We start from the raw sequence: 576716 nt of genomic DNA, 5'->3' as shown, positions 1-576716 counted from the left end.
TAATTTTTGTAAGAAAAGAGGACATTTACAAAAAGTTTGTTTGAAAACTAAAAACATAAATGCTATTGAGGAAATTTTAAATGTACATTCAACTAATTTAAAAGATAAATTTATTATTAGTTTGAAAGTAAATAATAAACCGTTACAGTTTGAAATTGATTCAGATGCTGTAGTCAGTATTATTAACAAAAATGTATTTAATTAGAATTGTACTGAATTACAATTACAAAATACTAATATAAAGTTAGCTACTTACTGTAAAAATGAATTACATGTTTTAGGTATGGCTTTGGTGACAGTTGAGCATCAGAATAAAACTAAATTCTTGAAATTATATATACTTGATGGTGAAGGTCCTTCATTGGTTGGGAGAGAGAGTGGATCCATTCATTAGATATAAATTTACACAATGTGAACACTGTCTCAAATGCAGAAAAGGAGTTACAACAATTGTTTACAAAATATAAAGATTTATTTAACAAATCTATTGGACAATTTTCGATTTCTGATACCAAAGTTATACCTACCTTAAGTAGATCTCCAAGAATATGTAAACCTATTGTAAAAATGAATTTGTAAAAAAATTCATTGTCAAGGAAGAAAATGTTATATTTGATGCATATATTTAAGTTTGTATTACAGATGGTAACAGAAAAGAAAAGAAGGAGAGAACCGGATGGCAGAAGGTTAAGGTTAAGATTCATAGTTTTTAGTATTGTACTTACATATTATAATAAAGTAGTTTTCAAGTAATATATATTTCATTCTACACTATATACACAGTACACAACAAAAAACAATCAGTATTGAGCGATTATTTGGTATAAAAATACCAAAAATTCAAAAAAAAATAGGTTGAAGAAAGTTTAACTTCAAAGTTCAAAATCGGTATACATAAAAAAATGCATTTTCTCAGCTTCCAATCGAGCAATTTTCTTCATTTTTTTTTTAATCCGAAGTAACTCGAGTAGAGCTAGCTAAATAGCGCATTATCAAATTCCAAATATGTTTTAATTTTATTATAATAAATAAATAAATTTTTTTCTAACACACATCTACCTTACTAACGCACTTCTAAATGCCAAAAAGGCTTTAGTTTTGTTGTAATAAATTAATTTATTTATAACAAAATAAAACCACATAGGTATTTCTTCCTACGTTGTGGAATTTTTTTTACAAAAACTTACCACACATATACCTTTTAACGTTATAAATAGAAATATTCTCATTTGAATAGTCTATAATTATTTAAACAATCTTTGTTTAAACAAATTAAATTTTTTTGTTAATTTTTTTTTACCTGGCGGGGTACTTATCAGTTTCAGCGGTTCTGATTTCGCCCCAGAAGAATATGTCATCTGTGTTTATATTTCCTTGATCAAATAAAGACTTTTTAATTAAACAAAGATTGTTTAACTAATTATACAGCTTTCAAATGAGACAATTTGCATTTAGAGCGTTAAAAGGTCTACAACATAGGAAAAAAGAAGTAGTTATATTTTGTTAATTTATTTTTAACAAACATTAAAGCATCTTTTGGATTAATGGTATTGCTATTTTGCAGCAAGGGAAATAAATTAAGACAGTTTTAACCTCTATTCGTATAACAGGAAATTTAATCATTACCTTTATTTTATTTTTGTACGGCTTTGCTCCAAAATGAATAGTTTTAAAGTTATAAGCAAAGAAAATAGAAAAAAATCTATATTTTCAGTAATTTTTAAAGCTCTTTATCTTCTAATCGATTCCCTAATTCAGACATAATATATTTTTTGGGTTGCACGTTTTATTTATTATTGTGGCTAACCTATATTTACTTACTTAAAATTGATTTGCTTCAAGAATTTATATAATAATGAACGACACATATTTGGAAGATCTGGGCGGTTGTTTACTTCACTTAAAATTTTATTTAATGTAGGCATTTCATTCTTGAAAAAGAAGCTGTGTACTATCTGGCGTATAGATGTTTTAACTTTTTCATCATATGTTGCAAGAATAGAAGGTCGACCGCCAATATTTTTAGGACATCTTACTGTTCCAGTTTGCTTATATTCTTTAATTGTTCGGTAAATAGTTGAATTCGCAACACCTAAAATTAGCACATTACTTTAGTAAGTCTTGATTTTAACTATAACTATTCTGCAAAACTAACCTGTTGCCTGTTTTATTTTTGCTACCGTGGCTGTTATTTTCATTCCAGAATTATCACTTTTGATTTGTTTATACATGTTTAAAATGCATTGTTTCTCATTTGTAGATAAATGACCCAAATGTACTCGGCGTTTTTTTGGTGGAGAAAAATTAATTGAATCCATATCGTTATCTTAATAACACTAATCACTAATATGTCGCTAAATAGTTCTGAAAAGAACTGTTTTTATATAAATACAAACAAAAAATCTAAAAAATGTAAGGAATGCCACAGAAAATACAAAAAATTGTCGATATAAATTTTGAATTTTAAAATTTCACAAATGTCATTAGTGTCAAAATGTCATAATTTAGTGGAGTAAACTTGCCTGCGATTGGACCAATTAGAAACAAGAATTACGGCGCGGAAAATTTGAATTACTCCTCCTGGTTAAAAAACAGAGTATAGTTTCAAGGTAACCATTAAATTTGAGTCAGTATTCGATGTTGAATAAGACACTGTTCTGTGCCGCTAGTTTGCAACCGAAATTTTGTTATTTACCTATAGAAACTTGTGTTGGTCGGTAAGTACTATATACTGCAATTTACTTTCTACTTTATATTTTATGTTTTTGTGAGAATATAGTGTATGTCCTGTTCCAAACTGCATAACGAATATAACGTTATTTATACAAATAACGTAAATTTTAAGGTGGCCAACTACTAATGCATGAAATTATCAATGTATCAGTTATTGGCCTAGATGGCCAATAACTGAAACATTAGATTTTGTAAGAATCTAGTGATTGACATATGTTAATAACTAGTGTTTTATATGTGGCCAATAACTAATTATTATAAATTGTTTTAGAAAATATGCCAAAACGATCTAAAACTGAAAACAATTATAAAAAAAGTATTCCGAAGACGATGTTATAAAAAAGCGTTAGAGTTAATTAAAAATGGTATGAGTGAGCGAGAAGCCTCAAGAATTTTTAATATTCCCAAAGCCACTATAAGTTACCGGAAAAGTGAAAAATTTCATTACAAGATAACTCATGGACCAGATACATTTCTTTCGAAGGATGAAGAGGAACAACTGAAACTCTGGATTTTTCATTGTCAAAATAGAGGATTTCCAGTTCGTGTTGACGACATTAAGGACTCCGTTAAATCATTTTTAGAGAGTAACCCTAGAGTTAATCCATTTGTTGAAAATAGACCAGGTAGAACATGGCTATCAGCATTTCTAAAGCGCAATCCCAACATTTTGCTAAGGACTTCAGAGGGAGTGACATCAGCAAGTTCAAACATTAACCAAAGGGATATTACCAAATGGTTTGACAACATAAAACTTATCTAAATAAAAAAGGACTTTCAGACGTTCTTCAAGACCTAACAAGAATCTTCAATGGTGACGAGACATGTTTTTATCTATGTCCCAAAAATAAAAAGGTTTTGGCTATGAAGGGTTCCAGAAACGTCTATGAAATTGAACATAACCCAAAGGTTAACTTAACAGTAATGTTCAGACTTTCTGCAATAGGCAATATTTTACCTCCTATGATAATTTATCCCCATAAAATATTGCCAAATGATATATTAAGTGCTGTGCCGAATTCGTGGGGTATTGGTTTAACTGAAAATGGTTGGATGGACAACAAAAACTTTTATGAATATATTGGAAATATACTTAACCCTTATTTAGATCGAAATAATATTACACGCCCGGTGATAGTTTTTGTTGATGGGCATAAAAGCCACTTAACTGTACAGACAAGTCAACTTTGTACAGATTTAAAAATTATTTTAGTAGTTTCATATCCTAATGCCACGAGATTATTGCAACCAGCGGATGTGGCTACATTTAAGCCTCTAAAAACTTTTTTGAACAAAGCTGTGCTTCAGTTTAGGAGAGACAACCCCCAAAAAGTGTTAACGAAAGTACAGTTTGCCCCTGTTTTAAAATCTGCTATAGGTAGGTTAAAACCAGATGTTATCAGAAGTGGGTTTAGGGCATGCGGTATATTTCCTTGGAATTCTTCTGCTCTTGACTATTCAAAATGTCTTTGAAAAGAATTTGAAACTGAAGATAATCTGGATGAGCACAATGATTTACCAACACTTATTGATCCAAATACAACAATTTCTTTGTGAAATATTGCGAAATTTTGTGAAATAGTTAGAAATAGAAAGAAAAGAAAAACAGAGTATTAAGGAAAATCAAAAGAAAATAAAAAGCTCGAATAATAAAAATTCCAAAAAATTAGCTAAAACTTTTAAGTCTGAAGAGAAAAGTAGACAACCCATAGAAATGACCTCAACAAAATTAAAAAAATGTGTAAAAGTTCACATTCCTATTGAAAAATATCAAAAAAAGATAAAAAAAAGGATTCAAAGTGTTTTCTCCTCTAAACCAGGAAAATAGAAGTAACAATATTGAGGTTTTTGAGCCACCACTACCTGAATTTGTCAAAATTCCTATACAAGAATCTCATTTTCACACAAAATCATTAACCTCTGCAAATAACCAAGATAATATTGACATTTTCAAGCATTCACCTACACCAGAAGAGAATTTGAGATTATCTCCGCAAATATTTCTCGCCCACACTAAATCTCCAAGCCCTGAGAAAAAAATTGTATCCAAACGGAAATTATTTGATGATAATACAGATCAGTCCTCAACAAAAACTACAATTCTATTTGATAATTCATTATCAAATATTCCTTCACACTTTGAAAATCGAAACTTGGTATCAAACGTTCTTCCGCGTTTTAAAAATAAAAACTTTCCATCACATTTTAAAAACCAAAAAGTTACTAAAGGTGCGTGTTATCTATGTGTACTAAATATTACAGAGTGTAAAGAAGGCATTAGATGCCAAATGTGTCTTAGAACATATCATGTAACTTGCATAACAAGAGTCTATGGCGACACAGATCAAGTATATGTTTGCGAATCTTGCCAAAATAAAAAATAAAAGTTTACTTTGACATGTGTTTTTTTTGTGTCCACACTCATCACAAAATCCTTGCTTACCCAAACACCTACCTATCTATCTATTTTAACTTACGAATTATTTGGTAAAATATCTCTTTAAAAAATGATGGCCAATCACTAACACATATGGTGTCAATAACTGGAACAGGGTGGCCAATAACTGGTTCATTTGCACGTTTACAAAAGAACACATATAAAATATTTTCACACATGAAATATTAACGTAATAAAATTTTGCAATATGTAGAAATAATAATAAAATCCCATGGTGTTAAAAATAGTTACAATAGGCCACAGTGACAAAACATTTCATAGATATATCGACGTGCTCTCCTTAAGAGGCCAATAACTGGTGCTGTTACCCTACTCTGAATTCTGAATAATGTTTTAGTAAACTAAATAACATTTATTGTTTGGTAATATTAAATATATTACAAAATTCTAATGTAATATTTAATAAAAATGATTGTCTTTCATGCTTCCTAGTAAATAAAATTCCTGTAGTTGGCTGAACACCATAAATCACAAAAGTTATATATAAAAATCCTTTATAAAAGTTATATAATTAAAAAGACCCTTTTGGGCTACATCACAATAGGACATTTTCGGACTAACAAGTCCATCATCAGTCCCTTTACCTGGAATAAGTGTTGCCACTTTAGTGAATACGAACGTAAAGAATTTTGAGCAAGGTTAAAAAAGCAATGTGGTTTTCCCACTTGTTATTTTGATGACTATTAACCGTCTACCAACCATTAAATATCTCTGTTAACTCAACTGGTTTTCTGGTTTTCGAACTCTTCGTTTAATAAGCTATCAAAATATTTCATTCTGCTCCTTTTTCTTTCCCTAACTTTTACTTTATTTTTGCAGCAGCAAATTTCGTGTCCCTTTTGGCAGTCTTGCAGCATTATCGATCGAAGTATCGATTTTATTATGCTTAGCTTAGAAAAATTTCTCTTACAATTACAACTTGTTCAGCTTCAAGTAGGTATTCAGCTTTTAATTCTGAAGAATTCAAATCAAAATGTTCTGAGGTGTATTTTAAATCTTCATTTTCTAGCTCATCTATATTTAACGATATGATTTTGCCTACTTAATAAATAATTTTTTATTCTTGGTCAAATTAATTGTTTAATGATTGAATCATTCGGTCATAAAAGAGTTTCACTAAAAAAATGCCAAGAGTTTCACTTAATTTTTTTTTTTTTTTTTTCATTGACTGTAAACGCATTTCCAGTATTATTATCTTATCTAGTAGAAACTTTATGTTTTCTCGGAGTAAGAATGTCAATTTGAAGCTTATCACAAGTGCCTTTTACTTTGAAATAAATATTATCATTCTTTATTCTTCCAAAGCTAGCGCTAAGTCTGAAACTTCTTATATAGCTTAATAAATATCTATGTCTGGCGATTTACGTAATTTCCTAACTTTTACCACCAGCAAATATAATTAACAGCATTATTTCCAGACACAAACAAAGGAGACAAAATCAAAGAATTTTATTTGATGTAGTATTCCTTTGCCGTTAGCTCTAGCTTTTGCATCAGTTGCATCGTCAACTGTCTCTTCAATGGCTTCTACAATTATTGCTTCAAGCTGATCTTTGACCTCAGCTGCCTCAGTACGACAAACCCATCGTGTTTCATGTAAAGATTTCAAATTTTTTAACTTATTTATGATCTGCACAATCTCTTCAAAAACGTTCATTCAATGTCAACGAATCAACTGTACGATCGCTAAAAAAATCCGAAAATAAAATAAAGGTCGTCTGTATCTTCAACTTCATTGAAAGCGAAAATTGTTCGTGATCTATCAATATAAAAACTGAAAGTGGCCTTGTTATTACAAAACGAAGACTGCGACCAAAAAAAGAGTGCCTCTGAGTGGTCATATGGTCCGGAAGAAGACAAAACATCTTTACGCACATTGTGAGATGATCCCATTTGGGATCATAGCAATGTTTTCTGCTTTAGCGGCAAAGGAAACTACTCATATGTCGATTTGGCGAACGGTATTGCGTTGCCTCACCTTCCTACTAGATGACGCTGCATTAATTTATTTGACAATTCTATCAGTAATCGTTAGTCAAATTACAATGTAAAACTTAGCAGTGAAACTGAAACAACGATCATCAATTCACTGTAAATTTTAAATCATTCTAACGTGAGTAATTGAACCAGTAATTGCACGAAAAATTTTATTTTGCTTCTTACATTGTTTTTATTTGATAATTTGCATTATAGTTTGCTCATATTTACAAGATTGTTTATGTGAACATTATAAATATTAATGAATCCAAATGGAATCATTGGGCCATTGTGGAGGTCTCCAAATGGCATCATTGGGAAGTCGTGTGAATTTTGTTTTTGTCAATAAAATACAAAAGTTCAATACTTTTTTATTTCAGATGGATCGTGTGTTCAAAACTACCAAAACCAAACTTTTTTTCGGGAATTGCAAAATCTGTCCCAGGAAGAGGTAGTTGGTCTTCTTGACGACTCTGATATCGAATTTGATGTTGATAATGAGAAAGAGTCTTTGGAAGAAGAAATGATTGAAGAAACTCAAATAGAAGAATTATTGGAAAATATTGTTGAAGATAGCTTGAACACCCAAGTTCCAGAGAATATGGAAGAAAAAACTGTTGAAGAAATTACAGAAGAGCCACAGACAAGTCATGCCAAGAAAAAAAAGCATAGAAAACCAACTTGGATAGACAACAATTTAATTGATGTAAACAGCGAATACAGTGGTGATTTTTAGGTTGATTAAAATATTTATACGCCTTTCCAATATTTTAAAATGTTTTGTGACAATGATATTATACAAAATTTTGCTGAGCAGACAAACTTGTATTCTGTGCAAAAAGACAGTAAAAATATTGATACAAATGCAGCAGAGATAGAGCAGTTCTTAGGCATATATGTATTGAGTGGAATTGTTCGTGTTCCTTCGTATAGAATGTATTGGGCAGAAGAAACGCGATAAAATACGATAGCTGATATCATGTCACGTAATCTTTTTGATAAACTGCGAGCATATTTTCACGTCAACGATAATTTGAAAGTCTTGCCTAGCGACAATGACAAATTATATAAAATAAAACCTTTCAATGAAAAAGTTCAGAAAAATATGAATAAGATAGAACCTGAGGAATTCAACAGCATCGAGTTTATTATACCATTCAAAGGACATAGTCATCTAAAGCAATATATAAAAAATAAACCTGATAAATGGGGCATAAAAGTTTTTGCAAGAGCAGGACGCAGCGGCATACTATACGATTTTGAGATATATGTGGGAAAAGGAACAGTCCAAGATGAATCAGGTCTTGGAATTAGTGGGGAAATAGTACCGAAGTTGGTCAAAAATCTGCCAAACCACATGAATTTCAAGATTTTCACGGATAATTGGCTCACATCTTATAATCTACTTATTGGTCTGAAAGAACGGGGCTTCCTTACTGCAGGGACTGTAAAAAGTGGGCAGTTGGCAGGTTGTCTTTTTTCGGAAGAAAAAGTTCTACAGGCAAAAGGTCGTGGATTCTCTGATGTAAAAATAGACAGCAAAAAAAATATTACTGTTCTCAAATGGTATAACAATAAGTCCGTCATATTAACATCGAACAATATAGGAAAATATCCTCTTGATAAAGTGAAGAGATGGTGCAACAAGAGCAAAACCTATGTAGAAATCGAACGGCCAGCAATTGTCAAAGAATATAATATTTCGATGGGGTGTGTGGATTTGCATGACATGGTTGGGGCACTATACAGAATCAAAATCAAACCAAAAAGAGTCTATTTGAGAATAATATTTAATCTTATTGATACATTTATTGTCAACTCCCGGTTGCTGTACCGAAGACACTGCAAACAAAAACAAGTGAAACACATCACCCTTCTCCAATTCAAATCTCAAATTGGAGATGCGTTACTGAAAGCTGGAAAGTCCGACACAAGAAAACGAAGACGTCCTTCTCAAGAGAATACACCAAATAAGAGACAAGTAATGCATCCTGCACCAGTGCAAGATGTTCGATTTGATGGCGTAGGACACTGGCCACTACATGATCAAAATCACACAAGGTGCAAATTATGTATAAAGTCGGTAAGATAGTTTCGAAAACTTTGAACATGAAATCAAATCTTTTCTGTCTTTTTCATTTTATGTATAAAGTCTTACTCTAGAATAAAATGTACTAAGTGCAATATTTTTTTGTTTAAACAATAATAAAAATTGTTTTTATAGTTTCCATGTACCAAATTAAATTGTTAATAGTATAAGTACAATAAAAAACGTATTTCCTTTTGTAGTCAATTTTTTGACCACTATATCAAGCGTTATAAATGGGATAATTCAGGTACCACCAAAGCCAGATAATTCCAAATGGGATCAATTTTTTAGAGTTTGAAGACTGTAGGATGCAAAATTTTTACAAAAGTTATCAACAATTATTTTTTCTTGTTTCCTATAAAATACATTTTTTCAACAAAATTTATTAAAAAAACTAATTTGGGCTGGAAAGGGTTAAAGAACCTGGAGATGGAGGATTTTAAGTATCGGAAGGTTGGTTCAATAAATTTAAGGTACGACAATCATTGCTTAGCATCAAAATCATTGGATAAGCTTCATCTTCTCTGCTAAAAAATTCATTTCTAAAAGCGAAAAGTCTGCCCCTGGATTTAAGGCAGCAAAGGATAGAGTTACGCTGCTGCTTTGTTCTAATGCATCTGGAGATGATTGTGCTATTAAACCATTAATGCTTTATAGATCTTGAAATCCTCGTGCGTCAAAAAATCAAAACAAGGACGAACTGCCAGTGGATTGAGGTGCTAATAAGAAAGCGTTGGTTAGAAGCGGTATTTTTTTGTGGCTGTTTCCGGAATTGTTTTGTTTTTGAAATTAAAACTTATTTGAAATCAAAGAATTTAGACTTTAAAGCAGTTCTAGTTTTGGACAATACACCAGCGAACTTAAAACTATGCATCCAAATATAAAAGTGACATTTTTACCTACCAATACGACAGCTTTGCTTCAACCTATGGACCAAGGAATAATCCATCCCTTGAAGCTCTATTACATTCGACAAACCTTCAAAATGATACTAAATAGTACAGATTGTGATCCTGATATGAATTGTATGGAATGCTGGACGAAATTTGGCATAACAAAATGCATTCTAAACATAAAAGAATCATTGCAAGAACTGAAGCCATACACATTGAAGTCATGTTGGAAAAAACTGTGGCCTGTTCTGACTGCGGGAAATGAGGAAGAATTTGACAAGTTCAAAATATAACTACAAACACTGTCGAAATTGTGCCAACTATGCCATGCCGAAATTGTGTCCTATTCCACTGCGTGGAATAGGACAAGATGGGTTCGAACAGAGAGAATCAAGTGACGTTCAGGAGATGCTTGAATCGCAAAATGAAGATTTGACTGAAACCGACTTGGAAGAAATGTTAAATTCACAACCCATTGAAGAAGAAAGATCCGAGAGAAAACCACCGAAAGATTCGAGAAGCCACTGGTCAATACAAGAGGAGAAACACACACCTCATAAATAAAGACGGGAACCTGGCGACGACAGTTAAAGAGAAGTTGGTGACCTGGAAAATGTACATCGAAGAACTTTTCTGTACCGAGGCACAAAATAAATAACAGAATGCCCACTCTTAGATGCCGCCTTTGAAGTTTGTCAGCACGCGATCGCCATATTTTAAACGGAAACATAGACTCGAATTGAGAAATTTGTGACAAGCTACGACAGAACTGTAATTTAAATTTTTAGAGATTAATAATTTAGTACATTTGAAATAATTTAATCTATTCTTCAACTAAAAGTACGAATAAAATAGTTCATATTATGTCTATAGTTGCCGTAAATAAATTACACCGGGTTAATTTTTCTATGCATACCACATAAAATGTCACTGAACAGCACTGGTTCCGTTTGAAACATGGCTGATTCCGTCTGCGCGTACTTATTTTTTCAAGCAGAGGGCATTCTGATTGTTTATTATTCTGTGACCGAGGTAACCTTCCAGAAATAAATATAAATATATAAATAAAGATTGGCGGCCATGACAGCGCCGTCAATACTAGAAAGCGAGGTGAAAGCAGCTTTAAAACAGTTTTTAAGAATGGTAAAGCCACAGGTCCGGACGAAAGACCCGTTGAACTTATTAAGCTGATGAGTGAAGTGAGCACAAAGGAGTTAACTGAACTGTTTAACGCCATATACGATTCAGGTAATATCCCAGAGGAATGACTATTGTCAAAATTTGTAACACTACCAAAAAAAAAAAAGATCTGCGAAAACGTGCGAAGATTTCCGAACTATCAGCCTTATGAGTCATGAACTTAGGATTTTTCTTAAAATCATACATGCCAGAATTTACAAGAAATGCGAAGAAAATGTAGGTGAAATGCAATTTGGATTCCGCAATTCCATGGGTACACGTGAAGCACTTTTCACCTTACAAGTCCTACTTCAGAGATGCGGCGATGTCAGTTGTGATGTCTATATTTGTTTTATTGACTACGCCAAGGCATTTTACCGTTGTCAGCACCAGAAGATGTTCGCCACCTTACAAAGAGAAGGACATTCGGATCATCATGAATTTATACTGGAACCAGCGTGCTCAAGTAAAGGTCGAAGACCAGCTGACCGACCAATTGAAGATTATGCGAGGAGTAAGACAAGGCTGTGTGCTCTCGCCGACTCTTTTCAATATATACTCTGAGGAAATTTTTACTAAAGCCCTCACAAACCTATTTTTTTTTAATATTATGCCTATGTCTGAGATTAGGGTAATAGGCCTATAATTTTGGCCAGACTTGAATAGCAATTTAATAGTTCCAGTATTAATATATCTGGAAAATGCTTAAATTAAGACATGTATTTATTATGTACTGTATGTCCAGGGTTTTGAAATCTGTTTTGTTATTTTTTTAAAGTTTCAGATCTAATATTCTTATGTCCTGGTGAATTTTTATTTTTTAAAGATTTTATTGTTTCTTCAACCTCATTTTCATTCCAATATTATTCATTTCCAATATATTTTCTCGAAATTCAGTTGATTCAGGAATCATATATATATATATATATATATATATATATATATATATATATATATATATATATATATATATATATATATATATATAATCATTCAGCCTTCATCATTTATCACGTCCAGTGCTGGACATAAACCTCCTCTCCTGGGAGGAGAGGATGGAATATATATATATATATATATATATATATATATATATATATATATATATATATATATATATATATATATCGCACACCTAGTTCAATAGTGCCACAAGTGCAAAATACAATAATTTCGAGAAATGAGAAAAACGTTCTGTAGCAAACGAGTTATGCCTTGTAAATAATTTATTTTTAGAATGACTGGCTTCAAAATTACAATTTAGTTAGCAAATTATAAAGTTAATCGCTGGATCTTATTAGAATTTATTAAAAATAAAACGTTAATTGTATTTTGATAGTTAAGGCGATATTGCATTGTGAAGAAAGTCATGAATAAAGCGATACCTAGGAGATACGGCGGCAACATAATAAAAAAATCAACTAGTTCTTACAAAAAATATTTTTATTATTATTATTATAAGTGTGGACAAACATTTTTTTAATTACTATTAACCAAGTCCTCATAAAAATTGTGATGAGCAGGTATTATTAAGTTTTTATTGCATAGTTCCAAAAGGCGTTGCTTGGTTTTTGCGGATATCGATGGTGGCTTTATGTACGCCTTTTTTAAATCGATTACTGCTTCCACAGTTGCTGAGCGCCCCCTTGTCGATTCTTTAAAATAGACCTCTTCGAACTCATCGGCATTATAATCTATTTTATAGAAGAAAGATCCAGAATTGCTTTTAACAACTTTAATAACTTGGATATCATTCCAGACTACCTTTTCATCTTTTTTATTCTTTGTAAAATTTCCTCCAAGTTTTGAATTGAGATCTTTAAAGTCATAAAAGTCTTCTGTTGACATTTCCTGTACATTGTAAGGATTTCCCTCTTTTTTGCAGATCTTATGATGACAGGCCATGGTGCAGGAACATAAATAGGACCTGTTTTAAGTACATATTTTCTTCTTTAGCCTCTCAATAATTGCGTGCATGGCGTCCCCTTCATTTTGGGTATGTCTCACTGTTAACAATTTATGTGTGACTGATTTAATATTAATTTTTGCAATTGCATAGAGATACATGGTAACTATAAATTTATTTTTATTTTACTTAACACAATTGTCGCTATAAAATATAACGTCTTTATCATTACAATGAGTTAAAAGATAATCAAACAGACACGTAGCTATTCCGTTTGAGCCGCGGTTAACGATAGCCTCGTGCCCCCAAAACAGTAACCACTGTTTTGTACCATCTGAAAAATTGTAAAGTTGAAGTAGTTCAGGCTGCATTTATAGTAGAAGCTTGAAACATCTCCACAAGGTGTAGGAAGGATCGCCTGCAAATCAAAACAAGCTACCAATACTTGAGAATCATCTTTTGCTCTTGCTACATCTTGTGCTTTTTCTTCTCTGCTTCTAATTTTATTATGAATATGTTTATTATAAGTTTGATCAAGAGTAGCTTGCTGTTCAGCATAAGAATTTTTATATGATTCACAAACCCCGCACTGATCTTTTTTTGCTGAAAGAATGTTATGTTAAACTCAGTTTTGAAAATATGCTCGTAAGTGCATTTTTTAGCCACAGGCCTTCCTTCAGTCTCTTCCTGTAGTTTGTAGTAGCGAGTTTGTGCTCTAAGATAATGTGATTCTACCCTTTGGAAAGAATTTATGTGCTCTCTTATTTTATTTTTCACCGGCCCAGTAACCGTTTCTCGTTTCAAAAAATTTCCTCTCTTATCCTTTTCCACAAATCCTTTATCATCTGATTCTCTCCAAGTTGTTCTAATAAATTTGTCACCAATATCCAAGGTATTCATGAAAAACTTTTTGTAGACTAACTTTTACACCGTGTATTGTGAAAAAATAAGGTAAATTCATACCGCGGTTACTGCCTTCAACCGTTCTTCTGTATTTAGTAACCAACTTTTCTAAATGGGGAGCAACAAATTGTCTTTGAAAAGCGTTGTCTTTCAAATTCCAGAAACGTGAATGTATATCAAATCTATCAGCATTGCTGAATTTTTGGCTGCATTTTGTACGACATTTTTGTCCACATGCAGGTTGTAAAGTCTTCCCACGTTTTTCTTTGTTGCCCACGTACATTAATATTTAACACAGTTCTGTAATTATATTTTAAGCAATGTTAAAAACTGTACTGTTTTGATATTAGTTCACAAACTTCAACAAAAACTAAAATTTTAAAAAGTGTATTATTAGAAAATATAGCAGCTCTATGTAATCATCTTGGCAAGGGGCTGTATGTAGCTTTTCTTGATGTTCAAATGTATTTGCCGTATGATTTGATTGTACGGGTAACGCAACGGGAGTAAGCTAAAAAATTGCATACATTAAGTAAAACCTCACTGTGATTTTTGTTGAAATACAAACCCAAAGGGTATGTCATTCATAACCTTCAAAACCTCTGAATTTTCTCTCAGATTCTCATCATCTTTAATTTGCAAAGCTAGTCCAAGCATTTTTCTTGCCCTTGACATCGTGTTTTATAATAAAGTTAATAATAATACACTGTTTTCAGACTTTAAATCAAATAGTTTTACACTAAAAACGTGGATACCTCGTGCATACATAATTGAGAACTGATAAAATCGTACCACTAACTTAACAATGTTTGCAGTTGTGGCTGTATTGAATTACATCGGTTGTATTGTGGCGGAGTGTATTATCGCCACATCTCCTAGTTATGGCCATATTGCATTTCAAAACCCTACAGTGTAATACCGAAGTATCTTACTTTATACTTATCCAAGACAATATTTCAGTTAAGGCTGTATTGCATTAGATGGGGTATTATATAGGCAACCTTTTTAAAGCCTTAACTCAAAATTAGAATTTTTTGCAGTTGTGGCACTATTGAACTAGATGTACGATATATATATATATATAAGAGTGTGTCATATCAGATATAAGTTGGCACCAGATGGGAAACTATGAATAAAAGTTTTGCATATTCTAAAACCATAAATAACCATAAACCAAACATCAAATGTTAAATGTATTTAGTCATATACGCGGTTTATCGAAAAATATGAACTGTGGATATTGTTAACTCTTACACAAAATTCAACTTTGACAAACCGAGTATATGACTAAAAAAATTAATATCTGATGAATGTATGCTAGGTTTTAGATCATTCAGAACTTTTTTTAAACAAAAAATAACTTTTTTTCATAAAATTAAAAGTTTCCCATATGTTCCAGTTAAGTCTGCACCAGATGGAAAACATTTTTTTTTCCTCCTCCAAACTATGCCTCCAACCTTCCCGGTCCCGCGCCGATTTTCTCCTTTTTTTATTTTTACTTTTATGAAAAAAGTTATTTTTTATATAAAGTTCTGAGTGATATAAATCCTAGAATACAGTCATCAGATATTCATTTTTTTCAGTTATATACGCGGTTTGTAAAAAAATATGAATTGTGAATATTGTTAACTTTTACATAAGATTAATATTTTTTGACAAACCGCGTACGAAAAAATTTAATATCTGATGAATGCATTCTAGGTTTTAGATTATGCAGAATTTTTTATAAAGAATAACTTTAACATAAAACTAAAAATAAAAAAGTTGTCTGTTTGGTGCATACTTAATTGGACCATATGGGAAACTCTTTAATTTTTAATTTCATGAAAAAAATTCTGAAATTTATAAAGAGTTCTGAAGGATCTAAAACCTGGAATACAATCATCAGATATTATTATTTTTTAGTCATATACGCGGTTTGTCAAAAAAATATGAATTTTATTTAATAGTTAACCATTTTATATAGAATAACTTATTCATAAACTTTTTATAAGAAATAACTTTTTTTTCATAAAACTAAAAATAAAAAAAGTTTTCCATATATATCCATAAGATCGTGTACCTACGAGGAACAATGCTTTTTAGTCGATCTGTGGATAGTTGTACTAGTTAGGTAATGGATTAGTTAATAAAACACCATTTAACTGCCTATTTGTGTATAAGTAAATATCTAAGAATAAATTTAGCATACATAGATTTTAAATTTGACATTACAAAGCGGCTACATTTGCAATAAAATAATAAGTAATTTGCTACCAACTAAATTTGTACCAACAAATATGTTACAATGCTAAGGTAACATGTATCACTACATAATTCACAGTATAAAAAATAAAAGTATCACAATTACAAGAATTACAACCAATATTATTATAACGGTCCATTGCCTTCCATCTATAAAAGAAAAAGAAAAGATTAGATTTTATAAATAAATTAAATAAAACTATAAAATAATTAAACCGATACAATGGAATAGCGAAGAAAAACCTGTAAGTTTTATGACATGAAACGTCAACTAGAAGCAAGCAAGCAAGCACATTCGCTTATCTTTTTGAAGTGCCCTCTCCGAGGCGGAGGTTGGATATCATCATCACTATCTTTACTCTATATACCGCTGATCTGAAGAGTTCTGTTGAACTGCATCCAAACCAGTCTCTTAAAATGTTCAACCATGACACTCTCCTTTTTTCTATACTCGTTCCTCCCCTTATCTTTCCCTGTCCCCGATATTGTAACTTTCTTATTTTTATTGTATTTATTATTTCGTATTATTTGCCCATTTCTCGCAATACTCGTACTACCGTGTTTGTTTTCTTCTGTGTCCATGCTATTCTTTCTGTAACACAACATTTCAAATGACTGTAGCTTATTTATGTGTTCTTGCTTCAGTGTTCAGCTTTCAAGTCTCATCTTAGAACTCTTACTCTCAGTTCTAATGGGTTTTAAGGGTAATATAGGTTTTTGTTGCAGAGAATTGTTTTAATTTTTACAAACGCATTTATTGCCTATTCTGGCCCTTTATTTCTGAAATCCAGTTTCCCAGGTATTTGTATTTTTCAACCCTCTATATCGGTACATGTTCCAAATATTTATATTTTTTTGTATATTTGTTTCCTTGGTTATTCATATCAAGTATTTAGTCTTTTTTATATTCATTTTTAGTTGCTATTTTTCACAGTAAGTAGTATGTTTGTCTTGTTTAGTAGTAGATTGAGTTGTTTAGCAGAGCTTGTAATAATCACGGTGTCATCTGCATATCTTATGTTGTTAATAGTTCTTCCGTTAATTATTATTCCTTCACATTCAGATAGTAATGCTTCTTCAAAAATGGTAATGATTCACTATATACAATCATTAGTAATCTAGACATAATAGATATCTGCCTAATTCCTCTGATTTCAATTTCTGAACTGGGTTCGTTATCTATTACAATTTGTGCTATTTGATTCCAGTAAAGGTTTGTTATTATTCTAGTTCCTTTGGTTTATATTTTTTGTCTGTAGAATTTGGATTAATTTTCATGTCTTACTTTGTCAAAAGCTTTTTCAAAATCAACGTAACAAATATGCACATCCACATTTATATCCATGCATCTTTGAGCTATCACATTAAAAGCAAATAACGCCTCTCTGGTTGCTAGTCCGTTTCTGAATCCAAACTGACTAACATCTACTCCTTGTTCTAGTTTTTTATTTATACGACCATGTATTATCTGCAAGAATATTTTGAGAATATGACTTATTATTAATGATATTGTTCTATGTTCACTGTAATCTTTAGCGTTTGTATTTTTAGGTATAGCGCAAAAGGTGGAGAGTAACCATTGTTTCGGTATATGCCCTGTTTTGTATATTGTGTTAAACAAGTCTACTATAATGTCTAAGAGTGCGTCAAGGGTGAATTTTATCCCCCTATTATTTAATGTATACGCCGAACATATAATTAGAGCTTCTCTTGAAGATCGCCCTGAAGGTGCCAAAGCCAATGGAATCATCATTAACAATATAAGATATGCCGATGACACCGTAGTATTAGCAGAAACAGAAGACCAACTAAAAATATTGATGAACATATTATCAGAAGAAAGTCACATGCTGAACTTGGACATTTACTTTTCCAAAACCAAAATTCTGGTATTCCACAAAAACCCTCATGAATAAGTTACACCTAACATACAAATAAATGGTATCACCCTTCAGAGTTCCCAAAGCTTCATATACCTGGGAAGAGAACTAAATAGTCAACTAGACCACTCAAAAGAAATTAGAAGACGCATTGAAATAGCAAGATCTGGTTTCATGAATATGCGTAAAATGCTCTGTAACCCCAAGCTATCAGTCTCAATAAGATTGAGAACAGTAAAGTGTTATGTGTGGTCTCTATTACTATATGGCTGTGAGACCTGGACATTAAAACAGTATGACGTCAACAAATTAAATTCATTTGAAATGTGGATGTACCACCGAATGCTAAGAATAAGCTGGACCAGCAGAACTACGAATAAAGAAGTACTGAGAGCAATGAACCTACGCCCTCATCTAGTCAATACTATCAAAATTAGAAAGACGTCATATCTAGAACACATAATGCGCCATAGGGAATTTGAGCAGCTCGAGGTAATATTAGAAGGCAAGATTGAAGGTAAAAGGGACATAGGACGAAAGAATGAATTAATTCCTCAAGCCCAGAACAGAGAGAAATTTGCCATATTGATCGCCAACCTCAACAGAGAAGGCATTTAGGAGGAGGATAATGTCTAAGGTTTCACCATTTATGTATTTTAAGCTTTCTACTGGGATTTGGTCTGGACGTACTGCTTTGCTATTTTTTCATCGCAATCTTGGTGCTACAGTCCTTAGATGGCCTCAACCTTCTCAAGCTTTCTACGCCATTCTGTTCTGTCCCTTGCTTGCATTTTCCAGTTGCCGACTCCGATCTTCTCGGCATCTTGTGTTACCCCGTCCATCCACCTCAGCTTTTGTCTATCCCGTCTTCTCATTCCCACGGGTTGCGCTGTTAGCATCTTTTTTATCATGTTCGATTCAGGGGCCCAAAGTTATATCTACGCCTCCATATTCCGTTCTCACAGACTGCTCCGAATATCTTTCTTTCAAAAATCGATAGAGCGGATTCATCTGTTTTAGTTAGCGTCCATGCCTCTGATCCATATGTGAGAACGGGGACTATCAGTGTTCTATACAGCCTTATATGAGTTTTTTGAGACAGACGTTTGTTAGCTAAGTACTTTGATAGACCATGATAATACCTGTTTTCAATTATTATTCGCCTTTTTATTTCCTCAGATGTGTTATTATTGGGGTTAACCGATGTCCCTAGATATATGAACTCTTTGACTGCTTCGAAGTTTTGGTCATTGATGATTAAATCTGCGTCAACATTTCCAGCTCTTGTGTTTGTGTTAGTCGCCATGAATTTGGTTTTATTTTGATTTATATGTAACCCCATTCGTTCTGCTGCTGCTACTAGCTCGGTTAGGATTTCCGTAGTTCTCGCCCTGGTTCTTGTTATAATGTCCACGTCGTCTGCATATGCTAGAATTTGGACTGATATTAAATATTATTGTTCCCCTGCTATCTAAATTAGCGTCTCGTACAATTTTTTCTAAGGCGACATTAAAAAGCTGACATGCCAGCGTATCTCCCTGCCTTAACCCCCTATGTATTTTAAATGGGGTTGACGAGTCGTTTTGAATTTTTACTGCTGATAGCATCTTCGCCATTGTCACTTTTATCAAACATATGAGTTTTTTTGGAATTCCTAACTCATTCATAGCGTTGCAAAGGCTTGGTCTTAAGACATTGTCATATGCCACTTTAATGCTATTTTTTAATGTCATTATAATGTCCTCTTTTAATATCTTTAAAATGGCACTATCTTCTACTTCCATGTGTTCTGTTGTATACCAGGTTTTCTTTTTCTATTGTTGTGCGTCAATTCTTTCATTTTTTGTGTGTGTTAAAACTGTGATGTATTTTCTGATATTCTTCTATTTCTGCGCATTGTTCTTTTAACCATTGTTCTTATGCTTCCTTAATTTTGTATTTTATTTGTTTACCCACTTTTTTGTACATGTGATGATCTTTGTTTTTATGTTTTCGTCTTTCTTCCATTAAATCTAAATTTCTTTTTGACTTTTTATCTATTTCTGTCTTTATTAATAACCATTTTGTATCTGTTTCGCTATTTTGCAGAATTTGTTCTTTAACATTCATTAATCGATTATTGATTTCATCTGTCAGGCGTTGTATTATGAGTGGGTTCCGTAATTTACTTATATCGTTGTGTGCATCTGTTGTTCTTCGTTTTATTATTGTCATTTTGAGCCTAATTTTGGTGACTACTGGGTTCTGATGTGATATAATTGCGTTCCTGTCCTATCTTTGTCTAACTAACACAAAGTCTATTTGGTTTCTTATAATTCTCTCTTCTTGCTCTGTTGGTCACTTCCACGTATATAGTCTTCTCTTTGACAGTTTAAACAATGTATTCGCTAGAACAAAATTATTGTTTTGGCAAAATTCGATAAACCTTTCGTTTCTGTTTCCCAGGCCTTCTACTTTTCCTTCATCAACATTTGCGTTAAAATCTCCCATTATAACTGTAACGTTTTAATGGATTTTAAAATATTGTCTATGTCTTCGTAGAAAGTTTCAATATCGTTCTCTGGTTTGTCCGCAGTTGGAGCATAAACTTGTTTATTTTGGGCTTGTTGTGGTTTAACTGTATGAGTATAACTCGGAAGTATGGAGTGAAATTTGCTTCATCAATTTTTTTGTTAATTTTCATTTTCCTTGAATCGGGCCATTGGACGTCGTTGATTCCTAATATATCTATAATCAGTCTTTCCGTTTTTTTAACTGCATTATGCACTTTTCCAGCTTGATGTATACTTCTAACATTCCAAGTCGCACTTGCTTAGCATAAAAGTCTAATTGAGGACTGCACTATTTTTAAATAGGAAATCTAGATATTCAACAGCACAATTTAGAAGAATGGATAGACACTTGCTACCGATATATCATTAATTCAGTTCAGATGAGGATGTAAATCATCATTATTCTGGCTTTACAACCCCGCGTGGGTCCTAGCCTCCTCAAGAATTTCTCTCTAGTCGTCCCTATCCATCGCCTTTCCCCGCCAGGCCCATATTTCTCATGTCTTCATCGATGTTATCAAGGAACCTTGTTCTGGGTTTTTCTCTTCTTCTCTGGCCAATGGGTCTATCCAGGAGCGTTTTCCTATCTAGGTCATTTTGTTCCATTCGCATTACATACCCTATTAACCTCAGACGTTCTATCTTAATATATTTTACGATATCTGGTTCCTGGTATATTCAAAAGTTTGTTGTATCGTCTTCTCCACACTCCATTGTCATTCACCGCTCCATAGATTCGCCTTAGTACTTTTCTTTCGAAAAATCCTAACATGTTTTCATTACATTTTGTTAGAGTCCAGGTCTCTAAACCATATGTTAGGACTGGACGTATTATTGTTTTGTAGAATTTTACTTTTGTATTTCTCGATATAGTTGAGGATTTAAGAATGAGATTGAGACTATCTCTGCGGTAGTATTATTTTCTCCCTGGTGCAGCCCGTTATTTGTTTTAAAATGTTCAGATAGTTCCCACTCTACACTCAACATTTTCAAGAGTTAGTTTTGTTAAATTTATCAACTGATTTGGTATTCCTAGTTCTTTTATTGATTTGAACATTTCTCTTCTATTTACAGAGTCGTAGGCTACTTTGTAGTCTATAAATATGTGATAAGTATCTATGCCATATTCCAGTGTTTTTTCTAAAATTTGTCTCAGGGTTGCAATCTGATGAATTGTCGATTTACCACCTCTGAAACCAGCTTAGTATTTTCCTACTATTCGCTCTGCATATAGTGCCATACGGTGGCATAGTTCTGTGGAAAATATTTTATACCCTGCCTTTAGAAGCGTAAATTCCTCTGTGGTTGGAGCATTTAAAGATATCTCCTTTTTGTGAATGGTGCACAGTATTCCAATATTTCAATCACTGGGAAGGGATTTCTGTGTCCATATTTCTTTGGTATTGATAATCTGGGAGATTATCTATTCCGGGTGATTTGTTTCTGGCTAGTTTTTGTTTGGATAGAGGAAGTAAATCTTTTTCTATAAAAAATCGCGGATAATGAGGACTTTCAAATTAATCTCGCAATTGTATCCAATTAAGGGAAGAAATAGCAGAAATTTGTCTTTATACCGCACACGCCTAAGCTCTGTCTAGTAGTAAACCGATTTCTCCATTCGGTTCTATTCTTTGCCAGTATCTTGGTGCGAGTTTGCCAGACCGATTTTCCTGGTATCGTTATTAACAGCATCCTAAGCAAGCTAGGTCTACCTCGTCGTCTTATTCTCCTGGTTTCGCCAATAGAGTATTAAGGTTCTGTATACCATTATCTTTGATTTTCTTCTTAGACAATGGCTTCTAAGGTGTCCAAATAACTTCTGTTTGCAAGCGTTATTTTTCGGTTTATCTCTTCCGATATTATGATCCTGCTGTTTACTGCATGTTCTGCATTTGAGAGTCCAGCGAATATCTCCTTGAAATTACGGGTCGTGCGTATGACAATGTCCAAGTAATCTGCATAGGCCAATATCTGGGAAGATTTATTAAATATTGTACCCGGATTGTTCAGTTCTGCATCTCTTATAAATTTCTTTAGCGCAATATTAAAAAAGGAGACACGCAATCGCATTTCCCTCGAACAGTCCTCTGTTGGCGTTAAAATCTTCAGCATTTTGGATTTTTACTTTACATAGAATTTTGACGTTCTCATCTTTTCCAACGTTCTCAGTTTAACAGAAAGTCTTGCACACAATGTAACTTGTTTCGTAATACGATACCATATACTACAAATCTACGAACAGGTAGATGGTTTTTTCAAGCATAGATTGACCAGGTCTGAATCCAATTTGCTATTCACTCAGAATTTCTTCGGAGTATACGCGCAGGCATGTGTAAATTATTTTAGAGAGTACTTTATATATTGTATTCAATAGGGTTAACACCCTGTATTTTATCATTCAAGCTAATCGCCATTTTTTGTGTAATGGGCACAGTGAATCGAGATTCCATTCTTCGGGCATTATCTCTTCTTCTCATACTCTTGGCATCATTTTGTGTACTTAGTTAAGTGTTCTCCATATTTTAAGCTTTTTACGTAAATTTCATAATTTTGTAGTACTTTGTTGTTCGTTACTTTCTGGATTGGCTGGTTAGTTGCCTGTAAGGTCGGTGGATCGACTTCATTCTCATGTAAGTCAAGGTGTAATTGCATACCTAGAGCAATATCATCAGTGCATAGCAAAAGCTTGAAATGTCCCATCAACCTCTTAAGGATTTCTCCTTATTAGCTATTATATTTCCTGCCTTTGCACAGATTTATTCTCGGTTTAAATTCTCTTCTTATACTATTGATCTTTCTATCGAGGTTTCTTGTTTCGTTCTGATTTCTTAAGACTTCCAGTTCTTTCAGCATTTTAGTGTCAAGTTTCCTTTTATTTTTCTTGTGAACATATTTCTCATCTCTTCTAATCACAGTATATTTAACAGTTGCTCCTATTTTCCTTTTGTTGTACATGCCTATATCCATGGTTCTTCTTTCTTGTGGCGTTCTCACATTCAACGTTAAACCAATACTTCAGTACTTTTAGGCAACTCTTTCCTTCCTAGGATCTGATTTTCAGAATGTTTTACGATTTATTGACATGCATTCTAGTTCCAGTTTAGTGTGGGCTCGCGCTACATCCATGGTAGTTATGAGATCATTTATCTGTTGGTGAAATCTTTCCGTCGTTTGTTCGTCTTTTATCTCTTCGCTCTTACACCTTTCGTATTCATTACACATATTATTTCTTCAGCCCCTATTATTTCAGATATATGATATATTGATTAAATAATGAAGTTATTTATATTAATATAGTGAATTTTCTTACCATTTGAAAGACGTAGTACTTTGGCAACCTTTTGTATCGTAGAATCTAATTTAGAATCAGTATTTTCTAAGTCCGTTCCTAGCTCGTCCAACATTCTAAAAAATTTAAAAAAATAAATCTTGTGATTGAAATAACGTAAGAAAAATTAATTGCACCTTTATATAAATATATTTTAATTAACAAAAAAATTACTATGAAGTAAAAACTTCTTGTGCAAAATGGTATAAATTTATTAAAATTTTTTAAAAATATCTAAAATGGATTTATAAAGTTTCTGAACGTTTTCAGTCCTATCGGACCATCATCAGTGATAAACGTCTATATAGTAGGTAAAACTAGCCACATAACGAGGTCAGATGACCCCTAAATTACATAATTAAGTAATAAATTTTATAATTATTCTGACACTAGGTCGATATTAAAGGATTTAATTTTTAATGGAACATACAGATCCCCGCTCGAAAAAATGGACGTAGTCCAACGAGTGGTAACAACCAACTGATTTGGAATTTGAAAGAGTTGGTTGATACCAGGGTTGGACTACGTCCATTTTTTCGAGCGGGGATCTGTATGTTCCATTAAAAATTAAATCCTTTAATATCGACCTATTGCCAGAAAAAACATAAAATTGATTACTTTAATTATGTAATTTAAGGGTCACCTGACGTTTCAACTACTATATGGACGATTTTCATTGATGATTCCCTTTTAAATTCTGTTTAAAGTATTTACAAACAACATTTAAAAAATAAAACGAGTAAATAATTTCTTGAGATTATGGAAAATGTTGTTTACTCTTTTTTTCTTTGTTTAAAACTGTGGAATAAAATAATATACACATATAATATACACGCTATAAGTCCGATAATTAAGAACAAACTAAATCAATAAACTTTTTAAGCTACCTGTTTTATAAATATATTTGCGTAACGATATTATATTATGGATACAATTTATGAAATTTTTAGTACCTAAATTACTTACCCCGCCTGCTCATCCAACTCGATTCCAATATGCCTAGAAACGGTTTTTAAAGATCCTAAAGAATCACTAATAGCTTCCAAATGTTCATCTTGTTGTCTAGTTAAATATTGTTGTTGGCTAAGTGTATCATTTAGAAATTGTCTTTGGGGGCTATCAAAATCATTTTCAAGTTTAGAGTATTTAGTTGTAACGCGAGCACTGGCAATCCTTACAGGACTACTCTCCAAGAGTGGCTAAAAATAAAATTATACCAATTAAAACCGTTTTTTACATCTTAACTCCAATGTAGCATGTCAAGTTGTCAAAGTAAATAAAGTTTAATACGTCTTAACTCTTTCAGACTTCTTGTCCATTGGAATGGACATAAACTTATGCACCTCTTATTTCTCTGTTAAGTAATGGTGGTTGCCTAGAGATTATGTTTGTATATTGGTTGATCTTCACGCAATGATTTACTATTATAGTCACTTGCTAAAACTTTTATAGGTTAGTATTGTTGTTTGAAATGTTGTTCTTGTTGTTTCAATCATGGCGGAAGCAATACGCGCTAAACGAGGTAGGTATAATTGATTGTTTTAGAGATATATAACAAAAAATTTGTTTACCAATCATTATATGTAATATAAATAAAAATGTAACGGACCGTCCATTGTAATGATGCAAAATTGGAAAAATATTATGATAGGCATAGATTCTGTAAATTCAATTTACATGTCTACTGAAGTGGACAATTGGCCCAGAATTATAAAATTTTATCAGGTTATTACTATAAAACGAACAAGGGCAGAGGAGCGAGCTCCTATTATGTCCAAAAACAAAGAAAAGTATCATTATAAAACTAAAACCGCGGTCCTAAAATATCGTAGTCCTATAAATGAAATAAAGAACTATTAAGTCTATTTTTAAACATGTTAACACTAGTTGCCGATATGGTGTCTTCATCCAAATTGTTCCAAATATTAAATATTCTGTTTGACAAGAAGTTCACCCTGGACCTTGCAGTAATCTGTTACCTCTTTAATTTGTAACGATGGCCTCTTAGTCTTTCGTCTTAGGTTCCCCCAATTATATTTTAAAATACGGAAGGGCATAATTAGGTTAGCTCGAAGAAGTCGCTGCTCGAATGTCTTAAGATGAGCCATGGATAGTCTATCTTCATAATTAGGTCTTACACGTAAAGAAACAAACAAAACTGGTAACTGGAGTACCGCAGGGATCTGCTTTAGGTGCAACGTTGCGGAACGTCTTTAATCAAACAGAGATAATTATATTAAAAGCACCGAGAGCTGACTTCAATTTGCAAGTACTACGATAGTACCAACCAATTACGCTCAATATCTAGGCATACACCTTGATGTAGGTCTACGATTTACCAAACACCTGATAAATGTAGTCCAGACAGCAGAATTCAGAATAGAGGCCATTATGAAAATTATGTTTAATATAGGTGGGGTCCAGTAATAATAAAAGAATGTACCTGCAAATAGTACATTCGGCTATAATGTAAAGGTGTACATTGCCAATCATCTCTTGGAAATCAAAGGGCTGGTACAAGATGTCGATACCTAATATAACATTGAGTATTTGAAAAAATATTTGACCTCCAGTTCACAAATTATTGATATTAAAAGAATGCACAGGAAAATAGAAAAGGATGGAAATACAAAATATGTTCCTAGACGTAATGTTATAAATACATTTGAAGGCAATTGTTTGCCAAATTATGTTGCGATTAATTATGTATATTTTCAAGTTGAAAAATTGTTAGGTAAAGTTACACAATGTTATAAATGCCTCAAATTTGGACACATTTCTAAACAATGTAAAGGTACACAGTAATGTGTATACACAGAACTGCATAAGATGTGGAGAAATTAAAACTGATACACATACATGTGTTAAAAAAATGTGCTGCATACACTGTAAGAGATAAAGATATATCGATCCCTAAAAGCTGTCCTTTTTCAGAAACATCAAAAAAATGTTGCAAAGAATTGCTTACTTGTGGTATTAAAATCAACTATAACAAAAGTCATTTAAGTTTACTCTCTGTATATAGATCTCCGAAAGCTAAAACTAAAACTGAAGATTGGGATAAGTTATTTTCTCAACTAAAACACCCTTGTATCATTGGAGCAGATATGAACGCACATAATTCTCTGTAGGGCATCTAAAAAGATTATGTGGTAATGAATAATGGACAACCAACTTCCATCGAGACCAGGGAACACAGATTCCATGATTAATGTCACATTTTGTTCACCTTCTCTTTTTGATAAAACTTCGTGGTCTGTAGATCGTGATACTTTACTTGATACTAATTAATGCTAATATCATTTATCATAGTAAGCGGAACATTAAAAAAGCCAATTGGTCATTATACTCTGTTAGTTGATACCTTATTAACTGACAACCCTCACACGTCCTTAAATACTCAAGAAAAATATAATTTTCTTATTGACTGTCTGACTGAATAACACTGCCTGGGGTGAATGAGGGGTGGATTGAGTAGCTCTACGGTTACCACAGCCGGTCCCAAGTCCGGATAAAGTATGGAGGGTGATTGACAAGGTTAGCAATCTACCAATCGTAAAAACAAATACTGCTCAAAGAAACAATGTACAACCTCGGAATCGGATTGATACCATGAAGACGACTACGGCAAGAAATAAGGACAAGCGAGAAACGTCCAAAACCCAGATGAGAATTACTACTTGGAATATCAGATCGCTCAACTCAAGGGACCAAGAAATAACATAAGTGCTGAAAGAGAAAGAAATAGACATTTATGTTCTACAGGAAACAAAAAAGAAAGGAAAAGGACAATAAAAATTAGGTGAATACATACTAATCTACAGTGGAGTAGCAAAAGAAAACAGGGCCAAAGAAGATGTAACCTTACTAATACACCAAAGGTACCAAAATCACATCAAAGAGTGTCAATATATATCAGAAAGAATAGTAACAGCAAAGATAACAATGGAGAAGGAAGACCTGAACATCATCGGAGTATACGGCCCAGAAAATAACAAGCCTTAAACAACAAGGGAAGCGTTTTATGATCAATTACAAGTAGTCGATCAACTCAGAGGGAAGATGATAATATTGGGGGATTTTAACGCTCGAATAGGCAATCAGGTAATACCCGGAATTAAGGAAAAACATAACGAGGATGTCAAAAACGAAAATGAAGACTGATGATAAACTTCTGCACGAATAACGAACTAAGAATAAACAACACATTTTTTTACCGAAAAAACCAACACAAATATACATTTAATAACACCCGTGGACAAAGATCTATGATAGATTATGTTATAACCAACATAGATATACATCCGTCGAAACTAATCGAGTAAGATGTCTCAACTCAGCAGATGTAGGTAGCGACCAAGCGACCATAAACTAGTATTATGTAAAATAAGAATCATCCTGAAATACTTCCCACCCAAGAGAGCGGCACCAACACAAACAAAAATCAAAGTCGAAGGACTAAATACGGAATCTATGGAATACTTATACAGGAAAAGAATATCAGAGAAGATCGCTGGGAATGAAATAGAAAACGATATCATCGAGAAAAGCTGGGAAAAACTCAAAAATAACATAATTAACGCAGCAACAGAATCACTTGGAGAGAGGAAAGTAACGAACACTAACATATCAAAAAAGAAAACTCCATGGTTTAGAGAAGAAGTGAAGATAAAATGTGTAGAAAAGAAGAAAGCCTTTTTACAAAACAGAACATAACAAACACAACAGACATACAACCACTATAAACTAATCAGAAATGAAACGAATACTTTAGTTAGACAAATAAAAAGGGAACACTGGCACAACTTCTTAAAACAGATGGAACACGCTTCTACGGAACACAAAACGAACTAATAAAAACGAAACACATTCAGAAGGAAACATGAGTAGACTACTTTCGATCCCTATTTGCTAAAGGCGACGATAATGAACCACCAACATCAGAGGTGGCGACAAACGAAGAAATAAATATTGAGGAGGAAGAGGTGAAGGAAGCATTAAGGAACTCCTAAAGTACGGAAGATCAAATCTGACCCAACAATTATTAAAACTAATCCAAAAAATAATAGAACAACACAGAATTCCTCAAGAATGGAGGTTAAGCATCCTAATACCTCCCTTCAAAAAGGGGAACAAATCAGATCCGGAAAATTCCAGAGGAATTAATTTATTAAATACAACACTAAAACTAACAAATAAACTGAATGAAATTATAACACTAGCAGAAGAACAACAAGGTTTTAGGTTGGGAAGATCATGCACCGACGCTATATTTATAATGAGGCAAGTGTGCAAGAGAAATCATTAGAATACAACAAACCGGCATATCCATGTTTCTTGGACCTTAAGAAGGCATTTTACCAGGTTAAATTAAAAGACGTTATCCACTTACTGTACGCAAGAGAGATATCTGTAGGAATAATTAAAACGATCGAAAATATCTACCAAAACAATACAATAAAAGTAAATGTAGAAGAAGAACTAACCGACCCTATTGAAGCTGGCAATGGGATAAGACAGGGAGATTCCCTGAGTCCTCTATTGTTCAACCTGATTATGGATGAAATAATAAAAAAGTAAGAACTAAAAAAAGGATACCAAATCGGAGAAAAACAACTTAAAATAATCTGCTATGCAGACGACGCAATACTACTCTCTCAAAGTGAAGATATGATTTACAACGTAAATGCTGCACCAATTTAATATAACCGCTAGAAAATTTAACATGTTAATTTCCCCTTCCTTCAAAAAACACAAAATGCATGGTTACAACAGCAAATTTACTAAGATGTAAATTGGAGCTGGAAGGTCAGATAATATAACAAGTGATGAAGTTTAAATATCTAAGCATCACACTATCTAGCTACGAAAAGCTCAAAACTGAAGTGGAAGATCAAGTGAATAGAGCAAACAGGCCTGCATGCTGCCTGAATGTAACAATATGGAGAAATAGAAATATCGGGAAAGAAATGAAAGGCACAATTTACAAAACAGAGAGGACAAAAAGGATGTTAGAAACAGCAGAGATGAAAACACAAAAATTTATAGTAAGACACTATGGGACAGAGCTAGAAGTACAGATATACGACGTAGACGCAAGGTGGAGAACATCAAGAACTGGGTAAGAAATAGAAGAGTAGAATGGAACGATCATATAATCCGAATGACAACAAATAGAGCAGTAAAGAGGGCAAGAGACGGCTCCCCAATAGGAAGCCGATCAGTAGGAAGACCACGAAAACGATGGAACCACAACTTACTGGAGGCACATTGAAAAACAGACAGAGTCATGTTTATATAAAAAGAAGAAGAAGACCTTTGTTTTAAACTATTTGTAAAGCTTCCTCCTCTCCGCGACCTAGTGTTGTTATGTCTAAAATAAATCAATGTCTTGATAGGTCCCTAGACGAGTGTGCCTTTTATAACACTGCCATTATTACCTAACACCAAGATAGTGCATCGAAGATTTCTTTCAACTTAGTTTAAAGACGTCTTTAGCGTTTGATCGAATAACTTTTCAATTGTATATGAAATTAACAGTAAGTATAACACATTAGGTGTTCTGAACCTACCTGACGTGCAGAACGATCTTTACTACGACTCCTGTTCATGTTAATGCTTTCTTTCATGTACTGAAACAAAAATAAATTATTTACTTTGTTAAATTATTCGGCATTTTTATTTTACCTTAACTTCGTTTTTAGTCGAATCAATAAAATGTTTCCTGGTGGTTAATTCTTTATTGTCTATTTTAAATTTGGATGGATTTTTTTCGACTATATGTATGTATTATTAAGGAAAGTAAGTAAAAAATAATATTAACTATCAGATTAATTTAAGAAGGAAATAGATGCGATAAGAGTATGTCGCCCATTTATATTTTATTTATTTATAGAGTATTTTAGAATCAATTACTCTATAAATAATTACCGGAATAGTTTAAATTTAAAAGCTATTAATACATATCTGAAGGAACTTCTGACACTTATACCAGTTCTTCAAATAATTATTTCGATTAACCAGTATATGTCAAAATGTTAATAATAAATGTTAAATCAACTTATTAAATTTAAAATAGTAATGTACGAGATAAGGCTACAAAATAATGTAATTGATGCTTGTGTATATGAAGAACTATATACAACCTCGGTAATAATTTATCGTTAGTATGGACCTTACGTGAGATGGAGTGAGAAACACCTTTTAAACAGAGAGAGGTATATTAGGTCCGCCCTTTATATCGTCGAAAATGCATTAGTGGAAATAATAAATTCAACAGAAGAGGGGAAGGTCAACGTTGCCAAACTTATTGGTTTTATTTGACCTGTTGTCTTTTTAGCATTTGAACAATGTTCTAAGATAATCAAATTTGGACGAATTGATTAAAATGTCAGCTTACTGTTTTTTATTGGGAATATGCCACAATTTTACTTTACAATAAGTTTAATTTAACATTTTGATTTTCACTTCCGAAATCGTTTTATATACATAAAAGTTATTAATGTTTCGTATTTTTAGTACGATTTCTGAATCGGAAATCTAAACATCAAAATAAGCTTATTTTAAAATCACATTGTGCCTTATTCCCAATAAAAATAATAAACTGCATTATGACGCCACAATAAAAAGCTTCATACAACATTATTTGGCAACGTCGCGTCGTCAAAATAACGACACTTTGATTTTAATACTGTGGTAACGAGCAGAACAGAACTAGTTTGGTATGCCATGCGTATAGCATGGGTTCGTGGGTTGGTCTTTAATAAAGCATAATAAATAAATAGTATTAGTAATAAATAGTACTAGTAAAGCATTAGGAAGAAGTACGTGTATTATATTAAATTTAAACTGTCTTTTAATTAAAAATAAGATATTATTTGGTATTTTCCAAATAATATCTTTGAAACCATATTTTCGTTTAGATTTTTTGGAGGTAGTAGATGTGAAAATAAAAATTAGTTCTATAAAAATGAAACAAAAAAAGATAAAATTAGTATAAAAGTATAAAATTTTACATATTTAAAAAATGAAATCAAATAAAAAATAATTCCAACACTACTGTTTAAATTAAAAAAAATTCCAAACAATTCTAAAACAAATAAAATTCTTAGGTAATTAAATGTTCAAACAGACCACCAAATTGTAACGAACAGTAACCAAATCTATTATACAACGCATTTCTCATGGCGTTGAGTTCATCTGCCGATATGTTTTGGCTAAGTTGGATTATCTTTTAATTTAAAGTTCCTCCTAGTTGGTGGCTCGCTCAAACTCATGCCTGTAGAATTTCGTTTTTAGCATCCCCCAAAAATAAAAATCTAGAGGAGCTAAGTCGGGTGACCTATGGGGCCATTTCATTGTACCGTCTGTACTAATGACACGTTCAGCAAAAATTAACGCTAAATAGTCTCTAACGGCTTTTGCATTATGTGCAGGACAGCCGTCTTGCTGAAACCAAATTTCGTTGAAGTTAATTTGAAGACGTTGAAGTGTTGTCTGCACTTTATAACAATGGTAGTTGTTTCTTTTCAAAATATTCCTCACTGTTTTTGCATTAAAATCAACTTCATCGACAATTTGTTTACTTGAACATGGCGTCGCTTCAGCCAATGCACAAACTTGAATTTCTCTAATTTCTCGTTCTTGAGAAATTTTCTTTTCGCGAGGTTGATCTGATGGGCAGCATTTTTTACATCTGCCATTAGTACAACCAAACTTTTCAAATTGATGCATAATGGCCAATACAGTTTTTCTATAGGTATTGGCCTATTTTCAAAAGCCATAATAAATAAATTTATAGTGTCGTACTGAATTGCCCCCTAAGTACCCTTTTATTATTTATATTTGTAACCGTTCTTCTGTTGTATAAACAGTCGGCATATCAAATTTTAATATTCACACTTACGCGGTTACCTCCAAAAAGAAATACATAGCATATAGCGTTCGGCCTGTCTCGTATGCAGTTTACCATTGAAGATAACGGACGAATGGCGATGTTGCCAAAATTATCTTGTTTTATTTAAAATTAGGTTACAATTTCGTCAAATAAAAATGCGAATCTGTAAATTTCTCATAGATTTAAGAAATTTGTACCAGTATTTGTGTCAATTAGTGTTTCGTTTTTAATATCATCATCCAGTTTTGAATGGCAATATAACCGCGCCACTGATCGCCAATTTTTTGAATTAATTCAATGTTTTAATTCAAATATGTAATAAGGCAACCCTGCCGCTGTTTCTTACGTATAAGCTGGATCGGAAATAATCGTCTGCCTTTCACTAATGATCGTGTACTAGGAATGTGGAGGGAAGACCAAGGGGAAATATGATTGTTATCTTTGTCTATTTGCTGAAAATGTGATTTTATATCTGGGTTAGATATCCTGTTAAATTCTACTATACCGACCATAAACTTTTACCTACACCGTATATATTATGCATCTAAGTTATAAAATTAACAGTTACGCGAAATTTTTATTTCGATTATTGCGAATTTTCATATTAAATTACGGAAATCCGTTACTGATACCGGTTTCGTATTAAGATAAATAAACGGCAATTAACATTTTATCCCGTTTATAAGTTTCCAATATGGACGAGAAGGCGGTGAAGATTATGCTCACTAGTGTAGCCCTTCCACGATCAGGACCTAACTATTAATATTCATGTAACTGGGGTAAGCGAAGAATGTTAAAAGAATAATTTACGTTATAACTCTATCTAGTATCGTTATTATATAGCCACCTATAACTTAAAGTATTAACTAGTTGATAATTCAGATAATTTAATTCATTCATCAATTTAAAAATATCTTCAAAACTACCAAGAATGGATCATGGATCTTTTTATGATCCTATAACCAGTAGGAAAACATAGTCATAAAAACATTAAGTACTCATTCAATATAAGATTGAAATTAATCTAAAGAAAAACAAACACCAGTACAGTTGTAAGCAGAAAAAAAAAGGAAAAACCACACTGGTTTTTAATTTCATGACTTTTTGCTGTAACACAGCTTCTTAAGAAGAAAAATTTTACACTTTCCATCAAGTAAACTACCAATTTCATAAATAGTTTAAATCCAGTAATTTTAATAAAAAGGAGAACTATATTTCTCTTAATACACACTGACATTGTGAGTCTGCGCTGTGAGACTCCGCGCACAAAACAAAATACGTACGAAAACAAAAAGAGATGGCCCGAAAGAGGACTCTCGTCTTCTTCTTAGAGTGCCGTCTCTCTACGGAGGTTGGCAATCATATTGGCTATTTTTCTTTTTGAACTTGCTGCTCTAAACAAATCAATCGATCTGCATTGATACCAATCACGTACATTCTTCAACCATGAGCTCTGCCTTCGGCCAACAGATCTTGTTCCTTAAATCTTTCCCTGTATGATGAGTCTCAAAATTTCATATTTTGGTCCCCTCATCACGTGGCCTAGGTATTCCAGTTTTCTGATTTGTATAGTGGTGATTAGTTCTGTTTCTTTACCAATCCTCTCTAGTACTTCTTTATGTGTAATTCTATCAATCCATGATATTTTTAATACTCTGCGGTATAACCAGAGTTCGAAATATTCGTATAAATGCTGATCTGGCAATCTCTATTCGCCTGTTTATTTCTGCAGTATGATCATTGGTTTCATTGATCAAAGTTCCCAAGTACTGATATTTTTCTACTTGTTCGATCACGTTACCATTGATTGTCAATAGGTGATGTATATTTTGTGGTCTTTTTGTAATTAGCATGTACTTCGTTTTTTTAGCGTTTATAGTAATTCCCATCTCAGCACTATTCATACTTAAGCTTTCGATAAGATGTTGTAGATCTTCTATACTCGTTGCTATGATCACATTGTTGTCTGCATATCGTAAGTTGTTAATTTTCCGTTAACGGTAACTCCCGCTTTGATATTATTGATCGTGTTTTGGAAAATTTCTTCAGAATATAAGTTAAACAAAAGCGGCGATAAAACACATCCCTGTCTAACTCCTCTACAGATCTTCATTTCTTCTGTGTGTTGCCCATCAATTTGAACTATGACACTTTGGTTCCAATATAGGACTCTCAAAAGATCTTAATTTTCCAATCAGCTCCTACAGGCCAACCTTTAGCACAATAAGGTAAAATTTACAGTTGCTATTGGATAGTTCGATGGCGCCTTACAAGTGACCTGTGTATACCAGGGTGTTGGCGGGGAGCTTATACATAGTAAATCTGCTAAAGTCCCGAGTACTTATATATAATACAAAGATAAAAAGAATAGTTAAACAGTAAAATCAAAGATAAGCGTAAAGACAGGAAAATATTTTTAGATATGACTATAACAAAGTATTTTTATAGCAAGTTACATGTGATATACAAGACTAATATTCAGTAGGTTTGATTGTTGCTGAGTAAATCGGCTTTGTTATCCTTACAAAGAGTCCTGATTATATCCGAACGACTGCGGTATGCCGAGTGAGAACCGATTCGACAAATATGTCACAGATTAAAGTACCTAGAGTCAACAAAGAATATTAAAAAAGCATCAAAGATGATTGATTATTTATATTCGCGCAGGATACTCTGAAACCTACGTCGCAATTGAGAGAAACTCAAAAGAAACCAACCTTTCGTTGGGGAAAAAAATGTGAAGGGTTCTATGAAACTATTCTTTGCTGATGAACGAGCGCGCTGTCCTTAATATATCCTACTGCAGAATATTGCGCTCCTGTCTGGCTAAACAGTCATCACACAAACGTCATGGATACCCACTTAAACCAAACAATGAGGCACATAACGGGAACTATAAAGCCCACATCAACCCAATGGCTTCCAGTTTTAAGCAACATCGCTCCACCAGCAACAAGACGACTAGCCGCACTCAACACCCTAGTTCAAAAATGTCAACAAAACCCAGCACTATCGATAAATACAGACATCGCTGAGCTAGACCAAAGAGAGTTAAGACTGAATTCCAGACATCCACCTGCTAGAACTGCTACAAGATTGGTTGATTTCACTACTGAGGAGCACTGGATGGGCGAATGGAATCCAGATATCAGAAATACTAATCTCATAGAAAACCCTACAATTAAACCAGACGGCTTTTCTCTTCCTCGTCGTGAATGGTGAAACCTTAATAGAATACGAGTTGGTCATGGAGTTTGTAACAAGTCTCTGAACCAGTGGGGTATAAATGCCAGTCCGGGATGTGACATATGCAGCGCTGTTGAACAAACAATTTACCACATCGTCTTCGAGTGCCCAGCCACAAAGTTCGTTGGCAGTCTTCAAGAAATCCACCAACTCACTCCCAAAGCAAGAGATTGGCTTCGAGGCTGTAACCTTCGACTTAAAAACAAAAGGTTTTTAAAATTATATTAATTGCTTGAATGTTATTCATTTGATATATTATAGTATCTTGTTTATTCATAAATTTTAATTTAAAACTAGTTTATACTTATACGTCGTTTTGTTTTGTAATCTTATCGCATGTCAAGCAAAGTCTCATTTGTCTTTGTCAGTCTTAATTTTTGCTACATTTGACGACAACAGCGAGCTGAAACATATGATGTTGATAAGATAAAGATTTTATGTGTATTTAATTTCATATTCAGGAGATTAAAAATACTTATTTAACAAAATGTAAATAATTATTTTTTGATATCGGGTACAATAAATTAAGTACGTAACAACCAATGGAACAATAAATTATTTCTATGTAAATATCTTTCATATCCTGACCATTTCATAGTGTTGTGTGTTTGATAGTATCATAGAAATTGCATTTTTCTCCTCATAATTTTATAAATTTTTTATAAGCAATATCTACACACAACCAAAAACTTATATGGAATCGCCATGTATTTCAAACTAATATTTATTTGTTTTGAAAAAATTGTTGCGAAGAATAAAGGTTTTTATTGAAAATAAACAAACCAATAAAACAAGCAGATAACACTGCCCGGCACGATACAGATAATTTGTTTTAGCTGTAAATTGAAATAAATAATAATAAAATAAATAAACTAACTTTCGCTTTCAAAAAGGAAAATATTATGCTTTATGTGGGGTTAACGGATGTGCAAAGGAGAAAGATTATTGGTCTTGTGAAGCAATGAATGTCTCAGAGGGACATAGCTACAGTGGTAAGCGTAACACAGGGCGTTGTATCAAAAACCTATGATAGGTATCAGGAGTTAGGAACGCTTAAGAATAGACCAAGATAATGTTGCCAAAAAGTAACAACGTCTTGCCAGGATGGTTTTATTGTCCAAGTAGCTAAAAGAGACCCAGCAATTTCTCACCCGCAACTCCAGAAGCAGCCTTTGAATGGTACAGGTGTGTTTCAATTGAAACGATAAGAAGAAGACCTCGTGCCAAGGACTATACAGCATTAGACAGTTACGGATTCTCGAGTTAACCAGGCAGCACAAGATTGATCGCCTAAATTGGTGTCTTCAATACCAAAACTGGAACATTGGAAATTGACAAAATGTGCTATTTTCAGACGAAACCAGGATTTGTGTAAAATCATAATATGGCCGATGAATTCGTGTACTTAGAGAGCGAGAAAGAAAAATAAGAACGAAAACAGCCAGATCTGTTCACAGACCTAAAGAAGGAAGTGTTAGGGAAGTAATATGGTTGATGAAAAAACTCAACCAACTTTAATAGCTCGACGGTATGTTGATTTTGTTCTAGAACCTCTAATTAGACTCTGAAAAAGTGCAGTGGGAAAAAATTTAATTTGCATTCATAATAATGCACCTCCACATACCAGCAGAGTCACTACAAACTTCCTTGAAGCGGAAGATATCGCTATTCTGTAGTGACCTGACATTAAAAAAAGAATTAGACCTCGCTGGGATAATCCACAAAACACCGTACAGCTAGTACAAGTTGTTCTTGAAGAAAGGAAAAAACCTACCACAATAACATGTTTACAATTTGTTTAGGAGGATTCCCACGCGAATTGGAGCTTGCATAAGGCCTAGTGTTAGTATGACTGAACACTAAAAAAACATAAATAAATAAAAACAATTTAAACTTCATTCCTTGTAAGTACATTGAAATTTTGTATACTATCGACTTTAAAACAAATAATTTCAATTTTATTATTTAAGAATTTATTGAAAAAGAAGAACAAACAACTCCATATAGCAACATACAACATCCGCTCCATGGCAAGAGATGAAAAACTCTACGAACTAGAAGAAGAATTGGGGAACTTAAATTGCATGCATCGCGACATGGGACGCATTTAACGGAACTACCAAAAATGAAATAGACTATTTTCTCTCAAACAACAAAGGAATATTTGAAGACGTCACAACAATAAACAACGTAACAACGGGTAGTGACCAACGCATCGTACAGTTAGAGCAAAAATAAATATTAACATGAAAGAAGGGAGAAAAAGGATTTAAAAAAAAACAACGAGGATAGATGCCTTTAAACTAAGAACAAATGAAGAGCAATTCCGAGAGGTCTTAGCGGATAAGTACGAATCTGATCCTTCACATAATCAACATTAAATTGACGAGATTAATAAAATCATAAATAAAAACCTTCTCGCAGCAGGACTACAGGCCGCAAAGAAAACAAGGACTAAAGAAGACAAAATAAGCAATGAAACTAAACAGCTAATGACGGAAAGAAGACAACTACTAGCGCAAAACAATCGCTATACTCAAGAATACAGAGAACTTAATAAAACAATTAGAAAAGAACTAAAACGCGACATACAAAAATGGAACGAGAGCTTAATAGAGCGAGTCATTGAAAACAACAGAGGCTTAAAATGTCTAAGACCTGCACTGGGAGTTCAAAAAATCATCAAAATTAAAGACGCCAACAATAAGGAAGAGAAGGACAAATATAAAATAACAAATATTGTCGAAGACTTCTACACATCCTTGTACAGCTCGCAAGGCCAGTCTAATGAAACAACAAAGGAGAACGTCAAAAGAAAAGTAAAAAACGTGGGATTAGAAGTACTACCAAATATAAAGGATTCGAAATAGAAAAAGCTTTAAAAGAGCTAAAAAATAATAAAGCTCCTGGACACGACGGTATAATTGCCGAGCTCTTGAAAACAAGGAAGACATTAACAACCCCTGTACTAACAGAGCTATTTAATAGATGTCTCCATAATAGTAAGATCCCTAAAGACTGGAACGAGAATCTAGTAATACTCTCACACAAAAAAGGGGACAAATGTGATCTACAGAATTATAGACCTATATCGTTGCTCAGTCAAGTATACAAACTATTTATGAGAATTATTAACAACCGGTTAACCTACAAAATGGACAGAGAACACATGAGAACACATGAGAATTCACAATGAGAACATTGACAGAGAAGGCAAATGAATACCAATTAAGAGAGGAGTGAGACAAGGAGACGTAATATCGCCAAAGCTTTTCAACCTAGCCCTAGAAGACGTCTTCAAAACTACAAATTGGTCAACCTATGGCATTAACGTTAATGGCAACAAGTTAAACCACCTCAGATTCGCTGACGACATAGTGATTATAGCGAGCACATTCGAGGAACTGCAAATTATGATGGGGGAACTAGCAGCAAGCTCCCAATACGTCGGCCTAAAAATGAATATGAAAAAAACAAAAATAATGACAAACACAGATGACCCCAGACGTATAACTATAAATGGCAGTGAGATAGAACAAATCCAGGCCTAGAAATATATCTACCTAGGTCAAAACCTGAAACTTCACTAAAGAGACCCAAAGTGTGGAAATTACTAGAAGAGCAAGACTAGCATTGGCAGGATTTGGAAAACTTAGTTGGATACTTAAGAACCGCAAAATACCCCAATACTGGAGGAGCAAAGTGTTCAACCAATGCATCCTATCATGACATATGAATGTCAAACCTGGACCCTAACCAAGGCAAACATGAATAAACTAGCCACAACAGAAAGAACAATGTTAGGTATACGACTGTCAGATAAAAAGAGGAACGACTGGGTAAGATCCAAAACAAAAGTCGAGGACATAACAACAAAAATTGCCAAACTTAAATGGAGCTTCGCGGGCCACACTGCTAAACAAAAAGACCAATGTTGGAATACTACAATACAACATTGGAGACCTTACGAAAGTAAACGACCAAGAGGAAGACCACAGATGGGATGGGTTGATGACATTAAAATAATAGCCAGAACAAATTGGAAATATGGATAGAGACCGATGGAAGGAGTTGGGAGAGGCCTATGTCCAAACATGGACGACAGAAGGCTAAGAAGAAGAAGAATTTATGGGTTTCTTTAATTTTTATGTATTGGTGATTAAATTGCTTTAAAATAAATATTCTTTGACTTTGTAGGTTAGTTTTTTTAAATTCACTTAAAATAATGAGAAATATCAGATGATTCCATATAAGTTTGGTTGTGTGTATATTGTCCATATCTCTTCTATATTTATAAGAAGCATTTTTGAAAAAAATGCACCATTTATATATCTAGAAGTTCCCCTCTTTCTTTTTTCACTATAATCTTTACTGCTACTATATCATTAATGCTAAGGAAACAAATTGCTACCTAGTGCAATATGCAAATGATAACGCTATTCTGGTTCATGGTGCAACAGAAATATTGCAATCATTTTTTCTAAGCTCCATCACAAACAAATGTCAGCTCCTATTATTTAATCACAAAATAAAAGACACTTCACCTAATGTTACTATATCTAATATAATCATAAAACCAGAAAACTATATAAAATATTTCGGAATAATACAAATGATATTTAAAATTATACTAAACTATTAAACACAAAGTTATTAAACATGCTAGGCACTTAAGAGGGTTAACATACAAGAACCAATGCCTTTATATTAAAACGGCTGCAAACATACACATATATCTCCACACCAATATTGGACTATGGGAGTATCTTATTCAGTACATGCAGACAAACAACTCTATCCAGAGTTTTAACCTTGTCATTTACAATGCAAACATATGAAAAGGGATATAACCAGCGTTAACCATTGTAGAAACAATACAACATCATAGACAATAACATATGTATATTCTATCCATACATATAAGTATTCCATATATGTCTTCTAGTGACGGAATAGAGGTAAAAATATATTGCGGTGCAGTCCTTACAGTATAGATCCCCGCCTATACAGAAAAATGTAAGGGATGTGGGGTAATACTGCACTTTGATAGTACTGGAGGAATGTTGACTAAATCGTGAAGGACAAGATGCTAATAGAAAAAGTCTTCAGGCATCAAATGTCCGAAAATCTTTTCAGGCCTTAATATTGAAAAGACCTTCACCAAACCAACAAAAAATATACTGAAATGATGGCAATTCCACAGGTAAAATTTTTTGGAAGCAAACAGAGCTTCCAATGAAGACAAAACCAAGTTCAGGTTGGTTACTAAGGATCATATAGCAAATGAGGAACAGTAAACAGCGTTTGGAAGTCATATCTTTGAATGTGTTAACAGCTTCACATACCTTGGGTCGCTAGTGACTACCAACAAAACAAGCAAAGATATTAAAAGATGAATAAACCTTACAAATCGAAGCCACAAACGACCAATGCCAGTGGCCCAAAAGATATAATTTTGAATTATATCAACTCTTTAATGAACCAGATGTCATAACGTTCATTAAAACACAGTGACTTAGATGGGCTGGACACAATACAAATGCCAGACAATATAATTGCTCAGAAGCTAACAACATGAATACCTATAGGAAGAAGAATCAGAGGCAGACCGCAAATAAGGTGGTTAGATGGAGTTGAGACCGAATTAGGGATAATAAAATTCAGATGATGGCAACACGTCACCAGAAACTCAACAGAATGGCGACGCATTTTAGAGCAGGCTAGGATCCACAGAGGATTGTTGAACCAAAGATGATGATGAAACACCATTACAGGTTGAAAAATCAGGAGAAGGACTTAGAATGTTGAAAGTCTTACAGGTAAGAGTATAGAGTTGGTATATGTGCTTAAAAGAAGAAAAGTACATATTGCTTACATTTAACAGATGAGATGGAATGGACAAGGGGCAAAAGAACTAGGTGAAGGATATAAATTTGGTATATAGGGAAAATTAACATTAGGAATAGAGTTGCTACAATTGCTGATGGAGAAATGAAAGATAACACAGTAGAAGTTATAAGAACAAATGTTAGAATAATGATAGTGAATTTTGTACTTGATAAAGAAGTGTTGAATGTTGTGTGTGTGTATACTCCACAAATTGTCTGGATGAGAATGAAAGAAAACTTTATTATTTATAAAATCATTTAAGAGACAAAGTGAGTCATATTCCATCAGGTGAGAGAGGACATGAAGCAATCCATGAAAAACTACACTTTAGAACTAGAAATGAAGCTCAATATGATATGCTGGAATTAGTAACAGCATTAGATATGGTATTAGATTGCTATTACATTGCTAAGGATTGCAAGGTAATAAGACTGTGTGCCAACAACAAAGTTGCTTGTGTTGGATAAACAAGTAAAAAAGCAAAACTAAACCAAAATATAGGAGAGGACCACAAAAAAATCAAGTGGTGCATGTTAAAAGATGAGAACAAAGGTTTATTCGGGACAAAAAAAATAGAAAAAATGTATTGAAGTAGAACAAAAACAGATTATTTTAAATGTTCATTTAAAGATGGAGTTACACAGGCATCTAGGATCGGCATCACACAATAATGGGAAAATAGATGGATGTGCATGCAGTAGAATTAGGATTAAATGGATGAAGAGGAAGGAAGCGAGTGGTGTGTTGTGTGACAGAAAAATTCCTATTAGTACAAGATCCCACTACAGGATCACTACGTTCATAACATAGTTCATCAAATTCACATTTTTACATACATTTTAAATTAGAATACATTGATAATAGGTTGCCAGTAAAAAAGTGGCAGCAAATATTTTAAATTCAAATAATAGTAATTAGTTTTTGACAAATATTTTATTTTGTTCGTTTATTTTTTAAATAAAATATGCTGCACATGAAGTATATGCATTATATTAAAACTAATTTTTTTCTTAATATGATGATATAAAGTTGCCTAAGGACAAAAAGATAAAGTAAAATAGAGTAAGGGCGCAATGACACTGGTTTGACAAGCAATACTGTGTATATTATTATATATTTATCAATGCATGCTTTAAAAACTCAAACTTCAAACCAGTAGCGTTGCGCGCTTGCTGTCTTATTTTATCATACCTCGAGTGTTTAGCACATGAAGACCCCAATTTTCGACCATTTTTTCTCAGGAAAACATATCATCATATTAAGAAAAAAATTAGCTTTAATTTAATAAAAAAACATGCGTATACGTCATGAGCAGCATATTTTATTTAAAAAATAAATGAATGAAATAAAATTTTTGTCAAAAATGAATTACTATTAATAATTGAATTAAAAATATTTGCGGCAACTTTTTCACTGGCTACCTATTATCAATGTATTCTACTAATCTACAAATGTGAGTTTGATTAACTATGTTATGAACGTAGTGATCTTGCAGTGGGATCTAACGCACTATGAAATTGAAGAAAAAATTCTATAAAATGCCATAAGATCAGCTATGATGTATGGGAGTGAATGTGGGGCAGCTAAAGAAAGAGGAATAACGAATTTATGTAATGGAAATGAGAATTCTTTAATGTATGAGTGGAATGACAAAAAAAGGATAAAATTAAGAACACAAATATTAGGAGAAGTCTAGTAATGGCACTAATTGATGCCAAAATGGGAGAGTGTAGGTTAATAGGGATGTTCAACATAAAGACATTAATTACTCAATAGGAAGAATTGCTGATTTGCAAGATTCTGGGAGCAGCAGGAGAGGAAGACCAGGGGAGATTCTTAGGCTTAGCATTACATGTCAGAAATAGGGATTGATAACACATAGCAATAATGGGATAAATAAAAAGAATGATGATGATGATGACATTATAATATTATGTAAATTACATTTGTAATTATGGACCAAATGATTCTCTTTGATAGTCATTTAGGTTCATCAATTAAATATATTTTCTTTTAAAATTTTTAAGTTTCTTACAAAAAAGAAACTTAAGTGTACATTATTCCAAACGAGTATTGAAAACAAAAAAAATAATATCAAAACACAGGTAATAATGTAACCATACATCGTTTTCGGAATTTGTAGTAATGGTTTTTTTTATCTACACTCTGACTTTTTAAGCCTACCCACTCTTCTGGTAGCGATGAAATTGATAGCCATTATATGTTTCATATTTCACCATAGGCGATAGGCACAAACAGAAAGTAATAACAGAATATGCATAGAAGAAAAAGAGTTTTTAAACGATTTTTAAAAAGGATATCAATGGTGTCTTCCAAATCTTCTAAATCCCACTCTATGCTTCTCAAGGAGTTTTTTAATTCTGTGTTGGTCCATTCAACTTCATCCTTTGTACAACAGATACCATCTTCTTGTAGCTCACTCCATCGAAGAAACAAACCTCGTGTTTTGTTTAAGGCTTTAAAAACCTCGCTTTAAAATAAAAAGTAATTATTAGTAATTCACAATGTATTTACTGTGTATATTATGGAATAATAAACCAGGCTTAGGCCAAACAATGTGTTCCACAAGATTTAGTTAAAACTAATAAAAATTAGCACTATATTAGTCATCAGCACTTCTTATCTTATTATTCAATTAATAGTTTATCTTATTATTGACATTCCATGTTGATTCATAATAATTTTTTGCAATATTTATATTCAAAGTTTTGTACAGCAAGCTCACCATGCTTTTATATATGATTTTCTATGTTTTTTATTTATACAGTGAAGGAACAGCAGTTTTCATAAAGATTTTTGCTTAGTTCTGATGATTAGTATTTATAATTTGTAAATTAGAAGGTGAACTATATTCACATATATCAGTTTTATTGCATTTTCAATGCAATGTACCTAAACTGTAAGGCTGGTTTCAAAAACCTATTGCTTTTCAATTGTAACTTCATTCCTAGTATGGTATTCACCTGAGATTTTTATCGAACCTCCAATTACTTTCTATTCTAAGCTAACTAGGGTGTTATTTACTATCGTTAATGGGACTTAATATCAAAATTAAAGTTTAAAATATGTTTATTTGATGTTTCGATTTCCACTTCAGAAAATGTTCTTTTGAATTTGTATTTTGAGAAAGATTTCGGAAGTGGAACTGGAAAAATTTAATTAATAAATAAAATAGCTTCAGAACAATATTAAGTAGACTAAATTATTTAGATACAGTTCTGTTTCTGTTTGTTTGTTGTTGTTATTGTATATAATTATAAGGATTTGTGTGTTTTTTTTACTATTCATTACCCTATTATTGTATATCAAATCCTTCGATTTTTATCCATATTATGAGTTCTGAAAATGTACTTATCTTTTATTGATTATGGAGTAACATTTTTTATAAAATATTCTACTGCTATTATTAGCAGATTAAAACTTTCTTGACTGGTTCCTCCATCAAAACTAATATGAATTAAAATATGAACTTCTAAATTAGCCAGTATAGCTGGCCTTTGGCAGTGTATGTACAGAACGCTTGGCTGAAAACTATTTAAGACTGGGATGTAGTAGTTTGGCCTAAAATCTAGTTTGGTTTGGAACATCTACAAAGCAAATGTACAAAAATAAAAAATGAATCTTTACCTATACACTCCTCATGCATTAATTTGCTTTTGCAAAACAAATGTGGTTCAAACTTTATTTACAACTATAAAATGAGCATGCAGCGGTTCTTTTTGCTTACTCTTTAACGACAAAAAAAGGATCCTCTAACGTCATATCAAATTAATGAAGACAGCAAAAGCAAGTTTGCCACTTGCAACGAAATATGTAGGTACAAAACATGTGAGAAAATTAAGAAAAACACATTGGTTTGATCCTCAATTCATTTGCAGTAAACTTAAATATGTTAGCAATCAAATAAAACATTGTTCACAAATCAGATTGTTTTCGGAAATTTGACGTACTAATTGACTTATGACAAATGACAAACATAATATTTGATTAGTACTCTGAATACGTCAACAGGGTGCGTCTTTTGCTGTGACGTCACAATTTCATTGGAAAAGGGAATAGGAAACCCTGAACAGTGTAAGTCACTTATCCTCTTTTATATTCTCGGCCCTTACGGCCCGGGCATGAATCTATAATTTAGGTAACTACGCAGTTACAGTCTTTAGACCCTAATTTTTAAAGCATTTATACCCTTACCATGCGCAAGTGATGCAACATTTTAGCGGCTCTTTTTAAATTACCTATATAATCAGTGTTGATTAATGACTTATAACAGAGCAGATTACGATTTTCCTATCCTACAGGGTGAGTGATGAGGAACTGTACATCCTCCTACCTCGTATGGATCCCTTCTGGGGATTAACAAATGACCATTAAAAAGAGTTTGCTCCCATTTTTTTTAATAATATACGGGATGAGTTGAGAATTTCTATTCATCATAACTTTTGAACGGTAAGTTCGGTGTGTCTCATATTTTGATCAAAGTTTCACTACTACCACCTAATCAACTGATTTATTCAAACTGTAAAAAAATCAAATCCGGATATTTAACAAACAAACCGAATTTGATGTAGGGTGAAAAAAATCAAGTCCGATTTATGAGTCCCCAAGACTATCACATATATTGATTCGCTTCGGTTCGAAAGTCCTGATGATACAAAAAGAACATTAAGTGTTGGAATAAGATAAATGAAAGAATAATAACGTTAGAACTTGAGAAAAACGACAGAAAAGTTGTTATTGTTGAAAAATACGCACCAAACGATGACTCAGATGTAATAACGGAAGACGAATTTTATGAAAAACTGATACAAGTTCTACTAAACATAATTATCAGAAAATGAAAGCTAATTTTAGGAAATCTTAATGTACAGGAATGGGAAATGCCAACAACAGTGGAGTTATTGGAAAATATGGAGAAAATACTAAAAATGATACTGGTCAAATATAGATTTATGTGCAAGTCTTTCCTTAAAAATTATAAACGGTTTATTTCCCATGTTTCCCGGCCAATGAAAACTATGTGTTATTCATATTTCGACGAGCTACCACAGATTAAAAAAAAGAGGATTCTAGCGGCAATGGAAGCCGAGATAATGTAAATTTTTCCAACGTGTTTTAATTTAAAGTTCCGATCACGAAAAAAAAAACGGAGCTGAAACAGTTATCCCCTCCACTTTCCTATGTCGATCTTTCGAAAGTACCTTCGTTTCGAAGGGCTTTAAGTTTCGAAAAATTGGATAAATTTTATAGCTATAAGTTTCAATATAAAGTTTAGATTTTCATTTAAAATTTGTGCAAATTTTACTTCTAAATATTTATAAACAATGGAGATATGATTTTTTTAAAAATAGTCCCTAACTTCGTTCCTATTGGTCATAGAAGGTTTTTTTTTAATGTGAGTTTTTTTACCAGCTATCAAATGGTTGTACGTACAAGTCTGTAGCTTGAGAAATATAGAACTTATTACGATTGTTTATAAGTAAAAAACATAACCCTTTTTCAAACGTTTATTTTGTAAATAATTTCGATGAAAACGCAATATCCATTTAACTTCTGAGATAGTTAGTCTTAATGAAATTTGCTAAATGTGTCTAGCATCAATAATAGAGCAAGTTCAATAGTTTAAATATTTAGCCTCAGAGATAAATAAATTAAATAACTTTTAAACTATTTGACCGATCGGGGGAAAATTTCGCACAAACTTAAAAAACGGTAAAAGGGGTAATTTAATAAATTTGAAAGATGTTTAAATGTATTAATAACATTTCATTTTGTTAATGAAAAAATTAATAAAATTTATAAATTAGTGCAAAAAACTGCTTTTTTGCAAATATCTCTGTAAATTATTTATGAATTTTAATTTAAAAAACGGGAAAATAAAGATATTCTTGATATAAAAAAATAATATAAATATTTTTGATGTAAAATATAAGGGAACAAACTTATAGACAAAAAATCAAATTGTGACCATAAATTATTGTTTAAAAAAATGCAAGGTAAAAATACGAGTACTTTTTCATCTATTCGTCATCTAGTAAGCCCACGTATGTCTTAAAAGATTGAGATATCTGCGAACAATTTTTCGACCTTTTTTTAACCAGACTGAGCTAAATATCCTGGATATATTAGAGACATTACTAATGAGCAAATGTTGCGAAGAACCGACAAGCAACAAGCAGTAAAGTTTATATTGAAGAAGAAAAAGCTAGAATACCTTCGTCATCTGATGAGACATAACAAATATCGTTTCCACAAATTTGCAACCCTCTGAAAGTTTGTCTCTCGTCGCAATAAACCATCAATTCAAACTTAATGGAAGCAAGAATGGAAATCCCACCAATATATCCAGTAGCGGAAAAATTAATTGATTTATGTTGTAATTTACTAAATAAAATGATTATTTACAAGTCAAACATCATTAGAATTTTAATATCTTAATTATTGGTTTAGACAGAGAAGCGTCGGGTTTGAATTACTTATACAAGGTGTTTCTATACTCGACCGACAACAATTAAGTCAAGAGAACTTTTACTAATTGATGGTTTTTTATGTAGAAACATCAGCTCTTAAATAGTTTAGTTACACTAAACACCCCTACAGTAGGACACCGCACCTGTACAGACAGAGTGCCAAAAATATACAAAGAAAACGTACCCCTCAGAACAATTTGCAGCGACATGGGTTCTAGTGTGTAACAACACCATGATAAAAGATTCACAGCACTTTTGCAAAAACTAGCAGAAATAGATTCCAATCTTAACAATCAGCGGCGCCCCCAGGGTGGGGGAGGGGTTGGGGGTTAAAACCCTTTATTCCGTCACTGTTACTCACACATAAAATTTCGGTGCCCAACCAAAACCCCCCACCCCAGAGGCAAATTCTAGGTGCGCTACTGTTAACAATTGATATTACCAGCCTTTTCACAAACGCGCCTTTGAAAAAAACTTTAAAAGTAATAAAAACCAAACTAAAGAGGGATAATTCATTGACAACAAAAGCCAAACTAAATGTATGAGCTATAATGGAGCATGGAGCTATTAACACTACGCATAGACTACACATATTTTCAACTAGACAATGATTTTAATAAACATGATTTTAAATTCGCCATGGAACTTCATTATTTCCGTTATTAGTAGATATGTTCATAAAGGAATTCGAGCAAAACCTTGTGTAGAGACATGACCAAAAACTGACAGTATGGCGGAGATTATATAGATTATATGTTCTTCATTTGGCCTCATTGACCCGAAGAACTGAATAAATTTTTGATGGACATCAAGAGTAAAGAAGAATGAATCAAATTATACATAGATAGATAGTTTATTGGTAAGAATAATACAAAAGTACTTATAGCCCAGGGAAAAAAGCTTTTTTTCGTGACACTCGTTCGGTTAGGCAAACGACAGTTGTTTTGAGTAGTATAGACCTTAGTAACAAGAACCTTTATGTTTCCTGCAGTCGAATTTTTGGACTTAACCCATTAGCGCCTAGCGTGATCGTATGATAACACATAACAATACTCAAGATTTTATTTTTTTTGCCAACACTGTGATAATTTTAACCTCGGCTCAAAGCCAATGCGTTGCTTATGCTTAGCTTAAAATAATAAAGTGCGAGATGCATTGAATTGATTTCAGAAGTATTATTTGTAGTGGTGAATTTGCTGGTTAGCATTATGAAAAATGACAAATCCGTACATCCGATTTGTGTAAGTATTGGATCTATATAAAAAACTTTTTAAAAATTGGTTTGTGGTGTAATAGGTTATACAAATAAGTTAAACTTTATCTTAAAATAATTTACACTTCGAAATAGTACCTTAGTATATCATAATTACACATTTATTAGGGATGTGATCATATGAACACGCTAGGCATGAATGTGGGCAGTGGGTATTATTTTTTTTTTGTCTGGTAATCTTATAATATCAACCTATTTTTATTGTTTTAGTGGTACTACTTTGGAATAAGCGTTAGCTATGGTTGAAAACGACGATGATAAGATTTAAATGAAATATTTATAGAGCCTCCAGATCCAAATGTACTAACTGACGAGGACTCTGGTGATGAGGAAAGAGCACTAGTTGATAACCTAACCGGTAGACAATTACGTGCAGGTGCAGAGGTTGTGATGAATTTATATAATGAGACTCAGGATCAGTTAGAATATGAGGGTGATGAACAGCAAATAAATGACTCGGTTTATGAAGTAGTTGAACCCATAGAGAATTCTATCAAAAAATATCTGCCAAGAAAGCTTATCTAGAGACTGAATGGATAGCAAGTGATATAGTACCACCCTTGTTTGATTTTCCTTCTCCTTCTTATACAAAATACAAACATTTAAGTCCATATGATATATTTCGCTTGATTATAGATCACAACGTTTTGCGACTTTTTTGTGAAGAAAGTAATAAGTATGCTGCTTCAAAAAATTGTTCAGATTTCAACGTGATTCCTCAATAGATTCTCATTTTCTCAGCCATACTAATTTTGTCTGGTTACAATACAGTACCTTCAAAGAGGAACTATTGGGACTCATAAGGGGATCTGCGCAATGAATTTGTTTACAGTTCTATGAGAAGGGATCGTTTTATTGCAATTTCACGATATTTACACCTTGCAGATAATAATTGTCCGTCAACAGTGGATAAAAGGTGAAAACTAAAACCATTGGTAAATATATCACAAAATAAATTTGCAGAACTGTATGAGCCCGAACAACATATCAGTTTTGATAAGTCAATGATAGAATATTTTGGTAAGCATGGTTGCAAACAGTGAATTCGAAATAAACCTAGATTTGGGTATAAAGTATGGAGTCTAAATACTTCTGATGGCTATCTTATCAATTTTGATGTTTACCAAAGTAAAAACCCTCATAGCAATAATGACTATGAAAATAAATTTGGAAAGTGTGCTGCACCCTTGGTACAAATGCTTGACACTTTTCCAAATCAATTTAGAAGTTTACCTATGCATATTTATTTCGATAATTTATTTACTGGTATGGTGTTGTTAGAAGAACTTTAGGACAGAGGATACCACGCAACAGGAACTATCCGTGAAAATAGGATTCCAAAAACCTGTAACATAAAAAGCAATAAACTAATGAAAAAGTTGTGGCCGCTGCATCTACTGAGTATGGTGTTCAACCAATTACATATGTTCAGCGTTATTCTCGAGAACAGAAAAAAAATATCCAGTCATGCGTCCATCACTATTTACTTACTACAACAAGCATATGGGCGGTACAGATAAAATGGACTAAAATATTTCATGTTATCGAATATCTATTCGTGGTAAAAAGTGGTGGTGATCAATATTTATATGGTTTTTGGATGCATGCATTCATAACGCCTTGTTGTTAAAAAGAAAATCTGGTTGTGATATGCCTCAACTGGATTTTAGAAGAAACATCGTTCAGGTTATTTTTCAGAAATATGGTGTTGCTTCCAGAGGTGCTGGTCGTCCGCGTGGTTTCAAATCTGAACTAGATAGCAAAGTTTGCAGAGAGATAAGACTTAATGGAAGAAATCATTTGGTGGAGCTTTGTAACAGAAGACTGTGCTGTGGATTGGACTACAAAAAAAAAACTGCTCGAACACAATGTGGAAAGTGTAATGTCGGACTCTGTATCGATTCTTTCGAAACTTTTCATAAAATGTAATCAAAAATAAATTTTTATCAGAAAGAGTATTTTTGTACCTCATATACGCCTAGCGTGATCATTTGAATACGCCCCTTTCAAAAAATAAAGAAATTTATACAAAGTTTATATAAATATACATATAACTTTAAAATAAACGTGATTTTATACAAAATTTTAACAAAAAATAATTCATGCGCTAATGGAATAATTAGTTATTAATAAATTAAAGTCAAAAAACAATTCTATCAATTCTATCAGCAAAAAGTGAGGCATTTGAAACAAATTTGAGAGTAAAAAACTTATAAGTCCTATAAAAACCTTCAAAATGGCGTTTTTTAAATATTCTTATTCTTATGTTTTGCTTAGAAAGTTGCAAAATAAGTAAAAAATTTCGTTTTTTTATAAATGTTAATACCTTTTTTAAAATAAACTAACAATCGTCATATTACAAGAAATGTTGGTTCTTATAGTGTTTAAATTATGATAAAAATTTCAAAGCGATCGATCAAATTGGTTAAAAGTTATTTAATTTGTTTATCCCAAATTAAACTTTTTTAAAAGTCAAATAAAAGTCAGAAAATGATGAAGTTACAGTAATTCTAAATATAGTTTATGAACGAAGAAGACTTATTTTATCAACAATATTAAAAAAAATAAAGTAAAAGAATTTTAAATATTGAATTCAATATTTTAAATATTCAATTAGAATATCTTTTTAGCCATTGCCCGCAAGAAAATTATTTTTTCATATTTAGAAAGTCTGCCTTTTTTTACAGATTTTAAAGAAAAAAAGTTAACCTACAACAATTTGGGACGAAGTTAGTCCTTTTTTTTAAATTGATAGCAGCTTTGGTTATAACAACTAAGAGACCTTATTAGGGTCATCTAAAAGAACATGGTTTAAATTTTTAATGTGCAAAATTGGAAAAAGATTGCATTTTAATGGAATCGTTCACAAAGCTTCAAAAATGTGCTCCTCAAAATCAGCCGGCTTTGAAGATCTTGGGTACATTACGAATATGTATTATTTAAATAATTAAGTTGTTAATTTAATTTAATTAAATTTGAGGTAATTTTTATTATAAAACGTAAATATTTATGACTAATATATACTTCTTCAATAAACTTCGTAAATAATATATTAATAGACTTTATGAAAAAATCAAATTATTTTAGTCAAATATTTCTACACAGAGCTTTAAAAATAAAAATCTAAAATAAAAATTTGAGATTTTTAACCTTATTTATTAAATATTTATTTATATATCACCTATTATTAATTATTTATTAACACTTTTTAAACAAGTTATTAAAAATTGTTTTTTTGCTCCAAAATTAATATTTTTTAAATATTTTGAGTTTTTCGAAGACGAAAGATATTCTTGTGTATTTCATCGTAAAATACTTACTTTAAACGTAAAATACAAATAAGCAATTAAAAATGTCGAAAAAAGTCGATTTTAACGTTTTGAGGCCTTTTTTCCATAGGTTGGACATCGAATTTAAAAAACAAAAAATGAAGTGAAAGTTGATAAATTAGTTTCAAAAAGTCCATTTTGATTTTATATGGTATAAGTCAGTTTAAAATATCCATAAACAAATTGATATATCGTTGCGTTTCGGGATATATAAACTTGACAAATATCTAACAATTTTTCAACAAATAAAAAATTTCATTTGTATTTGAACAATTTATTATTTTGTTTATATTAAGCAGGTTCCCGTGGAAGAACTGAAAGAAATCAGGAATGAAAATAAGGAATATACAGAAGAGATGATAGCGCTGAAAAAAGAAAATATAAAGATAAATCAAGAATTGGAAGAAACAAAAAACAAATTAACCCAGGTTGAAAACAAAGTAGAAAGAATTGAAAAACAGATGAAAAGAAATAAAATAGTAATTACGGGTCTACCAATAAACGCAACAGATGAAACACTCTTAAAAAATAACGTAAAAGATTTTATACAAAAGCACCTAAAAGAGGATGTTGAAATAGAATCTGCAATGAAGTTAAAGAACAATATATGTCTGGTACAAATGAAGGATTATGGCGAAAAAATGTAATGAAAGAAAAAAGCAAACTCAGATTTCTTACTGGAGAAAAGATCTTCATCAACGATGACATGACCGAAAAAGAAAGACACATGAGGAAGGAAATCGTAAATAAAAGCAAGGAATTAAGAGCTGAAGGTAGAAATGTAAAGATAGGGTACAGAAAACTAACTGTGGATGGTATAAATTGGGTATGGGCCGGAAATGGTACTTTCAAACGAGAAAAATCTAGAAATATGGACCCAAAAAACGGCATATAGTAGTGGAAAAAGGAAAAGATGGCCCATTATGCCAACGGACCCTAGCGATGAACAGGAAAATGAGTTTGAACTAAAAAATAAGAATATGTACCTAAATATTGCGACATGGAATGTGGGAGGAGTATACGAGGAGGGAGCATTAATTAACCTAATAGAAGAACTAAAAAAATATAAAATACACATCTTAGCAATACAGGAAATACATTTAACTGGAAACAACGTCGAAAAGATTGGCCCATACACGTTTTATACAAGTGGAGGCAATAATAGGAATTTTGGAGTGGGTTTTCTGGTACATGAAGACGTGAAGCAGGTAAAACGATTCGTAGTAAAATCTGACAGAATGTGTGCAATTAGAATTAAAGGAAAACAGAACATGATATCGTTGATAAATATACATGCTCCAACAGAAGAAAAAGAAGTGAAAGATGAATTCTATGAAGAATTAGAGTCATTGTGTGAGGAAATGCCCAGACAAGACACTAAAATTATTATAGGCGACGCCAATGCAAAGGTCGGAAGAGAAGATATATATAAAAACATAACAGGGGGTGAAAGTAAACATTTGAATACAAATGATAATGGACAGAGATTAATCACATTCGCAATTGAAAACAGGATGAAGATAATGATTACCCATTTTAGGAGAAAAAATATATATAAAGGAACGTGGAAAATTCCTGGGTCAAATGGAACTAATCAAATAGACCACATCTTAATACAAGAGAAGTTTGCGAATTTAATAACAAATGTGAAAACGTGCAGAGGGGCTGACGTAGACTCAGATCATTTTTTGGTTAGAATTAATATGAGAGAAGCAATAATTAAAAAGCATAAACGGAAAAAGAAAGTGCAACGTAAATTTAACTTTGAAAAACTGCGAAAATTTGAGGTAAAGCAGGACTATCAAAAGGATAGTGGAGGCAATAATAGGAATTTTGGAGTGGGTTTTCTGGTACATGAAGACGTGAAGCAGGTAAAACGATTCGTAGTAAAATCTGACAGAATGTGTGCAATTAGAATTAAAGGAAAACAGAACATGATATCGTTGATAAATATACATGCTCCAACAGAAGAAAAAGAAGTGAAAGATGAATTTTATGAAGAATTAGAGTCATTGTGTGAGGAAATGCCCAGACAAGACACTAAAATTATTATAGGCGACGCCAATGCAAAGGTCGGAAGAGAAGATATATATAAAAACATAACAGGGGGTGAAAGTAAACATTTGAATACAAATGATAATGGACAGAGATTAATCACATTCGCAATTGAAAACAGGATGAAGATAATGATTACCCATTTTAGGAGAAAAAATATATATAAAGGAACGTGGAAAATTCCTGGGTCAAATGGAACTAATCAAATAGACCACATCTTAATACAAGAGAAGTTTGCGAATTTAATAACAAATGTGAAAACGTGCAGAGGGGCTGACGTAGACTCAGATCATTTTTTGGTTAGAATTAATATGAGAGAAGCAATAATTAAAAAGCATAAACGGAAAAAGAAAGTGCAACGTAAATTTAACTTTGAAAAACTGCGAAAATTTGAGGTAAAGCAGGACTATCAAAAGGATATACAAGAAACCTACGCCAAACAAGATAGTGTGAGTAACTGTGAGTAACATACAACAAAAGTTCTTGAAAATGACAAACACTATAAAGGAAGCTACTTCGAAGAACATACCAAGAGCAAAAAGATTTAGAAAAAACCACTGGTTCAATGACGAATGCAGAACAGAGTTAAAAAAAAGATCAGATTTGAGATTAAAAAGTTTACGTTCGCAAAAACAAGACGACCTAGAAAGGTATGCCGTACAACGAAAAAAAGTAAAGAGAATCCTAAGGGGGCGGAAACGAAAGTATATGGAGAATAAAATTAAGTGCATTGAAGAAAATTACAAGAAAAATGAAATAAAATATTTTTATAAAGAAGTAAAATACATTAAAACTGGGTACCAGGGAAGAACGATGAATGTAAAAGATAAGCAAGGAAACCTGATAGTGGATGAAGACCAAATATGTGAAAGGTGGAAAGAATATTTCGAAGAGATACTAAATGACGAAGTGACTACTGAAGAAAATTGTTATGTTCCTAGACCTCAAATAGTAATAGAAGAAATACCAAAGCCCACAAGAGAAGAAATTGAAGAAATAATAAAAGATATGAAAAACCAAAAAAGTCCCGGGGAGAGCGGCATTGTGACAGAGAACATAAAATATGGAGGAGAGGTCTTAATAAACAAACTTGGTGAGCTAATACTAGAAGTATGGGATGCCGAAGAAATGCCTCAAGAATGGAATAAGTCGATTATAATTCCTATACACAAAAAGGGAGATAGAACTGAATGCACAAACTATAGAGGAATATCCTTATTAGAAGTAATGTATAAAGTACTCGCCATACTAATTAAAAAACGATTAGAAATATATATAGAGAAGAATCTAGGAGAATACCAGGGAGGATTTCGGAAAGGAAGATCAACAACCGATCAACCTGATTAATTGCTATGAATACAACATTTCAGCACAAGTACTTTTCATTGATTACAAAGCTGCCTACGATACAATAAACAGAAACAAGTTAATAGAAACACTAAAAGAATTCCAGTGCAGAGCAATTCAAGTGCCAATAAAAATAATAAGATTGGTTAAAATGACAATTAGACAAACCATTTGTGCTTTGAGATGCAACGGTACAGTCTCAGAAGAATTTGAAGTGAAAAAAGGTGTTCGCCAAGGAGACCCGTTGTCTACATTGCTATTCAATATAGTTCTAGAAAAAATTGTAAGGATTAGTGGGATAAATAGGTCCGGTACTATTTTATACAAGGAGCACCAATGCTTAGCATACGCTGATGATGTGGTTCTCATTGCAAGAAATGGAAAAGAACTATCAAATATAACAAAAAGATTGATTTGGGAAAGCTCTAAAATGGGACTGAAAGTTAATATTAATAAATCGAAGTACATGGAGATCTCGAGCAAAAAAGGAATAAGCACTAGGGGATCCTTTAAATTGGAGGTGGAGAATGGATCAGTTGTAGAATTCGAGAAGGTGGATGAATATATGTACTTAGGTACTCTTATTGATCAGACATGTAAAGAAGAAACTGAAATCAACCTGAGACTGACCAAGAGCAACAGGTGTGCTGGAGCCATGAGCAAAATAATTAAGGCCAAAGATATATCTCGTAATACAAAAATAAGAGTATACAAAACTATAATTAGACCCACAATGCTATACGCTGCCGAGACATGGACTATGAACAAAACCGTACAGAACACATTGGAAGCATGGGAAAGAAAGATACTTCGCAGAATATTTGGTGGAAAAGTAGTAGAGGGAGAATGGAGAAGACGAACTAATGCAGAAGTGTATCAGTTGTATGCTAACCCTACAATAACAAATGTGGTAAATAAACGTAGACTAGAATGGCTCGGCCATATAGAAAGAATGCAAGGTAATAGACTAGTCAAGAATATTGCTTGGAGAGTACCCGAGGGCAAAAAAAAAGAGAGGAAGACCAAGAAAGAAATGGAGAGATGCAGTGATGGAAGATGTCAGAGAGATGGGAATCAGAGATTGGAAGCTGTTAGCTAAAAATAGAAAACGATGGAAATTATCCATCCAGCAATGGGCCTAAAAGGCCTGTTAACGCTGTACATACATAGGTTCCCGTGGTAAACTTTGGGTAAACTTTTTACTGTAATATTGACGCATTATATTCTTTCGATTAAAATAAGGCTAAAACTACTGTCACTTCTTCTTTTTTGTACGGTGGGTTGCAAAAATGTTAATCTTTGAAAAAACGCCGAAGTAGATTTCGATGTTGCTGCCGAACCAGATTTTAAAGTTTTAATTTTTTTCATATCTTTCACATATCTTTCACGTATCTTCCATTTCTTCTGCAGTGTTGATCCTGAAATAGAAATGATAATAATTGTTATTCTATTGCAGGCATCTGTCAAGTGGTTGTTCGTTAGCTTAATTGCAGTATGGTTATAAAATTGGAATGTCTACATTATCGGGTGCAATTCAAAAAGTGTGTAAGTGTGTTGTCATGAATGCACCGAGTAAAAAGAAATGGATACAAATAGCTGCAGAATTTGAGCAAAAAGCTTATTTTCCTAACTGCATCGGTGCATTGGGCGGAAAGCACATTCGATTAATTCAGCCTCCAAACTCCGGATCTATGTACTATAATTTTAAACTTTTTTTCATTGGTGCTAATGGCTTTATGTGACTCTAATTACTGCTTTATACGGGTCGAGGCTGGAGCGTATGGTAAAGATAGTGACTCAGGAATTTTCAAAGAAAAAAACTTATACTTACAAAAAACTCACTGAAAAGGCATTAAATATTCCTGAAGCCAAATCGATAACAAATAACTGCGCTAATAAGTTACCACATGTTATAGTGGCAGATGAAGCTTTTGCCATGATGGAAAATTTAATGAGGCTGTATGGTGGCAAAATTCTGTCGCACGCAAAAAAAAATATAATTACTGATTATCGTTAGCTCGAACATATGTTGAATGCACGTTTGGAATTATGTGCAATAAATGGCGAATTTTGCACCGACCCATAGACGTTAAACTTGACTTTGCTGAAAACATTGCACAACTTTGTCAGAATTAAAGATGGTATCACACGAGGATACAGTTCATGCCGCACCATTGTTAAATATTCATAGATTACACACAGGGCGCGCAATTCGAGATGCAGATAAAGTTCGAACTGCATTTACAGATTACTTTGTAAATGACGGAAGGTTAGACTGGTAGGATGGTATGGTCTAAACAATATTACTTTTATAATAATATTTAAAGTAAAAATAAATAAATGTTGTTCTTACCTAAATTTCTTTTTCTCTTCAGTGTCACCATCATTGCAAAATATGGCTGGTCTTTTTTCTACTTCATCGATAAACAAGTGGGTGTTAAAATCATCGTCCATCTTGACACACTTTGTAAGTCTAACCCACGGTTCGTCTAACCGGCTCTAATCGCGCTAATCAACTGAACACGTCTATGCCTGATTGTTGTACTTCAATACCCGCGACGTCGCGCAAATTACGCGCGAATCAAGATACTGGCAAAAAGCAAAGACAATCGTGCGCGATCGCAAATATTTGTATATGACTACTCTGCATCTATAGTCACGAGGTCTGTTGTACGCGCGTTCACGCTCGATCATCTGAACTTAGCTTAAGATTCAGATTGAGGGTAAGAAACAAACAATGTGATTGTTTACGTATATTTTAAACTAACTTTTGCAATACAAATCAAAATGAAATTGAGCTTTTTTAAACGACTTGACTTAAGCATTTATCTTGTATTTTTTGATTTTTTGTTTTTAATGTCCAGCCTATTAAAAAATGACCTCAAAAAACGCTATAATTGGTTTTTTTTGGGCCATTTTAGTTGTATATTTGCAATTTACGCTGAAAGTAAGCATTTTTCATATAGATCATAACAATAACTTTCGTCTTGAAATAACCCAATTCATTTAAGACAAGTGGTTTTAAAGTAAAAAAAGCAATTTTTTATAATTTGTTTAAAAATTGTTATACATACATATGTTGCTATGGAAAATTTTCGGTAAACTTTTCAGCATAACATATTGGCATTATAATTGTATTGATTAGGACAAGTTTCAGAATGTGGGTATGAAATCGACCTTTTTCGTCAAAAGCCACACGGCCAGCATGTGTAGCAAGAAATAAAACCAAGATATTTGGGATTATTTATTTCCAAAGCATTACCATTTCCAAAGTAGATGGTTTATTTAACGATTTAATTATTTAAATAATACATATTCGTAATGTACGCAAAAAGTACATACAAATTAAAAAAAGAAACGTCGAAATCCATAAATAACAACCAGAGATACAGTTATACAGTTAACAGCTCCTTCCCCCTCCACTGCTCCCGCTAGTTTCAAAGCTGGCCGATTTTGTGGACCACATTTTTTAAGCTTTGTGAACGAGTTAATTAAAATGAAATTTTTTTCAAATTTGCACACAAAAACTTTAAAGCATGTTCTTTCAGATGACCCTAATAAGATCTCTTAGTTGTTATAAACAAAGCTACTATCAACTTATAAAAAAAAACTAAATTGTTATAAGTCATCTTTTTTACTTTTAAATTTGTAAAAAAAATGCAAGCTTTATAAATATGAAAAAATAATTTTCTTGCAGGCAGTGGTTAAAAAGTTAAGTTATTCTAATTGTTTATATGCAAAAAATCAACATGTTGCAAAATTATTTTGCAATATTTAAATTTTTTTTCTTTATTTATTTTTTAATATTGTTGATAGAATAATTTTTCTTCTTTCATAAACTATCCCTAGAATTACTGTAACTTCATCTTTTCTGACTTATATTGTTGCAAAAAAATTGAATTTGGGATAAACAAATTAAATAACTCTTAAACAATTTGATCGGTCGCTTTAAAATTTTGGTCATATTTTAATCTCTACTAAATCCAACATTTCGTGTAATCTGACGACAGTGGTTTATTTTTTAAAAAAGTTATACATTTATAAAAAACCGAAATTTTTTACTTATTTTCAATTCCATATTTCACAAAAAAGTGAAAATTTACCGTTTTTTGAACTTAATTTGCTAATAATTCATTAAGTCCAAAAAATTGACTACAGGAAACATATAGGTTTTGTTACAGATGTCAATATTACTCAATACAACTGTCGTTTGCCTGGCCGGTTTAGTGTCACAAACAGGGTACTTTTTTGCTTATTTCCCTGGCCTATTAGTCAAAGTCAAATATAAACATGAATATAAATAAAGAAGGTAATAGTCAATATGCATCTTCTTCTCTTCAAGTCCCGTGTCCTTTAAGAAGGTTGGCTATCATTACGACTATATTTACCTTCATCTTCAGGATATACGTCGTCGGTCTATGCTTCTTCTGCCTTTACCTTTCCCAGTATCAAGAATATGTACCTTACAACTGTATGTTGTAATCAAGGAAACAGATATAAAAACGTTGCGCCCAGACATTAAGGGAAAACAAGGCCTCTCTTGTACCCATAGAGTTTCTTAAACCAAACTGAGTGTTACTAATATTTTGCTCCAGTTTTTTGAAAATTCTTTGATGTACAATTTTAAAGAATATCTTTAGAGTGTGGCTCATTAAGCTGATGGTTCGGTGGTCACAGCATTCTCTATCCATAGCTTTTTCCGGTAAAGCTACGAACGTCGACTTAAGGCATTCTTTTGGAATGACGCCTGTGTGTCAAAAATACCTGTAGTCTCACAATGCTGTTTAGAAGAGAGCCTTCAAGATTTAAAAGATTAAAACTTGTGCTATATCTAATATTTTTACCTACATCTCCATAAGACTTAATCGTTTTGCAAAATCCAGAAACCATATTATACTCTTTATTATAGACAGTATGTAGCTCATCAAGTAAAAGTCAGTACTCATTAAGACACAAACAATCAGCTGAATCATCATTAAGTAGTACTTCAAAATCAAGAAAAGAGTTACGCATTGATTGATCATTATAATAAATGCTCCTTAAATAATTTTTAACTTAAAGAACACTTTTACTTAAAATAAAAAATCGTCTTTTTTATTCACCATAAAAAAAGAAAGCAATAACTCACTAAGTTTTCTGGAGGTGTTAACCCATATCAACAGATATTTAAATTATCACTCAAACCACAACATAAATATCAAAAAGGGAATTATCAAATCATCATATGATAGAGCCCAAAACACCTGCTCCAACGAAAATGCATTTCAGGAAGAAAAAACCTGCTAACTAAAGTGTTAACAAAAAATGATTATTTATTGTCATTTGTAAACAAGGAATATCACAATATTAACGAAAGGAAACAACATAACACCAAAAGCAATTCAGAAATGCCCACAAAAAGGGATTTGAATATGACAATAAAAGAATATGTACAATAACATTCAAAACAAACAATATTCTAAGATTGCTTCCGTCTAAAACCAAACCAAATAACTCCATAATATGTCATAACACATGAGAGATCAAAGAACAGCATTTATAAAATAGTCTGTAAATGCAACAATTGTTATGTGGGAGAAACCTCAAGACCACTACCGGTTAGGGTAAACGAGCATGAATAATGAATAAATAAATGAATAATCGGAAACGGAGACTTTGACAATGAGCATAGAGTAAAGTAAAAATATGTAGCAAACCCATCAAGAGAATGTAGCAGACTCTGGTTGCCAATACTAAAAGAAGCAACAAGAATATACCAACATTAATGGATTAATAGAAGATCAAAAACATCCCATTTACAATTAACTACATAAACACACAAAAATCAGAATTTTATATTAATACGAGGGTACAACATCTTCCGAATTTCAACACAAAATGTCTACGTATTTGCCTACAAGATCGAGGACAAGAAAGTCACATGGCAAATTGGCTGAAATAAAGCGCCAATTAATATTAATAAATAACTACAGGTTGAACTAACTTTTTGTTTTTTAATATTCTTTTTTTGAAAACTATTTCCGGATTGTAGATCGAAACGTCAAAATAAATGTAAAATGTAATTTTGATTACAATCAAGTCTGACGAAAATCTTTCCCAAAATATGATTTTAAAATTGATTTCTGAAGTGGATTTCGAAACGTCATATAAACTTATTTTTAAGTAAAATTGTGGCTTATTTCCAACAAAAATAGTAAATCGCAAAAAACAGTTGGATATCTTTAAAAAAGAAGCTCTTTTAAAAACTAGCTTTTTAACAAAAGTCTGAAAGTAGTTTGGTAAGTTGCAACACTCCATGTTTCTAGATTTTAATGTAGTACGCATCTGTAAAATTTTTATTAGTTCGTATATTCGAGTGAGGCTTATTGGACGTATGAGACAGGGAGACTCATAAGTCCAATATTATTTAACCTCATATTGGATGAGGCGATAAAACAAGTAAAAGTGAAATTATATTATATCAAATTGGAAATAATGAAAAAATAATATATTATGCGGAGAAAGCAGTGCTGAGAGGAGAGAATGAAGACGATTTACAGAGAATGCTACATTTCAACATGAGGGCTAAGGAGTTCAATACAAAAATATCCGTGCAGAAAACAAAAAGGCTAGTAATATTAAAAACCAATAATGTGCAAACTAGAAATTGAAAACAAAATGTTAGAACAAATAATGAAATTTAAATACGTCGGAATCAATTTATTCACTGACAACAATTTCGAGGAAATAGTCAGTAAATAAGTGACAAGCGCTGTATATTCCAATCAAAATGGTTTTCTTCATCTAAAAGGCAAACTTATTAGCCATTTAAGTTAAAATTAAAACTATGAAACATGAAAACCTTTTGATAAAGTAAGGAATATTATTGAATGAACTAGTCATTAATTATCTAGCGATGGTATAATAATTATTATATAATCGGATTATTATATACAAACTTCGTCTCAATGACCGTGCAGTGAAGTATTTGTGACGGATTATGAAACAAGTGTCTTTGAATTCCGAAAACTAATAATTAAATTATCTAACTACAGTATCTACACACTAAGCTCAAAATGAAATTGGGTTTATAGCGTTATACCAGCTGAGCTGAGCCGACGAGGCTGAATTTAAAGAGGTTAAGATGAAAGATTTTTCCAAAATATGCTCCTTTTTTTTTAACAAGGAAAGAAAGTTAAAAATATTTATACATTTTGTTCGCTGTGTGATATTATTAATGAATTATTTTTATATTAAGTCTCTTTTCTACTTCTTCTTATTGCGCCGTCTCCTTTCGAAGTTTGGCGATCCAAGATCCAAATGGTAATTGTAGCTTTGGAAACTGCTGCACGAAAGATTTCTGCAGATGAACTCTTTCTGCGGTCAAACTATTTCATCAGGTCTTTTCGCCACGAGTTCTGGAGTCTTCCTACTGATCTCTTGCCATGACCTTTACTTTCGATAGGATTTGGAGGAATTCATATCTTTTTTAGTAATAGTATTTTTTTTAATGGATTCTAAAATGATGTCATTTTAGATGGCTGTCCCTATACAATAGAATATATAAAAAAAAGACAGCAATATGACGAAAAACGGTGAGTGATTCACAAACTAGTCACGGTGATTCTATAGGCTTTAAAACTGTTGTTACAGCGTGCTTGTTTATAACAAATTTTCATATTATTCACATTGGATCTAAATAATAATACGAATTAGTTATTTATGCACTAAGGGTGTTATTAAAATGCACCCGGAGAGCAACATAGTTCAGCCAGAGAGCCTTTTGTCGTGGGATGAATGTGGCTCGATGGGCGTAATCATCCGGTAACACCAGTGGTACATACAAGATTTTATTTTTCACTTCACAAAATATAAAGACTAAAATTGAGACGTTTTTACTTTTTATTTTATTGCACCTACAAAACATATATGCATATTTTTAGAAGTATATGGGCCGGTTGTTCGAACACTAATCAAAACTTGATTGTAATCAAATATTTAATTACAAGCAAATACGTTACAGCAGCTGTCAAAATTATTAAAAATTGCTTATTAATATTATTGATTTGTAAATAAAAACATGAAATTAATACCAGAAAAAGTTTAATTATGGTTTATTTTAAAATTAAAAGGCAAAATAATAAAATTGAATAAAATAAATCAGTCAACATAACCTCAAAATGTGACGTATTTGATTTTAATTAAATATTTTATCATATTTTATCATATGACAAATAAAGTGTGTGAATTAGTCTATGACAGTTGTTGATATTTTGACGTTTGTTAATTATATCATGTAGTTGTCAGTTGGATTTATATTCAGTTATAGATTTACCAGAAAATATTCGAGAAAGTGCAATAAAGGCAACAGAAAATTTATTTCCTCTTCATTCCGGGCCATTGTAGGACAAAGAGTACAAAATATTTATTCAATGAAAATTGAAAAATAAAATAGCTGATATAAATGAGAGCATAATCTTGGCTTACTTACAGGAATTGATATGTTAATGTGTGTTCTTTTTTATGTTTAGTTCACGTTTCTGATTGAATTATTTTAGTCCGAAAAGTATTCTCCAAATTCCTTGTGGACTAAATGTTCCATTTTGAAATTCACGTTAATTGTTAACGAAAATGCTGATATTTCCCATTTTGTCGTTTAATATCGTTAAAAATGAAATCTAAGGGATAAGTAGTTCTCGTGATGGGTGTTTTTGGAGGATTGAGAAGGGATGAGCTTGTGAAAATGACTACGGACGATATAGAAGATAAGGGCACCTGTTTACTCGTTAAAATACCAGTGACTACAACTTGCACGTCAAAAAGATATTGTGGAGGAAGAAAAATAGATGCCTTGAAACTGGTCAGGAACTATGTATCATCATAATGACCAAAAGGAATAAAGGAACGAAGATTTTTCCTTAGGTACTAGTCGTAGTAGTGGTCAAGTTTTTTCTTTAAAAATTTTAAAAATCTCGGAGAATTTCTGACCTTTTCAGGAAAGTTCGAAAATTGTACTTTCAATATTTATAAAGATTGTTAAGGTTAAAAAATGTTAGTTCTATAATATTTACTCATTTGAAAATTGTTAAAAAAAAACTTCACTCTATAACATTTTCTTTTTTTTGACGTGACAACGTCTTAAATTAGGTTGTGGCTCGGAGTCACTCATGAAAAAGTGTAACGCCCGCTCACGTCTGTTACGATGAGTCATCGTAACCCGTAGCAGAGAGGCCCGCCGGACCGGCGAATGCCTTGCGTCTCTCTCTCACTCAAACATGATCGGTCCGCTGCGCGCGCAGCACTAGAGAATTAGGCGCGTTGAATCGGTGCGTTCTTGTGTCTCTGTCTTTCTCGAGCGTTCTTGGCGTTGGAAAACCGAGAAAGCGTCATAATACAAGTTCACACGTGTGGTTAAAGTATCGTCAGCTGTGTCTGTAGTGAAAATGTGGAGTGCTTAGATTCGTCATTTACAACAACTACAACAATAAAGGTAAATAATTGTACACTAATATTTCATTATCGTAAACTATGATTGATTGATTAATTGTTAGATTGACACAAAAGTTGAGAAACTGAGTTTATAGGTTATGTCATGCTATTGACAAATGTTGATAGTGTTAAGTAAATTATTAGTTTAAATCACTCTGCAATCAATCGTAATTCAGTCGATTCAGTCATATCAATAAATATTCTACCGAGAAAAAGACGTTGTCACGTAAAATCTTCGCCCGTAAAACCGACTTTACAGGCAACCGATTTTTTTTCTTACACAACTGGTCATTATAGGCCATAACGACCGCTTATTATGCCCTAGGATATAACAAGTGTGTTTATGGTAACCGTATCCAAGCTAAAATACACAAAGAATATGCAAGCGAAAAATAATAGTTATTTATGCACCAAGACTGTTATTAAGATGATTACGCCCGGAGAGCAATATAATCCAGGAAGAGGGTCTCTGGTCGGAGGGATGGGCGTTGCTCGATGGGCGTCATTAATGGGAATCGTCCGGTAACTAGTGGTAGCGGTAAAAACTAAAATTGAGACGTTTTAATTGTTTGAAGTAGTCTATGACAATTGTTGATATTTTGACGTTTGTTGATTATGTTATGTAGTTGTCAGTTAGATTAATATTTAGTTATTATGTCATTTATTTATATTCAGTTATTAAAAAAATTGTACTTTCAATATTTATAAAGATTGTTTAAGTTAAAAAATATTAGTTCCACAATATTTACTTCTTTTAAAATTGTTTAAAATAAAAAAATTTCATTCTATAACATTTGCTTTTTTTTCTTATACAACAGAGCGTTATAGGCCATAACGACCGCTTATTATGTGCTAGGATATAAACAAGTTTGTTTATGGAAACCGTATCCAAGCTAAAATAAATAAATAATATGCAAGTGAAAAATAAATAAAATTTAGATTCTATAGATTTGTTTGTCTGTTCGTTCGTCTAGCTTTCCAGTCTTAGATTGAAAAAACTAATAGATAGAGAAAAAACTGACGAGAGATTACGACTCCTAACCTAAAGCTATTACGCAAAAATTGTCAAAACGGAAATACTTACCTCCAGGTTTTGAGAAAATTAATAAACGTATAACTTGCAAACGACGATGATAGAATACACTTATTTTGACAACGGATTCGTGTTTAAACATTATTTCTGATGTTTTTAGACGTAGATTTTTAGTCGCGAAATATGCAAAAGTTGATAAAAATTAGAAATTCTTATTATTTAAAAAAATTAAGGTGAAATCGTTATCTTGCAACAAACGATCGATTTAATTTTAGTCCACAACTTTGCTTACGAAATATAGATTCTCGCTTCTTCAATTTTTTGGACATTGAAGGTAAAACCTTTTTAAAAGGAGTTTTAATGACTACTATATATTATTTTACTCATAGGCTTACAGATCAACCAAAATAATGCAGTAAGTATAGAAATTAACATAGCACAGTAAAGTCACAAAAAGCCCATCTTCACTTACGCGTCAGAAACCTAGACGATTACAAAAAGCGATGAAGAACGTTTAGGCTGTTTTGAACGTAAGATCCTCAGACATATTTATAAAGGTGTGTATGAAAATTAATTATGGCGCAGGCGATATAATTTTGAACTTTACCGCTTTTATCTTTTTCTTCTTCTTCAAGTGCCTTCTCCGCGACGGAGGTCGGCAATTATCATAACTATTCGGAATTTAGAGACGGCTGCTCTGAAAAGTTCATTTGATCCGTACCATTCTCTCAAGCTGTGCGTCTCCCTATGTTTTTCTTTCCTTAGATTTTCCCTGGATCCGTTGGGGCAAGTTGTATTCTTCTCCACTTCAGTCTCAGAACCTCTTTGTTTAGGACGTGTTCTATCCACGATATTCATATTTCAGAATTCTTCACTACATCCTCGAATGATTCCAGTTTTTTCATTGATGTCACAATCAAGGTCCAAGCTTCCACTCCATTATTATTAGATTTATATATTGTTATGATTAATTTTATCAGCCAAAGATAAAATTAAAAATTACTAAATAGACCATTTAAATAAATTTTCAAGATATCCTGGGGAGTTAAGATATGTAAAATTTAAAATAATATTGGTTTGCTTTTAATATATTTCAAAGTACAAAATATAATAAGTCAAATAATTCAACTAATAAACTATAAAAGATATTTCAAAGAAATGAATGTCGATTATCCTGGATGACCTGTAGTAAACAAAATTTAAGATATGCATAAATTATTTTCTTTGTAAAATATATTCGAGTGACGTGAGTGAGCTTAAGTGAAGTCATAAACAATGCGAGCGAGTTTTCCAAATGGACTTGTACAGTGAATAAGACAATAGAATAGAATATTTAGAAATTATATTTCTCCGTTAGTTCTTAAGAATTTGTAGAAACCGATTAGCATGTTAATAGTTTTTAGGAAATTTATAATTGCAGGTAAAATTTTTGTTTGTTATCTAAATGGTAGATGGGGATAAGTGTGACGAACTCTGATTGGAGGAGATTGAAAAAAGTGGGATAGATATGTAGGAATGAGAGTTTAGCGAGATTTTGGAGGGAGAAAAGATAATCAGTTGTTTTCCAAGGGTGCAAGGCGAACAGTCGTTGTTCTCTGGTGGTTCCCAAGTGATAGTAAGCATTAGAAGTGAATGTTTGTGAGTTTTCTTGGAGTAAGTGTATCTGACGGAAGCTGACCCAGTAAAATATTGTAAGTTATACTTTTCTACTTTCTATATTCCAAGAGTCACTGTTCAGGCCGGAACGAGAGATTCAGTTTATCGAGAAGAGAAGAGGCTAGCATCTTTTGAACGATAAGTGCATTTGAAGGAGATCATTAAAGACGAGAGGCTCGCAATAATTTGTTGTAAGATTGCTGATTACCTAGGGCACTGCTAAGAATAGATAGTGTAGGCTACAAGGAACAAGGATTTGGACAACTCATCATCAGAGTGATAGTTTTTTTTTCATTCGTCAGTTTTTCTTTATTGACAAAGTTTTTTTTTAATTGCTTTAGAAAAGATAGAAATATTTTGATCAGGAGATTTAGAACAACAATTTTGATTTGAAATTTTAATTTATATTGTATATAACATTAATTTTTGAAGGTTCACATACGTAGAACAAAATTTTGATAATCATTATATGAGATATTTTTTGTCGAAGATATTTGAGTGTGAATTTTATTTCAATATATAATGTTGTATCATATATGTTTTTATTATTCCGGTATTCTTTTGGACCTTACCTATCATATGTAAAGCATAGATATTGAAGCACGAATATAACCCTGAGATAAGAGAATTAAATAGTGTGATAAAATCATAATTGCATCATTTAAATAAGTTTAATTAAATAATTAATTAGCTAAGTAATTGCTTGGCGCACCTCTGACTTAATATCACATTAATATATATATATATATATATATATATATATATATATATATATATATATATAGGTTTTATGTTTTCTAGAGGGTTTTTCGGAATAACACCAGTAGTAGATAAAACAATAGGTACTTCCATTCTTCATTTTCTCAATTTTAACCAAGAGTCTGCCAGAACTATAGAGGCACATTTCTATTATGTGTAGCAGCAAAATATACGAAATAAAGACAGAAAGAAAAATTAGAATATAAATAGAACATAAACTAGAGAAGTAGAAAGCAGATCGAGGTATTCGATTTTAGCTGTTTTTATTATGGTTAACAGCTCTTAATCTGTTTATATTCTTAATAAAACGTCCTGATTAGTAACGTGGTCGGAAGATATCTTCAGGATTCGACGATAAAGCCACATTTCGAAAGCCTTAATTTTCTTGCAGATAACGTTTGTGAGAGTCCTCGACTTCGTACATCAGTATAGGAAAGATTTAACATCGTAGTTATGGTTACGGGTAAATAATGGCTTAGCCATTTTTTGAAATGCAGATCTTGCTTTTTCTATCCTATATTTGATTTCTAGAGAATTATCCCAATTTTTATTGACGTTCGTACCAAGATATGTTTTTACCATTTCTATTGGTTGACCATCCACATTGATTATTCCAAACTTCTGTTCCTTCTTAGAGAGCATCATACATTTTGTTTTTTTAATGTTTAGTAAAAGTCCATATTTCTGACCTTCTTCTGAAATTATATGCATTAACTACTGGAGGGCTTCATAAGTGTCAGCGTATAACACCGTGTCGTCCGCGTATATACATTGCAGAGAATATATTGAACAGCAAAGGTCATAGTATACATCCCTGTCAAACCCCACGTTTGATTTTAATATCATCGGATTCTCCTGTCTCTGTACGGATAGACGATGTTTAATTCCAGTAAAGATTGCTAATAATTCTTAGATCACAGTATTTATAAATATCGCAATTCACGTCTCTACATCGTTGAAATAGCACTTGCATGCTAAAGAGAACCTCTCTCGTATCCACTGGATTCTGAAAAACAAACTGTGTACTGCTGATTTTTTCTTTGCATAACCTATATATCATTTGATGTATGATTTTTATAAATAGCTTTAAAATATGGCTCATTAAGCTAATGGTCCGGAAATCATTGCAATACGGATTTTGTTTTCTTTGGTAGAGCAATAAACGTTGGGTTCAGCCATAATCTTTGTATTACACCATTTAAATATAAATGTCAATAAATATTTAATAATAATAATAATAATAAATTGCCTTTATTTAGTCTGTAAAAATTTACAAACAAGAGATACATGAGGCGAAGTCTAGCTAGAGCTACTCCACTTAACCTCAAGTTTACAAAGTCAGTTTGAAATAAGTAGAACATGAAAAAAAAATGATTTATAAATTGACATAAATAATAATATAATATTGAAATGGTAGAAATAGTCATGTGGCTACTAGAAAAATAAGATAAAGAAAATAATTTGTGATGTTATGTGATAAATGATATTAATGATAATTAAAAACAAAAAAAAAATTCTAAAAATTCTAATGGTAACAATTACGATAACAATATACTATATAATAATAATAACGTTACTGCGACTGTAGTAAAAATTTCTTATAATGCCGCTTCATGAAATCAAGAGATTTACCTCTTAAATTTTTTGTTAAACTATTAAACACTAAAACAGCATTGTAAGTAAACGATCGCTGGAAAATAGCTAGTCTATATCTTGGCAGCATAAGACTATGGGGATATCTCAGATCCAGATTATGAGCGTCTCCACGAAATACTAATTTGTTCCTTAAATAAATAGGATTTGACGACGAAATAATTCGATATATCAATGAGACGAGGTGATATTTGTATAAATTATCTATTGTTAACCATTGAAGTTCTTTAATTTTGCATGATACACGATCATATTTTCTTATGCCAAAAACAAATCTGCAACAATTATTTTGAATTTTTTGCAACCTCAATTTCGTAACTTGATCTAAGCAAGGGTAAAATACCAAGAGTCCATAATTAAGAATTGACATAACCATAGTTTCACAAAGTAACTGACGCAATTTAAAGTTTAAAATGCCTTTACTTCTATACAGTTGACGCATAACTAAATAGCACTTTTTTACTAAAAGGGTGACATGCTCTTGAAAGCGTAGCGTACAGTCATATATGACTCCTAAGTTTCTGCAATGTATTAACATTTTTTAGAGGTTAATTTTTTATAATTAGTTTTAAGTTATCCTGAACAGTGGCTTTATAATTTTTTGAACAATATAACAAAGAATTACATTTTTTAGCATTAAGTTTAAGATTATGTCTAGTGGAATAAGTACAAATAGATTCCAAATCCTGATTTATTTTTTGTGACGCTTGATTTACAGAGTTAGGTTCAAAAGAGAAATACAGTTGTGTATCATCTGCAAAAGAGTGCAATTTCAGATTATTTAAAGATTTATACAGGTCGGAAATATATATTGAAAAAAAGGAGAGGACCAAGAACCGAACCTTGAGGCACCCCTGAACTGACAGATGTAAATTCTGATGAACTATTATCGATTATGATCTTTTGATAACGATTTACCAAATAAAATTTGAATAACTGTAAGGAGGTATCATCAAATCCAAAATATTTCAATTTAGCACACAGAAGAGCGTGATCAATAGTGTCGAAGGCTTTAGAAAAATCAAGCAAGATGACATGAGGTTGCTTTTCCTTAATCGTATATCTGTTTATAGATAACCTTTTCTAAAATTTTTGACAGTCCCGGTAGGATGCTTATTGGGCGAAGATCATTAAGTGATTCAGGTTTATTTGATTTGGGCAGTGCTTTTACCAAAGCGTATTTCCAAGTATCCGGAAAATAACCTACCTCCAAACAACAATTTATAATGTGCGTAATATAAGGAGCAGTAATAGAAAGGGAGAGTTGTAGCATCTTTGCAGAAATATTATCACATCCAACAGCTTCCAATTTTAACCCTAATATCTGTTAGGCGTTGGGAACCGTCGGTGTTAAATAGCTTTATGAGTTCAGCAGATGCTTTGTCAAGTTCAGGAGCTTTGCCACCTTTTAGTTGTGATATTGCTTTTTCCACTTAATCTGATATGATTGGTAAGGGGTCATTACATATATGTAGGATGGAGGTTGTTCGGAACTATTATCATCAAAAAGTTCTTGTATGTATTAAAGACCAGCTGCTTGTTTTATCTTTTTATGCATATCGTGTTTTTGTTCCAACAACTCTATCCCGTCAAACTGTGTTTTTAACCAATTTTCTTTGTCCTTTCGTACTTCGGTTCTTATTTGTCTCTGACTATTTTTGTACATTATTTTGTTATTCTTAGATTTTATTCTTTCTTCCATGAGTTGCAGTGTATTGTCATTCACCCAACTTTTCCTTTTCTCTGAATTTTCTATAAGATGTTCTTCTCTGATCTTATTAAAGGTTTCACATATATTCTGGAGCGATTCTTATGCATTATATGTTGGCTTCATGTTAATAAGCTTCTCTAAGAGAATCCATGCGACTGTCTCTTTTATTTCCTTATCTTTTAGTTTTCTCATATCACATTTTTTGTTGCTACTTTTTTCTGTAACCTTTTTAAATCTAAACCTAAACTTACCAACAACAGAAACATGATCTGATGATATGTCAGCACCTGGTTAAATTTTAACTGATATGCATCCATTACGATATTTCTTATTCACCATTATGTAATCAATTTGATTATATATTATGTCTTCTGGTTGATCATGCAAAGAGACCTAAGTATACAAGCGTCTTAATAGTAGTTTAAAGAATGTATTTAGTATTACAAATTCTTCTTTCTTCACAAAAAGTTTTATTCTTTCTTCCCTTTCATTTTTCTTTCCTAGACCAAAATCACCAACGAATTCACCGCTTTTCCCTTTAAACAATAAGAACATAAAATAAATACAGTAAGAACACAAAATATATAATTGCAACCATTTAAAAGAACGCAAAGAGTTATACAAGGAGGTAATTCAGTACTTTTTATAAATGTAATAGATCAGATAGCGAAATATTGTAAGAAAACATTTAAAAAATAGTGTAAAGGATGGAATAGAATGCAAATGATAAATGCAGAGATACAGAGATATCTGTAATTGCCGATGACATAGTACTATTCGCTAAAACAGCAAGCAAACTGAAGTAAAATCTAGAACAATGAAACTCAGAAGGAAAAAAAATACAACCTAAATGTAAATAAAGAGAAGACTCAGATAATGCAAATAACAAGAAAAAAAGGTACCGAAGACCGAATAGAAGTGGTGATAGGTCACCAAAAAATAAAGCAAACGAATTCAAAGCATCGAATATCTCAACAGTCTAGAGAGTACAGGAAAACTATTCCAGGCACTAAATAGTGGATTCCTCAACAATAAAGAAATATCAAGAAAAACGAAGATGAAATTATACGAAGCAATATATAGGCCAAAATTGACATACAGAGCAGAAAACTTGATTTTAAAAAGAAGGCACCAGAGAAGGATACAATCACCAGAGATGAAATATCTCAGAGGAATGATAGGGGTAGGAAGGACAGACAGACTCAGAAATAAAGAAATAAGAAACAGCCTTAAAATTAAACCACTGCTTTATCGGCGGATAGTTGAAAACTATTTTTCTTATGCAAAATTTTTTGCTTAACACGAATATGTAGGTACACTATCTCAAAAAGTGGTATCAATTTTTGTAAACAATTTTTTTATAAATAAATTTTCAAATTTTAATATTTTAATTTAAAACTAGTTCCATCGTAAAGTACGGTTAAAATACATTCAATTGCTATACATACAGTGAACGGCTAAATTATGGAATATTATCATTATTTCGAGAACCGTCGAGTTTTGAGGAAAATCCCGAAACAGGTCGATTTTTGTTATAAAATACCCATTTTATAACGTACATGTAGTAGGGATGATGTCATCGGTGTAGGTGTAGTGACGTAATCGTTATTTTTTTTAAATAGAAATCGGTATAATGCGACACCTTATTTAAACAAGAATTTAATTCTCTATTTAACGACATTACATTTTTAACTAAAATATTTTTTTAAGGGTACAAAAACAATTTTTTTTAATTTAAATTCAACTAAATTACAACTAATGATTTAATTCATAATGTACTTTAAAGTAACCACATTATGCATAATAATTATTTTAAATGTAATGTTCGAAATGCCATCCATCGGTTTCTTGACAATAGGCGAATCTACGGACACATTCATCAAGTACATTGCGGATGACTTCTGGAGTAATTAGACTCATTTCATGCCTAATTCTATCTTTCAAGTCCTGTAAGTTTTGGGGTCTATTGACATAAACTTTTGATTTTATGTAACCCCACAGGAAAAAGTCTAGAAGTGTTAGATCTGACGACCTTGCTGGCCACTCTATAAAACCTCGTCTTCCGTTCCACTTCCTGGGAAAGCAATGATTTAAAAATTGACGTACTTCACATGCGTAATACGAAGGAGCTCCATCTTGTTGAAACCAGATATTTTCACTAGGTAAATTTGGATTATTGGCATTTGGATACATGTTAGCAAGGACAGGTATAAGTATCTCAAAAAAGTTAAATAACGTTCTCCTGTTAGATTTTTTTCAAAGAAAAAAGGACCAATGATTGTGTCATTAATGATCCATGCCCATACATTTACTTTCTGAGGATATTGCGTGTGTGACTCAGTCATCCAATATGGGTTTTCTTGACTCCAATATCTGCAATTTTGACGATTCACGTACCATGTATAAAAAATGTGGCATCATCGGAAAAAAGGATTTGATTGATGAAATGTGGATTGCGGATACATAAATCCTGCATAATTTCAGAAAATTGAAGCAAGCGATCGGGATCGTCGTCGTTTAATTCGTGATGTAGTTAAATTTAGTAGGGATGGTATTTTTCTTTTTTTTTTTTTAATACGTAATACCGATCGTTGGGAAACTCCAGCATATTCACCCATTTGTGTTGAACTAGTGTGAGGATTGTCATGTACATTTAATAAAATATCAAGTTTCACATTCTCTTCAATTTTAGGACGCCCAGCGTTTGGAATATGTTTAACGTGGCCAGTTTCTCCAAATTTTCGGACTATATTACTTACTGTTGATTAGCTGATTTATTGACGTTTCAATTTCCACTTCGGAAATCGTTCTCAAAATACAAACATTAGTAAATTAAACAAATTTTGTTTTTGTTACTTAGTGAAAAATTCTTCTATTAATTTAATTTTATCTGACTCATCTATATTGACAATTCAGACATACATTATACATTTTAAAGTAGACGACTTTAAAATGATATTGCCAATATTGTTGAGTTGCGTTCCTGGGACGACTTTACTTATAAGATAGTTCATTCGATTACATGAAATCAACTTTAACTTGAGAATATCCGTCAGAAAAGATCATAACATGTAATTCGTCTTTAAAAAGACAAATACATGCCATGTAGACAGTAAAATTCTCCTGTTAGTGATTCCATAGTAAATTATGAAGGAAAAACCAGAAAAAAAAAAAAAAAAAAAGTGTTCTTTTTTATCTCCGCATCAGCTAAGAATTAATATTTCTGCGTTGTGTTTCATTTAGGTGAGCCATAATTTAGTATTCAAAAGTAAAAATTACAATTGACAACTGATGACAATTCACAAAATCAAAACATTTACGTCAATAAATATTACAGTAACTATGAAAAGTTTCAGTGTTTATGAGATAACTTTTTGTGTCCATTATTTATTTACTTATTTTTTTTTTAAGTATTTACTTCAGAAAGTCATGACAGGAACCGATGGATGGCATTTCGAACATTTAATTTAAAATAATTGTTATGCATAATTTGGTTACTTTAAAGTATATTATGAATTAAATCATTAGTTGTAATTTAGTAGAATTTAAATTAAAAAAAATGGTTTTGTACACTTAAATTATTTTAGTTAAAAATGTAATGTCGTTAAATAGAGAATTAAATTCTCCTTCAAATGAGGTGTCGCATTATACCAATTTCTATTTAAAAAAATTAACGGTTATGTCACTACATCCACACCGGTGACGTCATCCGTACTCCATGTACGTTATAAGATGGGTATTTTATTGACAAAAGTTTTTTTGTTGACAAAAAACAAAATTTGTTTAATTTACTAATTATTGTAATAATTGTATTTTGAGAACGATTTCCGAATTGGAAATTGAAACGTCAATGAACGTATTTTAACCTTTAATTGTTGCTTATTCCCATTTAAATAGTAATTAATTTAAAATGCCACAAGAAAATAGCTTCAGAACAATATTAAGAAACGGTTATGGGCCCAGCGTTATTCAAAATTTTCGAAGCATTTATAAAAATGAAAACAATGTTTGTCAATCGAGACCTTCCTCTGGATCTGAGGATAAGAGCCTTAAGATGCTACGTGTTCTCGACTTTGTTGTATGGAATGAAAAGCTGGACACTAAAAGTGGATAATATAAAGAAGTTGGAATCATTTGAGATGTGGTGCTATAAAAGGATTTTGAAAATACCATGGAACCAACGAGTTACAAACGCAGAAGTGTTAAGAAGGCTACAAAAGCATTGCGAGGTCATAAAGCACATCAAAACAAGAAAGCTGGAATATTTAGGCCGAAATATGCGATATTAAGGCTCATAATGCAAGGTAAAATCAAGGGTAAAAGATCCATAGGAAGACGAAGCATTTCCTGGCTGAGAAACCTAAGAGAGTGGTATAGTTGCAGCTCAGTAGATCTTTTTAACACATTAACATTCAGAAAAAAGGTAGTGAATAAGATTAGCGTGACTCAGAGGGCTTTGGAGCGCCAGATGTTATGCGTCTCTCTGCGAGACCGAATCCCAAACGAAGAAATACGTCGTGGAACAAAAACAACAGAAGCAATCGAAAAATTCGCGTCGCTAAAATGGAATTGGGCAAGACACGTCGTCAGATTATCAGACAACCGATGGACAAAACGTATTGTCGAGTGGAAACCAAGACATGCATCAATACGGAGCAGAGGACGCCCACCAACTAGATGGACTGACGACCTGAAGCGTGTTAGCAATAACTGGATGCAAGCCGCACAAGACAGAGACAAATGAAAAGAACTGTGGGAGACCTGTGTCTAGCAGTGGACCAACACAGGTTGATAATGATGATAATGATCGTGACATTACTTCTGTTGATGCCGAAAGAACATTTTCGATATTTAAAAATAATTTGAGCGACAGAAGACAAAATTTAACTGTTAAAAATCTAGAACAATATTTAATTATTGATGGTACAACACCAAATTAGGTAGATTTGATTGTGAGAGTTAATAATTATTTTATTATTAAGCGATAAAACTACGCTATCAAGCCATCAAGCACATATTATTACGAGTATTATTCTATTTGTTATAATATAGTATTATATGTAACAAAAATATTAATTAATTTTATGTACAAATATAATTATTTTTTATTTTTTTTTTGTGGCTTTAGCACTATTTAGCCAATTACATATTGAGATATAATAAAAGAAAAATTACTAATATCAATATTCTGATATAATTAATACTAAAGAAAAAAACAAATATAATTTTACTTCTCACTACTCTCATCTTTATTTTAGTGAGCAAAAATTCGTCAAAAATGAAGTGCATAAAAATAAATAAATGATAAAAACAATACATGTATTTGACATATTTAATTATTTAACATGTTTATGTGCATATTTAAAACATTTATTATGCATAAATATCCCAAATTTAATAAAGACATTTGTGCAAAGAACTAACGGACCGAGTATATAATTATTACCTTTTAGTCATACTAAATTTCTAATCGCAAATTAATATTGTTCCAATATTTATCAATTATCATAACCTTAACGCTTTCTGTCGAATAGTAATTAGTAATTTAATTACGTCACTTTCTGATTGGTGATATGAATTTCCTGCGATTTCTACGGTGGTTTGTCGAAGACTTTCGATCTAGGTGTTTCTGTGTATGACTACATAATGACAAAACAATTAGGCAACTACATCGACGAATTGTACTCAAAATGTTACATCTGATTAAGCAAGAGAACTGAGAGGTTTTTTTTTTATTTTGGTTTTTGGCATTGACTCAGTCAGTCACAATTCTATCATAGAATCAAATATCAATATTATATATATATATATATATATATATATATATATATATATATATATATATATATATATATATTACGGTCAATGTGATAAGTCCGGTCTGTATTAATAATAACCGGTCAATGTGATTAATAATCCCTTTATAATTAGATTCACCGGTTATTATTAATACTATCGTAACAACTCTGGTAAATGTAATAAAAACGCATTTTGGGCTTCGCTACATTTTATTTATGAAACTTGGTAATAACATTAAACACTTAAACAGAACTTATTAATCAAAAAACCTAACCAGACATGTAATAAGTAAAAACAGACTCGAATTTTGTAATAAAGTTAAACACCTAAACATAATTTATCAATCAAAAAAACCTAACTAGACTTGTATTTGGTTACAAACAAGCAAAAATAGACTTGTATTTGGTAACAAAGTTAAAACACTTAAACAACATTTATCAACCAAAAAAACCTATTTAACTAGACTTGTATTTGGTAACAAAATTAAAACACTTAAACAACATTTATCAATACAAAAAACCTACTAGACATGTAATAAGTAAAAACAGTTAAAACATTTAAGTGGAAAGGCGCAAAATATCTCCTGTCAAAATTTTCAATGTGTTTTAAATGTATTAATTTGTTTGGAATCCTGAGAAAACTAATATTTTTTAAAAATTTACCGAGGGCCTCAAGTTCATCCAAATAAATAAAAAGTTTCTTTTGAATGAAATATTTGCAATTAAAAATAACTGTAACTTATTAAAATAAACATTATAGAAGTTTTCAGGGACTTTCGGCCATCGGTAATCATTTAGTCTTTCATTTTGCCTTTCAATTTTTCAAAAATATTTATTAGTTTTCTTAGAATTCGAAAAAAATAAATACATTTAAAGCACATCGAATATTTTGTCAGGCGACATTTTGCGCCTATGCCCTTAAACAAAATTATCAATCAAAAATCCTAACTAGACATGTAATAAGTATTAACAAACTCGTATTTTAGCAATACATTTAGACAGTTAAACAGAACTTATCAATCAAAAAACCTAACTATACTAAATTTGCAATCAAGATGCAGTAGAAATTTACAATGTATAAACGTTGGAAATCATGATTTGGGATTTACAATGTATATGGGTATTATACATTGTAAATTATGATTCAGGAGTAATCCTAGTAGCATTTAACGTGTTTTGGTTTGTTTATTTCTACTGCATCTAGATTGTAAATTTAGTATAGCCATGTAATAAGTAAAAACAGATAATTATTTGGTAATAAAATTAAAACACTTAAAATTTATCAATCAAAAATCCTAACTAAGACATGTATTACGTAAAAACAGATCCGTATTTTGGTAATAAATTTAATCACTTAAACAAAACTTGTCAATCAAAAAACCTAACTGGACATGTTTTAAGTAGAAACAGTCTAGTATTTGGTAATAAAATTAAAACACTTAAACAGAACTTATCAAAACACCTAACTAGACATGTAATAAGTAAAAACAGACTCATATCAGGTATGTTAAATATTTAAACATAATTTTATCAATCAAAAATCCCAACTAGACATAAGTAAAAACAGACTCGTATTTTCGTAATAGATTTATGTTTGGTGCACCAACAAATCTTGAGCTCCAGCATAGCCCAGATCAGCTTATAGACAGATCCGTCTCACTTTGCACCATAATTTTTATCGATCCATTGCACGTAGCAATCCATTGTGACAAACTGAAAATTGATCTAAAACTTAATGGTGTAACGCGTATGTTTTGTAAGCCGAGCTCAAGGCACGTCTTAAGCTTAAGATCTGTTGGTGCAACCAAGCCTAAAACACTTATCAATCAAACAGAACTTATCAATCAAAAAACCTAACTAAATACGTAATAAGTAAAAACAGACTCGTATCAGGCAATAAAGTTAAACATTTAAACATTAATTTATCAATCAAAATCCCAACTAGACATGTAATAAGTAAAAAAACTCGTATTTGGTAATAAAGGTTAACACTTAAACAGAATTTATCAATTAAAAATCCCAACTAGACATGAGGAGCTTTTTTACAAAACTGCATAAATCCACTTTTCAAAAATTTTCAGGAGACGTAAAAACGTGCTGCAGCTGTTGTACTAAAATTTTCGAAATTTCAGAGAACATAATCAAATTGAGGTTAGACTTAGAGAAATAAAACGTTAATTAACATTATTTTTATTGATTTGCATTAACAAAATATAGCCATGTGTCTGTTGGAGATATAGCGTTTTGTAAAAAAAGATGGGAGATATTAACTTTTGTCAAATTAACAATATCTTAGAAATACAAAATATTAAACGGCACCCACTAAAACAAAAAAAAATGAGGAGTACAAACAATTTAGATGTGAACATTTTTTGGCTCATCTTCCAAGCAATCACACTCGCCATCATGGTAGTTGTGGGTTTCTGGATTTGGATCACTAGTAACTTTGTGTTGAAGAGCATTAATATACCAATGAAGATCAGGGATCTCTTTCCAATTTTGTCCAAAGTGGGTTTGCAATAAGTGAAGGACATCTTTTTTTTTCTCTTCAGTCACGGAATGAGATAGTGGGATTTGGGGAAGAGCCTGAAGAAAATCATTTTTATTTTTTTTTACAATGCTTCTAAAAGGTTCTGTTCCACTATCGAACCTATAGTTGGCGCAGCATTTTATTTTGGTTGAAGTATGCCGGTCCCTTGTTTTGATTTTCTTAATAATGAGGCGTTTGGTTTGGCTGATTCCTTTTATTTTTTGATAAATCATTTCAAGGCTTTTGATATCGTATATCACCCAGTCTTGTCCCAGTTTCTGTACAGAACCAAACTCCTCGTAAATAGAAGCATACTCTTCGCTCGAGATGATGGTATCAGTTTTTTTCAAGCGCTTCTCCATACGGCCAAAAGCTCGATCAGCTGGAAGAAAACTGTGGCCACGAGTCGGAAAGGTGACATGAATTTTCTGTACATTCTCTGGAGCCTCATTTTTAAGCCAATGGCACAAAAGATGAACAATATGCGCATTTTTATTTTGGCCAGCGCAACCATCACAAAACAACGATACTGCAGAAAAAGACGAAAGATCTTGCCTTCTTAAGTGATGGATGAGTGCAGATCCGATTTCATTTGCTCCTCTGCTTCCCTGCGTTTCATTCCACGTATAAAATGTTGGTGCCTTTGAGTCAACAGGCACACAGCAAAATGCATAGAATGCAATTTGTCGGCGATAAAAGGCATCGCCGATTGGAGTTTTAGGGAGTGGATGCACTTGTTGCAAATCAAAAACAAAACTATAAGTATCACTGGGAACTTCCTTCATTAGTTTGTAAAACGCATCCGCTCTCAGCTTGTGAATACGAAGTTCAGTCATTGGACTAATTCTTTCAACTGAACCGCGAGCGTTTTGTTGAATAAGAAATTTAAGACGAGTGCACGTAGCGCATGCGTCTGTAGCTGGAGAGGAAAATCCAATGTTAAAATCGGTTACAAAAATACGGTGAAAACATGAATAACTCACGTGAAAATCGGCAGTGTAAGCATCCTTAAACATTTTATATAACTTATTTACACTTAACTCTGCTGAAAGGTAAACTCTTTTACTTTTTCCTCTTCCATAATGAGATTCGACACAATTTAGTTTACCAAGAAATTGATGGACTGCTTCCTTTTTGGCTCTGAAAAAAGCTTCTCGTCGATAACCACCTCTATTTTCTTTGGGCAGCAGACCTTGATTGACGACCTTTCCAATCCGCAGTAGTCGAGAGGCAGGTACACTCATTGAAAAAGCAAAAAACTTTTTACACACAGGAATCATGCGTTTCTGTTTCTGACTATTGAGAAAAAATTTCACAGAAACCGTTCTTGTGTGAGTTGCAGAGACAGGCGTACCACTTCCCCTTCTTCTTTGGGGCTCGAAAGCAGAGATATATTTCATCAAAACAAGATCTTGTTTCTCTTTACCCTCTGCCATGTAGACTGCTTGTCGATTAAGTTTTATATCATCGTAGGATACCGTAGCACAACGAAGATTTTTCGAATTATGGGCACATGGTCTGGTCTTCTGTTTTAGAAACACTAAATGAGGATCACTATCGTTGTACTTCATAATTTTTGAACGCCCTCTCTCACTTGTTTTGATGGATCGTCTTTTTTTAGATCCCACCGATAAATTAGTAACAGTATCCATCTCAAAATAACACGCAAAACACAGAAAACAACGTTGACATACAACGAATTCACAACATCCCGTCTCATCGAACGGAAAAGTACTGATAATGATAATCTCATACAGCGTGGCCACGCGTGGCATGGCCTGGCTACGCTACACACTGTCAGTGCGACCCGTGGGTAGTTTTAGAACTAACGAATATTATATTTTGTTTCACGAATCAACATCTAATTCTAGAGGATGCTTTTAAATCCAAACAAAAATAGTAGAGGGATAGATCTGCAGGCCGGAGGATTTATGCAGTTTTGTAAAATAAAAATTAATTTTAATGGTTGGCTAAAGAAGGAGATGTTAAGTTTTGTATAAAAAAAGAGTGAACATGGGGTAAAGGTTTTTGAGTGGATTAATTAAGTTTTGTGGAAGAAACGTGATTTTGAGGCTCCTTTTAAATGGGAAATATTAACTTTTAACACATGAGACTTATACACAAGATCTAAGGCAGATCAAACTCTCGAAATTCAACAAAAAATGTATTTTAGCCGGAAATGGATTTATGCAGTTTTGTAAAAAAGCTCTTCACATGTATTAAATCAAAACAGACTCGTATTAGGTAATAAATTTAAACATTTAAACATAATTTATCAATCAAAAATCCCAACTAGACATGCAATAAGTAAAAACAAACTCGTGCATACGCATTAGCTATAAGTTACCAGACTATAATTACTTGTTTTTGCAGGACAAGTTCTTGTGGAACTTAGAATTACACAGAACACTTGCTTTTTTACATTTGCAGCAATTTGAGTTGCATTGGCCACTACAATTGCAGTGACGGAATCCTTGACCACCTAAATTCGAATCTTTACGGGAGCATTCCCTGAGACTTATTTCCGTAGTAGGCACATCATTGACTGAAATAAGTGTTTCCTTGTAGGTGGTAAATTCGTTTCTTGCGTAAAGTTGGTTTAAAATACCATGCTTGGTGCCTAGCTTATACAGCTCTTCATCTTTAACAGAAATAATAATGACAATAATATTTCGGCTATCGGCCTTAGTTCTATCAACTTCTGGAATTCGCACTCTTACACTTTCACCTACGTTTGCAACAGGGAATCTATCATTAGAATGTTTTAACATTCTGTCAGCTTGTTTTATAAGTGACTGTTTAGTAAGATCTCGAATCTCTTGAATTTTCTTTGAAGTTTTCCCAACTTCAGTGCCATCTTCTTCGTGTCCCTCATTTTCTTCAACTCCAATTGTCTTGTCTTCCCCATTGCCATTGTCTTCCCCATTGGCAGCAACTATTGCACATGCATTATATTCTATTGGTCTGTTAGTCCTCGGTTGTACTGTTAACATCCAAATTACCACGGTGCTTTGCTCCATCATCAGCATCATCGGACTCATCTGCTAATATTGCTTCTAAATCTTCTTCGCTTCTAATTTCAGTTAAAGTACCAGCAGGTAAGGATGTTTTTAATCCTACTTTAGCCTTACAACCGAATAGTGCTTCGTATGGACTACAGCTAATGCCGGAATGGTAAGCTCTGTTTTTCATAAATTGGATGAACTTTATGCCTTCCGACCACTGACTCGTTTTGTTTGTCTCCAGCCATGTGGCCAACATTCTTCGATATCTTGGTTCGCTCTCTCTAAAGAACCTTGCGACTGGCTGTGTCTGGGTTTTCCGTGGACAATTTTTAGTTCGGTCCACATACTGCAGACTTCTTCAATAATCTTATTTGCGAATTCTCACCATGATCACTGTGTAAAATGTGTGGAGCTCCAAATATGATAAACACTTCCAACAAATGGTACGCAACTTCTTCGGCACGCTTGGTTTTTAATGATCTGAGCTGGACAAATTTGGTAAGATGGTCTTGATAGACCATAATAAAGTTATAGTCACCATCCGCTTGTGACTGCGTGTCAATAAGATCGACTTGACATCTCGAATTAAATGCACTACTTAAAACTGGCTTCACAACGAGTCCTTTTTTTGGAATACTCATTTCCTTTTGACACGGTACACAAAGATTTAAGTAAACCTGGACAAACTCCACAGTGATGTTCTTATATTTCGTCTTAAGTTCTTTCATCATTCTGTTGCGGCCCCCATGTCCAGTTGAAATATGAGTCTCGTGAAATATGATCTGTCGTTTTTTACTGGCACAATGAGTTTCTCGACATTACCAATTTTTACAATATCATACTGTGATAACCGTTGATATTCTTCAGGTGTTTTGTGAGAAGTCTTGTCTTTGGTTGTTTTAACTTTCATTAAAAATGCATAATACTCATCTCTGGTGAATAACTGATGATTGTTTCCTTTTCCAGATTTAAGCTTATAAATTTGATCGCTAAATCGTTCTTTCATGGACTCGAAATCACTGATTGTAAAATAAGTGAGTATGTATGCACGGAACACTCGAAACTTTCACCGCTTGTTCAACTAAACAAAAATGTTTTACAACGATACAGAACTGCTTCCGACTACATAGTTACTATCACCGTGGTAATACGCGCACCTTATTTTATTTATAGTGGTTATATGCCTGTTCTATTTGTTGTGTTCTGTATTGTAAAAAGTCTTTCTTCTTTTCTTCACATTTTGTCTTCACTTCCTCTCTAAACCATGATGTTTTCTTTTTTGACATATTAGTGTTCGTTACTTTTCTCTCTCCAAGTGATTCTGTTGCTGCGTTAATTATGATACTTTTGAGTTTTTCCCAGCTTCCTTCGATGTTATCGTTTTTAAATATTTCATTCCCAGCAATCTTCTCTGATATTCTTTTTCTCTATAAGTATTCAGTGGATTCCGTATTTAGTCCTTCGACTTTGATTTTTGTTTGTGTTGGCGCCGCTCTCTTGGGTGTGAAGCATTTCAGGATGATTCTTATTTTACGTAATACTAGTCTAGGGTCACTACCTACATCTGATAAGTTAAGGCATCTTACATCGATTATTTCCTTGGATGTATATCTCTGTTGGTTATAACATAATCTAGCATAGATCTTTGTCCACGGGTGTTATTAAATGTACATTTGTGTTGGTCTTTTTGGTCAAAAAATGTGTTGTGTGTTTTAAGTTCGTTATTCGTGCAGAAGTTTATCATCAGTTCTCCATTTTCGTTCTTAACATCTTCGTTATGTTTTTGCTTAATTTCGGGTATTACGTGATTGCCTATTCGAGCGTTAAAATCCCCCAATATGACTTTATCTACTACTTGTTGTAGTTGGTCATAAAATGTTTCCTTTGTTGTTTGGGGCTTGTTATTTTCTGGGCCGTATAGGTACTCCAATGATATTTAGGTCTTCCTTCTCCATTCTTATCTTTGCTGTTACAATTCTTTCTGATATGTACTGACATTCTTTGATGTATTAATAAGGCTACACCTCCTTTGGTCCTATTTTCTTTTGCTACTCCACCGTAGCATGTTTTAACCTAATTTTGATTGTCCTTTTCCTTTCTTTTTTGTTTCCTGTAGAACACAAATGTCTATTTCTTTCTTTTTCAGCACTTATGTTATTTTTTGCTCCCTTAAGTTGAGCTATCGGATATTCCAAGTAGTAATTCTCATCTGGGTTTTAGATGTTTTTCGCTTGTTCTTATTTCTTACCGTAGTCGTCTTTATAGTATCAATCCGGTTTTGAGGCTGTACATTGTTTCTTTGAGCAGTATTTGTTTTTACGATTGGTACGTTTCTAACCTTGCCAATCACCCTCCACATTTTATCCGGGCTTGGGACCGGCTGTGGTAACCGCAGAGCTACTGAATCCACCCTGCAATCACCCCAGGCAGTGTTTACCACTCTTTAACAGACAAACTAACAACCAACAAACTTTAACACCTCTAGTATTATGTTATTTTTTTTATTAATTTATTTTGCTTCAACCACTTAGGGTTATTAGCATAAGAAAAATACAAAAGTGATAAAGACATAAATAGGCATATACAAAATATCAATTACATAATAATGTATACAATATATATTTTAATTATTAATGTATTGTATTAAATTTTATTGAAAAGGTTTATAGTTTTCAAGAATTCTATCAAGTCAGCTACGTATTTAGATTCTCCTAAAAGTTCTTTTAATGTTTTTGGAAAGTGATGATATAGTCTTTCCACTGAGTATATTGGACACTCAATCAAAATGTGCTTCACTGTCACTTTACATTCACAAACAAAACACACTGGTTCCTCTTCTTTCTTCAACAAGTATTCATGTGTTGTAGAAGTGTGTCCTAATCTAAGACGTGTTATTAGGACTTGATGTTGTCGCTTTGAAGGCCAGAAGTTCCATGGAAGGATGGAAGATTTTATTTCTATCAATTTAGTGGTGCTTCTATTCCATTGGTTTTGCCAAACATCGTGCAATTTTGATTTTAAGTAAGGTTTTAAATCCAAATGCACCGTTAGATTTTCCACTAATGCTGCTGTATTGATTACTGCGGACCTAGCTAGACTATCTGCCTTTTCGTTACCATCTATTCCAACGTGTGACGGTACCCAGAGGAACTCTACTGTCAAATTGTTTTGGTATATACGGTATAAAATTAACTTAATCTGCTGCAGTGTTGGATGAGAGGGATAGATCTGAGAAATTGATGTCAGACAACTAAGTGAATCAGATATTATAAGAGATTTGGGAAGTTTTTTTTCTAGAATATAGGTTAGGGCCTTATTGATGGCAAATAGTTCTGCTGTGAAAATACTTGTCTTAGGAGACAATTTATAGATGGAATGTTCATGGGATGTCACAAAGCATGCTCCTACTCCATTTATGGTCTTAGATGCGTCCGTGTATATAAAATGGAAATTTTTGTACTGTGTGAGAACATGGAGAAAGTGAGTTTTAAAAAAATTTGGTATCACGTTATTTTTGTTATATGCTGTGAGTTTAAGGTTACAAAGCGGAGAGGGAACAACCCAAGGAAAACATAAATTTATTTCACAGATAGGATAAATGGGTGGTGGTAGTTCAATATTAAAATCGAATAAGTATCTATTAGCTCGTTCATAGAAAGGTACAGGACCCCTATTTCTTTTTCGATAGACCTCCTGGAACCTGTTAGCAACAGCATGATGAAGAGCTGGATTTTTTGGGATAGATTTTATACTCGAGACATACGATAGAGTTAAGTATTTTCTTCTTAGGTTTAAGGGTGGCTCTCCAGCTTCACAGAGTAGACTGTCCACAGGACTGGTGCAATATGCTCCTAGAGCAAGTCTAACGGCTGAACTCTGAAGAGTATCCAAAGTTTTAAGCAATGCTTGGTTTGCGGTGTTATACACAACACATCCGTAGTCCAGTTTTGATCTAATTAAAGCTCTATATTGTTACGATAAAAATCCTGGCCTAAAAATAACTGTAAAATATATGATGACTAATATTCTGTTTTGTTGTAGAAATTTCGCCGGAGGTTCTAGATTCAAATTATGGTGAATTCTCCAACTAGATGCTTCTCGATTTTTCGATGCAAGACAATGCGATCTTTCGATGCTGTTCTAGTATATCAGGATTTCGTATATAAATACAACATTTTTATATGGAGGGCCAGTGAATTCTCAACACCCGCGCTCGCGAACTTGTTACGTACGGATATAATAAATTATTGTCAGATAAGTTAATATAAATAAAGAAATAAATTAAATCCGTAAGTGTTATAAATATTGAACCTTTTAATAAATTCACAACAAATGGTGTCAGAGTGAGATCGAACATAAATTAGACTTATAATAATAATACAAGTGAATATAAAATAAATTGTGAAAATGGCTACGATTTATGAGCTGACAGTGACTAATTTAAGAAGACATCTTGAAGAGAGAGAATTATCTTCCACCGGAAAAAAGGCTGAGTTAGTCCAACGACTAAAGAACGCTTTGCTAGAAGAAGGACTAGATCCAGAGACTTATATATTTGAAGACAAACATGATGCTGTCATCTCGTCGATTTCGAAATTGGAGAACAAAGTTTCTGACGATATTTCGAAAGTTTCTTCTGATGTAGCCAAAGTTTCCGGCGACATCGCTTCATTGGAGAACAAAGTATCCGGCGACATCGCTTCTTTAGAAAGCAAAGTTTCTAACGAGATTTCTTCTCTGGAAAGCAAAGTCTCTGCTAACATCTCTTCGGAAATCTCTAAAGTCACTTCTGAGATGTCTGCCCTGGACGATAGAATATCTTCGTTAAAAAACCAAGTTGCTGCCGATATGTTGGCCTTCGAAGAAAAGATATGGAAAGAGATGGAAAAGAAGATGGAGGAAACCGGGACAGCAGAGAGAGGAAACAATCCAATTACAGTGGAGATAAAAGAAGACGAGACGAAATGTAAGTTGGAGACACGGCCGAAATTTGAAGGAAGTGGAGGTTCTATTCATGTTAAAGTCCCAACTTTCGACGGAAAATCATCATGGAACAACTACATGAAACAGTTCGAATCAGCTGCAAGAGCAAATGGATGGTCTGAAAAAGAAAAGGCTGTAAACCTGACTATCGCCCTTCGAGGAGATGCCTTAGATGTGCTTCAGACCATAGCCGTAGAGGAGACCGATGATTTCGAACAACTGAAGAAGAGGTTAAATATGCGATATGGCCACGAACATTTGGAGCATGTATATCAGTCACAGCTTAAAAATCGTAGACAGAAGAAAGATGAGGCTCTTCAAGAATATGAGGTAGATATTGCCAGATTAGTACGATATGCTTATCCAACAGCTCCCGAAGACATGATGGAAAAATTGGCCGTTCAAACGTTTATTGATGGTCTTCGTGATCATGAAATGCAGAGAACACTGCGATTAGCTCGTCACAAGACGCTGGTTGATGTCCTATCCGCCGCCCTCGAATACGAGTCAGCTACGCAGGCCTCTGGCGGGTACAGTAAAGTTAGGACTGTAAAAGAGGAAGGAGATGAAGATAAACTTGACCAGCTCGTTAATATGATGAAAATTATTACATGCAAGAAAACGAAGACCATAAAATCAAGAAACTCACCATCAGGAAAACCAGAACGAGTCGGCTTTAGGGGAGCAGCTTCGACCCGGAACTTTTCCAAAGACCCTCTCATACTAATAGCTTCTTTGAAATGTCGTGAAGATAGTGTATATGTAGATGGAGAAATAAATGGTAAAAGACATACGTTGTTGGTGGATACCGGAGACCAGAACCATTATACGCCCGACAGTTATAAACAGCCGAAAGAAACTGTTACCAACGAGGTTACGACTTCGGACCGCTACAGGTGAAAATGCCAACATTCATGGAGAAATCCAGGTACAATTGGGAATTGGGGCAGAAAAGTTTGTCCATACTGTTATAGTTGCTGACATCGAAGAGGATGTTATATTAGGAATGGACGTAATGAATATGCATGGATTCCAATTGGATTTTAAGAATAAGGTAATCAAAGTTGGCAACGAGGAGGTATTTCTCCATCCACATAATGACAACACTGTGCAAGCAGCCATTACAGAAGATACAGTCGTGCCTGCGAGAAGCGAAACGATCATAGTAGCGCGACTACAGGGAATTGTAGACGAAGGGAGACCTGTTATGATGGAGCCTTGGAACCACGACGATGAGGTTGGCCGTGGAATCATAATTGGAAAGGAATTGGTGACTTCGGCTAAAGAAATTCCTGTGAGACTTATCAATGTCAACGACTACCCAGTGACCATAAAGAAAGAGACAAAAGTAGGAACTTGTGTACCTGTGACATCCATAATTCGTCAGGCGACAACATCTGATAATTCCAACGACAAATTCGACCAAATGGTTGCAGTTGCAGGACAGTCTCTAAATCAGATGGAGAAAAGGAAATTAAGGGAATTTCTTCGGCAGTATCGTGATATTTTCGTACCGAAAGGAGGAAAGACGGGAAGAACTACCGTTGTTAAGCATAAAATTGATACTGGTAATGCTAAGCCAATTCGTCAAACAGCTCGACGATTACCACAGGCGAAGAGAGAGGAAGCTGAAACGATTGTTCAGGAAATGAAGAAAGACGGGGTGATAGAACCTTCTACGAGCCCATGGGTCTCTCCGGTGGTCCTGGTTAAGAAGAAAGACGGAACGACGAGGTTCTGTGTGGATTACCGTTTGCTGAACAACGTTACCAAGAAAGATAGTTATCCTCTGCCTCGGATCGATGACACATTGGACACATTGGCTGGAAGTAAATTGTTTTCTACTTTGGATTTGAAGTCTGGATACTGGCAGGTAGAAATGGACCCAGTAGATAAAGAAAAGACAGCCTTTACCACAGGATCTGGATTGTGGCAATTCAACGTTATGCCATTTGGACTCTGTAATGCTCCTGCGACATTTGAGAGGCTTATGGAAAATGTGTTGAGAGGGTTATCTTGGAAAACATGCCTGGTTTATTTGGATGACATAATCGTCTTGGGGGAGACATTCGAAGAACATCTGAAGAATTTAGAAAACGTTTTTAATCGACTTAAAGCTGCCCAATTGATGTTAAACCCCAAGAAGTGCCAGCTATTTCAAGGTAAAGTCAATTATCTGGGTCATATAGTCAGTAAAGAAGGAGTGGCCGTGGATAAGGGAAAAATCGATTCCATTAAGGAATGGCCAAAACCAACTGACAAACATCAAGTGAGAAGTTTTCTTGGACTATGTACTTACTACCGGAGGTTTATTAAGAAGTTTGCAGATATCGCTAAGCCATTAACGCGACTTACGGAGGAAGCAAGAGATTACCGCTGGGATACAGACTGCCAAAATGCCTTTGAGACCTTGAAAAAGCATTTAATAACAGCACCAATTTTAGGGTATCCACTGCCAGAAGGAGAGTTCATCTTAGATACAGATGCAAGTAATGTGGGAATTGGAGGAGTGCTGTCTCAGATTCAAGGAGGACAGGAACGAGTCCTCGGATATTTTAGTAAAGTTCTTTCAAAACCTGAGCGGAATTATTGCGTCACGAGAAGAGAACTTCTGGCAGTAGTGAAATCAGTAGAGCACTTCTATCAATACCTCTATGGAAGAAAGTCTAATCCGAACCGACCATGCCGCCCTTAAGTGGTTGATGCAGTTTAAGAATCCAGAGGGTCAGATAGCCAGGTGGATCGAACGACTCCAAGAATACGATTTTAAGATTGAGCACCGGGCCGGAGTTAGCCACAGAAACGCTGATTCTCTTTCCAGAAGGCCATGCTCAGCAGAGTGTTCCCACTGCAACAAAACGGAATCCAAGGAAGCAGCAGTGCTAAGAACGACGATTGTCAACGACGACTGGACGCCTACTAAGATCAGGGAAGAACAAGAGAGAGATCCAGTTATACAGAAAATCCGAAAATGGAAAGAGGAAAACCGTCGACCACCTTGGCAGGAAATATCAAACCTATGCTCAGTAGTTAAGACGTATTGGGCCCAGTGGGACTCATTTATCATCGAAGATGGCTTGCTTAAACGAGTCCTGGAAAATGATGACGGTTCAGAGAAGAGAAGACAGTTGGTGATCCCAAAGAGCAGAATAGCCGAAGTACTTCGTCAGTTACACGACAGTCCATCGGGAGGGCATTTTGGTGTAAGGAAAACCCTTCAGCGAATTCGGGAACGGTTTTATTGGATGAACAGTTCCGACGATGTAAAAGACTGGTGTAAGAAATGTACTATTTGTGCCACGAGTAACGGGCCTTACCGAAAAAGGAGAGCTCCTATGAGACAATATAATGTTGGAAGCCCGTTTGAAAGAATAGCTTTGGACATCGCTGGGCCATTTCCAGAAAGTGAAAATGGAGGCAAGTACATGCTGGTAGTAATGGATTACTTCACTAAGTGGGTCGAGATTTACGCACTTCCAGACCAGAAGGCCGCCACCGTTGCAGATAAGTTGATCCAAGAATATATCAGCCGATTTGGAGTGCCTTTGGAGATCCATAGTGACCAAGGCAGGAACTTCGAAAGCGATCTATTTCAAGGAATATGTGATAGACTAGGCATGAAGAAAACAAGAACTACAGCATATCATCCGCAATCTGATGGTATGGTAGAACGGATGAATAGGACAGTTGGCAAATATTTGACAAAGATGGTGTCCGATCATCAGCGAGACTGGGACCAATACCTTCCGTTCTTCACAATGGCCTACAGATCTGCTGTTAACGAATCAACAGGCCAGACACCAGCGAAAGTCCTATTCGGACGCGAAATGCGACTACCTTGTGATCTAGAGTTTGGGTGTCGACCTGGAGAAGATGTAGCAGGTGAAGATTATGTGATCGAATTACGAAGAAGAATGGACGATGTACATGAGTTGGTCCGTTCCCACCTTCAGATCGCTAGCGACCGAATGAAGAAACGGTACGATACACAAGCCGAAAAGGGTTGCTTTAAGAAGAACGACAAAGTATGACTGTATAATCCCAAGAAGCGAAAAGGTTGTTCTCCCAAATTGCAGCAGTTTTGGGAAGGTCCATACCTCATTATGGAGAAGATCAACGATGTCATCTACCGAATAAGCAAGATTCCGAAGGGAAAGCCGATGATAGTACACCATAACCGGCTGGCGTCTTTCGAAGGTGACCACGACGTAGATGAAGAAGTGGAAGTAAACCAAGTCCACGATGTGTCTGACCTCACGTTTGAGGAATTCATGGGTGCCTATGGAGGTACCGGTAAAGCGAGACATGGTGTTACCACTGAAGAAAAGCAAGATCTACTAGGGCTCCCCGATGACTACTCGCTGGCCCTCACCATCCCGGCCAGTATCAAAGACGCACCAGGGTTGGCATCCGTCTTTCGAAAGAAGTTTGGTCGAGTTGCAGAACTTCAATGCCAGGTGCCAGCTCCCGGTAAAACCTTGAAACTCCAAGATGCATCACGTTACCTTTTCTACCTGGTAACAAAAGACACTGCCCGTGACCAACCTACCTACCGAGATGTATGGGAAGCCTTACTTCAATTGAGAGAGCACGTACTAGAGTCCGACGTGCAAAAGTTAGCCATGCCAAAGTTGGAGTGCCGCCAATTAGATTGGAGGGTTATCCGAAATATGGTGGAGGAGATCTTCAAAGACACCGAAGTCCAGGTGTTAGTCTGTTGCAATCCGCATAGTTACTGGTGCGGAGAGAAAACCGTCCCTTGTCATTTTTATACAACTGGAAGTTGTAAAAGAGGGTCCAGTTGCCGATACCAGCATACAGTTCCGGTTCCAGTCCCGACAAGGTTCCAGGAGGAACCATCTTTTAAGAGGGGGGCAATGTTACGATAAAAATCCTGGCCTAAAAATAACTGTAAAATATATGATGACTAATATTCTGTTTTGTTGTAGAAATTTCGCCGGAGGTTCTAGATTCAAATTATGGTGAATTCTCCAACTAGATGCTTCTCGATTTTTCGATGCAAGACAATGCGATCTTTCGATGCTGTTCTAGTATATCAGGATTTCGTATATAAATACAACATTTTTATATGGAGGGCCAGTGAATTCTCAACACCCGCGCTCGCGAACTTGTTACGTACGGATATAATAAATTATTGTCAGATAAGTTAATATAAATAAAGAAATAAATTAAATCCGTAAGTGTTATAAATATTGAACCTTTTAATAAATTCACAACAATATAAATTTATTAGAGTTGGAAAATCTGCTCCCCAATTTTTATGTGATTCAGATTTCATAATGTTTAGTCCAGCTTGGCACGATACTCTTAGCGAGTGTATATGACTTGTCCAACTTAATTTTGAGTCCAGTTGCATCCCTAGGAATTTAATTTCTTTTGTATATACTATAGGAGAATTGTTTAAAAATAGATTTGGGAGCTTTTGTGTATTTGATTTTCGTGAAAAATGTATAGCTTTTGTTTTAGTGTTGGAAAACTGGAGCCCAATATTGTTAGGCCACGATTCTATCGACTTAAGAGCTGCAGAAATACGATTATGAGCCGATAATATGTTTTTATTTCTTGCTAGAATTACCAGATCATCAGCATACAAAAAAGTTTTAATTGTGCGATTGCAGTCCGACACAACATTGTTAATAGCAATTAAAAATAGTGCTACGCTTAAATTCGAGCCCTGTGGAATTCCATTTTTCTGTAATTTAGATTCAGACAAATGGTTATTGATTCGAACTTGGAAATATCGTTGCCGTAGAAAGTTTGAAATAAAAGCAAACATGTTACCGTGAATCTTCCAATTGTGGAGTGTGGTTAAAATATCGTAGCGCCATACTGTATCAAAAGCCTTTTTTACATCAAAGAATATGGCTAAACATTCTTGATTACATATAAATGCTTCATGAATTTCTGATTCTAATGATATTAAGTTATCTAATGTTGATCTATTTTTCCTAAATCCACTTTGTTCAGGTATAATAAGATGTTTATGTTCAATATACCACATGAGTCGATTGGCAATGATCTTTTCTAGCAACTTACACATTGCATTCGTGAGAGAGATTGGTCTATAGGATTCTGCTTCAAATTTAGGTTTACCTGGTGTGTGTATTGGAATTATGATTGACGAGTGCCATATGTGTGGGAATACCTTATTCATCCATATCAAATTGAATAGTTGCAATAATAGTTCTTGGCCTACTAGTGGTAGGTTCTGTAGAAAAAGCACAGGTATATTATCTGGTCCTGGACTAGTATTTCTAACGGAGTTAAGAGTTTCAATAAGTTCAGTCAAGCTTATAGGATTGTTTATTGGTGAAGTGTCATTGATTATTGGTATTCCTTTATTTTCTTGAAATCGTTTCTTATTTAAGAATTCTACTGAATAGTTTTCATCACTAGAAGCGGTACAATATTGATTTGCCATTATTTCAGATATATTGCATTCGGACGTAAATGTCTGATTGTCTTTTATTAAGTACTTTATAGAGTGTTGTGAATTTTTTCCATATATACTTCTAATCATGTTCCAGATTTGACCAATTGGAGTAGATCTATTGATTTCTGAAACAAACTTTTGCCATGACTCTTGCTTGCTTTTTTTAATAATAAATCTACATTTAGCTCTTATTCTTTTAAATTCTAAATAATTTTCAGTAGTTTTATATCGTTTATATCTATTAAAAGCCGATTTAGATTCCCTTATTGCCTGTTTGCACGCATCGTTCCACCACGGTACAGGTGAATGTTTTGGATGAAAAGCTGTTTTTCCAATGGATTTATTCGCTGCATCAATGATGACTTTATTGAAAAATAATGTTTTCTCGTTAATATCTTGTTCTGAGTCTAACATTTCTCTAAGATTCATAGCTGATGAAGAAATCAATGTTGAGAACAGTGTCCAGTTGGCTTTATTTAAGGACCATTTGGTGATGTGTGTATTGTGCTTATGGTACAACAGATTGTTAACTAAGATGGGAAAGTGATCACTTCCATATAGATCAGGTAAAGTGTCCCATGATAAACTAGGTTGCAAGTTTGGTTCACAAATTGACAAATCAATTGCTGAAAACTCTCCTGTTGCAGCATTATATCGAGTATTCCTGCCGTCATTAAGTAGATTTAAATTGAGATTATTTAGGATATTTTCTATTTTTCTTCCCATTTTTGTCAATTTTTTTGAGCCCCATAATGAATTATGTGCATTAAAATCTCCCAGTATAATTCGAGGTGTAGGAATCTGACATAAAAGATTAGAAATATCTGCTATACTTGGATCAGAATTAGGTGCGATGTAAAGACTGCAGATGTTAACTTTTAGTGGACCTACTAAGCTTACCGCTACAGCCTCTAGATTTGTTATTAGAGGAATACTGCAATATTCATAGGAATTCTCGATAAAAATTGAAACTCCACCACTGGCATGTTCTTGATTTTGCCTAATTTTAGATACGCTTGTATAATTTCTCAAATTATGAATTTTGTTATTTTTAAAATGAGTTTCTTGTAGACAAATTATAGAAGGTGAATTTTGAGCAATTATTAATTGTAACATTTCTAAACGGGTATAATAACCGTTCAAATTCCACTGTAAAATAGACTTGAACGTGAGCTTATGTAGAAGGTTCTATGGAGGAGTCGCTATCGAGCTGAGGTTTTAGTTGTCGAGTAATTGAATTAATTATTTTAGTACATCGCGATTTCATTTTTTTTGATATAATGTGAGGATAGATCTCTTTTAACAGATTAAGTAAGCCTAATGTGTCTTCTGTATAAGTTTTAGATAGACTCAATTTATCTGGAGATCCTAAAGCATTTTCAAAAAAATCAGTTAGTTGTTCAAAATTTAATATCGGTGTTATAAGTTTATTAGTAATAAAATCTTTTACGGGTTCCATACTGTTAGCAATAGTCTCAGAATTATCAATAGTTTTGGATTTTTTAAGTTTTTGTATTGGTTTTGTGAAATTTTCTTTAGGTTCTTGTAAAGGTGGGGATAAAATTTCATTAAGGCTGCGCTTAGCTGTGTTTACTTCTTTACTAGGTGTATTAGTTATTTCAAGTGTATCAGTGGTATCTATTGATATGCTATTGATAGGGCATGCTAGTGTTGAGGAAGAGTTTGGGATTGATGTATGAGGTTGTGAAACATTAGGTGTTGTTGATAACTGGGTAGTTGTTATATTTGTATCTGTGCATGTAGTTTGAGAACTTGGGAATGATGTTGAGGGTGATATTTGGGATGCAGTTAATATTGGTGTAGTTAATGAAGAAGGTATAGTCGAGGATTGTAAGGAAAAGGAATTCGCTGAAGATGCTGATGTGGTCGGGACGTCATGTGGAAGAGTATTAACTACTGTATTTATAGTAGTAGTTGGCACTGTTGTTATTAAGTTTTGATTTGTACAGTATGGACAATTTGCAACAAAATGGTCAGATTGTTTACAATAGTAACACATCTGTTTTTCTAAAGATAAGAAAATACGATAAGATGTTTGTTCGTGGTTTATGACAATTCAGGGAGGAATTAATGTAGCTTCTAAAGGAGAGATAAATGTATGTCTTCGAAAGCTCAGTATATGTCTATATTCTGGGTTTGTTGTACCTATTCGTAAAAAATTAATTGGAGTTAATAAATTGAGGCCTAACTTTTTAAGTTCAGATTCTATGAAAGTGTAAGGAATACTAGGGCAAACATTAGAGATCAGTAATCTTTCATTTGGTGTAATTAAGCGTCGAGCATAAATTATTTGTTGATTGATGGTTATTCTTCCGTTGTCAGCATTCATGACAGCTTCTACTAATTCTTCACTAGCTAGGTAAATACAAATACGGTGATTTGAAATTCGTGATGAAAAAATAATATATCTTGGTTCTATAATTTTTCCCAGTGCAAGTAGATATTCCTCAAGTTTGGCGTTTTCCAGAGCATTATATAAAATAGCTTGTTTCTTGGATGGGAATTTTGGAGTTGAATTGATTAACGCTGCAGAATATGAAGAAGTTTTATGTGATGTCAATAACATTTGGGGCCTCGACGCCCCTGGACTATTAACATCATCCATTTTCGTTTTTTAATGACATCAGGTAATATAAACAATATGAACTTGTTGTGAAGTAAGTATCTAATTAGATTAAAATTACTTACAGATTTTCTCCAATAAGTTCACTAATTTTTATTTATAATAACACAACACTTTAATTATTAAGTGGATATAAATAAAAGCACAAAAACTAGGTGCGATTAGACTGGTAATTAAATACGTCCAACCTCGCCAAAGGTTCAAATCGTTCCCTAGTATTATGTTGATTTAGGCAATCGCAAAATCTTTTGGATTACTTATAAAATATGTACCTATTAGAAATCAATAGAAATAAAAATATCCCGTTTTACGGTACTTTCCAACCGTTATTTCTTTTATATTTGGTATGTGCGTATTTTCTTATTAATAATGCAAAATCAATAACGAAACAAATTATCCTTAAGTAAAGTCCTCCCAGGAAAGCAGTTCAAAAACATCAATATTACTATATTTTGAAGACAGATAAGTCCGATAAGATAAAATTATCAAAATAATTTGTTTTGTTTTCAAAGATAAAAAACAAGATAGTTTATTCATTTCAAAAAATGTATTTTCAAAACATCTTCTGATCTCTGTGTCGAACGTCAAATAAAATTTATTCTATAATTTTGGTTTATTCCTTTCAAAATATTTGATAAATTATATTTGTCCAGAGAACTAAGTAGTTAATTTTGAAATATAAACATTTATGTACGTTCTTTGAGAGAAAGTATATTATTTAAATAAGAATAAAAACATCAAAAGGTACAGTCTTTTTAAACCTTAGGGACTAAAAAGGTTTTTATTGAATTACTCACTGCCATTTTCACTTCTTTTATCAATATATCAATAACAAGAAAAGTAATGTTAAAATTTTTATAACGCTGTTTAAATAATATAAATTACTCCAATAAAATCATACTTATTTATATTAAAACTGAATATTCTCTGTGTAATTCCTAGCTAATATTTCTGTGCCGATTTAGCCAAATAAGGCCTACCCTACTTTCCGTAAGGTTTCTCAATGATTTCTTTGGATTTTGATTTAACAGGAACATCCAATGTAAAATCGTTGAACATCGTGTGTATTCGCATAGAGTGTGCGTTGTAGGTCTATTCGCGACAAGCATTTCCAGCAGGCCTAGAAGCCCGGGCTCGGTCGCAGCCCCTTTAGTTTTGCCGTTTAATTTGTATATGTATGTATGGCCAACTAAATTATCAGGCTAATACCAATTTCACCCGTCTTTAAAAGTCAACAAAAACGCGTAACTCGGTAAATAATCACGTTTAGAATATAAAATAGGATTCGTTAGACTTAATAAACTTCTGTTTTGTGACTGCTTTCCACAGTGTTGTGTGTTTGTCCTATTATTGAGGAATTCCTACATGGTTTCCATAATATAGGTTGGTCACCTGTTGTTTTACTATTAATATTAGTTAGCAGTTACTTCCCGATATGTCAGGTTGTGTACTATTTCATACATATACTGAGGAACCAGCGACGTCTTGGTAAACAATATGCATCTACCAAATCTTATAAAATAACATGCCCATAAACCACTACAATTTAGAAGAGTTCTAAATGAGTAATAAATAAATAAATAAAACATGAGTATAACTGGTTGCATTCACTATGTTATATGTACATAGAACAGGTTCAAAGTACTTTAAGTAATCAGTACTGATCAGCTGCTTAAAAATTCTGTAGGTACCTACTTAATTTAAATAATAACATTCTCCTCGCAAAATATCTATCAGCAAATATACAATCATGTGTATCTATATTTGTTTAACTTTACATTATCTTATTCTCAATGATAAATAAGAACAAATGACTGCCAAATTGATATCTTCCGGTAGCAAAATATTTACCATATTTCCAGTACATTTTAAAATCTTAGTGATATTGATTTTGGCGCTCATTTGGTCAACAATTAACTGACTTTGTGTACACTTGTAAAGTCGTGCAAATTGTATATCTGACATAAGAGAAATATTGACTTTATAATTATTATTCGTTACTTCTACCAAAATATTTTAATCATTTATTTGTTTTCAACACCATGTGAATTTCAGTAAATTATAATCGGAATTTGTGTTTAGAGTACATTATATATTTATAATTGTTTGTACAGGGCGTCCTAGTTTTATTATGATCATTTTAAATCAACTTCATATAAATTAAATTGTAAAAAACGCTTTGTACGTGAACTAAGGGCTCTTTAAAGATGGCAACCTAACGTCGAGTATATTAAAATATTTATGTTTTTTAAGTAACCACATTTTTTATGTTTATCCACCAGAAAGTGCCTACTTGTAAAACTTTAAATACTCGTATGTTTCTGAATTGGTAATACGCGGCTCGTTTGAGACGAACATTGGACATATTTATTCATAATTGTGTTTAAATTTCGCTACCTACATACCATTCAATTTAATAAATATTGATTTTTTTTTATACTAAACATGCTTCTGTCTAAAGTCGCTATGACGCACCGTTTTCGAAAAAAATCGATTCAAACTTTTCATGAAGAGAATATCTCCTACAAAGTTCATGCACGTACTTGATCAGCTGTTCAACTGCACGCTGTCACAACCGTACATCTTAGCCCAATTTTCCGAATAGGTATTAGAGGGCATAGAGCAATTTAAAAATTAAAATGAATCGGTATTTTATGTTTACAGGGAGGAAATGAATAGTAGTCGTTGACCAAGTAAATAATTTTGCCTATTTAAAAGTGTTAAGCTTAGGGCACCATTCTAATACACCGTTAAATACATTTTTTCATCTTTCCGGCAATAAATTTAATGCGACAATTTCGACGGATTATTGTAATTCTGACGGGAGTTGAAACACATCATACATCATTATTTTATGAATCGATTTTTTAATCTTTAGTAAAAAATTCATAATAGTTCCTTCGCACAGTTTGGGAGTATTTTGACAGATTTATTGTCGGATTGGCTATGGGCATATCTTCTATAATTACAAATTGAATGAGACTTCGTAAGATACAATCGGTCAATTCCTTTTCGAGATACGTTTAATATTGTTTATGAAAATTCGCAAATGTTTATAAATTTTGCAGGATCAGAACTTTTTTTTAAAAGATAGAGGTCTAGTTCTAAGCGAATTATCTTCTTGGTCGATTATATTTTTATGTATCCCTTACTTATTAATTTCTTTGAAATAGGGGCAACTTTTGCGTTATAAATTAATTAAAATACAGCGCTCCCTATACGTTACACACATTTTTACCTTATTGATTCTTATAGCTAAAATCAAGACAAAGATTAAAAAATAAGTTTTCTTCTACGACCAGTAGAAGTGGAGTTAGCTTAATTTGATTAAATTGTAGTAGAGGTTGGGGCGGTTGGGCTACTGCCCTTCATTTCCACTCTGACGTCGTTCAGCTTGAGAACGGCTGGTTGGACTGTAGCTCAAGAAGTAAATAATAAAGGGTTTAGGCAGAAGGTGAATTATTAAAAAGACCTTAAGCTTATAGTGTCTAAACGACTTCCAAAGGTCATCATTCCAAAAGGGCTTTAGTCACGTATCTCTGTTACTATCGGGCCAATCGTGACGTGCGGGGTATTATTATATTAAAACAAGATTTATCTAATATAACACAATGACAAATAAAAATCAAACATAGCTGCACGCCATAAAGACCTTAAGCATATTTTAATTTAAATTAGGCTAAATAATTTTTAAATACATAAGAACAAATTTAAGGATTAATTTGCAAACTTATTAAAATTAGAAGGTTTTTGTACTGTCAATATTACACCTAAAAATCAACTTTTGAACTCAAGAGGCAATGACACAAGTTTTATTACTCAATTGTTAAATTCAAATTTAATAAGAGAAAATGTATACTTAAGTAATTAGAGGATCAGAAGACGTTTGAAGGGGATATAAATTTTATATGTATACAGAAACAATGAGCAGAGAATTGATGTAAATAAATATAAAGTTGTTATTTATAAACAAAAAACGAATACTCAACTCATTGGAACAAGAGTCGTGTTTTAATTTTATATTTAATAAATTTCTCGAGCAATAAACTTCAAAATATTTTAAATTATTTTTTAACGGTTTGCAAAAGAATAAGAATATTGTATAATTTTACTTACATTTTGACCTTAATAGAACGATATATTGTTTATTTTAAACAATCTGTACACAGTTTTATTATAACTAACAACAATTAAATTAATAAAGTTTTGATTATAAAAAATAATGTAAGTAGTTCTCTACGTAGCTACACTACTAAACAAGCGTCTTTTTTAATCTTTAACTTATTTTTTTTTTCTCTTTCTAAGCTAATTCTTTTTTAATTATTAATTCCTAATACTAATATCCCTATAAACAGACAGAGAGCATGTTTTACCTGGTTGGGTCATTCTTGCAGCAATGAACTCCGCTTTTTTATAAATAATACTGTTGTTCTTCGGCAACCATCCGGCTAGACCCTGATCAGGTGGTCGATCAGTTTATGGGTTTGTCTGAACATCCTCTGGACCCTGTTTTTCTTGAGGATGTCCCTGGTCTTACGGAGTCTTCTTGTGGCCTGGTGAAAGAAGTACCTGGTCCTTTTCTCGGCCACCTCCCTCAGTGGTGTGTACTGGAGCCTTTCTTTGATGGTTGCATTGGTTATTCTTTCTTCCCATGTTGATCCGTCTCTGATCCTGTAGCATGATGTCTCTGTGGCTTCAAGTCTCCTCCAGTTTTTATCCGCTATTGAACTCCAAACTGGGACTGCATACCGATCTAACGTAGGCCTGGTACAACTGGATCTTCTTGGCCTTCGTTAGTGGACTGGTCCTGAAAATATAGGGGAGTATTAGTTTTTTTAGCAGCATTAGCTTTTACCTTGGTTTTTTGTGTATGCAACCGGAAGTTTAGTCTTCTGTCAAGGTGGACTCCTAGATATTTAACTGAATCTACTGCTTGGATCCTGTTTCCTCCTACTGTTATTTCATGCACTGGTGGGTTGTGTTCCTGTGTGAATATGATGAACTGCGTCTTCTCTGCATTGATTTTTATCTTCCGTTTGTCTGTGAACTCCGTGATTTTTCCAAGGTGATTTTCCATATTCCTGATGATTCTTCTGTCATCCTTTCCGGTTGCATACATTGCTGTATCATCCGCGTAGAGGGCTGTAGAAGTTTTTGGATCAGTTGGAGGATCTGAAACAAAAATATTGTATAAAATGGGCGAGAGAATACTGCCCTGTGGCATCCCTTTCCGGATTTTTTGGATCATCGACATCTTTTGGTCTGCTGAAACTTGAAAAGTTCTATTAGATAAATACATATCACAAATGTTAATTAAGTCGTGAGGAAGTTCAGCTTTGTGCATCTTGAAGGTTAGTGCTTTTTTCCAAACCGTGTCGTATGCTTTTTCTATGTCCATTATGGCCATTCCTGTCCTTTGTTTCCTGTTGAATCTTATCTTCGTATCGCTGATTATTCTGGCTATCTGAAGTTCGCAGTTTCTTCCTTTTCTGAATCTGAATTGTTCTGCTTGGATGATTCTTCTTCTTTCTGCGTGCTTCATCAGCCTTTTGTAAATGATTTTTTCCAGGATTTTTCCGATTGTTTCTAGGAGAGAGATTGGCCTGTAGCTTTCTGGTCTTCTACCATCCTTCCCAGGTTTTAGCAGGGGGATTATCTTGGCGTGTTTCCAGTTGTTTGGGAAGTGTCCATTTTCCATAGTACAGTTGTACTATGATCTTCTTTGGTAGCTCCTTGAGGGTGATGTTGTGTATTCCTTCTGGTCCTGGTGTTCTGCTTCCTTTTAGTTTCCTGATGATTTTGGCGACTTCATTTGGGCTGGTGTAGTCTTCTTGGTGGTGCTGGGAATAGAGGAAGGGTCATTTATATTATACCGTCGATGGTGACGTGGATTAGGTGAAGGTTGGCGTAGGGGTTAGCGTGGTGCGAACATTTCTGATAGTAGGATTGTGGTTGACGGGTGGAGCGGACGGTATATTTTTTCATGAGAGTTCTCCAAGTCGAAGGTCACCGTATGCCGTCATCTATTTTATTGAGACAATTTGATCATTTTTAAATTTCTATGGATTCTCGAATAATTCTTGGTTTATAGAAGCGGATGGGGGCTATGGTTCTGGAGTTTCCAAAATCCAAAATTTGTGATCTGTATGAAGATGGTGTTGACCTAGAGCTGAAATTGAGTCGGAATTGCGAACAGAAATGGAATGTTAATAAATCCGACTTTGGATTCTACGATTTGTTTGGCCTATATAGGATCGGGGGCAGTATGTTCAAGGAATTTCATAAACTCCATGTTATTCATTTGGAATGTTGTCTTTGATTGATCGGAGAAGAGATGAAAATTTTTGTTGGGTGGTAAATATTTTCTTTATTCCTCTTGATTTTAGCATTTTATCGATTTTGTCAGTGACACCGTTGATGTAAGAAAGAAAAGCTTTCGTATGATGAGGGTTTGAGTCTTTGGTTGAGATTGAGTGGAGATTTATGTCTGTGGATGCTCCTATTGATGTGATTTTCACGGTAACCGTTTTGGATGAGGGCTTGTTTTGAACTAGAGAGCTCAGTGGGACTACTTGCATCATCGCAAAGGCGTATTGATCTGGGGACAAGCGTATTAATGACTGTACTTAACGATTGGTATGGGTGGGTTTTCGATTAACAGAGTGATAAAAACCTTGATTGATTTTTCTTTATGGTAACGTCGAGAAACGGTAGGGACCATTCAGATGGGTTTGAAAAGACACCAAAGCATGTACCCATGATATGGATCAAATGACGAATGTATCGTCAACATATCGTAACCAACATGTGGGTTTGAGCATTGTTGTGGATAATGCTCGAGTCTCGAAGTCGTATAATTGATTTTGGAAGATGAAATAAGTGTTGGGCATACAATGTTTAATTAGAGATAAGTGGTTTTGCTGGATACTGTATTTAGCTTTCAGAATATTTAGAGTTTCGTTTATAGGAATGTTTGTAAAGAGGGTAACGATATCGAAACATACTAGAATGGCTCACGGTGAGATAGGGTATTGTTTAAGAAGTTCGATGAGATGAAAAGAATTTTTGACAAAGGATGTAGCTGTTTCAGCGAGAGGTTTTGGCCAATGGTTGTTTAGGGCAGTTGTATGAACAGACAATGGGACGGAGAGGAATATCGGGTTTGTGAAGAGTTCCCCACCACCGAGCCAATTCGGTTACCCGAAAAAACAGTCAACTTTACTTACGTCCTCATAAAATATAGGCCCTTAACTATTGAATGGCGCCAATTTTAATTCTTAATTCTTAATTGTTGTAAACAAACCAGCTGTGATTTTTTAAACAAATTAAGCTAATTTAACTTCTATTGGTCGTAGGAAACTTAAAAAAAATATTTTTGACAAAAGTTATCAATTCAAAATCTAATACTTAATGGGGAAAAATTAACATTTTTTGACCTTCAATCATTAATTCTGCATAAACTATTGGGTCAAATTTAATGTAGCATAGCTCAAATCAAAGCTTTTTAATGTACTTTTATAATATTGTACTCATTTTACCCTACAATGTTGATTTAAAACCATAAAAATAAAAATATTAAAAAAACACCGTTGTTTGCACCTTAAAAGTGCCATAAAAAATTATAACCTACAGTTTGGAGTTACAAATACTTGAAGGTCACTTCAGCATGATCTTCACAACGCCAGAGAACAACCGAATGTGTGTTCGATTATTCTATGATAACGCTGTGCTGGTTTTAAAAGTTCACGAATTAATACTCAAAATCATTAATTTTTGTCTCTACAGCTTGGACTAATACGCAGTTGGAACTGGGATCAGCGAACCGACTATACCATAAAATTTTTCGCTTCAATTTAAGTCATGAATTCGACTATTAGATGACAGCAACTGCCTACTAATAAAATGTAAATTAAAAATTGCAATTGTTACATCAACGTTTAACATTTTGGAAGAATACTTTGGCGCTACTTGATACCGAATTTGTTTCGGTGATTACATTTGCCATTCATGACATGACGTCTGTCAAAATTTTAAGTTTTAAAAACAATTAGTTTGGTTTTTACAGCCGTCAAAAGCAAGCAAATTTTGTGTTTTCGGAGAAATGGAAAAAGTCGAGTATCGTTCGGTGATTAAGTTCCTCCACAAAAAGGGTAAAACGAATGTGCAAAGCCGACCTGGACGAAGTTTATGGTGAGGTTGCACCTTCGTTAGCAACGGTAAAATTTTGAAAAGCTGAATTTGTTCGTGGTCGTACAAGTGTTTTTGATGATGAGCGTCCCGGGAGGCCAAATGAAGTCACCACGCCGGAAATGATCAACAAAGTCCATGACATGATTATGACAGATCGTCGAATTAAGGTCCGCGAGTTAATAGAGGTCCTAAACATTTCCTACGAATGCGTACACAACATCATTTACCATCATTTTGACATGAAAAAGTTATCCGTGCGATGGGTGCCGCGTTTGCTGACAATCGATCAAATGCAAAAACGTGTGACCACTTCGGAGATACGGCGCGATCCGAAGGATTTTTTTCGCCGATTTATCACCGTTGATGAAACCTGGGTGCATTATTACACACCGGAAACCAAAGAACAGCGAAGGGCCGCCGAAAAAGGCAAAGAGTAGAAATTCGGCCGGCAAAGTGATGGCGACTGTTTTCTGGGAAGCGAAAGGCATCGTCCACATCACATCAACTACTTGGAAAAAGGAAAAACAATCAATGGTGAGCAGCATTATTGGATCGATTCGATGCCGAATTGCGTCGAAAACGCCCCGGTTTGGAACGCAAAAAAGTACTCTTTCAGCAAGACAATGCACCGGCTCACCGATCGGCCGTCGCCATGGCAAAATTACACGAATTGGGCTATGAATTGGTTGAACACCCACCAGATCTTGCTGCCAGCGATTTTTTCCTGTTTCCAAACCTAAAAAAATGGCTCGGGGGACGCCGTTTCGCAACAAATGATGAAGTCGTCGCTGAAACCTCTGCCTATTTTGAAGAGCTCTAGCAAAAGTACTATTCGGATGGGATAAAAAAATTAGAACATCGTCTTACTAAGTGTATCGAGCTAAAAGGGGACTATGTTGAGAAATAAATCGTATTTAATTCCAAAAAACTTGTTTTTTCTATCAAAGGCTAGTTTTATATCAATCCACCCTCGTATTATTTATTTAACAGGAATAATTAACTACGGTCAATATTAAAACAATAAAAAAGTACATTGACGCAAGTAAACCAAATTATTAATTTTTTTGTGTGATCTCTGATCTTCATTTTACACGTTCGTATTAATTTTCTTGTTTTCTTGATATTTCATAAATGTTAATTGCAACAGATTATATATTAAAGACTTATTGCTACTCTTTTGGCTTTATGTCTTGAACAATTTCTGCATGTGTATCTTCATAGCTATGCATCAGCATGCATTCCTAAGTAGTTATATGATACCTTCTTGCTGAATTATTTTGCCACTCATTCTTAGTTTTCACCTTATTGGCTTTGGGAGATTTCCATACTTTTTGTTTTGTTTCTCAATATTATTATATTAAATGCAGTGGCGCACCCAGGGGGGGGGTTGGGGGTTAACCCCCCCCCCAAGACCCTATTCCGACACTGTTACTTACACATTTTAAGGACTCAAAATGGAGGTAACATCATAAAAAAAATTTTGGTGACCAACCAAAACCCCCCCAGAGGCAAATTCTAGGTGCGCTACTGATTAAATGTAAGTACTTGCTATTGACCTTGTTGATAATTTTGTCCACAATAGAAGAGGGTCGTATCTCGTGGTTGAAAAATCTCCGACAATGGTTTGGGATGACCTCAGCGGAGCTGTTTCGCAGAGCAGTCAACAAAACCATGATAGCCTTGATGATCGCCAATATCCGGACCGGATAAGGCACTGAAGAAGAGGGTCTAGGGATAAGTTTCCATGATGTATATCTCCCTCCAGCAGTATTGGCTCTGTTAGTTTGTTTTTAATTCTGGTGTGGATTTTTTATATGTTTTTAATTTAAGTACACTGTCAAATGTTTTTGGTAGATCTATAAGCCGGAAAGTTATATTCCATTGACTTTTACATGTCTAACAACAAAACTGCTTCAGTGCTGCATATTCTACATTTGAAACCTTGGTGTTTCTTCTTCTTGATGTGATTATCCGTTACGAATGTTGGCGATCATCATGGCAATCTTTATCTTGTCTGCAGCAGCGCGGAAAAGCTGCACATATGTTGTATTGAACCAGATTCTGAGGTTCTTTAACCAAGATGTTCTTCTTCTTCCTGGACCTCGTTTCCCAAATATTTTTCCTTGCAGGATGGCTTGAAGGAGAGCATATCTGGATTCATTTCGCATAATAAGTCCGAAGAACTGTAAATTTAGAGATTTGATTGGGGTCAGTACCTCTCATTTCTTATTCATTCTTCTGAGGACCTCCTCGTTTGTGACTCGGTCAGTCCACGGGATCTTAAGCATTCTCCGATATAGCCACATCTCAAATGCTTCCAATTTTCTGCACATATCTTCGTTCAAGGTCCACGATTCAACACCATAAAAAAGGACAGAGAAGACGTAGCATCGCAGCATTCTTCCTTTTGTATCAAGAGAGAGGTTGTGACTCTTGATAAAGGCCTCCATCCGATTGAAGGTGGATCTATTTTTTCCGATGCGTGCTCTAATCTCCTGGTTGTTGGTCCATTCTTCATTTATTATGGTGCCGAGGTAATTGTAGTGCGTCACTCTTTCTACAGGCGATTTGTTGACGTAGAATTGACCTTCTGTTATTCTTTTCTTGTTAAATTATCATAAGCTTTGTCTTCTTAACGTTTATATTGAGTCAATATTGTTGACTGTAATACGTGATTTTGTTCATAAGAACTTATAGGTCTTCTAAGTTGTCCGCAAATACTATGGTGTCATCTGCATATCTGATGTTGTTTAGCCGGTAACCATTTAGTAGAATACCTCTTTCAGTTTCGTGCAAAGCTTCGATAAATATTATTTCAGAGTACAGATTGAAGATTAGAGGAGACAAAATACAGCCTTGCCTCACTCAACGCATGATTTTCACATAGTCATTATGTTCACCTTCAACTCTGAGATTTGCTGTCTGATTCCAGTAGAGACTTCTAATTATTTTCAGATCTTGGTTGTTATGATCCTGTTTATTTTAGTATTTGCATCATCTTGGCGGGCTGTACTCGATCAAACGCTTTCACGTAATCAACCAGACATGCGTATACGTCGCAGTTGACGTCTCTGCATATCTGGAATAAGACTTGTACTGAGAACAAAGCCTCTGTAGTACCAACAGCATTTGTGAACCCGAACTGGTTGGGGGAAATTTGACTTTCACACAGCTTGTAGATTCTCTTATGATGAATTATCTTTAGGAATAATTTTAGGAAATGACTCATGAAACTTGGTGTTTACCCGCTAGTTAATTTGATGGTTATTTTGTTAATTATGATTTTGGTGGATGTTTCATAACAATATTATGCAGATTTATTCCTTTGTAAGTTTCAGGTATATTATTTTATCGCCCTTTTTAAACATTAGAATCATGGTACTTACTAGTTATGTTAGGTACTACATGGTACATAAGAATTGTTTGTATGCGTATTACTAGTTGTTCAGTGAGTATATTTCCACCATACACCATAAAGTTTGGTTTAGAATTTTGTCTGGACCTTCAGACTTTTGGTCTTTTAGTTTCTGTAATACTTCCTTAATCTTTTCTTTGGTGACGTTTAGACTTTTGATAATTATTTCTGTTTTTAATAGTTTTTAATAAGATTCGATCTTAGTTGACCCTAAACAATTCAGCGAGATAAGTAGTTTGATGCGGAGTTTATTGTGATTTGAGTTTACTGAAGAAGTAACGTTTGCTGGAACTATGGAAGTGTTGTTACATAGTATCAGTGAGCTGAAGTTGTCTATCAATTTTATATTCCTGAATCTGTGTTATGTCGACCTAGCGAATCTAACGCATTCATCTGCATACTTACTACAATAGTTGTCAATTTTTTACTTTTTGAATACGCTCACTCAAAAATAGTGAAAGAAAGATCTTTGGACTTTGAAAATTTAATAATACAGATTGGTAGAATCTTATTAATAATAGAATCTTAATATAATGGAATATTTAATAATGTTTTGTATTTTGATAGTAGTCCATGCGTGATCTGATAATGGAAATTTTCCATAGGAGTCTATTTTTTTTGCTTTAATCACTTCAAGATGTACCCTATATCAATAATCACGATATGCCCAGGCGCGAAACTTGTGCTTATTTTTTTTAACAAAATTTGAAAAAAAAAAAAATCGCGAGTTATAGCGATAAAATATTTTATATACTAACTCGGGAGATACAGCTCCTACAAAAAAGGTAAAAATTTCGCTTTTTAATTTTACAGAATATTTGACTAGCTAGAAATTGAAAATTTAATGTTTATTGTTTAAAAACTGCAATGATTGGGGTAAAAAATACAAAAATGGAGTTTCTCTTTTAAAATTTTTCGATCCCTTAAACATAACCTGCTGCCTTCTTATTTCGCCTAGAAAAACTATATAGTGCGTCTGGTTCGTGTGCTAAATTTAGTTAGGATCGGTTTAACAGTTTTTGCATAATATTTTTGCAGTCCATGGTACGCAAAAAATTGCAAATTTGCAAAAAATATGCTGGGCTTAAAATAAGCAATTTCAGTAGCCCAAAATAAAAAGAAATCTTTCAAACGCACTTTGAAATCGGTCAAAAATTGAAATCGGCCAACTAGGAGAGACTAGGGAATTTTTTAAAGTTATAAACAATTTTTTCAAATTCTAAGTCATTTTAAGTCAAATAAAAAACTACATTTTCAAATTTAATAAATTATTATTATTATTCAGATTTAGCCATTCCACGGCTCACACTTCCTCTAAGGCAAAAAATCACTCATCCCAGATACCGACGGTATCAAAAGGATTAAGCTCTGGTGGGACTCTTTCCGTATTATCGAGCCCTAGTTGACTTGGTATGCTGGAGTATCTCCCAAAAATTTTCGTATACATCTGTACGTCGCGAGGAGTACAGCTTTCTGCATAGTCTTATAGAGATGTTCATTTAGACCCAACTGTTTTATGTTCTCTAGGAGGTTTGTGGGAACACCAGTAATAGATAAAACAATAGGTACTGTCTGGGTACTTTCCGTTTTCCATTGTCTCCTGATTTGTATTTCTAGATCTCTATACTTGCCGATCTTTTCATTGTATTTAACACGCAAATGATTGGCCACATCAATAAGTGATGTTTGCTTAGAAGTTTATTAACTAGTATGAGATCCGGTCTATTATGTGCCACTGGTTGGTCTGTGAGCACAGTGCGGTCGCAGTATAGCTTCTAGTTGTCACTTTCAACCATTCTGTCCGGGACGTATTGATAATAAGGAAGATGGTCGGTTTGGAGAATCCCGGTTTGTCAGTTAGTTATTGGTGGATAATTTTTCCTACTGAGTCATGGCGTTCTTTAAAATCAGTACCGACAAAGGCCTGGCAGCACCCGGTAAGATGTTGGGTGGTTTCTTTGCAGAGGTTTACTCATCCAAGTGCGCATTTCTTCTTGCTTAGTCAGGTGGTTTATGCGCATTTTTTGTTGCCTCAGTTTAAGCGACGTTGTATCATCTACTGCGCAAATTGCTTGATGTAAAGTAGATATCTTAGCCTGCACCTGAAAATAAGCTCTTAAATTATGAACTTCTTTATCCAGTTGCTCACCTATGTCGATAAGTCCTCTTCCCCCTTGATATTGCGTAATGCTGTTCTCTCTAATGCACTGCGTGGATGGTGTTTTTGCGCCTTTGTTCTTACTTTCCACTAAATACTCTCTATATCCGTTTTTGACCATTTTATAATACCAAATGAGTAGCTAGGATGAGGCGTATGTATTTAATGCTCTAAACAAATTTTTACTATTAAGACATGACCGATTTAGTTGTCTTACTCTTCGCACGAACTCGTATTTTCCGCGCTGGTTTTACTCTGAGATATTTTTTGTACATATCATTTTCACCCATTGCCTCGATGTTTTGGCCATCTTGCATATCGAAACCTCCGGGCTGAACCTTTCCTTTGACTATATTTAGTATACGATACTTTTCTAGTCCAAAATGCATACTGATATTATTTGAGAAAGTTTCTACAGTTTTTAGCATCTGATCTAGGTGGTAACGAGTGGAATCCATTTTTCAAATCATCCATATATAACAGATGATTAAGCTTTGCCACAACAGTCTTGTTATTTTTGACGCTAAACCATGAGCCAGTGGAGTTCAGTAGCTGAGATAGTGGGTTCATAGATAAAAAGAACCAAAGTGGACTCAACGAGTCACCCTGGAAAAGTCCCTGGTTAATTGGGATATCTTCACTTTCAATGTTGTTTTCACCGGGTATTTCGTCATTCCGTCATTATATGCTTTAAAAAGGTCACTATACTATCATTGACTTTATATATTTTCAAATATCTATAAGCCATTCATGCGGTACTGAATCAAAGGCCTTCTTGTAGTCAATGAAGGCAGTAAAAAGGTTCCTTTTTTTGGTGTACTCCTAGTTAGAAATTACTGAGTCGATTATAAGTTGTTCTTTGCAGCCCATGGAACCCTTAGCGCATCCTTTCTGTTGAGGGTCTATGATATTGTTTAGAGAACATTGTTGGTAAATACGCTTTTTTTTTGTCTTTTTTATGCATGTTGGTGCGAGACGCATCACGCAAAATTTTTTATATAAAATGTACTTGACTAGAAAAGGTTATTTGCTTAAAAACGAGCCCTTTTTCACTTCGGTTTGGCGCCAAATGCATGCCAACTTTAAGCTTCGATATCTCGGCAACCCATACCTAAACCAAATGCATTGGTTTGTTTTGAGAAGCATCGGTCAAAGTTCTATAAGGGTACACATTTTGAAATTGATATGTTTAAAGCTGACATAGACATATACAAGGATTTCCACAGTTTTCACTGTATTCCTTCACTCAACCGTTTTCTCCAATTTTTCCTGTTTAGCCAGTCCCCTTCCTGTAGGTTTCTTCTACTCATTGCTTCGTCCACCTCATCTCTGAAAGATCTTCGGGGTCTGCCTCTCTTTCTTCTTCCTATCGGGCTCCACTCTGTTATTCTATTTATCCACCGATTTTGGTCTGCTCTTCTGACATGTCCGTACCATGTTAATCTCTTCTGTTCGATGTAGTCTATTATGTCGGAGTTCATTCCCATTCTCCTCTTAATCTCCATGTTATTTATTCAGTCTCTTCTTGTTACTCTGCAGCTTCTCCTTAGGAATTCCATCTCTGTTGCTCTTATTTTGTTTTTGGTTTTCTTATTTATTGTCCAATTTTCACACCCATAAGTGAGGATACTTCTTGTCATGGTATTATATATTTTTTTTTTGTTTTCATGTTGATGTTCTTATCCCATAGTACCGGGTTCAATTTTCGTATGCAGTCTCTTGTTTGTCCTAGTCTATTTTTTATCTCTTCCTCCGTTGTTCCTTTGTTTGATATTATGAAACCTAAATACTTATACTTGTCTGTTCCTTTGATTTGTTTACCTTCGTCTATTTCCAGCTGTTTTATTTCTGTATTCTCCGTTGTTAGGTATTCAGTTTTCTTTAGGTTTATTTCCATCCCATTCTTTGTATATTCCTGCTCCAGTTTTCTCATCATAAAACTGAGGTCATCCTCGTCTTGTGCGATCACTATTTGGTCGTCGGCAAAACTTAGCGTATATAGATATTCGTTCCTTACTGGTATACCCATTCCTTCGCACTTTTTTTTCCATGGTTTCAGGGTTTTTTCCAGGAATATTTTGAACAGGGTGGGGGATGTGGAGCAACCCTGTAGTATGTTTAAAGCTCTGAAGCTATTTTATTGTGGCATTTTAAATTAATTACTATTTAAATGGGAATAAGCCACAGGCTTATTCCCATTTAAATAGTAATTAATGTTTAAAGCTCTCTAACTAAAAACTGACAAAAAACTAAATGAGTTATTTTATTTTTATTTACTTGTAAGCCAAAAAATGGTTTGTAACTTTAACAAATTTCCTACGCTATCCTAGTGCGTTTGAAAGCTTGATGTTTTTTTATATGTAAAAAAATTTTAGACCACTTATTTTTTTGTAGAAGCAATATCTCTCAAGTTATAGGCGAAAATATGGGCGCAAGTTTTGCGACTGTCACATATCGTAATTATTGATATAACATACATTCTGAAGTGATTCTAGCAAAAAAATAGAATTCTACGGAAAATTTCAAATTCAAAACAGATCCCACCTGAACTATGACAACTCTTTTGAAGTGGAAATCGAAACGACAAATCAATTTATTTTAAAGTAAAATTGTGGCTTATTCCCAGTAAAAATATTAAATCTATGGTAGAGTATAGTTAATTTTTATTGCTTAAAACAATGCTGCTGATTAACGATTATCTCTCTACACTCACAAGTTCGATGAGATCTTGCCAATCTATGAAAAACTTAGCAATTGAAGATTCCTGATTAAGCATTAAATATTAACAAACTCCTGTGTAATTTTTTTTATAGAAATGAAAATGCTATATTTCAATTTTGGGGAAAATTGTATTTGATCACTAAAATCATGGCCAATTTAAAATTCAATTAAACTATATTCAGTACCTAAATTTTTCAAAAGCTTCTTCAAGTCTATTTCATTATTTTCTGTCTATAAATGCACCCTAGTAATCAGCTTATATTTGCACTAAATATGTTTTGAACACAAAGGTTTGAGATTTTATCAAAGGAAGCAAATCAAAAGACAATGCATTTATGTTTTCAATATTGTAATCAGAAATTTTAGTACCTTATAATAATACCTTAAACTCACTGTTTAATTATTACGATAGATATATTTTATTACTTAATTTGATTTATTACAATTTGTGACAAGCAAAATGGGTTAAACTTCTAATCTGTTTGTTAATACGAGGGTAGTTTGACATCTTTTTTTTTTTTTATTTATTTTTCAATATAGTGTCCTATGGGCTTAATATACTTGATAAGACTAGACTAATTATTAAGATAAGAAAATATAAATATAAGCATAACACGGGATACTGCGTTCGGTGTTCAGAAGTTTTTGTTCCTAAGAGTCTTTCAGGAGGCAATAGATGATCGATTTAGACTCTATATTGGGTCGAATGTAGGTTTTGTAAGTGCGGATGAGAGTTTTTACTTGTGCAATACACATTCTTCCTGCAACACTAGGAATCCTAAGATTTCCTACATGGCGAAACTATATTCAAATCTTTACCACTGTGCTTTCCAAAACTTGCAAAGCAGACAGATTAATGAATTAGTCGGCAAGAGGATCTATAATTTGCATTCCACATGCCGTCCATTACGGTAAACATTCTTAGTGAATTTAGTTTTTGGTACTTGAAACCGCGTAAAGAACTAAAACAAAAAGACGGTATTAGATTTAATTTCGATGCAGGGCATCTGCAAGCCGCTTATAGGTATTTCAACCTCTTTAGGTCTCATCAGAGCCCATTGTAATGTCTATAAATAATTATTTTTATAATTATTGTCCTCTGACGGGAAATATTTTGTTTCCATTTAGAGCAACTGCATATGTCGCTCTGATGAGACCTAAAGAGATTGAAATACGCATAAGTGGCTTGCAGATGCAATGTATCGAAGTTAAATCTAATACCGTCTTTCTATTCTTCCTGCAATTAAATTAAGGAGTCGTACTCTGTTTCTCACCCTACCTAAAGTTGTCTTTAGCGTCTCAGCTGAGAATACTGGCGAAGAAGTCTCCTAGATATGTCACTGTTATGCTGATAGAGAACCTTTCTTCGGTCATCAAACGGCATCGTTGAAGTTTTGGCGTTTATTTCTAAAGGTTTTTTCTACGTATTCTTTTAGGTGTCTATTTTCTCGTCTATATTTATTATTGACCTGTGATTGTATGTTAGGTGCCCAGCATTATTAGGTCTATAGAGACCTGCTACAGCTTTAACGTTTTTATGTGTATTAAATGTATCTTGTTTTTTCTCTAATATTTTTATATCTTCACAGTTTTTCTTAACCATTTTTCTTAGGCTACTTTGATGTATTTTTTTATTTGTTTATGGAGTTTATTGTAATTTTGAGCACCTTTCGCTTTGCGTCAATTTTCCATCATAACGAGAATTTCGTCTGTTATCTGTTCCTTGTTGTTTGTTCCTTTCGGTCTTATATATTGCCACAATCGGTAAGTTATATTTCACAAATTCATGATTTTCCAGTTTCAGTGCTAACAGACTCCTACTAGCGATATTTTATATTGTTGAAAGTGATACTTCTTTTATACAGTATTCAAACATATTGGATACATAAAAATTCTTAATGGTTGGATAAACACCCCGGAATTATATTCTCCAATAAAATCGAAGCTGACCAGAATGAACACAAAAAACATTCCCTGGAAACAGTCAATAAAAGAATAACAACTGGATTACTATCATATTTATACAAATAGATCAAAACATATTACTACAGAATATGACCCAACAACAAATAAAAAACGTTTAGAATTCAAATTACTCAATGAAACATCAATGTACACAACAAAACTTTTCGCATTTTGCGAAGCAATTCAATACGCCCATATATTTACTGATTACAGAAGTGCTATGCTAATACAAAAAAAAACTAGCAGTAGCAAAAAAAATAAAATGGAGAGAATAACACTGTCAAATATCAGTCAAATTTTGCCATCCATAAATTATAAACAAAAGTTATAGTAATCTGGATTAAAGGTCATTCTGTATATGTTGAACAATTTGTTAAAAGTAATAGCTTTAAGTATCTAGGGTCAATATTATAGAGTAATAGATGGAGATGCATGCAGTATAGTTATAGAACGGGAGACCAGCTGTAATGTACGACAGTGGAACATTGGCAGTTGAAAGTAAAGAAGAACAACGAATGCATGTGGCGGAAATGACAATGCTTAGATGGATGAGTGAAGTGACAATAAAGCATAATATACGAATGAATATATTAAGGGAAGTCTATAGATGGCAACAATTGGTACTGAAATGAGAAAGCCTAGTTTATAATGATAAGTGCTTACGTCGAAATGATAATCACGCAATACAAAGAATTGCTAAGCTGTAAGTTTCTCGAACTAGTAGGAGAGAAAGACGAAAGAAGACCTGATACGAGACGTTCTCTGAGAATGTGATAGATATTTTTATAACCCAAGTAGAAACTTATAGGGAAATGTAATAGAGAAACTGGCCCTTGATAGGGATAGGGATAAAGGCACTTTTTGATCTAAGAGTTTGCAACAATACTACAATTAGTACACAGAAATAAAGCAAGCAAGTTTTTCTAATTGGTTCCTACCTAATAGTTCCTTTACACATACATTCTTTCGCGGCAGTTTAAATACCCATTCCAATCGCGCGTAATTAACAGCGAAAGTGTTGCGCAGTCCAAGCGTGTGTTGCTAATAGCGAGGACGCTCCAGTCCCAGTGGTTTCCACGCCGTTTTTAACGCAAGGGATCAAAACACAAGTGGAAATGCAAAACGTGATCTTCATCCGATTCCATGTTACTGATACTTGTGTTGGTGTTTCATGGTCTTTTGTGAACAGTAATAATTCACAATACCAAATAGTTGGAGTGTGAACTTCCTCCTGATTTGCACCGAAATGATTTGTATATTTCCAAGAATTCACTTATGAAATCTTCGACCAGTACCGTAAATCATCCATGATTAGACCAAACGTTTAGAGTGGAAGTGTAAATTAACTGAAACTCTTGGATCACGTGCTTTCACTGCAAAAAGTGGCCCGCAAAAATGATCACATGACGAGAGCGTAGGTCGCAAGGGTATTTACACTAACAAGCTTTCTTGGGCGAATGGAATGTGTCGTTCAAATCGCTCGCGAAAGAATGTAAGTGTAAAGGTACCTAATGAGTATAGGTCGGCCCCTCACATAGGTACACCTGACAGGTACACCCAAACAGTGAAGGCTTTCAGGTGTACCTGATGTGTGTGTGGCGGGAATAACTAGCCTCTCAGACGCGCTGACACCTGATGAAATGATTCGATCAGTTTTACCTGACGGGCGAGTAGACTTGATGTGTGTGTGGCAGTCTCATCAGGTGTACCTGAACAGGCCTCAGTTTTTAACAATCATATGTGGTGGACAGTTTACATTTTCAGTTTAAAGCTTTGTAACTTTAATTTATTTTACTCTTGTGTTTCTTTAATTTTTTTTAAGCAAAGCTTCTATACTGGTGTATTACTTTTTCTCTATAGTAAAATTCTGAGGTATGCGTCACGAAATTAGCGTCACGGATAGAGTTAGGAAATAGCGGTTTTTCACATCAATTTAATACTCTCGATCAATTCGTTTCTAGTCATCACATATTTATTCAAAGCAGGTTTAAATAAAAACTGCATAAATAATAACTAACAAAATACAGACTAAATGAAAAGTAAAAAATTTACAGAATATATGTCAATAAAAGATGTAGTAAAACAAATACAAAAATAAAAGATCGATACTAGAATTTGATTCGTAACGATTGTTGAACGGTCAAAATTTTAAAGTCATAAATGTCATTAAATTAATAACAATATTGAATGATCTGTTGAAATATGACACCTCTCGTTTTAAAATAATTTCATATAATTACAATGTGGGATTTTTACAATTATCTGTTCGCTTAGTATATTAAAGTGCGACAAAAAGAGTTATTAGTAAAACATTTTAAGTTGAACTTTCATATTTATACAGTCACAGCAGACATTGGAAGAGTCCATTTATGTAACGACGTGAAGTCCGTTATAAAAAATGTCGAAATTGACCATAATTTGTTATTTTGATTTTTGAAATGTTTTATAATTTTTTACTTATATTTCTCTCTTGTCTCTATCACAATAGCGACAAGAGAGATGCTGTTTACAGAAAATTAGTGAATAAATTGAAGAAAATGGAGCCCTATGCAAATGAGACCTTGGTTAAAAACATCAACAGTTTGGGATCTAACGTTCGAAAGAAGCAAAAAAAAGGATGGTACAGTAGGCGGTACTGTAGACTAAAATATCTAAATACTAAATCTAATACTAAATAATATTTTTAAAACTGAATAAAGTAATTTTATTATTTATATTTTAAAGAAATTGTATTATATTAAAATAAATTATACAGTATTAACAAAGCCTACGCTGTTTACTTTTGACAGATCTGTCAAATTCAGAAGAAATATTCAAATAATAATAAAATATAAATAAATATCATTTGATAGTAAATTAAATTTAATTATTATGTAAACTAAATAATTTATTTAAAAATAATAATTGTATTTATACGAAATTATTTTAAAACCAGAAGTGTCATAAAAATTTAAACAGATGATTCTAATTGTAAAGTGTATTAATTGGATGACAATATGACTTTTAAATTTTGACAATTATAATTTAATTTTGACTGATATTCTTCTAATTTTTTACTTACCATTTAATGTACCTATTGTGTAAGTTATTTTGCATACAGTATTTAATTTAAACCTGCTTAGAATAAATATATGATGACTAGAAACGAATTGATCGAGAGTACTGAATTGATGTAAAGAACCTATTTCGTGACGGCTTCTCGTGGCACTAGTTCCGTGACGCTCGCCTCAGCATTTTCCTTAAGAGTAAAAGTAATATAACGCCAGTATAGATGCTTTGCTTCAAAATTGATTGCTTAATGAAATCTGGCGCCTCAACAGATAATGTATACAATTACAAACCTTACCTTTGGTACTTTGTACTTTTTGATTTCATAAAGGACGAAGATAATCCTAGATCATAGGTCTCAAATTTATATCCTGAAAATGACAATGATGAGGCAAGGAAAACATAAATATTCTTTTTGGCTCTCTCTTCAATGCTGACCTCATTGAGGGAGAGTATCATTTTTGAAAAGAAGATGAAATAAGTTTTTCTTTGACATGTCACTTACATGACACAACCTACTTTGCTATCTAAAAAAATTCAAGATGACTACGATACTGGAAACGTTAAAACCATTTAATATCCCAAAATTTCATAATTTTAAGTTTATTCCTTTTAAAGATAAAGCCTTGTTGCCAGACTTTTTCGCAACACTGTGTAGATAATTAATAGTAAACAATGACAGAAATGTAACAACTGAACAAAAAACAAAATGAAATTTATAACAGATAATAAACGTAACTAGTGTTCATGACATGACAAGCTGGTTTTCCATCTGATTTCTCTAATTTCTAATATAAATTCTTGGTATTACTTCTTTTACTATGTGTTTATGGGATATCCCAACTATTATAGTTGCCATTGTTGTGGCTTTTTTGTTTCGCTTTAACTCAAAGTTATAACTGGAGATTTTTATATTACAGTATACTATAATTCCCCTATTTGGAAGAGTGATTTCATTGTTTGAAGGCAGATAAGTGGGAAAAGACTTATGAAAATCCAGTGGCGTACACTCACTTTTATTTCAACATTAATTATATTATATTTTTTAAATATTATTTGTTCGAAATAGGCCACAATATAAATTTATTTACAGGTTTTTACTGACATTTCGATCTCTAAATCCAAAGACCGTTTTCAAAGATATACACGATAGTTACATTTATTTTATTTGTTTATTATTATATATTTATATAATATTATTTATGTAATCTTATAATATTTATTTCCTTTTTTTTCTAACTTAGATAGAGATAGAGATAGAGATAGAGATCGAAACGTCAGTAAATTAACCATGTAAATAGATATATTGTGGCTTATTTTCAAAATTCTCTCTAAAAATACAGAATTCCACAAACAAAAAGCTATAAAAAATAAATATATCTATCATTTATATATTTGAAAACGGTCTCTCTATAGACATCGAAACGTCAGTAAATTAAACATTGGAATATATTTTGTGGCTTATTCCCTACATTCTCCTATAAATACAGAATGCCATAAGCAAAAAGCTATAATTGATGGATTCGACCGTTACTTGATGGAAATTCATTTTATGTAACAATAAAACACTGAAAACTTTGTTTTCGAAACTTCCACAAAATTTATTATAAAATCTTATCACTGCAGCTGTTTCGGCAGAGTGCCTTTCTCAAGTGATATATTTTTTGGTATGCATTTACACTTTATAGTCTTTAACCAACTTGAGACAAACAGTTCTCCCCTTCTCAACCTATTTGGATAAAGACTATAATGTGTAAATGCATACCAAAAATAGATCACTTGAGAAAGGTACTCTGCCGAAACAGCTGTAGTGATAAGATTTTGTAATAAATTTTGTGGAAGTTTCGAAAACAAAGTTTTCATTGTTTTATTGTTACAAACAGCTATAAAAAACAAATAAATTTGCAGAAAACTTATTGATGCTACCCGGCTGTCGCGGAAGTTACGCTAAAACGGCTATTGACGTGACCTGACCAGGTTCTAATTTTGTCAAGATTCTCTTAAACCAGCGCTCAAATACTTCGGAAGTCATTTCTTCATGATAATCTTCTGTTTTTCTTGAATCATATTGAAGCAAACCATCATTAAGGAACCCTGTATCACTTCCTGTATGGATAATGATTTAACGTCGTGCCCTTTTCTGATGGAGCTTTTAATCCTGCAAAGCAGCCTTCTATAAATGCTTCGCGTTAACTTTGACATTTAAATCTTGCCAATCTTTTCCAACTGTATGAACTTCGTTAATCCAGGTTTCATCCAAATAATATGTTTTCCGTTCAATGCTGCGAAGTGTGCGTATTTCTTTAAAATATTTTCTTCTCCACACAATAATTTCTTTTTTTTTTTTCTAATAACACACTTTTTCTGTTTTTACATATCGAAAGTTCATTTCGTGCATTCATTTCTGATTAATACTCTACGGGATATCTTGGGTAAAAAGTAATTGTTTTCGAGCCCTTGAGAAATTTTTTCAGTGTGGGAATTTTACTCCGATAAAATGTCTTGTCTCGTCATCCAAAACAAGATTTTTTCTACCTCTAGTTTTACGTTTTACTTGCTTTTTATTTTCCGATGTACTTTTAGGCGCATAATAAATACAGCTAATGGATACTTTTGTTAAACTGCTACAAATATCGACCGCTTCGCTAATATTTGATGCCATTTTTCTGCATCATGCAATTCAATTCCTTCATCTCGTATCACTACCTTTCTTTTGACGTTAATATTTTGCTGTCTTTTCTTGGAACAACTTGGTTGTTCGTCCATTATATTTTAATAATCACAGAATATAATTAAAAATTTACTATAAAACGACAAACTCCAATAACACTAGGATTATCACCACAAACTTCAACCGCAAAAAATATAATCACAAAAGGCAACAGAAGCACTCCTGCCAGCACCGCCTATGTAAATGAACGTTTCTTGCTTCGGCAGGTGCGGTGGTATTACCGTTACGATGCTTTACAAATTCCCAAGTTGCCAAGTTTTTGAAACGGAATGGGAATGAAATGTAACATATCAATTTTTATTTTATAAACTTAAATATGTAACAAAACTGAACATGTAAATAAAATTTACTTCAATACAATTTTGTGCTCAATTTTTACTATTGAAAAAACTCATTTTTTTTGGAATTTTTATGTCGATAATAATCGCTACGTCGAAGAATTCAGGTTTGTATGACCATAACTGCTACTTGTGAACAAGAATCGGCTACACTGTATGGCATCTTGTGGTTACGTCTGCTATAGAGAAGCACAAATAAATGTACTAATTATACATTCTATGATTTCTGATAAGAAAAGGCAAATTAAACGGATAGTTTTCGGGGGCCGCTGAGTACATTTAAATTTAAGGACATTCGGCGTTTAAACGATGAAATCACTCTTCCAAATAGTGGAATTTTACTTTAGTGAACTTACTTTCTATTTGGTATTATTATTTATCTATAATTTATTTGTCTTAGATCAATATTTTTCATTGTCTTGCGTTTGTTTGGGCGTTTGCATAAACAATTGTTGTATTGACTTGTGTAGACCAATTCCTTTCTCAGTTAAAATGACTGTAACTGTGTTACATTACTATCGAACAATATACAGGCGTATCTGAGATTGCATATTATTTAATAATATTAAGTTGGACCCCCCATGTATAAGTAATTTATTAAGAATCTAGTCAGCTCGAAATTTTCTAAAAACCGTACAAAACATTCAACACAGTGATATTTTTTATCCGCATTATCATATGTTTTTTTAATTTTTTTTACTGCAGGGTTTCTTAGCAGTTTCGTCACGATCTGCAGTTTTTGGTTTTTTCTGTTATCTTTTGTTTTTTACTTTGATTATTTAAATCTGAACTCTTTTTGTTTTGCTTGTTTGCAGTAAACTTTTTGATCAATTTACTTACATTACTGTAAACCTTTTGACTTCTTCTTGTATTAACATATCTTAAGATCATTAATATTTCAAAATGTTTCAGACAAATGATTCATTTTCATATGTAAGAATCACCAGTAGTAACCAATTATGTGAAAAATCAAAATTAAACCAATTACTGCTGCAATCATAGACAAGTTTCAAGAGTTAGATTATAATATAGCTACCTCTGCTGACGATACTGTCGTGTTGGCCGTAGGCGAACAAAGTGAAGACGCAACAAGAAAACTACAAACCTCTGCTAAGAGACTTAACAAATGGCGAATTAAATTAAATAAAATGAAGTCAGTGCACATTAATTTTACAAACAAGAAAAAACAACACAGTCCTGTTAACGTAAATAATACTCAGATATCATATGCCCATACTGCAAAACATTTGGGCATTACATTAGATGCTAGGCTTCGCCGGAGGGCCCACGATAAAAAGGAAAGAGAACTCAACATCAAGTATAAAAAATGTATTGGCTATTGGGAAGACAATCAACCCTGTCCATTTAAAACAAAATACTTTTGTATAAACAGATTTCAAAACCTATATAGACATATAGCATCCAACTGTGAGACAGCATCCAGCGATTTCAAAACAAAGTACTAAGGAGCATTGTAAACGCTCCTTGATACTGTTACGATAAACATGACTCATGTTTGGCCTGTAAACATTTTGTTATCCTAACTTGTGTTTTCTGTGTATATATTTTCCGACCCGCTAGAAACCTGTCTGGCATTCCATTCTGTTCGAGAGGGGTCAGCAAAGGTCAACATCAGAATTCGAGGGGACTCCAGAATAATGGCTGTTTGGTATATATAGAGGATCTTTTTATTGAAAACAGTTAGTTGGAATAGTTGTATCGAGTTTGAATAATTGTAACGCGGAAATGTAGTATATAAATTAGAAATGTGTAAATAGTCTCAGTGTAAATAAATTATTGTAAGACTTTATATAAATTAAATAAAAACTTAAAAAAACAAGTGTTAGAACATTTTATAATAAATAAAGTTAATAAATTAGACTAATAAACTTGGTTCAGTACTATACGAACAATGACCTTCATAGCGACCTAGCAATGGATACTGTTAATAAGACCATTGAAAAATTTGCCAAGAGTCACGAACAACGACTTTAACACGTCCATGTTGAGGCCATCCAGCTCATTTACAACACAGTTCTGGATAGAAGACTCAAGAGGAAGAAGCCCTTCGAGTTAGTTAAGTGGAAAGTAAAGTACGCGCAAGTGATGCTACAGGTTAATATTTGTGCAATAAATAAACAGAACCTAAAGGATACTAGTGAATTTGCCTTTAGTCCCAAGTTTGTAGTAATAATAATTTAGGCTAGAAAAAGTTGCTTATTGATCATTAATGTTCTTAAACATATTATTGGTATGTACATTAAAAAAGAAATTCTAAACTCCATATTTTTTAAATGTCTGAACCGACATTAAAACATGAAACAAAAGTAAGAAATAAAAACCTTTTTCAAATAGATCTAACTCGATTAACTTCCCATTTTTGAAACATTTTAATTTCCATTCATATTTAAAAAAAAATTTGTCCTTCGTGACATCACTGCCTAGAAAGGTTAAACATGTTGCCCTGTACGATTTATTTGGATTTTTAAGGTATTCTAAAACGTTTTCGATTGACCATACTGTATACAAGTTGTAAGCTACTGAGAAAGCTGTAGATATGTGCACTTGAAAATCTATTTAGGCGGTGGTATCCAATAAACGCTGTACGCTGCATATAGCGTTACGCTACGCCATAGGTCGCGTCTGTAGGTATGACGTAACGCGTATAGCGTATAGCGTTAGAGTATGGAATTAAACATTCAAATTACAACTATTATTTTACATCGGATTATATCACAGTTGATTGTAATGAGAATTACATTTTACATGTGTTTCAAAGTTTCGATTTCCAATCCGAAAATTGTTTTCAAAAAATTCTGAACTAATTGTTATGAATCTATAATGTTTATAATTTTAAACAATTGCGTTAAAATTATTCATGATTTTTATTTCAGAATTTTTTTTATTCAAAACACATGTAAAATATATTTCTCATTATAATCAATTAATTGTGGTTTTAATCGCCTATAAAATAATATGAATTTAAATATGCCACAACAAAACAATTTTTTCGGAACCTTTTCATTCATATCACAGCATTAAAATAAAAAAATAAAAAATTTTTAATAATTAAACTTAAAAAATGTATAAATTAAAATTTAATGCAAGTTGTGCCATATATTGTACGTATCAGGTTTTAACCTAGTTCTCTGAGATAAGATAATGAACATCAATTTTGTTAGTTCACACAAGAGTATAGTTACTTAATTCTTGGAAAACATGTTGCTGATTATGTATTTGTAGAAGTAAAAAAATGAATTCTCTATGTAATAACTGGATTATAAAATCTGATATCTTTATTTTACAATGTTACGGCATAAATCATTAATAGAAGTCAAAAATTAGAAATAAAAGATTGTATTTTATTTTCTCTTCGACTACTCTTGATTTTTAGGAGGATCGCTGCCTTATTACCAACAAACTTTTCTCAGTATAAAATTAAATACAAAACGCCGGACGCTGACGGAATTAAGCAGTGATTTTGAAACTTTTGTATTGTATTTCCACTGCGCGTCTTTTGAAGTGGATATTTTAATTATACCTACAGATTTTGTTTCAAAATATTTAGTCAGTTTTTTTGTATAGTATTAGCAAATTAGAATCACTGCCTGGTATTTTGTTGTTGCAGCGATATAGTCCAGTCGTCAGATTTGACCCCTAAAATGCATACGAACAAGCTGAATTTTGCCGTGAATATAAATTTTAAAATCCCAAAAAAAGGTGCAAAAAAGTTTATCGCTGTTACCTCCGGGATTCATTCTAAAACCCCCCTTATAGGGGGGTAAAAACGCAAAAAAATCGACTTACCAAGAATCTGTACACCATAGAAAAAAAATGTTTCAAATAAAAAATGTAGCTGAGATAATTTTGAATAAAAATGTTTATTGGCACTTTTTGTGTAGAATGAAGCGTTCTCTCAGAAACAACGCTTGAAGCGACCCACGATTTTGAATGTAAACACGACGGTAAAAACTCTATATCTTTTGAGAGAGTATCCTATCACAAAAATCGAAATGCGTTTTAAAGGTAAAGAGTGTAGATTTCGTATGCAATTTTTGTATTTTGCCGCAAATAAAGTCAAATATCATTCTGTTTAATAAAACGTTGCGCGATTTTTGGGACTTTTACGATTCTCGTGAGATTAATAAAATTTATTACTTTCATTGACCTGTTGTAGTTAAATTTCCATTTTTAGAGATCAATCTTCAAAACCTAATACATAAAATTGCAAGTTTGACTTGTGGCAACAGATATGAGGCATTTGAATAATGAATTTTTCATTTATTTATTTATCGTATGACACTTGACACATTTACATTTAAATTTACATATTTTTTGTATAAAACATTACATATATGTTTACAAACGAACATCTAACTTATTTATATATTCTATCGACTCTAGAGTCTCCATTAGGAAATCCTCTGACCTGCCTTGATAGGATCTTGTGGGACACTGTTCTGTAATGTGACAGATGGTTTGGGGTTGTCCGCAGCCACAGTGTTTGGAAGGTCGTTTACCCCGTTTGTGCATCATGTAACCACATCTGCCGTGTTGGGTTCTGATTCGGTTCAGCATAGTCCATGTGTTGCGTGGTAAGTCAAAACCTGGTGGTTTTTGTGTGATGCAGGGTAAGCTGCTATTTTGTTGTTCCATCCATTCTCTAGTCCAAGTGGTCGTTAAGTTGAACTCATTTTCCACAGCAAGCTGTGCTGTTTTTATTGGCGGTCGTCTGGAGCGTAAACGGTTACTTGGCAGGATTTCGTTACTAAGTATCTTTTTGTACTCACTAGTGAGGTATGCGTCGTAGTTTGGGTGGTGGAATGTGGCTCAGTACTGGGAGCCATTGTGTAGGGGTGGATTCGATAACACCAGCAATCATTCTCATTGTAGTGTTCAATTGGGCATCTACTTTGTGTATATGTGGGCTGTTAAGCCAGGCTGAAGAGCAGTATTCCGCGGTTGAGAAAACAAGGCCCAGGGCAGATGATCGCAAGGTGGAAGCCGATGCTCCCCATGTTGCGCCGCATAGCTTCTGGCTGATGTTGTTTCTGGATTTCAGTTTTTCCGCTGTTTTTGACAGATGTTCCTTGAAAGATAGGGTTCTGTCAAGAGTCACCCCAAGGTACTTTGGTGTTTTATTGTAAGCGAGTGTGGTGTTTTCGAATTGGATGTTCAGTGTTCTTTCTGCAAGCTGGTTATTTAGATGAAAACTGGAAACCTCTGTTTTGGTAGCGTTTGGTTGGAGCCTCCATTTACGGAAATACTTTCCCACTGTGTGTAAGTCTGTCGTAAGGATTTCTTCTGTTTGTTCAAATGACTTACACCTTGTTGCAAGTACCCAGTCGTCGGCATAACCAAACTTCCTTGATCTGGTTTCTGGTATATCGGCGATATACAGGCTAAAGAGAAGAGGAGCTAGGACAGATCCCTGAGGCAGTCCATTCTTCAGTTTTCTTGGAGTGCTGATGTCGGTTCCCATGACTACTTGAATCGTTCAGTCGGCTAGCATGCTGTTGATTATTCGAGCTGTGGATTTACAGGAGATTGTATGGAGGAGCTTGTTTACCATGCCTTCTCTCCAGACTGTATCGTAGGCCGCTGTTAGATCTATGAATTCGGCAACAGTTTTAAGTTTTCTCTGGAACCCTTTCTTAATAAATGTGGTAAGTGAAAGAACCTGATCTGCGCAGCTTCTTTTCGGTCGGAAACCTGCCTGATCAACCGGTATTGATTCAAGTAGCTTTGGACTAATTCTGTTATAGATAAGTCGTTCTAGTAGCTTGAACGTTGCCGATAGTAGGGCTATTGGTCTGTAGTTCTTAGGGTTGTTATCATTTGGCTTCCCTGGTTTTAATATGGCAATAATCTTTGAGCGTTTGAGTTCCTGTGGTATGTTACCGGTCTTCATAATATCTGTGAAAAAATATCATCTGCCGCTGTTAATTAAGAATTCGGGATGAATATTGTCAAAACCTGGGGCTTTATCTGGCTTTACATCCTTGAGAGCTATAGTGACTTCTTTTTAAGTGAAAGGGCGAGAGTATTCGGTTTCTGCAGATTGGAATTTTAAAATTTTGAGCTCTCGTTTTACCTTGATTGTGTGTGGCTTGTCTTTCGGAGCCCCAGATGTCGATACCAGATGTGAGGCAATAGTGTTTGGATTAATTGTTGTTTTGTTCCTTGTTATGGGAGTTCCGCTTCCTAATTTTCTTAGTAGTGTCCATGCTTGCCTACTTGATGTTTGAAAATTAAGACTTTCTACAGTTTCCGTCCATTTTTGTCTCGCTGCATCTAGGCTATGGAGCAGTTCATCGGCTAATTCTTGATCGCCGCTCTTAAGGAAATATTGGTACAGTTCTTCGCTGTTATGGGACCAACCAGGAATGTATTCTTTTCGGTAGCCTCTTGGTACATGATTCCTGGCCGTGCTTATTACGGCTCCAACGAATCTTCTGTAATTTCTGATGGTAGGGGGTATCCAGCCTAGAGTCTTGTCCAGTTCTGCAGAAAAACTACCCCAAATGGCTTTCTTTAGATTTCAACGTGGGCGAGGGATTGATGTGATAATAGGAATCTGGGTTCCTGCCTCTAAGATCACTGGGCGGTGTTGGCTGTGTGGGAAGTCGTCCATTACTTTTCGAGAGACTGCTAGGGGTTGCCCGTTTTTATTAGTAGAGACAAAGCATAGATCAGGATTGTACTCCTTCTTCCATGCTGCTGACATGAATGTAGGTCGGTATTTAGCGTCAAACTTTAGTGATAGGTGTTCGTCCTCCGTCCATTTTACTAGTGCATTTCCATTGCTGTTTCATTGTTTATATTTCCACTGCTCATGGTGACTGTTGTAATCCCCCACGTATATTGACGGGTGCGGATGTGTGTCGATGACTTGAGCTGGCCAGGTTATAGCCGGTGGTTTGTAGGTGTTAGTAACGGTGATGCTTCCAATTTTTACAACATTGTGAATTTCATCATCAGTACACGTGGAAACAAGGACGGTGTTTTCTATGTTTTGTTTAATGTATGTTGCCGTGCCGTATGATCGATGGTACGTAGCACCCAGTAGTTCGAAGCCAGGTATCTTTCCCCTTTTTCGCAGTTGTTCTTCAGTTTCGCAGTGTGTTTCCTGTAGAGCAACCAGGTCGATGTCGTTATCTTTTAGAAATTTTGATAAGAACTGGCTCTTTGAATAGCATATGCTTTCTACATTTAAGTGACAAATTCGGATCATAGGTCCGAGTTGTCTAGTCATTAGGTCCTGAGAAGGGCCATTTATATTATTGTTAATTTTCCTTCTGATAACGTTTAATGGCATTGTTTGAAATGTGTCTCTGGTCAGGAGATCCTGAGATTATCTGACCGCCAGTATTTGCTAGTTCATTTAGCGTTACTCAGGGTGCACGTGTAGTATTCTACTACGGACGCGAACTAGCTCTACACCCCTGAATAATGAATAAAAAAGGCAGAATTAAAACTTTTACATTACAAACGATCGAACGTCAAGTGAAATGACTAAGGATATGGTAATTACTATTTAAAGGGGAATAATCCACAATTAAAGGTTAAAGTAAGTTTATTGACATTTCAATTTCCACTTTGTAAATCGTTCTCCATGAAAGAAGAAGCACTTGGCGCGTGAAAGAAGAAAAGAATTGACAACTTAATAATTTGTAAATTAATTTGGATTTAAAAATGGTAGATAATTAGTGACGACTAGGGTATAAAAGTTGAACTATGGCAATCGGTAAATGTAGATTTCTTCGACGCAAATTAATTAATTAATTTAAATTAAAAATGGCGAATTATGGCGCCATGTAGCGGATAATTGTGACGTCCACATCTATCTCACTCTTACACATATACGCATCCACCAAAAATGTACTTCTTTCTCTCTCTAACACACGCAAACCTACTCCCTACTTTCCGAAGTGGAAATTGAAACGTCGATAAACTTGCTTTAACCTTTAATTGAGGATTATTCCCATTTAAGTAGTAATTACTTTAAAATGCCACAAGAAAATAGCTTCAGAACAATATTAAGAATATTCTTTTGGGTTAATTTGTAGCAGAAGTTAAGTACTTTTGAAAACCTTATAGTATAATTGAAACAGAGCAGTTTTAAACGTTTTAGATAGTTTGTATGCAGTTCTTTTAATATCGTCGCACCAGCGCATTTGCGGTCTTCCTCGTGGTCTTTTGGCTTCATATAGCCGCTAATTCCCGATTTCTTTATTCTATTGGCCATCCTTAAGACGTTCGTTATGTCCACCCCATTTCCATTTTAGTTTAGCTGCCTTTTCGACAGCATCTTTTACTTTTGTTCTATTACGAATGTCTTCATTGATTTTATGGTCTTTGAGTTAGATACCCAGCATCTGTCGTTCCATAGCTCTCTGAGTTTTTCTGATCTTCTTCATGTTTATTTTAGTGAATGTCCACGTTTGAGCTCCATATGTAAGTACAGGTAGGATACAGGAATTAAACACGTTGGTTCGCAGTCTTTGAGGTATATTTTTATTTTTAAGTACGTATGAGAGTCTTTCGACTGCTGCCCATCCCATATTTACACGTCTGCTTACTTTGGTAGTCTAATTTTCTTTGCTTACCTTGACATTTTGACCCAGATATATATATATATATATATATATATATATATATATATATATATATTCATCTACATGTTCTATCTCTGTCCCTTGGATGTTTATCCTAAGGTTTGTTATCTTTGCTTGACTTAGTTTTGCTGAAATTCGTTTTGAGTCCTTTTTTAGGGATTCTGTATGTAGCTCCTCAATCATCATATTCAGTCCATTCCACGTGTCGGCTATTATTACTACATCATCTGCGTATCTAGGATAGTTCAAGTATCTTCCGTTAATAGGGATTCCCTTATTTTCTCAGTCTATTGACTTAAAGATATTTTCTAGGGCAGTTGTAAATAATTTTGGAGATATTGTGTCTCTTTGTCTTACAACTCGATTGATTTTTCCTGGTCTAGTTTCGATTCCATTACCCAACGTCACTATCATTTCAGCTTGTTCGTAAATATTATGTATTAATATTCTGTACCTGGAGTCGATCCGGTGGTTGACTAATGCTTTTTCTATTGCACACAGTTCTACGCTATCAACAGCTTTTTCATAATCTATAAAAGCCAGAAAATTTAACAACTCAAAATAATGTGGCCTAAATGTTTCTCAGAGTGAGATTAGTCGGGCTTGGAATTGTTTCCAAGAAAGTGATAGAGTTTATATACCGTAGGAAGGTGACCAAGAATGAGCTACGTCCGTAGGCTTTGGATATAACTTAGCATTCGCGTAATTTGGCTACCATTCGTAGTCGTAGAAAATTGTACGAAAGTGGATTTCAGGGGACCTGTTCTACATCCTCAGTTAACAAAGAGCAATCGTGTTAACCTAGATTTTGAGGAACTCAACATCAACACTGAACGGCAAGCAATGGCCGAACTATTTGTTCACGGATGAATCTTGATTTGCTTTCTATCATTTAGATGGGCGTATTTTGATTTAAAGTATGGCTACAAATGTTGCATTGGGATGAGGATCTGTGACTGTCTCAGGTGGAATATCTTGGGAATCGCCCACAAAACTATTTATTATTTTCAGGCAAACAATGAATAGACACAGATATACCACAATAGTCGTTTATCAAGTTGTTGGCCCATTTGCTCGACCGTTTGGCCCAAATTTTGTTTTTTTGCAGATAAATGCGTTCGAGATGAAATCCAGAAGATCTCAGCATTACTCGTATGGTGTGGCCTTCTTGTTCGACAGACTATAATCCGGTCAAACAGGTTTGGAATCATTTCCAAGAATATTTTAAATCTTGATTAATCCCAGTTTAATTTTCGCGATCTTCAGTTAGCGACACTTGAAGAGAAGAGTCAGACATCAACAGACAACGGTACATACGATCATTGATTCTGGGCATGCCTAGAAGAGTACAGGAAGTCTTGAGAATGGAAGGGGTCCTACACCATATTGAATGGAAGATTCACTAATGAAATTTGAGGGACTATTCATCTTTTATAAATTCAGTTTAAAGAACTTTGGTATGATAATTTTTGTTTCAATGTTTATTTGTATTATAAAATGTTGAATTTTATTTTTAAAATTTCGTAAGTCAGATATGTATGTATTCGATCGCTTAAAAATAATTTGTACTATTATGAGACAAAACGCTCTAATTGCAGCCCTGGCGTAATAGTAATTCTAGAAGAATCCGTACCTTCGCTGGATATTTTCTAGAACATTATGTTCGTGTATATAAACAGCTTCCCCATCCTTTGAATAGACAGTAGTTAGACAAGTGTTTTTGTAAGCAATACCCATATTATTGTAGTCGACAATTATTAATGTATTTACCGAAATAAAGTTAGGTAATCAACGTGTACTTCACTTAATCACCGAACCAAAGAAAAACGCAACAGTACATAGAAAATGAATATTTTACATCGACAGATGTAATTGGAGCATATTTCAGAGCGGATAATAAATCTGGCTCAATTTGTAATTCCTCAGACGTTGTCCCATTCAAAAGTTTAGCAACATTAGATACAAACAAGATACCTTCATTCTTCTCAGAAACAGTTTTATTTGTTTTTTAATTTATTAACCATTACTTTCAGGTGCCGATTTAATTTTTGACTTTAAATTATCTACTAATTTTACTAACTCTCATTTTACGTCTTGTTTTTCTAATAACGTAATTGTAGCAACTATTAATTTATAATTGTTATTGCTTTATGCGAGTTGCTTTTTCAGTTTCGAATTTTTTAATATTTTTGCTTCTCGAATGGCTTCGTAAATTTCATCATCAAATCTGACATAACTTATTTTATTTCATTACAATGTTCAAAGTAAAAAAGCTGCTTCTGTAATAATTAATGGTATAGGTGGCAATGAGATACCGGGAAGTTTTTTTTATATATCTGCACCCTCAACGGAGCCTTTACGAAAACTTTTTTCGTAAAATTTGTAAAATCATTCATCAACGGAAACAGATTTTTTATTTTTCTGCAATTCTATTTACTCCGTAGGTTACACAGTGCAATGATTTAAGGGTAAAAATCTTTAAATTAACAGCAGCTTTTAGCATCTATAAGCATTAAGCGTGTTTTTTACCAGCTTTTTATTGAGCCTACTTACAAGCGTGCATAAAAAATGTCAAAGTTATTATAATTTTTTATAATCTAAAAAGTCAGCCTTTTTTCAAACTGTTTTTTAATAACAGATTTAATAAAATGTTGAAAATGTTTTTTTAATATTCCTTAAAAATAAAGCCTCAAAGAATCAATTGCGATTCACAAAATACTTCTAAAGCAGGGGTTCCCAATTTTTTTTGGCCTCGGAACCCTAATTGACGATATTTTTTTTTGGCGGAACCCTATTTTGATAAATAAAGAAATTACCTTGTAGTTTAAATAATTTTTAAAATATTATTTAATATTAAATAAAGGGAGAAATTATGAATGAAAAATGATAATATATAAGGAATACAAAATATTTATTATACAAAGATAAATACAATTAAGTAAGGAATTATAACTATTTCAATGTGAAGAATGAAATTTTTTCACACTCTTCTTCTTCTTAGCCTTCTGCCGTCCATGTTTGGACATAGGCCTCTCCCAACTCCTTCCACCGATCTCTATCCTGAACAACATATTTCCAATTTGTTCCGGCTATTCTTTTAATGTCATCAACCCATCTCATCTATGGTCTTCCTCTTGGTCGTTTACTTTCGTAAGGTCTCCAATGTTGTATTGTAGTATTCTAACGTTGGTCTTTTTGTCTAGCAGTGTGGCCCGCGAAGCTCCATTTAAGTTTGGCAAGTTTTGTTGATATGTCCTCGACTTTTGTTTTGGATCTTACCCAGTCGTTTCTCTTTTTATCTGACAGTCGTATCCCTAACATTGCTCTTTCCATTGTTCTTTCGGTTGTGGCTTGTTTGTTCATGTTTGCCTTGGTTAGGGTCCAGGTTTGACATCCATATGTCATGATAGGAAGGATGCATTGGTTGAACACTTTGCTCCTAAAGTATTGGGGTATTTTGCGGTTCTTAAGTATCCAACTAAGTTTTCCAAATCCTGCCAATGCTAGTCTTGCTCTTCTAGTAATTTCCGCACTTTGGTTCTCTTTGTCAAGTTTCAGGATTTGGCCTAGGTAGATATATTCCTGGATTTATTCTATCTCACTGCCAATTATAGTTATACGTCTGGGGTCATCTGTGTTTGTCATTATTTTTGTTTTTTTCATATTCATTTTTAGGCCGATGTATTGGTAGCTGGCTGCTAGTTCCCCCATCATAATTTACAATTCCTCGAATGTGCTTGCTATCATCACTATGTTGTCAGCGAATCTGAGGTGGTTTAAGTTGTTGCCATTAATGTTAATGCCATAGGTTGACCAATTTGTAATTTTGAAGACGTCTTCTAGGGCTAGGTTGAAAAGCTTTGGCGATATTACGTCTCCTTGTCTTACTCCTCCCTTAAATTTTTCACACATTTTCTTTTAATAGTATTAAAATTAGGCTTAATATCTGACAATTGAATACGAAGATCCGGAGCTGCATCCAGCCCATTTCTAAACTTGTTTTTGGTATAAGCGTAAGCTGAAAAATCACTCTCGCATCGGTAAGTCATCACAAAAGGAAGTAGAACCATGATAGCTTTCTTAATTGATTGCGGGGTATTCATCTTTAAGTGCAATCCAAAAGTCATTCAGATTAGAATCTTCTGATTCGAATTTTTGTTTTAGAAGGGATGAACACTTAATGTCGATCAAATTCTCATACTGTGGCATAGTTAGCATCGATGGCTTGGTATGTTTTGTGAATGGATTCTGAACCCAGTCGATGTCCTGTAACTTCTCCGGGAAATAATTTTTCAAGCATTTTTCGAGGTTAATTAAATGTTCAATTATGTTTTTTTCCACATCTGTGGTTACTCCTAACTCTTTCTCTTCCAGGAAGTTATTTAATAGAGTAAAACATTGGTAGTTTTTTTGTTCCACACATTCTATCCAGAAGCAAATTTTGTTGTTAAGGGACGATATTTTGTCTTTTACTGTAAATGTGGTTACTGTTCTTTCTTGTAGGGACTGGCAGAATACGTTGAGTTTATCGAATATATCAACTAAGTAAACCAATATCATCAACCATTGCTCATCATGCTCATCATGCTAATTCACCAAGCGTACTAACAGATACAGAAATAGGTTGTTCAGCAAAGAATATCGTAAGCTCATTGCGCAATTCAAATAATCTTGATAAAACTTTTCCTTTTGAAAGTCATCTTACTTTTAAAGTATGTGGTGTTCGTGTGTATGAAGGTATAAAAAAATGCTTACCTTAAAACTTTTATTTTAAAGATCTTTTAGGAATTGAATCATTCTATCATCAGTTTAATAAAAAGTTGTTAAAAAACATTGTTTGGCCACAGAAAAACACTGGAAGGACATCAGTAAAAAAAACAATCCTCATGGAATTTACAAAGGTAAATGTAATAGGCCGTTAAGTTCGGTAATTAATAAAAAATAAAAATGGGGGCATCTAACATGACCCCCCGGAGCTGGTGAGATTTTGTCGACTTACATTACCTCTGATCTGTGCTGGAGTCTAGCTGGAGGTAATGTAAGTCGACAAAATCTCACCAGCAGAATATAAGATTGTATAAGACTTTTTCAGCTTTTTTTCTTAAGTGAGGTAGACCAGTCTAATAAAGACTGTAAAAAAATAATTTATTTCACGTAAAAATATTATAGGTACAGATATTTGAAGTTTCTAAATAGACAAGACGAAAAGCTTGGGTTCGTTCGGAAAAATATTCCCATCATATTTTTTTGCATATTCTCTTTCATAAGATACCCCAAAATAAGGTTCAAGAAGTCGTCCATGCGAAAATTTGTTCAAATTGTATTAAACAATTTTTTTTAAACAATTGTAACAATAAATCTTTAGACCCGCACAAATTTTTTTAGACTTTTTTGGACTATTCTGAACAAAATAAGTCTCTTTTGTAGTTCAAGAAGTCTTGAACTTGAATTTAGGCACTTGATGATTTTAAAAATATTATTTTTTTACTTGTGTTTTGAATGTTGAAAATCGACATTTTGCGTTTTTGCCATTAACAATTAAAAACAAATTTTTAAAATAAAATAAGTTCACAATTTTCATCGGTAACTAAAAGAAGAAGGTTTGAACTTGAATTTAGGCACTTGATGAATTTAAAATTCATATTTTTTACTTATGGTTTTGAGCCTTGAAAATCGAAATTTTTTCGTTTTCTTTTTTCAGTTTTAAAATATTTTTAACTCGAAAACGATCAGCTTTAGAGAAAACTTACAACAGATCCTTTTTGATCATAATGATCTAAAAACCTAAAAAAATGAACCTAATGAAGCGTGCATGGCAAGGCGGGGCCCTCAATTGTAGAATGAGGATTCAAACCAGTAAAAATGTTTGGGATAGATCTTGTTTCTCTCTATTATACACGCCGCAGCACGAGCGGCCTGTAAGTGAACCTCTCCTGTCGTAGTCGTTTCAATAACGATTAAAAAACAATGTTTTAAAATTGAACAAGCCCAAAATAATAGATAGGACGATCGGGAAATGAAATAACGACGTTTGAACTTGAATTTAGGTCCTTAGTGAATTCAAAAACAATATTTTTTAGTTGTGTTTTTGAGTCTTGAAAATCGTAATTTTTGCGTTTTTTTTTTAAATTTTAAAATGTCTATAACTTGAAAACGATCAAGTTTACAGAAAAATTACAGGAGACCTATTCTATTCAGCATAGTCTAAAACATTAAAAAAATGTCCTGACCAAAAAAAAAGATTGTTACAGTTTGAGTAAAAAAATTTGAACAACTTTTCACCTGGGCGACCTCTTGAACCTTATTTTGGGGTATATCATGACAGTGATTATGCAAAGAAATTTCATGGGAATATTTTTTCGAACGTACCCAAGCTTTTAGCCTTGTCTAAAAATGTAAATTGAAGGGTAGCTTATGAAATGTATGTATGTAAAACGTTTCTCATTTTCTCAGTTTCCCAAAGAGAGTTTAGTCCTCAGAGGACTAAACTCCCTTTCTAACAAGGTGCCATACGAAACCATTTGTTATTTAAAATTTTCGAGGGGCTGCTTATAATTCAAAGGGGGTGCTGGAGGGGTATAATATTTTCATACTGAAAATTTAAGAATAAAAATCAACCTGTTTCAGGTTTTTTTTTTAAATAGTACATAATAACGCTAAAAATGAATTTATTCCATACATATGGACCACATGGTATACAGAAATATAATATGTAGCTATACTAGTGGGATAATTTCAAAGAAAGAATAGGGCTTAGGAGATTATACAGCAGAAGGAAGAAGAAACTAAGTTTTCTATTTTGTAAATTCCCCATATAATCGATTTCTTTTTCGATTTATTTTAGTGCGTTTATTCCATTTTGGATAATTGGTTTTTCATTAGATTCTATTTTTGTCTTGACTTAGTAACTAATTAAAAATGTTCGTTATATTCATTTTTCTTTCTTAATTACTAATCCGAGTGTACCTACTGTAAAATAATTAAGTTCTAAAAATTATCCTCGTGTTTTTAGTTTACCAAGCACTTTACTGTTTCATATTACGGGATATTAAAACTCACAAAGCATATTTAACAGAACGGTTTGAGAATATTAATCAATTAAACTGTTAATTACTTTAATGTGGTATGATGTTAAAAGCCGTGATTCAATGTTCTCTTTGTTGTAATATTGTCTCGTAGAGCAACTGGGAAAATAATAAAAATAATGAAATGCTGTTTTCAAACAATGCTTTTTGACATTATTTTGACAATTATTTTATTCAAACTGCTTTAAAATAAATTAAATTTATGTATTTTAATTTCTTCTGTTGTACAGTTAATGCTTGTGCTTTTTTTACTTGCTACCTTGATATTGACATTGACATCATAGTCATTATAACAGAGCATAGAAGGTAACTTCTCTTAATATAACGTATACATCTTAAAGTTTTCTATCCACTGAGTTGTAGCATTTCTATTTCCCCTGGTATATGTTAAAACACCGAAAAATATTCTCAATATTTTTTGCGTCGCTGAGATTGATAATATAAATATTTTAGTCTATGTTTATATTAACCCAAATTGATTTCGTTTGATCGTGATGCCGCTTAAGGATATTTTGCGCGTCAAGTAAACAGGAATTTTTCCGTTTATGCTTTGTTTATACCAGGTTGGGTGAATTATGTCACTCTACAATGAATCAAAAACGTTTCGGTTTGTTTGCTTACCCTATCTTTAGCCCAGTAATTGCTCAGTCTCTACTTTTAACCTCATATAAGTGATACCCAATGTGGTACCCAAATTAAATCCTAATATAGTTATACTTGGTGGGAATGATACGAGGTCACATCTGCCTCCGCCCCCGTAATACTTTTGATAATATATATGTCAGTTGCATACGAAACACGGCCTATAAACTCCGATACATTCGGAAATTTTCTAAAAAATGTGTTGTTTACCGGAGCAGGCCACTTTCTGGCCAGGAATGAAGAGTAATGTAATCACAAAAATTATCGTCATTAGGCAGCGAATAATCCCGACTGGGAATAACCTCTACGAAGTATTCTAAAAAATTAACCTCTAGTGTGGGACACTGAACAGGCCCCCCTTCAGCATTCTTTAGTCTCCTCGCTTTAGAATTTTTATAGGATTTTTTAGTATTTTTAAATACCAATTGATTGGAGACCCTTCTAGAGCTCGCAATTAATGAACATTTCTTTTCCAAATCGATGGATAGATCCTAGCAGTATGTTGATAGATAAGCACTTAGATGTCAAGATCGCATAGTTTTATACTTGGGTATGAGAACAACTCTGTCTTTTGCCACTACCACTATTTTTAAATGTTTAAATAAAAAACAAAGAAAAAATGCAAATATGTACCATTAAAATAAAATATGATAAAATTCACTATATCAAAGTATATTCCAAATATCAAATGTCACAAAGTATTCAAATAAAATAATCAAATAGAGTACTTAAATATCATGTTAAATAATAATGAAGTTATATATCACAAACAACATGAGAACTGTCTTACTAACCTAAATCCTCTTTGCAATGGATTAACTGTATTGAAAATAAAACAAAATAAATTCTTTCAACGGATTATGCGGCTTGTTTAAATAGTTGCAAACAGTTACAAACAAAACTTAAAGGGACAGAATCGGTACAACCTTTTAAGGCATTTTAGCAAGTAGTTGGAAAAATAAAAATTTAACAAACATTTTTATTTAAAAAAATTCTTTTATAAAAGGTACCTATATTAATAAAAAACTCTATCTGGCTATATCACAGAACGTTTTCGAAAGAACTGTTCCATCATCAGTGCTATCTGGATGTACATGTTTAAAGCTACTAAATATGTGGATAAAAACCCTTTAAATGTAGTCTGAAAAACTTTGAATTACATCTTTGATATTTAAAAACTATGATGTTTAAGTTATAAAAGGAATTGATGACATGGCAACGTAGGACTCCACTGGGGTTACTAGTCCTTGGACGAAGTGTCTGTGAGGACTTGTTAACAGCAACTCATTCAAAAATTTAACGGTATTTTATAAAGAAAATTCGAAATACAGTCATAAACTATGGTACAATGAACACAAGGCATGATATTGCGCATGACATTTGACAGCTGAGCCAGGCGTGTGACGTAGCAAAGATCCCTCGGACCCATTATTTGTAATGATAGTTTAAAGACTTTTTTTTGACATTGTAGTAACTTACCGCGTTTTTCCTTCAGTTACAGCAATATAGTGTCTTGAAAAGTACCTGTGGTGTTTAGTTGCTGTTTAGTTTATTATATTGTGTAGTAGTTTTTTTGTAAAATTTATAGTTCACTTGTTTTTAGTGCTTTGATGTATGACATCAAATTATATGGATTTATACGTTTTTTCGTTGGTGTTTCCTCCACATAATTTCATATTTTTGCAACCGCTCAATAGATTGTTAAGAAGCAAAATTATATCTCGAAGGGCAAAAATAAGTACATACAAGACCGTAATAACGCCGATAGTGACGTATGCTTCTGAAACATGGGCCACAACAAAAAACACCAAAAGTTGTTATTAGTTTGGTGCGGAAAATACTGCGCAAAATCTTTTGTAAAAAAAACTTAAATGGGCAATGGATAAGAATAACAAATAACGAGCTAACAAAGCTCTATTAAGAATCCAACATATTAGCGGTAATTAATGCACAAAGATTTAGATGGTTTAGCCATGTGCAGATACTGATTCTATCTAAAAATTTCCAGAATGGTACTATTTAGTGCATTGTCAGGCAAAATGTGAAAGGAAAGACCGAGGTCAAAATATAGCAACGATATTAGACTGAGAAGACTTAACGTAATGACCTGGGAAATAAAAGCAACTGGTAAAAGGAAGTGGAAAAGAATAGTACATCAAGCCATGGGCCTACTAGGCTCGTAGTACTTACATATTACTATTATTATTATTAAACGCCAAAATAATTTTATTTGTGAAAATTATAAAAGATGGCATTTAAAACATTGTGTAATATTGTCTGATTTCGCTGCGTTCATATTTTTGTTTAGTTCATTATATACTTACAGATTTTGTATACCTAAATTACAAAGTGATCATTAACAAATTAAGAAGTGGGAATACCTTGTATATTTGAAAATAATTTTAAAAATTGTAGTCGTACTCCACCAATTTTAGATACCACTTTTTCTGTATATTTTTAAATAACTGAAATATCGAACTCTGGAGTAAAGTTGATCAACCTTTATGTGTAATAAAAATTAAATTAACTATAAAACATTTTTCATGATTAAATATCACAATAACACAACTTTATCATCTCTTTATAATTACTATAATTAAATTAGCCTAGGGTGCAAAAGAAGGGATCTTTACTACGTCATACGCGAAGCGAACCGATTTTGGAACATTCATCGTCATACCGATGAAGCACAAAATATTTAGGTAAGAATTACATTTAGTGGTAACAATATAAAGGGCTTTTTATTAGCACGGCCAAAAAAATGATTTCTTAAGAACTTTTTACAAAAATTAAAGTTATGTAATGAGTGTTTTTAAAAATTTAATAAAATAAACGAAAATCGGACAAGATATAACCTATCGGATTTTTGACACGTTACAACTGTTCCAATCGAGTCAAGCATAACCAATAAGCAACTTATATTTTTTAACTTATAATAATAAAGTTTACCAAAACTAAGAGCTTACTCTATGGCGCCCCTTATCTTACCTTATATATAATGCTCTCAAACTAACGTGCAACGCTATATAGCAATATACTTTATTTTTTACCACTATACACTTAAACTAGCTCAAAGGTCTTTTTTTTAGTCTCCCTATAGCCCCATTGTTATCTAGGAGCTGGATTACCTCGACATTCCATGGTTATGAAGTTTCTGCTCGTGGCTTGCTGCTATCTTCTTGATCACTATATCCACAGGTTTCATTCCCAGGTCTCGGTAAAGGTCTCGGTGAAGTATCAACGATATTCCATAGTGCTTTGTTCTGGAATCTGGACGATATTTATATTATTAACTTTTGTATATCCTCATAGTTGACAACCTTATACTCCTACTGGTCTTAGTATTTGCTTATAGATTAACAATTTGTTATAAATGGATAATGTAGAATTTCTCCCAATCATGCAATACATGTTCTTATATTCTATTTTCTTTTCGACGTGTACTTTCCAGCTCAGGATCGCGTCTAAGATATTTTGCTAACTTAAGGAACTTGGATATCACTTATTCTAACTGGTAAATTATGGATTCTTTTACTTGTAAAATTAATATGGTTTGATTTTGTTTCATTTGATTTGATTCGTCATTTTGTGGTCCATGAATGTATTTTATTAAGTAATATTTGCAGCTTGTCAGTCGCTTTCTCACTAGTGTCTCCTACTTGTAGACTTGCTGTGGCATCTGCGAAGGTGGCAGTAGTGTTTTGTTCTAATTCTGGAATGTCACATGTATATAGAAGATACAGGACCGGGCCTAATACGTAATATAATGACCGGGCTTGCTTGTGACACTAAAGCTTTAATCTTCCTTATATCGGTGTAAACTTCTTCTTGTGCTATTCTAAAGTATCTGTCCTAAATATTGACTTTAAGATTTTTGAATAATGTTTAGGAATTAGAGTTATTAATTTGTAGTTTAAACCCCCACGTCAAACTTTATCAAAAGCCTGAGTTACATTCAAGAAGACAGTAGAGCAGACTTTTTTCTTTCTAATGATTTTTCTATTTTATTTGTTATTTATGTAGTTGGAAAATTGTAGAGTTTTTACTTCTGAATCAGATTTTTCAGATTTGTCAGATTTTTTCGGTGTATTATTGAATTCAATCTTTTCAATAGAAGTTTTTCCAACAATTTTGATATCACCGGGAGTAGTAATATTGCTCTATAGGATGACATTTCATTAGGAGATTTACCTAATTTTGCGATGAAAATAAGTTCTGCCTCTTTCCAGAGCCTGGGGACATATCTTAGTATGAATGAAGCATATATTAAATTTGTCAGCTTGACTATTGCTTTCCGTGCTAATATTTTTTAATATTCATCCAATGATCAGATCATATCCTAGAACTATTTTGGAGTTTATATTTTATTATATCTCTGTTTTCTACTACCTCTCTAGGCGATTTTGGGGTTAGTTTTTCTTCTGTCTTGACCGGCTCCTCCCATTTCTGTTCTTCTCCTTGATTATCATTGGGTCTTCTTGTGTTTACCAAGTGGACGGAAAATCTCTCCGCATTCGGTTCACTATTTCTAGCCCAACTATCATTTTCCATCCTAATTGAAGGAACATGGATAATTGGTCTCTTCCACCTTTTTGTTGCCCTCCACAGTAAATAATCTGTCCTACTATCAGCTGTTTATTTAGGTAGATGTTGATATGTTCTTTAAAATTTGTATCTCTCTTTTTAATTGTTGTGTGGAATTATTTAAACGAGTTTTATCCTTCGTTATCTTTTTCTTAGTTTAGTTTTTTTTTTGTTATGAGAAAGGGGGTGTAAAGCTAGTTCGCATCCGTAGTAGAATACTACACGTGCACCCTGGGTAATGCTAAACGAACTTGTACAACAGTCAGCCAGACAATCTAGAATCTCTCTGGCAAGAACACATCACGAATATAAGATATGCCTCCAACCAACAATTTAAATGGACCTTCTCAGGACCAAGCGACAAAAGGACTCGGACCAAGCATCCGAATCTGCCATTTAAATATAGAAGGTATTAATAGAAGTAAATGTGAGTACCTTCAAAAGGTACTAATTGAAAATAATATCGACGTGGTCACAATTTAGGAAACCCATGTAGAAAACGAAGAACAAATTCTCGCTACAGGAAGAATTCATGACTATGATTTATTGGGTGCAACTTACCATCCAGCTTATGGAGTGGCAACCTATGTTCAAAACAAAATATAAAATGCACACATATGTTCTACATCAGACATAAATAACATTCATGTCGTTACTATACAAACTGGCGAAATTAATTCAGCAATAGTTATAAACTGAGCGAAGAGGCTGACACTTATTTAGTCTTTGACGCTAAAGATTGGGGAACTTTTCGATCTGCAGCCTGGAGGTGAGAATACAACCCAGAACTATGTTTTTTGTCTCCGCAAGTGAAAACAATCAACCACTGGCAGCTTCACGTACAGTACTCCCAGATTTTCCACATAGCCAACATAGACCAGTTGTAATAGAAGTTTCAAAATACCAATAATATCATTTTTTCCTGTGGAACTTTCAAAAAGCAGACTGAGCGACTTTTACTGAGATATTGGACAAATGTCTGGGATGGATAACACCAACACGTGCAAACTACATGAGATTTGTTGGCGCGGTTATCTCTACAGCGAAGAAAACTATACCCAGAGAATAGTAAAGTACTAAAGAGTATGTCTAAGAAGGAAATGAAAAATGTGAGAAATTGTATCATGAATACAAAGAAAACCAAGACCGAGAAATAGCGGATGAACTACTACATAGTTTGGAAACTGTGGAAAAATTAGACTTTAGTAAATCAAGCAGAAAAGCATGGTCTTTACTTACAAAACTTGGTGGTAGCAGACTCCTAACTAGAGACAATGTACCAATAGCTTCCAACAGAGTGGCCTCCCATATTGTAGCAACCTCAAGAGCACCTAGAGATTGTGACCACACCACCAAAGGCAAACAAGAACTAAAAATACCAAAGTCTGCATGCGCCTACATCTGAATACTCTGACAAGTTTACTCCAGAAGAAATTATTTCAGCAATATCAGAAATTAAGTCTGGAAAGGCATCCAGCTCCGATAAAATCCATCCAAAATTTTTACTCCACTGTGGCAAATATGCTAGAAAGTGGCTGGCTGATTGCTATACAGATACATATGTTAAAATCAGGAGAAATTCCCCATTCTTTAAAAAAGGGCTCCATTATAGCCATATTAAAACCAGAAAAGGCAAATAATCAGCCCCAAAACTACCGACCGATTGCATTGCTGTGCTGTGTCTATAAACTGTTGGAACGCTTTATCTACAACAGAATTAGTAGAAGTATATTTGAATTGATATCTATTTAGCAAACAGGGTTCAGACCTAACCGCAGCTGCACAGATCGGATTCTATTCCTAACAACATGTATTGAAGCAGGTTTTCAAAGAAAGCAAAAAAACATTCGTTGCTCTCATTGATCTACCAGCTGCATACGATACTGTCTGGAGACAAGGACTAATCTGCAAACTAATCCGTGCCCTCCTGTGTCAAAAATTAACTAAACTCATTGATAGCATGCTCATTGACGGACCTTTTTAAGTCACAGTAGGCATATTTAAAAGTGTCCAAATAAAGCTCAGCAATGGACCAATAGGCCACATGGATCTGTTTTGGCACCCTTACTGTTTAATTTATACATCGCGGACCTACCTACCTGCGGCAACCTCGCAGAAATTTGACAACGCTGTTAAACCAGACAATGCAAATGATCTCAGGTACAATTAGACCCACACCGAACTATTGGTTTCCCATTCTGAGTCACATTTCACCGCCGAAACTGCGAAGAAGTCATTCTTTTCTCAGAGAATATCGAAAAATCGAGGCTGACCATCAACTACCCATCCACAATGATAAGCTTGATATCGAAATTAATACACTGCGCTCCAGATCCCCTCCATTGTTAAGAACCAGCTCCTTACCTCAGGAACATTTCAACCTCACCAATGCTTGGAGAAGACAATGGGAGAGCGACTCACCACAGGAAGTACACCAAATAGCCTGTATCGATCAGAAACTACCAGGCTTTGAACTGACCCGCAATAAATAGACAACGCTAAACAGAATAAGAACAAGCAGCGGTAGACATGCTGACAGCTTAAATAGATGGGGAAAAGTACTTACTCCTGAGTATGACTGTGGTGCGTAACGACAGACCGTCCGTCACATTGCTTAAGAATGCCCCCAAAGGCGATTCCCTGGAGTTATCGATGAGTTCCTGAATGCAACCGAAAATGTTCTACATTATATTAATAATACATTAGATGTTCATTTGTAATACTCCATGTAACGTTTTATATTAATTTTTTATTGTGTGTTCATATTGTATGCTATACGATAAATAAAAATGTTATGAGATCTCTAATTTATTTTAAGTAATTATTCTCTTTTACTTGTGTGAGTTAACGTGACACTATTTTCCCATGCTGCTTTGCTGAATATTTCTTAAGAATAGTTATATTTCAACATACAGTTGTACCGAGTTTTGTAGTCGACTATCCAGAATAATTTTGTCTTGCAAGACTTAATTTGAAACTATCCCAATCTGTCTTTTTATTAGTTATTCCTTTTCTGTTGACTCGAAAACATGTGCAGAAATTATCCTTCCCTCTTAATAAGTAAGAAAGGTAACTGCCAATATTGTAAGCACACAGTCATAAACAAATGTATTCAACTAGAAAGTGGATTACTAAAGTCAACTAAGATTTAATTTAAAATAAAGCCTGACATTAATTAAAAAACTTATTATAATTACACGTTACAGTTTGTACAGTTTGTTTCATTAAATACACTGTTGGTTGTTTTGTGACTATTAACTTAGTGAGTTTCTGAGTATTAAGTTTTCGTAACTTCTTTGAATTACTGAACCTTGTCCTAATACTTTGAAACACAAAGGAGAGACTCAAAATCAGAGCGGCGTTAGCACTCCATCTTCCTACATTAGCTAATACTTCAAAGTAGAAACGTCGACTAACTAGAATATTATGTGACGTATATACAGTCTAAAGAACTGGAACTGACAAATATTTGGATTCGATTAATTTTTTTGAATAAGTTAAGTTAAAGTAATATAGAAATATACCGGATGCGCCATTTTTTTTCATAAGTTGCCTGTTATAAACCGGTCGTATTGCAGCCAATTTGTTTATTGTACATCTTCTATTGCTACAATTGCCATTTGGATTGCCAACCTTCAAAAGGAGTTGCTGCAATAAGAAGAAGACATCTTCTATTTACTGATGATAGTCATTCCAGAATTCTGGAACTCAATACATACCAACTTTCAGGTCTAGTAAATGGGTACCAAATATTATTGGAGTCACTTGGTAGTCTACACAAAATGTATTTGCCGCCTGCAATCTAGTGCCTTATAGTCATCCATAATATGGTTAATTATTGTGTTAGGTTCTCTGCTTCAGGATGCTTATCCTTATCTAACAAATTCGTTACCTCTTCCATTGCCATGTACCCCAATGACCTGACACCCATACCAGTATGACACTGTTATGGTCTGTCAGTCTATCGAGTTCCTTGTAATTCTCAAACTAGATTGTTAATATATCTGATATGATTATATATAATGATCCGCTTAAGGCGGGTACACATTTGCGAGCAGAACTGTTCGCGAACCGTTTGTGAACGCTATATTCGTTAATGTGTACGGCAGAAAAAACCGCTTGCGTACTGTTTCATCGTGACTCGTCGCGAACCAAATTGTTGCGGTTTATTTCACGACTTCAAAGGAAGCTCGGCTTTCAGTTTGGACGGCGCTTACTAGACGCAGCGAACATTTTTATTGTGTCATCAAATCGACATTGTGTGAATGACGTGTTCCTTCCTAGAGAGACGTGAGAAAACAGTAAACTGATTATTGTCATGGACGTATAAAGATAAAATCTTTATTTATACGTCGATGATTACTGTACATAATTTTATTTTTGTTAAACAAGCAAAAACAGGAACATAAATCAGTACCCAAATTATAAATAAAATGAATCATTTCGCACATGTGTGTTCGTTGTTGGTTTGTCGCTTTCCATGGATCGAGATAAGTATGCGATTAGTACGATGTAGAATATTTTTCAAGGATCTGTACGCGTACTGTACGTATACCGTTCGGCTCGCATATGTGTACCCACCTTTAAGTTCAAAAGCTCTTTTCCAATTTCTCTTGCTCATTGTCAGAATATACCGACCTCTGTTGAAAGTAGAGGTATAGATATTACTTTAGTGGAATATAAATGTTTACATTTCCACCACTACTGTAGATTTCTACACCCGTTCTTTCTGCAGTTTGAGACTCGTCTGTATACTGGGTGTAACTCTGGAACCTGGATTGTGTATTTCCTCTGCTTCATCCTCTCGTGGGCAGATGTCCACCGGGAAAGGTACTTTAGGCCGGTATTTGTGTACCATGTAGTCAGAAGTCATCATCCATAGAGTATTCTTAATTTCATGGATTCACCATTGCTCCAAAGTAACAAAGAATATGCGTAAGTTTAGTAGTTATTTGTAAAATACCCCTTTATTTACTAAACAGAACCAATAATGATTCTGATAATAAGAAGTTATGTTAATCGCGAAGGAATTATAGAAGTGTATCTAACTTATGAGTGAATTACCTAAACTGCTTTTGTAAAATATTTTAACGCAATAGGTTTATATTTACAATTGTACAATTTACAAAGTCCTCAACAATTTGGTGGGTAATTTCTAACGGATTCTTGCCCGAATACTTCACTATCAATTTCTGTAACAGAAATTTGGAATTATTTATATTATCAGATTATTATATTGTCAGATTTTCGGACCATTTTGGATTAATAAATATTCTATTTTTATATAATTAATCCACAACTAATTGTAAAGAAAATTACATTTCTAACTAACTAATGTGTGACGTTTCAATTTCCACTCTTATTTAAAAGAAAATATTTATTAGATTATTTTAAAAATTCCGCGAAAAAGTATAACCAACAAGTTTTTGTTTGTAGGTTGTGCTTTTCAAAATTGATGGTTGACTTACTTGGCTTTGAAAAAAAATTGGGGATGGTGTTTTTGCCCTCGAAATATCAAATGACTTTTTTGTGTGTTTTTTTGTATTCTACGTTTGTGTAAAGTGTATTAACTTAGATTATATGTTGTAACCATTATATGTTGAAACCCTTTCCTGGGGCAGATATTGGATCTGATCATCAACCACTTGTAGCAGATATTAAACTAAGGTTAAAACGAATTCAGCGACAAAAACCAAAAACCAATGTACTTAACTTTAAAACGATATAAACATAAAACATAACAATAAAAAAGAATTTAACAATAGAATAAAAAACATCGAAGAACAACTAGAAGATCTAGAAGAACTATGGAGTGAATTTAAAAACCAAGTCAATGAAATCCACATACAATGATTATAGAAAAAACTTAATCAAGAAAAATAAATGGATGACAGATGACATCTTGACATTAATGGGACAACGTCGACTGATAATCTAATGAAACAGAATATAGACACCTGCAGAAAAGAATAAAAAAGGAGATCAAATTAGCCAAAGAAAAATGGATGAGAGAAAGGTGCGACGAAATGGAGGATGTAATATCTAAACACGACTTATTTAATATGGATAAAAAACTAAAAGAAATGAGTAACATATTTAAAAAACGAGTTCCCTCTGTACTCGTTGACAATAATAACAAAATTATTGTAAATGAGCACGAAATAAGAAAATAATGGAAGCTGTATATATCAGAGTTGATTGAAGCTGACAGGAATAATATTGCCGAATTCTACCAAAACTGTACTGACGGTCCAGAAATTATGAAATGCGAGGTAGAACACACTATAAATAATACTAAAATTAGAAAAGCTTGTGGTCCAGATGATACACCAACTGAGTTCCTGAAACTAATAGAGGTTGATAACATAAAAGTAGTAGTAAGACTTTTTAATTCAATATATAACACCGGAGTGATTCCCACAGATTGGTTCAAATTCATCTTTGTCGCAATATATAAAAACACAATGCTAGAAAATGCTCAGAATATCGATTAATTAGCCTAATGAGCTACACTCTTAAAATTTTCCTAAGAATACTTCACAACAGAATTAGACGCAAATGCGAAGAAGATCTCGAAGATACCCAATTTGGTTTTAGAATTGCTATGGGAACCAGGGAAGCATTTTTTGCGCTTAACATCCTATTATAAAAATGCCGTAACCAAAGAAAAGATGTATTTGCATGTTTCGTGGACTTTCGGCTTTCGTTAAGACTTTCGATAAAGTACATCATGTAAAATTAATGCAAATACTGAAAAATATCGGAATAGATGATACGGATATTCGTGTCATTAAAAATTTGTACTGGAATCAAACTGCTATCGTAAAAATTGGAGATAACTACACCGATGAAATCTCCATACAATGAGGAGTCAGACAAGGTTGCATTTTGTCGCCAACATTGTTCAGTGTTTACTCGGACCAGTTATTTAAAAAGGCACTTGAGAGACAACCATATGGATATGGAATAAAAATCAACAGGGAACTACTTAATATGATTAGATATACAGACGAGACAGTAATTCGGTCAGATAATATTGAAGGTCTCCAAATTCTGCTTGATCGTATTCACGAGGTAGGAGAGGAAATGGGCATTAAAATAAACTCAAACAAAACCAAATTTTTAGTGTTTAGTTGTGACCCACATCCCGATGCAAAGCTTCAATTATACGGAGTCCAAGTTGAGAAAGTTCACAATATGACATATTTGGGAACTGTGATAACGGACCAACTAGATCCAGACATAGAAATAAAACGTAAAATAGTAAAGACTAAAATTACTTTTATGAAAATGAAGTCATTTCTTTGCAATAATCATCTCACTTTAGAACTAAGACAAAGAATGATTAAGTGCTATGTTTGGTCCGTACTTTTGTATAGTGCAGAAGTGTGGACGCTAAAAGTATCGATCATGAACAAAATTGAAGCATTGGAAATGTGGGTTCATAGACGAATGCTAAAGATGCCTTGGACAGCAAGGAAAACTAATGAAGAAGTACTAAGGAGCGTCAACAAAGATAGAGAACTACTAAAAACTGTTAAACATCGAAAAATGTCTTATCTGGGACATATAGTAAGGGGAAGTCGATCTAAAATATTACAACTAACCTTAAAGGCAAAATAGAGGGTAGTAGAGGTGTAGGAAGAAAACAAGTTATAGATACAATTATAGATACAAAGTTATAGAAACAAGATATCAAATGCAGGACAATTATTCCATATTGCAGAAGATCGAGAAGCCTTGGCAATGGTGATCGCCAACGTCGGATAATTCTGATATGATATGATAAAATTCACAACTTTCTTTGGGAGCCAATTGTTAGGCCCTGTTTAGCTCAGTCTCTCAGGTGGGAGAACGTCTTATCTTACAAGTAAATCTGAATAATGAGTTTGGCTGAGACAAATAAGCCAAGACATTATTATACATAAATAAATATAAAAATTAAAATTTCAATAAAATTAAACAAAACAAATCTTGCCTATAAGCTTTACTAATATAAAATATGATACTTATGGCATTACTGGATATGTTGGCTTCAAAAAATTGCAGAATGTAGTGGTTAGTTGCTGTTGATACTGTTGAATTTAGATACTCTCATCTTCGGGTGGCCATTGGATTCTACTTAATAGCTCCAGTTATTGAGTATATTTGCGGCATAATACAAAAACTGCATACGAAAGCTGCACTCTTTACCTTTAAAACGCATTTGATTTTTGTCTATAGGACACTCGGATCAAAAGATATTGAATTTTTACCGTCGAGCTAATACAAATTTTATTGAGCATTCATTGATTTCGCGCGCGTAACTGACATTCAAAGTCGCCGATCGCTTCAAGCGCTGTTTCTGAGAGAACGGTTTATTTTACACAAAAAATTCTTCAAACATTTTTTTAAACATTTTTGCATGTATTTTGTCGTCTAAAAATTGACATTCTCTGAAAAATTCAAGCTTGTTCGTATGATTTTTAGAGGTTCAGTGGCATTTTCGTCTCTGACGACTGGAGGATTTCCGATATATTTCTAAAAGGTTCAAAAGCTTTTCTACTATGATGTACAACAATGAAATATTGACCTTCACACGTATTTTAATTTTAATGTACCAAGTATATTTTTAGCATTGATGTTATTTCGTGGAGTATTTAAACAGTTTTTTTATCTTTACGATCAGGAAATAAAAAAAGAATTAAAAATATAATTTGATTAATATCCGCAATAGCTTTTAACGGTTTGATTGGCTATCGTAATGTGTGTTGTAAGTTTAATTATAGCTGCTATTTAAGAAGTCTAAGCACATATTACAATTGAATTTTAACATGCTTTGTATTCAGATGCTTACACCAATACGTATATTAACGCGCTGTTTATTGTAGACCATTTTAAAAAAACCATAAATGATCACAAAAGAAAAAAATTTATGAAACTAAAGTGGAAAACTAATTACACATAATAAAAATGTGAAATGCTCGACACCAAGCCTGGAACATTTTGAATTAACAATCAAATTTTAGAGGTAATACACCAATACTATATAAATTATATAAAACAAAAGAACTATCACTGCAAGAGTTGGAGAATGGCTATGATAAAATAACATGCATTCTGATATTTGAAAGAATAAAAATGAAATGCAGAGAGCATTGAAACACTTCATCTACGCATCCTCCAATTCCATACTTTTACCTTCAAGACCACCAAGATTCCAAGATCCTATCCAGATTTTTTAAACCTTTATTGATGTTTTTGCTGAAATAGTCCTAACGCGAAAACCCGAATGCAGGCTTTGTTTTCTCCTTGAACATTTTAACTCAGAAGATAGCATCATTTCAGAGTCACTTTTTGTTATGTTGGAGAAGGTCTTTTATTGTGCTATATTACGAGATTGTTACAAGATAACACTTTGAACGTCGATTGTTATAAGAAGTTACGGTTGCAAGAAAGAAGTAGATATAGAGGAAAATTAGTACCGCTGAACTAGAAAATAAACAGAACCTCTATGAAGTTTGCAAGAATACCGATGGAGAGACGACATACGAATAATAGAGCCTAACTGGATACAACTTGAGCAACATGGAATTTCCTGAATATGTAAGAAGTAGGCAGTAGTGCAGCAATGGACGCTAGAAGATTAATCATGATGATTCTTCTTATTTTAGTACCCTGTCAGATTATCGAACGTTGGCAATCATATTGGTCATAATAACTTTGTTTACAGCAACTCGAAACAGATTAGCGGATGTCTCTAGATACCACTTTCAGAGATTTCGGAGCTAGAATGTTCTTCTTGGGCCTGGGCCACTTTTTCCGGCGATCTTACCCTGTATTATGAGGTGTAGAAGGTTATACTCTCTGGATGTCTCATTACATGGCCGACATATCGTAACTTTCGAATTTTTATTGTTTTTGTTATTTTTGTGGTCCTTTTCGTTTTGTGTAAAACTATTTTATTTGTTATTTGATCAACCCAACTTATCCGCAATATTCGTCGGTAAATCCACATCTCAAAGGCTTCAAGTTTTTTTATTAGTGTTGCTGTAAGAGTATAGCTCTCCATACAGCAATGTAAAGAATATGTAGCAGCGTATTAATATGATTTTAATCATGGGAATATAGAAAAAGAATTGAGCAAGATTTATGAAAGACGAAAACAAAAGATTAAAAATACAAAAATTTACAAGCGTGGAGAGAAAAACTATATTCGAGGAGATACGATTGATCTTAGACCTTCTTCAACTAATGCTGGAAGGAAAACGCTGTACTGGCAGATAACAAATGACATATCTGCGTAACATCAAGGACTGGACAGGACTATATCTCCAAACCTTAGTAAGAAAAGCTCAAAATATAGATAAATTTGAAGAAGTCAAAGCCAACCTCAATTAGAGACAGCACCAAAAGACGATTACTTACTACAGCTTTTAAATCCTTAAAATTACATTTTATATGTTTTAAAAATGAAAACCACATAATGTTGAAGTTTAAGATTTAACCGAAAAGGAACATACCCCTTACTCTAAATAGCGACCACGTCTGGGCCTGACAAAAGTTATTAGCCAACTTAGTTAGAGGATCAGGAACTAAAATAAATTGACTCTAACAACCAAAGAAAAAGCCAAAACATGATTGATAGTTTGTTTTTAGACTTTAATAAAATATTAAACACCTATGAGCTATGGTTCATATCACATTAATGTATTTTTTTGTTTTCTTTTAAATTAAAATTAATAACGTGATATTTTCTTTACATTAAAATGCGAAATTGAAAAATTTGTGTGAAGATGAGTATTAAAAGGGGACAACCGATGACGTAGAATTTCAATCTTAGTGGCGATTTATTTCTCAACATAGTCGCCTTTTAGCTGGATACACTAAATCCAGCGATGCTCCTATTTCTTTAACTCGTCTGGAAAATACGTTTTCTCAAAGTTTGCAAAGTTGGCCCCCATGGCATCTTCATACGACCCACTTTTCTGATCTATGAGTGACTTTTTCAAGTTTGAAAACAAAAAGAAATCGCATGAGGCCAAATCTGGAGAATACGGTGGATATGGCAGCAATTCGTAGCATAATTTGACCGTGGCGACGGCGGTTTGAACCGGTGCGTTATCGTGGTTATCTAATGGTTAATTGTGGAGAGGAAGGACAGGATATGAAAATACAGAAATGCATAATAATTTTAACCAAAATTAAGAGAATAATTGTGGATGAATTGGAACAAACACGATTAAGAAGGCGTGATAATTAACACAATTGGGGCTACACTTAAATTAACATTAAATATATAATAATGAATAAAGAATTATGCACTATCATCATATGTAACAAAATCTGTTGCAAATCTGCAATCTGTTGCACTTTTATGTAAACTTTTTTAACGTCATCTTAGTCGGTTGAGAAAATAATGGAAAAGTACTCACAAAAAATTAGAGAGAGCTGTAAGACAGATCAACCGGATTGTGACCTTCGGTGCAGTGAAATCTTGTATACAAAGGGGCTACATACTTAGATGAGGGGAACTGTAATTGCCAATCAGGGCAAAACCTGGGATAAACTAGGACTTAAACTTGGATTCCCAGTGGAACAACATGAGATAAACTTAGGTATGAACTTAAACCCTTGGAATAAACTTGGACTAACTCGGCACTCCTAACGGAATCACCTAGATTCCCAACTTGAGACCCCTTTGACAAGGCTCGCTAAAACACACTTAAAAATGATATTACATTTTGTTGCATCGATTACGTCTGCACAGCGGGAAATAAAATAGAAATGAAAAGAATATATAAAATATTGCAAATATAGAATATTTGCAAAACAAAGCATGACGGACAGCAATCTACCCAACTAACGGCAAACGAAGTTAGTAAAAACATAACGCGAATTTATAAAGAAGATTCGCAATAATGTACCGGATTTCTGACACATTACAACCTTTATGGGAACCTGTATGGTTGGGAACCGACTGTATGTAACAATAGACTAATATTTAGTATGCAACGAGGTTAATTATATAATTACATCGATATGGCTTAGCTTATAGACACAAGATATCTGAAATTATTTATGTTTAAAATTATAAATGTTTAAAAAATTTAAAAGAAAGGAAAAACAACTTAATTAGCTCCGATTAATGATAAAAATTATTTAAATGCCGATATGAAATTCGTTACATTTTTCTTACATTTTTAAGATTTAAAAGAAAATAATGCAAAACTAACTAGTAGGAATCTGCATGGCTTGTCTTTCAATAAATAAATACAAGGTCGTTAAAATATTTTATATTTTAATGTTAAAAAAATCTAACAGATAAAAACATAAATCGAATTTCAGTGAAAACCTACGAAAAAATTAGATTATTTTCCTTAAAAGATTATTAGCTTAAAATACTACGATACATTGGAGCAACTAAAATAGATAAGCAATATTTTTAAGAAATTAAAATCAGACTAAATCATTTTAAAACTTATAGTTCAGGAAATGAAGCTCGAAAAAATTTGAGTTGAAACTCGATTGAGTTGAAATTTTTCCAGAAGGTAGGTGATAGTCCAAGGATCAAAATCTATATCGAACCGAAGTGCGCTGAAGGGTTTTAGGGGTGAAAACTACCCCTAATTGTCAAAAATTATAAAATAACATATTAAACCTGAATATGGGTAAGATTTGGTTTGAATTAGTTAAATAATGATTATTTTATACTTTTGAATAGAGTTCCATCATATTTCAACTCTTAAAAAGCAACCCTTGTTAGAGATTAATGTAAAAAAAATTACTAATTCTAAAAAAATGATTTCGCCTTGGATCGATTTGGATAAAGCTCAACTCACCCTCTGCTTATAGTTTATGTCATGCCGATAAACCCTAATTGTTCTTAGGGGTGAAAACTACCCCTAATTTTCAAAAATTGTAAAATAACATTACAAATCTCAAGATGAGCGTAATTTGGTTTGGATTAGTTAAATAGTGATTTTTTTATACTTTAAATTACAATTTCATAAATTTTCAACCCTTAAAAATTAATTGTTATGAGTGCTATAGGTGAAAAAAATTTTTTGCCAAAATTTTGCAACTTTTCAACTTTTGAAAATCACCCTTTACAACATTGCAGTTTTTATAAACTAATTTAATAGATATAAATTGAAAAAAGTAGAATTAAATACAAAAAAATTTATCAACATAAAAAGGCACCATATATTCTTATACATTTACATAAATAGTTAAAAATATTTACATTTATAGGTAAAACAATTATAATATTAATTTTATTCGTCATCAATTACATCTTCATCGTGATCTATGTCATCCTCATCTTCTTCAATTATTGGTAGACTATTATTGCACCCTTCACCTGAGCACCCAAAACAAGTAGAGTTACAGTAAAAACCAACTTTTCTGCACCCACATGAAACGCCGCATCCTTTTTTGCATTGGCAAAAAATAATTTTCAAAAGTTTATCGGGTGCAGGTTGTTTGTTCATGCGTACGGGTAATAACAAACCATCTTTGGAATACCATCCCCAATCTGTTGCTCTGATATTTTCATTGTCAGGCCACTGTTGAATTTGATAATAGCATCTTTTTGAATGCTCATCTAAAGCATCAACAGTGGGCAGAAGGTGTGATAGCTTAACCGCACAGTTTTTCGTTGTAGCTTTGATGAACTGTTCGTACCGCATCTGCTCGAGAAAAGCTTCCAAATCTTTTATTTTTTTTTTAACTTGGTAAGCTGCGTGTCTTTAACAGTTTCGTACAACATTATTGCACAGTATCTGCCAGCATCTAAAATATCTTCAAGCTTAGCAGTACTACTGTAAAAAATTTCGGCATGTTCCCTCATGTCCGGTCTTTTTTGAAGAATATCAAAAAATTTTTTTTTACCTATATTGTAAAAAGCAGATACAGTATCACAGCCAGTAAAAGCATGGGAAAAAGCTATTAATTTTGAACTATCTGGGTACCCTATTTCAAAACTTTTAGATGAATATAATGTAGAAGAAGAATTTTGTTTCCCAAGTTTGAGAAAATAAATATCTTTCTCTATTTTTTCTAAATTAGCTCTGGCTGTTAAGATAACAAGGATGTCGATATCTTCTGCTACAATGATTTTTTGTAAATCTGACCTATCCTGAATAGCCAATTCAACGACTAGCCCGTCAGCTTCACCTTCACTTTGATGGCATTGAATAGATTGATTCTTAAATTCCGCTATAAGTATGTAGTTGTAAAAAATTAATTGGTTTTTTTAACGTATTTCCTTCATTTTTCACTATAGAGTATTTCTTCAAAAACAGTTTTGTAGAGGTTTTTAAGAGCTACAAGGATCTGTGAATTAAATCTTTTTGGAACCCTTGGTTTTTAAATGGGGTGAGTTTAAAGGGCTCGAAAAAGATGGTGCTTGATCGTAAATCGATGCTTTAAACGGCTATATCTCGCCAAATATTCATTGTACAACAAATCTAAATAAAGTAAAATTTTAGTCATTAAAAAAGCTACAATTTAGTACATTTTTATTTTTTTCATATATTCAATATTTTCGGGGATATTTAAAAAAAGAAGGGTAAAAAATATGAAATTGTAAATCGTTTCGCGCTTTAAGCTGTACTTTTTCTAAAACTAAGCATTTTAAATGGGTCAAACTTCTTGGACGTATTAACAATACATGTACAAAGAGAATTGCAGATGGGTGAAGATAGATTTTAATTATTGGGGTAGTTAGGGGGTTGTTTTCATCGATTTTTTCGTAAAAAATGAGGTATTGACCTTATTTTCATCATAACTCACTCAATTTTTGAGCTAGAGTCTTTTTTTTATGATAGGTTTTTATGCTCTTTAAAAAGGTTCTATGAGTTTTCTTCCAAAAATGCATCATTTTCCCGATATTTGACTTTGAATCTTTCAAATTTGGCATTTGAAGAAAACCGCTTAACATTGATAGGCCGTATTTCGGTTCCTATTATATCGCAAAAACATTTTAAAAAATGAATTGTATTTGTCTTTTTAAAAGCTACAAATTTGTTCTCTACAATTTTTTTGATAAAATGCACCATTTTCGAGTTATTCGCGAAAAATCGATTAAAAACGTCGATTTTTTCGTCTAAAAGTTGTTACTTTCAATCGCGAATAACTTGAAAAATATTAGTTTTACAAAAAAAATGTATAGAACATTTTTTGTTTAGAATCACTTTTTTAATCGAAACCTGTGGTTAAAACGTAAAAAAAAATGTTTCACCCCCGAGATGGGGTGGCAACCACCCCCAAGGCTTTGGCGCACTTTGGTTCGATATAGATTTTGATCCTTAGGCTATTAACTACCTTCTGTTAAAATTTCAAGTCAATCCACGCAGGACGAAAAAATTGCGAGGTGAAATGCTTCATTTCCTGGACTATTAATTTTGGTTATTACGAATACTTCTAAAAGTTTCATTTGATTTGAACTCAAGCCACAAGCCCCGTATAGCTTATATACATAGTTTTATACGAAAAAAGACAGAAAGCGAACTTAACCTAGAGTTAAATATAAAGATAAGACACAAAAGAGTTATTAGGCCAAGTATTAAATTAAAATAATAGACTAGGAAGATATTTTATTATCTGTCACATTGTAACGGAATTCAGCTCAGGTAGTTAAAAAGAGAAGACCAGCTGGTAAAAATTCTTTGTAAAGTGGTTTACAAAGATTTTACGAAGGACAAAGGACTCGTTGCTCAATTCGTGAGCTCTATTGGGGATGAGTAAGGATATAATTGATAGAAAAGTAGCAGATAAATCTTAATTAGTAGATAACAAAAACTAAATTTATGGTAATCACGAAATCAAAGAACATCAGAGCCAATCTTGTAATAGACAATACAACGATTGCGCGTGTGTCCTGTTATAAATATCTAGGTGCTTGGATCACAGACGATACTGATCAAACAAAAGAGATTAGATGTAGAATAGAAATCGCTAGATTAGTCTTTAATAGAATGCGCAAACTCTTTTGCAATCGTGATATCAATATAAAGTTACGAATACGAATGCTGCGGTGTTATGTCTTTTCTACCCTGTTGTATGGAGTAGAGGCTTGGACACTAAAACAGTTGACCACAAAAAACATCGAAGCTTTCGAGATGTGGTGCTGTAGGCGCATTCTCAGAATATCATGGATGGACCGCGTCACTAACACGCAAGTACTCCAAACTTTAGACAAAAGATGCGAAATTCTAAATGAGATAATAACTAGAAAGATGGAATACTTGGGGCACATTGTGAGAGTTGAAAAGTACGAACTTTTAAGAAATATCATGCAGGGCAAAATTAAGGGCAAAAGAAGTGTGGGAAGAAGAAAAATATCGTGGCTTCGTAATCTACGTGAATGGTTCGGGTGTAGTTCGATTGAACTTTTTAGGCGCGCTGCTAACAAAGTCGCAGTGGCCATGATGATTTCCAATCTCCGCTAGGAGTGGCACGAGAAGAAGAAGAAGTAGATAACAGATGGATAAAAGGTAGATAACAATTAAATAACGAAACACAAGTTTGACAAAAAGAGACAAGAGATACAGAATTCTAGAAGCTACAAAAATTAAGGCGCCAATTAGTCTTAACCTGAGACTTATAAAGGACTATAATAAATTGATTAAACATTAGATCAACATTTTATTTAAAGACATCAAAAACACGCCATGAAACATATTAATGAATTATCAATGCAAAACTATTAAAACCGACGTATTTATCTATAAGCTGAAAAATATTATATCTTCAAAAGAATAACGCAAAAAAATTATATCGTCAATAAAATAATGCAAAATTACTTATATCTTCAATAAGATAAGATTATTTAAATAAAATAAAAAGTCTCCAAAAATGTGTTTAATAAATCTTCAAAAATAAGCAAACATGTATTTATTAAATACTCAAAAACAATTTATAAACCTATAAATAAAAAACAGGTTGCAGTTTTTAAATAAACTGAAATAAAACTTAAACGCAAATTAATTTAATTTATACTTGAACTTTTCCAATGCGATAAAAATGATAGATAAAAAAAATAAGACAGGCGTTAATTTCGTTATCTTAAAAATTAAGCTAAAAAATAGGAATATTAATAATTCCTTAATTCATAAAAAATTATATTATCTCAAAAACATTGCTTGTTGACAATAAAAATAAGCAGATTTAATAGTAAAATCTAATGTGTTTAATAAATCGCAAAAAAACAAATTATCAATATAATTTATGGCACTCACTTATCAGGTCAATGGCATAGAAAATAACATATGCCGAAGGAACAGGTATAATCTAGATGTAGACGATAAGGTACATTAGACGATAGGAATAAGACATCGGTCTTACTCATTTCGGCAAAGGGCAGAAACTGACATAAAAATGTGGGGCACCACTGGAAGTCTGAAGCCCCATTGAAAAAGGGAGCGCCAGGAAATCCGTAAAAAAAATGTCGGGTTTTATCACAACTTAACAACTGTGAGCTGACATCACTAGCCATTTCAGCAGATAATCCAAGAACTGAACTAAACGAAATAAGTTGTATTACATACCTGCTTTTATAACTTTTCAGTCTAATTAGGATTTTTGAGTGACGCTATAGACGTATTAGTTTTAGTTATTAGTTCTTGAGAGAAGGAGTAAACAGCTGTGTTCATAGTGGTAGTTTATTTCAGACTGACCAAAATTTTGAAATAACATTAAAGTACAGTTTCCTAAAATTTAATAACATTGTTGACCATAACACTCATTTCATTATTTTTACCTGAAAAGGTTTTTTGACATCTGCACTATCATATCAATGCAACCAAAGGTATTACTCCGCACCTGTTTACATTTTTTTATAAAAGGCCAGGATTCATACTGTTAAGACTGCCCTGTCCACCACTGTAAAGCTTTTATCAAAGGTATGTACTTTGGGATCATCATCCAGCTTCGAACGTTCATTGCCGAATATATGCCTACTTCCATTTTTTCTATCCCCATCTATCCCGCGCCGGTTTCATCCACTTTTTATTCATTTTCTTTATGTTGTCAGTCGATACTTCTTTTCTCCCCTTTTTAAAGTATTGTAAATTAGACAAACTTCGCATTGGTGCTTTTTGGGTTTATAGCATAATATAACTTTGGGCATATGCAATAATGACTCAGAATCCTTCAGAATTTTTTCTATGTGAACTTTTGCACTATTCACAAGTTCTTCATCCAACTTCCTTACACTTTCATTTTTACCTCTCATTTTTAATACTCAACACACCATTGTTTATGTCTGTTTTTTTCGAAAGTTGTAAGAATTGCTCTTTCGGAAAGATCAACGAAGTTTAAAAAAAAATTGCAGGCACGCATTTTTCCCCTTCTTCCGGGATTTTGTTGTTTACTGTTTACTCTACGTTAATACAGAGTGCTGTTGATTTTCAAATGTTCAATATTCGAATCGAAAAAATCTTTTTTTTTATTTAGTTTATTGTGTTTCAACTACAAGGTTATTGACACTGGGTCAATTTTGTTACTATACATTTTACATTATTTATGTATAATTTACAATAAAGAGAATATATGAAAGGGAAAGTAATAAAAAAGAATACACTAAATTTTGTAATACAAGTTCGTTTCTCGAAAGAAATCTAGTACATTCTGAACAAGTTCTAATTATGTGACGATAACATTTGTTAGACCTTGTATAGTGTATTTTTTTTTGTTCTTGCTCGTATTTGACACACTGTGTAAGAATATGTTACCGGTTAATAATTCACTACACTTTTCACAAATGGGTCACACTAACGGGTCTAATTTGTCTCTTCTACTTAAGTTAGGTAGGTAGCTGAAAGGTTTCGATGGTAGGTTGTATTTTGTGTAATTTCGAGGTTGAAAAGTGGTTTTAGATCTGATGTTAGTTGAACAGATTTTATGTCTGATTTTGTTGTAATTGCTTCTTTTGCAGCAGTATCAGTAGTCCCATTACCCAAATTGCCAAGTGTGAAGGAATCCAGATTAACGTTATGTTTGTTCCAGAAGAAGTGAGACAGTTTGTTGCTTCATGTATGGCATGAATTAATGGAATATATCTTTTTAATCGAGTCGATGGAGGACATCGAATCTGTACATATTGCAGTGTTCTTGGCTTTAGTTTGGTTACATAAGCCTTTTAATGCTTGTAGGATGACGTACAGCTCTCCTGTATGTGGAAGGAGAACTTCTGAACCATACTATTTGAAGACACCTGTCTCAGTTTTAGATGCATCTGTGTAGAGAATCTCGTATGAGTTTGGGTTGACCAGCTCTAAAAAAGATTGCCTCAGAAATTGGCTGTTGGTTTCATTTTTGTGGGGGGGAAGGGGGAAGTAAAATTTGAGGTAATGTCTGGTATTTATTGTTAGGTTAACAGTTATAGGATTTTTTTATTAGCTTAAATATAGGGTTGTTTTGATTCGAAGACACTCTTACAAAGTATGTCAGAAGAAGCTGTTGCCTGCGAAGCGAAAGGGCAAGTTCACCTGTTTCACAGCGAAGACTTTCGGCGGGACTGGATCTGAAAGCTTCGAGACATATTCATAATGCGGTATTCTGTTAAGAGTCCTTAAATAAGTCTTTGATGGTGACATGTATACAAAGCATCCACAATCAAGTCGAGAGCGAATGAGAGATCGGTATACCAGAATTAGGATATCTTCATCAGCTCCCCAATGATGGTTTGCTAGAGATTTCAATAGATTTAATCTAGTTAAGCAATAAGCTTTGAAGTTTGTAATCTGTGGTATCCATGTTAGTCGACTATCAAAAATTAAAGCTAGTATCTTGTGTTCATTAGCTACTATGAGCGGAGTACGACTTAATGTAATTTGAGGTAATAATATGCTACGAGTTCTTTGACTGAATTTGAGTATAATTAATGCCAAAGCTTATAGACCAAACATTTAGTTCATTTACTGCTTTTTGGATTCAATTTGTAGCTGTGAACGTATCTTTACCGCGGCAATATAAAATCAGGTCGTCAGCACATAAGTTGTACTTCACTAGGTTGTGAATATTCTTGCAAATATCATTATATTATAATAATTATATTATAAATAAAGTGGGACTTCCGACTGATCCTTGGGGTACATCATTTTCCTGAACGTAGGTTGATGAAGCTTTTCCGTTAACTAATACTTTTAAGCGGCGATTATAGAAAAACTGTTCAATAAAAGATAATGTATTTACCGTAATATTGTATTCTTTTAATTTGGGTAATATAGTATAATGCTAAGGAGTGTCGAAGGCGCTCTCGATGTCAAATGATGTTGCTATTAAATCTTGCTTATTTTGAAAGGCGGTTATGATCTCTATAGAAGGAATCTTGATTGAGCTGGAAGGAGTCTAAAATTTGAACAAAATCTTTGTTGCAGTAATAAAATCGATTTCAAAACTTTATCCTATGGAAAATAAACAATTTATCCCTAAAACCATATTGTTTAGGTATATCTATACTAAAAACATCAGAATGTGTTAGAATATCAATAAAATTAATCGGTGTATGTCCCAAAACGTATGTCTATGCGACTGGATTACTGTTGAATAAACGGGTATATGTTCTAAACCATCGACATTGATACCTGTAGGGATACCGTCTATTACAGGGATCCTCACTAGGATTTCTTTGAGAGCCTAATAGTTTGAATGAAATTTTCCTCAGGGCCGCAAGTACAAGTGGTGGTATGAAATAACTTTAAAACTATATGACTATAACATAAGTTTATTACAAGTTAACGTAAAAACAATATAATTATAAATTATATAGACTGTTTTGCATGTAAAAAGGAGGAAAATGTCTTATACTTGACTCCAGGAATCTCAAGTCCTGAATTTGTTAATTCTTTGAAGTCGACGAGTGAAATCTTTCACAGCTCTCTAGAATGGCATCTATGTTAGTAGGTTGGGAAGAAACTGAAATTCTCAAAATGTTTTCAACGTCCTCACTAGTTAGCCTAGATCTGCACCTGTTTTTTATGAATTTCAGCTTACTGAATCTAAATTCACAGACATAAGTAGATGCAAAAATACACAAAATTTTCTGCGCACAGTCAAGTAATTTAGGAAATTTGTCATTTTCAACTGCTTCCCAAAACTTATATTGAGCTTTTTCCTTCTTTTTTTCTTCAAAAATACTTTAGAACTCTGTATCATTCTGAAGATCAATTTACTCATTTTTCAAATCCCTGATTGAATTTCCTCGGGGGAATCCCTCATGGATTTTCCACCAAGCGAAATGGGTCTTGGAACTTCCTGATGTCACTAAACCTCACAAACATTTAATCCTTTAGGTCTTCTAACAGCTTCAGTAGGTCAGAAATCTCTTGACTTTGACAAATCTTCATTTGACAATTCTTCAATATACATATTCAGCTTCTGCTCCAGTGAAAACACAGTACTCATAATTTTCGTTACAATTTTATTGTAGTCTCCTTGCAATTTGGTCACATAATGCTCATTGTATCAGTGAGAAACGCTACTTTAAGCCACCAACTAAAATTATGAATATTAGGAAACTCTTTATCCGTTGTAGCCAAAAACAGAGTAATCTAGTGTCGAATGCTGGAGAAACGTTCCAAAACTTTACCCTTACTCAGCCATCTCACTTCTGTGTGATAAAGAATGTCCCCATATTGCGACATAAGTTCTTTCAAAAATTCTTGAAACTCTCTGTGGTTTAGTTCATTTGATTTTATGACATTCACAATATTTACAAGTGTTTTCATAACACAGCTGAAATTTTCACCAAATTTACCAAATGACTATTGTCATATATGTTTATTGGAAATACTCGACATCATTAGCACGTGCAAATCCTACCCTGTCGCCTAATTTCATATGAAATTAAAATGGTAAATGTTTTTAGGGTCCATTTATTTTTTCGGGCATGCGTATTTACGAGGTCCACAAGATTTTGAAACATCTTTACTGGCCGGCCAGTACCACTGTGGTGGGGGTAAAAATGACTAATGCGAAATGCGGTACAATACATGGCGCCGCTCTACACTACTGTAATCTAATTAAGTACATAAATAGAAACATATTATAACTCGCAAATTTTGTTTTACTGCCTAGCAGTCTGAGGGCCTCGAAAAATCGCTCCAAGGGCCGCATGCGGCCCATGGGCCGCGTAGCGAGTATGGCTGGTCTATTATGCCACATAACACATCTACCCATACACATAATTTATGTGTATGTGTGTATGGGTACAACAACAAAAGAGCTTAACAACCAAAAATATACTTCCACGTTTTATTTTAATGGACGTTGCTGATATACTGCTATTTCTATATATCAAAATATTCAATGATATGCTCTTAAATCTTCAAATATTGCAAGGCATATTGAAATATTTAATAAAAACATGAGAAATATGCAGCATGTATATGCATATGCATTTTGCATATAATCCAGTCTCTAATCATGAGTTTTTTCCTAGTTTTTTCTCGTGATTTACAATAGAATTACTAACAAAAGAATTTAGTTCATACTAACTAAAATATGTACAATATAAAATTGATATCTCACTATTTTTGGTGTTAGCTAATCTGAACTTTTATTTACTCCTACAAGTTATTTTTATGTTTTACACATTTTAATATCATTGATAATAATGCAATTGCATGGTTGTATATAGGTAACGATATCTTTGTTTTTATTGTTTTCGGAGAATCTTTTGATCGTTACAATAAATCGACTATACCTTGGACATGCCATTTACCTTATCTAATCTAAATTGTTGATATCTCCTTAACCAATTTATACATTATATGTTTTAACGATATTAGGCTTCGTAAACGCAAATTAATATATTATATCTCGCAAATTATGACAAATAACACATACTAAAATGATTATTTTAACTTGTTTTGATTGTATCTTTACTTGTTTAGGAATTTTTCGTTTTATATTATTGGTAATAATTAAACACTACATATCATTAGAAATTTCATTATAATTAATGGCCATTTATCAATTAAATTAACTATTTTCATTTTTTTAGACTGAGTAAGGAAATTGCGTGTATTAAAAAAAGTTTTATAAAACGTTTTTATATAATTATCCGATTATCCAAATTATATTATTTATCCGATACGCCATATTTTGACGTCATTGCTTTACTCATGGCGCCTTTCATCGCTTCAAAGTAGAACTACTAATGTCAACTTAATAATTAACGTCAAATAATATATATATATATATATATATATATATATATATATATATATATATATACACTTTATTTTCATAAACTAGTATTATAACTAAAAAAATTAACAATAAAACACTGAAAACTTTGTTTTCAAAACTTCCACAAAATTTATTTTAAATTCTTATCACTACAGCTGTTTTGGCTGATTGCCTTTCTCAAGTGATCTGTTTTTGGCATGGGTTTACACTTTATAGTCTCTAATGAAATATGGCCGCGAGGAGGGGAGAACTGTTTGTCTCAAGCTGGTCATTCAGAATTATATCTGTGTTTTTTAATTTGTTGATTTCCATAGATTCTAACAAAGATAGCTTAAGGCCTTTATTTTGAAGATGTAGCATTTTAAATTCGTCATTAAAAGAATGATTATGATCTAGAAGGTGAAGTTCGTATGTAGAATCTGTTTTTCTATTATTGAAAGCCCTTTTATGTTCTGCTATTCGTTTATTAAAATTTCTACCTGTTTGACCAATGTAAGTTTTTGGGCAGTCGCCACATTTAAGTTTGTACAAATGTCATGGCCTTATAGTTATCTAAAGAAAGATTCACTACCTTGATGGTATTTGGTTTATCGCCGAAAATACAGTTGACAAAGTTTGGGAATATAACAGTAACAAATCTTTGGCAAACCTTTGTTAAAGGTTTATTGAAAAAGTTGCAAGTACAGTCAGATAAGGGCCAGCGTCTAAGTGTCGCCCATATTGACAGCAATACTACGTTTCTGCAAAATGCGCCTTGTTTTTTTATCGAAGAAAAGAGAGGACTGTCATCGCTAGATAAGAGCCAGCGTCCAATTTCTACCCGTATTGATATCGATATTATTTTTCATGCAAAATGGCGCCTTATTTTTATATCGAAGAAAAAAGGGAACTGCCATGAAGACATGAACTCCACATGCTTTGAGAAGTGATTCGAGAACATTCTCTAGGGTGTTGAGAGAACTCTGTCATAATGTTTGATAATGCATCTTATCACACCCGCCAATATTGAACGCATTCTAACGATGACAGATCGAAAATACGTCATGCATGGTACAAAGCTCTTACGACCAAATGCCAGAGATTAAGGAGTCTCACCTGAATTAAGAAGAAGAAGAGATGACAAGCAGAGCTGGCTACGAGAAAAATGCATTTCATTTACAGAGGATATGACCAAAGCAGAACTAATGGCAATAATCAAAGAGCATAGTGGTGAATATCGTCAATATGCTGTTCATTTAATGGCAAAACATCATGGTATTGTTTTGAGACCATCCTACCATTTCCAGTTGAATCCAATTGAAGTAAATTGAGCTGAATTGGAGGGATATGTGGTTTGGAAGAATGTAAAAGTTATAAATAGCGATGTTAAGCGCCTATTACAAACCAGTATGGATCACATACATCCCAAAAATTGGGAGAACGCTGCGCTGTTGCCCATGTATTAAAAATAAAAGAGAATATGTGCTAGTGGAAAGGGAGATTGGAACATGTTATTGTACGTATAATAATATAGGTTGGTGCCAATGAGTCAGAAGCTTCGATGAATTCCTAGGGTTCAGATAATTAAGAAACTAAGCTATAAGTAAAACGTTTAATGTATTAAATAAAGATATATTTACCACTGAGTAGACATTTTTTATGCAAAATGATTAAGAATGAGTTGACTATATTTGTTGTAACTATGCTAGATACGATAACCATAATTTTAAATTACAAAGTAATTGTTATTTTTGGATAACTTATTCAACTATTTATTAAAATTTCAATACATAAGAGCCCTATTTATGTCTAAAATAAAAATTGTTTTTTCTAATAATCGGTATATTTGTTATTTGATAATTAATTATGATTATAAGATTGAGAATTGAGAATATATATAAAGATAACATAGCTATGGTAAGATTTAAAGGAAAACTATCGCAACCTATGACATATGAAACTGGCATTAGACAAGAAGATTCCTTGAGCCCATTAATATTTAATCTGATAATGGATGAAATCATAAAGAAAGTTAAAAAAAGAAGAGGATATAGAATGGGAGAAAAGGAAATAAGGATAATATGCTACGCCGACGACGCCATAATAACAGCCGAAAATGAAGATGACCTACAAAGATTAATTAAAGAATTCGAAGATACGGCGCTCATATACAACATGGAAATCTCAACAGAGAAAACTAAAGCGATAGTGATATCAGCGGAACCGAGAAGATATAAACTAGTTGTAAATAACAAAATAATAGAACAAGTGATGGAAACTGAATACTTGGGAATAAAACTGTCAAGCTACGGAAAAGTGGAAGAAGAAGTACAAAAACAAGTGAACATGGCAAACAGAGCAGCAGGATGTCTCAACAACACAATCTGGAGAAACAAATACCTCACAAAGGATATAAATCAACAATAAGACCGATAATGACGTACACAGCGGAAAGAAGAGCAAATACGGCGAAAACACAAAGACTACTGGAAACAACAGAAATGAAAGTCTTACGAAAAATAACAAACCAAACTCTAAGAGACAGAGTAAGAAGTGAGGAAATACGAGCGAGATGTGGTATAGAGGAAATAAACGCGTGGACCAAAAGAAGAAAAGTGGAATGGAATCAACACATCGAAAGAATGACAGAAAATATAATAGTACGAATAGCAAGAGACAAATCGCCAAATGGAAGAAGATGATTGGGACGACCGAGGAAAAGATGGTCAGACAACGTCAATTGAGGCTAAAAACCGAAGTAAAACAGACATTTTGCCTATTTATAAAGTAGGAAGAAGAAGAAGAAGATAATTAATTATCTAAACAAATTAAATTTTTGATGTGAACAATGCTTTTAAGATGCCTTCATTAAATACCAAGATAAAGAGTAAAGAATTAAGGATAATTTTGATGACTACATTTTAATTTGCTAAAACGCATAACGGTGTTACAGCTGGCCCTCTATACAGGACCGCATATTGCTTTGATTTTCTGATTAGTAAACGACGTTGATTTGCACCTCCTACAATCGGTAGAATCACTTATATGTATGCATCACCCTCCTTAATTTCTTGTTGTACTGCTGCTCAACATTACAATATTTTAAAGAGGAAACTATGAATTGGCGCAACATGGTAACAATGGAAAATATTCCATTTAAACTATCTGTTAATTTATCTGTCCAACAGGTTTAGAGTTACAATTAATTATTACAGCAACGCTATTTTTTATTTATAGTAGATAAATGTAAATATGATGAATCATTTAAAATTATTAATCGTCATAGATTACAATACATTTCTACGCCTATAAAAATTTTATGAGCTATTAATTCACTTATCTAAAAAGTATGTTGAAATTTCTCGCTACACCTTGAAGAAAAATTTTCGAGTCATAATGGATAAGCTTTCTTTAAAATGTAAGTCAGTGAGCGAGTAGAATGTGTGACCTATTATTATGTGAAATTTCTATTAAATATACTCATACATTGTAAACAAAAACTTTGCAAAAATAGAGAAAGAAGAAAATCAAAATGAAATTTTAATAGAACCAACCCTTTTGATTAGGGGAAAGAAATAATAGAGGAGAAATACTAGTAAATTATGCAAAAGAAAACAACCTATATATTATACCCAATACGTTCTTTAAAGAAAAGGAAAGAGAAGATGGACCTGGCAAAGCCCAAATGGGACAACAAAGAATGAAATAGACTATCTATTATACAACAACAGAAACGTAGTATTAGATACAGTAGTGTTAGACACGAGAAACACAGGTAGCGATCACAGAATGCTAAGAACACGAATAAGAATTAACACCAAGACAGAAAGAAGAAAACTTATAAACGCCAGGCAAAAAACAATAAATGTGAACGAACTAAAACAGAGAAAAATCGAATACGAACAAATACTGACAGAACATACTGCACTAATAAACAAAGATTCAACCCTTGAAAACCCAAATAAAAATTTAACAAATACTATAATATCGGTAGCAAAAGAATCGATCTGTAATAAAACAAATAAAGTTCAAAAACTTAACAAGAAATCACAAGATTTAAAAGAAACAACAATTTGTGCAAGATCAAACACTTAATAAAATAGAAATAACAGAAATAAACAAAATAATTAAGAAAAAGTCTAGGGAAGACGTAAGAAAGTACAAAATAACACAGTTAAATGAAATACTACAAGAAAGGAAAGACATACGAGACTGGAAGAAGAAAACAAGCTATTATAAGGTAGAAATCTAATTACAAAATTAATCAATAATGAAAACATGACAAATACACTGAGAAAAAAGAAAGATGCCCTTCTGAAAGACGCAAATGGAAAAATCATTATAGAAATTAAAGAGAGATTAAAAAAATGAAAGACATACATAACAGATCTGTTTGAGGATAATCGACAAGAACCGGAAGAAATCGACAGCGAAACGGGGCCAGAGATCATAATAGAGGAAATCGAACAAGCAATACGAAACGCAAAAAACGGAAAAACTTTAGGTCCAGACGAAATACCTGCGGAACTACTGAAATGTCTAGACGATGAAACTCTACCTGTACTTCTGGACCTATTTAATGAAGTATATAAAACTGGAAAAATCCCACAGGAATGGTTGGTGTCCACCTTTGTAGCAATACCAAAAACAGTATATGCCAAATATTGTTCAGACTATAGGACAATATCACTAATAAGCCATACCCTCAAAATATTTCTAAAGGTGATTCATAGAAGATTATATAGAAAACTAGAAGATGATATGGATGATACTCAGTTTGGGTTCCGCAAGGGACTGGGAACGAGAGAGGCATTGTTTGCTTTTAATGTCCTCACTCAAAGATGCTTAGATATGAACCTAGATATTTATTCCTGTTTCATCGACTTCGAGAAGGCATTCGACAGGGTCCGACATGAAAAACTAATAGAAGTACTGAGAAACAAAGATATAGACAGACGAGACTTACGAATCATTATCAATCTGTATTGGAATCAAAAGGCCAATATAAAGATAGAAGAACAAAAGTCCGAAAATATAGATATAAAGAGAGGAGTAAGACAGGGCTGTGTTCTGTCACCATTACTGTTTAACGTGTACAATGAAGCCATATTACAGGAAGCGATAGCGGATCTGGGTGATGGAATCTCTGTAAACGGAAGAATAGTAAATAACATAAGATTCGCTGATGACACCGTTATAATGGCAGACACCCTGGAATCGCTACAAGAATTGGTAAATAGAATTAACGATTATTGCATTAGATACGGACTAAAAATAAATAAGGGAAAAACTAAATTTATGATTGTCTCAAAAACGCAACATGGAAATGAAAGATTAATGATAGAGCAAACCCAAAAAGAAAAAGTAGAGACATACAAATATCTGGGAACCTGGATTGATGACAAAAATGACCAAAGCAGAGAAATCAAAGTCCGAATTGAAACTGCAAGGCAAGCATTTGTGAAAATGAAGACAATGCTTACCAACAGAGACCTTCAGTTGCATCTCAGATTGAGGGCTCTAAGATGTTACATATTTTCTATCTTACTATACGGAATGGAAGCTTGGACATTGAAGAAACAACACATAAGAAAAATAGAAGCGTTCGAAATGTGGTGTTACAGAAGAATATTAAAATTTCAGTGGGTTCAAAGGATTACCAATGCTGAGGTACTACGATGTCTAAATAAGGAGTTAGAAATTATGAACAGCATAAAAAGAAGAAAACTAGAGTATTTGGGTCACATAAACAGTGAAGAAAAATATGAGTTGCTGAGAATTATTATGCAAGGAAGGATCCACGGAAGAAGAAGCATAGGAAGAAGACGCATCTCCTGACTGAGGAACCTTAGAGAATGGTTTAACTGTAGTTCACTACAACTTTTCAGAGCAGCAGCCAACAAAGTGACCATAGCCGTTATGATATCCAACCTCCGATAGGAGATGGAACTTTAAGAAGAAGAATGAAAACAGGAAAATTACCGAAATTTAAAAAATATTCACCATGACAGAAACCTACTACCAAACATTATACGAGTCAAAAGCATCACCATAACCAGGTAAACACGAAAAACACACCGAAAAATAGTAAAAAAATTTGGATCTGAAGATGTACCAGATATAAGAAAGGACGAAATACGAATCGCAAAGAGCACTATGCGAAATAAAAAAGCTTCAGGTGAAGACAGAATAGTATTAGAAATGATAACACATCATAAAAATGCTAAAAATCATTTTCAATAAATATATAGAAATAAGTGAAGTACCCACAGCTTTGCTAAATGCTCTTTTAAAGCTGATATTTAAAAAGGGAAATAAATATAAATTAGAAAACCATAGACCCATTAGCCTGTTATCAGCCTTGTGTAAGCTGTTTATGGAGATAATTACATTGTGACTAACAAACAAACTGGATAGTTATCACTTATCAGCCTCGGGAACAGGCAGGATTTAGAAAAGGTTATAGCACCATAAGAAGAAGATAGCACCATAGATCAAATACAAGTAATAAGTACACTAATTGAAAAATCAAACGAATACAATATAACACTTTGGATATCTATGGTAGATTAAGAGAAGGCATTCGACTTTATAGGAATTTGGGCCATCCATAACACCTCAAGCAACAATAGAGTTGATGACCGATATCCAAAAATCATTAAGTTTGTATATGACAATGCAACATCGCAAGGAAAAAAAAGGAGAAAAAACAGAAAAAAACTACACGGAGGGGTTAGATAAGGAGATTCTATCTCATCCAAGCTATTTACTTTTAGCTCCAGAAGATATGTTATGAACTTAAGAAAGGGTAAATAAAGGAATGACGATAGATGGCGAAAACCTGAATTATCTGAGATTTGCCGATGATATTGCGTTAATAGCAAAAGATAGGGAAGAATTTATTGCGGGAAATGCTATTAGACCTAAATACAAAATCAAAAGAAATAGAACTAAAAATAAATCTAGCAATAACTAAATAACTAACTAACAAATCTCTAGATATAACGAAGGATATAACTCTGGATAATAATAATATAGAAAAGGTTAAGTCGTATATATACTTGGGACAAAATATCGAATAAACAAATCTTAGCCTAAAGGCTGATTTAGCATGGGCAGCATTCGGAATATTACAAACAGTATTTAAATTAAACTTACCAAATACTTTAAAGGCAAAAACTTTTGATCAGTACGTATTGCCGGTTCTGACATGTGGAACTGAAACATGGGCTTTTACAACAACATAGCCCACAAACTCTCAAGTGACTCAGAGAGCTATAAAACGAAGAAAGCTCACCATTAAGGTCAGCAATCGCAAGTTCATCAATCCAAAAGATTGCCATATTAAAATGGAACTGGGCAGGTAAATAATAAGAATAAATGACAACTATTGACGAAGCAGACCTCAAACCAGATGGACTGATCTGATGGACATCAAAAAACACCAACCAGAAATGAATGGACACACCTAAGGGAGGCTTATATCCGAGGATGGATGGAATAACTATTTATGATAATGATACATTGTATAAAATAGTATAATTTTGGTGCTGATTTTTGTATTTTTTAAATCTATTACCACTCTCATTTATTTAGACCCATTTCGCCCTATATTAATTTCTGTTTTCTTCAGTATTTATTTAGTTTTTGATGTTTTTGTTCGTGTTTATGTTGAGTATCTCATTATAAGATAAGCTGTTTTATAAATTCTGGCTTTGACTTCTGTTTTTATAATCTTATTTCATCATATTGTACTACTAGTTACGAGTATATCCAGCACCAGCTGTTGTTGTTGTCCTGGGGCGCCCTGAGTTTCCTTTTCGTTGGCACAATACATTACCCGTATTTCTAAACTTTTTAACAACCTTCAAAATTACAGCGTTACTTGAAGAACGTTTATTAAACCGTTGTGTAAATAATTGATCATACACGTATTGCAGACTTGCACTTATGAGCGAAAATAATGCTCCACAAGAAACACTTTCTCCTGTGTACTTAACACCATTTTTAACAATTAGGCCTTAATAATTAATTGTTTAAGGATTACTTGACAGGTCTATACTAGTTAATTTGAATATGACAGCCCGCACAAAGAGACATCTATGTTTTAGTTTCAGTACTGTTTATTTTGGACAATACTGTATTATGAGACCAGACACAGAAAATTTGTATAGGCTCATCATTCAAGGAAAAATTGAGGAAGATCTTTAACAAGACGGATGGACTAAATTACAGAAATCTGCAATAAACTAGATATCTATGAAGATGGATCATGCTCGACATTACGACGACCAATACACTTCCGGGGAATAAAGACTGAAGAGATAAAGTTTGAATAAAAATATAGAAAATAAAACTAAAATGGTTGAAAAATCAATTATTTAATAACAAATAATACTATTTTTATTAGCATGCTATTTGCTTTTTAGGAAGCGTAGAGGTTGTGTTCATCCCAGGTGCGTTGACATGGGTAGTGAATCACGAACGTGAGTCACGCGTTCGTGAGCCACGCTCCGTGTAAACAAGTAGATTCTTAAAATACGAAGATTAAATTCTCTTCACGACGAAATTATTACGATCGTGAACAGATCAAACTTGTTTGATGTTTGGTTCGTGTAGTCAGTCGTAAGCAGTGCAAGGTTAAGGTCAATATCCACTTCAAATTATGTTGTATGATGTGTGTTTATAATAAATAGTAAGTTTCCTTTCCTATCTTTATTTCTCCTATCTGGGCACAGAGTGAATATTATTTTGTAGTTAATAAAATTAAAAAGACAAATGGCACCACCCAAAAACAATGTTTGGTTGCATTTTCGTAAACTTAGTAAAGAGCAATATTGCTGCAATTTTTGCTCCAAAGTTTAAAATGACACCAGGAAATACCTCCAATTTGTACGTCCACTTACAACAAAAACATGGCGTAGCTTTTAATCAAGTAGTCAAAACGAAAGACAGAAGGAATAAAAACAAGAATGAAGGTCATACACGTACAAAAGCACTGCAGTGGCTGATAAAGATAAAACTGAGAATGTATGTAATACCGCAATACCACGTTTGAGTAAATAATGTTTTTACGTACCTGGATAAATCCTTTTAGAGCATCACAAACTGCATCCAAAACTTCTATAAATTTATAATGATGATTTGGGGCTCCAAAGAAATATTCTAAACTTTTAAAAGAGTCTCCAATAGTTACATAATGAAGTGTTATTTGCAATTTCAGTTTGGCCGATAGAGCTTCTCACATATAATAGATCTTTTTTTAATTTTGAGACTAACAAGTTAACTAATCGATATTGAAAATGGTATTCTAAGCAAATTTTTATAATCTTCAAGGTACTGGAAGATGTCTTTAATTAAATTAGTATGACTTCTTTGTTGAATCCACTTCCTTGTAAACCATTGTCTTTTCTTCATTTTTGTTGCAAATTTTATGAAATCCTGTTTGCTATAACTCCACACATAACTTGACATGCTTCTGCCACCAATCACTTCATATTCCCCACGAAGCAAATATTTGCTGTGTAAACTCTCTTCACGAATGAGGCATGGCCACGGTCGTGATGTTATTAAGATTTGTGTATCACGAATGTGGCTCTTGCTCGTAATTCACTACCCATGTCAACGCGGCTTAAGACTTAATCCACATCGTATTAAAACTGGACTTTCATCTTTTAGGTTTATGAATTCACTTCTATAAGTAATGTTCACTACAGTGATAAATATGGAACTAAACTCATAAACAGTTATTTGTGGAAGCAATTTATTTACACTATATAGATAGCAAATGCAAAATTTGAAGGCATATAATTCTGAGATTCAAGATTAAGGCAGCTGGGTGTATTTAGGAGATATCGATGATACGATGATACAGAGCAGAACGGGCCAATAATTTGTTTCCAAACCATTTAGGAGCCCAAGAGAGGGGGGGAGTTGAGTATGCACTTTTATGTCCGACGGTACCTTGACGTATTTTATGTTTTTTTGGTGCCTATATTCGATTTTTCGAGGGTACCAGATTGAAAACCCAAAAAATTTGTTATTAACAATGTAATTCTTTAAATGATTGTATTTCCTAAACTATTAGGGATATTTAATTTTACCAAAATGAAAATTGTTACTTTTGAAAAGATGAACAAAATGGCGTTTGGTAAAGTTGGATCCGATTGTTAGAGCCGGAGTTAAATTTCCTGGCATTGGATGGGGCATTTCTAAGTATAACTTAGCTTTCATATGTGCTATTAACTACCAAAACTTCCCCCTTATTTTAAAGGTAATTGTTTCAGCTTTAAAATAAACTTATTTTATCTTTATTAATAAAAAAGTTATAACTATTAAATCTTACAAATTTCACTAAAAAGTTCCGAATTAATTTATTTATAAGAGATTTAAACAAAATTAAGCTATAATCTATTATTAGCTGAAAATCTGGCTAATCGAAGTTATGGAAAAATTCAAAACGAATAGTTTAATATTTGGTAAATGTTTCAATGTTAATTTTTGACCAAGATATGGAACTTTTAATAACGCGCTCTGAGGCGCACGGTCAGCTCGCAGCAAATAAAAACCAATATATACGTAAAATCCATGTAGATTCAGAAATGTATATAATATTTTTTATTATAAATAAAAAAAGTTATAGCAGTTTGTAGTTAAAATTTTCGTTAAAAAGTGGTGAATTAATTTGTTTATAAGAGCCTTTAAACAAAATTGTGCCCTAAACGATGGCAGTTTGGTTAATAGAATTTATAGAACAATTAAAAACGAACATTTTAAGCTTTGGTAAATGTTTCTATGTTAATTTTTTGCCGAGATATTGAAAATTGATTTGCGCTCGACCGCATTCGCTGCAAGCTGACCGTCTGCGTCAGCAACATAGAAACATGTACCATATCTTAAACTATTCCTTTAGAGCAGAGTTTCCAAAACTTATCTAAACCGCGACCCCTTTTTGCTAAAAAATTTTTTCGCGACCCCCCAATTTCCCCCCACTCATTTATTCAATATTATTTGACAGAAATAACGTGCCTAATTTACAATTATCTGATGGTTTCTCAAATTTAATTTTACTTTACTGTTTAAGTTTAAATCAAAAACAATTATTTTATTTTAATACAATTATTTTAATGATTGCGATCTGTCCCACTAGTAATTAGTAGTAGGTACTTCTGCCAGAATAGCATTTAAAATAAAAATAAATAATAAGAAGTCGACTGCACATTGTACACCGCGACATATTAGCTTGTGTCTACATCGCAAAACTCTTCCATGATAATCGCGAAAGCGCTCGCTACTAGATGGCACTATGGAACGTTCTCGTAGCCTCGTTTTGGCTTTATGTAAGCGGCGATGCGCAACGAAACCTCAGTTCGAATCCAAATAGCCTATGCTGGCGAACGCGGTGTTGAGTAATGAGTAAATATTTTACGACTTACGTATTCCCGTTTACGTATTTACGTCTACGATAAATTATAAATAATTATGGATAAGTTTTTAAAAAGAAGTGCAGAACCATCTACGTCTGAAAGTGGCAGTAGCAGCAATAAAAAGAAAAACAGATTCTACATTGATGAATACCTTAAATATGGTTTTACCGTTATTTCCAATAAACCACAATGTGTTATTTGTGGACAAGTCTTGTCATAAGAAAGCATGAAGCCATCAAAGTTACTTCGACATTTAAATAGCAAACATCCAGATAAAAAAGACAAGCCCGTAGAATTATTTGAAAGAAAGCTGAACGTCCTTCACAAACAGCAAGACAGTTTTCCCTTGGCAACCACTACTAATGAAAAAGCATTATTAGCAAGTTATAAAGTTCCTTATCGTGTTGCCAAAACTAGTAATCCGCACACAATTGCTGAAAATCTGATTTTTCCAGCAGCTGTTGAAATGGTACATATAATGTGTAGGGAAAGAGAGGCTGCAAAATTAAATACAATACCTCTGTCAAATAATACTATCCAAAGAAGAATTAGTGATATGGCAGACGATATTCAAGCGCAAGTTGTGGAAAATCTTAATAAATACATGTACTTCTCTCTTCAAATGGACGAATCCACAGATATATCTAACTGTACCCAATTCATTACGTTTGTAAGATATGATAGAAATAATGGCATTCAAGAAGATATTTTATTTTGTTCCCCATTGGAGACCAATACCACTGGAAAATGTTTACTCGACACTTTTGTGAAACGTACAAGAAAATATGATATTGACTGGGGTAAATGTATTGCTATATGCACAGATGGCGCTAAAGCTATGGCAGGACATAAATCTGGTCTTGTCGTCAAATTACAAGAAATAATGCCTAATGCCAAATGGAGACATTGTTTTTTACATCGAGAAGCTCTTGCGTCCAAAGCTTTACCTCCTGAAATGGACTATGTTATGAAAACCATCATTAAAGTTGTAAATTCCATTAAAGGAAAAGCTTTGCAGACCCGTCTTTTTAGAAAAATTTGCGAAGACATGGGTACTTTATTTGAAAATCTTCTCTATCACACCGAAGTAAGGTGGCTTTCAAGGGGCCAACGTCTTAAAAAGAGTATTTCACTTAAGAGCAGAGCTTTTAATGTATTTGAAAGATGAGAAGTCCCCATATGAAAATCAATTTTCTGATTCTATTTGGCTTCTGAAACTAGCTTTTCTTGCTGATATTTTCGAGCAATTAAATATTTTGAACAGGAATTTACAAGGTCGCGACATTAATATAATTACAGCCACAGATAAAATTAAGGCGTTTCTAAGAAAAATCGATTTATGGTCGACCTCACTTGGCAAAAAATGTATCCAATTACAGTGCTACAAATTTTGAACAAGTTTTTGCTGACATGCATGTTACTTTGCTCAATTTAAAACAACAGCTCTGTGATTATTTCCCCGAAGAAATTCAAAACAGTTACGACAGTTGCAGATGGATATTAAATCCGTTTTTAGCCGATTCCTTTCAGCATGTTGAAATACCAATAAACATGAAAGAAAAATTTATTGAAATATCAAGTGATGGAATGTTGAAGCTCCAATTTTTTTCCCAGAACTCGGACCAATTTTGGACCGAAAAGATGCAGGAATACCACCAGTTGGCGAGTGAAGCTGTAAAATGTTTGATTCCATTTGTAACATCATATTTGTGTGAGTTAAGTTTCTCGCCTATGACTACCATTAAAACAAGAGTTAGAAATCATCTCTTACTTGAAAATGATATAATTGTGTGTGTCTCAAATACAGCCTAGATTTGAAAGATAAGTTTCACAGAAACAGGCGCATAGCTCTCATTAAGATTATAATATTTGACTTTGTTTTACTCTTTTATTTTTACGGACTTTAATTTTTAGTTTTATATTTCGTCTGATAATTAATTGTTAATTTATATTTACTGCGTTGTTAAAATAAAAATACATGATCTAACAAAGTGGTGCTTTTGTCTTATTTTGGAAATGTTCGGCGACCCCCCTAGTACCCCATGGCGACCCCCCTAGTACCTCATGGCGACCTCCCAGGGGGTCGCGACCCCCACTTTGGGAAACACTGCTTTAGAGTTTTTTTATAACTTCCACTAGTCAGGTTTTTAAAGTTTATACCTTAATTTTGTTTAAATCTCGTATAAACAAGTTAGTTCACAACTTTATAGTGACATTTTTAGGTGTTATAGTTATATCTTTTTTATTATTAAATTTAAAGTAATTTTAAGTTTAAGTTTAAGTTTCTTTTAAAGCTGAAACAATTATCTTTAAAATCAGAAGTTAATCACATATTTGAAAGCTATATTTGAAAGCAAGTTCTACTAGGAGAAGACCCATCGAATGTATATTTTTCAATTGTTTTACGAAATTTGTTATAACTCCGCTTCTAATAATCAAAGTTGGCCAAACGTCATTTTGTTCATTTTTTCAAATGGAACAATTTTAATTTTGGTAAAATTAAATATCTCTAATCATTTAGAAGATACAATAATTTAAACAAGTAAATTGTTAATAACAAATTATATTTATAACGGGTTTTAAATGCAAATAAAACATGCAACATTTTCTGAATTTGACCATAAAGTGGAGAAGTATTTGGCATTTTCTCCGTTCTTTCATAATCACAGAAATTAATGGCATTTTTAATAAAATGCATTTTCTAGTCATTCATAATCCAGCATTTCATAAACATGAATATGTGAAAATAATATAAAATGCGCTTTTTTTAACGTAATACACAATCAAAAAGATGATGGATTAAATATGGCGTCTGTTTAACGCTTATGTTTATCATGATGAGAAAACGTTTTAGTAGAATGATGACAGATGAGTACAATAAACATTTTATTGAACTAGAGCAATAAAGAACCAGTTTTTTACTAAATATAGTACAACAAATTTTTTTTGGCAGGAACGTACGAAAATTAAATTTTCTTATATTTATTTTTTTAATATTCATTTATACATATTTACAATATCATATCATAAATGCCACACCATTTGGTTAAAACTATAAATCGCCAATCACAGTTTTGATAAATTTGGTCATAACAAGATGTAATAAACCAAATATGCAAAAGATTAAACTTAAATTTGATTTTAAATACTAAAGATGAAGAACGGTAAATTATATAGAAAAGTGACACAGTTTTCCTGAAAAATCATAGAAAATTCTTTAAAATGGGATTTTGTAAAGTTATTTTTGTTAATTTGTTGCTTAATTATTGCAAAAATACCTTCAAAAGACGATTTTTGCAAAATGATCAATAACTTTTCTAAAAATGCACAAAAAGCTTTAATTTTGCGCGTGAATAAGGACAATATCACAAATATTCAGCTTTAAAAATTTCAAAAAGTTTCACTTAACAGTTATTGCAAAATTGAAATATTCCAGAAAGCTTTTTTCTACAAGGTTTATTATACGTAAACTATTAGGTCTACATGAATTGTGAAAGCAGCGAATTGAAGAGAAGGGCTTATTTGATCAAATTAAATCATTTAATGATTAAAAAACGGGTGTGGCAGCCCAGTGGGACTGCCGGTAGAAGTTACACTTCTATACACGCATTCGCCGTTACAAATTTATTTGGGAGTCAATCTGCACAATCATTACTTATGTAATGCTATAGGTAAGACATAGCAGAAAGAGAAACAGAATTAATAACAACTTAATAACAATTAATAAACAACATTTGACCTGTAATAGGAGTATAGTAAATGAAGGATTGAATCAATATTTTGATGAAAATGTATATTTTTATTTTCATATATGTATGAAAGGAGTTGAATGCAAAAATTTTTTTACACATACTCTGCAGTAAAATTCATTGTTTATTTTGTTATTAATATAAAAATACAATACAATACACTGCAACATAATTCAATATAATAATACAATACAAATTAAAATGCAATATTCATAAGTATTTAAAAATGACAATAATATACATAAAAAAAATACACTAGAATACAGTTCAACATAATTCAATATAATAATACAATACAAATTAAGATGCAATATTCATAAGTATTTAAAAATGACAATAATATACATAACTTTTCTACTTACGCATGTGTTTAATTTACTATGTAATAATATTAATAAAAAAGTTCTCCCCGACTGGGAATCGAACCCCGGTCTCCCGCGTGACAGGCTGGGATACTGACTACTATACTACAGACGACATGACACAAACTTATTTCAAAATTGACAGTTCTGGGTCATACAGTAATTTATTAAGATTATTATTTTGAAATACAAAAGACTAATATAATTATGAACATTTAATAAATAATACAAAACATATCACATAAATATTAATATTAATAAATACTTTATTATATATATAATATTATATGTATATATATAATATATATAATAATAAATATATATATATATATATATATATATATATATATACAAAAGGAACATTTTTATATTCGAGAGAGGAAGAGAGAGAAAATGTATCTTCTGTCTCTCTCTTACTCATTATCTTACATATGTAATGATTTCCCAGATTCACTCCCATACAAATTTCCAACGTGGAGCTCGCGTATAGAAGTATAACTTCAAAAAGTTTATTGTAAATATTGTAAAAATTTTACAAAAGTACTGTGATTTTAAACTTATAAACATTTATGTATAAAATGACCCATAATATCGCAGACCCATCAACATGTGGGAAGTTAATTTTTTTTATTCGTAATTACGAAGGATTTTTGCCGCCGAAGTTTGACTATAAACTATATTTGACTATATAATGTCATGTTGACGTGAAATTTCACGATTGATGATGTGGGGATCTTCAGTAGTAGCTATCAGTATATAATAATACTTTTCTTCACTTAGAACAGTTTTGGTTCTCATTTTTTTCATATACAACTGACCCAGTGGGAACAAAACGATCCAATAATTTTTCAAAAGCTCTTGCGTTTGGCTTCCTCCTTTAAGGCTATTCGCGATAGCCAATTCCGACAGGGGGTGCTCAAGATTTCAAAGATGGACGATAACTTCGGGAAAACAAATCATTTTGTCATTTGATCTCGAAGCTATAAAACGTTTAATATAAATCATTTACACGTGTGTTTTGCAAAAGTAAAAGTTGGCTTACGTTCTTCAAAGTTTATTTGTTTGTGATTCGAGTTTATACATGCGGTAATTGACTCCCAAACCTGAATAAAAATAAAATTAAATGTTTGTTTTTTTACAGTATGTCTGAAACACGGAAAGTAAAATTTACATTATCTCAATTATTTTTGTTGTTGCAAGGTCGGCAGAGATCTTTAATTGAGGGTGAGGCAGTTTTTGAAGCTGGCCACGTTATATTTTGTAAATTATGCCTTATGTTTTCTACTATTAACTTCATGAGACCTTTGGGGCAATTTAGCTGATGGAACAGCATTTTTCAGTCTTCTCAATTTAGTTTCAGGTGTTACTATAAAGTAAATTAGATATAAATAATATTTTAATCAACACTTATTTGGAAAGTAATCGTTCACATATGCGTCTATATTCTTTGGTTATAGGTCTGCCAATTCGCAAAATGCATTGTCAAATTTTTCTCATATTCTCGTCCAGCGGAAACTTATGTATGGAATTTTTTTTGTGAATTATAATAGGATGAACATTGAGGAACACTGCAATAGTTTTTTGAAGTCGAAGTCATTATTAATTACAATATAAACCGGTAGCTAATATCTATACAAATTAATGACAATTTCAAGGTTCTCCCTTTTGAAATCTACCACCAGGCGTCGCCCACTTTGCGGTTCCTCGCGAATCGCTCGTGATATATTCTGGATGCAAGTAAGCAATTTCTCGAACTTTCTCCTAATATCCAGATCATACCTGTTAAATCTTCTGCAGAAAAAAATCATTTTTAACAAAAGACACAGACCGATGAAAAAGGTCATTTGTTAGTCGTCAGTCATCATTGTCATTTTCAAAGACTACCGTTTACGATTTAATAATATGAAAACTGTCATTTTTTCAAAGCCTACTATATATTTTATTATTAATTCCTGACTACTGAATACTGTTGATATAACAATCTAAAAATTCTTACATCAATTGTATATTGTTTTACTTTCTGTTTTGTGTGAGTTATTTATTGAATAAAAATAATCTTGTTATATTATTATACAAAACATATTATCTTGTAGGAAATTTTGGGAATCTTGTATTTCATTAAGGAAATATGATATTTCCATAATATCACATTTATTGATACATTCATTGCATATTGTTATGGTTTATATTTTTTCTTATTGTATAAAAATAATTTTATTATATTATCACTCAATACTTATTTCTACTTGCACAAATTGAATGTAAATCCGAAATTTGAAGAAATCTAAAAATATCTCGGAAAGTAATGAGTTTATATGAGTTTATATGAGTTTATAATGTAATGTTGTTTTGTAGTTCACCCTGTATACAAATTTTTGTTAATGATTTTAATTAAACTTAATTTAAAAACTACAATAAATTGCTTACTTTATTATATAACATAAATAAATGTTTATGCATTACTTCTTTATATACATCGAAATAAAAATGTTCTTAACTTGTTAAATACTGTTTATAGTAATGCAAAACCCAATACTACAAGAACAAGAATTATGAGAAGAATACAAATTTGAAAAATATATAGGGTGTCCCATTTAAAAAATTGGAGTACATATAAAATTTGAGTTTACATAAGTATTGAGAATATCATTGCCTACGGTTTTATAAGTTTTTTTGGATATTCTATACCTACCATAATAATGGAATTATCGATCGATGCCGCACTAAAAACTCACCCTGTAAGTATATAAACGAAGTGCCAGTGAACTTTTGAAAAAAAAGGTCTAACTCGGATTTTAAGAATCGTAGGACGTTGTATTTTTTAAATTTGTGTCAAAATGTGTTAATTTAAATGTTTATAAGCCTAAAATCACAGTACTTTTGGAAACCTATTTTACAATATTTAATATAAACTTTTTAATCTATAAATAATTTAATTTGATAATATCAGCCTTTCTCTTCAATCTCTTCGATTTGGTGCTTTCAGAATTCATTTAGACCCAATAGTTTAGGCCAGCGCGGGTTTAACCAGGGGTCTTTTCGGGGCTGAGCACCGGGCGGTTGAAGATTCCCGGGCGATGCGCGCAAAGCGCGTGTTGTTCCCAAAATAATATGGTTATGATATTTGCTACTTTGCATATGGTTATGGTATTTGATATCCACATGATATAATAATAAATTTTTTTGTATTTGTATATGTTTTATGCCCAGTATTCAGTTTATGTTATCTAAATGGCAGATAACGTACAAACATGCCCAATGTGGAAAAGCGGAAACAACATGGATCTTTCTGGCGTAAAAGGAAACAAGAAAAGCAGGAAAGGCAAAATAAAATTTTTAAAGGTATACCCAAAAACAGCATTTTTTACAACGGATGGAAATCAAGCAGACAACACTACAAATATTTCCCAACCCGGTCCTAGTTCTAGTGCTACTAGTAATCAATATATTCATATTCGACCACATGAGCTATTTTGGAGACTTCAGAATCAGTGCCAGAGCACTTAGTACCTGTATCAAAATTATTAGAAGATGAAGAAGCAAACACCAGTTACTCGGGTAAGGCATATTTAAATTACGGAAAGATTACCAGTGCCTTTACAAATGGTAACTAAAACAGGACAATGACAAATAATTTTTTTTTATTTCTTTTCGGATCTAAAACAGGATTAACTTAATTTTAAAGATCCAACACTTTGGCAAAATTACCATAATGATGCAGAAATGATTCTAGAAAAATAGATCGAACAGAATCTTACAGATATGGACTTTTTAATGCCAAAAAGAAATTTCGGCGAACAGAACAGGTATGCCAGTCAGCAAATATTTTATAAAAAACTGCTAATGGAGAAGTGGTTTGCCGCGATTAAGTAATTTACTCCGAGAACACTGCCGATATATTTTGTCCTTATTGTGTCTTATTTGAAAAAAAAAAGAACTAATTTAAAACAGGATTTTCATTTTGGAATAAAAGTAAGGGCAAGATTTGACGAACATGAAATATCCAATGATCATATAGATAATCTGAAAATTTATACGACTCGCTTATTAAAGCAAAGAAGAGTTGATGTAGAACTCGGAAAGGAAATTAGCACTGCGAAAGAATATTGGGTTAAAGTACTAGATAGAATCATAAGTATAATAAAGTTTCTGGCTACCAGGGAATTGGCATTTAGAGGTACTTATGAAAGAATTGGCAAAAATCGGAATGGGAATGGAAACTACTTAGGTTTACTGGAACTATTGTCAGAATATGATCCATTTTTAAAAGATCATATTATTAAACGAGCAAATTTAGGTAAGGACAAAACTTCGTATCTATTAAATATAATATAATATGTAACAAATTACCAAATATTTTATCCAATCGAGTTATTGATGAAATTGTTAGGCAAATTAAGGCAAACAAATATTATTCTATAAGTGTAGATTCAACACCTGGAATATCACACCATGAGCAACTTACAGTCATGATATTGTAACAATAAAGGGAATCCCGTGGAAACATTCGTGGGATTTTGTAAAAACACTGAGCATAACTCACAAGAACTTGGGGAAACAGTTGTTGAGATTAGATATTAAAAACTGTAGAGGCCAGTCTTACGACAATGCCAGTAATATTATTAGCAAGTATTCTGGTTTGCAAGCACGTATTAAAGTTTACAATAATTTAGCTCCCTTTGTGCCGTGTGCTGCTCACGCTTTAAATTTGGTTGTCCAAAATGCAGTAGATTGTTGTTTGGAAGCAACATCTTTTTTATTTTGGTACTTGCTATCTACAATTTTTTCTCCGTGTCTACACACAGGTGGAAGTTATTGTTTTGTGCAATAAAGGATTCGCCTGAGTCGGGGCAGACACTGTTACTTAAAAGAGTAAATACAACCCGTTGGTTTTCTCATTTTGATGCCGTAAAAGCGTTAAAAAGCAATTACAGTTTGATTAAAACATGTTTGATTAAAATGTCAACGGATATAAATGAGAAAAATATAGTCAGAGTTAAAGCAGTTTCTTTATTGGAAAAGCTTGATTTGTTGGAAAACGGTATAATTTATTCAATCTGGCTTGACGTCTTACAAAAGGTTAATGAGATAAATAAAGCAGTACAAAAGGAAAATATGGATTTAAGCACAACAGCTCATCTATTATCATCTTTAGCAGATTCCTTTGATTTCTTAGGTGATTGTTTTGATCACTACGAGGCCTTAGGAATGTTGTTAACAGTGAACGAAAATTATGCAGAGAAGAGGATTACCAAAAAAAATTGTAATTAGGAGAAAAAATTTGGAGGCAAGTTTAAGCGAAAAAGAAAAAATGCAAACACAATGTTATGTTTTTATAATAGGCAATCTTAAGTCGGAGATTATTCGCCGATCTGATAGTTCTAAATCTTGTTCAAGAGCATTTGGATCTTTGTTTAAACTAAAAACTACGGAAGATGAAGATATTTTCAGATCGGCAACCGAATTACAACAAAAATGCAAGGAGGATTTGGACGAGTATTTTCCTCAAGAACGTGTTCATTTAAAGCATTTGTTAACGTCTCTTCTCCAATTAAAAATAGACACTCCTTTAGAATTGGTACAGGTTTTATATGAAAATGAATTAATATCTTCATTTCCAAACGTTAATATTTGCCTGCGCATTTTTTTCTCCATAATGGTCGCAAATGCAAGTGGCGAACGCTCTCTTTCGACACTATAAAAAGTCTACTTAAGAAATGCAATTTCCCAAGAAAATTTGAACCCCTTAGCAGTTATTATCCATTAACGAGGATCTGCTAAATGAATTGAATATAAGTGATATTATCGAACACTTCGCTTCAATAAAAGCAAGAAAACAAGCTTTTCAATAGTAAAGGTATTTGATTACCTACCTCATGTTTGAATGTTATTAGGTACATTTTTATTTTACTTTTTGAAGTTCGCCCTTAATTTTTTTCTTTCATTTTGTTAGTATTCATTTAAGCTTGAAACCAAAAAAAGTTGTAATTGTTTTCCTTATTTTAATAAACTTGTATTCAAAATATGTTTTGTTAAATCGAAATAAAGTTAAGAAAAAGAAGACATAAGAATCGAAGTGTAAACACGCTATAGCAATTAGTGATAATTGAATTTTTAATTTTACCAAGTTTAAAATAATTATTCATAATTTTTATCTACTTATAGTTAATTTTCCTAATCAAATAAGTATGTAGTGATAAGTAGTAGTGAGTGCAGTCTCTTTGCATCTTTAAAACTAAAGTAAGATGCACAATTATTATTTTATTTTGAAGTAAATAAACAATCTACTAAAGTAAGAAATAAAAACAAAGACAGGTTTCTTATTAATTAGTTTTCGTGCCTCTTATCAGTCTGATTTGCTTCAAGGCAGGTCCGGCCTGAGGGGGTACAAATAGTTATTTGGAAATAATGGAACTTCAAAATAATGCTGCAATTATTACTGTCAACAATACTAACAATCAACAAAAAAGTTACTCAAGAGCTCTTACCCAACCGAAATTCCCTTTAAAAAATCAAGCTATAATTTTCAACTCCCTTAATGGAATAAAACTAGAAGAATATCTTATATCCATCGGAACGAAAATTAGTCCGAAAAATATACTTTTCTCGTCTAGGATATCTAACAATAGAATATGTGTTTATCTATCCAGTGTGGCAAAGGTCGATGAATTCATGAACACTGACAATGGAATAATTACAGTAAATTCAGAACAAATTCAAACTCGCAGATTCATTACTCCAAGCCAACGCTTATTATTATCTAATGTGTGTCCATCTATCCCACATGATTGTATAGAACAAGAACTCCGAGAACAAGGCTATAACTTAGTATCTCCTTTAAATTTTCTCAGAATTGGGACAACCAACCCTGAGTATAAACACATTCTTAGTTTTCGTCGTTACATCTATATATCACCTCCCAACAATACGGTCCCAGACTCGATTTTATTATCTCATGATAACATATCATATCGTATTTTTTTGTCTCATGAAAGCCAGCTGTGTTCAAAGTGTAATCAAACAGGTCATTTCTCAAACAATTGCTTAACTGCAGTAAGTCAAGAGCCTACAAACAATACCAACATCCCTACCTCACCAAATGAAATCCCTATCATGACAACTGTACAAGTAAATGAAAAATCTTCACCTTCCCAACCTCTAACCCATAACATAGCACCAAATACACAAAATAATAATAACAATATAGATAAACAACCAACCACAGACATATCTACGCCTTCCCCAAAAATAAAGGAATCAGAAAATGTACAACAAACAGGTTCCAAACGCAGTATTACAGACGTAATAACACCTCCTCCATCCTCACAAGTTACATTTTTAGTACCAACTACACAGAGAAAGAAGAAATCCAAAACTGATACTGAAGAAGAATCATGCTTAACCAAAACACATGAACCAAAATCTAATGAAATACTGCCGTTACTGGAACCAACTAGGAAAATATTCGAAGAAGAATCGCTTAAACTCGGTTTTGATGAAATCGTCGATTTCTTTGTAAATGTTAAAGGAAACACAGATCCGTTAAGCTTAGTTAAAACATATACCGAGAATGTTCATGATTTTTTGAACCTATTAGCTAAAATTCATCCTTATTACAAAGACCGAAGTATGAAAAACAGAAGCACGAGAATAAGACGTAAGATTATGAAGCAACTAAAAATGGACCCGATAGCAATGAAGATATATCTAGAAGAAGAATCCGACACCTCTGTCGATTCAGCGTAAAGTACATAGTAAATAGAAGCAATGGCGTCCATAATACAATGGAACGTAAACGGTTTCTTCAGCCGTTACGAAATGCTAAAGCATATTATCTCTGAAATCAACCCAATGATACTTTGTTTACAAGAAACCAACTTTAAGGATTCTAGCCATGCATTCAAGTTTCAAAAATACTCAAACTTTTTCAAACACAGACAAAACGCTGATATAGCCAGTGGAGGGGTTGCTATTTACGTCGATAAACAATATGAAGCCCAGCAATTACAAATCAACACACATAGCTTTGAAGCAGTAGCGATTACAGTAAACATGGAACAAACAATCAATATTTGCAACATATATTTACCTCCTGATCAAATTATAGTCCAAGAAGATTTTGATAATCTACTGCAACAAATCCCCAGCCCCCGCATTATTTTAGGCGATTTTAATTCACACAATCCTATGTGGGGTTCAACAAAAACTAACGCTAGAGGCAAGATTGTGGAATTTTGTATGACCTTACAAAATCTTAATTTGTTAAACGATGGTAGACCCACCAGATTTAGCATTCAAACGGGTAGTCAGTCGGCCATCGACATATCTTTATGTGATCCAATGTTATCCCCAACACTAGAATGGGACGTTATCCCGTACCTATACGGAAGTGACCACTATCCCATTAAAATTACGTTTCCACAACAAAAAAATAACAATATTACCACAACCTCATCGAAATGGAATACAAAAAATGCAGACTGGGAGAACTTTACAAAATACATACAAAATGAAATAAACAACATAAAAGATATTACTCTTAATGACATAGATAAAGACCTAGATACCTTCATATCAATAATTAAAAAAGCAGCAGAAAATCATATTGGAAAAACAAAAACACTAAAATATCATAAACCTTTACCATGGTGAACCACAGAATGCAAAGAAGCCGTAAAAACGTATAAAAGAGCCTTCAATAGGTATAATCATCACAAAACTAGTGAAAATATGGTAGAATACAAAAAACGTCGAGCAGAAGCTAGATATATTCTCAAAAAATGCAGGAAAACATCATGGCAAAAATTCGTTGCAAGTATAAATAGTTCTACCCCAGCAAGTAAAGTGTGGCAAAATATAAGGAAAATATCTGGAAAAAAATGTTCAAATAAAATACCTTTCCTGGCAAAAGATAACAAAATTATAAGCGACCGAAAAGAAATTGCGGAGCTATTCGCCGGTGAATTTGAGTCAAATTCAAGTAACGATAACTATTCACCGGAATTTAAGCTCAAGAAACAAAGCATAGAAAAAACGAAGTTGGAATACTACTCTCAAGATGATAATATACTAAATGTGCCAATTACAATGCAAGAACTAAGGGATGCCCTAATGTCAACTAAAAACTCCGCTCCAGGTCCAGACGGCATACCATTAATTTTTTTGTTAAACCTACCAGAAAGTGGAATGTCTTGGCTGCTAAAATTATACAATTTTATATGGACAAATCAGGTCTCTCCATCTGTATGGTCGGACAGCATTATAATTCCTCTGCTCAAGCCCAACAAAGACAGAACAAAGGTAGACTCGTACCGTCCTATATCACTCTCTAATGTATCCTGCAAAGTTCTAGAAAAAATTATAAACAAAAGACTATTGTGGTACTTAGAACAAGAAAAACATTTAATTCCACAGCAAAGTGGCTTCCGTCAAAATAGATCATGCGTAGATAATCTATTAGATTTAGAATCAGAGATACACGAGGGTTTTGCAACTAATCAAGAAACCATCGCAGTGTTTTTCGATATTACCAAGGCGTACGATACAGTTTGGAGGTTTAACATTATATCAAAATTACACAAATGGGGAATCAGGGGTAATATGCTAAGATTCATAGAAAACTTTCTTCAGTCAAGAGCTTTCTCTGTGCGCGCCGATAATTCCACTTCAACAAAAAGAATTCAGGAAAACGGAACACCTCAGGGATCAGTTATGAGCCCAACTCTCTTTCTTGTCGCTATCAACGATATACTGGATCATTGCTCCCCGCTAGTCAAGGGAAGACTATATGCCGATGATCTGGTTCTATTTGCAAAGGGCAAGAATATAAAAATGTTTCAAAAACACTTACAAGAATCCATTTACAAACTAGAGATATGGTCTACATCAGTAGGTGTACAATTCTCCACACTAAAAACAAGATGCATGATTTTCTCAAGAAGGCACCGGATGCAAAGAACTACACTAAAGCTGTGTGGCAAGCCGCTGGCATTCTCAGACAAAATTAATTTTCTCGGAATGGTATTCGACCAAAAACTAACATGGAAACATCATATTTCAGAAATAAAAAAGTCTTGCCAAAGTGGATTAAACGTAATGAAAACATTATCAAATAAAAAATGGGGAACCGACGAAACCACATTATTAAATATTTATAAGTTACGTGTTAGATCAAAAATAGATTATGGGGCTATTGTATATGACTCGGCTAAAAAACACGTTACCAATCAACTTGAAATCATTCAAAACACAGCACTTCAGATCGCCACAGGTGCATTTAGAACCACACCCGTTAAGAATCTCCAATGTCTTACAGGAGAACCACCTCTTACCCTACGAAGGAAGTATCTAAGCCTTTCGTATGTATCTTCAGTTGCCAGTAACAAATTCCACCCAGTGTTTCGAAATACATTTACGGACCGGTATCTAGAAGCTTATAAAAAAAGTAAGTTCGATCCACCTTTCTATGAAAGAGTCCAAAGAAATTTAAAAGATCTGCAACTGCAAATTCCTGACCTCTATCCTTCAAATCTAAAAACTCCCCCTCCCTGGTTAATCATGATTCCCGAGATCAATACGACACTACTCCAATATCACAAATCAGAGACATCACCAAATGTAATCAGACAGTCATTTTTAAAAGAACTCGAGACTTGCGGGGAAAGTTTTTGCATTTATACAGATGCCTCCAAATCTGCAAACGACGTAGGAGCAGCATTTGTCACTCCACATGCATCCTTCCAATTTAAATTAAGGTCGGCCACCTCTATATACTCAGCAGAGTTATATGCAATATTACAAGCCCTCATTCATATTAAAACTACAAAACAGTCTTCCTCCGTCATTATCTCAGATTCTCTAACCTCGTTAACAACAATTGATCAACTATTCACTAAGAACCCTATAGCCTTACTTATCAAGAAAGAACTTGCAGCCTTACAAGAAACTGGTTCCGAAGTCAAATTTATATGGGTTCCATCTCACATGGGAATACAAGGTAATGAAAAAGCAGACCTCCAAGCAAGGGAAGCTTACAAAAACGATCATGCTACAATAGTGTCAAAGACTATTTCCAGTGATATAAAACATTTCGTCAAAGAAAAAGTGATCAGTGCGTGGCAAAATGAGTGGAATTTATCGGAATCTAAACTAAAAGAAATTAAATCGACAGTGAGTCCGTGGCGCCTAGTGAACTTAAAAAGAGCTGATCAAGTCAAAATCTCTCGACTTCGATTAGGTCATACCAACATTACACATAAGTACTTAATAAATAAGGAAGACATTCCAGTGTGTGAATACTGTCAAATCAACATTACTGTTAAACACCTCCTAACAGAATGTGGAAAATATACAGTCAACAGACAAAATAACAATATTTCCAACAATTTAAAAACAGTATTAGGTGAACATTTAAACATCAAAGACTTAATTAATTTTCTTAAAGATACATCTTTATATAATTTAATCTAATGTAAAAACTAATGTCGCTAATGACCCAAGTGGTTGAAGCGATTATTTTCTTTGTAAATAAAAAAATAAAAAAGAAATAAAGTTAAGAAATATTTTTGAGCCTGGGCACGGCATCCGTATCAGCACCGGGCGGCAGACTGTTAAACCGGCACTGGTTTAGGCATAATAAAGGTGTAGATAAAAGCTTTCTATAACAAACAATTTCAATTTTGGAATAATTATTAATAAATATTGAGTAAAATCTCTTGAAATTTTTATAGCTAAAAATTTGTGATATTGTCCCCATTCTCAGGCGAAATTAAAATTTTTTGTCTATTTTAGAAAAGTTATTAATAATTTTCAAAACATCGACTATTGAAGCTATTTTTGCAATAATTAAGCAACAAATTGACAAAAATAACTTTACACTTACTTACAATAAACTTAACTCTTATTTTAAAGGATTTTTTTCAATTTTTTTTTTTCAGTAAAATTGCGTTATTGTTTTTATATAATTTACTAATCTTACATAGTTTATTTAATTAGTAAATTTAATTAATAAATATAAATTTACTTAAGTAAAAAAATGACGTTTAATCTTTTGCATATTTTATATATATTTATCACCAAATTTATCAAAAGCAGTTGTTAGATACCTGTATCAAAGGGTGTCTTGAGAAAATGGTTATTTCGTTGGTCTATAAGTGTAACTTCCACATCTACTCAATTATTTATATGGCTTGGTACGTTTTTTATTCCTAGAGACACGATAATAATTACTGTACATTAATTTTCACTGCTTATAAAAAATAGATAAAATTTAATGAAAACATTCAATGCATATCTGTTATATAAAAAAACAATATGTGAAATGAAAAACACGACCAACAAGCAATTCATATATTTATGATTTAATAGTTTAGTTGCCTTTTTTATCGATTGTCGGAATGTTGTTACAGTGGTCTCAATTGTTACTGTTGCTATAATTGCTACTGTCAGTGCAAAGCGGTTTGCTGACCAAATAGACACATTAACGCAATAGGTAACTTCCGATTGATAATGATCATATGTTTTTATTAAACATAGGCGTCTATAAAGAAGGGAACAAAAATTGTTTTGGTGTTTTAGCACTTCATGTAAGTGCTGAACGTGGAATTTTTCCTGATTACATTTTATTATTCATCTTCAGCTGTTTATGCTATCCTGCTGGTTAGCCAGAAACGTCATTCTTTATATCCCCAGTCCCTTGTTTGTTTACACATGCGTCATCATTCAATTTATGCGAATTAAATCAAAACGTTTAATTGAAACGTATGTCGTGAGTAAGAATTAACAAATCGCAAATATTCTGTCATTTCTAAAAGTTTTTTTATTAAATAAAGCTTATTGTGTTGAGATTGTTATTCTTAAATTTTCAAAAAATAAAGGTTGTCTAAAAATGAGATATACAGGGGGCTTCATAACGAGCTTTCACTATCTATATATGAGAAACTACTTACACGATATTTATGAAAATTGGTTTGTATGGATTATAAGCTATGACGAAATTAGAAACAACAAGAAAATATTTTGGCGACATGCCACTTCCGGTTATACCGGAAATGAACAGCAACTTTGTTATTTTAAACGGAACAGCATTTTTAGATTCTGCGTAAGATTTGAGATCAAATTTGTATAAGGTACCGTAGGTCAAAACTTCATATTTTTTGAGGTATTTATCTTTTTTTTTGACAATTTTGACAGTTAGAGACAAACTTTTCAAAATTAATATCTCATCCAGTTACAATCATCATATATTGGCATTATCCCTTTTAACCTGCTTGACAAAAGGAACAGACACATTATAAATATATTCAACATACAGTATAAATCGTAAAACTCTGCTGACTAATAAAATGCAAAAAAAAATTAATTTTTATTTCTCAAATGCAATTATTTTTACTTAAAAATCTTCTTATATTTTTACACAAAATGCATTGATATAAAATATTGATCATAAGGTATTTATTCCTTTACCACAAAATTCACACTGAAAAAATCCATCCATCCACTGGCACTACAGCCCAAATCGGGCCTTGGCCTCCTTCAACAGGCTTCTCCAATCATCTCAATTTACCGCTGTTCTTTTCCATGAACGCGTTCCCAGGCAGTTCCTGGCATCCTCATCGACTTCGTCTTTCCATCTCTTTTTAGGTCTTATAACAGGTCTTTTTCCCTGCATTCTTGCATTTAATAATTTTCTGGGGATTCTATTCTCATGCATGCGGACCACGTGCCCTGCTCACCGTAATCTCTACAGTTTAGTGAGTTTAGTGTTTTTTACGGTAAACAGAAACTTTTTATTGAAAAAACAATTCGTGAAAAGGATTTTAACGGTCGAGGAAAAAGTGCAAATTGTTGTCTGGCATGTGAATGGATTATCAGACAACATGATTAGACAACAATTTGTAAATATGTTTCCAAATAGGCCGGCTCCAGCACGATCAACAATTCAGTCTATTATACGTAATTTTTTTACTTATGGATCCGTGTTCGATCCAAGAGGAGTTCGCAGACGAAGGGAGGTAAATCCAGATTTGGAACTAAGGGACACTTTGATTTGTGCAAGTATTGAGCAAAATCCTACCCAATCAACACCTCGTCTCGGAGAATAATGTGGAATTCCAAGATTTAGAGTAGGTGAAATTTTGTAAAGACATCGATACCGTCCCTATAAACTTCATAAATCCAACGAACAATTCCCTGGGGATCAATATAGACGTTTAGAATTTTGTCAAACTGCAATGGAAATGTCACATCAAGATGAACATTTTTTAGAGAACGTTTTGTTCACCGATGAATGTACGTTTTCATTGCATGGCCGTCACAATTCAATGAATGCTAGGTATTGATCTCGAGGAAATCCTCGTCAGATTTATGTCGCTCGTACCCAGCGTCTTCGAAAAGTAAATGTTTGGGGAGGCATAATAGGGAATCATGTCATTGGTCCATTTTTTATAGACGTTATGTTGACTGGGCTGAAATACTTGGAACTTCTGCAAAATGAAATTGTCCCAGCCCGTTGTAATTTACCAATACCTTTCGATTCCATATAAAAAAAAGACATGTGGGTTTTGAACTCTAATCGTCTGTGATGTCTGTATCGCAATGTCGAATTCTTACCACTAATCCACGAAGGATTTATAATTATTCCGTGACAAAAGTGTATGAAACTCTTCAAATCATAGTAGAAATTATTCTTGGTTAATAATTTAAAACTTTAGATTAAATAATCACTATTAATTAAATTATTTTATTCACATTTTTGCTTTATTGTGGTCAATCAGTTTTTACTTTATGCGAAATTAAAAAATGGAAATATGTCACACATTCGACGTTACTCATAATAATTATGACCGAGGTGATTTAGCTCGAATCTAACGTCTAAAGGTGTGAGACTATCGACAGTGGTAATGTAATGTAATATAAATTATAGGTTTTTCCGATTATTTCTCACCTCTACGAGTTTCATCTAGTTTTCAGATTTATAGTGTTAATATCACTTATAGATCAATTTACCATGTTCCTGATTCTTTCTCAATTCTCTACTATTAATTCCATCTTTCCACTTTATAATATGTATAATACTGTCATAATAATTGTTTATTTTACCTTATTCACTAAAAATGGGAATTCACTATATAAAATATTGCGGTTACCATAACTCCTCAATAAAAATCAAACTGAAATGTCATGTATTTAGATTTAGATATGTTAAAAAAAATTAAATTTTTAATCTTATAGTTGTAAGTATTGAAATATTCACTTTGATTATATATTATAATTAATTATTCTAATAAATTTACAGTTTTCTCCTGAAGAAGTCACAAAATCGTGACGAAATATTGAGACAGAACAAATAGAGTTTCATTTTCTACAGACCGATTGCTGATACTATAAATCAATATTTAAAACAGTACGGTCGAAAAAAAAAAACAAACATATATATATATATATATATATATATATATATATATATATATATATATATATATATAGATATAGGGGGTGAGGTAGAGGGGGGAGGGGGTTACTTTCAAAAATTTAATTTTATCGGGTCCTCTGATACTCTGTTGTATCGGTTTAACATAAAATTTAAATGATATTATTAATACTATAATAGAAATGGTTACTTTTACGTTTTATGTTTATTTTGAACATTGCAGCAAGTAAATAAAAAATGATATTTAACAAAAAATGAAAATAATAGATCACGCAATGAATGTATTTTGAGATTCGTTGAAATTAAATATTTTTCTTTCCCTAGTGGATTATTAAATTCTTTCAAATGTGAATTTCTGCATGTATTCATTAATTTTAAATTGTATGTGACATGTAAGAAAGAAACATTAGTTTCTTGTCTAAACAGTCCTAATGGATCTTCATGCAAACAATCTTTGGATATGTGTTGTTGTAATACTCACACATTTACTCAGGTACATTGTCGATTACAATTTCAAAGTGTAACTATAAATTCTTTGAATTTTTGTTCATGCTATTTGGGATCAGGTTGGCATACATTTTGTTTTCGTACTTGTAAATTGGCAGTTACATTTATTGTTTAAAATCAATTCAATATTTTGCTTTGCATTTTTACTGCAGATGAAATCTTAACCTTTGCCTTTTTATTAAACGGATTAGATTACGTGTAGGTAATGAATCAGAGAAGCAGTTTGTTAGTCTGTTGTAAGCCTTATGATTAACATAAGCTTTATGTAAGTAGGGGGGTTACATAATCCTGCTATTTTAAGTGTGTGTTCTTACCGTCGCTCTGCTTTTTATAAGCTTAATACAAAAAACTATTTTTACATGAGAAGCAAATAAATCAGTTTATTCACATTAATAACCTTCTCGCTATGGATATGCACATAAACATATCACACATAGTCCAGGGTGAATCTGTGAAAAACATCTACGTTTGAATGTGACAGGTGGCATTCTGATTTTTGCAGAAAAAGTTGAATGCTAACAGTAGTAATTACTTAGACTTATTCTCCCTCTCAAATAGGTTGCGAATATTAATAAAAAAAATTAAAATATTTATAAATTACTAAAAACATCGTTTTTTTTTTCTACTTCTCTTACTTATAACTTAACGATTCATTTTTGAGCAAAGTCGTACAAGAAAACAAAATAGAGATTTTTTTACATCCTTTATTTATTGTAATTTGTTTTTACAATAAAAACAATAATCAATAAGTTATTAAGTCACGTAATTAACACAGGGGAGATCCGTCCAGTGACAAAAATCCTTTAAGATAAATTTCTAATATATATAAATATTTGAAATGTAAATAACACTTTACAAAGTCATTTACTAACATATTAAAAAAATAGCAATAGTTAAAATTCACACAAAATTATAAGTTATAGGTATATACATATATGATTCAGTAGTCTATTTTTGTAAGTGCCACTGAGTGAGACAACGGTGTCTTTAATATTTTGGATCTGAAAGTCTCGATGTATAACATAATTGGGCATTGGTAATACGTCTCAAAACTTTAGATTGGAAACGCTGAAGTTTCAGTAAGTGAAAATTAGATACTGTACCCCATATCTGTATACCGTAGATCCAAACTGGCTTTAGAATCCATTTATACAGTAATAATTTATTATGTAGACTTAGTTTGAATTTTTGGTTCATGAACCAATACATTTTCCTGTATATTAATCCTAGTTGCAGTCGATTTGTCCAGATGTGCTTTCCCCAATTTAGTCGGCTGTCAAAATGTAGTCCCAAGTATTTAACATCACTTTTTTGGGTATTATGGTATTGTTTATGCGCACAGATGGTACACTCTATTTTCGTAAAGTAAATGTTATATGTGCTGATTTGCTGCTATTTACTTTAACTCGCCACAGTTTTAACCATTTGTCTAGTTCATTTAAATAAATTTGTATTTTTTGACAGGCTGTAACAGGAACCGAGATAGAAGCCATTATTACAGTATTCTCTGCATAGGTAGCAATTGTGCTGTTTACTCTTGTGGAAATATCTGCCGTATAGAGTAAGTATGAAGTTGGTTCCAATATACTCCCCTGAGGTACTCCCGATAGAATTGGAGATATGTTTGATACTGCTTGATTGTATCTGACCTGAAAATGTCGATTGGTAAGATATGATCTCAGAAGTGCATACAGAGAATGAGGAAAGTGAGTTTTTATTTTAGATAGCAGCCCCTCATGCCATACTTTATCAAATGCTTGTGAGACATCCAAAAAGGCTGCAGTGCAGTATTCTTTCTTTTCAATTGCATCTCTTGCTACTTTGGCAACTCTATGTACCTGCTCAATTGTTGTTCCATGTTATTATCTGAATCCAAACTGATAATCAGGTATTAACTTTTGTCTGTCGACTATAAAATTCATTCTTTGAAGGAGTATCCTCTCAAATATCTTAGAGATAATGGCAAGCAAACTGATTGGACGATAGGATGATCGTTCGTGTGGATCTTTATTTGGTTTCGGTATTAGAATAATTTGTGCCATTTTCCATTGAAACGAAAAATAGTCTAACTTTAGTATAGCGTTAAATATATACATAACCAGCCGAAATCCTTCTTCGGGTAAATTTTTGCAGATCTATCCCGATATTAAATCATACCCTGGAGCTTTTTTAGTATTGAGATGTTTAACTAACTCTTTAATTTCGTTAATTTTGATATTTTCTATAGAAGGTGACATCTGATAGGGTGCTTCTAAGTTCTTGTGAATGAATTCTTCTCTTCTTTGAGGATATAATGACAAAAGCAGAATTATTAGAGCTTGCTAAAATTAATAAAAAAAATTATAAAAAATATGTCATTGAGGACATAGCCAAAAAACGAGGAATTGAAATACTTCGCCTACCACCGTATCTTTACGAGCTAAATCCGATTGAATTAGTATGGGCCGAAGTTAAAGGTAACGTTACTCGAAATAATACAACTTTTAAATTGTCAGATGTTACTAATCTTGTTCATAAATCAATATCCGAAGTAACGACTTAACATTGGCAAAAATGTATTAATCACGTTATGGATATTGAGAAAAATATGTGGGAGCTTGATAATATAATAGATAGCAGTATAGAACCTATAATAATTTATCTCGGATCGGATAACACTTCGTCTGAAACAGAATATGAGGAAGCTTAACTTTTAACTGTAGCTCAGAAGTTTGTTTTACTAATTACCGTCAACTTCATTGTTTATTTTTTATTTGTTTATTTTTTTATTGCTAATATAATTTTCATTCTTATTTCCAATATCATTAGTATAAAGAATATTATTAATTATTAATAGGAATGTATAAAAACTTACAGTTTTTGTGTATGTATTTTACTTTTCAGTATAATTTATTGTATTTTATTATTTTATATTAACTGTATGTTTCACAATTAATAGAATATTTATTCTTTTTATGTGGATCTGTTTATTTTAAACCAGTATTGGATTGAATTAATTTCTTTGTTCTAAATATCCAAATAATTAACGCAAACTTTTCTTTGAAGATTACGTTTTAGTTAGAAGATGTGCAGGCCTATGTATTTCGAGGTTCGAAGATTAGTATTCTGAGAATTTACTCCAGCTTATTTTTCAAATATACTATAATCCTAGATTAAAAATTAAAATAAGATAATTGAAAAGAGTAAAACGTTGAATTTAATTAAATTGTTATTTAAAGAATACTGCAATCCATAATACCCATTTTACAATGTGGCAGAACCTTAGAGTAGGGAATTCTACTCGTCAAGAATTGACGAGTAGAATTCCCTACTCTAAGGGCAGAACCATTAGATATAGCTAGTTTAGCTGGCGATGAAGGAATATAGTTGTTAGAAACACTTAGAATATTAAAAATACCTGAAACAATAAGCATGAAAATATACTAATTGAGAATAATAATAAAACTAAAACCAATATTAATTAAATAAAACAAAACAAACAACAAATTTGATCAAATATCTACGAACCTATAAATATAAGTGAAGTTAGACGTCATTTTTCTTTCTACACGTAATTTGACAGGTTTTGACAGGATTTTTTGAAGACGCGGCTGGCTGGCTGGGTCGGTTACCCTCACTCTTTTTACTTTAGTCGGAACACAAATTACTCTTTGTTTACAACACTTCTGTTTAATCAATTATTAATAATTTTGTTTGCTAAAAGTTTTGTTAAAAACGACTTTTCTTATAAAACATTAATTAATTCAGATGTGGTTAATCAGCTCTTAGTGTTGTTAATTAATGTAACAGTGATTTTTTTGTTAAAAGGGGCTATCTTGGCACCTAACGGCCCTAGAAAATTTTTTGTTTTGGTTTTAACCATTAAGTTTTTTAACCATCTTTCCAAAGATTTTTTAGCCATTTAATTTGAACTAAAGTCTACGGAGTTATTAAAAATGTTTATAAGCTTAAAAAGTGCTATTTTTTATTAAATAATTTTGTGTACGTAAATGTAATTGTTTAAACTTTTTTTTCTATGTCATTAGTATACCTCTTAATGAAGAAAATAAGCTCCAGATTATTGCGATCCATTTAGTGAAATTATCTGGACCAGCCTTAGAAATCAGCTCATTTTTCAAAAAATCTTATTAAATTAAATTAACTAATTAAATTTAGCAAAAATTATTCAACCGATCTGGACCATCATTTGAATACAGTTCAATCACGATAATAAGACACTCAAGTTCAGGTACATTTAAAAACATTTTAACAAATAATAAAAAAATTATTAACAATATTCAAATTATTGTTCATTTTGCAATAACTCTTTTGTTTATTAACCGATATTAATTTATCATCTCATTGTATGTATTTTTTTTCTGAATAAGTTGTCTGTTGACGTCAAATCTCTAAATAGACAAGATATGAGCAAAATAATGAGTTTGGGGTTTTGATTGTTCATTTAAAAACAGTTCCAACAAAAAATGGATGAATCCCTAAATGAGAGTCTTTTTGTAATATCTCCTGCTACATATTTCAACTGTCAAACCCGTCTATACAGTTGGGTCGGGTAAAAACTAACTTAATTTGCCTATACCGTGAGTTCTCAATTTTAGGATATCGGCGGTAAACTAGGTTGGACATAAAACGCTTAGTGGTCAATAAACCAAATTTTAATAGTATCGTAATGACGTTTTCAGAAAAAAATCTAGATGATATTTACTTGTCGGTAAAAAAAATAAAATAATACGTATTATTTAAAACCTTTAAATATTCAGAAATCATAATGAATGCTCAAGGCAATACGAAGTTGAATATAAATAATCGTAATATAAATGTAAATAACCTACATTATGCATTGAATTCATATTTTTTTGCGAAAGAAGTAAATCGCTTTACAAATAAAACTTAATTTAATGCGTATAAATTTTTGTATAACGTAAAGATAGTCGGTATGTATGATAAATACAACAGTAGCTAAATATTTGAGGCAGACTTAATTTTTTACTTCCAAATAATATAAAAATCTTTATACCTTCATAGAGGGTGGCGAATCAAATATTAGGAAGCATAAAAGCCCCTTCCTTTCTATCTAAAAGTGTTAAGGTACTCGAGGCACACTGCAAGCCAACTGTCAACCCAATTCTCTCCACAAGCTGGAGTCCCCCAGGGCTAAATTCTCGCTACATGATTACACACCGTCTACTACAGTGACATACTTCACCCCATAAATAAATCAAAATCTATTTTATTATATGCTGACGATACTGCACTCCTCTTCACATTTACATTCCAAGGGACGCTTAGGCACGCGTCTGTATCCGAGAGAGCCCAAAATCAGAATTGTAAGATGGTGCAATAAATGGAGAGTTATACTCGACCCTTCCAAAACCCAAATAATTTTATTAAGATCTCCTCTTAGTCGTCGAGACATAAACGGGAAAAACTAGACAGTTCTCCTTGGAGAAAGGCTCGAATTCAGAACCTCGGTGTCCTATTTGGGAGTTTATTTTAGTAGGACTCTCAACTGGGAAATCGACATCAAAAACACCCCAGAGAAGGTAAGAAAAAAAGCTAATCTCTTAGGTGCACTCTGTCTACGTGCCACTGAATAAACGCCAAAGAACACCATTCTGGCAATAGAAAGAAAAATCCTGAGAAAGTACACGATAAAACGTGCAGATTTTCCCTCAGCACTAATCCCCACACTAGTGGACAGAGTTTGTTCCCTCAGCAAAAGATATGTCCTCCGCACAATTGATAGCGTCAAAAACAGAGACTCTAAGAACTCCTTGCTATCGCTAGGGTACATACTCACCAGGCTCCAAAAGAAAAAAGTTGCATTCTCACCAGCCAAGCTTCTACACTTTCTTGGTAACGAACTTCCTCCTGCATGCCAAAAACGCCGATTTAAGAGCCGTTCCTATTGTATAGCTGGTAATATCAAAGGTGCTTTTGGCTCATGGCTTGTGTTAACTACTCTATCCAATAAGATCCTTTCTACATTCCTACACACTCACCTATTTTCCCCGCTCCACTAGCAGTTTTTGCCACTACACAAATGCCCACTCGCAACTGACATTACTATGAAGTCACTATCTTTTAAGTTAATGTTTTCTATAAAACTAATTTATTAACTTAAGTTAGGTGCTCCTAGATATGAGTATTTCCCTATGAATAAAAGAAGATAGATTTTTTCTCACAAATTAAATGAGTTTAAAAATGATTTTTAACCATGAAATTTCTCAGTGGCGTACCTTTTTTTTTTTAAATAAGTTGAGATCATTACCCGTACACGCGCCAATGATGAATATAAAAATCATGAAGCGAGTCTTAAAACCCGCCAAATTTCATTTCCATAGCTCAACCAGTTTGAGGGCAATAAATATATCGTCAGTTTATCAGAAAAAATTCAACACCCTATATCTCGGAAAACGAAATATTTGCGGACATACGTTTGAATGAATCATTCCCTGAAGTTTGTTGTACTTATTTATTTACATCCTTTTTATCTTATACAGATATGTATTATTCGTCACTTTGGACCTCTGTAATTCAGAAACAATTGATTTCTGAGCCTTGGAACAATAAGAACTTTTGATCAGCGTGATCTACTTATCTGCAAAGTTTCAGCCAATTTAACTGAAACCACCTTTACTGAAGAAAAATCTTTTGAACAATTCTCCCCCACTAATATCGAGATCAAGAGCCAATTTCGCTTTCTTTTGGCAATCCTGTAATTTTGATGATCTGTGTCAAACCTTTCTTTTTATCTCGCTTTATAAAATTTCCTGTTTTTTTTTTTATTATTTTACTGAGACTACGTTTTGCTATCACCAGCTTCACTTATTCTGAAATCGCTTTCCTGAGATTTTTCCAGATTTAAGTGATTTAGTTATATTTATCCAAATTATTTTATCGCTCATGTTTCAACTCATTTTTTCTTCCTTTTTAACCCTTAACTGGGAAGGTGAGGTCATGTTGACCCAGGCAGATAAACAAGCTTGTGCTGACAGGTTATTTATTTATGCAGCTTTGCCTCCACCAGTACCTTCCTAACATTAGATGTAATACTTACTACTGCTCAGTTGCTTCTTGTGCCTTGTGTAGTCTTAGTGCCTTCACGTCAATTTATGGTAGTTGGGTTCATTGTAACCCCTGATCCCTGATAAAAGATATTTTTTACCAGACAGTGCATAACAATAATGGCTGGTTTTTGGCGTCCTGACCGTATTTTAAAACCGACGGATCCGGATTTTGAGGAGTTAAGTAAAGAACTGATGGACAGTGGTGCTGAGGATAAGATGAGGACTAGATTCTCAGCAATCATGAAAGTTACTCTGAGCACTCTGTTGATGAAAAAGGTGACCAAAGTTTATCTGTTCATTGAGCGAAGACGCAGCGAGTGATGTTAAATCAACTGAATATTTTTCAGATTCAGTTATTCAGTCAGGATATTTTCGTGGAAAAAATCGTTACAAATGGGCTAAAAAAGCTTAAGCTGCTGATGTTAAAACACGAGCTCATAATCTTGTTATGCATTTGCCGGGAGCATGTAATGAGGCGAGAACTCTAGTAGATTAAGACGGTCCCTTAGAGGTGTGGCGACTAATATTTTTAGACACACTTATTACAAAAATTATGACATATATACCATCCAACAGCTACATTTATTAGAATTCCGATCCAATCAGACCTGAATTAGCTGTCTATAAAATAGGATTTGAGGCATTCTTAGGTCTTTTACTTCTAAGTAGGATTAGCAAATCCGGCCACGAATTACTTTTGTCCCTCTTTTCCACAGACGGATAATTATGGTTTGAAAATAATGTGCCTTATTGACGGGCGAATCAACTATCTTTATAATGCTATCCGAATCTGACAAAAAATTTAGTGTACCTACACAGTCTGTGATACGCCTCTGCAGACCAATAAAACAAAGCGACATAAATGTTACCGCAGATAATTGGTTTTCCTCTATAGAGTTATGTACCGAATTAAAGAAAAGTGGTTTGATATTTGTAGAAACTTAAAAAAAATCAAAAAGGGAAATTCCTAACGAGTTCCTACCAAACCGAAAAAGGGGTGTTGAACCTTCTATCTTTGGATTCACCGAAAGATATTACAATGGTGTCTTATGTTCTTAAAAAAGGAAAAGCAGTTATTCTTGTATTTTCACAACTCCGATAACACTACAGGTAGACCAAATATTATACTGTTTTACAATTCTACCAAGAGTGGAGTGGATACATTGGACCAAAAGTGTTCCAACCATTTGTCACATAGAAGAACTCGTCGTTGGCCGATGGCCATTTTTATACACTAATGAAAATACCTGCATCAAATAGCTATATTATCTATAAATCTTGTAATCTATCAACTGAAATTTCCTGTTTTAATTTTATAAAAATGTTGGGGGACAAATTAGTAAAGCCCTATGTATTGCGGGAACTAAATAATCCAAGGATCAACCGTGAGGTACTTGGAACCACTAGAAGCATTTTAAGCGTTCAAGAACTACTCCAGCTTGATCAAATTGATAACATTCAAAATAAACGCAAAAGGTGCTATTTATGTCCTACAAGTAAAGACAAGAAGACATCCATTTGCTGCAGTTCATGTAAAAAGCCAGTTTGTGGTAAATGGAATGTGGTCACTAAATTTGCAATTTAGTGAAATTTTGCAATGGATTGTATATTTTATTATGTTTTATTGAGTGATGTTGACGATTTATGTAATTTTAGTAAATTTTAATTGTTATTGTTATTATTGAAGTTATACTTCTATACGCGCGCTCCACACTGGAAATTTGTACGGGAGTGAATCGGTGAAATCATTACATATGTAAGATAATGAGTAAGAGAGAGACAGAAGATATATTTTCTCTCTCTTCCTCTCTCGAGAATAAAAATGTTCCTTTTATATATTTAATATTATATATATATATATATATATATATATATATTATATATATATATATATATAATATTATATATATAATATAATATTTATTAATATTATTATTTATGTGATATGTTTTGTATTATTTATTAAATGTTCATAATTATTTTAGTCTTTTGTATTTCAAACTAATAATCTCAATAAATCACTGTATGACTGAGAACTGTCAATTTTGAAATCCGTTTGTGCCATGCCTAATTGGCAAATAGTTTACGTGATTGGTTCATACGCTGGTGTATGTGAGTTCGAATCCCAATATGAATTTCTTTTTTTATTTTTGAAATATTTAAAAACCCCACGTTAATTTTATTAAATATATGTAATATAAGCAAAAATGCTAAATTTTAAAATAAAATGAAAATTTACAACATAATCCGAGTTGTTGGTTTTTGAAGTTATACTTCTATACGCGCGTTTGCAATGTCAGATAAATTGAAGGTTGTATCACCAAACAATATTTTGAAGGTATACTTCTATACGCGCGGTCGACGTTGGAAATTTGCACGAGAGTGAATCGGTGAAATCATTACATATGTAAGATATGAGTAAGAGAGAGACAGAAGATATATTTTCTCTCTCTTTCTCTATCAGGAATAAAAATATTCCTTTTGTATATATATTTAATATTATATATATATATATATATATATATATATATATATATATATATATATAATATTATATATATAATATAATATATATTAATATTATTATTTATGTGATATGTTTTGTATTATTTATTAAATGTTCATAATTATTTTAGGCTTTTGTATTTCTAAATAATAATTACAATAAATCACTGTATGACCGAGAACTGTCAATTTTAAAATACGTTAGTGTCATGTCTAATTGGCAAATTTCTTACGTGTTTGATTTATACGCTGGTAGATATGAGTTCGAATTCCAATATGAATTTCCTTTTTTATTTTTGAAATATTTAAAAACCCCACGTTAGTCTTATTAAATATATGTAATATACGCAAAAATGCTAAATTTTAAAATAAATTGAAAATTTACAACATAATCCGAGTGGTTGGTTTTTTATTTTTATCTTCCATAAACATTTTTTGAAGTTATACTTCTATACGCGCGTTCGGCGTTGGAAATTTGTGTGTACCTATTCGTATTATTGAGTAAATCGGCAAAATCATTATATATGTAAGAGAGAGACCGAAGATATATTTTCTCCCTCTTTCTCTCTCTAGAATGAAAATGTTCCTTTTGTAAACATATTTAATATTTATTAATATTATTGTTTTTTTATTAATATTATTATCATGGTAAATTAAACATATTCGTAAGTAATGTATATTGTCATTTTTAAATGCTTATGAATATTGCATTTTAATTTGTAGTGTATTATAATATTGAATTATGTGGCAGTGTATTGTATTGTATTTTTATATTAATAACAAAATTAACAATGAATTTTACTGCAGAGTATGTGTAAAAAAATTTTTTTGCATTCAACTCCTTTTATACATATATGAAAAGAAAAATATATATTTTTATTAAAATATTGATTCAATCCTTCATTTACTTACTACACTCCTATTACAGGTCAAATGTTTATATACAGCAAACGATGCACCATATACCTGTATACCTAATTCTTTTTCTCTTTCTGTTCTCTCTTACCTATAGCATTACATATTTAATGATTGTGCAGATTGGCTCCCATATAAATTTGTAACGACGAACGCGTGTATAGAAATATAATTTCTAACGGCAGTCCCACTGGACTGCCACACACGTTTTTTATTTTTTTTTTTTACTTTTGTAAGATTGTCGATAAAATTGTACAATTTTCAGTGACAATAAAGCATATTTCTATTCTATTCTATAAATGTTCAAAAGATACATGTAACGAATTCGCCCGTGAATGACTTGCCATTTTTTAAATAACTTCATATTGCACTTTTTTATTTTAAAGTATATTGGTTGCAATATATTCTATTAATTGACGAGTTGTTTTTGATTTTTTTTTAAATATTTTCTTACTTTTCCAGTTATTTAAAGTATATGTGTTATTTTTTTCAGTTTGAAATAGTTTTTTACTTTTCTTTGTAAAATATAAACTATAACAAACTTACATTAACAGTAATATATTTATTATATCCTAGTATATGCACCTCAAAAATTGCATTTTTTTTTCTAAAAACATCTTTTTACAATTATGGTTTTTTCTTGGGGTCAAAGTGAGAAATATTTCAACTCTCCAGTTATGGGTTAACTGAGAATATTTTTTCCACATTTTTTTTATCTCTTTCAATTCCTTTATCATTTAAAACATAGCTTAAAGGTTTCACTTCAAATACATATATAAACAATAATGCTGTGCCTATGGTATTCATTAATGAATACAAATGTTCCGAGTACTAGATTCATGTAAGACATAATGTACATGCTCCAGTTAAGATACTAGTTATGGTCAACATCATCTAATTACAATTATAGCTTGTTCACTCGTTACAATATATAGCATTGTGGTGCATGGTACAGGTTTTTTAATTTTAAAATCAGAAACTTCGTTTCCGCTTAATTTAGGCGCTTTATTTTTAAATATATCTACATTTTTTCTTGTTTCTTCTCCCTTAATTTAATAAATTTTTAAGGCTTTTTTTCTTTTCCTTTTTTACCCATTTACTCTGTTTTTCCATTCTTTTAAATTTTCTGCAATCGTTTTCATTATTTCGAGTGTTGTTTGCTTATGTTTTTTTTCGCCTCTACGCCTATGGTCTTCCTTTTTTTTTGTAACATTCTTTATTTCGTGTTTTGTGTACTAAATTTAATTCTATTCAAGTGTTCGTACCAGTTCAATTGTCTCTTTTTTATTTTCTTTAGTAAACGTCCTGCTTGGTTATTTCCATATTTATTTCGGTAATAGTTTGTGTGTACTGTGTTTATCCTACTAGCATGTTTTTTAAGTGTGCAATTTGAACTCACCTGTAGGAAGGTATTAGTGATCTGTTTTCTAGAATTCAGATAGCACATTGTACAATTTGTTTGATTTTTTATATTTCTTTTGCCAGTTATTCATACGTTATAACTATTTTCAGTTCCTTGTTGCATTTACGTCGTTTACATTTATTTAGTTTATTTCTTTTGACATTTATCTTACATTTTTCCTCTTTACTTTACATTTTTAGTTCTTTTATTGTTCTACCCTACTATATATTCATCAGTTTCTGTATTTTGTATTTTAGTCCCTGAATTTACTATAAGTTCTCGGTCGTTCGCAGACGCAGAGAAGGTTTCTATCTTTACCGATTGTTCTTTTTGATAGCCTCTTATTGTCTGTAGTTGGTTGATTTCTGATCAGGAATTTCTTATCAATTCGACCATTACTGTTATAAATAGCAACGGGTTAAGACTGTTTACTTGTTAAATATCTCTTTCCCAAGTAAATGCGTTCGATCTCTCCTCGGCTATTTGTTCTCTTTCTTTTACTAACTTTTACACATTTCCTATTATTTTTATATTAATGTAATTCGTACTTTCATATTCCTATTCATAAGTTACAGCAAATACCTATTAATAAAGAAGTACGAGAAGGCTGTGTGTTGTCACCTATATTATTCAATTTGTACTCTCAAGCAATCTTGAGTAAAGCGAGTGAAAACATACAAAAATATATAAAAATTAACGGAATTTAAATACCTTCCTCTAAAGGTTTTTATATTCTAGTGACCACATTGACCCATGTTACTCTACTCACAGCAGTTCGAAATACATCAGTTGATGTTAGCCCAGTCCATTTCCTAAAATTGGCCAGCCAAGATATATATCTGCATTCAGGACCTCTCTTGTCTTAATCTTGCCTTGTAGATTCAACTGTAGAAGTCGGTATTTATTATTACTCATAATGTGGATAAAGAATTTCTTGTATTTTCTTAGTCTCTGGAGAATAATTATCTTAGTTGTGTGGTGTATATGTTACTGTAAAAACCCGAAATCCAGTGAATGTCGAGATATACCAATGAATGTCAACATTCACTAAGTCGCTTGGCGTATGTTCGAATTATTGGTCATCATATTTTCTAACATTCACCGGTAAATATCGTATATATTTTTTATCAAATAAAAATAAAACATTAGTTGGGTATGTTTTTTAATTGGTAAAATTGTTTTAATAAACATAAGAAGATTATTGTATTTAAAACAAACGGCGTAAATAGCGATTGGTAACTAAATTATTATCAACATAGAGAAACGTTTTTTTTTTAATTTTAATATATAATATGAAAAAAAAACAAATTAAACGTATTTCATATAATCTTATTTATTGCAATAACTTAAAAACTACCATGACACCTCGAATTGCACAAAAGCCCCTTGCCTTTACAACTACATTTAGCCGTGGGACACTTTTTTTGCAGTTACAACGTCTATACCCTTGTTCTCCACTTTTCGAATTAGTACAAGCTGCTTTCTTAGCGACATTTCATCAGTTTTAATCTCGTCCATGATAAAATAATATTTCTTCAGAAATTGCTAACTGATTGCGTTTGAAAAGCTGCTTTGAAGGTACCATTTTTGTTTGCTAATTTATAATACTCTGTTTCCTTTATTTCAACAATAACTGCTAACACATTTCGTCGGTCTGTGCGACCACGGTCAACTTTTTTTCTCACAGAAGAAATTTGCTCGTGCTGTTTAGTCAGTATTTGAGATGAATACGTGCTGGGCTGCGAATCAGTATGTGCTTGAGATATAGGCGTTCTAGTTTGCGGACCTGTTCCAATCGAATTTTCTTGAAAAGTATTCAAATAGGCCTCTAGCTCTTTCTCAGTTTTAATATTTACAATTTCACCGTAAAGGAGACATGACGTCGCTAGGCCCTTTTTTGGTTTAACCCTAAACATGGGTCCATAAGGTCTCTGGCGTATTCCCTCGTGATATGTTATGTTTTTGGCGAATTGAATAAACGGCAAACCTTCTGACAATTTATTTGAATCATTATCTTGCATCCACGGAGTTAACATATTTTGTATTTTGTGATTGTCTCTTTCTACCGATATTTGAGTTTGACTGTGACGAGGCTTTGCGTGCACTATTTACATCTTTCCACATGATGCATAGCTCAGATATAACTCAATTACTAAACTCTCTACCATTATCCAAATGTACTAAAGCAGGAGCACCAAATGTTCAACTACATTTGGTGCTCCAAAGAAGAGCTACTTCTTCCTCTTGGGTTTCAATGGTCGTAGCTGAACAAACTAGGTTAAATGGTGTTGGTATACCGTAATAAATTTGTAATTGCCGTCTCTATGTGATTGCAGGTCTATCAAGTAGACTTAAAATCTAGAGTTAAATTCGGAACTTATCATTGGTTTCATAACAATACCTTTTTTTGGAGCTCTATGTTTCATTTGACACTGTTTTCACAATTTTCAATATTAAAACATTACAACTTCATATGTTTGTATTTAACTTGTAATTCTTGAAGCATTCGTGTTCTTCCTCCGTAGCCTGTGCTTATGTGAGTTTTGAAAAGTATATCAAACAACTGTTCATTTGTAACATAATACTGGATATTGATTTCTTCTGGTTTTAATGAAACAATTAATTTGTCATCACCATTAACCTTTAAAATGTCAAAACTGTTTTAAACGTCTATAGTAAAGGTGTACTGCACTTATTTTTAGCAGAATTCACTTCCAACACCATATAACTTTTACCTGGACTTACCATATAACAAATACTCAGTGAACAATAAACAGATCGTTTAAGAAAAGAGAGAAAGTTATTCCACACCATTAAAGTCCGTAAAACATCATACCTTGGACATCTATTAAGGAATCAGAAATATTTCCTCCACCAACTTTTAATAACAGGTAAAATTTAAGGATTCAGGATCAAAGAATGGATTGGACTCTATTGGATTCGACGTATGCGGCACTGGACTCTGGATATATTGCTGTTATTTGTAGTTGACTACAAAAACTCTCTAAGGTGTTCATAATTTGATCTCGATTTTCAATGAATTGTCCTTGTTCATTTCTTAGTTGTGGAACTTTTGTTTTTTTTTTAGGTACCCCCTAGATATTTCCATCTTTTCATTGTATTGTACCTTCTTAGATCATAATATAGCATTCTAATCCTAATTCCTGTAGTACTTTTATTATAACTTTCCAATGTATTTGTATATTCTTCATTCCCTGTTCCTCATCTGGCCTCTGCTTCGGTTTTTTTCTGTACCTCTTTCAGCGAATTTTTCGTCTTTTGAGTTTTATTACGATTCCTTGAATTCTATTGTAATTTTGTTCTTCTTCTTAGCCTTTTCTCCTCCATTTTTGAACATGGGTCTCTCCTAACTCCTTCCATCGATCTCTGTCCTGAGCAACATACTTCCAATTGGTTCCGGCTATTCTTTTTATATCTACCCATCTCATTTGTGGTCTTCCTCTTGGTCGTCTACCTTTTTAAGGTCTCCAATGTTGTATTCTGGCGTTTCAATGGTCTTTTTGTGTAGCAGTGTAACCTGCGAAGCTCCATTGGAGTTTGATAATTTTTGCTGTGATATTTTCAATTTTTGTTTTTGGTCTTACCTAGTTGTTCCTCTTTTTATCTGACAGTCGTATACTTAACATTGCTCTTTCCATTGCTCTTTTCGTTGTGGCTAGTTTATTCATATTTGCCTTGGTTAGAGTCCAGGTTTAACATTCATATGTCATAATAGGATGCATTGGTTGAACACTTTGCTTCTCAAGTATTGAGGTATTTTGCGGTTCTTCAGTATCCAACTGAGTTTTTCAAATTCCGCCCATGCCAGTCTTGCTCTTCTAGTGATTTCCTCACTTTGGTTTTTTTGTCAAGTTTCAGAATTTGGCCTAGGTAGATATATTCCTTGGTAGACCTATTATATATTGTTCTATCTCACTGCTACTTATAATTATACATCCATAAGTCTGAGATCTATGTTGGTCATTGTTTTTGTTTTTGTCGTTATTCATTTAAAGGTCGACGTATTGAGATCTGTCTACGAGTACATTCATCATAATTTGTAATTCCTCGAAAATGCTCGCTATAATCACGATGTCTGAGCTATTTTTTGGTTTTTTGATTTTTTTGGATTTTGTATTTTTTTTGTGTTTTGGGCCAAAACTGTTAAGCTATCGAGGATTTCTATGCGAGTATCTTTTCTTTACGTTCAATCGGGGTTGCCCTCGTATCCTGCCAGCTGTTGTTTAGGCCGTCTATGTACCGTCCTTAGATTTGGATCGTAGTTAGTCAGCTCTCTTAGCAAACAGTTCGGATGGTTTCTGAGGTTTTCAAAGAGCTCATATGCATGTTCGTCCATTATGCTCAGGACTCTCTTTTGCTGCGAATCTCTATATACGTACCTTAAAGGTACGTACGTAGGGATTTTAAGAGCCTCCCTGATCATGAAGTTCTGTACAGTTTGAATTTTCTTCCTGTTTGTTTTACATGCATGTGCCCACGCTGCAGAGGCGTATGTGAGGGATGGCAGAATGATGGCGTTTCTTATTTTTGTTTTGAACCTCAGTTTACTTCTCCTCCCAATTAGCGAGGAGAGCTGATTTTTGAGGATCTTTGCCTTATGTACCGTTTGGTTTATGTGATCGGTAAAGGTGAGACGTCTATCTAATGTTACTCCGAGATATTTGGCGTTGTTTGTCCATTCCACCGGAGTATTTAAGATAGATAATTCCCTGTCTGGGATTCCTTGACGTCTTTTGTACATGACAGCCTGTGTTTTGTCCGGGTTAACGGCAATTTTCCACGTAACACACCAAGATTGCAGACGGTTTAGGGCCGTTTGTAAGTATCTGGTGGCCAAATCTGGATTGCTACTGCTAGCAGCTATAGCAGTGTCGTCAGCGTACAGACTGAGCATAGTTCGATGATCACTAGGGGTGTACATGGTGTACAGTGTATATGGTGTACAGATAAGGCGACAGCACAGCTCCCTGTGGCACCCCTGCCTCCATGGTTCCGACTTCGGATAGGGTGGACCCTATTCGAACCCTGAATCTTCTGTTGGCTAGGTGCGAGGAGAGAAGGCATGTCATCGCCTTACTGTACCCCAGTTCGTTCATTTTATACAGCAGACCGTCGTGCTACACTCTGTCGAAGGCTTTACTGACATCTAAGAAGGCTGCTGCTGTATATTTTCTTTCGTTAAACCCTTTTGTGATGAACTCTGTCCTAAATACGAACTGGGCCTCTGGAATTGTTCCTATTGTATCGGATTCTTCCTTTAATCTGGCCAAGATAACTCTTTCAGTAATTTTGCTTATTGATGGTAATAAGCTAATGGGTCGGTAGTTTTGTCATGATAACATGAGCCTCCTTCCATCTGTCCGGAAAGTGTCTTAATATTATGATGTGATTTATTAAGTTCGTTAGATGAACAATAGCTTTCCTAGGCAGATTTTTTAAGGCTCTATTTGTGATGTTGTCTGGGCCTGGAGCTTATTTAGCGACGGTCATTTTGATGAGCAGCTGGATTTCTTCAGGGGTGGTATGTTGAAGTGCTATGGTTCCTTTACTTCTTTTTAGGTGTCTGCTCCTTCTTTCCACTTCTTCTTCGAAGTCTGGATCTTCGTTTGGATGGTAGTTGTTCATGCATCCTCTTTCCAGTGTATCTTTCATGACCTCCGCTTTGTCTTGTTTGGAATAAACTAAACCGTTAGCCCCATGTAATGTGGGTATTGGCTTTTTATCCTTTCGCAAGACTTTAGAAAGCTTCCAGAAACCAGATTTATTTGGGTCTAGCTGTTGGATGAAGTCGTCCCAGCTGTTACTTCTGTATATTTCCAGCTGTTTTTTAACTTTCCTATCCAGTTCATTAGCAATTCTTTTATCTTCTACATTCCTTGTCCTGTTTGACCTTCTTCGTTGCCTGTTTTTCTCACGTATTAGAGTTTTCAGTGCATTGCTGATATCTCTGAACCTGCCTCGGATTGTTAGTGGGGTTTCTTCTTTTGTACTGGTTTCCAGTGCATTTTGTATGGTTTTTTCAAATTTTAACACATACTCTTCCAGTTCCCGTTTGTTGTTGATGTTAGGAGCTTCTCCTATAGTTTCGCTCATAATACGTTTGAAGTTGGGCCAGCTTGTTCTCTTTTTCTTGTATGGCTGCACGTGGTTTGTTTCCACGGCGCCTAGAGTTAGTACGATTAGGTTATGTGTGGAGTCTCCTTCATTGAGTGAAACTATGTCGTGTTGATGTCCCACGTTGTGAAGAATTGCTAAGTCTAAATAGGTAGGTAGTCTGTCTCCTCCATGGAAACAAGTGGGCTCCATAGGGCCCGTGACGACTGTGTTATTTTGATTTTTAAGATACTCGCATAGCAATATCCCGTTTCTATTGCTTACTCGATTGTCTCTTGCGGAGTACGCTGTTTTATACCGTTGTTTGTCTTTCGTCTCTTCCAGCGCGCATAGATGGAAGTGGAACTTAGCACTCTTACTTAGAAATGGGAGTGCTTGCGTGCGGAGCGTTGGCGGCACGGTGACAATATCTGATGCACAACGTTACATCCCATTATCTCTCACCTCTTTTGATTTATCTCTTAACCCTTTCATTTTCTTGTTTCCGTTTGTGTTTTTATACCAATTTGTTATGTTCTTTTAATAGGTATTAGTTTTAACTCTGTATTATATACTTGTCACTTTTGATATTCTTATTTTCTTTCTCCATTTTTATTTTTAATGATTATTTTGTTTGTTTGTTTTCTTTCATTTTTTTGTTTTTCTGGTTTTTATTTGGAATCCTTTGGAGCTGTTGTGTATATTTTTCTTAAGTGATTTTTCCTTCCTAAATGAATGTAACACCTAATATATATAGAAATATTATTACTTTCTTTATAGTTTCCTTATTGTACTTTTTTTAATTCATTATTCGAATCAGACAAATATTTAAATAATATAATGTATATATTTTTTATTTATTATTATTACTATTATGGCTTTGGTTGTTAGTGTGTATACCGCTCTCTATATTTGAAGTATCTTACCAATATCTGAACTGCGCGAAGGTCTCTACAAGCCTCGCCTACTACTAAATGCAGATACAAAAAGAAAAATGGCGACTTAAAATAACACTGACCTGTAATTTCCTAGCGTACTTCGTCTGTCAGTAATAATACCACAAATTTTGCTTAGGATTTTTAATTACTTGATTATTTTCAACTAATTATCAACACAAAAAACACACCTTATTAAGTAGTTCTATCTTGGGCGAAATACTTATTAATTATTGTGTTTAACATACTTAGGTAATATATTGTGGTTAATTATAATATTGTGCCATTTTGTTTTAATCAACTTTGTAACGTATAAAAGATGTTTCATTAAAGTTATAAATGGCATATATTTTGATTGTATTATATTAGTCCTTATTATTTGTTGTCTAAATTGATAATAGGCGTTTCTTCCTCCTTACAATTTAGTTTTCAGTATACAATTAATTTATTGTCATTATTTCTTATCCAATAATTTCTCAAGACTGTATAACGATTAAATATGATAATAAAACCGCCAACTAATAATTTATTTTTAAGTATAATTTAACAAAGTTTTCTACATACAATTTTAAAAAGGGTTAAATGACATATTATGATGAATGAAAAGAATCTATTTCTACGATATCTATGCATCACATTGTTATCTTTTACATACAAATTTATGTCATAAAATAAAATTCAATTTTAACGCACATTTTCCTTGTAATTGCTAAATTCCACTGAATCTGTGTCAATGACATGTTGATTAAGAGTCTGTCCAGATTTAGGTTTATTGGAGCATTACTTGAACTTTTATTAACTAAACAATTACATAAATTTGCCGATTAAACATTGTACTTGTATGTAAGTGATTGGCTAGGTTAATAGATTGGTGCGTAGCTATTAGTTGTAGATCAAATACATTTTTATTTATTTGAATTTATATTATAAAAATGTTTGTATGTACTTAGTTAGTTCTTTTTCTTCATTATTTTTAATAGGTAAAGTGCCTATTCGTTCTTCGGTATCTTCTAAACAATCACACCAACGATTTGTCTCGAGATATTCTTAGGATTCTATTTTGCGCCATCTCTGTTATTTCCATTACATATGAGTTTTGTTCTGCCTGTGTCAGGACTTATTTCTGCAGGTTACGTCATAATAGGATATACTCTTACCTGAGTATATATTTCTTACTCAACTACATCTTGACTAATTGGGAGAGGATTGGTAAATATATATTAAGTTGTGATATATCGAATTTATTCACTACTATTTACAACGAGATAGCTTATACTGGATGACATTACTTATTTAATTAATTACGTGTTTACACCTTAAATTACGAATACTGACTACGAATGAGTTCATCATTTAACCCGGATCTATCCACTGCTGGATATAGGTCTCCCTCAGTCTTTTCCATGTATTTCTGTTTTGTGCTGTTTGCATCCAATTTTTGTCGATCCGTTTTATGTCATCAGACCATCTTATTGGTGGACGACGTCTACTTCGATGTGCTTCTTGTCTCGGTCTCCACTGTATTATTCGCTGTGTCCATCTGTTATCCGACATTCTAGCTATGTGCCCCGCCCAGTTCCACTTAAGGGTCATAATTCTTTCTATGGCATCTGTCACTCCTGTTCTCCGTCTTATTTCCTTGTTCGTGATACGATCCCTACGAGAAATGCCTAACATCGATCGTTCCAGGGCTCTTTGGGTAACACAAATTTTATTTCTTACTTTCTTGGTTAGTGTTAATGTCTCTGCACCATGCACCACGAATGAGTTATAATATCTATAATTATTAAGTGACTTCGATTATGAATTATAATTATATTATCGGGATCCTACTAGAAATTGACTCACTACTAGGCCAAATACGTTTATATACAACTGCTGAATCTTCAAGGTTAAACTTGAAGTGTAGCAGCAAAAGTATTTTGAAATAAGACACGCATATTATACAATACGTGTGCCCTAGATTTCTGATCGAAAAAAAAAATATTTATTGCAATAGAATATTTTTGATACTTTTAATATTTTTGAATCACTGTATTATCTTTTTAAGATACGTCTTTTATACTACTTCCAAAGAATATAGACGCTTATAGCGTCTATATTCTTTGCTACTTCGTTTAGGCTGGCTACTTTTATTGGATTTTGTATCTTGGCATCACACTTCAATCTGCGTATATACGTATATATATATATATATATATATATATATATATATATATATATATATATTGTGATGATGTATTATTTGTGAATGATGTTTTAATGAGCAATGAGTGTTTTTTAATAATATATGTATATATATATATATATATATATATATATATATATATATATATATATATATATATATATAGGGTTTTTATCACGGTTCTCAAAGAAAATTAGTTTGTAAGAACTTTTGAAATTATCTTTATCTTTATTATATCTATTATGAAACACACATATATTTAACATAGCCAATGTAAATTTAAAATAAACTATCTTTAAATTGAAATTCTTATGAAACTAATTAAATTATATAGACAATGTAAATTTTAAACAAACTATCTTTAAAATTGAAATTGTTATGACACTAACTAAACTAAATTATATTAACAAAATTTTGTACCTTTCTGTCACTGAATGCCTAAATGAAACTGTTCTCCACTATATAGATTTTAATCACCACTCAATGTCTTCGTTCTCAGCTTCGGTTATCCTTGTTTTTGTGAAATTACTTTTTCTTCTTAATAACATTTATATTTATTCTTCTTTTTAATACATCAATATCCAATCACCATATTATAACTATTATAATTTGATTTCTACTAATCTTCAATCATAATATAATTTTTAATTTCTTCCAATCTCCTACCAATATTCTTCTAATATACCTTCCAATACTATCAAATTTTAATACTAAATCACTGATTATTGCATACTTTATACTTTCTTCCTAATTCTGACTGACTAATCTTGAACTTACTGAACAACTGACTTCACTAACTGTAACTAACTGTGTCTGTCTTCTTACTAACTAACTGTCTGACCATTTTGAATCCAAATCACCGAGTATTTATATCTTTTCAATGTTCCCGAACCATCTGGCAAGAAATCATATGCGAATTGTTCTATTTCCTACATATATGAATGTTCTCGAAAAAGTATATGTTCGATTAATATAGGTATAGTTTACAAATTAACAGAATTAGCACAGTAAAAGAACATGTGATAATCATACATGTATATAAAAAAAGTTATAAGAAATTAAGTAAAAAACATTAAGGTTTTTTTTGATGTGTAAAGAACTAGAAAGATCATGAGAATGCACTTTAGTTAGCCAGCCAACAGGTGAAGATTAATTCAACTTCCACAGTCCAAGGTTCATAGCATTTGGAACTGTGAATGAAAAAGATTCTATGAATCAATTATAATTTAAAATTTTACCAATTTTACTTTAAGTATGTAAAAGTGATATTGACCAAATAGTTAATAAAATGTAAGTTGATGAATCTAAGTTAATAAGGAAAGAATAATTTATTTTATTTTTATTTTTATTTGAATTAAATAGGATAAAACACCTTAAGGGACAATTTAAAGTAAACAACATATTAAGCCTAATTTTGCAAAATTAATGCATGATAAATTTGGCTCAAGTTACTAATGTCGGTTCTCTTATTAAGAGTATTTGGGTGTTTTAATATTAAACACATTTCTAAAAACTGTCTTTTAACGAGATTGCGTTCAGTGCCAAGAATTTTAACTTTATTAAAGTTGACTTCGTGCTTAGAGTTAATAGCATGCTGGGCAAGAGCACAAGTATGCTTAGATAAGTTAATATCACTGCGGTGTGTCGTAAGACGCCCTCTCAGTGATCTCCCTGTCTGACCGATGTAACATGAGTCACACTCAGCACAAGGTATATGATATATTACATTAACTTGTTCCAGAAGGGACAGAGGTGTTTTAGTTTTAGAATACAAATTCCTGACAGTCTTAGCATTCTTAATTGCAATTTTAACCGGTACGTTATTAATAACGTACCGGTTATTCATTATCATTTATTAACCTGAGGTGCAACACGAAACGATAGAAATGGTAGAAGAATTTTGCTACTTAGGATCACTGGTAGACTACAAAAATAACACATCCAACGAGATAAAAAAAAAATAATATGCGTGGCTAACCGCTGTTATTTTGGCCTGGGCCCTCAACTAAGAGCGAGAAGTATGTCAGTAACAACAAAGTGCAAACTTTATAAAACAATAATACGTCCAGTGCTCACATACGGATCGGAAACACGGGCAATGACGACCCGAGATGTAGAGTTACTGCGAGTCTTTGAAAGAAAAGTATTGAGGACCATATATGGCGGAGTAAACGAACAGGGTCTGTGGAGAAGGCGATATAACTTAGAACTCTATAGACTTTTTGGTGATGCAGATATTGTGAAGACCATCAAAATAAACCGCCTAAGGTGGGTGGGTCACGTTATGGTAAAAAGGTTATTTATTTATAGCCACGGCTGGGCCAAAAACGTAAAAAAACACGTTTTTCGATCTTAGTTTCTCTCGTTATAACCAAATTTGCCTCGCTATAGAGGGTTATAGTTCAATAGAAATTTCACGGGACATCTAATGTACCTCGTTAGAAGCGAAACCTCGTAATAACCGCGTTCGTTATAGAGGGAGTATACTGTATATATATATATATATATATATATATATATATATATATATATATATATATATATATATATATATTCGGAATATTTATGTGAAAAGTTTCAAGAAAATCCGTGATTACGTGCTAAACTGCCTTTCTTCCGTTTTCATAAGATATGATGGGGATAAGTCAAAATCGCTAAAAAAAATTTACCCTTCTTAAACCCTATTATTTTCTTTTATTTCCTATATCTACTGATGCTTTCGCAACTCTTAATTAATTTAATTTCTTTTGTGTGTATTAAAATTTATTTATTTATACTCATTTTTTGTATACTGGAATATGCTTACATAATTAGCATCTTCTGTTTTCTCTTTGCTTTGTCATACATATGTCCAAATTCACTGGTTATTATTCAAATTCCTAAAAAATTTTTATCTGGTTTATTAAAATATTTTTAAAATATAATAAAATTTTCAGGATCTTTGCTGACGTCTTGCTGACAACTGAAAACGCCACCACACATCTCCGGAGAGACCCTCTACCAAAAACGCCCTCTTGACCTACTACTTAAATACATAAGTAATTCGACTTCAAACAGGGCAAAAGATAGCGTCATTGTCATCGTGGTGCACAGTGGCGTGCTGCAGGGATGTGGAAAGAGATCAGCTTACTGAAGGGAAGTCGAAGGACAGCGGAAGACGACAGGGCGACCATTTGGACGGCAGGCGGCAATGCGGTCTGTGTTCATTGGTCGCCCGCGCCTTTCGCAGGGCTGTCTGTGGAGCAGTCAGTCGCAGAAGCAGTGACGACTCCTATCGCATACTAACAGGACAACCACAAGATGAGGAAAATGCTATATACGTAAGTTAAGAGACGTTAATTACTTTCTATTAGTTCATTTGTTTGGTTACTTATATCAGGTTATCAAAAGTCTTATCTACATACTTGATTATAAATTGTATCCTAATTTAACAACTGATTATAACCTGATTATAAACAACTAACTATAAATAACAATTTTTAATAGCTAATCTTTAGCATTTATATTTACACCAGAGAAATAAGCAAAATAGATCCTGTTCGGGACTGTATCAAATCCAGGTATCTGAATTTTTTTAGTTATTATAGGCCTTATAATATTTGAGGTAAAATTACAAAATTTCATTTAATAAAATTTACAAAACTGTAAAATTTATTTGTTGCTTCGAAATCTGCAAAAGAAGGCAAACTCGAATTGTTTATAACTATTGTAAAAATCAACCTAGATATTTGTTATTGCGCCTAAAGTTGAGTTTTGTCCAGTCCCATAGTAAAATACGGCTAAAAATACGATAGAAATGAATAGAAATATATATACATTGTAAGGTTTTTTAATAAAACGTATATATATATATATATATATATATATATATATATATATATATATACATAAATATTTATATATATATAATTATAATAATTTTTACCTTCTTTTATAAATTTCTACTACACACAAATAAGAATATCCCACTATGTCAGAATCATCAGAAAAGCTGATTGAATGAAATAAGTGTGAGATAAAAGTTGTGACTACAATAAAGTATAGCACAGATGCCATAGAACATACACTCGCGATCATAAAATTTGGGTCACCTTGAAAATCACCGATATTTCATTTTTAACGAGCTTTATCGTAAATAATAATAACACAAATACAAACTAATGCATGTTTCTGAGAATTGATGCGGTTTCCTTTGTAACAAAGAATTCCAATAGTGCCGATTTAGCGGTAAAGTGCACACTTCCCACAACGCTACCTGTAACTTCGCTTGTTTTAAATGTCTCGTTTGTACTTCGACTTTCTGTTCAAATGCAACGGACAAACGTTTATTATTGCCACCATTAGTGTTTATTAGTGCCATTATTAGTGTTTATTTTTTGTTGCACTTGTGGAAGACGGTCACACTCAACGGCAAGTCGCAAGAACTGTTAGCGTAAGCCTTTCTACGGTTCAACGAGTGCTTCAACGCTTGCAGGAGGCAAGTTTGCTAACCAGGCGACCTGGCTCTGGACGAAGAAGAACGACCAAGGCACTAGATGACCGTTTCCTTGTGTTTCAGGCTTAACGAAACCGGACCTCAACTGCGGTTATGCATCAAAATCGTCTAGAGGAAGTACGAAATCGCAATTTTAGTGTTGCAACAGTCAGAAGAAGACTTCGTTCTTCTTGACTATCTTCTCGGATAATGGCTAGAGGACCGCCACTTCGCCGTGTGCCTTGAGTTGCACGACTAGCTTTTGCTCGACAATACGCGCATTCGGGAATTAACGATTTTAGCAAAGTGTTATTCTCAGATGAATCCCGTTTCTGCCTAACTGGATCCGATGGACGTGTAAGAGTTTGGAGGAGAACCGGTGAACGATTTTCACAAGCTTGCATTGCTCCAAGAATGCCATTTGGTGGAGGCTCGGTCATGGCTTGTGGAGGTATATCTTCCGACTTCCACACAGAATTACCCTTCATCTAAAATGGATCCCTACCTGCACGAAGGTACATTACGGAGATTCCGGAAGAACATGTTATGCCCAACAAGCAAGCAAGCAAGCAATTTAATTGAACCCAGCCTATGAGAAATGTTCACCCAGGTAGTACGATCGGGTGTAACAATTCATTGGAGCAAGGTGTGTTAACTCGAGTAAAAACAGGAGTCATCCCACCGTGCTCCAATGCTCTAGACCTTCCCTTTCCCCCCTATAGCACTCTGATGCGCTATAGAGGCACAACAATCAGCCAAATGCTCTTCATGTGGAGGTCCTGGGTAATAGAACCCCAACATGGTTTCCTAACCGAATGCAAAAAACTCAGGACAGCGCATCTCCGCTATATTCCTGTTATCTTAATGTGGCTTATCCGCGAACTAAAATTGCTTACTTGGGCCTTAAGTCTCCGCTCTGAGTCCCGGCTCAGTTCGGCGACTTGGTGCTCAAGGGGTTGGGCCCTACGTGCCCGGGTTTTGGGGTTTTTGTTAATTTTTTTTGGTGGCCGAAGCCGGTTTTTGTTAGTATTTTTTGGTGGCCGAGGCCGGTTTTTTGTGTTTTTTGTGGTTTTTTTTGTAGGTGACCTGTGAACAAAAAATCATAATTAGTGTATAGTCTACATCATAATAAAGAAAATATATAAAATATTATACGATACCACAATATAGACTGTATCCTTGTGTGAGCAGCTGGGCCCACTGTGTACGAGGCGATATGCGATATTCTGGGTAATTTGAGCTACGAACTATCTTCCTTGTGCGAGTGTTTATGATTTTGGAGTTTCTTTTCACTCTGGGGTTTTGTATGGTTACGTTTCCCTCTGGGTTGGTTTTTTATTTCTCTCTTTGGTTTTCTTTTAGTCGACTATCTGTTGTTTAGGTCTTTTGTGCTTCCATCTGAGGAAAGCGTCATACCTCATTATCTCTCGTAGAATGTGACTGGGGTGGTTCTCTAATTCTGCGAACTTTATCCTGGCCTTTTCTTTCCATTGTGTCAGTCACTCTGATTTGCTGTAATTCTCTGAAAAGGAATCTTTCAGCTACGTATCTTGGTACGTTTACCGCTTCTCTTAGGCTTTTGTTGTGTTGTGCCTGTATTTTCTTTTTGGTCGTGTTGAATATATGTCCCCATGCAAGTGACGCGTAGGTCAGTATAGGAAGGACTATACTGTTTATTAATCTTATTTTGGTTTTGATGCGAAGTTTGCTTTTCTTTCCTGCTAGACCTCTTATTGCGGCTCTTGCCATATTTACTTTTTGTATTGTGGCTTCTACATGTTTGTTAAAAGTTAATCCTTTATCCATTATTACACCGAGGTATTTTGCTTCGCTTTTCCACTCGATGGGATTGTCTTGCACAGTTACCTGTTCTTCCGGTTGTTCTCGCCTTTTTTTAAAAAGTACGGCTTGCGTCTTGTCTGAGTTTATTGCAATTTTCCACTTTAGACTCCATTCTTCTATGTCGTCTAATGCTGTCTGTAGGTTGGTGACTGCTATGTCTACATTTCTGTGTTTGGCCGCTATCGCTGTGTCGTCGGCATAGAGACTTAATAGTGTACCTGGTGTTCTAGGTATGTTTGCTGTGTATATCGTGTACAGCAAAGGTGACAGTACCGCTCCCTGTGGCACTCCGGCCTCCGGGTTCCCGAGTTCGGACAGGACTTGTCCTATCCGGACTCTGAAACTGCGGTTGCCCAAGTACGAAGAGGTCAGTCTTGTCATTGCTCCGCTGTACCCGTATCCTCCCATTTGGTATAATAGTCCCTTATGCCAGACTCTGTCGAATGCTTTGCTTACATCCAGGAATGCAGCTCCTGTGTATTGTTTATCGTTGAATCCAGCTGCTATGTACTCTGTTAGTCTGAGTACTTGTAGCTCGCTGGAGTGTTCTGATCTGAAGCCGAATTGGGCTTCAGGTATGATGTTCAGTCTGTCTGTTTCAGCTTGGAGTCTGCTGAGTATCACTCTTTCCACTATTTTGCTGATTGCTGGTAGTAAGCTTATTGGCCTGTAGTTTTGTGGGAATGTGCTGTCTTTTCCGGGCTTTGGTAGCATTATGACATGGGCCTCTTTCCATCTATTTGGGAATTTTTTAAACCTTAGCATTGCGTTTATGATGTTTGTTAGGTATACGATGGCTTTCGCTGGTAAGTATTTTAGAGCTCTATTCGTGATCTGGTCTGGACCGAGAGCCTTTTTTGGCGAGCTGTTCTTGATTAGCTCGTTTATCTCCTCCGGTGATGTTGGAGGGATAATTTCGTTTGGGTTTTCCGGTCTTTCTCTTTGTCTTTCGACTTCTTCTATGAAGTCGATGTCTTCGTCTGGGTGGTAATTTAATGTACACTCTCTCTTGAGAGTACTCCTCATTACCTTTGCTTTTTCCTCTGTATTGTATACTATGCCATTTTCTCCGTGTAATGGGGGAATTGGTTTTCTGTCACTTCTTAGGATTTTTTGCAGTTTCCAAATATTTTGCATATTTGGCCCTTGTTCTTCCATGTCCCTTATATGGTTTTCCCAGTTTTCACTACGGTGTTGTCGTAGTGCTGTTTTGACCTCTCTATTTAGTCGATTTGCTCATAATAATCGTCGAAAAATAGTAAAAATGAAACTGAAGGTTAAGGAATTAATAAATTAAAATAAAATAATTATTTAAATGGAAATTAATAAAGATGTGACATTTATAACGTTACAATATTTAGCAGCGTATATTGCGGATTTAGTATAATATCAAACTACACTACTGTTAAATTTTACAGAAAAATTATCACCATACTTTTTAATAAACGTGAGTATATACTCGTTTAAATACCAATATATACAGAAATTCAATGATAGAAGTAAAGTTACGCAGAGAAACAAAAATACACAAATATTCCCAGGAGGACAATGTGTCAGTTAAAGTAACGCTTGTTTAAAGCGTATCTTAAAATCAATTTAAACCACTCGATTGGAAATACAAAATGACACGTATTGATGGTTTTTGCATTGATCAAAATTGGGTGTATAGTAGACAGTTTTATATTTGAGAGAATCATGCTGATATATTGTCAAGCAATGAAATTCTTCTAGAGTAAAATTTAAATTTATTATTTCAGAGGAGAATAATCCGACTTTATACGTATAGATATAATTTTGATACAAATACATAATAGCACCTAAAAATCAAATTTCGAGTCAACAAAAAAGTAGTAATTAAGCAGGTTGTAGATTTTACACGTAAATTAACAATTAGGCAATAAGTTAGGCTAGGTATATGTCATTCTGTGAAAGTGGCTGAAATCCCACTTCGCGTTATTTTTATTGCAAAGTAATTATTAGGTTCTGAAACTGTTTGCCTGTGGCATGTCAAGTTACATACAATGTTTATATGGGATTAAGCTACAATTGGTTGTGATGAAAATTACATTTTTAACTGCTCTTTTATGTTTGATTAGCATAACCATTGTTTTCTGTGGTAAAATGTCGTGAGTCTCTCTTTGAAGATCCTCTCGAATACTTTACCTATGACGTTTAAATAGGATAACATCCAGTGGTTTGCTCTTTTAGGGGGCATGATCTTATGGAAGCATTTCTTGGAGAGGCCTCTCAGTAGTTTCATGGAGACTTCTTTTCAAGGCGTGAGCCATCCATCAAACTCTTCTCACCAACAGATGAGAAGGGTTTGATGTTTTTGTTTTTTTTTCGTTAGGATTTTAAACTTTCTCCAGAATTCACCGCTGCCATTTTCTTAAGCAGTTACCTCCCGCCATTTGTTGACTTTGATGTTATTTATTTCCAGTTTGATCTGTGTTAATATGTGGTTGTATTCATCCTTGATGAAAGAATCGTCATATTTTTTTGAATTGACATATGCGTCTTCTTTTATGATAAATTTTGATTATCGTGTGATGTGGAAATAATGGCCTGAGATAATTTATTTCGATGTTGGGTACTGAGGCGTCCATGGCTTGATTTATCAATTCATGAAGGTCCGTGATACTTCTGCCGGTATCAATTTGGCTGTCAATGTTACATAACTGTGGAGAATTTAGTGTTAAAATGAGTTTGGAAAGGTGACAGTCTGCGTTTTTGTAATCTCTTATTACTTTAAAGAAAGGTGTTCTGTGGCATATGGTCTTGGATTAGTCTTGGGTTTCTTACACTAGGGTGGAAATAGATCTTTCTTCTTGTAGTGCCTATCCGTTTCGGATATTGGCGACTATCATGACAATCTGTATTTTGCAAATTGCGGCTCTGAGAAGATTTGTGGTTGTTGTGTTGAAGAATTAATTGCAGAAAACCATATATTTTGCTGTTCCTCATGATGTGACCGAGGTATTCAATTTTGGCTGCTTTTATTGTGGTTAACAACTTTTTTTCTTTTTGCATGCTTAATAAAACTTCCTGGTTAGTAACGTGGTCGGTATAGGATATCTTCGGGATTCTACGATAAAGCCACAATTCGAAAACCTGAATTTTTTTACAGGTAGCGTCTGTGAGAGTCCACGACTTAACTCCGTACAACAGTATAGGAAAGATTATAATATCGTAGTAACCTGATTTTTATGGATACTGATAAATCGTGTCATTTGAATAGCTTAAATATTTTTTGAAATACAGATCTTGCTTTCTCTATCCTAGATTTTATTTCTAAGGAATGTAATTTTCATTGACGTTCGTACCAAGGTAGGTGTATGTTTTTACTCTTTTTATTTGTTGACCATTCACACTGATTCTTTCAATTTGCTGTTCCTTCTTAGAGATCATCATACATGTTGTTTCCTTAATGTTCAGTGAAAGTCCATATCTCTGACTTACTTCTGTGATTCTATTCAATAACTCCTAGAGGGCTTCATGACTGTCAGCGAATACCACCGAGTCATCCGCGTATCTAATGTTATTGATACATTCTCCGTTAATTCGAATTCTGGCTTCAACATCTTCTACTGCTTTTTGAAAGATGTCCTCAAAGTATATGTGATAGTATACATCCTTGTCGAATCCCACGTTTGATTTTGATATCGTCAGATTCTCCTGCCTTTGTACGAATAGACGACGTTTGATTCCAGTAAAGATTGCTAATAATTCTTAGATCACAGGTTTTTATTCTAATATTTGTTAATATCTCCATCAGCTTGTCGTGTTTTACTGTATCAAATGCTTTATGATAATCAATGAAGCATGCATAAATATCGCAATTCACATCTCTACATCGTTGAAATAACACTTGTATACTAAAGAGAGCCTCTCTCGTACCTACTGCGTTCCGAAAACCAAACTATGTACGGCTACTGTGTGAAAAAAACTGTGTGAAATAGATCCGACGTAATTTAATTCTCAATGATAAATCCCCCATCGAATACATTCTACTTTACTCCGTGGCGTTACAACCCTTCGTGGGTTTTAGCCGACTCGACAACATGCCTCCACTGTTTTCTGTCTTGAGCAACCTCCATTCAATTCTCCACGCCCATAGTGCTTAGGTCTCCTGCTATATTATCTCGCCACCGGAGACGAGAGCGTCCGCGTGGTCTCCTTCCAGTTGGGACTTCCTCCCACACCAGTCTTACTATTCGTTCGTCAGAATGTCTTCTGAGGTGTCCTGCCCATTGGAGTCTTCTGGACTTTATTTATTTTATGATGTTGGCGTCTGGGTAAAGTTCTTTAAACTCTTTGTTAGTTCTTATCCTATATTGTGCTGATGCTTCATCCAGCACAGGGCCAAAGATCTTCCTTAGGATTTTTCTTTCCCAAACACATAGTCTCTCTTATTTTGCCTTTGTTATGGTCCACGTTTCGCTTCCATACATCACAACGGGTCGTATGATTGTTTTATAGACCTGTATCTTAGTACGTCTCGTTAGTTGTTTCAATTTTATAAGGTTTTGAAGGGCAAAAAGACATCTGTTGCCGCCTGGATCCTGTTGTTTATTTCCTGTGATCAGTTATTGTCTTCAGTTATTGTTGTTCCAAGATACGTGAATTCTCTAACTCGCTCAAATCAAAGTTAAAATCATCGATGGTGATGTTCTGATCGATTCTGTCTCTACTTTGGTTATTGCGGCTAATATACATATATTTCGTCTTGTTTTCGTTGATTTGGAGCCCCATCTTATCTGCTTCCTTCTCGAACCTCACGAAAGTCTCCTTCATCCTTAATCGTGTATTTCCTATTAGATCGATATCGTCTGCAAATTCCAGTAGTAAGTTTGGTCCTTCTCGATGAAATACTGTATTCGGTTTTTCGATTCAAATGTCTCCGAGTATTGTTGTCCAATCGAATACATCTATGCTGATTATGCATATGATGTGATCTTCCTTAAGTGACTACGCTATTTATAGCATTTATGCGCCCTTCGGGACCTGTCGGTTGCTCTGAATTGCCTTTAAAATTTTCAGTTTGCCTGGTCGAAATGTTTTTTTATTTTCTATAGTTAAGATTCTGTTAAATGTTTTTTTTTCATGTTAAATGTTTCATTTTTGTATCATTGGATATTTGCCTAATCTTAGACTTTCTTATGTTATTTTCATTAGTTTTAAGATCGACATGATTACATATTTCGGAAAATTTTTTGCCGAATCGATCTGTAATATTTTGTCTGTGCCTCGTGATGAGAACTTAACTGGCAATAGTGGCTTTTACATTATCGTAGTTAATATAAGCTATGGCATACTAGACAGAAACGACAGAAAGATTGTGATGAGAGGTTAGGTTAGGTTAAGTGATTAAGGTTTTTTTGAGATTGCTAAACAAACTGCTTGAACAATAGTCGTTTCCAACAATGTAGAAAGAAGCTAAGGTTGTCCTTATACCGAAAGGTAGAGGTGAAGAGGAAGAGGTACGATTTCGGCCAATTTGCCTTCTTAGTTCGATAGCTAAATTTTTCGAACAGCTTATAAAAGGCCGCCTTGAGCGAGAGCTAGAAGAAAAGCATGCGCTGAGCGACCGCCAATATGGTTTTAGGGCCAAAAGGTCCACCATAGATGCGGTCACAGAAGTAACCTCTTTAGTCACGCAGGATACAAAGAGATGGGTGGCTCTTATCCTGCTCGACGTCAAGAATGCCTTTAATACGGCATCATGGGAAAAATCATGTCCAGGCTGAGAGAATTGGGCGTTAGTGAGTACTTGGTCAACGTAATTGACAGATACTTTACTGACAGGTCAATAAGAGAAAAAGATACCATCATCAGTTTGTCGCAGGATGTTCCGCAGGGTTCAGTATTAGGTCCCATCCTGTGGAATGTCCTGTACGACGGGGTGTTCAGGCTACAGATGCCAAGGGATGCACTCTTGTAGCTTATGCTGATGATCTCGCACTGGTTGCGAAGGCGAGTCAGAAAACGGACATGGCTAATGCAGCTAACACAGCCCTGCGTCGCATTAGCAGGTGGATCAGAGAAAATGATCTACAGCTAGCGTCTCAGAAAACTGAGGTGTTAGTTCTCAAAGGGACCCGGGAAAAATCCCCTCTTTGCTTTATAGTGGAAGGTGTAGAGGTTGCACTGTGCAGGTTGTCTAAGGTTCGGAGTACACATCCAAAAGACAGTAGTGAAGGAGAACCGAAATCTGGAGGCGTTGATACGGCTGATGCCAAACATTGGAGGCCCAGGAAGCACCAAAATAAAGGTGCTAGATGGAGTTTTCCAGTCGGTGGTAACTTACGCTGCCCCTGTGTGGTGTAGTGTACTAAACACTACGAAATACGCTAAACTGATGGAGAGTTCGCAAAGGCGAATGCTCCTTAGGGTATCTAGCGTATATAGGACAGTTTCAAATGAGGCTCTATATGTCATTGGAGCGGGGATACCGATCGTTTTGTTGTGTAAAGAGAGAGCGATCGAAAACCATTCGAGAGGCGAATGGTTTTCGGGCTGGATGAAAGAAACATTGTAAACATAATGTTGAGAGGAGAGAAAGAATGGAGAGAAGTACACTGTCTGATTTCTGGGGTGATAAAGAAAAAGGAGCAGGAGGACAGAGGCGGAAATTGAGCCAGGGATCTGAAATTTATAGTTAATATTATTTATTAGTTTATGCCTTAACGTCTAACATTTTCTGATTTACGGTAATAGGTATGGTTATTTATAACCTTTTAGTTTTTTTATTATAGTTGTTTATTGAGTGGCAAGACCACCTCTCTGTAACGGTGGTTAAGGTTTTAGCCGGAACACGGTTAATCCGGCACTACCCTGGGACCTTCTGGCCTAGTATCCTACTCGGCTGAAAGATACCAGGGTGTCTTATTTCGTGACGTAGATGTCCATAAAGATTTCCCCCACTGTCAGTTTGTCTGTCAGAATTCAATGGATACCTTCTTAGGCTCTTACTGGAATCTGGCAATACGGCAAAAAAAAAGGTTAAGTGATTTGAAGTGAGGATGATTGTAACAGACGTTAAGAAAAGATAGTGTACAGTTTGGAAGATTATAAAACGTTTTGAAGAGGATTAACTAGATATCGAGGTTAGCATGTCATCTTTTCTTGGCCTTACTACACTTGTTCAATGGTTAATTCTACTTATGTGGCTGTACCACTTATTGTGTCTGTTGTCCATGTTTATTGCTCTAGATGGTCTATTAAAACATCTTGCTAATCCGTTTACTATACTTATCTGTTCTACCGTTCCTGCTTCTGGGTTTTCGTAGTTGTGTGTTAGTATTCCTAATCAATTAAAATTATCTTCTTGTTGAATTATTTTGCCACTTTTTTGCCATTTCCGGTCGATATGTTTACTTTAACAAGTAGGTTACTGACCTCATCTGATAAACTTACCACTTTATTCGGGCTTGGGACTCCCAACATTACCACCAAGTTAATCAATCCACTTAGTGTCTACGTAGGCGAACTTGGATATCTTGGATAAAGATATGGACTCTTAGTTGTAAAATAATATTTTTTTCGTTGAAGTTACGTTAATGTTAAACGATAATGTTAATTGCGACAGCTAAAACACATTGGAATCATGCTACTTCCTTATAAATGCGGAACAAAGAAATGGAAAAGCCTCTTACAAGTTCATAATTGAATAGATAATTATTATTGAGTCATAATCCCGTTTTTTATATTAAATAATAATATATTAAATAGTTACTGTAGTTACGAATACTGTTGTTAACAATCTGAAGAAAATTGGATTTCAGCAGAATGGTGCATCAGTTCCTTTATGGTTGATGGTCGAAATTATTTACCTAAAATTAACCAAAACAGTAAGAAGATGCGGTGCAATTTAAAGCCCGTTATAATCCAGATTTAGAAACTTTTGAACCATTTTTTGATTAGATATTTTAAAGGCATTATGTACAAAACAAATCTGATTGATTGGTGGATCACATAAACAGAAACTTGCAAAAAACGTATCAAATGATAAATTAACTACTGTGAAATGCCTTATAATCCATTTATAAGTGTTTAATACGACCATGCGAAAAAAAAAGACATTTTTAATTTCTAATTAAGTAAAATAATTAAATATTTTTTTAATTATTTATTTTGATATAGAGCAATATGAAAAAGCTCCTCATAAGCAGGGATTTGTCTCTTCCCCTAAAACTACGACTAGTTAAATGCTACATTTTTCCGATCTTACTGTATGGTGTGGAGGCCTGGACGCTGACGGAGACGCTCACGAGAAAACTAGAAGCATTCGAAATGTGGGTGTACCGACGCATTCTTCGTATATCCTGGACCGAACATGTCACCAACATAGAGGTAATCCAAAGAATCGGAAAGGAGAAAGAAATCGTGAATACAATTAAACAAAGAAAGCTTGAATATCTAGGCCACATATTGAGACACGATAAGTACCGTCTACTGCAATTGATTGTCCAGGGAAAAATAGACAGTAAGCGAGGGCCAGGCAGGAGAAGACACTCATGGCTCCAAAATCTGAGGAAATGGTTCGGGCTCACATCGGTCGAACTATTCAGAAGCGCCGTAAATAAGATCAGAATTGCCATGTTAATAGCCAACGTTCGCAACGGACAGGGCACTTGAAGAAGAAGAAGATAATAAAAACGTTTCTATTATAACTACCTATTTTTTTATTTTTAATGAATAAATTATTATGTAGGTAGGTGTACCTACCAATTGTATTTTTAATTTAATAGATCGATAGAAAATAGAAATAAGCGAAATATATTATGGAATTTAAAAAAAAATGTGTGATGTACCTTATTGCTATACTTCTAGGTTTACAAAGTTCTCTAACACCTTCCGATTTTCACTGCCCACCTCGATCGGTCATTTTATAAGTCCTTCAGATCATTATTCTCGACAGCTTTTAGGCGAGGAAACGAAGCACTAAACCTACTGATTTTCCGCAGCAAGATGAAACTAAGAAAATATCCTCGAGCTACCTGGTGCCCAGGGTGGACCATCCCTCCTGGTGTTTTAAGTTATTCTCATTCGAAATAAGTCGAAAGTCATTACTTGGTGGTTTCGAGGCACTGAACACGAATATTATGACGGCGATGATCCTCAAACAACCTGGTGCCTAGGTAAACCTCGTTTTGTGAAGTTTTATGATATTTTCATTCGAAATCAGTTTTTCGAGGCGATGAACACGAATATTATGACAGCGGTGATCATTGAGCTACCTGGAGCCGAGTGTGGACCTCGTCTCCTGGATTTTTATGTTATTTTTATTCTAAATCAGTCAAAAGTCACTACTTAGGGGTTTTTGGGGCTGCTGAACACAAATATTACGTCCGCGATGATTTACAATGTATCCGGCGCCCAGCGCGGACATCGTCCCCTGAAGTTTTTTTGGCTAAAACGATGTAACTTAATAGAGTATAGTGAGAATATATATAAGAGCACATGTGAAAGTAAAAGGCGGGAGAACTACAGGGGAGATTATATTATGTATCACCTAGCACTTTATTAGCGCTACCAACTGCTTAAAAGCGCCCAATTTAAAAAATAATATTTTGGATAATTTTTAAAGTTTTATATAAAGTTGCATGAGTTATTCTGAGGCCATTTATCGACGAAATGATCATGTTTATAGATCTGTAAAAGCCTTGAGTAATGACTGTCGACTGATTTAGAATAAAATTAATATGAAATTCTAGGGAAGGAGGTCCATCAGACACCTTGGAGACTATCGTCGTCGTAATATTCGTGTTCGAGAATCTTAAAAACCCCTAAGTAATGACTTTTGACTGATTTCAAATAAAAATAATATAAAACTCCAGGCCACGAGACTCGGCTCTATGTAGCTTGAAGATCATCGTCATTATTATGTTCGTGTTCACTGATCTCGAAACCCCCTGAAAAACGACTGTCAACTGATTTAGAATAAAATTAACATACTCCAGAAGACGAGGTCCATCCTGGGCTCCACTTAGCTCGAGGACCATCGTCGTTATCATATACGTATTCAGCGGCCTCAAAAACCCCCCGAGTAACCAAGTTGAACTCATTCCTGTCTATATTTTTTGATTTGAAAATTTTTCATTTTTTATGTTGTTTGCTAGTTTTCTATGCAATTTTCATTTTACCGCCATCAATTTTGTTCACAAACTTTCCTGACACCGCCCGCATCGAATACAAAAAGTTGCACAGCGATCCATCTGGCGGAAAATTCTTAGGCTTAGTGCTTTTTAGTGCTTCACTTCCACCCTTTTTTTTTTGTTTTTTTGGTCTTGTTTTTACTCCTGGTTTACATTTCACGGTTTATTTTGGGATTTTACTTCAATGCTTCCTGTTTGTTTTTGACGTCCCTTATAATTATTTCTTAAATTCCAATATTTCGTTATTTTTTTCTCCTAGATATCCAAGAATTCAATATATGTGGATTTGACTACTTTCTCAGTCTTTTAAGTGTTTAGTTTGTTTTTAAGTGTCTAATGTTTAAGTAGTCATAGCTCACTGCCGTATCCGGTGCCAATTTCTTTGTCTTCCGATACCTAGTCGTCATCTATCTCGACGCTTTTTGTAGCTACCACTCGAGAAGTGGGAAATAGCAGGGCAATTCACTGGCTTTTCGTGTAGGAGTTTGTATCTACCCGGCTGACTAAAGACGTAGGGAATACAGAAATAACGTTATAACAATCTACTGATAGCAATCTTCTTTTTCTCCTCTCTCCGCGGCGGAGGTCGGCAATCATCATAGCTATTCGTACTTTTGAGACGGCTACTTTGAAAAGTTCATTTGATGTACATCCGTACCACTCTCTCAGGTTGCGCAGCCATGACATTCTACGCCTCTCTATGCTTCTCTTTTCTTGGATCTTTCCCTGCATAATCAGGTGGAGCAAGGTGTATTTCTCTCCACGTGTAATATGTCCGAGATATTCCAATTTTCTTGTTTTAATTATATATATATATATATATATATATATATATATATATATATCTATATATATATATATATATATATATTATATATATATATATATATATATATATATATATATTATATATATATAATCATTCGCCTACACATATATCCGAGGTTTCACCTTCCGTCCTTCACCTTAGAGTGCAAAAGATTGTGTTTTGCAGAGGTAAACTGTAGATGTATTGTCGGAATATAAGGTTATTCCTAACATCGTTTAATAGCTTCCAGTAAGCTTGGATTCGCAGTTCACCTAATCTGCCATCGAAGAGGAGCCCCCTGACTTCATGTCAGCAATAATAATAATAATAATAATATAAGGTATTCAAATGGTATTAGTATGCATTTTGGACTAGACACGTGCCGTATACTAAATATAGTCAGAGGAAAGGTTCAGCCCGGAGGTTTAGATATGCAAGATGGCCAAAACATCGAGGCAATGGGTGAAAATGATATGTACAAATATCTCGGAGTACAGCAAGCGCGAAAAATTGACCATAAGCTAATGAAAACCGAACTAACTTCCGAGTTCGTACGAAGAGTAAGACAACTGAATCGGTCATATCTTAATAGTAAAAATTTGTTTAAGGCATTAAATACATACGCCTGTTCCGCGCTGAGCTACTCATTTGGTATTATAAAGTGATCAAAAACGGATATAGAGAGTCTTCAGCGGAAAGTAAGAACACTTCTCACAAAGGCGCAAAAACACCATCCACGCAGTGCAGTAGAAAGAACAACATTACCGTGATACCGATATCAAGGGGGAAGAGGACTTATGGACATAGGTGAGCAATTGGATAAACAGGTTGCTAATTGAAGAACTTATTTTCAGGTGCAGGCTGAGACATCTACCTTACATAGAGCAATTTGCGCAGTAAATGATACAATGCCGCTAAAACTGAGGGAATAAGAAATGCGCATAAACCATCTGACTAAGCAAGAAAAAATGCGCACCTGGATGAGTAAACCTCTGCATGGGCGACATCTCAATGAGATCAGCCAAGAATATGTCGACAATACAGCGTCGAACTATTGGTTGACATTAGGAAAGATGTTTTCCGAGACTGCGGGCTTTCTACTTGCCTTTCAGGATCAGGTTAGTCCAACTAAAAATTACCTGAAATATATTGTTAAAGATCTTCAAGTCCAAAATCACAAATGCCGATATGGATGCCAAGCCCAAGAAACCATCCAACCAGGCGTTCGTCGGAACTGATTATAAAGAACGCCATGACTCAGTAGAAAAGATTATCCACCAAGAACTAGCTGACAAACTGGGACTTCTCCAAACCGACGATCTTCCTTATTATCAATATGTCCCTGACAGAATGCTTGAAAATGACAACTACAAGCTATACTGTACACCAATAATTTGCGTGTTAAATATGTAATAAAAATGTAATAAAAAATGTATAAACACCAATAATTTGCGTGTTAAATACAACGAAAAGATCGCCAAGTATAGAGATCTAGAAATACAAATCAGGAGACAATGGAGAATGGAAAGTACCCAGACAGTACCTATTATTCTATCTACTACTGGTGTTATTCCCAAAAACCTCCTAGCGAACATCAAACAGCTGGGTCTAAATGAACATCTTAATCAGGCCATGCAGAAAGCTGTACTCCTCGCGACGTCCAGATATGTACAAAAATTTTTGGGAGATACTCCAGCAAATCAAGTAACCTAGGGCTCGATAACACGGAAGGAGTCCCACCAGAGCTCAATCCTTTTGATACCGTAGGTATCTGGGATGAGTGAATTTTTCCCTTAGAGGGAGTGTGAGCCGTATGGCTAAATCTGGATAATATAAGGTATAATTTTTAATATTTTTTTGAATATTTTCTGCGATAGAATTCATAGATTAGAATAAGTATAGATTTGGTACTAATAATAACTGCAACAGATCCATGTACATTGTATAAAATTACATCTGTTAAATATTATTGATTATTATTTGTTTTAATGATTTAAATTTTTTATAATTTACATGATAATATTTTATTTCAGAGAGAATCGCAAGTCACACTTGACGTCGTTGAAGGCAATGTTAAATATATGCGAGGTAAGTCAGTATTTATTTTAAACTCTGTTACATATTGCATTGGCATACGATTTTTATCTGTCGTATTAATAGGAAGATATGTATTTAAAAAAAAACATGTTTTTTAACAAGAAGGTAAAGTTTTTGTTACTTTTTGTTTATCTTACTGCAACTGTTCATTGCAACATTTTAGCAACAATGTATAGAATTGTTGTTTATTTAATATATGGTCGATCAACTTCATTTTTTATATACAAACGTTATCTTCTTCTATTCTGTACATCTTATCATATGTATTGTGATTATAGTGATTATAAATTCAGAGGTTTTTCCAAGGTTCGAATTCTTCGTTTGTCATAGGTTTTCCACTGTGTCAGTTCATACTATTGGTGATTGCCAACTACTTGTCTTTCCCTCCTACGGAGTATCCTTTTAAATTGTCATTTTGCCTTTCAAAAATATTCGAAACTTTCTTCTATAATACCGCGTCTCTAATTCGTCTGAGGTCCTTGTGGTCCAAGTTTCAGAAGTATTTTTCGCTATTCTAATGAGATTGTTCTTTCCATCTGGAAATGGCGTTCAATTTCTTATTCACAGTTCTCTTTAGTAATGCAAATAAAAAATATCGGTCACTTTATATTATCGGTCACTATTTTGAGTACTTTGGGTATTCATATTAAGATGACATTCTTAATCAATGTTTTTCACTGACTATTAAATGTATAAAGTATCAACGTATTCCCTTCTTCACTTTGGTCGACGAACACTGCATCGTAGGTTAGACACCAACACGTATAGTGTACGTTTTTTGATTTTACACCGTAAAACATAGATAGACGTTTTCTAATCTCATGATTGCTTCTTTGTGCTCATATATACTTTGAATCAATTTGATTAGATGCTTTGGAATTTCTTGTTAATCATAATTGGCCAGATCAGATTCTATTGATTGTTAGATATTATCGTTCTCTTACCTTTTCTATCAGCTGTCATAGATTTAGAATTTATTCTCGTGTTCTTCTTCCCTTTATAAATCTGTTTTGCCTGGAAGCAACAATTTGGGTGATAACTTTATGTATCATATCCTATATTATTTGGAAAAGGATCTTACTTGCATGAGTTATCAATGATATTATTCTCTACTTGTGTCATTTTATAATGTAACCTTTCTTGTGCAGCAAATCAGTCTCTTCCATACTTTTTAAACTTTGGATGAAATTATATCTACTGAGTTGAGATAACTTATGGAACCAAGTAAATATCTTTAAGGCGAAAAATACGATATTCATAAAACTTTGCATGCAAGTAGAATGACACATACACATCTGATGCCATATTTTTTATTACTACTTTACTTTTGGTTTCACCGGAAGTACCGGTGTATAAGTCAACTTATTTAATATAAATGGAAGACCCTGTTTATTTTTCTTCTTCTTGACTCCACTGTAGCTCTCCATCTTCTACGATCTTGCGCTTCCATTTCCCTTTGATGTACTCCAATCCTAGATAAATCGGCTTCAACATCATCCTTTCATCTTTTTCTGAGATAGCCTACTGATCTTCTACCGTCTGGTCTCTCAAAAAATACTGTCTTTAGCACTCTGTCTTCATCTAATCTTACCATATGACCTGCCCTTATCCGGTTAACTTTTATATGTCTGACGATGTTTTCAGTACCATACAGAGTCACCAATTTGGAATTGCGGTTTCTTCTCCACTCTCCTGTCAATTCATCTCTTTGAGGTCCAAATATTAGTCCGAGAACCTTCCTTTCTAATACCAACAGCTTATTAATTTTCCGCTGATGTAAAGTCCATATTTCACTCCATATGTAACAACTATGCAAATAATTTACTTGTACAGTTAGATTAACTTAGATTTTCTTTTTAGCAGTTTAGATCTTAATAATGATGATAGGGAGTATAATGTTCTATTCGCCGCAGATATCCTTGCTGAGACCTCTGTTTCTATGTGGTTGTCATCTGTGATTACCGTCCCCAGATATTTAAACTTTTTACTGCTTCGAAGTTGTGGTCATTAATAGTTATGTTCAGCCTAACTCCTGATCTTGGATTTTTGGTATCTAGCATGCATTTCGTTTTCTCTTCATTTATTCAAAGACCCAGACAAACTGTTTCCTCCTCGAGTTGTAAAAACACCTCTCTCACGTCTCTTGTAGAATAAGCGACTGCATCTAGATTATCAGCAAAGGTTAACAATAGTTTTGATCCTCGATTCGCAAATCAGAGTCAGCTCTGGCATTGATGTTCTGTTTCCTATCTTTACCTGTACATATGAGTCTGTCACGCACATTTGAGTTAGCCCCACTAATTTTCTTGGTATTCCCATTTGTAGCATTGCTAGCCATAGTCTGCTTCTTTTTATCGAATCATATGCTTGCTGTAAATCTACGAAAATTTGGTGTACATCTCGGTTGAATTCCCAGTTTTTTCTAGTATTTGTCGGATCGTAAATATTTGATCTACTGTTGACCTTCCAGCACGAAAGCCGCATTGGTAGTTACCTAGAATATCCTTTTGTATAAAGGGTGTTTTTTTAGAGGTATAGAACTTTAAAATGGACTCAAACAAAGATTATTCTTATAAATTGACATAAAATTGACTTTATTCGAAAGATAATGTTTTGGCATTATAATTTAAATATGATTTCTGCCATATAACCGTCATGGCTGGCTCTGACGTAGTCTAATCTAAGGGTAAAATTTTCGATCACTTTTTCCAATATTTATCGCCGTATATCGGCAATAATGCGTCGAATGTTGTCCTCCAAGTGATAAATCGTTTCATTCTTATCGGCGTAGACTGGAACCTTCACATATCCCTACATAAAATAGTGTAGCAGTGTTAAATCGTAGGCCAATTCACGGTCCGAAACGTGAAACTATGCGATTACCAAACGTTTCATTCAAAAAATCAATTGTGGCATGTTACGCCATTTTATTGAAACGACAGCTCCTGCACATCATGTTTTTTCAATTGGGAATGAAAAAGGTAGTAATCATGCCTCTATAGCAGTCACCATTGACTGTAACGTTCTAGCCAACATCGTTTTTGAAGAAGTACGGTCCAATGATTCCACCAGACCATAAAGCACACCAAATAGTCAGTTTTTCTGGATATAATGGGTTCTCAATATACATTTGAGGATTATCTTAACTCCAAATAGAGCAGTTTTGTTTATTGTAGCCATCCAACCAAAAGTGAACTTCATCGCTAAACAAAATTCGCTTATGAAAATCGGAATCAACGGCAACGCCTTGCTAGATGTACCTTAATTCTTGCATGTCCGTACTGTACGGCGTGTCTGTGGATGCACATTATCATTCATAGTAAACGTGGTGCAAAAACGTTCCATGTTTAATCGAATTACTTGCTCTAATGAACTATTATGTTGACCATAAAATGGACGTAGTGCGCGATACGTATTTCGAACAGAACCACAATTTTCAAAATAAACTTATACAGTCTATTCATGCTGAAATGAAAAATCAAACTTAACATAAATCACTTGTCAGCTGTCAAAACGGCCGACAGTTAAAAAGTGTTACCAACTTATATTTCTATACCTCAAAAAAATACCCTTTATATGGATATTATATCGCTTCCATTCCATTCCTTAGGCATTTTCTGGTGCTTCTAATATTCTTAGAATAATGTCATACAATTTTTGATGTAAAAAGTTTCTTCCTTTTTTTTTATTAATTCTCCATTTGTACCATCGTTTCCTGGCGCTTTATGATCGTTCAGAGATGCTATCGCATTCTTTACTTCCTGAAGTATTGGTGCTGGTATTTCCACATCTGCAGAATGGAGTGTAATATCTGTCTTTTTCATATATTTCAATATTTAATAAATTCACCTGCTTCATTTCTCATAGCTTGTGTTACCCCGACAGTGTTACCTTGTCTGACTGTCTTCACTTCCTCAAAGAATTTCCTTAGCTGATTCCTCTGGTCACTTATGACCATTTCTCGTATTTGCTGTTCTATATAGCTTCTCTTTTTAGTTTTCAGTAGTCGCCTTGTCTGTGTTCTTCTTCTGTAAAAATCTGCGTTGTTCTCATCTATAAGGTTTTGTAGCATATTCAATCTTTTGTGTTTTTATTTCCATCATTTCCTCGCATTGTTTGTCAAACCATTTCCGTTTTGGGCGAATCTTCTTTTTTCCAATAATTTTCTTCGTTGCTTGTTCTATAACTGATGCCATTCACTGCGATGCTTGTCTTTAAGTCTACATTATGCTCTTCCTCTCCCAGCAATTAGAAATTGTTGCCTACGGCTACTTGACAATATAGTTCTGTATTTGGTATTTGAAGAACTTCTATGTCAGATCTTTCTCTTTGTTCGTGTTGCTTCAACTTCTGTACTGATATTCATGTTCTCAACTTAGATTTTACCAAAAAGTGATTACTATCTTTGCCTGCTTCTCTTATACCTCGCGAATTAATAATGCTACTAGAGTGTCTTGCATCAATGAGGACATGATCTATTTGGTTACGTGTTCTTCCATCATTTGAAACCCATGTGGCGTTGTAAATGTCCTTTCTTTCAAATTGGGTGGATTTTAAAATCATGTTAGATAGTGCGAATTGGTATAGCCGGTCCATTATGATGTGTCATGTAGGCTATGTTTACCACTTACTTCTTTTAAATAGTCTTCCTTACCTAGTTTAGCAATACAATTCCCAATTACTATCTTGACGTCATGTTTTAGAGCCGCTTTATACTGTTGGTCTAATAATTCGTAAAATTCGTCCTTCCTATCTTTGGTATCTTCTGTTGGGGCATATATTGAGAATATAGTAGGATTCAACCTTTGTGTCTAATATAGAGGGTTCGTTCATTTATTGGCTTGAAATCTATCACTGCCGATTTTAATCTTTTTGAAAAGAAAAATCCACGTCTGTATTCATGTCTATTCTCACTACTCTACCAAAAGATTATAGCATCTATTCATGTTGTATTTTTGTATATGTCCAAGAACACTTGTCGCTATATCTTTATTCCGTTGCGTGTATCGTTTAAATTGAATCTCCGTCCTGTTCTTAGACAATAGTTTCTGTTTCGTGGCTCCAAATTTTTACATGTATGGAACGCCGGCCCATAGCACAACCACTTTTTTGGAGAAGCATTTCACCCGCTTTCGTCAGTTCCCGACCCAACTTTCCACCCGGGTTTGGATACCAGATCTCCAGATTGGTTTCTCGCACCAGCGTGAAGGTGAGAGTCGGATTTGAGTAGAAGAGGCTAAGTAGAGTAAACTGGAACCAACTCCATGTTTTCGCCTTCTACCCCTTTACCCCTGTATATTTATGCAGATTTTTAAAGAACTTGTTATTCTTTATTCATACATACTAAGTTTGGTAGAAGAAATTTGATAAAACAAGAAATAAATCACTATAATTAAAGAATAGGTAAATTTATTTACTAAGACCAATGAGAATAATAATTTAATAAATTACTTCAAATCTTCAAAATGCTCGCAGTTCACATCCTGATAATATGCGAGCCTATTAATTTATTTACTAGTCTATTGAGAATAAAAACCTAAGCTTGTGTAAATATGCTTTTTTGTATTAAAACAATGTAGTAAGAAATAAACGATAATAGTATGTAACTGTTGCCAAATCAATTAACAAAAAAAGTTGTTGGTTAAAAATGGTTCATTTAAGTGAAAAAGATCGTACTGAATTATTAATTATGATCGGTTATGGTGATGATGTTAAAACTCATGAAGAAGTGTGTAATATTTATAATGGTTTGGATGCTGAAAGAAATAATCATATCGCTTTTGAAGTTTTACTAAAACGTTGCAACGCTTTAATACAACTGGGTTAAAAATACGAATAGTTTCATTTCTAATGTGTTCGGGTATAGCTAAATAGAGTTGGTGATAGAATACAACCTTGCCAAACCCCTCTTTTTATGTCTATTTCATCTTTGACCTTCCTTCAATTTGTACTGTTAGTCCAGTTGTCAAAGATTGTCAATTTTGTTGTTGACTGTCAAAAAAGTTTGTCACGACTTACCAAGAATCTGTATGACGTAGAAAAAAACGTTTTTAACAAATTTTTTTAAAAAAGTAGCTCAGAGAATTTTGAACAGAAATATTTATTAGCTTTTTTTGTGTAGAATGAACAACGTTCTCTCAGAAAAAACGCTTGAAGTGACCAGTGATTTAAATACCTTTACTTTTAAAACGCATTATGATTTTGTTCGATAGGACACTCTGTTCAAAATGTATCGAATTTTTACCCTCGAGTTGATACAAATTCTATTTAAAAATTTTCGAGCGCCTAGTTGACATTTAAAATTGCCGGTCACTTCAAGGGTCGTTTCTGAGAGAACGAATCATTCTAAGGAAAAAGTGCTAATAAACTTTTTTGTTCAAAATGATCTCAGCTACATTTCTTTAAAATGTTATTTTCTGCGGCGTACAGAGATTTTTGGTAAATAGATGTTTTCGTCCCCCACACCTCTACTACAAAGGTGGGGTTTAGGGGGAAGCACGGGGGTAGAAGTTATTTTTTTTTTCATCTTTTTTGGGGTCCCAAAATTTATACGCTTAGATATTCAGCTTGTTCGTATGATTTTAAGAGGTTCAGTGGCATTTTCGTCTATGACGACTGGAGTACGTAGCTCTTTCGTTATAGTAAAAGTTGGTGGTTATTCATATGTCTTTGGAATCTATGTTTCTGTGTTTAAGAAGTAATTTATATCTCAATTTGTCGAGTGCTTAGTTGTAATCAATAAAATATACATAGGCAACTTAACATCTAGGCATAGTTATGTCAATATAGTGTATGCAAACAGTGATTCTCTTGTTCCCAGACCTTTTCTAAATCCAAATTGGGTATCTCCGATGACTTCGTTGAGTTTGGCATATAGTGGTGTATGATTTTCAGAAATAGTTTTAACATATATGGCTTATTAATCTTATCGTACGATATTCATTGCAGTGTTTGGTGTTTGGTTTCTTTGGGATGGTTAAAAATGTAGATGTGAGCCAGGCTTGCGGTATTATGCCAGTTCTATAAATGCTATTGAAAAAATCTTTTAATGTGTATATATTTCTCATCTACTTATTTAATATAATGTCTATTGGGAGGTTATTAGGTCCGGGTACTCTTCCGTTTTCAATATTTTTCAAAGCGTATTGAATTTCCGCTTTTTACATCTGGTACTTTTTCGTTTGCTTAGAGTATCGTATCGTTTTCTTCTCGGTTGTCTTCAAAAAATTTTTCAATATAGTTCTTTCCTAGTTTTATCTTTCGTTCGATGTCATTTTCGATTGAATTATTCTTGTCTAACAGATAAGGGGTGGTTTTTGTTTCTCTTGTTAGTTCTTTCACTCGCCTATATAAATTAAAAGTATCATATTTTTCTCGAATTTTGTGACTGTTTTATATTTCTTTGTCCTTTCAGTTTTTTTTCTTTTTATTTTTCAGTCCTTTTTTTCTTTCTTTCTTTCTTTCTTTAAGATGTTTCAATGATGGTGGTACTAAGGCTTCTTTGATAGATATCCACGTTCTATTTATATTTTCGACGTTATTTTCAGGTATATTCTCTATTTTTTTCTAGGAATTTTCATTTTTATTTTATGGCGTTGTTGTTTAAACTTCCTACATCTATTTTCTCGGAGCTGTGCTTCTTTTATACTACTACTACTAAGGATTTCCACAGTTTTCACTGTCTTCCTTCACTCAACCGTTTTCTCCAATTTTCCCTGTCATTCCAGTCTCCATCTCGCAGGGTTCTTTTCTCCATAGCCTCGTCGATTTCATCTCTGAATGACCTTCGGGGTCTTCTTCTCTTTCTTCTTCCAATCGGGCTCCATTCTGTGATTTTATTTATCCACCGTCCTCTGTCCGCTCTTCTGACGTGGCCGTATCAGGATAGTCTCTTCTCCTCTATATAGTCGATTATGTCTGATTGCACTCCCATTCTCCGCTTAATCTCTGCGTTTTCAATTCTGTCTCTTTTTGTAAGTCTACAGCTTCTCCTCAGGAACTCCATTTCTACTGCTCTTATTCTACCTCTATTTCTCTTGTTTATTGTCCAGTTTTCGGACCCATATGTCAGGATACTTCTTGTCAGGGTATTATATATTCTCTTTTTTGTCTTTATCGTAATGTTCTTATCCCACAACACTGAGTTTAGTTGTCTTATACAGTTTCTTGTTTGTCTCAGTCTGTTATTTATATCATCTTCTGTTGTTCCCTGGTTCGATATTATGGTTCCTAAATACTTGAATTTATCTGTTCCATTTATTTGTCTTCCCTCGTCTATCTCTAGGTTTCTCATATCCTTGTTTTCTGTTGTTAGGTATTCGGTTTTCTCTAAGTTTATTTCCATTCCGTTGCTTTCATATTCTTCTTCTAGTTTTCTGAGCATAAAGCTGAGATCTTCTTCATCTTGTGCGATGACTACTTGATCGTCGGCAAAACTTAAGGTGTATAGGTATTCGTCTCTTACTGGTATGCCCATTCCTTCGCACTTTCTCCTCCATGGTTTGAGTGTCTTTTCCAAGAATATTTTAAACAGAGTAGGGGACGTAGCACAGCCTTATAGAAGTCCTTTTGTCGTCTTAAATGGATTGTAGGCTTTATTTCCACATTTAATAGCTACTTTGTTTTCTTTGTATAGTGCTTTAACTGCTTTTATTAGTGTTTGTCGGATTCCGAGATCATTCATTGCTTCCCATAATTTGACTCTAGGTATTGAGTCATATGCTTTCTTTAGATCAACAAAGGTCAGATGGACCGGTCTACCTTTTGCCATTTTCTTCTCTATCAGTTGTTCTAATGTGTACGTATGATCTAGGCATGATTTTCCTACTGTGAACCCTGCTTGGTCTTCTCCAATTTTACCCTGCTTCTTTTATAATTTCTTTAATTTTATCTTTATTTTAGCAACAATGGAGTTGTGATTTGATGCTTCATCTGCTTCGTGGTATGCCTTTATCGATTTGATGTTTTTATATCTAGTGTTAATCATCAAATAATTTATTTGGTTCCAAACATTTGGAGATAAACACCAACAATTCAACTGGTCGTTTTTTTTTGAAAAATTTATAGTTGTATTTTTCTAGAATTTGAACTTTCATGCTTCTGTTTAAGGAAAATTTATACAGGATACACCATGCGTGGTGTGTTTTACCTTAAATTTTTAATTCTCTTCCAACAATGGTAATTAGGTTTATACAAGGGTCATTTTAGAATTAAATGTCTCTATTAGTATGGTTAATTTATCTAAATTAAACTACTATTAAACTCATATAATTTTCAATTTAAAATCAAACACATACAATATAACGTACATAACTAAAAGTGTAGCTGATTGACAGATCGTAAAATTGAATATTGTTTTAATTTCTGAGTCTTAGCTTAACTTTAAGTCCATTTTTAGATTTGAGAATTGAACTCAAGCCATGTTGAGGTATAAAGTTAGGATCTTGTATTAGTTCAAACTTTAACAGGAATTTTATTACGCTGAGTTTCACTTCATAAACTGCAAATCTTTGACCTAAAACAAAAATATAAGTTAGATTAGATTCGATCGAATTTCCAACTAATAACGGGTCTCGGTCATGTGTCAGTGGATCATAATACAGGTTCGAGATAAAAAATTTTATAACAAAAGCGGCGCCGGGAAAAACCTGAAAATTATTTAGAGTTGTAACGATTACAGGGTACAAAATGATTCAGTATTGCGCGTGAAAAATACCAAAAAAACTAGGTTGAAGAAAATTGAATTTTATAGTTCAAAATCGTTATACGTAAAAAATGTATTTTCTCAGCTTACAATGGAGCAATTTTCTTCTTTTTAATCCGATGTAATTTGAATAGAGATAGCTACATAACGTATTACCAAATCCCAAGGATTCTGTAGTTTTGTTATAAATAAATTTATTTATTTTTACTCTAGTCGTCAGAGACGAAAATTCCACTGAACCTTCAAAATTCATACGAACAAACTGAATTTTGCTAAGAACGTTAATTTTGGGACCCCCAAAAATACGCAAAAAAAGTTTACTGCTCCTATACCTTGTTTTCCCTCTAAACACCTCCTCATAGGGGGGAAATTTGGGATAAAAATGTTTATTAGCATTTTTTGTGTGAAATGAACCGTTTCCTCAGAGAAAACGCTTAAAACGACCGGTGATTTTGAATGTCAGCTACGCGCGCGAAATCAATTTTAAATAAAATTTGTATTATCTCGACGGTAAAGATTCGACATCTTTTGATCAGAGCGTGCTATCAACGTAAATCAAAAAGCGTTTTAAATGCGAAGAGTGCAGCTTTCTTATAAAATTTTTGCATTTTGCCGCAATTGAAGTCAATTTCTATAAAAGTGTAAAATAAATAAACGTTGCGCGATTTGGGCCATTTGTTACGATTCTCATGAGATCATTAAAATTTATGACTTCCATTAACTTTTCACTATGGAATTTCCATTGCTTAAGGCTAATCTTCTAAACCTATGGCACAAAATATCGGTTTCGATGTTTGGCAACAAATGTAAGACTTTTGAAATATGCGTACAGAACGCTGAATTTAAACTTTCACCTTACAAACGATCTAAAACTGCTTTTCGATTACTTTAGTACGTTTTTCTAAACTACACAATTTCAGCTACAAATTCTACCCAATTCCTTCATAGTGAAGTATTTACCCTGACGTGTAATCGTTTGTAATGTGAAAGTTTAAATCAGCATTTTTAAATACATAATTCAATGCATAATTTAAATCCCTCATATTTATTGCCAAAACTCAAAATCGAAATTTCATGTTAAAAATTTTGAAAACTAAACTCTAACAATGACAATTTCACAGCCATTGGTCAATTAAAGTAATACATTTTATTGATATTATGAGAATCGTAAACAATGGTAAAAATTGCGCAACGTTTATTTATTGAACATAGTTATAGAAAGTGATTTCATTTGCGACAAAATACAAAAATTGCATACGAAAGATGCACTTTTCACCTTTAAAACGCATTTTGTTTTGTCAATAGGACACTCTGATTACCAGATATCGAGTTTTTATCGTCGAGTTGATACAAATTTTATTTAAAATTGATTTCGCACGCGTAACGGACATTCTGCACAAAAAGTGCTCTTAATAAAATAAATACACCCGATTTGAATCCTAAAGATTATTTTTATTGGAGATACTTTGGAGAGAAAAGTAGACTTTATAAAACTAAAATAGCAAGTGTTGCAGAGCTAAGACAAATAATTATCGAATCTATATTAATTTCTAGAGAAACATGAAGAAATGTAATAGACGCATTTTACCTCATTTTGGATATTACCAAATTAACAACGGAGGATATTTTGAACGATTGTTTAGGTAGACATTAATTTAGCAGTATTGTAAACTTTTCATTATGTTCAGATTTAGTTGTATATAGTTTTAATCAAAAATTTTATTGAGATGGCTAGGTTTTTTTAAGGCGCGTCCTCAGTAACATAACATGTTATCAACAATGTTATTCAACATGTTACCAAAATTCTACTAACAATCAACATGTTGCGTGTTATTTCAACAAGTTATTTGTTACTCGTCGGTGAGCGGTAAAGATGAAAGGATGTTGACAACATGTTGGTGCCACATATTGGTACTGTGTCCTTACATTTTTAAATCTATTCTTCGGTTGCATTATAGGCCAAAAGTATGTGAATACGGGATCTATTTTTTGTAATTTGTTTTGATATTTTTTGAGTTTTGTGGAAAAAAATGGAGTTGTCAAAAGAAGGAATTATGCATTTAATTGATTTATTTAGAGACAATTGTGTGTTGTGGGATTGCCAAAGATTATACAAATCGACAAATTAAGAGCGACGCATTTACCCAGATAGCGACAACGATGAAAATACAAAAAGATGCAGCAAAAAAAAATTAAAAGATGACTGAAATGATGACTTTTACGTGAGCAAGTTGCATTTAATAATTTGATGTTTTTAAAAGATAAAAACAAGCCGCGTCCAACTCTTGAAGGTTCGAATTATGGTAAGAACTTACAAAATTTAATCCAATTATAAGTATGTGGTTGTTTTATTGCTTCTTTATTCAAAAACTTAAATAATTAAAAACTTCGCAAGCTAAAACTACACAAGCAGCATCCGCGAGAACTACATTATTTTTGTCGGACAGGTTGAAATAGAATGGACTATACTTATTGCTTGCAATCCCAATGAGGATGTTCAACGTGTAACACAAAAATTATCAACATGTTATTAGAAACATATTGCCAACAAGTTTTTTTAACATATTACTAAGTGAGGACGGGCCTTAAAACCCTTAACCCGAAACATAGTACTGTTATTGCTAATGAGAAACATATGGTCTATTGGACCAGTATAGGTAAAAATTGAAATAAATCAAAAACAAATGTAGCATTTGAAGAGAAAAGCAAAATATTAAAGGGATTATTGGTATAAACGAGCAAAAAAAACTTATTCATAATACTTACATAAAACAAAATGTGTAATATAGAAAACAACATTATTAGGCGTAATTAAGTAAACAAACATATATATATTTCTAGATAAAACAAAAAATATACTACAGCTACCTACTAATTTTGAAGACAGGTAACGCAAACCTTTTTACTACACTCCAAACAAATAGCATTTGAGCAACGCACACATTTAAATTTGTCTTCCTCATTTTTGATGATGGACAAATGCTACACAATTTTCTTTTGGGAAGCTTATCATCTGGAACATTGTCGCCGATATTCTCGACAGGCACTTCGGGATTTATTCCCAAAAAATCTGTATCTGCTTTCTAAGGTCTCGGGGAAGATTTGTTTCAAGTCTTTGCCTTAGATGAGGCTGAATTAGTTCAAAGGCCAAATCTTTTACAAATTTAAAACGTGGAAGTAATTTATTATCTTTGTAACAAAGATAAAGGATGTAACTGTTGACTGAACTTATATTTATAAGTGTATAAAATACGGCTAAGAGCTAACGCCTTGTCCGGCGGTTTGCACTATAATTGGCACAATTCATGTCTAAAACATTAACTCCCGATTTTGTACTGTTATCGTATCGAACTATTTTTGGTTTTCCTAATTCATTGTCTTTGCTGTGATGCATAGGGGATAATACAAGAACAGCTCTATTTTTTTCGGTACATATGATATCAAGGTTATGTCATTGGAGAAACCATAGAGTGTTGTACCAATTTCCCTACTTTTATTAGACTGGAATTCCAAAGAAACTTCTCGCTTATTTTTTTTTACTGTACCCAGATACGTGAGTTGGCGTTTTTGCAACTTTGTGACTAACTCTATTGAAGAAAAATAGTTGTCAGCAGTAATATTTCGGTTAGAGCCCTCTATTGGTTTGGATAGTCGAATGACACATTGAGCAGGCTTGGAAAGCTTCAGTTCTTCTTCTGAAAGTCCAACACCATCCGAATCTTTCCCTGAGTATATATATATATATATATATATATATATATATATATATATATATATATATATATATATATATGTTAGATCACTAATCACTTATTTGACTTTTTAAAAAAAGAACTTTATTTGTTACAAATTAAATATTAAATAATAGTACAAAATTAAATTAATTTAAAATGACTACAATAACTGGACTGGTCGAAGTTGCAGCTAAGAGTGGTTCCGGCATCTGAGAATGGTAATTTATATGTTTGGTATGAAGTGCTGAATTGCTGTTCCCATGAATATTGGCCAATGGTTCGTACAAAGTTCTAATGCGTGCTCAGCGGTTTCTATGGGAATGGGATGATGAAATCTGAAGTCGGCGAACTTAAGCTAGTTCAAGGTTAATATTTTCTCATATAACAGCTCCCCTTATTAGTGAAAAGTCAATGCCATTGCTTTGACTTTTACAGAGTAATTGGTGTTTCTGCTTCGCTTTCTTGTTGGACATTGGGTCTTCTTCTGAAGGAGGCTAAGCCCTGAAGTTTCTGTCTAATGGAATTTCTGCGTGGTAATGAAGTTGGACGCTGATCCTGGGACAAGGAGATTGCAATTTTTGGGAATATTTTGGTTCGGTATTTGCAGAAAAGGTATAAGATAACTAGGATAATAATCAGGGATAAGGTTGATATAGTGAATAAGGGTAGATGTTCCTCAATGAATGATTGGCTCATAATATGGTCCAGTTCTTCTGAATATTGGTCCAATTTGTGTTGTGCAATATTTAAGTCATCTACGTTGATCTTACTGAGTTTAAGTGGTTTCAATTTTGATAGGTGACTCTTTGTCTCAAAATGGTCACAGCATCTGTAGGGTACGTTAACTGGGTGACTTCTATACGTGATATTTGTATATTTCTCAATTTGGTCTCTAGCATGAATTCTGGTACTGCCGATGAATGCAATGCATTCGGGAATTATTCTTAAGATTGAATTTGTTTTTATTATTTGTGTAGTGACGTCTTTCCTTGCACATTTGATTGTTACTGGTAATGGATCGGAAATGGTTAGTAACCATAAATTTCGGTCAATTTCTTGTACATTGTAACCTTGTGCCAAGAGCATGGACATCTGGCAAGTTTTTGGTAAGTTGCTGAGAGGTTTCAAAAGCTGGGCTTCACATATAGCATCTGTGTCTATGGGATACGGAAGAATGTCTGTACACATTCTTTGGTTTTGACTGATTTGTTTGCATTTTTCGGTGTCCATGGGTAAAACATATGAAATTGAATCATCATCTCGCGCTATGTATTTATGAACAGTTGAAAGTAAATGATGAAAACCAGTTTGATTATCTAATATTGGTATTGAATATAATTGATACAAGGTGAATATTTCGGGATCAACTAACGGAATTTCGAGAACGAAAACAATTTTTGAATCAAGCTGATAAGCTTGCAGTTTTATTATGTCAATATACTGAGCTATATTTGACATATAAGTGGGTAGAGGCAATACGTTATTTTGTAATGACTGTGAGATTTCTTTTAATGCGTCCATTAAGTCTATGGGCGAAATAATAGAACTATGTAGAATTTGCAGGCGAGAGAATGTTATAGAATTTAGTATATCATTTAAATAATTTTCTAAAAATACGTAGCTTTCCATTAAGGACTCACATAAATCTAGTATTTGTAATTGTGCTTGGTAAAAGGATATGTCATTATTAATGTCCAGAAGTGTAGTCTCGATAGTTTTTAAGTCTTTGTTAAAAGTTTCTTCGTCTATTTGCAATTTTTGAATTGTAGTGTTGAAAGTTCTTATAACTGAAGTGGTAACAGATATTTGATTTTTAGGAGATTTTCAATTTGAGTTTCATCGGAATTTATCTTATTTATACATTTATTAAAGTATTCGCCATCAGAGGCGTCTAAATTTCCAGTAATAGATTTCCAGATTGTTCCAATACCATTTACTAAACCGCGTTTTAGGCGTTTATTATAAGGTACTGTGTCAGAGGTTATTTCTTTATATTTTAAATTAACGGAGTTTGAGATTTGTTTTAGCAGACTAACATGTGTCTGTACTTCGGCTTGAAAGGCAAGTTTTCTCGGTGTATCCACGTTAATAAATTTTTCTAACAGGTTTTCCAAAATTCTGTCATTATTGGATATTGTAGTTTTGATAGGTAATAATTCTTTGTAAACAAGTAAAGTCCATTTGTCATTAGATATTCGTATAGTTCCTTTTTCATGAAAAAATATTCCAATTGTGTTATTAATTGGAGTGAGGAGAATTTGGGATTGGACGATAGGAAGGAGTCCATAGAATCTGTAAAGGAAAATTATTCAAAATAAGGTTTGAGTCTGTCAAAATTTACTTTAGAGGTTTGGTTAGTTTTGGGGTTAAGGATAATTGCGGAATTTGTAAAAACTTCTTGAATTTCGAAAGGTCCATTAAAAAGATTATCCGATTTTGATTTAATTTGTGATTCTTTTACGTAAACTTTGTCACCAATTTTAAAATCAGGTCTTCGTTCTGAAATATTCTCGTCAAATCTTACTTTCGCCTTTTCTTTCTGTCTTTCTGTTTTTGCTCTGGCTACTTTGTAAAAATATTCCATGCGGTTATTCAGGTCTCGAATATATTTACTCATTAGTGTTTTTTGATTGTATAGAGTTTCTGGTGGTCGGCCTGCAGTGTGCCCAAATATAAGTTCATATGGTGTAAAACCGTGGGTCTTATTCTTTGTGTTGTTATAGCATATTATTGCATAAGGAAGTATAGTGAAGGGATGATCGTTTGGGTTCTCGGCTTGATTTGCTCTAATCATTTCTGAGAGTGTGGCATGAAACCTTTCTATAGATCCATTAGATTGTGGATGGTTAACGCTAGAAAATGTTAGTTTAATGTCGTATAATTCGCATAGATCTTTGATTATAGCATTCTCGAATTCTCGACCGCAGTCACAATGAATTCTTAGTGGTGTTCCATAGTGTTGAAAAAAGAGTAGGAGTGTCTTGACTACTGTTACTGCCTTTTTGTCTTCCAAAGGATAGGCTTGCGTGAATTTTGTCAATTCGTCACGAATAGTTAAAGCGTAGTTCCTAGTAGGGTATTCGAATATGTCCATATTTATTCTTTCGAATGGTGTTTTTGGAGTTTCTGTTATGACTAGTGGTCCACTTAAGTTTTTCCTGCAAATCTTAACTTTTTGGCAAATTTCACATGCTTTTACAAATTTCTCTACATCTTTTGTTAAATTCTTCCAATTGTATTTCTGCTTTATTCTTCTGACAGTTTCGTTTATTCCTCGATGTAAGTTGTTTTTACCGCAATGGTAATGATATAAAATAGTTCGAGATTATTTTCGACGCAATATATTTTTGATTCATCGAATTGATCTTTATTTGCAAAAAGTACAAGAAACAAGTGTGATATTACTCGTTCGGGATCAAACGGTAATGGTATAATAAAATATTTTCGATCTTTTACAGTTTTGCTGTGTACAATATTAATTCTTCGGTTACTATATTCCATGTTTTCTTCGAATATGTCATTCATTATGTTCTCGTGGAGTTCTTCAAGTTTATTTTGCCAAAAAAATGTAACAATATTTTTGTTGGATTTGTCTAATAAGTCCGTATTCGATGTTTCAATTTTAGAATAATCGATTATTGACTTTGTTCTATACAGTTCGATAAACTTGTCAAGTTCTTCGGACATTTTTTCTATATTTTCTTCATCGTCGTCTTCGTTTTCTTGAGTTTCCGTGTCGTCTTCATTCGATGCATGTAATGAGATTTTTGATTGAAAGTTTGCACAATCCTTGAAATGGTTAATCTTTATCCTTGAGAGGGCATCTGCATTTCTGTTTATTTTTCCTGCGCGATGTTCTATTTTATAATTGTATTCTTCGAGTTTTAGGCGCCAACGCGCTAATCGGCTTCCGGGATCTTTTATCGAGAAAAGCCATGTAAGGGGTCGATGATCGGTAATCAGGGTGAATTTTCGGCCAAAAAGATATGGTCTAAAATGTTTGACTGCCCATACGATAGCTAATAGTTCTCTCTCTATAGTCGAATATTTTGTTTCGGCACCGCATAATGTTCTGGAGGCATAAGCTATGGGTAAATCTTTTCCAATAGGGCCTTGCGATAGAACAGCTCCAATCGCGAATGCACTAGCGTCAGTTGTTAGTAAAAATGGTTCCTCAAAATTGGGATATATAAGTATTGGATCTGAAGTTAAAATATTTTTGAGTTCGTTAAAGGCTTCTTTGCAATCAGAATTAAAAATAAAAGGTACGTCTTTCTGAAGTAGTTTCGTAAGTGGTTTAGAAATTTTGGCAAAATTTGGAATAAATCTTCTATAGTAACCGGCTAAGCCTAAGAATGACTTTATTTCTTTGGTGTTCTTTGGTTCCGGGAAGTTTTTGATGCAAGATATTTTAGCTGGATTTGTTTTTACACCATTTTCTGTTACAAGGTGGCCCAAATATGCTACTTCTTTTCTTAAAAATTCGCACTTGTCTGGCTGTATTTTTAAATTTGCTTTTCGTAACCTTTTAAAAACTTCTGTTAGTCGTGACATGTGATCATGAATAGTGGGTGAGTAGATAATTATGTCATCCATATACACTAAGCATCTTTCGTTTTGTATTCCTAAGAGGATGTTGTCCATTACTCTCTGGAAAGTAGATGGAGCATTCATTAGTCCGAATGGCATGCGGACAAATTCGTAATGTCCATTTTCGACGGAAAAGGCCGTTTTCTGGATGTCTTGTGGCTCGATTTCAATCTGGTGAAATCCAGACGCTAAATCTAGTGTTGTGAAGTATTGGCATCTTCCTAGTTGGTCCAATAGTTCTGATATTTGTGGTAGAGGATAACGGTCTTGTACTGTGAGTTCGTTGAGTTTTCGATAATCAATAACAACTCGCCATTTTTGTTTTCCTGACGCATCTAATTTCTTCGGTACGACCCAGACTGGACTCGACCAGGGCGAGACACTTTTCTGGATTATTCCTTCTTCTAGCATTTTATTAATTTGCGTCTTTACCTCTTCCTTATGTATTTGAGGATATCTATAGGATTTAGTGAAGATAGGTTTAGCGTTGTTTGTTTCGATTTTGTGCTTGATTTCGTTTGTGAAGGTCAGTTTGTCGCCTTCGACATAAAATATATCTGCGTATTCAGTACATATATCTAGAATTAGTTCTTGTTCTTCGCAATTTAGATGATCAATTCTTAGTTGTTCTTTAATTATTCGTGTTCTATCTACTACGGGTTCTTCAAAATCATTTCCGTTGTAGGATAGGATTGTCTCCGAATTTTTGAAAGGTTCGATTGAAATGTCTGAAAATTCGATTGTCTTCGGCATAGCATTAGCATTTAGTACGGAAGTTAAGAATTCTCCATTTTCATCTACATGGACTAATGCATGAGGTAATCTAACTTTTTCTATTTCTTGAGCTGATAATATGGCATCTGTATTTGATAAGTTGCATTTTAGTCTGCATATTTGTTCGGTCCGGCTGTCAATGGTAATTCTGTTTTTTCCTTTTATTCGTTTTCTCTCTGGTCTTTCAAGATTTTTGTCTTGATCTCGATTGTTTACGATAGTATATTTTTCATTTATAGGGTTTTGATATTTTAAATTTGATTCCTGTTTAGAATCTGATTTAATTTTTATTTTAGGTTCGTTTTGTGTTGTTTCTGTAGGGTGTGTCGGTGTTTTGTCTTTAGGAGGTGTGTTTGTCTCGTGCCCTACTTTGTGAAGGGTGACAGTTTTAAAATTTGTATGCAACTGTCGGGATTTGAGATCTATTACGCATTCATAATGATCTAGAAAGTCTAGGCCTATTATGCCATCGAAATCAATGTCTAAATTGAAAATAAAGACTTTGTGAGGATTATTGTCAGTGAAGGGAATCAGGACAGATTCTGTTATTAACAATTTTTGATCGGTTATACCTTGAATAGTAACGTTTTCAGGAAATCTATTATGATAATTGCGTGCTGTGTTTTCTTTGAAAACAGTGATTCCAGCACCTGTGTCGATTAAAAGTTTAAAAGTGTTGGTAGCATCATTAATGTAATATAAATTTTTGGAACTCATTGTATGAAATGGGGTTACATGAATGTCTGTTCGGGAAAATTGAGATTCGGATGAAAGTTGTCCAAGTTGAGTGCTTGGATTTGTTCTTGGATATTCGTAATATCCGTTGAGGGGTTCGTATGATTGGGAGGATGATTTTGATTCTGAAGTGAAAGAAAATCCTGATAATTTTGTGTGTTATTGGTTTCGTAAAAGTTATCAGTTTGCGGATTATTTTCTGTATAATAATCCGTTTCATAGTTTTCATAGTTATCGGTATTATAATAATTATCTGTATAGTAATCGTCTGTATAAAAGTCAGTCGTCATTTCATCAGGGTATTCGTTTAAAACATGTGCTCTTTGGAAGTTTGGGTTTCTTTGAATAACAGATGGACGATTTTGATTTTGATTTTGAGATGAAAAGGAAGGTCTCTGTTGGTTGAAATTTGGATTGTTGGACGAATATTGATTCCTATTAGGGTTCTGATTGTTTTGATAGTTGTTAGGTCCATTAATATATTGGTTTTGGTAACCGTGTGGCCTAGAAAAAGTTTGGTTTGGCTGTACGAAACGTGAAGAGCGGCATTCACTATTTAGATGACCAATGCGGCCACAATTTGTACATTTTGTAAACTGAGATGAGGGTCTTCTCATTGGTTGAGAGGGCTTAGGAATAGTTGATCTAGAATTAGATTTTTGTTCTTCAAAATATGACAATTGAAGTTCGCGTCTAATACGATTGCTTGCTTCAATGAGATCTTTTGGATTACTAGCCCTAATAATTTGTCCTAGACGAGGTTCTAAACCGGTTAAAAGTGTGTTTAGGGCCATGGTATCGATTAAGTCACATTGGGCAGTTTTTTGATCTGGGGATAAATTTGCTACTTGGATCGAGGCGTGCATTTTTGCATTCAGAACTTGTAAACGGTTAAAGAAAGTTAGAGGAGATTCGTTAGATAGTTGTCTTAGTCTTTGTAAGTCTTGTATTAAGGAGGTCAGGTCTCTACTGTCTCCGAAATGTAGATTTAGTAATTGTTTTATTTCTGTATAAGAAATTGGTTTTCTAGAATTAATAAGCTGTGCAGCTTTACCTTTGAGTTTATTTTTTACGTGAATCGTTAATAGAACGCGCTAATCGCCTGTGGCCATTTTAAAAGCACAGTCGCACGCATCTAAAAATGTAGAAAGAGAAATCGGATCGCCTTCAAATTCTGGGATAATAGAAAATATTTCCGAAAGCTTGTATGGTTCGATTTCTTGATGAGTCTGGGAACGTGTCTCAGGCATTTTTCGAGATATTTTTAAACGAAAATGAAAAATAGAAGTATGGAGAAATATAAAATATATCAGTATATTAGGGAGAAAAAAAAATGTGGTGGTATATAAAGGGCAAAATGTATCAATATAAAAATATCAAATAATATATCAATAAAAATGTATCAAATATACCAAATAAAAATATTGCAAGAGAAAATATACCAAAAATATAGCAAGTAAAAAATATGTCAATAAAATATCAGTATAAAATAGTATGAATGAAATATGTCAATATCAATAATTTCAAATATTAGATAATCAACTTGTATTTTTTTATGTATCTTGATTAATTGACTTGCAGTATAGTCAATTTCGTAAATTATTATAACAAATTATTAACGAGATGATTCAAAATCCACTTACATAAAGAAGAACATCGGGACGCCTTGTTCTCTCTGCTCAGCTACCAGGGGCTTCACTAGGTGTTCCTTCCGTAGATCACAGGAGTGAGGTTGTTCGGAGATGCTTTCTTCTTTAAGGGTTGTCTTGTTCTCTCTGCTCGGCTACCAGGGGCTTCACTAGGTGTTCCTTCCGTAGGTCACAGGAGTGAGGACTTCCGTAGATTCTTTGTTCCGTTAAGGGATGAGAATCCGCCGCTGCCAGTGAGTATACACGTGTTCTAGCAACGTTAACCGGATCCTACTGACTTTGCGCCAATTGTTAGATCACTAATCACTTATTTGACTTTTTAAAAAAAGAACTTTATTTGTTACAAATTAAATATTAAATAATAGTACAAAATTAAATTAATTTAAAATGACTACAATAACTGGACTGGTCGAAGTTGCAGCTAAGAGTGGTTCCGGCATCTGAGAATGGTAATTTATATGTTTGGTATGAAGTGCTGAATTGCTGTTCCCATGAATATTGGCCAATGGTTCGTACAAAGTTCTAATGCGTGCTCAGCGGTTTCTATGGGAATGGGATGATGAAATCTGAAGTCGGCGAACTTAAGCTAGTTCAAGGTTAATATTTTCTCATATAACATATATATATATATATATATATATATATATATATATATATATATATATATATATATCCATTATATAAATACGAGCTCTTAGCATCTGTCATGCACATTACTTTTATGCCGTATTTCGCAGGTTTACTGGGCATGTAAATTCGAAAACCACAGTGTCCTCTAAATGGAACTAGCATCTCATCCATAGTTACACAATCTGACAACGTGTATAGCCTCTGGCAATTAGTCACAAAATTATTAAAAATATTTGAAATAGCCGCTGTTTTATCAGTTTTCTTCCGCTCTTCGCGATCCATGCTATTGTCAAATCTAAGACACAACAAAAGTATTTCAAATCTTTTCAAAGACATCGTCATTTTGAATATCGGTCGACCCAAAACATCTTTAGAAAACAGTTGAAGCATATCTTCATGAGAAGATTTTATAATTGAAGATAGCATAAAAAGCCCAAGCAAAGCCTTCAACTCAACTATATTTGTGCTTCTTTAGTATGATGTATTAGTCGAATCAGATAACTTTTCTCTCATTATAATAATTTTTTGGTTTGTCCATGTTACAATTTGTTCCAACATTTCATCAGTAATCAACAACTTCCAAATATCTGATTTAGAAGGGCTATTTCCCAGAGTCCTGCTTACCGCTGTTAGACCTCGTAATTCTCTGACAATGTTATGTGTTCTTGTCCTTGTATTTCTCGGAGGCTCCATTCCCTGCCACTGAAAACCATTTTTTCCTTTGAATATGTTCACATCCTCTTTTACTTGTAAAAAGTCGGTTCTGGATTGTAAATCATTCGACGGTTCATCTAATTCCAAAAGTTCGTGATCAGAATTCGATTCTTCGCTACTAGAGGGTTCACTTTGCCGAATTACATAGTCGGGATCTTCATCCGAATCATCTATAACATCTCTCATGTCCTCGTCACTCCCTGGCTCTGATAAATATAAATCTTGATCGTCGGCAAGTAGTAATCTTTGTATATTCTTTTCAAAATCTGGGTCAGCCAGATTTACTTTTTTATTACGGCCAGTTCCGCTAGGTCCTGCTCTATCCATTATTACTATAAAATTAAAAAATTTTAGAGTAATTATGTTTATTATACAAAAAATATGAAATACCTTATTGTTTTTCAGTACACAATCCGAAACAAGTGGCCTCCTAGACCTATCATAAAAACACTGCAATTCGAAACACCTGGCTTACTAGACCTACACGTTTTGAAAAGTACTGTTACTACGACGTAAACACTAAAGCGATCGCTACGATACTGCAGAACTAGCTTGTTCTACACTATTAAGAAGGTATTTAAAAGGACAGTGCATGCGGCCTACACTGTTGCCGCCATTAGTAGACTATCCTTTCGCTGTGGTCCGTTAGACCAATGTTTCGGGTTAAGGGTTAAGATGTTCCTGACTATATAAAATCAAAAGTATTGTATACGGTTAAACTGGCATTAAAGTGGAAATTTCAATCAAGGTACAATATATAGGGTGTTGTATTTAAAAAGCCAAAGTGACTAACCATATTAGAAAAGCGGTAAATCCGGCAACGTTGGAAACATCAAATTTTAAATCTTCATATTGCAAATTAGGTATAGGATCCCTATTTTTGTATAAATCGGATAATCCATTTAAGAGATAATTGTGCGTTTCCAGACTTTTGGTCCACTCTATATATATATATATATATATATATATATATATATATATATATATATATATATACAGATACCGCAATTTTTCAACTACCGTATGCGTTATTCAGTATGTGGAACAAAGATAACACTTAAATAACACTTAACTGTTTGAATAGAAGTGAGAGGTAGTCACCACGTCGAAGGAGTATATATGAATTTTAAACAGTGTTGCTATATTTCTATTATATCTTTCCTTCTAAAATTTTAGTCCGATACATGAGTATAAAATAATATTTAACTCCACTGCAATTCATTGTAGAATAATAATTAATATTGTCCCAAAAAAAATTAAATAAAGTAGCCATGTAATTGTTATTTTCTAATCAATTCTGTCAATTACTTAATTAGCTAACAAAGAACATTGATTTAAGGAATTGATGTGTAGCAACAACGCAAATTCCCCCAAGGCGTTGTAAAATTTTAAGCAACGCCTTACTTCACAGTGCAAGGCGTCAAGATACATCCGGCTATCCGGCATTCAGTAAAAATAGGACACAGTTTTAAATGCAATGCTTGTAGATTTTTAGCTATGGTAGCTTGTAAATAAAACAAGAATTAACTTAACATTAACGAAACATAAATATTATTTTTATAAGAAAGAAACCAACTAAAAAAATTATTCTAATAATTAAATTAAAATTAAAAGCATTTAAAAAAATCTCTAACCAATTAAATGTTCGAACAAACCACCATTTTGCGCTGAACAAATTTCGAATCTATCAACTAAAGCAGGCCTCATTGCAATCAGCTGATTTGGCTATACCCAACTACAGAGTTGAACAATTGTTTCTTGCAATTCTGCTAAATTGGTGGCTCGTTCGAATTTATGCCGATATAATTTTGATTAGCATTTCCCAGAAATAAAAATCCAAAAGTGCTAAATCTGGTGATATAGAAAGCCATTTTATTGTTCCTCGTATAAAAATTATTCGACCAGGGAATGTTTGTTCCAAATAATTTGTAACTGTATTTGCATTATGTGCTGGCCAACCATTCTGTTGAAACAAGACATCGTCGTAGTTGACCGCAAGGTTTCGAACTGCTGGAATAATCTGATTGGGCAATAAATCTAGATACTTACGTCAATTCAGATTTCGCGTGATAAAAAATGGACCAATTATATTATCGTTATAAAGTCCAGTCCACACATTTAATTTCTTTCGGTATTGTGGTTTTACAGCAATATTCAAATGTTTATTTTCCCTAGACCAATAGCAGACGTCAGATGGATTATGGAGTTTATGGATTGTGAATGAAGATTCATCGAAGTCATTTTTTTAAAAGTAATTGTTCTCATTCGATTTCTCCATCATAGTTTCACAAAATTCCATACGTTTAAAATTATCGTCTGGAAAAAGTTCTTGGGTGGTTTGCACTTTATAGCAATTATATCCATTTCATTTTAACATATTCCTTACAGTTCTCTCCTTTAGGTCAACTTCGTCCGCAATTTGTTTACTCGAACAAGGCGTTTCTTCAATAGTTAAACAAACTTGCATTTCGCGAGCTTCGCGTTTAACAGAGATTTGTTTCGATCGTGGTTGCTCAGTTGGACGACATTTCATTAAGGTATTTATGCAACCGAAATTTTTTAAGTTTTTAATAACTGATCGAACTGTTTCCTCCGTCGGAATTGGGCGATTTTCAAGAGCAGCAATAAATAACTGTATTATTTCTGCAATAGAATGGTTTCCATAATGCCATTTCACCATTTAAACCTTTTTTTCTCGAAAATATACATTTGGCATGTTAATTATTTGTTTTCAACCTTTTAACACCACAGCTAACAATCGGATAGATGGACCATAAACCTGCTGTACAGATAATCACCGCCTATTTTTTGAGGGAAAATCATGCACTCGTAGAGGAGGAACACCGTCTATACTATCTGTATGTCTATTGAAGTGCGTTATTTATTTAGCTCATGCTGTTTTCACATGTCAATTTCTCAATTCAGTGTTCTTTAGTGGATTCTAGTGGATTTAAATATTATTTTATGTCATACTAAAGTGTACTTTATGGCTCACACGGGCGTAAAGATACAAACAAAAATATAACTTATTAGAACCATCTTTCTTTAACAACATTTCAAAATATTATTTAGAATTCACATAAAACTGGCAATTCTGAAAAGATCCGGTGATATTTAGATTACATTAGGATCTCAAAAATATCTTTACTAGTAGACTATAGAACATCTACTAGTAAATATATTGTCAAAATGAAATCGAATTTTCGGATTTTTTAGAACATATGTATTTACTTGTAGATGGAATAACGAACTAGTATAACATAAAAGTTTATATGCACCGCGGGTATTAACCTCGAGCCCGAGGCTCTACGGTTTGTAACATTGTCGCCCTTTGAGCATAAACATCTATTTAATACCCTTGGTACATAAATAACTATTATACTTATGTATCCAACTAATATTTTAGAAGGAATGAAGTAACAGAAATTTTGCAACACTGTTTAAAAGTTAGACTCGCTACTCCAACATGCGTGGATTGTGTCTCACTCGTATTCAAACAATTAAGTGTTATCTTTGTTCCACATACTGAATAACATATACGGTAGTTGAAAAATTGCCATATCGGTATATATATTAAAAAAATATACTTTATCATTAGAATAACAGACTATATAATTTACGTAAAAAGTATTGAAAATTTCGAACATTACATTACAATGAAATATATCATCACGAACCATTATGCTCATTGACAAAAAGCTTTTCAACCAAAACCAAAAACTAATTCTCTTAACCTCTGCTACGTATAAAACTGGCATGCCTAATTAAATTTTACTTCAAGTTTCTTTTCACTTCAAAGCAGGTCATGTACTTATTAACAACAGTGTTCATGAAAGATGCTAATAACCATCCTGGGATTTTACTTTACAACTCATTCAAGAACAAAAGAATTTAAGTTACGTTTTGAATACGACACAACTGTTGCTAGTTTCATAGCTGTATAATCTTTTTTTACAATGGGGTTATTATGGTGAGAGTAACTATTGGGTCAGTATTAGTATAGACCGATTCAAATTGGCTTTAGTAATCAGCTGGAAATTCTTTTTCTAGGTAATAGAATAGAGTCGGTATATTAATTGTTTGTTTTTTTTTGTCAACTAAATTTTTATGACTACTAGGAATAAAACTACAAGTTAACTCCTAACAAAAAATGATCGGCCAAAGGGAGAGAATAAAAATAAATGGAGGAAAGTTCGAAAAAATGCTAAGACATATCGCGATGCCAGTACGGGCGATGTTTGTGCATTTGAGTCACCTTTAGCGATCAAGGGTATCTTTCGCAGTTTTTGTGACTTAATTTTAGGACATCTATTCTGGTTTCCTTATTGTGGTGCCCGCAGTTTCCATGGATTCCTATTTTGATCAAAAAACCAGTCTCACATGCAGTGGGATGCAGTCCACCCACCCATGTTGAAAGAAACCGCATAGATTGCAGTGGGTATAGCTAAACAAACTGACAATTCACTGTAAGTTATTATTTTTACTCCGATACTCATTTACCATTACTAGCTGCTCTTTGAATTTTACTTCAGGTGAATAATTTAAATAATTACATTCTCACAAAATCCGCATGAGTTGTCTGATGGATGGATTTAGTAGCTCATTGGATGACACTGCCGATTCCAAGCCCGGATAAAGGAAGAGGGTCCCTAAGGTGAGGTTAGCCACCTACCTGGGGTAAAGAATCCATACTGGCTCACAGAACTGAAGATACAGCCTCGGGTATTGGACGGAACTATCAGATGACGACACGCTCTATGACAACGGAAAAACGAATTGGTAAACGAAAACCTAAACACCCCATCACAAGAATCGCGTGCTGGAACATCACGTCGTGGACCGGAAATAGAAATGAAGAAACACAATATTGACATCTGCCCAATCTCCGAAACAAAGAAAAAAGGCCAAGGAACATCAAGATACGGAGAGTTTACACTCATATACAGCGGAAAAGCTAAACAAGAAAGAGCACATTCAGGAGTCGGAATTTTGCTGCACGATAAATACACGCAAAGCATCGAAGATATTAAATACATCAACGATAGGTTATTAAGAATCTCTTTAAAAATGCGTAGCATCACAACACACCTGATAAGCGCATATGCCCCAGACATATCTAAGCCCACAGCAGAAACTAAAAATTTCTATCAGCAACTACAAAACACCGTAGATAACATAAATGCTAAACACAAAATTATCGTATTCGGGGATCTTAATGCATGGATCGGAAACGATGTTATACCAGGTATAAAACAAAAGTACAACGAAGAAATAATTAATTAAAACGGCAAAGCATTAAGACTTTTGCGCTAGAAATGAAATGAGGATCAACAACACATACTTTCCTCATAAAGACCAACATAAATACACTTTTAACAATAATCGAGGCCAGCGATCCATGATAGATTTTATAATCACGAATCAAGTGATGACACCGTCACAAGTACTTGATGTCAGAGCCCTAACATCTGCTAACCTTGGGACCGATCACAACCTTGTTTTATGCAAGATGCTACTAGAACGTCCGCAACGAAACAGAAAACCCCCAATGCTCATTGAAAAACACAATATAGAGTCGCTAGCAACAGGGAGCACAAAACTCCTTTATGAGAACAGGGTTACCAGCAAACTAAACGAGATCGAGTTACAACCAGAATGGGGAGTAGAAGATACTTGACAAAAAATCAGTAAATGCATCAACCAAGCAGCAGAAGAAGCAATTGGAAAGCGAAAAATTAACACGAGGGCGATAAACCACACCAAACCGTGGTCTTGTTAAGAGGTAAAAGAACTCTCTAAATTAAAACGCAAATGCTATCTGAGATATAAAAGCACACAATCGGAAGAAGCTCTCGCAGAATATGTCCAAGTAAGAAGCGAAGTAAACGCAAGAATAAAATCAATCCAAAGAAAACATTGGACTAAATTCACCAGCGTCATGGACTACGACCTACATGGTACCCAAAAGAAAGTATGGAAAATGCTTTGGAACAGGAAAAAACAGTTAACGAGTTCGTGCAGACCAAGGGAGTACCTATAGAGATGACAACAGCATTTTAAGGAGCTATATGATGTTGAAGAAACGCTGAATATAAACGAATACGAAACAGATATAAGTGCTACAATCAATGTCGAAGAGGTAGAAGCAAAGATCAAAAAGCTAAAAACAGAAAATCACCTGGAACAGATGGTGTACCCAATGAACTCTTAAAATATGGAGGCCCTGAACTTGCAAGTAAACTGTCACAACTATTTAACAAAATATTAAACGACACAAAAACACCAGAGGAATGGCATAAGAGCATCAGAATCCCCATATTTAAAAAAGAACAAAAAACTTGCCCATAAAACTACAAAGGAATAATCCTCTTAAATACAACGATAAAGCTTTTCACGAGTATTCTTAAGGACAAATTGGAAAGGCAAATCACTAATGCTGAAGAACAACAAGGTTTTACAAGGGGGCGGTCTATAACAGATGCAATATTCATAATAAAACAAGTAAAAGAAAAAGCTATAGAGTTCGGCATGCCAGCGTATATTTGCTTCATTGATCTGACGAAGGCGTTTGACAGGGTTCGCCTGAGCGACATTCTAAATATATTAATAGAAAATAACATTATTATTATAACATATTAATTTAACACCGTTCAACATAACAAAGATAGTCCATAACCTAAATAACAATAATGTAACCACAGTTAGAGCAGGAGACCAATTCACTGAAAATATTCCAACACCAAGAGGAATTAGACAAGGCGACAGTTTAAGCCCCTTCTTGTTTAACTTACTCATGGGTAAAATTATAAACAAAGTAACATCTCTCAATCTTGGATACAGAATGGGCAACAAAAGAATTGGTATGGTGTGTTACGCAGATGATGCAGCAATTATTGCCAATTCGGAAGATGATCTTCAGAGACAACTCTTTCAGTTCTTTCAAATAAGCCGCCAACTAAACATGACCATTTCTACCAACAAAACTAAATGTATGACAATAGCAAAAGATCCGCTTAAAAGTTAGTGGTTGAGAACAACCCCATAGAATAGGTGATGTAATTCAGATATCTGGGCATAGATATATCAAGCACACACGACCCAGTAAACGACCTAAGGAGTCAGATCAACAAAGCATCCGCATTGTCGGGATGTCTGCGGGAGATAGTCTGGTCAAATCCGTATATGCGCACAGATAGTAAAATTAGAATCTACAAGACTTGCATACGACCGATCATGACATATGGCATAGAAGTGCGCGAAGATACCAACAAAACAAAACAGATGCTAAGGGTTGCCGAAATGAAAACCCTAAGAACAATAGTGGGCAAAACAAGAAGAGACAGGGTGAGAAATACAAACGTCAGAGAGCAGTGCAAAATTCAAGATATTGTAAGATGGGGAAGGCAGCGTAAGAGGATGTGGTAAAATCATGTAAGACGAATGGATGAGAACAGACTCCCAAAAATTGCCCTAGAAAACAACCCGCCAGGTTCAAGACCTCCCGGAAGACCACCTAAAAGATGGAGGGATAGTTGGCAATCTACCTCCCAGGAAATTAACCAGAGGCAGCTTCTGAATTAAACAGATCAAAAGATCTCCAAGAAGTAGAAAAAGACATTCTCACAATATTCATATACCTTTTCCTTTGGAACGAAACTCTCATGCTGTCAACAGTATATTCTCCAATTTTAACCTATTTCTATTAAAGTATTATAAAATCCTCATTTTAATAAGTCCGTTGATTGAATGACGTCATCAATTGAAGGAAAAATATTTATCTAACTTCTTATGTATTCATAATAATTCAGTAATTGAAATATTCTTTCATTGAAAATGACAGACTTTGGTACTGAAAGAAAGGGGAGAAATAAATGGCGCCACCTAGTCCTTTGTCAAGGGACGAGAAAAACTTGACACTTGACCTATGAGGAGCTTGATTTAAGAAACCAAGTTGGTCCGTTGTCATGGTGGAAGAGCACTTTCTTCTTCGCTAAATGGGGTCGCTTTTTCTGCAATTTGGTCGAATCCGTCCAATATTTCGAATTAGTAGAGCCCTGTGAGCGTTTTTTTCCCTTCTCCAGGTAGTCGACGTAGATCACCCCCTGTGAATTCCAGAAAATGGTGGCCATCACCTTTCCGGCCGGTACGATAGTCTTCACCTTCTTTGGAGCACGTTCGCTGAGTGTCGCTACTGTTTTGACTGTTTTTTGGTCCCTGGTGTGTACCAATGGATTCATGTTTTGTCATTGGTTGCGAAATGACGTAGAAACTCCTTCGGATTACGCGTAAATTACGTCAAATACTGCTGTGAAAAAATCTCACGGTTAAGCTTGTTGTCTGGAGTGAGCAAATACAGAAATCATCGCGCCGACAGCTTTGTCATGCCCAAAATTTCACGCAGGATATGACATATTTGGTCTTTTGAGATGTCTACTGTCTCAGCTATCTCACGTACCTTCAGTCGGCGGTCTGTCAATATGAGATCGTGGATTTTTGTCACGTTATCCTTCATGACTCCCACCAATTTCGGGACAACTAAACGTGGTTCATCAAAAACCGACGTGCGACCACGTTGAAACTCGTTAAACCAATTTTTGAGGGTTGACATCGAAGGAGAAGAGTTACCGTACACAGCACCCAAGCGCTCTTTGATTTCGCTGTGCGATTTCCTTTGCAAAAAAAATCGAATCACCGACCGATATTGCTCTTTTTCCATTTTTCTAAAATCCGCGGACACGCCCGCTTTCACAAGCGCTCGAAGCAAAACTACGAATCCGATTCGGCTGAAATTTTGACATTACCGGCTACAAGAATGTATTACATTATAGTAGATTTCTCTTAAGACAGTGGCGCCATCGGGCGGTGCAGCTAAGTACTTATCGGATTGCCTACGTACAGCAATAATGAGATACGAATATGAGATGCTAGGATCTTATTTGTTGTATTCAGCAATGTTATTCCTTTAAGTTTTTGCAGTTTATTGATTCTCCCTTCTTAATTGTTTGTAATATCCTACTCTTCTCAAAGTTTTTCTTTTGTTTCTCATATTCTGGACACCTATTGATTTGTAAATGTTCGTTGAGAATTTTGTATTTCCATTCTTAATTATTTCGTTAGCGACTTCTATTCAACCTGGTGCTTTTTTCTGAATATATATTTTTTATAAGTGTTACCTATTCGTTATATGTTGGAGCCTTTATCTTACTATCTTTATTGCCCTCTACCTCATATTCTTCTTTCGGATTTCTTACTAAATATACAAGATTACAGTTTTTTATCAAAAACAAGATTTCTACATTCTATATTCAACTTTCATAACAGAGTAATGTAGCCAAAACAGCTGACTTATGCCGATCGAAAATCGATTGAACTCAACGCATATGCGTGCGTAGGTTTTTAATTGCTTTAGAAAGATTGTCCGTTGGAAATTAAAATGTATGTACAGAGAAAATTGTCCCTGTAAAGGGACATACATACTATGAGGGTTCTTTTTTTGTTGTAAGTGGAACTAAAAAAGGATAGGTTAAAACTATCTTTCTTCGGAGGAAACTGACATTTCAAGGCAATAATTCAAGTTGACTATATTTTATGGAAATTAAAAACAATGATGAATATTTTTTGTGTTGTACTATTAAATGTGAATTTACATTAATTACTTAAAGTCATACAAGTGCACAGGCCTGTTTAATTATAATCTAAACAAATTGCAAAATTTTTATTTAAACAATCGCTTATAAAATGTATAATAATATAAAAGACCCCTTTCGGGCTACATCACAAAACATTTTCCTAATAACTGTTCCATCATCAGTGCTCTTACTAGGTATAAATGAGTGAAGCCGCTAAATATACGGGTAAAAACCCTTTAGATATAGTTAAATTAATTTGAATTTAAATTGTTGCTAATATTATGGGATATTTAAGTTTTAGGGGGAATTAACTTCATGGTAACGTAATACTCGTAAATTGGGGTGCTGGCTCTAGGTAGCTCCCTACACTTAGTAGTCTCTAGGGCACCAGTTTAAGAGTCTTAGGTTGCCATCAAGTAAATTCCGTCTAAAACTTCAACATTCTACAATATTAGCAGCAACAATGTCATTTCAAATTAATTTAACTATATTTATAGTGTTTTACCCGTATATTGAGGGGCTTTACTCATACATACCTAGTAAAACCACTGATCAGCACCGAAAACGTTCTGTGATGTAGCCGGAAAGGGTCTTTTTATATTATTATACCATTTATATTGGATTTTTTTAAATAAAAACTTTATATACAGTTGACTACAGGAAATTAATTTTCATCGTGGAAATTACAAAATATTAAACGAAAATTTCTGACCAAGGAAATGTCCATAAAACATGCATTAAAAATAATTCGCTTATTAATTTTCCATCGTCGTTTCCACAAACGATAGCCAATAGAGATATGAAATGCACCTATATGTCATTACTTTGAGCGTTCATTGATTGATATTGGACAAATTGCGTGGAGTACTAAAACTCTCTCATTTATCCTGAAGTTCGGTTTATTACAAAAAAAATTGGTATTGTTTGAAACAAAGCCGTCGAATGGAGCAAATAAAAATTTTAGTAAGAATAAAATTGACAAGCATAAAATAAAGAATAAAACTAAATATTGTGATAGATCTAAACATAAAACGAAAATAATGGTATTTTAGGGAAATCAAACCACTAGAAATAAGATATGCATTGATAATATCACTCTTGAAGAACTGTCGGATTTTAATTATTTGGGTTAAGATTAATTTTAGACTATGTCCAACATTTACAATAACTTTTCGAAGACTGTACGTAGATACTGCCTTTTCTTTTTTTCTAACCTTCCAGGGTATCAGATTTTTGTTGTGTTGGTGTCTTTTCTTTTTTTCATTATTTTTTATTTATCGAAATAATTTTCATTTATGTGTAGTTCAGTTGTTCTAAACCTTTTTGAGCCATGTACCACAAAATTCTTTTTATTATTTTTGGTACTACCTAACTGAAATACCTATGTAGCCAAGTAATCTAATTAACGATAATTTAAATGCTGGAATTTTAAGAAATTGATAAAATAAAATTCAACAAGAGTAAAATTTTTTTAGGTTATATTTTTAGATTTTATATATAGGTAGTTAGAATCACAAAGCAACAACAACTACCAAGAATGAGTGGATGACAGAAGAAATATTAGAGATTATGGAACAATGCAGACAGTGTAAGATTAAGCAGGACCATGTAGGGTACCAAAATATACACAGTCAAATTCGTAAAGAAATTATAGCGGCGAAGGAGATCTGGATGACTACACTTTGCACCGAGGCTGAAAACCTATATAAACTCGGCGACAGCTTCAATCTTCACAAGAAAATTAAGGAAATTGCTGGTGTCTTCAAGAAAAAACAAGGCACTGGTATACATAATGACCAAAATGAACTACTAACGGACCCTAGCGATATACTTAATACTTGGAAATTGTACACAGCCAATTTGTTCAATGATGACAGAACACAAAAACCACCACAACTGGGAGACCATTTGTATAGCCCAAGTATCTTGAAAGCTGAAATTGTACACGCTATCAAACTATTAAAAAGGTACCAAACATCAGGACCAGATAATGTACGCAGAAACAATCAAGTTACTTAATGAAGAAAACCTACACATTATTGTCAAGCTCTTTAACGACATTTACGATACGGGCCAGATTCCAAAAGATTGGCTTCGCTCCACATTTATCGCCCTACCAAAAACACCACGTGCGAACTTCTCCAAGGACCACCGACTAATAAGCCTAATGAGTCACTTTTTAAAACTTTTCCTGAGAATACTGCACACTAAAGATTGTTTAAGAAATGTGAAGAGGTCAGTGGATGGAGTCAGTTTGGTTTCAAAAATGAACTTAGCATGAGAGAAGCGATCTTTAGTATGCAAACATTAATACAGAATTATTCAGATCAAAGAAACGATATTTTTGTCTGTTTCATCAATTTTGAAAAAGCATTCGATAATGTAAAACACGAATTGATGATAAAATACCTACAAGAGTTGGAATTGGACGACAAGGATATAAGAATTATCGCCAATCTGTATTGGAACCAGACAGCAACAGTACGTCTTCAAAATTTCAACGAAACAGAAGATTCCTCATTTAAAAAAGGAGTAAGACAAGGTTGTATACTGTCTCCAATGCTGTTCAATTTATACGTAGAAAAAGCCTTCGCAGAAGCAGTGGCAGACTCTAATAAAGGTATTAAAGTTAACAGCATATTTATTAACAACATCAAGTATGCCGATAATACATCTATAGTGGCAGATAAAATCGAAGATCTTCAAGGCCTTTTAAATTATCTAACTCTTGCAAGTGAAGCTCGGGGTTTGAAAATAAATATCAAGAGGACAAAAATAATGATTATAAGTAGAAATGATTACCCCAACGCAAAGATATATGTCGCTGGAGAAGAAATCGAACAGGTCAGACAATTTAAATACTTGGGTTGTTTGCTGAACGAGGGTTGGAAACCCGAGAATAAAATAAAGAGCAGAGTTGAACAAGCCAGAAATGCTTTTTTGAGGCTTAGTAAGTTTCTGACTGATCGCAAATTGGACTTCAACCTCCGATACAAGATGCTTAAGTGTTACGTGTGGCCTGTTCTCTTGTACGGAATGGAAGCATGGACGTTAAAGGCCAGTTCCATTAACAAACTTAGAGTATCATGGACGGACAGGGTCAGAAATGAGGAAGTACTCAGAAGAGCGGGCTTACAGGATAGGGAACTTTTTAGTTATGTAAAAAGTAAGAAGACTGCATACTTGGGACACATATTACGAGGAGAAAGATATACTTTTCAGCAACTGATACTCGAAGGGAAGATAGAGGGTAGGAGAGGTCTGGGATGTAAAAAAATGTCATGGCTGCGCAATATTCGACAATGGACAGGAATCCACAGCTATGAAATGCTTCGCAATGCTGCTAAAAACAGAAATATTTAATCCTGACGATTTAACATCTCACCTGACAAGACGATGTACGGTGGACGCCTACGCAGAAATGCACGGCACCTTAAGAAGACGAAGAATCACAAACTTATTAGTGAAAAGGTTGTGCTTAAATATTTCCACATAACTTATTAATACCTGGTTCGGTGTTATTCAGATATAGTCGAAGATCAGGTTCTACATTAAGTTTGTTTATTTTAAGTTCAAACATTTAACATTGCGAAAAATCCATTCTCGCATAGGTATAATGTCGAAAAGAGTGTTAAGTATTTTAAAGCGCTTTTTGCAACAGAATGGAAATCAAAATTACCTCTTGCTCAAAATTTGCCATGGTCGCATTGTTTAAAGTCTAATTTTAGTTCACTATCAATCAAATCAATCTTTTTCTTGTTGCACTTAAATAGTGATGTCAATTGAGAAAAGCACTCCGCTGAAACAGCAGTATAGTATATTCGTTCCATGCTATCTCCTTAAGAGTATTGCCCGCTCTTGATCACAAATTATTGATTTGATATGTTTTTTGGTCTTAATATGTTTTTGGTTTTGCTTAAAATGCACATGGATGACAAATGATTGTCAACCAGTTTCTTGTACATAATGATTTTTGCAATGAATCTTGATCTCATTGTCATATACATTATAAATTAAAAAACACGTTAAAAAAATAAGAGTATTACCTATACAATTCCTTGGGCCAGCACTAAACGGAAGATATGCAAATGTATGACGTCTTGAAATATTTTCTGGAAGAAATCGTTCGGGTTCAAATTTTTCTGGGTTTGCGAAAACTTTTGGATCGTGATTCATTCCATATAAAAATATTGTCACATCAGTACCTTTGGGAACTGTAATTCCATCTAAAATATAATTTTTTTAATAAAACAATATTATGCTCATAAATTCAATATTTTAATAAATAAATGAATAAGCCTACCATGTATACAAATAGCTGAAATAGCAGAATTGTAAATCTTAATTAATAATTAAATACAAGGGCAAGAGGCTATAATGTCACAAATAAACATTCTACCACTGCATCACTGCGTCTCATTAGAGCATCAATGAATACGATCAATGAATAAGATCTGCTCACATAAACAGAAATCAAAAATTAAGCCGCAATACACTACATCAGATGAAAAAAGAAGAAAAAGGACAGACAAAATAGCAGACACTAAAGAACTAAACAGGGGAGCGGAGAAAGAGATGCAAAAACTCAAACTTAACTAAAATATAAAAATTACTCTCATACAGTTGTTTTTTACTGATCCACAACTAGTCCAGCCTTCCGAGAAGATTTGACGGTGGGTGGGGGGCTAAACGGAAAACATCGATTTAATATTTTAAACCAAATATGTAGCTAAGATATAATTTTTGAACAAAAATGTTAGCAGTTTTTGTGTAGAATGAATCGTTCTCTCAGAAATAACTCTTGTTTTTACCGGCGATTTTAAATGTCAGTTACGCGCTCCAAATCAATTTTTTAAGTAAAATTTGTATCGGCTCGACGGTAAAATTCGATATCTTTTAATTAAATTATCTTATCGACAAAAATTTAAACAGGTTTTAAAGATGAAGAGTGCAGCTTTCGAATGCAAATTTTGTATTCTGTCCTAAATGCAGTTAGTTTCTATAAAGCAAATAAATAAACGTTGCCATTTTTTACGATTCTTATGAGATCAATAAAATTTATCATTTTCATTGACCGCTCGCTATAGAATTTCTATTATTAGAGCCTAATCTTCAAAACCTAGGTATAATAAACCATGGAATTTCTTAAATATGCTTAATAAACGCTGATTTCAAACTTTCACATTACAAACGATGTCACGTCACGAGAAATGCTTCCACAAAGACGGCATTATAGGCTTTTAAGTGAGTTTTTTACTCGACACTGATAAGAGCAGCTGTAAAAGGAAAATAATAAATGTTCACGAGAAAATCAAATGATAATAAAAATGATAAAATATGAAGACACAACACTACAAAATATCATTAGGGTTGTTTTTAATAAATGTCTAGATAGAGAACAAGTTCCAGTAGAATGATACTCTGAAGACATAGTATTATTCAAAAAAAGCTACAATTACTAAATCACATCAAAACATCACTTTTATATATCACTTATACAAACTATTCAGCAAAATTGTATCAAATCTACTAATGCCTAATATGGATTTTTAACAACCGGTGGAACAAGCCGGATTCAAAAAACAATTCAGCACATTCGTTAATCTCTACACGATGCGAATTTTAATATCAAAATGAATTGAATATAAAATATTCTGTTTTACTTTACATTTGTTTACTTTTGATACCATAGTATTATCAAGAGCATTAAATCGATTAAAAAGGCAACAATTAATTTGAAATATATTCAAATTATTGAAAACATATAGTGTGGAAACCAGTTATGAAATAAAATTATTTGTGGCCTTATGTTAAATGTTAAAAAAATATAAAAAACGATGAGACATGTCAACTTTTAAATATAAATGGGCGCTTTTTAAACTTTTTAGTTTTAAAGAAATATATTTAAGAGATAAATTTAATTATTTTTGACGTGACAACGTCTTAAATTAGGTTGTGGCTCGGAGTCACTCATGAAAAAGTGTAACGCCCGTTCACGTCTGTTACGATGAGTCACCGAACGAGAGAGAGGCCCGCCGGACCGGCGAATGCCTTGCGTCTCTCTCCCACTCAAACATGATCGGTCCGCTGCGCGCGCAGCACTAGAGAATTAGGCGCGTTGAATCGGTGCGTGCTTGTGTCTCTGTCTTTCTCGAGCGTTCTTGGCGTTGGAAAACCGAGAAAGCGTCATAATACAAGTTCACACGTGTGGTTAAAGTATCGTCAGCTGTGTCTGTAGTGAAAATGTGGAATGCTTAGATTCGTCATTTACAACAACTACAACAATAAAGGTAAATAATTGTACACTAATATTTCATTATCGTAAACTGTGATTGATTGATTAATTGTTAGATTGACACAAAAGTTGAGAAACTGAGTTTATAGGTTATGTCATACTATTGACAAATGTTGATAGTGTTAAGTAAATTATTAGTTTAAATCACTCTGCAATCAATCGTAATTCAGTCGATTGAGAAGAAACAGCGCGTTTCAACTGCAAACAACTATTGTGCAATTTAATAATATTCATATCAATAAATATTCTACCGAGAAAAAGACGTTGTCACGTAAAATCTTCGCCCGTAAAACCGACTTTACAGGCAACCGATTTTTAATTTTGTGTAGGATGAACCAAAGTACGATTTGGTCTTGAACCTTGGACCTCCTAGTATTGTACCTTGGACCATCAATTTAGTTACCAAAATGATCTAAAAAAATAGTTATTTTACAACTTAAAACAAATAAAAATGAAAATGGTTATTATGGTTGAAGGTTACCAAAACTTTTTCGACAAGCATAAATAAACTGTTGCTTTGAGATCTATATTTTAATCAAACGAAACTCTTTTAATGATTTTCATGAATAAAAAAGTAAAATTAAACGTATTTGTGTTCATTACACGTCATATTGTCAAAAACTTATTCTGAATCTCAACATTTGAGCTTGACGAGCTCTTTTAACAACGTGAACTGGAAATGAGAATTTTGCAACTACAACTTCTTTGAAGAAATAAAAGCTTGTAGTTATATCATTGTAGAATTTATCGTCTTTATACCGACGTAAATATTTTAGTTCATTTTCGCCGTCACAACGTATTATTTCAGCTATACAGTGTGTAAAAGCCAAATGGAATAAATTCATTATCTAGGTTACTGTACATTTATAAAAAATCCCGAAACACGTCAAATTTAAATTATAACTTGACATTCTTTAACGTGAAAATGCCACCCCTACCTTCAACCCCCTTAGAATGACAGGTACAAAAATGTTATCGCTTTCAAGTTTATTAAGATTAATTAAGATAAAATAAATTAAAATCATGTGGTTACCGAAATTCGCTACAATATACTCAAAACTTATTTCCCGTTTAGGTCTTGATAATGAGAAAGTGAACAAAAACATAGCAATGTGGTTTTTAGATGGTAACCATTACAAAACTTTAAAAAATTTCCGTGGCAACGTTATTTTAACACGCATTAGTAAATTGTTTTAAGTTGTCAGTATTTTAATTTAAGTAAAAAGTTCGTTCAATTCAATTCTGAAAAATGGTTAAATTAACGGAAATGCATAAAATAACAGTTTTACAAATGATTGGTTACGGAGATAACAGCCGAACACAACAGGAAGTAACTCGCCTATTTCATGAGAAATTTCCTAATTTACCGCCTATATCTCAAGGAACAATAAGTAAAATAGAGAAGCAGTTTCGCGAGTTTAGTCATGTAAGGCAGATAAAAAAAGCAGCTGCCAATGCACTGAGTGATGAACTCAAATTAGATGTGTTGCTTGAGTTTCAGGAAAATCCACATACATCGAGTAGACAGGCATCCACTACATTCAATGCTAGCCATACATCGATAGTAAACATATTAAAAGAAAATAAATTGCATCCCTATAAGATGATACCTACTCAGGAGCTCATGGAAGACGATTTTGATAGGAGAACTTTTTTTGTGTGCAAATGATGGACATGGATAACAATATTATCCAATTAGAAGACGTTATGTTTTCTGATGAGTGTACTTTTTCACTTAACGGTCATGCTAATCGGCAAAATTGCCGCTACTGGGCCACGGAAAATCCTCACTGTATGAGAGAAGAACACACTCAATACCCTCAAAAGGTTAATGTTTGGGTAGGGATTGTAGGAAACAATATCATTGGTCCCTTTTTCATTGAGGGCAACTTGAATGGCAACAATTATTTGGCACTACTTCAAAATGATGTCATTCCAACATTGGCAAATTTATATCCTGATCCAGGAAACCCTCAAGTTCCAGCGAATACGATATGGTTTTAGCAGGATGGAGCACCACCACATTACCAACTTAATGTCCGGCAGTACCTCGATACAATATTTCCCAATCGGTGGATAGGGAGGCGAGGATCGATTGAATGGCCAGCGCGATCACCTGATCTTACATTATTAGATTTCTTTTTATGGGGATAGGTGACGAACCATGTGTACAAAACTAAACCTTCTGATTTAAATGACTTAAAAGAACGAATAACGCTTGCGATTAGGTCGATCACGCTTGTTATGTTAAATAATGTTAGAAGACAGTTTTATTTGAGATTAGTATGTTGCCAAGACGTTCGAGGTGAACATTTTGAATAGCTACTTCATTAACATTCATAATTCTTTTTCGTGTTCTGCATTTTATTACGTTTTGCATTACATTTTAGTTTTTGATTGTATTGTAGTGAATTTCGGTAACCACGTGATTTTAATTTATTTTATCTTAATTAATATTAATAAACTTGAAAGCGACAACATTTTTGAATGGAGAATGAAAAGACCTTTCAAACGATATATCACAAGCCTATACTTCCTATTTTAAAAATTGGGAGTTGTACCTGTCATTCTAAGGGCGTTGAAGTTAGGAGTTGCATTTTTATGTTAAAGAATGTCAAGTTATAATTTAAATTTGACGTGTTTCGGGATTTTTTATAAATATGTACACTAACCTAAATAATGAATTTATTCCATTTGGCTTTTACACACTGTATAACAATGGAATCTTTTTTCCCCTGAATTTTTACCGATACAAAGTCGCCAGTTTTTAAATCATTATTTTCAAACTTGTTCTCCAGCAGTGTTGCTTCTTCCTATCTTTGAATCTGCTTCTTCCAATTTTCTTTGTCACTGCTTTCACTGCTAAGGGACAAGTTGTCATTTTCGGATTCTGAACTTGATGATTATTCTTTCTTGGTTTCCTTCTGAGAAGTAAACGTATTTAATTTTTTTTTGATAGACTGTTTTGCGTGGAATCCACAAATACTTGCCTTTTAGTATTTTTAAGAGTAGTGATTTAAATTTTTTTAACTGTGATATTTCATATTTTTCGGGAATGTCTGTGAATATGCAAGATTTCCCTCGTGGTCTTTCTTCACTGACCATTTTGAAAGGAAGGTGCTTTAGGAAATTTAGCATTTCTGGAGTAACAAGAGCAGATGTTGAAGGAAATTAATTTGGTTTCTTTAGAATACTACAAGAGCTTTTGTTCTGATTAGCTAAAGCAACACTAGAAGAGCCTACAAGATCACATAAACCATTTGGAGTTTTACATTGAACATCCAAGTTCTCGGTACTTTCAGATTGAGCTTTAACACCTATGCTGTTATTTTCTAATGGACGATTCAAAACATAAGAGGTAAGAACTATGTGTTCTTGAAATATGTGTCCTTTAAGGGAATAAAGCCCCGATACGTTAAATCCTTTAAGAATATTAGATGGACAGAAAGCTTTTGGAAATGCTTTTCTTATTAACTCTGCAACGTCGCAAATACTTATAGGTTACCCTGGGTGCATAAGCATCCAATCACTATAAGCTGTATTGTAAGCTGTCTTTAATATACGTTTTTACATGAGATTTAAAATGCTCCAGTAACTGCAAAAAAAGTGACTCCTTAGACCAGAAAGATGAATTGGCACCTTCAACTGTGCCTACAGGAGCTTCTTTCAACATATGGCATTTAAAATTTACTTTAGTAAATACCATAATAGGCGGAATATGAGTACCAAAGCCATTATTTCCACAATTACAGTAATAGTTTATCCTCTTTCTCCACTTGTCGTCTGTCCAAGTTGTTTTATGCCTTTTGGGCCAATTATTTTAGAAGAGACATAGACAGTTGTCAAACGAGATTCACCACAGTCCAAATTTTGTCAGACGAAAATTCATATTGAGGTAGAGCTTTCTTGTAATTTTTAAAAAATGAGCTGATATTGGTTTCATTAAAAGAAGTGGATCTTACTAGGCTTTAAGGCTTCGGTTTTCGAAGTGATAATTCTGCTGTGTAACGCCTTGGGAAGTATCTTAATCATCAGTTACCAGTTTTATTATGTCTCTCCCATGATGATGGAAACTTTGAAAAAAACTGAAACGAGCACAAATTTTTGTCAAGCCATAGTGAAGGTGTGCGGCTGTTATTAAATAATATTTCAAACTGTTTTCCTCTTCAATCGAGAAAAATTGTTGAGTTTTATTGCTCGCTTCATAAAAAATTTCTGCCATGGCTTCTTAATTTTTAGGCTGAGTCATGTGCCTAATTAGTTGTTTTAGACACAATGTAACAGCGAGAAGCTTCCCGTATAGACAATTCACTATTTAGATCTTTTCTACTGCACACTTGATATTGCATTGGTTGTCTTTTATTTCCGCTTTTGCTGCAAGGCATGGCTATTTTTGGCATTGCGCATTTTTGGCATTTTGCATTTGGCAAAATTATGGCATTCTAACTCGGATCAGTCCAAGGTACAAGCCATAGACTAGAAGGGGACGACGTCATGATTTTTTATTAAATAAAACATGTAAAAAGTGGTTTATAACTCAAAGTTGTGGCGTAGGCGCTACAACTTTAAGTTATATAGAAGTTTTGGGGAACCTGACGTTGTAAAATGTATTAAATTAGCAGCCTAATTACATGTCCTATCCTTTGATGGATAGTACATGTAATTAGGCGAGATGAAGACGCAACGATCAGAAAAATTTTCGACCGAAGAGGACCAGTGGGAAGACGAGCCAGAGGAAGACCAAAACTTAGGTATCAAGATAACATAAAGGATGATCTAAAACCCATCGGAGTTAAAGCATGGAGAAGAGTTGCCAGAGACAGGGGCGAATGGAAGATTGTTCTGAAGAAGGCTTTGGCTCATTCTTCTTCTTCTTAAGGTGCCATGCATTTCTGCGTAGGCGTCCACCGTACATCGTCTTGTCAGGTGAGATGTTAAATAATTCTGTTTTTAGCAGCATTGCGAAGCATTTCATAGCTGTGGATTCCTGTCCATTGTCGAATATTGCGCAGCCATGACATTTTTTTACGTCCGAGACCTCTCCTACCCTCTATTTTCCCTTCGAGTATCAGTTGCTGAAAAGTGTATCGTTCTCCTCGTATATAACTCATAACGAGCTGTAATGCCACTGATGATGATGAAAACATGTAAAAAATATGCATACTGTTAAGAAAAACTATTCCTGGCAAATAAAAATATAAACTACAATTTGAAATTAGGCATAAAATTGAGTACAAATTACTTACCATCAGATAGGATGATTGCAGATTTATAATTAACTAAATTTTTATATATTTTTATATAAATTTATATAAATTTTATTCCTGGTGTGTTTTTCTATGAATTAAGGTAAAGTGTTGAGTTTGTTTGATTTTAATTTGCAAAAGGTTTTATATTTATACTGTTATTTGAACAAGTGATAAGTAAGTGATCCAACAGCATTGGATCTGCTAACGAAGAGAAGAAAATTTCTACAAACTAATAAACTAGTAGAAGCCATATAGTATAAGTAATATCAACATATTTCATTGCAGCTAAGGCTGTTAGCCACCACAAACGCAAATTGTTGTAAGGTCAAAAGTTGGGCGTCTTGTCAAAATGAAACTATTCACGAAAAATTAGCTTATTAGTAATAAAGGGTAAAAATGGGCCCGGGATCACGGACTATGTTTGGAATATTTGGGAGATTATTTGAAAAGTGTTTAGACGCCGAAGAAATTTCAGGAGAATAGAGAAAATCAATGGAATCTTCAGTATATAAAAATGAACAAAATGTCATATTGTCATTATTACCTAAATCCATATCCTCTACTATTTTTCTTTCTATCAATGGCACAGGTGAATATATTCTGAATGCTTCTTTTACCACAATATCTAAGTATTTTAAATCGTTAAGATTAGATATGGTCAAATCCATATTTTTGTCATTTCCTAATATATCAACAATTTCGTTATAAAGCTTCTTTTGAACTTCGGGATTTTCAGCCAGGGCGTATAAAGTGTAGGCAATTCCAGAAGTTGTTGTGTCATGACCCTGTAACGTTAAAGAATTGTAAGTATTATGTAAAATGGCATACGTTACAAATTTTTAAAAAGTTTATTGTAAATACACATTACAACATCATAGGCTATTGATTATGTTCAAAAGAATAAGATTAAAAGTGAAACTGGAACAAAACCATGAAGTGGAGATATCCAGGAGTGGCTAGTATACCTGTTGAATACAAAGCATGTGGTGTTCGTGTGTATCAAGGTATAAAAAAATGCTTATTAAAAGCTTAAAACTTTTATTTTAAAGAAGATCTTTTCGGAATTGAATCATTCCATCATCAGTTTACTAAAATAGAGAGTAAAAATACCAATATTAAAAACACGTAAGTTGAAATTTAAATGTATGAAAAGAACACGTTGGTTTTTTACTACTTACATAAAAAGTTGTTTGGCCACAAAAAAACACTGGAAGGACATCAGTAACAAAAACAATCCTCATGGAATTTACAAACATAAATGCAATGGACCGTTAACTTCGGTAATTAATAAAAACTAAAAATGGGGGCATCTAACATGACCCCCCGGAGCTGGTGAGATTTTGTCGACTTACATTACCTCTGATCTGTGCTGGAGTCTAGGGTTAACTGATAGAAAGATGTGTATGAAAAGTATGAAAAATCAGTCAGTACCCGTCAACGTCAAGTGGAATGATGCAGTAGGAGCAAATGTCATTGTGCTTCCGTTTATGAATAGGCTGTTTTTAGTGAAGAATTGTGTTTGTGTAGTGGGATTAATAGCATTTTTTGGTATGTTAAAAAGGGGGGAGAATGTCAAACAATGAGTGAGTGTGATGTAAATTAAATTTGGTGTACCAGGGTAAGACAAAATTTAAGTTAGGTAATTGAAAACTAAATCATTATCAAAAGTGAAAAAAGATGTTATTAGTATAAAGGATGAAGTGAGTATAAATACTCACTTTACATCTATCATTTCCTTATCACAGTCAATTTCAGTATCCCCAGCTTACATCTTCACGTTCATATCTTCTATTTCTTTTTCCTCGATTCATCTTCCATAATTTTTAAATCAACTTTTATCTCTACTTACTTCATACAATGAAATAATTAGGTAATAACATCCTTTTTCACTTTTGATAATGATTTAATTTTCAATTACCTAACTTAAATTTTGTCTTACCCTGGTACACCAAATTTAATTTACATGACAGTCACTCATTGTTTAACATTCTCCTTCCTTTTTAACATACCAAAAATTGCTATTGATCCTACTACATATTAAACACAATTCTTCACTAAAAACAGCCTATTCATAAACGGAAGCACAATGACTTTTGCTCCTACTACATCATTCCACTTGACGTTGACGGGTACTGACTGATTTTTCATACCATCTTTTTATCAGTTAACCCTAGACTCCAGCACAGATCAGAGGTAATGTAAGTCGACCAAATCTCACCAGCTCCGGGGGATCATGTTAGATGCCCCCATTTTTAGTTTTTATTAATTAGCGAAGTTAACGGTCTATGGCATTTACCTTTGTAAATTCCATGGGGATTGTTTTTGTTACTGATGTCCTTCCAGTGTTTTTCTGTGGCCAAACAATGTTTTTTAATAACTTTTTATGTAAGTAGTAAAAAACCAAAGTGTTCTTTCTATACATTTAAATTTCAACTTACATATTTTTAATATTGGTATTTTTACTCTCTCTTTTAGTAAACTGATGATGGAATGATTCAATTCCGAAAAGATCTTCTTTAAAATAAAAGTTTTAAGCTTTTAATAAGCATTTTTTATACCTTGATACACACGAACACCACATGCTTTGCAAAAGAATAAGGACAAAAAGGAACTACAACGTTAAAGGGGTTTTATTATTTCCAATGGTCAATGGATCCGTAAATATGAAAAAACCGCGGTGTTACCATTTAATGGGTTGCGTTTTTGAGAAAGGGGTGAATTAGTCGCTATGCAATTTGGATAAATTCTATGCAGTTTTTTTACTACCCAGAATATTTTACAATAGACTATTTTAAAATAAAAAAAATAAGCTTTCTTTTATTTGGTGATGCATATACGTAAGTTTACAAGAAAAAAAGTTATAATGAGAAATTAAAAGAATGAAATGAAAAAAAAAATAAAACTTCGTTAGAAGCTAAAAACTTTGAAGAACCGTATCTTGCTTAAAGTTAAAGCAAGACCTTCTACAGTAGAACCCTTTAAACGTAATTATTTTTTCGTTTTATTAAATTTTCCATTGACTGTCTAAAAAAAACTGCCTAAAACTGCGTAGAAAAAAGTTATAGAACAATGTTTGTGAAAAATAGGGAAAATGGCCTCAAAATGGTGTGAGTGGCGAAATTTGAAAAATCATATCTCGGATACTGTGAATCCTAAAGACTTCTACCAGACGCCATTTTAAAGAGAGAGGGTAGAAAATATTTTTGTAAAGCAAATCCTATACCCATACCTCTGTACAAAAATATGGGGCATAAAAGAGAAATCGCGTGTTTTCGTGTTTTTTTTTGCTTCGTTTTTTAAATATATTTTTGTCAAAAAAAATATTTTTGATAAGTGATGGATTTTAATGTTACTTGATGGAAATTCATTTTATATAACAATAAAACACTGAAAACTTTGTTTTCAAAACTTCCACGAAATTTATTATAAAATCTTATTACTACAGCTGTTTCGACAGAGTGCCTTTGTCAAGTGATCTATTTTTGGTATGGGTTTACACTTTATAGTCTTTAACGAAATAGGTTGGGGAGGGAGGGAGGAAAAATGTTTGACTTTAAAAGGTGACATTTTGATAGGAAATTTAATTTTATACAACTTATTTGTAGATGTATATGTACGAAAAGTGCATAGAATTCACCCAAATATACCCTATTGCATAGGGACTAATTCATCCCTTTCTCAAAACTCACCTCTTTTTCATATTTGGGGGTACATTGATCATATAAAACAATAAAACCCTCGCTCGAGTTGTTATAAACAGGTCCTCGAAGACACTTTGTCTCAGGACCAAGTAACCGATACATTGCCATGTTACCAATTCCAACGGTAACTTAAACATTCTAATTTTTAATATTATATAATATAACATATTTGTAAATTTATAACATTTAAAGGGTTTTCACCCATATATTTTAGTGGCTCATAGCATGTGCACTTTGTTACACTGATGATGGAATTTACATTCCGAAAACGTTTTGTATTTGTGATATAGCCCGTTTGGGTATTTTATTTATACTTTTTACTAAAAATTTTGAAATAAATTTTTTTTTAATAAAACCCCTTTGTTTGTTGTTTTTTAATAAAACGTAAATTTATTTTTAAAGTAGATAATCAATAACCTATCAGATACATATTGAAACTAGACATTGGTATACCTACAATAACAACGCTAATCGGGCTATTAGACCATCGGATTTTAGTAGAAGTTAAACCACGATTTTATTCTTTATGCCTTTCTGTGTATAAAAAAATTAAATCAAGTAGACTAAAATATGAGAAAACTGTAGGGTTTCCTAGCGAAATCTGCGTGAAAATTGAATTTTCTTGTATGCATGTAACCGTCTCCTGACAGTTTGACTGGAAATCGCTCGTCCAGTAGCATGCCTGAAGATACTGTTATTTCTGAAAGCCGTGAATGTTGGGTTTCTTCTTGCCGTCAGAACTACAAAACGGTCTTGCCGACGAGTTGTAGATCGTTCTTTTCCTCCTCCCTGCCTGTATGTTGCAGATCCAGTTGCTACATACCGATTCCATGCACGACTTATCACACTTTGCGACACATTTAGCCTCATACAACCTCTTGTTGAGTTATGCCTTGTTGGATCCAACGAACTAATTGCTCGAGCTGCACTAGTTCTAAACGTCTTTGCGGTATAATGTTTTTGTGATAAATAGATTTCTTGACTTATTGACAACTGGTAAAGCCAATACAAGCACTTTTATACGAATGATATATTCATGTTTGGAACAACATGTCTCTCTGTGTACGAGATAAGGGCCGATAAGAATAAGGAGAAAAAACCGCATGCAAAAAATATTGGCAATAAAGATAGGATATAGAGTATAGTACAGGCAATTATTTTAAAAATAGTTTTATATGTTAATTTTAGGAATTTTAAGATTATCCACTTCAGTTGTTGAGTAGTGTATATAAGAAATACAGGATAGTCGTGACTGTTGATATAAACAAAACCACCAGTTTATTAGGGGTGCAGTCAGAAGGTTGGTCGAGATATTAGAGAAATACTCTTTTGACTTTTTGTGAAGTTTTCGGAATTGTTTTATTCCTTTTTCAAGGCACTGTAATATAGATAAAAAAAAATGTGTAAATGTTTACAAAATATCACAATTTGTCAGTGAACAGAAAGAAAAAAAACGTGATTAAAATGTACTTAGCTGTTCTTAATATTGTATTTATTTTCAAAAAACGAGAGGCCCCTATTGGGTATTTTTTATTTTTAATTATTAAACCTGTCTTAATGGTATGCAACCAGCTATGCATACTAGAATATGTATAGGTAAAATATTTATTTTAATTTTGATGTTTTTCTAGTAGATAACAATAAATGTTGCTCAATTTATCTATGTCAGACTTTTTATTTATGCAAGATATACTAGATTTTATGTAACACATTTCCAAGAAAACACGTTTTGCATGGTTTTTTCTTTTGCCAAAATACAGGAATACAGTTATTGCATGTTCTGTGAGTGCACATGCATTTATTTTGTTGGTTTTTATGTCACTACGATGTGAGATCACCCTACTGTGGAAATTACGAGATGATTCTCCGATATATACGTTGTTGCAATTGGCGCATGGTATAGAATAAACAACATTCGATGACTCCTGTATTGTGAAAGGATCTTTTGTCTTTGTGTATAACTTCGATACCGATTTCACATTCTTAGTTGTAATTTTTAAGCCATTAACATTTTTGAAAATGTTCATTAGCTTAGGTGTCAGAACTGAAATGTAGGGTAAGGAACCATAAGTTATTTTAGATGGTATTACTGATGTGTTGTTTGTCATTGTCAATTGTCGGACCTCATTGTTATGAAAATTTTGGTTGTTAGAAAATTGCGAAGGAAAAGGAGAACCGAAAATGAGTTTATTTAAAAGCCCTATGGGGTAGGAGTTCTCTGGTAGTATAGATCTCAACTTTTTTAGTCCTTTGTCCCTGAAATCGATGTGTGACAGGTTAGTAACCCTAGTTTTTAAGGCCGCAACCAAATTTGTTTTCATCTTGGATGGATGTTGAGACTGAAAATTTATGAAACGGTTACTAAAACAAGGTTTACGATACCACTCCGTTTTTTTTAATGCCATCACTGCCACGATGGATAAGCATGTCTAAAAAAGGAATTATACCATCTGACTCCCTCTCAACCGTAAACTTTAGGTGTTCACATTGGGAGTTAAATGTGTTTAAAACATCAGTTACTTTGTTTTCAGGGACCGATAAAATCAAATCATCTACATATCGTTTAATAAAAGGTATGTGAAATGGTATATTTTCTTTAAATGTTCATCCAAAACAAAGTTACATAGTATTGGGGATTTTGCTGCCCATTGGAGTGCTTAATATATGTTTAAAAAAATTATCATTGAACAAAAAGTACAAAAAGATGAGTCAAATACAAATGTTAAAATTCTTATGAAATCGTCTAAACTGACCTTGGTAAGCGGAGAGATGCTGTTCCAGTTATTTTTGATGCTGTTCAGAATAGCATCTAGTGGTAAGTTTGTAAACAGTGACACAACATATAAACTAATTAATATATAATTATTCGGAACTTTAACATTGTTAATGAAGTTACTAAACGTGAAAGTATCTCTAATATAGGATTCATTGGAATCATTGTAGGAAATTGTGAGAATATCTGTAAAGTATTTAGCAAGTTTACTATTGGGAGCATCAATGGAAGAGACAATAGGCCTCATTGAACTAGTGGGTTTGTGAACTTTAGGAATGTATAAAACCTGGGTGCAACTGCATTGTAAATTTTCATGGATTTTGCAACCTCTGTTGTTATGGATTTGGAAGAAGCTAAATCCGAAACCAATTTGTTTGCCTTTTTTTGGAGGGTGCACACCGGACTGTTCTTAAGTTTGATGTAACTTTTTGTGTCATTCAGTAAACTATTACTTTTTTCAATGGATTCTAAAAATTTTAATCACATTGTTTTTTTTTTCTTTCTGTTCTCTATATGTCAGAGTTAAAACACACTATCAAAAGATGTCATGAAATAAACTAAGTTTTACTATTCTGACCAAAAAATTTTAGAAGAATGTATTGTCCATTATTATGTTGTGTTGTGTCTAACATCTCGGCCAACCTTCTGACTGCAGCCCTAATAAACTAGTAGTTTATTAGGGCTATTATATATATATATATATATATATATATATATATGTATATATATATATATATATATATATATATATATATATATATATATATATATATATAACTACTAGTTTATTATATATATATTATATATATATATATATATATATATATATATATATATATATTACAATTAAATAATATACCTAAACCTAATGTCAAATTTTAAGTAATTCTGATAATTTTTTAGTACAATCCTCACAAGGCTAAGCCTGTTAAAGATACAACAACTTCATTGTCTATGTAGTTTTGAGAAAGAGTTAAATAAACTCGAAAGCTTATCAAACCTTAAAGAGTTTTACTTAAAGGTCAGTATTTGACTACAAAACCAGCCCTTTCCAAGAATATATATATATATATATATATATATATATATATATATATATATATATATATATATATATATATATATATATATATATATGAATGTGAATATATATGTATATATATTCACCTCTATCGATCCAATCCTTTATTTTTGATAGCACTTATTTTCCTGTTTGAAATTTTGACGTCAAATCTTTTATTGAATATTTTTAAATATCTAACATCTCCTTTAACTAAAGGTGGCATATTGCCAAAATATCAAAATATTGTTTAGTATTTTTTAAAAAATCATGTGACCGATGTACCAAATATATTTAAAACAAGCAGTTAAAATATTGAGTCATCGAAAACAAGTAGTTATTTTGGGTTAGAATTCTTCCCACTTTCACAGAATGACATTTTAATAACAAACAAATATTTTGCGATTGGTATTTTAGTCTTGAAATTGAATCAATCATATTTATGTCATTTTTATTAAAGAAAATTTAATTAATATCACAGGTGTGTATGCAATACTGAGTAGCATTAATCAATTCCAGAATGCATAGCTGATTTTCCAAATGCATGGCTGAAGTGCCAAAAAAGAGTTGACACCAGATATTATAAAGCTCATAGAAGAAAAACTAAAATACAGAAATACAAATAAAAAAATAAAAAAGCAGGTTGTTTTCTCCTATTTTGTTTTTCTATCATCTGCCTAAGTTTTTGTTCCACTATCCTTGTGAAAACTTAAAATACAAAGCACGTGGTGTTCGTGTGTATTAAGGTATAAAAAAAGTTCTTATTACAAGCTTAAATTTTTATTTTAAGAAGATCTTTTCGGAATTAAATCATTCCATCATCAGTTAACTAAAAGAGAGAGTAAAAATACCAATATTAAAAAACACAAGTTAAAATTTAAATATATAGAAATAACACGTTGGTTTTTTACTACTTAGATAAAAAGTTGTTAAAAAACATTGTATGGCCACATAAAAAACTTTGGAAGGACATCCGTATTAAAATATAATCCTCATGGTATTTATCAAGGTAAATGCAATAGACTTAACTTATTGATTATTAAAAACTGAAAATGGGAGCATCTTACATGACCCCCTGTAGCTGGTGAGGTTTTTTCGACTTACATTACCTCTGATCTGTTCTGGAGTCTTGGGCTAACTGATATAAAGATGGTATGAAAAATCAGTTAGTACCCATCAATGTCAAGTGGAATGATGTAGTAGGAGCAAAAGTCAGTGTGCTTAAGTTTGTGAATAGGCAGTTTTTAGTGAAGAATTGTGTTTTGTGTGTAGTAAGATCAATAGCAATTTTTGGTATTTTAAAAAGGTGGTAGAATGTAAAACAATGAGTGACTGTGATGTAAAATAAATTTGGTATACCAGGGTAAGGCAAAATTTAAGTTAGGTAGTTGAAATTAATAAATCATTTTAAAGGCGGTAAAAAGAATGTTACTAGGGCCTGCGTAGAGCAAGCGGTAGGATACTTGCCTCGCAAGCCGGTGGTCCGGGGTTCGAATCCCACCGCCGGCAAGAACATCTAGACATTCTAAAAATGTCTATAGGCCCCAGGTCGACTCAGCCTGAATAAAAAATGAGTACCTTGGGTAAAACCAGGGGTAATAATAGACGGTTGAAGCGTAGCACTGGCCATGTTATCTTCCTTGTATACCGTAGGCCCTAGATATAGCAGACTACCCTGCTGTACTCCCAAAGCCGCGACAGCGGTATAAAACGGGAGACTATTATTATTAAAAAGAATGTTACTAACTAATTGTAATGGCGGTAAAACGAATAACGGTGTTTTTTAATATTGGTATTTTTACTCTCTCTTTTAGTTAACTGATAATGGAATGATTTAATTCCGAAAAGATCTTCTTAAAATAAAAATTTAAGCTTGTAATAAGCACTTTTTTTTATACCTTAATACACACGAACACCACGTGCTTTGTATTCAACAGGTATACTAGCCACTCCTGGATATCTCCACTTCATGGTTTGTTCTAGTTTCACTTTTAATTTTAAAACTTAAAATGTTACCGCAGCATATGGCTCTGTAATAATTTCATAACATTGTCTTCATCAGTTTCTTTTCCCATTTTACTGTAATCTGTCTAGTTTGGTACGCTTTACAGTATAATTCCACCAATCATTATTTTCCGTCATCCGCAGCCACTTTACCATTTCTGGTTTGATCCCATTTGCACCGCAGGCCTTTGCTGTTTTAATTATTTTTAACCCATCTTTTACTTTTTCCATATCTATCTCTTCAGATTCTTGGTCTTCTTTGTCTCTTATTTCTTCAGTTATTGTGATAATACACACACAAGATTTATATTGAGTTGTTTTTCTAATATTCCACGTAGCTAACTTCCAGATTCCTCATTTCTTTTTTTTTATTAGTTTTTGATATCCATTTATTAAGTATTTCTGTTACATTTTTCGTTATCTTAACGATTTTTAATGCTTTATCCATTTACTCCATTATTGGTTATATAGATTTTATTCCATCATTGATTATATTATGTAGGTATATGCTCTTTTGTAAATAAATATTTTGTCTCTGATCGATTTTGTAAAAATCGATCAGATAGAAAATCATCATACTAGACCAAAGGCGATTTCATCTGTGACTATCAAAAATGTTTCTAAAAGGCTGAATTTATGTAGTCAACTATCCTATCCCTTAAAAATGTGACAAGACGTGGAAAAAACTTACTGGATTTAAAAGTCTTCAAATATATTGTGTATCACACAACGCCCCCTATGACCGTTTAATTAAATCGTCTTAATGACAGGGGCCCCTGTTTCAGTTAGTGTCAGTAAGAAAGCCATGTCTACCAAGTATCAACAAGGAGATAAACCAACAAAAAGAAAAAATTTAATAAGTGACATACAGTCAAAAAAGATAATTGTAGCATTTTATTAAAATAATATTTTGCTTCTTACCTCAAACATGAACGTATCAACTTCTGCTCTGATGTCTTCGTCAGGTATATCTTCTCCATTTTCTTTCGCTTGTAATAACATATCTAGCAAAGCTACTCGTTTCTTGATACCATCATCTGAGTTGTGTTTTTTATCGAATTTCTGAGTTTTATATTCCTCTTTTCGTGCTTTAATTATGTTGTTCGTAAACGTATGAAGAATTTTTAAATTTTCGGTATGCTCTTTATAAAGTGACGTAAATCTGAATAATACCGGATTACGTAACCATGCGGAAAAAAACCTGAATACGAATATTTCTAAAAATCTTCCTAGAGCTTTTACGTATTCTCGGTTTCCGTTATGTTGAACATTTAGGCATGTACCAAAGGCCGTTTCTAAAATACAAAAGCTTAAATAAGAATTAGTAAAAAGGCAACTAATTTCACGTCGCGTGAAATACGCTTACTCTTTGCAATTGTTCCATTAATATTTAATACGAATTTTTAAGATTAAATTTAATATTAATTTTAATATGAATAAATAAATTAATTTTAATAAATTAATATTTAATATTAATTTTGATTGGATACTCCTAAATAATACTACTTATTTTATTTTTATTTCTTTTTTAATATAGTTACTCAACTCTATGCTCTTTTAGAAAATTTATGATCACTAATTGCTCAACGAAATTTAAATAATTAAATAATGTCCCATGTAGAAAAGCCAACGGTTTCATGTTTTTAGGCAATGTTTAAAATCGGTTAATTGTACAGAATGCTCAAAAATTTCATATGTACTCATTATTTATTTTCAGATACACTGTTTTAGTTCTCTCTATCGAACGAAGGTATAAACCGTATAAAATAAATGTTAATCTCTATTAACTTTTTCGAGTCCAGCTACATTAATATTAGGATCCTTTTCTATGACATACAAGTTTATTGCATGAATCCTGCCTGCCTTTCATCCCAACTACATAGTTAAATAACAATATGCTTTTGAAATACTGATCTCAAAAATGTATTTTGTATGTAGTAAGGCAAATATTAAATTTTAAATTGTTACAGCTAAAAATTTAAAGAGTAGCTAAATTAAAAACTAGATGAATTATCGGCCTACAATACTCATTTATATCTGAATTGCTTAGTTATTTCGTCAGTATCAAATTCAAAATGGATCTGTGGCTTTAAATTGGAATTCAATAACTTTATTTCTTAGTTCTCTTCTCATTCCGCATCAATACTACGGTAGTTATTCTGAGGTAACTTTTTGGCGTGCGTGGTTAACTTACCTGATTGAAATACACTTTGGATTGTATCCTATAAATCTAATAATAAATAAATCTAACGAAATCACTGATCCTAGTGGCCACTCTGATGTTGCCTAATCCATTTCGCCGGTCCTTAGATAAACTTGTAAATATACAGGTTGTAACAAAAAGGTAAGTCGTACATTAAATCGCGTATTCTGGGACCAAAAATATTTCGATTGAACCTAACCTACCTTAGTACAAATGTCGACATAAAAAGTTAAAGCCTTTTGAAGTTAGAAAATGAAAATCAATTTTTAGAGATAACAGATATATTTGTACACCCCATAAAAATTTTATTCCTTAAACCCCCCAAATTTTTCATTAAATTTTTATTGTCGTACCATTAGTTAAACATAATATTTTTAAAACTTTTTTGCCTCCTAGTACTTTTTCAATAAGCCAGTTTTTATCTAGATGCAGCTTCTTTTTTAATGGGTTTCAAAATTTCTGAGTACCTAACAAAATGTAAAATATAAATAAATTTTCATATTATTACCAGGCCTCTGTAATCTTACTTAACCATTTACAAATATGTGGTGGATTTTACAAATGTTCAAAATGACCTCCATTTTCTTGAATACACATTCGATGCCTTTTTAAAAAGGAAAATCGAATATTATGGAAAATCATGGGCATCCGACGAAATCGATTTTCAGCTTTCATGATTATATTCCTTAGTTATTGTTCGTTCATAATTGGTACGGAATATACGTACCCTTTCATAAAACCCCAGAAGCAAAAGTCAATTGGGTTAAGATCTGCACCTCTGGGCGGCCAAGAAATAGGCGCATCAGGGCCCCCTCCAATCCAACGTCCAGGATACTGATCGAAAAGATATTTTTTTATTTCATTATGATAATGCGCTGGAGCGCCATCCCGTAAAAACCACATATTTTTCCTGACTGCGAGATTATCTCGTCTAAGTACCCTGGTAACACGTTTTGTAGAAAGTGAAAATAATTTTCACCTTTTAAATTGTTTGAAAGAAATACTGGCCCTATTAGGTTATTATCCACAATTCCAGTGACTTTAAAATTTCTTTATTGATGTGAGACTTTTTTGGGGTTTCCTTCGGCCCAGATGTGCGTGTTATGATGGTTCGTAATGCCATTTCTGTTAAAGGTAGCTTCGTCGGTAAGCAAAACATGATTAATAAAATTGACATTTTTTGTGTTTTTCCGTTAAAAACCAATCACAAAACCCCATTCTTTTAGGATAATCATCCAGTAATGATTGAACGGCTGTTAAGCGGTAAGGATGAAACTGCTGTTCCTTTAATCTTCTTCAAATCATCATGTGAGAGACATCCAATTGAGCCGCTACTGCTCTTGTACTGCTTCCAGTCATTTCTTCAATTACTTCCAAAATCTCTTCATCGTTTGTATCTCCTTTTGGTCGACCATTATTACCAACAAGTTGCGGTCGCAATTTGCCTGTCTCTCGTAAATGACGATAATTGGAAAGAAATAATCGTCTGCCTGATGTATTTCGATTAAGATATTGTTCTGCATAGCGCCTATTCACTATTCCATTGACATTCACCTGTATTTACCAAATTAACAATAATTATCTAAAGCCCTAAATTAGCCTGCTCAAATTTATCCAGAATTAAATGCACATCTGCTATTTCTGAAAACGTGTACACCATTATAGTAGAAAATTTAGTTTTTTTAATAATCTTAATGCACAATAATTGGAATATTTTTATCACTGACAATGTATTGTTGATGCTACTATTTAATACATAGTAACCATAGCAACAAGTGTTATACAACCGACTAGATAATTTTTAAAACATAATAAAAAAGTAGCCCCATCTCAATAAAAACTGGCTTATCGAAAAAGTACTAAGAAGCAAAAAAGTTTTAAAAACATTGTGTTAAGCTAATGGTACCACAATATTAATTTATTTAAACGTATACAAATACTTGGGGAGTTTAAGAGAACAAAATCCCCATACAATTTTTAAGGGGTGTACAAATTTTACTGTTATTTTTTTAAAGATATTCTTGCAATAAGAAAGCCACATGTCCATTTTTAATATAAAATCTCTAACAGTTTTCGATATATTGGAAAAAATCGATTTTCATTTTGTAACTTCAAAGGGCTGCAACTTTTTTTATAAGCATTTGTACTAAGGTAAGTTAGGTTCAATCAAACTATTTTTGGACCCATAATACGTGATTTAATTTATGACCTACCTTTTTGTTACACCCTGTATATAAAATTCCTGAGAGCGATTTTCATCAGAACACTACGTAAAATTTTGCCCATGAACGTCACTATTAAAAAAATGTGAATTTTGTCACAAAAAACAACATGTTAAGACAACCAAGATTCTTTACAATATTATTAGTAATAGTTTCGCAAAATTTCATTCGTCTTTCTGGGTCATCGGCTGGTTGGAACCATTTTTATTTTGTTTTTTTTTTCTCCAATAGTTTTAAAAGTCTTTTCTGATCCACTTCAAAATCGTAAGCTGCATCTTAATGTTCTAAGATGGATTAACGACAACCTTTCTTAACAAAAATTTCTTTGTTTTCGAATAAAAGTATTCTAACTGCCCGCTGCTAATTAAAAAAACTGCCAGTTTCAAACATAGATCAATAAGAGATTTAAAGTAGTACGTGTCTATTGGCCAGTCAGCGTTCATTAAAAACCTTAATACTTAAGATAGTTTCGGCAAGCGTCACTTCCAATAATTACACTAATTTGGTAATGATCTAAATTACTGGGTTGTACCACTTTTAAAATTTACAGTTTTTAGTTTGTAACAAAATTGAAGTTATTACTGTTTATTTTTGATGTTTTTGACAAAATGGACAGGCTCTTAGGTATTAAAAGCCTTTCTCGCATAACTTGCGTACATTTTGACAACAAAGTTATATGTATTTTTGAGATCAATATTTAAAAAATTTTATCAGATGTCGGATGATGTATTTGTTATTGCAAAAATAGAAGTTATCTTGTCACACGAAGAAGAGGGGTCATGCAAGATTTGACACTTTTGTTTTATTATACTATAATTACTTAAAAAATTTACCTATGCTTATTGCCCATGTTCCAAAAATATAAAAGTTACCTAATGGTAGTACAGATTTCAATGCACCGTACAAATAATTAATTTGAATTAAATTAAAAAATGAATTAGATTCAATTTTTACGAATTTTTTATGTTATATATTGTCCTTTAACATTAAATACAAAAAAACACTTTTGTATACCAAAGTTCAACAAACGATCACCGAACCATTAAATTTCTTTTAAAATTAGCTTGGAACATACATTTAACACACTTATTTTAATTAAATTCCTGTTGCAAAAAATATAAGCTTCAAAATAATTTCTCTATTTTTCTTTTATCAATATATTTAATAAAAACTGAGTTTATACAAGAAAACGGTTAAAAAACATTTTTTTACGTTATGATCGTTATCCAGAAATAAATTCAACTTTTATGGAAGAGGTGATTGTTTCTTTTTATCATTGTCAAAAGTAAATTGAAAACCGTTGTTGATAGTGGGTTTCCTTGCCTTAAACCTCTTTTAAATTGGAATGTCTCTAATGTTAACTTATTCTACATAACTTCAGTTTTGGTTCTGCTTAAGGTTAGCTTTGTTCGCTTACTTGGGATATTCAGCTGGCTCATTGCTTAAAACAATTTTTTCCTATTAATTTTATCGTATGCCTGTTTGAAATCAATTAATATTGCATATAACTTTATTTTGTACTTATCTGCTTTTGGACTATAAAAAAGATATAGACTCGAGCTACGAATATTACGGACTGATTTATGAACAAAGTTGAATAGCTTAAAGATGTTAAAATGAAACATTCTTCTTCTTCTTCCTCTTTTTATGTAGAAATGACTCTGTCTGTTTTTCAATGTGCCTCCAGTAAGTTGTCAGACCCAATTCCCCGTGCCGCCCGAAGCACATCGGTCACATCATACACTGTACTTTTACAGTCGCAGAAACCATATTGTCTCGGAGACAGGCCTCAAGCTCAACCGCCACCATCTAGACCGGGAGCCCTAAGGGAACTCATCGTCAAAGCCAGTTTATCCAAAATAAAAGAAATCCCACGCTTAGCCTCGACGTCTCTCCGCACACGATGCCACCGTCCTTGTGAAAACAGGTCGGTGACTATTTCGGTGACAGTCCCAATTTTACTCATATGCATCGCGGCTTTCATAACCTGCTCGAGGCCTTGTCGAACCCCATATACCTCCCATCTAATACTCTCATCATATATACCCCAATCCGCAACACAACAGAACCCCAATTAAGGCAGCCTGCAACTCTGTTTGCTCTATTCATTTGATCTTCCACTTCTGTTTCGAGTTTTCCTTAGCTAGATAATGTGATGCCTAGATATTTAAACTCCCTCACTTGTTCTATTATCTGACCTATCAGCTTCAATTTACATCTTAGTAAATTTGTTGTTGTAGTAAATTTGTTGTTGTAAACATGCATGTCTTTTTTGGGGAAATTAACATGTTAAATTTTCTGGCGGTTATATTAAATTGGTGCAGCATACGTTGTAAATCATCTTCAGTTTGGGAGAGTAGTATTGCGTCGTCTGCATAGCAGATTATTTTAAGTTATTTTTCTTCCATTTGTTATTCTCGTTTAGTTCTTACTTATTTTTATTATTTCATCCATAATCAGATTGAAATATAGAGGACTCAGGTAATCTCCCTGCCTTATCCCATTGCCAGCTTCAATAGGGTCGGTTAGTTCTTCTACTTTTACTTTTATTGTGTTGTTTTGGTAGATATTTTCGATCATTTTTATTATTCCTAGAGGTATCTCTCTTGCGTAGAATAAGTGGATAACGTCCTTTAATTTGACCCGGTCAAATGCCTTCTTAAGATCCACGAGACATAGATATGCCGGTTTGTTGTATTCTAATAATTTCTCTTGCACTTGCCTCATTATAAATATAGCGTCGGTGCATGATATTCCCTACCTAAAACCTTGTTCTTCTGCTAGTGTTATAATTGCATTCAGTTTATTTTTCATTACTTTGGTTGTTAATTTTAATGTTGTGTTTAACTAATTAATTTTTCTGTAATTTTCCGGGACCGATTTGTCTCCCTTTTTGAAGATAGGTATTACGATGCTTGATCTCCATTCTTGAGGAATTCTGCTTTGTTCTATTATTTTTTGGATTAGTTTTAATAGTTTTTGATCAGATCTGGTCCTCCATACTTTAGAAATTCGTTCGGTATTCTATCTTCTCCTGGTGATTTTCTATTTTTAAATTTCCTTAATGCTTCCTTTAGCTCTTCCTCCTCAATATTTATTTCTTCGTTTCTCGTCACCTCTGGTGTTGGTGGTTCAATATCGTCACCTTTAGCAAATAGGAATCGAAAGTAGTACACCCATGTTTCCTTCTGAATGTGTTTCGTTTTTATTAGTTCGTTCATCTCTTTTCTTTGTCCTTTCTGATCAATCTCTATATTTCTTTTTGTGTTCCGTAGAAGTCGTGTTCCATCTGTTTTGAGAAGCTCTGCCAGTGTTCCCTCTTTATCTGTCCAACTAAAGTATTCGTTTCATTTCTGATTTGATTATAGTGGTTCCTGGTTATATGCCTGTTCTGTTTCTTCTGTTCTGATTTGAAAACGGCTTTCTTCTTTTCTTCACATTTTGTCTTCACTTCCTCTCTAAACCATGGTGTTTTCTTTTTTGATATGTTAGTGTTCGTTACTTGAGAGGAAACCTAAATGTGCTATTTAAATGGCTCTTCCGCAATATAATGGACTGGTATATGGAGCCATGAAGAAGAAGACGTAATTGGATGCAAAATTAAGAATAAAATATTTATCTTTACTTTGAATGAAAACACGGAACAATATTAGCAAACCTAGTTTAGAGGCTTCTCCATTTTTTGTATTTAATATTCAATATTTTTATTTCCTACCTATTGTTACCTTCTTAGGGCTCACTGCAGAATATTGATGATATATTTTCACTTCCACTATTCTAGAAGCTCTACAGTATTCGTCGAAAGTATCCTGTCAACAAAATTTTTAAAGCCATAAAGTTTTTTATATTTAAATATTTTTGGGTAACTCAACTAACAGACCCATTCATAATTTTTATGACATTTTTGTGACTTAATCATTATACTCGGTCCGCGAATCCTCAAAAAGTCCCTTAGTTTTCGATAAACGGATAACTCTTTGGCAACCGGGTAAATGTGTTAGCAAAATTTTCGTAATAAAAATCGGCACAACTTTTCTAAATAAATTTCCCCGGTTGCCAACGTGTTTATGGGTCATGTTAATCTTTTTGGGGGTTGACAAAAACAATATTAATAAATATTTAAAATAATTACCACAAATAGCATCCAGTGAGGCCAAATTAATATATTCAGTAATTTCCACGGATTCATTTAAATTTTGTTTAACTTTTTGTTCCATGATTTCTGTCATAATAGTAAACGATTTGTTAAAAACCTTAACAAATTCTTCGAGGATTTTGAAATGAAAAGTTGGAGTTATCATTTTCCTTCTTATCTTCCACTTTTGTCCTAGAAAGAAAAAAATATATTTATTATTACAAAATATAATATAATACAAAAATTGTTTAACAAATTGTTCTTATTAAGAACAAAGTTTTATTGTAGAGTACTGCCTTTCAAAATGCTTTTCGAAAAGGTGAATAAACTTTATCATATCTTTTAACCAATTTCGAAGTCCAGAATAGGCGTTAACAATGCATCAACTACTTCGTCAGGTGCTAAGAATCGTTTCCTAGTGGGATGATGCTACAAAAATCTGTTTTTTCTGTCATTATTCTTCTGATGCTCAACAATTTAATTTTTGTAACATCTCTTAACACCAATAAAAACGAACGAGTTTTAATTGTCAAATGATGCGATATTCAATGTGAACAAAACATATCTATTAATGTGAGATTAAGTGCATAAAATAATGTATAGAGATAAAAAAACATGGTGTCTTGATTTTGTATGCTATTCTGATGAAATATAAAAAATAATACAGTTGATGGATTCGACCGTTACTTGATGGAAATTCATTTTATGTAACAATAAAACACTGAAAACTTTGTTTTCAAAACTTCCACAACATTTATTATAAAACTACAGCCGTTTCGGCTTATTGCCTTTCTCAAGTGATCTATTTTTGGCATGCGTTTACATTTTATAGTCTTTAATGAAATAGACATCAAAGATGTCTATTTCACTCATAGACAAAGATTTCAAAACATCCCATATTCAAACAATTTTTATATTGGTGCAACTTAACTAACAGGCAACTCGACCAATTTTTATCGTATATTAATTTACTTCATAGTCATATTGAATTTACAATAGAAACAGAACAAAATCAATCCATAAATTTTTTAGATTTAAAAATTATCAGCCTTAAAAACAAACATGACTTCTCCATATTTCATAAACCTACCCATACTGACACGACAATACACAATTCATCATCCTATCCCACACAACATAAACTGGCAGCCTATCATAGTATGTTACATCTTCTTCTTCTCATTGCGCCGTCTCCTTTCGAAGGTTGGCGATCCAAATGGCAATTGTAGTTCTGGAAACTGCTGCGCGAAAGATCTCTGCGGATGAGCGGTCGAACCATCTCCTCAGGTCTTTCAGCCACGAGTTCTGGCGTCTTCCTACGGATCTTTTGCCCTGTACTTTTCCTTCCAGTATAACTTGAAGTATGTTACATAGATTAACAAAAATTCCGATATCAAAACACAACTTTGAGACAGAATTAAATATCATTAAGCAAATAGCAGTAAACAATGGATACAACGAACAAACAATTAATATAATTTTAAATTAACAACTACACAAGAAAGGCCTGAAATCAGTATTTCTATCACCAGAGAAAAAACCCAGTATATTCTGCTCGATTACATATACAGGCAAAATATCAACAAAATAGCCAATCACATAAAAAAGAAACGAATAACACCAGCTTTTAGAACAAATAACAACTTAGGCAAATATATTAAAAATAACAAGAGCCGAAATACAAAGCACTTGCATAGTGGTGTATACAAACTTAAATGTGGCGACTCCCCAAAAACTTACATCGGTCAAACTGGTAAAAATTTTAATAAACGAATAGCAGAACATAAAAGGGCTTTCAATAATAGAAAAAAGATTCAAGTTCTTCACATTTATCACAGATATAATTCTGAATGACCAACTTGAGACCAACAGTTCTCCCCTCCTCAGCCTATTTCATTAAAGACTATAAAGTATAAACGCATGCCAAAAATAGATCACATGAGAAAGGCAATCAGCCGAATCAGCTGTAGTGTTAATATTTCATAATAAATGTGGAAGTTTTGAAAACAAAGTTTTCATTGTGTTTTATTGTTAGAAATAATACAGTTCTCGAAAAAACTACAAATTCTTGAATAAATTAAGAACTCAAGTTAAAAATTTCTTGAAATGAAAACCTCAGATGACTGTGATTCTTTTTTTTTTTCTTACAGAAAATGAAACACTTCACTCGTATCTGTGCAGGTATCTCCTCATTTGCCTTCTGTTGGTCTTTTGTATTTTGTTAAAAAACATTTAATATCAGTTGGCAGTGACAGGTATGCTGGCGCGTTTAGAGAGGTATGGGTTTATTAGTCCTAAAAAAATGCTCTTCGGTGCTTGCAAGCTGCATCGACATGACTTATAGAGCAGTTATCCATTTATGCCCGCAATGTTCATGAATTACCAACGGCCATCTTCTTGCTCTTCTTAATACAGAGTACCTAGGCGCCCACATTTTGTCAACACTAGCAACGTAAACTTTGCTGAGGTTATATTTTAGGATGATATCAAGTTTACAGTTGAAATCACTACCACCGTTTTATTCATTTTCGGTGCATAGGAAACCGATCTTACATTTTTTTTTATCCAAACAACGAAAATTTCACAGGCCTTCTTTTCTGAGACAAAAAGTGCTGCTGTATTTCCTGTTTTTTTCATGGTTCCAATCATAGTAAAAAATCGCAGGATGTGTATTTGACATGCTAGCTTGCGGGTTGCTTACCTAATATACACCAATAATACATATACTGAAATAAATAAATAAACAATAATAAACCACCAACACAGAAATCATTTTTACAATATGTGTCAAGTGGGATATAAAAAAACTGTCTCTGATCTACACTAGTGCTTAAAATATTCCAAACTGAATCACTTTATATTATACACTCGCGATCATAAAATCCGGGTCACCTTGAAAATTTCAAGTTTCTGGAATATTTTTGCCTCTGGTGCAGTAATAACCTTTTTTTTAGGCTAACGTATTTTTTATTCGTCATTAATGTTTGTTTTGAAAGAAAAAAAGAACGGTTTTTTATTGATTTTATTGAAAAAGCAGAAAACTAACCAAATTGTTGATAAAACAGGCATACGAAAAAAATGGAAAATATAGAACGTGGTAAAATGTCAGTGAAATTTCAATGACTAATATCGTGTATTGTCTCCACTTGCTCTAATGACCTCTTGCAGACGACGGGGCATACTCTCAATTTTTCTCCGGATTACATGTTGCGGTATGTTATTCCACTCTCTCACTAACAGATCCTTACGCTCCTGTCCGTTGGTAGGAAGAGATGTTAGGGGTTGAATACGTTTTTTCAAATCGTCCCAGATATGTTCGATGGGATTCAGGTCCGGAGGCCTAGCGGGCCTGGGTAACCTCGTAATTCCAACGTCTTCCAAGTATTGCATACTGATTGTGGCAACGTGCGTTAGCGCGTTGTTCTGCATAAAAACGACGTTTTCTGCAAGCCTTGCCATGGTATGCATAACTTGTTCTTCCAGAATCTCCGTAATGTCCCTTCGTGCAGTTAAGGACCCATTTTCGATGAAGGGTAATTCTGTGCGGAAGTCGGAAGATACACCTCCCCAAGCCATCACCGAGCCTCCACCAAATGGCATTCTTGGAGCAATGCAAGCTTGTGAAAATCATTCACCGGTTCTCCTCCAAACTCTTACACGTCCACCGGATCCAGTTAGGCAGAAATGGGATTCATCTGAGAATAACTCTTTGCTCCAATTGTTAATTCCCAATGCGCGTATTGTCGAGCAAAAGCTAGTCGTGCAACTCGATGCGCCAGGCAAAGTGGCGGTCCTGTAGCTATTACCCGAGAAGATAGTTCAAAAGAACGAAATCTTTTCCTGACGGTTGCAACGCTAACATTGCGATTTCGTACTTCCTGTAGACGATTTCGATGCATAATCGCAGTTAAGGTCCGGTTTCATAAAGCCTGAAACACAAGAAAACGGTCATCTTGTACCGTGGTTATTCTTCTTCGTCCAGAGCCAGGTCGTCTGGACAGCAAATCCTTCTCCTGAAAGCGTTGAAACACTCGTTGAACCGTAGAAAGGCTTACGCCAACAGTTCTTGCGACTTGCCGTTGAGTGTTACCGTCTTTCACAAGTGCAACAATTTGTGATGTTTCATCAACAGTCAAGGGTATTTTTGGCAAAAAATAAACAATAATAAACACTAATAATGGCACTAATAAACACTAATGGTGGTAATAATAAACGTTTGTTCGTTGCGTTTGAACAGAAAGTCGAAGGACAAATGAGACCTTTAAAACAAGCGGCAGTTACAGGTACCGTTCATTTTGGGAAGTGTGCGCTTTGCCGCGAAATCGGCACTATTGAAATTCTTTGTTGCAAAGGAAACCGCTAAGCCGACAACAATTCCCAGAAACATGCATTAGTTTGTATTTGTGTTATTATTATTTACGATAAAGCTCGTTAAAAATGAAATATCGGTGATTTTCAAGGTGACCCGGATTTTATGATCGCGGGTGTATTTAGTAAATATTTGTACGAAATTAAGATCGAATTTTTTTCTAAATTATAGAACATCACTATTATTACACTTTTTTCAATAACCTAAACACTTTTTTAAAGTTATACTTCTATACGCGCGCTCCACGTTGGAAATTTGTAGGGGACTGAATCTGTGAAATCATTACATATGTAAGATAATGAGTAAGAGAGAGACAGAAGATATATTTTCTCTATCTTCCTCTCTCGAATATAAAAATGTTCCTTTTGTATTTAATATTATATATATATTATATATATATATATATATATATATATATATATATATATATATATGTAAAGTATGTAAAGTAGTTAGGTATTATTGACTGACACGTTATGTAAAATAAAGTTTTATTTTGAGGATGCAGTTATTAATAGGGCAAGAAAGTGAAACTCTTTGTTCTTTAATAATCAAGCTTTTGCAAAATTTATTTGCTTCTTCAGGATATGCTAAAATATGCTATCAGTAAATACAATGAAATTAGAATTAAATAACATTGTATAAAACTAGTATAAAAACTTACAACATGAGGTTAATCCATTAAATTTTTAAATTGACAAAACATTAAAACTTAACTTATTAAAATTATATAGTTATACAGTAAGTACAATATTTTAATTTTATTTAATTTTGTATAAATTTATTATGACATTTAAATTGATGTTTGATTTATGTCAGAAAGACACTCGTCTCTGTTTATTATATTTTTTATTGTTGATAACTAGCTCTTGATTGTTATTATGGTTACGTACAAAGTGGCGCCAAATATGAATATTTAAATTTTTTGAAATTATAGTATTTAAAGTCAGAAAATCTAATATTAGAAAATTATAGTATTAATTTTCGTAAGATAGAATGTAATTATAGATATTGCTTAGTTTATCAATATCAGTTTTTTTATTAACGCATTGCTATTTATTTATGCATACCATTTCTAAGAATTCTCTTTTATTTAATTGCATGATCTATTATTGAAAATCATTTATTTAATTTCAATGAAACTAATATATTAAGACGTGAAAACCAATTAAATAAAATAGAATTCTTAGAAATGGTATGCATAAATAAATATCAATGCGTTAATGAAAAAAATGATATTGATAAACTAAGCAATATCTATAATTACATTCTGTCTTACGAAAATTAATACTATAATTTTCTAATATTAGATTTTCAGACTTTAAATACTATAATTTCAAAAAATTTAAATATTTATATTTGGCGCCACTTTCTAACTTTCTACGTAACCGTAATAACAATCAAGAACTACTTATCAACAACAAAAAATATAATAAACAGAAACGAGTGTCTTTCTGACATAAATCAAACATCAATATAATAATCAATGTCATAATGAATTTATACAAAATTAAATAAAATTAAAATATTGTACTTACATAACTATATAATTTTAATAAGTTAAGTTTTAATGGTTTGTCAATTTAAAAATTTAATGGATTAACCTTATGTTGTAAGTTTTTATACTAGTTTTATACAATGTTATTTAATTCTAATTTCATTGTATTTACTGATACCATATTTTAGCATATCCTGAAGAAGCAAATAAATTTTGGATAGTCCAGTTCCCACTGGACTGCCACACCCGTTTTTTTAATAAACACCATTCGATTTAAAAACTTGTTTTGTACAGATGAAGATATGAAATGAAAATTAATATATCAATTGACTGTTTTATTCATTCAATTAATATATTGACAATTCATATTATTAATTGCTACAAATTGCAAACAAAATGTACTTCAAATTTTAAAGATGGTCTATTATTCCAGTCGTCAGAGACGAGATATTCTACCGAACCTCTAAAAATCATACAAATAAACAAAATTTTGCTGAGAATGGCAATTTTAGGATACCAAAAAGATCCAAAAAAGTTTACCACTTACCACTCTCGGGCTTTCTCCTAAAACCTCCTAGTAGAGGAGGGAAACGGAAAAAATCAAACCAAAAATCTATACGACATAGAAAAAAATATTTCAAATAAAAAATGTAGCTAAGATAATTTTGAACAAAAATATTTAATAGCACTTTTTGCGTAGAATGAACCGTTCTCTCAGAAACAACGCTTGAAGCGATCGTCAATTTTTAATGTCAGTTACGCACGCGAAATCAATGTTCAATAAAATTTGTATCAGCTCGACGGTAAAAATTCAATATCTTTTGATCCGAGTGTCCGATAGACAGTGCAGCTTTTGTACACAATTTTTATATTTTGACGCAAATAAACTAAGTTTTTATAAAGGCGTTAAATAAATACACGTGGCGAGATTTTTTTATGATTCTCATGAGATCAATACAATGTATCGCTTTTATTAATCGTCCAATGTGGAGTTTTGATAACTAGAGCCTAATCTTTAAAACTTATAACATGAAATTTTAGTTTTGAGTTTTGGCAGAAAATCTGGGGCATTTGAAATACGTGTAAAAAACGCTAAATTTAAACTTTTACTTTACAAACGATCTAAAACATTTAAAACTGATCTTTTTTTATTACCCTAATACGTTATTTAAAACTACTAATTTCTGCTACAAATTTTCACTTAAAACCATCCTTTTAGAGGTATTTCTCGTGACGTGCGATCGTTTGTAATGTAAAAGTTTAAATTTTGCTTTTTTTAGTGATATTATTTCAAATGTCCTATATTTGTTGCCATAACTCAAAATTCAAATTTCATGATATAGGTATTGAAGATTTGTCTTTAGTAATCGAAATTTCAGTATGACCGGTCATTAAAGTGATAAATTTTATTGATCTCACAAGAATTGTAAAAAATGACAAACATCGCGCAACGTTTATTTATTGAACAGTTTTATAAAAACTGACTTTATTTGCAACAAAATACAAAAATTGCACAAAAAACTGCACTCTTCGCTTTTAAAACGCATTTTGATTTTTGTCGATAGGACACTCATCAAAAGATATCGAATTTTCAACATCCACTTGATACACATTTTCGCCAGTCGCTTCAATCGTTGTTTTTGAGAGAACGGTTCATTCCACAGAGAAAGTGCTGGTTAACATTTTTGTTTAAAATCATCTCAGCTACATTTTTTATTTCAATATTTTTTTCTACGACGTACAGGTTCTTGGTAAATCGATTTTTTTAGTTTTCCCCCTCTACGAGGGGTGTTTTAGGGGGAAGCCTAGGGGTAAAAGTGGTAAACTTTTTGCATTTTTTTGTAGTTCCAACATTTATATTCTTGGCAAAATTCAGCTTATTCGTATGATTTTTAGGGGTCAAATCTCTGACGATTGAACTATCTATTTACTTTAAAATTTTTTACTAAAACAAGATTATTAAACGCAACGACAGACATGGACCGTCGGCATTTAACACATATAATATGATTGAGGCTGGTCTTCAAGTAGCTGATGTTGCACGGCATTTTGACTTAACTTGGGGCGTGTTTTCGCGATTATGGCGCCAGTATGAACAATTTGGTAATGCCGCTGAAAGACATGGAGGTCGTGCAACTACTCCTAGACAGGATCGGTAGGTAGGATTAATTCGTAATGTGCATATAACTGCACATGAACTCTGTGAGGCCCTACAAAATACCCACAAAATCACTTTATGGGACCAAACTTTTAGCATATAACTACACATGAACTCTGTGGGGCCTTACAAAATACCCACAACATCACTTTATGGGACCAAACTTTTGAGTATTATATTACATGAAGCTGACCTTGACGTCAGACATCCATTAAGGGTTCCCATATTACGTTATGGAAATCGTAGACTTAGATTAAGGTGGTAACAACAGCGTGTGCTTTAGTGCTTACTGGAATGGAGTTCTGTGTTATTCACAGATGAAACTAGGTTTTGCCCTGATTCAAGAAGAGTGAGCGTTTTAGAGGATCTAGTCGACAAAAGAGACTCAGAGTGCATGTATAGGGTGTTGGTTCGTATAGTGGTCTACAAGTTATGATGACGGCTGGAATAATTTTTCATCATAAAACTTCTCCGGATTTTGTGGAATACATTGTAAATCAATGTCAAGATATTGTTCATATCTTAGAACCTGTTTTTCTTCCATTTGTCACTGCTGCAGGTCCTGATTTGCGTTACATGCAGAGATAATGAAAGGCAATATCTTTTTTGATGTGTTTAGTTATAAGCTACAAAGATATCAAAATTGCTTGTGGATTGTAAATTAGATGTCAATGAAAAATATACTATGTGACTAAAATTAAAAACAAAACTTTTATTGGTAAACTAAATTAATAAAACCAGAAGAACGAATACTTACCAGTACTTGTTAATAATCCGTCCCCTAACCATGGTTTAAATAAATCATAACCGGTGGTTTTATCTAAATGAATATTTGAAGTCATGATTTTCTCTAAATATTCTGGCTTGTATATCACCAAGTGTAACCTGGGTCCCATCCATAATTTATAGAAATTTCCATATTTTTGCTGCAGGTCCATAAAGCTTTGTAACAAAGCTAAAAATGATTATACAAATTAACTTTTTTATTGGCAAATAAAAATCTTATAATAGGTTTGTTAAAATTAAATAGTTACTAGTTTAGTACAGCATTCTTATTATATTTTTTCATAATTTAGCTTTAAATAACGGTTACCAAAATTTTTTATATTGTTTTTAACTGGGAAATTCAAAACTATTTTTGAGTAACAAACTTTTTTTTTGTTTTCCACCATTCTTTTTAATTAGTGACCTTAATTTTTATATTTTTTTTCTTTTACGTCTTTCTGCTATGAATACCTACAAATACAATCATTTCATGATTGTAAAGAAAAAATAAATTAAAATGAGAATGAAGAAATACCTACCAAAAAAGAAGTTAAAGACAAAAATGAATTAAAAATTTAAAGGTGTGCCATCTCCAAACTAAGCAAGTTTTAAAGACTTGCTTGTCTTGGAATCACAGGGGTCCTAAAGGGTACACCAACAGCATCTATGGAGACAAAAGTTACAGAAAACAAAATCTATGTACACCTTAGGAAAATAACCAGATACTTAGACTAATAATTGGGGATATTGATTGGAAGGTATGACAACCTTCATATATCTAGGGTAATTGTTCTGGAAATGGATTTTTGGCGCAGATCAGTAGCTATATCTGGAATGATACACGTAACCAATGAAAGAATGAGACAAATCATGGAGATAACATCGAAAATCATATAGGTAATACACCAAAACTACCGTATTTGGTGCGGGTATGTACAGAGAATGACCGACTATCGCCTACCGAAGATAATATTGGAATGGCAGCCACCCGAGCGAAAAAAAAAATGAGGAAGGCCGAAAACAACATTGCTTGATGGAGTCCAAAAGGCAATGGCAAAGATAGATCTACGACTAGGAGACTGAGTCGATAGTATAAACCGGGCATTATATATAAAAAATATTTAAGGAATATCTAGAAGACCAATCATGTGGCAAATAATTAATGGGGAACTTATCCGTAATACCAGGTATGCAGATGAGATTGTAATTTTATGCGATAATTAAACTGGAAACTTACCCCTCTATGGACAACCAAATGAAAGACTAATTGCTTTTAAATATTTAGAAAGTTATATCACGGGGCAAATGAACCCCGATAATGAAATCAAAGTAAAACCAAGGCTTAGTCTAGGTAATCATTATACTATCTTCCAAGGGGAAATTTATGCTATACAGATATACTCGCTACCTGGACTGACTCTCAGAGACACGGTTAGAAACGAAGAAATAGGAAAAAGGACAAGCGTCACATATGTCATAGAGCGCATAGCATGGCTGAAGTGGAACTGGGTAGGCCATGTGGCCAGAATTAATGACAGGTGGTGTACCAAAAAAATTACAGTATGGAGACCACGAGCCGACAGAAGAAGCAGAGGTAGACCACCTACACATCAAAAGAATCACTAGGAATTGGCTGCAGGGAGCTCAAGACAAAACTGGAAGAAATTAATGATGATGATGATGTTGATAATAAGAGTTGTGCCTGCAGGAAGGAATAAAGAGGAACTGCAGGAATAGATCTATAAAAACTATATCTTATAGTCAAGAGGCATTAAAGGCAGTGGAATCGAAACATATTGAATCCAAGTTGGTTTTTAACTGTCTGCAAAATCTTATATCCGAATCAGAAAAAGTAGCAAAGTAAGTATACTCTGGGTGCCTGGACATACTGGTATTAAAGGAAACGAAAAAGCAGACCTGCTTGCAAAAGAAATATTCATAGATCTAGAATCTTTCATTGGCATAGCAGGCTTTTATATATGAACCTCCGAAGAAGAAAGTCAAAGATTTACATATATCATACTAGATATGAATAGGAATGACCTGCGAATTATCGTAGGTCTCCTGACAGGACACTGTCGCCTCAAGGGATACGTGAACAAAATTTGACTAACAGAAAGTGCGAAATGCAAATTGCAGGGTTAGGTAGGATAAGGCTCAATTAATTTAAGCATTATCCACTCGAGTCCTAAGACTTTGTAGAAAGGTCACCTAAGACCATAATAGACTCCATTAAAAAAGCTATGCTGAATGAACAACTTTAACCTACGGATGAGCCACAATACAGCTCTTAGGTCAAATGGAACGGTGGTAAGTGCCCACTCATGTTAAACCTAGTCTAACCTAACCTAAATGAATCAGTCATAGAATAAAATAAAATAAAATCAATCTGAAGCTACGACGGAGGATGGTAAATATTTCATATAGTCAGCACTTTTGTACGGCACTGAAATCTAGACTAGAAAAGTAGCTATATAACGTAGCTACGTAGAATAAGTCGGCTAACAGGTTTATTTAATAGAATTATGAAAGTAGGACAAATGCAAGATGAATGGAGAAGCAGTATATTAGTACATGTTGTCAAAAACAAAGGAGATTTATAAGAATGCGCAAACTACATAGCCATAAAACTACTTAGTCACATAATAAAAATATGAGAGACACTAAATTGATAGATGGATACGTTAAGAAAAAGAATTATCCAAAAATGAGTTTGGATCTATGCAAGGCAGATCAACAGTAGATGCAATTTTCATTATAAGACAGCTAATGGAAAAATACTGGAATAAAAAACAAACGTTCAAATGGTACTCATTGATTTCCAGAAAGCATATGATAAAGTTCTTTGAGAGGTTCTGTGGTGGGCTCTCAATAAGAAAGGAGTTCAATGTGAACATTGTGGGGAACATGAGGAAATAACAACTAGTATCGGGGCAGGTATGGAAGAAACTGATAATTAGCAGCAAATACTAAAAAAAGTGTAGAACATAAGCTGGAATAGAGAAGACAAGTCCTTGAGAAAAAAGGTTTAAAACTCGATAAGAAAAAAATCAGAGTATTTGGAATGCAGATTTGTAGGTGGAATGACTACATATAAAATGATACCTTTGGATGGTGAAATCATTGGGAAAAGTAATATTTTTAAGTGCCTAGGATCGATATTGCAGAGTAATGGGGAAATAGATGGAGATGCATGCAGTACAGTTAGGGCGTGAGATTGTGAGATAGGGAGTGGAAAGAAGCGTGTGGTGTGTTGTGTGACAGAATGATTCCAATGGAACTGAAAAGAACATTCTGTAAAACTACCGTAGATCAGCTATGATGAACGGAGGTGCATATTGAGCAGTTAAAAAAAAGAGGACCAACCAATGCATGTGCCAGAAATAAGATGTGTATTCACATAAAAAACTATTCGGAAACTTTCAACAAAACTAAAATGTCGAAAAATTTCCTATCTAGGTCACCTTCTTTGAGATAACCAGTATAGTATCTTACAACTAATATTAAAGACCAAGGTAGAAGACTGAAGAGAAGCTGGTAGAAAAGAAATTTTTAAGCTTAGGCAATAGCGAGAAATTTTCTGCAGAATAAGTACCAACGTCAAGTAAACGTAACAAGGCACATAAAGAAGGTATTGGTAGTGACAAAAAAAATATTAAGATATTAAAAGCTATCGATAACTACTGTTATTTCCACTTATTAACATTTTCAAATTCTATATGTTCAACGCATTAATTGTATAAGCCTGATGGAACGTGTTATAAATAAAACAAATACTATATTGAGTAATTGTATAAGCAACAAGTATATTAACTTCACATGCCAGTAACCTAACCTAACAACCTTGTCTAATCTTATAATCTGTCCCTGTCACCTCCTGTCATGCTATCTTGTTACCAACATGAATAATATGATTGTCATGTACGTAAGTATCACTTAACTGGGTATCATACATTAATTTCCTATAGAAAATATTGGCCATGAAATAATGTGCAAGGTTCTTTCAATCTTAGCAAACTTTCAAAAACTTTATACCCTCTTTAAGACAGGAATTTCCCTACGGTTACGATTGTAATTTGCTTATTGTAATTTGTCTTCTTATCACGCAGGACATTTTATATGAGATATTATTACTATTGTGGGTTTCTCATGATTCCGTTAATTACATATCCTAATATATGATTAATGGAATTGGTGGTTACTTGATGTAAATGCTTGTTTAATAATAATAATAACATAAAACATTGTTTTTAAACTTGGTATAGTCAATTCTACATGTTTCCTCAGAAGACTAAGAATTTTAAAAGATTTTTATGCTAACGGTACGTATATCTCTAGTAGTGTTTTTCGATTTACTTTCTATTTGGTAGATACAGTAAAGGTGTACTCTCAGTCGGTAGTTCTTTTTTAATTTTTTTTTTATTGTAAAATTTTACATAAACAGCAAGAACGTTAAAAGTTAGGGTAAAAATTAGTAGACCTTTTTGAAATTAACTTCCTTGAAGATGCTGATTTGATTCTTAATGACCAAACTTAATCGACAAAGGGATAGTCTATAAAAAATGAATAAGTCTTTTCTTTTAGAAAATGATTTTAACATAATATTTTAACGTATAAGGGGGAAATGTCAGTGGCTGGTTGTATACTATACCTTAAAAACACTTAAGAGAAGACTTCTGGTGTATAATGGTATATTCTATTAAAAATATATTTAAATATGTATCCAAAAGGATTATAATTCTTCAAAACGTTTTCTGTCCAGTCAAACCATTATCAGTGAAACCTGGAAGTGTATTTCCACTTTAACTGATACAAACATAGGTAAAATTTTAACTATTTACCAAAATATGGAAAATACTTACATTTTAAAAAGTAGTTGAAACTAGCTACGAAAACAGGTGTAAAAACCTTTTAATTACAAGACAACCCTGGTTAATTGTAACAATAATATGACATGAGGTCGATTTTACTATAAGCTTTCACATGAAGGGAACCTACATCTTCCCTGCTCGAAAGGCGGACGACTTTGTCCAACGGTTAATGCCAGCCAACTGACTAGGTCAGAGAGGAAGTAAAATTTATTAAAAATTGACAGTTCCTCAAGACAGTGAAAAGTGGATTTTTGGCGACCACTCAAATAATAGCCCAATATGGGTATAATGCATCGAGTTAGAATCTATGGAGAAGTTATGAGCATATTAACGTATGTACTAAAAACGGCGTAGGTAGGCGTGGCGAACTGTGATATCAATATGGCGTTGGGATCATGGCCGGACTCAATAATATTAAATCTACTATAAAAATATGACTAGTTATTCAGAATATTTAATTATAATCTAAAAAAGTGCAATACATTTTTAATAAACTATGATTTATTTATCCCGCGGTAAACACTCAAAACACGATATATTATACATAAAGATAAATTAATACAGTCAAATACTATTAATTTATTCTCTGAAGTACGGGCCATTACTTTGTTTACATATTTGTATACTAACCTGTAGAACGTTATTCCTGAAGATTTTTTATTAACATTGCTTCTGCCACTGCAACTACGTTGAGAACAAGAAATCATTATTATGCACTATCACAATATATTATTACAGTTTCCATAAAAGTATTGTAAAACTAAAAATATTCGAAAAACAAAAAACGTAAATAAACATATACGATCTGTCAAAAGTGGCAAAACAATATGGCCGAAGTGAGGTCGTTTTTAGTCACGTGATGCCTTCTCCATAGATTCTAACTCGATGGTATAATGCGTAATATTATTGTATTGATGAACTATTAAAATTAAAGTGAGTGAAAATTGAGTTAATAAGATAAATTAAATTAAATTTAATGGTGAAAACAAGTCAAAAAAGTCAAGCTACTTGCTTGAATGAAATTATTGCAGGATCTTGCTTTTGAGCACTGAAATTACTAGCTTAGTTGAAAATGTGGCGTGTGATAATATGATAATGAGATAAACCATTACATATAAATAATAATTAGGTTTGCATACCGATGATAGAAGGGAAAAAGGTGATTGAGTAAATGCAAAGTTCCGCTACATGATATTTTTTGTTATATTTGAAGTTGTTATTATTGAAAGTATTAGGTGATTTAAAAGGAGTGTAGTAAAGTATATTAAATTAAATACTTTTCTATATGAGAAAAGGAATATAAAAAGGAACGTTATGAAAAACATGAATGTCAATGTCAAATAAAAACAAATTAATTATGTATGAACCTGTATATCAGTGTATGACATATTGTTTCAACTATGTTGGTTGTAGATTGATACATTAATTTTAGTGAAAATGAAAATTAAGATATGGAAAATTATTAACTTTGATTAGCAGAACAATTAACATTAATAGGTTAAGGACACAATTAGATGTGATCGAGTAATGTGATAATAGAAACATGTGATCTTCCATACATCGGTAAGCTGTATGAAAGGATGCTGCGAGTACGCATAGACGACATGATTGAGAGGTCAGGTGGTTTATCTCGGAGGCAATTTGGTTTTTGTAAAGGGAAAAGCACGATTGACGCAATCATGAGTGTACTCGAAGCATTGCGCAACAGAGGGGATGAACATCGCTGGGCGGCCCTGCTGTTGTTTGATGTTAAGAATGCATTCAATACGCTGCAGTGGAACGAGGTAATATAGGCAATGGATGAGAGAAAATGTTCTGGTTACCTGATGTATGTGGTGGCGGAGTATCTATCCGAGAGAAGGATTATGGTGGAAAAGGGCACGATCGTGCATGTGACGGCCGGGGTAACAAGTAAAGTACCTAGGAGTGACATTGCATCAGAATGGGAAAAGGGAGTAGCACGTGCGAGAAGTGGTCCGGAAGACTGCGAATAGTGCGGCTGCGTTGGGGAGGGTGATGCCCAACATTGGGGGACCCAAATCCGAAAGGAGGAGGATCTTACACGGTGTTGTACAGTCGATCGTCCTCTACGCGGCACTAGTCTGGAGCGAGGCGGTGGAGATAACGGCCTATATGAAGCTCATGACACAAGTGGACAGAACAAGTCTGTTGCGAGTGGTGTGCGCTACATTACTGTGTCTGCGGCAGCCTTGTGGACCATCACTGGATGTGTTCCGTTGCATGTTTTGGCGGTGAAAAGAAAAGAGTTCTATGAGAGAAGTGGCCGAAACCTTACTGTGGCCGAGAGAAGACAGGAGAGGGAAAGATCAATTAAAAGATGGCAAGAAGAATGGAACAACACGGAGGATGTGGCACAGTGGACAAAAATGCTGATGCCGAACATAAGAGATTGGGTGGACTGTGGACACAGGCGACTGGATTATTTCCTGACGCAGGTGCTCACAGGACACAAGTGTTTAAGGGGCTACCTCTCTAGGTTCTGAAAGGCTGGCGCAGATGAATGCCTATACTGTGGATACTCGGACACTCTGACACATGCGATGTTAGACTGCAGCAGATGGATAGTGGAAAGAAACAGAATAAAGAGAGAGACAGGTGTGAAGAAATGATTAAGAGAATGATTAAAAATAAATCAGGTTGAACTAACATACACAGCTATATCCGTACAGTGCACTAAGGTCAGTCAGGCGGCATCCTGGACTGAGATGTCATTTTTTAATATTCCAGACCCCCCTCTATAAAGACGAAAAAAAAAAAGATGTGATCGGGAAACATCAGAAAGTCCAGCTAGTTGTGTGAGCCTAAATGTTTAGGTAAATTGCAGTGCCATGGAAGGTGATGTGTGATGTTTCAAGTATCAATATATGTGGCTAAAATGCATGTATGGAAAGAAAAAGTTTTCAGTGTCTGTATGGGTAGGTTTGGAAAAATAAGGGTTTCTGTTAGTGAAGTATGGAATAGCTGAATGGAGTTAATGTGTTCAAACACATATGAATGTACCAGTGGAGAATTATATTAAGAGTATTTGCAATTTATGCACAAATGCAAGAACATAAAACAAAATTAGGCCAAAATGTATTTTTTAAATTTCTATTTATTATCTTATGTGGACTAAGTAAAATAATTTCTGAATTGGGAATACAGAGATATAATTGTGAATTAATGATGAAATTGAATAATTGAGATATTGAATTATTGAAAAATCAGAACACTATGGATATGAAATGAAAAATGAAAGACTATTCAAGAATATCTTGAAAGATGTGGGAAAAGTGGAGGCTGAAAATGGAGTTACAAACGATAGAAATAAGATGAATTTGAAGTGATCATATAAATGAATGAATGAATGAATTGTGACAGAGTATACTGGTTTAAATTACTGGATGTGGAAAAAAGTTGAAGTGTATATGGAAAAATATGATAAAATGCAACGAGTTTTTAGGGAATGTTAATGGGTATTTAATTTGGAAAGTAGAAAATTAAATGCTAGTTATGAAAATGGGGACGACAAACTACTGGAGACCCATTGAAAAACAGATAGTCATGTTTACATAAAAAGAAGAAGAAGTTTCAGTGATGATGGTCCGAGTGGACCGAAAACGTTTTGAAGAATTGTAATCGTTTTGGATAAATTTTTAAATATATTTTTAATAAAATATACCATTATACACCAGAATTCTTTACATTGCACATACATTAAAAATGTTACAACGAGCAACGATGCCGTGAAACTAACATTGTACAGAGGAAGATATTAAGGCGGAGAAAGAATAACAAGACAGACTCGATTCAAGACAGTTTTGTAGCTTTTTTTGACTAGCCAAAACAGATATCTTGTTACTAACGAATTATTATTTGAATTTCAGTTAGCCCATAATATATTAAATCATGTTCGTGTTCGACTGTCACTTTTGTTGGAGGCCACAGATTCAAGAAGACTTGAAATTTGGCTAGAACTTGGACCAATTGCACGCCTTAAAGCAACTGATGAAATCCTTAATTATCTTATTGATACCACTATAATATGGTTTGATATTAGTGTTAGCGTGAAGCAGATTTTGTGCAAAGTTTCTTCTGGTGTATAATAACGCTTGTCTTTGTGTAGCTCAAACAATGAAAAATTCTTCTTCCTTGGCCAGCACAATCCACAGAGTTGAACTCAATTGAGCATGTATCGAATATGCTGCAGAGAAAATGCTTTTAACAACCAACATTTAATACGTGCTTTAAATTGTATCTTGGGACAAACTAAAATATATGCATATTTCAGATGGTTGGTAGTTTATTTTTTCTTATGATGCTTTTTAATGTAATACTGTGTAATTAGTTAATCACTAAATCTTTCTTTTGTTAGCAACTAAATATTGGGACATAAAACGAATATTTATTTTTTGTCACAAATCTGCTATATTTTGGCTTTAAGACTCAAGACTTTCTTGGGTTTCTTTCCTTCTGCCTATAAGAAACTATATTTTTTTTTAAATACGATTACACTTTTAAATAGTTACCTGTAATTCAACCTTGTAAAACTTGAATTCAGATTTAAGTATTTACTAGCGACAATATTCTCTTAACAAAATTTAAACCAGTTTCATAATTCTATTCAGTTGTGACTTGCCTTAAGGTCGCGGCATATTATCGTGCACGTATAGTTTCCGGCACGTAGCATTTCCACTTTAGCAATCGGACTGCGCATTCACATTTTCATACATAGAACGTTTCAGTTTGGTTCGGTGAAGATATGATCTCACTTTTCTCGACAAAAATTATGTGCAATTGCCCTTCTACTTAACGATGAAGAAAGAAAAACTGTAGTAAAAAGAAGGTTTGAAGTACATCCAATGCTAAAAAAAAGGAAGAAGGAAGGCGAATACTGGACTTTATACAAAGAATTAATTGATGACAATGAAAAATATTATGGATATTTTAGAATGAATAGGATTCAGTTTTATGTTTTAGTTCAGATATGTTTTAAATTTAATTACACCTTCAGTTAAAAAACAAAATACTACATTTAACGAAGCCGTACATATCAAACCAAAAAGTATTTTTAAAAAGAAGAGGTATCATTTCCGTACAAAAGTCCTAATTGTTTATCACTTCCGTGATTAATTGTCACAAAGCAATAAAAACACATGGATAAATGACAAAATAGCCTCGAAAATTATTTTTTTTTAATATCCAAATCAAACAAATACCTAAATAAACAACGAAGGGAAAACGATGGACATCTAATTCACATAGTTAAATAGTGTTTTCGAATATACTGAACGAAAACGTTAGGTGTCTGATACCATATGTTCCGGACAGTGTGAGTTGTTCATGTTTAAAACCATTTAAATTATATTTTTCGGAAACTAAACGCTATGTGCTGGAAACGCAACGTGCATGATATGCCACGACCTTTAGAGTATTTCTTCGACCTTTTTGCAAACTTTTACTAATATTCTCCTCTTCCTATCAGAAACTAGTTTTCGACGACCCGGGTTTTTTCCTATTTTACCTAAGATAATTTATATGTTTCCCTAATGCTTAATTATATTCCGCACTGTAAGTTTACGAATATTAAGTTTATCCTCCATTTCACACGGATTGTTTTATTACAGCAATAATTTTAATCACCAACTCGCGAATTTTTGAATTTATAAAAAAAAAACACACCATAGTATTGAATAATACAGCGATTCGTCCAATTTGACCAGAACTTAACTGTAGAATATAGTGAAGTTTGTTCGAGTGTCCGGCTACATTGTTTTCGCAGCTTACTTGTCTTATTTTGTTCGGTTTTTAGCAATTACTTCGTTACTATCTCAATATTTAGTTTGCAATAATTTTTACATATTTTAATGATTCTTAGGACATTAATAAGTTATATGGATTGTATTTAAATTATTAATTGCGTTTTGTTATGATTTATCACTTAAAATATTGCCTATTAGTATTATTATTATATATATTAAAAAAATAATAAATTAACAGTCAACCAACTGAATTTGTTATGTATTTTAGTTGTCCTAATATATAGTTGTTAGGGTACGTAATTAAGAACTCTTTTTTGTCTATAGGGGGAGTGAGCTGCAATTAGGCAAAGAGAAACGGATCACATAATTTTGAATAAGAGTAGATAAGTAAAAGCTGTAGAATTGTACTGAATAGTAGATAGATTATAACAGACACCCAATGCTTTTGTTACATTTTAGATAGTTTTACTGTAATTTGTGGAATTGTAGGAATGTTTTGTTTCTTGTTTTTTAGACTTTTATTTGAGTTCTTTTTACACATAAAGCACTAGCAAATATTAGAAAAAATAAAACTCAAACTTTATTTATTTATAAACTACTTTTTGTTACTTAGAATTTTTAAAGCATAATGAAAAAGAAGTGGTATATCGATAAAGGCTTTTCGAAATAGTACTAAGAGGCAAAACAAGTTTCGGAACACATTATGGTAACGAATGGTACCATATTAATAATTGAATCGTGACGTATCAAAAAATGTGTCCCATTTTGTAACTTTGAAGAACTTTAAATTTGTATGCGCGCATTTGTAGTATTCGATCGAGCTCTTTTGACTGTAGAATATGTGGATTATTAAGAACCACCTTTTTTTACGTTGTTTTTTACGCTAACATGATTCAATCACCCCATGCAAATAACGAGACAAACTATTAAATTGGTTTATAATATGCAACCATCGACCTAAAAACCAAATATTTGATCTCAATGTTCTTATATATATATATATATATATATATATATATATATATATATATATTTATATATTACTTTATGTACTTTATATTCTTGTAATTGTTAGTTAGCAATTTTGTCATTATCTATCTATCTACCCAAAACACTAAAATGGTAAAAATCTAAAATTGCATTGCGCTTGTACTTACTTACGGTTGTAGTTCCCATTAGAAGGGCATTTCCAATAATTGGAATTGGTGTTGGTCCTGGCACATTTTTTAAACTATCGTACTTTCTTAGAGCATGAAGCCAATTTAGCACAAGTGTTACTAGAATAACAAGCACAGCTACAATCACACCCAATATCAGCATCGTACTTCTGTGTCAGCACGTAAAACGCGATTCCGCCAAATATTGTTTTCGATTTAAACAGAAAGCGAAAGGTTCCAGCACCGATTAAACGTAGCATTGATTTATACGGAGGACAAACCTGACAGAGAGGATAAATTGTTCATAAACAACGTCCACTTAGAGGTGATTAGTTATTAAAATTTGGTTACTTTTATTATAAAAACAACAACAAAATTTTTGTATTGTATTATTTTCTTTTATTTTTTTTTATTTTTATAACATTTTAAATAAATAGTAATAAAAACAATGGGAAGTGACTACGACCTTATAATAATAATTTAAATAATGTGTATATTAATAGTTTAAATTATAACGTGCTCTATTTTTTTAAATTCATGCAAAAGCTATTAAAATTTATTAATTAAAAGCATTGGACACCTAAGTTTAATACTTTTAAAAGTATAGGTGAGTGATGATACGTGGGTCAGCATTATTTGTTATAGTTTTTTTTTTATAATTTATAGGTTTTTTTGTGTAATTCGCAAAAAATAAATTCGAAATCGTATAAATGAAATTTCTCAAAAGTTATTTTAGATATTTGCTTATCAATACTGTTTAAAATGTCTGAAAATTTTTAAATAATCTCAAAGCAATGACGTAAAGAAAAATGAAATATCGTTTCTTGTTTTCATATATTTCAATATAGCTTAAAATTCTTTGTTATATAAATGATTATTCTTTGATGATTTTCTTTCATGCATAGAAGAGAAACTGTATTTCATTCATTAAAAAAAACTTTTATATTATCTTTTTAATTTTGCAATAAATTGTATACTCCGACTGAAAAAATTCTAATTTTTTATATTTAGATAATATTTTTTTTTTTAATTTTTTGGCATCCTACAAAATATTTAAATTACGGATATTATTATGATAGTTCCGTAGGATTTATTCCATATCGAAAAAGTCCCTTGACGAAAAAGAAGAATTATTTATAATCTATAACTTTCGAGATGTCATCGAAATATCCCAAAATGTTTCGTAAAGGCGGGAATGTCAGAAGTTGACGGTTCAATTAGTAGTACAGTTCATCCCAAACCCTTCTTTCAGTCATAGTTGATCGAATTCTCTCTAACGCATTAAGCTAGAAGTGACAGAAAAAAACGTAAGTCTGTGATTATTATACATAGAACTTAGAAAATTATGTATCGTTCACGGGTATTTGCATATTAAAGCGAATTCTACTTACGAATATATAATTGGTTGGAGTTTAGAATGCGCTAAATAGATATCCAATCAATGATGCGCATAAATATAATTTGACGCAGATGGTCTCACTAGTGACAGTACTATGAGAATGTCAACTGATAAAATGATAATTGTCATTCTAGGTTAGTATTTTCAGACATTTTACAGTGAAAATTTAATTTTGTATTTATTGTCATAAAAATATTTTAAATATGCCCAGATATACCGAGAAAGAACAAAGCCTGATATTAAAATTATTAAATTATTTTCAATTAGAAGATATTCATATGTAATAAAACGGTTCTTTTTAGAACCACATTTTATTAAAATATAAGATATAATTGATGCCAGCCACATATCCCCTGTAATCATTGATTTTAATGAATTAGGTTCTGAATCGGATTGTGGATTGTTTATAATATTCATTTTTGTTATTCATAAAAAAAGAATCGGTATCTTGTTTTTTAACTAAACTCCATTAACACTATTTCATCTGCATACCGAAACTGGTAGATTAACTCAAAAATCAACTGCTTTACTATTTAAACTGTCCATTGTTTTTTTACCTAAACTTCATAACACTCTTTTATTTGCACACCCAATCTAGTAGAATAACTCACTATTTAAACTATTTTCACGATTTTATGATAAATCTTCACAAAATTAAACTAATGGCTGCCACAGAAACTTTCCGAAAATTACTTATCCGAATATGACTGATTTCAATCGATGCTATTTTATCACCGGAATGGTTGCTTTGATGCCTTGCAATTGCCAGTAAATTTTTTTATCTCGCAGTCAACTCTTAAAAGATTCTATAGGAGGAAGCATTATTTTAAATAAACAAACATTCCAATTTCATAGTGTTTATAATAAATAATAATAAATCCATAAATAAATCTTAGCTAATTAAGCACTTTCTTTGGAATGTATAGAATTGCAATTATGACAAAATGCCGTTCCAATATAATGCGCAATAAAAATTTTTATACAGGACGGGACCTCTAATATGTAGTAATAAGTAAAAAAAAATTTGAATTCTTAAAGTTTTTACTTCACATTTTAAAAAAATAATCTTTTCACATTTAGCCGATTACAATCCTGCAACTGTCAGATTTAACTAAAATGTCATGCAATAATTCTCGACATTCTTAAAATCCCATATGACGTCAAAATTAGTGACGCACTGAAAGAAGGGTTTGGGACAGACTGTAGTAACTGACTTCCTGAATAGTTCTGCCATTCAGTTAAAGTTGTTATCAAGTATTGTAATATCGTCGGTACAAAGCCAAAGTGGCGTATCTGCAAATTTGGCTAGTTTGGGGTTTTGTTGCATGTTTACATGAATTTACATTTTCTTCGTAATGCCAGAACGACGTAATTGAATTTAGTTACGAAAATGATTTTAAATTTCAATTCATTTACTCATTTGGCGTATAGCAAAACGAATGGTGATTTTCAAAACCAAAATGACACATATATATATATACGCAATTTGAGTCTAGTGATAACTCAAGGTTCCTTTCAAAACCAAAGTGGCGTATGTATCGATGCGTCATTGCGACTGCTACTTTGTAGACTTCCTTGGAAAATCTGGAATGTTCTACACACACAGTACGTTCCTTTGTTAGAGAGAGGAGAACATCACATTTCCTTAAAATCTGTCTTACAAGTCCAACTAAACGAAATGTAAAATGTAGCAGTTGACATTACACAACTAACAGTTCAAATCGAAGGAAAGGTAAGGTAATTTTACCACTACTTCTAAGTTATAACTCAAGGTGAAGTTGAAATCAATGTACCTATAGATACCTACTTTTTTAGGAGTCTGCAATAGGTAGTTTTACAGAGGAGGAACTTGGCCAGGAGGATTATCTAATTACAAATATTGAACCTGACGATATCGATACAAATATTGTACTCGATAATAAAGATGACGAGCATGCGGTAAATATATTTGTTACGCTTCATTCTGGTTTATTTTTGTTCTCTAATAATAATAGTATTGTTTGATACTCTAGTCCTCTAGAGTAAGAGAGGACTGAACGATGGAGAATGGAACAACAGAGAGAGATGGAAACGGTTGAGCGAGGGAAGGCAGTGAATACTGTAGAATCCCTAAATATATATATTGTTTGATTGTGATCTACTATCATTAAATCTAAATAATTTGCTTTTGTTTTAGATTTATGTAGTAGATGACATGACAGGGATTCTTAGTAGAGAAGAAAATAATAGCAATATAGATAATACTATTTTAATAATACTGGAATCTAAGAAATCTAATGCACAACTACCATGCGACAAACAAGATGAGATTAGTTTGGGTGATATTAATTTAAATGGTGCTAACACATTCCAACTAGAGAATAAAGAAAGACAAGAGGAAGAGAGGTACAGAACAACCCAATAGTACATGAATCCAAAGAATTATCAGGTATGGAAAGTTGATCAAATATGCGCAATTTTATTTCTTGTTGGTAAGGTTTATTTTAATTAAATATTGTCCTTTGTTTTTGGCAGGTAACGAATTTCCGTCAAAAAAGAAGTGTAATCCGGCGCTTTGGAAGAAAAATATTAGAAAATCCAGCCGTTTGAGGGGTGAGGAATACATAGGAAGCAAAGATTTATTAAAAAGTGCTCGACCCATACTACCTGCATGTTGTGCTTCAAAAAAGCACAACTGCTCTATTCTCGTTCCTAAAGAAGTCAGACAACAGATTTACAAGGAATATAGATCTCTCGAGAATATAGACAGTCAGAGGCAATTTTTAAGTAAACTGATTGAGCAGCAGCCAAAGAAAAGAACTCCTGTTATGAACTCTAAAAGGCAGTTCACAAACTTATATTACTTTTTGGTAGGTGGTGAAAAAAACTAGTCTGTAGAGACTTTTTTCTTAAAACATTAAACGCTACTGAGAGATCTGAGCATTAAAAAAGAGTCAGAATAATGTATTAGTAGAATCTGACAAAAGAGGCAAACATACTCCTAGTAATAAGCTTTCGTCAACGGAAAAAATGATCAGAATGCATATTAATTCATTTTCTGCCATGGAGTCACACTACTGTAGAAAAAGAAGCTCCAAAAAATATTTAGATTCATCCTTAAACATTTCTATAATGTACAGAATGTTTGTAGAAAAAAATCCAAATAATCCTGTCAGTTTGGAAAAATACAGACAGGTTTTTAATGATTATAATCTTGGATTTTTCGTTCCAAAAAAGGACCAGTGCAGGAAGTGCTTAAATTTTCATAGTGCGAGTGAAAGCACTGCAGAGATGCAGGAGGAATTCAGACTGCACCTCCAACAACGAGATGATGCTCGAGGTGAACGGGATAAGGATAAAAAAAGGGCTCAATCTGACGAAAGAACTCTCCCTTTTAATTTTGATCTACAGGCAGTACTGAATACGCCAAAAGGACCAGCAGGTCAGATTTTTTACCTTCGATAGTTTGCAGTTTACAATTTAACAGTTTATAATCTTGGTAACCAAGAAGTTATGTGTTTTTTTAACGTTGCTGCTAATGAGAGAGACTGTCTGCCAGAACCAGATGCCACTGGAGACACCGATCATGAAGATTAAATGCATATTTTATTTTACTTATTAATTTGTGAAAATATTATCCTAAATAACTCTCCTTTTTAAAATAAACTTATTTTTATAAAGTATTAATTGTTATTTTGATCCACTAAATACTTGACCTAAGTCCTTGGCAACAATTACATTACAAAGCCAAACTGACGTATCTACAACACAATGTCCAATTTTTTTTTTTAATTTCAAAATGTTTGTCTTTTTTGGTTAAATTTTTTATTTATAAAATTTAATAATAATATTAGTGCCAGTGTAATAGTGCCAAATTAATAGAATACGCCCAACTAAGATAAGAAAAAAGCAAGCTTAAAAGTTGCAACAAAATTCAAATCCAATTTTCTCAAAACGTCAAATTTTCAGATAGGCCACTTTGGCTGTGTACCGACGATATTATTTGCTGTTTTAATAAAAGTGGTTTGGTAACAGCTGTGTGATTGTATAACCATACTGCGTCACCTTAAGGTTTTCCAGGGAAGTCTGATCATTATCTGCTTCCTGTTTAACTTTGATGATCTGGAGACTTACTTCTTCGGTTACATTCTCTTTTTCTTCTTTTACTGGCATTATAGTTTCAAACAGAGTCGCTTAGAAAGAATATCCGTATTGTTATGAAGATGCCCCTTTCGATGTACTACAATGAAGTTATACTGTTGGAGTTTCTAGATTCACCGAGCAACTTGTCCATTCAGTTTTGTAAAATTTGTTCGCCACTGCTAAGCGCTATGGCTAGTTCTATATAAAATTTTTAATATAAAAGGAGAAGTATAAAAATGTTCTAATGCTTTTAAAATAGCTAGGAGCTAAAAGTTAAAAACTAATCATAATAACTGAAATGGATTTTTTTGCGTTTTTGGACAAAAGCTCATTTATATTCGTGTGGGTTTCGTTAAAAAGAACTTGAAACGAGGTTCTAAAAAAGATTACTTACCATAAGCTTTCGTTTAAAAATATATTCCGCAATTTTTATTTATTACGTTACTTAAACAGAATAAAAACTATGAACAGTTTCCTTAGTTTATTTACGCAGAAAATTAATAATTTAAATTTTATGAAATGTGTTTAGAAAATGTGTCGAAATGGGTGGAGACTTTGGACGCGTATAATGTATTTTTTATTGACAGACAATCCTTCGATTGTCTGGACCAAATATGAAACAAAGTCTAGAATAACCTTAGAGACGAAATAGTTATTTTGAACACTCAGCGCAGAGTATTTTATTATGTAGGGAATCATTTTGTGTAGGAGAATGACGGAAGATATCCGCTTACGCTCTATATTTTAGATGTACCTAAACGTTTCTCCTTAGGAAATCCCCCTACAGTGAAGCCTTTTGTGGGGTCGTATTTAACTTTTTCTCGAGTTACTACGTGGAATCGTAATTTAGCAGCTGCATGATATAGACTGGTTCGGTGTTGAGGAATTCAAGGCAAAAAATAAGATGAATATGATGTGTGATGTGGATTTTTTTCTTTAAGAAAAACAGAAATTAAATAATAATTATTTTGTTTAAGGAATAAAAAATACAGGCATAGATTTTAAAATGGAATTTTCGTTTTTTGAGTTCCATTGCTGTAAGGAATTTATTGAAAGATTGATATTATTTACATTTACATTTATTTATTTTATTTTGACGTTTTGATTTCCAAATCGGATATCGTTTTCAAAAAAATTCTGAAATATAATTCTGAAAGTGTCTTTAACCTATAAATCTTCTTCTTCTTCTTCTTTTTGGCTTTTATTCTTCTGAATAATCAGCCAGTACATTTGTTTTGTTAATTTTTGGGCCACTGTCGTGAGTCTGAGAATATATCTCATGCCCTATTATCAATTATCATTGACATATAGACATTTTTTCTACATATCTACATTTTATTTATGTTTTCTATTTTCTTTTAGTTGGTTTAAATGTTAATATCGGATAGGTTATTATTAAGGTTATAATTTGATATGGTTGATCTGTAGAAATCTGATAACAATTTTGATAATTTTAGGGTTAATCTCGCATAGAAGCATTGGTATGTTAATTGGGGTTTTAATATTAATTTTAATCAGCTCCTGATAGACATCATAATCTTTTATTTTGTTTATTGGGCATCCCCAAAATATGTGTTCTAGTGTATCCATTTGCCCACATTCACAGTATGGGTTATCGCGAATGTTGATTTTATATAAATGTACTCCTGTCAGGCAATGACCACTCCTCATTCTAATAATGGTAGTAATATGCCGCCTATCTATGTATGGGATTGTGTCAAACCATGGTTTATTAGGAAAAAAATTTTGTATGTTGTTATACCACTTGCCTTAATATTGAAAAGAATTTAACCAATTATTTTGATGCATAGAACATATTTTATTTTTTACTAATGGCATGATATCCAACTTACTTAATCGAATTTTAGCAGGAATATTTAATTCAGCCCCAATCTTTGCCAGTTTGTCAGCTATTTCATATCTTTCCCATATTTATTTAAATAGTATAGTTTCTTTTTAACTTGCAAGACTCTGTAATCTTTTATTGCAGTTATCATATTGTTATTAATGTTGTCTATAGCGCTCTTTGAGTCCGTAAATATTATAGCTTTATCAAAACTTTTTTCCTCACAAATCATTAGACCCTTTTGAATAGCTATTATTTCTGCTGTACAGATATTAATAAGTGAAGGAATTTTTTCAGAAAAGGAATAATTTATACTAGGTATGTGTATTCCTATGCCCGTTTTGGCTTCCTCAAGGTTTTGATTTTTTTGTTTTTTTGAAGCATCTGTAAATATTTGTATATAATTATAGTAATACGAATTTACAAAATTGTAATATTCCCAAAGGTTATGGGAACTATTTTTTTTAATAACCTATAAATGTTTCTTATAGGCTGTAGACAGAATACCACTGTCACAGTTGACTTATTTGGTCTCAGTCATACAGGCAGTAGCCACGTTTACATTTTTGGAGTTGGCAATTTTGAGAGATGCTTTTATACTAGACTACTAATAAAATATTGATTTTTCTTTACTTGTTATAGTTACTGTCTGATCTGCTGTTAACTAGTTAGTGTTGGTATATTCCTACATGTATATATATATATATATATATATATATATATATATATATATGTTCCAAAAGATTTCGGCGGTTAGTACAATTAAACCTTGAGCTAAGATTAATACTATTATAAAAATTAATATTCAACACACCAGTCTTCCGGGTTGAACCGCGTTGATATATATATTGTTATGATATGTAAAATCGAGAAAAATATTGGGTTGATTAAAATATTTCAAAGTTCAAAACCATTAAAATAATTCAGATAAGTAGGATAATAACCAACAAACATTTCGAAGAAGGAAAGTTATTAAATTCTTGGATTACCTGTACTAAACAAAATGTAAGCTATGCATAAATTATTTCTTTGTTATACTTGAGTGACCCGCATAAGTTTAAGTGAAATCCAAAGACAATTGAACCGGGTTTTCCAAATACATTAATGCAGTGATTAAAGACAATAGAAGAGATTTTAGAAAGAGGTTTTTGTTAGTTTTTAAGAATTATAGAAAAATATTATTTGTAAATAAGTTTTAGGAAATTTTATAATTATAGGTAAAAATTTGTTTGTTATCGAAATGAAAAAATGGGGGAATTGTGACGAGTTTTGATTGGCGGAGATTGAAAAAGGTGGGATAGGTATGTAGGAATGAAAGTTTAGCTAGATTTAGGAGAGAGAAAAGATAATCAGTTGGTTTTCCAAGTCTGTAAGACGAACAGTGATTGTTCTCTGGCGGTTCCCGAGAAGTAGCAAGCAGTAGTGTTGAATGTTAGTGAGTTTTTGTGGAGTTAGTGTATCTGACAGAAGCTGAAGCAGCAAAATATTGTAAGTCATATTTTTCTACTTATATTCCAAGAGTCACTGTTCAGGCCAACGAGAGATTCAGTTTATCGTAAAGAGAAGATATTCCAAGAGTCATTTTTCACTCGGGCCAACGAGAGATTCAGTTTATCGAGAGGAGAAAGGCTATCATAATTTGAATGATTTGTGCTTTTGAAGGAGATCATTAAGGACGATATACTTGCAACAATCTGTTGTAAGATTGCTGATTACATAGGGAGCGGTTAAGAGGAGATAATATAGTCTACAAGGAACAAGGATTTGGACCACTCATCATCAGAGAGAGATATTTTTGTTTTCTGAAGTTTTTTTCTTTTATTGATAACACAATTTTTACACTTAATTTAGAAAGGATATAAATATTTTGATTAGGAGAGTTAGAATAGTTTAGGATTTTGAGATTTCAATTAATATTGTTTGTACCATTAATTTTGATTGTTCACGTACGTAGAACAAAATTTTGAGAATCATTATACGAGATTTGTTTATTGAAAACTTTTGAGTGTGAATTATTTCATTATTTTTATTTCAATATATAGTGTTAGATCATATGTTTTTTTTTATTATTCCGGTATTCTTTGGACCTTACCTTTCACATGTAATAGCATAGATATTGAAGCACGAATTTAACCCTGAGATAAAAGAATTAAAAATTGTGATAGAGGCATAATCATATCATTTAAATAATTTTAATTAATAAAAAAATTAATTAGCTAATTATTGCTTGGCGCACCAAGACTTTAAATATCACAATAATATATATATATATATATATATATATATATATATATATATATATATATATATATATATATATATATATATATATACAAGTAAGACTATACCAACACTAAAGAGGGTTGGTATATTCTTACAGAACGAATAATAATTATTGCACTATTGGCATGAAATTTTCGCTGAACATCTTAAAACGGTTTTTTAGCCTTTTCTAGTAGATGAACGTATTAATATAGATAATGAAATCTAAACTTATCTAGAATCTCCGTATCAACTTGAAACTCCTCTAAAAAAATTTATATTCAACGAAATCAATAATATTATTCGCACTAAATGAAACCTCAAAAAGTCCCCAGGGTATGACCTAATTACCGTATGAATCTTAAAGGAATTACCAAGAAAAGCCCTATTTTACCTTACACAACTGTATAACGCGTTATTAAGAACATGCCATTTTCCTTTAGGTTAGAAATTAGCTTTAGTCCTACAGACCTATTAATTAGCCTGCTTTCTATTATGTCTAAAATATTGGAAACACTGCTGTTATCCAGAATAGAGCCAATTTTAATTGACAAACAATTAGTTCTTTATCACCAGTTTGACTTTAGGCCATAGGATGCTACCACTGAAACATTTCATCGGGTTTACAAGTACATACGACAAATAATGGAAAACAGAAAATATTGCTCCGGAATCTTCTTAGAGATCTCCCAGACATTTGACAAAGTTTGTCATAATGGACTTTTATACAAAATCAAAAAATCTCTTCCCCACAATTGCTTCCAAATCCTAAGGTGCTACCTGCAAGACCGTCATTACCTTGTAAAACATTACAATGAGTATACGAAACTTTACCGAATTATGACTAGACTCCCTCAAGGCAATATTCTCGTACCAGTGCTGTACCTGATATTCACTGCGGAATTACCTACATTACCTAATTCACAACAGGAACTTATGCGATGACACAGCAGTAAACTTGGCTAAAAATGTGGCGTCTACGAGCCAACGGGACAAAATCTGCGCTGGTAACATTTACAAACCACAAGGGAAACTTAACATCGAAAGACGACATAAAATACTTGAAAATGCATGGAGAAATGACATATTTACTAAGCGAAAACAAACAGCTGAGCCTTAAGCTTAGCAAACTACACACATCAAAAATATCTAAGGAACAGCATTATTATTCCACTTTGTTTTATAAAAACTTTTTTGTTAATACATATGATTCGATTTAAAAACTTGTTCGCTACAAACCCAGGCATACCATGTAAACTAATCCGTCAATTGCACTGTTTTATTAAGGCAAAAGTGACAGCGCCTCAAATTGCTTCAAATTGCAACGAAATAGTGCTTCAAATTTTTAAGATAGTCTCTAGATACTTCAAAACTTTACTAAAACAAGATTATTAAATGCAAAGATAGTCATGCAGCGTCGGCATTAACACATTAGGTTTTTGCGATATCTTTTTTTAAAAATAGTAATAATATTGCTCTTCTTCGTTCGTCTATTCTATTTTTTGTATTAATTCTTTGCACAAGTCCTGGTAATTGTGTAATATCATATGTTTCATCATATTTGATTAGGTCATTCATTTGTTTCAGTTGTTTACATAGCAACGTTTTAGTAATGCTGTGTAACCTCCTAAATTAATAATTAGTGTTGAACCAAACTTGTGCAATAAGGAAGATATTAATGTATATGTTGGATTAGCAACGATGGGCAGGGCACGTGGTCCGCATGCATGAGAATAGAATCCCCAGAAAATTATTAAATGCAAGAATGCAGGGAAAAAGACCTGTTGGAAGACCTAAAAAGAGATGGGAAGATGAAGTCGATGAGGATGCCAGGAACTGCCTGGGAACGCGTTCATGGAAAAGAACAGCGGTAAATAGAGATGGTTGGAGAAGCCTGTTGAAGGAGGCCAAGGCCCGATTTGGGCTGTAGCGCCATTGGATGGATGGATGGATTAGCAACATTAAAAAGAGACTAAATAATCAACAAAAATGGTCTTGAAAGTGGATGACCGTAATAATATATTTACGGTTAATACCGTCTAATGTAGGCTTTAAACAATTTTCTTTGAGAAGTTTAAATTTTTTCTTCTTCTTCTAGTGTATATCCGTTATTGATTGTTGGCAATCATTCTGACAATGATAATTTCGTTTTTTGTTGATCTAGTGGTGAATGTTGCCGGAACTTTTCCTTGGAGAATGTGTTTTAATAATTTTGATAGTTGATATTTTCTCCATATGACATTTTAAGAATTCTTAAGTCGTATATAAGTCCATATCTCAAATGTTTTCAGCCTTTTTATTGTTGTCTCCGTCAAGCTCCAAGACCTAACTCCGTAAAATATAAAATTTATTGCTTGTTCACTTGTTTAAAAGTACTCCTGCTTTCATGTATTCTAGGACTTCTTGAAAAATTGGCTCTAAGTACATGTTGAATATAAGTCGAGTACGATTATTGTTAATTTTAAGAGAACACTTGAACATTCTTATTGTCATTGCAATTAAATTGTCAAATGCCTTTTAGTAATCCATAAAGCAGGCATATACATTGTAGTTCATATCTATACATCTTTAGAATAGCTCTTGTAGGCTGAATAGGGCATCTTTTTTTCCCAGACCTTTCATAAAACCAAATTGTATTGGTAGAGAATTATTGTTCTGTAATCATTGCACTTTTCGGCCCCTTGGTTTTCTGGTAGTACTATAAATTCTAATCTCAACCATCCTCTGGTTATTTTTCCACTTTGATGATCTCTGATTGAACTTCATCTGGACCACAAGCTTTTTCATCATTTAAGCGATATTATTGCTGCGTTTAATTACTCTTAAAGGACGGCCGTGCCTGTTACGTTATGTTTATATATTTTTGTAAAGAACTTTAATGTGATAGTGAATCATTTTACAAATCACCAAATTCGTTGTGTAGGGGAAAGGATAAGGTAGCTGGTTCGATTATTTGAGGTAGCTGGTTCGAATATTTAAAAGCAAATATTTGAAAAACTATATTCTCACCTTCCTACATTTGGTAGATAAAAAATAGATACAACTCTCGAAGGACCAGCGATCAATAGGTCGCAAAATTGCGGATCATTAATAGTGTAGTAAATAGTCAAATAAATAAGATTTCGGGTAGAAATATTTTTCCTTTATTATTTACATAAATAAATGACAGTATCGGAATTGCCAACAAATCACCCTTTTGAATGTTAACAAAAAACATAAATACTCAAATAAAATGTTCTTAAAATACACAACTGTTCATATTAATTGTTCTTAAAACTAAATAAATGCGATTTATAGAGCAAAAAAGTTTAATTGTATATCCGGCAAACCTGTAATTTTTCGGACCGGCATTTACGAAATATTGACACAAAAATTATCGATTTCTTCTGTATGAATGTAATAGCAGGTACTCACATGTCTTATGCACTACCACTGAGGTTAACTGAGGTAACTATTTAATAAAAATAGAGTTCTCTTTTATAAAAATACAAATCTGCTTCTATTTGAGAAGCGTGAAAAGGATTTACTTGTTTCTAGTTGAGAAGCCAAGAGGAGTTTTTGACTAGCGTGCTTCTATTTGAGAAGACAAAAACGAAGTGTTTTAAGGGTAGTTTGGTTTTAATAGGAAAAACTGACAGGCGCAGGAGTTACGATACGACAGGAAGGAAGCAAGTCATGCTTTAATTTAGTGAGATGGGAAATTAAAATAATTTAATTATTATTGTTTATTTATTAAACTATTTTAGAAAAGATAATTAATTTTCTACACGTTGTATATTATGTTTGTTGTTCATAATAATTAAAAAAAATGTATAAAATACGAGTAATTAATAATAGCTATTATAATGATAGCAATTAAAAAAAAATTAAATCAGAATTTTTAAATTCTCCGAGTCATACATACCTCATTGATTTCTTCTATCGCATAATGGTTTTTTTTCTATACATATCTGCAATTTAATAACATCAATCATAATAATTGATATATCTATGCTTAACATATACTCCAGTAAATTACCGTTTTGGAGTGTAATTTTCCTTATCACGGCGGATTTGCTTGAAAATTTGGATTTAGGCACCTTTTATTCAGGGTTGCTTTTACTTGGGGGGGTGAAAGCTTCTCGGGGGTGAAAAAACCTAGTTTAAAATATGTCCGAAAATGGATAAATTGACTAATTCTAAGCAAGTTTTTTTTTATAGAGTTCATTTTTGAAAATAAAATCCACGTTTTCAGAATGTTTTTCATAAATAATTCAAAAAGTATATACCGAAAGAAATATTCTTAGCAAAAATGTAGCTCTTATAAGAACCAAAAAAAAAAAAATAGTGTACTTATGAAGTCTGTAGGCTCATGCAATACTGCAGAGTTGTAACTTATGAAAAGTAGATTCTTATTTGTTAAATTCTAAATCGAATATTTTAGCTTTTCGGGGAAAACTCATCAGAACTGTTTGAAAGTGTTTAAAAAAATCTTTTTTTTTTGTATTTCTATTTTTTACATCAAAATCCCCATATATATACATGTATATATATATATATATATATATATATATATATATATATATATATATATATATATATATATAAGGAAAAGAAGTCTTTGCTGACTACGTTAGCAAACGGAGCTTTGAGGGTTATTGGGATTTGCAGCGGTGAAATAAGTGTACTCTTTTAACTAAGTTTCAAGTTTTTTTCAAGTGGTTTCAAGTCGAAAATGTTTATTTTCATCATCAGGAAAAACTGAAGTGCTACTGTTAGTAAAGCATCCTCAAAATCTATTAAGAGTGTAAAGGTTGTAAAAAACTTACGTTATTGAGATTTGTCTTTCGTGGATGTTCTACTGCAAAATACTAAGGAAGATATTTGGACTAACCCAATGCAGCGATGGTTCGTGGAGAATTAACTAATGCAGAGCGCATATATTGTTAGATTTGTTAAGTCACCAAGACTAAACTGGCTTGGTCACCTAGAAAGAATGCCAGATAATCGAGCTGTAAAAGTAGTCCAGAGATGGAAGCCTCAAGGAAACAGAACAAGAGGAAGGCCCCGTAAAAGATGGATAGACGACGTAGAGAGGGATCTTAAAACCATGAACATCAGGCAGTGGCGAAAGAAAGTATCCGACAGGGCAGAATGGAAGAACATTGTTAAGCAGGCCAAGACTCACAAAGGGTTGTAGCGCTATTAGAAGAAGAAGAAGAAGAAGAAGGATGTTCTACTCACAGGTGACAAATTCACGCACCACTTATTGATTGAGTCAATTATTATTAAAAAATATAAAAATTGCATGGTGTAAAAGACCAAACTTGACAAATTATTTTACTTTAACACATAATAAAAAGACAATTACAACTATTTAAAAAGGCCACGTGTGCCGGCCAACTTTGGAGTGTTAGGTTAAGAGTAGCTGTCATTCCTGGACATGGCAAATGACAGTACTTCTTCTTATTTTCTTTGTCTTATGTAGTACTACTAATATTACACATCCAAATTTACCAAAGATTGTATTTAAGTTGAAAAACAAATTTGTATAATGAGAACTATAATAAATGATATATATATATATATATATATATATATATATATATATATATATATATATATATATATATATATATATATATACATATTCTTCCGAGGTCTGAATCTCTGGAGCCCCAGATACTACTACACTTATCATTAATACTACACTAATCAATGCACTAGTACTAGTAGTGGATTGATTATGAAGAAGACATCTGAGAGGATGTCGAAAGCTTGGCACAGTGATTATTGACGACGTTTAACTCGAAAGCCTGTCGAGTTTAATATTAATTCTTATAATAGTATTAATCTTAGATTTAGGTTTAATTGTACTATCCGCGGAAATCTTTAGGAACAATATATAGATATATGTATATTATATATATATATATATTTACTGCTCGCGTAGTATATTCTATTTATAATTTCCTATTAATATTATTATAGGTATTATTCTTACATAATAAAACATCAATCAAAGGAAACAAAAATAGGTATTTACTGCGTAACTACCTATCTAATGATTAATTAAAGTAATACTCGTTTATTCTTTTTAATAAGAAGATCTGATCAACCGTCGCGTCGTGAATTATTATTGAAAGGATCGATCGCTTTATATCTGATGGATTGATTATACTAATCGGTTGGATATTATACAAGCTAAATGTACCTATTTAGATTTTCCTATAAAGTGTGTGTTAAGTGAAAGTTCACGATTTTATCTTAGTGGTATATATACGGGTCATTCTACATTCTTTAATTTTGTTTGTTTCACAATAATGTCGAGGCTAGACACATAGTGGAGCGGAAAAACAAGTACACGATATACCGGCTGCGAATGCTTCTTTGAGTTTATGCTATTATATATATATATATATATATATATATATATATATATATATATATATATATATACCTATACATATATATATATATATATATATATATATATATATATATATATATATATATATATAGAGAGAGAGAGAGAGAGAGAGAGAGAGAGAGAGAGAGAGAGAGAGAGAGAAAAGGAGTACGACCGTTAATCCAATATAAATGAAGGATCACTCGGAGAGTGGTAGGTTTTCGGTCAAAAGGTGGAGAAAAAAGACAAAGAAGTTGGCTACTTCATCTATTTATTTGAAGACGTTTCGCTCTCTAATCAGAAAGCATCATCAGTTCATCTAAAAAGAACAATATGACAAACCAACATCCATAGAAAAGTCAATATTTAGTGTTACCTCAAAATGACATGTAGCAGTCAATGGTATAATATATGTAAAGAAGGTTAAGATATTGGACATTAAATGGTTAGGTTGTATAAACAATTAATTGAAACTAAATATAGTTTACAATTTGATACAAATATGGAACGGCAAAAGACCATGTGGTTATTGTACATGTAAGTTAAAAAAAGTATGTAAAAACTTATGTAAAAATAAGTATTTGCCGAGAACTAACAAGATCATAAGATCACACTTCCAACAGTATGATATTAATTTATTTTATTTTTACTTTAGGTAACATTATTGAAATGATTAATGAGTTAATAATTATAGTAATATTATAAAAGATGTAATGAAGTTACCACAAAAAGCTTCCAATACTTTCAGGAAGTACCTTGCAAATGGGAGCCCATTATAGATCCACTTAGCTATCACGTGAAAAGACAGTGTCCTTGATGTCAAAACATGACAAACAACAAGGCGATTTACCAACTGCTAATGTAGTAAAGCGGTAAGTTTAAAAAATATGAAAAAGTAGGCGAAAACCTTGTCAGTACGAACCATTTAATGAAAGAAAAAGATGCTTAAGAACACTTAAGAATGGCTTATATATAAGTGTCTAAGTTGTAGCTGGTTGGCCAGCCATATGGTGCAGATTTAATTCAACTTCCAACAGTCCAAGGTTCATAATAATTTGGAACTGAGAAATTAATAAGAATTCTATGAATCAAATTAATTTAAAAATTTTATTAAACTATTTAATCAAAAATTATTTTATATATACGAAAAACCGAAAAACCCACCACTCATCGAGTGATCCTTAATTTTTATATATATATATATATATATATAAAATATGTATATATGTATGTACATAGCTAAGATTAATACCACAATTAATATTAAACTCAACAGTCTTCCAGGTTGAACCGCGTCGATTATCATTGAGACGAGCTTTCGACATTCTCTTTGATGTCTTCTTCAGGGCTTCCGAGGTCTCAGTCTCCCGAGCCCTCAGACACTGCTACACCACTGATCCCTAACCAATGTATTACTTAGTGTGGTACTTAGGTTAATGATCAGTGTAGTAGTGTTTGGGGGCTCGGGAGACTTCTTTATAGATTTCTTTTCCTCTTGTGATTCCTTCCTATATCGGAGTTGGTTATCTTTTAGCTGCGTGTTCTTAAAAACAGGATTTTTATATGCAATGGAGAATAAAAATCGTGTATTATCGTTATATTTCTAATAAACCTTACCCTTAACATAGGTACATTGGTAAATAGAGGAAATTTTATTTAGTTTTAATACTGTTCTGAAGCTATTTTCTTGTGACATCTTAATGCAATTACTATTTTTGTTAGGAATTAGCCACAATATAATTCTAAAATATGGTTATTTTTGATGTTTCAATTTCCACTTTGGAAATCGTTCTCAAAATACAAACATTAATAAATTAAACATATTTTGTTTTTTACTTGGTGAAAAATTCTTCTAATCATTTAATTTTATTTGACTGATTTATATTGACAATTCAGACATATATTATATAAACGTTAGGTTCTTTAAATAATGTTTGGAAAATTTCAGTTCGACTCGAGCAGCCGAACAGTACGGACGTGAGAGAGAAGCGTGCTTAGGTGGGGGCGACTGACCTATTGTCAACGGAGCTTTTCAGCTCCCGGTGGGTAAGACACCGAGTGTGGCATAGGCACTTGTCCTACATATTAGCGAAAAGCGGATGCGAGGTTGTTACTAGTTAAACCGTCGAGGAGCTGTTTTTATAGGCTCCTCGCGGAGGCTATAATAGCTTCGCGTTTGCGAAGAATTCGGGATCACCTCAGTGTGTCGTCAGGGATGACACTGTAAGGCCTTGACATTTGACAAGGTCGGACAGAAACGGCCCCTGCTCCTGAGGTGTGAGAAACAGGAAGAGGGTCCCTCACTGTGAATACAGGGAGTGAACTACCGCGAGGTACCTGGGACGGCACCCAGTAAGCCGTACTGACAGCGGTCAGTCGGTGGAAAAAAAAACAGAGTCGTCTAAGTAGAATTTTCTTATATCTTATGAACTATTTGTTCACTGCCTTACGGCAATATGAGTGATATTCCCCCCCCAGAAAGTGTTGTCACGCAGGTGACAACACAAGAAGAAGAAGAGAATGATTTAGCCGAATCATCAAACCCCTCTGTTGACAGCTCGATCGAGCTATATAATAAATTTATTAAATCGACTAATCCCGCGATCGACGACATAGAAATCGTAATATCTGACGATGACTCCTATCTGCCCGAGTCGGAGGAAGAAAAAAGCGAAATCGACACCGATGACGATATCAATACGATGGACGCCATCGACGAAGAGCCGAGCCCAGCTGCAGAATCGCGCGAAGCCCCACCCCCAACTGTAGTAGAGACACAACCCGCCGTGGACAACGTCTCCAAAAATGAAGCCGAGCCCGAAATCGGCAAGAAAATGAAAAGGCTAAGGCCCAAAGAAGACTCTTCGGAAGACGAAGAAGTAAAGAAAAAGGCCAGAGAAATGGCGGAAAGGGAAAAAGCCAATGAGCTTTTAAGGTCGGTCAATGTACTGACGGAACAGATCAAATCCCTTAAAGAAGAAAGCCGTATCCGCGAGGAAAAGGCAAATAAACAAATCCAAGACCTTCTCGCTCAGATGACTGAGCTGAGAAACGAAAACAAAGAAAAGGACAAGGAGATACAAAAACTTGTACAACATATAATGGCATTAACAGCAGCCAAGGAGAAAGAAGAGTCAATAATGGAAATCGACCCGTGGAAAGCCTCCCTCGATAATGACGTTGTAAAGCTAGTGGAACTAGGAATCGGTTCACCTCCCCCCGTAAAGCCATCCGGTAGCAAAGGCAAGCCTAAAGAGCCGGAAAGAATCATAACAACCAAAGAACCTGCAGGTTGGACACAAGTCCAAAACAAAAAAGGAAAAAAGACAGGCACCACTACTGAGAAATCAGACAGTAGTGTGAAAACAAAAATAAGCGTCGCCGAAAAGCAGACGCAGATAATAAATCAGCGGAAAGAAATCGAATTTAACAAGGCTGCGAAAGAGGCTCATGAAAGAAGCCAGAAAAAGAAAACTGCCCAAAATAACTTGAGCAAAAATAGCCAAGTTGAAAAAGAAAACGACGTACCAAAAGACTCACCGCAAACAAGCGAGGAGCCTATAGTAAAAGAGCCGAAACCACCGGCGATAATCCTAAAAACTGTAGGAGAACACCAAAAAATCCTGCAGAGAGCAGCCAACCAAGGCATAATATCAGTCAATAAGTTTGCACGATCAGGCAGATCGATTGTTATTAACACAAAAACCAGAAAAGATTACCTAGGAATGGTACACATCCTAGAAGAACACAGTCCAAAAATAGAATTCATCGCATATCCCATAGATAGCGATAAACTAAAAAGAGTCATTATAAAAGGGCTATCTGCTACTACTAGCACAGTAGCAATTAAAGACGAACTATACAATAAAGGAATAGAAGCAACAAGGGTGATCAATATGATCTCCAAAAAAGCTGATAAAAAAGTACTGCCACATTTCATCGTCACCCTCAAAGAGGAAGACGTTGCAAAAATTAAAAAAATATCTGATATATGCTACATGCGAATCTATGTGGAGGATGAATTCAAAATCACAAAAGACACCCTACAGTGTTATAACTGTCAAGGGTTCTATCACAGCTCAAAGGCTTGCCATTGCGGATCCAGATGTGTAAAATGCGGAGAAAACCACATCAGTAACGACTGTGAGAAAAGCCGGGAAACCGACCCCAAATGTGCAAACTGTGGTGAAGCGCACACAGCAAATTATAGAGGATGCTCTAAGGCCCCCAAAAAGAAAACACCTGCCCCAACAAGACCGGTAGGAAGACCCATAAACAGCGCTCCAATCAACAAAGGAGTCAGCTACGCACAGGCAGCGAAAAAATCCGCTGAAACCACCTCAGAATCTCCAGCACAACCACAAGAAGTGTCGGTACAGGACGCAGCTACCCTCATCGCAAACTTCCATACAAAGTATAATAACAAAATGATGGAAATGATGTCCATGATGGACAAAGCAACAAAAATGATGACTGCATTTGGAGAAGCCGTCCGAAAATGTTAGCAAACCAAAACGAAGATCTACGCATTGGGTCATGGAATTCCGGCGGAATATTCAAAAAGATCAACCTTCTGGATGAAATATTAAACAGATTAGAGCTCGATATCGTAGCTCTTCAAGAAACCAAACTAGTGGAAAGGAAAAAAACAAAATTTCCAGGCTACGATATCTATAGAACGGATCATAGAGCATTATCAGGAGGAACAGCTATATTAGTCAAAAGGGGACTCGAACACGAGCACATCCCAACACCAGACGGACTGGTGACAATGGAAGCCACAATTATTCGACTTAAGGCCAACAACGAAACACTAAAAATAGTGTCAGCTTACGTTAGACCACATGATCCGATTTTCAACGAAGATTTGAGCCTAATACTGAACTCAGAAGAGCCAACTATAATTATTGGAGACCTAAATGCTAGATCTCCCAATTGGTTTGACAGGACGACCAACCGAAACGGAAGATATCTCTGCAACCATCTCGAGAACAGACCGAACACATATGTCATCGGACCAACAGAACCGACATGTTTCCACGGAGAACTCCCTACGTATCTCGACATTGCAATCCTACACAACGTGGGTCAACAATACGAGATACACTCTCTAAATGAAGGCGATTCGACACATAACCTAATCGTCCTGACCCTGGGCGCAACAGAATTGAACTATTTGCAGCCCCACAACAGAAAGAAAACAAGTTGGCCAAACTTTAGAAGAATTGTGAGCGAGAACATCGGTAACATCCCAACAATTAATAATATTACAGAACTAGAAGACAGTGTAATAAAACTAGAACAAGCAATAAACAATGCTATCGATGCCAGCTCCAAAACCGAAACAATCACAAGACAAAAAGGAAGATTCAGGGATATAAGTATAGAACTTCAAAACCTAATCAAAGAGAAAAACCGGAAAAGAAGAAGAGCCTACCGCACAAGAATGGTAGAAGACAAAAGGATTGCAAATGAGCTAGACAGGGAAGTGAAAAAACAACTTCAAAATCATAGAAATGAAAGCTGGGACTCCTATATCGATGAGCTAAATCCTAACAAATCCGCCTTCTGGAAGTTATCTAAAATCCTTCGAAAGGACAAGAAACCCATACCTCCCCTACACGGAGTAAACGGGATTGTCCATACGGAAATCGACAAAGCCGAAGTCATGAAGGACGAACTAGAAAGGGCGTGTAGAAACAACGAAGACCCCGACGATGACATAGACTTTGAAGAAGAGGTAGAAAGAACAGCGAGAAGACTTAGAAGGAAAAAGGGCAGAATAGGTATTACACATACATCTCCCGAAGAAATAAAGGAACTTATAAAAATGACAAATGCCAAAAAAGCCCCAGGACCCGACAACATCACAAATAGGGCGCTGAAAAATCTACCAACAAAAGCTATTGTTTATATCACTAACATAATAAACAACATGCTAAAACTACGATATTTCCCAGATAGGTGGAAAGAGGCACACGTAATAATGATTGCAAAACCTGGTAAAAACGGCACATTTCCGCAAAATTACAGACCTATCAGCTTATTATCATCTATAAGCAAGATAGCGGAAAGAGTTATACTAAAAAGACTCAATGAAGAATCACAAATGCTAGGAACCATACCAGAGGCTCAATTCGGGTTCAGAAGCGAACACTCCTGTGAATTACAGGTACTACGACTTACAGAATTCATCACCAAAGGATTTAATGAAAAAATGTACACAGCTACAGCTTTTCTGGACGTCAGCAAAGCCTTCGACAGAGTCTGGCACCATGGACTCATCTATAAAATGAATGAATTTGGTTACAGTGAGGCGATGACATGCCTCCTTGCGTCATATCTTGCCAACAGAAGGTTCAGAGTTCGAATAGGGGCAACCCTATCCGAAGTCGGGACCCTGGAGGCGGGTGTGCCTCAGGGAGCGGTGCTGTCGCCGTACCTGTACACCATCTTTACGGCCGACACGCCAAAAGAGCCAGGCTCTCTATTGAGTCTTTACGCTGACGACACAGCAATAGCTGTTAGCTGGAGAAACCCGGATCATGCAGCTAATCATCTGCAAAGAGCACTAAACAGATTCCAAAGATGGTGCATAAAATGGAAAATAGCCCTAAATCCAGATAAAACACAGGCTGTAATGTTTAGTCACAGAAGAAGTGTACCAAATCGCGAAATTACAATCGAAAACACCCCAGTAGACTGGACCAACCAGGCTAAATACCTAGGGGTACATCTAGATAAGAAGCTAACGTTCACTGAGCACATCAATCAGCAAATACGCAAAGCCAAAGCGTTGAAAAGTCAGCTCTCAACACTTATTGGAAGGAAAAGTAAACTACGATTTAAAACCAAAATCAGGGTTGCGAATAGTATTATCCTGCCAGTCCTAACATATGCATCCGCTGCGTGGGGACACACCTGTAAAACAAACAGGAAAAAGATACAGACTACTCAAAATCAAATAGTCAGAGATGCCCTTAAGATACCAAGGTACGTACCCTTGAGATATGTATATAGAGACTCAGGACAAACAAGAATCCTACGCACGCTAGACGAGAGAGCATATGAAATTTTTAACGGACTAAGAAACCACCCCAGCAGAATGTTAAGAGAGCTGACTAACTACAATGAAAACACAAGGACGGTACACAGAAGACCAAAACAACAGATAGCTCGATATAGGGAGAACCCGAACGAATAAATAAAGAATGAGATGGTTGCAAGAAGAACGAACAAAGAAATGCAGTCAATCAGAAAACACACCAAAAAAAAAACTCTGGCGAGAGGGTACGCTTTTCTTTTTTAGGTTCTTAGGTTTTTAGGTAATTATAAGTCCAATATACACCGGGGTGTGTGAGAGCATTATACACTTGGGAATGCACACCCCAATACACGCACACAAATAGGATTAAGGAAAAAGGAAAGAATTGTTGCCCAGGCATTTTATAGTCCCGACGCCACAAGGAAGTCCACAAAAAAAAAAAAAAAAAAAAAAAAAAAAAAAAAAAAAAAAAAAAAAAAAAAACAAAAACAAAAACAAAAAAAAAAAAGTGTTTTCTGATTAAATAACGTAAATTCATATTGATACATTCATACTTTTCATTAAACCGTTTAACGTAAATTTACCTTATATAGCAAATATAGAAGGGGCCCGCCAGGCCTTCTATATACCGCTCCGCGGACTAGGCCCTTAAGGCAGATCGAAATGAAAGATCTACTCGCGAAATCCGAGCACTGAGGTCATGTGCGGCATGCATGGGCTTGGTGGCCGGACCCCTCTCGGGTGCTCAGCCGGCGAGGAGAACAAAATTTATTTTGCCAAATCGGCGGCTGAGTGACCGAGCACACACTCTTTTCCGGACATAGAGTCATCAGCTCAGGCTGTTGGCTCTATGGTCGGAACACACGCTCCTTTTTCTTTTTTTAGGGACTCAAGTCCCGACGTAAAGCTAGAGTAAAATCAATTGAGTCAGTAAAGTAAATAGGGAGAAAAGCCTAGATGTGGCTACCCCTACAGTTAGGTGGCATAACCACATTCACTAAAAACCGAGGATGTCCTATTACCCAGGGCATCTTAAGTAAATTTCAGATCATAAGCCTCCTCACGTAAGTCACACGATGAGGAGGGGTGGTGGAAAAGCCTGGGGGTCAGATAGGTACCACTTCGACTAGCGGGGTGTGACCGGTTTGATCTTCGGACATGTGGATCCCATTCTTACATTGGTATACACATGTTCCTAGGGGCAGGGTTGATCACTGCGTGTGTGTGTAATGTTTGGAAAATGTGTTAAGAATTAATTTTATTTTATATTAGGCGTAATGTTACAGACATAAAAAGGCGCCATACCTTTTTATTACACTTGACTTATATATTATCCTATGACACATGACAGTTGTTACTGAAGACAGGAACTTGCTGTCATTGTTGCCAACACAACATTTTAAAGGTTTGCTCCCAAAATTGAGTGTACTCTAACAATAGACGACTTTAAAATGATATTGCCATAATCACGGACACGTAATTTTGGCTCTATCATATATCGTATTTAATTATTTTTAATATTTATGTTATTGTCTTTTTAAAGACAGATCACATGCTATGATTTTTTCTGACGGGTATTCTTAAGTGAAAGTTAATTTCATGTAATCAAATGAACTATCGTTCAATAAAGTCGTCCCAGGAACACCACTCAACAATATTGGCAATATCACGTCCATGGCAATATCACTTTAGGGTCTTCTATTTTAAAATGTATAATATATGTCTGGATTGTCAATCAGTGTCAAAGTCAGAGAAAATTAAATGAGTAGAATTTTTCACCAAGTAACAAAACACAAAATTTGTTTAATTTATTATTGTTTGTATTTTGAGAACTATTTCCAAAGTGGAATTCCAAAAACAAACTTATTTTAAACTTACATTGTGGCTTATTCCCAACGAAAATAGTAAATACATTATTTATTTTTAGGAAGCCTAGCAGATCTAATGTAGATAGCTGGGTACTGAGTTCAAAACCAGTCTAGAGAGTAGGTGTACTGTTATAAACTATAAAAAAATGTCACATTTAAAAAAATATGGCATTTATCAGGAGATGCAGTTCCCGCGTTTATACGAACAATTTTAAGAGTGGTGGATGAAATAAAATTAAGATTATTTAGAAGAAATGTTCACATTAAAAATATTTTTATATTCATAAAGAAAATAACTGTGCAAAATTCACATACATACTTGTAATAGAGACAGTTACTTTTATTTAGAGTAGAATGGCGCATCAACCATATGCCGTACAACCATTACCGACTACATAAGATATGTGGTGTATATGTATAGATTTAAGATAGTCCTTCAGATTTTCTATCGGACACATATCACCCAGCATCTCGGATAAATTGTTGGTTAGGCAATAATGAGACCATTGTTGTTCATACTGTTGGCAGTCTATTAATACTGAAAGATGTGTTAAACAGTTCGCACCGGCTAGGGTCACTATTTGTGAATAGGTATGAATGTATTAGTCTTGAGTGTCCTAGGCGTAGTCTGGTTAGCAACGGTTGTTAGGTTGTAGGCAACGGTTGTCAGTTCTTGGGCATCCAGGTATTATATCGTTTTTGATAGACCGAAGTTTAGAATGAGATTAGCAGCACTCGCGTTTCCATAAGCACAATACTTTCGACCTAGCCACTATTTTAAGTCACTTACTATTTCACTATCTTAACTCTGCACTCCGCGCACTTTTATTTGCTGCTTTATTACCCTCGAAGCCGAAATTTTATTAGCTTATTTGTTTCATGGCTAATTAGAAGTTCGTATTTAATTTTCTCTTCTATGGAGTGTTCGGGGTATATATGTTGTATGGTTGCAATTGAGCTAAGATAATCAGTAATAATAAGAGTTCGTGGAGTTTTAGAAGTATTTAAATATGTTAGAGCTTGGTCAATGGCATACAGTTCTGCCGTAAAAATGGTTGTTTCTGGGGGAAGTTCAAACATAAGAGTAGATATTAAGGAAACTATAGCTGAGCCTATACTCTAGACTATAGATGATTGTTTGAATATAATTTGTGTATAGCAGAGGAAGAGATCGAGTATAGTTGCTAATATTTTTTTGGAAAATATTATTCCAATGGTTTTTGAGGTTGAGAATTTGAAACCAGTGTTTAGGGACCATATTTCTAATTGTTTAAGGAATGTCTACAGAATGTAATGTTTCTTCTTTTGACAAATACTACTAGATCGTCGACATATAAGCGTGCTTGTAGTGGTTTAGGTATATGTTTTATTATGTCATTAATATATATATATATATATATATATATATATATATATATATATATATATATATATATATATATATATATATATAATGGCTATACACCCCAGTGTGGGGTTAAACCGCAAATGCTTTCTAGATCCGATTTCTTAAGTGGATCAGTCTTTTTTGTTTATCTTATCTTCTTGACAATATCTCTCCATTTTTCCTGTCTCTAGTTCTTCCTCTCCATTCTCTGACTCCTGCCCTTTGGAGGTCTTCTTCAACTTCTTGCAGCCACTTTGATCTCGGTCTTCCCCTTCTCTTTTTTCCTCCTGGATTCCATTCTATCATTGCGTATGTCACTGCCTCATCGCCTGCTCGCCAAATGTGACCTAACCATCTAACTCTGCATTGCTTTATTTTAGTTATGATGTCTTCCTTAAGTTCTTCCTTAATTTCTGCATTTGTTCTGCTTCTATATTCATTTTGCTCTGTTCTGATTGGTCCTAGTATGGTTCTCATAATCTTTCTCCCTGCTATTCTTAAGTCTTCTTCATCTTTTTTAACCATCGTCATTGTTTCTCCTGCATATAATAATATTGGCCTAATTATGGTGTTATAAATGCCCATCTTACTTTTTTTAGTCAGTGTTTTGCTTTTAAGTAATGTTTTGTTTGCAAAATAAGCTTTATTCGCTGCTAATATTTTTTCTTTTATTTCGGATTTCCTTTCTCCGGATTTACTTATTGTAACTCCTAGGTATTTGAAGTATTTTACTTCTTCAAACTCAGAACTTCCTATTTTGATTTTTTCTTTCATTGGTTTTTTCCCTAATCTTAATATTTTTGTCTTTTCTTGATTTAATCTTAGCCCCATTACCTCCCCTTTCTCTCTTATTTCTTCTAGCATTTCTTTCATTATTTTTCTGTTCTTTGCAATAATAGCAATATCGTCTGCATATGCAATTATTTGACCACCTCTTGTTCTGAGATTTCCTTTATTTATATTTCGTAGTACATATTCTAATGCTAGATTAAATAGCGTTGTTGATAAGGCATCTCCTTGTTTCATCCCTTTATTTATAATGAATTCCTCTGTCTCTCCTCTTTGTGTCTTTATGCTTATTTTTGTAGTTCTCATTGTCATTTCTATTAATTTTCTGAGTTTATGTGGAATTTTTAATTTTTTAAGTGCTATCATTAATCCGTTCCTTTTAATTGAATCAAATGCCTGTTTGAAGTCTATGAATAACATTTCCAATTCTAATTTATACTCGTTTGCTTTTTCCATTATTTGTTTTATTGTGTGTATTGCATCTATTGTAGATCTTCCTTCTGTGAATCCACATTGGTACTGTCCTACTGTCTTCTTTGTGATCTTTGATAACCTCTTTTTTATTATTGATGTCAATATTTTATATGTTGTTTTTAGTAACGTTATTCCTCTATAATTTTCACAGATTTGTTGGTCTCCCTTTTTATGTACTGTTATGATCTGCCCTACCTCCCAGTCCCCTGGCATTTTCTCTTCTTTCCATATATTTTTCAATAGTGCCAGTATTTTTACTCTTAGTTCCCTTCCCCCGTATTTTATTAGTTCCATATTAATGCCATGTTTATTATGTCATTAATAGCAACTAAAAATAATGTGGGACTTTTTGCAGATCCCTAAAGAATACCATTCTCCTCAACGTGAATACTAGACATTTACTTGATATTATTTACTAGGTGTTATTTACTTTTGTTTGAAAAGTTATTTGTTTTAAAAAGTTTTGGATGTAAGCTAAAGTAGGAACTCTAATATTCCAGGATTGTAGCTTTTCTAAAAAATTATATCTTTAACATGTATTGAATACTAGTGTTAAATCATTGCAAACACTTTATGAATTTCGCTCTCTATGTCAAGTCTATTGTCGATGGCAGAACATTTTTTTTTGAAATCCATTTTGTTCCGTTATGAAAATATTTGATTTTTCCAAAGTCCACAGTAGCCTACGGTTTATTATTATTTTTTTAACAGTCAAACAAGATTTGACATTTTGGAATTTCGGAAGATAATGTTTTCAAGGAGAAGAATGAGGTTTTTAGAAATATGACCGGAAAGTCGTCTGAGCCAGCACTGAAATTTTTTAAGTGATCAAGAAAGAAGTTAAACTCTTGATTAAGTTAAGTAACTGGTTTTAAAATTAAATTTTCTTCATGTTCCACTAAGGACAAAGTAGTTTTTCCTTTTTCTATCTCGAGATTTAGGGAAGAAATGTCATAGTTTTTGCTTGACGAATGAGTTTCATAGACCGCGGCTAGAGTATCCGCATTCTTGTGGAGAAATTATAAGGTTGCCGTTAACCTTCAGACTTGTAACTGAGGATAAAGAATTTACACCAGAAACACGTAAAACTTTTTTCCAAACTTCCGTCATCGGAGTGGAGCTGTTTATTTTATAGTAATATATTTTGACCACGTACGTTTTTGTGTGAAGGACATAGATTAATTAGTTTGATGCGCCATGTACTTAAAGTACTCCTTACTATCATTTACTAATGCATATACACCAAATTAGAAGAACACCTGAGTGAAGTTCAATTTGGATTCAGAGCAGGACTCGGAACGAAGGAAGCAGTTTCTAGTTTGCAAGTTCTAATACAGAGAGCCAGGGATGTCAACTGCGATGTGTATGCATGTTTCAATGATTTCGATCCTAAAAACATTAGGACTTGATGGTAAGAATATAAGACTGATCTCAAACTTATATCTTCAACAAAAAGCAACAGTACGATTAGAAAATGAACTGTCCGAGATCTTCACAGTCGAAAAAGGAGTTAGACAGGGTTGCATATTGTCACCGGCATTATTTAACATATACTCTGAAAACATCTTTAGAGAGGCCTTGGACAAATCAGAAGATGGCATTGCTGTAAATGGCCAACTTATAAACAACATTAGATATGCAGACGATACAGTGTTGCTGGCAGATAGTGCGCAGGGGCTCAAAAGGATGATGGATAACGTTGTAGAAGCATGTAACAAATACGGCCTAAAACTAAATTGCAAGAAGACAAAAATAATGATCATTAGTAAGAACACCGGGATAAACGCCCAAATTACAATTAACGATACACCGTTAGAAAGAGTGCAAAATATGCTATTTGGGCTGCAATATTAAGGATACTTGGGATCACAGCTACTAAATAAAAACTCGTATTGAAAAAGCCAGCTCTTTCAACAGCCTTAGGAAGATTCTCTGCAACTTATCTTTTAGTATCAATATACGCATGTATAGTGTCCTCCTTTATGGAGTAGAAAGCTTGAGCCTTACAGAAAATGTCATAAAACGATTGGAGGCATTTGAAATCTAGTCCTAGTAACATAACTATTCTCCAGAGGCTAAGAAAAGACAAAGAAATTATTAACACTATCTTATAAATGATATCCTTTTTTGCTTTTTCACAGTCTTTATTCCACCAGACTGTTGATTTTCTTTGTTTTGCCGATGTATATTTCTGCACTTTTCAGAATGATTCGGTTAAAGTGCTCTACTAATATGTGGATTACTTTCTGTTGTGTTACAGTTTATTAGAGCAGCTTCAATGTGATTTGAGAGATATACCCAGTCTGCTGATTCGATTTATCATTTGGGTGTGTATCTACCGTTCGAATAGGGAAGCAGGTAAAAGATTATTAATTTTAATGTCATATTGGTCGCTATCGCTACCATAAGTATACGGTAGAACTTCCTATGAAAAATGAGTGGTTAGTTGGCAATATTAAACCTGACGAAACGTCACTTAAGAAATTTAAGTGAACGTCAGTTATTTCATTTTCTATAACATTACCTCTTGGTGTTGTGTGATTTGAGCCTCAATTTATACTATGCCCATTAAAGTCACCTACAATGACTCGTGGTTTTGGTATTTGTTCGATAAGTTGTCGTAAGTCGTTAAAGTTTATGAGAGTACTTTGTGGTAGATATTCGTTGCAAATGTAGTAGGTATTAATTGATTCGACTTTTATCACATGTGCTTTAAGATTACCCACTGTTGGAAATATATTACCATTTAGGAAATTGCTGATTAGGGTTGCAACACCACCGGTTGCTTGATTGAAGGCTGTTCGGTCTTTGCTAAAAAATTGGAATTTTTTTGAGTTATATGGCTTAGAAGGGTTAAGGTTTGTCTCTTGTAAACATATTATATCCGGAGAATGTTCGTTGATAATTATCTATAACATTGCTAATCGATGAAAGAATGCTTTTAAATTTCATTGAATAATCGAGCTGAATGTTTCTAACTAATAAAAATACAATGAAAGGAATTAGGATTGAGTTTATCACTTTCAGTGCCTTAAATTAATTTATCGCTGATGTAATTGAGGATTTTTTTTGTTAAATTTGGTTATCCCTATTTCTAGAGATCTTTCTTTTAAGAGCGGATAGATGTGGCTTAGCATATCAATTAGGGGTAACAAGTCAGTTGTATTTTCCTGGACAGTGGCTATAGAATCTGCAGAACCTAGCACACTGTCAAGAAGTAGACAAAGTCGTGAGAAAATTAGCGCAACAGATGGGAAATGATTGTTGACAAAGTTGTATTGGTCCAGGACTGAGAGATCTAATTTGGAATGTTGATTTTATTCTTGGTCAGTGGGGGAGTGACTTCGTTTTGTTTTTTTTTTCTTTTTGTCTTCGAAATTTTATGTACAATAGAGAGTTTTAAAGTTTAATTAGGATCGTTTTCAGGAGAGAGCATTTCGTTTGAAGCACGTTTTAAGCTGGGGGAAATATCTTTGTTTACAGTTTTAAGTAGTGTGTTTTAGCAGTTTGATTCCGTGATAGAGAGAGTAGCATGTTGTTTAGGTGGATTATCAATAGTTTGCTGGTGGTAATAAAATTAATGGCTTTCTGGATTCACCATGTAGCTGGGAAATTTGAGAAGGTGAAGTTTGTGGAAGTAAACGGTCCAACAACGATGTGACGGTAAAGGTTGGGGAGTGTGAGTGGTTGCCAGTGGGGCAGTTTGATGGTTATTAAATATTGCTCGATATAGTGTTGTATCACCAGGTTTCTTGCATTTATAATAGTTTTTGGCATCTGAAGAAATGAATATTCTATAGGTGTTATCTTCGTGGCTCACTAATATTGATTCTGGAATGACGACATTATAAGGGCTTATGAAGAATTGACGTCTGAAGCTTAATATATGGCTATAATCTGGATGACTGGCGTTAGTCTTTAGAAATGACACAGACGATAAAATATTTAAATGTTTAATTAATGGGAAAAAAACCCGTAGTTGGCTGTATACCATCGTTTAAAAAAACACAGAAGTTAAAACACTTCACACTTATATTGTGGTATAAAAACATATAGTTAAAACTTTATAAAAAGTGTCGTCAAAAATTTAAATACTGGCATAACGTTTTCGATCTGAACAGATCATCCTCAGTGCCTTATGTAATTGTAGCTAACAATAAAGTTAAATGTGTGACCCCCTATATGGGTTTACATCATTCCGAATGTTACATTTGGTTTATATTGTGACTCTAGGTCGATGACAATGGATAAACTTTTAAATTACTTTAGGGACTACATGTCTCCCTGCTCGATTTTAAACGCGTGGTCAGAGTCACAACATAAACCAAATGTAACATTCGGAATGATGTAAACCCATACAGGAGGTCACACATTTAACTTTATTGTTAGCTACAATTACATAAGGCACTGAGGATGATCTGTTCAGATCGAAAACGTTATGCCAGTATTTAAATTTTTGACGACACTTTTTATAAAGTTTTAACTATATGTTTTTATACCACAATACAAGTGGTGTTTTAACTTCTGTGTTTTTTTTTTTTTATTTAAATGTTTGGTAATTCTTGAATTAAAATCTCGTGCGGAATTATAGGGCTTAGGGCTAGATAAAATTAGTCTTTCGGATGGAGTTATGAGTTGTCTTGCAGGAGCAATGGTTCCTTTTATTTTGATGTGTCCATAGTTATTTATGAATTCATCTACTGTGTGCTTGCTAGATCGCTAAATACATATTCTATTGTTAGACAAGTGACTTAAGAAGATAATGTTTTTTGGTTGAACTATGGTGTCTAATGAGGTCTAATCTAATGGAGTAATCTTGTAGAGTAGTATTGTCTAATGCACAAATAACTATAGCTTGTAAACACATTTTTGTTGTAATATGCGATGATTTCTATTGTTACTGCTTTTTGGTTCTCCATTTTAAAGGTTTATATAATTATAAATTATAAAAATTGGACCGGCGACAATCATGCAGCAAGCCAATTTATAAATTCGAACATATTCTACTATTATCGTGATATTTTAAATTAATAAATAATTTAAATACAATTAATCTTCACCAATCAATATGGAAATATGCAAAAAAACCAAGCAATTTCAGATTCATGTGGTTCTGATATTTTCTTATGGTTTCTTAGGGAAATACTTAATTGTTTAACGTTTCAACTTCCGACCCAGAAATCGATTTGAAGGTAGATTTGCAAATCGAGATATCGCGATAAAGGAAAGTGCTCGAAATAATTCGAAAGTCAGCACCAAGTCAAACTGATATCTAAAATGTTAATTTCATCAGATATCTAGTTAAAATTTTCAAGTGGGACATATTTTCAAAGAAAAATTGTTTTAAATGTTTACGAGTAATGTTCTTAATCAGCACTACTTTTTGAAGTGAGATTTTTCTATACTGTCTATGATTCTATATTATAATATTTTTCCCCTAATGCAAATATTCCTATAAAATATTCAATTTTACCGAAAACTCGACTCAGCTGAAACATAATTCAGGAATAACGACCTACCCTTTTATTAGTAATTCAGAAACAACTTTTTCTTAGTCTTCTATCATCCATTTTTGGACATAGGCCTCTTCCAACTTCTTCCATCGATCTCTATACTGAGCAACCTATCCTGAGATTCTTTTAATTTGTTCCCGCTATTTTTTTGACGTCATCTACCTATTTCATCTGTAGTCCTTTTTGTTGCTATATCCTCGACTTTTGTTTTTGACCTTATTCAGTCGTTCCTCTTGCTATCTGATAGTTCTGTACCTGGCATTGCAATATTAGAAGTGTTAAGGTATTTGGCGGTTCTTAAGTATCTAACTGAGTTAAAATCAAACTGTTAATTAAGTCCATCTCTAATCTTGTTTTGTTAATATACCTATAAAATAGATTCACAGACTAACTCTTGAGTTGCATTATTTAAATTTAAATAAATTATAATTTGTTTTTGTGACCTTGTATTCAAAATATATGAGGAACCAACTGAGTTGTGTAACTTTACAAAAATGACTATTAAATGAAGTAAATCTACACGCATGTATTTAGCAATAAAATTAATAATATGTAGTTCTATCAACCAATTTTTGATTCAACAGGATAGAGGTCCTTGTTTAGAATTTGTCATAAATGTAAAACTATTTATAAGCAGGATAAATTAATTTATACCATAAACATTGTTTATACGTTTTGTATTTTGCATTCATAAACAAATAAATGAAACAGTTCGTGCGCAGTATTTGGTTGTCCTGTTGCTGCTATATACTGTGTTCATTTGAAAGCAACCCACCCTCAATATTTCAGATATGCGATATATTAAAAAAATGCTGGGACAGGTCGATTTTTAAATTGAATATTGGATAATATTAACGAGAATTCTATGAACGGCAATATCTACCACTATTGCTCTGAAAGTAGTAGTTTTTGATATACAAGGTGTTAAAAGTCAAATACTTGTACAATTTTAGAAAACTATGTTTAATTTTTAACAGCACAAGCAAAAGTTTTGGTTATTTAAATAAAAAACAGTTTAAATAAATGCCACAAGGAAAATAAAATTCCTCTAGTTGACTGTATACCATAAATCACAAAAAGTTTATTTAAAATGTCATTTATAAAATGTATAATAATATAAAAACGGTTGTAACAAAAATGTGGTTTAATACTTACTAGGTTTACTAGGTTTACTACCAAATACATAGGTAGTAACCCTTTAAACATAGTTAAATTAATTTTAAGTTACATTTTTGCTGATAAAATTCTAAGATGTGTAAGTTTCAAAAAACATTCGTATAACGTAACATCAAAATGTTTTACTTTTACCATCAAAATCTTCAAGAACTATCCCCAACATCGATGAATGAAAATTTATGTTTTCCATAAACAGTTTCTTGGCCATATAAGCGTATGGTATGCTTACCACAGAGCATTTTCTTTGTATCGTTATTTAATAATACTTTCATTAAACTCATAAAATTCAAATATACCTAATACTGACATGATTATTTATAAGTTGATTCATTTGATAGATAGAATAACAACAACACTGTTATTTCTCTTTTAGTGGTTAAGTAACCTTGGGACCTGACGATGAGCAAACATTGATCTAGAAACCGATGCTAGAAACCGATCGGCCATTCTCTTTTCTTTTCTTTATATTAACCGATTTTTCTTTTCAGTTAAGAAAAAGAAAAACATTATTTTTAACCCCCTAGAAGCATATTGCCCAATGTGGTCAGTCCCAGAAACAACCCAATATAATAAAAAATATTACGAGTGCATTAGATTTATATGCATATGCATTAAGTTATTTTGTATACCAATTATTGATACTGTTGCATCAGCATCGGAAGGGAAATCGTTTCATGCTGTACATTTGCATAATGAATTCAAATCGTTCATGTAATGTGATATGTATTTAAAAAATAATTAACTAGTATTTATTAACTAAGTAATTAAAATATTGTTAAATATTCTTAGATACAAACTATAGCATATTTGGTTATAATTGACAGCTCGTTTCAGATGCAAAATCTTCAACTTCAAACTCCAGGTAGGGATGCTCGTCAAGACCATAAACCCTTGCCTAGGGATGTAACTGAGACTAATAAGGTTTTTCTTTTTTTAATTTTGAGTTATGTATTTGTTATTCATATAATAGTATATATTCTATAAATAATTAGAATATATTCAATATACGCTCGTTTTTTCCATCCACTACAAAACAACCTTGTTACGAGCTCTATCTAACCAACTTATTCGCAAAATTCTTCGATACACCCAGATTTCAAAGGCTTCAAGTTTAATTAAAAGTTTATCTGTTAAAGTCCAACCTTTGACACCCTACAAAAGAATACAGAATACATAACATCTAATTAATTCTACTTCATCTTAAAAAATACATCTCTGGCCTTCTCTATACGTATTCTAATTTCTTTGCACATGTACTAGTTCTCATTTAGAATACAACCAAGATAAGTGATACTGTTGGTTCTCTCCAGAGGTTCTCCATAAGCTGTTACTACTTCTGATTGTATTGGCGTTTTACTGACAACCATTACCTTTGTCTTTGTGGTGTTCAGTATATATTCACCACACGTTGCGGTAATTTTATTAATCAGATGTTGACGGTTTTTTCTAACTATTTGGAATTTGTAACGATGAGTCCAAGCCATCACCGTTAAACCAGCGTGCGCGCGAACCAACCCACGAAGTAGGAATGTATCGACAGTAGAAAGGGCAAAACTAATTACCAAGCTCCGCTATATAAACCGCAACATTTCCTCATAGAGAGAGAATCGACAGGTGTTGACTGAAGGTTCTCTTCTTCCCTACCCCGGCTTGTGGACGTGTTGAGTTCACAAGTTGTTCCGTCCCATACCGCCGTTACCCGAAGAGCGTGTTGAGCTCTTCACTACCCGTACTCTGAAGCAGTCGTGTTGAGACTGTCGAGGAGTGTCCTATTAACCCGAATCACTTAAGGGACGTGTTGAGTTCCTTTCCTTTCTTTGTACCTATCGTCCGCTGTTATTGAATCGATACAACGTTCCCGTAAAATTTCAAATACACACTCTCTTGCCGATAAGACTAATTTCATATGACAAGGTCAAACTTAATTTGAATAAATAGGCCAGGTACTGAGAAGACTAAACCAAATTGTAAATATGTACATAAGATTTTTGTCAATTTAATTTAAGGAAGACAATAAAGTTTTATTTTTATTTTGAACTCTGTCTCTGACTGTCTAAAAGCTACCCGGATAGTGACTCCCACGAGAGGACATCACAAATTAACACCGTGTCATCCGCGTATCTCAAATTATCAATATTGATGCCATTAATTTTGATACCACATTGCACACCATCCAATGCTTTATTAAAAACGAATTTCGAGTAGGTGTTTAATATAAGTGGGGACAAAATGCAGCCCTGTCTTTAAGAAACCCTTTTCGTATTTGAAGCTCTTTGGAATTATCCTGGCCAATCATGATGTTTGCACGTTGATGCCAGTAAAGATTTTGAATGATGTGTAGGTGTTTACCATCAATATCTACTTGCTGAAGAATGGCTATCATTTCAGTTTTATTCGATTCAAAGGCATTCTTAAAGTCAATAAAACACATAAAAACTGGATGATCGACATGTCTACATCTCAGTAACATAACCTGAACAATAAATAGTGCTTCTCTGATTCCAATGTGATTGCGGAATACAAACTGCGTGTCTCTTAGTCGTTCTTCTATTTTTTTGGTACATCCTTGAGTGCAAAATGTAGTGTGAAATGGACCAAATTTATGATAAGGGTAGTTAAAAACAATGGACAGGTTACCACATTAACAATTTATCTTCTCGTGTGTTAAAATGGCATGAACTTTTCATTTTGCTTCAGTTAAACTTAAAACAGGCTCGTATTCTCTAAGAGGGAAAATCATTGTTTTAAATGTTTGACTCATTTGTTTATTAATAATCTTCAGCAAATATAGTTTATATGCCCTGCAATCTTTTAGTTAAAGATATAGTGTGTATGCCCTGCTACCTGACAGGTGTTAGTGAAAGAACGATTTACAGATTTTTATGTGAAAGAAAATACGGAAATAGATAAGTTATGGAAATTACAAAAATCGGTTTTAGCTATGAAAATCAAAGTAAAAAACATATTGAATGATACGTTTACGATATATGTTGCGGATAATGAATATTAGAGTTGGTTTTGGTATTTACTAAAGATTACCACCAAGAAATGAACTCCGATGATTTTGAGGATTATATTACTTAGGTATTGAATTTTCTATCAAATTATGTCGTCGTTGTTTTCGATACCGCCAGCTATCACTAAAAATTAGTTACCGGAGTGCAGAGCACCGGGTTTAGTGTAAAATCCACTCAACTACTGTGAATTATGCATGACCTTGGCCTTAAGCCGCGTTTACACGATGACAATTGGCAAGACAATTGTCAGAAGACAACTGACTGGCATGAAATTATTGTCTTCGTCTAAACACTTCAGGCCAATTGCCTTGCAAACTGCCCTCACAATTGGCCCAAAATTCAGTTGTCTCCGGGAGTAGACTGAGGACAATAAGCTGCGCCCAGTGAGCCCCCCACCACTCGAAATCTCAATTGTCGCGACAATTGGTGCCGTGTGAACCGTGTAGGCCAGTAGTGCTGTCTTGTTTTTTGCCAGTTCCCTCACTGGACACAACAGATGACGAGCAGTCGGCCATGTTTTAGCTGTCTACTGTCCTGGCAATAGTTGGCCCTGTATAAACATCTCGTTTAACTGGACTGGCCTCCGACAATCCGCAACCACGTGATGACAATTGTCCAATGACAATTGTTTCGCCAATTGTCATCGTGTAAACGCGGCTTTATAGCTTTAGGTATATATACAACCTTAACTTGTTTCGTTAATAAGCCAGCAATCTTCTCGCCTATCCTCCAGAACTCGAGCAAGAGTGCAATATCAATGCCTTTTTGTTCCACTCTTCTAACCAGCGTTGCCGATACGACTTTTGCGTGTTGAAAATTGCCCTACAAGAGCCTTATATCTCTCTTGACTACGAAGGGTTGCCCGGTTCAGGTTCCGCGGAACTTCCTTCTTCTTCTGTGAGCCCAACGCACTCTTGGACTGTAATCCTTACGAGTAGGCTGGTTCCGCCTAAAAAAGGACTCAATTTTCAATTCTCAATTGGACGTTATATAGTGGACAATGTAATTTTGACTGCATATAGTATTTGAAGATGTAGCTATACTTTAGTATGATATAGCTACATCTCTATACCAGCTATACTTTGTATGAAACTTATTATTTTTTAATTAAATAAATCTTATTTAAAAAAAAATCTTGGGTAGGTACTCTAGTGTTTGTTGATGGTTCTAAAACTATGTTTTTTATGACGTTTGTATGTTACCTTCTATTTTTAATAAAAAATAACCACAATTTTAATTTTATTAAATAGTATTTTTTTTTTATTAATTTTTTTTTATATTCAAGAAAGGCCTTTTAGCATAACACATCCATTTATTTTTTTTCCAAATAAATTAGATACACAAAAGAAAAGAAACTGTAGGCGGTACTGTAGACTAGCTCGGAGTTTTATATTAATCAACAAAATTGCTGTTTTTACTATTCCCTGTACAATTTCATAATATTTTTAAATTTCTATTTAGCAGTAGTTTTTGTGGGTGTATCTTTTTTAACCCTTTTTCATGCTTTATCGCATTCAGTGGTAAGATCTTTTTTCCGTTTCCCATAAAACAAATTATGAAACATTTCAAAAATCAAAATAACAATTTATGGTCTGTTTTGACATTTTGTATTCCTAAGAGCCACTCCTACATTAGGTATACAAATGGACTCTCCGGCTGTGTGTGACTGTATGAACTAGGAAAATGTTTTACTAATAACTCTTTTTATCGCACTTTAATACATCAGTCGAACTGATAATTGCAAAAATCCGATATTGTATTTATATGAAATTATGAAAATATAAATAAATATCATTTAAAAATAAATATCATTGCTGACCGGCAAAAAAAGTGGCCATCCTATAAATTTCTGAAAATAAAAAATGATTGGAAATTTTATGCACTGTTTCATAGTGTATACTCAACATCTTTCATTTTTAAAACAGAAAATGGCCATTACTGCTTGATTCCTTAGCATAATTTATTTAATTAGAAGGCTATAAAACAAAATATTGTAATATCGAAACGAATTATTACAAACAATAGAAATTACGAGTGAAGTTAAACAAAATTGTCTAATAACAGATATTATGCCCTAAAACATCAATAACCGTTTGCATACGATTTGGAAGGAAAAGGAACAAATTTTGAATAAAAACTTAAATAAAAAAGAACCGCTATTCTATGACGCTACCCGTGACGATGTCATTTCGTGACGCTAGTTCTGTCACGCTCGCCTCAACATTTTAATATAGAGCAAAAAAAGTAATACAACGGAAGCTTCGATTCAAAAATTTATTTATAAAAATATCGTCAAACTTTTTCAATGTGTAAATACTAGTACTGAAGTTAATTGCTGATAAGAATTAAATAATTTAAAATTCAATTTATAGACTTCATAGTCAAATATATCTCTTAACAAGCATTTCTTCTCATTAGATATCACAGAAGAATCTCGAAAAAAAACTCATTTTTATTAACAGTTCAGCTGTTATTTACATTAAATTAGCATATAGACATATTGCAAATTTAGCACTAGTGAAAAATACAACTATCTACAAATCCACTTACATTTTTGTTAAGCAACAATTAACCATACAAATGTTTTAATCGTTAGCTATATGGCTAAATTATCTGATGTTTTTTCATATATGTTCATTTTTATAGCCTGCTTACTCTCTCTAAAACCTCAAGAGCCACTGATGCAATCGTATATGCTTTAACCAGCAGCTTCCTAATTAACGCTCATTCCACCAACTCGTTAAATATTCAGCGGCAGAATTTGATCAAAAAAAGTTTAGTTGGCAATAATAAAAACTAGGTTAGTTGGCTCAACTTTAACATTGCTTTGCTATATATCGAATCCATCACAGTATTACAATGTAACAAATGAGTTTATTGGTTTTCCACAAAAACTTTTATCGTTATACTCATATTACGTGTAATATCAAAACTTCACTACTTCACTGAAACATAACCATATTTCTACCGGAGGATTATTCTATTATTAAAAATCTACCTGTATAAGGATAAAAAGGCAAACTTACAAAACGAAAAAAAAAATAAAGAGCAGAAAATAACAATTTTGGCAAAAAAAATTTCAGACGGTATACACATGAAAGGGTAAAGATAGAACCAATACAAATGGACGTATGGGTAGAATATTACTCAGAGTTATTACAAGAAAAAAGATCTCTATATACTCCCCTAACTTTTAAAATAAGAGACGGACAAACGCAAGTTGCATATCGACGGTTAAATGTCGAAATCTCAAAGTCAAAAATTGGCCATTTTTGGATTTATGAGGATTTAGGTTGAAAATATTGTAACGAATGTTCTGGCAAAACCCCAGATTTAAAAAAACTATACTTTGGCATATAATTTATATTCACATGCCGACACAATGGTTACTCTCCAGCTTTTGTGCTATCCCTAAAAATAAAAACGCTAAATATTGCAGTGAATACAGAACGATATCACTAATAAGTAACATTCTCAAATTATTCCTGAAAATAATACATGGTCGTATAAATAAAAAACTGGAAGAAGGAATAAATGATAGTCAGTTTGGGTTGAGAAACGGACTAGGAACCAGAGAAGCGTTATTTGCTTTTAATGTGTTAGCTCAAAGATGCATGGATATGAATGTTGATGTGCATGTATGTTACGTTGATTTTGAAAAAGTATTTGACAAAATAAGACATGGAAAATTAGTCCAAATTCTAAAGACAAAAAACATAGACCCTTACGAATAATAACAAACCTCTACTGAAATCAAAGAGCACAAATCGTAATAGATCAGGAGTCAAAGTCCAGAAATTGAAATCAAGAGAGGAGTTAGACAGGGATGTATTATGTCCCCATTAATATTTAATGTATATAGTGAAGCCATTTTTGAAGAAGGATTACTATCTCAAAGTGAAGGAATAATAATTAACGGAAGATCTATTAACAACATAAGATATTCAGATGCCATCATGATTATGGCAAGCTCTGCTAAACAACTCCAATTACTGCTAAACAAAAAAAAACAGTTTCTGTAAAAAAAATGAAATGAATGTAAACATGAATATAAAAAAGACCAAATACATGATAATAACAAAGAAAACAAATATACCGACAAACATACCTTTGGGAAATGTACCAACAGAAAGGGTTGATAAATACAAATTCCTAGAAACCTGGATTTCAGGCAATAATGATCAAACAACTAAAATAAGAGCCAGGATAGAAATAGCAAGAAATGCGTTTGTAAAAATGAAAACAATTCTCTGCAACAATTACCTTAGATTAAAACTGAGAGTTAGGGCACTGAGATGCTACGTGTTTTCGATACTGCAATATGGACTTGAAAGCTGGACATTAAAGCACGAACACATAAATAAGTTACAGTCCTTTGAAATGTGGTGTTACAGGAGGATGCTTAGAATAGCATGGACACATAAGAAAACTAACACGGAAGTATTGCGAGAAATGGGCATAGAATGCGAAAGAATAAACACAATAAAAATAAGAAAGTTACAATATCTGGGACACGTAATGAGGGGACAGCGATATGAACTGCTAAGGCTGATAATACAGGGTAAGATAAGAGGAGGAAGAAGTATAGGAAGAAGGAGACTGTCATGGTTGAAGAATTTAAGGAGTTCTATATATTAAGAGTTCTATAGAACTCTTCAGAGCAGCAGTAGTTAGAGTAAAGATAGTGATGATGATATCCAACCTCCAATCGGAAGACGGCACTTAAAGAAGAAGATACTTTGACATATTTTTATCAAAGTAATAATAATTAAATAAATACAAAAAGAAAAAATATGTATATACCAAGTATCGAAGTTTTTTCGCTCTCCAAAAAAGTTGTAAAATACGAGGTTTTGAACATCGTTTTTGAATCATCGATATATAACTATATATATATACAGGGTGGTCCTTAAGTAATTGTACAAACGAAAACCGTAAATTCTACACTTTAAAATATTACGATTTAAGCCAACTTGCTTTAATAAAATGTCGATATTAAGAAAGATACAGGGTGTTAAAGTGAAAATTTTAAATTCTATTTTTCGCTATAACTTTTATGTTTGTAAATATTTTTGGACAAAAATTTATATTTAAATGCTTTAAAGCAGGATAAATTATAATTTTATACAAACTTTAATGTAACTGATAGAGGGCGCCACATATGCCACATATGTGACATAGATTTGCGCTTAACTTTTTTGCTCTTAAAGTTAGCTCTATTTGTGTTAGAAAATATTAAAGATACATTATTTTTACAAGGAAAAGGTATACTTGTTGATAACCTCAAAATTAAACTGTTTTCGAGATATTCGCATTTTATAAGTCACCTGCATAATAATTCTTAGTTGTAATATTTGTGCGGTGAAGCACTGAATACCTGTAGATAACCATAATTTACAGTTTATTCTTATTACAACAACTCAAAGATGATAATGTAACATTACAAAATTTTTGTTATGGCTGCTAAATGTCTCATGAAAATATTCTTCATCTTCTTCTTTAGGTGCCGTATCCATATTCAGACGTTGGCCGTCATCATGTTTACATTTTCCCTTTTATATCGCTTCTTAAGTTTCTATACCTACTGGAGTTGTATTACTTTTTCCCTATTGTAAAATGCTGAAAACCCAAAATATGTGGTTTATGTAAGATGGTACACCACCACATTCTAGAGAGAAGGCAGTGAGAACATACTTAAATATAACTGTTCTGAACATTGGATTTAACGTGGCAGTCATATTACTTTGCAATGTGGTGAGATATTGATATAATTATTTATAATTATAATATATAATTATTTAATTTATAAAAAATCCCAAAAGAATACTTATCATTCATTACGTAAATTATTTAACCATTTTTATTACAACAATTAGAAACTAAAGCCCAGGTATTGAATAACACATACGTGTCTTGTTTCATATTACTTTTGCTACCAATCTAACCTTAAAGACTCAGCAGTTTTACAAAAATATCATCGTTGGCCTAATAACCGATATTGTTATAAATATAATAAACAAACAGGTAATTTAGTTCAGCATAATAATAGTTCGTTAGTTAATCATAATAGACCATTTGTTCGAGATGTAATTATAGTGACTCGTAAGCTGTAACGTAATCATATAAATAAGTAATGACATCTATAGGATATTCCGTGTTTATATAAGTAACCAATGAATCAAATACATCACAGTTTAACCTCTGCCACACATAAGATGTAGTTCCATAATATACCATAAGGTTTGGATATGTATCCAAAAGAATATATTCATCCATTATACATTATAGCCACCACGTAGCCCAGAATTTAATCCGCTTGATTTTGGTGTATGGGGCGTATTAAAACAACGTGTCTATAAGAATCCCATAAACATTCGAAACCAACTATGGGAAGAAATAAATACCGCAGCAGTTTCTTTAGAACCAATGATGCTATTTAACATGAGACGATCTTTTATGTAATATATTGACAAATAAATTAAAGAAAATAGTGGACAGTTAAACTAAATAACATAACAAAAAGTTATGTTATTTAGTTTAACTATTTCTTAATTTGGTTTGTAAACAAAATGTTTTGATTATGACTTTAATTTAACATAAAACGTAAAATGTTTTATGTAAAATCCCTATTATTTTGTTTTTGTCAAATCCTATTATTAATTATCCTGCTGATATATTTATTTTATTTATTATTTCGTTAACTATTGACTTTAGTTAAAGGTATTTTATACCAAAATTTAGATTTATTAATGTTTTTGTCTATTTTTCCTTCGTTGCTTGGAGTAATTGCCTTAAATCAGAATTATGCAGCTGATTTGTAAAATGCGATTATCACGAAAACTGTTAAGTTTTGAAGTTATTAAGAAGTATACCTTTTTTTTGTTAACATAATGTATCCTTAATATTTTTTATCAAAAATACAGGTAACTCAAACAGCAAAAAAGTTAAGTGCAAATTTATGCCACATATGTGGCATATGTGGCGCCCTCTATCAGCTACATCAAAGTGTGCATCAAATTATAATTTCTGATATTTAAAAGTAACCAGTTGTAAATTTTTATGCATAAATCTTTACAAACATGAAAGTTATAGCGAAAAATAGAATTTTAAATTTTTCACTTTAACACCCTGTATCTTTCTTAATATCAACATTTTATTAAAGCAACTTGGCTTAAATCGTAATATTTTAAAGTGTAGAATTTACGGTTTTCGTTTGTACAATTACTTAAGGACCACCCTGTATATATATATATATATATATATATATATATATATATATATATATATATATATATATATATATATATATATATATATATATATTTGGAACCAAAATAAGAAATGTGCTAAAAAGAATGAAAGTAACAGAGCAAGGGGCCTTGTAGAGATACCTACAGATCTGCTAAAACACGACTTTGATCTTAATACAAGAATTAAAACAAATATTTAACCAATGGTTATTTGATAGACAAACATCGAAGAAGTGGAAAATGATGGCGTGGAAAAATAATTAGTCATAGTCATAAGTTATTAAGTTATTTATGTCCATTTTAGAATGTTAAAATGACATGTTATTCTAATACTAAAATTAATTGGGTGTATAAGAACGAGCTTACGCTCGCCGGTAATGAGCCCATCTACGGACAAAGGGGTTTGCGCGAATTGGCTTCCGCCCGATAAAATTCTCGGAAATTTAGATAGGTAGGTGATGGATTTTATTTGATGTGGCCAGTTAAAAACTGGATTTTCTCGTCATTCTTTAAATTCGTATACCCTTCACCGCAAACTTATTTCAAATTAGTTTGCTGATAGTTTTGCGTCTTGCTTGTACTTGATCATATCATCGTAGAAGATGTAAGCTACAAAAATGTTAAGCGAGCGAGGAAAACCCATGCTAGTGGTGAACAGTTTTAAATATTATTTCCACAAGTTACTGTGGGAAAAATTAAAGAGATGGCAGTGTGCACACCTTGGATGTAAGTCGTATGTGAAAACGGTTGCCCGCAACGTACACAGTGCTCGACTTTGGAGGTTTAGTTCAAAGTTTATTAATACTTCTCGTGAACCATTAAATTTTTCAAAAAATGTTTTTCTAGTTTTGTGGAGGAGACAGTTTAGTACAATACTGTAAAGAAACTAATCATTACAAATGCATTTAACCAATAACCATATAGAAAACATGCATAAATGGAGTGCACCGGGAGACAACCAAAGTAACCTGAGCAGAAATCAAACTGATTATGTTTTTATAAACAAAATATTTAGAAATTAACGGATTTACTGTAAAAATTCTCCCAGCCGGCTTTATGATTTCCACTTAGTAGGCAATTGGATTTCGCTTCTCGGCATTTGACAATGTAAACAAACAATTGGAATATATTTGATCTACTCTATCTATCTATCTATATGTTTTTCTATCGAAGATTTGTAAGACGCAAATTAAAACCACGTACATAGTGGGAAAAAAAATGCTACACAATTATTAGGTCTGTCCGAACTTCAGGCTGTAATCTTGTTTGTGACGTTGACTGCCAGCGACCATGCCATCTTTTAAAGAGTCTACCTGTACCAATCGGTCTTAAATCTCTTGCTGTTCAAGCTAGTCTGTCACTATTCATTTGTATAACATGCTGGTTCCATTCTCCCTTCCCCATCGTATAATGTTATGTATTAATTTACAGATATCTCTTATTTGGTTATTTGACAATTTGTCTTTAAATGCTTTCCTAGCAGTTGATCTTAAGGTTTTCATGCCTGATTAGTTTCATTTTGTTTCTGCGATATCTGCTCTTATTATTATAGCTCATCTCATTATTGGTCTTACATACGTGAATTATATATACGTACTTTCAACAAACACATTTAGTGGTGAGCAGCTGTCCGTCACAAGTCTCACATGAAATAAAACCATTTCTTTTGTGGGAAATATAAATTTGTGGACAAAAATATTGCTCTAGTTTGTTTATTGTATTGCCGTCTCAAAAGTTCGAATAGTTATGATGATTGCCGACCTCCGCCGCGGAGATGGCACTTGAAGAAGAAGAAGTTTGTTTATCGGACAAAAAATTTATATAAAATAGGATAGTATTCTTAACGACCAAAATTTTTTGTAGTCGTAAATTTATACCACTTTTTATAATGAACAGCTGAAATCTTACATAAAATAATAGTCCATTTGTCAGAGATTTGACCCTTAAAAATGATACAAGCAAGTTGAATTTTGCCGAGAATATCAATTTTGGGACCACTCCAAAAGATGCAAAAAATTTTACCACTTTAACCCCCGGGCTTCCCCCTAAAACCCCCTAGTAGGGGGGTAAAAACGCAAAAAAATCAATTTACCAAGAATCTATACGCCGTAGAAAAAAATATTTAAAATAAAAACTGTAAAGATAATTTTGAACAAAAATGTTTATTAGCACTTTTTGAGTAGAATAAATCATTCTCTCAAAAACAACGCTTGAAGCGACCGGCGTTTTTGAATGTCAGTTCCGCGCGCGAAATCAATGTTAAATAAAATTTGCATCAACTAGACTTTTGTGTTCATTCTACACAAAAAATGCTAATAAACTTTTTTGTACAAAATTATCTTAGCTACATTTTTTATTTGAAACATTTTTTTCTATGGCGTACAGATTCTGAGTAAATTGATTTTGTTCCGTTTTCCTCCCTCTACGTGGGGGGTTTTAGGGAAAATCTAACAATTCCAACAATAACAAGAGCAATTATAAAAGCTAGTCTGCATCAGTTATCAATGCAAGCATGCGGTCCTGTAAAGACCCTCCCACTTACTTTAAAGTAATAAATAAATATTTTTGATTGCATATTTAATTACTAGAACAACCAGCCGCCACACTATATCTTAAAGCAGAACTATGAAAATCTGAGTTCTATTATATAGTTCTTACCGCAACTATACATGTGTGATTAGTTTTGTCTAGATTGATTTACATGAGGTTAAAAATCTTTTAAATAGCTAAAATGAACTATGTTGTTAATTTATATATTGTTTTCATGAGATTAAGCCACAGTAATTATTGACTGCGATGATAATCAAATTTTTAAAGAACCTATGTTTGACGTTTCGATTTCCCTCCGGAAATCGTTCTCAAAAAGTTTTTATACAAATTCTGGAAAATATATAACCAATGTATAATCAAAGTTTTACTTTCAGAATTTGCATACATTTTTCAGAATTTCTATAAAAACTTTTTTGAGAACGAACAGAAGAAAGTAGTTTCAGTACCTTGCTATGTTGTTAATATTTGCAATTACACAAAAGTAAGCAATAATTATTTTAATAATTACAAAAATTATGATTTGTACTATTATTTTCCCGTCAAAATTTTGCTAGACAGATAAGTATTTTATTCAGTCCGTATAATTAATTAGATTTATTAAGCACAATGATGAAATAAAAATGACTTTACGATGATAATAGTGCAGTGGATAGGATTCATGGTTGACATGTAGGGGATTCGGGTTGTATTACTACTATGGTGATAATTTCAGACTTTAACTAATTAGTGATAAGTTGGCGAACGGACCTAGTATCTCAAGCGAAACTAGCCCCCACAAAATGGTACTGTAAAAAGAAGTTACCAAAAGAAAAATAATTTTTCAAAACAAATAACTTTTCGAATACAAAAAATAATATGTTCAAATATTTTTAAAAATAAAGGTACTTTACTGTTGGGCAAAACTCACTCTTTTTTACACATCTCACATAATACAAAAAAAAATTATATGAAGCTGTGTAGAACATTTACGAAGAATACTGAAATACTTTTTCCTGAAATTGATAATAACAAAGCTTTCCATATATGTAGCTACGTACAAATAAAACTTAACCAAATTTTTTGTCTGACGGGCCAAAATACCAAACATTTGTGTCCGCAAGCTAGTATTTCTGACAAAGAAAATGGTTTTATACTCCAGTCGTAAGAGACGAAAATGCTACTGAACCTCTAAAAATTATACGAACAAGCTGAATTTTGCCGAAAATGTCAATTTTAGGACGTTAAAAAAGATGTAAAAAAGTTTATCACTTTTACCCCTGGGATTTTCCCTAAAACCCCCCACGTAGAGGGAGGAAAACGGAACAAAATCAATTTACTCAGAATCTGTACGCCATAGAAAAAAATGTTTCAAATAAAAAATGTAGCTAAGATAATTTTGTACAAAAAAGTTTATTAGCATTTTTTGTGTAGAATGAACACAAAAGTCTAGTTGATGCAAATTTTATTTAACATTGATTTCGCGCGCGGAACTGACATTCAAAAACGCCGGTCGCTTCAAGCGTTGTTTTTGAGAGAATGGTTTATTCTACTCAAAAAGTGCTAATAAACATTTTTGTTCAAAATTATCTTTACAGTTTTTATTTTAAATATTTTTTTCTACGGCGTATAGATTCTTGGTAAATTGATTTTTTTTGCGTTTTTACCCCCCTACTAGGGGGTTTTAGGGGGAAGCCCGGGGGTTAAAGTGGTAAAATTTTTTGCATCTTTTGGAGTGGTCCCAAAATTGATATTCTCGGCAAAATTCAACTTGCTTGTATCATTTTTAGGGGTCAAATCTCTGACAAATGGACTATTATTTTATGTAAGATTTCAGCTGTTCATTATAAAAAGTGGTATAAATTTACGACTACAAAAAATTTTGGTCGTTAAGAATACTATCCTATTTTATATAAATTTTTTGTCCGATAAACAAACTTCTTCTTCTTCAAGTGCCATCTCCGCGGCGGAGGTCGGCAATCATCATAACTATTCGAACTTTTGAGACGGCAATACAATAAACAAACTAGAGCAATATTTTTGTCCACAAATTTATATTTCCCACAAAAGAAATGGTTTTATTTCATGTGAGACTTGTGACGGACAGCTGCTCACCACTAAATGTGTTTGTTGAAAGTACGTATATATAATTCACGTATGTAAGACCAATAATGAGATGAGCTATAATAATAAGAGCAGATATCGCAGAAACAAAATGAAACTAATCAGGCATGAAAACCTTAAGATCAACTGCTAGGAAAGCATTTAAAGACAAATTGTCAAATAACCAAATAAGAGATATCTGTAAATTAATACATAACATTATACGATGGGGAAGGGAGAATGGAACCAGCATGTTATACAAATGAATAGTGACAGACTAGCTTGAACAGCAAGAGATTTAAGACCGATTGGTACAGGTAGACTCTTTAAAAGATGGCATGGTCGCTGGCAGTCAACGTCACAAACAAGATTACAGCCTGAAGTTCGGACAGACCTAATAATTGTGTAGCATTTTTTTTTTCCACTATGTACGTGGTTTTAATTTGCGTCTTACAAATCTTCGATAGAAAAACATATAGATAGATAGATAGAGTAGATCAAATATATTCCAATTGTTTGTTTACATTGTCAAATGCCGAGAAGCGAAATCCAATTGCCTACTAAGTGGAAATCATAAAGCCGGCTGGGAGAATTTTTACAGTAAATCCGTTAATTTCTAAATATTTTGTTTATAAAAACATAATCAGTTTGATTTCTGCTCAGGTTACTTTGGTTGTCTCCCGGTGCACTCCATTTATGCATGTTTTCTATATGGTTATTGGTTAAATGCATTTGTAATGATTAGTTTCTTTACAGTATTGTACTAAACTGTCTCCTCCACAAAACTAGAAAAACATTTTTTGAAAAATTTAATGGTTCACGAGAAGTATTAATAAACTTTGAACTAAACCTCCAAAGTCGAGCACTGTGTACGTTGCGGGCAACCGTTTTCACATACGACTTACATCCAAGGTGTGCACACTGCCATCTCTTTAATTTTTCCCACAGTAACTTGTGGAAATAATATTTAAAACTGTTCACCACTAGCATGGGTTTTCCTCGCTCGCTTAACATTTTTGTAGCTTACATCTTCTACGATGATATGATCAAGTACAAGCAAGACGCAAAACTATAAGCAAACTAATTTGAAATAAGTTTGCGGTGAAGGGTATACGAATTTAAAGAATGATGAGAAAATCCAGTTTTTAACTGGCCACATCAAATAAAATCCATCACCTACCTATCTAAATTTCCGAGAATTTTATCGGGCGGAAGCCAATTCGCGCAAACCCCTTTGTCCGTAGATGGGCTCATTACCGGCGAGCGTAAGCTCGTTCTTATACACCCAATTAATTTTAGTATTAGAATAACATGTCATTTTAACATTCTAAAATGGACATAAATAACTTAATAACTTATGACTATGACTAATTATTTTTCCACGCCATCATTTTCCACTTCTTCGATGTTTGTCTATCAAATAACCATTGGTTAAATATTTGTTTTAATTCTTGTATTAAGATCAAAGTCGTGTTTTAGCAGATCTGTAGGTATCTCTACAAGGCCCCTTGCTCTGTTACTTTCATTATTTTTAGCACATTTCTTATTTTGGTTCCAAATATATATATATATATATATATATATATATATATATATATATACAGGGTGGTCCTTAAGTAATTGTACAAACGAAAACCGTAAATTCTACACTTTAAAATATTACGATTTAAGCCAAGTTGCTTTAATAAAATGTTGATATTAAGAAAGATACAGGGTGTTAAAGTGAAAAATTTAAAATTCTATTTTTCGCTATAACTTTCATGTTTGTAAAGATTTATGCATAAAAATTTACAACTGGTTACTTTTAAATATCAGAAATTATAATTTGATGCACACTTTGATGTAGCTGATAGAGGGCGCCACATATGCCACATATGTGGCATAAATTTGCACTTAACTTTTTTGCTGTTTGAGTTACCTGTATTTTTGATAAAAAATATTAAGGATACATTATGTTAACAAAAAAAGGTATACTTCTTAATAACTTCAAAACTTAACAGTTTTCGTGATAATCGCATTTTACAAATCAGCTGCATAATTCTGATTTAAGGCAATTACTCCAAGCAACGAAGGAAAAATAGACAAAAACATTAATAAATCTAAATTTTGGTATAAAATACCTTTAACTAAAGTCAATAGTTAACGAAATAATAAATAAAATAAATATATCAGCAGGATAATTAATAATAGGATTTGACAAAAACAAAATAATAGGGATTTTACATAAAACATTTTACGTTTTATGTTAAATTAAAGTCATAATCAAAACATTTTGTTTACAAACCAAATTAAGAAATAGTTAAACTAAATAACATAACTTTTTGTTATGTTATTTAGTTTAACTATCCACTATTTTCTTTAATTTATTTGTCAATATATTACATAAAAGATCGTCTCATGTTAAATAGCATCATTGGTTCTAAAGAAACTGCTGCGGTATTTATTTCTTCCCATAGTTGGTTTCGAATGTTTATGGGATTCTGTGTTATTTGGTAATATTAGATGGTTCTTGTTTAATTACCTCAATTACCTTCTTATCAAATTTAAGAAATATATTTACATGCCTTATAACTTGGTAATGTTAGGTTTACCGTAAAGCATTCGTAAAGTTAGCATAATCATGGTTACTTGGCAACGCAACGGTTCGATTTTTCTCCGATATCTCGGTTTTACGGGAGTGTGTTTTGAGCTAGGGGATGATGGTGTAGTTTTTTGGGATTGGTTAAAATACAAATCAACAGCAGTTAATTAGCATTAAGATATGCCGCCTGGACCCCTTTTCCTTGCCTAGATATAGCTATGGCTATGCTAGCTTTACATAATAGCATAATCATTGTTTCTCAGAAATGGTTACAGGAATAATTGTTTTCTTTCCGTAATAAATTAGCAATAAATTGTAGTGTTGGTCTGAATTCGGCCTTATAAAATAGATATGCTAACTTTACAGACATCAGCAATGTCGTTATGTCAATCTATCAATACTGACATTAGACAGTTGAAACCGTAAGATGACAGCCGCCTTTAATATACGATCCTTTAATAAATTACAAAATACTTCGTATGTCTAAAAGCTAGTTATTACTAACATGTTAAATAAATCTTTTATTTTGACAAATGACATTAAATATTTTTGTATAATATAAAAATAACCTATAAATGTCTGTAAGCTCGTATTTCTTACTTATTTTCTGTTATCTTTTTTACTGTTACTTGATTTCCTAGATTAAAAATTAAAATAAGATCATTGAAAAGAGTAGGTCAAACATTGAATTTAATTAAATTGTTCTTTAAAGAATACTATAGTGTGTCCATGCTTTTCGGTAATACTCTCTAGGGCGTATAATTTGTTAAATTGCTTCGTGTGTAGAACTTCAATAAGCTGTTTTTTTTTGGTACAAAAATCTTCGAAATACAAATCATTTTTCATTAAAAACCTCTGCAGGTCTTCTTTCTTTGAAAATGTATTTGGTATCTTACTGAGCTGTCGGGATTGTTAGAAAGCGTTGTCAAGCACTTCTTCAATATTTGGCTCCTAGTTGGGGATCAGTTAGTTTTCCAACCAATCTTCAAAAATTTGAGCTTCCATACTCCTGTGGTAGTCAACGTTATAATTCTTTATTTTTTGGATGGAACCCATACCTCACTTCTTTCTTAACTGTAAAGTGGATGGCATACAAGTTTCGTCTAAGTAGTTAATTCGCATACTTTCTTGCCTATATTTAATAATTTGCTCTAGGTATATATTACGTCTGTTGACTATTCTTTGTCTTTCTATAACTTCTTGATGTTTATTTATTGTTTTAAATTTAAAGCCTATTTTCTTTATCTAATTTTCAAGAGTTTTCTGACAGTAGTTCATGTTCCGACCGATTCTTTCCAATTTCTGTCTTATCATTTCTATTGTATGTTGTTCATTGCTCTTGTAGCAATCGTATATTGTGGTTTTCAATAGTTTTATAAGTGAAGCATCTATAGGTTTTGAAAATGTATGGTCACATCGCTTCTTGCAATAATAGGGTCATTTTGAACTAATTTTTATTCAGTTTTAAAGAGGAATTTTTGTTAAATAAGAAGTTTCTTGTACTAAAAGTTTTTTATTAAAGCCGGATTTCTTATCTGCATTTCTGTACACATGAAATATACTTGCTGTGTTTTACCATTTAAATGCATTCGAATCTGTTTTACGGGTACTGTTTTCGTCAGGAAATACATTAACACCGGCACTCTCACTGACACTTTCTACAAAATCGGTGTTGTTATCGTACGCAATATTTACAACCACCAATTTCAGCAAATATACTCTACACTCTACTAACGAACTGTTTCCCAATTAAAACACTTTGCACAGGCATCCGGTCGATTCTAAAAAAGAGGGAATCAAACCTCGCTACACGTCGACAACTATATCTGTGCAATTGAGTTTCTTTGAGCAGCAGGTGTTTTATCTCATTTTATACCAATATTTTCTCCCGGTAACGCGCATCTGGCTAAAATTTGTTTCCCATAGATATAACGGTTGACGTCCATATAAGAATATTAAATCTTAACATATAATGATGAATTGCCTTCAAAATATTTTAGATTACTTTGGAAACACTATGCACATTTTAGCTTACCAAAACAATTGTTAGGAGTATTGATCTAAAACATCTAATGCGGCGAGTCAGACCGGCTGCTGGTGTGACGTTGAGTCTTCTCTCACTCGGTATGAGTGCATCGTATGCAGTGATATTGTTTAGTTTATTGTATATTTCTTTAATTAAAAGTGATAACAGTGACAATAAAATATGAGCGAAGGAACTGACGAAATAGCTGATAATATTTAAAAGTAATAATATTTTTAAGTTGGTGTAACCTTCTGGCTTACGTCTAGAGTTAGATCGCGCAATCGCCCGTCACATGACGTAAGGACTACTTGCGTGGCCAGTACCGACGGCTTTATATGTCATCCGAAGCATGGTGCTGGCTTAATATTTAAATTAGAAATAAAAAAAATTTCTTGGTATAAGTGCTAGGAATCAAACCCGAGCCTTCCAGCTTCTTAAACCAGTAACATAGCTGCTCTTATCATCTTGCGAACCAAACGAACCAGTAGAGTATACAGTTAAGACTGACTTTATTTTGTTCCAAAAGTAAATACGATTGACTGTTTACATTATACCAACCTTAACTTACTGTAAATGACACATAGCCCTAATATTTAAATTTAGTTTAGTTGATATCAATATTTCAACACAAATCTTCCATTAACTATTATATAAGTTCTCAAGACTTCGGCCGATCTGCTATATATAAGCTCTTAAATCCTCTGTTACATCCAGGGCTCTTGTATCAAGGAGACATCGAATCTTATCATCATTATCAGTAGTACTACAGCCCCAGTTCAACCTTGTCTTTTCTTAATCTGTTTTTTAAATTTGTTTCTGTACATTACAAATGATTTTCAATTTGCCCCTGCAATCTTTATCGCTCCCTCGTCTTTAGCTTATTTTTTTGACTTAGACTTTTCGCTAGTAATATGTTTTGTTTTCTCTTTTGTGGAATTATCATTCGTTATGACGGAGCCTAGATATGAAAATTCGTTTACAACCTCCCAGTTTTCCACACTAAAGTTTTGGTTAGTGTTTAAATGTTTAGCTCTGCTATTTGGTATGGCTATCATTACTTTAATTTCCCTTTGATCAGTACGGGTGATCAGGTCTAGATCATTAGCGTATGCCATAATTTGCGATTTATCAAAGATAGTTCCCCTATTGTAAAGATCTACATTTCTTATATTCCTCTCCGTTATTATATTAAAACTTATATTTTTACCTATACTTACCTATGTACCTACTTGGTACCTACTAATTTCAACTAATTGCACTCCCCGCTCCACATGCAATAAGGAAACGATATTCAACAGATATGAAAACTTACTGCTTTTGTAATGATAGCGTGGAATATTATCTAAAATGTAGTCTGAACAGTTATAGTTGTAGAATTATTTAAAACGTGTATTGAAAATTGTGTGATAAAGTTTTATAAATATAAAGAAGGCCGGTCCTATTATTTGTTGTGAAATATGTATGTATGGTGCAGCAAGTAACGTAAATAAACTTTTTCGAGGTCAGTATTACGTTTTCACTACACTAAATTGGTAAACTAACTGTAACAAAATTTTTAATCTAACAGATAGAATTATCTTAAAATATGAGAATATTTTACTATATAGTCGCATTATTTAGTTACTGGTTCCAGATTTTTGGTTTAATTATTTGTTGCTCGCAAAATATACAACCACAGACATTGCTAACTTCTAGTACGTAGACACCACTCATTACAAACAGAGACGGCTCTGGATTTTTTGAAAGAGTAAATCGAACAAAAGAGAAATTATACAAAATGAGAAAAGATAAATCAATCGTAATTTAGAATAATAGGAATGTAATAATTATGAAAACTATATAAACTTAATAATATAATAATATGAACATAACTAAATTTGAAATACAGTTTTAGTCTTAAATTTGTTGATAGATGAAATAAAATACGTTTTTTTTAATATAAATCGTATTTAGTAGACATAACAGACCGTTTAGATAATTTATAAACCATAATGTGCAACTCAATAGAATTTGCTATTTAAAATACATCGTTCGAAACAAATTACTTTTTAAAATAAACTTTTTTAATATTGTTCTGAAGTTATTTTCTTGCGGCATTTGATATTATTTACTATTTTTAATGAGAATTAACCAGGTTCCATAATTAAAACGTCCAAATAATTTTTTTTCAACTTAAGTTGTGGTTAATTCTCATTAAAGATAGTAAATAAAATTTTTTGGTTGGAAATAAAACAAAAAATTCCCCGTAATTGAATCACCCATGCTGACAATTTGGATAACTATTTAACTTATCTGACAATATTTATAAGGAATATTGGTATTGTCAGTATTTTTAAGATGAGTTCATCTGACAGTAGTATATTTTATTTTTTGGACAGAGATTTCACGATACAGAGTTAGGTTTCTTGAAAAGGGAGAGGGGGAGGTTCTGTTTATTCTTAATGTACCTACACAGCGATTTTTGTTTTTATAGTGAACATATTTGCCAGGAAGTTCTATTAAGCGCAAAGAAAGGAATACTCGTCAACCGATAAGTCCTAAAAATATTAGATATATAGTCGATACTGCGCCGTTATCAAGAATAACGGAAGATCTTCAACTTTTTCTGGAAGTTGTGACCAGAACGTGCAATTATTATAGGTTTAATGTCAAGAAAACTAAGTATTAGAATCCAATTCATAATAAAAACATTAGAATAAATAACACAGCCATCGAAAAAATTAAGAATAACAAATACTTTGAAAATACGATGAATGAAACAAGTGTCCAAAACGTTGAATTTCGAAGATGTATTGCAATTGCAAAGTCCTTTTTTATAAAGCGTTTAATACTCGTGGTATAGGTCTCCCCCTATGGATACGAATGTCAAAATTATGTCTTTAGTAAATTACTGTATGGTGGTCCTCTCAAGCAGATCACCAATAGAAAAGAATTCAAGGCAACCACAAGACAATGCAGAAGGCAACCTATTAACAACACGAAAAGATGTATTGAATAGATGGGGGGAATACTTTAACCAGGCACTTAGTATAGAGGAAGAAGAAGAAAACCTGGAAGACGAAAGAGATAAGGTAAGGGGAACAGTCGAGAAGGAAGAGGAACCACCAACTATTCTTGAAGTTAAAGATGCAGTTAAAAAACTAGCCCGAAACAAATCACCCGGAATAGATAATATCCCAGCTGAACCATATAAATGTGGTGGACACGATACCATAATGGCATTACAGCAGCTTATAAAAGAAATATGGACACAGAAATCCCTCCCTAATGATTGGAATATTGTAAATCATAGTACGAGAGGCGTATGTAGCATTCAAGGAATCAGCTTCAAAAATGGGTTTAATAATAAACACCAACAAAACGAAGTATATGAAAATAATCACGCAACCACAAATACTACGACCACTTCTTAGAGAAAACGTCATCGAACCAGTGAACGAATTTGTATACCTGGCAGCGCCCCTGAACACTGAAAATAATACTACCGCAGAGATAAAACACAGAAATTGCACGGCCAACAGATTCTATTTTGGACTCAATCTCCTCCTTAAATACACAATTACAAAATAAAACTCTACAAAACAATAATACGCCCAGTCCTAACATATGGTTCAGAGACCTGGCCTTAAACAAAAAATAATGAAAACATGTTAGAATGTTTCGAAAGAAAAGTACTAAGGCGAATCTATAGAGCAGTTAATGAAAATGGAGTGTGGAGAAGACGATACAACTTGGAACTTTATAGAATATACCAGGAACCTGATATCGTAAAACATATTAAGATAGGACGTCTGAGGTGGATAGGGTAAGTAATGCGGATGGCACAAAATTACCCGTCTAGAAAAATGCTCCTTGATAGACCCATTGGTCAGAGAAGAATAGGAGGGCCCAGAACAAGGTTCCATGATAACATCGATGAAGACATGACAAATATAGGAATACGTGCTTGGCGGAGAAAGGCGATGGATAAGATAAGACCAACCGGTAAGATTCTGAAAGTTGCATCTACGCGACGGGAACGTATTCAATTCTGGTCGAATCTTCTACGTGGTAGCACCAGCGCCGGTGGGTACCTAATTTAGTTGAAATATTTAGTATTTAGTTTAGTTTTTTTCAAGAATTAAAAATTTTAGTTTGGAATATAGTATCTTTGGTTTTTGTGTGAAATTATGGTTTTGTTAATTTTGGATTCCATCTTAATTGGGCCCGGTGAGTAACTTCTAAAATATGTATATACAGCCATTTTAGAATATCCACTGACATCTTTATAATAATTTATTGTCACGTTTCCTTCCTTTTTCATTATTAAATAATCTATATTCTACAAAAATATTTAGAATAATCTATTCTCTGGCAATTTTATTTTAATTTTCGATACCGCCAATCATATAATTATTCCAGGTGACCCAAGGTCGTAGCAAAATTTCGTATCATTAAGTTTTTTCAGCACCAAATCAATTGCTTGTGCGAACTTTTATCACTGTCTATAAGCTCAAAAACCTTGTTTGTTTTTCTCTTCCCTTTTTTCTTACATAACTAGAACTGAAATTAACAGGAGTTATATTTTTTAGCCGATTAACCCTAAATAAATACCACAAGAACATCATATTTGTAAGAGAACGAAGAATGACACACAGAACAATTTGGGATACTTAAGTTAGGACTTTTGTTACTACTACTACTAAGGATTTCCACAGTTTTCACTGTCTTCCTTCACTCAACCGTTTTCTCCAATTTTCCCTGTCATTCCAGTCTCCATCTCGCAGGGTTCTTTTCTCCATAGCCTCGTCGATTTCATTTCTGAATGACCTTTAAGGTCTTCCTCTCTTTCTTCTTCCAATCGGGCTTCATTCTGTGATTTTGTTTATCCAGCGTCCTCTGTCCGCTCTTCTGACGTGGCCGTACCAGGATAGTCTCTTCTCCTCTATATAGTCGATTATGTCTGATTGCACTCCCATTCTCCGCTTAATCTCTGCGTTTTTAATTCTGTCTCTTTTTGTAAGTCTACAGCTTCTCCTCAGGAACTCCATTTCTACTGCTCTTATTCTACCTCTATTTCTCTTGTTTATTGTCCAGTTTTCGGACCCATATGTCAGGATACTTCTTGTCAGGGTATTATATATTCTCTTTTTTGTCTTTATCGTAATGTTCTTATCCCACAACACTGAGTTTAGTTGTCTTATACAGTTTCTTGTTTGTCTCAGTCTGTTGTTTATATCTTCTTCTGTTGTTAGGTATTCGGTTTTCTCTAAGTTTATTTCCATTCCGTTGTTTTTATATTCTTCTTCTAGTTTTCTGAGCATAAAGCTGAGATCTTCTTCATCTTGTGCGATGACTACTTGATCGTCGGCAAAACTTAAGGTGTATAGGTATTCGTCTCTTACTGGTATGCCCATTCCTTCGCACTTTCTCCTCCACGGTTTGAGTGTCTTTTCCAAGAATATTTTAAACAGAGTAGGGGACGTAGCACAGCCTTGTAGAAGTCCTTTTGTCGTCTTAAATGGATTGTAGGCTTTATTTCCACATTTAATAGCTACTTTGTTTTCTTTGTATAGTGCTTTAACTGCTTTTATTAGTGTTTGTCGGATTCCGAGATCATTCATTGCTTCCCATAATTTGACTCTAGGTATTGAGTTCTATGCTTTCTTTAGATCAACAAAGGCCAGATGGACCGGTCTACCTTTTGCCATTTTCTTCTCTATCAGTTGTTCTAATGTGTACGTATGATCTAGGCATGATTTTCCTATTGTAAACCCTGCTTGGTCTTCTCCAATTTTTCCTATTATTTCAGTTTCTAGTTTTTCCTTAATAAGGACTTTTGTTTTTCTTTGGAATATCATTTCTACCAATCATTGAGATTTATTTCATCTAAGAAGAAGTTCTCCTTCGGTTCCAGGTCTAACCGGAACCGGCAGGAAAACTCTGCCTTCTTTTTCATTAAGTAGTTGGACATTTATGTTTTTTTTTTGACAACTTTGTACACCTTTTTAATTAATTATTTAACTTTTACTTTATGACATCCTCTTCAAGGTTTAACTTTTGCTTTGTAGTTTTGTTTAAATTATCTATATATCATCTAATTATAAATAAGTCATTTTTCTAAATAATACACCATTACTTTTTGTTATAATACTAAATATAAAAAAGTGAAAAGATTTACTAAATATTTCGGCTATCTATTGTTGGGAAAAATATAAATTCCTACAAAATATAATGCAAGGAACCAAGGTAGTGGCTTGGTTACACGACAAACGAACTGTTTAGAACAGTTTTGAAAAGCCTTGATAATATCCAATCTTTACATATTTTAAAAATATACATAGTAAAATTAAAATATGTGTTTTAATTTTGTCTAACAGGTCAATTTAGCTAATATTTCTTATTATAATAATTCTTGTGTATTATTAACATTCGCGCGTGCGTACAACCATAGAGTTCAATGCAGTTATGATTATAATATAATGTCATACTGATTGTATTGAAAAAATTATACTTTGTTTAAAAATGGTTTTTTCCAATTATTCAAAAAGTTTTGTTCGTGAAGGAAATCGTATAAGATATCTTTGTTTTGCTGTAAAAAATCATTAATCGATTTATTTAGAATCAAGTATACAAAAATTTTTGTCGATTAGACGTGCCCGGAATTTAAGATCCTGTACTGCAAGTGTGGTTAATGAGTGCCAGAGTTATTTATGTTACACAGTAAAAAAGCTCCTGAAAATGTAGTTAAAAAGAGTACTAATATAAAAAAAGGACTAGGAAGAAACGGTGTTATAAGTGTCTTTCTCCTATAGGAAGGGGATTAAGTGTATGCGAAATTGAATAATATTAAAAATAACGTGTTTAAGAAAAATGAGAGAAAAAAAGAACATTTAGTAGTAGATATTTTAAAAGATCGCGTTCCTGCCAAGAATAATATTGAAAATTCATCTAACAGTGAAAGTGAGCAGAAAAGAATGTCTCAAAAACATGGAAAACTATTGCAGTTGAATTGGTGCCTGATGAGAATAAAAAAGCAAAGAAAAGTAGAATTTCAAATAACACATTAAATTAAATTAAAAGAAATCCAAATTTAAGTGAGAGAAAATTATTTGAACTGACTGCTGCTATTAAAATTGAAAGTAATACGTCAATTATTACTTTTGAAAAAAATTATCAGAAGAAGATTATTGACAATAGTCATACGCTAGACATTTTTTGTAATATTTAGCTTTAATTAATGTAGCGAATTGAAGAATAAAATTACCAATGCACTAGGAAAGGCTATAATTTGTAAAAATTTGGGTGGACTCAATTTTGTAATAAAACAAAGAAATTTAAGTGGTGGTGATATTAAATTTGGCATTAATAGACGTGGGGGATTTTTAAAAATCTGCATGTCTCTTCAAACTTCAAAATGTAAATACTGAGAAAGAAGTTAAATATACAAGAAAAAATTATAATAAAATATTTGCTGATTCTGGAGTAAAGAAATTATATATTATATGTTTAGCTTCTGGCGTTCAACAGAACTAGACCAATATTTTCCTTTTGTGAATGAAATTAAAAATTAATCAACATTATGACAAATGATTTGTTGCTTGATGTCTAACTCTTGTACTCATCTCTGTCCCTATTGTGATTCAAAGTCAATATCTTGAATATAGTTGGAGCTCCAAAAATATTAATCGAATGTAAAAATAATTGTGAAAAATGGTTAAAATCTGAAAAATGTAAGAAAAAAACGGCGAAAAGTTTTAAAAACTGCATTAATATGCCATTACTTCCGATTTTAGAACAAACAATTTTGTACTACATACCACCACCAGAACTACATCTTTTAATAGGAGCAGTTAATACAATATTCGATAAAATGATAGCTTCACATCAAAACATTGCTTTAAAATAGACAAAACAATGTAATGTATCGCAAAAATGTAATCAAGGAAGACATTCTATGTTTGTAGGAAATGACTACCGAAAACTCCAAAACTCCATGTTATGTTTGAGCACATAGTCGAATTTTGTGAGTACTATGGACAAGCTCTTGGATATTTCTTGGAGCAGGAAATGAAAGCTGTTCATTGCGACTTCAAGGCGATATGGAATAATTACAAAACATGAAAGGATGAAAAAGATTAGTTTAAAATCCTTTTGAGAAGTACATGTGTATGTAATTCTTTACATTTATGAATAGCATATTATGTTTTGATTGATTGCCTAGATTATATAATTATATATATATATATATATATATATATATATATATATATATATATATATATATATATATATAATATGTATTATATATGTATTCATTCAAGATTAATTATATTTCAAATCGTCATAAAATAATTGTTGATACATGTTAGAATGTTATTGTACTATTTTTTAAAAATCAATATTATCATTAAATACTATTAAACTACATAAAACCACTCAATTCTCTTTAATTTCTATTTTTATTATATGCGCCACCTACATGATTTTGTTTTTTGCATACATCTTCTTTTGAGCTCTAAAATAAGAATTTAGAAAAAAATCGGAGGTAGGTACATAAAAATTTTATTTAAATTCTTCTACAAGCACTGTGTCTAATTTAAAAACTATTAAATGCTTATATTTTATGAGAGAATGGATGGTTGTAATGAAAATTAATCAGACCATCTGTAGTTGTGGATTTCCTATAGACATTATAATTCAGTTTGTTGGAGAAAGAATACTTTCTTTTAATTTTAAAGTATTAGAACAATTAAAATAACTCAGACGCGAATAATAATAATAGTGAATCTTTATTTTAGAAGTGTTAATTTTGATGAAACATCTATTGGCTGGGGTATAAACCAGATCGTTTTTATTTTGTACAATATCAACTTATACTTACTTTGTAGGTACATATTGTACACAGTGTTTCGTATTGCCATTTTAGTTCGTTCAGGCAGATCAGTTGTCGTCCTTTTGCCTGGACTTGAAAGAACAGGATTGCTTTCTTTTCGTTTTTTAATTGTACATACTGTACGCCGTGATATTTTCAAGGCAGCAGCTACCCTCTTAAATTAAAAACAATTACATGATAGGTAAATTATTAAACAACATACAATTTATTACAATACCTCTTGAACACAAGCCAAAGATGCCAATAAGGGTCCTCCGTTCCTTTTTTCCAACTCAAAATATTCATACAAATTCAGCACGAGTTGCTGGGATTGAGAATTTAATGTATTTCCAGGCATATTCTAAAAATAAAAACCTTGAAAAAAGATTCTGTTTGATATTTGTTTGATATTTATGACAACAAAAAATGTTTTATATCGATCCGTTAGACAGAGTTTTAGCCAGATTCAAAAATGATACGTCAAATTAAAGGTAAGAAAATGTAACTGCAAAATTTGTACTTATGTACATCAAGGAATCCAACACTAAGTGAACAGTTGGTCGTTATAACAACTCTTTTTGAGAAAATTTATAAACTCAAGGCACGAAAATATAAATTAAAAATAAAAATTAAACAATATGAATATAATTTTTGTAAACACCAAAACGCTGTGAAGTTGACAATAACCAGGTTCAATGATGAGAATTTATCGCAAACTGTTGTTATATTACTGTCTTTGTCTGATATATTATTAAATGTTGGACAAGCGGCTTAATTTCAATATTTTATATTCTGTGAGTAGGAATGTAACAAAATTTAAAAATAGTTCGTGAATAATTTCATACATGTACAAAGATACAGCGAACGAACTATATATATATATATATATATATATATATATATATATATATATATATATATATATATATATATATATATATATATATATAAATTAAATTAATTACATTAATACATTAAATGAGTGTTCAAAACTTTGTCCTGTACGACTTGACTTACAACAGAATAAATTCTTATGACGATTTTAAATAAATATTTATATCGTTGAATTAATATCTTAATCTTAAATTATTTCTTACAATGCTTCAAAATCGAATATTTTGTAATATTATTATTTTTTTTTGCAGCTTTATCGGAAACTCCCACAATGCAGCACGTTTTTTCCAAAGAAGACTGGGCTCTTCTGGATGCCATGACAACAGTGCCGGTCCCTGTTTGTCACGGCAAATTTCTAACGATGCACAAACGACGACGTAAAAAGCTTACTACCAGATCTTTATCACAAGATCATGCAATACTTGATGATATTCATCACGGACAGGTCCAGGTAATATTTCTTTATGTTCTAATATAATATATTTATATGTAGGTTATTTTATTTAGCTCTGCTCATTTATTTGCTTAGACTTTTATATTTACCATTAGATCATTAGAACATATCTTTAACTGTCTGTTTTATAAAAGAATGTTCTTCATCTTTTGAAATGTAACTCACATATAGTCGAAAAAGGTAAAAAGAATCAATGACAGGAAAGATACACAGAACCTAAATAAAATGTATTTCAATTTGATTTAAATAATAATAAATATAACACCATAAAAGACTCTTAAAGGTATAATATATCTCCCCTTTACCTTTTTCGAAAATACCAACGATACGCCCCATCAAAAATAATTATATATTAACACGTTCGCGACGAAGTGTACCGTATACGGTACATGCCGGCCATCGCCAACAGACGGCATGTACCGTATATGGTACAGGGCATAGTGACGATATATCGTATCATACAAACTCAACGGCTGTGTGAAGGAAATAGATAGTGGTCTACGGCTGTACCTAAAGGTTGTGTATAAACGACCCTACGTTCGTTTCGAGATTGTTACAAATTTGGGGGATGCAGCGCAAACTACATTTTTTCTGAAATTTAATCTATGCAATCAATGTATGTATCATACAAACTCAACGGTTGTGTGAAGGAAATAGATAGTGGTCTACGGCTGTACCTAAAGGTTGTGTATAAACGACCCTACGTTCGTTTCGTGATTGTTACAAATTTGGGGGATGCAACGCAAACTACAATTTTTTTTAAAATTTAATCTGTGCAATCAATGTATGTCGTTAAAAAAAATCAAATAAAAATATTATTATTATTCTTAAAACTAGCTTCAAAATTCAACATAAAATCAGCTAAAACATAACTAAAATAATTTTCAAAAGTAAAGACACTGTCCGCGAATTATGCATGTTTTTGGTTAAAACAATCCAAACACATTGGCGGTGCATCTGGACAGCTGTCACAGTAAGTAATTATTCGTTTAGTTTTAAGTCTGGCTTCTTTAGTCCCCTTTTCTCGTTGAATCTTATCATAGCAGACAGTGCATCTTTTGCGATTTTTTGTAAAGTTTCCCTCGACTCTCTTCAGTTTATGAGTTATTTTTTTCTTGCCCTTTCTTTGATCATCTACATCCTCATGATCCTCTGCTTCTGTTTCATTCTCTTCGCAGTCTAGAAGTTTATCTATTATTTCTTCCCTGAATTTTAGCATGTCTATCTTTTTTTGTTTATTTCTGTTGTAAATTACCTATGAGTTTACCACACAGGTTCCAAGAATAACTTCGAACATAGCCTTCTTATACCACTTCATGGACTTCCGAAGACAAGTATAATAGGAAGACATCTGGTCCGAAATATCAATACCCTTTTTGGCTTTGTTATAATCTATTACCGATTTTGGCTTCAGTTTGTTTTCGCCCATCCTGTCCTTTGACCCAGTGGAGACTAATTCGTCCATGTGCTGAGGTACACTGCTTATCATGAGGACCGATCTTTTATCTTGCCATTTAAAAACTCGTACTCCGTTGCTATTTTCTTGTCCAAATATTTCGCCTATTTTGATTTTTTTTAGACAAACATCTTTTGGATTTCCTTTACGATTTGCTCGTAATGTACCACAGGTATAGGTATTTTGTCGTAGAAAGTACTCCGATAAAGTAACGCTATTATAAAAGTTATCGGCATATAAAATTCGGCCTTCGTTTAGCAGACCTTCCATGAGTCTTACTGTTACATCAAAAGTGTGACCATGCCTACTATTATTCATCTCATTTTTGCCACAATATAAATTCATGTTGTAAGTGTAACCGTCAGTTGTGCATAACTTTTGATCCCGTATTTGTGTGCTTTGGCAGGCAAATATTGCCGGAAGACAAGTCTGCCTCTCCAGGGCACCATGGACTTATCAATTACAACCTCTTTATGTGGTTTTAGAGTTTTCTGGAAATTATTGATAATCATGTCCAATACATTTCTGATTTTTTGTAGTCTATCACTATTTTGGGAACCACCAACATTATCGTAAAAATGAATGAACTTCATAAGCAAATCGAACCGATCACGTTTTATGCTGCTACAGATAGGTCATTTTTGTACTTTTTATTCTGTGACCAATACAGTCGCATCTATGGGAGATGATTTATACCCATTATCAACTTTCGAAGTTCATCCCGATCTGTTTCTCCCCACTGACGTACAAACCTGCGAGAGAGTTCATGGTTTTGTATATATTGCGACGCATATCTATTTGTCTCGTTCACTATTGTATCAAGAATATTATCATCTATAAATTGGCGGTATATTTTGTAGGGAGAAGACAGATCAGTCCCGTTTGTTTCCGTTCCACACTGACCGGAAAATTCAATATGGTGAGAAATATTTCCACATGTTCCCCAAGTAATTATAGGTGTATGCACAGGTTGAACAGGTATATTTTCATCATCAGCTGTGTCACTGTCGTGATTTGATTGAATATCATCAACGCTATCCGCATCACTGTTATCGTCAAAGTCACTTGGAACATATGAATTTCCGGAATCTTCAAAAGGATCGCTGTTCTCATGTGACCAGTCAAAGGTATGCTGTTGTTGACTTGGCGTTTGTATTCTTGAAGGGCCAGCTGTGGGTTCTTGTTGTTCTCTTATTGTTTCTGCTACAAGAATTTCTGCAACATCTGACACTTGTACTAGCTGTCGTTGAAGCAGATTCAATCACTGTTGTAGTTGTGTTGTTTTGTAGTGGTGAAACGACTTTTGCAGCTTGTTTAGCTGCGAGCAAAATTCTATCAGTCCTGGTAAACATTCTTTCAAAAACAGAGTCTAGTTTATGACACTAACTTTACTATTTACTTTTTTAGTTTATAAATCACTTTTTCACAAAAATATCTGAAACAAAAAACTAGAGTTAATACAAACGTAAACATAACAATAATAATACAATACAATACTATACAATGCAATAATAATAATAAATCACTACATTGAAATAACGTGTACCGTCAGCGGTACATGTCGGCTACGAATAAAAAAACTCCATCAACGCCGTCATGAACCGCCTACAGTACACACCCAAATTAAAAAAAAAAAACCACCTTGGATGTAAAAATACATAATAAATACAGGAAATCATAGCATAGATCATTCAAAAGCTTATTTTACAATAAATAGTTTCCGGCCCTGAAATAGATTTACCGAAACCACGTACGTGGCGAACGTGTTAATGACAGTAAACCATGAGATATCAGATATCAATTTTTACTTCTGTCAATTCATTAATGTCAGTGTCTCGTTTTACGTTTTGGTAAGTTTTTTATATATTTTACAATAACTTTTTGTTCCTAATCTTGTACATTTTAGAATCTTGACAAAGGCCAGGGTTTCCTGCCGAATCGTTAATTTCAATGGCATAATAAAACCCAGTCCCAAATTTAATATTACTTATTGAACCTAAACCCAAGAAATACTAATTTTATATTATATATATATATATATATATATATATATATATATATATATATATATATATACAGTATAGGTAAAAGTTTATGGTCGGTATGGACCTTACGTGAGATGGAGTGAGAAACACCTGTTTAAAAAGAGAGAGGTATATTAGGTCAGCCCTTTATATCGCCGAAAATGAATGAGTTGAAATAATAAAAAAGGGAAATTCAACGTTGCCAAACTTATTGGTTTTATTTGACCTGTTGTCTTTTTAGCATTTGACCAATGTTCTAAGATAATCAAATTTGGGCGAAATGGATTTAAATGGCAGCTTACTGTTTTTTATTGGGAATATGCCACAATTTTACTTTACAATAAGTGTAATATAACATTTTGATTTCCACTTCGGAAATCGTTTTATATAAATAAAATTTCTTAATGTTTCGTATTTTAAGTACGATTTCCGAATTAAAAATCTAAACATCAAAATAAGCTTATTTTAAAGTCACATTGTGCCTTATTTCTATTAAAAATAATAAACTGCATATGATGCCACAATAAAATATTCTTCATATAAAATTATTTGGCAACGTCTCGTTTCCCGATCTCTCGATTCGCCAAAGCACCGAATCAAACTAAGGACAGAGGTAACGAGTAGAGGTGGGTCTTTAAAGTTTTTATCTTAAACCGATTTTCGTAAACAACTTACTATGATTGTTTAACAGTAGTTTCAAGTAAGAGAGTACCTACATAAACAAACATAATGGCTATTATCGTTTATACACAATATTTATTAAAGTGAAAGAAACTAATGAAGGATATATTTATTATAACTTAAAAAATAAACTAAACAATACAACCCGATATTAGTAATTGTACTACGTCGGATACTATGGATGTAAGGTTACCGTTTGCTAAAATTTTATTGCAAGATTCTTGCAGGCAGCGTACCATAACAATCACTGAACTACCCTTCAATTATTTTTGGCGACTCATTGTACTTGTTATTTCTTTAAAAGGCCGTAAAATTTGGGAAAGTTTAGAACAAATAATCCAGTCTTCATTATTTAGATGTAGTCTAAGTCTAAGTCTGTATTAACTAATACCAATGTGGAACGGATTGACTCTTCTAACTCGGTCATTCTTTTTAAGATGTAGTAGGTGAAGTTCTACCTAGTTTCCACGTCTTGGATTGGTCGTTTGGGAACTTTGTTATTTTGTAATTGATACTTAAAAAGCCTTTCTGAAGATAAGGTACTTTTTTTGAAATGTGTTTTTCGCCGAATTGTCGAAAAAAAGACTTTTTATTTTATCTATTTCTACACGACAGCATTTAATTGCGTCCTCCACCAATAAATTTAACGTATGAACAAAACAATTTAAATGTTTTCATTCCAAAACATCTTTAATAGCTTTGACCATATTTGGGGCATTATCAGTTACTGCAAAATTTACTTTTCGTTTTAGACCCCACTGATTAATAATTTCACTAATTTCGAAAGCGATGTTTTCTGAATTATGGTTTCCAGAAAAATGGCAGCAGCCTAATAAAACCGTTCTAAATTCTAAATTTTCGGTTAAATATTGTCCTGTTAATGCGATGTAACTCTCAGTTACTCCATATGTCCAGAGGTCAGTAGTAATACAGATATTTTTTACTTCTTTAACAACTTGTGATCTAATAATTTGCTCAGTTTTGATATAACAATCTTGAAGTAATGAACCTGACGTAATGAACAAGTTTTTCTTGTTGGCGGTTTATATCCAAGAATCCACCCTTGGCTGCACCGTACTGAAGACGACTAATTGTCAGAAATACGTATATACGGTTGCCTTCCATCGATATACCATTTTTGGTTTTCTGTATTGCGAGACATGCCATTACTTTGCCAATTTGGCCTTTAGGCAATGACCGAGTCTAGCTACCATACTGACTCTGCATATGATTTGGTCAGTAATGGATATGCCAAGTTGATTCATGACATTTTGGATTTGTGGAGTGGTAGGCCACGGAATAGGTCCCTGAGGTCGGTGCCTTTATGGTTTGTTGCCAAATTGTGTGCGCTTAGCGTTAAAGTTTCCGAGCATGTTGATTTTATTACTGCTGGAGGCTACAGTCAAGCAGGGTTTGTGATAAGGGTTATAGGAGATGTTTATATTTAGGTATTATAATCAGTTTCATGCCGCAGTCTAGGTGATAGTTAATTTCCAGAAAGTCTTCATCGGTAAAGGTGATTTGGGAATGGATTTTGTGAGTATAAATGGTATATCATATTTAATTATGATGAGGTAACCATGAGATATTTCGCAGCGGGAACAATCTATTGTGGAATATCCCGCGAAGGATTGGTATATTTGGGATAGGGTGTCGGCGAGGGCTAGGATTTGGATATTTTTAGAGAATATGTTTAATAACGTATTTAAATTGTGTTTAAATAGAATTTGAACAGTGTTCATATTGCGTGGATCCATCAAATATATCTACAATTACAATTATTTTTGTAGAAAATATTCCGGCTACTTGTTTTTTTTTTAATCGAGAATGAATATAGGAGGGACACATTACTTTTTAAACGCTTAAATCGAATACTGTAAAAATGTGCAGTAGATTACCGCGTGATAAAGGCCTTCAACTTTATTATGGTCTTCGCATTATTGTATTTTTGGAATTTGAACCATTAAAGACAAACTAGAAAATCTCGATTTTAAAATGATATTATGATCAAATAATATAATTTGTGTACGATGATAAATTTTATAATGATTGCTATTATTAGTATCTTGTCTATGTATATTTCCGCATTCTACAAATAAAATACACAATTATTATGTAAATCTTTGATTTAGGATAATAGTAAGTCCAAAAATCACCTAAAATTTCGTAAGACAATTTGATATATTCAAGGTCAGACATAACAAAAACCGATTTCTTGTAAATATTTTGTTACCGTTCCTTCAAATTAAAAAATTATGTTCTAATGGATAAAATTATCTAATGATTTCATATCAAACAATATTTTATGTTTGTTATGTGAGTTGATAGTTCTTTCGTCTTTAGAGAAAGACGAGGGGAATGCTGTTGAACATATAAATATACGTGTCTGAATGCTAGATCAGCTATTATTTTTAAGAAAATCAATAACTATTAATATACAGAGTGTATAACAAAGACATCTATAATTTGAATGTATTTTCGATTATACAGGGTCAGTCAGAACAACGGAATGAACCAAAGTTGTGTTTTTTTAAATGGAACACCCTGCATATTAAGGCATTTTTAAATATATTTTTTAAAAATAAAAAGAAAAGGTTTTATAGGCGTCAGGTTATTAATTTTTAAACTATTTACACTTTTATTGAGTAAAATGGTAATATTTAAAGGGCTGTGAATTAGATTTTCAAGGTAATGAAAATATAAATAATACGTCAAAGATTTTCTAATGTAGTGTAATTCTTAATAATTTAATATCTTTTAAATCGAGCCATACAATATAGTGTGATCACTATTTTCAAATAGAAAACCTTTTCATGTTCTTAACAGATCACCCTGTATATTAGTATTGTATTCTGTAGAAAATATTACAACTTTTCTTTTAGTATAAGGTTTTATATACCTAGAATATTTTGTTTTGTACAGAGAAGAACTATAGATTGCAGATTTTTTATTAATAAGTTTTATGTTCCTACTGAAATATAACAAACAAAAATTACAAAATAATCTAATTTTTAAATATAAATCAAAATATAAAAATTAAAAAAAAGGTCGCTATTAAAAATTATTTGAATTTAATAACTCATTAGTTACAATATAATATTTACGTAATCGATAAGTTATATTCATAATAATTGCATTATTATAGTACGCAGTGCCAGATTAAGTGGGGGGCTATGGGACTATTAGCCCCCGGCGGTAAATTTGGAGAGGCGGTACGTCGCTCCCATCACGTTTTAATTCTATATGTGAATATTTCAAATTTATGGGGTTGATTTTCTGAAATAGCATGGTAATAAAACTTCGTCTCGTCACCGATAAGATCCGTGCCATAAGGGCGCACAAAAATACGTTTCATGTTTCCAGATTGGCTAACGCCACTGCGCCTGGCGGCAGCGTGTCCGACTCCAACACGCCATGTCGTCAGTCGTGTTAGCGCAGTTTTCGAGAGTGGTTTCAAATTTTACTTATTTATTAGTGAAGTGTTTTCGTGGCGTTTCTAAAAAATGAGCGGAAATTAAGGAGGTGCATTTTGGAAACGAAAAAAGTTAGAAAAACAACAAAAATTAAATGCAGTATTAAAAAAAACCAAGATTCAGCTTTTTTTTACCCAATCCAGGCAAGATAGTATACCAACGAGCACTTCTTTTCAAGACGATTCAATTGCAACAGTTTCAGATGTTTTAGAAGGTAGGTTTATTTGAGTGTTTTAGTTACTTTTTTAATAAAATAAAATTTGCAGCAGGATCTTCATCACGTCGACATGGTTCATCCACAGCAAATTCAGACCCACTTTGTGATATCGAGTTACATCCTGAAAAGAGTTCTTCTGAACGTCAACCTCTAGTCAAAAGTGGTGTTAATCGAGTTAATTTACAAGATCCAAAATTCTGGCCAAGAAATTGTGTAGATGAAGTGCTAAAAGAATTCAACACACAGGATCTTAATTCTTTAGACTTCACATCTTCACTTGAATCTTCAAAAAAAAATCTGCATTAAATCACTATTCTATAAAGCTTTAAAGAATGGTGAAAAAATTCGGCGTGACTGGTTAGTTTATTCCAAAAGCACAGGCTCTTTATTTTGCATATATTTCAAGCGAAAATTGCACTTTTTCATTTTTTACTGGATTTGACGACTGGAAAAAGGCTAAAGAAAAATGTGACAGTCCTAAAAGGTCAGTCGTTCATTTAGAACATCTTAAAAAATTTTATTTCAAGAAATTCATTGAGTATGAGAAAGATCGATGATTCTCTGCGGCAACAGATTGAACATGAGACCACATATTGGCGAAACATATTACAAAGAGTCGTTAGTGTCATAAAATTCTTAGCTAGTAGGGGACTACCTTTTAAAGGAACCGACGAAAAATTTGGTTCTACTAGCAATGGCAACTACCTTGGATTACTAGAGTTGTTGGTGGAATATGATCCTCTTTTAAAAGAACATATTGAAAAATATGCTTCAAAAGGTTGTGGTTCAGTATCTTATTTATCAAAAATGATTTGTTTTGAATTTTTGCAAGTGCTTTTGGACCACATATTAGAAGAAATTGTAAAACAAATTAATTGTGGCAAATATTATTCAATCAGTGTTGACTCTACGCCTGATATAACACGTACAGATCAACTGACATTCATTATTAGGTATTTCTCGGACACCGGAACACCTGTCGAGAGGTTCATACAGTTTTTAGACAACACTGGCCACAAAGTCGACGATATGGAAGCCAGCATTGTAAAAATTTTGTCCAACCTGAATATAAATATCGATGACTGCAGGGGACAATCGTATGACAATGCGAATAACATGTCTGGCGTTTATATCGGTCTCCAAGCCCGAATAAAATCTAGGAATAGTTTGGCAAAATACGTACCATGTGCAGCCCATTCCCTAAATTTGATTGTGGAACATGCAGCAAAATTCACTATGGAAAGTACTTGTTTTTTTTAGTTGCTGAAGAAATTTATGTTTTTTTCTCATCTTCTACTTACAGATGGAAACGACTCACTGATCTATTGAAAATTTTTGGCCATACAACATTTGTTCCAAAAAGAGTTAATGTGACTCGATGATCAGGACGATTTAATGCATTAAAAGCTCTTAATTTATGCTATCAAGATATACAGCAAACACTGTTAGAGTTATCCTCTAACGACGACGAGAATATGCCAGTTCGCTGTCAAGCAAACAGTTTACACGAAAAGATGGCTACGTTAGAATTTGGTATTTATGTTGCCTTTTATTTCGAATTACTGGAAAGAACTTACCTAGCGAGTAAATCTTTACAAAGCGCAAATATGGACTTACATACATGTTCGTCTTTGTATACCTCATTACAACATTTTTACGAGTCTCTTCGTGATAAATGTAATTTATTTGAAAAAAAAAGGGCAGCTCTTATCACAACAAACGGAATACAGCAAATGAATTAGAAGTTGCAAAAGAAAATTACAGTTTGACGAAGCACATACAGAAGAGATCGTTACACCGCAAAATAAGATTAGAACCCAAGTGCTGTATAAAATAATTGATTATTTGGCAAATAATCTGAAATCTAGAGAAAAAGCTTATGAAGATATTGCCATCACTTTCTCATTTTTATTTTCTCTACCTCTTTCAGAGGATAACGTGATTTCAGACAAAGCGTCGGTATTAGTGAATATTTATTCGAATGACTTGGATACATCTCTAGCAAGTGAGTGTATTCAATTAAAACATTTTATAATGTCACTACTAGGCCAAGTTGAGTATAAAAATCCAACAATTCACAGTGCTACTTTTGTGATGGAGCTTTTGTATAAAAATAATATAATTGCAACATTTCCAGACGTAGAAATAGCACTTAGAATCTTCTTATCGTTGATGGTTACTAACGCAACTGGAGAAAGATCATTTTCCACTTTAAAACGGGTCAAAAATTATTTGAGAAATACGATGACGGAAGAAACATTAAATTCGTTCGCTGTTTTAAATATTAATAATGATTTGCTTACAAAATTAGATTTTAATAAAATCATCGACCTGTTTGCAAGTAGGAAGTCCAGGAAAATTTATTTGTAAATAATTATGTTAATTTACTTTATATGTTTTGAGTTTGTGTCTTTGTGGCGTTTTTGTATATTTGTAATAAATTAGCTAATAATATTAAAATAGTTTTAATGAATTGTTAACCTAAGACGCATCTATACCTACTGGAGAGTGGCGGTATAGTATGACTTAGCCCCCGGCGGTCCATGAACTAAATCCGGCACTGATAGTACGTCCACTTTATCTTTTCCCATGCATGAGATTATTCACGAATTACTTTTTATGTTAGGTCTCTTTTTCACTCACAGAAACTAGTATTGCATAATTAAGCTGCTTGTCCATAGAAATCACAATGAGTTAAATAAGGATCAACAATATGGTATGTCTTTGATACCTTGTTTACTGTAAATTTTGACGTTTATAACTTTCATTGTCAGTGACATTAGCTCATTTGTCGTGTTTATTGATTTATTTGAATTTTTTTTTGGTTTTTCAAATTACTTGTAGTCTCTGAGTATATCGTTTAAATTATATATTTTCAAGCATAATTATTGTTAGAACGACTAACTGTTGCTGTCTTCATTTGATTACTTCCGGTAGGTATTTATTTTTAAGCTAATGAGAAAAGTAATATTTTCTAATCTACAAATTATCATTATACTACATGAGTCTGCCTATAGTTCCGTCGAACGGAAACTTAAAGTTTAAGCTGTTTAATGTTGAGTCCATCGATCTCCTCAATAGTGAAAAAGAACAAACACTTTCTACAAATATTATTAAGATTACTTTTTAATATACTTTTCATCATATTTTTATTAATCCTATTACCGATGAATACTAATCCAAATGCACAAAAAATATAATAAATAATATATTTACTAAATTTACCTTTATAAAATACATCCACCGGAATAATAGCCATTTCGTAATTATTACATTGACAGTAGTAGGTATCAATGATAATTTCAATGATTTAATAATCGACGTACGTTTCATTTAATATTTTGATTTAACTTGTTTGAAAATGAATCATGACTCACGGGAAACTATGGAGTGGACGTACTATAGCTATGTTAATAAATATTGAAAAAGTTGTCCAATATGTTTAATACACAGTCGTATACGATTGATAAAGAAGTACCGAATGCCCTATAGCATTTCTAGGTCCAATACTATCAAAGACATTTTATATATGAATTTTCATATTATCCTGTGTTAGGGTCTTGTCGCCACATATATTCTTGATATCCCCAAAAAATAGTCTGTACCACTGTATCCGATCCAACTGTCGCTTTAGTTATTATTTAGCTTACGTCTAACATTAATTATAGTCCATTTCCATCATATTGATAGCACATTATGTATGCAAATCCCTAAACTGTTGATACGGGTGACTCAATGAAAAATAGATATTTGTCAACAAGTTTACAGAAGTATATAGGAAAACAATTTTAAATTGAGTATGACCACCAGGTATAAAGGTTAAAGCAGAATAGAATACAATAGTTTTGAGGGTTCCTAATCCCTAAATAAAGTTGCCAGTGTCGGAGTGATGGAGATTAATAGGTACTAATGAATTTACAAGAAATGTAAGATGTTTATTTTATTGGTTATATATAAAATAATTTGTGGCCGTAACAGGGGCCGATTTGTAAAAAAAATGAATATTATTTTAATCAAATTCCATTTCAGATTCACTGCTTTCTTCAGAATCTAAGGAATCTTCAACTCCTATTACCGGTTCCAGCATTGCATCAGTGATATTATCCAAATTCCATATTTTATTTTCTTCCTTGTGAGCATGACTAACAGCATGTTTCCAATTTTCTGGAGTTACTTTTGATAAGGAATGTTCTAATAATTGTTGTAAGTCCTCTAATTTAAAAGTTTTGTTGTTGCGTCCGACTTCACCCTTTACTTGAGACTATATAATTTCTATCGGATTCAGATCACAGTGGTATGGGGTAAACGTAAAATAATTACATCACGGTTTAATGCCATTTCATCAATTATATATTTTTTATAAGCTGCTTTATGTTGCCTTACAATAGGTAATAATTCCTTTTTTGCCGAATTCTCCTTGTGCTAAATTGCGTGTTTATCCAACCATTCGATTATCTCTCCTTTTTTCCATGCCATTGTTGGCAAATTTTCTGCTAGTCTTGAATGGTAACTAGCATTATCCATGACTATGACAGAATTTTTTGGAATTAAATCCAACATTTGCCCAAAATATTTTTCAAAAACGTCAGCATTCATTTCCTCGTGGTAATCTTTGGTTGATTTTGAGGCAAAACTTAATAATCCACCATTGACAAAACCGTATTCGTTTCCAATATGGGTTATTATAAGTCTGCGTCCTTTTCCAACGGGAATATTGTTTATTCCAGTAGATACACCTTCGATGAATGCCTGAAGGGAACTTTTCACATTTGTATCAACCCATAGATATGGTACAGTATGACCTTCATTTAGCCAAGTCTCGTCCAAATAAAAAAATGTTTTCCCTTCTTCTCGGTACTTTTTAATAGTTCTTAGATAATCTCGTCTCCAACATACAATGTAATATTTTTCAATTAAAACGGATTTTCTTCTATTCTTTTGCCAACGAAATCCCATCTCTCTCAATAGTCCCCATAATTTCTTGTTGCTTATGATTGGTAACTCTTCGTTTTCTCTAATTAATGTTTGGATTTTGTCCAATGTTGGAAATTCTTTGTTAAAAAAAAATGAGTGGACGCTGCGTCTTATCATGTTTTTATGTATTTCTTCAATTTCCAAGGGTTTACTCCCTCCACTCTTCTTGGGAGATCAAACAGTTCCTCCTTTTCTTTCTTTTAGGAATCTATAAATTGTTGCTTCTCCGACCCCTGTCATATTTGAACACATGTTAACGATTTCACGAACATTACTTAAAGGGTGTTGATGTACAAGTGCATCGTGTACATTTAATATTATATTTTTCTCTCTTAGACTGAAGGCACCTTTAAAACTACACTTAACCGGGATAAAACCTGTTGTCTACGTCATTTTTAAATGCAAATAACAAAATATCGACACCAAAAACGTAGGTAGGTAAGACATGAACAATGTACATCTACAAACTAAATGGAAGATGCAAACAATTTCTAATTTATATTATTCTCATAAGCTGTAATGTGGAATAAAAACTACTTAAACTATTATTAGTGAAGCCTTATCAGTAATTCCACGTAATCGTTCAAAGAAGGTATTCTTTTTGTGTCAGGCGATAACTTGTATAGAACACAATAATCACCTTTAAATTACTGTTTACATTAATTTATTTCGTGAAACATTGAATTCTCTCGTTAAGCACCGTGTATAATTAACAATAATCGTGTGGCATATATACCGACGTTTTTTACGCACAAAAAAGGTATAGTGAGATTAGTGGACACTTATTTTACAGAAGATTTTTTAAAAGATAATGAATTGTTGACGGCATCTTAAAATATTAATTTTTTAAATTTATTTCAAAACAAGTATAGGGTGACGCCTATGGTTTTTTGACCTGTTGAGGATTTGCATACATAATGTGCTATCAATATGATGGAAAAGGACTATATACGATCTGGATTTGATCCGTCATGTTAAAACCACATGTTTTATATAATTGCCAAGTGAATATCCTCTAACAAGCCAGGTAACTCGTCTGTTAAAAACCAATGATACTCATTGCCAGTAGCCGTTTGAAAAAATAAGTTCCAGTAACATATGATCCAACAATGCCTCTACAAATATTCAATGATCACCTGCTCTCGGACGTAACTCGAAATAAGTGAAGGTTTTGCTCGGAGTAATAATGATAATTATATATGTTGATGAACCTATTGCGATAAAACCTCTATTCGTTAGAAATACAATATTTTCCAAAAAAATTAATAAAAATAAAAAATGTCAACTTAATATCTAAATGTCTTCCGCCCACATACAAAATTCATTTTTATTTGAAAATCATTTTCATTTAATTGCTGGTGCACCTGAATTTTCAATGGGTGAAAAATTCTTTACTTTGTTCTTTGTGGTTGCATTTAACTCTGTATGATTGCTCAATTGGCGCGTATTTATATGTGGATTCTCTATTAAATGTACCATAACTCGTCTGTTTTTAGTACTAATCATTTTAAATATTGCACATTGCCTGAAGGAACGAAGCGATTTAAAAGTTTTACGAAGGCCTTTTTTGTAGGATATCTTCTGCGCGGATATCTCTGATTAAACATGTTTAAAGCTAGTAACCAGTTCAGTGGAAAAATTCATATTTAAAATATAAAATACAACTTTTACCAGCTTTTGTGACACTAGAAGTAGATACTATTTATTTTAATAAATATTTTGACATATACATATTTAACTTAGGATAAATTTAGTAAAACAAAATGATCATGAATTCATTTATTTGCTCAAAATTAGTAAAGTAGATTATAAAATTGGTTATTAATTTATTTAATAATTAATTTATGGATATTGATTATATTTATTAGTATGAAAATATTATTTTGTAACATCATGAGATTTGTGAGTGCTGAATTCCACTAATTTTTACTAGCATATTTTACGCATACGTTTTTTTAATCTTTAGGATATTTCGTTTTGTGTTTATAAAATAAGATTACATTTGTATAATTTTTGTTTGTTATATTTCAGTAGGTACACAAAATGTATTAATAAAAAACCTGCAAAAACATAAAGTCTCTAGTTGATCTCTAAATATCTACAAAACTAAACATGCTAGGCATGTAAAACATTATACCAAAATAAAGGTTGTGGTGTTTTCAATAGTAATACGACTAGTGATTCAATTTTCGCGATAAGTCTGTCGATTTACTTCTAAACGAAACTGAGTTGCTTGAAAACACCACGACCGTAGGACGAGTGGTGTTTTCTTTAAGAAACTCAGTTGAGTTTAGAAATAAAAGACAGACTTATAAGCTAAATTAAATCACGAGTGGTATTTTATTAGACTATTTCATGAACAAAATGATAGGTCAAAAATTCAGTAGAATGAGAGGAAGGAATTTAATAATAATACATTTGATCTAGGTAACCCAAATCTACCCATTTTTTGAATAATTTACAATTAGTCATAATCATGAAATATTCATTATAACTATAAATAATTTGTTATAATTATTTTTAATGCTAGTCTTTCGTTGTTATTTTCTGCATCTAATTTGTAGTTGCGATCCACACAGAACATCACAAATTGTCTCCATATATAAGATTTAGATTTTCTTGTGTTACTCGGTATATTTTCTTCAATGTTTTGGTTTATAACTTCGTTTGAAGTACCACCGAGAGACAGTTCTTGCAATATCGAACACGATACTGGTACGTTTCGAGTGAGGGGATTAGGCAGATTGAGACCCCGAACTCGAACCGAACCGTATCCCTCTTGATAATGGCTCCAAAATGGGTGCCGAAACGTCGAGTTTTAAATTCTCAACGCGGTTCTTCCCGAGAACTCAGTAATTTTCATATATATATATATATATATATATATATATATATATATATATATATATATATATATATATATATATATATATATATATATATATATATACACTCGCGATCATAAAATCCGGGTCACCTTGAAAATTTCCAGTTTGTGGAATATTTTTGCCTCTGGTGCAGTAATAATCTTGTTTTTTAGGCTAACGTATTTTTTATTTGTCATCATTATTAATGTTTGTTTTGAAAAAAAAAACGGTTTTTTATTGTTTTTATTGAAAAAGCAAAAAACAAACCAAATTGTTGATAAAACAGGCATAAGAAAAAAATGGAAAATACAGAACGTTATAAAATGTCAGTGAAATTTCAATGACTAATATCGTGTATTGCCTCCACTTGCTCTAATCACCTCTTGCAGACGACGGGGCATACTCTCAATTTTTCTCTGGATTACATGTTGTGGTATGTTATTCCACTCTCTCACTAACAGATCCTTAAGCTCATGTTCGTTGTTAGGAGAAGATGTTAGGGGTTGAATACGTTTTTTCAAATCGTCCCAGATATATTCGATAGGATTCAGGTCCGGAGACCTAGCTGGCCACGGTAACTTCGTAATTCCAACCTCGTCCAAGTATTGCATACTGATCGTGGCAACGTGCGTTCGAGCGTTGTTCTGCATAAAAACCGTGTGTTTTCTCCAAGCTTTGTCATGGTATGCATAACTTGTTCTTCCAGAATCTCCGTAATGTCACTTTGTGCAGTTAAGGACCCATTTTCGATGAAGGGTAATTCTGTGCGAAAGTCGGAAGATACACCTCCCCAAGCCATGTTTGGGGTAGGGTGAGGTAGCCATGCAACTTCCTTTGTAGCTCTGCTGATTTTGTATACAGGTAATACCATTTGATAGCATATTCCATTCTGGTACTTTAAAAGAAATCGGTTTTTAGTAGTAATATCCCTAGGACATTGATAACAGACGAGATAATTTCATGACAATCGAAAGCTCGTTCCTTGGTAACAGCACGAAGCCGAAGGCTGAGAATACGAAGCCGAAGGCTGAGTGTTGTTACCAAGCAACGAGCTTGAAAAATTTGTCATGAAATTATGAGGCATTCATCAATTTCCGAGGGATATTCGGCGGATAATTTTTCGAAAAAAAAAAAATCATAACTCAACATAACGAAACATTTATTTATTAAAAGTACAATCTTTTAGTATCAACGCCAATTCTTCTAAGCTTCTAGTTCATTCAACTCATATTCTCGTCCGTAGCAAAATCCATGAATATTCCCCAAATATATTTGTGACTGTAGGTTGTATTTCTGGGAATTTTTTCTTTGATTAGCGCATTTATACTTTGAACATTCTCATTGCCAAAACGTGATATTTTGAAATTTATTTGGATGAAGTTGTCAAACTCGATCGTGTTGTCATAGGGATTGAAAATTGCACTGAATGCAATTATCAGTCTAATGTTGACATGATTGGGTGAAATTGTTCCACATGACACAAAATGACGAAATTTTAATGGTTGTTAGAACAGTCGAAAAATTATCATTGTAACGAACTGGACGAAGAGTGGCATATTTTCTATACAGGGTGTCCAGAAACTCTCCTCATAAACGAAGACCGGAGATTCCTCAGATAATTTTAAGATAATTTAACCCAATTCTTCAAGTCCGAAAATTCTTCCTGAGGGAGCTAGAGCTCTTAGAAGTTTGCGTCTTATAATTAGTTTTTTTTAAATATCTCCAGAACGCTTCCATTAAGAAAACGAAAACTAGTATGATTATTTATCCTTCAGTTGAATCGATTCCATCAGATGCGAATTTCTAGTACGGGTCATAGGCGTCCGTTTTGGGTAGGTCAACCGTTATTTTAACGAATAGCTTTTTTGTATTTAACTTCTAAGCATTCGTGATACTAGATTAATAAATTTTCGTCTAACAATTATTTAACGTTATCTCGCGTTAAAGCACTTGATTTTTTAGGCCTATAGCCTTCACCTTGTTTTTGTCAAAAAAGCGCGTAGTTTAAAATATCTGCTAATATCAATATTCTGCCTGATATTCATTAAGGCTCGAATCATTGAATATATTTTATAACCGGATAACATATATGACGGCATAACATTTTATATTGTTTTTATCACACCATTGCATAAAATGACTATACGAAGCTTCGTAAACCGCAGTAGACTTGGTAGGAAACAATCCTTCCGTTACTGTCTTTGCAGTACACAAAATATCTGGAGGAATACGCGATGCCGTAGTACTAATAGCCGACAGCTGGAAAGAACTGAAGACGATGATCGATGAGCTTCATACGGAATCCATAAAAAAAAGGACTGAAAATGAATCTGAGTAAAACTAAGCTAATGTCGAATAAAGATGATCAACCGACGATAACCATCCAAGGAACAAAAGTGGAACATGTAGAAGAATACATATATCTGGGTCAGAATATCAAGGTAAACAAAGAAAACCAAACTACCGAAATAAGCAGACGAGTAAGAATGGGATGGGCCGCATTTGGAAAACTCTCATACATACTGAAAGACAAAAAGATACCCCAAAACCTTCGAACCAAAGTGTTCGATTCTTGTATCCTTCCCGTTCTCACTTACGGAGCTCAAACCTGGACATTCACAAAAAAGAACATGGACAAGATTCGAAAAACTCAGCGAGCCATGGAACGACAGATGCTTGGTATCTCACTAATAGATCGGCAAACGAACGAAGCAATCCGGAACAAAACAAAAATAAAGGACGCCGCGAAACAAGCAGCTAAATTAAAATGGAAATGGGCTGGACACAACGAACGTCTCGAAGATGGTAGATGGAACAAAGAAGTCGGAAACTGGCGACCGTACGATGCGAAGATACCAAGAGGAAGACCTCAAATGCTTGGAGCGACGATATCAAAAGAGTCGCAGGACCAATGTGGAAACGCCTAGCACACAACAGGGATGAATGGCGAGAAATGGGAGAGGCCTTTATGCGACAATTCGGATAGAAAAAGGGCTATAAAAAAAATACGCTATGCCGTGAGATCCTCGGAATCAGACTAATACTCGTACTTTTGGGCGAAAATAAGCACAAACGTTCACAAAACTTAACGAATAGTGTAAAAATTAGAGATTTTTCGTATTTGTCAAAGTAACAATCAATAGATCAATAGTAACCATAGTAACATAAAAATTATTTACGACGTTTGAAAAAAAATATTGTCTTTTATTTGGAGTAAAAATGATTTTTTATGCCTCGGCTTAATGTCAAATGTACAGCCTCGCCAAAAAAGTATCTTTTTTACTCCTAATAAAACAATATACTATTATTATAACAAAAAATACAACTTATTTCTTGTAACTTAAAATGCGTAAAATGTAAATATGTTGGGCTTACTATGCGTTTCTGATCCTCCTGACCTTTTATGAGCGTGCATCACTCCGCATCTCATGCTCTAATTTCTTGCCGCAACCCATAAACGCCAACTTTATGACCTTTATACATAAATAACAATTGTATGAACACTAGTATATCCAAAAGTGATAAAAGTGTATTAATAATTCATTTTATTGCAGAAAATTCTCGACCGTTGTACTAAGTGGGCATTTAATGCCTTTACATTGGAAACAGTTGCCGGTGGAAAATCGCTGCCAGTTTTATGTGTTCATTTATTTCATTGGTATGGATTATTAGACTACTTTCATCTAGAAGTCGTACGAGTTTGGAAACTCTTTAGTAAGTATTAATTTTAGGCGAAAAATATGCGTTTTAGTCCAAAACAGTATAATGTTAGTTACGAACAATATAGTTAGAACATTTACAAATAAAACGTACTGCATTTTGGTAAAATTTATAGTACATAATACCCTAACAACTATATATTAATACAATTTAAAATATACAGGGTGGTACAGCCAAGTGGAATAAATTCGATAATTAATAAATGGGGTCGTGTTCAAAAATACGCTCAAAGAAGTCGATTGATATTTTTAGTTGAGCATATTTTGCAATAAAAACTTTTTATACCGGGTGTATTATATAATAGTGGTCAATACTAACTTTCCTATTTCAAATACAATGCCCTGTGTATTATTCAATTTTTGCCTTTTCCAGAATATTCTAGATATATTTCGTGTACAATGTCCTATACCTACCTTTAACTGTTTTGGAAATATTAAGTGGTTGTTTTCCAGCTATTGTTTTTTCATTTTCTTTGATGGTCCAGGCTGCGGTTCAGGATCTAATTTAGTATCGAATGAATCGGTAAATGTTTGCGAAAGAACGGAAGTTAGAATTCTCGTCATTGTGGGTAATTCATCTTCGAATTTTTCGATTAATTTTAATATTTTCATAATGTCACTGCAGGTTTCACCAGAAAAATTGAGGCACACTGTTTGAGGCATACTTTCACAGTTTCCGTTGCATCTACAGAAAATTAATTTCAGATGTTGGGGGTGTGCTGGAGTTTTGAAAGTTTTGATTGGTATCCAAATTTCTTCCTGCTTTTTCCAGCCCCAATCTTCAGGATCGCAATGTTTCCTGGTAATAAACTCTAACACTGTGCAAACGAGATGGATCTTGTGTTGGCGGAAGCGATGATAAGTTAAATGTAATTTTGGTCACCATCGTGGCGAATTGTTTGTATCTCATGCTGTTAGAGATTCATCTTTATTTCCACCATATAACGAGAAAAAACGATTGCCAACGACAGTGGACAAAGATGGATTGGCTTTCTCACTGAGAAATAATGCTGTTTGGCTAGCTAACTCAAGATGTTACTGTAAATTTGATGAATTTAAGTTTGCCGATCTCGAAAGCTACTAATAATGTGCCGCTTGAAAATGCATGTTTCGCAAAAGTTCTTGGCAATGACGTCTCCATATATAAAACTTAAAGGGTAGTATAATTGATGCGACTTGCACGCTTTTGTGGGTTTAAAAAAATTGGACAATTTGCACACACAACATCAGACTGCTCCCTTCCTAATACCGTAAGCAAGACAAGAATGTCAATGTCCTCTGCTAAGACAGTTACAAAATCATAGGCCTGGAATGCAGCAAGAACAGAACGGATGATGACTGTATTTGCATCAGATTCAGAATGGTCGACATTAAAACCCACTTCTGATAGAGCAGTTTTGAGAAGGAAAGTAATTTAATATTTATTTTTTTTTTTTATTTTACAATTTTTTTTGCAATCATCGATTTACAAAGTTTATTTATTTATTTTAACAATTTTCTGTACATTCGAAAGTACATAAAATCCTGTTAGTTAATGTCCTTTAATAGATTTTAATAAAATTAAAAATGAGGAATCCAAAAATTGAATAAAGAATAGGGTGTTGTATTTGAAATAAGAAAGTTGATATTGACCACTGTTACATGACACACCCTGTATAAAATGTTTTTATTGCAAAATATGCGCAAATAAAAATAACAATGTCTAAGCGTTTTTTTAAACACGCTCCCATTGATTAATTATCGAATTTATTCCATTTGGCTGTTTCACCCTATATAACAAATTCGCTATTATTGTTTACTAAATAAGATACTAATGCTAAATAAGAAATATTTTAAATGATAAACAATCACAAAATGTAATTAATATTTTCATTATGTCATAATTATTAGAGACTGGACATACATGTACTAAAATTTTCCAAAATATACTCATATACAGGGTGGTCCGTAAGTAGTTGTATAAAAAGAAACAGTAGATTCTACACTTTAATTACTATTTCAGCTAACTTGCTTTAATAAAATGTTAATATTAAGAAAGATACAAGGAGTTAAAGTAGAGATTTAAAATTTCAGTTTTCGCTATAACTTTCATGTTTGTGAACAGTTGGTATAGAAATTTATAACTTGGTACTTTTAAGTATAAGGAATTATAATTTGATACATACTTTGATGTAGATGATGAGGGCGCCACATATGCTGTTGCGTTCTGCACAATGAAATGATAGCACCAACCGCTATCAAAAAAGACGTCTTCAAGGACATACAGGAACCACAAAATATTGATAATGGACCAGCCTCCACTTCTACTGCTTGAAACGACTGTCTCTCTCACAAGGCCGAAGTAAAAGTGTCGAAAGGTACTCAAACACACGTCTGTGTCGTTTGGGAGATAAAACTTGTCTGCCTCATTTGGCATAATGGAACTCGTCTCTTATCTCAAATACACGTTTGTGATATTTCGCAGATGTCTCGTCTTGTAATGTTTAGTTTTAAAAACTGCTGTGTTTTTTGTACACGTAATCTTGTTTGAATATACGGGAAGAATCAAAAAGTATGTTAATATATTACAAATATTTAGACACAGTTGCGAAACTGCAACAGGTGCCACATATGTGGCATAAATTTGCGCCTAACTCTGTTGCTCCTTAAGTTAGCGCTGTTTTTGTTAAAAAATATTAAAAATTATTTCTACAAAAAAAAAAACATATACTTGTTAATAACTTCAAAACTAAACAGTTTTCTAAGATAATCGCATTTTACAAATCAGCTGCATAATAATTCTTAGTTATATTTGTGAATTACTGGGTGGTCCGTAAGTAATTGTACAAAAAGAAACAGTGGATTCTATACTTTAAAATATTACGATTTCAGCCAACTTTCTTTAATAAGATGTTGATATTAAGAAATGAACAGGATGTTAAAGTTGATATTTAAAGTTTCAGTTTTTGCTATATGGAATGTAAATATTTTTGTATAAAAATTTAAAACGGGGTACTTTTAAGTATGTGGAATTATACATATTTTGATGTAGCTGATAGAGGAGCCACATAATTATGCTACATATAGGGTATTTTGTGCTTAATTTTTTTGCTCTTCAAGTTAGCGCTTCAAATTGAATCAAAAATATAAAAGATACATTATCTAAACAAAAAAAAAGGTAGACTTATTAATAACTTCAAAACTCAACAGTTTTCGAGATAATCGAATTTTTACAAATCAGCTGCATAATAATTCTTAGTGATAATATTTGTGCGTTAAAGCACTGAATACCTGTGAATAAGCATAATTAATAGTTTATTCCTATAAAAACATATCAAAGTTGGTTATGGAACATCAAGAAATGCTTATCTAATCCTAATGTAGTAGGCTAATGCCACGAATGCTATTGACTACTATCTTGTTTATTTTGGTTTATTAATGAAAACCAGAAAATGCCGAGGCATCATATTTTTTCTAATATCCATGTGACAGATATGATTGCTATTTATTGTCAGCAATATTTTAACGAACGTGCAACGAAAAGGGAATATTTAAGAAGATACCCAAACAGGCTGCAACCTAACCTTCAAACATATATTTCAGAATTTAGATAAAAGTTATTCATTAAACAAACATGACAACTTAAGCCGACCAAAACTCATTACGCATGATCAAGAAGATTAGGTGATGATTCGCGTTGACGATAATTCTTAAGTAAGTGCACGACGTTTCTCTTCAGCGATAGGAATCAGCAAAACTTCAGTTTTGAAAATCCTAAACACCGTGAGCATTTTCAAGCTTACCATTTTAAACCTGTACAAAATCTATTACTAACAGATTTACCTTTAAGATACAGCTTTGCAAATGATATTTGAAACAAGCAAAAGACCAGTCCTTCATCGGTAGAATATTATTTATGGACGAAGGTACATTTACACGCCGTGGTATTTTAATTTAAGGAACAATTATTTCTGGGACAGTGAAAATCTGGGGGACACGAAAAAGACATTTCCAACATGAATTTAAAATAAATGTATGGTGTGTAATCATTGGTAATCAATTTTTAGGGCCATGCGAGTTACCTCGTAATTTGAATGTTGAGAATTATTTATATTTTTTACAGAATTATTTTATTGAATTGTTGGAAGAATTGCCATTAAACTTAAGGCAAAGTATGTGGTCCATGCAAGATAGTGCACCACCACATTATACGAGGGCAGGGAGAACGTACTTAAATACCAACTTTCCTGAGCTCTTGATTGGCCGTAGTAGTCATTGTTCTTGGCCACCACGTAACCCAGAATTTAATCCGCTCGATTTTGGTATATGGAGCGCAATGAAACAACGTGTTTACAAGAATCCCATAAATACTCGCAATCAACTTTGGGAAGAAATAAATATTGCAGCAGTTTCTTCTGAACCAATGGTGAGCATATCGAACACATACGTTGACAAAAAGTTTACCGTTATTCAGTTTAACTATTTATTAATTTGGTTTTTAAATAAAATATATTTTATTATGACTTTAATTTAATATAAAACGTAAAATGTTTTGATGTTAAATCCAATACACTTTATTAAAATTATCCTACTGTAAGTAAAACATTAGCGTGTACTATTTTTTCTGTAATATTTCGGAAACTTTTATTTTTAATAAAAGATATTTTGTACCAAAATTCAGAAGTATTGTGTTTTGTCTATTTTTCCTTCATTCTCTGCAGTAATTGCGTTAAATTAGAGTTATTAAATTAGAGTTATGCAGCTGATGTTTAAAATGCAATTATCTCTAAAACTTTTAAGTTTTGAAGTTATTAACAGCTTTGTCTTTTTTTGTTGTTGTTAAAATAATGTAACTTCAAAAAAATCAATCTCCCAAAAAAATAATATTTTTTGACACAATTAGCAACTTAAAAAGCAAAAAAGTTATGGCCAAATTTATACCACATATGTAGCATATATGGCACCCTCTATCAGCTACATCAACGTATGCGTCAAATTATAATTTTTCATACTCAAATGTCCCCAGTTATAAACTTTTATATATAAATGTCCACAAACATAACAGTTATGGAGAAAAATAATATTTTAAGTTGCAACTTTAACACCCTGTATCATTCTTAATATCAACATTTTATTAAAGCAAGTTGGCTTAAATCGTAATATTTTAAAGTGTAGAATCTACTGTTTCATTTTGTACAATAATTTAAGAACCATACTATATATGCAAACATTTTTGCAAATATATACATAACTTTTATTAAGATATGCAATCTTTTTTTTACCACATGAATTATATAAATGACAAACCAACCAAAAATTGATGTCAGTCAATAGTTGTATTAAAAAACAATTTCAAATAACATTTCATTACGTTAATTCTATTTACATAAACGTTTACAAATAAATATTTTGTACATACTCGTAAAATTAGTGATAAGAACATGCATAACGGCTACTATTGTAGCTTACAATAAGATGTTTTTCCAGATTATTTACCAAAAAATTATATGTTCTATCAGATATTTAGAAAATGACATTTCTCAAATGTTCTCAAAATGTGCCGATGTTATTGTTGCATACTTCAGGTTAATAATTAATTCAGGATCTAAATTAACAATGACACTGAAATTACCGTTTAAAATGTTTGCCACAAAGAGTTTTCAAAAAACTATTTTCAAACACATTAGTCTTTAAACCTTGAACAATACATAATTGGTTAAAAGCTTACCACATAAGTACAGAAAATAATGAGGATATCAAAAAAACAATTATTGAGAACACGACAGGATTAGAAAAAACAAGAAAATCTTCTCAGAGACAACACTTGCAAGATTTTTTTAAATCGCTTGCAAAAGTTGAATCTCATTATTGCAGAAGTTCATCCTCAAAACAGTATCTTGAACCAATTTGGAAATCTAAATCAGAACTGTACAGATTGTATAATAAAACATGGTGTTCTAAATTTAATGAATCTCCAATGTCAATAGCTTACTTTTGTCATATGTTTGAAGATTTGAATCTTAGTCTGTTTAAACACGAAAAAGACGAGTGCGACGTCTGCATTTCATTTAAAAGTAAAATCATTACCGAAGAAGAGTATCACCAACACATACAAAAGAAAGATGAAGCGAGGCATGAGAAGGAATTGGATAAGCAATCTAATAATAGCGTCTTTACGATGGACTTGCAGTCGGTGCTTCTATGCCATAAATCAAATTCTGGTTCACTTTACTTTAAAACCAAACTTATTGTGCATAATTTCACCGTGTATGATTTGAAGACGAAAGCTGGTTACTGTAACATCTGGCAGGAAGGCGAGGGAATATTAAGTGCATAATCATTTGCTTCTATAATTAGCACTTTATTATAATAAACCACCTTGCACAAACAGAAAATAATGGTGAAGATGACAATAACTGCTTAATTTTTTTGAGCGACTGATGTGGCTGCCAAAATAGGAATGCAACTATTGCAAATGCCTTACTTAATTTAGTTATGCTTAGGAAAATTACAATAATGCAGAAGTACCTCGAACGAGGTCATACTCAAATAGAATACGATTCTATGCATTTCGTTATTGAGCGCAAGTTACGAAATAGAAACATAAATGTACCGGCAGATTATGTTGAGGTTTGTAGAACAGCTAAACTACATCCCAAGAATTATAACGTAGAGTACCTTACACATAGCTTTTTCAAAAATTCTGATCAGGTACATTTTGTCAATTCAATTAGACCTGGGCGCAATGCTGGAGACCCAACGGTTAATGATGTCCGGGCTTATAGGTACAATTCAAACGGAACCATAGATTTCAAACTGCTACATGTTGCCGACTGGGAAGCTCTTCCATCAAGATATAACAAAGTTAAAGCTACTGAACTGAAAGAACTTTCTTGTCTATATACTCCATTAAAAATCAAAAGTTTAAAAAATATTTTACCCAAAGACTCCCACCATTTTTACGATCAGTTGCCGCATGAATAATACGAAAATAAATATTAAGTACACTATATTTTAATTTGTTCAAAAAATATTTTTTAAGTAGAAAAATTATCAATAAAATGTAATAATTGTTTAAACGATGTATTTTTATTAAGTCACACAAGTCCTAAGAAAAATAAGAATAAGTCCATTTATATAATTATTATTATTAACTGATATCATGTTTTAGACAAAAATATACTAATATCTAACCTGTAGTAGATTTATCATCGATATTTAGAACAGAAACTTACAGTATTTTTTAATTTAATTAATTTAATGTATCTACTGTAAAGTTTTGCTTTTGTGACTTATGTGATTTGCTAATTAGGCCGACGAAATAAAACCGCTTACGAATTTGTAAATGCTTATTCAGACTTTAATGGAACTTTTTTTTAAAATCTCTTGATACTTTTTTACGACTCTTCGTCAAAATCCATTATTAATTCTTTCACTGAAATCAAATGATTAGAATAAAAAAATTCAGCATTAAGCCATGTACCCCATCGTGTAATTACCTCTTGAACTATGAATCTGCATTCATGTCCTCATGGTAATCACCGGTTTTTTTTATAAAAAAAAATAAACCACTATGTGTTAGAAAGCCGCAGTCACTTCCAATATGGGTCACTATTAGTCGCTGTCCTGTAGAATCCTTGAGATAGACCTTCAACAAAAGCTTGTCGACTACTTTGCAGTAGTGTCAGTCCACACATTTTTAACAGTAAGTCGTGCATTGGCCCAAGTTTTGTCTAAATAATAAATACTTTTATTTTGTTCACGTCACTCCTAACCTTTTTGCGCAGATAGTTGCGACGCCATGTAATGATTTCAGGTTTCTCTATCATTGCTGAATCCTTGTTGTACTTAGCATAAGTAAATTCCAATTTATGTAAATTGTTTACGCACTCCTGTATGTTTATGTAAAGATTCACGACTGATTTGGGGAAATACTTCATTAGTTACAAGTTACAAGATTAGTTGCTTCAATAATTACAGAAAAGATTTTGTCTAGAGTAGGAATTTCTTTATTAAAATAAACCTCGTAGATGTGTCTGTGGAACCTGAACTTCACCCGAGCGTTTTTTTTTTGACTGACAATCCTGTGAACAGTGGATGACGATACTCCTGTCATCTATTCACAAAGACTTATAGCCTCCGTCTGAGGCAATGTTTTTCTCAAATACTCATACACATTCGATACAATTTTTTTAATTTTAAGTCGTAACTGTTTGCGAGGACTGTTCACATTTATAATCTCCGTGCTAGTACTAGTTTCTTCTATTTTTGTATAATTAAACAATATACAACAAAAACAATATATCGTTAAACACAAAAGCAATGTACTTATAACTCTGGGAAAACTTAGTATATACTGACCATATACGCATCCTCTCTCCGCTACTGACGCGCTTCGTGTTAACATTTATGTCGATAGCTAAACGATACTGACTCATTTCTTTTTTTATTGGCTAGGGCTAGACTGCGTACTGAGTACAGAGAGTCAGTAGCGAATTGAGATTTCTTACATTACAAGAATTAATAGACAGAAAAGTTAACATCTGTCCTGTTCGATCAAGGAAATATCAAGGAATACAGGACATGGAAACAACATACAAATAGAATGGATGAAAATCGAACTAAGCAACTAATTGATTAAAAACCGAAAGGAAGAAGTGTAGGATGATTCTCGAAAAGGATAACCAAACTTGGATGCCGAAATAGTCCACCAATTTTAAAACCTTTTAATGAAGAATAAAATGAAGATGTCGTCGATATTATCATCTAGTATCATTATGTCGTCTACATGCATGAGATTGTTGAATATTTGGTCATGATTGATGTATTGTCTGTTGAATCGTGTAAGGCTTCTTTAAATTATTTCTCCGAATATATTTGAACAGTATAGATCAGCCATACTCACTACGCGGCCCGTGAGATGCATGCGGCCCTCGGAGCGATTTTTCGCGCCCCTCAGACTGCTAAGCAGTAAAACAAAATTTGCGAGTTATAATATAATTATGTTTCTATTCATGTATTCAATCAGATTACAGTAGTGTAGAGTGGCTCCATGCATTGTACCGCATTTCGCATTAGTCAACTTTACCCCCACCACAGTGGCACTGGCCGGCCAGTAAAGATGTTTCAAAACCTTGTTTTATAATACCAACAGCAATAACAACAGCAAATGTAGCTTATCTATCTATTTTTAGATATGAAGCTAGGAATTTGAAAAATGAGTTAATTGATCTTCAGAATGATACAGAGCTCAAAAGTATTTTTGAAGAAAAAAGAAGGAAAAAGCTCACTAAGTTTTGAGAAACAGTTGAAAATGACAAATTTCCTAATTTAATTGACTATGCTCAGAAAATTTTGTGTATTTTTGCATCTACATTATGTCCGTGAATCTATATTCAGTAAGCTGAAGTTCATAAAAAACAAGTACAGATCTAGGCTAACTAGTGAGAACGTTGAAAATAGCATTCAAACTCCCTGTATACAAAATTAACTAAATGCAATACATACGCTCCATATAATATACAGTCTTTGTTAGCCATAGGTTCTGTAACAATATATAATTTAATTATAGAATTTTTGTCAGACACATGCATAGCTTTATAAATCTGGTACTCGTTCATGAAAATTTTCATGAGCGTGTATAGGATTAGACTTGTACCCTTTGTTTATCCTATATGTAACAATACCTTATCCGTGGTCCAGTATTGTTTGTCTGTTAAAATAAATGTCTTGACGGACCCCTAGACGAGAAGCGAGTGTCCTTGTATTTCCCTTCGACGTGTTCTTCTATTAATTATTCGTCTATTTCGTTTTAGGGATATCGCTGTGCATTTGTCTGAGAGAAATAATCTGTACTTATCTGTCTATACTTTTTTAGGAATATATTATATCCTTTCGAGACTGGCTGAATGACGAAAGTCAATGCCACAAAAAAAAAAAAAAAAAAAAAAAAAAAAAAAAAAAAAAAAAAAAAAAACGTTGAAAATATTTTGAGAATTTCAGTTTCTTCCCAACCTGTTAACATAGATGCCATTCTAGAGAGCTTTAGAAGATTTCGCCTGTCGACTTCAAAGAATTAACAAATTCAGGACTTGACATTTCTGGGGTGAAGTAAAAGACATTTTCCTACTTTTTACATGCAAAACAGTCCATATAATTTTTAATTATATTGTTTTTACGTTAACTTGTAATAAACTTATGTTATAGTCATATAGTTTTAAAGTTATTTCATACCACCACTTGTACTTGCGGCCCTGAGGAATATTTTATTCAAACTATTAGGCTCTGAAAGAAATCCTAGTGAGGATCCCTGGTATATAATAGTTTACAATGCCGCTGCTTGACTTTACTAGTTACTGTAAGTTCATTAGAAAGCTCCTGATCTATGCGTAAGTTCTATTTCTGATCTTATTCATATAAGTAAGTTCAGAGGTCAAATATATTTGTTTTATACTTAAAATTTTGAAGTATCTTAATGACTCTCTGGTGTTGCATGTAGATATTTATAACAAACTTTTTGTTACAACTTTTTTTAAATACCATTATTGATAATATCTTAAAATATCTTAGAATCGTGATAAACTTTAGACAGTAATGTATGATAAATCTTATACATATGCATAATTATATAACCTATCTGCCTAGCAATGTCAAATCTGGACAGATTTCACTTAAGTTAATATTAGATATTAGAAAAATATGTATATTAATAACGACAGAATATTATATGATTGTCTGAACGAACTATTTCGACGAAAACATCATAAAATTATGTAAAATTTGTGTAGTTGGCAGTCACCTAAAGTAAATCAGGCATGTATTATAAAAATAAGATATTAATTTATTTTGAAGGTCATTACTCATACAATTTGGAAATATTTATTGGTATAATATATTACTTTTTCTCTTCTATTTTATTTCTAATAATCAAATGTTTTTTTATCAGTAGTTTAAGATACATTTATTTTTCATTAATTTTTTAGCTAGTACTTCCACTTTATTTTTCTTTTCTTAATCGATCTAGTCTAGTTTTCTTAATCAATTCTGATTTTATCTCTTATTATTTCATTTATTATCGAGCCATTTTGAATTTGCGAACCATTTTATGTATTTCAGTTTTATATCCTGTATTTCTCAGCATTCGCAGAGTACTAAATTTTTGGCCTACATACTTTATTTAACCCTACACTGCGCAGTGTAGCACATAGGTATGACACGTCTCGATTTCAAAGCAGGTATTTTTAATTTAAATAAGTTTAAAGCTACCCTGCTCAGTATGTACCTGCTACAATATTATCTATAATGATAATAAGATCGGAGTTAGTCTAAAGCTTTTTTCAATGTAATAACGTAATAACGGACCATATTGTTCGCATTGGCATTTACACGATTAGCACGTGCGGAAGCTTGTACAAATAATTTAGCTTTGTGTGTTATATTTACCAGTTATTGTTTTGCAATTGAATCTATTGTGTATAAGGTAGGTATGTTTTCTTTCAACTTATTATTTTAAAAACAAAAATACTAGTCAGATTTCCGCTGAGAACCGAATTGAAATAGGTTTTTACATATCTGACACATTGCGCATGAAGTAACTATTTGAAATATTTGTGGTTTATTTCTGAATTGCATGAGCTTGAACAAAATATACCTTTTTTGCAGGTTTATTGCAATGTCTTACCGCTTCAGACCTCTAACTCAAAAAGAAATTAAGGAAGCAATCCTCAATTTGACGGATAGTGAGGACGAGTTCGATGATGAACTCGATGAACTAGAGAATGATGATGATGACCTAGATGTATCACATATGTCAGTAAAACTAGAAGATGGAGTTGTAATACAACCAGAAGATTCAACCAGCAGTGTGTATTCAGATGGTGAAATTAATTTCGTGAATAATACTGACGGTACTCCATCTGTCTGTGTGTCACTGCCAGATACTAAAAAGAAAGCACAGGAATTGAAAGAAAAGCATTCAAAAATAATACGGGGTATGAAAAATTCAATTCCGAACGAAAACTCTTCGTTTTCCAATTCCAAAAATCCAAAATTCCTGAAAATATTCTTAACCTCTCAACACCTTATAGCTTCTTTACGTATTTATTTTATGAGAGTCTTGTTGAAAAAATCACCAAGGAATCTAATTTGTATTCGACACAAATTAATCCTAGTAAACCTACGATGCTTATTACCTACTAGTGATATAAAACAATATTTTGGCATCTGTTACTGGTCCACTGCTGTAGGATTTCCCATATAAAAGAAGTTATGCTTGTCAAAGAAGCTTGTCCATAAATAGGGATACAAATTGTATGTTCTCTGTGGAATGGATCGTTTCCGTCTAATTTTGAAATTTAAGTATTAATACCGGTTCAAAAAACGATAAAAAATTTCTAGAGATAAATGAACCCGACTTGGGATCAACATTGTTTTCAGACTATGTCGAATAATACATTGTAATCAAAACTACAGAGTATTTTACCTATTCATAAGCTACCTTCTGACCAGCAACAAAAAATAACCCAGAGGATATTTTCATGAATTTGGTCGTTATAATGTAAAGATGCTGACAAAAAAAAGTGGTATTTCCGGTTATTTTATCGCCTCTGGGACATGACTATTGTCAACAGTTGGCTACTCTATAGAAGATGTTCTATACTTCAAAATAAGAAATGTTTAACTTACCTGAATACTAGCCTGAATTTCGAACTAAGATATCCCAATGTTTATGCAATGCTAACAGAAATAATTTTTCACTGAAACGGGGAAGACCTTTTGATCAAAGCAACCGAAAATTGTCAACTTTATACCTCCAAAAGACATCAGGACTGACTCCATTGGTCACTTGCTAACATAAATTAAGTCAGACAGAGGTGAAAATAACTAACCTGTAAGTCAGTCCCCTTCATAAAATGGTCAAGATGTGGAGTACATCTTTGTTTAAACAAAAATAATAACTGCTTTTACAATTTCGCGAGAACTGAGTTTTTCTCTTTGATTCCCAATGTAACATATCTGTAATAACAACATTTTTGTATATAATAAACTCTTTTTCAAAAAAAATTCTTTATGTCTTTCTTGTTCTGTAGACACTATTATATTGTCCAGTTTTTTTTGAAAACAAAATAAAAAATGCGTAGGGTAAGGTTAACCAGATTATATTTCGTAGATTCAACGCCGGTGTATATGTAGTTGAGTGTGCATCCAGGTTCTCCATTGCAGGTCCAATCTAAATGGTGACTCTGAATCCAGGGGGAATAATTCCGGAGATTGGATGCTAACTTACATCTTAATTGCGCTGATATTCGTTTTCCATTGTTTTATATCGTACTAAGGCATAGATTTTAAAACAGTAAATGAAGACCAGTATTGGACATCATGCATACAAAATATCCTGGCTGCGGAAGTTGTGAAAGTGGTATAGCTGTTGTACAAGTTAACTTTTTACAAGAGCAGATAATATAGTTATCCCAGCCTTTATCGTATCCAATTTCCGATTGCGGTACACAAGAATAGGAAAAAAAAGTTTTTCGTAAATCTTCTTTAATTAAGTCGAATTTATCCTGGTAGTTCTTCAAAGTGGTACCGTTTCTTTCAGTAAAAGTTTGTCTAAATTTCTTCACATTGGACAAAATTTTTTTAACTCCCATGAAAAGCTCTTTTGGAGATGAAAACCTAGCTGCTTGGTACAATAAGGTTAAAGGGATCAGGTTCATATAGCCAGTGGTTTTGGCTATCGACTTGAGATATTTTGGGTTTCCATCCTACTTACTCCCTGCAAGTTTTCGGAGAAAGTAATCGTGTCGTAACTGTTTGATTTGTGTTCTTGCAGTAATATTTATATGTTAGCCAGCAGCCTAGCATGACACTAAGATACGTCTAGTTTTACATGCGCCAGATAAGTTTTGAGATGGACACCCATCATTTGCAGAATTTTTATATGTGCTGGCATACAAATATTCAGGACATATATACCCCCAATAGTCTCTATATGTTCATGTTTTCTTCAAATTTTACGTAATTCAGATTTTTATTGGGAGTAGATATTTCTTTCCACTGTTTCAGTTTCCATGTTTTTTCGTCTTTTTTCGCACTTTGATCCAGGTTACTTTAAAATTTCATTTGATTTATTTTTTTTATGTTTTCCTAAATTATTTCCTGTAGTCTGGGATTCGTTGCTTTAAATTTTTTTACAAGTAATGGGGAACATGTTTTACCTTACCTAATAATTTAAATAAATAACACGCCTTTTCAAAATATATATTTATATAAAAAGTATAAATAACATTTAAATAATAAGACATCCCACTTAATTTTCAACAAACAATTTACATCAATACCTGTATTTCTATCCTGGTTGTTAATATTACTCTTCCTCTCGAGAACTTTCCCGTTACTCGTTAAATAGTTGCAATAAAGCCAATAAATCACCTGTCTCCAGCTAACCATAATGAAGTTTTTCATTATGTTTTCTCAAACATTTAAAAATAATCCTTATATCGGCATGTAAGTAAGATTTGTTTAATTGTTTCATTGAATTATTTATTTAATTATAGTGATTTAATAGTTTGAACACTAAAAACTTGCACACATATCATATTGGCATGATTGCTATATATTGTGTAGCAGAAAGCACCCTAATACGGGTTATTGTAATTTCAGCGTTTAGTTTGCCATGTAGCGTTGACCTGAGGATGCATAGAAAATTATAGTGTGCGAAACTGTTCATCTATGGTGGAAGAAATTGATTGTGAAAAGTCTTATTGTTCTTTTTCTTTACATAAATTTCCCCATATTTTGTTTGTCCTTTTTATTTCTATGTATATAATTTATGTATGCGCTTTTTTTAGCTCTTTCGTAAGTTCCTGACCTCTAGTGTTAACTGATCTGATATTCCACGTTCCTATTCTTAATATTTGTTCCTTTTTCCTCTTGTTGTACGCTTGTTAATGTTAATCCTAACAAAAGTACCTTAGTATATTGTTTTTATTTATGTCTATTTTATTACGGGCATGGTTCAACGACAGACTGATACTGACCTTACCAACGATAATGCCAACAAATGTCACAATAATGGATAGAATAGCTACACTTTCCTTCTATCCACATATGAGCAAACCTTTATTTGACCAGAAAAAAGTGAATGTAAAATACATTATCAGTTAAAACCGTATTTTTGCTTGTCTTCAACAGTGCTTCAACTATTTGGAGAATTTGCTATTAACTTTCTCATCACTGCGGAAGCTTTCCACTCTAATCCAAAAAATAGATACAAATTCTAGAAAGAGATAACGACATTGTTTTATTGACCATAGGAATTAAGATTTGCAATCCCATCTCTAGAGTATATTTATTATATGCTCTAAAACTAATTTTTTTTGTTTTAGTTTTAGCCTTAATAGCAATACAAATAAATAAGTAATTTTATTGTCACTGAAAATTGTACAAATTTTTTGGACAAAGTTTTTAACAATAAGACAAGAATGAAAAAAAAAATTAGAATAAGAATCGTTTGTAATTTTAAATAAAAAAAAACAATAAAATTCTTCCGAACTTAAGCATAAAAAATACTGCCTAATTAAGAACCTACAAACTTCGTAAAATGTACCTAACAAAAAATAAAAATTAGGACCGCAGATTAATGAATTAAGTGCTCAAATATTTCACTTCCTTATGCTAAACAATAACCAAATCTGTTATACAGATTTCTCCTCATATTTTGAAGTAGGGCTGGTGTAATGTTTGCAGAGAAATGAAGTATTTTTACCCTTAATTCGACTAGGTTTGTGGCCGTTTCAAACTGATGCCTATAAATGTTTGCTTTGAAAAAGTCCAAAAAAAGAAATCGTTAGGCGCTAAGTCACAGGATCTAGCGGGCCATTTAATTGTACCACGTGTGCTTCAGTGCAGTTCTGATCAGTCGATCATAAAACGTTTGATTGAGTAAGTCAATAGTTGCTCTAGAGTTGTGAACCGAACACCCACCCTGTTGGAAATAAACCTCCTGAAAATTAACGGGAAGGCGTCGAACTGCCAGAATGATCTTATTGTGTAAAAGTTGTAAATATTTGGGCCCGTTTAAATTTCCATTGATAAAAAATGGACCTACAATATGGTCGCCTAACATCCCAGTCCAAACATTTAACTTTTGCCGATGCTGCGTTCGCACTGCAACACTGAGGTACTTATTTTTCCGAGAATAATACCTTGCAACGGATGGATTGTGTTTTTTATGTAATAAAAATGAAGATTCGTCAGAAAATAAAATATTTTTTAATAAGTGTACATTTTCATTCTGTTTATCTAACATAATTTTACAAAACTCCATGCGCCCAAAGTTATCTTCCGGAAACAGTTCTTGTGTTGGTTGTATCTTAAAACAGTGATACCCACTCCTTTTGAGAACTCGCATGACAATTCGAGCATTTACGTTAACTTCCCTAGTAATTTGTACACTATTGCATGGTTCACTAGCTTCCACAAAAGCACAAATATCAATATCCCTGTTTTGACGCTCCTCGTCGACAGGTCTAACACGTGTTTCATACCTTCATAACACCCTGAAAGTACCATGTTACAAGTTGCACTTTTTCTTGGACGGTATACAACGTAATAGGCGTTTTATTAATTATTGGTTTATTTTTTCAGAACTTCGTTTGAAATTTTTAATGTCAATGTGACAATTACGACAATTCGTACCTACTGTCAAATGAATATAGAGGTGGAAACGTGTAACATGTCACAGCGATTGCCATTGTGTTGTATGGTCAATAAAACATTGTTGTGATCTGTATACTGTACATGTACAAATTTTCAAGATATTGTGTTTGTAACTAGATGAGCTATTAATCGTTTTATTCAAAATCCCTTCCAATCTATTAAATTTTTTATAAAGAAATGAATCCAAAATGTTACTTAGAATTTAAAAACATGCAGTAATACTATATTATAATATATATATATTATTATAATAGGTTATTTTATTAAAAATAATCAAGTTGATGGCTTCTGGTTTTACCGGTAGTAAATATTTTAAACGTGTAGATCCGCTATCAGCTTCAGACATTGTGTAGCTTAAAATAATTCTATTATCATTGTTCTCTCTAAATGTTCAACATATTATACAATTATTATATTTTCAGCACTGATAGAGGAGGGATATCATAGCACCAATCCATATCACAATTCAATTCATGCCACCGACGTAACTCAAGCAATGCATTGTTTTCTGCAAGAAACAAGGGTAAGTGAATTTTATGCTGTATATTTACTTGGTGAAAGAGCTAAATGTAATTAAAAAAATAGTGTTATTTTAAAATTTAAAAATATGTTAGTTCAGAACTGCTTGCTAGATAGTTCATCCGTAAAATAGCACTTTATTTAATAAGATATTTTATTTTAAATTACGATGTTAACTACATAAATCTAAATATAAACAAAGACGTTACAGTTGCATAATATTAATTAAACATACTTGCACTAGCTAGCAATTATATATCACCAAACCCATGTCATATGCCAATAGTTTTTTGTGATATTTTGTGATATTTTGTGATATTTGTTTATTTGGTAATTTATCGGATTATAATCACAGCTGTATCAAATTAAGTGATTTGTAAGAATCTAGTTGCCAGAATTTAACAAGAACAGTCTGTATTTTGCATGTAATTAAATACCAGTAGTCGAAATTTTAAAGCGTTCAGTCCAGAGCTCACTACTCTATTTTAGAATATTTATATCAGATTTATCAACAATATTTTTATTTCTTAGCCTTATGATAAGTTGGCTGGTTATGAATGTTTTAGTTTTTTAGTAATTCCCTAGATGTTGCTAATACCAAACGCTTAAATAATGAGTTTATTTGAAACATGAGGTCTCGTTCAGATAAAAGTTTTTCGTAATCACTATGTTGGATTTGGAGCTCTAATGGACACACCTCATTAGAGGCCTAAGAGTGATATTGGTTTAAATATTTTCTTGTTTAATTTGAATATATATTTAATAATATTACAGTTTTTACTACTTTACCTCGCTGATTTTTTTTATTTATCTTGTTCATTCAACTCCCTGTATCTTGTACTACATTCTAAAATAACTTCGTCTACTTTGCTTCTCTACGATCTCCTATGTCTACATCTATTTCTTCAATCTAATATATTAAAAATTATTATACAAGCATTTTTACAACAAATATTGACATTTTAATAAAGTACGGTTTTTCAACTTGAGCGCTAATTATGCAATAACAATTGATCTAAATTAAACTTGTGGGAGCTTAAATTACAGTTTATTAAAAGTACTTTTATAATTTCATGACTATATTTTATAAAGTCACGAAATTTCGACTTCGCAACAATCTGAATCAAAAAGTGCATATTTTACCCCTTTAAAGTATCATAAATATATAATAACCAAAAATCTGCTTTTGGATTGACTGATAAGTTTAGTCAATAGCAATTTAAAAAATTTACTCAAGGCACATTTTTTCACCTACAAAAACACATAAACCAACTGTCGGCGTTAGTTATTTATACAAGTTATTATACAAAACTTTTCAATAAACATTGTTAGTTTAATGAATTAATGTCAAAATCACAACATTCTATATTTACTGAATTACTTCAAAACTCTTTGGCACTGATAATTTTTGTTTAACCCTTAAATTCATCGTGTTGCCGTTAGGCAATATAGATGTTTTAATCACTGTAAAACCCTTACGGCGTTTGTTCGCAGCCGAATGCATGATGTCGAAAGTTGAAAGGCTTTATTACGTTCTATCTATTCAGTTCGCCAGTTGTGAAGTTTTTATTTCCGTAGCAAAGTTTCTCGTATTTAAATCATAACCTAACCTTACTTACCGCCTTGTTGATTGTTGTTGAAGTATTTTTTTAGAATAACCATAGCGTAATTTTTGAGTGCAAAATACACTGAATAGAAAGTAAAATGTAAACTTTCGATTTTTATTTTTTTCATATATTGTATTTTTCCGTTTGTCATTGAAATCGAAATGATTTGTTTTGTTGCTTTTTGGCAACACTATCCATTCGGACACCTTTTTATACATATACGTTTTTTTAGAATGAGGTCGTTTATTGAGACCTCTATTTGCAAAACAACCAATCTCTACCCTGGAAAAATTGCCGTAAATCGTAATTTTTTACCGTGAATATATTTGTAAAACTTAAAGCCACAAAATTCGTTATCCATACACTTTGATTGCTCAAAATTAGTTTTTCGTTGCTAGTTTCTTGGTTGTTATTAAAATACTCTTATAATTAAAGAAAAATATTTGTAGATTGGCTACTTTGCAACTAACAAGTGGATATTGGTTATTTTAAAATGAACAGACCAGGCGATTGGTTATTTTGAAGTAAAAACACGAATATTTAATACATTAAAATAATTATTAATACCAATATTCTATACTCTTAGACTTCTTCGTCGTTGTCATTATCGAGTGGTTCGCAATAAACGTTTTCTTCTTCAGGACGCTTGGAACATTTTCGTAATGTAGGAAGTTTTTGAAATAAGCCAGTTTCGCATCATTTTGCCATTCTTCGTCATAGTGACTTTCCAGTAGCATCCTTACGTCCTTCAGTTCCTCTTTGTTCATGTTGGCCAAGTTCCCGACTCCTATTTAATTTGGATTGATGTTAATGGTCGATCTTTCTTTTTTTAAATACTTCTAAACAAACCGATGCTTGAGTTGTAGCTTTCGTCTCCTTTAACCAATACGATGTTATTTTGTTTTCTTGATCTTGCCAAACAAATCATTTTTATTTTCGATATCTGAAAGTGCCAACTCTGCAGTGCTTTGAATGGAGACAATGCTTCGGTTTTCTAATTGTAGAACTTGAAACCCATATTGGGGTGTCCTCAATGTTGGAAAATAGTTCTCAGGTGTCGAAATAACTTTTTCGGCATTTTTTTAAAGTTTTTTATATATATTTAATATGTGTATTTTATGTTTTTTGGAGCTTGTATCAGCCAGCGACTTGCCATGTATAAAATTATTTGGTTCTTGTTCTGCCAATACTCTTGCCATACTCATCCTCTGACCATACATAGCTAAGACAATTTTCCTTTGTTAATGGGGCTTTGGAATGTCCCACTATGATTGTCAAGTTATGTATATATAGCTGTCTGCTGTAGTACGCTGCTTGATTGGGGACTTTAGGCAGCAGAAGGTTTTTTGCAAGTCGAGGGATAAAGTCAATAATTCAGCCTTAGATTCCTTCAATAATGCAAAAAATGATTTTGATCTAAGCTTGTGAATTATTTTACCGGCCATAAGGGATTGCTTCACCGATGGTGTCGTTTCATTTGCGATATTTTTAGTGAGTGAAAGACATGTCGAACACATGTCCGTCTGTGGCGCCTTAAATGAAATGTGGAATTTTCTATCAAAACTCATTCGAAAATATTCCTTTTTTACCCGTGTCTCTGGTTTGGCTTGAGCATTGTAAATTTTCCAAAGTTGATTATTACTCAGATTATCTAAGGCATACTTGCGCTCACTTCGACTCCTACACAGTAATGAGACTCCACGTATTTTATACTTTTAATAAATTCGACCACACTCCTCACTTTCTCTTTATATAAATGCGTTCCTCCCCTTTTCTCACATGGAAGATTACTTTTCCCTCTAAAATTGTTCATTATAGTTCGGAGTCGGCCCCTTGTGATCCTCAAGAGATTAGTGAAAGTCTTTTGGCAAATGGGTACCTTGCCATCTGGAACTTTTATAAAACACTTGCATGTAGTCGTCTTATTACGATTGTCTCCAGTTTTTGGGCGACGTCTGCGAACGGGGTGTAACTCTAGGAATTGTAGTATAAAGGTGTCGTGTTTAACTTTCTTTTCATTTTTATGAAAAGCTTTATAAAATGCCATCATATCCGCAATATTGAGTTTTGTGCACTGGTAGGCTCTCCCGTCGTGCTTACATGTTGGCATTTTAGACGCCTTCGTTTCCCCATACCTACAAATAAATGAAATTCACATTCTGTTTTAGATATCTAGTAATTATATGTAAATCATTTTTTGAATATCAAAAACAATGAAAATTATACATGTTTTCTGCATTTTAACAAAACTACCAAGCATGTTGCACTTACGACAAATGCCATTTTTTTCTTTTATATAGATCTAAAAGTATACTAATCTCAGCCGTTTTCTCACATTTCTCGCCCATTTCTCTGGCCGTGCGACTCTTTTTCTACACTTTGTAGGCGTTAATACTTCTGGTGTTGTCGCCATTTATTACTAAATTGCAAAAAAAGAGAGTAAGTAATGTTGCTTTTCTCAGCTTTGACACTAGTATGACCTTCATCTTAAAAATCACCGACCACGTAATACAATCTAGCGCTCTGATTGGTGCAGAATGATATTGGTTGTTTTAAAACCTACACGACCTTAGAGAATAGTCGTTTTGAAACAACAACCAATTTTCTCCATTTAATTTCAATGGGAGTTTGGTAGTTATGTTTCGAAATTTATGCATAGTTGGATGCGTCTTTTTACAAAGAATCCACTGGTGTATTCAGGCCAGATTGTCCAAAAAGTGGAGATTGGTTGTTTTGCAAGTAGAGGTCTCTATTACAAAAATGATTAAAAAAATATTGGGAAAATTTTACTGGTCTGTAAAGTGACGAAGATGCTGATTTCTCAGATACACATAGTATTTTAGACCCCTATTTTGTTCTTATCACAGCGATTATTCAGTAATAGAAGTTTCGAATGAAGATGATATAGAAGAGGAAACAGTGGCCAGTGAAATATTCGAAGTGCCTTTGCCTTTCACTTTCAATTCAGATTCAAATCACTTGAAGAAGGTGACGAAAAAAATTCCCAGACCGAGGATTGTTTGGAACAGGAAGGGCCTGCTCTTGAATTAAAACAATTATAGTTTCATGGTGATATAAATCTGAATAAGGATTGGTTCGCATTAGCTTTCCCAACGTTGCCAAGCTGCCCTTAACGAAAAAGGAACCAATTATTTTGTCGCCTATTATTCCAGCCCAGTCAGTTTTTCTGGATACTGCGTTTGGTATTCACGCATTTCACGAGGATTGTTACGTGACGAGTATCTACAATTTTGCCGATTTTTGTTTCCATTAATTGAAAAAGTTGCTTCGTCGCAAAACAGAACATTATCATTTCCATGATTTTGTCTGAAAACTCTTCACGTCTATCGAAATCATTCTCTGACAACTCTTGAATTATCTTGATTCATAACGGATGTTTGCATTATCTTAAGGGCGTTATATTACTTTTTGTCTCTACAGTAAAATGCTGAGGCAAGCGTCTCGGAACTAGTGCCCCAAGATGGCGTCACCAACAAGTGTAAATAAACACCAACAATACTAATTGATTGAAATGTCAAAGTTGTTATTGTAACAGTCTCTTCAAATGTAATTCAGAAATTATGCCATTTAGGTATAGGAAACATTACATAAATTCAGAAATTATGGCATTTAGGTATAGAAAACATTATATGAAAAATAATTCGTATTTTTTAATGACTTAAAAGGTAGAAAATATCAAGCGTAAACCATTTGAAATAAGAAAGTTCGTTAGATTTTCAGAAAAACGGAAGATGTGACACCAATGTAAATACCATCCTAATATCGGCTGCATCATAAGAATCTTATACATAAAAATCTATGAAAATCGTGCAAGACGTGTCCTTGAGGCGTTCCGTACTTAAAACACCCTATGTATTCATGGTAGTTCAAAAGAAAGATATATGTGTCCAAATCGTACACATCAGATTGTATAGGTAGCCTCTTACTATGCGACCGGAAGATTGTATACACGCATGGTTTTACGGATAAAAAATGGATCTGGTTTTTATTCTTATCCATGCTCTTGTATATTTTTCCAGCTTAAAGTAGTTGCCTAATATAGCTAATATCCATGCTTTTTTGATTTTAAATCCAATTGCTGTTGAATATTTCTACTTGCTTTAAATATTACCATCGATTTGGTTTTTGTAATATTAGTTTGATTCTCAGTTTTCAATTTCAAAGGCGATTTTAGTAATAATGTTGTGTAAGGGTTCCTTTCTCCATTTCGACGGTAATTTATAAATAATTTATCAAAATTTCCAACACCGTTAATGTCGTATATCCATGCTCTTGTATATTTTTCCAGCTTAAAGTAGTTGCCTAATATAGCTAATATCCATGCTTTTTTGATTTTAAATCCAATTGCTGTTGAATATTTCTACTTTCTTTAAATATTACCATCGATTTGGTTTTTGTAATATTAGTTTGATTCTCAGTTTTCATTTTCAAAGTCGATTTTAGTAATAATGTTGTGTAAGGGTTCCTTTCTCCATTTCGACGGTAATTTAGAAATAATTTATCAAAATTTCCAACACCGTTAATGTCGTGTTTTATCATACAGCTTTTGTATTGTTCGTAAAGAATACGTTGTTGATTTGTACCTATTATTATCAATCAACCCTTCCATTTATTCATCCAAGTATTTTTTACACGTACCTAAAGAAAAAATTACAAAGCTGTGCACAAAAGTAACTGTGAAAGTAAATGTATATACAAGTGGTTCTTCGTATCCTAAACAGTGAACCCAAGGTAAGTAGTTTATTTTGAGATCTAAAGTTAACCTGACTTAGCTGATAGGAATTCCAATACAAATTTTATGTATGTTATGTCAAATATAATACTCGTCAATATAATTTTATAACCTGATTACTGACAAATATAATTATATAACGTGAGTAATTTCTAGAGCGAAGTTCCATACCTCCGTTATGAGGGGAGATAGAAAAAAAATTATTGGAGAATCTCGAACATGTACATGTAAAACTTATTTAAAAACTTACAGAAAATTTCACAAAGTTAAAACACAGAAATAACAATTTTTTGATTGGAAATGCTTTTAAATTTGAATTATCCTAATTTTTTCCATTAAGGTAATCTAGGTGTTTTAGTATTTTAAACGGGTCGTTAAAGGAATCGTATCATCTGAAATCTGAAAATTGTTTTCAATTCGACTCCCTATATAGTTAAAGTAATAATAATAGCACCAAATCTATACAGGGTGAGTCATGAGGAACTTTACATACTTCTACCATATGTAGAGTCCCTCAGGGAGCATATCATGTGGCCACTAAAAAATGTCAACTCCTCTTCTTTATTAATTAACAGGGTGATTTGTGTAATTGACCATTTATTTCATTTTACTGTAGTGTTTATACGGCTCATTTGATTTTTTTAATTTTTGCATGATACAGTACACTACTATCAAGCATTCGACTGGTATTAGCTAAACTAAAATATTCCAGGACTGGCTTTGGAAAAATTAATTTAGGGATTCGTATTAAATATTACACCCTGTATATATTTTTTTTTAAATGCAATAAGTGATTTTCAAACTACATAAATAGCCAATGAAAACGACATATGCGACAATGTTGTCGCACTTTTATTAAATTTTTAGTGAACGATCAAATCTTACCATAAATAGAACAACCATAATGAAGTATCAAATTATAAGGTAATTAATTTAAACAAATGTTATAAATTTCAAACTGTTTAATTGAAATAATAAACTGAGTCACTGCACAACAAAAAACAGTAACTACTAACAATAACGAAGAACAATTAAAAAAAACTAAAAATATGTACATAGTTATGATAAACCCATAAATTAGAACTGGAAAAGATACAATAATGGTAACAAAATAAAAATAATTCAAAATAGATTTTCGAAATGGAACCCTGCAGCCTGTACACATTTTTGTTGCCGAATTGTTAATTGACGTATTGAATTACGGATACTCTGGGGATCGTTTCTAATAGTATTACAACAATGTATAATTCTATCAATTAATTGTTGTCGGTTATTAATATTCACTACGTAAACTAGTTGCTTCAATCGTCCCCAAATATGGTAATCAACGGGATTGAAATCAGGGGATCTTGAAGGTCACGAAATAGGACCTGCACGTCCTATCCACCTGTTGCCATAAACATTATTGAGATGTTGTCTCACTACCAGTAAAAAGTGTGGGGGTGCCCCATCATGCTGAAAATACATCCCTCGGATAGCAACGTTCACGTTGGCAAGCAAATTCGGCAAAATATTTTGTAGAAAGTTCAAATAGACCTGCCCTGTTAAAGGACCATCAAAAAAGTGAGGACCTACTAATTGGTTATTTATGACACCAATTCACACGTTAACCGAAAACCTTAACTGAGAACGACGTATTCGAATAGCATGGGGATTTTCTTCTGCCCACACATGTGAATTTCGTGAATTATTTATCCCGTCTCTGGTAAATTGGGCTTCATCTGTAAATAGTGTCCTGTATAGCGTTGGTCGATTATTGTTAATCCATCTACAAAATTCCAACCTATCGATCTCATCTCCAGCATGTAGTCGCTGAACCATTTGAATGTGATATGGGTATAGATTATTTTTTTGTAAGACTCTACTTACTTTTGATTGAGTAACATTGAGTTCTCGACTTACTTGTCTAGTGCTTATTGTAGGGTTCATAGTAACGGCGTCCATAATGTCATCTTCCTGCGCTTCATCTACATGTCGCTCTGTTGTTCCACTAGGAAAAGTGCCATTTTCTCGCAAATAATTAAAAACTGACCCAAATGTTGGATGACTGGGAGTTCGACGATTAGGAAATCTCCTACGATATTCTCTACTAGCAGCCCTACCATTCCCATTACAGAATCCATAAATAAATATTATGTCTGCATATTCTGTGGTCGAAAACTGATGTGGCATTTTGAACGAAAGTAACAAAAGCTCTACCAAAACTAACACAATGTACTCAACGTAGATATGACAGAAGAAATATGTATTCTTGTACACATAAATAACAATTGATAATGACAATAATGACAATGGGTATAAAATATCAAGAAACGTCAAACGGTCAACGCCAACCTTCATTTTAAACTTTTTTAGATTTATTTTTATTTAGTACAGTTGATGCAATGTATTTTTATTTAACATAAAATTTTAATCATTTACAATCAACAAAAACTAACACATACAAGAGGTTTGACCTTTTAATCAATTTAATTTATTATTTATCGAAAATAATACCCCAATACGATCTATGAGTAAAAATTTAAAATTGAAAAACAATTGATTCTATCGTAGAGATAATACAAAGTGACAGTTAAGATGTTAATTTTCTACGTATTAGATTATGTTGTAGGAACTCATTTTAATTAAAATGTTTGAAAATTATAACATTTGGTTAAATTAATACCTTATAATTTGATACTTCATTATGGTTGTTCTATTTTTGGTAAGATTTGATCGTACACTAAAAATTTAATAAAAGTGCGACAACATTGTCGCATATGTCGTTTTCAATGGCTATTTATGTAATTTGAAAATCACTTATTGCATTTTAAAAAAAATTTATACAGGGTGTAATATTTAATACGAATCCCTAAATTAATTTTTCCAAAGCCAGTCTTGGAATTTTTTAGTTTAGCTAATACCAGTCGAATGCTTGATAGTAGTGTAGTGTATCATGCAAAAATTAAAAAAATCAAATGAGCCGTATAAACACTACAGTAAAATGAAATAAATGGTCAATTACAGAAATCACCCTGTTAATTAATAAAGAAGAGGAGTTGACATTTTTTAGTGGCCACATGATATGCTCCCTGAGGGACTCTACATATGGTAGAAGTATGTAAAGTTCCTCATGACTCACCCTGTATATCTATCCAAAGCTCATTTTATATCCAAGTTCGGATATAGGCCTCACGGACTTTCATTTTTCTCTGCCCATTATAATTTTCATACATCTTGCAGGGGCATGTTCCTTTAAATCATCTGCTCACCTTATATCTGGCTTCTCTTTGAGTCGTTTTGATTCCCTGGGTTTCCATTGCAGCCCTCTTTGTTCCATATCTCGTCGTTATGCCTGTTGTTATGTCTTGCAAATTTCCACTTAATATCTGTTCCTTTTTCCTTAACACCTTTCACCTTTTAACCAAAAAGCTAATAAAAGTAGATGGATAAAAGCTGATCGTGCACGAAGGCCACGTTGTTCAGTTTGGGAGCTTCATTAGGGGTGGGTAAGGATGTAGATAATAATTAGATAACAATTTGACAAAAGAAAAACAAAAAACACTGAATACAGCAACACTGCAAACAAAATGGGCACCAATGAGTTTTAACCTGAAACTCATGAAGGAACTAAACATTCTCGCATAGACATAAAAAACATACGTCATAAAACATATCAAAGAATTATCAAAGAAAATCAAAAAAATTAAGATATTTACCCATAAGCTGTAAGAAAAGTTATATATTCAATAAAATCTTCAAAAAAGCTATATCGTTTCTACAAAGTTAATATTGTCATCAATAATCTTATAATTGAAGCAGGTAGCGTCTTTAAATAACTGAAATTAACTCAATAAGCCAATTAATTTAATTAAAGCTTTAAACATCTTAACATAACAAAATGACAAATAAATGAACTTTTGACTGCAACCTGAGAACTCACATTAGAAGTTCAATGCCTAGGATCACAGATGCTAACATCAAAGAAACGGTAGGTATTCGAATGCATCCAAAAATGGATGAGGATTGATGTCCTCACAATTTCTTTATGCCTCTTCTGCAAATAACCAGATGTTAATAGGAAGTGTATTGGCCAGACGGCAGATAATTTGGTAGAAATAGCCTGGGAGTGTCTAGCGGCATTAAAAGTCATTGTCGGTGGGATCTTCAGTAAAACTATATGCACGAAAAAAGGATATCTTAATACTGGAATTAACTAAACCAAAGAGGATGATGAACTTACCACATCATAATATATGAGTTCTCGATCATAACTAAACTATTATATTAACGTCTGCATGCATCTTCGATGGGAGACTTAAAAACTGACTGAGACTGAAATTGGGGTTTGCTGTTTTATAAGTTCGCCAAATATAATTGAAAAAAATGGGTCGTTCTGTTCCCAGGAGAATATCTTACTACTTTACTTTAATCATAGCCAAAACTAATTAAATATTGAGAGCGATTATGTAAGATCGCTTTTAAGTGGTGTAGTTTAAGAAGAAGCGTTCAACTGTTTTGTGGAAAATACAAATACCCTAACCCAGATATAATTTATTAAAGGAGAGGCTGAAATTAATATATTTGAAGACTAATTCAGGGCCATAAAAATTGTCTACTTAATATCATGGTACAGACTGACCAAAATTTTAAATTTAAGAGGAATTGACATGCCACAACCTTCGTAACATTCCATATCCACTTGTGATGTTTTTTGTCTTTCAAGCCTACTAGTTTTCGCTAATTTATTTATGTTTGATCTTGTTATTGTCCATGTTTGACATGTGTATGTCATCACTGGTATGACGCATTGCTCGAAGAGTTTTTTTTAAGGTATTGTGGATATTTATGATTCCTTAATATATGAAAGCTACTTTTTCAAATGCTGTCCATGTTAATCTTGTCGACCGTTTTATCTCCACAGTCTGATTTTCTTTATTAAAATTTATTATTTGCCTCATCTTTCTACTTTATATAGCTTGAGACCTGTTGTATCTTATTATTTTGAATTTCTATTGTGATATTTACTGAGGTGTTACTTACTGTTTTTGGTTTCTTATAGTTCAATCTAAGACCGATCTTTCGTGCTTCTTTCTCTATATAATTTCAAAAGCATATTCTTTAACTTCTCTTCATCACTTCCTACCAGGAAGACATCATAGACGTATCGTAGATGGTTTATATATTCTCCATTTTTTCCTATTCCTTTCTCCTGCCAATTTCATTTCTTGAACAGATCCTCTAAGGCTTTGTTAAGCTGCTTAGGGGATATTGTGTCACCTTGTGTTATTTCTCTGGTTATCGCCATTTGGTCCGTGAGTTTATGTATCGTACTTCGTGTGTTTGCTTTCTGGTATACGTTGTCAATAAGTTCAGTATATCTGTGGTCTACCCTACTGCTGTTTAGTGAGCATTTTATTGCCCAGTGTTCCACACTGTCAAAAGGTTGGTCGAAGTCTACAAAAGCTGCATATATCGGGATGGTATATTCATTTGCTTTTTCGATTAGCATTTTCACAGTTAATAAGTGGTCACTGGTGCTAAATTCCTTTCTGAATCCTGCCTGTTCTCGTGTCGGGTATCCATCTAATTTTGTTGTCAACCTGTTCGTTAGAATTTTTGTTAGGAATTTATAAGTTTTATTGAGTAATGTTACTGGACGATAATTTTTTAAGGCTCTTTTGTCGTCTTGTTTGTATAATACCAGCGTTACTGCTTCATTCAAGCCTTCAAGAATATTTTTTCTCGTAATGCTATTTAACAGTGGGTGGAGTGTACTGATAACGGTCTTTTCTCCATTCTTTAACTTTTTTGTAGTGACTCGGTAGAGGACAAAGTGCCCTCAACCGGGCAATTTGTTCTTTTTATTTTCTTAAGTGTTTTTCTTATTTCTGCTTTACTAATGTCTACTGCAGCTCGGAGTTTACATTCTTAATTTTAGAGTTCCATAACCTATTTAGATCTTGAGGTGGCTTTTCTTTACTACTTTAGATACTAAGTTGATAATATTCTTGTGTGGCCGTAAGAATCTAATTCCTGCTGTTGTCATTTCTCCAATATGCTCTTTATATTATGTATTTCTGTTTTGCCTGGTGTAAGCTTTTTTTGTTTCTATTTCTTTCTATTTTATCTATTTTATTATCTATTATCTATTCTATGATCTATTTTATTTTTTGCTCTTTTATTACTTTTCTGACAATTTGATTCAGTTCTGTAATTTCTATACGTCCTGTTTGGCTTATCGCTATAAGTTTCTTTATTCTTTAATTATTCTTTAATCTTTTCGTGCTAATTTTTTAGAAACTTGCAATATCGGCTATTGATTATGTACTTTAGAAAGGAACTAGACGGTCAAAGAGATTTTACTATTTCATATGACCAATGGACCCCAAAATATGGAAAAACCGTGGAGTACTAGGGTGCATGTAGGTGAATTTTATGCAGTTTTGTACATATGTATCTACAGAAAAATTGTTTAAAATTAATTTTTTTATCGAACTGTCATCTTTTAGTCAGAAATAATTTTTTTAACAAAAATATATTCAAGAAACGAAGCAACAAAAAAAAACAGAAACAAACGCGATTTTTCTTTTTTGTCCCATTACTTTTTTCCACGGGGTATATGTATAGGCATTGCTTTACAGAAAAAAAAACTATCCTTCCTCTTTAAAATAACATTTGGTACAAGTCCTTAGGATTAACAGTATCCGAAATGATTTTTAAAGTTCGCCACTCACACGTCGACACTCACGTGTCACGATGTTTGTTCAAGGCAATATTCAGAAACCACTGAACCGATTGTAATAAAATTTTGTGAAAGTGTATTTGTTGGTCCAACTTAGGAGGTACCTTATTTTGTATCTCGATGAATGACCCTTATTTTTTAATTGTAAACACAACCTAGATTCTTTACTGAAGCAGACAAAATTCCATTGGCTATTCCAGTTTTGCCGAGCTCTGCACCATTCTAAGCGTCGAGCCTTATGCTGTGGTGTCAAAGATAACACCAAAAGCGGACGATAAGCTCTCAGTCCCATTCCAAGTAATTCTTTGATTAACTGTTCTTCTTGAGACTACCCTTCCTGTAGCTGCGAAGCTTAAATCATCTCTTACTTGATATACACTGTCCCGTCTATTTCTGAGAGCAAGAAATCTAACATGGCGCAAATTACGGCCTTGCAATATTCTAGTACGTCCAGACCCCCCACGACGCGGATAAGTCTCATCATTGGACAACCTCCTCCAAGCTCTGAACACCGATTAGCTTCAACTCTTCGTGAAATTTCCCCTAATCCAAAACCAGTCGCTTAAATGACGAAACTGCCGACGAAAGCGAACTCTTCGCATTTAATTTTTTTCGGGTAAATCAAAAACAATCCAAAATGACTAAAAATTACAAATAAACTTAAGTCAAATACACAGAAATAAAATTTCTTATCTTTTTTGTTTTGCGAAGAAAAAAATACTTTTGATTCAAATAAATATCCGTATACAAAGTGTTGCGCTTTTGGCCATTAGTATATTTAAATAATCTTAATATACTCCAATCGTTAGATACGAAAATACCACTGCACCTCTAAAAATCATACGAACAAGCCAAATTTTGCCGAGAATATTAAATTTGAGGGCCCCAAAAAATATGCAAAAAAGTTTACCACTTTTACCCCCGGGCTTCCCCCTAAAGCCTCTTACAGGGAGGTAAAAACGCAAAAAAATCGATTTACACAGAATCTGTACACCGTAGAAAAAATGTTTCAAATAAAAAATGTACCTGAGATAATTTTAAATAAAAATGTTTATAGGCATTTTTTTGTGTATAATGAACCAGTCTCTTCGAAACAACGCTTGAAGCGACCGTCGATTTTTTATGTCTGTTACGCGCGCGAAATCAATGTTCAATAAAATTTGTATTAGCTCGACGATAAAAATTGGATATCTTTTGATTCAAGTGACCTATCGACAAAAATCAAGATGCGCTTTAAAGGTAAAGAGTTTAGCTTTTGTATATACTTTTTGTATTTTACCGCAAATAAACTCAGATCTTATACAGGTGTTAAATAGATAAACGTGGCGCGATTTTTGCCATTTTTTGTGGTTCTCACGAGATCAATACAATCTATCCCTTTCATTGACTGACCACTATAAAGTTTTGATTACTAGAGCCTAACCTTTAAAAGCTATAGCATGAAATTTTTGTTTTACGTTGTAACAACAAATGTGAGGCTTTTGAAATATGCTTAAAAAACGTTGGATTTAAACGTTCACACAACATACAATCTAAAACATTTAAAATTTTTTTTTTCAATTACACTAGTACGTTTTTCAAAAGAACAAAACTGCAATAATCTACACCCAAAACAGTCTTCTTAAATGCATTTTCCGTGACGTGTGATCGTTTATAATGTAAAACAATAAATTCTGCGTTTTTTATTCATATTTCAAATGCCTGATATTTGTTACCACAACCCAAAATTGAAATTTCATGTCATAGGTTTTAAAGATTGATCTCTATAAATAAAAAGTTTACTACAACTGGTCAACGAAAGTGATCAATTTTATTGATCTCACGAGAATCGTAAAAAATAGCAAAAAACACTGCGTTAATTTATTAAACACCTTTATAAAAACTGAGTTTATTCTCAGCAAAACACAAAAACTGAATACGAAAGCTACACTCTTTGCCTTTAAAACACATCTTGATTTTTGTTGATAGGATATTTGTATCAAAAGATATCGAATTTTTACCGTCCAGCTGATACAAATTTTATTGGACATTGATTTCGCGCGCGTAACTGACATGCAAAATCGACGGTCGCTTCAAGCGTTGTTTCTAAGAGAACGGTTCATTCTACACAAAAAATGCTTATACACATTTTTGTTTAATTTCCCTGTTTGTAATGACAATCTGGAAGATGCGACTGAGTGAGACTTGGCAACCATTTTTTACCATTTTACAAATTATTTCCAAACAACATTTAATTAATTTTATAATCATGATTTGAATTAATTACAATATTTTAAATTAATGGTAATTGAGGCTGAGGTTTAAGGTAAACTTGTTATTAATACACTATAAGTTTTGTTCATTGTGATAAATTTAATTAAAATAATATAATAAAAACTGACCGCATCTTGTATTTAAATTGAAGTTGCACTAAATTTACATTTTTGTGAGTTAATACTACCTGTTCGTAATATTTATGATGTTTCTAAAATCTCGGACTGGCTGAATTACATAAGATAACTTAAAATTTGCGATTTTTATGCGATTCCATAACGCTGTTTCAAATTGGCAACCGTTTAATGTTCTGCAATGTGCTGATACTGCAGAATGGGAGAAAAAAATGCTCTAAGACACTTTTGAATTTGCGTAACTCTTCGGAAAGTGTTTCTGATGCCTTTGTTTTTCAAATAATCTTTCTTATTCCAGTTGAGAGAGAGAGAGCGAATATATTATGAAAGTGAAACGACTGATATCCGTTAAGTAAGATTAAAGTTAGACATACAGGAATGTGTAGAAGGATTTTGATGTCGAATAGTCATCTTTTGAATTGTGGATTAGGAGTAAAAGTTCAAGATAAGGGTCTTTTGGAGATGAGAAAGCTCGTCTTTGAGATTGTCTGACCAGAGATATAATTTAGGCGATAAATAATGACAAAATTTTTTTTAATTGAAGTTGGTGTGATGAAGCGCATAAATATTGATATATACGTGCCCAAGCTATATACTGCAGGTACGAGTGACTAATACTTTCATAAAGGGAAGTGACCGTTTTTTTTTTATATATTCCTCAGATGATATCTTAGATCGACGAAACCAAGCTAATGAAATGTATGGAAATGTTGATATAGAAAGAAGTGGGACAAGTATAAGTTTTAAATTAGTTTTATAAGTATTTTCAAGTTTTTATATTGGTGTTACAAATAATATAATGTTGGCTAAGATTATTGACAATAGGATGAAGTGATTCTTTCACTGAAGGAATTATAAACTTTTTGGTATTTTCAGGGGGATTGTATTACTTCAAGGAATCACGATTGATCACAATCATCCACTAGAACACATAAGCTATTTGAATTATGTAATATGTTGCATAAACTTTAAAAAATAAGAAATGCATCATAACGTTGGCATGTTTTAGTATACGTATATGGGGAATTAACTGAACAAGGCCAAAATCGATACAATGATAAAACTGTAAAGACGATGGCCACACCTACTTTATCCTGTAAAGGTTGTATAATGATGCAAAGTGATAACTCCAGAATCCAAGACAGGGAATTTCCCAGGGAGTAAAAGGCATTACAGGATTTAATAGGCAGAGAAACGAAGACGTAAGGCAAGAGCTGAATATCTACTCGAGCAACTAAAAAAATGGAAGAATGCACAAAATGCCTAATCCCTGGAAATAGGAAGAATAAGATGAAGGCAATTGATCATTTTTTATTAGGATGTATCCTTTAAGTCAACTTTTCTATATAGGAAAGCGTATTAAGATTGGTTGTAGCGTTATCTTTGAAATGGTGAGGAGATTTTTTATACCTACGAAGTAGTTCCGGAAGATATTTCGGTATTATTCGTTATCTACTTATTCCCAATATTCCATTAAATAATTGTATATTTTATTATTGTTTCCGCTTCTATTTACGTCCTTTGTCCATTTATTCCTCAAGCGTTCTATTCGTTTCTTCCATTTGTCGATAGTGTTGTTGCCATTACCACGTTTGTTTATGTTTAACCTTAACTTTGCAAAATTTGGTTGTGATCTGTGAATAAATCTAGCATAAATTAGTTATTTGTCCATTATTAGTGCGTATCTCAAATATTTCAATCTCATTAAATGTTTATTATATTAACACATTCTTTCGTGCGGATAATATTGACATTGTTCTCCTTTTTTGATTTCATTCATTTCCTTTTTTCTCTATGCTTTTCTTTTTGAAATGTGTGATACTTTTGTCCAAATTCGAAGAGAGGCAGTGGTGAGGATCGCAATTTCAACCATCTTAAAAATAAAATCGCGAGTTCAAAATAGCGACGCCGAATTTTAATTATCTCAGCTTCTAGTGGGATTCCGTGAGATAAAACTTTCAAATATGACACTTTTAAAAGCGTATAATTATTTATTTTTCACGTTTTCAATGTACCATAAATACGTTGTTGTAAACGTTAATTTTACTTAAAAAATAATTTTATAAATAAACTTCAAATAAGTCATTTTTTAAACTATTTAAATGCAATAAATTAAATATTCTTATAATTTTATTTGTGTTTAATACAAAAATCTACAAAAAATAAGAAATTAAGTAACATTAAGTTGTACAATCTATTCTAATCATGTAACATGCATTCTAAATACATGTAACAGCATTTAGAGAATTTTGTATGCGCAAACGTGTATGTGCATACCTAAATATCCGTGTAGCTCAACAGTTTGTTTGTGCATACTAAACGTTCAAACACCAGAACTTAAATCTGCAGGCTTTGATTTTTTGTTGGAACGACAGTTCGCGCAAACAAGTCCGTGCATGTAGTGGTACGACGAAATATTAAAAAATACGATTTATTATTTTTGGTGGTTCATTGAGCAACAAACAAAATGAGTGATATAAGAAATTATTCTAAACAATTTATAACCGAATTCATTGAGTTATACAGAGAGTGGCCGTGTCTCCGGAAAATTAAAAGTAAAGAGTACAGCAATAAACATCCAAGAAAAAGTGCTTGTAAAAGGATGATTGAAAAATTAAAAGAAATATTAGATCTAATAATTGAGCACATCTGATTGTAATTTTCTGTTAAAAGTAGTGTTTTCCATAACACCACCATCAGATACTCTTCCATTTGTTTCTATTGGTACCATAATAAATTCATAACTAGCATTAGCTGTGGCTAAAATGACAATGCTGTTAAATATTTTATAATTAAAGAAATAACTCCCACAACCAGGTGGCAGAACAAGTTTTATATGTTTTCCGTCTAATGTCCCGCAATAATTAGGAAAATTCCAGGATTGTTGAAAATCTCTCGCAATTGTAATCCACTCTTGTTAACACGTTGGAAACTGAAAAAAAACTTTAGGATGTTCTTCAAGAACAGAACCACCAACTAGTAAAAAACGAAAAATAGATTCAAAGAAACAAAATGCGTATTTGCAGAAAGCTTATGAAGTGATCAATCAAGTTGATGACGAGTATATCGCATTTGGAAATCATATTGCACATCAGTTAAGATATATGGCTAAAGACCAACAAACCATGGCAAAAAAAATTATTAACGAGACTTTGTTTTTTGGAGAATTAAATCAAATTACCATAGGCGCAACCACACAATTTGCCAATTTTATGCAATCGGGGTATTTGTTTGGAGGCAGTTCATGTAATATTGCACAGCCGTCTTGTTCAGTTACATCTATTCCAAGTGATGAGGGTTCTAATATTTATACCCAGTTCTGGGATTTATAATTATTTTTGAAGTTATACTTCTATACGCGCGTTCGACATTATAAATTTGTACGGGAGTGAATTGGCAAAACCATTACATATGTAAGACATAGGTAAGAGAGAGACAGAAGATATATTTTCTCTCCCTTTCTCTCTAGAGAATAAAAATGTTCCTTTTGTAAATATATTTAATATTTCTTAATATTATTATTATTTTATATTAATTCGGTAGATATATACATTTGACCAAAGTCTTTTGCAAATAAATATTCTTGCTGGAAATTCTATGATTCGTCATAACCTTTCCATTTTTGGAATACAATAAATAAATAAACACAAACACAAAATACAACCAAAAAACTGACATCATGTTCTTGACAAATAATGACATTGATTAGCCACCTTATTACTTAAGGCTTTTGGTTAAATGAGTTGAGTCACGGTATTTGGGACCAGAAGTCGCGAATTTGATCCCAACGTGGGAATATATTTTTTTAATTATTATGTTCTGATTTTTGTCACTTTGGTTCAAAGAATGGAGAAAAAAATCAAAGAATGGAGAAATCACAATATATTTTTTAATATTGTTTCGCTAATTTTCTACATTATTTAATTTTCCAAACTATTTTATTTATCATTGAATATTTAGTACATATAGTAGTCATGGGCGTAGAGATGAAAGGGACAAATATAATGATTGTTATTTTAAATTTCTTTTATGTTTTTATGAATGACATAAATTTCAAAAAAGGTCGATTTTATTTTTAAATTATGATTTTTGCCATATATATAATACTAGTGACGTTATCCATCTGGGAAGAAAGACTTATTCTTTCATCGAGAGTTAATTTAATAAGATTTGTACAATTTAGTGGGCATTTTGAAACGGTGCCACAAAGAATCAAAAAATTCAGGGACCTAATGATCTATACAAGTGCTTTTAAATAATATATTAATTTCTCCATGGTCCCATTTAAAAGTATCTTACAAAATGGCGCCAAGACGCTATTAATAAAACTGAGGCTTAGTTCAGTTACCTAAAAATTTAGTAATTCAAATTTTAAGGTTCAGACAAGTGTTGTTTGGTGGGACTTATTTCGTTTTTCAAGTTATACTTCTATACGCGCGTTCGACGTTAGAAATGTGTATGGGAGTGAATAGGCAACATAGGTAATATATAGGTAAGAAAGAGACAGAAAATATATTTTCTCTCTTTTTCTCTCTTGAGAATAAAAATATTCTTTTTGTAAATATATTTAATATTTATTAATATTATTATTATTTTTTATTAATATTATTATCATGGTAAATTAAACATATGCGTAAGTAAGTTATGCATATTGTCATTTTTAAATACTTATGAATGTTGCATTTTAATTTGTATTGTATTATTATATTGAATTATGTTGCAGTGTATTGTATTGTATTTTTATCCTAATAACAAAATAAACAATGAATTTTACTGCAGAGTATGTGTAAAAATTTTTTTTTGCATTCAACTCCTTTCATACATATGTGAAAATAAAAATATACATTTTTTATCAATATATTGATTCAATTCTTAATTTACTATACTCCTATTACAGGTCAAATGTTGTTTATATACAGCAAACGATGTACCATATACCTATATACTTAATTCTGTTTCTCTTTCTGCTCTCGCTTACTTATGGCATTACATATGTATGATTGTGCAGATTGACTCCCATATAAATTTGTAACGGCGAACGCGTTTATAGAGGTATAACTTCTACCGGCAGTCCCACTGGACTGCCACACCCGTTTTTTGTTTTAGTTTTGTTAATCTGAACTCTATATTTTACTTTATTTTCTTATTATTTGTTTTACAAACACAACCAATAAAGTATCTTTAAATTTTACCTGCAAATATTCATGCTTGAGTGACTGGTAAATTGCTCGACATGTTTCTGGAATAAATATTCTTAACGACTGGGGAGATATAGCACAACTAAATTTCAGATCTTCATAAGATCTTCCTGTTGCAAGAAAACGTAGCGTAACTCTTAATCTTTCCTCAGCAGTAATCGTTTGTCTCATTACAGTATTTTGTTTTTTGATTAATAGGTAAATAATTTTTTAAATGAGTTTTTTCTGAAACCCATAATTCGGCTAACAAATTCAAATGCAAAAACTGACTCCTTTTTTTGTACCACTCTTTTGACCACAACGGTGTCCTTTTTTGTTTTCCAGCTGGTCTATAATTATAATGGTTGCACATTTTCTCTTTTGCGACAACATGTTTTCACGATTGCACGTCTAGGCGAACAACTTGCTACTGACATCGTGTTCTGTTCAAATCTAAATATTCATAAAAACAGTTGCCCTACACTATCATACATATCTGCACAAACATTTCACTCAATCTTGTCAGCACACACGTATCATTACGTGTAAAATCCTTAACATGTGTTTGAAACAAGTATATGTAGTATTTACACCTAAACGTTCAAACTTTGTTTGTAAACGTTATGTTACACACACATCTATTATCGAAAAATGAACTGTGTAGGGAACCAACTTTTATGTCATACTTAACTGTACAAACTAGTTGAACAAATTTGTTGCTACGTCTAGGGCCCGCTTAAGTCTTTTATTGTATTGTATTTTTTAATGCGATCCTTCTTCTTCATTATCGTCTTGCAATTCTTCATCAGCTAATTCAAAATCTACTATTTTTTATTGAGCTTCATCATCTTCATCAAAACCTATTTCAATGTCAACATTGTTGAGACTCATAGCATTCTTACATGATTGCCCCAGACAAGCAGAGTACACTATGGACAGAGGTAGAAGTACAGATATACGACGTAGATGCAAGATGAAGAACATCAAGGAACGGATAAGAAATAGAAGAGTAGAATGAAACGCTCGTATAAGCCGAATGCCAACAAATGGAGTAGTGAAGACAGCGAAAGACGGTTCCGCAATAAGAAGACGATCAGTAGATATCCCACGAAAACGATGGAACAACTTACTGGAGGCACATTAAAAAACAGACAGAGTCATATCTACATAAAAAAAAACACGAAGAAGAAGAAAGCGGTGCAGTAATCGAAATATTTCATTCCATTTTTAACGCAACTGCAAGATTTTGAACAATTTTGTTTGCAGTTGCAGCTAATGGACTTTAGTAAATTTTCTGTGGTTTGCAACGGTTCTAATTTATTTTTTGAATCTCCCAACTCCAGTCGTATGGATTTAATTCATTACCCATCCACTGCTGTACCTGGTAGTAAATTAGATTTCAATAATTTAAATTTGGTTTTAAAGCTTGAATGCCTTTTTATATGTAAAAAATTTTCTAGTATTAAAATTTTTTTTGTTGACTGCATAATTTTGAAAATTAATAACTTTTTTCAAAAATTCATATTGCAAAATTATTTTGCGAAAACTACTTGATCTATTGTACTAAAATTTTATATAGTATTGTTTTATATTAAAAAGATTTTCTGGGTAAATTTTTTTAAGCTTCTATGTGGCTTTTAAATACCTGAAAAAAATTATTGACAAAAACATTGACTTGTGACCCTTTTTTAATGGTTTTTGCTAATTTTGCAAGAATAATGATTATTTTTTAAATCTGCGATCAATTCTATCTTGTAAAACATTTAATTTCAAAACTTTTTTGTCTTTGCAAAATTTTTCTAAAATACATAGCTGCCGAGAGACAATTTAGCCCACCTTTTGAAGTGTCTGCATAGTGAAATTATCATTTCAGCAAAAAAAGGATCAATAACGATTTACCCAAATGAGCGTGTTTTAGAACAGATACAGAAAAAGTGCAATATCAAGAGATTTATTGATGGTACAACTTTTCCTCTTTCATATGGTACCTGTAAAATTGTCATATATTCATTGGATATATGACAATACAGAAATTTATCCAAGTATTACTACGCTACTGGTAGCAAACAATTTCTAATTTCGTAACATCTACCGAGGTAACTTTCTCCTAGCAAATTCCAAAGAAATCGCTGGTATAAAGCATTCAACAGCTGTTTTGAACCATTGAAAACTGGTACCTTGGAAATCCCCGTTAGCAATTATTCAAAAGGGGGTTCTAGCTACCTAATAGAAATTTCGAGGGAATTTTCCCTGAACCGTGTTAGGTGAGGCTATGATAATCTGAAAGTATTCACGTAGTCAGTATCAATTCTATCTCAGCTTATCTGGTCGCTTCTTGGTTAGAGGTTTCAAGTCTCGCATATTAGTTAGTGTTAGTTTAGTATTCGATCAAATTCGACGCATTTCTGGTTTAAGAGTTTTAGACTCTCGCATATTGAATATATATATATATATATATATATATATATATATATATATATATATATATATATATATATATATATATATATATAGTTATTGTTATATATCTTATAGTTTAAAGGCTACATGTTGCATATGCTCATTACTAATAAAGTATATTAATACTGAAGGAAACATCCTTGTTTCTTGTGACAATTTTATTAATTAAACATTTAAACTGTAACGGTGCTCTTGTGTGGTGTTTCAGGGACTCGTGTAAATTGTACAGTGATCGGCGGTTTAAAAATAAAATTTTTGCGATAAAACTTTGGCTAGATCTTAACTTAGTTGTAGTAACAAAGTTAATCAATAAATTACGTATTGTTAAATGCTTCTGTTTTTATTTCCCACTTTACTGGGTGGTCCTTTGACTTGGAATTAATTACCGTACTTAGTACGCTCTAAATGGTAGTAAGATCGCCATCCTAGTTTGTGGAATAAATCTTTCGTTTATTTTTACTATTCATTATTTTCTGACTAATACTATTGCAAAAAAGATCTCTGAGATAAATAAATTCTGTTTGTTAAGCTACACAAGATCCGTCTTTGGATATAATACCAAAAGTGTAGGTTAATTTTCACAAGGCATAAATAGAATACGCCATTTTGAAGCGTTTTTAATGTTTAAAAAAAAATTTTAATGGTATGTAAAAATTTGAGAAAATTGAAGAAATTTTTGGCACTTAATTGATAGTAACTAAACAGCAACACCCATATTTCTGCAAAACACATGTAAGTTTGCTTTCTATAGGTATATATTAACTAAAGAACTTGCTACGTATCTAGATTATCTAAAGTATCTATAGGTTCCCATAAGTCACAACAAAACTTACTTGCCTAATAGACGAGCCAACAAAGCACTAAGCCTATCAATTTTCCGCAGCAAGATGAACTGGTACTAAACGTGGTTTTATTTCAAATCAGTCGAAAGTCATTACTTAAAGTTTTGGAGGTCACTGGACACGAATATTATAATGGCGACTGTCATCGACACCTACCTGGTGTCCAGGATGGACCTCGTCTCCTGGAGTTTTATGTTCTTGAAGTTTTATATTAATTTGTTATTTAAGATTTTTATGAATATGAATATCAAATATAAGAGTTGATAAGATGATCAGCAAATAATCGTATCATTCAAATTTATTTTTTATCTTCTGTCTAATATATTATAATAAGTTGAAATAGAGCGAGGAGAAAAAAACGCACGTTAACTATGTTACTTGGAGAATATCTGTGTACTAGTACGTGTGAAAGTATAAGTATTTTAACGAGCACATGTGAATGCAAAAGGCGTATCACTAGGCATTTTATCAGTACTACTAACTGCTTAAAAGAGCTAAATTTAAAAAAATAATGTAATGGATAATTTTTTGAGGTTGTATATAAAGTTGTGTGGGATATTCTAAGGTCATTTATCAATGAAATATTCGTGTTTAGGAACCTCGAAAGCCAGGAGTAATGACTTTGGATTGACTTAGAATGAAAGTAACATATTCCAGGAGACGAGGTCCACCCTGGGCACCAGGTAGCTCTAGGACCATCGTCGTTATCATATCCGTATTGTAACTCTAAAGTAACAAAATTGAACTTATTCCTGTCGATATTTTTCCAGTCCTTTATGCACAAAATGCAATTTTCATTTTAGCACAATATATTTTGTGTACAAATTTCCCGACATTTTTCCTTATCGAATGTAAAAAGTTAAAAAGTTGCTTAGCGATTCATATTGCTGCGGAAAATTGGTAGGTTTAGTGCTTTTTAGTGCTGCATTGCTTCGTCTGTGGAGTATTTAGTTACAAATTTGTATAATGGCAGTGTGTCGAGATTTTATATGATTAATTGTTAACTTATACCGTATTCGTTAAGGGGTATTTAAAGGTGTGACTTCAAAATTTAGTTCGTACTACGTTTTAATAATTTTGTCAAAAATGTAAGTAAAGTTCTATTTTACGTGTTAAAATTTTTGTAAGAATTTTCTTGCAAAATGTGTACAGTAATATTTACCCACTTAATATACTTGTATCTTACTTTGTTATGTTTATTTTATTTCCTTTAATATCTATTTGATGTGTACTATTTCTCGTACCTGTTTACTGCTGCTTAGCAGATATGAGTATACTAAAAGTTGCTATAAATAATGATCTATGCTATATTCAGTTTGAGTTTTTGCGAAACGATAAAGTAGTTAATTGTTTAATAACAGTCATTGATAATTGATTTGGGATTACACATTTTTCAAATAAAACTGTTCATTTTATTGTAGTATTAGTTTAAGTTAATCTTTATTAAAATTGGAAGTTAGATATACAGTGCGCGTTTGAAGTCATCCCTAACTGTTTTCTAAATCATAAAACTTAGTAACTAAAAATTAGTAAATTTTTAAGATAATTTTTCGACTGTTCTAACAACCATTCAAATTTCGTCATTTTGTGTCATGTGGAACAATTTCACCCAATCATGTCAACATTAGACTGATAATTGCATTCAGTGCAATTTTGACAACACGATCGAGTTTGAGAACTTCATCCAAATAAATTTCAAAATGTCACGTTTCGGCAATGAGAATGTTCAAAGTATAAATGCGCTAATCAAAGAAAAAATTCCCAGAAATACAACATACAGTCACAAATATATTTGGGGAATATTTTTTTTTCGAAAAATTATCCGCCAAATATCCCTCGGACATTGATGAATGCCTCATAATTTCATGACAAATTTCTCAAGCTCGTTGCTTGGTAACAGCACTCAGCCTTCGGCTTCGTGCTGTTACCAAGGAACGAGCTTTCGATTGTCATGAAATTATCTCGTCTGTTATCAATGTCCTAGGGATATTACTACTTTCAACTGAACTAAGGCACGTATACATTGTTTTTGTTCTTTAACTGGCCGACGGGTGCCAGTTTGTAAAATCGTTTTAAATAGGATCAGATGACAAGTACTTGCAGGATCTTATGTTACTTGGTACGTTACTATATTTTTATATGGTTCAGTCGCACAGTTTTAAAATGACAACTGTCCAGTGTATAATGACGACTGTATAAAAATGTAAAACAGGTATGTATTGACTATCTATAATAATCTAAGTCCAGGATATGACAGTTTTCTGCTCAGAATTCTTTTTAAATTCATGAATTTAATTGAAATTTTGACAGTAGGTAGAAAATATATCAAAGATCAAAATCTAACCTATTTCAATATGTACTTTTGCTCTTGGGATGGTTACCACCCCAACTCGGGGCTGCAAAATGTTTATCAAAAAAACATGGGAATCGCTAAAACAGTAAATTTTAAGATAAAAATGTTCTTTAGAATTTTTTCGAAGTCCATATTTTTGGAGTTATTTGTAACTGAAAGTTTACCAATTACACGTCAAAAAAGCATGTCTTTAAACAGTTTTTCGAAATAATAATAATAACTCCAAAAATTTATATTTTATCGACAAAACTGTAGTAGGTATTAATAATACGGCATTGTTGTTTTCATTGTATATTTTTTGAATCATTCTTAGTAACTTGTAGTTTATTCTTTTTTTTCTTAATATTTTTTATAGTTTCTGTCTTGGTATTTTATCGAAGGCTTTTTCTACGTCAAGGAATGTTACGTATATTTTCTTTTTCTCTTGCAGCGCTTTTTGTATTTTCTGTTTTAAAGTAAATAATATGATCCTGTATATTCCTGTCACTTCTAAATCCACTTGTGCTTCCTCTCATGTGTGCACTTTTAATCGTTTGTTTATTATTTTTCTAAGAGTTTCATACACGTGCATACCAACGTCAATCCTATGGAGTTATTACATTCTCTCCTATTTCCTTTTTTGTATATGGATACTATTAGTGACACTTTCCAATCTCTCGGTATCTTTACCTATTTTATTCGTTATTTTTCGTAATATTTATTCTGCATTTTTACCAATGTTTTTTATTTCTGTTGTTATTCTATCTACTCCAGGAGCTTTTCCATACTATAACGTTTTTATTGCTTCTTCTAGTTCTTCCTAGTTTATTGAGTTTTCTGTATCTTCCATTATATTATTTTGTTCTTCGTTGTTGTCGTCTTGGTTTATATCCGTTAGCAGTTCTTCGAAGTGTTGTTTTCATCATTTAACTATTTCTTTTTTTTTCCATTATTAATACTCCATTTTTATTTTTAATGCTGTATATTTCATGTTTTTTTGTGCTCTTATCGTCTTCAGGGTTCTGTAGAATAGCTTTTAGTTACTTTTGCTATCTTCTTTCATTTTCTCTCCGAACGTTTCCCAATTGGTTATCTTTGCTGCTGTTAATAATATTTTTGCCTTTTTTCTTTCTTTTGCCACCATGCTGCCTGTTTCTTTGTTGAGTCTTTTATACTTGTTCCGCATACTTCCTTAGCTGCCTGCATCCAGTACCAGGTCCTTGTAGTTGTCTGATAGGTTGTTTGTATCATTATTGTCTGTTTTTTTTATTTTTTCTCAAATATTTTTGCCATTTCTTTATTTCTTAGCTTATATGTTTTTATCATCTCTCTTATCAATGGGTTTTCCTTTTCTGTATTAGTCTTTTTCTTCTTTTTTATTTCTTCTCTTATCTTTGTTACTACGATGTAATGGTAAATAACATAATATTTCTATATAAAATTACATTTTTATATTAGGAATTCCAGAAAGTATTAAGTATGAATCCACAACAGTCTATTTGCAATCAAGTCTAGGTAGTTAAATCTTAATTGCACAGTTTCCAATCAAAACTCACATGAGATGCAATACATAATTGACGTAATGCTCAGGAGACACTGATTTTAAATAGTTACGTTTGACTTTTTAAACATTTTTAAACACGTGCATAGTAAAGTCTGGATTGGCGCGAAATTCGATCGTATTTATACTACATAGAGACTTGTGAGTGCGGGTGTGGATGCGCAAGCACGGGAATGCTCGTTCTTACTACTTGTCGACTTTATCAATTCGGCATCATTTGAATACGTTTCCATAATATTTATGAATATCACGTCTTTTCCTTTTAAATAAAAATAAAAATGAATAATCTAATTTTCGAGCCCAAAATTTACGTCCCCTTTGTACTTAGGGTGGATCGAAAAATCGAAGTTTCGAAAACTGTTTTGTAATAGTGCGGAAAAGTTGCCAATTGGTATTACAAACTTAATCTTTATTTGCGATTTTTCAAAAAATGTTTATCTTCTGCCCTCTACAGAGGGTTGAAAAATAAAAAATACGAACCTATGATTTTAATTGAAAAGTTAAGTAATTAGTACATGTTATTATTATAAAAATGATATAAAATTAAAATATCTTTGAAATATGTTATTTTTGTTCCTCTACCCACTCCCTACCCTCCCTCTTAATTTTGATTATTTATAGTTTGTAGTTTTTTTTACTCAAATTTTGGCATATCTTTTCGCGAATCAATTTTTGCCTTGATAAAACTGTCTGTTTTCTGTGACCCAACAAACCATAAAGATGATTTAATTACGAGCTTCACGAATCTTTCTACAGATTGGGTGCGACAGGGAAATGTAGGGATGCCATGATTTTGTCAGGAGAACCAGAAATAATATTTTTCAAATCCTCTACTTTCAAAAGCTACTTGTGAAGCAATGGAGGGCAAATTATTTTATTGTTTTGCCAATTAATAAGATCAATATAGTCATCTGCATATGATGGCATAATAAAAGGTCGGATATTAGATGAATCATTATTGGTTTTAATTTTTGCATTGAGAATACGAGAAAGATCTCTTATATGCGGGAGAGTGTCATGCAGAAGATTTTCCAGATGTATACAGTAGGCAATTCTTTGAATTACAGGGTCTACAACACTTTTCAAAATTTGTTCTCGTTTTATTGTTTGTAAAACATGCTTTGCACCATTTACACATGATAAGTTGCATTTAATCTGAAGCCATAAAGGAGCATAAACCGTGACAATAAATTTGGCCAGTTTATTTAATTCTGATCTTGGATTTTCAGTACTAACATAAAGACGTAGAATGTGATTCGCCAACGTGAGCCATTGAGAATGACTCAACTGTCCAGTCTTCTTCTACTTCTTGGACATCTTTCGATCTGATTAATTCTGAAGCTTCTTCTGGTTAATTTCCTGGGAGGTAGATTCCCAACTATCCCTTCATCTTTTAGGTGGTCTTTCGGGAGGTCTTGAACCAGGCGAGTTATTTTCTAGGGCAATTTTTGGCAGTCTATTCTCATGCATTTGTCTTACATGATTGTACCACAGCCTCTTACGCTGCCTTCCCCATCTTACAATATCTTGAATTTTGCACTGCTCTCTGACGTTTGTATTTGTCACCCTGTCTCTTTTTGTTTTGCCCACTATTGTTCTTAGGGTTTTTATTTCGGCAACCCTTAGCATCTGTTTCGTTTTGTTGGTATCTTCGCGCACTTCTATGCCATATGTCATGATCGGTCGTATGCAAGTCTTGTAGATTGTAATTTTACTATCTGTGCGGATATACGGATTTGACCAGACTATTTCCCGCAGACATCCCGACAATGCGGATGCTTTGTTGATCTGACTCCTTAGGTTCTTTACTGGGTCGTGTGTGCTTGATGTATCTATGCCCAGATATCTGAATTGCATCACCTGTTCTATGGGGTTATTCTCAACCACTAACTTACATCTGAGTGGATCTTTTGCTATCGTCATACATTTAGTTTTGTTGGTAGCAATGGCCATATTTAGTTGGCGGCTTATTTGAAAGAACTGAAAGAGCTGTCTCCAAAGATCATCATCTTCTGATTTGGCAGTAATTGCTGCATCATCTGCTCAACACACCATACCTATTCTTTTGTTGCCCATTCTGTATCTGAGATTGAGAGATGTTACTGTGTTTATAATTTTGCCATGAGTAGGTAAACAAGAAGAGATTTAAACTGTCGCTTTGTCTAATTCCTCCCGGTGTTGGAATATTTTCAGTGAATTGAACTTTCCAGTGCTTCGGTTTAATAAATCGACCGAACATTCTCCTGTAGAAATTGTGACATAAATTTGAAACAAATATTTCAGATCGGACTCAAGTCAATTAAATGTACTTCGGGTAACTCACAGTCAATAATGTTATAGTTTACAACTGGCATATTTTTGCACTGCACTATTTGATTTCCTATAGTTCCTGTAAAAGCTCTTGGACCTTGGGTTTGACCGTTAAGCTTTTTGGAAAAAATGTCTTAAAGGCGATTCATTAGCGTGAAGCTAATAGACAAATCTTTGTAAAAGGCGACCTAACTTTAACACTAGTTGAGAAATTACACCATTTTTTCTTCCGGTATTTACCACAGTTCCGTCACAGCCTACTACCACTAGTTCGTCCAGATTATATCTATAACTCTCCAAAAAGTTGAAAATTCTTTGACAAACGCTTAGAGCGATCTAGAAATGGGTACTTTGTGATCTAAAAATATAGAGCCTGGCTCTTGAACTGATGAAACGTGCTCTTCGAATGCAGTTCTTCTGTGGGGCTTGCCTTCAGTATTTTCGATAACGAAGGTTTTGTCTTTAGTTCAAAATATATGGCCTTTAAAGTTTCGGGGGAGTTTTTCATAAAACCTTTTCTTAATCGGTCTCTATTATTTCTGTCTATAACTTTTTCGTGTTAGCGTTGGTAACAATTTCAAGGTCGTGTAGCATTGTCCATAGCGGTCACAGATTTTGGCCAAGGTAGGAAATTTGGCATAATCATCAAACATTACTGAAAGTCGCAGCAGCCCTGCGACTAGACTAAACAAACCACGACCGCCAGGACCGGGCTTCTGTTAATAATGCCAACATCTTTTTTTCTCCATTTCTTCTAAGGCCGGTAGAGGGCAGAAGATGTAATTTTATCAAAAAGTCGTAATAATACTTTTTTATTGTTGTTACTAAATTCAACTTTTGGTAGGTATTCCAAATCAATTTGTCAATTTTTTTTAAATTTAGCCATTATCGATCCACTCTAATGCACATGCCTATAATAGGGTGCTTAGGCCTTACTCCGCCCCTGACTGAGGCATTACTGGCTCTCATTAAATGGGATTACCATTTAAACTTAGTTTACGAAATAGCTCCCGTCCGTCATTTTTAATGATTACCTATGTCACTAAAATATCATAAAAACAATTTAATATTTTTATTGTAAATTTTACAATTTTACTTTAAAATAAGTTTATTTTGAGGTTTAAATTGTCACTTCGGAAATCGTCCACAAAATACAAAACATTATTAAGATGCTTATAATTAATACTCATTATAGATTCCACACGAAAATAGCTTCAGAACAATATCATAAAAACAAAGTACAGGAGCTTAGTTCGCTTACCCAAAAATTTATTCAGTTAATTTTTATGGCTCAGAAAACAGTTCAGAGCGAACTCCAGAGGCGCACTATAGTACAAGGGGCAGTGCAGTAGTCGTTTTGTTAAATAATTGTATCATGATTGCTGCTTCTGTTTTTATTTATTTGTAAATATATCTCGTCGTAATAAATATGAAAAACTTGAACTGTTTGTTTTATTAATTGCTAAAATATGTACAATATATCAACGTAACTGAAATGAGACTTATCAATAAGTTAACAATAACAATAATTGATCAACATTTAAAACGTACAAACAAAAAGAGCAAACTGTTATTAAATAAGCAGATGGTTTAACTGATACACCACTCTAAAGGAAGAAAAATTTTGAAATGATTGAAAACGTTATCGAAAATAAAAACACAAAAATAATGAACTATTCGTTATTCAGTATTGTTTTTGATTTAATATTTTATTTTTGTAGTGTAATTTATAAACAAAAGTGGTTTTTGTGAAAAATTATAGATTTATAGTTGTTTTAATTTCTGATATATGAATGTTATTTAAATAAATTGATATAGACTATTATTGAATTATATTAATCGACAATAGTACACTTATTATTTCTTGTTGTGTCTATACCAATTTAAATACAACATTTTTGCTGAAATATATTACAGTTATGTATCTGATATCTCTAATGAATTTTAGATTCATCTTTTTTACTTAATTCTATTATGAAGTATGCTTTTTTCCTTCTTTGTGATCACTGCGGGAACTGAATTCATTTACCATGAAATAAAGCTTAGTTGTCAAAAAAATTAAACATCTTATACTGTGAAACTTGGATAGATTTTTTACATTATTATATAAGTAATGAATGTTATAAATAGAATCAAGATTAGTATAAGAAATAGAAAAAATAATGTAAATCATCACTTGTATTTATAATAATCACTTCTTCACGTGCCACATCAGAGATATCCGACGTAGGCGATCATTGCAAATGCTTCTCGATCTTCTGCCACATGGAATAATTGTCCTGCATTTGATATCTCAGTCCATTCACGAATGTTTCTTAAACAAGCCTACACATCTACAACCTTCTATTTTGCCTTTAAGGATCAGTTATAATAATGTATATCGATTTCCCCTCAGGTAATGTCCCAGATAAGACTTTTCCGGTGTTTAACACTCTTTAGCAATTATCTATCTTTGTTAAACCTTTTTTATCCTTCCTCATTAGTTTTTCTTGCTGTCCATACAAAAGTACAGACCAAATATAACACAACCATTCTTTGTCTTAGTTCTAAACTGAAATGATTATTGCAAAGAAATATCTTGATTTTCATAAAAGTAGTTTTAGTAATTGCTATTCTTCGTTTTATTTTTATGTCTGGATCTAGTTAGTCCATTATCACAGTTCCCAAATATGTAATTTTGTGAAGTTTTTCAACTTGGACTCTATTTAATTAAAACTCTGCATCTGAATATGGGTTACGACTACAGACTAAAAATTAGGTTTTGTTTAAGTTTATTTTAATGCCCATTTCTTCTCCTACTTCGTGAAAACGATCAATAAGAATTTGGAGACCTTAAATATTTTCTGACAGAATTACTGTATCTTCCGCGTATCTATGACATTAAGTAGTTCCCCGTTGATTTTAATTCCATGTGACTGTCTCTCAAGTGCCTTTTTAAATAACTGGGTCCGAGTAAACATTGAACAATTTTGGGGACAAAATGCAACCTTGTCTGACTTCTTGTTGTATGGAGATTTCGTCGGTGTAATTTTTACGATAGCAGTTTGATTCCAGTGCAGATTTTTAATGACACGAATATCTTTGTCATCTATTCCTATAATTTTTAGCATCTACAGTAGTTTTACGTGCTGTACCTTATCGAATGCGTTTTCGAAGTCAACGAACCATGGAAACACATCTTTTCTTTGATCACGGCATTTCTGTAATAGAATATTTAGCACAAAAAGTGCCTCCTTAGTTCCCATAGCATTTCTAATAGCAAATTTGGTATCTTCGAGATCTTCTTCGCATTTAGTCTAATTCTGTTGTGGAGTATTCTTAGGAAAATCTTAAGAGTGTGGCTCATTAGGCTAATTAATCGATATTCTGAGCATTTTCTAGCATTGGGTTTTTTAGATATTGTAACAAAGATGGATGTTATCTGTATCTATTAGCTATAGCAACTCAGTTGGTATATCATCTGGACCACAAGCTTTCTTAATTTAAGCATTTTTTAAAGTGTGTTCTACCTCTGATTTCTTCATTTCTGGGCCGTCGGTACAATTTTGGTAGGATTCGATAATATTATTTCTGTCATCTTCTTCTTTCGTTCTCATTTACAATAATTTTGTTGTGATTGTCAACTAGTACAGAGTAAACTCGTTTTTTAAATGTGTTACTTATTTCTTTTACTTTTTTGTGCACATTAAAAAAGTCGTGCCTAGATATCACATCCTCAATTTCCTCGTACCTTTCTCTCATCCATTTTTCTTTGGCTAATTTTATCTTCCTTTTAGTTTTTTGTAGAGTCTATATTCTGTTTCATTCGATTTTATGAGTCGAACTTCTTTTATCAATTTCAAAATGTCTTCTATCATCCATTGATTTTTCTTGATTAAGTTACTTATATAGTCATTGTTTGTGGAGATTTTGTTAATTTGGTTTTAAAATTCATTCCATAGTTCCTATGGATCTTTTAGTTGTTCTTTATTCTATTGTTTAATTATTTTTTAATGATTTTTTTTATGCTTATATCGTCAAAATTAATTATATTGGTGTTTATCAATGGATTCCTTTTTACCATAGTTTATGGCATATCTGCCACAAGAGGTTGGTGATCCGATCCAATATCTTCTTCTTTAACTGTAGTGACTTTTTTGACGGCATTTCGGAAGCGCTCACTTACAAGTATATAATGTATTTGGCTTCTTGAAGATCCAGGGCTGCTGTTATCATCAAATGGAGCTTCCCAAGTAAATGGTCGTCGCGTATGTAGTTTATACTTGGTGTTTGCAATGACAATGTCGTTATCTTTAAAATATTCATACAATCTCTGTCCTCGATCGTTAGGTTGTCCAAGACCATAAGGACCTAAAGTTTGACCTCGTCGACCTTCTACAATTTTTGCATTGAAGTCGCCTATAATATATCAATTTCATGTTTATTAAGCTTCTGTAAGATGTCTAGGATTTGATCATAGAGCTTTTGGACTTCATCGTCATATTTTCTATCTACAGTCAGGGCAGCAGTCTGCTGTGTGGTTACCGGAATAATATAATATACTATCGTCCTTTTTACATATGCCTGACTCTGGCCATCTCAATTCACTGATTCCCAGTAGATCTATCTTCATTATTTTCATTTCTTGAATTACATTGTCAAGTTTACCAGCCGCAAATAGAGTTCTAGTATTTCATGTGCATATTCCCAAATTAGATTTTTTTCTTTCTAGGATTTCTTCACGAGGTTTTCGTATGTTTACGACCTGAGAGGCGTCCCCTCTCCTGCTGTGATTTGCAATTAATGTGTCAATTGCAAAACATATAATACAAATATATAATAATAATCACGCAACATCGTTTTCTGCTTTTGTCTGTTGAATTTCGAAAAAGTATAGGGACATCATATCTCGATTGTTCGGATCGTGGTTCTTAATCCTTTTCTATCTTGGACTATTAGGGAAGCTTCGTGTAGACCCTGGCCAATGATTCCTCTGACTTGATCCACCTAGTATGTGGAAAACCTTCCTCGAGTTCGTTTTCTATTAATTTTATCATGAACCACCAGCTTTCCTAGAATTCTGTTCTGTGGTTATGTCACTGAGATTGGACTGCCCTATTTTTGTTCATTGTTGTGTTGACCATTAGCTGCTTTTTAATTGAAATTGTGTTTAATATTTGTATCATTTTTCTGTTAACCTGCATGTCGAATGCATCTATATTTTTTTAGTATTGACGACATTAAAAATCCATGTCTGAGATGCATATGTGGTAATCGTCTTCATCATCATCATCAGCTATTTCCCCATCGTCGGATGTACCTAAGTCTCCGTTAGGTGTATCTACACATTTATTTTTCGTTGATTTTTGCATCCATTCTTGACCAGCCATTCGGTTGATGTCATCAATTGATCTGGTTTGAGGTCTGCCTCTACTTCTCTTATTTGCTCTTGGTCTCCATTCAACAATTGGCTTCTTCAACAATCTTGGAACGGTTGAATATATGGCAATAGGATAAATTAATGTGTTTAATAGTTTTAGTTTACTTTATTGTGATTTACGAGTTATTCTTCTAGTTGACTTCTTCGTCTCCTCTTTTTCCTTTTTATTAGCAAGTCTTCTTGTTCAGTTGCGGATTAATATCTCTATGGAAGTTTGTCACTCCATCATTTGAGCGATCGTTCGATACTTCTTCTGCCGATTGGGGACTTATCTCTTGCTATTTTGACGACACGGGTCTCCAGCATTCCGCTTATGTGGTTATTCCATTCTTTTTTTTCTATTTAGTGTCCATTCGTTTATACACAAGCAGTAGATCAAGTCAAAGGGAAGACGATAATATTGGGGGATTTTAACGCCCGAATAGGCAATCAAGTACTGTACAATCTGCACTGCATAATAAAATAAAATTATCACAACAGCAGATGAGATTAAATTTTTTAATCCAAACCATGGAAATGGTATAATTTTTTTCGTAACTAAAAAGTATAAAAAAATCCATGTGCAATGATGCAATGTTCTCAGGTATTCAGAAAGAGTTTTATTCTGCAAATAAATTCCAACCCGGTCAATATAAGTATTATTTAGGTATATGAATAGATGAAACTAGACAACGAAGAGGAAAAATTCTACAGACAAATACAAGAGTTGCAAAAATCTCTAAAAATTCAAGGATTATCAATGACTTCAATGCCAAAGTTGGTAGAGGTGAAGTTGATGATGTAGTCTGTGCTTTTGCACTTGGCGATAGAAACGAACGAGGGGAACAACTGCTTCCATTCTGTAGAGAGGAGAACATGGCCATAAAAAATACGTTTTATAAACTTCATCCTTACAGATATATACGTGAAGATCCCACTAAGATATTCTTCACGTGCCATACCAGAGTTATCCCACGTTGGCGATCACCATTGGGAAGGCTTCTCGATCTTCTTCCACATGGAATAATTGTCCTGCATTTGATATCTTAGTCCATTCACGAATGTTGTTTAACTAAGAAACCTGTTTTCTTCCTACACATCTACGGCCTTTTATTTTACCTTTAAGGATTTGTTGTAATATTGTCTATCGATTTCTCCTCTCCATATGTCCCAGATAAGAAATTTTCCGATGTTTCACAGTCTTTAGCAATTCGCTATCTTTGTTAAACCTTCTTAGTACTTCCTCATTAGTTTTTTTGCTGTTCAAGGTATCTTCAGCATCTTTCTATGAATCCACATTTACAATGCTTCAATTCTATTCATACTTGATAGTTTTAGTGTCCACAATTCTGCTCTTGTAGTTCTACAAAAGTACTTTTAGTAATTGCTATTATTCGTTTTATTTCTGTCTGGATGTAGTTGGTCCGTTATGTCAGTTCTCATTATATCCCATGTTATACCCATATTAATCAATAGGAGATATTAAAACACTATTAAACGGGTCGCCGCTTATCTAGGTACTGGCATAGACTCCGACAACAACCTTCTGATTCCTGGCTTTTAATTTAAACGAAACGAAAATATCGAAAAAATCAATAATAACGTTGAGATATAACATTAATAAATTGTGGGAACCAACGATTAGAGATATGCGCAAGTAACAATCCACGACAATTCGAATGTTCAGATGACATATGGAGCAACATAACACATAACACTCAAACAGCTTCCGATACTCTTCTATAACAAACAATAACAAAGAAAAATAAATTATGGATGGCCAATAAGATACTCTGCTAGGATAGAAGGATGGCCAAAATCCAATAGCAACATCAAAAGTATTCGGAACTAAACAGAACTTAGTAACAAAAATGCAAACAAGATATCGAAAACTGAATAATTTCCGGATGTCAAGATCGGAAAGCCTGCATGTCGAGAGCCTAGTCTGTATAAAAAACTTTCATAGAAAGATTAAAGAAATAGCTGATATCACAAAGAAAGCACCCACAACATAATGAAAATTGGATCCGATAGAGCTATGCAAGACATGGAAAAGATATGCTTAATTGTTATTTGAAGACTCGAGAGAGACTAGACAAATTGCCAACTGGGAAGAATTGTCTGACAAAGAAATTCTTGAATCTGAGGTTTAACAAGCTCTGAGAGCAATGAAGAATCGAAAGAGTCCGGGTCATAATAATGTGCTTGCCGAAGTTCTTAAAATCGTCAACCATAAACATCTAATGTATTAGTTTAAATCGACTTTTACAACTCTGAAAAAGGTACATCCGAAAGACTGTAGTGATTATAGACTTAAGTATAGTAACTCTTATGACATGCTGTAAAAGTTTTTCTTCGTTATATCTTTACTTACTCGGTAAGTATCGGTGGCGACTATCACGGTATTGTTGAACTCAGGGGACGGAGTGATGTTTCGTTGCGTTGTGCCGTTCGTCGGTTTCATGGTTTCGATAAGGCTTGCCTTTTGGATACCTGGCTAGCGTTCGTGTTTCGGGCATCAACTTACCTTTAGCCTTGAGTTTGACTAGGGCGGTACATCTGTCCAAATAATAACGCAGGTGTCCTAAGACCAGCTTAGCGAGGACAGAAACCACGCGTATAGCAAAAGAGCAAAAGTTGGCTTGATCTTGATGTTCAATATGAATAGGGACTGTAAAAGCACGCTCTATCGATTCTTTTGGGTTGAAGATTTTTCAGCAAGAGGTGTCAGAAAAGTTACTACAGGGATAACTGGCTTATGGCGGCCAAGCGTTCATGTCGGTTTTTGATCCTTCTCTGTTGGCTCTTCCTATCATTGCGAAGCAGAATTCGCCAAGCGTTTGATTGTTCACTCATAGAGAAGCAACGTGAGCTAGGTTTAGACCGTCGTGACATAAGTTAGGTTTACTTTTGTGAAGACTCATCATTGCGATAGTAATCTTGCTTAGTACGAGAGAAACCGTAGGTTTGGACATTTGGTTGACACAATACTCGAGCGGGTAATGGTGTGACGCTACTATCTGTGGATTATGTCTGAATGCCTCTAAGGCCATATCCTTTCTAGTCAAAGGTGGCAACGATATCTCTTCGGGTTCCGAAAAGGCCACGATTTTCGCACTAGTTTACGGTAGATCGATTCTTGCCAGTAGATCAGATCTTTAAATGGACGAACATAGATATTATAATCTTTTCGATGTTGGAAGTTGGAATTATCTGTAGGTGACTTATGTACCTGGCAGGATGTTGTACCTGGTAGAGCAGTTTCCACGCTGCGATCTATTGACACTCAGCCCTTCAGTTTCTTCAAAGAGAACAAGAGATTCAGAGGGGCTACGATAAATGCAAATATGTTTTTGTATGTTTTATAGATTATTAGAAAGCTTTTGTTAACGTTTAGCACGATATCCTATGAAATAGGAATAGACACAACATACATCAGAGTCATACAAGAATTATATCGAAATCAAACCGCAAAAATAAAAATCAAAAGAGATCTATCCACGGATACCTTTAATGTATGTAAAGTAGTACGTCAGGGCTGCATATTTTTAGCAGTACTTTTTATATATACGTGGAAAAGATACTCCAAATGACTCTCAAAGGAGAAAGTAGAGACGTTAAAATAAACGGAATTCTAATAAAAAATTTTACCACGAACCTTGGAGGGTCTGCACCATATGCTAGATAAGATTGACGCCACTGAAAAACATTTTGAGCTTAAGACTAAAGCTACTAAGACCAAATTGTGGCAATAGATCGAGAGCCAATAATCAATACTATCTTGACAGTCGATGAACGGGTGTCACGATTTAAATATCTGAGCACCACGGTCAATGAACAACGAGTTTGCGATGAAGAACATTTTTGTCAAACATAAAATTTCCTATTAGCTCAGTCTCCCACTTACCCTTAGACTATATGTTATAATTTATGGTGTCAAAGGACTTTTCATAATCCACAAATACTAAAGCTAGTGGTTTATTAAACTCAGTATATTTTTCTATAAGATATTTTATTACCAATAAGTGATCGTTTGTTCCGTTGTCTTTTCTAAAACCCGCCTGTTATATGGACTGAAGCAGGATAATTTCTGCGTTATGGCACTGACTTGGTATTACTGCTTCTTGCAGGCATCTAGTGAATAGTTTGGCAAGCATCTGCCATAATTTTTTTCAGCCACTTTCAAGGCATCTGCCACTATTTCGTCGACTCCGGGGGACGTATTGTTTTTCATTTCTTGACACAATAAATTAACAAAAAATGTTAGAGGTCTTGACAGAATGCTGAATTAACTATCGGTATATAAATATAATTAAAGATACATACCAAAACAAAACAGCTAGTGTTAGAGTGGGTGATCCCAAACTCAGAAATTCGCGATACAACCTGGAGTACGTCAGCGGGACACCATATCACTGAAACTGTTCACTATGCTTTTGGAATATATATGTAAAAGGGCAAGACTGACCGACAAGGGCATAAACATAAACGGAGAAAAACTTAGCAACCTGAGGTTTGCAGATGGTATTGTGCTAATAGCTGAATCAGCTCTACCTCTTCTCACTATAAGGGGGATTGAAAATAAATATAGGTATCTAAAACCCAGATGATGACAAATCTTGTAGTCAGCGAAGATATATGCGTAGAAACGAGATCAATGGACCAGGTAATGGCCTATAAATACCTAGGTCCCGAGGTTCGCATAGAAAAAGATAACCAAACAGTTAAGCTTCTTTGTCGTATGTCGTATATGTCTTAAAAGAAAAACCTTTAATTAGGCTGTTTTGCCAGTGTTGACGTATGAAGCGGAAACGTTGACCATGACAAGGAGAACAGTGCAAAAGATCCGTGTGGCTAAAAGGGCGATGGAGCGTTCAGAGTTGGGCGTTTCACTGCGCGGCAAGGTCCCAAACTGCAAGCTACGATGAAGATCTGGACTAGCTGATGCTGTAGAGAGAATAGTAACACTGAAGTAGAACTGGGCATGCAGTGGCTATGATGGCAGATAACAGATGAACAAAGCGGATTAACACATAATGCCTACTGAAGGAGAGGTCGTCCACTAACATGTTGGACTGACAATCTCAAACATTGCCATAGGAATTGGATGCAACAGGCACAAGATCAAAATAGATTTTCCATCTATGAAATGATATGAAAAGGATTTATGTCCAGCATAGGACAAATGAAGATTTAATGATAATATTATGCTGTGAAGTGCTGCACGTGGCCTATTTTACCTTCAGCAGCGCAGACGTGGTCTCTTAAGGTTAGATCACTGAATCACATTGAAGCATTTGATATGTGGACTTTATGGAGACTCTTACGAGTGCCATGGACCGCACATGCCACTACTGAAGCAATTTTAAAAGCCACAGGTTGAGAACGAGAAATTCTTAACATAGTTAAGGAAACATTTCCTACCTATCCTTAGGGGAAGGACGAAAACAACACTCATGGCTAAGAAACGTAAGGGATTGGTGTAATATGAGAGACGTAATCGCAATATTCCCCCACTGCACAATGAAACAAGCGAGAATGGAGAGTTTTTGATAAATTTTGCCACCAATAAAAATATGGTTATAAGTTCCACATGCTTCCCACATAAGGACATACACAAAATGACATGGATGTCACCAGATGGAAACAAAACCAATCAAATCGACCACGTGCTGATAAACAAAAGAGCAGCCAGTAGTATCTCAGATATGAGAACACGACGAGGAGCATGCTGTGGATCAGAGCATCTTTTACTTCAAACCAAATTTAGATGCAGAGTTAACAAACATAGAAACGAAAGACAACGAAGAACAAACAAACTGGACCTGGAAAAACTGAAGATTCAGGAATGTAAAGAGAAGTTCGAAGAAGAAGTCGCAAATGAGTTAAGGATGCTAGAACTGCACTCCATAGAGGGCAAATGGAATAATATCAAAACTGCAGAACCGACAGTAGCAGCGTCCACCCTGGGAACCAAGAAAAATGCGATAAGATGAGCATGGTTTGATGACGAGTGCAGACAAACAATAGAGGAAAGAAATGAAGCAAACAAAATGTATATAACAAGAAAAACACGGGAAAGACGAACATCATTTGAAGTCGCAAGACGGAAAGCAGACAAGATATGTAGAAATAAAGAGCCTATGAAAATGGACAAATAGAAAAAATGGAGGAAAATTTCAAAAACAACGAAATTAGAGGGGCTTACGAATACCTAAAAAAGATAAAAAGTCGATATAAACCTCAAACAAGTCTATGTAAAGATGAAAGTGGGCAAATAATCAGTAACCAACAGAAAGTCACAGAAACCTGGAACTATTATTTTCAGACCCTACTTGGTACACAAGTAGACATGGAGGATGAAATGGGTAAGAACTACATAGAAGAGAATGAAGTAGGGAATGGAGTAGAAGCTCCAACCATAGAGGAAGTTCTCGAAGCTATTAAGGCCCAGAAAAACAATAAATCCCCGGGAGTTGAAATACCACCGAAATACCAGCAGAATTGTATAAGGTAGGTGGCGACCACCTAGCAAGTCACATCCACGCGCTCATCAAAGATATATGGCAAGAAGAGAAAATACCCTACTGAAAGAAAAGTACAGTATGCCCGATCTGTAAGAAAGGAGACAAACTCCAGTGCAAAAACTACCGTGGAATTTTTCTACTATGTACAGCAGAAAATATTATTGAAGAGTATCAGACGGGCTTCCGACGGGGAAGATCGACACTGGATCAAATATTTACAGTCAAACAGATCTTGGGTAAATCATGGGAACATGACATTGATGTTCACAACGCGTTTGTAGATTTCAAACAGACATACGACTCAGTCAAAAGGAACAAACTCTACAATATATTGACTGAATTGGTAATACCACACAAGCTAATTAGACTCATTAAAGCCACATTGGATGAAATTCAGACATGGGTACGAATACAAAACCACAGAACAGACTTTTTCAAAATTTCGCAGGGATTAACGCAGGAATATGGGCTGGCCCCAACTTTGTTTAACCTGGCACTGGAGTATGCGGTTAGGCAAATGCAAACTGGACCTACTGAGGAAACCTACTGACCAATCGAACGGTTCAACTGGCCGCTTATGCCGATGATATTAATAATATGAGTAGAACATCAACAGGAGCACAGGAAACATACGCAGAGTTAAAAACGCAAACAAAAGTGCTAGGTCTGGAAATTAACACAGAAAAAACAAAAATAATGACACAGACGAAGAAATATAGTGCCACAAAATATTATACATGAAGTTACAAAATATTATATATGAAACGGTAGGAAAGTTTACATACCTGAGAGTAGAAATATATGCCGACGGATCAGAAGATGGAGAAATACGGAAGAGAATAACGCAGGAAAACAGAGCTTATTTTGTCCTCTCCCATATAAAATGGTCTAAAACGGTCTAAAAATGTCCACCGAAATACAAAGATGAGAATCTAAAACCTTAATTCGACCAATAACATGCTATGGCAGTGAAGCATGGGTCCTGAAAGAAACATCTAAAAGCAAACTCGATACATTCGAAAGGAAATTACTGAGGAGAATACTAGGACCTATGAGGGAAAACTGAATTTTCAGAAGTCGATACAACAACGAGCTTTATCAACTTTATAAAGAAGCACCACTCTCAGACTTCATTAGAATACAAAGATTGCAATGGGCCGGACATGTGATAAAAATGGGAGAGGGTAGCCTACCAAAAAGAGCACTGAATGCTAGAATGCAGGGAAAGAGACCGCTTGGAAAGCCAAGAAAGCGCTGAGAAGACACAGTAAAAACCAACGCACGAGTCCTTTTAGAAGTCCGTGCATGGAGAAGATCAGCAACAGACAAGCAAGGGTGGAAGCAAAAAATAAAGAAGGCCAAGGCTCAATTTGGACTATAGAACTGGCTCTATAGAAGAACCGTAGAAGAAGAAGAACTGGTTTGAAGAGTGCAGTCTATTGCCAACGTGCGGCCAAGCACATTGAACACGAAGAAGAAAAAGGACTTTATGAAAGAAATAATATTAATCCAGATTCTTGTTTATATATTAAAATTAGGATACTCCTTTTATGACCAATTTCATTGATTAGGATAGCTCTTTCCATATTAAGATAGATTTTAGAATTTTTAGAAACCTGTATGGCCATTACAAGGACGTGTCGCTACATTTTATTGACGTAAACTAAACATATTTGCACTTTGGTTAAGATACTTACTCATATTTCTATGTGTCTCGTTTATACGACTAATTTGAATAGGAATTAACGACAACTTCGTTGTCTCGCACTAGTGATGCTAGGAAATTATCGTATACTGATTGTCCAATCTTAATATTACCTTGGGACCAGCCATGAGCATGGCGTATTTTTATACTAGTTTCTTATTCTTAAAACTTGCGACTTTTATTTTTAGAACATTATTATGCGACCTCATGAATATATTAAGACAAAAATGTTCGGCTTAAAGAAATCCTATTTGTATATCGTTTCAGTTAAAAATTTACAGATAGACAAAATGTTTACTGTTCTTCGTAAGCAGTTTTCCCATATTTATTGAAAAATTTCCATTTATTAGTTTCGTAGCAAATTGAAGTATGTTCTATCCTTTGTTTTTATCATTTCAAATTTTAATATCATTTTTATATTTATTTTAGTTAGCATATATGTTTTTTAAATCTTTTATTTTTTTTAGGTTTCAGCCAAATTGTTGTGTAAATTGGTATAAAGAAATAAACTTTTGATATGGAACAAAATGAAAAAGATGATGCCGGATGCCACCAATATCTACGGGCTGCGAAAATTAATTAAACAAAAAACTCGCAAATTAAAAAAGAAACGGTAAATCAAAGATTCACATATAGCCACTTTAGCTTTGATGCTGTAAAAAGTTTCATTCACTGCACCTTTCATTGTTCATTAGTTTGTTTTAAAAATGAATTTTCAAAAGCTTTATAAGTGGTGTTAAGGAAAAACCTGAGCATATCAGACAATTAATAATAAAAAAATATGCAGAATCACGAAATATTTTATAACCAAAACGCAAAGAAAGATGTGGTGGTATTGATTATAAAAAAAGACACTAAATTTAATTTGTTGTTATATTAAAACGTCTTTAAACCTGATGAGAAAACAGATCATTAAAACCATTCTTCATAATGAACGTATAATAACAGTTTGCTTAACTAATTTAGATCTACCTATTGCTTGTTCTGGTTGCTTTGGTAGTAATGCACACGAAATCAACTTATATAAAAATTTCTTAATTACTATTATATATTTGCAGCACACTATTTTTATAGTAAAATCATCTCTACACGACAAGAATTTGTTCCTATTCTGAAGTATGTCTTAATATTGAAATAGTTTACAATTACACTCCCTAAAGTTTGTATTTAATTGTAAAATAATTACGCAGAGTAATAAATCAATCACATGTAATTTTATAGCAATGTTTATACTAGCTAACCCTTAGCCGGCGAACTTAGTACAGTGTTAGAATTAAATAATGCGTCAAAGTTCACTAACTAAAAATTAACAAAAAACCAAAAAAAAAATACTCAAAGTATCATATATAAAAAAAGTTGAATCAATGTACTGCTTTCTGATAAATAATTATTTTTTGCTGTACGTAAATATACAACGATGACGGCCTTCCGGCGCGTGAACGCGCCACGTATAATTGTCCATGCGCGAAACATGAAAATTGCAAGTTGATTCCGCAAACTTCCAACGATTAACTTTGCGATTTGTTTATCGTCATTGCAAAAGCCAAACGCATGGAAAATAGTAGACGCTTAAAATTAAATGGTAAGTCCGTTGGAATCATTGGTATACGCGGGATCAAGACATCCTCTTCTTTATATTTACGCTTGATGATCGTTGCCTTAATGACCAGTTTTTTCACAGTCAGTCTCGTTTCATTGCACAGTCGCGGTTAATTGCATAGTGAGAACTGATCTTACTTTTAATTATAAATGGTGAGGTGGGAGTCCATGCAATTGCAATAAATTCAAAAACTCTAGGATAGTTGACTATCTTGATTTATAATTTTGTCAACTGATTAGAACGAAAAAACTTTTTAGAAAGAAAATTATAAATGGTCGCATTAAGATCATCAACATCTGTATTTTTTGCCACAAATATTTCTCGTTTATTTTAACAAATTATGGTTATTGAACTATTGCTCTATGTCTGAAAAAACTCGCTGAATAAGTTCCTCTTTCGGGTCCGTAAGGTACACAACATAAATCTCTGGTTAATGTGATGAATCCGATCGAGATGTCATTAGCGACTTTACTATTTCCAATGTCTCACAACTGCTTCTAAAACACGATTGTACTTTGATCTGGTTGCAAAAATATCTGCATCTTAGTTGTCAATTGGAGCATCTATACGTATTGCCACAAATTGGATGATTTTAGGCATGTGTTTAGCCTAAAGCCATGTTCGTCCATAGCAGTTGATAGGGGACTAATGGGAAGAGTCTGACGAAAATCATCTGATAATAGAATCATGGCTTCACCAAAAATGTTTTGGTCGTCACGAATATCTTTTAAAGTTCTGTCCAGTGCCTCCAATTCCATCTTGTGGGCCATCGTACATTCGCCCCAAACGTTAAACTGAATACCTGTAAAATCATCGCTATTGTGTATTTTTGGCGATCTTGAAGGCTGGTGTTTCCTTTATTTATATAATTAAGGCCAACTTTAAGGCAGAATGTGCAGTTTGCCACTTTCTAATAAAGTTACAACTATTCCAGATGAAGCCAACGGTAGGGCTTCTTGATTTTGCGATCTGATTCTCGTCAATAATAGTCCAGATAATAACGTTCGTTATTATCTGGATACTTATAGATGCGTCCTGTAATATATGAAGAAAATACATTTTGGATGTCCTTGAATCAGTATTAATTGTTTACGACGCTGAAGCGATTTCGATGATGCATTCCATGTGAAATAGCCTTGCATATTAGCATATAACAAAGTGCGAACAAAAACATATGCTTGACAAACTGGAAAGAAACTTGTTAATGTAGTCAAAGGTGGACACGCCGCTTTGTCTACCGCATTCTTTTAATTGAAGTACACTCGTCGATTTTCTAGATAAACTGCCAAATGACTTACTTTAGGGTGCCTTTCATAAGTCGCAAATGAAAAGATGCTCCAAATTGCTTGGTTGCTGCTTACATAGTCACTCATCTGATACTGAGACACTTCGTCATTTGCATTAGTTACAGCGAAGATGGCCATATCGCTACTTTTGTTTATAACTTATTTACATATGTACTTTATAGACTTAACGTAATTACAATAGTCCATATTGATTGAGCCCCAAAAGCTTTGGATAATATTGGTGAGTATGGCACAATCCAACGATTGTCTATATCAAAATCTTCGCCTTTTATCACAACTACCTATCGCCCATTGCCCGCAACTGGAACACTTCTATCGCTTGGACCATCGACCATACAGGGTGAGTGGTTCTTAAAAACTCCGCAAGTTAAGTATCATGTATTTGCTCACTACTGCATGCAATTTTTGGTTTAATAGTTTCATCGAGAATTTTAGCTGAAATTATGGAATCAATTTAATCTGGCCTAAAACTAGCCAACTAACCAAACTAGTCTGTGTGCATCTGTATTGCCCACACAATAATTCTTTTTAAGAATTAATGATCTAATTCCAGTAAGTAATTTTAGCGAGTTTATGCTTGTATCTGTAATTGTTCAGATTTTGGTAAATTATTTCTAAAATAAATTTAATGTTCTTTAAAAACTATTATGCCTTGAAAGTGGGGATGAAATTGTCCTGTGCAATATGCGCAGCGCCAAATGACGTTATTTGAAAAAAATAATTATATTTTTTAATGTTATCGAAGAGGTGTTTAGAATCATTTTCCATCCCCTAAACTAATAATTGTAATGGATCAGGTAATGGTATCACTTGTTGACAACTTTACCTTTCCACCAGGACAACCTAATCCGATAGATTCACCACTGTATTTTAACGCCTTACAATATTGACAAATAATTGTCATTTCCCCAATCTTTACACCAATACCACCAATTATCGGTACCATAATTATTTTCGGCTCGTAGTGGAATGCAGCTCGTTCCAGGATCACAGGGGTACCTTTTCTGCTTCATCGTTGAATTACATTGTGTAGTGCTCGCTATTATTGTGTTCGATGTTCACAAACTCGTTCCATTCTAAGCGTATCTACTTTATTTTATGTCACTCTAGAACTCAAATCTGACATGCATCATTTCTGGGTCTCGTTGCTCATCAGTGCGGTTAACACGTGACGTAGCTCGTCGCACATTTGCTTAATTTCTACGGCCCAAGTTAGGCAGTCTTCTCCTTGGCACTGTAAATTTAAAAAATTCTTGAGCATACTAAACTATTTCACTAATTACACTACAAAAATGGTAAATCACAATACTTTTATAAGTCACGAAAGAAATTAATAATATTTGTTTACTGTCAAATATTAATTATGCGTTCAGAAATTTTATTAGAAAGATATATCAATCTACAAAAAAAAAACTATGTCTAGATAATAAACTAAAATAAAAGAGTAAATGACAGACCAAAGAATTTAATTGCCATACCTACTACAGGTCTTCAATAGGAATACTTCATAGTCTAAGCTATCTTTCTTGTTTAATATTTAAAATTTCTGAATGTACCCTATTTGGCAGGTACCATATGTTTGTATGGGAAAATAAAATTTTTATTTTACTATTTTTCTTACAATTTCATTGTATTTGCTCCAGTTGTAGTAAGATTAAGAAACGTCATTAGGTAAATTATAGGGCATGTTAAATGTAGATGTGGAAGATATACCTGGTGACCTATTTCATTTGAATTTGATTGATTGTTTAATGATTTGTAAGATTTCAAATATTCAAAGATAAAAAGTTTTAATGAGTTTAAAAAATAAAAGAAAAAGAAAAGAAAAAGAAATAGAACATAAATTAGAGGACGTACAAAGTGAATTCAGGAAAGGACACAACACAGAAGACCATATATTCACCATGCAACAAGTAATAGAAAAAGCCTTAAAGAAAAATAGAAAAATATATCTTACCTTTATAGACATGGAAAAAGCATTCGACTCAGTCAAAAGAAAAGATATATGGGAAAGCCTAAAGAAGAAGCAAGTAAGTGAAGAATTGATTAAAGCAACAAAGAGTATAACATGAAAACAACAAATACAGTAAGAATGTTAAATATACAGTCAGAACCATTTGAAACAACTCAAGGAGTTAGACAAGGGGGAAGTCTTAGCCCAATGCTATTCATAAATGTAATAGATGAGATAGTGAAAGAATGTAAGAAAACATTCAAGAAATACTGCATCGGTTGGAACAGAATGCAAATGATAAACGCTGAGATGTGTATATTTGCAGACGACATAGTATTAATTGCGGAAACTGCCGAAAAACTGAAGTACAACTTAGAAAAATGGAACCTAGAAGCAAGCAAATACAACTTAAACGTCAACTGCATATAATTATGAAAGTCAATATTACATTAAAGATTCCTTTGAGATGGTAAATAAATATAATGGCTACATACTACCATCAAATTATGTCCTCGTTAGCCTTGACGTTGTATCCTTATTCAGCAATGTTCATCTAGGAATATGTTTGACATCAATAGAGATCAACTGGGACCGTATTAGAGGTTGTTGTTCCATGTCTTACGACAGATTCATCAGCATCGTCGAATTTCTCTTTAACAACACTTACTTCTCATTTAATGATAAATTCTATCAACAAACTTTCGGTACCCCTATGGGAGCTAAGATTTCTCCTATCATTGCAACTTACGTTATGGATTATGTATTAGACTCAGTCATTCCTTTACTATCCTTTAATATTCCATTTATTAAAAAATATGTTGATGATATCATTTTGGCTATACCCAACGACAAGGTAGATGAACTATTAGATACTTTTAATGGTTATGACCCCTACATCCAGTTCACTATAGAGAGGGAAGATGGTAATTGGTCCGTCCCCTTTCTCGACATAAGGATGATCAGGGAAAACAACAACATTAAAATAGATTGGTATCAAAAACCGACCCATTCTGGTAGATACCTCAACTACAACTCATACTATAATAATTCTACCAAAGTCAACTTAATCAAACAAATGAAAAATAGAGTAACAAAACTATCAGATCCTACATTTCATACAAAAAACCTACAAATCCTACAGAAACTTTTTATTTCAAACGCTTATCCAACACCATTAGTTAATAAGATTTTGTTTAATACTATCCATGACGAAGATATTTCACCTTCCTTCGCGACTAACAATGCTGATCCTGATGTCTTAAGTGGGAACCCAGTCTCGGATACTCCTATAAACAAATATTTTTCATTATCATATTTCAGAGATATCACTCCGGGGTTAACAAGGATTCTGAAAAGTGTTGAAAATAGCTTTGGCAATAATAATAACAACATTAAACTTAATGTGGCTTGTAGATCAGCCCTAACAATTAATAATCTTTATTCTAAGATAAAAGATAAGACTCCCATAGATAGGCTTAGTAATATTGTCTACAACATTCCATGTCTCTCTTGCAACAATTCCTACATCGGTCAAACATCTCAATTATTGAAATCACGTATTACACTACACAAAAGTGATTCTCGACTTCACCCTGACCGTTGTGCATTAGCCAAACATGTCCATTCCACTGGTCATCTCATGGACTATACGAACACTACAATTCTCCACCGTGAGAACAATAAATCTAAAAGAGAGTTCATTGAAATGTCTTATATTTTCCTTAACGATTTCTCCATTAATGTTAAGAGTGACATTAAGAATCTAAGCGATATATACCACTTGTTACTTAAATCAGATACCAAGAACAATACTATATCACAGATAACTAACTTGACTGATATATCCATTAACAACTAACATACCTTTATAATTAATTTTCATTAACAAAAAAATATATAACATTCCCTTGCTTTTCTTAGATACATCTCAATAAGATGCAATAATACATGAACAATAGAATATAATTAAATAAAGAAAATCGAAATAATATTTCCCTATACTGGGATTTAAATTCATTCGTTTTTACCAATGAACCTTAACGACATAAAGATTCATAAGAACTAATGAAGTTGTCAGCGCTTGCGTTCTGGCTAAAACAGAACCTCACTTTTAAACTTTCTAAAAATCAAAAATTTATTTATTGCCGACAATTCAAAGAATTACCTCCTTTTAAATGTAGTTACATTGGGTTTTTCGATTAACCTTGGGTAAGCCTTTACGTGTCAAGTTCAAAGCTACCATACATTGTAACAAAAAACACCACTATGTTACTAGCAAAGTTTTTTAATATTCTAACTCTACAATTCTAAGTTACGGTAAGATCAATAATGTTTTAATAGATAATATATGGAAGCTAATTATAATTTATTCTCTTTCAGCCCTGAAGAAGCCAAATTAATTCTCCTTGGCGAAAACGTTCGGCGAAACAATTGATACACATTAGAGTCTTTCTTGCAGATTTCCCCAATATTTAAGAGTTTACTATTTAACTAATCTGCAAAGATTAAATTTCTTTTCTATATATATATATATATATATATATATATATATATATATATATATATATATATATATATAGTAAACTCTTAAATATTGGGGAAATCTGCAAGCAAGAAAGACTCTAATGAGTATCAATTGTTTCGCCGAATGTTTTCGACAAAGATAATTAATTTGGCTTCTTCAGGGCTGAAAGAGAAGAAATTATAATTAGCTACCATTATATGATCTATTTAAAAACACTGGAGATCTTACCGTAACTTAGAATTGTAGAGTTAGGATGTTAAAACAAATAAATATATTTATAAATAAATAAATTTCTGATTGTTGGTACCCATAAAAATACATTTGAACTTGAAATAATGTACAGAATCGAATAAAAAAAGGTTTGTTGCGGTAGAAATGCAAAAAAAAAATAGTTGGTATATTTCGTTTCCAAGCCTCTTTTTAGGGGTAAACGGATAAATGCTAGAATACAAAAAAAAAACAGCTTTTTTTTTACTGAAGATTTTGATTTCTTTTTATTTCTCTATAAAGTAGAAATTAAATGATTGTTTAAAGGTTGTATTCGCATCCGTTTAGCATCATATTTAAGTCTTTTCAGCACAACCCTTTTTAAAACGAAATGCTTTAAACAAATTTAATATACACCAATTTGTAGCCTTTAAAATAAACTACAAAGTGGTTTATATTAATTTTTTAATGCACTTTTCGCTGAAAATGCTTTTAAAGATGGTGCTAAACGCGTGCGAATACAACCTTTAAACAATCATATCTCATTTAATTTTTAGCTTACAGAAATAAAAAAAAAATCAAAATCTTCAGTAAAAGAAGCTGTTTTTTTTTTGTATTCTAACATTTTTTTTCTGTATCTTTTTTAGTTGTTGAATTATTTTAAAAAAGTGGATTTTTTTAGAAATTCCGAAAATGGTGTGTTCACTTTAAACTCGGATTTTTTTGTAACTAAACCTTTTAAACCAGTTAAACTTCTAGAATGTAATGTTTGTATACAGAGTGTTTCAAAAAAAGGTAACCCCGTCTCTAAGGTAGGTAAAAAACTGAAAAATAATTGGGGTTTGCTTAGTAAAAAATTGTTGTAACGCCATCCGCATTCAAGATACAGGGCGTTGAAGAAAAAAAAATTTTACGCATTCTTTACGATTTTGCCGAAACTACTGGCAACATTGTAATGAAATTTTATACGAATATGTTTTGGAAGCTGATACATCCCATGAATTTATATATATATATATATATATATATATATATATATATATATATATATATATGTATAGTTTTATTATCTTTAATAATTTATTATAATCTCTAATTTATTTATACATATAGTTTTTATATCTGATTCTCATAGAGGGCGCTAGTTACACGGATCGTACTAAGTATTAGTCAATATAACTTTTTTAAGAGTATAATTATTAATCAAAATTTCAAGTAAACTTAAACATCATTCAATTTTACACGAAAAAGGTAAATTCTTGGTAAAACTCGATACTGTGTACCGTTTTCGGAATATTTTGATTTGAAAATTATGAAGTAATAATTGATGCTGGTATAAAATAGTTAGTAAGTAAACAAAACTCACAAGAAGAAAATTAAATTAATGACTAAGAACATAAAATAAAATTCAATTACAGTAAGTGTTCAAAATGCCCTCCGTCTTCGCGAATACACAAGTCTATTCTTTTTTTTTTAAGATTCCATTAACCTTCTAAACGGTAGGGAATCAGCTATGATGTCATTAAATTGATGTTGAATTCTTTTTTCCAATTCTTGGCGTGAATTTACCTCTGTAGCATAGACTTTTTCCTTAATATACGACCAAACTGCGTAGTCCAAAGGGTTAAAATCGCATCACCGAAGAGGCCAATGAATCGGAGCTTCTGCACCTCTACCAACCCATCGATTCGGAAAATGATTACTAAACCAATTACGACACCTTCTATCAAAGTATGGTGGAGCTCCATTGTGCATAAAAAATAAAGATCTTCGCTCGTTTAGCGTTAAATCTTCTAATATCTCGAATAAGGAATTGTTTAAAAAATCAAGATACATATCACCATTTAAATTTCCAGGTAGAATATGATAACCTATTAATTTGTTACCTAAAGTTGCTGCCCAAACATTAACTTGAAATGAGTGTTGGTAATGTGATACCCTTTTGACTCGTGGATTCTCATCACACCAGTAGTGTGCATTATGGGAGTTAAACATACCTTGTCGCGTAAAGGTGGCCTCGTCCGTAAAAAGAATGCATTTTAAAAAATTTGGATTGTGGGCTGTCCTTTGTTGCAATGTTTCACAAAAATCCACTCTAACCGGTAGATCATCTGGCAAGAGCTCTTGGACTTGTCTGTAATGATAAGGATGTAATTGCTGTTCTTTCAGTATCCGCCAAGTACTTGAAGAAGAAGTATTTGTTTGTCTTGCTATATTCCTTACGCTAACTGTTGGATCTTGATCAAGTAAATTTAAAATATTATTCTTGTTGTTCTTGGTCTACCAGAATTTATTTTATTTGTTCTCACATTCCCAGTTTCTCGACAACGTCGTTCAACGGCTCTAAATGTTTTTTTACTTGGTAAGTTTCTTCTAGGAAACTTTTCTGCATAACGTGTCACAGCTGCACTAGAACATCCTAAACATGATTTGATTTTACAAATAACAAGGTTTCAAAACTCTAATTATTGTTGATTTCTCGTCATAACAATCAATAAATGTCAGATTTCCATGGCACACTTGGAGAAAATAGAGGTATACCTATTAGAACTTTATCATTACTACCAGCATCAATTATTACTTCATAATTTTCAAATCAAAATATTCCGAAAACGGTACACAGTATCGAGTTTTACCAAGAGTATCTTTTTCGTGTAAAATTGAATGATGTTTAAGTTTACTTGAAATTTTGATTAATAATTATACTATTAAAAAGTTATATTGACTAATACTTAGTACGATCCGTGTAACTAGCGCCCTCTATGAGAATCAGATATAAAAACAAATTCATGGGATGTATCAGCTTCCAAAACATATTCGTATAAAATTTCATTACAGTGTTGCCAGTAGTTTCGGCAAAATCGTAAAAAATGCGTAATTTTTTTTTTCTTCAACGCCCTGTATCTTGAAAACGGATGGCGTTACAAAAATTTTTTACTAAGCAAACTCCAATTATTTTTTAGTTTTTTACCTACCCTAGAGACGGGGTTACCTTTTTTTGAAACACCCTGTATATACGTGAATTAAATTGTAAATGTACAATGAATTATTTCAACCAGAGTGATTTTGGCGGGGGGAGGGGGTGTTTGTTACTTTCTGCGTCACAAAAATAGCGGACTTTATTTTAGTTATAACTAACCTGAATTTTCATGCAAATAGTTTTTCCTAGTGTTCATTTTAAAGGTTTTTGTAAGATTCTACAAAAATTTAATAGGTTTTCTATCAAAAACTTACCGTTTTCCGGATATTCGACATCATTTGTTTGGATTTTTGTATTCGATGAACACACAGTGCTTTCGAACAATCATAACTTTGTTAATATTAAATTTACGGTAATAATAAAATACGAATCTGTTTATTATATAAGCTTCATTTTATATCGAAACAGTTTTCCCTAAATTTTTGGAAATATTCGGGAAAAATCGTTTAAAAGTATGCTTTTTTGACGTGTAATTTGTAAACTTTCAGTCATGAATAATTCCAAAAATATTAACTTTTCGAAAGAACTCTAAAGAACATTGTTGTCTTAAAAGTCACCATTATAGCGACCACCATGGTTTTTTTTTTTGATAAACTTTTTCTACCCCCGAGTTGAAGTGGTAGCCACCGCCAAAAGAACAGCACATATTTGCATAGGGTTGATTTTATTCTTTGAATAACTATTTTCTACCCAATGTCAAAATTTCAAGCAAATCAATGCGTATAAAAAGAATTCTGAGCAGAAAACCGTCATACCATGAACTATATTCGTTATTTACGATAATATACTTCTTTGTTTACTTATGTGTATCACATTATAATATTTTATGTTGTTATCATGCTGTGGTATAACATTATAAATTAGATTTCCCTAAATGTCAACATTAAATAATAGACTTCAACTGCTTAAACGTCAGTTCATAAAGGATATCTGTACGTCTTTGTTGTGTTCATGAATATTTCCTGTAATGGTATATGATATTTGCTTTGTCCTCTGAAAACCTTTATTACATAATATGCTGCAATGTTGTTGCTGAGTATAATTTCAATCAGAAATGTGTATTTTCTTTAAAACTAATTTAGAATAAATAAAATAGCAAAAATTTGAACTATGCTTATTTTACTTAGCATCGAGCAGACATTTTTTGACATTTGTAAATACATAATTTTAGTGTTTTTATTTTATTTATTTATATTTAAGTCCCTCACAATCTCGAAATCAGAAAAGTGAATAGATTACACTTAAAAGTTCTTTAGGTATGGACAAAATACATATATAATTGTATCCTTCTATCTCAGCCTATATTACATATACAGGGTGTGGCACGACAAGTTTTGATTAAAAGTAATGGCAAATACAGTTATAGAATTTTTCATATAAAAATGAGTGCACGTCATTCAAGATTTACGGCATCAGAACCCCACAGCCTTGCCAAAATATCAGAATAGTTAATAGAATTTTTAAAATGTGAACTATTTAAGAATAGACTACATTAGTCAATTGGATTAAAAAAAAACAGAAAATAATTACTTTCAAAATTTCAAAATTGATTTTAAAAGTTAATTATTTTTAACAGATTGAGAAATATTATTAACAGTAGATACACTTAGTTTTAAGACTACTGCAATACACTAAAATACATAAGAAAACATTTTACTTAATACACAATTATATATTCTAAATTTTAAACTTACCTCTTTTAGAGCATTAATAATAAAAACGTCCCGCCATTATTTCTTGTTTAAAATAATCTATTAAAGCTTATCAGTTTTCTACAGACTATTTAGTTGTTTTGGCATAGCACAATCACAATATACAACAATAATTAGTTTTTAAAGCTATTAAGGAAAATTTAATATGTATTTATAAATACAATTTATTGTGATCAAATTGTGTAACAAATTAAAACATAAACAAAATTCTTACTCTAAAAAAGCGGCAACACTTTAAAAAATTTTTGCCACACGCTGAGCTGTCATTGAAATTTGAAGTATTCCCGAGTGGCGTACGATTGTCTAATCTATTTAATTAAAATTTATTATTTTGTTTACTTATTACTTGACTATTAAACTTTAACAGTTATTTCATAAAATTTATATTATTAATAATAACAAATGTTTTTGGTTATTTAATCAATATAATTCTAAAATTCCCAATATAATCATGATTACATTTTTCTAATTATTATACCATTTTGATGACTATGAAAGATCGAGTAGTTCCGTATGGGTGTCGTATTATTAGCTGTGTTAGGAAAATTTAAAATCTAAGGTTGATATTCTGGAAATTTTAAATACAAGTGACGTCACTTTATATAAATTGTGACGTGCAACGTTTTTACTTTGAAAAATGTTTTTTTATATCTTAAAAATCTGAAATTTCAAGCTATAGGTTTTGGATGACGCTGAGTTGAACATACTCTAAAGTACTCAGTGACATTAAAAGTGTTACACTCAGAAAGAACAATTTCTTAACTTTTGGCAACATGGTAGATTTTCATAAAGAATGAAAGGATAACGTTGTCAAGAATTTTTATTAACAAGTAATTAAAAAAAATTAATAATGTGTTTAGCGACCCCGTAACTGAATACACTCCTGTATACGTCTAGGCATTTACAAAATGAGATGATCGATGTCTGCTTGTGGCACCTCGTTCCAAGCAACTTTAACTTCATGTATTAACTGTGCCAGAGTCTGTGGAGGATGGTGCAAAGTGGACAGTCTCCTTCTCTCATATCCCCTACATGTTCGATAGGATTTAAATCCGGAGCAAGGGGGCCACGACAAAACATTAACTCCAGCTTCTTGGAGAAAGTTTATAGTTTAACGAGCAATATGGGGACGCACTTTGTCTTGCTGAAAAATCTGACCAACTGTCCTGTGTACATGCCTCTTAACAGCAAACCCGATATCACGTCGCTCTCCACTGCGGCGTTTTGCCATGCTTCGACCATCATGCATTCCTAAACAGAACCGTGATTCATCGCTGAATGCTACATTACGCCATTCTGCCACCCAATGCTGCCGTTCTCTGCACCAATTCAAACGATGATGACAGTGGTCCGCAATCAAAGGAAGCATTAGTCGTGGGCGGAATAAAACCAGTCCAAAGGCTCGAATGAGACGGTATAGTGTACGCATACTAATAGGTCTACCTACTACTCCAAAAGATTGGTCAACAATTTGACGTGTAGTAGCAAAACGGTCTCGCAGAGCCAGTAATCTAAAGCGCTTATCTTGACGCTATCATGTACGCCTCGGTTGACCAGTTGTTCTTCTTCGTGTTCCTCTACCTTATGCGTGCCACTGTGCGATACGACAAACCCATATCTATATACGCAATAATCCTACTCCTGTCAAAATCGCTAATATGGTGGTAATTTTGGTGCTTTCGAACTCGATGCATTTTCTTACACTGAACACAATTAGACTGAGGAATAATAACTAATAATTTGTGTAGGAAGCGGTTTCTACAAATCGGTCTCATCAAAAAAAAAATTTAAAGTAAACTTTATTTTTACAAAAAGTAGATAACATAAAACATTGGTATTGTTATCATAGCATGTTTTAAATATAGTCATTCTGTTGCCAAAAAATTAAATTTAAGAAAAAATTCCTTCTGGGTGTAACACTTCTAATGTCACTGAGTATTATAATGTTGACCTGATGTGGCGCTTCTGGTTGTACCGGAAATAGAGGTCAACTGTGATTTTAAATAAAACCTAATATTTTTATTTTATTTTCAAATTTTACATGAAATTTTAGATAAAATTTGTGCACAATGTTCTATACCAAAAAAGAAGTATTTTCGAGATATTTCTATTTTTTTACTCTATAAGTTGGTTACTTTAAAAAGAAAATGCTGTTAATTACATTTTCCGCTATATATTTTTTTAGCCAATTCGTTTGGTATCAGTATTCTCTACACCTAAATCTAACAATTTTTGAGATATTTCATTATCTGAATACCCTTAATTATTTCAATATTAGTAAAGGGTGGGCCATGGCTGTCAAAGATTTGATAGTTAGAACGTTAATCGTATTGTTTTGACAGTTTTCTTTACCAGCTTGTATTTCATAGGAAATAATGGCAAAAGTAGGATTTACTAATGACGATATTGTTAAATCTTTTTATTATTTACGAGTGTAATATAATTGTTAAACGGACTTTCCATGTTTTTGCTGAAAGATATTGTGAAAAGATCGCTTAAAAACTGCCGTCAATTTGATCAATTTAAGACAAAAATTAATAAAAATAAAACACTAGTAAACAATGACATAAACGAAATTATGCCTCTCCAAATGCCTCCATCAGAGATTGTGAGAGACATCTTACTTTGTAGACGAGAACAATAAATTGCATTAACAAGAACACACAAATGGAAACCATTTTCATATTATTTGGTGCAACGCAATTATGTGATCTTTCTCGAAGGGTACAATTCTGTGAATGATTTTTAATGAAGACCCAAGAGGATGAAAACTTCATAAAAAAGTTATATGGTCTGATGAAGCAAAGTTTAGCAAAAACGAATTATTTAATCGAAATATTTCCATTTTTGATCCAATGAAAATCTACATGTTATTAGAGAACGTTATTTCCAAGATAAAGTGAGTTTTAATGTTTTTTTTTGCAATAAAAGACGATAAAATTTTAGCATTAAAATTTTATGATGAAAATTTAAATGGTCAATGACATTGCCACCTTTTAGAAGCACTGGTGTTGCATACTTTAAGAAATGAAGAGGTGGCTTCAGCTTGGTATCAGCAAGATGGAGCAATTTCTCATAACTTTGGGCCTGTTGCTCAGCATTTTTACTACATGTTTGATGGTAGATAGATTGCCAATCAGCGTCCGATCCGTCGGTCAGCTCGCTTTCCTGACTTTTTTACTTTAAATTTTGATATTTGGGGCTACGTTAAAAATCAGGTATTTTCCAAACCTGTTATAGACGAATAGAAATATGATGCAGAGAGTTTTACTTGCTTTTAATTCTCTAACACGCAACCATATTTCCAGAATTACAAGACATAACTAAGAAAAGGATTCATAAATGTTTAGAAGTAGATTTTGCTAAATTTAAACTGTTATTTTAAAACTTGTTATTGTAAAATTTGTTTAATCTAATTAAGTTATCTAATTTAATTAATACAAAATACCTAGTCAACGTTATTAATCGTATCCACAATTAATAATTCTTTTATGCTATTAGTTACTTTTTAGGATTAATAAATAATATTATTAATTATATGAAAGAATATTAAAATATCACCTAAAATAATGAAAATCATAGCCTGCCGTTTAATAATATTGAAATAATTAAATGTTGTAATGTTTTGACTTAGATAATGAAATATCTCAGTAGTGCTTGGATTTAGGTATAGGGAATACCGATACCAAACGAAAAAGTAATAAAATGCATTGTGTTCTATTTAAAGTAAGCAACTTAAAAATAATTTAAACTTTGTATGTTGGCTGCTAAATTTAAAACACCCTGTATGAAGTATCAATGGTTCAAAAATCTTATTGGTTACAATATCACGTCACCAGCCTTGTTATTAATGCAAATATCGTTATTCGATATATACTAGGAATTTTTTAAAATTTTGAAAAAAATCGAAGTATCTCGAAAATACTTCATTTTTGGTATAGTGCAAAAATTTTTTCTAAAATTTCATATAGAATTCGAGAATAAAAAATAAAAATAAAAAATATTAGGTTCTATTAAACATTACACCACATTCAGGACAACATTATATTTCTACTCAGCGTCATCTAAAACCTCAAGCAAGCAAGCAATTTAATTAAACCCAGCTTGTGAGACATGTTCACCCCTAAGAATTACGTTCGGGTGTAAAAATTCATTGGAACGAGGTGTATTAACTCGAGTAAAAACAAGAGTCACTCCACCTCGCTCCAGACCATCCCTTTCCCCCCTATAGCACTCTGATGCTTGATAGGGGCACAACTATCAGCCAAATGCTCTTCATGTGGGAGTCCTGGTAATAGAACTTCAACATGGTTTCCTAACCGAATTCAAAACTCAGGACAGCGCATTGTCGCTATAATCCTGTTATCTTACTGTGGCTTATCCGCGAACTAAAATTGCTTACTTGGGCCTCAAGTCTCCGCTCTGAATCTAGGCTCAGTTCGGACTTGGTGCTCAAGCGGTTAGGCCCTACGTGACCGGGTTTTTAATGGTTTTTGTTATTATTTTTTTGTGGCTTGCGCCGGTTTTTGTTAGTAGTTTTTTGATTTTTTTTGTGGCCGAAGCCGTTTTTTGTATGTTTTTTGGATTTTTTTTTGTAGGATGCCTGAAACATAAAATCAGAATTAGTGCATATTAATATAATAATTATTTACTTAAAATTAACTGGGTCCACGCTGTACGTTGCGATTGTCCACGAGTTTTTTGAGCTACGAACTATCTTCTTGGTGCGTTGTTTTTGTTGTTTTTTGTAGTGTTCTCTCTCTGGTGTTTTGTTTTCTCTCTGGTGTATTTACTGATTTTCTGTCTAGTACGTTTGGTTTTATTCTACTATTTGTTGTTTGGGTCTCTTGTGCTTCCATCTGTGGAAAGCGTCGTACCTCATGACCCCTCGCAATATGTGACTAGGATGGTTCTCTATCTGCGCGAACTTTGCCCTTGCTTTTTGCTTCATTATATCAGTCACTCTAATTTGTTGTAATTCTCTAAAGAGGAATCTTTCTGCAACGTATCTCGGTACGTTGACTGCTTCTCTTAGGCTGCTGTTATGTTCCGCTTGTATTTTCTTTTTAGCAGTGTTACATATGTGTCCCCATGCGAGAGATGCATATGTTAGTATAGGAAGAATTATACTATCATCCAAAACTAACAGCTTTGTAATTTCAAAATTTTCACATAACTGTATCCGCCATTACTTTTAATCACAACGTTTCGCGCCACATACTGTATACAGTGTGTTCATAAAGTGTGGAAACTGTCTATTATCTCATGAATTAATTATTTTCAGAGTTAAAACTCTGCCAGGTCGATTTTTATTTTTGTTTTTTAACCTTTTTGGAAAAAAATAACTTTTACCCCACTATCTTAGCAGATGTGACGTCATCGAGAATTTTTTTAAATAGAAAGGGCATATTTTTATCTAAAAAATAAAAAGCCTACATTTTTCTGAGTACAACCGTACCAAACTCATCCCATTAAAACTTCAGTATACAAAGTGTAAAGGAAATCAGTGCCCGTGTTTCTTAAAATTTAATTCAAAATTTATTTTACAAAGAACATTAACTAAAAACTAAACGGGTCTAAAATTTGTTGAACTATTGGGTGGTCGCTGAATATATCCAGGTGATAATGAATCTATATAGTTTTTAAGTTCTGTTCTCTATACCCGTTATGTGTTTTGATCGCCTTCCGGATTCCTTATATTTCTGCGGTATTTATGCTGCATATGGAGGGCAGTACGTATCGTCGAGTCCCGAGCTGTGATAACTGAGTAGTATCACCGTTGTTGTCTTTTAAGGTATCGTTATATAAAATAATTTTGAACTGCTTTGGTTTACACTCTAGGAAAGTTGATTTGAGTATTGAGTAATGTGTTTAAGTATTAGGTAAAGTGTACAGAAGGTAGAATTTTGACCTATAACGAGACGGTCGAAAGAATTAGATGTTTTTGTAAATTTGGCATTTCGTATTACCGAAAATTATATAGGTAATGGATTGTGCAACTGTCCAGGGTTAGTTGGTTAATATATATATATATATATATATATATATATATATATATATACATATATATATACATATATATACATATATATACATATATATACATATATATACATATATATATACATATATATATATATATATATATATATATATATATATATATATATATATATATATTAGAGAGCGAAACGTATTTAATAAATAGATGAAGTAGCCAACTTCTTTGTCTTTTATCTCTACCTTTTGATCGAGAAATCCACCATTCTTTGAGTGATCCTTATTTATATATATATATAACTTCTATTCTATCGCTGATGTATAATATATGGAAACATGAAGCCAGGAGAAAAAGTAACTTGTTAATTAGAACTTAGTAAACAATTTTAAAAAATTAAAAATTTTTTATAAAAAAAGGAAAGTTAACTTTATTGTTGGAGACACCAAAGCAATTTAAAAAAGCAACTATTTTTGACAGAAAGGGCTCAATTATTACGAAGAAAAAGAAGTAATTAGAAGTAATTTTTTCCTCCAAGAAAAAATTTTCGTTTGAACAAGCAATTTTGGCTCTATCGTATAAGGATTTAATGATTTCCTTTTTAATATTAATATTGTGAGTCGATATGAAATTTAAATATCTGTTTGTGCGTGTTGGTTTTCTAGACACCTGAGTCTCATATTCAGTATCGTGCTTAGAGATTAAAATAAAGAGGAAAGGTAGTGTGTTATTATATTCCTTTTCCATGGTAAATGTTATTGTCTCTTCTTTATCGCTTATATCATTCAGGAATGTGTCCAACAACTCTGATCCATGAGGCCATATTGAGAATATATCATCTACATATCTCTACTATACTGTGGGTTTTAAATTTTGTTTAGAAATAATATTTGTTTCAAACTCTTCCATAAATATATCGGCTAATAATGAAGATAAACTAAAGCCCATTGCTAGACCAAAATTTTGTTTATAGAATTCATTATTTAGTTGAAAATATGTATTATCAGTACAATATGTCAATAACTCCATTATAGCTGATGTTTAGTCTTGTTCTAGTTGACAATGTATCATCACTCTCTAATTATGTCTTGACTATATTCAAAGTCTTATCTAACGGTACATTTGTAAATAAACTATTTATGTTAAAACTTACTAAAATATTATATTTGATAATTCATTTAATAAATAAATTTATTAAATTTTTATCAATTTTTTTCAGCGTCAATAACCCATCCGTCTTTTTTGCAATCCGTCTTTATATATTCCGATTTCCACACTCCACAACTCAGGGCGTAAATAAATTTCGTTAATAAAACCTATAATCCTCTCATTGCACCAAAATTATTTGTCATTTTATTTCTCCAAATTTTTCCAAAATAACAAATAATCTCCAAAATAAATTAAATATTGCCATTATTTTCGCTCCCTAAGCGATCGTCCGGCAACTAGTGTAAGAAAATACCGGCTATACCAAAAAGGTGTAGATATATGGCCTAGATATTCTAAAATCATTCCCCGATATTGCATAATCTGGCCGTTATTGTTGGCAATATTACCAGCTACTGTATTGCAGCCATATACAGGGTGACAATCGGGAACCGAATGCTTTTAGAAAGCATAGTACGAAGCTTGAGTGGATGAGAGTGGAACAAGCAAGTGCCATTTTGGTAAACATGAAGCAGTGGATGGTACAACATCGCACGTTTGCATACGATACGTTTATCCGAAATCAAGAATTAGTGATCACTACGCAGCGACTTTTTCAGACTTACTTTAATATTGGTAGGCGTGGAACGGTTCCATCTCGCAACACAATCTCAAGATGAATAAAGAATTTTAGAACAACAGGCAGTGTCATGAAAGACGTGAGCGACTGAGAGATGCCGTTGTCAGAAGCCCTACACGGTCCGCCCGAAAACACGCAATTGAGCTAAACATTATTCGGGAATTATTTAGAAAAATGATGAATAAGAACCTAAAATTTCACCTTACAAATTGCAGATTGTCCAGAAATTAATGGAAATAGATGTTGAACAACGTGAAGATTTCGCTACGAGAATGCAAGTTCTTTTGGAGGATAACTTAGGTCAGCATCTTCTAATGAGCGATGAAGCTCATTTTCATTTGTGCGGAACCATTAATAAATAGAATTACAGGTACTGAGCTCCTGAAAATCCACGAAATCTCCATGACCATCCTTTACATTCTGAAAAAATCACAGTGTGGTGTGCCATTGGTCCGACTGGCATTATTGGGCCATATTTTTTCGAAGAGGCTGGCCATACCTCACCGTTAATTCTATTCGCTACGATGACATGATCCAAAATGTTTTGGTTCCAGAACTACGCAAAAAAGGGATAAACCCAAAGAATGTGTGTTTTCAGCCACATACTGCCCATGCTTCAATAAATCTACTCCGCAATCTGTTCCCAGGACAACTAATTTCACGTTTCGGAGATTCGCCGTGGACTCTGGAGGTCAATTTGTGATTTTTTTCTACGGGGGTATTTAAAAAGTCGTGTAGATCCTGAAAATCCACGAAATCTCCATGACCATCCTTTACATTCTGAAAAAATCACAGTGTGGTGTGCCATTGGTCCGACTGGCATTATTGGGCCATATTTTTTCGAAGAGGCTGGCCATACCTCACCGTTAATTCTATTCGCTACGATGACATGATCCAAAATGTTTTGGTTCCAGAACTACGCAAAAAAGGGATAAACCCAAAGAATGTGTGTTTTCAGCCACATACTGCCCATGCTTCAATAAATCTACTCCGCAATCTGTTCCCAGGACAACTAATTTCACGTTTCGGAGATTCGCCGTGGACTCTGGAGGTCAATTTGTGATTTTTTTCTACGGGGGTATTTAAAAAGTCGTGTAGATGCTAACAAGTCTCGTAAATTGATCGAGTTGAAGAACGCAATTCGCCAGGAAATCCTGACTATTGATCGAGTGATGTTAGAGCGTGTTATGGAGGATTTTATAAAGAGGATCGAAAACTGATCTCACCTTTATGACATTATTTTCCATACTTAATTAGATTGTAAATGGCATAATATAAGCTTCATTTTGATGTTAATAAAATAGTATTTTCTTGCAAATTTCTTGTGTACCATTTAGTTCAAAATCGTCCTATTGCCAATTGTCACCCTGTATATTGCAGGAAACATCTTGCACGTTTAGGGGCACCTTTATTGATTGACGCCATTCAACACCTAAAACTTTTGTCTTAGCTTTATTATTTGTTTTTGGAACTGTCGAAATTAGTGCTTTTCTTCTAGTAGACATTTTCAGTTTTTCCAATGAAAATTATTAGGACCATTCCCACACGTTAAGTTTAAAATTTTACTTTTATGTTGCTTTATGATCAAAAAAGCTGACTAACAAAATTTATGATCAAATTGTGGTAAAAAATGACAAACGGTACAAGGAGTAGTGGGATTAAACTAACCCCTGCCGGATTCCCGAGTTGCTACCAACCCAAAACTACTACTTAATAAAATATTATATAACAATTTTGGAAACTTTTGGTATAATAGTTAATACAAAGCTAAAAGTATAACGTATAAAGGATGACGCAACGGATTAGTTGATTAATTACACAAAATTTAGTCTAAAGTTGAATTTAATTATGAGATTGACGGTTCTATTATGGACTAAAAATCCAGTAGCAGAGTAAATTTTTTTGCAAACATACCTATGTGCTTCAAGCTAAAGCATCGATTTTCGCAAAAAATGTATGGCCAAATGTCAACACACAGCCAACTATTCAAAGCTTTATAATGGAACGCAAAAAAGTTAGCCAAGCATTTTGTAAACGACATGTTTTGTTTAAAAATTCACGGACTTGTATGACATTTGTATGATGGAGCTTTGATCATTCGAAACATTTTATATTGATTAAAAAAAATCCATAAAAGTGGTTTAAGAAATATTCCGGAGCTGACACACATATTATTTTATCATAAATCGCCATAGTTTAATATAAAAGTATGAAAAATATGAAAAAATTAGTACAGTCGTAGTAAATATTGATATTAGTATTTCGTATTTAATTGTGGAACAGTATTAACGCTTTTGGAACGACAGAGGCATTGTTTGGGATGAACATACTTCCTCAAAAATGTCGTGATATAACTGTAGATATGTACTGTTTTATTAACCTCCAAAAGACATTTGATCATGTACGGCACTCTATATTGATCTAAGTTTTAAGAGACATTGGCTTGGATGGCAGGGACGTTCGCATAATTGCAAATTTGTATTGGAATAAAAAAACATCCATTTTAGTAGACGATTTGGAATCACAAGCTCGTAATATTAAAATAGGAGTACGGCAGGGATGCCTCTTGCCGTCCTGCCTTTCATCGTTTATTTCGAAAGAGTTTTCAGAAATGCACATTCTGAAAAACAAGAAGGAATCATTGTGAACGGTGAAGTTATCTATAATTTGAGATATGCGGACGATACAGTACTCCTAGCTTCTACTTAAGAAGATCTGCAAACATTACTTTACTTGACAGTCATTGAGAGTTGTAAGGAAGCAAGTCTGGGTTTAAACATACAGAAAACCAAAAAAAAAATAGTCATAATAAAAGCAATAAAAAGTCGAGGCAGCTGCCGTACCTGTGATAATGTTAATATTAATACAACTTATTTTAGTTGATTGTGTGCCATCTGTTAACCTTTTATATGACCCATATACAGATTGAACCAATTTAAAACGGAACATACAATTTAATATATATCTGTTTGAACTGCATTTGAAATAGTGGACCAATCTAAAACTTGGACAAAAATAAATCCATACCCGGTGATAGACATTGTATAAAATATCGTTCAACTATCAGTCTCCTTTAAAGGAAAGAGGAGCTTGCCTAATAGTCGGAGAGATAGAGCCGAAATTTTGAACTGATCAGTAATATGACATTTCTCTATTGGAATATATTCATTGTAACTGGGTTAAGACTTTGCCTTACAGGCGGACGCCCCTCTTGGTACAGGGGGTGGCTATACAGGGATGAAGTTGTAATTTTTTTCGGAAAAATTAACGATCGATAATATGGCTAAAAATTTGCCCAGAGTAAGATCTTGGTATAACTAGACAAAATCCCAAAGGGCTGACGCGAGGGTGGATACATAAGGGGTGGCGGACAGGGCTGAAGTTGCAATTTTTTGGGGAAAAATTAACGATAAGTAATATGTCCGCCATTTTCATGGCTCATTATTTAGCCCCTAAAAACTATAAATTAAAAAGGGCTGACAGCTGGGTTGGTACAGAGAGCCATAAAACGGGGTCAAATGTACCACTTGCCTGCGCATTTTAGGTCTCGGCAACAATTTTCAAACTGATTTTATTATGATATTTTTATACCGATTGATTTGAAAATTTGTATGCTCACTTCTGTTACTATACTGAAAAGCGTCAAGTAGAGTTTTCCCCAAAATTTTCCAAAAAAATTTCCGTAAATGAAAATTTTCGTAATTTTTTGAGGTAAAATCTAATTTGTAGAATTCTTTCGATTTTCTGTCAGTTATACCATGATTTTTTTCCAAAAATTTTCAAACGATTTTTCCGATAAGAAAAAAAAATTTAGAAAAACTTTAAAAACTTCGTCATTTTTCTCACTCTCATTGATGTCATTACATTCATCATCTTCGTTACTTTCACTTTCAATAATATCACATTCATTATCTGCTTCATTTTCAATCACTACTTCTCGAACTGATTCTGGCATCTGAGGTCCACTATACCATTTGAATTTATATGTTTCATCTTCAAACTCCCAACTATGTTCTTCAACAATCAATTCTGTTGGTACTTTTTTATGAGCATTTGTCCAAATATTTGAAATATAATGAGCTGGCAGTAGATGTTGGTGTAATTCATCTTGACATGGTGGTAAGCTTGAAGCATCGAAATTTTTTAGTTTTTTTTTAAGGTTCGTTCACATCATGCAACTTATACTGCCGGTTAAATAGTGAAAATCTGACATCGTTTACTTTTCTTTTTGGAATTGTTCTCGTCAGTCCTGTTCCATATAAGTGACATACGAAAGTTTCTAAGGTTTCAAAAACTTCATTACAATCGAAGTCAGTTTCACCAAGTTGAATAAAAGCATCTTGATACTTATTACATTTAGCGCATGCGTCTAGAATTACTGATCTAAATGAACGCGCATCATTATTATTTTAATATTTTAAAATAATAATGATGCAAAATTAATGTCCAAACAGAATATGTAAAATTATAATTAACTAATGAAAAAAATTCAATCAATTTGAAAGTTAAAAAAAATATTGAAAATATCTACAAAGTAAATTTCAAAACTTAAAAAATTGATAATTCCACTATTAAATTGATTTTTATTAATAATTATTTGTAAAATGTTAAAGGAATTCTACAAATTGAATTTTATCTATTGATAAATAGAAATAATATATTTTGTATTTGATTATTAATGTAATAATAAATCAAATTTTTCTTATATCTGAACAATCATTATTTATGCAATATAAATTTAAAAACCTTTTTATTGTAATAAAAAATAAGTTAAATTACTATTTGTTATACCAAAAATATTTAATAATTAACGTTATAAAATTACTTTAATTTAATAAAATATCAAATATCAAACATTTATTCATTTAAAAATTAATCCATAAAATATTTATATTTAAGAAAAAAATGTGATTTGTAAAGTAAATATGACTTTAGTTTGGAAAAAAACATTATCATAATATGATTTTTATACTACAAAATATTCTATAAAAGATTCAGACGATGACGTAGAGTTTTATCAAATGTTTTAGAAAAGTTTTTCTAAATTTTTTTTCTCATCGGAAAAATCGTTTGAAAATTTTTGGAAAAAAATCATGGCATAACTTACAGAAAATCGAAAGAATTCTACAAATTAGATTTTACCTCAAAAAATTACGAAAATTTTCATTTACGGAAATTTTTTTGGAAAATTTTGAGGAAAGCTCTACTTGACGCTTCTCTGAATAGTAACAGAAGTGAGCATACAAATTTTCAAATCAATCGGTATAAAAATATCATAATAAAATCAGTTTGAAAATTGTTACCGAGACCTAAAATGCGCAGGCAAGTGGTACATTTGACCCCGTTTTGTGGCTCTCTGTACCAACCCAGCTGTCCGCCCTTTTGGATTTAAAGTTTTTAGGGGCTAAATAATGAGCCATGAAAATGGCGGACATATTACTTATCGTTAATTTTTCCCCAAAAAATTGCAATTTCACCCCTGTCCACCGCACCTTATGTATCTACTCTCGCGTCCGCCCTTTGGGATTTCGTCTAGTTATACCAAGATCTTACTCTGGGCAAATTTTCAGCCATATTATCGATCGTTAATTTTTCCGAAAAAAATGACAACTTTATCTCTGTATAGCCACCCCCTGTACCACGAGGGGCGTCCGCCTGTAAGGCAAAATCTTAACCCAGTTACAATGAATATATTCCAATAGAGAAATGTCATATTACTGATCAGTTCAAAATTTCGGCTCTATCTCTTGGACTATAAGGAAGCGATAAGTGGTTTGACAGCATAATAACTGCTTGTTTAGTCTAGTTTTTTCAGTGATTCTAGGCAACCTATTTGGGTGGAGTTTTGACTTGTTCTTGAATGAGTTCCGAATCCAGCAGCCCGCTGAAGTATTGGATTTTTATAATATAATTATTTGACAACCTTTTGTTGGCCAACCACCTAGAGCGGAGTTGAGCCGAAATACATTGATTTCGTATGTTCCGTTTTAAATTCGTTCAATCTGTATATGTGCCATCTGTATATTTTATATGAGTCGTTTAGCTTCTTTCCATACTACGACTTAAAAAATCTTTTGTATTTACCTTACATCTATGTTTATGTTTTTTGAATAAGCTTTTGTGCCTACTGTAAAGCTCCTTTTCGATCGAGACTTTCCTTCAAAAGGTACTTAAACATTTTCTTCTTTCGCTACTCATTATCATTTAGTTCTTTTTAGTACCTCGCTGGGCTTCATCAGTTTCCTTGACTACTTTTCGATAGCTCCTCTTTATCTTCGGAAGTAAGTTTTTTAAGGGGAGCGTACAAAAAGCGTTCACGACAAAAGTTTCGTAAATCTCTTACAACAAATGAAATAATGTTCTTTTTACAAAACTCTTAAATGACAACAACCTGATTTTGACCTGATTCCCCGTTTTAATAAAATTGGGAGCAATCATTCCATACCCAAACACAGCATACCAAAACCCTATGACGGCCGATATGTAATTAAGATATGATCAGTGAGCCTCAAACAGTGGGGCGTTAATATTTCATTCGGATCGCTTGAAAAGTAAAAATATTTAATTTCCTGTACTTTATGTTCAGTAATGATATTGGATTTTACTGTATCAAAGGTAAATAAAATGAATGCAATATGTATATATAAGGCGTGTTAAAAGAAATGCGACGGAATATTTCGAATACTCGAAATTATTTGTCGACATCAAATGTTCATCAAGGTCTCTATAAGTCTCTATTTTGCGTAGAGTGAAAATTATACGAATGGTTTTGCATGCAGTTAAATTGGAAAATACTTGCCAAGTTGCTGGTATGGCTAAATTTGAATAAAATACATCCAAGACTTTACTTTCTGCAGACACTGTATTAAATGTGTATACATTTGTATAAATAGGTATAACCTTGAAACAAATTGGCACTAAATTACTTCCGAGTTTTTAGCAAAACAAAATGTTAACTAAAACACACCACAAATTCCGAATTGAATTCCCGAAACACTTTTTTGTTACTTCTTTTTAGCACACGATTTGTCCTATTCACTGTCTGATATTTCACTATCAGAGTCGTCACTATCTGAATTGTTTATCCGAATAATTAGAGGCCTGATCTCGTCTGTAACTCGCTCGGTTTAAAAAGACTAAACCATTATGTCTTCCGTATTCGTAATACAATTTTGCCATTGTTCTGCCTTTATTTGTTGTAGCGATTCTTTCCATAAACTAAGAACGCTAGCTCATCTGTTGTTTTGGATGCATGTTTATCATAAAAATTTTAAGCTATACCCCAAACTAATTGAATTGCATTATAGTGGCAATGGTAGGGCGGAAGTCGAAGAACTTAATGACCATATTTAAGAGCCATTTGGTCAGTAACAAATTTCTTTTGAATTTTGTACTCTCCACACCTTTGAAGTAAATCGACTTTTAAAAATATGTCACTGTGATAAATTTTCTTTTCTGTTAACCACTTTATTTCTTCTTTTGTCCAGCTGCTTGAAGGAAATCTCTCTTCTACTCTTGAGTGATAGGATGCATTACCCAACACTATTATGGATGGTCGCTCCAATTTTTCTAACAAATTTTCTTCAAACCATTCTTCAAAAATGTTTGTCCATATTTCCATGGTAATCCTCTGTATTCTTTGTGGACGAAAAAATTAAACTAGCGTCAGGAATAAAACCCTCATCATTTCCAGCATGAAGTATAATGTAGCGTTCACCATTACCGGAACGACTAGGAGAATAACATTTTGTGGTGCCATCTTGCCAGGATGATTTTGACATATTTCCTTTAGCGAAAATCCAAGTTTCATCTAAAAATACAACTTGCCTCGGACTATCAGACCTTTTATTGTTCATGTATTTTCTTAAAAAATGCCACCGTTTTGAAACAACATTAGCGAGTTCACACAATACTTGTCTATTATTTGTCTTTTTATATCGAAAACCTAAATGTTTCAGCACTCTCCACAAACTTGTTAAACTAATATCACACAGTTCCTTGCCTTTTATTTTTTGTAACACAGCACTAACTGTTACATGTTCTTTGTCTTTGTACATATTATATATAATATTTTTAATTGCAAGTTTAATTGACTGGTGCAAATCTAAAGTTTTTGGATTTTACGATTTCTCTTGCTTACTTTATTTATTTCATCCTCACTCATGTTATTAATTCTTCGGAATGTCCTCTCTGAGATACCGCAAGCACCGCATGTGCGTTTCTGATCTACCGTAACAAATGTCAATGGACCCATATTATTTTTTTTTTTCCAAATTGAAATAACTTTCGACTTAGAAATAAACGCCATTCTTCTGGAGATAACACTCTACGTTTCGACTGTATTTTGTTTTCTTCCAAATTACTCATTTTATTTAAAGTACCGCTTCACTACACTACTATAAAAAAATAGGTACTTATATACAACTACTACACGCTAAAATGGACGAGGGTTGTACAACAGACGAAACAATCGAACACAAATTATTTAACAGCCAATGCTAAGGAAGCATAAACACTGTATTGATTGTGATTGCAAAAACCGGTCGCATATTTTAAATAAGATTTTTGCTGATTATGTATTTTGTTAAATTATTATATATCACCAATACAACCCACAACCATCAATTAATGTTTACCGATAAACAGAAGAGATACATTATACGATACGTCAGAAGAAATTTAAAAAAAATTAGCAAGTAATACATTCACTGTTTGAATAAATATTCCATACTCGTACTATTACAATAAAATATTAAAGCCAATAAACGATAACTTGTTGAGCAGTGCTGATTGAAACAACAGAGCAGTAAAATGTTATTCATCATTTAATTGCAAAGCGGTCTTTTTAGGTGAAAAATATATAGCTCGATCACTCTGAAGTAGTTTCTCCACAATAATAAACGGGCGTTCAAATTCGAAGAATCGACGACTCATGTTCGTATCAGTCAGCATCTGCATATATTATTAAAACAATAAATTTATCTTGCAATTTTTCCTTGCTCTTGATTATTGTTTGATAAATATATTCCTTCATTACCAGAATGTGTGCGTTTATACAAGATACTACGACTACAAACAAATTTCATGTCGTAGCCATCTTAATTTTGGCAGTGTTTCTTTTGACGAATGTTAGATTATAGAACAGTTCTTTATAAAACATCGCAATCATCAATTAACGTTTAAGCATATACCGAGTCTCCTATTACGACGCCAACAATATTATTGTCATTCTTATCACTCTTTTTTTCTATGTTTGAACATATTTTTAAATAGACACAAAAAATGTCGATTGAAAAAATAATTCATTTTGATAAATGGTCATATAATTTTAAATCTACGCGAAAAAAAAAAATAATTTGTAAAAACAGGAACAATAAAAAAACATTTCAAAAAATTTTACAAAAACAGTTTACCATTGCCATTTAAAAAACATTTATTAAAAACAATAGTTAACAAACATATAAAGATCAAACAATAATAAAATATGTTTAATGATGAGAAATGCTTTGTTCATGGATAATAAAGCTCAGTAATAATATACTACTTCGCTATTCTATGGTATGAAAAATAATTAATTTTATTAGTTTCAGTAAATTTGAAATGTGATACGTAACTGAAACAGTTGCACTAATAAATTATTTGTATTTTTTTAGACATATTAAATCTATTTTAATAGACATTAATTTCTGAGACCTAGAAAAGCGAGTATATTTTTTCGAAGGTTTTTGGTGCGCTGAATCTTAATCTGAGCTCCAAATTGTCGAATTAGCTCTGGTTTTTGAGATATCCATACAAATAGATAGATACAATACAGACATGTTCCCCAGTGCGACAGAGAAAACTGACGCAAAGCAGTCTCGGCATCTCTTTCTAATGGGCCGGGTTTATCAACCACGTAACCTAAATGACCGTGAGAAGGTCAAATAAACTAAAAACACCTAATTTGTTTAAACCATTTTTTTTTCAATTTTTATCTTTGTTGGTAATATTTGAGGTAATTTTTATTGTAAAACATGTTAGATGAATGAAAACTGAAGTTACAAAATCATTTGCAGAAAACAAGAGTTAAACGCGATTGGTTGGGTTTGGAAATTCAGCAAAGGACAGTTAGTAGGGATGCGATCAACAGACCTTGTTGTATCAGAGTTTAAAAAAAAACAAATTACCTGCAAGAGATTAATCTGTGAGTGTAAAAAGCTTGGACATCATTGCAGCCATTTATGTGCTAAATATACTACGGAGATGTGCGAAAATTGAGATGTCCTAACAACTAAAGGTTCGGACAAACGAAAATTTATTGAAAATATATTTTTTATCTTCACGATCTTCATAAACCAAAGAACGAGATCAAAAATATATTAAACTCTATCATTAATAACAAAATATTAAAATGGCTCGGTCTCTATAATCTTTGAATCGCCTCAAAAAAGCCTCTTATGACTTTCGAACAGTTCAAACCTTAATGGAATTAAGACATTGTGGTATAAGATGAAACAGAAATTGCGTAATGATTCCCAGAGAAGCGTCGCCGATTTGAAGAGTAAATTATGGGATGGTTTCGATCCTGACTTGTGTAAATCCTTAGTATGAACAATGCCAGAAAGAATTGCCGCGGTTGTAAAGGCGCGTGGCGATGTAACTCGATATTAAAGTAGTAATTTCTTGAATTGTCCGAACATTTAGTTGTCACGATGTTATGCAACATTTTCGTTTATTTTGTCTCCAATGCTGCAATTCAAAGTTTATAGAGACCGAACCATTTTAATATTGTGTTATTAATGATAAAGTTTAATGTATTATTGATCTCGTTCTTTGATTTAATAAGCCAAGTTGTGAAGATGAACGTTTTTAATACATTTTCGTTTGTCCGAACATTTAGTTGTTAGGACTCGTATTAGCTAGTTTAGAAATAAGTTTAGATGAACCGACCCAAAACGAATGCTTGGAAAATGAGGATAATTTTAATGTAGTTGTATTTTAATGGATGATGTACCGCCTTCAAAAAAAAAGACTTGAATAATGTTTAAACTTTTACAATCAAATGTTAAAACTACTACGTTATTATTGTTTGTATAATTAAATTAATATATACTCGTATGTATATAATACTCCGAAAGATTTCAGCGGTTAGTAGTTAAAGGGCTTCCGAGGTCGCAATCCCCCGAGCCCCCAGACACTACTACACTAATCAATATTCACTTCACTACTGCCACTGGGGTCAGCGGACGGTTCATTTATACCGTCGATGGTGACGTGGCCTGCGTAGAGGTTGGCGTGAGGATTGGCACGAGGATTGGCACGGGAGTTGGCGCGAAAACTCCGACAGTGGGATTTTGATTTGAGGATGGAGGGGACGATATTTTCTTTATGAGAGGTCTTCATGTATATACACTTCTTCAAGAAATTAACGCACCACTTTGCAATATTAAAATATTTTATTAGCGTTAATAAAAATTTCCATTGTAGTGTTTTATTTTACAAGCCCCTTGTATATGCTATTCGTACACTCTATATTTATTGACTGTGTTTTATCGCTTTATAGCTTTTTTGCAGCAAAACAAAAAGAAGCAAAAAATGTACTAATTCTATAAATATACTAATTTCCAAGTGTTCACAAATTTTATTCGACTACTGTTTAATTGTTGATTATTGTTAATTGTGTTTATTATGGAGCGTTAATCACGTAATTTAACCCGAGATGGATGTCTCCAAGCAGTGATACGGTCTAAATAAGGTTGGAGTTACCGAAGAATTGGTCGTCGGTTTAATGTGTCCCACACATCCGTATCACGGGTGTAAGAAAGATTTCTCGAAATAGTTGATCATACTCGCAGACCAGGGCAAGGACGAAACCGGGTAACTACCCCTATTCAAGATCGATTTTTAAGAATTTTTCGACAACGTTTTGTAACACATCGAAGTCTACAATTTAGCTTCGAGACGTGCATGCTATACAAATTAGTACTGAAACTGTTCGCCAGCGACTTAGGGAATACAACTTAAAACCTAGGATTGCCTCCCGAGGTCCTCTATTAACTGCAGAGCTTCGAAGGGGGAGACTACATTTTGCCAGAGAACACGTTAATTGGTTAGAGGCTGACTGGGAACGAGTACTATTTACTAATGAATCCCGATTTTGTTTGTACAATAACGACAGACGTGTTCGTGTGTTGCGACGACCTAACGAACGATATGCTCAGTAACTTCTCACACACCCCATTTTTTGGTGGAGGATCCGTTATGGTGTGGGGTGGTATTTCTTTGACCGCAAGTACGGACCTAGTGGTCATACAAAATGGAACTGTTACAGCTGAAAGGTACATATTGGAGATTCTGGAGCAACATGTAGTACCATTCGCTCCTTATATCGGTGAAAATTTCTTACTAATGCAAGATAATGCCAGACCTCACGCTGCACAGATCGTCAGAAATTATCTAGAAGAGGTAGAAATTAACACTATGGAATGACCAGCACATAGTCCGGATATAAATCCGATTAAAAATCTCTGGGATATCCTTGGTAGGCGATTAAGAGCGACACCGATCCAACCAAACAACTTACAGCAAGTGGGAGAGAGGCTAATCTAGATTTGGAGAGAACTAGACCAAAATGAAATACGGCAGTTAATTTTAAGTATGGGCCAACGATGTGAGGCTGTTATACGTAGTAGAGGTGGAAACACTCGTTATTAAGACTTTTTTCATATTTTAGTTTACTTTTCTTTTCATTATATTTTTAGAATTTTCCGTTTAATTTTTTTTCTCCTGTACTTCAACATTTTCCGATGATTAGACAAATTGTTATAATTACTAATAACATGCAAAATAAATCTGGTGAAGTTTTATTTTTTATTCTTTGCCTGTTTACAAATAAAATTGATTTATTGAAGTGGTGCGTTAATTTCTTGGAGAAGTGTATTCATCATCATCATCATCACTGGCTCGACAACCCTTTTTGGGTCTTGGCCTGTTCCAGGATTCTTCTCCATTCTGATCTGTTTCGTACTTTTTTTCTCCAGTTTTTTATTTTTAAGGTTGTTATATCATTTTCTATTTGTTCTAAGTATCTCAGTTTCGGTCTTCCTCTTGTTCTTTTTCTTACTGGCATCTGTTTGAATATTTTGTTTGGTATTTCGCCTTCTTCCATTCTTTCTACATGTCCTATCCAACGCAGCCGTCCTATTTTAATGAATGTTATAATATCCGGATCCTGGTATATTTTGTATAGTTCAGAGTTGTATCGTCTTCGCCATATTCCGTTTTCTTTTGTGCCCTTATATATGTGTCGCAAGATTTTTCTTTCGAAGGTGGCTAACAACGTTTCCTCTCTTTTAGTGAGTGTCCAGGTTTCTGAGCCATATGTGAGTACCGGTCTTATTAGGGTTTTATATATTTGGCATTTTGTCTTTCTTGTGACGTTATCTGATCTTAGGTGTCTAATTAAGCCATGGTAACACTTATTTGCAATAAATGAAGTGTATTATACATATATATATATATATACATATATATATATATATATATATATATATATATATATATATAAATATATATATATATATATATAGAGAGAGACAGAGAGAGAGAAAGAGAGAGAAAAGGAGTACGACCGTCAATCCAAAATAAACTAAGGTACACTCGAAGAGTGGTGGGTTTTTCGGTCAAAGTGGAGAAATAAAAGACAAAGAAGGTGGCTACTTCATCTTTTTATTGAAGACGTTTCGCTTTCTGCTCAGAAAGCATCATCAGTTCATCTAAAAAGAACAATATGAAACCAAACATCCATAGAGAAGTTAAAAAATGTGTGTTACCTTACAAAGACATGTAGCAGTCAATGATGTTAAAAATATGAAAAAGCTTACGAAACTGGTTATTTAGAGTTAAAGTTGTAAAAAACAATTAATTGAAACTAGGTCTAGTTTACAAATTAACAAAATTAGCACAGCAAAAGAACATGTGATAATCATACATGTATATAAAAAAGTTATTATAAAAACTTAAGTAAAAAACATTAAGGTTTATTTTATTGTGTAAAGAACTAGAAAGATCACTGGGGGGAAAATGGTGATCTTAACCACCTTTTCCTTTCATTTTTTGGCTTTTTAACGACTGTCAACCAAATTTATCACATTCTATGAATGTACCGCTCTATTCTATTAGAGGTTGGTATGTTGCCTTGCTGTTTTGTCATTTTGATCTAAAGGCCATATCTTTTTACGTTGTTTGCGTAGGTGTTTAACCTGTAAATTCATTTACCTGCTAGATTCAGTAAGCTTAAGACTGGTAACTTCATTTTTATCTTTATACTATATTAATCTTAAATAATTTAATAATGTTACCTAAAGTCAAAATTAAAATCTAATTGATTATAAATAAATTGTTTGAAGTGCATTCTCATGATCTTTCTAGTTCTTTACACAATAAAATAAACCTTAATGTTTTTTACTTAAGATTTTATAATAACTTTTTTATATAACATGTATGATTATCACATGTTCTTTTGCTGTGCTAATTTTGTTAATTTGTAAACTATACCTAGTTTTAATTAATTGTTTTTACAACTTTAACTAAATGATCAGTTTCGTAAGCTTTTTCATATTTATAACATCATTGACTTCTACATGTCTTTGTAGGGTAACAGACATTTTTTAACTTCTCTATGGATGTTTGGTTTCATATTGTTCTTTTTAGATGAACTGATGATGCTTTCTGAGCAGAAAGCGAAACGTCTTCAATAAATAGATGAAGTAGCCACCTTCTTTGTCTTTTATTTCTCCACTTTGACGGAAAAACCCACCACTCTTCGAGTGTACCTTAGTTTATATATATATATATATATATATATATATATATATATATACATATATATATATATAGACAATATACATATATATATATATATATATATATATATTTATATATATATATATATATATATATATATAGATATATATATTTATATATATATATATATATATATATATATTTATATATATATATATATATAGTGATATAAGGATGAATACCCGAATAAATGAACTTTAATCAAATGAAAGGCAGATATCGAGCACAGTTTATTAATCAAATCTTGCCCAAGTACTTTCGCTGCTAGAGCATCTTAAGAGGCATCTGAAATAAGCCAAGAAAAGTTTTTTTCACTGAAAAAAATTAATTAACTTCCATAAAAAACTCGAAGTTGATGGTTGATAAAAGTTTTTTATGTAATATAACGTTTTAGACTTACTTCGTCAAATTTGTACACATAAAATTGTACATTAACACTACACGACACAAGGACAAACAGTTTAAAAATTTGTTTAAAAAAAAAAGTTTTTAAAATTTTTGATAAAGCTGAAGCAGCTATTGATACCGATTCGAGCACGGAAAGTTTAACGAATTCGTCCTCATATGCCATATATTCGACCATTCAAATCAACAAAGCGATAGCAGCTTTTGCTTAAAGATTTAATCTTTTACACCTTTCGTATAGCCCAGAGGACAGAAAACGATATTATTAAATCGATTTCGTGCATGGTCACCAAAGTAGGTCGCACCTCTGTACGCTAACCACTCCAGTGGTTAAGTTTTAGGAGACATTCGTTGGACATTCCGAGTTTGAATTTGTATCAGCCCGAGTGTTTGATAAAGCAGAGATGCTGAAACGAGTCATACTTTAGTATTTTCTGACTGAATTTGTTACAAAAAAAAAGTCAATTTGGGATAAACAAATAAAATAACTTTTAACTGTTTGACCGATGGCTTTGAAATTTTGTACCGAAACCACATTTTAAGCACTGCAAAATACTCAATGTAATATGACGATTCTACGTTAATTTAAAAAAAAATTGTTAAAATTTTTGAATAAGCGGAATTTCAGACTTTCTGCAACTTTCTAAGCAACAAGTAGCAAGATAGAAACATTTAAAAAAACGACATTTTGAAGGTTTTTATACGTATGACTTTGAGTTTCTTGCTCTCAAATTTGATTTAAATGCTTCACTTTTTGCTGCCAGACGAACATTGACCGTTTTTGTTGGCCTTAATTTGTTAATAACTAATTAAGTCTAAAAAATCGACTGCAGGAAACACATAGGTTCTTGTTATAGAGGTCTATAATACCCAAAACAACTGTCGTTTGTCTGGTGCGATCAGTGTCAGGAGAACAATCTTATTTCTCTGGACTCAATTTGTTTTCGTCTCTATACTACCACAATAAATACAAGAATATAGTACACAAGCCTACTTCAATCGTTACTTTTGGTATTTATAATTTCATTTTGTAATATATTATGTGAAATTTTTGCAAATTTTTCGTATACGGCTAACCCATTTTCTTTTATTTTAGATAAGGCGACATATAACACCTTTAGAAATTATGGCATCATTAATAGGTGCTGTTGCTCATGATTTAGACCATCCTGGAGTCAACCAACATTTCTTAATTTCCACTTCAAATCACTTAGCGATATTGTATCAAGTAAGTAATTCACAATAATTATAAATAAAAATTCATATTTTTAATTTCTCTGTTTTGCTCGATTGTTCAAATGGAGACCAAAAGTAGTACACAATAAAGGTATATTTATATATATTATAAAACCAAAAGAATTGTATATAACACCAAATAAATTCTATTGTAGTCAATAGGGGAAACAATAAAAAAATATGTTGCTGACGTAAAAGACAACATCAAAAATATTACATGAAGAGGAAAACCTCACAAAAATAAAAATAAATAAATATTCAAACACTACTATTCACCGCAACAAATAAATCTAAAGACAAACTAACGTATAAATAGAAGTAATTAACTACCAAATCTGCAACAAAAAATTGAACATGTCGAAAAAAACACAGATCCAAAATAAAAGTATCGGAAACGAAACATTTGAGGAAAATAACTAAGAAACCACAGGAGACAGAATAAGGAATAAAAATAAACAAGTTTTAGGCCAAAGCCAAATATAAACCAACATCTATGATATAGGATATAAAAAGTTATAAGAATATAAGAAAAAAGGTCTATTGAGCCTAAATCCTAAAATAAATAGGGTTATTCCTTGTGCCCAGAGGAATATATGTATTAAGTTTTAATATTCTGGGATTTTTTCTCTAAGAGCTATCGCATATTTTAACATGGACTTGTAGAATCCTTAATGGTTTATGAAAAATTAATAGGGTTTACTAAATAAATATTCAATTTGATTTTACAACCAACTTACATTGCATTAACCGATTTCACGTAAGTACTCTTTCACAATCCCAGTGGAGGACAGACTTACTTCAGGGATGCGACCCTGCCGTACGCACGCCTTGATTCTCTCTCAATTCCTGTACTGAAGAGAAATCATGTCCTAACCCCATTTTTACCCAATACCTACCATATCCTACCAATTTCTCAAACCAACTCACCAACCTGCATGGAAAGGCCAACCTGCATGTTTAAATGCCCAAACCCCCTCAGCATGAACAGACATTCAAAAAAAGGCCGTCAATGCCCGGCAGCTTGCTTGTTCCCAACCAAGGCAACGGTAGAATTCATGGACAGAGGGCAGAGGTTTCGAAAAATGCTCGGGTTATAAGATTCTACCAACAACGACAAACTCTGCACAATTACATGTAATGTAAGAACGTTATCCAAAGATGAGAAAATGACAGAAATGGAGAAATAACTCAAACATGTCAAATGGGATATTATAGGAATTAGCTAATTAGAAAAAGAAAAGGTGAAGATCAGGTCAAACTAAAATCAGGTAACATATTCCACTATAAAGTTGAAACAGAATCGACAACTGGAGGAATAGGTACACAAAATATACAAAAAATTACAGAAAAACATACAGAGCATTAATTGTATTTCCGCAAGAGTTATGTTTATAAATCTAAGACTGAATACCAGATACAATCTGAAAAATTATCCACGTATCCGCTCTCACCAGCGATTACAAAGGTGAACTTGCTGAAGCCTTTATAAGGAAATCGATAGTGCAAAAAAGCAGGAACCGGCCCATTAAAATCTGATAATAGAAGATTTTACCGACAAACTCGGAAGGAAAAAGGAGGAACAAGAAGTGGTAATCGGAGTAAGAAACGAAAGAGGCGAAATGCTGACAAAAAACTTTCTGTTGTAGCACAAACTATATACAATTAACACTTTTTTTTAAGAAGAAACAGAATAGAAACTGGACGAGGGTTAGTCCAGACATAAGAACTAAAAGTGAATATGATTATATAATAACAGACAAAAAACAAATTGTTCAAGATGTAGCTGTACTTAATAAACTGTCAGTAAGAAGCAATCACAGACCAGTAACAAACAGAGTAACGATAAACCTGCAAAAAGATATAGCAAAGATGATAAGCAGTGGCAAACGCATAGTTTGGAATCCACCAAAGCAGCCAGAAGCATACATAAAAATATAGCCGAAACTTTATAAAGTAATAATCTCGAACCTCTAAGTATAGACGATCATTCGATTTAAATTAATAATCGACTCGGTTAAAAACGCACAACTCAAATTTTGCAAAAAAATGATAACAAAAGAGAAAAGATTAGCAAAGACACAAAAGCTCTAACTTAAATACAACGAAACCTAAGCGAGAAAGAAAAAGGAAACAAAGAAGAATATACAAAACTAAATAAAAGAATTTTAGCAGAAATTAGAAAAGTTCTAAGAAGGTATGAAAAGAGAACCCACACAAAGTAAAAAATAAATATACAAGCGGGGAGACAAAGACGAAAAGGCAACAACAGATAATCAGGCCATTCTGAAAATAACTAGAGAGTTTTATAAAGATCTTTATACCAGCCAAAGACTACAAGACAATTTCCCGGCAATAATAAGTACTCTCATAAATCAGGAATCTGGAATACTTTCACCCATTAAGTGTCAAAAGTAAGAGTAGCAGGAAAAAAATAACCATCGATCACCTGGTGATGATGGACTTGTTATTGAGGCAATAAAAGCAGGAGGAGAAATCCTACTAAAATCAGTAACCGAACTGTTTAATAAATGCTTACAGAGGGTACCATTCCAAAAGACTGGAACAATGCAGTGATAGTCTTGTTACACAAAAAAGGTGATATTACTAAATTAGAAAATCAAAGACCCGTCAGCCTCTTGACACATTATGTACATTGTACAAACTCTTTATAAAAATCTTAACGAAGGGATAACACCTAAACTTAATTTCTGTCAGCCCCAAGAACTGGCAGGCTCCAAGGCAGGATATGGCACAAACGACCATTTTCCATAATGATATTAATTGAAAAATGCATCGAGTACAACTTACCACTGGTCCGTGCATTTGTGAATTACGAGAAGGCTTTTGATTCTGTAGGGTTTGAAACAGTAGTGGAAGCACTAAAGAAAATCCGAATAGATTACAGGTATATGCCACTAATCAAAAACATCTATGAGAACCCTACATCAAGTATACGACTGAACTAGAGCACAAAAAATTTCAGGTTAGGTCGAAGAGTAAGACCGAAGAGTCAGAATCGAAGCGTTAATGCAAGTGAATAGAGGTGGACTATTCGAGAATATTCTAGTACATAATAACTTGTATACATGTATAAGTAGCGCTGAGATTAGCTAAGTTAGTTGATAAGATATAATCTTGCTGTAAAATAAATAGAATCGCTCGTTTTATTTAAAAACGGTAGAATAAAATAGTATTAGTTTCACTAAGAATATCTGTAAAGTAAATAGTAAAGAATACCCTAGAATATAAAAACATGGGTCTTCAATCAGTATTCACACATTTTCAGTACTTGTTTGCACATGGATGTTTACTAAGGACGACATGGAAAAGACAGAGAAAACACACTTATTTGGCATATCACACAAATTCAGTAAACTATAAAGCTAAAAAATGCAAACCTATGCAAATGAAGATAGGTGTAAAAAATTATTACCCGTTAAAGTGATCGTAATCCTAAAATACCGCTACGTTAAAGTGAAGGAGAACTTTCCGAGCTTCGTTTTTTTGTAGAATGGAACTTCAAATTGAAGCGCGCTGGAAAAATTTGCAATATCTCGCCTTCAATGGCACGCAAAATATTATTTTTTTTAAACGGCGTAAGTCGAGAAAATAATAAGAACTATTAGACTTTCACCTGCCGGAAAAATCCGAAAATCTCGGAAAAATTAATTCATTAATTTTTTCCATAAGAAATTTATTAAATTTTACTATTATTTCGTAGGAAATATTTAAATTTTAATAACTAATGTATAGGATTTATATAAACACATAATATTAATTACAAACTAATACTCCAAATGTGTTCTAAAATGAATTTTTTGTACTTACAAGAATGAATAATTATTATTATATATAAATAATATACATTAATTAATAAAATTTAAATATTTTTCATGAAATAATAGTAAAATTCAATTTTTTATGGAAAAATTTAACTAATTGATTTTTCTAAGATTTCCGTGAAAATAGCACAGTTCTTATTATTTTATCAAGCTACTGTAATCTAAAAAAAATAAGGCTTTTGTGTGCTATAGAAACCGAGATATGCAAATTTTTTCAGAGCGCTCCAATTTGAAGTTCCATTTATAAAAAACGGAGCTCAGACAGCCGTAATTTTACGCGTAGCATCACTTTAACGGGTTATACCTTTTTTCCTTCTCGGTATATGCCATTTGTATAAATTAGGTCTTAGTTTATAATCTTTTCAATTTTCAGCTTTTAATGTTAACATACAATGGCAATATGATTTTAAGAAAAAAAATATTTTAATTTTTTACCCAGGATAAACAAATTGAATAACATTTAAACTATTTGGTCGATCTAGCAGAGATTTAACTCACTTTAATAACTAATTAATTACTATAATTTCAAGTAGTTACATTACAAGTTATTATGCAAAAAACAAAGTTAATAATTACTGCAAAAATAAGAGTGTTATGTAACGTATAAAACGTATAAGAAATGTTTTACAGGCAAAAAATTATTTGTTTCACTTTTAATGATTGTTAAAAAAACAAAGCAAAATCAACTATACATCTTTAAGGATTTGTCATCAGCTATCCCTTATATACCTTTTAGAACCTACAAAACATGTATAAGATTTTTTCAGGTTTTTTCCTTCAGAGTAAAGTGCCCTAATATCGGATACTTTTTTTTGAACCCTAATATTAGTTTTAATACGTCAATTAATTTATGAATATTTTAGAGCAAAACAAGTAATAGACTATAGAGAATCATTTATTGAACGAAAATAAATCATTTCCACGAAGTAAAAAATAAAATTTAAATTTTTATAAAAAACGGTAAATTTAGACTGACAAAAAAAATGTTCCTAATACCGGATATTAGGATAACGGGATAAAATTAGCCATCGTTGCAGAAATCACAAATATATGTGTCTTTTTTGTCTATATTGGTGCAGTCGGTGTGAGCCCACTTAAAACACTTTCAGCACTGAATCCATTGTTCGCCCGAGGTATCTTCAGAGAAGAGTCCAGTACAAAACATACATTCTGCTTCCTCTTCCCCAATGTCACACTCCATGTCAGAATCATCATCTAAAATGAATTCTTCATCTTCTTCCTCTTTCTTAGCACTTTTCTTTTTAACCTTGGTTGTCATTGTCTTCTTAGCAATAGATTTTCCTTTATTTTTATTTGTTTTCTTAAAAGGCTCACATTTGTCTATTTTTAATTTCGGAATTCCCTTTGAAATACTTTTATTTCATTATTCACTTTCTAAGGCATCTTTGTATGGTGTACCCGTAATCAAGGCAGCAGATTCTTTTCTGAACTTTCTTTATTACTAGACTTGGAAAATGAACTGGTGGGTAAAGGGCTAATATCTTGTGGCCACACTGTTGAATCTCTATTATTAGAAATGTTCTTACATGATAAATCTTTAACACATTTGGTCGCATCAATACTTCTTGGAGGAGTTATATGCTTCGGAGAAGTTACTTGATTTGCTTGTTCAGCCTGTGGTAGATTTGGAACAGTAACTCAGTCACCTTCCGCTTGATGGTGAATGGCAAAGTCGTGTGCTCGAAAAATGTGTTTATTAAATTGGCAGATACCGCTCTTTCAAAAACCATTTACAGCGATTTGAGCTGTAGCACATCTTACATAAGCTCTTCCAAGCAATTCTCAAACGTGATAGCAGGTGACTACTCTTCCAGGGTTGTTCCTTAGCCAATTTTCAATTTCCTGCTAGAAGTAGGTTTTGAGAGGCCCCATGAAAGCAAGGTCCAGCGGCTGCATTTTGTGAGTAGAATGCGTCGGCACACTGAGAATAACCATATGGTTTTGGCGCGCCAAATTTATTTAGTCAATGTTCCGCGTGTGGGAGTAGTGACCATCCAATATTAAAACAACTGGATCAGCTTCATTTGGTTTAACGAGGCTAATAAAATGTTGTAACCAATTGGTGAAAATGTGACTCTAAATCCAGCCAGACACATGGCAGGCAGCTATTGTCTCTGGTGGAGCGCCGTTGAGCAATTCTTCCTTCATATTTTTTCGGAGAAATATGACCATAGGGGGCACAAAAGCAAAAGCTGCATTCATACAGGGAACCACAGTCGCTAGTGATCCTCTTTCTGCAGAAGTAACGGCCCCTACCTGCTTTTTACCTTTTAAGGTGATTATTTTGGTATGCTTTGATTGTATAGACATTATACCTGTCTCATCTACATTATAGATTATAGACGAAAACATTAAATTGTAATTGTTAACACGACTTTAACTACGTAGAAATGATAGTAGATATTCTATATAAAAACAATTAAGAAATATTTTGTCCTAATTTCGGATATCAGATATAAAGACAGTGCGACCATCTGATATTAGGCAAATTATCACCTGTTGTGAAGGTTATGTTTATGGATTAAAAAAACCTTAGTAATCCACTGTCCACATGCACTTAATTAAAGTAGACATATTATAGACTAACTTAAACTACATATTCAAATTTAAAAAAACTTACCTGAATGTGTAAAAATTGCGTTTACGACTAGCACGTGTAAAAACTCGTAATGCAAAAATTCTACTCTAGTGCCCTCTATGTTTTACTAGAGAGGCTAAAATATTATTTGGTGACCTGGGTTAGGTTCATGCTAAACTGGACATAGCTTTCTTGTTAATCAGATTACAGGTTTCTTTAAAACAGAACTATCCGATAATAGGCAACTATCCGATATTATGGCACTTTACTCTACTGGTCTAAATCTTTTTTTTTTCTCTCTCTGAGGGTTGAAATTATTAAAAACCGTACCAGGCTAACGACACTTTCGGAGCACTACCTTATATTATCTATATCTTATCTCTGTCTTTGGTCTGGCTGGTGTTTCTGTTCTTCTCCTTTTTTTTAATTACCGTTCGAATGTAATTATGTACAATATTCCATCCCTCCTTACTTCACGATCATCTCTCTCACAGTAACAGGGTTTATATCTATTTCTCTATACATTCTGTTCCTCTCCATTGTCCATCTAATAAACTCCAGCATTGTGTGAGTAACAGTGTTAGAGTATTCACAGTATAGGCATTTATCTGTATCTGTCTTTCTGAATCTATGAAGACTTGTTCTGTCTACTCGTATGATGAGCCCTTTGTAGGTCGGTATCTCTATCTACTCACTCCAGACTGGTGCCGCGTAAAGGATGATTGACTGCACAACACCTCCGCCTTTCTGATTTGGGTCCTCCAATGTCAGGCATCACCCTCCTCATCGCAGCCGCACTCTTCGCTGCCTATACCCGGCTGCCTATAGTAGCCGCACTGGGCTACCACCCGTATATGCTCCCTCCATTTGCCATATTGGTGTAGTGTCACTCCCAGATATTTGACGCATTTCTTTAATGTTAGTTGTACCCCTGCACATTGAAATTTCATCCCTTGTCTTTTCCGTTTACTTTTTCAACAGCGTCTTCGTCGACATTTATTATAGCGCTCTCCATACCTTTCGCGTCGCCTCGTCCTTCTGTCCAGACATTGACTACGTCACAGGCTTGCTCCTTGCCTGCAGCTTCCTCTACTGCTTTCTTAATCACTTCTGCCGTAGGGTCGGGTGGGATTTCCTGCACTAAAATTCTCTTTTGTGTCCACTTTTGCCATCACTCTAGACACGCATTCTTTCCTCAAAAGCATTTTCTTTACTTTCTCGGCCATTTCTCTTCTTCCTCCTAGTTCCAGCGATATCTCTTGGTCTCTTGTCTGTCTTATTCTGTTGATGTCCACGCCATTCCTTTTCTGGTCTCAATCTGCACAGCCACTTTAAGTCTTACCTTATCAATATATTCGATAAAAAACTAAGATTACAGGTGACCTGCTAGTAATTTTAATAACTTAAATCCCTAATAGTAAAAGTCTTATGCCTTTCAGTATTTAAAAATATCTACAAAATATATCAGTCTTATCATAATTATAACAACGACATCTTTTTATTTAATAATTCAATTATATTTTAGAATAAATCAGTTCTTGAAAATCATCACTGGAGATCAGCAGTTGGTTGTCTCTTAGAAAGTGGAGTTGCTGAACAATTGACCCCTTATAGATCAGAATTGGAACAACAAATTCGAGATCTAATATTAGCAACGGATATCAATAGACAAAACGAATTCCTCACGCAATTTAAAGTAAGTACTTAATCAAATCGTATGTTTGTTTAACTTATACTAAAACACTATTGGACAAAATACCTTCATATTTAACTGTTTTGTTATTGTTTTCTTATGGAATTTAATTTTTTTTTAAATCATTTTTACGAATTTTTATTTACTTTTTGAAATTTATATTAGATTTTGAATTGACTCAGTTTGTGTCCAGATAAGTTCCAATAAGATATTGGTTTTATTAAGAACTGGGTATATATGTAAATACATAACCCTTCTATATATATATATATATATATATATATATATATATATATATATATATTTATATATATATATATATATATATATATATATATATATATATATATATATACAACGGTCAATACGTATTTCTGACTATTTGGTCGTCATCAGTACGGTGCAGCCAAGTTAGAAAAGGAGCGTGTTCAATTAGGAAAGGATCAATACAGGATCCATACGACCAATTTGCAATTGGCAATAGAGATAGAAGACCTTGATGGTTTCCAGGGCAACAACTAACAGTAACCACGGATGAAGCTAGTGCTACCTGAGGAAAAGAATGCTAATGTTAAAACGTTTCAAACAAATAGAAACAAATTCTCACAAAACAGAAAAACAAAAAACAAAATAGTTATGTCGATGGAAGGCAACCGCAAATAGGCATTTCTGACTATTTGTTCAGACTATTTGGTGCTGCCAAGTTAGAAAAGGAGCATGTTAACTTAGGAAAGGATCAATACGGATAAAAAACCCTGATGGTTTCCAGGGCAATCTAGTTTACAAAGTAAAAAAGTAAAAAATATTCCGTATTTAGTTAATGTGAACTCAACTTCTTACAATTCAGCATCAAATCCTTTATTGTATAAATTGGTTGTAATCATAGTTTTAACCATTATTTCTGACAGTGTAAAATTGACACAACTCTTTTGAAGATAACGAATGCATAATGCCATATGATGTGTCTGTTACCAAGGTGTTTCTTCGTGTCGCTATCGTCACGGTTATCTTTTTGATTTTATTCAGGTACCGTTTTCTTGACATTTTCGTCTCTTAGACGAAAGGGTCATCTTGTTTCCGAGGCTTATTGTCGGTTATATGAGCCCTCGCCCTTTATCCTGGCTTGGGACAGGCAATGGCGTCGGATATGATGGAAGAGCTACGTAATTCACTGCCCTCTTCCAACTTCAAGATCATTGGCGGAGTTTTAATTAAAGTTAAAAAGAAATTTAAACCCAATAATGATAATTATTAAGTTTGTGTAAAATTCGTCTGTCTCATGGAAATATATTTTTTCAGTTAATTCATATCAATAAAAAAATTCACATAATTTCTTTTATTGTAGTAACTCGGAATGACGTGATTGACAAGTATTTCGTACCTCGAATAAACAGTTTTTTTTATAATTATGATTGAAATAAAGAAGTATCAATTTATACCGGCCAGTGAACCTTCCTTTTACTAACGCTCTATTTTAAATTTTTAGAAACATTTAGACGAAGACACTTTGGATTTGCGAGAGGCCCATCATAGACAGTTTATTATGCAAATCGCTCTTAAGTGTGCAGATATTTCAAATCCCACTCGTCCATGGGACATATCTAAGAAGTGGAGCTCAAAGGTTTGCGATGAATTCTTCAGACAAGGTGAATTTGAGAGAAAGTTGAATCTTCCCGTTACATCAATTTGTGATCAGCAATCTACATCAGTGGCGAAAATACAAGTGGGTAAGTATATTCATGATAAAATGAAATGATATTCTGTATCTTCATGATAAAATGAATATAAAAATATTTCGATATCATCTCGTTAAGAACATACATGTCTTTTAATTTCCACACAAAGTTTGAACTTAATATGTTTCGATGTAACATCTGCTCCTTCAGAAGAGAAATAATAAACTTTTTTAATATGCTAAGCATCTGTATTACTATTCCACGTAATATTTATTACTGTCGTTTGCACCTATCTACTTTTCATTAAGTTTAGTAACAGATCCTACCAATATCTTTTTGTTCTTTTGGAATTAGATCTGCATTTTTAAAACGATTGATTTTTAATATTTGGAATAAATCTTTTTTTTTATTTTTTTGTTGTTGTTTTATGTAAAACGTATTGAGATCGCTGGTTTAAGATTGGATTTAAAACAACGAAAAGTACAATATGTGTAAATGAAGATGTAATATAGATGATTGTAATTCAAATAACAATTAGCAGATTTACTAACTTATTGTCAATTCTATATGAGATTCACTTACCTTTTTGTGAATACGACCGATAACTAGACTGATGGACAGCGGCGTCTGTGGCTGATGCACTGCTCGGAACCTTAGGGTATGCTAGATGCACACTTGACGCTCGTTCGGATCTTAATTTTTTTGAGATGTTTGTGCAACGACGAGTTGTTTTAGAGTGCCCATCCATACGGAAGAAATACGTATGCATGAAAGTTAACTAGGGTGATTCCTGCGTTCTTAGGACCTCCGCGCATATTAAATTAAGCTTAAAGTGCCATCTTAAAATTTCTACAGAAAAGACGGTTACGTTTCCTTAAAATGAATCTGAAGTGTTCTGGGTTAATAAATAGTTTAGGTATCACTATATAAGGTCATATTTTAAATAATAAAAATAAGATATTTAAATAAGTCCCGAATACTTTTCTACACAGTTATCTATATTGTCTATGCAAAATTTTCAAAGTTCTGATTAAATTGTTCGCTTTTTGTAATCAAATGGTTGGACTATGTTAATTTTACGGTTCACAAAATTAGCTCTGTATTAAATTATCTTTTTTTTAAACTTCTCCTGTCGGATCTATGTAAAGTAAATGGGGGTAAAAGTAGGTACCTAGTAGTAGTCAAGATCTGTTTCACAATATTGAAAAAAGATAAAAACTGAAAACTTGTTAACAAAATTATTTATAAAGATGAATGAAAAGGTTAAGAGTATTCACCAGAAAAAGTCCACTAATAGTTGCAAACAAAAAAAATTGATGCCTTCATAAGCTGAAGCCTCATGTCAACATTCCTTACAAATCCCACATTTAATACAACTATGTATCATCAAAGAACTGTTCGCGTGTTGGATATATAGTCTTCCGTTCTTCTTCTTCGATCTGAATCAATCAAGGATTGTTTTCAGCCAAGGATCAGTCAAAACCTTCTTGAAGCATCTAATCGATACTGTTTATTATTGTTCTGAATCTATTTTCTTGTAGCATTTTAATGTTATTTACTATATTTAATGTGAATTAACCACATTTTCCGTTGAATATGTTTCTTTTGACGTTTCGATTTCTACTTCGAAAATAGTTGTCAAAATAATTTGAATATTTTGAGCTTTTAAACAAGTTAGTAAGGTAAAAAAAACGAGTAACAAATATTAACTTGAGTAGTATTACAAATCGTTTGTATACTAAAACAGTTTAAAATTATCATTTTTATGGGCTTATCGCGAAGTATATTACGGTAAGGATATTCTGTGGAAATTAAAAATTAGTGTTGTGTTTTTATGTTTTGCTTAAGGTATTATCGGACATAAATTTCTATTAAGTCCATCATTGCTAGATTAGATTAGATTTGATTATGTGAGGTCGTTAAGGCCATGCGGCCTCACCGCACTTCGACCTATAGAGATCTTTTGTGCATACCTTAATCTAGTTAAACTCTAGAATGCCAATACTTCTGATGAAGTTGATTGGCTTCCTAGGTGACTTGTTTCCTATGTCAGAGGACGCCAGACTGACCTCTCCTAGGAATTTTAGTCTTTTGCAGAACAGTGCTACGCAGTTGCATAGTATATGTTCTGCCGTTTCTTTTTCATTGTGACAGAAACGACAGTTTCTGATTTGCCCATCTTCTTGAGATGATATCTCAGAGGGCAGTGACCAGTGAGAAGGCCAGTGACCATTTTGATATCTTTTTTACTCATTTCGAGAAGGCGGTTTGTTGCAGTAGGCGACACTTTTATGAGCCTTTTTGCTTGCCTTTGTCCTGGTGTGTTAGACCAATATGATCTTAGTTGATTGAGTTCCCAGGTACGGAGTTCCTCTCTGATGTGGCTTTTCGATAGTCCACAGAAGGGTTCCGGACCCTGGAATGGGGTATTAGCTCCTTCTTTTGCGAGGCTGTCAGCTTCCTCATTTCCTGCAATTACCTTGTGACCTGGCACCCACATCACAGTTACATTGTTGCGTTCCGCCAGCTTCTTGAGAGATTGTTTACAGTCCCAAACCAACTTTGACTCACATGTAAATGACTTTAGAGCCTTTAAAGCGGCTTGGCTGTCTGATAAAATAAAGACTTTTGCCCTACGGGTGTCTCGGTTGAGACATTCTTGGGCACTTATGTCTATAGCATGTATTTCTGTCTGGAAGATAGTTGGGGCGTTTCCAAGAGATTTAGATAGCCTGAAATTGGGCCCAGTAACTCCCACTCCTACCCTTTCATCTATCTTAGATCCATCCGTATACCATACGAGTGAACCTTCTTCCACTTTTGGTTCAATTTCTTCACCCATTTGGTGGTTTTTTATGACCACTTTAAAGGGTGTTTTAAAGTCGAATTTGACTGGCATAGCATCTGTCGGCATGTCCTTAGAATCCAATGGAATTTCTTCTAAGATTTTCAGGTGGCCAACTAGATCTCCAGGTTTTATTATTTGTGTCTGTCGCAGTTTTAAGGCGGTAGTTACTGCCTCCCTCCTTATGCAGAACTGCAAGGGAGGAAGGTTCAGCATCGCCTCTAGAGCTGCAGTGGGACATGTTGACATTGCCCCTGTGATTCCCAGACAAGCTAGCCGCTGCACTTTTTGCAGCTTGGTGTTAGCTGTTGTTTGTTGTGTTTGTTGTCCATCATTGCTAATTCCATAAATAATAATAAATTGTAATATTTCTTAATTTCTTCTTCTTGATGTGCCTATCTGTGACGAATGTTGGCTCTGTGATCATCATGGCAATATTTATGGATGTTCTTCTTCTTCCTTCAAGTAGCTTTCCAAATATTTTTCTTGCAGGATAGCTTGTAGAAGCGCATATCTGGATTAATTTAGCATAATGTGTCCGAAGTACTGTAGCTTTCGAAATTTGATGGTGGTCCAATCTTCTACATATATCTTAGATTAGGCATATAATACTCTTTATTTCGATATCCTTGGTAACTTAAACTCCTTTCTAATTGGTTCCAAGTTTTTTGCTTCTACTTATAGAATTTTTTTAATAAGCACTATATTCCTCTTCGTCATATGCTATCGTTCCTTCAATTTTTTCCCTGTCAATTGACTGATAGGGGTTTTGACTATAGTGAAATATTATTGGGAAAATTGAAAAAATGGTTTTTATTTCGAATGACTGCGGTTTATTTGGATACTATAAAACTATGAGATATACTATAAAACAGAATAACTTTGGGATACTTTTTCTAGTTCTTTATATATTCTGTCAATACCTGTCAAGATTGAATTCACTGAGAACATGTTTTCTATATGATGTTCACCTTCGTCTTTCCAAATATATACCTAAATGATTTCACTCAACAAACTACAACTTGGAAAAATTCCCTGATATGTAAAGAAACTTTGATTCTGTACAATTGTATGCTTTAAAAGACTAGAAGAAATCGACAAATCACTGAATTCTCCGTTAAAAATTGTTGTTGTCTCTTATCTTAATTTCTTATGCCGTGGTACTTGTTATCGTATTTTTGCATCAGTTGATGCACTCTCCCTTTTGGAATTACTTCCAAGAAAATCTATCCAACAACTTAAGAAATAAACGAACTAAGACAACCTTTCTGTATGCAGAAAACCTTTTTGGAACTGTTTATCGATATGATAAATTCCCCACTTGCGGAATTCGACAAAGAAGTTTTCTGAAGAAGAACGTACAGTTGCTGTAGAAGTCATGGGTAGTATCATTACAAATTTTATGTTGTCCTCACTAAACCGTAGTACCTCGATACTAATATGAGAGCTAAGGGTATCCCAAGTAAGTGGTCTTCAGTCCTACCTGAGCCTTTAGCAAAAGCAGTAGTAATGATATAAATCAGTCTCCAAAGCTTTTCCCATCAAACGAATCTGATTTGGTTATTTTTTAAAACATTCCAGCGGGACTGTTTCTGTCCAGGTTATTCACATTTTCCCTGCTTCGTAATTTACATAAAAACGAAGTCACGTCCCCTGTCGCATTACCACACTATATGATTGATGTGTATAATCCTGGGGAATTTTGAATCTAGGTAATCGCTTCCTCTTTCCGTAATAAATTTCCTGATACCGATTATTTCGTCGAAAATCCTGTTATTACTAAGTTGAATCCCACAACTCATGTTCCTAATTATTAATAAAATTATTCACGTCTTCTTCATCTGTTGCTCTCATTCAATTTTTCTTTCGTACAAAAGCTTCCAAACGGTGTCAGCATTAAGAGTAGTTACGGCAGCGACGAGAGTGTGTTATTTTAAAATGTTAAACACTGTCCCAAAGTTACTCGGTTTTATGGTATCTATGTTTTATTTGAGTCGCCATGATGACATTGTCGATATATTTTAACAATGGTCTTCTACTAAAAAACAAGTTTTACTTATTATATTAATATTTAAAGTAGTATCAAATAAATACTATGTTATTACCATATACTTATTTTAGTTTAAAGGGTTTTATGTTCTAGGTTTTTTTAAGAATGTAGTTACACCACTGTTTGCTGAATGGCATCGATTTATGAGCAGTAGTCTTTCAACGCACATGATGAACATCCTAGATACTAACCGAAAACGTTGGGAAGCACAAGAAAAAGCCGAACAAGCGGAAGAAACACAAACGGAATTGTCGGACGCCGAACCTGAAGTTGCCAGTGATGACGAAGAAGAACCACTGACAACAAAATCTTCAACAAGTCGATGTACACAAGAATATACATCACATGCGCCAAGGTAATAAGTTTAAATTCATCTTAAGATGCCCTAAATGTTATTTTCATTTTGTTCTACGGGAACTTATGCTATATCTTAACTTTTAAATTGATCAATCTTATGTCCCATCCATACACGTTAATCTATATCTACTAACGGAGATGGCTAAAGCATTAGCAAAACGGAATCTGCATCTACATAAATAAATTATTGTTTGTTTTTGCACCAAAAACTTATACAGATAGTATTAATCTAAGTAATCACCTTTAAGTTAATCACCTTAAAATTAGGTTGATGACCACATTATCATCCTTTTGTCTAACTTTTATTAGACAAGAATATGAGTGCGGCATACGAATTAGTTCTTTTCTTCTTACACTCATTTTTATTAACTGAAAACAATATTTTAGTCGACTCATTATTAAATAGTACCATTGATAATGATGATGATAAATATGTAAGTTTCTATTTCATGCCATATCTTGAAATGCAAATTTAACACCACAACAGTGTTATTGGTATTGTGCAATCTTTCTGAAATATCTTAAGATGCGATCTGCGCCAACTTGGGTATTGACAAAGACAGTCGCTTACGCCACGTTGTCAAATCAATTATTTCGATATTTAATTTCGTGAGCTCTTGTTATACACAATGATTACTGTAACTTATGCACAATGATTTTATAATATATTTAATGAGTACGCTAATGGCAACCAAGTTAAAATGTTGGTCGGAATTAGTAAATTATGTATTTGGAGTTTTGCACTTAACGAGAAGCCACAACTGTTTTACTTGATACCAGGTTATTTGAAAATATCGAAAAATCGATGGCTTTTATATCTACTTCTTTTTAAATGAATGTAAATTAGTCCAAAACCACATCGTACTCAGATCTTCAGTTTACTGCGAAAATGACCTTTGGCGGTTTCAGGTATTTGGATCTCAGTATACTAGATATATAACGAAAGGCGTATATACTCAGGCGTATAGGTTCAGTATACTTGTTGACCAAAAATATATGTATGACAATTTTTTAGCAGTTTTAGATTATTCTACTAATTTTTTTTATTTTTAGGGATATTGGAAGACAATCACTTACTGTTCCAACGTTGGAATCATTAGAAGTAAGAAGACATTCTGTGCCAGTTAATATGGAACATACACTGCCAAGACCAATTTATAGAAGAGAGAGCCTACCAACGGGTAAAGGTATTCTATTAAATCGAACGCCCGTTAGCCCACAGACTGAATCAAGAGCTTCCAGTGGCCTTAAAGAGGAAGATGAATTATTACCATATGGATCACAATCTGATGTGTCTTCTTCAAGTCCTCTATATTCATCAGGTATATTATAGTTTGCAACTATAAGTAAAATCAAATAAAACATATCGGTAGACAAAAATTTAGATCCATGGTCGTATTTGGGATAAGGCCGAGTAGGCCACGGCCTAGGGTGGCAAATTTTCAAACATTGATATAAAAATCTATTTATAAATGTAAAATGTCAACAGAAAAATATTAATGTTATCCTCCTCAATCTTTTCTCCTTCGTAAGGATGTAGTGGCGTCATGTAATTTGTTTGACTATTTCTGTCCAATTATCTCTCTCCTGTGCGTGTTGTTTTGCTTCGGAGAATGAGTAATCAGTCATCTCCTTTATTTGGTCCGACCATCGTACTGGATCTTCCTTTGGATCTTTTACCCGCTACGTTACCTTCAACTATCATTCGCTCCATGCCTTTTCTTCTTCTAGTTATATGTCCAAAATATCTCAGTATATTTTGGTTGATAGTTGTGATGAGTCTAGTTTTTATATTAAGTTCTGCTAGAATTGAGTTATTTGTGCGATGGGCGGTCCATGGTATGCGCAACATTCTACGGTAGACCCACATTTCAAATGTCATTATACGCTTTGAATCGGCTTTTTTTATTGTCCAAGTTTCTGAAGCATAGGTGGCGATAGGAAATATCAATGCTCGAACAAGGCGTAATTTTGTGTTTTTTGTGATGTCAGTGTTCTTCCAAATTTTTGTGAGTTTGGCTGTTGTTGATCTGGCCATTGTGATGCGTTAACGGATCTCGTCTTCGCATCCTCCACTGTTAGTAATAACGGAGCCTAAATAATTAAATTGCCTCACCACTTCGTAACCTGCCATGATTCTTATCTCTGACTGGTTGTTTCTGATTCTATCGATTATCATCACTTTGGTTTTCTGCATATTTATTTTTAAACCATATTCCGTACTCATCGTGCCTAGCCTATTCATAATTTGTTCCAGTTCTTCTGGTGATGACGCAAATATAAGAGTGTCATCAGCATAACGTAGGTTCTTGATTTTTTTGTAATAAATAGATTAGATGTTCTGGCATACCCATTTCTCGAAGTATATGCCACATCGACATCGAAGGATGTCAACATGGAATAATCAACAAAGCATAAATATGTTTGTATTGTTCTTGGGGAATTTGTGGTAAGAGAATTGATTTTAGTCTTTCATTGATGTGACTCTGCTACTGTACGGTAATTACTGCAATCTGTTGGTGAACCTTTTTTATATATGGGAATAAACATGAGTTTACCCCAGTCATTTGGCCACTTTCCTGTATTCCAGATCTCATTGCAAATTTTAAGCATTACTTCCGTCCCTAATTCTCCCATTTATTTGAGTGTTTCAGCTGTTATTCCATCTTCTCCTTCTGCTTTTCTGAATTTTAGCTTTTTAATTGCCTACTCAATTTCTGATTTCAATATTTGACGTTCTTTTTCATAACTTATTTTCTCTGTATTATCGTCTGGATCGTTGTTAGAGTATAGTATTTCGCAATACTGTTTCCACACCTCTGCGATACCGTCTGGGTTTATTATGGTATTTCCACTATTATCTTTGATGATCTGTGTCTGCGGTTTGAATTCTCTCGCTAGATACTTGACTTTTGAGAAAAGTTTTCTAGGTTCTTGGCGGTCAGTATGTTCCTCTAGCTGTAGACATATGTTTTTAATTTAATTATTTTTGTCCCTTCTGCACAAGTGTTTTCTAGTTTTATTTATGGTGCATATCTCTATTTCTTTTTGTTTTGAATTTGATGTGCCGTTTATAAGTTTAAATAATAATTTTATAATTTAATTAATTAATTAATATGATAATAAGCTGCAAATACTTTATTAATCCTAATGCAATGTCTCGGAGTGTGGTGTATCAAACATACTAATATGCTTGTATGCCAATGCCACAGCGAGGGCGGCCTGGCGCGTGTGGAGCGGAAGGGGAGCTGATGTAGGAGACTGTGGAAAAGGTCACTCCCCTCTTCATACTTGGCAGGTGGCGCTCCGTGATTGGTGCTATTAGTTGTTGTCCAGCTACTGTCTGCTACTGAGTACTATTGGAAAGTTATCTTGTTCGTTCGTTTGTAAGAGTGCTTTACTAGGCCTACCTTAATTTAGGCACTTCGTGTGGGCTGCATCGTATCGTTAATTTTGTTTATTCAGAAGTATTTTATAGTTGTTTGTATTGTTTAAGTTGTTTTGTGTACGTGTTTGTTTTGTTTTTAACAAAAACAATTTTTAAAATGTTGACGTCAACCAAAACAGGTTTCTCCACAATTTTCGGAATCTTCTGATATAAATGCTGAAACAGAAGATATGATGTTGCGCGAACATAACCAGGAAGAACTTTTTCGAGTCATACAGAAAGAAAATAAAAACAGTCAAAATGAGGATAAAATTGATCTTAATAATGGACTTCTTTAAGAAGCCAAATAAAAACACGTAGAAGAAGATCGACGGTGTCGATGACGTCTGCAGCTCCAGAAGAAGATTGATTAGAAGATGAAGTTTGTACAATCAGTGAAGACAGGCCTAACTATAATTCTAACTAACTGAAGAACTGAACGTTAAAATACTTACTTAACATAGATCCTGCTTTATGGCTGTTAAATGACAATACCAGAGATTTGATTGCAAAAAATGGATTTAATCAAAACAGTAAAGGTGATTTCGCAACCAGTAAGAGAATTTCCACCTCCTCCTCCTCGGTCCTTAAACCCCTGTCAGGGCGTGGTGACACTCTTAATATTATTAGCTTACTGTCCCCATTGGCTGCGATCATGTGCCATATGAATGGCTTTATGTAGGGACTTTCCACCAGAGTCTTCATTTGGTCTGTCCATCGTGTTAGAGATCTTCCTCTTGGTCTTCGACCTTCTACCTTTCCTTCTACTACCAATAATTTCATGGTCCCCGCTCTTCTAGTTGTGTGGCCGAAGTAAATTAGGTATGCTCGGTTTACTTTAGAATATTATTTAGATCATAATCGTTTTTTATCAAAAGCACTTTTCAATCAAAAAGTTGTAAATATTGAAATAAGTAAAAGAACTTAGTTTATTCCGAAAATAAGGTTGCAGTTTTTTGTGGACCATGTTTTACATTCGGAAAAAAAAACAGTGCTCCCCATTTGATAGTAAAGATGGATTTAGTGATTGGAAAAAGGCCTAAAATCGTGTCACTCTTCACAAGAACTCGCCTGCTCACAAATCGTCAATTCTTGATTTAAAATCAAATAGCGTTGCTCTCAAAAAGCTACATACATACTTTTGGCACAACTTGATAACGGAACTATTTACTGGCGTAGTATTTTAACCCGAGTAGTTGCAGCCATTAGGGCTCTACCTTCAAGAGGTCTATCTCTCAGGAGACAATAGTATAATACGTTGGAATGGAAACTATTTGATGGTTTTGGAATTAATAGCTGAATTTCACCCTTTCTTAGCAAAACATGGTTCGACATGCAAATCCTGGCTCAGGTCACACAAATTAACTATTATCTATTATATGTGATGAAATAATAAAAATATTGGCTGAGAGTGAAGAGTAAAGTACGTGAGGAGTTAAAACAAGTATTTTATCACTGTAGGTGACTCTACTCCTGTATCTCATATTAACCAGCTAATACTTATTGTCAGATATGTTCTATCTGATGGTTCTCCAACGATTTTTTTCATTTATTCCCTAAATTGGAGACAAAGCAGAACAAATTTTCAATGCTGTACTACAAAAATTTAATGTCAATATCAGTAATTGTCGAGAGCAGTCTTACGACAATGCGTCAAATATGGCTGAAGTCTGTAATGGCTTGCAAGCTAAGATAAAGGGGCTTGCCACTTTATCAATGTTTCTACCCTGTGCTATTCATTAACTAAATTTAGTTGGGACATCAGCAACAGAGTCTTGTAATGAAGCTTGCAGATTTTTTAGGATCCTTCAAGAATTATATTTGTTTTTACATGCTCAACAAAAAGATGGAAACGTTTGATAGTCGAGATCGATAAAGAAAAAATAAAAAAAAAAGCTATTAACTGCTTGGTGGTCGGCCAGGGACGATGCTTGCCAACGCCTTGAAAGAGAGATCCATGGAATGAAATTTTATCCGTTTTAACTTCCATAGAAAATGACTTCACAGGAAAAGCCACCACAAGATTCGAAGTGTAGGAATTCTTAAAAAATTGAAAAGATTTAAGACAGCCTTTATGGTTTGCTTTTGGGGCGCAATTTTATTCAGCCCAAGTACCCAAAAAAAAATATAGTGTCAGACAATAGATGTTCTAAATATTACAGAGCTATATGCGTCTCTAATGGTAGTATTTTTCTTCTTAAAGAAATGATTTTGATTATTATAAATCACTTTCTCTTAAAATTGTTCAAAATTAAAGTTACAAAAAAACTGTAAAAGAATTTTTAAAAGAAACAAAAATATGATGACGGAGTAGCTAAAGATATTAAACTTAATGGCAGGGAGTGTTTTAAAATAAAAAACCTTTTTATTCGTCATTGATCAGTTCATAGTTGAATTTAAAAGAAGGTATAAATCATTCAATGAGTACCAAGATAAATATAATTTCCTGGCATAAATCGTAATATCTTCAGGAAAAGTAGAAGAAAGTATCTTAAGTTCAAATCTCATAGAAACTTACAGAAATGATCTTGGAGATGACTACTGTCATTTTGCTTATTGTGCAGTATCTGGTAAGAAGTTTGAAGATACCTCGTTGATAGGCGTTTCAACTTACCTCAGTTACCATTCTTTAAGATGTCTATCCGAATATCGACATAGTGTTCTTATCGAATGTGTATTTCGATTCCGGCTACAAGCGGCTCTGATGAAAGAAGATTTTCTTGCTTAAAAAGGGTAAAAAACTATTTGAGCTGAGCCATTGATGAAGATAAATTGAAAACTTGGTCTATTTTGTCTATAGAATCTGAAATTTCCGCAAAGATACATTACAGTACAGTGATAGAGGACCTTACTCAGAAAAAGTCTCTCAGGAAAGTATTTTAGATGGAGGCTGAAGGAAAAAGAAGGACTTATTGTCTACTACTATTTATTATGTACTAAATGGCATGTAAAAAAATAATTGTAAAAAATGCAATTACACAACAACGTTTACAATTTTTAACGTATTTTATCCATCTTTAATTAATACCCAAAAATAGTAATTTCAATAATCCATTTTTTAAATAAACTTATAGTTTTATTTGATAATAGATGCAAATTCGGTTTCTGTTCCACATGTCACATTTTACCAAAATTTAAGTATGAGACAGATATAATGAGTGGTTGTGGCGTGGGGGTGGCGGAACTGGGCCGGCCTAAGGGTGTCATGAAGCTAAATGCGACCCTGGTTAGATCGTACGTTTAAGAATTAGAATATAAATTATCTTTCTCACATCAATTAGGAGAATACTCGTCAGTTGACTGACGTGAGCAGACACTTCTCACATGGTATTGCCTCTTAAAGTTTTCATATAGTGTAATAAAATATTTCTTTTATCGTGTCTATCAGCTTTTCATTGTTTACACACCATTATAGACATACAGCAAAACTTTAGTAGTAAAATTTGATTTGGCAAATCCCTAAAATTGTTTCTTAACTAAGTTAACGTAATATTTTACACAAAGTCTACTGGTTTTTAAAATCAGTAATCAGTAAAATTGCCAAAACTAATGTAATGTAATAGTTCTTTCTTAAACAATGGTAATAGTACTAATAGTATTAAAGTAATATCCAATTTGATTCATCGTTAACAAAAAACAGACTGACTAATTAAATATTTTTAGAACAACCAGAAAGGCCTTTAAGTGCAGAAAATCTTTTACCAGAACCAACTATAGCGTCCATGACAAGCAGTACAGCTGTGAGCAGGCTCACTTCTATTCTTCAAGGCAACGTCGTGGTACCAAACAAACTTCTTACAAGGCAGCAAACATTTCCTCCTCCACAACCTTATATTAGAATGAGATACATGTCTGCTACAGCGGAAATGAGCACATGTGCAGAAATCCCTAGTGAGGGTAAGTTTTTACTTTTCTACTTTGTCAGTTTATTTGTTATCTGCTGTAGGGAATGTTGTATATTTCGTGAGTGTATGTCACATATATTCTGCTTGCCAGAGATATGAGGAGGTGAATGTCGAAATACTAAAGCTGTTGATATAAGACGGTATTAAAGTATTCTGTGATATCTATAACATAATTTTTGACACTGAAATATTACTAATTGATTGACTAATTGACTTTTGTTAGAATATCAAAGAAACGCGCAGCTATTACCCAACCGTGAGTCTGATGAGTCACGTTCTAAATATATTCCTCAGAGTAATACACAGTAAAATATACAAAGAGTATCTTCTTTTTGTAAAGAAACAAAAGGCTAGCAGATATTCGTAATGAAAATACCTAACAAATATATCACCCTCATAAAAATGACGTTGCAGAATTTAAAAGCCGCAGTTATAGTAAATGGAGGACTGATTCCCCTATTTGACATCAATGTGGGAGCGAGACAGAAAGACGCACTATTAAGCATGCTGTTCAATCTAGTTATTGAGGCAGTCATTAGAAAAACCAATGTAACCAATATAACTACCAAATCAGTACAAGTTACTGCATATGCAGATGATGTAGCTATCATTAGTAGGAGAGAGCAACGTCTAATGAACGTGTTCAATGAAATTAATTCTGAGGCACGTTATAAGTGGGCTTAAGATAACTGAATCAAAAATCAAGTATAGGGCCGTCAAAAGAACACCTGACCATGCAATAATATCGCAGTAGATCACCGAACGTGTGGATGCCTTTACATATCTGGGCACAGAAATCAATCAACAGAATTCCATAAGTAGCGAAATTAATGTACGTATTTCTAGTGGGAATCGTACATACTATGCTAATAACAGAATGATGCCATCGAAATTATTGGACAAAAGTACCAAAATGACTATCCACAGAACATTAATTAGACCCATAGTAACCTATGATTGTGAGACCTGGGTATTGACAAAAACAGATGAACTGAAAGAAGCACAACTCAAGACATTCGAGAGAAAGATACTGAGAAAAGTATAAGTACGGCCCGGTGCAAGAGGAAGACGGCAAATGAAGAATAAGGAAAAACAACGAGAATAATGAATTAAATGAAGGACACCTTCATTTAAATTTATAAAATAAAATTTATTTTACTAAATAAATTTTTTATATTGTAAAATGTATTAAAAGTCAGAGACAGTCATGGCTGACATATGTCCAGATACAAGAAGGTTCAAAATCAACAAAAAAATATTACAATGGAAGCCGATAGAAAGATGAAAAAAGACCCAGAACGAGATGGTTGGATAACGTGGAAAACGACCTGAAAAATATGAATGTACGACAATGGAGGAGAAGGGCACAAGAGAATTTTGAATGAAAGGACGTAGCCAGACAGGCAAAGACCCCTCCAGGGTTACGATGCCAAAAGAAGAAGATGTTCTTTCTGTTCAGTATCCAAATGTTGATACAAAGGTGCCAAGATCAAAATGATACCAAATTAACGAAAATATTTTTTAAATTTGTTTGCGTAAAAGCTTGTTTTTGAATTGTTTTGTTTGACTATCCATGAATTATGGATGAAAAAACTGAAAAGCAGCTCCTCCGACAGTGACATTGACGACGCCTATTGTGATCATGTAATAGAAACTACAATCTAATGTTAATGAAAATGGGTCAAGATGTCAGCCGCCTGATATCTCATCTTCCAGAGACTCGGTTTTTGTTTAAAAGAATGGACTAGAAGGGCTTAGTCACAAACTTAACGTACCTAAGGAAAACATGTAGAGGCTAACATTGTTACCAGATTGTTAGGCGTTATGGTCATCACCCAAAGTGCAAGAACAATTTATGATTATTGAAAATTATAGGGTATAGTAAGGTGCACGAATCAAAAATTAGAAGTATTGCATCCATCTTTTCAGTGATTAAGGAATCGCTTTTCTACGAACTTTGATGAAATCATCCCCTTTAATTGTCTTATGTATATGATGGGGTTCCTAGGAAGTAATCACCTAGACCATCGCGAGACAGGTTAGTTTTATAAATACCATACTGATCACTCGTCGTTGAGATAGTGGTCCTGCTCAATTCGAGATGAACCGCAGTACATTTACTCTCGAGTGCGTAATGATACGAAGCAACCACCCGTGGAATTATGTCTGAACGCCTCTAAGGCTGTATCCTTTCTAGTCACAGGTGGCAACGATATCTCTTGGATTTTCGAGAGTCGAAGGGCTCAAAACAATGTAACTTTAGTAGGCAATCGTAGTTCGCTATGATTGTTGCACGAGCTCTTATTTCCGTTGAGATTATTATCGGTTTACGGTGGGGTCGATCATTGCCAGTAGACTAGATCTTTAGGCGGACGAGTATAGGTATTATAATCATTTTGATGTTGGAACTAGGAATTTTTTGTAGACTTACGTACCTGACAGGGTGGTGTACCTGGTAGAGCAGTTTCCACGCTGTTAGTCTCAGCCCTCAGCTTGGAGATTCGTCTTGTCGGTTAGATGAGACCGGTGAAAATAAAGCCGTTTTATTCACCTACTTCTTCTTTATCTGTCGTGCTTGTTTTCAAGCGTTAACTATCGTTAACTAACTTCTTTAGACGTTTAACTGGACCATTACTTTCTTTATATTGTTCTGAAGCTATTTTCTTGTGGCATTTTAAATTAATTTATATTTAAATGGGAATAAGCCACAATTAAAGGTTAAAATACGTTTATTGACGTTTCAATTTCCACTTCGGAAATCGTTCTCAAAATACAAACATTAGTAAATTAAACAAATTTTGTTTTTTGTTACTTAGTGAAAAATTCTTCTAATAATTTAATTTTATCTGACTCATAATTTTACTGTCATCATGGCATGTATTTGTCTTTTTAAAGACGAATTACATGTCATGATCTTTTCTGACGGATATTCTCAAGTTAAAGTTGATTTCATGTAATCGAATGAACTATCTTATAAGTAAAGTCGTCCCAGGAACGCAACTCAACAATATTGGCAATATCATTCTAAAGTCGTCTACTTTAAAATGTATAAGGTATGTCTGAATTGTCAATATAGATGAGTCAGATAAAATTAAATTATTAGAAGAATTTTTCACTAAGTAACAAAAAACAAAATTTGTTTAATTTACTAATGTTTGTATTTTGAGAACGATTTCCGAAGTGGAAATTGAAACGTCAATAAACGTATTTTAACCTTTAATTGTGGCTTATTCCCATTTAAATATAAATTAATTACTTTCTTTATATTGGTAACTATGTATATGCATACAGAAATCATTTCGGATAACAACGTAACAAATAAAAATAATCTCAAATCTATCGTAATGATAGATAAAACACACGACCGAATACAAAACGAAGCAACGCGACCGATCCCGGCTTAAGGAAAATAAGAACAACGCTTTTTTGTCTTTTTATTTTTTGTTTCAAACAGAACAGAACTATGTCTGCCTTTCATTATTTTTATTGTTAGTATATTGTAAAATACAGATGATGCTCTAATTTATGTATTTTTATTGTTCATGATTAGTACTACTTAAACATTTTTTAGGTGGTAGTGGATCGAGTTCTTCCCACAGTTCTCCTGAAAACATATCAAATTTAAGTAATATACCACAAAATATTCCAACTATAGCTGTTCTGAGCCCCAATAATAGTCGCTCGCCAGATTTTCTACTAGCAGATTTGTCTCCACCGGATTCTAGCAAAAATAAGTCTTCGTGTAGTTATAAAAAAGAAACAGATGTTATTGATAAAGAAAAAAATGGAAAAATGGTTGTCATTTCAGAAGTCGGTCAAAAACGAGAAAAGGAAAACCTTGATCCTAAAAGACTCGGATCTGCGGTAAGTAGAAGTAGATTACACACACACACATACACACATACACACACACATATATATATATATATATATATATATATATATATATATATATATATATATATATATATATATATATATATATATGTATATATATATATATATATATATATATATATGTATATATATATATATATATATATATATATATATATATATATAGGGAGAGAGAGAGAGAGAGAGAGAGAGAGAGAAAACCAAAACAAGATCTTTTCATATTCTAATCCAACGTTATATAGTAAAGAGTATATATGATATAGTCAGCGTATGTATAGTCATCTTCTTCTTATTGTGCCGTGTCCTTTCGAAGGTTGGCGATCCAAGTAACAATTGTAGCTTTGGAAACAAAAGATTTCTGTGGATGATCAATAAAGCCATCCCCTCAGGTCTTTCAGCCACGAGTTCTGGCGTCTTCCAACTGATCTTTTGCCCTGCACTTCACCTTCCAATATGATTTTGAGTAATTCATATCTTTCACCTCTCAACACATGACCCAAGAATTGTATTTTCTCTTTTTGATTATGCTGATTAATTCTTTTTGTTTACTCATGCGCCGTACCTCACCGTTGGTAACTTTTTGTACCCATGGAATTCTCAGCATCCGTCTATATATATACATTTTCAAGGCATGTATTTTTTTCTGTTTCAGAGTCCATTGTCTAACTTTCACAGCCATACAGCAAAACAGAAAACGTAACATCTGATCATTCGCATTTATGGTCTGATCTTGTAAAAAATGTTTTCATGTTCATGTATGTTTTTTTCGCTTGTTCGATTCTTGATAGGATTTGGGTTACACTGGCTGTTGATATTTGCTCCCAAATATTTTATGGAAGTTACCTGTTCTATTATTTGTCCCTTGGCATACAAATATACGTTTGTTGGTATGTTTGAAAATACTAGAATTTTAGTTTTGGAAACGTTTAGATGTAAACCGAACATTTCCATTTCACTATGACGAACTACCGCATTTATTATATTTTGTAGTTCTTGTGCGTTGCTTGCTATTAGGACGGTGTCATCAGCGTACCTGATGTTGTCTTTGCTGGTTCCGTTAATCTTGATAGCAAGTTGAACCTCGTCTAATGGTTTTCTGGATATAGAATCCGAATACAGATTAAATAATATCGGTGATAAGACGCATCCTTTTTGCACTCCTCGTCGGATTCGTATATCTTCGGATGTTGTATGCTCTATTTCAATTGTTACCGTTTGGTGCCAATTTAGTTCTGAGATAATTCGTAAGTCTTGTTCGTCAATTCCAGTTGTTCTCAGAATTTCAATCATCTTTTGATGGTTAATCTCAGTCAAATGCTTTTCGATAATTAAAAGCAACTTGCGTATACATCTACATTCATGTCTCTGTATCGTTGTGTTAACACATTTAAGGCAAAAAGAGCTTCTTGTGTTACCAATCCCTTTCGAAATCCGAATCGAGTGCCACTCATCTGATTCTGAGGAAAGTTTTAAAAACATTAGACATCATGCTTAATATTCGATAATCAGTGTGAGGTATTGGATTTTTTTGGTAATATTGAACGAATGTTGATTTTAGCCAGTCTGATGGTATTTTACCTGTGTCATAATATATCTTATTGAATAGTGCTGTTATCAAGTCGAGGCTTTTACTTTCTTTGTATGCAATTAATTTAAGTATTTCTACATTGATATTGTATTGTATTGTATAGTAATCTAGATGTAGTAAGTGTCAGAGCGAGATAATAAGCTAAGTTGGATTTGTTTTAATAATATTGTAACAATGAAGCCAACATTACTTAATAATTAGGTATTTTCAAGACATACAAGACAAAAATACAAAAGAGCACGAAAGGTCTCGATAGGTCCTGGTGCAGAGAGTGTGAATCGTGAAAATTATTACTATTATGTAGTTAAGAATCTTCATATTATAGAAAAATAAGATAAGAGAAAGAGATAGAAAGTGAGGGAGAGAGAGAGAAATAGTAATCTAGTAGAGTAGAGCATTTGAACTGAGTTCGCCTTCACAATACGATATGTTGTAATATTTTAGGATTTTTCTATTGACAAATATACATTTATACCAATTTTAGCATTTAAATAAACGGAGAGGTTCAGCACCTGTGATGCCTACAGTACCAAAACCCGATGAAAAAATTTCGCCTGCCAGCAGAGGGCTAGTGGTGTCTGACACAGACTCTTTAAGAAGAGGATCAGTGCCAATTGAAGTTGCTCAATATCGTAAGTACATATAAATTTTTAGATGCAGAATTAAAAAATTAATTTTGTTTTTTTTTCAAACGTTACAAAAGTATTAATGTTTGTGACCTGATTGATAGTATAAAAATGTTTCTTTTACGCCTAGGCATAAAAGTAAAGCACTTTTACGCCTAGAGACAAAAGTGTAAAAGTCAAAAGCTCAAAAGCTTTGTAAACCGCAGTGAGCTTGGTAAGCAACAATCCTTCGGTTACAGTCTTTGTAGTACACAAAATATCTGGACGAATACGCGATGCCGTGAGATCGTCGAAATCACATAACGCTCGTACTGTTGGGCTACAATAAGCACAAACGTTCACAAAACTTTCAAATTTAAAGTGACAGTCAATATACGTAACCATGGTAACATAAAAATTATTTGAGACGTTTGAAAAAAAAAATAGTATGTTCTATTCGAAGTAAAAAAAGACTTTTGTTTTGTTATATCACATTCCTATTTTATGAAAAGTATAAGTATAGTGATATTGTCATGTTGTCATGCTTATTAAGTTAACTACTATAAGTTTTTAAACTGAAATTTAATTTATTTACTTATGCGATTTACCGTCATATTTTCTATAACTTAAAAACTGTATTTAATATTTTACAAAAACTTTTTTTCTCCTTTTCGCTACAACGCTCTGTGGATGTTGGCCGACTTAACAATAATCTTTATTTCTGACCTGTCAGCTATTTTTCTTTTGCATTGTCTAACAAGAATTTTTGGCTTAGCCTTCCGATGATATGTGACTACTGGCCTAATAGTTTGTCACAATAAAACACCTCAGTTGTGTAACTAGAAAATGTCCATGCATCAGGACTAGGTGGTCTTGTCTTAATGCAAATTGTACAATGAAAAATTTGGAAAGAACAAATAAAGACTACATTAAATTTTATTAAAAATAAAACAAAAACCAAAATTGGAAAGTAAATCTTGCCTGTGCTTTCAGATGGAAAGGCTGATTGTAGCTTCTAATGGAGATAATCTTATGCTTCCCATTGATGTTGATTGTAGTAGTAGCAGCTAGTAGGCTTAATCATCATCATAATCATCTTTGGCTCGACAACCGTCTGTGGCGTTTCTGACGTCGTACTGCTATCTTCTAATTTTTAGTATCCGTAAGTCTGTCTCAACCCCATCTAACCACCTAATTTGCGGTCGGTCTCTGCTTATTTGTCCTAAAGCTGTTTACTTGCTACATCCCTTTAACCAATTGTTGGTGTGGTGAACACCACTCGTGGAGTTAATGGGGGAGTCCCACTAAAAAGCGGAACAATACTTCTTCTTGTAGTTCCTTCTCCTATCGAAGGTTGGCTATCATCACAGCTATCCGTACCTTATTGGCGGCTGCTCTAAAAAGATCTATTGAGCTGCAACTATACCACTCTCTTAGGTTTCTCAGCCAAGAAATTCTTCGTCTTCCTATGGATCTTTTACCCTTGATTTTACCTTGTATTATGAGCCTTAATATCTCATATTTCGCACCTCTGGTAATGTGGCCTAAATATTCCAGCTTTGAGGAACAATAAGAAAAACCCAAAAAAAAATCTAGAACAAGAAGTTCCATATAACCTTGACAGTATAAAGTTAAATGTCTTTTCTTGCCATAAGGTTAGAAAAATATAATTATAGATAAACTAGCAATGGCAATTATAGATAAACTAGCAAAGATCGATATGATTAAGAAATATATGATTTAAATTATTAAAATTTTTAAATATAAATGAATGTAAAAGTTAAGGAATTCAATAAAAGATTATATCTACATACAGTGCTTTTCAGATAAAACTATCCACCCTAAATAACTATTGAACTTCTAATTTTTAGGAAAAACGCAAAAACACGTCAATTAATATTTGAAGGGGGAGGCATTATATCATGATTAAGATTGCTGGGAAATGCACCCTCTCACCCATCCCTTTATTTTTTTTAAATTAGTTCCCCCTTTTCTTATTTGATATTTGGATTCTCCTCTTTGTACTGATTTCAGAAATGTATAACACATGATGCTTGAAGTGATTAGCTTATGAGAAAAATAAATACAAAAGCAAGAAAACTGGATTGAAACAAAATTATTTTTCAACAGTTTTATTACAAACATTTAGAATGAACATTTCACTACCAAAAATGTTTACAATAATTGTTTAAAATGACTGCCATTCACTTCAATACAATAGTACAATATGTTTTGAAATTCTTCTCTTACATTGCTTAACACGTCTGCATTTAATTGTGGACATTCATCCTCTATTCTTTGTTGTAAATCATCTAGAGATTCTGGTTGAGTAGTATTCATTTTTGTTTTTAAATACCCATATAAGAAGAAATCTAGGGGTGTTAAATCCGATCACCCAGGTGGCCAATCCATCATCTGTCCTCTTCTACCTATCCAACGACCGGGAAACGTTTCATTTAAAAATTGTTGCACAGGTAAAGCAAAGTGTGGAGGAGCTCCATCATGTTGAAATGCAACCAAATCTTCGGAAAGGTTATCATCATTTTCTACTATTGTTCTAATACGATCAACCATTTGCCTAAGTAATTCAAGATACGATGCATCATTTAAGTTTCCAGTGATAAAGAAGAGTCCGATAATGTGATCACCTAGGATACCACACCATACGTTTAACCTTTGAGGATGCTGCGTGTGAAATTCACGTACAATATGTATCACTCTCAGCCCAGTATTGGCAATTATGGCTGTTCACCAAACCATTTAATGAGAATGAGCATTCATCCGAGAAGCAAATATTGTTTATCAATTATGGATTGTTAATGATGCATTGTATTATTAATTCGCTAAATTCGAGACGACGCGACGATCAAAATATTCTTCATTTAACTCTTGTACTAATTTAATTTTATATGGATGAAACTTAAATTTATGGAGGACTCGGAAGGCTGTAGAAGATGAAACACTGTCAACAATAAGCAAATTGCTCTGCTTATTGTTGACAGTGACTGTAATTGCTCAGCCTCTAAGTTAACTTGCCCTAAAACAGCGACTTGGATTGCTTCGTTATTTACAAGTCCCTGTCGGTTATGTTTTTTATTTCAAACTGATCCTGTTGCTTTAAATTTCTGCATCAGTTCAATCTCATTCTTATGAGTTGCATGTCTGTTGTGGTGTGTTTCATTAAAAATTCTAGCAGCAGCTCTTGCACATTTATTATTTTTGTAGTATAAACGTATAGTTTCTATTCTTTCTTGCAAAGTGTAAAACTTTTATGCGATCAAATTGCACACGTACAAATATACGGCTGTTACAAGTTATAACAAATTGTCATTGGCTATTAATCGATTAAAATAAATGTCCAAACAATATTGAAAACCTTTGATAAAACTTTAATAAAATGTTTTTTTTTTCTTAGTTTTTGAAGGTACTACAAATAGTACGGTTAAATATTTACAAAGTTTAAATTATGCTACAACCTAATTTGTTACAGTAAATTAAGGTAAGAAATATATTTATCTTGTTAAAAGAAAAATTGTCTATCTCATAAACTAATCACTTCAAGCCAAAGGTATTATAAGTACATTATTGAAATTATAAGTACCATGAAAACCCCCACGGGGGTGAGAGGGTACATTTCCCAGCAACCTTAAATATGATATAATGTCTCCCCCTTCAAATATTAATAATTTTGCGTTTTTCCAAAAAATTAGAAGTTCAATAGTTATTTAAGATGGATAGTTTTATCTGTATGTAGTATAATCTTTTATTGAATTCATTTACTTTTTCACTGTATTCAATTCATTCATTCACTGTATATCTTTTTAAGTTTGAATAGAAAAAATACTGTATATTTGAACAATAATAAAACTAAATATAAATATATAAATATATAAAATAAAACTTAAATAGATAAATAAATAAATTGAATTTTTGAATTAAAAATGTGCTTAACATAAAATAAATTCGTTCTACGAATCGTTTGATTTTCTATTTGACATTGACAATCGGAATTGCCGTAGCTAAATGTAGCTAGGTGTACGTTGGTATACGAGGGTATACGAAGAGTATACAGGTGGTATACAAAGAGTAAATAAGAATAGAACTGAAATAATTGAAAATTTAAATTGTATAATAATGATTAAACAGAATATTTAGTTGATAGAAAAGTTGACCAACTATTTTTAGAAGAAAAATAGTAAAACAAAATAGTTAAAAAATCAATAAAATCAAAAGAAATTGAAATAAAATAATTATTTGAAGAAAAGTAACAACCATGTGACGTTTATAACGTTACAAGTTGTAATATAATTTTCAGTAGTAATATCCCTAGGACATTGATAACAGACGAGATAATTCCATGACAATCGAAAGCTCGTTCCTTCCTCAAGCAACGAGCTTGAGAAATTTGTCATGAAATTATGAGGCATTCATCAATGTCCAAGGGATATTCGGCGGATAATTTTTCGAAAAAAAAAATCATAACTCAACATAACGAAACATTTATTTATTAAAACTGCAGTTAGTGAAAGTACAATTATTAAAATTTAAGTTAACATTAGATTCGTTGCTGTTCTCTACTATAGAAGATCTATTACCACGCATAATATTTATAATCTTGTTGTGGTGTTCTTGATCGAGATTCAAGTATGGTTTTATAGAATTCTGATTGCCATGATCAGTAATTTTTAGCAATTGTTGTTCTTCTACACCACTTTTTGCTAATTCGCTAACAGCAGTTGATCTATTCGAGTGATTTGTTATCTTTTTCTCCTTTACATTCAAGCCAATTGCTTCAGCAGAAGATTTAGTCCATCCATTCATTGTATTTCTTCCAACAGGTACATTATCGTACCATTTGTCAGTTTCATTTTTCCAGTGTCGATTTGGTTTTAAGAACAGTCGTGGTGAGGTAATATTGTCGCCTCGTTTTGATATCAGTTTATGAAAAAGACGTACAGGGCATCTTTGTCTCTCACCATTGATAACCAACCATTTACTACTTGCACAGCTTTTAGAACCACCTTGGCACGTTTTACTGAATACCGGATTGTATTCAATGCGATTTGTTGGAGTGTCATCGTTATTTTTCTCGATTTGAAAAAAATCCACCAGACAAGCAACTGCCTCTCCTCCTCGCCACGCTAATTCTACAGCAGCAATATGGTAAAATTTACGCATAAGACCTTCAGGGGTATCTTCATCCCAAAGCAATATTATTTTGTTAATTTCAGACCAATTTAACGAAACTGAACTGGCTTTACGTTTACATGGATCTGCTTGTAGTTTCTTCCTGATTGCATCGCGGCTGGTTTAAACACTATATTGTTAAACGGGTCAATCATAATATTATAGTCATTATAGTACTTTTCTTGCAATAGTTTGCACGAAACATTCCACATTGTCTTCACAGTTACCTCTTTGAATTCGTCCCCGTTTTTCTTTCTCATATTGACGGCCCAATCTTTTAGTATCAACGCCAATTCTTCTAAGCTTCTATGTTCATTCAACTCATATTCTCGTCCGCAGCAAAATTCCATGAATATTCTCCAAATATATTTGTGACTGTAGGTTGTATTTCTGGGAATTTTTTCTTTGATTAGCGCATTTATACTTTGAACATTCTCATTGCCGAAACGTGACATTTTAAAATTTATTTGGATGAAGTTGTCAAACTCGATCGTGTTGTCATAGGGATTGAAAATTGCACTGAATGCAATTATCAGTCTAATGTTGACATGATTGGTTGAAATTGTTCCACATGACACAAAATGACGAAATTTGAATGGATGTTAGAACAGTCGAAAAATTATCAGTAGTAATATCCCTAGGACATTGATAACAGACGAGATAATTTCATGACAATCTAAAGCTCGTTCCTTTGTAACAGCACGAAGCCGAAGACTGAGTGATGTTACCAAGCAACGAGCTTGAGAAATTTGTCATGAAATTATGAGGCATTCATAAATGTCCGAGGGATATTCGGCGGATAATTTTTCGAAAAAAAAAAAAATCATAACTCAACATAACGAAACATTTCATGAATATTCCCCAAATACATTTGTGACTGTAGGTTGTATTTCTGGGAATTTTTTCTTTGATTAGCGCATTTATACTTTGAACATTCTCATTGCCGAAACGTGACATTTTAAAATTTATTTGGATGAAGTTGTCAAACTCTATCGTGTTGTCATAGGGATTGAAAATTGCACTGAATGCAATTATCAGTCTAATGTTGACATGATTGGTTGAAATTGTTCCACATGACACAAAATGACGAAATTTGAATGGTTGTTAGAACAGTCGAAAAATTATCAGTAGTAATATCCCTAGGACATTGATAACAGACGAGATAATTTCATGACAATCTAAAGCTCGTTCCTTTGTAACAGCACGAAGCCGAAGACTGAGTGCTGTTACCAAGCAACGAGCTTGAGAAATTTGTCGTGAAATTATGAGGCATTCATCAATGTCCGAGGGATATTCGGCGGATAATTTTTTGAAAAAAAAAATCATAACTCAACATAACGAAACATTCCATGAATATTCCCCAAATATATTTGTGACTGTAGGTTGTATTTCTGGGAATTTTTTCTTTGATTAGCGCATTTATACTTTGAACATTCTCATTGCCGAAACGTGACATTTTAAAATTTATTTGGATGAAGTTGTCAAACTCGATCGTGTTGTCATAGGGATTGAAAATTGCACTGAATGCAATTATCAGTCTAATGTTGACATGATTGGGTGAAATTGTTCCACCACATGACACAAAATGACGAAATTTGAATGGTTGTTAGAACAGTCGAAAAATTATCAACATAATTTCACGATTCAGTAGCTTGCTCTCTTCATAAGTCTTTAGATGTGCAGAAGCACTCATATTCACAGCTCTGGTTTTACCTTTAGATTTTTATGTCGATCTGATTTTTTGCACGCGATATATTATTTTGTTACTCATTCAAATTTAGAGGCGTTTACTCTCAAATCTACAAGTTTACAAGTTTTTTGCTCAAAATACTTTCCTATCGATAGGATAAAATCGTTCTCTCGGTAGGAAGATGATGGTGACGGTAAAATAGTAAAATGGGTGAAAAGCGCAGAACGTTGTCCGAACAGAACACCCATTTTGATAAAAGATTTTTTTCATTTGCACGTGTTGTACTTTATTTTCATTCCTGGTTATTTTGAAAAATAGAATAAATGAATGAAAGGTAATTTAACAAAAATATGGCCGCTACCAATTGTCAAAATTCCTAAATCTATTAAAGACCCTATATGTTTTTAGGAAACAATCTTCGTGTTAGTGGTAGTGGTAGTTCGTGGTAGTAAGCATAAAAACAAAATGAAATTGACGTAGTAAGATTATATATTAAGTTCATTTCGTAATGGATTTACAGAAGTTTATCGTACTTCTCATAATCTTTCGATCTACTTAATTAACTCTTCTGGAAATTCTATGTTTACGCAGTTTTGTATTAGTGTATCTGTTTCTTAAAGGTTTCTCTTCTTTTTTTATTGTTCTAAAATTATTGTACCTATGAGTTGAAATCCACAAGGAAAATGAAATTCCTGTAGTTGGCTGTATCCCATGAATTATTAAAACTTTTATTTAAAAAATCCTTTATAAAAGATGTATATACTCTAAAATTGCTCTTACAGGTTATATCACAGAAAGTTTTCAGACTAATAAGTCCATCATCAGTGCAGTTACCAGATATTCATGAGGGAAGCCACTAAATATATGGGTAAAAACCCTTTAAATGTTGTTATCTTTGTTAATTAATACATATTTCTATCAACAATACATCATGGCAACGCAAGACTCCCAGGGGTTGCCAACCCAAGAGAAGGTATCTTTATGGATCCTCGATAGCTCCTGATATGGGAGTCTTGTGTTGCCATGATGTAAATATGTTTAAACCTACATCATTTAAATTTAACAACAAATATGTATTAACTAACAAAGTTAACATTATTTAAAGGGTTTTTACCCACATATTTAGTGGCTTCCCTTATGTATACCTTGTAACTGCACTCATGATCGACTTATTAGTCCGAAAACGTTTTGTGATGTAACCAGTAAGGGCAATTTTAGAATATATATTCCTTTTATAAATGATTTTTTAAAAAAGTTTTTATTATTTAAACTTCAAAATATATCGGTATCAAACACACTGCTCTGTGGTTTTTCTTTTTTTTTATTTTATTATTTAGTAGTTAAATGTTTGAAAAATCATTAATTAAATATTTTATTTTAAGATATTATCGAAAAGAAAAACCTCCATCAGCTACAATTTCCAAGACGAGGTTCTGCTCCTACCAATATAATTTCCATATTTGGTGGAAATGGTGAGAAATTAGAGCAGCTCACCAGACATACCAGTCTAAATGGTAAGCTTACTTTTTACAGGCACATACTATTTAGTTTAACAAATCAATAATATGTAAGAATTTTAATTGTTTGTATCATCAAAGGATAACATTTATTACATTTATTAATAAGAAATTAAACATAAGTAGAGACATTCAATTTTTTGTAAATGAAAAAAAATTTAAAATTAAATTTAGAACGTCAACGTGAAACTTAATTTATTTACACAATTCTTATTATATATTGAACTTGGAATATTCAACTAAATTTATTAATAAAAAATCAATATTGAAAACAAAACAACAAAAATGTTTAGTCTTTTTTTAATTCTTTGCAATATGGTCATCATCAATTTCATCTTCTGGCCACTTATTTATTGCTTCCCAGAATTGTTTGTATTGGTCTTCAATACTTATATGGTAACAGTTTTCTGAGGTCAATAATTTTTCTAATATAATTGGATTGTGCTTTTAATAATCTAAATTTTTGTGAGATTAATCCATAAATATACGAATTCCTTACCATGTCAGTTGTCCCAACGTTATATTGAAAAGAAAATTAAATTGTATAGAACAAAAACAAAAGTCCAGCGTAAACTTTAAAAGTTTTAATTCATCGAACAACATTTTTGGATTTCTATAATAATTATAGAAAATATTTTTTAAATTAATAAAAATGATTAATTAAACAGAATAACAACAAATTAAAAAAACGCAGAGATTATATAATATTAACAAAAAAAACGTGAAAGCTTAGCACTGAATAACATCCTCTTTATTTTTAATAAAGTACATCCAAAATTCTTCGAGGCATAGTTTTTACCAAGTTCTGACAAAATTCTGGTGTACATGAATTCCATAATTCTTGCAATTTTTGTTTCAAGTCGTTGACTGACCTGGCAGGATGTTTCCTCGATGCTTTTTTTATTTCGCTAAAGTTTCTATCGGAGACAAGTCAAGACTGTTAGAAATCCATTCCAGAAGTGGTCATCATGGTCTTTAATCTGTGTTGCGCTCTATTGTTGAAAGACAAAATCTTTCGCTGATAATAAACTTTGTTCCATAAACGGCAAAAAAGATTTTTCTAATATCTTCACATATTTGTCCGTATTTACAATCCCATCGTTAAAATGCAACTGTCTCACACCTTTAGATGACATGTTGCCCCAGATCATGACAGACGCATCTCCTTGTCTGATCCCTCTTTTGATTTTTATACATTTTGTATCTTTGTGTAATCTTATGGTTATGGTTTTATTATTTTATTATGTTTTCGATCAGTTTGGAGTACCCATAATATATACGTCTTTCCTCTAACACTCTCATTACGCTGTTAATTTATATCGCATCGAATGCTTTGCGAAAGTCTATGAAGTAGGCGTTAGTGACTTTCAAAGTCCAAAGATTTTTCCAAAACCTTCCTGTTCCCTAGGTTTGTAAAAATCTAATTTTGTTTCCAGTCTACTTGTTATTATTTTTGTGAATAATTTCTAGATGCGTTTTAACAGGCTTAACAGGCTTTTTGTGTAATATCTTTGTATTTCACTTTGGTACAGGCATAAGTTGAACAGTTCCTTTAAATTCTTTAAAAGTGTGTCTCCTCCAATCTTTACGGCTTCTATAACGATATTATCTTCTCGCGGGGCTTTATTTCTTTTCATTTTCTTCAGTGCGTTCCTTATTTCGTCTGTTGATATATCAGGCGTTAATTCCGATCTTTGGTTGACTAATCTTTTTCTTGAATTTTTTAACCATCCTGTTTTTGTTGACTTGTGTATAATTCTTTATAGAAATCTTCTACTACCCTTAGTAATTTATCTCTGTTGGTAATGATATTTCGATCTTTATCCTTTAATTTTGTTATTTCTTGTTTGCCATTTGCTAATTTTCTCTTTAGAACTTTGAGGCTCTTGTTATCTTCAATCCTTTGTTGGATTTGTTCACTTTTATGCATTCGGTTGTCCGTCCTAATAGATTTTTGTATTCTTTTACTTATCTATTTGCTTCTATTACTTTTCATTTTTCTCCTCTATTCCATTCGTACTTGTTTGAGGACTTGTTCTTTCGTTATATCGTTTCTTTTGGCAGTGTATCTTCTGCCTTTCCTCTATTGCTTCTATTATAATATCATTCAGGGTGTTAATATTTAGGTCTGTATTCTTATTGTTTTTGAAAATGATGTTGATGTTCTTCAAATGCATTTATATTATCAGCCTAGATCTATCAAGGTAGGTGTGGACTTGTTTTTGATCATACGGTATCTCTCTTTCGCAAGGTCTATTTATATCGAGGCTTTTACCATGTTGTGGTCGCTACCTGTTTAGGAACTAGAAAATTAGTTTAGGACTGTAACATCTCTTAAATATTTGCCTCTTGTCAGTGATTATAAAATAGTACTCTGCCACTTCCATCTCCGATGTTCATTTTTGTAAACTTCATGTTCATGATTTGGGCCTTATGTTCATTTGAAATAGATTTTTTTCCAGCAGTAAACTTATCAAAGTTTCACCGCGTTTGTGGCTGTTTCTCAAACCCAACTTTTCCAGTGATGTTTCTGTGTCATCTACCTTTCTCCCAATTTTAGCTTTAAAGTCGACACATAATTATGGTATAGTGTGTTATTGTTTATTGTGTGTATTTGGGCTGATACCAATTCAAACTCGGAAAGTTCAACGAATGTCTCCCAAAGCTTCACCACAGCAGTGGTTAGCGTACAGAGGCGCCACCTGCTTTGGCGGCCATGAACAAAAACGATATAATAATATCGTTTTCTGTCCTCTGGGCTATGCGAAATGTGTAAAAGATTAAATATTCTAGCAAAAGCTGCTATCGCTTTGTTGAATTAACTGGCCAAATATATGGCCTAGGAGAACAAATTCGTTAAACTTCCCGTGCTCGAATCGGTATCAATAAAGTGTTATGAATTATTTCGGCCTATCCCAGGCTCATCAGACACTTGGGCTGATACCAATTCAAACTCGGAAAGTCCAACGATTGTCTCCCAAAGCTTCACCACAGCAGTGGTTAGCGTACAGAGGCGCCACCTGCTTTGGCGGCCATGAACAAAAACGATATAATAATATCGTTTTCTGTCCTCTGGGCTATGCGAAATGTGTAAAAGATGAAATATTCTAGCAAAAGCTGCTATCGCTTTGTTGAATTAAATGGCCAAATATATGGCATAGGAGAACAAATTCGTTAAACTTCCCGTGCTCGAATCGGTATCAATAAAGTGTTATGAATTATTTCGGCCTATCCCAGCCTCATCAGACACTTGGGCTGATACAAATTCAAACTCGGAAAGTCCAACGAATGTCTCCCAATGTTTCGTTCATGGCCGCCACAGCAGGTGGCGCCTCTGTACGCTAACCACTGCTGTGGTGAAGCTTTGGGAGACTTTCTGAGTTTAAATTTGTATCAGCCCAAGTGTCTGATGAGGCTGGGATAGGCCGAAATGATTCATAATACTTTAATGATACCTATTCAAGCACGGGAAGTTTAACGAATTTGTCCTCCTAGGACATATATATATATATATATATATATATATATATATATATATATATATATATATATATATATATATATATATATATATATATATATATATTCAAAAAGGTATGTCATAAATTAAATCACGCATTCCGAGGACAAAAATAAATTGATTATATCCAACTTACGTTAGTACAAAAGTGTACACAAAAAAAGTTACAGCCCTTTGAAGTTACAAAAAAAAATTGGTTTTTTGCATTATCTCCTAAACTACTTGACAATTTGTAATAAAAATAGACACGTTACTTTCTTGTTCTGAAAGCATTTTTCATACAAAAGAAACAACAAAATCTAAGCGCACAGAAAAATTTTAAGGGGGTGTCCAGCCCTAAATCTCCCAAACTTTTGAGTACGTTCAAATCAAATGAATTTTGTGGCATCATCAGTTTAACACACTATTTATAAAACTTTCTTGCCTCCTATCACTTTTTCGATAAACTAGTTTTTTCCTAGTTGGCCATAAAATTACAATTAGTTTTTACGGACACAATAATTACAAACAGTTCCATCAATAATAGTCAATAATTTGATATCATTTATTGTGTGAATAAGATTAATATTAAAAATTTTGATATTACAATGGCCTACGCATTTCAGGAAATGGCATATATGCATTTAACTTTGGGTAAGTTGGATCAGATTAAATTATGATTTCAATCAACTATCGGGAATATCGTAGGTGAATGTCAAGGAAATAATGTAGCAGCCGTAAGGCGTTATGCAGTAAAATACCCCAATCGAAATACACCCGATAGACGATTATTACTGACCATTGATCGTCGTTTACGGGAAACAGGTACATTCCAACCGCAAGTTGCTGGCATTAGTGGTCGTCCAAGAATGGATGCAACTGATGAAGACATTTTAGAAATCATTGAAGAAGTCCCTGGAACAAGTACAAGGGTAATAGCTGTTCAACTAAATGTTCCTCACGTAAGGGTTTGGAAGCATTTAAAGGATCAGCTGCTTAAACCCTATCACTTAACAACAGTTCAAGAGTTATTGGTTGAAGATTATCCTAAAAGGATTGGATTTTGCGATTGGTTGTTAATGGAATAACGACTCATCGCCAAAGGACTTTTAAAGTTAATGTTTGGGCAGGAATTGTGGATAACAATCTAATAGGCCCAGTATTCCTTCCCAACAATTTAAATTGTGATAATTATTTGCAGTTCTTGGCAAACGATTTACAAGAGTATTTGGAAGAAGTGAATATTGCACTAATGCAAAATATGTGGTTTCTACAAGATGGCGCTCCACCGCATTACAGTAATGAAGTCCGGGAATACCTTTATAGGCAGTATCCTGGTCGGTGGATTGAAAGGGGTCGTGACGCACCCAGTTCTTGGCCACCCAGAAGTCCAGGTCTTAACCCCATGGACTTTTGCTTTTGGGGGTTTATGAAACAGAAAGTGTATTTTGTAACAATAGAAGACGGACAACAATTGAGGGTTAGAATAATTGAAGCTGCAATTCAATTTCGTCAGAAAAATATGATTTTTCAGCGCATTCGGTTTTCCTTATTAAAACGATACCGAATGTGCATTGAAGAAAATGGGAGTCATTTTGAACATTTATTGTAATATCATATTTATAGAGGTTATAGACATTTTTTGTACTTTTTATTTCATTTAAGCCATTTATTTAGTTGAACGTAATTTTTTAAAGGTTAATGAAAAGGGCCGTAACTCAATAAAAACTGTTTTTTGTAAAAATTGATGAGCTAATGATGCCACAAAATTCATTTGATTTGAACGTACTCAAAAGTTTGGGGGGATTTAGAACTGCACACCCCCCTTAAAATTTTTCTGTGCGCTTAGATTTTGTTGTGTCTTTTGTATGAAAAATGCTTTCAGAACAAGAGAGTAACGTGTCCATTTTTATTACAAAATGTCAAGTAGTTTAGGAGATAATGCAAAAAAACAATTTTTATTTTGTAACTTCGAAGGGCTGTAACTTTTTTTGTGTACACTTTTGTACTAACGTAAGTTGGATTCAATCAATTTATTTTTGTTCCCGGAATGCGTGATTTAATTTATGACATGCTTTTTTGAAACACCCTGTATATATATATGTATATAAATTTTCATTTACAAACTTTATTTATATGTATTTGACGTTTTTTAAGATATTGATTTATAAAATAATATATATTTATTTTACATAGGTAAAGCAGGAAGGCGAAAAAAATTAAAAAGACGAATCTCGGGTGGTCCGGAGACTTTTTGTCAAGCGGATACATTTTCTGAAGCAACATCCCGTCTTTTTTTACTTCGCAAACCTGAGGATACTGAAGCCCTGCTGGTTCAGCGAAGAGGATCACTGCCTGTTGAAGTCTTGAGTTTTGGGCACTCCGGTAAATAATTATTTATTATTAGGGAACAAGTCGTTTACTTTCAAGTAGCAATATTTTTCTGTTAAAATAAAATTTGTTTATTATTGGTTGGACATATCTTATCACAATTTACTATATCGGTTTGTGTTTTTGTTGATCTTAAAAAAAGGTAATTTTTTTGAAATTTATTTATTTAACTTCAACAAAAGTATATTCAGTACAATTTTTGCCGCAATTGCAGTGAGAATTTGTTGTTATTGTGGTTTAACTAAGTTAACATGTAAAAGACACCATTTTGATCGTGAAACACAGCTACGAGCTATTGGTATGATATAGGGTGGTATGAACAACCGCGCCGTGACAGAAGCTGTGCTTCTTCTTCTTCTTCTTTCAGTGCCTATTCGTTCCGAATATTGGCAATCATTCTGGCTATAATTATTTTATTGACTGATGCTTTAAATAGATTCGTTGTTGTTGTGGAGAACCATTTCCTCAGGTTCTTCAACCATGATATTCTCCTTCTCCCAATTCCTCGCTTTCCGAATACTTTACCCTGTAGGATTACCTTCAGTAATCTGTATTTAGTGCTGTTTCTCATTATATGTCCGAAATATTCCAACTTTCTCCTTTTAATGGTATACATCACCTCTCTTTCTTTGCCCACTCTTCGTAATACGGTCTCGTTGGTTATCTTGTCTGTCCATGATATCCTTAGAATTCGCCTGTATAGCCACATCTCGAAGGCTTCAAGTTTTTTCTCCATTGCTTCAGTTAGTGTCCAGGATTCAACTCCGTAATACAATATTGAGAAGATATAACATCGTAGGAGCCTTACTTTTATCTCCAGATTAAAATTGTGGCTTTTAAAGAGTTTGGCCATGTTATTGAATGCACTCCTAGCCTTCTCTATGCTGTGCATTCTACCTGGTAGAAGCTGTGCATTCTACCAAAAGTACTGTAGGACAGATTTGGCAGTGTTTTCAAGAATCTGGTGATGTAAGGGAAAGACGCAATTGTCCAACAAGATCAACACAACCGAAACATGACAAGTTTGTTCACCTTCAGGCATTAGGGAACCCCAATGTTACTGCTAACCAGCTAAGACGTAAGCTTCAAAACATTCATGGCATTAATGTCTGCTCAAAATGTCTTTACGCTAGACGTCTCACTTGAGTTCCAGTAATATCCCATCGGAATCGCACAACCAGATTAGAATGGGCCGAAGAACATCAAATTGGGCAAGAACGAGAATGGGCAAACATTCTTTTCACCGATGAATCCAGGTTTGGTTTACGATCTTATTCACGAAGATCAAGGGTGTGGCGAACACCTGGCTATGCATTTCGCTTCCAAACCGTTCAAGAAGTTGACAGAAACAGCAGAACAATATTTAGGTATTGCCCTTTCCTGCTCAATCCCACGACTTGAATCCCATCGAGCAAGTTTGGGATACACTAAAAAGACGTGCACAACAGCAAGGATTAGTGTTCTAGACAAGGGAAGAGCTGCTAAACTATATACAAGAGCAGTGGTAACAAATTGAGCAAATCGATATTGATAAGAAGTATGGCAGATTGATGTCGAGCTGTAATTAATAACAGAGGTGGTCATACACTCTACCAACAAGAGCCTACGACTTTATTTTTAAATTTTAGTTAAGTTTTTGTTTAATTATGTTTTTGAATTTTTTAAACCCTCTGTATATAACGACTGGTTGTTGTGTTATTCACAATTTATCGTTAAGCAGCGTCCAGATTTGTTTAATTTCTATATTTTCCAAATAAATTGTCAAATTACTATTTAGGTCAATATTCTTTGATTAGTTTGCCCCCTAGACGATTTTGATGTGTGCATAAGTATATTAAATATATATTTGCACCTGTAAAAATATCACATTACAAAAGAATATGTAAGCTAGATAAAGGACAGAAAGAGCTTAAGGATTTAGAGCGCTTGTAGACATTCGTCTTTGTCAACGGAAAACGAACCTTCAATAAACAGAGATCATTGTATAATTGATCTTTGTTTCGGGTACCAATTATACAAACAATTTGTAGACAACCGATGAACGTCCAGTAACGTCTACACATCTCAATATTCTCGTTGACATTTCGTACAACAGGCCAATCCGAGGGTCAAAGGATGTGCATCTGTCGAAAATAGTTAATGCTACCCCACTGGTGTCTGATGCTTCTACATATATTCATTACATTTATTTATTTAGCGATTGGCATACATGGATACTATTATAACTGATTATAACATAGCATAACAGCAAATATACATCAATGCAGACTAATAAACAGCTTAATCAGCTAAAATATTGCAATGGAGACCACTGTTATTCACAATTATAGTTTTGTGTTGAGATTATTGATCCACTTCAGCGCCGCACTTGCTTCATGGGAGAAGTCGACCATATTACAAGAGTACGTGATTAGGGTACGCCATAATTTGGCGAGGTTCTCCATACTCACATGATTGATTCTAGTTCAATCCCCATTTGTATAGTGAGTCGCGGCATAGCTCATGTGATGTTAAAAGTGAAACTGGAACAAACCATGAAGTGGAGATATCCAGGAGTGGCTAGTATACCTGTTGAATACAAAGCACGTGGTGTTCGTGTGTATTAAGGTATAAAAAATGCTTATTAAAAGCTTAAAATTTTTATTTTAAAGAAGATCTTTTCGGAATGAAATCATTCCATCATCAGTTTAATAAAAAGTTGTTAAAAACATTGTATGGCCACATAAAAACATTGGAAGGACATCCGTATTAAAAAACAATCCTCATGGTATTTATCAAGGTAAATGCAATAGACTGTTAACTTGTTGATTATTAAAAACTGAAAATGGGGGCATCTTACATGACCCCCTGTAGCTGGTGAGGTTTTATCGACTTACATTACCTCTGATCTGTGCTGGAGTCTTGGGCTAACTGACAGTTAGGGCCTGTCAGGTGGAAAATACAGGTGTTCTTCGAAGAATGAACAAAGAACGGGAGCTGTTGATCACAATCAAGAGAAGAAAGTTGGAATATTTTGGTCATGTGATTTGAGGGAAAAAGTACCGATTGCTCCAGTTAATTATCCAAGGAAAGATTAAGGGCAAACTAAACGTGGGGAGACGACGTATATATTGGCTCCGCAATTTAAGAGACTGGTTCCAGTGCACATCTAACCAATTATTTAGAGCAACAGCTTCAAAGATACGAATAGCAATGATGATTTCCAAACTCCGTAGCGGAGAGGGCACTTAAAGAAGAAGAAGAAGGTGGAAAATTGTGTGCAGTTCATCAGTCAACTTGCCCAGTAATTCTTTTTAAAGTTTTATCTTAGTCTAGAAGTGAAGTGAATAATTGAAATTATTTAGAACTTATCTAAAAGTTGGAATGGGGCTTTTATGTGCTTCCTCAGTAACAAAGCGTAAATCTGAATTAGTTTCGGTAATCCAAGCTACTAATTTAAAGGACCTCTCTTCTTTGGAAACGAATATAAGACTTAGAGTGTTTACCCCTTCCCAGGTGTGTAGTTGTTCTCCGTTATCACCGGTTGTTTTATTATTTCCACACCTTATGGTGGCTATTCTAGTCACCCGCTTAGATTGTTGGATGGGAGTTTGTTTGTTTCCAGTCTGTCTTTTTTTTAAGCGATCTGTTGTAAACCCGTCGCAGTGAAGCTAGTTGGTTTATTGCCAATATTTCATTCACTCATGATGGTCATTCCAGGATTCTGGAACCTTGTACCAGCTTGTACAGGTCTAGAGGATGAGTACCATTTGTTTTTATAGACTCGATAATTTTCGAAAAGTGTGTACCGCTTGCGATTTAATGCCTCACAGTTATGCAAGATATGATTCGACTGTTTTAGGTGTTCTGCTTTCGTCACCATGAACCGGTATGGCTCTAAGCTGATTCCTGCTTGTTTTCCGCAGTACTTAAGCCCCATTAGCACATGCCTTTTTAATATACATGTTGCTATGTGTTTGACCGGGTATGTTTTCCCAGTGAGAGTTATGTTGCCTCCGGATCCAGGTTTTTTTCCGCTCGAGAACTACAAATGTTATGAAGGTGTTAAAGATCAAATCTCCCGGTTTCAACTTGATAAGACAATCAAAATTGCTACGTGGAATGTTAGAAGCTTATTTGCAGCAGGCAAACTACAAAATCTAATTCAGGAAATGAACAGAATTAACATCGATATTCTCGGCATATGCGAATTGCGATGGGAAGGCACAGGCATGATCAATACTACTGGTAAAACCCTTTACTACTCATGCAGTGATAGCACAGACCCTCACCACAGACATGGGGTGGGAGTTCTGATAAGCGAAAATTTGCGCGCCTCCGTGAAGAACTTTGTCCCGATCTCCGAAAGAGTCATACTTATTCAGTTGCATGGAAAAGTTAACATAAATATTATACAAGTCTACGCCCCTACAGCAGACAAGCCAGAAGAAGAATTAGAGCGATTTTATCAACAGCTAGACGAAGCCTTAAAGGTGACTAAGAATCACGAAATTAACATCGTATTAGGAGACTTCAACGCAAAAGTTGGGGAAGGAGCTGTAGATCACGTAGTTGGAAAATATGGTCTTGGTCAGAGAAACGACAGAGGGGACAGATTGATACAGTACTGTCAAGACAAAGATCTAGTCATAACGAATACTTGGTATAAGTTACCACCCAGGAGGCTTTACACATGGAAGTCGCCTTTAGACGGACATCAGGGCATTATAAGGAACCAAATAGATTATGTGACAATTAATAGAAGGTACAGGAATGCTATTACTAAGGTATCTGCATTACCTGGAACAGACATAGGATCCGACCACAATCCCTTAGTAGCAAATATCAAACTGAGGCTCGCTACAGCTAAAAGAAAACACCAGAAGGCATCAGTAAACATTAGAAAACTCAAAAACAATGAAACAAATGAAGCGTACACAGAGGAAATAAACAATAGGTTCTCTAATATGGCAACTGAGAATGATGTTGAAAAGTCATGGACCACCATAAAAGAATCATTTGATGAGTTGAACAACACTTTTCTACTCGAGAGTAAAACAACTACCAAGAATGAGTGGATGACAGAAGAAATATTAGAGATGATGGAACAACGCAGGCAGTGTAAGATCAGGCAGGACGAAGTAGGGTACCGAAATATACACAGTCAAATTCGTAAAGAAATTATAGCGGCGAAGGAGATCTGGATGACTACACTTTGCGCCGAGTCTGAAAGCCTATATAAACTCGGCGACAGCTTCAATCTTCACAAGAAAATTAAGGAAATTGCTGGTGTCTTCAAGAAAAAACAAGTCACTGGTATACATAATGACCAAAATGAATTAATAACGGACCCTAGCGATATACTTAATACTTGGAAAATGTACACAGCCAATTTGTTCAATGATGACAGAACACAAAAACCACCACAACTGGGAGACCATTTGTATGGCCCAAGTATTTTGAAAGCTGAAATTGTACACGCTATCAAACTATTAAAAAGTAACAAAACCCCAGGACCAGATGATATGTACGCAGAAACAATCAAGTTACTTAATGAAGAAAACCTAGACATTATTGTCAAGCTCTTTAACGACATCTACGATACGGGCCAGATTCCAAAAGATTGGCTTCGATCTACATTTATCGCCCTACCAAAAACACCACGTGCGAACTTCTGCAAGGACCACCGACTAATAAGCCTAATGAGTCACTTTTTGAAACTTTTCCTGAGAATACTTCACACTAGATTGTTTAAGAAATGTGAAGAGGTCAGTGGATGGAGTCAGTTTGGTTTCAAAAATGGACTTGGCACGAGAGAAGCGATCTTTAGTATGCAAACATTGATACAGAATTGTTTAGATCAAAGAAAGGATGTTTTTATCTGTTTCATCGATTACGAGAAAGCATTCGATAATGTAAAACATGAATTGATGATAAAATACCTACAAAAGTTGGGATTGGATGCAAAGGATATAAGAATCATTGCCAATCTGTATTGGAATCAGACAGCAACAGTACGTCTTCAAAATTCCAACGAAACAGAAGATTTATCCATTAAAAAAGGAGTAAGGCAAGGTTGTATACTGTCTCCAATGCTGTTCAATTTATACGTAGAAAAAGCCTTCGCAGAAGCAGTGGAAGACTCTAATAAGGGTATTAAAGTTAACGGCATATTTATTAATAACATCAGGTATACCGATGATACAGCCATAGTGGCAGATAACATCGAAGATCTTCAATGCCTTTTGAATGATCTAACTCTTGCAAGTGAAGCTCGGGGTTTGAAAATAAATATCAAGAAGACAAAATCAATGATTATAAGTAGAAATGATTACCCCAACGCAAAGATATATGTCTCTGGAGAAGAAATCGAACAAGTCAGGCAATTCAAATACTTGGGATGTTTGCTGAATGATTGTTGGGACCCCGAGAATGAAATAAAGAGCAGAGTTGAACAAGCCAGAAATGCTTTTTTGAGGCTTCGTAAGTTTCTGTTCTGTTCTAAGTAAATAAACTCATAAAGTACTGTAAAGTGTAGAACATTTTATAATAAATAAAGTCAATAAATTAAATTTATAAAAACGGTTCACTAGAATAAAGCTCTAGAATAAACTTATGTGGATTGCGGAGGTCTTACATGTGGATTGTCTTGCGCATCTCTTGCTGTAATGTTGGCTTATTACAAAGAAGTAAGGACATCTAAATTTGAGCATTTTCTTAAAACTGTTTTTATTTATATAACCATTGCTTTGTTCTGCTCTTAAAAATTAAATATAGTTTCTTGAGACTCCAAAATTTTTTTTTAAATTTTAACACCTTGTATATAAAAAAGAACTAACTTTAGGCAATATTTATACATATGTGCCATACATATAGGCAATAGTGGTGCATAACATTCCTTATAATTCTATTGTCTATTTAATTTTGGCATAAAAAAGATAGGTTTTCATTAATAAAACAAATGGATGACCTCATCACGACGTCATGGTACCGTCATCACAGTTTATATTATCCAAAATAAAAGCAACAATTAATTTAAAAATCGATTTGTCTCGGCATTTCTTTCTAATATGTCACATTTCTGAAATATTGAGGGTGGGTCATTTTCAAATAAACACAGTGTATAAAATCAGTAATAGACATAATATTAAAATAAATTGATACGTCTATGAACTCTTATAAATAGTCATAAAAATCTCTTTTTGTTTCAGTGTTTTGACGGTTACTCCTGTCCCGATTAGGGCCATGGACATCGCCGTCCAATGTGCAATAAGGACCAACATTCATTTGACTGACATCAACATTTATTAGATAGCTCATTATTTCTAAGTCATTAGAAATAACTAATAATCATTAGTGTTAAAACTGTTACCATACTTATTGATTGTTAGAAGATTTTCGTTTAATTGCGCAGTGTATGAGACAAATAGTTGGTTTTAAACTTCATAAGTAAGCATTTTTTTTATTTAAAATACTTTTTTATTTACATTTTTATAATAAAACAATGTGTACTTTATTTTGTTAGAATTGTAGTTTTTAAATAGTCAACAATTTCTGTGTAAGTTAAGGACGATTTTTACAAAAACCCAAAAAATTAAAAAAATACAATCGATCGTGGATTTAATACAGCTTTTTATTTAAGTATCCCTTTGCCTAAAGTTGGAAAAAGAAATGACAAGGAAACTGATTACGTACATTTGTAGCAGAAGAAGAAAAGTTTTTGATTACTAACAATTACTTTAATATACAGAAGTTTGTACACATGGAAATCACCTTAAGACACTCCAGGCCGCATAGTGAGAAATCGAATAGATTATATTATGATAATAACCGGCAAATCTGAAATAGTGCATATTTTCATATATAATGTTTATTTCTAGTTAATCCTGCTATGATAATAACGCATATGAAGTTCCCATAAAGATTTCTCTATTGACTGAATCGATGTTTAAAAAAAACGTAAGACGTCACCAAGGACGACATAACAGTTATAAGAGAAATAAAACAAAGAATATTTCGTTAAATATATTGGAACAAAATAACAGACGAGGAAAGTACATTATTTATGATGATAATCGTAAAAATAATTTTTTGGGCTAGAGCAACACAAATGTAGGTAGCAGTTTTGGTAAACACATTGGGTTACCGAGTCTTTGCTATATTTACATTTTTTTCTTCCTCCTGATTTACTTAGCTATATTGGAAAATGATCGTAGTTGTCGTATCTGATATCGGCGACAGGATGTTTAGTTTTCTGACCAAGACTACTAGTACCAGGATATCCGAACTGAGAAGATGGTCGACCAATGGCCAATAAACTTTGTTTATAAACCACAAGTTCAACACTTGTTCATCACTCTTAGGAGATTTATCAGCATGGACTCGATGTTATAGAATGTATGCATTTGTTGGCGCCATTTCTATCAGATAATAAAACGTACGAATCATTGGATTCCTAGTTTTGAGTCTGCTGTGATAACGACCCATCAGTCCATTCATCAAGTCTCTTGAACGCTCATCAATAAATATCTTTTGATCAGTTCAAATTTCCGTTTCCGTAGCTTCATGTTTTTTCCCCAATAACTTTTCTGTTTTTGATACTTATTGGTCGACATGTGCAGCGAAATACCGATATAATGATACATGTCCTCAAAATGTATTACGATATATACCTGAACCAGTAAATCCACCTGCAAATGGTACAACTTGAGACCCAAAAGACTGTATAACTGGTAATGAAGATCTTGTTCTTTTTGGAGCTTTCACTGTTTCTGCTGCTGTACTTGGAGCTAAAATCTCTGCTTCGTGTGGTGTTGGCTCCGGTATTAAAACTTCTGAACACTCTTCTTCAATATTACTAAAATTTACAGCTTACATAAAAGTTTTACTGCTTCCATTGCTCATCTTCCAGAGTGATATCCACTGGAACATAATTTGGATCTGCAATGTCATCATCATCGTCGAAATCACCCTTCTCTTTTTCCTCAGAACTTTCAATACATTTCATGAACTACTGAACTCCTTTTTCAGGCATATATGAAAAATTATACTTCTTTTGTCTTTTAAATTCATTGTACTCGGACAATTTTTTTCTAATGAAAAAACGTCGTGGCAGCTGTCCTTTCATTGTTTCCTCTTTTTATCTTTCTACAAATCAGCAAAAATAAATTTAAGTAGGTGATAAACAACTTAAAATTCACAAAAAGTGTCATCAATAACAATAATGAACTAAAAAAAATTTCACGTAAACCGTTTTGTCATCCTCAGGGATGACAAAACGGTTTTGTCATCCCTGAGGATGACAATACAGTATAATAAATACAGAGAATAAACTACATATTGCACAATAATGAACAATAAATTAGGAAAATATATGTATTTATATACTCACGACAAAAATTCCTACTGCAAACCAATACTTGAGAATATTTTTTACAATTTTTTATTTGTCCTTAATACGGAGCAACAATAAATGCGTGTTTTCTCACTGCTTGTTTTTACTCTACTGGTATGTTATACCATACTTTTGAATGACGCATCGTAAAATTTTCAAACGGGCAACAATATATGACTTTAAAACGTCCTAAAACGCCTAAACTGATTTGTTTTTTTAAATCATATCTTCACGGAGGCCAAAATTGAGGCGTAGGAAAGTGAAAAAGCATACGGGCTTGCCCGTCGGGATAGTCTCTGTGCCTCCGTTGGGATGACACTGTGGGATATAGTTGTTTAGAACTCTATATCTGGCAGACACGGCCCCAGGGTCAGAGAATTGAGAAACTCAAGAGGATCCCCGCTTTAGTTCTGCCTAAAGCGTGAACTACCGCGTAAGAGGTCACTGGGTGGCACCCAGAATCCGTGCTGGCAACGGGCCAGACGGAGGACAAAAAAGCCTTCGTCAAAATTATTTGATTAGTCCCCTCTCCCAAATATGGATCGATCACGATCTCGATCTCCGCCAAACCGTAAGGCAAACCCATCCAGCCCCGATGGTTGCCGTGAGAGGAAACTCCACGGTAACATCTACAACGCGCTGACACTCGACGCATCCGACGGACAGGAGACGACAACAAACTACGAAGTGTTTAAAGACCTTCCAGTAGACGAATGGGAAGAACATGCCGTTGGGGACTTCAAACGTCCCAAAAACAGGAAAAGGAGGACAAAAGTCCGTGCGGAGGGAAACCGCATCACAGAAGTAACGACGGATGATGACACGCCGAAAGCAGCAATGAAGAGGACCAGGAAGAAGAGCAGCGACGACGAAAAGTCCGAACTGCAAACAGTAAGGAAACTGTTACAAGAAAAGGAGACAGAAAACGCAGCCCTCAAAAAGGAGATCGAAGAGTTGCAAGACATTATTGTAAACTCACAGAAGTCCATAATCGACCACATGGACAAGAAATTTGACCAACTCGAGGGCAAATCAAATGAGGCAACCCTGGAAAAACAGGTGCAGAAGAAAAAAGAGGAAAACCTGGAAAACCAGGCCACAACCAAAAGGAAAGCCACGGGAACAATCCCTAAGGAACCAAAAAACAAAATGAGGAAAAGCCCAAAGAGGCATCAAAACCAAAGAAAAAAGAGGACTTTCCCCCACTCACCCCCACCAAACCCACAGAAGAGGCTCAGGGTAGTGAAGCCCAGGTCGAACGGCGTTCTCCAACCCCAACCCAGATGGACATAGAAGAAGTACCCAAGAAAACTTGGGTACCAAAGCCACCTGTAATTAAATTACAGAGTGTCAATTACACAATGGCCATATTAAACATCGCTCAAAAAGAGCAGGTGATCACCAACAATAATTTATCAAGAAGCGGCCGAGAAACACTCATACAAGCCAAAAGCCCAGAGGATTACCGAAAGATGGTAAAGATCATTGAAAATTTCAATGAAGACACGAAAATCCAGTGGATAGCATTTCCACTGGAAGAAGACATAAAACCAAGGATGGTTTTAAGAGGGCTACCCGCTTCAACATGCTCAAAGGGCATACACGACGAGATACTGGAAGACCACAATATCAATGTATTGTCGGTCAAAAACATGATTTCAAGGAAGACAGACAAAAGAAGCCTACCCATGTTCGTCATGACGGTGGAAAGAGAGGACGTTGAGAAACTTAAGCGCATCACTAACCTGATGCACATGAAAGTTAGAATTGAAGACCTTCGAAAAGCAACAGGGCCCACACAATGTTTCAATTGTCAAGGATACCACCATGCGCAGAGAGCGTGCTTCAAAGCACCTCGATGTGTAAAGTGTGGCGAGGAACATGAGACGAGGAGCTGCACGATGCCAAAAGAGCAGAAGGCAAAATGTGCCAACTGCAAAGGCCAACACCCGGCCAACTTCAGAGGATGTCCCAGATGTCCAACCTGGGGCAGACAACAACAACCCCAACGACAAAGGTCAGTCAACCAAAGCAGGCCGCAAACCGCAGCTACAGGGATATCTTACGCCCAGGCAGCGAAACCTCAGGAGCATGAAAAGACCATCCTCATCTCCAGACAACACCAGGACGGCCTAGTAAATTCCGTAAAGGAATTACTTACTAGGGTCGTAAACGAGGCGATAGCGGACTTCAAGTTGGCACTGAACTAGTGCAAACAAATAGGGGATACTTGAGGATAGGCTCCTGGAATCCAAGAGGTTTAAGGACCAACCAGAATATTCTGGACGAACTGGTCAATAGATATGAAATGGACCATTCAAGAAACCAAACTTACGAACAACGTTAATATCAAATTCCCAGGATACGACGTATACAGGAACGATAACACAGCGAGAGCAGGCGGCACAGCAATACTCGTGAAAAAAGGCATAAAACATACTAGATTACCAACACCACAACTAGTAAACATGCAAGCAACATCAATAGGATTAGAAATGAGGCAAGGAGAAGTCAGAATTACCTCCGCCTATGTAAGACCGCAAGATTTGCTGATCGACGATGATCTACACACGTTCCTAAATGACGAACCCTCAATTATAATAGGAGACCTAAACGCAAGATCCCCTAACTGGAATGACAGAGCTACGAACAGAAATGGAAGACTACTAAACACATATATAGAAAACAACGAAGACGTTATGGCAATGGGCCCCACAGACCCAACACATTACCCAGGAAACGCACTTCCAACGCATATAGACATAGTAGTTGCTAAAAACCTAGGACTACAAACAGAAATTCTAACATTAAACGAAGGTACAACCGACCACAACCCCATCCTATTAGAACTAGGAACGTGGGAAGAAGAAAGTACAATCAAAAGGATTAAAAAGAAAACAAAGTGGACAAACTTCAAGAGACTCGTGAGCACTGGAATAAACACTGTCCCAGTGATAGACAATCCACGAGAAATAGAAGACAGGGTCCTAGAGTTGGAAAACATCATTCAACAAGCAATCAGGAATAGCACTACTGAACAGGAAGTAGAAATGCAAACGGGCAGATTCAAGAATATACCACAAGTAATAAAAGACTTGATAAGGGAAAAGAACAGAGCTAAACAGATAGCAAGAAGAACAAGAAACCAGGCAGACAAAAATAGAGCAAATCGACTAAATAGAGAGGTCAAAACAGCACTACAGCAACACCGTAGTGAAAACTGGGAAAACCACATAAGGGACATGGAAGAACAAGGGCCAAATATGCAAAATATTTGGAAACTGCAAAAAATCCTAAGAAGTGACAGAAAACCAATTCCCCCATTACACGGAGAAAATGGCATAGTATACAGTACAGAGGAAAAAGCAGAGGTAATGAGGAGTACTCTCGAGAGAGAGTGTACATTAAATTACCACCCAGACGAAGACATCGACTTTATAGAAGAAGTCGAAAGACAAAGAGAAAGACCGGAAAACCCAAACGAAATTATCCCTCCAACATCACCGGAGAAGATAAACGAGCTAATCAAGAACAGCTCACCAAAAAAGGCTCCCGGTCCAGACCAGATCACGAATAGAGCTCTAAAATACTTACCAGCGAAAGCCATCGTATACCTAACAAACATCATAAACGCAATGCTAAGGTTTAAAAAATTCCCAAATAGATGGAAAGAGGCCCATGTCATAATGCTACCAAAGCCCGGAAAAAACAGCACATTCCCACAAAACTACAGGCCAATAAGCTTACTACCAGCAATCAGCAAAATAGTGGAAAGAGTGATACTCAGCAGACTCCAAGCTGAAACAGACAGACTGAACATCATACCTGAAGCCCAATTCGGCTTCAGATCAGAACACTCCAGCGAGCTACAAGTACTCAGACTAACAGAGTACATAGCAGCTGGATTCAACGATAAACAATACACAGGAGCTGCATTCCTGGATGTAAGCAAAGCATTCGACAGAGTCTGGCATAAGAGACTACTATACAAAATGAGAGGATACGGGCACAGCGGAGCAATGACAAGACTAATCTCCTCGTACTTGGGCAACCGTAGTTTCAGAGTCCGGATAGGACAAGTCCTGTCCGAACTCGGGAACCCGGAGGCCGGAGTACCACAGGGGGCGGTATTGTCACCTCTGCTGTACACGATATACACAGCAGACATACCTAGAACACCAGGTACACTATTAAGTCTCTATGCCGACGACACAGCGATAGCGGCCAAACACAGAAATGTAGACATAGCAGTCACAAACCTACAGACAGCATTAGACGACATAGAAGAATGGAGTCTAAAGTGGAAAATTGCAATAAACTCAGACAAGACGCAAGCCGTACTTTTTAAAAAGAGGCGAGAACAACTGGAAGAACAGGTAACTATGCCATCGAGTGGAAAAACGAAGCAAAATACCTCGGTGTAATAATGGATAAAGGATTAACTTTTAACAAACATGTAGAAGCCACAATACAAAAAGCAAATATGGCAAGAGCCGCAATAAGAGGCCTAGCAGGAAGGAAAAGCAAACTTCGCATCAAAACCAAAATAAGATTAATAAACAGTATAGTCCTTCCTATACTGACCTACGCGTCACTTGCATGGGGACATATATGCAACACGACCAAAAAGAAAATACAGGCACAACACAACAAAAGCCTAAGAGAAGCGGTAAACGTACCAAGATACGTAGCTGAAAGATTCCTTTTCAGAGAATTACAGCAAATCAGAGTGACTGACACAATGAAAGAAAAGGCCAGGATAAAGTTCGCAGAATTAGAGAACCACCCCAGTCACATTCTACGAGAGATAATGAGGTATGACGCTTTCCACAGATGGAAGCACAAAAGACCTAAACAACAGATAGTCGACTAAAAGAAAACCAGAGAGAGAAATAAAAAACCCCCCCAGAGGGAAACGTAACGATACAAAACCCCAGAGTGAAAAGAAACTCCAAAATCATAAACACTCACACAAGGAAGATAGTTCGTAGCTCAAATCACCCAGAATATCGCATATCGCCTCGTACACAGTGGGCCCAGCTGCTCACAAAAGGATACAGTCTATATTGTGGGATCGTATAATATTTATATATTTTCTTTATTATGATGTAGACTATATACTAATTATGATTTTTGTACACAGGTCACCTACAAAAAAAACCACAAAAAACACAAAAAACCGGCCTCGGCCACCAAAAAAAAATCAAAAAATACTAACAAAAACCGGCTTCGGCCACCAAAAAAATTAACAAAAACCCCAAAACCCGGGCACGTAGGGCCCAACCCCTTGAGCACCAAGTCCCAAGTCGCCGAACTGAGCCGGGACTCAGAGCGGAGACTTGAGGCCCAAGTAAGCAATTTTAGTTCGCGGATAAGCCACAGTAAGTAAACAGGAATATAGCGGAGATGCGCTCTCCTGAGTTTTCTGCATTCGGTTAGGAAACCATGTTGGGGTTCTATTACCCAGGACCTCCACATGAAGAGCATTTGGCTGATAGTTGTGCCCCTATCGCGCATCAGAGTGCATAGGGGGGAAAGGGATCGTCTAGAGCATTGGAGCGCGGTGGGGTGACTCCTGTATTTACACGAGTTAACACACCTCGCTCCAATGAATTGTTACACCCGAACGTAATTCTTAGGGGTGAACATGTCTCATAGGCTGGGTTTAATCAAATTGCTTGCTTGCTTGCCGACGTGCACGTGAGTCAGTTCGTCAGTTGCGAAGTAGTGATTGTGAAAACGTAAAGTTGATAGTGGGTGCAGAGTTTTTCAGTCTAAATGGGAAATTGCATATTTTTTATATAATGGAAACGTAAATCACTATGTTTGATTTGCAATCAAACAGTTGCTGTTTGTAAGGAGTAAAACTTCATCAGATACTATGATACGAGTCACAAATCAAAATTTGATTGTTAAAATTAAAAAAAAATAAGAATGGACAGATTGTCATCTTTAAAATCTAAACTTCAAGGTCACCGATCGATATTTACTAAAGCTAATACCACGGTTTAATGCTAAAATAATCAGTTGGTGTTAGTTTACTCCCGCATTTTGACGGTTCCAATATTGAATCGACTCCAAGATAGTACATTTTGAATGCGCAATAGACCAAAAATATTCCAAAATTATAAAGTTGTTCTTCGAAAAGTTGAAAAATTAATTTCAAAAATGGTAACATGCCGTAAAGATATATTAAACAATACAATAACCATGATTGATTTTTGTAAAACCTTGAAAACTTTTAAAAACTTAACTTTAAAAAATTAGTAAAGTCTAATAGATTTTTGTGCTTTTGTAATAATGATAAGCTTGATATGATAAAGAATTTTTATGTTCTTGGAGATCAATATATATCTCATCACTTTCCCAGTTGTTTGGAAGTGAATTTGATTTTGTCTTTCAAAATTATAGGATTCGACTGTTACTGTTCTAATTGATTGTCTTAGATGGGTGGAAACACAAAGTATTGTTTACAGAAATGTAATGCAATATTCACCAAATGTTGTTTTGGCCCAAAAAATTCATTTTGTAACATTTTATACTACATCATTTTCTTGAACAGAATCTTTGAAAATAGAATTACGACTAAAAAGAATTATAAAAAATAATTACTAATAAGCAAAATGATACCATAAAGACGTATTAAACAATACAAAAGCCAGGCTAATTTTTGGAAAATCTTGAAAGCTTTTATAAATTTAACTTTAAAATGTAATATTGAACTAGAACAATGTGAGCAGTTTTTTTAATTTAGTTATTTTCTGATTTGGTTTTACACGAACCTTTTGAATATAATGAATACAAAATATTTTATAATGGATGCAAAAGATATTACCGCTAATCGGACATAACAATAAAGATTTAACAGCGCAGCCAGTAGGAGTAAGAAGACGGGCAGACCAAAGCTGAAGTGGATAGACGGGGTAACACAGGATGCTGAGAAGATCGGTGATGGCAACTAAAAATCCTAGTAAGGGGCAGAGCAGATTGGCGAAGAAAGGGAGTGTAGTACCGTGATGATGATGAGGATGATTCAGTAGCAAAGGAAAGTGACATTCTCATATAAAATTGGGCATACAGGTCTATTCTGATACAGGAAAAACTGTAGAGGTTATTCACCTGTTATTATCCCTGTCATCCTTTCGCCAATAAGGGTGTGGAGTTACGGCACGCACCCATCCGAGAAACTTAAGAGTGGTAGAGGAGAGCTCCTCAGCGGCGACCTGTCAAACGAGCCTCGACCTGCGTTCACCTTTCCGCCCCGGGAGGGGATAACGGATGGGTAAGCGTACCGCTACACAGGTACTCCGTGGAGGGTCGAGCCCCGTGTTACTTCATGTAACAAGCTACTCTCAAATGGTGTCGGACTCGTAGGGGCAAGTGGTTAGCTAAGGTCGTATGTCGAAAGGCCAGGTAGACCAGGGTCCAGCTGATAAAATAATCAGAGGGTCACGAATTCGTCCATGCAGATCGTGAACTGTTGCACATTTAGTTGTGGACTGGAAACCTCCAAAATCGATGATGACTTCGACTGTACCCTGACTGTGGGTAGTGGTGTGTTTGCAAGCCAACTTGACCATTCTACGATTTTTGTGCACATTCTGCCAACTGGACTAAGTCAGAATTGACGTAGTTCATCAGAACTGATGGCAGAATTGATGTTTGCATCGATTCGTGGCAGATTAGGAGACTATCTTGGCATTGTTGTTTGGATTTAGTTGGGGCAAAAAGACTTAGTGGGTGCCCCTTTCTTCGTTTGCCTGGTTGTTGGATTGTTGATGTGGTTTCAGAGTTCTATTTCTCTAGTCGTCTATAGTATCAGATACCCTTGGTTGTCTCGATGCGAACTGTTCCATGGCTTGGTTTTGATTGAGATTCTTTACGGCTTTGGGCGATTCAGGTTGTCGAGCTGCTGTACGCCATGAAATGTTTTCGTCGGCTTGTAGGTCCTCACAAATTCGCCTCAAGTCTTCCTCGCGTCGCCTGTTTTTGGTATTTTATAGCGAAGATGTTTTCGGATTTCTGGACGAATCAGGTTGGTAATGGCCCTGTACTTTTCTTCTTCGTCGATATTAGAAAGTAATCTTCGGAAAAGAGCTATCTTGGTAGAGATAAACTCGGCTATGGACTCATATATTTGATAATGTCCGTAGAGTTTTGCCAATGCAAACCAGTCATGAATTGGCTCTGTGCCCATTGAGCTGCTTCTCCTATTAGTGATTTTTCTAGAATGTAGGCTATCCAATGCTTGATATCTATGCTCGTTGCTTTTTCACAACTTTGATTGGATTATGCGATTTTGGTATTGGTGCTAACAAATCTTTGGTAACTTGATGGGCTTTACTGTTTAAAGCTGCAGCTAATCAGCAGTTCTGTATTTTTAAAAGAACTGTTAAGCATTTGGAGTAAGAAGTTTTTACTTGATTTTTAAAATCTGATAATAATTCGCTACTTAAAACATCTGATAAATCTTGAAAGCTACTTTGATTTACTTCGTCTTCTTCTCTGAGAGTGATCAAACGTGGTGCAAAAGCAACTTCAGGTACAGCGTCTGGTTTAAACGGATAAATGCCGGTAAAGGCAAAACCGGAGATGATGTTTGATGGTGTCATTGCTTTTAGCTAAAATAGAGTAAAAAATTTCTCCAAACCTCATTTTGGTAATCACCTTGACAGGGTTTGTTGTTAAAAACTGTAGAACAGAATTTCTTGGTCCCTAATGTCTTAAAGCTTTTTAACACTGATTTGTCCATAGGTTGCAACTCGTGTGACGTGTTGCTGTGAAGACAAAAATAAAGTTATGCCCATGCAGTTATCATGCCTCAACTATACATTAGATGTAATAGGCATACCTACTTCAACTAATGTGTAAATTCTTTCGACAAGATCATTTTCTTGTGCTGCAGACAACACCGGGGATCTTATAAGCTTTGTTACGGGATTATGTGTTCTGTGAAAAAGACCTAGCGTTGAGCGAGGAACGGTATAATGTTTGCCAGACCCTTTGATTGACATTCCGTTCGCTATGATTTGCAGCGCCGAGCGTAGATCTTCTTCTGATCACACAGCCCATTTTCTTGACCTTCTGCAAAAGAGTTTAATATTTAATCCCTAATATTGTCACTGGTAATATTAGGAATTATTAGTAATGGCAATATTAGGAACAAATGACGTTCAGAAAAAAATCCGTAAGTTAAAATTTCATTTGAAATAATTCATGCAATTCATAAAATAATAACCACTGGAGTGTACCTACCTAAACTTAATTACAAAAATCCAAAAAATTTTAATATATCTTGCGTAGTGTCAATGGGAAAAGCAGGTTTATTTAAAACGAGGACACGAAAAGTAAATAGCGAGCTTTTACATCTGATGGATACCATAAACTAAAACCGCCGAATAGAAAACACGCTGCTGATAGACAAAGACACTTGCCACTGTTGCCACCTTAGTTGCAGCGTCGATACTATCTGTAATACGGGGGTGGCACTATTAAGAACAGTGGCAATATTAAGCGCACCTACCTTATTTTGAGAACGAATTCCGAAGTGGAGATTCAAACGTCAATAAACTTATTTTAACTTTTAATTCTGGCTTATTCCCATTAAAATAGTAATTAGATCTTATCTCTGTCGTTGGCCCAGTTGGTGTCTCTCTTCTTCTTCTTTCTTTTAATGACTGCTCGGATGTAATTGTGAACACTATTCCATCCCTCCGTACTTCCCGTTATCTTCACGATCATCTCTCTTACAGTCACAGGGTTCATATCTAAGTATTTATACATTCTGATTCTCTCCACTGTACATCTATTACACTCCAGCATTGTGTAAGTAACAATGTCGGAATATTCGCAGTATAGGCATTTATCTGTATCTGTCTTTCTGAACCTATGAAGATACGCCCTAAAACAGACAATTATCTACCCTTAGTCTCTGGATCAGCATCTTGGTCCACTGGGCAACATCTTCCTTATTATTCCACTCTTCTTGCTATCTTTCCATTGATCTTTCCCTTTCTTCTTTTTTTTTAGAGCTGTTATCAAATGCTCTTCTCTCATAGAGATGTCTCTTTTCTACTGCTAACACATGCAGAGGAACACAACCCGTGATAGCCGACAAGGCCGCCGCAGATGCAGTCCTGTAGGCGCATGCTACTCGCAACAGACTCGTTCTGTCTACTTTTGTCATGAGCCTAATATTAGGTATCTATATCTAAATATCATGAAAAATATTATTAATTATTGCGTGTTTATACAATAATTATTGTATTCTACATATTTAAAGTGGTAATTTAATTATTAAATTAGCGTTTTGGATTTTTTGTATTGGGTGTGAAAGACAAGTTATATTTTCCTACTATTCTTTATATATTTTTTACTTTATATACTCTGGGGGGAGGGGGGTTTAAACCCCCCAAACGCCCCCCAGCATGCGCCACAGTCTGATGCTAAAATCTACATAAAAAAATATCTAGGGCCGGTACTTTCTACTACTACCTAATCGCACGATTACGAAATCAGCCGATTAACTTTAATCGCCGATTTTTTTTTGTTGGAAATGAAACTATACTTATTTAAACTGATTCGTATTTAAACCATTACTATTGTGAACGATTATAATATAGTTTTAATATTTTATTTGGGATTCTTATTTTTATTGCTAAAAAAAAGTAAGATATAAATTCAATAAATTTTCCTGTGTACAAATCTCATCTTTCAGACTTTGTGGAAAAGTTTAGGATTTGTTAAGGTTCATGATTTAAAATTAAAATATTTAATTCAACAGTTGTTGACCATTAAGTATATTATATATAAACTGATAATAAAACAAAGGTTTAAATATTTATTATTGAAATTTTATTGTCGTTTATAGATTAGTATTTATAAATGGAATATCTTCTTCTATATCAATATCAACAACATTCATTTGCCAGCATTACATGGGTTTTATAATTCCTCTACTAGATGTTTTGTGTATACCACCAAAATCAACCCTAAATCACCCATAAAAACGACCTGTAGCATAAATTCATAAAGTTATTTGTGATGTGAAATCAAGCTCATGGTACCCTAAACAAAAAGATTTTTGCTGTTAGATATACACATAAAAAATATATAATTAACATGTGTTTCAATGAAAGAAAGGTAATAAATAAAGTATATACACACTGAAGATTTATATGAGGTAGAAGATGATCCAGCTCTTGTATGAATTGCCTTACAGTATCTTTATGGAAATAAAACCCTAAGAAAAATTCGTTGTCATAAAATTCTTCCATATAATTTTTTTCTCTCGTGTATAGGTTCAGACGTTGTTTAAAAAATATATTATTATTTCATCATAATCAAAATGTTTCTCAAATTCATGAAGGTCTATTTTGTCGATTAAAACTGTAGATTTTGCCAAAAATAAATTAAAATAATAGTTCAAATACACATAAAACAAAACGAAAAAATAATACAGAAGGACGGTAATAGATTTAATTTCGATGCAGGGCATCTGCAAGCCGCTTATACGTATTTCGCTCTGATGAGACCTAAAGAGGGGTTAATAAGAGGGTCTATAATACCGTCTTTCTGTTTTAGTTCTTTACTCGGTTTCCAGTACCAGACACTAAATTCACTAAGAATTTTTACCGTGATGAATGGCATGTGGAATGCAAACTATAGATTTCCTTGCCAACTAATTAATCAATCTGTCTGCTTTGCAAGTTTTAGAAACCACAGTGGTAAAAATTTGAATTTAGTTTCGCCAAGAAGGAAACCTTAGGATTCCTAGTGTTAAAAACACAGTGAAAACGGCCGTTAATCATACTACTTTTGGCTGGTTAAAGTTAATCAACCGTTAACTCTTGATTAAGTTTAATCGGAGACGAAAGTACCCGTTAGCGCTGATTTAAGTTAACCGGCTAACAAAATTGAGTTAATCGGGGTTTAATGGACTTCCTACTGACGCACAATGGGCGAGGATATTAAAAACTTTTCCACACATTTCTAATTTGTGGACTTTTGGTTATAAACATTCATTCTGTACGATTGGAATTAATTGTTCGTGAATTTGTAAGGTAAGAATATCAAAGTATTAATATATTTACTATGAATGTTCATATTTTAAGTTTATGTTATTGTATGATTAAAACTTTAATTATTTTTTTACTGTATTTCAAGGCATTTTGTTGTTATTTTTGTCAAGGTTGTTTCAAAATAAATCAATGAATTATTGAATTTATTTACGAAGTTGAAAAATATTTAAATTATTGTTTTATTGTTTTTTCGTTGCCAGTGATTTTATTCTGTTAAATACTAAAGATATTCGTTTTCTCGAAATGAAATTGAAAATAAAAAAATGAAATGAATAGGCGTGATTGTAAAAATTACACAAGAAAACCTTAAGAACTTTATAATAATAATAACTTGATTAGATTTTAAAATTTTGTTTGGTCTTTTTGTGCCATTACTTACACTTTAACTCATTTTCTCAAAACTATCTAAAATGTCACTTGTACCACTTTTCCTCTCAGCCCCTCAATTGTTTTCTTTATATTGGACTAAAAAATTAATTAGTATATTTATTAATAAAAAAATTTATTTACATAATTTTATTATTTATTTATAAAATTTAATTAAAAAAAAATTACGGCTTTTAGCAATTTTTCGAGTAGCACACGTGTGTAATTCAAAATTTCATGTTAAGTACCTACCAATTTTGATATTTTCTTATCTAGAACTTATAATTATAAATTCGCGTATCTCGTCTAAAATAATTTGTTGTCTATTGTAAGCTTAAATTGTTTATTATTTCAAGAATGTATAAAAGATTAAATAGCTATTTTATTAATAAAATTCTGGTTTTGTAAGATTAACTTAATTCCTCCTCATATATCCTTTATGCTTCATAAGGATGTGGTGACGTTATGGTATTTGACGAATGGTTGCTATCCATTCTTCTCTCTCCTGGGCGCGGTATGCTGCCGTAGACAGAGAGTAACCGATAGCGCACTTTATTTGGTCTGACCATCGGAGTGGCGATCTTTGTTGGGTTCTTTTACCATCTACCTTGCCTTCAACCACCAACCTCTCAATATATTTTGGTTGATGATTGTAGTAAGCCTAGTATTGATGTCGAATTCTGTCAATATTGAGAGATTTGTGCGATGTGCTGTCCAGGGTATGCGCATCATTCTACGATATACCCACATTTCAAAGGCCATTAACGTCGTGAGTCGGACTTTTTAAGGGTCCAAGTTTCTGACGCATAGGTAGCGATAGGAAAGATAAGCGTCCGTACTAGGCGTAGTTTCGTGTTCCTGGTTATGTCCGTATCTTTCCAGATTTTAGTAAGTTTGACCGTTGCTGATCTGGCCATTTTAAGGCGTCGACGTATCTCCTTCGCATCCACCATTGTTTGTGATAACAGAACCTAGTAATTAAAACGGCTTACCACTTCAAACCCGTTTCGTATTTCCGGCTGGTTATTTCTAATTCGATCGATTATCATTACCTTGGTCTTCTGTAAATTAATTTTAAGTCCATATTCACGACTAATAGTATCTAGTCTGTTCATGATGTATTCAAGGTCATTTGTTGATGATGCTAGTACTAAAGTGTCGTCAGCATAGCGGAGATTGGTGATTTTTCGGCCTCCGACTGATATTTCTCCTTGCCATCCGTCGAATACACTGCACATGATTTGTTCGCTATATATATTGAATAAAGTGGGAGAGATAATACATCCTTGACGAACACCGACTTTTAGTTTAAAATTATCGGAGTATATGTTGTTGACTCTTACTTTTGCTGTGTTGTTGATACACAGTTGTTTCAGTAGGTATATTAGATGTTCGGGGGTACCCATTTCTCTCAGTATTTCCCACATTTTATGCCACTTTACATATCGAACGCTTTCGAGTACTTGACGAATCACAAATATGTTTCTAGATTTTTCTATAATTTGTCTGAGATTGAGAATTTGTTCTCGTGTGCCTCTTCCAGGGGCAAATCCACATTGTTCTTGTGGGATCTGAGGTAGAAGTAGGTAGAAGTATTGATTTTAATCTCTCGTTAATTATAGTTAGCAGAACTTTACTTGCGTGGGAGATTAGGGCTATAGTGCGGTAGTTATTACAGTCAGTTGGTAAGCCTTTCTTATAAATGGTTGTGAAAGTGAGCTTACACCAATCATCTGGCCATTGTCCTGTGTTCCATATTTCATTACACAGTTTGAACATTACTTAAATTCTTATATCTCCCATTTCTTTAAGTGCTTTTGTCGTGATTCTGTCTTCTCCTTAAGATTTTCCAGTTTTTAATTTTTTTTATTGCGGTTTCTATTTCCGATTTTAAAATATGTGGTTCCTTTCCGTCATTTATTTCTTCTGGATTCACGTCTTCATGGTCACTATGAAACAACATTTCACAATATTGTTTCTATGTCGCTGCTATGCCCTCTGGATTGGTGATGATCGTTCCCAAGTTATCTTTAAGAGGCCTTTTAGACGAGGATACTGTATCCGAAAGACGCGTATCCGAGACGCAGATATTACATAGACTCAAATGGAGCTTTTCACACGGGACGCGCGACGGATACAGTATGCGAGATACCGAATTCAGTATCTCGGACCTTCCTGTCGCCGACGACTGAATGCGCATGCCAGATACAGAAGAAACATTACGTTAAATCAACGCTTTCAGACACGAATACTTTTGCACCACATTCCATAGACGCGCGATTTTCTGTCAAGTAATTGTGAATGAGCAACGAAAGAAAGAAGGTGTTTTCTGAATATAGTTAAATAATGGAGCCTGCTGTATTTGATAATAACAAATTTATTTGTTTGGTACAATCAAATCCCTGTCTATGGGAAACAGCATCGCCAGATTACTGCAATAGAAATAAAAAGCAGCAGTGCTGGGTCGAAATTTCTAAGCAAATGTGCGACAATTTTGAGGCCATGACTGCAGTACAGCAAAATGAATACGGTAGGTATTTTGTTTCATACCTTTACAGTTTAGTTTTAAAAGTTTGCTATTTGGAATTTTGATTGGTTAACGAATATAAAACTACATTATTGTGGAAGGAATATGGTCATTTTTTATTTAGGGCGAGGTAAACAATTTACAAATTGGAGATAAGTACACAGATTGATTTTAAATTTAAGTCATAGACTTTAACTTTAACTTAAAGTCATAGAAAGCCGTTCTTTTGATGAAATACTTTTACGCAGAGTTGTGTCTTTTTTACTCAATTGAATTTAAAAAATTTTATGTAGTTCTTCAAACGACTCCACAGATATTCGAAAATAATTATAAAACTTCGATGGATCTTGCAATAAATCTTGATACAGCAAATTATACGTACCCTTAGTTTCTCTTAATTCTACAGTAGGATGAACCCACAAATTACGTCGTCTTTCAGTCATACTGACGAGCATGCCTGTGAATACGATACAGCAGCCATCGCAAATTCTGTATCTCGCATACAGTATCTCGCATTCAGTATCCTCATCTGAAAGCCCTCTAATTGTCTCTGTTTGTGGTTTGAACTCTTTAGTTAAGTATTTTACTTTGGCAAACAGTTCTCTAGATTCTTGACGGTCGGCGTGTTCTTGTAGTTGTTTGCATATTTCTTTTTTTCTCTTCTACTTGATGATATGCGTCTGTTTACATTTGCTATCTTGTTTTCAGTTTCTGTTGGGTTTGAAGCATTGTTTCTAATTAATTCTATTATAAATATATTAAATGGCCATCTATTTATAAATCTTTGAAGATTCTCATTTTTCTATCAGCCACTTACTACTTTCCCTTATTTTATTAATATAAAGACATACCTGGAATTTCTAAATAATAATATTAACTTTGCCTTGTTTTGTTAAGGACATACATGGAATTCCCAAATTAGCTATTATATTTATTTCCTGCTCAATTCAAAGCTACTTCCATACTGTTTCGTTTGATACAGTCACCGTGTGAAACGCGTCTTAATTTTTAGTGTAAATATTGTTACGAACATACATTCGACGTAGCCCATACAACGGTTGCATCTCGAGACGACGACGATCTGTCCTTCTAGAAGCGTCCGGAAGTATCAACCGCGGGAGAGGTCGACCCGTTAAACAAAAGAATAAGAGGTGGACTACTCCAGAATATTCTAGTACATAATAACTTGTGTATATAAGCAGACCTTTTATGAGTTAAAGTTAGTTGTTGATAAGATATTTTTGTGCTGTAAACGTATAAATAAATATATTTATATAAATTAAGAACCGTTCGTTTTATTTAAAAACGGTACAGTTGGTATCACGGTGTGAGGATAATTGATTAATTTAAAAATAAATTCAGCAGTGACTTTTGAAAAAGACTTTTGAACTTTTGAAAAGTATTGTTCGTCGAGAACATCCGCGTAGTTCGGTAGTGATCTTTGTAAAAAAAACAGAACATTTAAAAAGTACGTGTGTGCTTGATCAAAGATGCTGCCAGTACAACTTTCAGTAAAACAGTTGCGTGGGTAACTAGAAGAACGCGATGAAGACTGCAGCGGGTCAAAGAAAAATCCTCCAAGAACGACTGAAGAATGTTCTCAACAAGAATGGAGATGACCCAGAGACGTTCCATTTTCAATCAGCAGAAGAAGCAGTTTTAACGAAGATCGAAGAAACTTCTAGAAAAAATAACGAGAAATTTGAAAATGTCTCGCAAATGATCGAAGAAACTACTACTAGAAAAAATGATAATAATTGAAATGTTTCTCAAATGATTGAAGAAACTTCTAGAAGAAATGGTGAAAGATTCGATGAAAAGTCTCAAATTATTAAAGAAGTAGCTAGACAAAACGACGAGAAATTCGAAAATGTTTCTAGAAGATTCGACAAAGTATGTAGTCAGAAGAATGAGAAATTTGAAGAAGTTTCTAGAACATTCGATAAGGTAGAAACGAAACGACACATTATATGAGATTCAAATTACCACCATTTGATGGAAAGTCTTCTTGGTCCATATACCTTAGACAATTTGAAGCTATTGCGACAGCCATCATTGGACAAAACAAGAAAAGGCTGTTTCCTTGACTGCCGCTTTACGAGGTGATGCTGCCGATATCCTAAGATCGGTTCCTAAGGGTCAAGAAAAATGTTACCAGACCTTGTTCACTCGACTAGATAAAAGTTACGGAGATGCCCATCTACAACAAGTGTACAAACTACAAATAAGAAGTAGAATTCAACGAGCAAGTAAGAGTTTGCAAGAATTTGAAGCAGATGTTGCTCGTATAGCGCTGTTGGCTTATCCAAAGGCACCAGAGAACATATTGGAAGAAATTGCTGTAGATACCTTTATCAATGGGTTGAGAGACAGGGAACTACAGAAAGCTTTACGACTAGCAAGACAGAAAGTTTTACATGAAGCGCTCGCCATTGCCTTGGCACACGAAATAGCTGGTCAAGCTTCACGGAGCTATCGAGTACGAACCTCTGAAGAGAGCGACGAACAAAACGATAAACGTCTGGAAGAAATCATACGGAAAGTAGTTCGTAACACGATGCCGAGAAGACGCGAACCCAGATGTAGGAATGGTGGCGACATAGGTCACATTCGCCGTAAATTGCAAGAAAATAATACAACAGTTAGAAACTGTATTTTCATAATATTTGATTTGCTAGCTGATCCCCAGAGTTGTGAACCATATGACCAAACGGGTACGCCGTAGAAAAAAATGTTTCAAATTTTTAATAAAAACGTTTATTAGCACTTTTTGTGTAGATTAAACCGTTCTCCCAAAAACAACGCTTGGAACGACCAGCGATTTTGAATGTCAGTTGAGCGCGCTAAATCAATTTTAAATATAATTTTTATCAACTTGTATTTTGTCAAAAATGAAGACAGTTTTTATAAAGGTGTTAAATAAATAAATCTTTTTTAAGATTCTTATAAGATAAATAAAATTTATCACATTCAGTGACCAGTCGTAGAGTAATTTTTATTTTTGGAGCAGTCTTCAAAAAAATATAACAGAGAATTTCGGTATTGAGGTTTGACAATAAATACAAGTCATTTGAAATATGCCTAAAAACGCTGATTTTAAACTTTCACGTTACAAACGATCCAAAACGTTTAAAACTGTTTTTTTTTTCAATCACACAATTATGTTTTTCGAAATTACAGAACTTGAGCTGCAAATTCCATTTAGTAACGTTTTCGTGGAGACATTTCCCGTGAGGTGCAATTGTTTGTAATGTAAAAGTTAAAATTTTGCGTTTTTAGGCATATTTCAAATGCCTTGTATTTGTTGTCAAAACTAAAAATCGAAATTTCATGTTTTATGTTTTGAAGACTATGCTCTAAAAATGAAAATACACTACGACCAGTCACTGAAAGTGATAAATTTTATTGATCTCATAAGAATCGTAAAAAATGGCAAAAATCGCGCAATGTTTATTTATTGAACATATATATAGAAACTCACTTTATTTGCGGCAAAATACAAAAAAAATCCATACGAAAGTTGCACTCTTCACCTTTAAAACGCATTTTGATTTTTGTCGATAGGACACTCTGATAAAAAGATATCGAATTTTTACCATCGTGTTGATACAAATTTTATTTAAAATTGATTTCCCGCACGTAATGGACATAAAAAATCGTCGCTTTAAGTCTTGTTTCTAAGAGAAAGGTTCATTCTACACAAACAGTGCTAATAAACATTTTTGTTCAAAATGATTTTTATTTAAAAAAAATTTCTACGGCGTACAGGTTCTTGGTAAATTAATTTTTTCAGTGTTAGAGCGGAGTCGGGGGGTAAATGTGGTAAACTTTTTCTTATTTTTTTGGGGTCCTAAAATTGTCATTCTTAGCAAACATCAGCTTGTTCGTATGATTTTTAGAGGCCAAATTTTTAACGACAGGTGGACTAATATTAGGATAATAAACAAACAACATCCTGTAACATAAACAATGAACGTTTTACCCAAAATGTAAATGGCGACAAAGACAAAATTTTACAAGTACGAATTATATTAGTTTTAAAATGAAAAAGACAATCAAGATTTGATTTCACGTACAAAGCGTCTATGTATCTGTTTATACGTATTTTGCCTTAATAAGGCTCATCAGAACAGATATTCATAGGCGTTCTCAACGTGAAAAATAAATCATTCCTGTCTTTAAGAAGCAACACGCAGAAGAAACTGTCCAGAAATATAAATTAAGAGTAGAAAACAAATCTTGCATCTTACGCTTGCATCCCCCGAGAGGGGTGAAACTATAACTATAGACATTTGTTTCTCTTACCTCAGAAGCCCATATGCCTCCCATGCTAATATTTCCCCAAGCGAATGCAACAGGGGTCTTCGGATGGCTTCGTGCCTGGTGGTTGGGTTGAGCTTAATGAAAAAGGGTGGATAGATAAAACATTGTTCTTTTCATGGTTTAAGAAGTTTGTCGAGAATTCTAGAGCTTCAAAGGATTCACCGGTTCTGCTTCTGCTAGATAGTCATTCATCACATACGAAAAATCTAGACATAATTAATTATGCAAGGGAAAATGGGGTGGAAATCCTATGTTTTCCACCTCACTGCACGCATCGTCTACAGACCTTAGATGTTGCATTTATGAGGCCAATAAAATCAAGTAGATCCTATTGTACAGTTCATTAGAGGGAAAACTCCCGAGCCTTAACTAGAGCCGTCCATTAGTGAAACGCCCGAGCCTCAACCAAGATTCTCCAAAGAACTTGACTCTAGTTTTAAGTTCGTAAGTCCCAAAGCTATCAGAACAGTGCCTACAGTAAATCAATCCCGAAAACGTATATAAAAAAAAGAGACAAAACCTCCATTTTAACGTCTTCGCTTTACAAAACAGAGCTGGAATTGACACAGGAAAAACGCAGGCTATGGAGACGAAATCAACAAAAAGAGAGATAGCCGATAATCAAACTAAATCACAGACGAGTAAAAAATCGAAATTGAAAAAATCTAAAAAAGTAGAGTTAAATTCAGAAGGCGAAGATAGTGACACTGACTGCTTGTACTGTGAAGATTGTTATTCAAGTTCCACAGAGGGATAGATAAGCTGTTGTAACGTTCGTCACTTTTTAATTATAATTTAAACATCAAGAGTCTTTTATAAGCCCCTTTATTACCCATTTTATGGTAACAGCTAAACTATATTACCATAAAAATTTCAATTTGATAGCTACAATGAGTGTGGCATGCGTAGAACAAAGATTCATAGCTACTAGGAGAAAGAGAATTCACACATCACATCGTTCCAGACAGTCAAATTAAACAGATGGTGGGTTAACTTGTGACGAAAAGTTTTTGTTAAAAATTTATTTTAATTTAAGAAGATTTATTAAGTTGGAGAATATTGGTTTTTTTTTATTTATTCGAAGGGCGAAAGAGTGTATTTTGGTTTGGTTTTTCGTGGTGAAGTCTATAAGTAACCCGATAAGATATAATTTTAATATTTAATAAGCATCCAGTTTGAAATCTCCTTTTATTACAGTAAATTTCACAAACTAGTAACGTTTTTTACCTGACTAAATCAATTTTTTCTCCAAGCCTTATCTTTATACAAGATTAAAAACTTTGGGTTTTTCTTTCTCACTCTCTTCTTTCAGTCCTAACAAAAACAGAAAATAATAGGGTCTATATTTTTTAGCCATCCTACAATACAAATAATTTCTACATAATGGAACATTAAAAGTCAAAGGGGCTAGAAGCTTTATTGAGTTTATGGGTTGGTTTTGTTTTTGGATTTTATTCATCAGGATTTTGGGATTCCGTTCATTAGTTGGGATTGAAAAAGTTGAGAATTCCTCCAGTGTCGTAATTACCAGAATCTTGGAATCAGTCGTTGGATCTAGGCTGTGTTATTTGTTGTTAAATATTACTTTTGATTTTTGATAATTTTCATATTTTAAATTTTACTAAATAACTTCCTCTTCAAGGCATTACATTTTTTTAATAATAATTAATTTCCTCTAATAATCATTTATTTATAAATTTAACTATTTATAAGGGGATGCTATAATACTCCCATTATCTCTCGAATTGTCAGGTATTTGTGTACACATGTCATATAACCGGAGAGTTAGTAATTTTTTAAACATAGATCGACCTTTGACATTGACCCCATCAGGATAATGCCAACTTAACTTATTGATATATGAGGAGGTAAAATGCAAACAAGCTTAGGTCACAAATAAGTAATTTTTCAGGGAGGGCTAAAAACTTGAAGCTTTGCTCTGAAAAAGGATAATAAGTTCTAATCGAGAAGTCTTGGAATTGGACATATATACAGATGACGAACCACGCAAGAAAAAGGACAAAGAGACCAAATAATCTACGAATTGGCACTTGGAACATCGCATCGTGGAACAAACGGGAACAGGAAGTTGTGCAGGAATTGGAGCTCTATAAAATGAATATATGTGCCCTGAACGAAACAAAAAAGAAAGGGAAAGGAAGTGCCAATAGAAACAAATTTATATTCCTGTACAGCGGAGTAGATAAAAGCAAACGAGCTCAGGCAGGAATAGGCATCTTAAGGCACAATAAATATAGTAACAATATTCAAGAAATAAGATACATCAACGAACACATGATGCTGGTTTGCCTTAAACTTCACCAGACGATACTTAATATTATCCCCGTATATCCACCGGATAACAGAAAAAACAAGGAAGACAAACAAATCCTGGACACCACAATAGCCGCTAGTAAAACAATAATTCTCGGCGACCTAAACGTCAGAGCAGGCAACATACCTGTGATTGGAGTTACACAAAGATTTAACGAAGAAACGCTCAACGACAACCGACAAAGACTTCTAGAACATCTCATGGGGCTTGTTTAATGAATAACCTCCGAATTAACAACATATACTTTGACCACCCAATACAACATAAGATCACCTGGTCAAATACAAGAGGACGTAACTCTATGACAAAGGGACACAAAACTTGTATAGAAACAGAAAAGCTAAACAGCCGTAACCTAGAGACAAAAAGAACAGTGGGAGAAATTTACCAAAGATATGGAATACGACCTCTATGGACCCCAGAAAAAGGTGTGGAAGATGATAAGGAGACAAAAAACAGAAATGAATGAATTTGTACGCATAGATAACATTACGGAGGAACAATGGACTGAGCATTTCACGAAATTATCTGGAGAAGAAGAAGAAGAGAACAGAGAAAGAATCATTAACGAAACTCACCATAGAGTACTAATATCAGAAGAAGAGCTACAAGAACGAATAAAAAAATTAAAAAA

At 33.2% G+C, this 576716-nt stretch overlaps 6 protein-coding genes and 3 long non-coding RNA genes across 12 annotated transcripts in view; 3 read left to right on the top strand and 6 right to left on the bottom strand.

Moving 5' to 3' along the window:
• Positions 1 to 753, top strand: part of LOC140447637 (uncharacterized) — a 1702-nt gene extending 949 nt beyond the window's left edge. The window contains exon 2 of one of the 2 annotated variants that reach the window (XR_011951621.1): positions 282 to 753. This is a non-coding gene — a long non-coding RNA (uncharacterized lncRNA). The other variant, XR_011951620.1, reaches the window with a different exon arrangement.
• Positions 1 to 2318, bottom strand: part of LOC140448861 (uncharacterized) — a 5099-nt gene extending 2781 nt beyond the window's left edge. The window contains exons 1-2 of the mRNA XM_072541984.1: positions 2230 to 2318; positions 1822 to 2109 (exon numbers count right to left, since the gene is read on the bottom strand). Of these exons, the coding sequence (XP_072398085.1) occupies positions 1822 to 2109; positions 2230 to 2318 (377 nt within the window). The remainder of the gene's footprint in view (positions 1 to 1821; positions 2110 to 2229) is intronic.
• Positions 2319 to 16277: 13959 nt separating this feature from the next.
• On the bottom strand, positions 16278 to 46160 carry Syx6 (Syntaxin 6). The gene is made up of 7 exons (XM_072540395.1): positions 45922 to 46160; positions 44495 to 44664; positions 30830 to 30924; positions 30715 to 30774; positions 25109 to 25341; positions 24125 to 24219; positions 16278 to 16532 (listed from the first exon to the last, which is right to left on the bottom strand). The coding sequence occupies exons 1-7, from the start codon at positions 45954 to 45956 to the stop codon at positions 16456 to 16458; spliced, it is 765 nt and encodes a 254-aa protein (XP_072396496.1). The 5' UTR covers positions 45957 to 46160; the 3' UTR covers positions 16278 to 16455.
• Positions 46161 to 83633: 37473 nt separating this feature from the next.
• On the bottom strand, positions 83634 to 84537 carry LOC140448860 (uncharacterized). The gene is made up of 2 exons (XM_072541983.1): positions 84279 to 84537; positions 83634 to 84211 (listed from the first exon to the last, which is right to left on the bottom strand). The coding sequence occupies exons 1-2, from the start codon at positions 84535 to 84537 to the stop codon at positions 83634 to 83636; spliced, it is 837 nt and encodes a 278-aa protein (XP_072398084.1).
• Positions 84538 to 84610: 73 nt separating this feature from the next.
• Positions 84611 to 85012, bottom strand: LOC140448859 (KRAB-A domain-containing protein 2-like). Its single transcript, XM_072541982.1, has one exon. The coding sequence runs from the start codon at positions 85010 to 85012 to the stop codon at positions 84611 to 84613; it is 402 nt and encodes a 133-aa protein (XP_072398083.1).
• Positions 85013 to 99474: 14462 nt separating this feature from the next.
• On the top strand, positions 99475 to 552670 carry LOC140447633 (uncharacterized). 3 transcript variants are annotated; one of them, XM_072540392.1, is made up of 17 exons: positions 99475 to 99745; positions 222551 to 222934; positions 238929 to 238983; positions 385144 to 385343; positions 404593 to 404752; positions 421878 to 421978; positions 502171 to 502302; positions 510277 to 510447; positions 511931 to 512171; positions 517109 to 517370; positions 518426 to 518694; positions 524463 to 524696; positions 528276 to 528568; positions 530674 to 530821; positions 539054 to 539185; positions 544884 to 545072; positions 552269 to 552670. In XM_072540392.1, the coding sequence occupies exons 3-17, from the start codon at positions 238977 to 238979 to the stop codon at positions 552274 to 552276; spliced, it is 2547 nt and encodes an 848-aa protein (XP_072396493.1). In that variant the 5' UTR covers positions 99475 to 99745; positions 222551 to 222934; positions 238929 to 238976; the 3' UTR covers positions 552277 to 552670. The 3 variants fall into 3 exon arrangements, with proteins under 3 accessions (XP_072396493.1, XP_072396494.1, XP_072396495.1); XM_072540393.1 differs by lacking the exons at positions 99475 to 99745; positions 222551 to 222934; positions 238929 to 238983; positions 385144 to 385343 and adding an exon at positions 396019 to 396130; XM_072540394.1 differs by lacking the exons at positions 99475 to 99745; positions 222551 to 222934; positions 238929 to 238983; ... (1 more) ...; positions 404593 to 404752; positions 421878 to 421978 and adding exons at positions 466051 to 466124; positions 466225 to 466370.
• On the bottom strand, positions 248249 to 321641 carry LOC140447632 (cytochrome P450 4d2-like). The gene is made up of 7 exons (XM_072540391.1): positions 321373 to 321641; positions 309575 to 309772; positions 300790 to 300984; positions 293154 to 293527; positions 283239 to 283479; positions 275197 to 275376; positions 248249 to 248506 (listed from the first exon to the last, which is right to left on the bottom strand). Exons 1-7 carry the CDS (start codon positions 321533 to 321535, stop codon positions 248349 to 248351), a joined length of 1509 nt encoding a protein of 502 aa, XP_072396492.1. The 5' UTR covers positions 321536 to 321641; the 3' UTR covers positions 248249 to 248348.
• Positions 324275 to 325806, top strand: LOC140448430 (uncharacterized). Its single transcript, XR_011951710.1, has 4 exons — positions 324275 to 324503; positions 324587 to 324709; positions 324948 to 325199; positions 325286 to 325806. It is a non-coding gene; the product is annotated as an uncharacterized lncRNA (long non-coding RNA).
• LOC140448429 (uncharacterized) lies at positions 383961 to 384609 on the bottom strand. Its single transcript, XR_011951709.1, has 3 exons — positions 384527 to 384609; positions 384237 to 384359; positions 383961 to 384173 (listed from the first exon to the last, which is right to left on the bottom strand). It is a non-coding gene; the product is annotated as an uncharacterized lncRNA (long non-coding RNA).
• Positions 552671 to 576716: the final 24046 nt, after the last annotated feature.

The sequence above is a fragment of the Diabrotica undecimpunctata genome, chromosome 8 (genome assembly GCF_040954645.1).
Source record: "Diabrotica undecimpunctata isolate CICGRU chromosome 8, icDiaUnde3, whole genome shotgun sequence".
NCBI classification, from domain to species: Eukaryota; Metazoa; Arthropoda; class Insecta; order Coleoptera; family Chrysomelidae; genus Diabrotica; species Diabrotica undecimpunctata.
This window is presented reverse-complemented; position numbering and strand designations above follow the sequence as displayed.

Coding starts and splice junctions, on each gene's coding strand:
- Syx6 (XM_072540395.1), bottom strand. CDS start 45,956: ATGACGTTAGAGGATCCTTTTTTTGTCGTTAAAGA. Junction 25,342..30,714: donor AAGATCGTTCTGCACGTCAG/GTAGGTTCAGAA, acceptor TTTTATTTTTAG/CCACTCTTGGAGAGTAGTCC. Junction 24,220..25,108: donor GAGTTGGATGAGCAGGCGGG/GTAAGTAATTTA, acceptor TAAATTTTTTAG/AATGTTGGACGAGCTAGGAA.
- LOC140448860 (XM_072541983.1), bottom strand. CDS start 84,537: ATGTTGGCCACATGGCTGGAGACAAACAAAACGAGTCAGTGGTCGGAA. Junction 84,212..84,278: donor TGATGGAGCAAAGCACCGTG/GTAATTTGGATG, acceptor CATGTGCAATAG/TTGCTGCCAATGGGGAAGAC.
- LOC140448859 (XM_072541982.1), bottom strand. CDS start 85,012: ATGATGAAAGAACTTAAGACGAAATATAAGAACATCACTGTGGAGTTT.
- LOC140447633 (XM_072540392.1), top strand. Junction 404,753..421,877: donor ACGAGTTTGGAAACTCTTTA/GTAAGTATTAAT, acceptor TTATATTTTCAG/CACTGATAGAGGAGGGATAT. Junction 518,695..524,462: donor AAGTCCTCTATATTCATCAG/GTATATTATAGT, acceptor AAATATTTTTAG/AACAACCAGAAAGGCCTTTA.
- LOC140447632 (XM_072540391.1), bottom strand. CDS start 321,535: ATGCTGATATTGGGTGTGATTGTAGCTGTGCTTGTTATTCTAGTAACA. Junction 309,773..321,372: donor AATGGGAACTACAACCGTAA/GTAAGTACAAGC, acceptor AATCATTTTTAG/CTTTGTTACAAAGCTTTATG. Junction 275,377..283,238: donor AGTAGAGGATATGGATTTAG/GTAATAATGACA, acceptor ATTATATTTTAG/ATGGAATTACAGTTCCCAAA.